The sequence below is a fragment of the Pseudopipra pipra genome, chromosome 15 (assembly GCF_036250125.1).
Source record: "Pseudopipra pipra isolate bDixPip1 chromosome 15, bDixPip1.hap1, whole genome shotgun sequence".
Taxonomy (NCBI): Eukaryota; Metazoa; Chordata; class Aves; order Passeriformes; family Pipridae; genus Pseudopipra; species Pseudopipra pipra.
In genome coordinates this window covers 11145044-11721759 of record NC_087563.1, presented here as the reverse complement: position 1 = coordinate 11721759, position 576716 = coordinate 11145044, and the positions used below count along the sequence as shown (strand labels likewise).

Genomic DNA, 576716 nt, shown 5'->3' with positions numbered 1-576716 from the left:
TTTCATGTATTATACCTAAAGTACAGTCTACATTTGTCTGAAAACCAAAGGCCAAAGCCCCAGTTCAAGTCTGAGGGGTTTTATTTACAGGTCAAAGGGAGCAACAGAGAAAAGAATATATATAGAGAAGGAACTGTGTGAGGGACTTGCCTGGCAATAGCAATTGTCTCAGGTAAAATGATGGAAAGTGCCTTCAGGCAGCTTTGGTTGTACATGATCAGGCCTATCTGCCACTTTCATGCTGCAAGAAGCAGTGTCAGCACCTGGTCTCAGGCACTGCAGTGACATATGGAGTTTAATATTCAGAAAGATATGAGTAGGCTCTAAAATTTTCCTAGGAGAAAAAGGAATAATAGCAGAAGCTCAGACTGGTGGGTGAGTTTAGTGTCTGCTCCTGACCAAACCAGAGTGGTTTGGCAGGTGTGAGGAAGTCACATTAGCTCCCAGCTACGTATCGAGTGGATTTTCAAAGAGCTTTTGATGACTTATAAAACAGAACATGGTTTGGGGGTTGAGTATTTATCTGAACAGCTGTCTCCCTCTGTATGGGCCTAAGCACTATTTGACATCATCTAAAACTGTTTTATTGGCCATTCCAAAACAAACACAGCACAAATAGGCTTAACACCTTTGGAAGGCAACTGCTTAGTTACCGTGTGGAATTCATTTTGGGCTGGGGATCTGTAAAGCTGAGTCAATAGGCTGATTTGGATCTAAGCCACGAGCTTACCTCTTAACCTGCACTTTTCCCTTCTTCTTGCCTTTATTGTCAACTGCCCTGCATACATTTGTGTAGGAAATACTATGGGCTCTTGCTTTGAGTTGACATAGCCTGAGAAAGAGCTGGGAATAAACCCTGTACTTCTTTACCCACCCTTCTTGCTGTGCAGAGGGATACTCTTGAGCTGCTGACTTCAAGATCTGGAGCTCTTCCAGTGCCTTTGGTGAAAGAACTGACCATTGGGCAGCTACATCATATTCCCTTGAGGAATCCACAGGGTTTGTACTGAGCAGTTGCTTCTCTCCAAGTCCTCCCTGTCCCTTGTGCAGCTGCTGCTGAAGAGCTGTTGGGTGCTTTGCTGACGATACCAGGGGCTCTGATGTCTTCAGCCTATCAATAACCCACATTAAGCTGCCACCTCTTTTAGAACAGCCTGTGCAATGACAGATTGACTCAAGGATGAAGGTTGTCTGGCTGAAGGTCTGCTCAGGTCAGACAGATACTTACAGGAAGGAGGAAATGTTTGGTGAACTGGAAGCAAAAGGCATCAAGTGTAGCTGAATCCTTCCTTCCTGTTTGCTACTTTCATGATTTTAAATCTGATGTCATGGAGTATCCCAATTTCCTTTCCTAGGGTCTTCCTAGGTAACATTTTCTATCTGGGCTTACAGGCAATGTCAAGACATTATTTTCTTATGAAGTATGGTCACTTCTTGTGTTCCAGAGTTGCTGGTGCACCTTGAAGGATTAAAATTCAGCCTAAAAAATTTCAGACTTTCCAGACTTAAATTTTCATCTAGGAAGGCAAGTTCATCTTTAGAAGGTGCTTGTTTGTTTTGCTATTTGAATTTACTAGAGTTTCCTTGTGGCATGCCCTGAGAGACTTCATGTTATCAAGCTTTGAGCTGGCAGCTGGGCAGGAGAGCATTGTGAGAGTACCTCAGTGTGTTCATTCTCCCCTGTTTCCCTGATAAGAGTCATAAATGCCCTTATATTTCTTTATCACTCTAGGAAAATATGAGCAATATTCTGGTGTTATTTCCTCAGAAAAGAAGAGAGCCTGGGCTCCTTGGGACAAAATTCAAGGAAGTAAACAAAGATTTTGGGTACTTACCTTGAAACACCTTTAATAGCTGAAATACTGGAAAATAAACTTGGGCCAGAGCTGTGTGACTCTCCACAAAAACCAACCATCTGAAAATAACAGGCTCTGGAAACTGAATACTCCATAAAAGAGAAATATCCCCAAACTTTCTGAAAGTCTCTGACAGTGTAACCTTATAGAAAGAGGGACCTGTCAGTTTGTCTGTTGGCTAGGTATTGTCCTCAAGTGACCTCCATTCCTGGATCATCTCAATCTCAGTATCTCTTACACTTTTTGTGTTCATGGGGCCTGATTTACAAAACAGAATATGACTGATAAAATCAAGAGAATATAACCAGTTCCCTGACTAAAATGGTCTCCACTAAGTGTTCACTTGCATTTCTTTTTGTCACTTTTGCTTGGATTTTGCAAAACGCAACCAGAATTGCCCATAATGGAGCACAAAAACATGCACCAGAATAGATATGTGACCTTTTCACCTTGTGTTCTCCCACATAGCAGCACTTACAGTTGCCACAATGCCACTGCATTGGCTCTTATAAATGATTCTGCCACCCCACACGGTGATTAAGTATTGCTGTTATAAACCAGGTACCTCTCATGTTAATAACAACATCTGTTAACTAACAAATTGCTCATTAACCAAGAGTAACAGTGGATTTCACCAGATTACAGCTCTGCAGGTCTTTTACGAAAGATCTATCAACAGACTCCTGTGCCCTTTTTCTCTAAATATTCAAAGTATTTTCCTTTCTAGTATTGAGATCCTTAAACAGTGGTTATCCCATACACTTCATATTATGTAAAAGCGTTGTAAGATAATATTTAAAGAGAACAGGTACTTTCCCTTACTATTTTACAGAATAAAATATCTTTTCTGTATGCTGTCTTTGAACAGACTCCTGAACAATGCACCAAAACTCAGCTATAAACACACTACTGTCATATAATAGACCCAATACTTTACAATACCTATAGGGAATCACTTTTTAAAGTCTATAACATACAGTAGTCTTTTTATATGATTGAATCATATAAAAATAAAAATTGATAAAAAATAGTAATAAATCTGGATTTTATATCGTGCACTGAGCAAAGTCTAAATTAAACTACTGTACTAAACCTTCTATGAAGTAGACCTAATTAATTAAAAACACCAGGGTTAAGCAATTTAGCCATCAATCTCTTAGCTTAAGTGGGGGATGAGGTACATATGGTAGCTTACCGAGGAAGAAAAATGAAAGACCTGTTCTCTCCAGACTCACATTGACATGATCTAGGGGAGGTTAAATATGAGCTGCTATTCCCAGGGAGACTTCTCCTACAGTTCCTCCAGCAAGATGACTTTCCCAAAGCCCTCGGCAAGTTGGAGGGTGTCACTTATCTCCTGTTTCCAGAACAGCGAGTGGAACAAAGCCGGCTCACAGTGCCTTGGAAGGAGTCAGAGGTAGATTGAAATGGCAGTGGTGCCATGGCAGAGGGAATTCTCTGCAAGTTCAGACTAGCCAGTCATATCACTGGTGCAGAGGAGTTTGCCAACACCCTCAGGAAGGAAAAGGAGAGGGCAATGTTTACTTTCTCTCCAGAGATGGATCCTGGCTGTAGGAGCATTGCTCTTACATGCTGGGCACTGGGTCTGAGGGTGATACTCAAAATCAGAGAGGAGCAAGACTGGTGGGTGGACAGCAGAGACCTTTTTTTTGAAGGCAACCTCAGCAGAAAGGCAGCCCAGTGCCCATGTTACATCGATCAGGGAGGGAGACACAGGAGCATGTGGCTGTAGGCAGAGGCTGTGGTGGGATCTTCCTTTTGGCAGGGGCTTTCTGTTAGACCAACGTGGCTGCAATGCGAAGATGCACCCTCAGAGGTAGCAAAGATTCCCCCATCAAGCCCAGAAGTTAAGCTTTTTTGCAGGGTCTTGATACAGCAGGTGTATTTGTGGTTGGAGATGCACTTCAGAGTTCAAATGGCATTGGGAACACTTGGCATAATGTGCAGCACATTTGAGCTGAGCTAGTGGCTATAGGCAGTCACTGGGAATTGTGTGATGGCTCTTCATAGAGGAAAGCTCAAACATTGAAGATCTTGCTCATTATTTTTTATTCATCCTGTATCCAATTTTTTATTCATCCATTGTGTAGAGGAGAGCAAAACTAAGAAAGGACCTTGAGGCTTGGCCTCCTATAAAAAACAAGTTTAGAGGCATTTGTCTCACAGAGATCCTTTAAAAGAAAATATTCCATAATAGGTGCTCTCACAGACTTGGGCTTTTACCTCAGGATTGTTATGGATCTAGCATCCTAAAATCAATACTTTGTAAAAAGCGTTCCAGGTACATCAGCTAGGTCTGTAGGAGAAGGTGGGAAAAATTTCTCATCTCAATAAACAGAAATAGGCCTTCTTGAGCATCATTCAATCCACATAAAATCTTAATTGTCTCCTGGCACTGTGTTTCTCTCTTCTTTGCCTGCACAGGAAGCCAAGAGTGACTGTTCCCAGCTTCAGGGAATATTGCACACAACGAAAGCTGGTAGACCTATGTGGTAAGGACTTGAGTTGCCATTTTTGCAAATATCACAAACTTCTGAAGTAAATTCAGCACACAGAAAATGCATTTATCTGGAAATAGCACATGTAAGTCTCCTTTTAGTGTTACATAACTTCACTGCTAGCAAATTCTGGTGAATAAAAAATAAAAGTGTTACCAGTGCAGCACTGGTCTTTTGCATTTATAAACAATGAAGCCAGAACAGAGCGATCAACAGAACAGGCTAAAAATGTATCTTAATGCGCCTGTAGGGACCTCTACAAAAAGTCACTAAGATAAGGGAGTTTTGACATGACACAAAGAGCCATGAAGGAGCTACTTTAAAAAGCAACAATGCATTTGAATATTCAGACCAAGCACTGAGCAGTAAGTCAAAAAGAAACTACTACCCTCAAATCTTCTGCAGCTTAGAGCTAATTAGACCTATGCCTCAGAATGCCCAAGCCTCGTGCAATGTGGCAATGGTTATGATAATTATATTTTCACTCTGTGTTGGGCTGTGAGTTATATGCGTATATCCTATAAATGCTAATGGAAGTTATGCATGTAAATCCCCTCCTCAATGAGGTGAGATTATGCCCTGATGTATCTTAAGTAGCATGTAAATGCAGCAATTGGGGTGGCAACTACTCGAGACTGGAAAACAGGGCTTTGCAAATCTTTAAAGGGAAGTAATAGGTGTGTGGACAGGCTGCTTACTGGGGAAGGTGGGAAGGGGCGACCTGGAAACCTGGAATTCTCAGGAATCAGGTTCATTTTCTTAGCATGCTTTTCCCATCAAACATAACCAGTGGTGATGATCCAAACTCAGTATCAATTTCCTATATGTGAGGACTTTATCTGCATAGGTACCTACCACTATACATTTCTAAGCTATCTGAAGTGTGTCAGGACTCCAGAAGGTTTGGCCCATTGTATGTGATTTGTTGAGGCTGGTCATGTCACCTGGTCTGCAAAAAGCTAGCATTTCTGATTGCCTCACCATTCCTCCCTCTCAGCAACTTATTTGCTACCTGCAGACTAATTAAAGTGGTCTTTTAGTGCCTAACCAGCCAACTGTGCCCATAATGATACAAATAATACACAGAAATGAGATAATGACACATAAAGTGACATTCCCTCCTCCGTCCTGCAGTCTGCTGGCTGTAGGACCAGTCACTCCTTACACTAGTTCTGTTGTACCCTGACTTGTTCAGCGCCTCCAGGTTCTTGCTACTGGAGACTTTGGGCATGGCTCTGTAGCAGTCACTTTTCTTCCCTGTGCATTGCCAGCTTTCCCCAGTGTGTGCAGAACACACACAGATCTGACCTGCAGCAGGGCAGGTCCAAACCCAGGTGATCCAGAGCATCTCGCTGCTTTTCAGTAAAGCCTGTCCCAAAGTGAGACAAAGAGCAGCTCTCAGGGAAGGCAGGGGAGAAATTCCCCTTGTTGGAGGAAGTTCCCAGAGCAAGGAGCTAAATCAGAGCCATGTCAGTTTGTCACATCACCCTCTGCAACGTCTGAGGATTTGTAAAATTTCCAAGCTTTTCCTGGGATCTGGCCTTGAATGGCAGAGCCAAAGCAGGGTGGGAAGGCCAGGGTCACTATGTCTTCGTGATCATCTCTGAGCTGATGGTAGGGGTCTTGGTCTCCTCTCCTGCTAAATGCTGCCTATTAGGATGAGTCCACTGACCTCAGCAAAGCAATTTTTATGTCTTTGGTATGTGTTTGAGGTGTGTTAGGCTCAGAGCATGATTAACAATAAATAACAGCAAAACACATACAGGAGGCTTCATGACCTGGATAAGGCCTTTGCTGCAGTGTGCTCTGAAACCACCAGCTCAGTGAAGTTTGGGCTGAAGCAAAACAGGAGGGGAGAGCCTAGATTTTCTTTTGGAAAGTGTTCCTTCATACAAAGAAATGAGTATCAGCTGAATGGCACAAATGAATGTCAAGGAGAACAGTCCTAAGCAGCACTTGAATAGTACCGTCTTCCATTCTGCCCCTTTCTTTGTGTTACTCTACTCTTATTCTAAGTATTTATTTACTGATTATGAGAAAAAACACACGACCTCACAGGACCCCCAGCAGGTGCTCACAGCCTCCATGGGCTCCTCGAACAAACATGGTATTCTCTCCTTGCCTTATTATGGTCCTTTCTCGAATGTGGGAATGTAGAGTTCAGACCTGCTGGAGTATTTGGGGGGATTGCAAGATATAAATAAGCCAGCTGGGGCTTCAACCCACCAGCTCAGCAACATTATATCGTGCTAGTCTTTGTTTTCACTGTATCACCTATTTTTCGGACCAGCGGTATAACCAAGTTGTAAACTGCACACCTTACAAATCAGTCTATCCTGACATTGCTGGAGCGTTCATTACAAGCTGTAAAAAAACACTAGCAAGGAAGGTTTCAGTTCTGCAGCCCAATTTTCCATTGCAATAACCCAATTAACTGGTGTGTGTTTGTTTTACAAAGCTCTAAGCTACAATAAACCATGCCGATACACAGGCTGCAGAAAGCTTCGTAATTAGGACAAGGTGTACAAATTAAACCACTCTTTTTAAACTTCAAACCAGCTAACTTCTGACATACTGTACTGCTGGGGCTTCTGGGACTAAACCCAATTAACATCTTAGTATTTTATAAGCATCGTTTTAATTGCATTTGTATGCAATCTTCTCTCCAAGAGCCTTTCAAGGTGCTAGCCCTCGTTCAGATTTTATTACTTTAGTGATTTAAATCTCCTCTATCTGTGCTTCCCGTTAATAATGACTAGTGCTACTTCAAATGCTGGCCCAACATAAAAACTGAGCTCTCCAAAGAATTATACTTTAAAACAGTTACATTTAACTTTATTATTAGATTTTTAATTTTTTTCTCCCTCTGTTTGAACATTATGCCTTGAACCATTTTATCAAGCTGTCAGTGCAGTAAGTGCTGGAAGAGTGAATGTTTTACTCCTTGGTGCTTTGCTCTGGCACAGCCTCTTGGCCTACACATGACTCAGTCTCTGCTGCACAATATTGTGTTAGAAAAAGAGCTTTTCTAGGAGCAGCTTAATGACAAAGAGCTTTTCTAGGAGCAGCTTAATGACTTGCGCGTCCCTGGGTTTTCAAAATGTGGGAAGTGGTGGGGAGGTTTAAGTCTGTGAGCGACAGCCAAGCCAATCCCTCAGGCTGAGCTGCTTTTGGGTTTTTAAGGACAAGATCTACCCTACTTCCTTGCCTATCAGAGGCAAGTCCTGTGAAGCTTTACTCATGTGAATAGTTTTACTGACCGTAATGGGATTACTTAAGTTTGGATGAACTGGGCCTCAATGGGAGCAGTGGAACGTTCCATGGAAAATCTGATGCACTCTAAGGAATGTCAATTCCCATCACTATAATTTCTCTCTGTATAAAATTCCCACAAGTGTTCTGTTTTGTTTTATGCATCTACTTCTTTGGAAAATGACCTGCATTTCAAGGATCAGGTAGGATTTGAAGAGAGCTGTAGAGGCAGTATGTAGTATAATGGAACTCCCTCAGCCCAATTAATAAAATAATAATAAAAGGTGTTCTGAGATTCTTTTTCCAGCACATTATTATACTGTTTTACATTTTTCAAAGGAGGGAAAAAAGAAACAAGAATGTGTTGGATCTTATTGAAATTGTGACATGAATAAAATGTTTATTTTAAAATGCTGGCAGTCCAGCTCCAAATATTTTCCTCTGAAAAATGCAACTTAGGGTGAATACAGGCTAATGTTGCTCTCATTTAGGATTTCTGTTATGTGGATACAAATATTGGGTCTTAAAAATGCAGACGGTACCTCCTGAAATATTTTGAACCTTTTCACTTGATTGAGTGTCTTGTCAAACAAAACTGGCAGCAGATCTCTTGGAACTGCCTGAATCTATGCAGATACGATTTCTATCATGCCCTTATTATGTGTAGTCCATAATAAGGATGAGCATGTATAAATCATTTCTGGCTGGCACTTAGGATGCAATGCTCAAAGGAGAAAGACATTTCTGTCTTCAAATGTCTAGCAATTTCTGATATTATACAGTAAGTCTCCCCAGAACCATACAATCCTCAATTCCATGCAGCCCTCTTATGAAAGAATGAGACTTTCATATCTTCCTTGCGAGAGCCACCAGTGAGATAAGAATTGTGCGGCTCCGACGAGTGCTGTGCTCCAGCCAGGGTGGCTCTATTGAACTTCCATTTGCAAAGCCTCCACTAACAAAATTGCACAGAGATGAAGGGTTTTGCCTCTATCATTCCTATATACAATTATCTATGAGTAAGCATTGCTTTATATATAGTAGATTATGGAGTTATATGTTATAGGAACACATTTCCCATGGAAGGTTCTTCCATGTGCATACCTATAATGTGCACTAAAATAAACACATATATTGTATAAATGGGTTTGTGTTTTCTCAGCAGCGATAATCCAGCCAAGCTTTGGTGTTGTAAAATATAATAGTGTATTAAATGACAGATGATCCGAAAAGTTCTAACAAATCATGCCGTCCCCAGAAACAGAAATGCAGAGAGCTGGTCAAAACTAAAGAAGCCATTTTAAGAAAACACTACAGAAAGATGTATGTTGTCTCTTTTCCAGTACTGAATTTATAGTTATTTTACACTCCAACTCTTTAAAAAATATTTTTCTGCAACATGTTCCGAAAACCCCCCCAGACCTTTTCCAGAGTAGTTTTTAAAGCTCCTCTTTTTCTTTTTTCTTTTTTTTTTTTTTAATAGGATTTTCCATGAGGAAAAGATGGGATTTGGAAAACAAATTTTAAAATAATTTGAAACATCATTCTGATCAAATCTTTATTAACAGTATCAGCAGAAACAGACACAGCAAATGCCAAGGCAAATGGATTATGTTAATTAAGTTAACAATTTTTAATGAAAATTTTTTTTCAGGGAGAAAAGGTGATTTTTTATTAATAAGAGCATTTTGTGCAAAATATTTCAACCCCTCTATAAAAACATGAAAGACTAGATATTTTCTATAAAACAGTCCTTCACTGTAAGATGATGAATAATATCTTTAGTATTATAGTTATACAAAATGTTTATTTGTCAGGCTTTGCACATTTTATATCTGATTCATTTATACACAAATACATGTGTTATAGTGGAAAGAAATCTATATCGATATTTTCTTTGACATATACTGATTGTTTTCTAATATGCATCAACTAGAATTCCTCAATGAAGAGTTTAGTTGTTGGGAATCTGAAAAGCAGAGGGTATTTTAGGCCAGGAGTTCAGTGTGTGGAGCTGTCAGACTGGATATCCCTGAATTTTAGGTGAATTGGGGCGCCTTGTTCCTACAGAGGTTGTTCCAAAGGGGACTAATATCTTTTGGGAGCTGAGCTCTAGGGAATAAGGGGCAGAGAGCAGGAGAATATTTTATGCAAAAGAACCGTCTGTTGAGAATGGAATAGAAAATTACACTTCTTTAGTGACAAGCTTTTTGTAAAATGCAGGGAGCCATGGGGAAGGATATTATTCTGTTTTCTTTCTTTCTGTAGAGTGGAAAATAAGAGGTGTCACAGTGAGTTATCATGTGCAGTGACCACTAATGCTCCTGTTTAGTGTACAATTGCCTGCCACATTACACACAATCACATGTGTCGTTATTATATTAACTGGGTTTATATACTGTTCACCTGACTTCACCTGGCTAAGGGAGGCTGCTTGTAACTGTTTTCTCTCCATTCCAAATGATGGGACAACAGCAAAAGAAAAATAATCTTTATTAAAATGAACACTTTCTTCAAAACCCGTCAGAGGCCAGATCCAACAGTCGTTCACACCAGTCTGGTGGATGCTGGATTAGGCCCTGACCTGCTTTGCTTCCCTTGCAGGATCAGCAGATAGAGTCCTAGCTTGAGCAAACCAAAGGAAAGCTGCAAGGTTCCCACAGCAAATCTGTCTTTATCGGTGTATGGCATAGCTCTGAGTGCAGTTTTGATAGAACAGCGATAAATAAATATGAGCAAATTAATTTGCGGTAATTGACAAAACAATTAGCAAAGCTGCAGTTGCAGAGTCTTTATTCCTGGTGGCAATGGAACCCAAAGTCAGTTTTAGATCTCAGGTTTAATTTGCAACTAAAGAGACAATCCTTTGTGTGCAAGCTAAGGCAATTTTCTGGGAAGTCACTAGAAAGCAGCAAATGTGGAATTTGATAATACCGTTTCTAGAGCTCCTTTTCAGAACAAAACTACACTTTCGCTGCAGTAAGAAATGCCAATAAGAGCATTCTGGGATTTGAGCTTCAGTTCAGGCTTCCTGGGACAACGGGAAAAGTAAAAATGAGCTTGGTGATGCAATACTTGCTGCGAATCAACATTCAGCTCCTGCTGTGCACACGGTGAGTGTGTGCTGATGGCAGCTCCCTGACCTGGCCACCACCCCCCTGCGCTGCTGTGTGATCCACCAAGCACCACACCAACCTGGGGGAGACAGAGGATCCCCAGCTGCCCCTCACGAACAAGCACTCACTGTATGAAGTGCAAAGGAATCTCTTCCCACTGAGCATATGACTTTATCACGCTTATAAACACCAGGAACACAGCATGTGAAATACTTTGGAAAATGCCAGGAAGCACAAATCCAGAGCAAGTGATGTTTTCACTCCTGTTTCCCCCAGAATTAAGTGTGATTGGCAATTTACGCTCTGCAAAGGAATCTGTCATGGCATGTTCAGTTTTCTATGGCAACGGTGCTTTGGCCACAACTCAGATAAACCAGAGCTCGGTGTCACTTCTGCGAGCAAGTACTGTGTGTGAGTACACTATACTCAGTTTCCAAGATCTTCTCCAGTTATACTCTCTCTGCTCAGCAACTGTCAGGTGCAGCTCTGCCACTGTTCTTACTGGAGCATTTTGGGTTGCTCTAGAAGCATCTGCTGGATGATGGCAATCAAGAAAAATGTTGTACAAAGGCTGAGGAAAAGAACAGCAAAATATCGTACAGGAATGAGAGATGCAGAGGAGGTGAAAAGCCTGACTACAGTGACCTGGAAGGTGTCTGGGAGAAGCAGCAATGGCCAGTGCCACTCTTCCATGGATTGTAGGGCCTATCAAGAAGCCCTTACCTGCGTTTTTCCCAGGTCTCTACTGTCTGGTCATCTGGCTCCTGTTGTGTAGCTCTGGCTTAGCAGCAGCAGTGCAGTGCCTCAGCCAAGTGCCCTGGCTCCCCGAGGTGTTGACTGGTTTGTGTTTCCAAGTGTTACTTTAAGAAACCCAGAGAAGTTGAAGTGTGAAAGTTTTATGTTACATGAGAGAAGAGGTCAGCAGGCATCTCAGGAAAGAAACAGTGAGTGTGTTTTATTTCCAAAGCTGATGGTGAGAGTTTTGGAGCCACTCTTTCAACAGGGGACTTTGACCTGGGGCTCTTCAAGAAGGGAAAGGGGGAGATGCAAATGTGAATTTTCAGTCTGCTAAAAAAGCTTGAGTTTCTAAGGGTCAAGATGGACTTTGGAAAGGTCTTTTCATCCAGTGCTTCTGACTAGGTGCACACAAGGCTTAGTGTGAGCTTCAGCTGTCTTCAGTGAGGTGTAAAAGTTGGGGTGTCTCTCTTGTGTGACAAGCAATGATGAAATGTCCTGTTTGGCTCTTCAGGCTGTGAAATGCACTGGTTTGGTTACCTGGTTTGTAGTGGAGTCAGACAGAGGTACTCAGTCACAAGGTGGGTAGGTGCTGGCCACATCAACTTTACTCCAACTCCTTCATTTAGGGTGAGAAATGGTGCAAGAAAGCACATTAGATTCAACTGTCTTGGGGGAGTCAGGCCAGTTAACTCACTCTGCTATTGTGTTAAGAACTTACAGTCATGGGACAAGAAAGGCAGTGGGTAAATATACACGTCTGTCAAAGGTACTTCCCTGCACTACGTAGGTACCATCTCTGAGGTACTACCTCCTATCTTGGCCGGAGTGGCAGAGGAAGAGCCAGAGTGTGCAAGGGATGGCACTACCTGCATCATTGTTTCATGTTTGGTTTTTCTTTTCAATGTAGCTCTAATTTCTGAGGCAAGTTTTTATGAAACAGAAATTCAGTATTTGGAATACCTGACAGAGCTTTCGTGGCTCTGCTCTAGACTTAGTAGGCTCTGCAGCCTGCACAGACCTGAGCTTGCTTTCTGTGAAATTATCCCTCCCTCTCTCACACATTATTCTCTTCAATATTTGTCTGAATTACAAAATACTCAGTTGAATTCACACTGGGCCAAATTTGACATCCACCAACTCAATGAAGAAATGACCACCTCTCCATCTTCACTGGGGATTGCTCGGCTCTCATTTGAAATGATTGGCAAGTCACTTCATTACCTTGTTCTCTTGGAGGACACAGTCCGTCCCCTGGATGATGGCAATCAAGAAAAATGTTGTGCAAAGGCAAGGTTTTATTTTTTTTTCTTTTCTAACAAATGTCTACTCTGACATTTCTTGCCCTCCCTCTTCTGCATCACGCGCTGGGCGTTGGTCACAACAGGCTCCTGAACCAGATGGCCCCACAGCTCCGATCCGTCCGGTGGCTCCTGCGCGCCTTTAGCCGCTCTGGGAAACAACAACAGCCAGAAAAGAAAAACAAACATGAGAAAGCTCTGTCTCGCAATGAAGCATCTCTGTCAGGGCCAGGGGTGCTGGAGCCGGGCTGGCACACGGTCTGGGACACGGACTGGGGCTCGGGCTGCGGGTGATGCGCGGGGCAGCGCTGCAGGGCTGAGCCGGGCGATGCTCACGGCAGCTCCAGCCTCTCGGAGACCCCCGGCGCGGGGGTTTTGCTGGCCGTGAGCGCAGGCAGGACAGTCAAAAAGCGTCCTGCTGGGAGGTTTCGGGGCGGAGGAGCCCGGCTATAGATGGCGCTGGCAGCCCAGGAACGGCCCCGCCGGCCCGGCCGCCGCCGGAGCGGCCCCGGCCCCCGCTCCCCACAGCCACCCCCGCCCCAGAGCGTGCCCCTGAATTATGTATGGGTTTTAATAGATTGTGTCACACATCTGAAGTTATAGGGATTTGATATAAACCCACCATGCAGTAATTATGAGTGTAAAATACATTTGGGGGAAAACATTTTGCAGAGTTGCCAAGACTAACAGCTTACAAATAAAGCCCCATTCCTGCTCCGGCCCCCGAGCTGCGCCCTGGAGAATTTGCACATGTATTTGAAATGAAACAATCCTCGTATCTCTGTGTTTACTAGGGGTAAAAAAAACCCAGGCCCCCTTCCTTCCATAGGTCCTTCTATAAATATGTTCCTGGCACTGGGCAGTTTGCAGGCAGACAGAGGGTGCCGGTCTTTAATGTGAAATAATGTAAGGTTTTTAAGCAAAGAGTTGGCTGTTGGAATTAATTGGTGTCTTATTTTTTCCGGCTGGAGCTGCTGTTTACGAGTGAGGGCCACATGAGCAGTCCTGCATTGAAAATCGGGACTGTGAACAGCAGCTCCCACAGCATTAAACTGGCAAAGAGGAGAAGAGGCAGGAAAGAGAGAGACAGGAGAGTTGGAAGGTAGAGAGGGCTGTCGGGAGCTGCTCTGCCCTGTGTGCTGCTGAGGACCGGGCTGGTGTCTTCCAGGGAAGTTCTTCTGGCTGGGAGCTGTGGTTAGGCATCGCAGTTAAGGCTCCAGCAATCCCCACAGAGAGTATGTGAGTGTTTCCATCAAAGCACAGTGTTTGTTGAAATATTTGGAGCTTCTCAGGAGATGCTCTGGGATGCTCCATACAGGGAGCATCTGTGACCAGGGTCCACCACTTTGAAAGTAAAGATGTGCAGTTTGATTTCCGTACTTTGTAGCCTATAAATGAATAGTAGCCATGTCTGATGCAGAGGATGGATGATCTATGATGTTCAAACCACAGTCTGTTGAATCCCATGGTATTCATAGGGATTTGCAAAAGGAAATCAACAAAAACAAGTTTGGAGTCAGTCAGCTCATGTGCAGTCATATTTTTAGAGATGTGCAATGAGAAAAAGAGTGAAAACCACAGGTAGAGAATATCCCACAGTGAGGAAGAATTGGGCTTTGGGATGGGATCATATTTTTGTTTTCTTTCCTCAGAGCTTCCTTCTCCAAACTTGCCAGTCTGGTTTCTCAGTTACTCGGAGCTCAGGATCTGTTTTAGGGATGCTCATTCAGTGGACAGAAGTAACATGAGGACATGGAGCAGTCTGAAACCTGCCCGTGCCTTACTTTTGAGGTTCAAGCAGGACTTCAGCAGTGCCCAGGCATGAATTCCCATGGGATTCCCCTTGTTCCCAGTGCTGCATATACTGCTGCTGGAGTGTGGCCATTTTAGGTAGAAATGAGAACACGTGCATCAACACACTTCTTAAAAAATGAACATATCTTTAAATAGAAAATGACCTGTTTGTTGCAGCATGTTCAATAGTCAGTTTCTGGAATATTAATACCTTGTTTCCCAATATATTAAGCTGCCTTCCTTCCCAATAGGAAATGAAGGATTTCTACAAGGATGCCAAATCCTCCCCTCCACAGTTCCATTTCTTCCCACAGTCCTTGCTGTTGGAGGAGGGGAGAAAAAAAAAAGAAAAAATGAAAGAAAAAGAAGGAGAAGGGAATCAGATGGACTAAGCATAAAGCAGAGGCTGGGATTGTTTTTTCTGGCCGACACACTTAGTGTTGCTGGTGCATTTGCTGCTTCCTTGAAAGGCCAGTGGGGGGAAGAAAAAGAGATTAAGGTCATCAAGATAATACAAAGAATATTCAAACTGGAAGCAGAGGGGAAATATAGAAGGTCTGTTTTTCCAATAGTAAGTAATCAGAGTACAGGAGGATGTAATTTGCAGATTAGGAAAATGAACAAAGACTATAAAATTAACTTTATGACAGAGAAGAGAACAGTCCATTTGAAAGGGGGAATAAACCAACCTCCATAAAGCTTTATGGCTGATACAATCAGTATGCTGGTTTAAACAAAATAGGAAATATCAGCAAATAATCAACCATGGGGCAGTCTTCAAGCCCTGGTTGTGTTGTAATCTGGATTTGATGTGACACACAAGCCAAGCCTGGGATTTTGGGGCAGTGAAACCTCCACAGATTCCCAGTCCTGGCTCTGTGGGTGTGCTTGGAGGTGGGGAGCAGGAGGGGAATGCTAATGTGCACCAAACCCATCGCTGACAGCTGTCAATCACCTGTCCTCTCTTCCTCTGGTGACTCTTTTCCAAGCAAACAAAGCTCAACCCTGCAAATGTTCTTCTTCCACAATGAAATCAAATTGTCTCTTGCACTCCCACCAGCCTGGGAGCAGCTCAGGGGGTGGATTGAAAACAAAAGGTTTTAATTAGCAAGGGGACTGCAGGTTAGTTACAGAGCAGGTTGCTATAACAGAGACCCACCATGTCAGAGTGATAGAAACTGCTCAACTCCTTGCAGAAGAAACCACAGACATCTCCAAGGAAAATGTCTCATTTTCCTCACAAGAGGAGCTGTCTTCTTCCCTTGAATCAGTAGGTGCTGAGCTCCTGGTCTGGTCTGAAGGAATGACATTGACAAATTGGAGCAGAAAGAGATTTTTCTGACATAATTTTATATTTCATCTTAATTTTTATTCCCTTCACTGTCATTCTTCTTTCTCATTCAACTGGATTTTTTAGGCGAAAAGAGGGGAAAGTTGGAGTAACTCAGACTTGGTGTATTCTGTTGTTAGTGTTATTCATGCCTGTAAATAAATTTTCCAGTAGCCTATGAGCCTGCCTCAGGTTTTATAGGACTCCAATGCAGGCCCTCGGAGGAGCTGTAACTCCAGAGCCACATTCTCCAATGGACAATTCTCTTATGTCTCTTTGCTATTCCATTTTCTAGCACAGAGGAACAAAATACAAGGCAAACCCCAAAATATAACCAAAAAAAGCAAGTGAGGGGCTGATTGTCCTCTTGTGAAATTGGAGGTAAATAATTAAGGAATAGATCCAAAGGTTTTAATGAAGTTGCCTGGATGTAAAACTGCTGTGAGCTCAGGAGTAAGTCTTCCAGGCTGCTTAAAAAGGAGGAAAAGCAAGTTTGCTCAGGAAGCAAGTTTGCTCAAGAATGGAATTTTCCTTGTATGTGTGACACAGATCCCACAACAAGATGCTCAAATTTAAAGCGATTTTTTCTTTTTATTTAAATTAAAGTACCTCACTGTGAGTGTGATACTGCCATTCCTGGGGTCTATATACTCTCTTCAGAAACAGAGGGCAAAGCTCTATAGCTTGGGAAAGGTCAAGTGGCCTCAATAAAATACAAACAGACTCAAACAGTTGCTCAAACAATACCAGACAAAAGTCTAAAATTCCTGAAGAATTAAAGAGGTCTTTTGGTAAGAATGGGAAAGTTCTGCTACCAAAAACATTTTTTTTCTATTTACTTTATATTTTATTATCCACGGAGTGTTTCCTCAGATGTTAAAAGCACAAGGTGTTAGAAGCTTTGTGTGAACTTCTTGATATTTTGGGTTTGGTCTTAGCAAAGGATTTGTCTTCAGTTTTCTGAGGTGGATCAATTGAAATTCAGGAAAAACCTTTCCCTAACAAATTTTGAATTTCCTCATTAAAAAAGAAAACTTCAAACAAACATTCAGCAAGCTCTGTGAAATCCTATTCAGTTATCAGAAAAAAAAAAAAAAGGCACAAAAAGTAATGTGCCTTTGAAAACGTGCAGCCTGCTTTCTTTGTGCACAACTTTCAGCATTTGTGGGACTATATTTAGCATTAAGAAGGTGATTTTGTTTCATTGAAGTCTCAGTGAAAATTTCAGAGCCACTTTTACGGCAGAGATTGTGAAGCTTTGCTAGTTGTGTTTCATTAAACAGCCGTGCTTGTCACATGGATGTACCTCTTACTCCTTTAATGGGTCGTCCTGCCCCTTGTGATTAGCAGATGGAAGCAGTTTGATATATTTGTCAAAAAGGCTATCCTTTGTGAGCCAAAATAAAACAAGTTCTCTGATATGCAAAAAGTTAAATACTTTTAGACTGGCTTGGCTTGGGATCTGACATCTTTTACTAATACTTATTTTGAGGTGGAATCAGTAGTCAGAGACCTTAAAGGCAAGGGCAAGATTTCAAACCAGATTTATGCTCTTGAACACTTTTAGAAGTGTGTGTGTGTGTATACACACATATATCACTGCAGTTATAGCCCCATGCTGGAACTATCTGTGATACTCCAGCTGCAACTCTTCTGAATGCCACACAATCTTCAGTGCTTTTCACCTCCATAGCTCCCCTGGGAATAAGAAAGTGTTATTTTCCCCATTTTACTGATGGGAACTGAGAGGTTCGTGGGCAAGTAGGAGATAGTGATAGTGTGAGACATTAAGCACAACTTGATGAGAAAATCTGTGCAGGTTTGAGTCCAGTGATCCCAACTATTGGGCTTCCTTGCTTTGAGGCAGGAAGGGGCAACTTAAGGGGCTAAAGAAGTCCCAGGAAATCTCAAAGTTTACCTGCAAGGGACAGACCTTGTCAAAATGAATAGCAGGGTCAGATGCCCTGGGTGGGTTATCACCAACCCTCCCCACTAATGTTGCTGTTCTGCTCCCCAGTGGCTTGGTGTTCCACACATAATGGAGCAGTGCCTGTCAGAGCTGAGTCAGCGCCACCAATTGTTCCAGTCAATCCACATTCTCTGTAACTGGAGTGGCATTCCCACCCTTTGTGGCTGGTGGAGGTGACACTAAGAGTTTGGTCCTTCTGAGGATGAAGGTGGGACTCTGCCCATCTTGGGCTCCATGCTGGCCCTGGGTGCTGCTGTGGCCCAGAGAGGGGAGTGCAGCCCTGTTTTCTGTTTGGTGGCCCATGCCCCCATGGGTGAGGGTGCCACGAGCCCTGTGCTGCCCATGTTAGGTGTCCTGGCAAGCTGAACTGTGATGGTCTAATCCCTCTGCTTGCGTAATAATCACATTATATCTGAATCTTAATGGTGATGAGTTTGCAGAGAAGCAGATGCTGCTGGTTCTGCTCTTATTTGCTACTTTTGGAGGATGCAGGCTGAGTTGCTGCTGCCTGCCCAAAGCCCAGGCAGGCAGAGCTCACTGCAGTGTGCAACATGGCAATTCATAAAACATGACATTGGTGGGGCACTGCTGTGAGCCAGTTTTAGTCCATGATAAAGACTGTGTCTGTCAGGGCTCATCTCCTCATGTGCAGGTCCACTGGACAGTCACGCAGGGCCAACTTGTTACATGCAGGGGTGGAATTGGCTCCAAGCACATGGGTACCCCCAGCCTGTGTTAGAGGGTTATCTCCTGGTGCAGGGACTCTGCACAGCCCAGGTTACACAGAGCCTTATTCTGCAGGGTGCTGGGTGGGATAGCATCACCTAAACTTCTTTGGGAACCAGTCAGCACCGCAGTTCCTCCAGGCTTGAAAGAAAAACTCACTGAGCATTTCAAAGCCAAGATTTTAGGAACAAAACTGAACCTCTTAATTGCATTTTTCACTTAGGAATGTGAAGGAATCACTGTGAACCTTGAAAGTCTGATACATACCAGACCAGTAAATAGATTTGGCTTTGTTTTTTTAATGTTTTGCATACTTTGTTTTTCAAACTTTCACCAGCTCTGCTTTGTTTCAGTTAATGAAATTCTTCTATTGCAGCACTGGGACTTTTAAAGCATTTTCGTAACCTCCTGTCTTGGTCTCCAAGGTATAAACATTATTTTATAATTAGCCTTCACAACTATGTTATACATTTGAAAAGGAGGAAAAAAAAATGTTTTCCCCCCATTTTTATATAGGGGAATTACAGTTTCTACCTGGGGACTGAAAGAATGGGTATGTATGCATGTGCAGAGGAGAGAGAGAAATATTCAATCTGTTGAAATTTCATCTCCTGCCAGTTACACATGAAATCATCGTTTAGGAGAGAGAGTGAGAAATTACTGAATGCATTAGAAAAATCCTCACTCTATCCTTAATGAAACTGCATTAAAACATGATGGGAGAGGGAAGACTTAGGGACATTTGTGTTTTACCAAAAAAACCACAGGGAAAGTTAAGTAACTTGGCATCAGGCTCTTGGTAGCTGATACTGATGGGTACTAATTTGTCTCTTACCCTTATTCCTGCCAATTCCCCATGGTGTTTTCTTATGGCCACTTCATATCAGGATAAAGCTGTCACCAAGGTAACCACATGTGCATGTGCACAATCATGTACACTCACTGGGTAATTAAGTCCAAGTGTAAATAATAATATTCACCACAGTGGGCAGTACTGAAGCAATGTGCTTCAGGAGCCCTCATGCTGTGCCTTTTGTGGAGGGTTGGCCTCACAGCTTTACCTGAGGGGGAAACTGAGTCACGGAGGAGGCAGGGAGCCTCCCAGGAACAGGGAGAGGCAGCGCATCCATCGGTTTCCTGCAAGTGTGGGGAGAGCACCCAACTTTTTCCATAGGCACCGCTTATTAATGCAGTCAATGATCTTTAAACTCGGGTCCTTCGAAGTGTTTCTGCCAGGTTTATTCTTATCCAGGCAAAAATATTTGTGCAATTACTTGTAGACAGAAAAGCTTTTCCTCCACCCAGCCTGGGATGGATGCACATGGACTCATACAAAGATGTTTGCCTTGACTTTGGTAAAATTTGGATCTGGTCCCAGCAATCGTTCCAACCTTTGTAGGAGGGAACAGCCCAACACGAAGGGAATGCCTTGAACCATTTTTGAAGTGGTAACTTTCCTTACTGTAATAAATTTTCAGGATGTTTTCAACAGAGAGAATAAATCCATACGAGAGATGGCTTAATGGATTTTGAATTTTCTAACAAGGAATGTGCCAAATCTTTCCCAATAGAAATGTCCCCTTGAATCTTTCATTCAGGTATGTGACAGATTCTTGAGTCAGAGTGCATTCCTAAAGATTTGGTAGGTTTTGGTTTGTTTGGTTTTTTTTTCCTATGGAGAAAGACACATAGCCAAAGCCTAACCTAGAGGGAAGCTTTTACAGATAAAAAAATAAACCAAGGAAGGGGAATAAGTGGGAATCAAGTGGTTAATTTCTGTTTTCAGCAATCTCATAGGAAAAAAATACATGTGAGCATGGAAAAATATTAGTCTATCTCCTTTGAAAGCCTTCAAAAAGATTTGTCTGAAGCGTGCATTTAAATGGGAAGGATACAGGTGTTTTCAGAGCTCTCCGAGCCTACGAGCAGGCCTGGGGCAAACCTGAGCACACAGAATAATGTAACGAGAAACATTCCTCGGTGCTTCAGCGGGAAAATGCAAATAGGCTCATTTCCTCTTTTGAGGAGGACTTTAGATAAGGTGCTCCTGCAGCCAAGTAACCTGTCTGGTGTCTTCCCTGCCTGGAATATTACCATGAGAGGGGAGTGAGTCACACACGGAGCTGACAGCACAAGGATAGTGATGCTGCAGCCAATTCCCCTGCTCTCTGCACCACTTAACTGCAAGATTTGTTGGTGCCAGTTTTGCGCTGCCCCCTCTGCCCCTCTCTCTGCCAACACCCCTGTGAGAATGTGTTGATCTACTGTCGTTTGGGAACTACTGAAACTTGAAAACAAGTTGCCCAAGTGAGAAGTGCAGCAGAGACCTGCAGTCCCAGAGAGTCCTGCCTGTCACGGAATAAAGCATCTGTGCTTTGCTGGAGCCTGGCTGCCTCCTGCTCCCCCTCCTCCTCCCACCCCATCCCTTTCAAGGGAAGGCTCTGAAATATGTTTTGATTTCATTTTGCAAGTAGTCTGCTAAAAACATTTCTTTGCAGCCTTTTCTCTAAGTTTGTTTTCTTTGCTAGTTCAGCCTTCAGAAAAAACAACTTTTTTTTTTTCTGCACCCATTAAGAATAATATTTTTTCAAAATTTTAGGGAGAATCCAGTAGCATGAACTTCATTGCAAGAGCTGAAATGGGAAGGGAGCTCTCCTGAAAAATCTAGCCCCAGTTGTGACTGCTGAGCTATGCAGGTAACCAGCAAATAATTAAGGCTAACACAGAAATTCAGCACCAGTTGGGTGACAGAACTCCCCTTCCACCAAAGAAAATCCCAGAAGAAAGGAAGATTATTTTAATTATGATGGTTTTTTTCCAGAAGGTTTACAAAGTATTCCCCCTTCACCTCTCACTGAATGATTTTAATAACTCTTGGAAAATGCCAGTTGCCATCAACTCTTGTCTTCAATTTTTAAATTTTTTTTATTAATTTTGTATAATCCATGACTGTGGATGTCAAAATAGTTAATGTGTTTCTTAAAACTCCAGCTCCAGGCATCATGTAAATATTTGTTTTTATAGTAAAGCAGAAAAAATATGCTGTCAGGGGGAAGAACTCTGGTTAATCCTTATACAGCCTTAAATAAAAGCAGAAAAGGATTCTAGATATTTTTAATTCTATTTTTTAGGTAAAGCTGATCAGATATGAGATGATCTGATTCATGGTGCCTGAAGACTTGAGCTTGACAATGCTACATTGATTGTGGTATAATTTTTGTCTAATAGAACAGAAAAAGGAGTAGACTTGAATTCAGCCTGCCCAACTAGATGTTGATGTCTTTCATCAAAGAAAAATACTGGCTTGCTATTTAGGGTTCCGTAGTTCAGTTTACAGAGCAGCCCTTCTATTTTTAAAAGTTAAAATATTTTTCATGTTTCTTTAAAAATAAACTGTCCAGTAACCAGCCAATGATCCAGTTATATAACTAATTTACATAGATATATTAAAGAACTAGAAGAAAACAGTAAGATATGTGTCCCCTTATATAAAGTAAATCTTTACAGTGGAAGTTTTCATTCACGTCTGAAACATAGGAAAATCAAAATTATAACTGGCATTCACACAAGCCAATTATTGAACTCAACAGCCCAATTCTGAATTTTCACTGATTTAATTAAGAGCAACATTTGGCCCTAGCTAGAAGCAATAATAAGTGCTTCTTCATTAGGTGTTTTCAGGGTAATTTCTTAAGGGAAAAGATAGATGCTTCTAAATCTGTCATTTGGTGAACTGTTCTGTGTAATATATTAGAGCCATTGATTAGTGTAATATGGCAAAAAGCAAAGCCTGATTAATCATCCATACAGTCAATGGGTACCTTTGATTAAGTCCAAAAAGAGCAATATAAAATCGTGGTAATTCCAGGCATTACAGAGACACACTTTTGCTTTGCATCTTTAATTCCACTTCAGTTCCTAATCTGGACTTCCTGGGGAGCGGCAATTGCATCTCACGGTGGCTTTCAAGGTTGCAACATTTCCCTTTCCTTCTACCGAGGAATGAAAAACAGACCAGTTAGAACAGACCAGTTTAAAGTCACATGCACATGTCAGAGTTGGGTTGAGGCATTGGTTGGCAGCTGCTAAAGGTCCGGGGAGTTTGTTTCATGGGAACATGGAAAAGAAGAGCCCTCCCAGAGCAGCAACTCAGATCTCCACCTGTTGTGGGCAACCAAGCCTTGAAGTCTTGGTCTTCCCCTCTCAGGAACCCCCAGTAATGTATCTTCAGGAAACATTTTGGCTTCTGTGCCAGTGCTGACCCCCCCACACCTCATTTGGCACTGACAATGCCATGACCCCTCCCGGGCTGCAGGAGGCTGTGTGTGGTCACAGCAGGGGACAGGGGATGTGACTGCTCCGAGCTGTTGCCCATCCACTCCGATGGTGATGAGGCTCATTATTGTCACATAATTAGTTTATTCAACAAAACTTCAAAAATATTTAACCTGGCTGTTTGCTACTCTGTTTCCTGGGTTCCTACTGCTTTGTTTTACATGAGCACTTGTATTAACATAGTTATCCCTTCCACCAGTCGTGCTTTTTCTTACATGCCAATGGACCTATTTTCTCGTAGAGACCTTAGACACTTACCAGTAAGCATTTACAGGTATTTTCAAAAGAGTTAAGTGAATTAGGTGCCTGATTTCCTTTGCTGTTCATTTAGGATTAAAAACTTACTTGCCAAGTTGTTTTTGTATATACTGCTACATCCTTGACTACCTAAGACCTTTATAAAGTGGCTCCTTAAGCTCTTGATCTGGCCTCTGTGTTTTTCTCTTAAGTACAAAGTGTTCCTTTCTAGTGAAGCATCGGTATGTGCTATCTATCTGTCTGGAGATGGTGTGATGAGGAGGGGAGGGAAATGGTCAGTGACAATGATTTCTCTTGCTGATTAATTTTTTTCCCCCCACATAATTTAAATCAAAATATCTAAACCTCAGACCTGAAACCAACTTCACAGTCTTACTTTGTATGTAAAAATATTCCATTTAAATCAGCAGTAAAGCTAACATGAAAGTGCCAATAAATAATATATGCAAAGAGTTTTTTTTATCAATATATAAAGAAATGTGCAGTTGTGAAGCTGCTGAAAACAAGCATTAGGAAATGTAATGAAGCAAGAATTAGAACAGCATAGTTCCTCTGGCCATTATAAATGAGAACGCCAGGTACCTGGAGAACAGGAAAACTGATGAGTACAGTCTGTTCAGGAGAGAAGGAGGAAAATTTCCCCCAGGAACACATTTCAAATTACTTATTTATGAACTGATGAACTGGGAGACCACCTATAGAGAGACAGGAGCAAGCAGTCTGCTGCAGACAGCTACAGAACTCCAGCTAATTGTGCTGCTGTTTTCTGTTATAACTCCTGCTCTCCAGCTGGGCTTCGGAGGCAGGAAATTTAGGCATTGACTAGAAGTTGCACTTTCCCTCCTTCTTGTCGGCATAAATATATACATGTATATTTTAATCTGCTGGAATAATTCAGAAAAGGCCTGGGAAAACAGCTGCTGCCTTTGTCATGACAGTGTTAGGGAGTTTGTGGGGTAGAGCTCTCAAGGGAAAAGTTTTTAAGCTTGGGCCCATCCCTTGGCAAAGGTAACTCCAAAATTTGGAGATATATGGCCTGAAATTGATATGTGGAATTTACCTTTTGTTTTTGTCTCTGAACATCGCTGTCAGGATATTTAACTACACAGGAACAGAAACATGCAGACATATATAAGAACTAAATACAACATGTATTAACCATGTCAATCCATGGGGGTGTGCACAGATATACTTCATACAAATGTCCTATATAAATCTCTGTTGGCAGATATTTTTTTCTTTGTCCATATTCATATACACGCAAGAATCAAAATGCTATTTCATTTATCCAGTTTTAAGTATAGAATGGCTCCAGTTTGCTCCATAATACAGAAATCAGAATGTAGCCCAAGTTATAATAACTGTTTAAGAAAAGAAAAAAGAATAGCTTTAGGTACTTGTTAACAAGATCTAATAAGATAGAGATAGTTAAAATGCTGTAAATATTAAGTGGTTGAAAATTAATTTGAGTAGACCTCATCATTTGAAGCACAGGAGTTCTTAACAGAGAATTCATTTTATTAGCTCAGAAAACAGAATTTAGCTGTCTGGCTTGTAGGAGTAAAAAGAGACAGAGGAAGCTTTATCAGAGGACTGTGAGGCTCCAAGATAATTTGCATGGATGGACAGTCTCAGCCTGTGCTGTGATTTAGCACATGGGCTCTGCATGGCGGTATCCAGTGATTTGACTCATGGCCCATAAACCCCCCTCAAATGATGGCTCACAAGACATGAAATGTCTGACCAGCCTTGAGGTTAAATATAGAAGTGAAAAGACCAATGGACTGGGGAGCAATGAGCACACACTGTATTTGCTTTCCAGGAGAAAAGCAAGCGTGGTTGTCCTTGATGAAAATCAGACCAAACATTGTGCTCCTTTGTCACTGAGGGACTGTGCTTCCTTCCAGGAGTCAGGGACCAGGTGACTGAAGGGTTGGCTGTTGTGTACTGGGGTCTCAGACTGTTCCTGGCATTCATGTGATGGCCAGCACAGGTCCCAGAGTACTGGTACAATATCCTGCCTACATGAACAGCCTCCTAACATGTTGTCTGATGAATTTAGCGCTGGTTGCAGATTTCAAATGCACCTAAATGAGGGTGCACTGCACTTAGCCCTCTGCAAAGTGGGGAAGGCAAAGAGTGAAGGGGTGAGAGACAAGTCTGAAAGAGGAGGATACAATCATTTGCCATGTACTGGGTAGTCAGGTGTGCTTGGTGAATACTGAAACCTGGTACCTTAAAGAAGTTTAGAAGAAATGTCAAAAATTCAAATCTGCCAAGTACCGAGCGAGGTTTCACTGGGAGCTGGGAGTGCTCTGATACAGCTCAGAGACTATATTCCTTTCTTCTTCTTTCCTGTAGGTACATTGGCAAGTCAATATAGAGAAAATGTGCAATGCTGTTGCTGTTGCTGCGTGTGTTCTATGAATAGAGAATATAGTTTCCCATGGTGTCATTTATTATGAAATGTTAAGGATGGGACTGGAGTGACACAGTGGATCTATCCCTGCTCTTCATTAGGTTAGACACCATGAGCACTTAACAGTAGGACCTAAAAAAACTATTAACCCCAATAAACCCCCTGTAAAGATGTGTAGAGATAAAAGGGAACTTCAACAAAGTGGAAATTTTTATAGCAATGAGACAGAGAGAGAGAATGGCATCAAGATTTATTGAGAATCACTCTAGTAGCAAGAGGTTCAAGCATTAGCTAATTTTTATTTGCTTCTTTTATCATAAAAGTTTCTGAATTTTAAATAATCAAAGAATCGGTGATGATATTAACACTGCTTCAATGAGGAAACTTAAATACTTTCATTTTTGCTTCTGTTCTTAAAAAAAAAAATCCTTCTGCTAAAATGAATATGCAGCAGCGTCACACCTCAGTGAAACTTTTTTCTTTAAGTATTCAGAACATTTTGTGAGGCTGATCAATTGGGATTTTTTTTTTTAATACTTGACTGGGTTGCACTGGCAGGTATTCACAAGTGACAATTATTTCAACATTAATTTGATAGCTCCCGACAGCCTTGGAGATGGGATAGAATCACCTGGAAGCTGGCATTTTGCATTGTACCATTCTGTCTATATGGGAACTGTCATCTTCCATTCAATATGGAAAATGCTATCTGCATACAGGCTTCTAAAAAGTTATAATTTCTTCTAAGTGATTGAAACTCACAGATCTCTCTCTTTCTCTCTCCCTTTTCAAGCTACACCTGAGAGGTAGCAATGATGACAGGCTGGTTTAACACAGCTCTTGCCGAGATTAAGTAGTTGTCAGACAGATATCATTGGAGACTAAGGGATTGCTTTTGGAAGTCATTCTGAATTGCTAACTAACAGGAGCTTGTTCCTAGATGGGTGCTGATTCTTTTGTTTCCAGGGATTGACACATCTGCAGTAACAAAGGAGCACACACTCCTTGCCTGATACCTGATTTGTGCTGGTCACCTTTCTATCTGGAAAAGAGGACCTAATGAATGCCCCTTTCACCACTTATTTGCAAAAGCAGAAAACACCCAGAGCTGCTATTTTTGGCCTGCTGGCTTAAGAAATTAGATTATTTATAGCTAGGTGAAAATGTTTGCAGCAATACCCTTCATCTGTTAGAACAGACTTATATATTGGATGAATCCGTGCGAGGGTTCAACAATAATCTCTGCACTGTCAGCTTTGCCAGTTTTTAAGCAGGCTGTTTGGGAGGAACGTGTGTATAACTGCCTGGTGTATTCTGCTCACCTTCCGTTTCATATACATCCAGTGACAGACAGCCCCCAATGAACAGGGAGTAGCAGAGGCTGACAGGTCAGCTGTAACACAACAAGTTGTCACTGTCATGGGAACATGCAAGTGGAAAGTAGATGAAGTTGCCTAGAGGATGTTTTCATCAATTTAGTGTTATATACAAGCTAATAAATCTGCAGACACTCTCGTTTCCCTATACACAATGTGTGTGAGAGAAAATGACTGAGCTTTGGCTGGGTTGGCATTTACTGGACCAGCTGCAGTAGCCACTTGAGCTAATAGTGTGAATGATTTAACTCCTTTCACTCCCCCCCCTTTCCTAACGAAGTATTTCCCATGAGACTTCAGACTGAAAAGTTTATTTTTAAGCATGGCAGAGTGACCGACTCTCTAGAGAGCTTTGGAAGTTGCAGGGGGCTGCTTCCTCAGAAAAGGATAAGTTTGGTGGGAGGTAAGAGGATGAATCCACCACTGGAAGAGGTAATTTGCAGGACAGGGAAGAGCTCACCAGGGTCAGAAACCCTGGAAAACACCCTGGATCCCCCAAGCTGGCCATGTTGGCTGGTTGGATATTCTTAAATTGATCAAAATTTCCAGATCCTTGGCATGAGGTATTAGTAGGGGTAAGGTTTCATCCTCCTGTGCCCCAAATATTAAAAAGATGAACCTCAGCATATTAGAAAGTAGCACATTGAGGATGCAGACATTACAATAATTACCTAAGGAACCCTCCTGGATGTTCTGTGATCATTCTGGATTATCTGCAACATGCATACTAGTTTACTGAAGTATATTTCTTATGGAGCAGTGGAGATTGCAAGAGGAGACTGAGGGGAGGCCTCACTGCAATCTACAACTTCTCACTAGAGGCAGCAGTGATCTCTGCTCTCTTTGACCAGACAGGACCCGAGGGAATGGTTCAGCTGTGTCAGGGGAGGTTTAGGTGGATATTAGGAAAAGGTTCTTCCCCCAGAGAGTGGTCAGGCACTGAACAGGCTCCCCGGAGCAGAGGTCACGGCCCCAAAGCTGACAGAGCTCAAGCAGTGTTTGGACAACACTCTCAGACACATGGTGGGAGTGTTGTGGGGGTCCTGTGCAGGGCCAGGAGTTGGGCTTGATGATCCTTATGGATCCCTTGCAACTCAGGATATTCTATGATTCTATGAAATTATATGATAAAGGGGTTTACCTTTATGAGTAGTGCCACTTTTTATCTATTAGCACATTTTATCTCCTGGAATCCCCTGATTTTTTCACTGATACTAAAACATGCTTTCAGCTACATAAGCATCCTGGCTGAACCTTGCAGTGGTGTCATGCAAATGGTTCCATTGATTTCAAATAGAAATGGCTAATTTATTCACTGTGGTGTTATAACTTTGTTCAAAAGAAGTCCAAAATAATTTAAAACTCTTATATCTGTAACTCTCACCTGGGTGTCTTCTTGGTACAGAACTTACTCAAGTCATTAACTCTGAGTTCAGTTATACACATTGAAGAACTTTGTGAACAAGGTTGAGATTGCAGTTAAATATGTAAATTCAACCTCAGTATTCTCAAAATGTTCTAGTATGTCAATGTTAATGATAGTACTTTCCCAAATAACATATTTAATTCTTCTTCTTCAAAGCATTTTACAAAGAAACTCTGTTTTACAGTAAATACACAGGAGTACAGAGCACAGGAAACACAGAGAGAGAAGGAGATTGGTAGTCTGAAAAAAAAAGGAAAGAGGTGTAGAAATATAATTTTTTTCAAAAATTAAAAATTGTAATTTTGATATTTTAAGAAATAAGATTAATTCTTGTTAAAAAACTGAAGACTGTAAAATAATTTGGAAAGTTTTCTCATTTTTTGCCTTGATCTTGAAGCATATTAAAAATGTAAGAGTATAGGTATTTCAGGCAGAACTATTGCTTCAAGTGGCAACAGCAGGGGTAACTGGTCATTCCCATTGCCTGTAAATGAGTATTTGCTTTCTATAACGTCAGAATTAAAAAAAAAAAAGAAGAAAGGAAATAACCACCCCATACCTCAAAAACATCTGAAAATAAAACAGCTCACTCTGCCACTATCACATTTTTAGACTTACTCACCCAGTGTTTCCTGTACCCACCTTGTGACAATGAAGCCTCTGCAATTTCACAAAATTATGTGTAAATATGAAACTGAGCCACCACTCAGAGACTGGTAAATGCTGTAGCCTGACACAGAGAGGGTATGCTAAAATATTACTGCTCTGTATAATATTGCACACTCTTTACTAATCTGCTTCTGTCAGTTGACATGACAATAAATATAGTTATTAAAACAAATATGCAAATGATATATAGTTAAATAGTCTTAAATAAACCTACACTACCAGTGAATTTTGTGACACCAGAAATTGTTCAATACATCTACTTCCATTGGAAATTGTTCCCTTAGATCTCCATTCTGAGGTAAGAAGTGGCATTTCGGGGTAATTAAATCAATGATGTGATTATATTCTCCTAACCCTGCCTTTAACACACCAGACTGAATTGTCTTTGTAAGTCCAGTGCCACAAAACAGTTATGCCAGCAGAGACTTTATCCCCCAAAATATACCCAATCAAGGGCATGCAAAATCCAGCAGGTTTCCATTACAGCATACACAAGGAAATGCATTTAAAGCCAGCTAGGCTTATGTGTTTTAGGATTCCCTATCAGACAGTGCATGTCAGAAAAGATTTAAGGCCATGCTAACTTTTGCTTGGGTCACTTTTTCTCCCCACTGGCCTGCAGGCTGAATAGAAATGGTTATAGCACCGACATAAAGTCATTTATTCTTCTTGCCCCTGTTCCTGCATCAAGTAAAAAGCAGCTCGTGAACCCTATATTTAAACTTTCTCTTCTGATTTTTTTTTTCACTGATCCTTCCAGAAAAATCATGTTATGGCAAATGAAGTTTCCTAGGGAATTTTTTCTTTGGCAAGGAGAGGGTCTAAAATAGGTCAGTGACAGCTGAAAAATTGCATTCACTTCATATTCATTCACTGAAGGAGACTGAAATTTCTCCCGAGCACTGCTTCAATTTCACTTTCTTATCCTTGCCCCAAGTTTTCTTACATTAGGACTTTTTATGGCAAGAAATGACCCAAAACACAATCAGTGTGGGAGTTGTATAGTTAAAAACTATAGTTTGCAACAACAACAGAAAATGGTTGTTGTTTTGTACCTCACTGATAAATGAACGCCTATTGTTTTTCTACTCTGGAAATTAATAATAACTGGACCAGTTGCCTTAGAGACAGCCAGGCAGCCATTAGCAATCAGTAAAAATTAATGTACTGCAGGGAATTTAGCAAGGAAATGCATTTAAGTGTGTGGGGGCACCTTAACCACCCATCCAACACGGGTGTGTGCCGGGAGTCTCCCAGCCATTGCCGCTGCCTCGCTGTGAGGATGCCCTTAGATATAGCCAAGGTGTTCTTAACAAGCAAAGATAGTCTCTATCAAAGGCCATAACTCGGTGAGGAGTACTGTGCTTTTGGGTTTCCCTTGCCTGGAAATCTGGAAATGCAGAGGAAAAGCCCAACATGGCAGCAGCTCCTTGTTTTCCTGCAGCACTCGGGCTCTTCCCGCCTGCACGGCTGTGGCTCCTGCCCCATGAAAGGTTCTCTCAGATGGGTGAGCGGTGCTTTAAAAAGTCCCTGAGCGCTTTTAAAACTGTCAGCACCACTGTCATTCATGATGCAACTGGTTTCCAAGCCTGGCTTCTGTTTTTCCAGTGGGCAGCTTGAATTCCCCTCGATGTGCAGTAGCAGGGCTGGCCAGACCGAGCCATTACTTTGGGATTCTTTGTGCCATGGATGCAGGGTGGCTGTGAGTGCTGCTGATGTGCCCAGCCTCAGGATGCTTCTGGGGGTTATTCTGTATCCTCCCAGGCCTGCTCTCCAGAACAGGGTTGGATTTGCACTGCAAAGGGCAGCAGCTAAGCCTCCCAAAGGCTTTTCATTTTACTACTGCCTCCTCCTGTTTCTCCATCCCCGAGCATGATTCTGTGTGGGTGCTCACTGTCTGGGATGGGACAGCTAAGCCTCTGTGTTTGGTTGCCTCATGGTGGCTGCCCTGTCCTCTGGTAGGACAAGCTGTCATTAGATGATTAAAAATTGTACTTAAAAGATCTGACTTCTAGGGATGGAGATGGACCCAGCAAGGGCATAAACTACTGCATGTGCACAAGGCTTCCACTGGCTGCCTTCCTCCTCCGTTCTTGTGTCTTTGCGAGGGGGTTGGCCTCCTCCTGCCTCTTCACTTGCAGGCAAACTTCACCTTGATTTTGACCACATGTGGTTCAGGAGGACAACAGATCTGCTGGCAAGTGTCCCCCCCCCCGAGGAACTCACAGCAGCATGTGAGTGGCCACTTCTGTACAGACCCCTGGGTCAGAGCCGGACTGATCCATTGGTAACGCTCACATAAATTCTGTTAAAATCAGTGGGAATGGTGAATCAGTAAATGAGAACTGAATTTGGCATCTTGCTATCCAGGGGTATGGTTGCTTTATGGAAATGGATGGGGTAGGTGAGTGAATAAAGGAAGCGGAGCTCTGAGAAATAAGGAAGTTAAAAAAAGAAAGTTTTCAAATGCAAAACTGATGAGTTGCTGGCAGTCAGTGCTTCCTGTGACATCTGGCAAGTGGACAGGATGGCTGACTCCAATTAGCTTCTGATTTTGGAGGGGAGTTAAAATATTAACACTCGAGTGTTACCCACAGTTCCCCAGCAGCACAGACAGAGAGAGCAGCATCCAGAAATCCCTGGCCTTGGAAGTTAGGGTGTCCCAAAAGGGTATATCCAAAAAATGTGTGGTTTTCTGTCAGATACCATCAATATACAAGTCACTCAGGAACACCAATAGGAGACACAAAAGGGAACTACCACATCCTACTGGCAAATGTACTGGTCTGAGCAGAGATATTCTCCCAACAACCACATATTTTTTTTAGAGTTTCTTGGAAAACTTCTTGTGTTGTTGGTGTCAGACAAACCAGATGGGAATTCTGAATTGATGATCACATTTTGAGGCTGGAATGCAACATCTGGAGTTGATCAGCATTCCTCACAAACTGATCAATCATTAGGTGGAACTGATTACTACCATCTCCTCCTTTTACTCTTGGTTCACTTAGAACTGCTTTTTTTTTTTCTTTCTATGAAGAAAAAAAAAAAGAAGACAGAAAGCATGAAACACAGCTTCTTTACAGGGACTGAGGTTATGTGAGTCACAGTGACTAACTCTTTGCACATATCTCTTGTTGCAGTATCAAATGGAGCATGGATGAGATAGATCTGCTCTAGTAAATATAAAATATCATGGGTCATATTACTCAGCAACAGCAATTTTGCAGCAGCAGCAGTTTTGAAGTAAGACCTTTTCAATAAGTCACTATATATAGAAAGATTAGGACTAATGCTGCTAACGTCAGTGTCTGAGATCAGGGTTATTTAGGAGTGTGCTACGTTTGGTACAAACACACTCGATGGGCCCTGCTGTGCCAGCCTCGCCACAAGCTAAAACAGAATTACAAAACACCAAAATAATTTCCAGCCTCTGGAAAGTCTATCATCTTCCTTGCATTTGTCTTTCAGGAAAGAGAAAATGACAAGGCAATGTGCAAACCAGGCCACATGTGTACTCCACTGTCCTCACATGTGTTTCATATATCAGTACTATTGTCAGATGCTGCAACCACTTCCCAAGTGGTGATAAAACCAGCTCCACCACTGCTCCTCAGGAGAACCACTGGCTTCCCTCTCCCCACGTATCCCAGAGATGTCCTGGAGGACCATAGAGCACAACAAGTACCATTTCAGATCCATGGTATGTGTGTTTCCTGTGCCAACACGTGGCTCGAGGAAGCAAAACACTGAAAGAACACACACGAGCCAAGCCCAGTATTTGGGTCCCATCTCTGCTGAGTTTGGACCTGTATTTCCCAGTGGATATTCCTGCACTTGGTATGGTTTGTGACTGAAATTATGCAAAATGTCCATTGTGAAACCTGAAAGTGACCCCAATTTGCTACCATCTTGTTCTAACTCATTTACTTTCAAATCTTTTTTTTATCAACAAGAAACCCAGGCCAGGTTCACTGCGTAGTTCTTGGGCTCTGTTCCTCTGAATCTTCTTTGTTTACTCTGGCATAAATCAGGAATTCCTCACTGAAATCAGGGGAAGGTTTGATTAGGATCTTTTCTTAAACCAGATGATGGTTTTTCATAGAAAGTGCGAGTATTTTGTGGATTTTCCTGGCTTTAAAACAAAGACCAAAGAAATGTCGTGGTTTCCAATGAGTTTCTCTTTGAGGTTCTGGGTCTGTTCATCATTTCATGCCCAAAATGAAACATGAGAAGTGAAAAAACAGAACTTGTGTCATGAAACTGAACAAAATGTTCCCATGAACTTTATGTGAAAGAAACCACAGAGTAACCTGCAAGCTTTAGAGAGACGTGACCATGCAACTCACTTCCCACTGCTGAGTCAGGGTTCCCACGCAGAGCTGCAGCCCTGGAAATGGACTGCACCACTGAATCACTGTGACAAAATCTCTCCCATCTTTTCTCTGTGCTTTTGCCATTGAAAATGTGCATTTTGGGAGTTCTGCAAACTCTGAAATCAGATTTGAGTTCCCATGTGCTAGTGACTGTATGTAGAGAGAAAAGTGCTCCACAAACATTAAAGAACATATAATTTTCCCATCAGTAAGCACTTATCTGAATAATTTTCCTGTTAAAAACACAGACATTTGTTTTGAAAATAGCTGAATACTGATGGGGACATGAGGTTATTTACCTGATTCTAAAGAAACAAACCAGAAGGAGAGAATAATTAGCAGAGACATATTCAATGACTCACCTAATGTAAGTCAGGGAACTTTTGGAAAAATCAAAAGCCAAACTCCATTCCTTGGAATCCATGTCTTGTCAGAGGAGCATCTATTCAGACACTTTAATTCTTAATCTAATGCTGTGCATTTTCAGTTCTAACATTTTTAACAGCTCAATTTTTCAAACTGTGCAGTATTATAGGAAAACAGTAACCCTGCAGCAGGGAAGGCAGCTGTAAGCAAGAAAATGCAGTGCTGTTCCTGTGAATTCCTGCAGCCTGCTCTGTCAGGATCTCCATGTGCTAGCTCTCCAAGAGAGATGAAATAAAACATTTAAGTTGAAGTTATGATTTTCCCAGGGAAAGGAAAAGGGTTATGCACAGTTTTCTCCCTTTTAAAGTGACTTTGTTTGTTTACTAATCTAAAATTATTGCAAATGCTTTTTCAAAAGGGATAATGAAGTAGCAAGGAAGATGACAAACAGCTGATTATAGATAAAAGCTCCTTAACAGCAGTGTCAGCTAGAGCAAAGCAGAGAGAATTGTGTTCAGAGACATTAGTTGGCATTGGCAGCCTGCTCCTCTCCAGAGCTTTGATCCTGTTCCTGCCTAAGCTGGTGAGTTCCCCAAGAGGAGAGTCTGTCCCCACGGTGTCTGACACAAGCATCTGCCTTCACTTCTAGCACCACTGTACACCCACGAATTTCCTGGCTGGGAGTGCACTTGGACAACTCACCCAGGACATCCCTAAGGGCTTTGTGTTTCTGGTAGCCTGGGAATTAAGTGATTTAAGATTGACATGCAGAGCAGGGTCTCCTGTAAGGACAGTAAGTTCTCCACTGCCCTATTGTGGGGTGTTATAAAGAACCTTTTAGATATGGAATGAGAAAACTTGGGTGCATTTACTAAAGAAGCAAAAATACACATGAAATGCAAGCAGTAATGTGCACAAACAAGATACAGCCTCAAGAGCACAACACATGGGATTCGAATGTTCCTAGCTGAATGCTTTTACACCCCAAAGCTCCTTCAGTGCTTGTTGAATTCAGAGTCATACTGTATGTGAAATTCATCTGAATCTTGTTTCTTTGGCCTATGGGGTATTTTCATGTACAAATTAGGCTGGCCAATGTTCCCTTTCTGCAAAAATTCCCAGGAGTGCAACTTAAATGTTATTAAAAAGCCTAATAAAAGAAGAGTGCACATTTAATAATGTTAGAATAACACAGCCATTGCAGCATGGTGTGCCTGCGGTTCCAACCAAGTGAGAATATGAGGCACTAATGCACTTATTCAGAAAAAATCCACCATAATTATCAACAACTATGAAGGACCATTGATACCATGCAGGATGGGCAGAAACATTTTCAGGACCTCCAGTTTGGACCCTGCCTTTGACCTGCTGGTTTGACCAGGATCTGGGCACAGTCCCAGCCAAACAGGGACTGTCATGTTCTTGTATGCAGCCCATTGAAGGCCACTGCCACTGGGGCCGGTGCAGTAACACCTTTTTCACAAGCTTTAGCCCAGTTTCCATTATCTAAAAGAGCTGGATACTCTCAGTAGATGGTGCAAACTTTCCACATTCATCAGCTACAGTGCTGTGATATGTATCTCTGCAGTTTTCCTTCACCTTTGCCCTGTCACACTGACATCTCTTCCTCTCATATATCCTTTCTCTACATCACGGCATGCTTTCCTCCCACTTATGTATCCTAAAATGACTTTTCTCCAGGACACAAGGTCTAACACAAGACTTAGATATCAATGCAGGCCCACTCATTGGAGGGATTAAATACAAGGTTTTCTTTATATTAATTAGGAATCACTACTTTAGTGGGAGAACTGAAACCATGCACGAGTCTAGGAGGGTGGGTGGTTTTGTTGAAAAGATGGGAAGAGAGGCTACAGGGCATGACCTGCTCCAAACCACAGTTCAGGTCTCCATAGTCTCCACCCAATGGCTCTATCCACCAGCCCACACTATCTCCCTAGAGCAGGAAGCAATATTCTTGGAAAACTAAAACCTCGTGACCCATAAATGAATCCACCGCAAATAAATTCCCAATATAAGAAACAAACCTTTAAAAAACAAAACAAAACCTGGAACAGCAGGGCAGTATCTGATTTCTGAATAGAAATGGATTTAGTTTGGCTGGGGCACAAGGACAGCAGGAGCGTTCAAAGCTCTGTGAGCTGCGCGCGGGGGCTCTGGTGAGGACACTTCCTCCAAGGCAGGAATTCTCCCGCACACGATGGCATTGTTATGCATTAAGCAATTTTTTTTCCCTCTCTTGGGGTGCGGGGGCGTAACGGGAGAGGGGAAGTCTTGATCACTCGGCGATTGTGGTCGCATCAGCCACGCTATGTTTGCTTAGAAATGACTGCTCCTCAGTTTAGCACCACACTGCTGGTTTGTTTGGTTCATTTCCCCCCCACACACACACCCCCCTCCCAGTTTAAGTAAAGAACAGAGAAAGAAAACCCAACCGGTTTGCTTCGCACGAGGCAGGTCCCACACCCTGGTCTTTCGGACCCTCGGAAAAATTGCCAATTTTGAGAAAGCAAAATGAAGCCCTGGCACTTCAGTCCTGCAAAGGAGAGAGAGCAGAGGGGCTGGGATGGAGAGAAGGAGCTCGCATTTTCCTGCTGCTTTTCTAGCTCAAAGTGAACAAAATACAGAGCAGTGCAGCAGGGCAAGGCCCTCTTTCAGCACATGCTTCTCTCTAACAATCCCACATGCTTTTTTTGTCCTGATGTGAATCGTGTGGCTCCATAGTTCATACTACAGTAAGCCCCTACAGCCTGTTTTTTGTGTGTAGATTCATATGCCTTTTTTCTGTCTTGAACAGTTTTGCCCTATCCTCCTTCTGACCTGCTGGTTATCTTTTGCAGAAAGTTAAAGAGAATTTTTGAAAAAATTATAGGAAGTTGATCAAGCTGTGTTTGAGTTACAGGTCATTAAAGTTCACTGTAAGATGAAATTTTTACTATATAAACACTGTTAAAACCTAGACTGCCAGCCAAGTGTATCCATGAACCATGGGAAACTTAGGAGCAGGGGATGCAGGTAAACCTCAGCAGATCTCTGCTAGATGCCTGTGTAGTGCTTTCCTTGCTTGTTAAAGGAATAAGCAGTCAAAGACACTTTAATGTTAAAATTTAATAGTATTGGGTTTGGTTGCTTTAGGTAGACAAGATGACACTTCTTCCTGTAGGCTTTTTGTGCCTTGTAAAATCCAGCCACTGAGGGATTTTTTGCTGCTTTTACATTTCAGCTCTAACATTAACAAATGCAAAGGTAATGAGATTTTCTGTCTTTTTTTAAAACTAATTTTGCAGGTAAACTCCCCTGAATTCTTTGAACGTGTCGCTCAAAGTTTTATGGTCATATCCCTCGGGGTTATTTAAAACACTTTAGGTTTGAAGAATATGTTTTCTTTTCAAGTGTTATTTGTAGCAAGTATGAGAGGGAAAGGGTTAATTTTTTTTTTTTTTCCTAGGTCTTATATGTAAGTGAAATGACATTTTAACAATCTCTTTAGTATAGCCTTGCTGTGCTGGGACCTCTGTTGCCTGCTGTCTTACTTCTTGGCCTCTAAATAGAGAGTTATTTTCAATTTCTCCAGTTCCTAATGTTTTAAATGGAACTACTGTTCCCCTTAGAGCACCCAGTGGCTGGCTGGAGACCTTTATTGATATATATAAATTACTCCAGTCCACAGGGCTGGCTACAGATCCAATCATATTGAGCTAATGCGCATATAAATAAAAACCTGGAAGTATGGTTTATGGCAATAAGTAGTGCAGTAGAAGTTTATACCACCCTGCAAAGACACCTTGATACATTGCTGATAATCTCTATAATGTATTTAAAGCGTCAGTCTGTAGATTCAAGGCTGAAAATTTCACTCATCAAAGCCATAAATCATGGTGAGCTTCTGTTGATTGGCCTGGAAAAGAAGGAATTTCCCCAATCTAAGGAAAAGACAAAATTTAAGGATGTTAGCCTTTCGGTGGAAGGCACCAAGCAGGGTGATGCTGAGGTCTAAGTTAACTGCATCAGGCTCAGAAGTTCCCTGACATCTTGATGTTTGTCTGATTGCCAGCTTTTGCAATTCACAGATGATTCCCACTTTTTCATGGAATGATTTGCTGCCCTCTAAACAAAACAGTAATAACCTGATGTCCAGCTGATAAAGCTGACAGCAACTGAATTATTTAGGCAAGAAATCATTTCACTAGACAGGTGAAAACAAATTTCTAGGGTTAGGTTGAACCTTCAGGCTAAATCCTACATGGAGAGAGCAGGAGGGAACTGTTTTTCTCTTGCAGCATCTCTGGAACAAGTATGTGACCCAGCCAGTGCCTCGACTGGTCTCTTGCTGCATTGGGAATGTGATTCACTGCAGCCTCGGGCACGTGCAGCTGCACAACAACATCTCCCACACCTTTGCTGCAATCTGGACCTTTCTGGGTTTAAACACCTCAGCTGTTAAAGTTAAAACTCCAACACACCAGCGGTGGGCCAACGCCATCCTGGGCAGGTCTAGTCCTCATGGACTCACCTGTGCCTCTTCTCTTCAGTGCTGGGCTCTAGGGAAGGGGCTGTCTGGTTTTTCCCTGCAGCATCCAGCACAATGACCGCAGTGCCTCGTCACTGTGGCTCTGCACAGAGAGCAAGGAACAAACCTCAAACTGCTAATCCAATAACCCCTCTAAGTAACCAGGAGGGTCTGGAGCAGGAAAGGTAACAAACAGTCTCATTATTAGTTCTTGGGAAGGTCCTAAGAAGGCCTGGGGGTGACACAAAGGGAGCAGGACAGGTACCAGTGTGGCAGCCCAGGCCATCATGCCACACTTCTTCCCTGTCTGCTGCCTTGGAGTTCCAGAAGCAGAGCAGTAGCTTTATTAATAAGCTGCTGTACCATGGCACAGCAATAGAGTCTTGAGGCAACTTTGGCAGGTGCAAGACAGGGCATCATAGATATAACTGATGCTCCATGAGCACTGTAAGATGCTGCCAACTCTACACAAGTTTATTTCTTCATTTTCAGATCCTTCAGGCTCCAATTTTACCACTTCAGAAGAATGATTGTAACTTAAAGGAAAACTCCAGTATGAGTTGTCAAAGCAGCCTTTAGAAATACTTGTCACTCTTTCAGTATCATAGTCTGTGGAGCTGTCATTGTTGTCTCTGGGTTCTGCCATTTTATTGTTACCTCTTTGCTTTCCGTCTCAGAAAGCCATGGAGGAACCAAAAAAAAAATAAATTTAAAAGTTCTTGTGAAGTCTCCTGGAGTGCTGAACACAGTAGACTCCAATGAATGTGAGAGCTGCAGAGACTTTGGAAAACCATTTATCAGTAGTCAACTGAGTACTTAAAAACTGTACAGAACAATTAAAAAAAGCAAATATATCAGGTTTTGGAAGTGATTCTAACACTGAGTCTCGGTGGACAAGGTTCAGTGTGTTCAGGGTGTTTAGCCAGGTGCTGTGTCACCATCCTATATTTAACAACCTTCCTGTATTTAAAGCTTTTTCCACATTTACATGTAAGGTGGTTTGACTGAAATTGCATTGAAAATTTGGTTCAGTTTATCTTGTGCACAGAGCTGCTTGGCCACTTGCAGAACAATTTCGAGTTAGCACAGTCTAATTTAGTAAGGAATCATGAAGCCAATTCAATTTAAAACCATTAAAACAATTTTAGAGTGTCTGCCCAAGGGTTTTGCATGTTTTCACTAAATGAGTTTTAAAAATACATTTAGTTAAACTGATGGAACTTTAAGTATCAATAAAGGCTTTATCTTACAAACACTAATGCTTGTCTTCGATGAGTCCTTTGCATCTGCTTAGATGTCTGTCTCCAGGATCAGGGCATTCTCAGTTATTGCATTTAAGAAAAAGGTTTATTTTTTATCTCTTCCAAATGAACTTCTTTAAAGGAAAATCTTTCCATTTCTGTCCTGGTTTTGGAGTGAGACAATCTGATCATTGCTTCCCTGGGCTGCAAGTTACGTGCTGAAACCTCAGTCTTGCTTCTGAATCACATGAGCCCGCCTGGCACGAGTGGGCGTGAGACCCATCACCTTTTGATCTCACAGTCCCACAGACCACAGTGAAGGTAAATAGCTCAGGCTGTACCCCAGCACTATCTACTTGTCCAAAAGGTGGTAAAATCCATATAACTGTTTCTCCTCAAGAAAACTTTCATTTTCAGAGTTCTATTAAGCCCATTTAACACCATGGTTGGTTGGAAAAAGGTTTGCTACAGATTCTGCATCTAATTTTTCCTTTGTCTCATCTGTTCCAGGCAATTCACCTTGTGGAACTTGTTTTCTAGGAGATATTTTTTAAGCTTGGTCTAGATTAGGTGTGGGGAGAGTGGCTCTTGCTAGTCTGGATCTCTGACATTTTGCCTCCTGTCTGCTGCACTGCTCTGAGCAATGATGATCAGACTGCATGTGCTTGAGAAGGACAATACCAAGAAGGCAAAGAAAGATGTATTTGTGAAAAATAATGTTTCAACTCACTCTTTTAGGATCCCATTTTTTTTTTCTCCACTTCTGAAAAAATTAGGAAAACTCAGACAAGTAAACATGACTTAGAAATTCTAAAAGAGTTTTTGTGTCCCAGGATTCTCGGGCTCCCATAGAAACCTGCAACATCTTCAAGGGATTTGTGTATGATAAATGTTGAGGACAGGGAATCAAACAGCTTTTCTTTCAATTAGCAACACAGCAGCAAAATACTGGAAGGCACCTCCCGAGTCACTGAGTCCGGTGCTTTGTGGTTGCAGACAAATAATGACCCATAATCCCTTTAATAAAATGATCACGTTCCACTTTGAAAGCCACTAGGTTTTGGGGGCAGGACTGATCCCTACTGCTAACCCTGTGAAGCCCAGAACAAATATCTGAGCTCAAGATAATGCTACTTACAACAGGATTAAATCCCTGCTGGGTGCCCTACAGATGCAATCACAGGGGAACTCCGCCAGTAGCAGCACAGCTTTGGCACTTCGTGTCCATGTAAGGGTAAAATTTGCTCTATTCTTCCTCATAATTAGGTGCAGCAACTAGATCAGGCTTTATATTGCATCATACTTGCTTCTATGCAAGGGCAGATGCAGCATTAAATGGAGGGTTGAGCAGCCATGTGACATGAGGACATGTGGTACAGGCAGCACCAGAGGGATGCTCCATTTCCTTTAGTGCCCTCTGATTCCCTGTGTTCACTGTACCATCACTTGGGGATTTGTGCATCACTCTCCTATGAGAGATTAGTTTGGGGTCCTGGGAGAGGCCTGCATGGTGAATGGACCATGATCCAAAAGGCACTGAAATCCTCCTAACTCAGCTCACTCGAGGCAAATTTGGATCAGGGCCTGGAGCTCTTCCGCTGCAGGAATTCCTGCCATGCCTTCCCAGACAAAGAGGGCGACCACATCCTCACATCACGAGAGTTGTTTAGTTTTGACTGAGGGAACCCATCTGTCAAACAGGCACACAAATGGGTGGGAGCCAAAGGACTGGCAGGAGAGGTGGGATGACCCAGTGGTTGGGCTATAATGGCCAATATAAGACTATAAGGAAAATCCATGTTCTCCAATGTTGTGGGATCACTTGCGGTCATAAACCTCATCCAGCTCAATGTGGGGAGGGGTGGAGAAGGCCTGCCCAACCATGCCTCCACCACAGACCCAGAGCAGGAGCATCTCATCTGTGGGATGTTAATGGGATGCTGCAGCCCTTACAGCTCTGTGCTAAATACCCTCCTGCCCTGTGCCCTGGGCGGTGTAGGCATGTATGAGGGGATGCCACCTCACAACAGGGTTGCATAAGGAGGAGAGAGCAGTCTGGGTGGCTCCTGGATATGGCCCTGCATCAGGCCTGGCTCGTGTGGCTGCAGTTAAGCCCACTCAATAAGAGTTTAAAGGTGCAGAGTGCAGCAAAGGCAGCCTCAAGGCCATTATGTCACCTCACATGGGAGCCCGCACGGTTTCCTTGGCTGCCGGCTCTCTTCTGCTGTTTTTGATGCCCTAACCTGCTGACCTGAGCCGTGACCCGGTCTCCTCATATGCCTTTCTGAGCTGCCACCTGCTTAGTTGCCCTGTTTTCAAAAGAAAAGGTTTCTGGACAAACACAAGTGCCGTTACATCCCTTCCTTCCTGAAAGCCTCAGTCCCGTGGTGTTGGTGGGAAGTGTGCATGGACCTGCACACCCGGTCCTGCCTGCTGACAGGGCAGTTTGGGGGCTTTGGGGCAGCCCTTTGCAGTGTGGGGGGAAGACACCAGAGCAGGGAAAGGTGTAGACACTGGTGAGTTTGCTGAGTTTAAAAAAAGACTAAAAGTGGGAGAGAGCAAAAGGTAGGAGATGTTGCCATACCCATACTTGTGTTGAAGATGAGCAATTATGTGCAAACTTGATCCAAATAGAAAGAACAAAACCTCACTGACTTCAGGACAGTCTCCCCCCACCTAGGTTTTCATACAACCCCATCCTGCTCGCAGTGGAAGGCCTCCTTCAGTTGTTTACATTGTCCACAAGCATTAATTGATGCAAAAGGGGGTAAGAGGGAAAGGAAATTAATATTATGTACTGTCTGGATTTCAGAGATTCACACTGTCTATCTGTATCCTTCAAGCCATCACAAGCAATCTAAGAGCAGTCTCCACAAGCACACACAGACCCAACCATTAACATAATTCTCTCTTTTATTCCTCATCATTGTGGTACCGTATGCTACAGTCTTAAACATTATTTGTTTTATCCACTTTTCAGCAGTTTAAGCTCATTCTATGCTGGCTAAAAAAAGTCCCATTTTTATCTCATCTGATTTGATATTCATCTGTCCCTCACTGATTTTTTTCTCCCCCCTTACCATAATTTTGGTTGGTATTTTTTACCTCAGAGAACATTGAGAACTCTGTCTCAAGGCTTCCAGATTAGACAGAAGACTGATAGGATAATGATGATAGTATGTTAAATGCTATCTATGTAAATCAGTTCTCTCCATCAATGGATACAAGATGCAGCAGCTACATTAGATCCCTTTTTGACATACATTTTCATTTTTTAAGGAAGAGAATATTGGATTGTTATTAAGCTACTTTAGAAAAATCTTTGCATTACCAGGCACATTACTATTGTGCATAAAGTCATATTAAATTTTGGGATGATGTACAACATCATTTTCTTTTAAAGGCTGCTTTTAACCTCAAAATATCTTCTTTTTAGCTTCTGCTGAGGGATTTGTTTATGATAACCAGTGACTGGGGGAGGGGGAAAAGGGTGTTTTTTATTAAGCTTCTTGTAGTAGATAAATCTGAATTTGCACCTCTGATAGGAAACTGGCCCTGGCTAAGGGAAAAAACTGCTGTTACATCTCATCTGTTTCAAATGCCTGGGAAAATAGTTCAGCAGATAGTCTTAAAGTCAAATTCGGATTGCCTTGGACTCGGTTGGAAGCCAGTTACAAAATCAAGACTCATTCACTGGAAAAATCTTGCCAACTAACCTCTCCCACATTGACTTTTTTAATGAAGAAGGCTATTTTTGTTTTCCTCTTTGAACTCAGAGATGCAGGAATGAATATATTCTCAACAATAATAAGTAAAGTGGTGGAAATCAGCTCTGCTTTATTCACGTCTGTGGACTCATGCTGATTTTCAGTGGCAGAGGAACTGGCCAGCTAAAAATATATCACTAAAATTCATCTTCAGCCTGTCCTTAATGTGGAGAACCTCACCTCAAATATAGGGTGGGCTTTGTTTACTAATAAGAGAATGTATGGGCAACTCTTATTTTTTTATAGTAGTGTTTGGCTGCAGTGGCCAAGAGCAAACTAAATCCAGATTAGACAATTTTTTCCATGAAAACAGAACTGATGAGCTGGGATTCCAGCATTTCTTTTCTACATTGACTCTCTAATGTCTAATAGTGAGTTTATTAACATTTTCCCTGTGGTAAGGCTTAAGTAAGAGCAGTTTCCCCTACGAGGAATTTATTTTCATAAAGCCTGGGTGAACTCTCTCTCTCTCTGAGACCTGGTTGCTCTGTCAAATTTTCTTTGGAATTAGCTACTACATCTTAAAGTCATTAAGTGGGGACCTAAGATGTATACACACATGGTTACACAAGTGTGATAAACTTCATTCCTCCATTAGAAGAGCGATGAGAATACAGCAGTAAAGAGAGAAGCTGGTTGCACTGGTGGTCAGAGGCACCACTGCCAGGCTGGTGGTGATCTAAACAGAGACACAACCTTCTGCAAATACAGTGTAGAGCTGTGCCATTTCCAATTCTGGCTCCCATAAACCAGCTCAAGTCTTCAGGGAATGACTTATATACTCATATTTTTAAATCCACCTCCTCTCCTGGAGGACTTGTCTGCTGAATGGCCCCATAAGTCCCCCCCTCAGGGAGGCATGCTAAGGGTTTGAGTGTATGTGTTTTAGGTTGGGGATTTTTTGGTTAGTGGGTTGGTTGGTTGGTTTGGTTTGGGTTTTTTTTGGGGGGGGGGAGGTGAAGCTGTGGCTCAACATAATGTGGACAACCCATCAAAGAACAATGAAGATTTAACTAAAAATACAAGGCAGCTTAGCAGTCATGTGCAGCATGTGTGTGTACACATATTTGTGTGTATCCTTTGACATGTGTTTGCACTGTGATTATACAGTTTCAAGACTAAGTTTGAAGTTAAGTCTTTATGCACGTAAAATCTTCAGTATATCTCAGGAACACTGCACTGAATGCTGAGATTAGCAGAGGAGAAGATATTAATTTGTGGACTTGTGGGGGATGGTAGAGATGTGGGAGGTTTGGGCTAAAAACTCACTTCTGAGATCCAGTCCTGCAGTCCTGTCCATTGCAGCTGTGCACCCAGCTGTGTGCCCAGGTTGCTACTGCAGGCAGGCATGGCTGCACTTAAACCATGGCCCACTGGTGCCATTATGTCAGAAGGGATCAGAGCTGGAGTCACTCTGAAGGCATAAGTATTTTTCTTAACACGTCCTAAATGGCAAAATTCACATTGAATAATTTTGGTAATAAATGGCAACCTAAATATGTCAGGAATGATTTAGTACCTGTGAACCATGTAGCTGAAATGTAGATGAGGCTAATTAGCTGATTCCTTATCCCAGTTCCCCCTTTCCTCTCCCTCTCTCCCCACCAAAAAAGTGTTCTTTTTTTCCCTGCAGTTTTCAGAACACACAGGGTTGGGTTACAGCTTTGGCATCGCTCTGGTTATTTTGTCCATATGTCCTGTACTTTACACAAATAAGTTGAGACAAGAGGCTTGAGAGCAAGGTAGACAGCCAAATTCAGAGTGAGTAATGCAGGCATTGAGGCAAAACGAGGTCAAAAAGAGCATTTGCAGGCAATGCTATGCAGAAAAGATGCTTCCCTTCTGCCTCTGTGCAAAGCACCCACCATTAGCCACATGATGCTCTCATACCTTGTCCAGTTATTATATGCAGGATCAAAAATCAGTTGCTGACTAGGAGGGATTTCTAAGGTACTTCTGCCTGGGCCCAGGCTGCACTGTGCAGTTTGTGCTTTAGAGATGTGTGCATAATTAATTTTTCAGCTTTTTTGTCATTTTAAGAGAACACAAAGCAAGTTTTTTTCTGAAATAGCTCTCACCACTGTCATCTTTTCTGAAAACTATCACTTTGAGTTATGCAAAAGATTTTGTTTTGTTCTGTTTTAAAAGAGGGTATACATCTATATATAAAAAGCCTGAGTTTGAGCAAATTTGGTCTCAAAACCTTCCCATTGAAATATGGAGCTGTAACATTTCATTTTCAAAATGTCAAACAACATGATTCAACTTCTTCTTAAAAAATACTTTTTTTTTTTTTTTTTTTTTTTTTATCTGGAGTTGTCTGGGTAACCTTTAACTGCATTTTCTGGATGAGTAAACTAATTACCTGAGAACTTGTCACTACCCACAGAGCCCCAGAGCTCTCACCTGGCTTAGATGGACATGTGGAAAGCCTCAGAAAGGTACACAGGTGGGGTTGCAGACTCACGGCCTCTGCATGTTCAATATGCCAAAAAAGAGCATTTTGTATGAATTGAAGCCTCCTCCTTCTGAACTGAGGGTGCACCTTGAGCCAGGGTAGCATGCCCTGTTGCTCTTCTCCAGTTTTTAGCTGCTCTCAGGCCTGTTCTTCAGCTCTCTGGAGGAAGGGAGGGGGATAAAACAGCCACCACACGGTGCAAATGCTGCTCTCTCCCAGGCACAAAACTTGCCTGGCTAAGGCATTGTGATGAATAAGAGCAGGAAATAAGTCCTGCCAAACAGCTGGCTGGCATAAGGAGGAGCTCTTGCTGGTAGGAGAATTTGGGAACAAATATTTTTCTTGTGCCAGCTCTGCTGAGCTACACAGCTGATCCCATGACAGCCCCAGTGCTGCCAGTGCAATTGGCTGCAGCAGTGCTGCAGGCTCAGAACTGAATCCTGCACTGGTCATGTCAAACCATGGAGGTGGGATACACCAATTTTCCCTGCGATCTAGATCAGGGAGTGATGATAACCCTGCTGGTACCAGCTTGCTGTGACTTTGTGTAATGGGTGTGTAGAGCAGGCTGTGGTTTGCCCTGAATTCTGTCCTAGTCCCTGTCACCAGGCACTGCAGGCAGGGCCCACTGCTGGGATGCTGCAGCTGGTACTCCCTGAGGCTCAGCAGGATACAGTTTCCTCTGAGCTGGAAGGATTGGGGCACCTTGTGATGCTTCCAGGTTTTCCCACTGCCTGTGCAAAGCTGCTCTATCTGGAGTGTCAGAAGTACCCTTCATCCATGTTGGGTTAGAGACACCCACCAGGATGCATGCTGACCCAGAAGAGTATCTCTGATGGCTTTAGCTCCCAAATCCCGTGCTTTGGAGCGAGTGTCTATTCCAAGCTGTCTATTCCAAACCGAGCAAGCCCAGGGAGAGTGAGGGGTCTGACTATGAGATTTTAACAACGTGCTGCTGCTTCCATCTCCTGTGATCTGTGCTTCTAGGAACTGAGAGCCTTGAATGTAAACACACAACTGTATCATCTGATCCTTCTCAGGGCATCGTTTGTTTGGGGTCAACTTATCTCCTTTTCAAGAACAGGATGTTTAAGAAAAAAATATATAAAGCCTATCTGTAATAGTCTTAATTGTAAACCAACCTCTATACTTTCAGACTGGAACCTAATTAATCACTGGCTGTACAGGGAATTGATTTATTGCTTTGCTGCTCTTTACTCATATAAATCTTTGATTTAGTGATTACTGCATTTTGATTTATCACTTACTACGCAAGTAATCAATATTTATGATGAATGGATAAATTCAACTACCACCCATTTTGCAATGTTATATATATAATGTGATATATAAAACACACATTGTTTTCAATGTCTATTTCTAATTATCCAAACTAGAAATATGTATCTTTTCTCTCACAGTGATATCTGTTTTCTGACAGTGTCTTACGATGGTGTAAAGTAGGAGAAACCCTACTATGACCAACACTGAAGTAGTGATGAAGAACAATCTGGATTTGAGACAGAGAAAACGTATAAAGGGGAAAAGAACTTGTGCAAATGAAAAACTAACTGAAAAAAGCCTCATATTTTTGCTAAAACCCCTTACAGGGACAGAGTTTTTACTAGTGTAAACTGGTATAGATTCCAGCCTATTTTTTGTTGTCTATCTTTCTTCAAAGTCCTTCAATTCAATGTGAATCTGATCTCAGGGATTATTACACAGGAGTCTGACTGTCTGCAGTCCTTCAGAATTACAAACTAATTGTGGGATAAGAGCTATATATAATTTACTAGCTATGGATTTGTTTTCCTGCTTTCAGAGGACCCTTCACCTTCCCCCCTCCCCACACCCAGTAGCCAAACATGGTTTGAGTGAGAATGGGACCACAGCAGTGGCAGCTCATCCAAAGCCCAGTGAACATGGCCACCTCAGGGAAGGGAGAGGGGGTTAGCAGGGAAGGGCCCATTCTGGAGCATGACAGGTTTAAAAAACCCTCTGGCAGTGAAACACAGTTGATAATGCTTTTGCTCTAATTCCTTAAGTGTTGAGTAGATACTAGAATAAACAGATTCTGTCTGGCCCATGGGTTCCTGAAAGTAATATAGAGAGGTCTGATCAGCATGGACCCCAACCTGCTCCGAGAGCAGCACCTTCTTTCTTCTTTGCTGTGGAATAAAAATCCTCACCAGTGAGTCATTCAGCTGTCAGCCCTGGGCTGGATCCAAGGTTGGTTGAAGTTGATGGAAGGACCTTTGCTGTCTTCAAAGGATTTGCAATAGGGTTTTTGTGCTTGTAAATGCTCTCAAGAAGGGATGTTCCTCTCTACTCCTTTCACTGCGACATGGAGGCTCATGCAATGGAAAGCCCAACTGAATGCTAAAGCAAGGGTATGGTCTGTGCCCTGTTTTAGGGCTGCTGTTAAGGCTTTGATCCTTTTGTGGACTCTCACTTATGTAGTCAAAGGTCAGATTGACTCATCCTGAAGGTTCTGGTAGAGGTAGGTAACCAGTAGACATCTCCCTCTCGCTGCTGCACACCAGTTTTATTCCTGTCACATCATCCATTGTCTCATCTTGAATCAGGGAACCACCCCAGCTCTTGTGGCTGCCAGTATTTTCCAGGAAGTCTCAGGCTGCAGGGAGTGTTTTGAGGTGTGATGTATGGAGAAGGGGTGCTCTCCTCCAGGGTTTCTGTGGTAAGATCAGAAGGTTTACTGCAGTCCTCACGCACAAGTGGTGGCAGAGTATTTCAGAGAGGTGCAAACTGTGACAAGGCTGAAGTGGGTGCTGAGAAACCTGAGTGCAACTTGCAGACCATCGTCAGGGCACTGTCCTGTCTGTCACAGGGTAGAATCCTCCATCCTGTTTCTGGCTTGCCTGTCTAGATGAGAAGGTCTTCATGGAACCCTCTTAGTAGCTCTGGTGAGTTCCTGGGAATTAAGAGTGGTAGTATAACCCACACTGAGAAATACAAATTTCTCCTACAGTGCTCCCTATTAGTCTTAAACTGTTTTATCAAAAATAGTAGAAGAATGGCCTTTGGCATTTAATACAGGTCTATTCATCACCTGGAATACCTCAATATAGTTCCTATGATGTTCAAATCCTATGGAAAATTAACCTGACACTCATTAGGAAAGAGATATTGTTCTTCTAGGGAGTTGTGTTAAAAAAGTGAGGCAGTTGTTTTTATATTTTTTTTCTCCATTTCCCATTGCTGTTCATGTAAAACCAGATGCCTACTGTGAGCAGAAGGGAGAGAGGAGCTCCCTGTCTGCAGTGTGATCAGGCTCAGCTCTCCTGCTCCAAGCAGCCCGTGAGGTGAGCCCAGCACTCCTCATTATTTATTTTGTTCTGGGGCACTGTCCAAGAGTTATGACCAATGTTCTTCAGACACTGATATATATTACATGTGCTTAGAGGAAACCCATTCATCTGTCCCTTGCCTCTCTCCCCCAGAGCCCGGATTTCCTTGATTGTAAAGCAAGATAAAGCTGCTATCTTGACTTTAAAGAGTATGGGAAGAAATGTGTTCATGATCTCCCTCTCTCTCCAGCATACTATGCATCCCTGCTGTGATGGACACTATTTTTTTCTCCCTTCAGCTTCCTCTATTCTTGTCTAAACAGCTGAGAGATTTCTAGCTGAAGAATTAAGAGCCTCTTTACTCCACAGAGGAATATATTCCCACCCTGTTGCTTTTGGATGAGGAAGGGAGAAGAAGGTCAGTGTCCTGCTGGGTTTGTCTCATCTCTCCTGAAGCAAAGCTGATGCCTCTCTCAGGGGTATTAGTCCAGCATGTGCAATGGTCACGTTATGGCTCTGGCAAAACTGTTGGGATATCCAGTTTTCAGTTGTATTTATGGTATCCCAAAAGCTAGAAGAAGACAAAAGGGCCCTGTTTTCCATCGTGTTACTGCACAAAGTGTAACAGCCACTGCTGTTGTAGCCAGGATGGAGAGCCACAGAAATCCACATCGCTGGAATTAACAGAGGGAAGGGGGAAAAAAAAAGAAACAGACCTAGAGAAGCTTTTGCAACTGGAAAAAAACATAATAAATCCATGAGCTATGCATAGCCCTGGGGCTTTATGACCATGAGCAGGCATGAGGGAATGACTTGAACTTAACCAAAGCCGTTAATTACCTGTCTAAGATCAAAAGCCTAAGTAAGGGAGTATATTTACGATGCACCTTACAGGATATGTTTCAACTTTCTAGATTTTTTTTTTATTAATTGGTTTGATTAAATAGATTTAAAGAGCCTGGGCAGAGGCTCCTAAATCATACTCCATATTGATCTAATGAAATACTCAATAAATTTACTAATATGGCTCCTTTGCTTTGTGCAGTCTGAAAGGAAATGCCACTCTAAATGGTGATAACTCAATGTGGAGCCTCAGGAGTGACTCATGGCGTGCCAGGAGGATGCTGGGAAGAGGCTCCTGCGATTTGCAGGACAGCTCAGAGTTTAACAGCAGTTCCAGGCTCCTGCCCACTCTGCCCCACACCCGGCTTTCCTACCAGTTTTCCATCCTATTGACCAAATTCTTCTGCAACTTCTAGATTTTACTGACATTCACCAGCTTGCTAAAGTGTGTGATTGTTCAATATATGGCTCAGCTGAGACCTCCCGGAGCAGAACTGTAATGCAGAGGACTCTGCTTTATAAATACACCACACAATGTGTGGTCTAAATAAAATAAATCCCGTGCAGCTCGGGGTAGATCTAATGTAGAAAATGTATGATGTTTATTCCCTCCTGATGCAATAAATTGAGAATGACTGGATGGAAAGTTTACGGTTTTTCAGCATTCACTTATATTGATGAAAATCAAGAGTTTGGGCAAGGACAAGCCCTTCCTGCCCCAGGGCAGAAGGCCCTGTGTGATCACAGAGTCTCTTTTGGCTGCAGTTTTGCTGGCTGAGCATGTTGCCATCTCCTGCTGCCCCCTCCCAGCTTCCAGATCTTGGTGCTTCCCTAAGCAGTGTTCAGGTATTTGTAGGGGGCATTTTGAGACCTGGTTTTGCCTAAATGAGCTAATTTAGTAAAGACTACTTTACTAGGTTAATAATAAATAAAATCACTAAATAATAAATAAAGAAATACACCAAAGTGCATTTACTTAGTAAATGGCTTCACCAGAATGCAGTCATGCAGGTGATCCAGCTGCCATACCTGGCAAAGAAGGAACTTGGAGGTGATGGAGAGGCTCCAACACAGCTGTGTGTCTCTGTCCATCCCCTGTCACTTCCAGCACCTCAGCTGGTTTACCTGGATTGTTTAACTATTTAAACTTCCTTGAACTATATAAGCTAATGTTCATTTCATGTGTGCCTCGGAAATGCTAATGCAAACTAATCTGCTAGAAGCCAAGTTTAAAAACGTGCCAGTCTGTCCTCACAGAGCTCTGGTAATTTGAATTTCACCAGGCAATTACAGGATGTCCCAGCAGTTTGTGTGAGCAACCATTGCTTCTGGCAAATATCAACAATTTCATTCGTATGTAATTTTTGTGTCGTGCTGGAATATAGTTTTAATAGTCAATCTAATATGGGTCTTAATTTTTAAATCTTCTTTATATTTCAATTAATATATTTAGAACAATATGTTTTTGAACACTGTGACTCAAAGCCAGAGTTTGGCATCAGGGCTCTCCCAATAAAATGAGGAGACTGTTCATTCTCATCCAAACATCTCTGTGATTTCTCTCTTTCTTACTTATTTTTTTTATATTTTTCTCATTTTCTTGCACTTTTTCCCTTCATCCTCTTTTCTGGGATGAAATTAATTTTTAACTCTAAACATAAATCCTAGAGAAGAGATCCCACTGGTGATGCATTTACTAATGGCTGTGAAAATAAGAACCAGAGAGGCAGGGAAAGAGGAAGATGGCTAAGACAAATATATTTGGAAACAGCCAACTGAGGAACAAATTAAAAATGCCCTTTGAGTAAAAACAAACCAACCAAACAAAAGAGGCTCCCCTCTGAAGAACATAACCTCAAATCTTTTGTCTGCCTTTATTGAATCTGCATCCCCGGATCTTGGGAACAGCTTATAACTTTTGCCTGCTAGAGAATAACCCCTGACATTAAACAAAAAAGTTGAAGCTTTCTTGGGCTCACAAACCCCTCGGTTCTCTCTGCTTAAGGGGTGCAGATTTGTGATGTGCTGTGATGCATCTTAGATTTTGAGAGTGAAAATAAGGAAGGAAAAGGATGAAACAGATCTTATTGGCAAGACAAGGTCACTGCTTGTGGGGAGCCAATGTTGGGCTAAAAGCCCATCTAAGCCTCCCTCTGCTTGCGCTGCTCTAGCAGTCAGTTACCTTTTGCCCAAGTGATAACCCTTCTCCTAACGTCCATGTGTTCCAGAGAGTTATTCCGTGGTTCTCAAGGTAAGTCCAGTATGTGGACTCTGGTGTCCTTTAGTGTGGGAATCTTCTACTCTTTGCATCCATCTACAGATGGATTTCTTTTTTTTCGCTCCAGAGCTGACAGCGTCTGCAGTGAAAGGTTATAGCAGTGGCCCAAGTCCTCTTTGACAATCCCAAGGGAGTTGCTCAGTCCTGGAACAAGAGCTGCAGATCTCCTGGTTGGGGTCTTGCCAATATTTGCCTAGACAGCACTAGGATGTCAAGAGGTATGAATGTTCCCAGGCACTCAGTGTTGGTCACTAATCTTAAGCAAGCAGGCGCAGGAGAGAGCCAGAGGCTCTTGCATGACTTGGTCTGACCCCCAATTTTTCCTGTTTATTGCACACCTCTGGTGTGCAGCACCAGGGGCTGATGCACCTCCCACATTAATACAGAGCTATTTCTCCAGTGACTCTTTACAGCAGATGTTTCCCTGTGTTTAGGTTTCTTTCTTCTACTTGCCATTTTTTCACCTCCATGAACAGCAAACTACCACGCTGTCATTCCTTTTCAGACAGTTTTAAGATACACAGGCTATGGATGCTCCTTGTTTCCCATCTTTGTTTCTGGCTTACAGAAATATTTATTGTCCTTCTACGTTTTCCCTCTGTAAGGGAGCTGTGGCTCTTTGGCAAATATACTAAAGGCAAAAGGAAAATACAGTCTTGCTAACCCTGATGCATTCAGCAACATCTGCAGGCAGTGGGAGCAGGATCAGTGATGTCCTCTTCTTCCTCTGGTAAACGTGCTCTCATCTGTCTGACATGCTGTGGTACAGCCATTCAATTGCTTTTGACACCACTGGTTCACCCCCACCAACGTGAGCAAGAGCAGAAGGGATTTTTGTGTGGAGGACTCTATAAAGACCTATATCTAGGTATTGCTACAGGGGCCTCTTAAGTTTCTGAGAGAAAAAAAATGCCCACAGAATACATCTGAAAATAATTTCTGAGTTTACAAGGTAACATGCAGCTTCTCAACACATGATCAAATGTTGCTGTTTCTGAAGGTAAACACAAAAAAGGCATCCAGGAAAGAGTTGGTGAAGTTATCAAGTTTCTGCATGAAAAAAAGAAGGAAAACAAAATAACAAATCACACCCCCAAGCTGAAACCAGTAAGATGCTCTAAGCATGATCTCAGGGGTGTGTGACTGCTGTGTGGGACACCAGGGGATATAACACCTAGGTGGAATGTGGTCCTGAGGAATTCATCACTTGCCCATGAAAGGAGCCAAGAGCTGTAATCAGCTTACCCACTGTATTTGCTCCTGCTGTTCACTAATGAGTGAAGGCAAAGCAAAAAGCACACTTTCAACTCGATCAGACCGAGATATTTACCCATAGCCAGTGAGACCCTAATCAAAATTAAAGCAAAACAGGCAAAATTAGCTTGTTAGCATTTTTCTCTGTTAGCATTGGAGAAATGTCACTTTTTGCCTGGGGCAGTTTTGGTAGCTTTACCACAGAGGAAAAAGCTATTGTACCAGCTATGTCCCTAAACATTTAGTCCTGGGCATTTAAATGTAGCAAGACTGATGATATGACACTTCTGTATTAATTCATGCAGAAAAGGAAGGAGGCTGGGGACGGGGCAGACCAGCCCTCAGCTGAAAGCATCATGTAACTGGCAACTAATGAGCACTTCTCAGTCTTCTTTGATATATGGATTTCTAACTTCTTTTTCTAACAGAGACATGACCCTTTGTAGAATAATTTTAAGCCAACTGGAAATAGGCTTCCTTCACTTAGTTATAATTTCTATGCCCTTTGGGAATAGGCCCCACAGGCTAAACATCTGATTCTCTTTCTTGTTGTGACAAGCATCATGCAAGCCAAGGCTATTTTGTGTGCTCCTTTCTTCAAAAGGAGCTCCTTTCTCCACAGCCAAAACCAGAAGGAATTAGTCCTCAGGAAGAGGCCATATCTCAGGGAAGGATGGCCAATTGTTCAGAGCCCAATCTTGTGTGGGCTCTGTGCCCTCTGTCACAGATTCCCCTTATCACCTCAGGCAAGTCCCGCATCCATGTGATACTTACCTCGCTGCCTGCAACACGAGGAGAACACCAGGGCCTGTCTTAAAGGTGGATCCTCAGTAGATGAGCAAGTGAGATGTGATCCAGGGGTGGAGGCTGGTTAAGCGGATATGCTGATTTTGGGGCTCACATTTTTAATGAGTAGGATGAAATTGCTCCTAAAGCTGCAAGAGCTTTGGAGTTTGCAGGCCAGTGCACGGAGAAACAGAGAGATTATAAATCAACCTGAGTGAAGTGAAGCTACAGAGAGGAACACAGACTTGGGAAACCCAGAAATCTGGGTTAAAAAACCAGGAAATCATCTGTGTGCACAACAGCACTGGAATTCAGAGTTAAGGTAGAATCCCTGCCAGTCTTTAACTCACCAGAAAGGGCTTCAACACAACCCTCAGTCGTCTACTACCAGAATAGCGAAGACAACAATTTCTATGGACAATTTCTATAGACTGGTGTTACCAGTGCACTTCCAATACCAGCAAAAATATCCTGGAAATTGGAGAATGCATATTTAAGACAACTCTTTAAAGTGTTATTTCCTGTCTGCCTAGATAAGTCTGTACAGCCAATTCTTCACTACGCAGGGTAATGAGGGTAGGGGACAGTGGAAAACCCAGATGAGGGCTTTGCTTTTGTGAGGCAGAGTTCTTTGGGCAGAATAACACCAAGAAACTGTTTCTCCTGGTAGGAGAAAGTGTGCTTCTGAGTTCATAAACCATAACTTCTGAGGTAATATCAGCTCTGGTGTGACACAAAACCAGCCTGGACAGGGCAGCTGGAGTGCTTGTTCCCCCTTCCTGGCAGATCCAGCCCTGTGGACAGCAGAGAACTGATTCTTCCTATCTCTCAGTGGTGAGCTGCTTGTAGAGGTACAAGGTCTATCCCAAATTGCTTTCTTATAAGATGAACCCTGTCTTTATATTTGTCTAAAATACAATCCTGGAATTGGCATATCCCTAAACGTTCCCTGTTTAATATATTTTAAATAACACCACTGATATAAGGCACTTTTGAAATAACATTAACATCTGGGCTGACCCGGCCTCCCTACCAAGTTTGAGCCTGATGTTAATTAGAACAGGCAAGTTATAAACCCCAGGAAATGGCAGCTGACCCTTGACTATGAATGTAATGCTGTAATAATATGAAGTAAAAGAGAGGTATAGTCAAGCTGCTGCCCAGGTCGTTCCTAGAACGATGCTCTTTCTTTCTCACCACTGTGCTCCCTCACTCTGAGAAGAGAGGCCATTACCTCACCAGCACCCACAATGGGCTGCCCTCTTTTTGGGGTGGTGGGTGATGGGGAGACAACCTGCACATGCTGAGTCATCCACACGAAAATTATCCTGGCCTGACAGGAGAATTTGCCTCTCAGAAATGTGAAAACCGCTTCCTGACCACATGTGGTCACTGAGGATCCCGTGATGCTCTTTGTCAGGAGAGAGTTAACCTGAGCATCCCCGATGTCTGAAAAATATGGAAAAATATGGAGGAGTATTTTTTCCTTTGCAGTCTGTATTCCCAGCTGGACATGAATGGGGAGGGTGGAGGAGGATGGTCCCAGGGAAGAGGGATGTAAACCCCAGAGCTGAGGGCAGAGTGGAGTTTTGCTGTGAAGCACCTCTAGAAATGGTAACAAGAGGCTGCAGTTTTCACTGTCTGTGTCCATCCCTGTAACTGGCCTTTCTTTGGTGGTCCATAAGTGAAGGGATGTAGGTGGCTCTGATAGTGCTGAGAGCAGGGGGGTGAGATGGGGTCAGGGGAGAACTGGAGAAACCCCTCAGACTCATCGCGACATCTCTCACTGACTAAATATTAGATACGATTTGGAAGTAATTAGAGGAACATTTCTGTTGTTGTTGGAAAATGCAGTATTGTTGAAATTGGAGTGTTTCCTCTCAAGATGTTGCTTTTTGTTAAACTATGAATGAAAAAAGAAAACAAAACAAAACAGAAAAAGCCTTTCAAAACAAACCAAAACAAGCAAACCCCCAAATCCAAAGGGTTCCTTGTCCCACAAACTCCTCTGAATAGACCCTACAGGTTTCAGTTCCTGTGGCCCAGCAGCATTCACAGGGTCCCAGAGAATATGTCCCATTGTTTGTAAACAAATTAAACAAGCTTTTGAGCAGATACATTTTATCTTCTGTGTGAGCCGAAGGAACCAGGATATGAGCCTATGAAAGACTGGGTTGTAATGGATACACCCTGCCCCTTCTCTCTTTGAGGCATGGGAAAGGTCAACTTTTGTCCTCTAAAATGTGTCACTGCTATAAATATGACTGCATAATTTATTGCAAATTGTTTAGCAAATTTATTGCAAACTATTAATAAACCTCCTTGAAACAGCACAATGAGCGTGTGCAATAAACAAGGAAAATATTTGCTTGATTCAAACCACATTGGATGATGTTAAATTAATGTTGAATAGATACATTTGAAGGCCTAGAGGGATGAGTGCAGCCAGCGACCGGATGCTGCATCGCTCCCCCAGAGCACACATGTCAGAAGATGTCGGGGAAGTGACCAAACCTTTTTGTCAATGGCTTAAAGCTGAGATAAGCCCCGAGTGTTTAAATTGGCAATTCTAATAGCTACCTGAATCCAATCCAATTCACAGCAGCTTGGCTTGTAAGGCAATCGGTGATACAGTGTTAATGCCAACTAATCTGATAAAAATTGACACAATGACAACGTTGGGCCATTAGTTACCAGCAGTTTTTATGTCTGTGTAAATCCATCGTGTTTTACAAGGTACAGGGGGATTCTGGGAGTCGGGGAATCTTTTTTTTTTTTTTTCAGAACCGTGGAAATAAAGCGGTTTTGCTGCTGAAGCAAACTCATCCTCTTGCTGCGTGTGCTGCTGCTGAGAGTGTTAAATGGCAAAATTCATCACAACTAATTTCTATTTGCCATCTATTAGGCTACATTGTTTTGTCCTCAACGTCAGGTTAAATAATGAACCTCTCGGAATAGAGTAAATTAACCTCCACTTTATGTTCATGTCATTGTCAAATGGAAACATCACTTGTACAAATGAAAAAGATTCATTAGTAAAGCTAATGCATAGGCTCCACTCCAGTAAAAGATAAGAGCGATTGAGGCCTTGTCATAATGCGGTGTCGAACCGCTGGCTTGTTATTTATGATGCCTGCCATAATCTTTGGAGATTATTTTCAGCAATGGTAATTAGCACACAATGCATCAGGAACAATTATGGAACAATGTCTTAGCTTGACAGGTATGCCACCCTGCTGCAGGCGAGCTATGATCCATGAGAAATTCAATCAAATCTGCATGCTGCAGGGAGTTTATTAATATTTCTCCTTCCGAGGCAGTTTGAAAGGCAGCTATGCTTCAATGGCCACCCAAAAAATACTTAGCAGTGTGATATGAGTGTGCTCCTTGTTAATACACACCTATCTGCACAGAGCCTTCCTGTGCACTTATAGCTGATTAAAATAATTTCTGTGAGTTTGCTATTTACCACGGTGAAGAGAAAATTACTACCTCTGCTGGCTGGCCACGGGGCCTCGTGCGGGGTAGGTTGTTGCTAAAGGAGCTTTGTAACGAAGTGGCAAATTCCTGTACTGACACAAATCCTGTAAGTCTGCTAGAGGCAGTGGGACTATGCTGATTTACAGCTCCTCATATCCCAGCTTAGGAATCAAAGTGTCCCCGATGAAGGCAGTTTTCCATTGAATAGCACAAATGCAACAGCGCGGCAGTTTCTTGTTTCAAGCATCCCAACAATCCTGTGTGAAGCCTCTCCTGAGAGTTCTGGGGCATCGACAGAGCAGAGAGAAGAAACATGGTTTAGGAGCACTGCACGTGGATGGCAGGCCTGGGGCAATTTAAAGTAAATGACCTTCTTTGGAGCAATGGTGGTTGTTGGGCTCCTCAGGCAGGATCAGGGAGGAGCAAGGGGAATCTCTCATTTTTGCTGGCCTGTTTGAGCTGGAAAGTGGTCTCCTGTCAAAAAACAAAATAATAATTAAAAAAAAAAATCCAATGGCCAGGTCACTGAATGCAGATCCTATCACAGGATGGAGGGACCCCAGGGTGGGGGAATTTACCAGCTCCCCTAGAGCTCCCTCTAAGTCCCATCAAAAACATAAAGATATCTGGGTGGCAGATGAACAGTGATGGGCACAGTCAATACCTGCATAACTTTGTAAGGATAACTTGCTGGAAAGTCTTGCTTAACCAGGACAGGACTCAGCTCTGTATCTGCAGCTTTTCACTGCAGCTTTTCACTGCAGCTTGCAAACTCCCAAGAGCCAGAACCAGCTTCCTGCAGCACCTGTTGGTCTCTGTAGCCCCAGGTAACTCTAGCTGATCTGCCAAGGACAACTTTTTTCCAGAGGGTTGCAGAGAATTGCTGCCATGTGGCTGCTCATCCTGGCACTTGCCTGAGCCAGCACAGAGTTAATATGAATATCTGGCACACATGGTGGTTGCAGCCACCCCTTGTAGTGTAGATGTAGTCTCTGTGTCTACAGCTGATTTTAGTACCTGTTGAATAATCCTTCTAGTACTTTAAAGACAACCTCACAGACACTATTTTTTCCCAGTAGTGACAAGAGGACCTTCCAGCCAACTTCTAACCTTGCCCAGGAGTGCATGGCAGAACTGCACAAGATGGGGCCAGGTTGAGGTTAGGAGATACACAAGCCATGTACCAGTCTTTGAAAAGACAGTGTTTTCAACCTTTATTAAAAAATAACACTACAGAACCATAGAAAACTTTGACCAGGCCTTACAGGACTTTTGGCTTCAAGATTTCTAGGTATACAGATTGAGATAACTTCCTGATAAATACTGTTTAACATCACGTTTAGTTACTAATAGACTGGGGGACACTTCATCATCCTCATTTAATAAAGATACATCAGTCTGCTTCTTTCTACATGAAGAACTAGAAGTGCTAACTGCACATTTCTGCCCATTCTGCATCACTATTAATGATTTATCATTGTCATCCTTTAATAGGCTTGTATCATGATTAAGATTTCTTTTGTTCTTAATAATGCTTAAAGATCATTAAGAAAGAGAATCCATGTGCGTATGTCAGTGGGTGAAGAGACACCCTTAAAACAGGAGGACAGTTCTGAGTGGATAGCAGGAGTGTGGGAGGGACGGCTGGTTGCATTTAGCGACACCAACCATATTATAAAATCATCAGTCAGAAAGGAATTGTTGCTTTTTGTTTATTTTAACATTATTTTCCATGGGGACTGCTGCTAGGGGCTGAAAGGCATGTCTAAGTTGTTTTTTTCCTAATGCAAACATTGTTTGGTATTTCTGTTGCACACAAGCTCTTTGCTTCCTCTTGTTTGGTATTTAAATGTATGGATGGCTTGTGATTAGGAGCAGGTGGAGGGGGAGAACAGGACAAAGTGATTTTAAGTCACTCCTCTTTTGTGCCACCATCTGTTCCTGGGCTGGAGTGAAACTGAATGCACAAAAAACTGATCGGCACCATAACTTTTCCAAAGAAAATGAGGATGATCAGGAGAATCCCAAGGGACATAGGCCTGATGGGAGAGGTCACACCCTCCTCCTCTATACCCTGACAGATTGCTGTGCTGCTTTTCTGCTTAGAACAGACAAGCCGCCATTTATTAATTATGGGTTGTTCTGCTGCTGAACCTAAAAATCAGGCCCCCCATGTGCTCAGTGCTGTATTAACACAGGGCTCAGTGGCAGCCATTGGCCCCAAAGACCTTACAGTTTGCATGGAAGAATAAAGAAAACAGATGGATACAACAAACCGACTGCGGGAGCATGAAGTAACCATGAGACAATTATGATCCGTTAAACTATTCAGGTCAGGAAATGCACTGCAATACCATCCTCAATTGAAACACTAGAAGGATGCTAAATGGGCAGAGGGCAGAGTGTAATGATTAGATTTGGGACAATGGATCGAACGTTCTGTTGCAGAGATTGCCACAGGATTTTTAATGACTGGTTCTGATCATGGCTTGTGTTTTACGAAGTACCCAAGGAAATCGTATCTCCAGTTGCTTTACACCTTCTTGGTGCGCACCTTGTGAAGGCCTGAAGGGCTGATGTTTAACACTCACATTGATTTTGATGAGATAGTCTGCAATAACAAAGCAGCAATCAGCACTAAGGGATTGCTGCAGCCAGAAGTGAAGTATCTCCCCTCAGCAGTTTGTGGTTGCTCTAGTCATCCACATGCTCCACACACCTAAGAGCATGGAAAGTTGTTTGGGACAGACTCAGGATGTTCCAAGGGCATTTTCTCAGTGTATCTTGTGAGTCAGCTCAAGGACAGGGGCCTTTAGAGGGCACTGAATACCTCACAGAGCTTGCAGCTTCTGCAGCAAAGGTGGTGTGGATGTGGCACCTGGCAGAAGGAAGCCTAGTGCTCATTCCCACCCCAAATTTAGCACAGTGATTATGACTGGGACAGGGCCTAAAAGTCTTCAGTATACAACTAGCTAGCCCAGAAGCTGGAGTTAAGTGGGCATTGAGAGGCTGAAGACAGTGCCAGCCTATCAAGCTCAGAAGTGCTTCCCGCCTCTGTCCACCTCGAGGGAGGCTGAGGTACTTCAACCGTTAGTGACCGAAGTGACCGTTAGTTCCTAAGTGAACTTCTCTGAAGGTGATGCTGGCCTGAGGTCCTCAGTGATGCCTGGTGACACTTGGTGAATAGGGACAGAACAATGATGTCCCTTGGAGACTTTGAATAGTTCATTGCTGAGAGCAAAGTCCGTGCTGGGGTTCACTGTACTTGTACTCACCTTCTGTGGCTGTTTGGGTTGGCCCCAACTTATAATAGCTCTTCAGAGTTTTACATCTTTAAACTGAGTATTCAGTGCTCTTTAGACTCCAAGTTGGTCCATACTGCCAAACCCTGACAAAAACTGTTTAATGCTTTATACAAGTATTTTCTTTTTAATGATTCCGGCCAGAGATGCTGAGCTAAAGAACCAAACTAATTTCATGTGCTTCTCCAACACCCCATTATGACATTTATGACATATTTTTCTGTTTAGAGGAATGATTTTTTCCATATGCCAGTACATCTAGAACTACCTAATGAGATTTCCACAGATGTAGAGCTTAAAACCATCTATGGTATTTTTATTTTTCTCTCTAAGTAATGATGTTTTCCAACTGAAACATTTCTTGTATAAAGAACTAGAAGCAATTGAATGTGTATTAGATTCATAGACAGAAAAGCTTGTTTATTGGAAGGCAGGTATTGTGTTTGAGTCTTGGCTTTTCTGCCACTTGAATTGAAATGGGTTTTATTATTTCTGGAGTTGTTCTAGATTTAAAGACCAAATTTCAGATCTAGAGTTTGAGGTGGACAGGGACTACTGCAAAGCCCCTGAAGCTCTTCTCTGCAGTAACATCACCTCCCTACCTACAGTGTCTTGCTCTGCACATTGCAAAGGAAGTATTAGACTGTCTTTTACACTAGGAAAACACAAGAACAGAAAGATGAAGTGACCACTGGTTGAATCTCCCTCTTTCCTCCATGGGTGGGTGAAGTCTCTGTTTCCTTCAGGACTGTTGATGCTTCCCCTGTCTTGTATTTTCATCCTTTGGGGGATGGTGATGATGAGAGGTTTGTACCCCTCTACTCTCTGCTCTTCTTGCCTTTTTTAATCTGTCTATTTAGGAGGGAGGAAACCAGGACAATAAGTGTTACCCCACCAGATGAGGTACTGTGCAGAGTCACATAGGGTCCCCAGAAGAAAACTGGGAAGGTGCATGTGGTGGTTATTTGATCAGAGCCTCAGAAAGGCAGGGTGTTTATACTGCTGCTGGATGGTCATTTTCATCCCTTTTGTTCTTCACACTTTTGTTTCATAATGCAGTTGATCAGACCCACAGTTTGTTCAGGATCAGAAAAATCATCTTACTTCTGGAGAGTCCTTCCCTGAAGGAAAGGATCCTGTGCTATTTGGTGGCTGTGATTACTGTCTTGGGTGTGATACCCAGGATGTGGAGACACGAGAAAGCTGTTTAACAGGGATTTGGGCGGGTGTAAGTCTTGCTATCTACTGCTTCCCCACATTTCTCCTGCTTTCACACAGAAAAATTATTATATTCTTTCAGTGAAGAATGACCCCTATTACACTTAAAATAAATTGCAGCATTGTCTGGAAATATTTAAGCTGAATCTCTCTCACTCTTGTCAGAGCAGAACACCCACAACCAAGGAAGGGAGGTTGGGCTGTTCCAGCGCTGAACTCAGCCTTGCAGATGTCTGTCACCTGTTTCTAAGGAAATGTGCAAGTGTTTGGGAAAGAGCTGGGCTTCGTTGTTATTGTGGGAATCTGAAACCACTCTGAACTTTGCCCTTCTATACCCTTTCCAAATTTCTTCTTTTTTCTTTTTTCTTTTTTTTTTTTTACAGAAGAGAAACTGCAAGGCTCATACTTCACTAACTGGTTTGCATTAAGGGCTCTATTCTGCAAAATGCCAAGTGCTCTTAACTCTTGTCCAAGCCAAAGCTGCTCATCCCCTTGCCAGAACCGAACCATAAGATTCAGATCTGGGCCATGAGTTAGAAAGTCAATCTCCAGTTTGTGTTAACTGATCTCTTCAGCCAACGCCCCCACTCCTGGCTGGGGAACAGCGTCATTTGGCATCACACATGGTATTAATACATAAAAATCCAGACTGTACCTGCAGCAGCTTTTCTATTCGTGGGGCCCACACCTCTTGCAGAGTGCTGGACAGGAAAGCAACAAGTAGTTTGCCTTCTACCTGCTGATGGGGATTGCTAAACAATAAGTTGAGCCCTCAGAGAAAGGCAGAAGCTGGATATCTGCAGAACAGGAGAGGAAACCTCAAGAATCTGTCCCTAATTTTCTTTCTGAACAGCACACAGCCAGGTTATTCCCTTTCCACCTTCCATCTACTGCATGAGACTCTTCACTGTATTCCATCACTGAACTCCATCACTGAAATCCTTCACCCCCACTGGCTTGCCAGGTCACTGTGCTTCTCAGGAATGTGAATAAGAGAAAGCCTTAGCAAGTGGAAAGCATGGAATGATGCTTGTCACGAGGATCTTCCCAAATTTGTGCCATTGCTCTGCAGGAGTCTGTTGTCTGCCCCAGCACAATCATGTCTTGGATGAGCTTCTTTCCAGGCTCCAGACTGTGTGGGCAGAGCTCAACTGACTCCACTTCTCCATGGCAAACAAATATACTCCAGAGCTGGATGTTGTTTTACAGGAGAGGTGTACCACATCTGGTACAACCTCATGGACACCAAATTTAATAAATTAAGATCAAGACAATCATCCAACTGCTGTATTGGGTGGGACTGCCAGCTGAGATCATTTTGGATCCAGAAGCAGGTTCTTGTCCCAGCCAACAAAAGAGGTATGAGTTTACTTGGAGTTAAAGCCAGCTTGAATTTCTGTCTACCACTCACTCAGTGAAATGTTTTAATGTTAGAAATCATCTTGGAGAGGGTGTAAACAGTGTACACCTTTGTATTTCATGTAATAAAATGGTTCCTGGTCAGCTACCCTGTCAGCTAAGAATTATGCACTCACAGCTTTGCATGATTAATCAGATGTCAGGATGTATGTGCTCTCCCAGCATATCATCCCATGGCAGGCAGCAGCACTTTTAGAAATGCAGAAAGAAAAAAAAAAACAATAATAGGAAAAAGAATTATTTTTATGTGTACTTGTCTTAAGACATATTTTTCCATTCAGTAATTTGAAAAAAATAACCATCTGGAAAAAATCATATTATGGACAAGGCGTGTCATGACATTTACAGCAAATATTTTTGCTGTTAGTATCAAACCCAGCTCTTTTTGCTCTATCAAGGGCTGAATATTCGTATACACATAAATGTTCAGTAAATAAAAGGGCCTCTGCAGAAACTCAGCACTGGGCAATCCTGCGCTCCCCACATTCACATTTTCCTTTGTTTATACTTTTTTCAAACCCGTGTTTGTTACATCTCAGATGTAAGTGCCTGTAGTTCCTTTCTCTTTGCCCTTGGGGTCTCAGGAGAATGACAATAAACGGCACAACTGGAAGAAGTCCCGATGTAAGTAAAGGTATCAGGAGGTTACGAGGTCATGAGCATAAATGAGGCAAAGATCCCAAAGAAATCTCCAAGATGATTTATAATCATGGGCAAACTCATTCAGCCAGAAGAAGAAATTAAATGTGTGCATCGTGCACCAGGTTTTGAGAGGAAACAGAGCAAGAAACCAAACAACTCCTGTCATCTTCCAAATGGGTTGGAGCCTCCTAATGATTCTGCTGGCCCTCTAGCACCAGTGCTTGGGGTTGGATAACACCTCCCTTCTCTTTGGGACACTCCTGCTGAGTCTTCATTGAGGCTCAGCACTCTGTTTAAGTCAGAAGGTTAATGCACAGTGCACATGAGGTGTAAGCCCTGCACAGGGTCTCCTCACTTCGTTAGGTTGCATGTCCTGCACCCACTTTGGGTTCTCTGTGGCCTGTGCATCCCACGGGCTGTTTTCTCTGTTGAGGCACCTGGAGCACATTTCCAGGATGCTGCAATGTCCAGTATCCCCACAAGAGTTATCTGCAGCCCTCTCCAAAGTGGCAACTCTGAGGGTGATGTTTCCATAAGAACCATGCCTTGAAAAGCTGAGTGGAAGTGAGATGTCAGCATCTGTGTGGGGGTGGCAGAGAGCAGGAAATGAAGGTGTTGGTTTGCAGAATGGGGAGAGGGGTAAGGTGACACTGACAGGCAGGTGTTTCCAGGCTGTGGGTGTTTGGATGCACAGGTTTCCCCGTGGCTAACCTCTGCCTGTTGAGAGGTTGTGGGCTGTAATGTCCACTACCACTTGGAATGTCCAATTACCATATCTACTGCAAACCCAGATACATCGTAGGATTCAAATGTCAATCAAAAAATATAGTCTAAAATATTAAGTAAAACTATAGAAACTGTCAGGTAGTACTGATATTTATATATTATGCAATAATTACAATCTAAGAGAAAACAAATAAATTCTCATTTTGTTTTGCACAGATTTTGAACATAGCCTAATATTTACCACGAAACAGGCACTTAGCAAATAATATGATTAATTTTAAACATGTTTGCCTTTTAGCATCCTAGGAGCACTGTCTCCTAAGGTGCTTCCACAAAGCAAAGAAGCAGCAGACAAGTTGTTCTGTTTAGCCCAGGCTTAGAAACCCTGAGTGTACCAAAATCTCCTTGAAATGATAACGTGGTAATTCTTAATCGCATAGTGATACTACTTTGACGTAAAGGAACAGTGATTCTTTCTCTGGGAGGAGGGTCAGTGGAAATGAATCTTCTTAACAAAAATCAATATCCCAAAATTTGAAATCAGTTGATGCAACTATCTGCAATTCAACTTGCTTATTAACAGACCCAACCAATCAGTTCCATGTGCTCCCTGTTGCTAAGTTGCCTCCATAAACAAATTGATTAATTGATTTTTTTCCCCCCAAGGCCTTTTAGTGTATAAGCAGGTCAGGCAGCTATGATTTCATTTTGTTCATCTACTCGGCGCTGGCTTTGTAAATCAGTTTGGAATCCCAGTTCTTCATCTCAAAGATCAGCAGTGTCACCTGCAAGCTCAGATGGAGAAGTGGATCTATGAAGAAACTACAGCTCTCTGGGAAGATGGGGAGAGAGTGGGACTTGTTCTCAATGAAGGAGTGGAAACCAACCACCCTGCCCCTGAATTTGGAGCACAGAACCTGTACTTGCAGCTTCAGGCTGAGGTTGAAATGGAAAAAAAACCCCTAAGAAACAAAAGTATGTTTTTAATTTGTCTTTTTCTTCCAGCTGTTTCTATGTGAGATCCTGACTGAAAATCTGTTTGAACAGGCTAATATTAACCTATTTCCATGATCTGAGGCTAGATTGTAGTGAGAACAATATCTGAGATTTCAGAGATGTCACATATGACCCTAAGCCTCCATTTGCTATTAAATTTATGTTTCATCTCACCCCTACAGAAAGGCTGCCTTTGCAGCTGGTCCTAGAAGCCCTATTGGTGGGCCAGCTTTGAAGCTGGGGCTGTTTTCCTTGAAAATTCACTGCTGTATTTTTGAAACTCACACTAAACAAAATAAAAAAATCCAAAAAGTGAAATATAAGACCATGAGCAGAAGAGGAAACCTAGAGTCTTCATTGGGTCAGCAGTAAGAAAGGAGACACAAAGGGCCAGGTCTAGAGCTGGTTTAGCTATGAAGGAAGGAAGAGCCACAGCTGCCTGTTATTGCTGTTGATGCAGAGTGCTGCCAGCTGATTGCAGGCAACTCTTTTTATAACTTCCTTAAACCACATTTCCCCTCCTGACATTCCACCCTACATGATGGGCTGTTTTGAGAGGTAAGAAAAACACCTTGCTCTGAATGGCTTTGGAGGCTTGTTACCAGTAGCTGAATGTTAAACTCCTTAGCAAAGGTTTGCTGGACTGCTATTTATTTATTTACCTAATTAGTTGTAGTTGTATTGAATGAATCCCTAGTTTTAAAGCTGTGTGGGAAGCAGCCGTGTTCAAGGACTAGGAACTACAGGACCAGTGCAAATGGGAAGTGCTACCCTGGAAGTACGTGAAGGTTAATAGGGGAGCAGGTTATAGAAATGGGTGGTATTTTAGGAGGTTGGCAAGATGGATTTGTGTCTACTGGACGTCCTAGGAAAGAGATCAAACCCAAAACGTTCCAGCCAGAATTCAGAATGCTTTTCATTGTAAAAAGGTGTCTTTCCTGAATCTGGTGACACACAGCAAACTGTGTATCCAGAGGGTATTTGAGTGTAAAATCAGTAATTTTCAAATGTTAATAGTTTATATATAGACTCTTCAGATATTTTTTTTTCTATTCTGTACCTTTACACCCCATGCCAGCAGAGAATGTAACAACATACCTAACTTTCTGGAATGGGTCCCTCTCTGTACCTCACTCGTTTTTACTTGTTCTTAAAAGTTAAAGTTGTGGAGTTGGTGTTTTGTTTTTCTTTTTCAATTTTTTTTTCCTTTTCACAATTCTTCAACTGGACACAAACTGCAGGAAGAAAACTATAAAAAATAGACAGTAAAAATGAAGGGGAAAAAAAAACAGGGGAATTATCTGTGATTCCATCACACTCAGTGACAAAACCTAGAGAAAAAAAATGACCTCAAATATTTTAAAGTGAAAAGCTTTGAAATTAAAAAATGTGGTATTTTTTTAACAGTTTTTCTTTTTCTATTTGTTTAAATCAGTTCCAGTGCTATCAAGTTAACTTAGGGACAGAAGTGTTAGAGTCAACAGCTTCAAGATTGTAGCCTTTTAAACGGAAGCTTTTCCAGAAGGAATTTATGGTCTTTGGTAGAGAAAAATTGATGCTTTTTAGGGAGCCAAGTTTTGAACTGGGCTTGCGGTTTAAGGCTGAAATTTTGCAAACTTTGTTTCTGTAGATTTTATTTGCAAAAGCAGCACAAAAGTAGTTGTTCTAACGAGTTGTTGGTCTTTTTCCCATTTTTGGTTAGATGGAAAACCAGAACACTGGTGGCTAATTCAGACCTTGGGAGTTGTGCCTGAATTTATCCCAAAATTTAGAAGCATTAATCTTCAAGATTTTGGCTTTTACCTATCTCCAGTCAAAATATGCTTTGCATGACTTCATCAGTTTGCTAAGTGAATTGAAGGCAGTTAATTGCTTCTTTGTTTCTTTATTCTCAAAGTAATTAAATGTTAATTCTCTCCATGGCTGAAACAATACTTTGAAGCAGAAAAGAGTTTTTTATTACCACCAAGGGTTTTGGTATAGATCCTTCAATACAATTCTGTGATGTCTTCAAGGTGAATCAAGGTAATAATGCCTCTCCTCCATAGATTTCAGGTCTCACTAAACATTAATTGAATACCTGTGCTGGTTTTGGTTGGGGTAGAGTTAATTTTCTTCATAGTATCCGGTATGGGGCTTTGATTTGGATTTGTGCTGGAAACAGTGTTGATAATTCAGGGCTGCTTTCATGACTGGTTTAAACAGAGGAAGGAACTGGGGGGGACTCAGCTGGGACAGCTCACTCCAGCTATAACCCTGGGGTACCTCAGACCATTTGGTGTCATGCTCAGCATAGAAAGCTGAGGGAAGAAGAAGGAAAGGGGAGATGTTTGGAGTGATGTTGTTTGTCTTTCCAAGTTCCTGTTACATGTGATGGAGCCCAGTTTACCTGGAGTTGGCTGAACAGCTGCCTGCCCATGGGAAGAGGGGAATGGATTCCTTGTTTTCCTTTGCTTGTGTGCTTGGCTTTTGCTCTGCCTATGAAACAATTTTTATCTCAACCCATGAGTTTTCTCACCTTCACTCTTCTGACTTTCTCTCCCATCCCATTGGGGCACAGTTAGTGAGTAACTGCACAGTGCTTTGTTGCCATCTGTTTTAAACCATGACAATACCTCACCTAAGAAACAAAATAGGCCAAAGCTCTTGTGTTATAGTGGATAATATTACTATTAGTATTACATCAGCTTTAAATGTAGGGAAACTAAGGCATAACATTGCCAAGGCATACCCATAAGCATTGGTCTCTGCACCCTGACAGCCAGCAGGGTAGAGAAAGCTGTGCAACAGTCCCAGGACTGGTGCTGGTGCTTCTCATGCCCTCAGTCAGGACCATGCTGGGACATCAGAGCTGGTCTGGATCCCACCAGCTGGGACAGCCCTGAGTGTGCCCCATTTCAAAGGACAAATAGGACCCCAGAGCAGAATGCAATGAAGAATGACAGGCCCATGTATATTTAGGAGTAGGAAAAGATCTTCATATTTCCATCCATGGCCTTCTTGGTACTTGCTAATTTTTTGTTTTGTTTCTCTCCTCTTGCCACTTTGACCCTTATATACATTTCTTCACTGTGCTAAAAATTTTTTTTATATATCAAAGAAAAGAGCCTTAAAAGATCTCTTCAAATGCCACAACCTCAGCAACAGTGGAGAAATGTACCATGACATTCAAGTTTAGGCATGTTTTTCCTTTGACTGCCTCTTTTAATCTCTAGAGAACAGAGGGACCTTTTAATATGGGTCTTGTTGAGTGTTCATTTTCTTTTCAGAGGTAGGGCACTAACTCTCCCATCCCCAGGAGTGTATGACCTCTATCCTTCAAAAAATATGACAGACAAAAACACCCATCATCATTAATCTTAAATTTTATCTCTGATTAGCGCATCAAAAGAACAACCTTTTCTTATGCCACCGTTTGATATGCTGGACATATGTCAGGAAGACATGGGCCATCCATATCTTATCTTGCATTAAGAAGAGTTATCCAGAAATGTACCTTCATTACTGCGACAACCACGTCAAAAAGAATCGATTTATTGTCAACGCATCTAACCTAACAATGTTAATGGACTCTTTAGGCATCTTCTCCTTCTCATTTGTTTCCTACATGCCTATCAAAGAGACAAAGCAAGATAGTTACCAAGCTCTGGGGAGTGGTGTGTGTATGTATTAACAGAGTCTATGACCACTCCTTGTGCTGCCTATAATGAAGTGAGATGGAGGTGGAGGAAGAGGAATTGTGAAGAAATTTCTCCAGCACCAGGAGAGATCTAGAGATCTTCAGCTTCCTCTGCTGCAGTATTTTCTCAAACTTTAACAGTTCTTTTGGGGATTAGTTAACAATAAGGTTGGTTACTCCATTAGTTAGCAATATCTGGAAATGATTTACCTGCATTTCACCTCTGCATATTTACTTGTGGCTCTGATGCAGCCAAAGGCTTGAGCTGGTGATGCTCAGCACTGCTGTGAAGGATGGATGTCCTCTGGAGCTGTCAGAAGGTGAATGGTTGATATTGGGCAGCAGTGTTTTCTCTGTTGTGTCTTTGCCAAGTCAGTCACTGGGAAACCTATTCTGAGAAAGACTCTGCATTCCTGTTATGAATGAACTTGCCTTTTGCCAAAGTATGACTGGCTGTCTGGTGCTAATCAGTGGTAACAGGATGACCTTTGAGAGTGAAAAGAGCAAAAGGCAATTTGTCTTATAGAACTAGTACAACTGTTTTGTTTAATGAAACAACATGATTATAATCTTCCCACAAAGGCACATAAACAATTAGAGTAAATCTCCCTCACATGTTGCTAGGTGTTTACATAACTCACCCTTCTCTCTTATCAAATGATGTGTGCAATGCACTCCTGACTCTGGCAGAACTTGGATCGTGTAAGCTTAATCAAACCTGATAAACAAATGTGTTTCCTATAATGCTGGAACAGCATGAACACAAGTCAGAGCACATTTATTTATGCACCCAGGTTCTGTTTTAAAAAAGATTCCCAGTCACCAGTGTGTAGTATTTAAACAATCAGAGGGAATGCAGAAATGGATGCTATTGCCAAGGGCATTGGTACTACTCTGTTGGTGCTGCTGCTTACTCCAAATTGCCAATTTTGGGTTTGAGTTTGTAATTTGAAAGATGATTAAGAGGGCCAGGTTGCTGGTACTTCTATTTTTTATTTCAAACTAAAGCTATCACAGAGTTATTTGTTGGCAAGCACTTACTAAGCACAGACCAAAGAAGAGATGTGAAGATTTCTGCTGCCTATTTTGTCACTGTCCTGCTTGTCTGGTCTTGATTCATTCAAATGTCATTTCACAGGGACTGAACGAAATTATCAAATTGCTCATAGAATCCTAAGGTCTGAATCTTAAAAGTTTTCTTTTTCTCTTTCTTTTCTTTCTTTCCTTTTTTTTTTCTTCCCACTTCATGTGGGAAAACTACAGAACTTACTTTCAGTGCACAGGAAAAAGTGTGTTAATGTGCCAACATCAAGTGAATTCCACGAGTCTTCTATTCATTAAACTCCCAGTTCCTCTGCATGTAATTTATGTCAGTTCAGTTATGCTCCTCCAGGGTGTGCTACTAAAAGAAAAAAGAAACAGGTATTTAGCCAAAAAGAGGTGTTTTGGGTTCCAGAAATCAACTTGCACCTACTGACAAAGGAAAAAAAGACATGTTTTGCCAAAAAACAAATAACCAGACCTACTTTTTTAGTAAGATGTATAACATTTACAGTTGGAAGGTATAACATTTACATTGTTCTTTAGTGATTTCCTTTTCCTAACACATATGCAAAACAAACAAAATCCCCCTATTTCTCTCTGTGATCGACCTTGTACGTACATGACCCTGCTCCTAATACCTAATGGCGACTTCGTGCCTGTAGAGGACTGTTTGGTGATGAATCTGACCCAGACCTTGGGCCTGAATACAGCACTGCAGCTGGGAGTGATTAACTCTGCGCCCAGGCTTTGACTTGGGCTCCTGGATAGTGAGGCTGACTATTGGATACTGTGAGACAGACTGAGTCCAGAACTCTTAGCCAAATACAGTAATGTTACAAACAAAGGACTAAATTACTTCTGTTCATGGAAAAGTACTTTCACTGTGAGCAAAACTCAGATTTCTGCTCCCCCCCTCCCCTGGTTCTGGCCCCCTCCCCAAAACCAGCCTTGAAGCCTCAGATTTGGAGGCTGGGGGGAGCCTGTGAGGCTGGTTTGCTGGAAGGGATTCGGTTGCACAGTGCCCTTTGTTAGACTCTCTAAGTTAATTATGCTAATTGGAGCCCTGAGATTCCTCAAACCTGCCATGTTAAATATGTTTGCTTCCTCTTTGGCAGAGCTGGGACCCTACACTGTACAAGACCCTCTGTGGCCTGGGGTACAGAAGCAGATGAAGGGTTAGGGAGAGGGACCAGCTGCTGGTCCATCTTGTGATAAGGGGTGAGAAGATGTGCCATGAGAGTATCTGAACCTGATTTCTGAGGCCCTGGCTGAATCCATGTTACTTCCCTCCATAAATTCTGGCAGGCTCTAAAGCCTCCTCTATACAGGAAAGTGAAAGGCAGAGAAAATCTGAAGACAGGCTCTGAGTGGGTGGGAGCCTTGATTAATTGCAATGTCAGAGAAAAAGAGAAGGACATATTTTAAAGTAGCAGCAAGACCTTTCCACTGAAATAAAGTAATTCTTAAATCTGCTCTGCTACATGTGCATTAATCTCGAGTCCCTCCTAGAAAGCCAATGGAGGTGATAAGGGCTGGCAGGGGGAAAGTGAAAACAGGGTCTGCCCTCTAAGTATTGAGAGAAACAGGGTGAAGGAAAGGAATTATCTTCCTTTCTCAGGGACATTTAATTGACTGGCATCTGGATAAGCCCCTCCTGCTGGAGCAACATGTCCCTACTCCATCCTCTACAGACTCTGCTATTTATGTCTTGGGTGCATATTCCTCTCATACTGCTGGTACAAATAACACCTTAAAACTAAATCTGTAAGTTAGGGAACTCCTGATCTTTGTATTTATTCTCTTAGTATTTGGAAAAATCATGTAAAAATAATAACAGGGAGTGCTAATTGTTTAAAATTGTCTTCTCAATGACTTTCTTCTAGAGGAACTCTTAGAGTGTAAGGGAAAGTATATGGAAAAGAATTCAACTCAGGTCAGAGTGCCTCTCCCTTCCCATATATTTGTTCAATAAACAGCTGTTCAAAGGATGAGGGAGAAGAAATCCTTTCTTACTTTTACCAGTTGTGTCCAAAAAAGTCCCATCTCAAATCTCTCATGGGAGGAACTAAGGAGTAGCTCTTTGTAATATTTAGCAATTTATAGAGCTGGAGACAGTGAAAGCATTTACTGTTAATGGGTAGCATTATTTGCAACAATTGTCTGTACTTTGGGAAGTTATATGGGTAAAGCTCACTTACCACCAAATCCCTTTCCAGTGGAAACAGTGGTATTATGGGGGGAGAAATGTGTTTAATTTCTAAAAACCTTACCCAAACATATACAGCTTTAAGGGGTTAGAGTCCATATGAAATGCCATTTATCTTTCTAAGTTGCCCTGGTTTTGATTTAATATTCTTCTGATGCTTTCAAGTTTAAACTGGAGATAAACAAGCACGGTTTGGAAATTATTGGTGTCAATGGGAATTGCTTAATTCACTTCAGTAGACTTTGGTGTTAAACCAAGAGATCTCCTGAACTGGGATGAAATCTATAGCCCACTGAGGCCAGTGGAAACACAGACACTAATTTTAATGATTTTTGAACCAGACCCTGAACATGAGATGAAGCCAGACTACATGGGTTGGTGGAGTTAAATGTATATGCTCAGTCTTGGGGATCAAACCTCAAAAACATAGTAAAATGAAAACATGTATTTAATGAGAGTCCAATCATCATTAGACAAATAACCCCTTAGATCTCAGTCGAACTAATCCCAATTTGATGGAGACTCAGTTTGGCCAGATATCTGAACAGCAATTGCTTCTTCAATAACTATTTATTAAAATACAATCCCTGGACTAACTTTCCAGTTATTAAGATATAGTTTCAGGATGGGCTTCCCCCTATTCATGCGGATGATATGGTATGTACTGTACATTCTGAAGGAAGTGCACAAAAGTACTCTCCTTTAGCTGTTAATCAGCTTACCAGTTCTTGCACAGAAAATGCTATATTCTGGACTATGATCCTGGCAAATAACCAAAGGGGAAGTGGATTTTCAAATGCTTATTTTATTAATCTTTAAATATCGCCTCGCCAGGGCTCCAGGTGCTGAGTGGTTTATAACACTCTAAATTGTAATCATGGATAATTTTTAATCCTGTGCATACATTCCCCTACTGCAGCTGAATGGGGATCTCACAGACTGTAAAATGAAGAGCTGCCTACAAGATCTGCTCCTCATCTCTGGCACAACAGCACAAAGGAAATTTCCTGCTAACCCATCAAGTCCTTGAATGATTTGTAAAATACCATGAGTCTGAGAGCATTTAAAAGGAGGTGAGAGAGAGAGAATTGCACGTTCCTGCCCCTGGCACATCAGCCAAGTGGGATCTAATCCAACTACCCCCTGTAGTTAAATGAAGAACTTGACTAATTTTTGGATCAAACCCAGGTAGTGCACTGCCTCACATTAACAGCAGTTCCACTTATCTTTGAGTTGGATTTTCCTGACTTTGTTTCTGTACAGACAGTTATTTGCTTGAGGGCTGAAGGATTTGCAGACCAACAATATTTGAGTTTTTCACTGCTATCTTCATGTTTCAGGCACATTTTTACAAGGAATTTAGGGGTGCTGCATTATGACATTTTTATTCAGTTGGCACAAGAGATATTTATGAAAGGTTTCTGCTCACCCTCTTTTCAACATTTATTAACTCAGGGGTACAAGGTGCAGACCTGATTCACCTATTGACTGTGGCTTCCTTCCAGCAGAGGGAAGTGGTATAAGTGATGATTTTTTTAAATTATGGAAAGGACTGGATATAGGTCTGTCTCACTGAGGAATAAGTGTTGGTGGTAGAGGAATGGGACTGGCAGCAGGCAGGGTTTGGGGAAATGGGGGAGAATTTCATTGCAAATTGAATTATAAGAGGATCTATGTGATAAAGGGAAGCCTCCTAATGGAGGTTAGTGCTTGTTCCCTGTGAAAAGCCATCAAGGTTTGGATGGCTGGCATTTCTAATTCTGTTAAGTGTCAAAATCGATGCTTGATGGGTCTGTGGGAGCCAGGCAATGGATATGCCTGTGCTGACATACCAATCTGGTACAAGAAAGGGACGAGGAAGGGTCTTCCCAGAATAAGAATGAGATTCCTCTTGCAATTTAATTTGCTTAAGGTTTTAAAAGCATTTAAAAAATAATTAAATAACAGGGCCATTTCTACCCTCCTTCTAAAATAAACCTTGAGCTTCGTTTGCAGTTTTCCACTTGTAAGTGACACATGTAAGCAAAGGGCCTGTTGTTGCAACCCTGGAATGCTCCCAAGCAAATGATGCTTCTTTATTGAAAGCAAATGAAGAAAAAAGGGAATCTGTCAAGGGGAGAGAACAGTTTAATTGGATTAAAACCTATGAGCATATACAGCAGGGGAGGAGAGAGCTCCTGTATTCCCGACTCCTGTGGAGAAGGCAAGGAGATTACTGGGGGGTGAAGTGAGATCTGTGCAACACAGCACAAGCAGCCATCCAAAGGCTGGAGTTAGCCAGTGTCAGAGTCCCAGAGGAATTGCTGGTTTCTTTGGGGTGGCTGGGGAGTTCTGAAGAGGGTGGCTGGCAGTGCTCATTAGAGGGAGTGCAGGTTCCTCTGGCACTGAATGCAAATTAAGGAGCAATGTTTGTGTCTGTGGTTCATAAGCAGTCAAATGGTTTGTCCAAAATACATTTCGCTTTTTCTCTAAAGGGGCAGCCTGTAGATTCAAGTCTCAGATTTTTTATGCATTTTAAATTACTCACTCCAGCCTTGGTCTTTCATCCCCACACTGTTGTTGAAAAGAACCCTGAGTTTAGGATTCTTTTTCATTGGCTCTTGAGGAAGCAGGGACTTTGCAGGGGAAGGCACTGTTATGCTGTACAGCCAAGCTAGGACGATGATGTATAAAGACACTTGGTGCAATGTGCTAGGGAGAAAACTTGGACAGAGAGGATCTTTGGAAACTCAGTCTCATTGCAAAGCCACAGCTAATGATGGTCCAGGATCAACTCAAAATATTCCTGAGCTCTCAGGCTGATATCTGAATTCCAGACACAAAATTTCTGGAAAGCTCAGCATTTTACAATTTCTTCTCAGCATCAAGCCCAGAGCTGTGGAAATGTGGGTCCATAGCCATTTCTGGAGTAACTCTTGGGACACAAGGCAGAGCACACCAGTGTTACACTTCTGAAGCCTGAATCTTAACATAAGCTGAAATTTTGATTCCTTGGGTTATGGTGCTGAGTTGGTCCTGAAGTGCTGCTGCCCTTCACCTCCCCACTGCCACCAGAAGGGATGGAAAGTAAAACTGGGACGGGTAATTGCACAGCGAGGCAGGGACAGGGAATCGAGGAAGTTTTGCAGGTTGGGTTGGGGGAAGGGGCTTTGATTTGAATACGAAGAAGCATTTGGAGCCAAACCAGCAGCAGATTGTGGTACCTTCTTAATTCTGTGAGCCACACATGAATGACCTTTTTGTCTGCCTCCGCCTGCCTGCAGTGGGGGGCTCCCCCTCGCCCTTCCCCACCACACACACTCATTGATAATATACATGTGCTAAATAGGATTAACTCTCCCTCATCTGCATGAGTTGTTTCTCTCCCTTGGCCACTCCGCCCGGCTTCTCCCTCTCCCCTTCCGCACCCTCCAGCCCTCCAGCTCCTTCTGGAGCTCCATGTGGGCCTTGTGTGGAGTTTAGCTCCCTCATTGTAGGGCAGCTGGTAATGGGAGCGGGGCTGAAAAGCCGGCTGTCAGGCTCAGTGCTCGGGAAGAATAGGCGGGCGTCTGCTCCGCAGCTTTCCCTTTGATAGAGGAGGATAATCCCTGCTATGAGAAGGCTGAGTCAAATGGAAAGGGAGAGTGAGCCCAACGCCCTCCCACAGCCCCGAAGCAGCACGAATTGCAAATCCCGGGATTTGAGTGGAGACGGCTCATCCCGCTAAGCACCTCGTGATGAATCCATTTCATCCTGGAGATGGAGGGAGTCAGCGAAGCCGCTCTCTAGTGGAGAGGTGCCCCTTTTGTAGCCTGAGCAGAGAGCTGGGAATAGCTCGTTTCCTCCCAGGAGCTGGGACAAGGTGTAGGGGGAGGTCAGGACTGTGCCCCCTCCATCCGTGCTTTCATCTGGGAGCGTTCCAGGCTGCCACGTGCAATGAGACAATGAGAGGAGATTGGGAAATGAACTCACTCAGCACAGCCAGAATCAGACCTCCCAGGTTTCCTCTCCTGCAGCAGCCATCCCATACTTTGAACTGGGAAACCAGTGAGGGGACATGTCTCAGGGTGGGGATCTGGGATGTGTGGCAGCAGCCCAGGGAGTGAGTCCTAAAGAAGAGGCACTGGTGTGTCTGAGGGACTCATGCAGCTGGTTTAGGAAGAGGGTGAGGGACAACTCCAGTGGGAGAAATATTGCTTCAAGGGTAGGAGGTGACTGTTTGAATGCGTCTCAGTGTGCAAGATGTAATGGTTTATTGGTATCCCATTAGTTAGGGACTCACCTTAGGAGGCAAAACCCCTGGTTCAAAATCTCCTCTCCAGTTCAAGCAGTCTGGAAACTTGGACTCCCATAGTTCAAGTGGATGCCTTACCCTCAGTCAGGAATTGTTTGAGTGTCTCTAACTATATCTCACTTTCTGCAAAATAGTTTTGGAAAGTCTTAATTTTGAGATGTTTATCTGTCAAGAAATGGTGACTTAAAATTCACTCAGAAGACTTTTTCTTTTTTCCATGTAAGTTTTATGGGACTGGCATTCCCTTGCTTGTATGCAGAGGTTTAAAACAATGTTCAGGCAGGATGTTAAATAATTTTATTCACTGATGTTTACAAAAATCCATGTTTTAGGACTAGGGCCAAGTATTACCATGCTGCTCGGTAACACCCATGGCCCACTGAGAGAAGATGAGGCAGAGCCAGGACAAGAAACTAGAAATATAAACCAGTGAGAAGGGAGCAGGGTTTTTTAGCTGAACTTTGCAATTTTTTTGTATATTATGTTGAATCTATTTTTGATCAATCCAAGAGTGGCTTGTCCACTCTTGGTGCATCCAGTCCTTCAGATTGTTGAGTTTAGTTCCAGATTTATCACATTGTTCCCTTACATTCTCCAATGCTGAATATTTACTTGTGCTCACTAAACTTTTCTGAAGCAAAATCTTTGCTTTAATGTTTCCACAAAACAGGTTTCCTGCAAGCTCCCTCTCCTTCCAACCAGTCTCGGAGGCACTGGGAGAAAAGCTGCTCTCCCAGTGTTCCAGGGCCTGCTCTCTCATATGAGATCCAAAAATGGAGCAGCATAATAAGCAAATGGGTGGCACTAACCAAACATTTGAGAACCTGGAAGGAACTTTTGTTTCCAATTCAGCTTTCAAAAGAGGCAAAAGGCCAAGGGCTTTCACATTATTTATTCCAACCCATTTTCCCATCCTTGAGGCTCAAACAAAAGTGGCCCACGCCGAGTCTTGCAGATGGATTAGCAATCAAGCATACAGCTGCACATACCTGGCACTCAGGCGTCCGTGCTAGCCAGCCTCCGAAGAGCAGATCTCATTTTTACTTTTTGGGTGCTGGAATGTGGGAGTGGGTGGAAGGGCCAGGATGTGAGCAGCCTCCACAGATGTTTCACAAGAAGGAAGTGAATCTATAGTTTAGGCAATCTGATTTACTTGAATCTCCAGATTGTTTTCTTGGAGGGTTTTTGAGTTTTGCTGGAATTTCTGATGGAGGTTTGGGATGCAGCTTATTTTTTCAGAGTTGGTTTTCCTATGTCCCTTTATGTAGTCTTCCACTCCTCTTCTTAGGACTATCCTGATCATCTGGAAGCGAGGAGCTGACCTTTCTGCATAAGCAATGAGAAATATGGCAGCTTGCCTCCAATGTAAAAGCCTTCATCGTGTCACTAACAGCTCTATCTTTACCATCTTATACCTTGGAAGCCTTTCTTAATTAATTTCAAAATGTTGGTCATTATTCATAAGGATTGACTCATTGGATACCAGCAAACTGTGACAACCCAGTGTGTCATCTTGCTCTATTAATCCAAGGGAATGATTTGCTGGGCAACAAACTCCCCACCAAAGCAACAGGGAGCTCAAAATACTGACGTCAGGTCAGATAAAATTCATAGTCTTGTTACAATTGCAAGCTTAACCCACTTGAAAGTCTTGCACTTGAATCGTGGCCGATGGTGGCCTTGGAACCACACACACCCCATGTAGACAAGGAGCACGGCAGAGGCTGCCAGAGTGGAGTAAGATTTCAGCTGAGATTTGGGCTTTTTTCAAATCCAGAAATTCAGGGAACGAGTTGGAAACAAAAGGCAAGGGGTTGGGTTTGCTCAGAGGAACACAATGTTGAGAGGGGCAGTGGGGTTTAATGGCAAGGGACTTTCTGCTGGCTTTAGAAATGCCCAGCCCAGCAGAAACGCTTTGCTTCCATCTGTGCTGAGCAAAGGCCCTCCTCCACAGGAAATACAAGGATTGTATCAAGGTGTACAAGGTGCCCTCTGTGCAGCCAAATCCCTTTGTCCACGTGCTTTGAGCAGAGGTCAGCAAAATGTTGTGGGGAAGATGCTGCACGCCTGCGTGCACACACCGGGCTGTAAAAATCTGTGAAGCTCTATTCACAGAAAACTAACGGGCAGGCCTCCCTGTAATGCAAAGCAGCCTGTGGTCTGTTTGCACTTGGAAAGCTTGGAAATAGGAGTGAGGTCTGCGTTGGCGCAGGGAAAATCTTGAATCCTCACAGCCAGCAGTGCTGGCAGCCGGAGATGATCATTGTCAATAATACACAGGAAGATTGTGCTCCATTGTTGCGGTTCATTATTAAATTACATAATTTTCATTTTTTCCATCTTTAAGCTTTACCACTTAAAATGGTTTGTCCTATGCAATCAAATGTGATCCTTGAGCCTCAGCTTAAAAACCCAATAACAATGAGCATTCTCTGGAATGGAAAAATAGATAGGAAATAAAGGGACTATATAGTAATTCACTTAAATATGTGTGTAGAATCTAACCAAGAGCCTGATACAACAATACTGAGTGATCTGCATCCAGACCACCACTTTGAAGGCATAGATATAAAATCCTGGTGTTAGGTCAGCCTGATCTCCTGACCCCATGGAGAAATACTTCTGGCATGTAGGCAGGCATAAGTTTTTCAGGGAAAAAAACTCTCAAGCTGTCTGATGAAAAATTTCATCATAATTTAAGCTCCTCAGTGTAGCGTTTGCAATGGCCTTCAGGTTTTGAGAGAGGTAACTTTTAAAGTTAAATTAATGCAATTGCTTGTGATGATGTCAATGGAATGGAAGAAGCTTAGATGAGGTCCCGTTCAAAGATTAAATACACATCCCCAACAGTCTGTGTAGGAAGAGCATAGATCAGACATCCTACCACAGCAATTGGCTGCTTGTGTCCACCTGGAAGAATTGCCTTTGGGTTTCTTGGGTTCTTATCCCTGTGCTGAGGCCTGAGCTGCCTTTTCCTGGTTCTTTCACTTATCAGAGCCTGGTCTGTGCCATCAGGAATCGCAAGGATTGCCTCCTTCCAGTCCAAATCAGAAGTGGTGAATACCAGCAATGTTGCATTAAAAACCAAACTGAAACAAAGAGATGTTTTTTTTAGGTGCCCTGGATCAATCTCTTTTCGTCAGGTAGAGACAACAGGAAATTTGTGAGTTCTCCCAAAATCCACATCAGGGATTTTGTGACTTCAGAGGGGTTGTTGTTTTTCCTTTTCTTAGCAGGGAGACTGTACTGAACCCAAATACCCAAAGTGGAGAGAGGAAGCAACGGCGTGAGCCCACACACACTGAGGGGAGGAAGCAGGGACAGGATTTCGGCAGACGAGCTGCCGTGTCAGAAGGATCTACTTAAGAACTAGTGATTCACACTGGAAAAGTTGTTCCACTTTTTCTGTCTTTCTTCCCCCTCCTGCCTCTTTGTTTGGTTGTGTTGCATTGCTCCTGGGACATTCAGAGTGACAATAAGGCAATTGTTCCTTCAGGAACTGGCCTCAATGAAACAGTGCAGAAAAAGTGACACGGCAAGAAAATATGACAAATATTCTGTACTTCTGTGAGGAATACTGCCACTTCCTAGTATGTATTCCTGAGAAGAAAATATCCATCAATATATTTATTTTAAACAGGGAGTTTCCAACTATGTTTCTCCTCCTTCTGAAAATCTAAAGCTCAGATCTCTCCTTTACCTGCCCTGTAAGTAGCAAACGCACCCAATATCAATTATGTTTTTAATCTCTTAAGACCCAGTCTCCAAATGCATTTGTGTCTGTATACACATGAACTGTTTTCCCTTTGTCTTCCTATCCAAAATGCAAAAGCATCTCAGATGTTGTGATTCCTCCAGGTTTTTCCCCTGTGGGAGGATGGAAACATGTAACATTATCTTCTAGCTGCCTACTGCCTGTCTCTGAAATTAGCATTTCAGTGACTGAAAGGTAGTTAGTTTCCACACAAAAAAAAAGAAAAAAAAAAAAGAAAAAAAAAAAAGAAATGGAGGGTTAGTACAAGGCTGACACTAATAGTAATAGGAAATGAGGGAGAGGGTAGGGGACATGTTGGCTTACTAAATGAAAACTGTGATTTTACCAGACGTGCTAACGGAACAATGAAAGGGGCTTTTACAGAACAAATTAATTCTTTGAGTTTCTGTAATTAGCTACCTAAAGAAGGAAAAGCCTCACAGGACATGTTAACACAGAGTGAAAGGAAAGCTCTGTTGCTATCCTAAATCTGGGGGGTTTAAAGTATTTTAGTTTTTATTTCTGGGATATCCTCCAGATGAGCAAGGGCAGAGTAGGTGCTGTTGGATGCAAAACTGAGGAACAACACAGACACTCCGATCTCATATTAATTGATGGAGGCTGTTGTTTATTGCTGTCATGCCAACAAATCACTCCTCTTCCAAAAATTAATCACATCTCCTGTGAGGGGCTGCAGCCCAGGTGGCTTGGCTTCACTCTTCTGAGAGGGATAGCAAGGGCTGAAACTGTATTTTGGCAGCTGGCTTTGCTAGGCTCGGCTCAGAGAGGCAGGATTTGGAGGGGCACTAAGGAAAAAATTCTAAAGAAAACTTTTGTTCTTTCTCTTTCCATCCCAAAAGACTTTATATTTTTCCCATGGCTGAAGATGTTCCTGTCCCAGATTAGTAGCATGAGGCTTCCAGACTTCTTTAGCTGGGTTGGGAAATGGGTAGCAATCCTGGACAATGGTGGCTCCCACCACACTCTGCAGGTGTCAGGTTTAGTCAGGCTGAGCTTGTTCTGCAGGGTACAGAGTACAAGCTTGTATGTATTATAGGAAATAAATTAGAACAATAATAAATTGTCCTGAACTTTGAAATATTCAGAAACTCGGTCTGTGTGAAAATTTGTTAGTTAGACTTACTGCTCTACTCAGCAAACTCCTGCCCAATTGAGGCTGATCTGTGGTTTTTTGGAGTTTCCCTGGCCCAGGAGGTGGGCTGGGGATGGAGGACACAGGCAATGTAGTGTGTGTCTGAAAAAAGTAGCCCTGTCTGAGAACTGAAGAGAGGCATGGGAGATGGAGCAGGGGGAAATCTCTCCAACATTTTTAGGATTATAATAGTTTTTATCAGGTAATGGAGAAACAGTGAGTGTGGCAAAGCCCCCTTTGGAGTGGGGTCCTTTCAGTTGGTTCAGCATCATGTGATCACGGCTTACTGTGAAGTCTGAAATAGACGTTGGCCCCTATTCTGGCATCTAACATGAGGCTGGATAACAGCCTGAGGGACTGCACAACACAGCATGTTTTATCCCTGCTGGGACAGTGGCTTCCCAGATGGCCAACAGGGACATTGCTTCAGACTGTCTGAGCTCCAGTTGTGGAGGGAGCTGATGTCTGGTAGTGCTAGAGGCTGGGTAATCCAAATTCCTCAGTATTCGCTTGGCCTTGGATGCTGCACGGTAGCTGTCAACCTCTGTAGGTACCCTGGTCTGTGCTCTGAATCAGGAGTGCTAAACTCATGGTTATTATTTTTCTTTTTTACTATTATTTCAAGGAGGTCCTGCAACCTCCCTACCTTTGCTGGGGGATTCCCATCCTCAGTCATACCGGTGGCTTTTTTGAGGAATAGCTTCCCAGGAGGGAAGAGTAGAAACAATATTTATGTGTTTGAGGTTTTTTCCTAGCTGATATTTAAACTTGATTTCTGGAGCATTCACAAGGCAAAGTTAACAGTCTCTGCTGAGGAGTTTGCCTGTTTTAAATCAGGGGGCTCTGCTGGCCGTGGACATTTGGCCTCCGCTGGCAGCTGGAGGCTCAGGTGGGTGCCAGAGAAGTTCATTGTATCCTGCACAAGGCAAACCTTGGCACCAGAGGCAGGATGACCCAAGGGAGAGGGCAGAGCCCCTGCAGGTGGTTCCAGGTATTTCCTGCACAGTGTCCCCTGAGTTAGGAAATGTTGGCTGTTGGGCACTTAGCATAGGTTGTAGTATCCACTGTGCTGGGCTCCTGCAGATAGTTTAAAGCCATGGGAGCATGGTGTGGGTGTTGAGCTCTGGTCAGAGTAGATAAACAGTTCTTTCCTTGCAGAGATTCCTTCATCTCAGCAGGACCACGAATCAGGTGCCCAGTTTTAGGCACCCATTTTGAAAATGGGTGGATCAGCTGCAAAATTTGCAGCTTCCACCAGAGTCCCAGACCCAATATGAAACTGAAACGCTGGAGGATGGCTTTTAACCTTTCTTGCCACAATTAAAAATGTTGTGTTCAATATTAAAAGCACATTTATTTTAAATCCAGAAGCCTGGCTTTCTGTTCTAAAATAACTCATTTGTAATGGGTTCTTCATCCAAGCAGGGGAAAGAAATACTTGGTCCTGGAAGCCAGCTCCATAAAGAAACACAAAGAGCATCTTTCTGAATAGCACACAAGTGTGAAAGGAAACATGCAACTGCTGGAGAAATAGAATCATTTGTACTCAGTGAAGGGAAAAGGAAGAAAAAAAAAAAAAAGAAAGAATAAGCTTTTCAAAGGAGATCTGTGACTGAAGCTCTCCAGAACTGTTTAACCTGTTGGGGATATTTAGCAGATGAATTCTGACCCACGTTCTCCACTTTGCTGTACCCTGTGACAGAGCGACACAGCATCTGCTGCTTGTGTTCCTCTCCAGACACGCTCACAATGCCGGAGGAAACGGGGGAGAAAATTATGCAAATTGCTCTGAGCAGATTACTTTGACCAGCTGCTCTTCTTCCTCCTCAATCAAAGGTCTGCCTGGGAGAGCCAATCTAGATTATATATGTCACTCTGAGGCTGAGCCGCTGCCTCTTGGTTCCTTTCTCCCCAGATAGGGACGTTTCTTACTGTAGGTAAAATGCAAAGCACTGGGGATATCAATTGCTCAAAAGAGGACACAAGGGGCTGGGAATTCCTTTCAGTTTCTGTGCAGTAGCTCCTTGGCAGGTTGCTTGCTGGTTTTTCAGGGCTATTCCCAGAGAAAGTGGTTCATCTCCATGCTAACAATTATTGAATTTTTTTATTAAGCGTGATGAAATGTGGCAGAGAGGAAAAAAAATGAGCAAAAAAGCTCCCTAGGCGGCATGTTCACGGCATGGCCTTAGGTGATGTTATTAAGCACATGGGCTGAAAGCTGAGTAGCTTTACCCTGTGCAGCCAGGGGTGTTGCGGGCTTTTTATTTTATTTGTTGTTGTTGTTGTTGCTTTTGCAAAGTGAAATTTATTCACAAACACAAACAGGAGGCCAACCTGCTGACGTGTGTTTCCAAACCCGCCAGACGTGGCCCTGACGTTGCTCTCAGACAGACCAAGAGCTCCAGCCACGTCCGGAGCTCCTCTCCCTCCCCACCCTCTCCTGCCACACGCTGCCTACCCTGCGCCTTTAACAGTGCTCAGAGTCCAGAAAAGACTCCACAGCTTCATAAATGATTAATATATTCTTCGTTTTTTTTAAAAAAATAAAGAATGCTACTGTACCAGAGAGCACCTAACCCTGGCAGAAAAAGATACAGTGCTGTCACAGTCTGGTGGCAAGCCAGATTTCACTGCCTTAAATCACCATTAAGCTTTTCCCTAAGTTTGATGGAAACTTCGGTTTTTTTAATCCCATATACAAATCAAAGAAAGTCCCATGTTAGCATGTGATAAAACACACACACATAAATATGTGAGCTGAATGTGGCTGCAGATCAGTGGGGATACATCCTCTGGAGGGTGCAGTGCCAATAAGGGAGCCCTCACTGCGCTTTAGAGAGATTAATAATTCTCCTGCCCTAGTTTATTTTTTATAGATCCTATCCCATAGATTTTTCCCAGTGGATGCTAGAATTGTTGAAGAATTTAGCATTTCAATATACATCCCCTGCACTGAATTTCTAATCTGCTTCAGCAGGTACAGAGGACCCCACCAAGCAGGCACACACCCTGGTTTGGGGTTTTTTTTCTTTGCTGACCTGGAGTCTTGGAGTGTGTAGTGTAGCAGCCTGGCTCACTGTTTGCTGGTTTAACCTGTTTTGTGTTCACCCTGTTAATATGGGAGTGGGTATTAGTGTAAATAAAAAGTTAGTCAAGCCAGGAAATTTTAATGAGCGGTCCAAAGATTTCTAACAAAAGCTGGGTGTGTTGAGATGCTCAAAGCAGTCAGCACAAAGGTGCAGACCCCTCCCTGCTTCCCACCATCATGTGCCAGTGGTGAAGATGACAGTTCTAAAATTTGAATCAGCACAAATCACTTCAACTTTTTAATTATATGGTGTGAAATCTAGGCAAAATAAATTAAGGCAATTGAATACAGCATTCTTTTTTCTTCTTGCGGTCTTAAGGTGCTTTTTAAAAGGTGTTTCCTCTTATTTTTCCAGTTTTTAAAACCATGATTTGATTTTAGTAGAAGTGCACTGGCATCATCTAGTAATATTATCACTTACTATGTTGTTTTGTGTCCCATGCTATTAACTTTCTTTACAGAAAATATTTGTAAAGAGGAGACAGTGACAAATAAAACCCACTGTTGTTTTGCCCTGTTATTTCTGGATTGTCTGTAGAGCTTGACTTGGTGTGTGCTGACGACTGAGGAGTCCGTGGGACTTGCCACTTCACCTAATTTCTGTTTGCTGCCAGGTGAGTCTGAGCAGCCCCTGTTCAGGGAAAAGCTGCAATTATAGCTGTGATCTCGACACCAGAGTTCACCCACATTTCTGGGGAAGTTTGTGGAGGTTTGGAAGCTAATGAGCTGCAGCTAAAGGGGGAGCTCTGCAGCTACTTCTTTCGGGGGGGGTTATGTGCCTCGGCACTGTGTGTTATTCAGCTTTTCTGTCTTGCTCTGGGCTCACAGAGTGCACGTTCTCACTTTATTTCTCCAAACCTTGTCTCTATTCTGCTTTATCAGGGCTGTCTTGTACGAAGAATTGCTGCAGTGTATTGATGGAATGAAAGTTACCAGTGAAAAAAAAAAACAACCAGCCCCTGAGATATGATGAATTAGCTGCAATTTCAGTGGTAAAAATGGTCTCTCATGGTTGGCTATTAACTACACTCTGGTGAGTACATTTTCATGCAAGAGATGGTTTGCTATTTCAAAGAAGTCTCATTGAGACTTGATCAAGTTATTTTCAAAAGTTTAAAGTATTATTAGCTGGTAAATCCTACTGCTCAATTTTACAGTCACATTTTTTATTTGCTGTTGCTTCTCTGTGTACATTTGGTGCAACTGTCTGGGTGGGCACTGAAGGAAAAGTGAAGCTAACTATCCTGGAGAAACTGGAGAAAATAGGAATACTCCCCTTTTACTCTGGCTTTAAGGAAGTGTGACCTTGTACTTCATGGTACTGTGGAGTACTGGAAATCATTCTCTCAGCAGCATGCTTGCATTTCGAAGCTGCAGCCAGGATTCTCCTTATCTTTTACAGAGCACCGTCACTGATGTGCCATTACGGGTCATCTGCTAAAAAACTCTGCTTGCTATTTTTGACACGCAGTCAAGAGGAGAGGTTTTTTTTGTTGCTTTATTTTGGTTTTACGTTAATAAAGAAAGGAAAAAATCTAGCCAGCAGGGTAGCTCAAAAAGTTAAGTAAAATGAATGCTCTCAGATCAACAAGAGCAGCAGAGGTTGCTGCCTGAGAGCCCATTAGTGGCAACTGGGAAGGAATGACTAGTCCCAAGCAAGCCCAGGAGATGGACGTTACTCAAGAGCCACCGATCAAAACAATTAGTAATTGGCAATTCAGCAGAGTGGCTAATGAGTTCTGTATGAAACAGCTACCCCCTCACCTGAAGAAAGAAGTCTCTTTCCAGATCTGGACTAGACTGGACTGTTTCTGCAAATGATCTGAGGGCATCTTGGATGCACTAATGCCATCGGAAATTTGAAATCTGTAAGGTATTGGATCATTCTGCATTTACTGTGGCTCTGCAGGGAACCTTAATTACAGAGAGGAAATGACTTGCCGACATTTGCACTTTCCTGCTTTGCCATTGAATTTGTCATGGTCAGTGTTTTCCTTGTCTACTTTCAGTTTACTCAGGCTGTAACCTCAGTGGATCCTTCACTCGATCCCAGTTAGCCCAGGCCAGTGCATGGTTACAAGATGTCCAAAGGAAAACTCATGTGGTGAATAATTTCTATTGTATCCAAACTTTTAGGGACGGGTTCTTACTCAAAATGCAGCAGATCCACAGTGAAATTCTTGTCCACATTCAGTGAGTAAAAGAAGGACATTAACTTCTGTGCCTCATGTAAGTTCTAACTCCTGCTCTGCCTGAAACCTGTAATTTCAGGCAGATAAACTGTATTGCAGTGATCTATGGCTATTTTCTCCTGATGACAGTTCTTCTTTGTCTTCCATCCCAGAATTTACTGCATTTCACCATGGAATAATTGCTGAACAAATCCATACATGTATAGACAACAAGCATAAGCTTGTTCATTCCCAGTTCACACAAGTATTAAAAAGTTGGATCTTGTTTCCATGTCTGGTCTTGGGGAAGGCATTGACTTAATATAAACCTGCCCAGTTGAAAAGCAGTTTTGAATGTGCCCAGCACTGCTGTCAGGGACCATGGGGCAGCAGCTGGGCAGGAAATGGAAATGGTGACTTGTTCTGCTGCAGCAAGGTTGACCTGCTGCACCTTCTCCCTTTTTTCTTTCCTCTGAGACATCCTTTGGATCTAAAAGTAATTCTATCACAGTGGCACATGGTTCTTCCTCTCAGGATAACTTGTGAGTTGGACCTACACAGGATCTGAGGGTTTTTGAAAATTCACATTGCTGTCCATGGCACTGCCAGGGGCACAGAGCAAACAGCAAGGGAAGAACAGGCTACCTCTGCTCAGCCTGTCACACTGAGGTGCACCATGGTTTTCTTGTTAAATTCCTCAAGACTTTAGTACTGGAGAGTAATGTGGACTTATCCCCTTTCATTTTCAGATGCACAAGCTGAAGTTCAAGCTGGAATTGGTGGACACAGATTTTTCTGCCCTGCAGAGCGAGCTGGTTTTACAGGAGCATCGGCACGGGAGAATAGGTACAGAGAGAACCTGTGTGATCATAATCACTCCTAAAGTCCACCTTGATGCTTCTAAGTGAGTTCTCAACTGAAGGAAGTAAGCAAGGGCTTCTCTCTCAACTTTGCCCTGTAATGCCTTCCTTCTTCTCTCCCTGCCCCTTCCCCAAAATCCCCAGGAAGGCAGTGAAATCCGACAGGCAGTGAGATCAAAGCTCTGTCCTGTTACCAGGTTACCCACCGCTAAATCTGCGAGGGACTTGGGGACATTCTCTATGACTGAACAAGTGACTGCTCTGTCCTGGGGGTATAAATCTAATGCAAGCTTGTCACCATAAGCCTTGTATATTTATGGGAAGCTTTCAGAGGAACTGCATGGGATCAGAGTTTCTGTTCAGCTCCAAGACACAGCATTCCCCGGCATGCCTGTGAATGGAGAGGCACATCCCAGGCACACACTGCTGCCTCACTGCCAAGCCCTGCAGAGCAGTGATGCATTTGTACTGATTTGTCACTTCTGGAACCGGTGTAAGAGACCTGGAGTGGGAACATGAAGGATGGAAGTGACACCAGGGTAAGGGCAAGGAACATTCACACTATATTTAGGGCAGAAGCAGATAGTGGTAACAATTGCAAGGATCATATATAATGCAGTAAAACTGTCTGCCTGAAATATAAACAAAAGCCCTTTCCTGAGGCAGTGAGGGGTGATCAGTCATGCTGACAGCCTCCTCAGCTAAGCAGCCAGGACATCTCATTCAGAAAGCATGGCCAAAGTGTAGGGCACTGCTTATTCCTTTAACAGCATACTGGAAACAGCATCTTTGCTCTGGTGCAGAAGAATGACTCCTCTCCAGACATTTTACATGGGCTTTATGAGTGTGTGCTGGCACCATTGGTGTTTCCTATAGCCTGAGCAGCACGAGAGTGGTATAGACATACCAGGATGCAACAGCAAATTGGAGGATTTTACTTAATTTAGAGTACACTCTGAATCTGAGTAACTTGTTCAAAGATATAAGTTGATCAGCTGTATTGGATCCCAGAACAAAACATGTTAATTTAACTTCTGGATACATTCATTCTGCCACTAGGACATTTCCTTTAGCGAGCAAACCAGCACAAAACTTGGCAGAATTCAATCCTTCACAAATATTCCTCAGAACTGAGGAGTGGGCTCTGCTTTAATCTGCCCTTTCACGTATTTTTTTTAAGCTGACATAGAGCAAACAGAAAAAATTCCATATCCTTCATATACTGTTTTTTACGCTTTCCCAAGATATTCCTTGTTTGCCACTCTGACTGAGAAGATGCCAGCCGAGCCTCAGCTAGTGCATCTATACCTATGTTGTGTTAAGAAGGAAGACTGCCCTTGTTCTTTGAGGAGCAAAATGTAGGCAGATGCCTTTCATTGCTTCCCAGGGTGATTCTCACGTTTTGGAGAGCATCATCTTTTCTGGGCAGCACCCACAGTGCCGACAATAATGACAGAAAGCTGTGTGAGCTGGAGGCTGCTCAGTGTGCTCCCTGTCTCATGCTAATTCTTTACTCAGTCTACTTTTAAAAGTCTCAGAAGAATGAAATTCCACTCTGAGATATCCAGATACAATTCAAAAACAAACCCTTCAAAGTGGTAGATGGAAGGTAAGAGATACAGGCGGAACCTGATCCCCAGCCTCCACACACAGGAGGAAGGCATTTGATTGCAGTTTTATTGTTCCTCATGTCAAAGCTGACGGACTGTCAGGAACAAGAGGTTGTCCCTCAGGAAAAGTGGCCTGTGGCAGGGCTAGCAGTGGCTTTTCAGGGTCCAAGAGCAAGTGGTGGGGAGAGGCTGGGTTGGGACTGGTGGCAGCTGTGATGTTGAGCTGCCATGCATTACTGTGGCCCTAACTAGCAAAATGCCCCCTTGCTGTCTGTTCCCAGTCTTGGCTACCAGCCCTTCATTTATACTCATAATAAATTCACTTGTTAATTGGAAGAAGTACGTATGATGAGCTTTTGATACAGTTCAAAGGAGCAATAGCCAGTTTCTTGATTCCTGTGTTGGCAGCCATCCTTCCTGTGTGCCCCAGAATCAAAGTGCAGCTCTTGTTCCAGCAACTGTCAGGCTTTTTACATCTTTTGATCAAGAGCCTGGCTGCAGAAAGAGGAAAAACCAACACCCAACTGTTTGGATCTTTTCCCCTACAATTATTATCACATCCATTACTCAGCAGAAGCCTGGAATGCCCTTTCATTCTTACACAAATACTTTCTTTTGGGATTCATTTAAAGTTTCCTTGTGCATGAAGTGGTCACTTGTCAGCTAACCACCTGAAGGGGTGAGGCAGAGAAAGCACAGTCAGCAAAAAAGGAACCCTGACTTCAAGTATTTATAATGAATATTGACAAAAAGAGGGGGTGGGGAGGAGTGGGAATCAAAAGCTCTAAAATTGCTGATTAGGCAAAACCCGACTGCCTCCTGCCTATGGAGAAAATGGCATCATTAGGAGGGATGCAGCAGGGCTGGCATTATGCAACGCCTGGTCAGGAGCAGTGAACAGCACAGCAGAAACTCCCACTCGGACCAGAAAATAGAGATTGCCCTTTTTGTCTGGTTTCTGAAATTTCAGCTTTGGAAAATCCCAGGCTATGGTGGTCCTCAAACTGAATGACACCTGTGGTCTGTGCAGCCCAGGTGCTCCCTACTGGAGGTGCTGCACAGACCAACACCAGAAGCCCGGCAGCAGGCGTGGGTTGGGTATTTTGTCTCCCTATCAGAGATTACAGCAAACCCTGTGTTAGTCAAGTCATGGGGTCTAGTGTTTCTATTCCTTCTCATATTTTATCTCATCTAAGGGTACAAGAGCTGGCAACACCAACAGACCAGGCGACTCAAGCGTGTAACAGGATGGAGCAGCCTTCAAGCTCCTGGAGACCTGCAAAGAGACAGGGACTGGGGACACAAGAGCTGAGCACCCTGCATAGAGCCTTCCCTCTGCACAGATTTAATGGTAAGTGGGGCTGGGTGTACCAATGATTACCAGCTATTATTGGCTGTTAGGTGGTTCCCAGCTCATGAATGGTGCTCTCAGGCTGGTTATGTGCACAGTATATAGGAAAAACATGAGGCTTGGGTTTTTCTGGTATTGCTGTGCCAAGAGAGATGGAACTAACTAGTTACTTTTTTTTTTTTTAAAATAATTTCCAAGCATTTACTGCAAGTCAGGACTGAGAGACTGGAAGGGAAAGCTGCAGCACTGCTTCCCATGTACTCTCCTCTGCGCTGAGCAGACCCAGGCCCCTGGGATATGGATTTCAAGAGCAATAAATTCACTCTAAAAATTTAAAGAGGATGACGCAGAAAACTTCAAAACAGCAAACAAACCAGCTCCCCACAATAAAAGCCATTTCTCTCCTGACGTCTCTTTCTAGTTACAGCATGACACATCAAGGTCAGATACCCTGTCCCACAGGAGCTTGGCTTTGTACAGGGTGAAAATCCTCCCCTAATGGTGTGTGATGTCTGATGTTTCGTAACGATAAACTACTTATATAAAACCCAGGATTCTCATAGTGGGACATCATTTACAGCAAGCATTCCCTCTCACAGGGCAGGAAGCACTGAGCTGAAGTGCCTTCAGGAGGTAGGAACAATCAAAGAGATATTTAACCTTGGATTGCTGATCCCAGGCCCTGCTGACTCCTGTATCTCACTGCATTCCCTGTGCAAAGGAGAGCTCACATCTGTAGCTCAATAAATTAGCCATTCATACCAGGAGGTTTCTCTATGGCAGAAGCTGAACTCAACAGCAAGAATAATAATCCATATGTTTGTTATTGTGATTAGCTCCTCTGGAAGATAAAACTCGGAAAGCCCTGCTGGAGCATCACAAATGCTGCAGCACTCGTGCCCCCCAATGCTTTCAGTCAGGAAAGGGGATGGAACAAGAAGCCCCTCCCTGCCTGGAACATTTCCTCCCCACCAGTCTCCTCCATGGCTTGTTTGGCTTCCCTGCCATACTGACTTTTAGAAAAAAAATCTCCTTTTTTTTCTTTTTTTTGCTTTTAATGCAGTGGGTTTTCTCGTGCGTAGTCTCCTAAATGAATGCGCGGGCTGTTTCTGGCGTGCTTTAAACCTTCATGCATTTTTAATGATTTACAAGGAAAAGAATTTTTCTCTCTTTCTCTCTTTCCCTCTATTCCCCTCCCTGCCTTTTCCTCCTCCTTGATTCCCTTTTTCTTTCCTTAAAGAAAAAAAAAAAAAAAAGTAGTGACTTAATACATATCAAGTGGAATTGCTGGTTTGTGGTGATGGTTTTATAATTCCAGGTTCAAGTTTTTTTCTATTTAATTATGCACTATAATTCTCAGGAACTATAATGCAATAACAAAAGCATGCACCAGGGTTGGCACAAGTCTGTTCTTTATTAGCATGGGTATGGGTACTGTGCTTTATGTGTGAAATAAAATATTTGGAACTAATGCTGAGTCTGTTTCTTTAGAATTACACAGAACACTTCTTCCTTTAAAACACTGAAGCTGGGGCTCTCTGTTCCCTGTCTGGCCTGCTTCTCCCCTGATAAATTCAGCTGTACTTCACTTCATGATCCCTTACTTGTTTGTAACTGCCTTTATAATACCTTAATTGAATAGAGAGTTCATATATTAACCTGAAGTCCTCTGTAGTATCTTAGTTTATGAAGGTTAAAAGTGATTAACTGATGAAAGGCTGCTTGCTGTAAATATTGACATTTCTCCAGCCTGCCAGGGTTTTGATTAGCTCTTGAAGTTGCCTTAACATTTTTGTTTATCAGGTTATCAGCAGTTCCAAAAGCTTATAAAGTCAGGACTTTTCTTGTGCCAATTAATATTTCAGACCCTGAAGGCAGTGCAAAACAATAAATGGTGAGTACATTCATCACCCTTGAGTCGGAGTGTGCGTGTACTATTAAGCTTGATTGTAAATATTTGCACAAATGGGACTAATTGTGCAAAAATTATTCTTGCAGGCTGTATTTCCTTTTCATTCAGTTCTGATGATAATGTTTGTAAGTCATTTTGGTTTTTGGAAAGAATACTCTCTGGAGCAAGCAGGATTGCTTTTTACAGCTGTAAATGGTTTATGTGCAAGATTCTGCCTTGCCCAAAAGTGGCTTGGATTTGACAGCAAGTGCTGGTGAACTTTGTAACATTTGTAGCTGGTGTTTTGGAGAATTCCTCTGAAATCTGCCTTTGGTCCTGGCTCTGACTTCCTCAGCATTTCCATAAGTGTTGCTGGCAAGGAATACTTGACCCTTCTGTTTACCAGAATGCTCATAGAGATTAAAAGCTCCTGAACCTGTAAGAAGTCAGATTTTGTGAGATGGCTACATTTGAAATGTCTTGGGAGTAACAAAGGTAACTTGAGTAACCTGTCATGCAGCTTGTAGATTCAATAATATATATGCATATATATACATTATTGACTTTATATTATTATTATCATCATCATCATCATCTTTACTGTATAAAATGTACTTTTGGCACTCTTTACTGCAAATTGATCACAGGCAGCCCAGGTTCACAAACAGGAGGTGAAACCCTCCCGCACTCAGGAATAATATCAGGGCAATTAACCAGGGCAGTGTGGCTGGGTGGCTCCCTGGGATGTGCAGAGCTCCTGGCAGCCACCCTGGGCTGAGAACCTGCCTCTCCCCAGCCTTGTGGCAGAAATGCAGCAGCAAAGGCCCTCCCTGCCCCTTGCCAAGCAGCCCCCAACACCTCTCAGCTTCTTTATTTTAAACCAAGCATCGTTATTGATGGTTCAGGATCCATCCTTTGTATGCTTGTTCACACCTACAGATACTGGTGAGGGGGCTGCCTTGCTTTTTATTAGCTTGTGATCTTCATCGTTTGCTGCTGGTGTGACCCAGCCTGTCTTCCCTCAGGTATTCAGGCCCTTTCTAGTTCTCTTGCATAACTTCTGTCCTTGTCATGTGTGCCAGGCTGTTTCTCAGCAAGCAGCAGCCTTAGCAAAGAGCAGATGCTATGCAATGGTAAAATTTGGCTTGCTAGTTTTAATTTGCATTAAAAAAAATAACAATTCATAGACACCTGTGATGTTATTTTTAAATTTCTTTTCCCATGCAGAAGGGACATTTCATAGTATAGTTGGTAGGATGTTTTTTATAATGTTAAATATCTGGTTTCATGGTTGTGTTTTCTTTTAAAAGCTGTGTCTTGGCTGTAGTATGACCTGCCTAAAGGTGTTTAGTATTTGAGGATTCTGAAAATATTTCTAATGCAGCTGTGATTTCATTTCTGGTCATGGCAAAGACAGACAGATGCACATGAATAGTATTTTTTAAGTACTTGCAAGAAAAACAATTTGTAATATTTAAAGCAATTATGTTATTCTGGGTGAGAGGAATTTCAAGGTTTGGGCTTCTATTTTTTTTGCCTACCCAAGCAATTTACTATGTGTGTACCAATTTCTGTCATCCTGGTCTGAACTTCTCAAGGGCTTACATTGGACTAAAGGAATGAATGCTGAAAATATTAGTTATGGACTCATAAACTTCACCCTTAAGAGCTGCGACGTATTGCAGACTCACTTGTAAGTGGACAGAGGATTTTACAGCAAGTCCCAGAGATGTGACACCATCAAGGAGCAGTTGTAGAGGAAGTTGTGTGCTGCAACTTGTGGCAAAGCATAAAATCAAAGAATTATTCCTTTTTTTTTTTTTTTGTTAGGTGACAAATCTAAGAATTGTTTAGGTTATCAATATTTCAGTGATTCAGAACAATTTTCAGTAAAATGTGAGTTGTGATGGTTTTAGCTGAGTTCTACTGTTTTCCTCCATCCTTGGCTGAATTTACTTTCCCACATCTCCTTAGCTTAACCAAACCTGTTTTGTTCCCTATATGTCATTTCCATTCAACCACAGGGAATAAACATCTGGACACAGACACAATTCCGCTTCATCAGCCAGATATGCAAGCAAGCACCAGGCAAAGTTCTCCAACCAACGCATTGTCCTGGGTCCCTGGAGAGAAAGAGGGTAAATAAATAATCTTCTTTTATGTATAAATGCCATTTATACTGAAGCAGTGCTGCATTTTAATAAAAACACTATAAGATGTGTTAATTTAATCTTAAGAGGACAATATATTTACTTTTTTTTTGCCACTTGATGTGTTCCTGAGGGTGTGCTGCACATTCAGCTGCTGGTTTACTGCTGATGGAGGACTTTTCACTTTAAGCTGTCTTTGATACCTTTTTCTGCTCTTGCGCTCAGGCTTTAAAGCGAACCCATGGGCTGAGTGTTACAAAGGTGGAATGGCTTCCTAAATGCTCTTTTTGAGCCTCATATATGTGGAAAAGATGTTTTGCTGCCTGTTTTAAGGGGTGGGCACTGTAACCGGGTGAAGGCATTGCCAACATCTGCCTGGCATCAAGGCAGGCAGATTTCAAAGGCATCAAAGCAGCCAAGTTCCTCTGGAAGTGAATGGTGTGTGTCATCTCTTTGAACTCCTCGCAAAATCCAGGCTCTGTTTGCTAGGAAAAGGAAGTACAACCTTTTTGTGTCAGCTCCACCTCCCTCATCTCTTTATGATGCCTGAAAAGTAATCCCGTGCCTCCCTGGAAAAACAGATCTCCCTGAATGCCCATCCTGCCAGGGTGAGCCCCTTCCGTGAGTCATGGCTGTAGAGGCTTCTCATCCTTTTGATTGAAAGGTGTTTAATGAATATCATCTTAAATGCATCCTGAATTAGTAACAGGCAGGCAGATGTAGCTATTCTGGTGTTGAGTGTCAAAAAAAAAGAAGTTAAAAAAAAAAGGCAATTTATGCATCTGAGCCTCTGGAATGATGAAGCCAGGATGCTTCCCTGGGAGCAGAGCTTCTGCTCTGCCACGCTGGAGCCCATCACAGCAGCAACAGCCCCATCTAGTCCTGTTACCTGGCACTGGTTTGCAGCACCGTGACACGCGGTGCAGCTCAATTCACCGCGGCGCGGCACAGCCTGCCCCGCTGGGATGTATTATTGATGCTGAGGAAATGTGAGTGTTACAAGGGCTTTGTTCAGAGCCGCTGAGCCAACTAACAGTACAGAAGTAGCTAAAAGCAGGGAGTGCCCATAAATTCACAAATGCACTTGTTTAGCCATTGATTTAGATGTCTGGCCATTTATTCTGGTGGCCCAAACCTCCAGTTGTGTTTTTCTTGTATCTGCAGTGAGGACTATAAGTGTTACAGGGAATCCTACAGAGAAAGCAGGACCTCAAAGGCAGCTGCAGAGGAGCACTGCTGCCCTCAGAAGCTAAAAGGGGTCGGGAAGGAAAAAGGGACATATGCATGTGTGTGCCCCCATGAACCTGTCTCCAGCCACCAGGGAAAGTAGCAAGCAAAACCTATAGCTAGAGAAATCTGTGAGGTTTTCATGTCCCTTATAAGTTGGTGAGCATTCATTGTGTAAGCTGGCATCACAGTTTGGAGAGAGAGAGTCCCCAAAGGATAGGCAGAAGTGCCTGAGCGTGAGGCTGCTGCCCAAACACGCCGTCCCTGTCTCTCCTCATACCTGTCACGGGCGCAGACCCGGCCTCTGCCGCGCGGTAACGCTGCTTACTGGAGAGATTATGAAAGTCATAAAAATGTCAGCTTCTGTATTTCAGTTCTGTAAACTACATGTGCACAACACTCTCCTTGCATCCTGTGCAACCAGCAAGTGCTGCCTTCTGCTTTCTGCTTGAATTACAACGGGGACATCTCCCACTATCCTGACAAGGGTCTGTGGTGTAGGGACCTCCCTGGCATTGCTGCCTTCACACGGCTCTGCATGGAGCTGAACTCAGAGGGGTTTTGGGGCAGGAAGGTGTGGCCAGCTGCACTGCTGCCACCAATTTAAAATAGGTTGTGAGGGGAAAAAAGTTGGCAGGAGTTTTTAATGCTGGTGCAGCTGCATGAAATGCATGGTGTAACTGCTACTCATGCACAGTGGGTATTTCAGGAGGTTTCTGCAGCTGCTGACTTGCTTTGAATAATATTAGAGTTGTTGTTTCAAAAGATATCCATCTAAAATTCATCGTTAAAGTAACATGCAGCTACTGGCAGTAAACCCTTCAGTTTAGGGGGTTCATCTTGGTAACCACCAGTCAAAAGGGAATCCTTACACTTTGGATCTTGAAGGGCTTAAAAAAAAAAAAGGGCAGATGAATACTGTGTGAATATTGTGGAGCATGGACCTGTCTGTGACTGTTGGCATCGAGTTCTTCAAACCTCTAAATGCACACTTAGGTTTAACATCCATCCTTAGCAAAACCGAGTGTTTAGGCAGAGACCTCCTGGCTTTCTGCAGCTGCCATGGGGGTCACAGGGAGATGATGCAGATGCTCTACTTGTCACCTATACCTGCATCAGGTAGGGCTTATAGCAAACCACAGTCCCTGTGTCCCCCAAGCAATGGTTCAAGGGGAGCTGAAGGAGTTTGGAGCATGTATTAATGGCTGTGGGAGAGGTCAGCTCTTTGGAGCCTGAGTCACGTTCCGATAGACTCCATATGAGCCTCTCCATTGATTTCAGGGCTTTGTATTGGTCCCTTATCTGTGATTAAAACTTTTTTTAAATGGAACTTGGCATGAAAACCAGGTGTGAGTGTTATGTTCCTGGCATGGAGCCAGTGCAGCCCCTGGTCTCCAAAGGTTGGTGGCCTTGGGTTTTGCACTACTTATGCCTATTGTTAAAGCAACGTCCTTCTGTTAGAGACTGAGGTTTTTTTGCTATTTGAAAAAGTGACTGGCTTTGCTGCACACATGGAAGTTTTAATAATTATTCCCAAGCAGCTCTGAGAGTTTTTTAACATGGAAACAAGTTCTACATTACTCGTTAAATTGGTCAAATTTCAATAAAGTCAGGAAAACATCTTGAAAACAGCATGAATATAATTTACAAAGAAAACAATCCAAGCGTTACTGCCAAAGAGTTTTCCAACAGGAAGGAAGAAAGAATTTCTCTTTCCCCCCACATAGAATGACTGTACTGTACGTTAAATTAGTGGTTTTGGGAGTGAAGGAAACCACCACAGGATCCACAATGTTAAAAAGAGTGAAGCTGGTACCCATTGTGAAGATAGGTCTTGATTCTTTGTTATCTTCCCAGGTAGGTTGTATGAATCCTGGCTGCCAAAACTCACATTTCTGTAAGCAGCTCTGCATCAGTCTCTTTATCCTAGAGGAGCTCTTGCTTGCTGTGTTTTAAAATGTAGCAGTCAAACTCCACACAGAGCTGAAGCTGGCAGAGAGGGTCTGGATTCTCAGCAAGCATGGAAGTGAATGTGATACCCTCTTTCCCCTAATACCACATTGTCCTTTAATTAATCTGCTGAATTGGAGCCTGCATGAACCAAGTGCAAAACCATGGGCTAATCTGTCCTGCTGCAAACCTCTCTGGAGTCCTCAGACCAGCACCATGCAAAGAGGCAGGGCCTGAACTGTGATGCCCTAACCTTAGTTAAAGGGTCTCATTGCAGGTGAAACCTTATTGATTTTCCTACTCAGATTGAAAAGATGGGCAGTGTAGCAGAGCATTAACAGCAAATATAATGCTTATTTCTTAATGAAGTAGATTTAAAGGTCTATATGCCATGCTACGTGTACAGCCACGTGAAGGGGTTGTTACAAGTAGGTACTGACTGGAGGCATTCTTGTTGTAATTACTTGTACTATCAAATCCACTACCTGAAAGGGAAATATAAAACAGACCCAAACTTGCCTGATGATAGAACTAGATGTAAAATTACAACTGTGTCTGGTGACCACATTTTGCAATTTTGAGATGCTTTTGCGCTGACATGAAAAGTAATCTTTCCAAGTTTTTTGCAATATGAAACTCAGATCTCAAGATCAGGGTCTGGACTGATTGCCCGTTCTCCCCTTTTGCTGAGAGGGACAAGTTAGACCATGCTGAACTTCACAAACTTTTCTGTTGAAATCTCGTGTGAAATTAAGATAATTTTTGCAAAACATTTCAGCTTTGGTAACAGGGCAGTTTTTTGCTTAAAAATAACCTCAACAAACCTTTTAGTAAAAACAGCTCCAATGCATTTTCTCTGCCAATTTGTATATAACCTTCCCCATGAGGTTCTTTTGCAACTGATATGAACTCAGAGTGGGAGAGTGGCTGCGCAAAACCCACAAACACGTTTTTGGAAGACCTGTGTTTTGCACTGAGGCTGCTGCACAGCTCAGTTTGACTCTTTCAGAAGTGTTGTGAGATTTAATTAACTAAAGCACTTTATCATCATTAGAGAAATCGAGTTCTACAAATTTATTAGTAGACTTTCCAAGGGCAACATCTGTATAGAAAACACCCTAAAATCTCAAACTATGTTTGTCACCAATAACACTGAGGGGAGAAACACAGAGTGGGCACAGGTACTGGTTAAATTATTGTGCACTTTTTTTTGTCTTCCCTGTTAATTTGACAGCTGTGCTCCATCTCTGAGGCATATTTGCCTTTATCTTTGGCCACTTTGTCAGAGTTGGCAGAAGGAGTTTTAGGTGGGGTTGTTCTCTTGGTGAATTAAACAATGACCAAAACTTTGCTCATTTCTTCCATCATTATTTCAGATTTCCATGTCTTCATTTTGACTTAGCAATATAGAGGCAGTGTGAATCCTGAATATGGAGCAAGGAGTGGGGAGAAAACTCAAGGACTGTTGGGCCTACAAGGGTCTTCCTTTTTCATGAGAGTGTTCAGGGATTGCTCTATGCACTGTACCATCCACCTACGCACAAAGACAATATAGTAAAATGCTTTTACAGGATTTTAAAGTGCATAAAATGCTCAGGTCTATAGTTTGTGCTCAGGCAGAGTAATGCACTGATGGGATGGATTTTATCTGAGCTAGGTGACTATTAGTGGTAGTAAATACTATTTAATATAAGCTATTTGAGATCCAAACAATTCCAGTACTTTCTGTTTCTTCATTTTAGTGCCTAACGACCACTGGAGGAATTGATTTGCCAATAGCTGGTACAAATACCCAAGCCACCTCCATTTGCTGCTGTGACAGAATATGATTAATAGGAAAAACCCAGGTACTTGCCTTTGCTAATCTTTCAAGTCTCCTTCTGTCCAGTTTGGCAAACTCATATAAGAAATCTGACTTTGAAGTTTAATCTCATATCCAGGCTTTATTGTTTCGTTGTGTCGATCTCAGTGGAGAATGCAGGCAAGGAGGGAAGGATCAGGATAGGTAAAAACAGCACTGAGAAGTGTCAAGAGATGAATCTAAGTGGAATTCAAGGAAGCAAAATGCTAAGGTAGTGGGAGCAGTGGGAAAAGAGGGTCCCAAAAAGTGAGAGCAGTGATCCCAGAAAGTAGGACCCTGGATGCTCTGTGTCTTTTGTACAGAAAGTTTCAAATCTGTTGTATCCCTGGGATCTAGTGGTGATGGCATGGTTTTGCTGGTCAGTGTAAGAGATTTCAGGGATGTTCTAGGAAGACCATTCCATCCGAGGTTCAGTTGAGCAAAAAAAAGAAGGTCAGGTTCAAATGTTTAAATAAATGCAGGTTCCAGTCCCCTGGTGTCAGTTGGCACTGGGTCAGTTTGGCTGAAGCCTGTGCTTTACACTCCTGACACTGGTTTGTGGCTGCTGAGGTCTTGGGCTGAGGGACCTTGATCACAGGGTGTCAGCCACAGCCTGGGTTTCCCTTCCTTTCCCTTTCCCTTGCAAAACTTCAAAAACAAATAATCAAAAGCCTCCTGGGCCACACAGGCTAAACCACCTGCAAACTGCTCCAGAATTTTTTTTTTTTTAATTGCACAAAATCTGAAAATATCCGCGGATGTGCTGGGCAAGGTTTTTTGGGCCTAATGATCCTGAGCAGCAGGTATGTTTTGGTGTACCACTGGAGATACCTCAAAGGACTGGAGCAGGACACACACTCTTCCTCTGACTGAACTCGATGTAAATCTGCAGGGAAAAGTCCCTATCTCCCCTAGCTCCTGACAACCACATCCCTGTGAGTTATTTCCAGCTGTATACTGAGAGCTGAATGCTAGCATGTCTGTGAGGATGGCAGCTGGTCCACTGCCATGAGACCTGCCCATCTCTAGGAGGAAATACAGCCAGTCAGTGCCCAAATGTGACCAAACCATCCTGAAGTAACCTGCTCACCCTGTATCATTCACTGGTGTCCCTACCATGCTTCCCAGTTTTGCGTTGAAAATTCTGGGTGAACATTATGATGATCTTTTGGCAACCTCTGATAGAAGAAATAGAACACCAATTTAAAACACAAAGAAAAGGCTCAAAGAATCTATCATTATTAATCCTGCTGTCAGTTTTAATTTTGGGGACATTACCTCACTCAACACTCATTGGTGAGAGCTGCCAAAAATGGTGATGTCATCATCACCAGGCACATCTGACCCTGGCTGCTGATTGCCAGTGTTGAGTGCAAGTTAATAAATCCCTTGGTACCTGGATACACATTGGAGTTTTATTACAATGCAGGCATTCCGCGATACCCCGGTAATTAAACAGTCTGGGGCGGAAAGAAACCAAACCACTATTTTCTCGAGTTTAGAAAAATTGTAAAATATAATTGTCTTTCAGATCAGCTTCCTACAACTGTCATGTAAATGTGTGTTTTGATTGTGCTGAAAGGCTAGGAGGAGAACTGGGATGTAGGCAGAAATTCAAGATGAAATATAAGTGAGAAATCTGGTCTGCTTCACCAGACTGGTATTTGCAGAGCAAAGTGGCTCCTAAGTTTGAAGGCCTGAGCTACCAAAGCAGTGAGGAGGTGGCTGCAGGACCTGGTCAGGGCAGGAGGGATCTCTGACAGCTCCACGTGTGTCTGTTAGTGCTGGTGGCCACCAAGCTCTTGTCCTGAAACCCCATGCCAGGAAGAGGGCTTGAATTATTTTGTGATCTGGCTGGTGGATGCTCATAGGAACACAGTCAAACCTCACCAGCCTGAAGCCCTTCTCACACCCTCATACCGATGGATGTTGGTACATGGTGTGGAGCAGAGTTATGCCAGTCTCTTGACCTCTACAGCCACACACCCACCCAGCCTGCCTTCCCTTAGTAAGGCTGAGCTTCAAACTAAGCCTGACAGTCAGAGCCTCCACCTCCAAGATCCAGAACACATTTTCATTTCTAAGGAAAGCCACAATTCTGACATCTACCTGTGGATTTGGGAGTGAGGATCCCACCACAGCCATGCCTCTGTCTCCCTGTCACCCTGTGAGCTCCCTGCCCTGGGGATTTTGGGTGCTGCTCTCTAGAAAAACAGCAGAGCATTTGGGTCTGAACCCAGTCTCAAGTCCTGAATAGGAGCAACATATATTGCTTCTGAGTAAGGGATCTTATCCCATATCGAGATGTAGCCACAAGATAAGACAGACACAGCATTCATAGTGTTGCCACATTCCTATGGCAGTAGCAGCATAACTTCTCCCAAATTTATAGAGCCCACTGAATAAAAGAGCAGTTGAAGAAGTCATGTTGATGAAGCAAAGCCTTTGAAAATGGGAGCAGAGCCGGGGACTTTCACACTAGAGAAAGCTTTCAAGTCACGCTTGTTTGGAGCTGACATCTGTTTACCTTTAAAGGTCTATAAATAATATTACCTTTCCTCTTTACTGACTACTGGAGATGATGCTTTGCTTCTGTTTATAGACCCCCTTCTCCTCTGTCTTGGTGTTATCTGGCTGAGCGATTTGACATCATCATCATCACAGACGTTTCTCTATCTCTATAGCAACATATGATGATGCCACAAACAGAGGATTATGCAATCTGTGTAGGCTCAGATGGAAGGAGAGGCAGGGCTGGGAGCTCTGATTTAAGCACAAATGTCTCTAATAACAGTAAGGGGAATACGGAAACTTGTTGGCAAAGGAAATGTTTTTTTGTATAAACATTCTCTTTTCCAAGTTTTGCTCTGGTGGGAAAGTCCCTCCTTAAAGTCCTCTTATACATACGTAGGTATTACATATACACATTCACACATAGATATGCATATTTCTGTGTAAATGAATATAAGCAAATGCAATATTGTTCCTAGCATTTGCAGAGGTATTGCCAGCTCCCTACACATAAACCCTAGTGCATCCAGGATCTGCTGCGCTTCACTCAGCCTGACACTCCCCCTTCAGCAAAGGACTGCCCTGGCAGACCCTGCTGAATGTCCTCTGTCATGTCTGACAACATTTGTGTCCTTGGCTTGGTGGGACCAGCAGCCTCCTTGTTCAGACCCACCCTAGTCTTTACCAGGTTCGTCCTGTGTTAAAGCACAGGAGGAGCATGAGAGTAGTTTAAAATCTCTGCCTTCCCAAAAGCTTTTTAGCAAAGCCTGAGAAAATGCCTTTGAAACCTTCTCTGTGCCTCAGTTTCTCCAACAATAGGAGGAATAAATCTCATTCTTAGGGAGGTGGGGAGGATATTTTTACTCTTGTTTCTTAGAGTTCTGACATTTTGGTGAGGGGATCCATGGAGACTCTGGAAAACATGCTTGTGGGCGTTTCTTCTATGTTTATCTTATTTTTACTGAACATATGAATACATCCTATCTAGCACATGTTGTCAGAATCAATAACTGTGTCTTGTTACCAGTTTTTCCATTTATGGCATATTGTCCTGACATAGCTGTAAAACCTCAATGAATATGGTTTTAATAACCCAATGGTATTTAATGTACAATCGCTGTCTTATTAAGTCTAAATTAAATCCTTACTTGAGACACTTAATTTAAAGTGTGACTGATCTTTTCCTGGCCTGGAAGGAGATACTTAAGTGACACTTCTTCCAATTTGGCCACATGGTTGAGGGGGTGGGATTTAAATAATGTATTTTGATGATACTACTCATCTGGTTAAAGCTGAATTGCATCATTTTATGAACACTCAGAGACAGGATCAAATTAAACCTAACTTCCCACCAAGCTAACTCAGCTGAGTTTCAGAGCTTAATACTGTATTCAAAACACACACTTATTGTGACTATCCACTCATCAGCATCTGCTTGGCTTTTCCAAAGGAAAAAATGAAGTGCACCATATTTTTCTACTCAGAGCCTCTTGTGGGGCGCCTTTTGAGTTGACAAAGACAAGGCTTACATTCTGCTGTGGGCACACTAATAAAATAAACCTAATAAAATAAACATTACATGCAATAACGATGCTACTAAATCTAAGTTCAATGTGTAGCTAAAGTGTTACCCACAGATCTATTTAGAGTGATGTGCCTGGACTTTTTTCCATCCTTTTCCAACCAAGAGTCACATAAACATTTGCTAAATTGAAAGCATCGTCAGGACCAATGGGAGCTCCACAAGCAATTTTGGCACGTGCAGAGCTGGGGAAGGCACAGAGCTCTCAGATAAATGTTGAGCTGTCATTTCTTTGTGCCAAGGCCACCACTGAAGAACGGCCAGACCTGAAGGACTGGAAGAAAATTTCTGAACAAAAGTGTCTGGTAAGACACTGGACACTATCATGTGCATTGTGTCTGTGCTTTGAGCTTGGGCCAAATAATGGTTGGATTAATTCAAGTTGTGTAGTTGAAGGTGCACAGGAAAGGAAAACAGCCTTTAGTAAAGAAGATGGGAAGTCTTCAGGTTTATGTCTGGGAATACAGTGCAGCCAAATGACTGCACTGGGAGCCAGGAGAATTAGGGGCACTGGGTGGTGTGGTGACTTCTGGCAGGACTTTCCCTTCTGGTCTTTCATAGCACTGATGGAAAGTTAGGCAGTGCCATCAGTGTTGTAGCTCAAAGCTCAAACTGTAGTTGCATCTGAAACTAGTCTCTCTGTATTATTTATTGAAAGTAAACTCTGGAATATTTCAGTATAATGTGGAAGCTTGTAACAAAACAAACAAAAACAAACAAAGCCCACAAACAAACAAACAAAACAACAACAACAACAAAAAAAGAGATTCTAGAATTGCAGAAATCTTTTTATCTGTGGCAACAATCTGCTAAAAAGCCTCTGTACTTTGCTGGCTGCCACACCATGGCTCTTTGGGCAGCCCCTGGAAGGATGTGGTAGAGTTGTTGGAGAAATATACCCTCAGGAGTTGCTCTGGACAGGCTCTGCTCCATGTCTGTCTCCACACTCAACAGATTTAGTGATTTGTGCTTGCTTTCTACTGAGCTGGGTGGTGTTGCCCACTTTTAGAACGAACTTGCACTTTGCACTACTTCAGGATCTTTATCAAAGCCCCAGCTGATGGATTTATGGGATTGCACAAGAATTTCTGCTGTCATTCAGAAAACCAAAGGATAACCCAGGCCCAAGAGGTTTCAGGGGAAGGGTTCAAGGTGTGACCAAAACCAGAGGTCAAGTGTGAGGACAATGTAAATGTATTCCTCCTTTAAAGACCTCAAAGTTATGTGGGAAGCATTGTCCTGACCACTTTAGGGGCTTGGCTCCATGATGTGCTTAAAATTGGCAATACTGCTGCTGTATGCAAGTAAAGGGGAAGGACAAGGGCAGTTCATGGCAAGGATCTCTCTAAGGTGAGGGATTCCATAGCAGAGTTGGAGGTCTGCTTGCAGGCAGCTGCTGAGGAGTGTTCAGGGCTGTCTCTGAATTTAAGCTTTGGGGTTTTGCAATGCCTATTAATGGGTGCAACATTGCAAGGGACTCAGGATAAAGCAAATGTTATTACTATACAATCTTCTGAAAAGAGTTTGAAAGCACAGTCTGTCCTGAAAGCAAGGAGAATGTGCTCAGTTTAACGTCACCACCAGCAGAGTCTAACTGAGGGCAGTATAACACTTCAAGTAAAAACATTTGTGTTTCTATTATGTCTTCCATCCAAGAACTTAATGGCTATTTGGTTCAGTTCAGTCTTGATGATTGATTTCTCCTGGATGCTGGGGTGAGAATTGTTTTAACAGTTTACAGATGGACAAATGAAACAGGGAGGTGTCCCATGCATTGCCCAGTACTGTGAACTAAGCCAGTGGCAGAACAGTTGTATCCCTGTTTGATCCCAGCCAGGTTTGATCCCTCCTTTTTCATTTTGTAACAATATGATTTCTTCCCTATCATGTGTACATTTTAATAGCTGAATCACAGCAGTAGAAAATTATGAGGCTGAAGGCATTGATAAAGACCTTTCTTAATGATATTTATTCTTCATCCTATAAGTCTGCAATAATGCTTATTGCAATAATTCCAGTTCTGTGAGAAATAGTAGCTTTGTACAGTTGTTGTTGCTGCTGCTCTGCCTATGTATTTAACTGTTTTACAAACAATTTACTGAAGCTCACAAGTTTTAAGAGCTTCACCAGGATGAAAGAGAAGGGAAAGGAAAACACTCACCCAGTGTTTTCTCTGTACCTCTTTTGTCTATCATTAATTAGGAAGGGCTTCAAGTGATAAAACCAGCTTGTTGTTATAAGTCATCCACATGCTAAATTAAAGTGGGCAAACTGACATGGCAGTTAAACCCCCAAAGCCTGAAATCAATCAATAAAATCTATGGAAAATTACTCTGAGCAAATTAACATCCTTTAATACATAAATGCAAATTTTTTTTCCCCATGTCTCTGCATAATAACTAGTCACAAATTTACTGTCCATCCTAATCTCATCCCAAGATAGGCACCATGCACTCTCCTCTTTCCACCAGTACATCTTCACAGGAAGCGTCTGGAGAGGACATGCTGGGATAAAGAAGCTGAATCAGTTCTGTGCTGTGTCCTACCTTTCTGGTAGATTTTCTCCAAAACATCTCTTTGACTCTTTCCTTAAATTTGACAATTCCAATCCCACTGAATGTGCCTGTGGAGGAGACAGCTGGATGCAAACAGCTTCAAGGATCAGAGCTGGCATATCAGATAGGTTTGCAGAGCAATGGAACTTAATGGTTTCTAAGGGCTAAGGACACACACAATCCATCTTTCTATGTATCCTTGTAAGCACTCAGCATTAATATCTGAGGGCCTTTTAGTGCCACGGAAGAATTTATTCTCACAACACCACTGGGAGAAAGGTTTCATAGCTCTAATTTCAGTATCAGTAGGAATTTGAGAAACTGAGCCATAGAGCTATTGCTTTCCACTTAGCTCCTGTCTATGGATATTGTCAAAAGATTATAAGATGAGATAGATGAACTAGAGGGTGTCCCATGAATTTTATTCCCTTCCTATGCATCAGTGTTTCTAGAGCTTGAAGGACTTTGACTGTATGTAATTGTTTCAGATGATTTGGGCTAAGTCACCCCAGACAGAAAGTGCAGCAGGCCAACAAACTAAAAGATTGGAGGTATTTTTAATTGCATGGTCAAAAGCTGACAGTTTGCTGAAGAGAAAAGAGTCTGAGGTTGTGAAATGCAGAAGTTCATTTCTCTGCCAATAAAGCTTTGGAATGAGGTTTCTAGTTGTTTTCTATCAATAAATTGTTCTAATAAAATGTTGTCTTTGCGCAAATTGAAATTTTCTGCAGGAAAATTCTGACTTTGCTGAGTTACCCCCTCCCCTTGGGAAAATTTAAACAGGGCTTCCTGGCTTCCTGCTGGGAAGATTTTTGCCAATTTTATTTTCTGCCTGAAGGGAGAAAAACAAATTGATGCATGTTTTCCAACAGCCAGCAGAGCTGGGAGGAGGAAGGAAAGGCCAAGTGCCCTGGCTGTCTGCCTGCCACACAGCATGGTCACCTCTGCCCATTGGGTTGGGCGGGAGAAAGGGAGGCAGGGGTCCTGGAGGACTGATCTCCAAAACCTACCCAAAATGCTACTGCCAGTTTGAATTTTAAAAAAAAGGCATTTTCAAACCTCCTCTAACCCATCCCCCTTTTTTTTTTTTTTTTTTTTTTTTTTTTTTTTTTTTTTTTTACAGAGAGAAGGATGCAAATTTGTTCAAAATTTTTTTCTCTCTTCGGAATTGATTTGCATTTTCTGGGCTGGCCACTCACATGGCAGCTACAAGAAAGCTGAAAGGACAATCACTTTTGAGCAGAAGTCTTCCAACTTTGCAACTGGAATTCCATCAAATAAGCAATATTTGATTAATATTGGACAGTAGGAGGAGACAAAAAGGGATATTATGGATATATTGGAAAAGCACTCTCGAGAGCTACTCATGGATTTGCAATATTCCAACACAGATTGCCAATGCAGCATTAAAATATTGCCTCTGAAGCAATTCCCTAGGCCCAGTGCCTGATAAGCTGATGAGCAACCCCCTCCTCCTCCGTTCCACATATCTCCTTCAATGATATTTCGACCCATCTCCTCTGTCTATTGCCAGTGGCTTGAGCAAGGTTGGTTCAAATGAATTTAAAGCAGGGATAAATATTGTCAGTTCAAATCACGGCTTTCCAGTCTGTCCCTGGGATTGTCCCCAGGGCAGGGATCCCTTGCTGAAACAGGTCATATTCCCTCTCTAGATGAGAAGAATGAGGCGAGTGTTGGCAAGGAAAACTCAGGATAGGGACAAAACCAAATCACAGAGCAAGGAGGACATTCAAGCTTTTGCCTTTCTTTTTTCATTGTAGTTTATTCCAAATCCTGCTACAACCTTCCTGGAGGAGGGGGAAGGGCATTGGCTGATTTGCATCTTATGTTACTGCTGACAGTAGGAGGTCTTAATTGGGGCACCAAAGAGCAGGTGTATGCTAACGTTAATCTTCCCTTTCACCTGTCACTCATGCAATGAATATGATCTCTTCCTCTCATTAGCAGCCCTCTGTCACATGCTGGGGAGCTTTGGAAGGGTCCCTCTGAAACTTGTTGGGATTGATTTTGCTGCCCATGCTGGGTTATTACCGCCAAACCCTGGACAACCGCTCCCAGGGAACACATCTGCCCAGTGGAGGTATGGATGAGCCCTGCCTAATAGCCTCAAATTATATGTGCCTTGTGGAAAAATGAACAGTAATTCATGTATTGGCCTGATGATAAACAGACAGAGACTGGCTCATTTTGAAAATAACACATTGTGTGCTTGAGTGTTACAGAGATGACCTTAGGAGGAAAGTTAATTTAGCAAAAATATTCAATTTGGTGTTATCTCCAAATGTTGATTCCTGGAATCATTACTCACTCCATAGTCAGGCAAAACTTCCCTGGATTTCAAGGAGTCTGTTTGGAGCCAAGAGGAAATTGGCCTGGGAGAGGATGAAATAGTAACTCTAGAATGTGAACCTCCATCTCTTGCAGTTCACCTATCACAGCAACAACAGCCTAATCCTTTACTTGAATCATGCAGAGTATTAAGAAACAACTATGAGCAGCCAAGAGCAACTAAACCTGCTTTGTTTTGCACTTCGTGCACTGTGAACTCTGCATCTTGTGAGGAACCTGCTGACAGGACAGCAATCGGTCTCATGGCCACGCATTTCTCACAAAGAGAAGGGACAAAAGGTAAGTCATCTTGCAAAGAATTTATCTAAGCTTTTTGCATTCTTCTAGTGCTGCTCTGGAACACGTTCCACATTGGTTCATTCAGAGGTGAAATAAATAATTATCTTTGGGGGAAAAAATTCACATGGTTTAAAGTATTACATTCAGAGAGCAACAGTTTGTTGGCTGTGAGTGGGATCCGGGGGATGAGCATCAGCTGCAGTCCATGTTCTGAGTCAGAGCAGAGTCCCGTGGGAATCACAGCTGCTCCAGGGCTCCAGGGCTGGTGTATTTCCTTCAGGATGATGATGGTTGGCCTCTTCTTTTATCACTCTCTTCAGTTGCTGGGAGGTGGCTTTCTTTATCATCAGATTCCTTCCAAAAGCAGTAATACCGTGATTCAATAGAATGGAAACCAAGAAACAAATGGGACTGACACATTAGTAATGTAACTCTAACTCACAATCTGGTTTTTCCTTGCTGAGATTGGGTCATGGTATGAGATTTTTCTCTTTACTGAGGTTAGGGGGGGAAAAAAAAAGCCCTTTAGTGGCTAATTGCTTAGCTCTTTTTGGGATAGAATACCTCACATTCAGCTCTCCTGCAGAGGGAAACAAGGATTTTTCAAGAAGAAGCAATATTCCACTAAGCGTGACAAAAATTGTGAAGTCAACTCTACTCTGATTGTAATTTCTCTGTTGGGCAATGGAAAGCACTTTATCTTAAATTCCCAACCTCTTTATTGTATGTCTTTTAGTGAATTTTAATAAGCAGGTTCTTCAATTCCTGTTTTTATCTGGTGTCCTATAATCAAGCAATTACCAAAATTATAAGGGACAATCACAGAATCATAATGTCTAATTGTGGGAGGAATAACATGATTGATTTTAAGCAGATGAATATCACAAATTTCATACACTCAGTGAAGTGGGACAAGGAAGTGTCAGACTCAATGTGATACCTCATGTGCTTAACAGTAAGCATGTGCTTAAGCATATTGCTGGATGGGGAGTCTAAAATCTCTGTTATTCCAGTCTGTGAATGTGTTGTCTTGAAATGTACAGCCTGCAATTAAGAGCTATTGGATAATAACTATGCCATGAAAATGTCCTAAACTATTAAAGAGCTGAAGATGATAGTGTGCTTTTAATGTTTCACATAAACCATTTGGGATTTGAAGAACTTTCAGTGCTCATGGGGAAGTGGGAATATATCCTTGCTTGGGTTAAAGGGAAGGAAGAGAGAAAGCCCTGAATTAAATTTTTGAGCTCGACACCCTCCATTTTTCTACATGTTGCTCAATTCTAAACAGGGAAAATAAAATCAGCTTTGTTCGTGAGCATATGCTTTTGACTTTTTTTCTTCTTGGAGCCTGTGAATTATTAATAAACTAATTTCTCTTTATAGTTCAATCTTTGGAGACTTAAAGTGCTCACTCAAATGCACTGAACAAGAGGAATGCTTCAGCTCCAATCAGCTCCCGTCTTCTTCGGAAATGCTGGCCTTGAGGTATCTTTGAGTCTTTGAAATCAATCTTTTATTCAGCTGGGAATTTCTGATGGCTTGGAGGCCTAGTCTGTTAATTCTGCCTAATGCCCTGTTTAAGTTTGGGGCATTTGAATAGGATGATTTTCACCTTTTACTTTTGCTGAGGGACTAAGAGCATCCCTCTCCCCCTTCACCACACCCTTGTTCCTTTGTCACCACATGGAAACAAAACTGTTTGTTGGGCTTAACAAGTAAGTAGGGGGTGGGATGATCTAGAAAATACCCAATGTGGCACCTAAATGAGATCTTGTTGAGTTTTTCAAACACAATTTAACATAGCTTGATCTTTAGGATCAGAAGTGCAGGTGTCAGAGGGATCCCTCTGCCCTGTCTTGAAGCCTTTTATCACTACTGCCTCATCTAAGGGTTTATCAGTAGCACTACCACAGTTAAGCCAGAGGAGAGGGGGGAATCAGGGAAAGAAGGGCATCAGGGCAAAACCCCGAAGTCCTGTGCATGCCAGGAGGTGAGCAGCCTGCGGGAACTGGGCTATATTATTTTGTCTGCTGACCTCTGGATAGTTTGGACCAAGATTAAAATCATAGAATGAGCATGGAACATCTTCCATAGAGGTCTAACATGAACCAGAAATTACAAGATTAGGAGCCTTCACTGATAAATTGTGATTTCCTCTTCCCCAAAGCCTGAGCTGAGAGCCGAACAAACACATTTCAATTTCGATCCTGTGAAACAAAAGCTCTCTATGATAAAGCAACATTGTTTGGTCTTTCCATTCTCATGCTTCTAAAAAAAGCTACCAAATGACTGAAAAAGGTCCACATGAAATTTAAAAATAGGCTGAGGGACTGGGTTACAAGTCACTGAGCTTCATGTGGTCAAATAAAAACAACTACAACAAAAAAAAATTACAGTGCTAATTTAAGCTGTACAAGAGAATTTCATTTACCAGAAATATTTAACTGAAGGAAACCACGTTAAGGCAGTGGCTTCATTAACAAAAACGTCCTGTGCAGAGCTGACTTCCCAGTTAAAATTTTTGGGGAAAAAAAGTCCGATTCTTGAAAGAAAATTAAAAAAAAATTGTTAATGAAAAAAAATGGTTAAAGAAAAAACATCTGGGTTTCTATCACGTCTGATGTGTTTCTCTTCCTCAGTTCTCATTTCTGGGGCTATTCGCATGAAAACTCTGAGCCAGACTCTTGCTCTCCCTTATGTTGGGGTAAATCCGGAGCGGCTCCGGAGGATGCAGAGCTCAGTGTCGGCTCCCAGCTCTGGTTGTGCACACCCATGGTGTGAGCAGGGATTGCAGTGGCTCAGAGGGACACAGCAGGGTTTTTGCACGATTATTTTCCAGCTCCCTCGGAGGGCTCGGCAGCTCTGCAAGGCTGGGAGAACACACCCAAACCTGGGAAAAGGATACATTCCACTCTGCTGGTGTGCTGAGGGTTCCTCAGTGAGGGACTAAAGCAATTTGGTTCCAGCCTCCCACTGAGGTCGATGGGATTTGTGTACCTCAGCCCATGAAGGTCTTTGGGAAATTCCAGCCATGAAGGTTAATTATAAGCCTTTAATTAACCAGACATTCACTGTGGGCTGAAGTGGTCTGACTGTCTAAGCTCCAGCCCAGGAGCCGCAGGTCCTTAATTAACCCCACCGGGGGCTGTGACTTTGAGGCAGGTCTCTTGGGAAGGTTGGGGTGCACGGGATGGGGAAGGCTGGGATGCGTGGAATGGGGCCTGGAGATGCTGAGGGGCCAGATCTGAGCACTGGGCTGGGGACAGTCATTTGTGCCATTGGTGTCTGGTGCAGTCAGTGAATGAGCCCCACCAGGCCCCCCAACATGAAAAGGAGGTAACATTCAGTGGGAGAGCAGTTTGAAAAACAGGGGTAAAAAATCGAGGGGCTTATTATACCTTATGCATGAAAAATTAGAATAAACTGGCAATTGAAATTAAAAATCCAAATTGCCTGGCTTACTTGGTGAAGCTTTTTAAGAGGCTTCTTAATTTGAAATTGCCTAAAAATTGAAGTATCAATGATGACATCTCTCAACTTCTTTTTTTCATGAGTGCAAAGAATAATTGCTAAACTACACAAGAATATATCATCTCTTGGGTTTCCTTGGACAGTTAAACTCACTAACATGTGGCTGGTGCTCTGGAGGAACCTGCAGGAGGGAGGGCCTTGAGTGTCTGTCTGCAAAATATGGCCTGAGAGAAAACTTGTGGCCTCTCTCAAACCAATGGCAAAGTAGCATTAACTTCAGGGGATCTGGGATTTCTCTCAAATAATATTATTAGCAATGCTTCGGTGCTCTTTAACTTAATAAAAGCAAAATGGTAGCATTAGAAAGAGATGCTGATGAGGGAGGAAAAAAGCCATTTTGTTTCTCCCAAAATTACAGGAACTCTATTTTTTTTTTCTTCAAACATATGCTGCATTTCTAGTAAGAGACAAAAATATGACGTGGGAGAAAATAACTTTCAGTTGATGCACTGAAACATTTTTAACTACCCAAATGATGGAAGCTGCATCCATGAGAAAAACAGCAAAACCTCCTAAAACACTATGAAGCCAACAGGAAAAAAAAAAGAAAATAAATATCCCCATTCCTGGAGGATGCCTGTTTCTTTAAGCAGCTGTTTCTTGTCTCTGAGGTAACAAAGTTGTCATGTGATGCATCTGTTACCATGGCAATAATCTGTAATTGTGCAGAAAATCCACCAAAGTAGCGTGCAAGTCCTTAGTGAATTGGACAGAGAGAAAAATCACCCCTGTGCAAGCCTTGAATTGATGATGTTGTGCAACTGCATTGGTCAAGTCAGCCCAGCTTCACCCCCAGTGAATTTCCCATATTTATTTGGTCTGGTTCTGGTGTCCAGTGTTTGCTTGGTGTTTAAATATCCTCCTGGCTCCTGCCCTCACAGCTGGTAGATGGTGGGAATCTTCGTGTACAAATGCACCCTCCCCTGTCACATTCAGGGCATTTATACAAAGGATCTGGGCATAGTTTTGCCCACAAGTGCAAGGACTCTAACTATTGAACCATTCTTTTCAAGCACAGGTAAAATGGCATTAAATATTGTGCCCTGCTACAATTGCAACGGGAGGGGCGTTCCTATGTTTATTTTATCTTACTCTCCCAAAGGGGCAGCCCCCAATGTCTACATTGTCTCTGTCTCCATCAGGATGTGTCATTTCACCAGTTCCTTGGGAACAGCTCCCACACACACTCATGTGCCCACAATATTTGTATTTATATATAATATATAAATTTAAATAAATCTTCTGCTAGCAGACATGGTTCAGAATCCTTTAAAACTAACTGAAAATAGAAACACAGAAGGATGGGAAGATGAAATCTGCAAAAGTTTCTTCGGTGCTTTAGTCATAAAATAAACTGATGGAATTTACAAAGAAAATCCTTTAGCATTTTGAGTCATCTGCTCATGATATCATTGGGCTAAAAGTGCTTGCTACTATCCAAATCAAAACGCCAGGGAAATCTCATGAGAATATGCCTCGTGGGCAAATCCCAAAAGGAGAACATCTGGATTTAAGATGCCATTGCCCTGTACTTAACCCTAAGCCACTGAGAAAAATGACTATTCTCCTGCTCTCACTCTCTCTATGTTATTAGTAAATATTTATACTGTACAAGCACCCAAAGGTCTGAAGTGAGAATAGACTTCCATCTTGAGGCTCGTGCAGGCCTAACAGAGAGAGGATCCCCCCTCTGCTTTGTAGAGCTTGCTCGTTGTTTATTTTCCCTCTCAACTATGGTGTGATAAGCTGCCCCATGCCCAGCAACTGAGTGGGATTTGAAGTTATTGGCCATTAGATGAGACCCTCAATTCTTCCACAGGGAACAAAAAAAGTGCTTTGTTCAGTGGGGTTGATTCAGCTGAGGAAGCTTAGAATCAGTGAAAAGTCTTTTAAATTGTGCCCACACCAGCAGTGCCCCCTTTAGCTTTGCCTGCCCAGGCTCTAATGTAGCCCACTTAGCCTGAGTTAATGAAATAAAACTGCTTTGTCTCTCTTGTAGTGTAGAAGGTGTTAATTAGACTGATGTGGATGATTTAATACTGCATCACACTGATATTTAAGCCTAAATCCAGACCTTCTCCCAGCCCAGCATTTGCAGTGAGTAGATTGAAATTTCTCTCACCCTTGCAAGTCCCTGCTTAGTTTTTAAGGCCAACACTGGTGTCTCACTTGCAGAAATGGGGCTGGACTTGAGGTTGAAAGGACCTTACAGAAAGTCAATTGTTCTCTGGCACGTGTCCTGCCAGCTGAACGCAAGCCCACTGGGTGGGTGACCTTAGATCTGCCTTTTTCCATCTGATTTTGAAAGAGGGATTCTGACATTTTAGTTGTGGGAGCTTCATCTGATCATAACCTAAGCCTCCTGAAACCATTTCTAAATGGGAGAGTTATGACCCCAGAGCAAAACAGGAGCTTCCAAACAGCCATGGGCCCTTTGCTTCATATAAACTTTTCTCCAGACTCTTTTGCTTGGTTTCTGATGAGATGAAAACAACCCAGTAATACCCTGGATGAACCTCCCCATTGCTGGAGATGTTCTACAGCTGTGCACTCCTCAACACATCTGACATAGGGAAAACACAATTAATGTAATTAATTGAAGTAGGGCCTGGTCTGGGCTGGGCTTCCTTACTTCTTTTAACAAGGACTCTGCCAGGCTGAGAGAAGTGCACCTGTGGGATCTGAGCTTATAAAAGGTTTTGGGAAGAGGAGAGAGGAGGTGGTATTTGAGATGTTCTGCTTGGAGGTCCTTGGTGGTGAAGCTTTGCTTCTGCTAAGATATACCATGAGTGCTGAGAAGTGCCTGAGAGTTATCCATACCCGTTGTCCCTAAATTCCTCTTTTCCTGGGGAAGCTGCAGAAGAGGTAAGGGTGTGGTAAATTTGGGAGGTCTCCAAGGGAAGGTGTCGACTTGGAACGACATAGGGCTGTGTCTTCCTGGGCTCCTGATCTTGGCTCTACCCTGAGGGTCTGCTGCTCCTGTCCCATCTCTTTGCAACTTTTCTGCTGGATGTGCTGAGACTTTTCACCTCTGGAAAGAGCCCCCTTAAGATGACTCACCACGCTCCCCCTGCCCTGTGAGATAGGAAAGCTGGTGTGGCCACTGTGGGAAGCCAGGAAGCAGCAGCCGAAGCAGAGCTGTTCTGAAATAAGTGCTTAGGAATGCTCTGACCTCTTGCTTCACTGAAGCACCAATTTTTTCTTTCCTTCTTTCTTCTTTTTTTTTTTTTTTTTTTTTTTTTTCCAGAGAGAACATTAAAAGAGCTGTTTGTACATAACTTTAATCTGTGTGCACAAATACGCAGATTCAGCCTGGGCCTGGGGAGAGGAAAAGGGATCAGAGCTCTGCCAGTTGTAGGCGTTTGGGGCTCTAGACAGCTGTGACAAACTGCAGCCTTTTTACTACCTTAGAAAACATAATGGACCACTTTTGTAATTTTAGCTGTAAATGCACTTTTGCTGTATCACAGGACAGTGCTCGAGTATGAGAAAAGAGAGAAATACAAGAAGTGCAGAAATTATGTGGTGACAGGCCAAAGAACAGAGCTTATAACACACCCACAGACTGTTTCCTGTGAAAACAATATTCTCCTGGTTCTGTTCGTGATGCTCTTGCTTGCCTGCTTTAAGGAGTAATTTCTCAGAGCCATATTTTAGATGTTCAGCTCTTGTAAACTCTTCACAGTTTAATACATTGCAGCTTTTCTGTTTGCCAAGCTTGAGTCACTGAATTAAAATTGCACCCACCACCACAGTCATCAATGTTACTGTTAACTTCCCGTCTCCTCTCATCCCAGGCTCTACCTAATAATGGCAACCTGTGACTCCAGATCATGCTGCAGAGATGACTAAAGAACATATAGATCTCAGTCTTTCCGTGATTTGGACGAGGCAGATAAATAAGGTGAGTGGTATGTGGTATGTCAAACTCAAGTGAAGTTGCATCAAGTACCAGGAGTCATTGTGGCCTGAAAAGGAGGAAAAAAGAGAAAAACTGTGATGGTGTCCTGAGGATGCACCTGAGGGAGGGATGGCCCTCAGGAATGGTGTCTTCTGATCTGTTACTGCTACTGTACAGCAGGAGCAGAAACTCTGAGATTCCACACAGAGTGCAGTGATTTCTGGATCTAATTGAGAAGGAATTACCTCCTGCAGGAAGTTAGCTTTTGTCCTTAGGGATGTAGCATGCAGTATGGTTCACAGGGTAGGATCCCCTAAGGAGAGAGATCTCAGCCACTGAAACTCTGCCCTGATTGGGGCTTAAGGTGTTGCTGGCACTCAAGTCTCCTGTTGCAGTCACAACCCACCTGTGGTGGATGCTGTGCTGCCGCTGACGTTCCAGGGGGTGCAGTAGAGGCTCTGTGTGGTGGCAAAAGCTGGAGTGAGGGATGTGATAGGTCCTTCTGGTCTCAAAGCCTGTGAAATGGAAATCTAAGGAAAATTTGAACTAAACAAGAACCTGAGTTGTGGCTGTGTTGGGTTTTATGTTGTTGGTTGATGGTCAGCAGAGACTGGCTGGCAGCGAGGCAGTGGTGGAAAAAGGCTCAGGAAGGGCTTCATTAGCACCAGCTCAGTATGAGTCCCTGCTGGTAGATAAATGCTTTGGAAACTTGTGCAGCAAGGAAGGTGGTGGTATTAGGGGGAGCCTGAAAGGGCAAAACTGAGCTTTAGGAGGCCTTGATGTTTGAATAAAGCCAACTGGGGATGCACCAAATGGAGCTGGGGATGTGGGAGCAGAGGAGGAACCTTTAAGGTTGTTTAAATCTTTTAGCAGAAATCTCAAGCTATAAACGGAAACATTTCACTCTAAGTCAATAAAACTGATCCAGTTTTTGTTCAAAAAAACCCACCCCATTCAAGTCATTAAAACTAACAGCTCAAATCCCATAAGGGAGCCAGCTACACAGGCTTGTGTTTCCATAGGGCTTACTGGCAGATTGCACCAGTTACCTTCCATGCCTTGTTGAAAGGAATACTGGCTCTCCAGGCGCATATTTCTGGTACAAGTCTCACTAGAAGTGTCTGGATTTGTGTGCAACCTGGATGGTGGTGGTTAAAGTAGTCCATATGGCTCCACATCAGGAGAACGTGGGGCTGGATGTCCTGGGAGGTCATCTTGTCCCCCACACAGGGACATTTATTCTCCAAAGTCTGAGCAACTTGCTCGGTTATAGATGTAACTGAGCATTACATCTGTCCCTGCTGAGCTTGTCATGCGCTGCTGGTTGGGTCAGCAGGGAAGGACAGAGCTGCAAAGAATGCAGGAGAGGGAATATATATCTTCTTTCTCAATCTATAGATGGGGATATCTACAGGCATCTCTGTGTTCCCCCCTTCCCTTTCTTCCCAAGCTCTGAGGTCTGGACATAATATTTTTATACTCAGAAATCAATCTGTTTGATAATCTGACTGAGAATAAGTAATGCAGCTACATACTTCTGAATAGTTATATGTGCACGATCTGTTTGTTTGATATGCTCCAGTCTTCCTAACATCTGGTTCTAGCCAGTTGCTATCAGCCCCTTGGTTTTATAAGCACTAAATTCACTCAGTTTTTAATGCAGGGGGGAAAAAATACAGCCCAAAGAGCATAACATTTACAAGCATTTTTTGTGGGAGTGGAGACATGAGGCCAAGTTCTGCTCTCAGACAGAGTCCAGCCTTTGCATTTTTGGGTGGGCCTCCAAACCCATATTTTTTCCTTAAGATGCTGCCTTTTCAGCCAAACTAAACTGATTCCTGTCAGCTATTATCATTTCAGTATGAATGGGTTTGGCATGGAGACTTGAGGGAGGGTCGGCAAGATGGTTTTTTGGGACGCTCTTCAAGTATTAACTGAACTGTTCTACGTGCAGGGTGCCTGTGCACCTTGGCCTCTGAAAAGGAGAGAGGGGTAGGGTGGTTTCACGTTTCTGGTGGCCAAGCTGCCTGTTTTCTCCCCTGGTGTCCATTGAGTCCTGTTCAGGGGAGCTGAAGGGAGATAACTTTTCACTAACCCAGCAATGTCCATCACCCCAGGGCTCCTCCCCATGTAGTTTTTTCAGTGCAGTTCTGAACATGCAAGAGAAGATCTGTACTCTCACTTGCTCAGAATCAGCAGAGACAACCAAGGGTGGATTTTTATTGAGTAGGTATGACAGTGGATGACTCAAAAGCACAAGGCTACCTCAGAGGCTTATTGAAATATATCCATAAGAAAACCAAGCATCTCCCAAATCACTGCTGCTAAGCCAGTTGCTCACACAAGCAGCAAATCCATCAATAATGAGATGTGCAAAAACACTCAAACACTTGGAAAACCCAAATTCATCTTATTGGTTTGAAAAAGAGTTGCTGTCTTGCTGTTGGAGCCAAATTACTTTTTAACTATCACATTATCTTTTGCCATTTCATCCCAGTTTGGTGTTCACCCTCTTAGGTGAGATTCTGAGAGTTGGGAACTGTCCTTAAATAATATGACTAAAAACTGTCTTTAATAAATTGAATTACATTGTTAAGGCTACCAAAAACATTTGCAATGCTAATTCTAACACAAATCCCACATACCAGTGGTCTTGTTTGCTCTGCAAGGGGAGCAGAAGTGCATTTGGGGGAAAAAGGGAGAGGGCAAACCAGAAATTGCTCATACTTTAAGTCTCTGAAGGGTTGCAATCCACATATGGATGAAATTTGGCTGTAGAATAATATAATGCAGCTATAAGTGGAATAAATCTGGTCCACTAATACTTTTTTCTGCCTGTTTTGTTTTAAAGACAAACAAGCTTTACTTTATATATGCATATAGTGGATAGTTGAAACAGGTAACTGTGTAAGCTGCTGAGTAGGGCCTTCTGTATTTTTTTTTGGCCAAGAGTTACTTTCTGGAAAGGACAAGAGTGAATAGATACACCCCCCTGTAGAAGTCCTGCCCATCTGCTCCTGAACTGACTGGTAATGGTGTGGCAATAATTCAGGTCCTGCAGAATTGCATATAGGTTTCCACGGTTATTTTTTCTGTTGTTACCAAACACTCGAAGCAAGGCTGTGCTGTGGTCATATAGACAGGAAAATGACATCATGCTTAAAACCACTAATCCAAAAGCTTTGGAATCTGAAAGACAAACCATATTCTAATTAGAAACAAAAAACCAATGACATTTGAAATGGAGAAATTTCTTAGATTATTATTATTTTTAAATCCTCCTCTGGCTTCCCTTCTAGCCAAAGCTGTGACAAGTGCATTGGAGCTGATAATAATGAACATACACCTCTAAGGTCACAGCTAGGATTTTTAATTTAAATAAATAAATAAGGATGAATTTTCCAGTCTCCAGGGATCCAGTACTCAGGAACAAGCAGCACGAAGTGTGTTCTGCAGGGTCAGTATGGAAGATGCTTTTTTTTTTTTCCTGTTTAGCATAGTTGTTTTTTTCCATTATTGAAAACACAAAACATCCTTACTCTGTACGTCTCCTCCCTCCAAGGTTGGTAGGTGCTAACAACAGGCTTTGGGATGGTGACACTTGGTAGGAATTATTCACTGCATGGGAAAACCCAGAATTACTCACAGCAGCCACACTGTTTCAGGAGGTCAGCAGATGTGACCAGTTCATCCTGCTGTGGATGACAAGAGCTGGCTAGAGAAAAGTTGAAGAAACCATATTCCACCAGCTGTTGATGTGTCTTTCAGTGCTGCTGAACCTTCTGGAAATGAGTCAACTTTGTTTTCAGGGTAAAACAGAGTGGAGGAATTTAAAAAAATGTTAGAATTGACTTATTGACACACACACAACGTTTTCCTAATTTGAAAGAAAATTTCTTAGTATTCTGTGGGAGATAACTGGTAACTGATTGAAACAGAAATGAAATATTTTAATCCATAAAACCTGTTTTTATTTTTTTCCTTAGGAACTTTTGCAGAAAACTGAATTTTGGGGGAAGAGGAGGGTGTAGTTATTTAGAGGACAACAACACTTTGAACTCCTAATTATAAATTCTTTGAGAAATGCCCCCCTCCATCCTTAAGCCAGGTCACCTCATTTCTTACTTTAGTCAGTCATTGTTCAAATGGAGCAAAGCCTGCCATCATCTCCCTCATCCCCAAAATGAGGTACCTGTAATTCCCAAAGAAGCATTGCAGATGCTGGTGTCTACAGGCACTCAAAGCAATGCTGTGTGTCATCCCCACTCAAGAAATTCTGTTTGAGTGGCCCTTTGTTTTTGCATGATAAGTTACATTGCAAGCAAGGCAAATGGTCTCCTCAGCTCTATCCTCTGACTCTGCTCCCTTTACTGCTATCCCCATCTGGAGAATAATATAATGAGAATAGTTATAGGGGTTGTTGCAAGGAATCACCTACTATCATGCACCTGCCAACAGGGTGGATTAACTGTCTGGTTCTTTTAGGAACAGAATAAATCCTGACATATTTTGAAAATGCATCCTCACTTGCCTCTGCATTTCTGTTCTGCTCTGTTTCATCTCGGTCATAGCTGGTTTTCTAAAAGTGCCACTATTCATATTGGATTTGCACCTTGCAAGCACCTGCAGGCTTATTGTTTGGCATGACCTGTTCTTTATTGATTTTATTTTTTTTCCCCTTTTTCTTTTGTGTTCTGTTTTGTTTTATAACATTTCATGGTGTAGACAGCAACTTTACGGGTACTGGGCCAGCCTAATTGGTTTCACATCTCCCTTTGAGGGTGGATTTAGCAGGGTCTTTGCTGGTTCTTGCTTATTTCTTTTTCCCACAGAAATGAAAGTGAGAAGCAGCTCGATAACATTTTAGTACCCTTCATTTCTTCCTACAACTGCCTCTGTGCAGACCACCAAAATTATTTAGTCGCTGAGAGGGGGCAGAGATTGCGTGAGAGCCTCTGGACTAAAAGGGGAAGACTTTTCCAGTGCCAGTGGGAAGAGAGCTGGAGCAAGGCTGGGCTCTGTGCTGGATATTAAATGTACAAGTAGCATTGAAGGCCAGTGCAGGAGTGTGACTTATGCCACTATGAGTGACTTATGCTCCTTAGTGTCAGGTGAAGATTCTCACAATCTTTCAGTGGGTGTGAATCTGCTTTGAATCTAAATGCTAAGTTTCTTGTTTCTTTGGTGGTTCCTCAAGATGAGCTGTGAATTTTTGGAGGCCCAACTCCTTTGCTGTGAGGTGGGAAGGGGCTGTAACAGTATCACCCAAAGCCAGGGGAGTCTCATGTCTGGCACAAGCAGCGTCTCTTCAGTGAGCTGAGTTCAGTGTCTTTACTTCCAGATAAAGAGGCTGTCACTCCCTGGTGATCACTGTTTCAGTTCTGACATCAGTCTTAACTTCTTTTTCTAACCTTGTCTAATGGAGACTTTTTAAAAAGTGAAAAGCAGGTTCTTACATTTATAAATTACAATTTGGTGAAGAAATAATTTATAACTCTGTATTCATTTACTAGAGTTACTGTTTTGGTAACTAAACATGTCCTGACAATATTACATCTCCAGCTTTGACTTATGTGGCAAGTAGGCTTTTCTAGAGACTATTTTGGAAAATGAACACCAGGTTTTTATCACTGGTTTACTTTTGCCATCTGATAATGACAATGGTTCTTGGTTATGGGGAACAAAAGTCAAATGAAATAGGACATCCCTGTAATAGCATATGCTGTTCTTCATGGTACTTAAGACACACACGAACAACAATAAAACAACTTTAGGTGAAGGGCCAATGAATGAGAACACTGGGCCTCATTCTTTCCCCTTCAGAATAAATTCCCTTCTGTCTGCAAGCATCTCATTTGCTGTTTGTACAGAAAGTCCTTTGTTAGCAATTTCTCATTACAGCTATTGATAAGGCTTGTCCAAAAACATGCCAAAGTGCTTTTGTAAGTCAGATATTTTACATCAAGTACCAACAGCCAGTAATCATACAGTGGGGCTCTCTTAAAAACTTTTTCACTGTTGCCTTTTTATTTAGATAACATTGCCATGATACTTACAGCAAGGGAATAGCATGAATACTTCAGTATGTTTTTTTGTTGGAAAAGCAACTGAGAATGCTCTAAGTGTTAGGAAGGAAACTCCACTTTAGCTTTAATTGGCATGATTTCCAATATTGCTACTTGTACAATATGAACGTCTTGTAGTGTAAGGACATTTGTTTCAATGGAAATTGTATTGAAGATGGGAGTAACTTTTTTTTTTTTGGTGTTCCTAAGGTAATGTCACAGCAAAAAAAAAAAAAGTAATTAGTGTTTTCTCACATTTATACAACTTTAAAAAATATGCATGAAAATATTAATAGTTTGTTTATATATTTATCACATATGTGTAAATTAACTTTCCCCACTCTAAATTTAATCTTTTCTGAAAACCTTTGCACATTTGTTTACAATTTGCAACTTCAGTGTTTTCCAATATTGTCTATCTATTGCCCATCTAAAATAAGCAGCGATATGGAAAAATGATTGTTGGGAATGGTTATAACTCTAAGCAGTACCAAATGAAACAATTGTGCAACAGGCTGTAAACAAACAGAATCTACTTTTTCACACAATGCATAATTAAATTGTGGAGCTCGTTGCCACGGGATGTCATAGAGATCTACAGTTCAAGAAGCAGCTAAGCAAGCGAGTGGAAGCAAAGGTCTCCAAAGGGCTATTAAATGAGATGACGCAGATGCAGGCTATGGCTCAGGAAGTCCTTAAACCACAAATTGCTTGAAATGGAGAAGATATTGAGAATTTCATACTTGCATCCCTTCTTATAAGCTTTCTCTCAAATGCCTATTACTGTCCATTTCCAAAGACAGGATGTTGGATGGGCCTTTGGCATGACCTGGTCCAACCTTTCTAATATGTGCTTGTGTCCCCTGGGGGGCACAGGAAGGCACATCCTTGAGCACAGTGAGAGGAACATGGGTTTTAATTCTTGTTAGACACAAAGACTTTGTTTTTCAGGTGTGGATAGTATAAAAAAAAATAAATCTTATTTTAGGCATATAAGAAACCTGTGAGTCTCCAATTGCCACATTCCTTGGGCACCGCTAGTTCCTTTAAGCTCAACTCTTTGGGAAGAAAAAACTGGATGGTGTTATATATCAAACTGTACAATGTTTACTTCCTTGGGAAAAGCCTCCAACAGTAGTGTGTGAGAACCACAAGTGGAAAAATGTGGTGAGCTGTGCTAAGAACAGGACAGGATGGTGACAGCCTGGCTAAGTTACTCATTAACTCTGCTCTGGTGGCTGTGCTGTGGTATGATGTCCTTCAGGTTCTGACTAAATTCAGGTCCCACTAACTTCAGTAGCACATCTGCCTCCCAAGCGTTTCCTTACTTAGAAAAGGAAGTCATGGGCTGAAGAAAGAGATGGGGAAATATGGAATGTTTTCCCTTGCCTTAGAAATTTCAGTCTGAGGTCCAGAAAAATTAAGTGACTCTAAGAAGTATTGGATTTTTTGAATTTTTCTGATTTTTTTTTTTTTTTTTAGGGAACATGAGACATTTTCTTTGGCAGTACTTGTGGTGCAGAGTTATGAAGATGGTATTTGCTTTTATTTTAAAGTAACACCGTGTATCTCACTTGAAGAACCAAGATAGGTATATCTGCCTCTATCCAGCCTATTTTATACTGACTTAAAGAAGACCAATTGTGGGAAGCAAAAGACTTTCTCTCCTGAAAATGTTAAAATCCACTCATTAAGTATAAAGCACAACAGTTAGATTTTCAGCCTCTAGCTGCCAAGGACACCTATGAGCATTTTCCTACCACAGGCATTTTGTAGGCAATGTGGAAAACATGTCAAATGCCAAAGGCATTAAAAGAAGGAGCCAATCATGAATAATTCATTTGGAATCCACTATAATGACATTAGTCATAATGAAACCTAAGCTGGTATTAACATGTGCGTAGTAGGTACAGCACTTCCCAAGGAATCACTCTTTATTAGGAAGGGGTATTAAGGAGTCCTTGGAAAAGGGGTATTGTTTCTGCCGTCATGATGCCCTGGACTAGGGATAGTGGTGTCTGATTGTCTCCAGGAAAATGTACAAGCTATGTTGGCTGTGATCAATTATGAGGTCTTCAACCTCCTGGTTTAAAACTAAATTGCTTACAAAATTACTATATGACAGCTGCTCAGAGCAGCAGTAGATGTGCCAATAGAAGTTTTCTTTCAAAAGAATAAGTGATCTGATCATGTTTCTGTTCCTTTCTTGTTCTTCTAATAGGCTTCTGTGCAAATGAGGTGTCTTTGTGAGAGAGCCTGTTGTTGCGTGAGGAGAGAAGAGGGTTGGTGTTTTGGGCTGGCCTTTGCCCTGGCCAGGCTGCAGGAGGGTGGAGCTTGGGGTCCCCAAAGGGATGTGAGATGTGGCTCTGGCACACTGGGTGCTCGTGTGCTGTCATTCAGTGTGAGTAATTCACTAGGGAAGGAAAAACCTGTACTGTATAACTTCAGTAATGAGGTGATCCAGAATCAGACAAGCCTTTAAGGATGTGCTTATCCTCTGCTGAAAGCGTGTGATGATCAGGTTTGGGTTTCTCCCTAGTTATTGAAATAACTGAGCTGTAGGTGTGTGTTTGGAGTTGAGTGCTCTTAACTGGGACTGTGTAAGGACTAATCAAAGGCAGAGCTGACAAAGGCAGAGTCAAAGTAAGTGGTTCACAGGTCACTGTAGTTGAAATATGTTTGCATTAAGTTATTATCAGGGTCAATCTGCAGAACAAGATGTGAGTGATTCAGAAACAGGCACGAGGGCTAAACTGTTCATGCCCAACAATTTACTTTGCTTAGCCAAGACTGTTTAAATCTCAGCCTTGTCCATTCATGTTAGACCAGTGTGAGCTCTTAGTTCACTGAGAGGGCAGGCTTACAGTCTAGTTTCCATCATCCTTTCCATTGCCATAATCCTTATACAGTGACCACAGAGCCCTTGCTAGAGATGCCCTGACCTGAGAAAGAAATCTGTTCAGGTAATGAACATCCTGCAAAGTGCCATTATGAGACCTTTTGCCTCATGAGGTGGAACTAATTAACCAAATTACTAAAATCATAGCAAAAGTTAACAATAGTTACCTAATATCATTAACCCCTGCAAGGTGTGTGGTTACAGTGTCACACGTGTCGCTGTCAGGTGCACCAATGCAGCCAGCTCAGTGGGCAAAGTCAGGAGGTTGCCACAAAGACATGTTGGAGCCTTCCCCGCTGCACATTATTGTTTGTGCTTACTGTACACCAATAAATACAGCTCTATTTCTCCAGTGCAAGAATTTGCAAAATAAAGGATGGAGGAAAGTGGAGTATTGTTCGTTTTCCCTTTATTTTTCTGACACCAGAACTACAGCCCTGAAAAAAACAAAGAGCTTGACATTTACCATTCATAAATTCTGTAGAAACAGAGATCCAGGCTCTGAAGTGGCAGGAGTGAAAGAATACAAAGTTCATCACCTGCTGACACTTGTCTCAAAAGGAGAGTGTCAGAGACAAATCCTGCCGGTTAGGACTGAGTGCCCAAGAGAAGTGTCAGGTTCCAGATCTTTTGCAGCATGAATAAGACAGGTCTTCTACTGTGAGCCTGCAGAGATGCCAGGACCTGCACATGTCTGGGAACAAAAGGGAAAAAACCCTTTTTTCCCCTCCTTGAAGATTATGACAACTGAGCTTGGTAAGGACCCTGCAGTCATCACAAGGCTGCCCCTCAACCCACCTGTTCCACACATACCCAAGGGTCATGAGCGTGAAAATTAAGCAAGTTTGGGGTTTTTTTATTATTGTTGTTATCTTTCTAAGGAGGATCCTATATTATGGTACCTGTCAGGAGGCTGATCTCTGTAGACAAGAGCTCACCAAGACAATTCAGAGCACCTCAGCACAATCCTTGCTCTAAATTGCCCACAGATAGAAGAGTTTATCCTTGTTTGTTAATTATAGTGGCAACCCAGAGAGACAAGCGTCTTTGGGGTAAGTTACATGTTTTAGGACTCTAATGACTTCTCCTGACTGACATTCCATTCACATCAGGATCCTTCCAGGTAACAGACAGACTCTGGGTACATTTCCCATTGCTGATGGGATTGAGTGGGTGTGCAGTGGACACCCTGACTTCATGCTTGAGGGCTCCCTGCATCAGCACTAGTGATGTTCAGGGGTGACCAGTGACTGCTTCCTTCCATATGTCTGCAGGAATGCACAATTTTCCAAGGAGAGCAGAAGAAAATATGTGTGTATCTTCTATCTCAAGCACTGTCCTATGAGTTATGTCAGGCAAACACAAGTGCTTCAGGGAATTCTAGTTCAGATTATTATGAAGTACTGAGTAATTGCCTCTGTTTTATCTTCCTCACCTTCTCTGCTAATGATACAACCTGTCCCCTGGGGATTTAAACCTATCAGTGTCAGTAAATCCAGGTAATTCAAATAATAATTTTAAACTTTTGTCTGTCTTTGCATTGTCAGAGTTGTGGTGTAATCTTTTACTGGATGGTTGTATGATATGAGCAGGGTGTGTTTTGGCAGATGTGGAACTTGGGTGGGGTTTGTTATGGAGTAAGGGCAAATGAGGATTTGGATTTCCTTTCTTCTGAATGCAAGATCTTTCCATTCCCTTGGGAATCTGCTAGAAGTTTCTCTCTGATACACTCACTTTACTTAGCTCAGATTGGACTCAACTGCTTGAGATCATTACTCATGTGTGTAGTTTTGAGCTACTACTGATTATAAAAAGCATGTGTAGCTGTAAACATCTTTAATTCCAATAACTTTAAACAAAACAATTAGTGGTTAAACTGAACTTTACAACAACTTTTTTTAATAGGGATGACTTTCCCAATTTTTCAAATGTTAATTTGTGGTGTACATGTTATGTGATTTACTGACACAGTGAATATGCAGTAAAGCCAGAAAATGCTTCCAAGACTCCAATGAGGACATGAGTGAGCTGTCTCAACAGAGAAATATTTGCACCAAAAATAGAGCTCAGCCAAACAGTATTTTGGTGTGGGTAGGAGATTGTGTTTTATTATATTTGTCATTCTATGGGGAAAACTGTAACAAAAAGCAACCAGAACATTATTTTATAGTTGAATTTTTATTTTAAATTTTGAGAACATTTATTTTGATATTTTCCCACTTATCCTAGTCATTTTTACTAGTGATTGTGATAGAAGGAACTGTACTTTGAAAGTTGGAATCTTGTTTTCTTTCTTTCATGCCCATAATTTCTGGAGACTGCATTATTTGTATTTGTTTCTTGTTCTAAATTGCTTCATGCTTTCTTTTTTGTGCTTCTGTACATCTCCCTATAATGGATATTAAGAAAAGGTGTTTTGTTAATGTTCTATTAAGGTTCTTTGAATGGAATATGATGCCTAAAGAAAGCGTGGTATACTTTTAAGACTAAAGAACGTTGAATGTGTTAGGATTCGTGAAAATGGCAGTACAGGCTAGTGGTCTGTGTAGAATATTTCCTGTATATTGGTAGTACTCAGGCTGTCTCCTGCTCCTTGCCTATGCTGTACTAAGGTTCTGGGCTTCTTTTGTCCTGTTGATTTCATTTTTGTGGTGTGTTGGCTGTTTGATGGATTTACTAAGCACTTCAAAGATGAGATTCCTTGCTGCCCTATGGAACCGTGTTAGATGAGCTAACATTTTGTTTTCATTCCCAACTTTCAAGACACTGTCCCTTTGTGTTGCTAAATATATTAGACAGGGAGAAATTCTGAACTTTGATTCAAATGCATGCAAAGTATCCCTCTTTCAGAGAAGTTTCTTTGTTAACGAGGAATGGCAAGTCCAGGAGTCAAGGGCTAGGTCAGCTTGGGAAGAAAAATTCAGGAAACTCACTCCACTAAAATAGAGATATTTCTACTTTTAGAGTGTTAGTTATTTTTTTATCTTATGTCTTAGAAGGTGTTTTTATGTTAAGTTGTATATGTTGCAGTTGATGCCCTGCAGAATATTTTCTTGGTACAATGACATATGCTAAGGAGCTGTGCTTTGTAAGGCAGCACAGAGTACAGGAACATATATATTGCTCCATACATCTACTTTGGAAAGCCTCATTTTTTATACATATCCTTAGAAAAATTACACTTTTGGTGCTGCCAGCTAAGTGTTGGATTCCCATACTGAGATATCAAGAAAGGATTTAATTATGTAGACACTGTGCTGAGTTCTAGTAGAACTAATAGTGCAAATTCACACAATTTGTGTGAGCATAAATAATTTTTCAGTTAATGATCCCGTTTGTTATGCTTACGGATTCCACATGTGCTTTGTATACAGCACACAAGAAAACAATATACATATGGGAGTGCTGCAAAAGCATGCATATATGCAATATGTTAAAGGCATTTGAATGGATTTCCTGGGAAACTTGCTTTAATGGTAATATCATGGGTAAATACAAAATATCTGTGGGGACTGGCTCCAAGGTAATGTAGTCCCAGGTAACTTGTCAGCTGCGAGGCAGAACAGTAAAACTACAAACTTCAGAAACCATCTTAAGAACTGATAACCATGTTGCAAAGCTGCATTCATTTAGAATATTACCAGAAACAGAGAAAAGGGTGTAAGCGTAATCAAGTATTTCCTCTGCTATATATTGTATGTTTAATGGACACCACGAGATTTTACCAGAAAATCCTATTTCACAAGTGTTTTAAATCCCCAAATGCCTGGTGATGACATAGCCATAAAATACAGCTTTTAAAAATCCTCCATCAAGGGGATAGGTTCTCTGATGCATTGTATCAGCAGCATTGATTTAAACAATGAAGAATTGATTAGAAAATTGGATTCCAAACTGAACTCTGTGAGTAAATCCAGGTCTGTGCTCAAACCTCAGTTTGAGCTGGAAGATTCTGGAGTGTGTTTGGTTTGGGAAACAGAACCTCTGGTTCTTTGGTGAGGTCCTGCTGCCACTGTTAGAGTTGTCATTTACATAAAATTAAATGAAAATGGTTCCAGGCAGAGCTTGAGAGAAATTGAGTTTGACTGCATGTCATGTACAGGATGTAGGTATCCTGCCAACACTTAGCTATCTTCTGTAACACAAGTAAGTGTTTGTAACACCTTGATGTGGATTTAACTGGTAGATTTAGGAAAACACATTTCCATATCAGTGGTGAATGAGAGCTATGAAAGCTTTACATCTCTGCTGTTGCAGATACTTTCCTTCTCAACATGAGCTCTGATGGGCCACAGAAAGGGAAGACATGGAAAGGTCAGAGATGAAAAGAGAAAACCACAATGTGCACTTTGCCTCCTGGACCTATGGGCTGTCTTGAAGGTGGTGAAATTCCACCAAAACCGTTGGAGCTTCTCAGCTTCCACTCCTGAAGACTATGACATGTGTGTTTATAGCACAGGTAGCAGCCTGGCTTTAGCTCTAGTTCTTGCCCTGTTTCTGAAGAAGCTCCTCTGCATGGTAAAGTCACCAATGTGACTCTCTGGTTCCCCCTGAGCTCCTTCTGAAACCCATCATCTTTAGATGCAGTGGTTTACCTGTGACAGCTGGCTGCATCAAAGCTGCTTAGTGTGACATTTTGTAGCATGAATCAAGTCTCTTAACACTTGGCAGGTGGTGTTTGGTTGCAGTTATGTTTGTTGCACAACTTTTAGTTCACTACATTTAAAATGTCTTCACTCTCTTCTTTGGGCCAGCGTATTCCCTGCTCCTCTGTGCGTGTTCCTTTTCAAAGAGAAAGTGTAGAAAGATCTTCAGTGCAGGCATGACAATGATCCCACAGGGTGGGAAACTATTGTTTTGTAATACTCGTAAGGCACAAGACATTTTTATTGCTATGTCAGGGAGGAACAGAGGTTGCAGAAATCAACTTGCCCCACTAGAAAGGGTGACTCTGCTCCTGTGGAGAGCTGTGTGGGAGGGAGTGTGATCCTGCCAGCCCCTCACTTCAGTGCATCTCCAGCAGGTATGATTAACCTTGGCAACTCAGAAAGAAATCCAATAATCAAAAAGTTATTTTGCCTCTGCTGGGCTCAAAGCACCCCAGAGACTTCCTGTGGTGTGGTACAACCAGCCCTGTGGCAGCTTGGGGAAATCTGCCCTTCTCCCTGGAAATCCGACAAAGCAGGTGGAACCTGTGGACTTCTGTGCATCTCCAGGTGTGTGTTGTCACTGCTTCCCCATGCTTTGGTAGCAATAGAAGCCTTTGCCAGTGATGAAAGGCAGGAATTCATTCCTGACCCCATGAGTCACCCTCCTATGTCATGGAACATGTGGTTTCATCACCCTTGTCGTTATTTTACCTTTCAGCTGAGCAGTTGCAGGTATCATTAATCTGTAAAATAAATGTAGGCAGACAGGAGGACGTCATGTAAAGTCTGCAGAGACACGGAACCAACAGACACACAAAAAAAAAAAAATAGGAAAAAAAAAAGCCAGCTTGAAAACATGACCCCAACTTCTTACTGTTGTGTGTTCCAGGAAAATGATTTATTGTTGGTGTGTACCCATGTCACACTGATACTCAGGACGAAGTAAAAGTCACAGTAGTCACTCAGGCCCTCACTTCTGTCATTGTATTTTCAGATATTTCAAGGAATGAGGTAATGACTTTAAGATCAAGGTCATTTTCAGCTGCATCAATTATTTCACTTTCTCCTGGCAAAAGCATCTGCATACCTCTGCACAATGTGAGCTACCAAGCAAACATTTCACTGGAAAACCTGACTGTTCTCAGCCATACAGAATGCCTGGTTCTTGCATTAAATTGGTTTAATAGTTTAAACTTTTACTATGTAACTTAGAAACTGGTATGCAGCAACCCTGCATGTTACCAATTTAGTGCATTTAAAACAAATTTAAGTGGGTTCCAATCTACTTAGTCACTGCTACACAAAGGAGAGACCCCATATTTCAAATAACAAGGCTTCAGCAGAGAGATGACGTTAGTAGTGGGTAATAAGCTGAACTATCTATCAAGGCATCAAGTATGAAACAGATGGTGAGAAAAAAAAGGTCCAGATACATTTACAAGCCTTTTAACATGCTCACCCATTTAATTCACTGCAAGGTCACAACTTGATGTCTTAGACATGCAATCTTCTCTTCAGCTAGAAATGAAAGCAGGTTTTAAAAAAAAAAGACTGTTACAAAAGACTTAGAGGGGTTTAGCCAGTGTTTCTGGGAAGGGAAAATGCCCCACCATCAAACCTTACAGATCTTTGCTTGCCAGCACCAAGAATACATGATTTATAGCTTGCATCCATTGATTCCTCCAGTGGTTCAGTGCATTAGAAGTGATTTGCTGTAATGGTTCACCTCTGAAAAATTCATTCCCTTCCTTTAGGACAATAATTTTGGAGGTTGGGACAGTTCTTGGTTGTACCTCTTGTATTTTAGTGTCTATAAAAAATTGGGGCTAATCAGTAAAATACTCCAATGCATACCCTAATCTATTAAACTACTGAAACTCAGTCATGTGTCAGAGTGGTTATCAGCTGACCATGAAGGTCAGCCCTCCTTGCTTTGTGGGGCCCTCTCTCTTGCACCCCATTCCTGGATTCGGACAGAATATAACCTGTCTATGTACATACTTTCTCATGGCATAGATTAAAATGTTAAAGAACCTCAAGTAAAAGTTATACTTTTAGTTAAATCCTTCATTCTAGTAGCTGGGGAATTGATGTCAGATGGAAAATGATTTCCCAGTGGTTTGGTTTTTGTAGCAAAAGTCTTCAACTTTTATGTAGATAGTCTTTGAAGTTAGAAATTGTTGTTAGACTATCAAATACTGTTTGAGGTGTCACTCAATTTTTTTCTCCCTCTTTCTATTATGGGAATGGGATCTTAGCAAAGAATTATTGTGGTAGAAGATGAATGTATGACTGACACTGGAAAGAAAGATGTTTATGGGCCACATACAAAGGGAATTGTTGTGGAACCAAGACCTGTCAATATAATCTCGGTTAATTCTCCAAGTGTCTGGTTTCTCACTCAAAGAAGGCAGGGTTAAATCTCCAAAGGCATAATACTTGAATATGTCATCCATGGTGTGGAATATTTTCTAAAATGTCTTTCTGCTGGTGTAATTTCATGTTGCTGGTTTATCTGAGTCACACCCGTAGTTTGAAGCAGAGGGTGTAACTGCCCTTTGGGCTGCAGTTGGCTTGACCTGCCTAGAAAAATACACTTCCTTTCCCTGTTTTTGGACAGTTGTGCTATATGCAGTCTCTGGCCTCCCATGTCCTGTTTTCTGGCCCTGCACAATTCTTCCACCACTGTTTTTATCTGAAGAAGGACTGAGTGTGGGTTGGACCAATAGGTGGCACACAGGGAGCTCTTAAATAGGTTGAAAAAAATATATGAAGAGCAAATAAAAATAACAATACTCCAAATACCACAGGAAAAATTCCAGTTCTGGGTTAGTTGGGTTTTTTCCAATCCTCTGGCTTTGTATTTGTTCCCTTGCTTTAGAAATTCCAACCAGGTCTGGCTAACATTATACTGCCTGTCCAAAAGTGAATGTGATCCTTCTGTATGAGTTTCTATATGACATAGCTAGTGCCTTAATTACTTCTGTCACCTGCATTGCTGTAGCCTCTCAGGCTGGAAACCAAAATCCTGCTCTACTAGCAAAATCCTCCTGTCCTAAAGAGCTCACCAGCAAAATATGAAATGGGAAATCAGATGGTACAGGTAAGCAGAAGAGCACAAAGAAAAACTGGTACACTGATAATCAGCATGATGGGACTTAACAGTATTTGGTTTAACAGCAAACCCTCAAAACTGAATTTTAGGGAGTTATTTTACCCTATTGCACCAACCAGTAGAAGATTTACAAGCTCTAGGGAACGTCCAGTTGCCAAAAAGTCCTACAGAGAATGGTGGTTTGGATTTTTACCAGTGTTTTATAATATCTTCAACATCTTCAGCCCTCCTAAATAGAGATGGAGCTTAAATCATCACCTCCAGGAACAGAGGGTTCAACGATTTTTCCTCTGACTCCTCTTGGACTCAGGTGGCAGGTAAAAACCACACAGAGCAGACATGAGAGCCTATTGCAGAAAAGCCAAGTTGCAACTGGTGAGATGTAGAGAGGCTGGATTAATTATGAAATAAAATCTGGGTCTGGGTAATACCATTCCCACAGAACCCAAATCACAAATGTTCAAGAGCCCTGCTGGAGTTTTCGTGCCACTCTCCTTAGGAAGGAGTGCAGTCGGGCTCTGTGTATTTTCACATCTCTGAAAGCACAGGAGACAGTCAATAAAAAAGGGATGGCTGTCTTGAGATTACTCCCCCTCCTCTATGTTCTGAAGGCGACAGAACGGAGTGGATAGCGAGCAACCTGCTTGCCTTGGGTGCAGATGGCTTTAATTGTCATTCCCAGATGTTCTGCCTCTTGAAGGTCAAATTCACCTTGTATAAATCGGGCTGGAACCATCCAGGGAAAGCACAGACATTTTATTTGAAAAAATGTAATAAAAGAGTGTCCTTCTTTCTTGTTATTTCCTTCCTTGTAAATTTAAAGGGAACAGATTGAGAGGGAGGCCCGGTTGGCACAGGTCATGGTAATGGGATATAGAAGCTTTTGTCTGGATGATACGTGTTCAAATCCAGCTTAATATCACTGTGGATAAAACATTGGTATATTTTGGCTGCTGTAGCTCAGCTGTAGGTATTAGTCCTGGATTCTCACTGCCATATTTGACAGTGTCACTGTAAAAACATGTGCTCAAAAAGAATAGCTGGGGGAGGCATCCATCAGGAAAGGACATGGATCCTAAGGCCAGGCGTGCAGGGAAACCAGTGATGCTTTTGCCTATTCTCTCTTGTTTTGTGGTGGGATAGGTCACTTCAGTCTCCAAATTGGCATGTTGTGCATCTCTCTCACAAATGTAGCAATCTCCATCCTAAAGCTATTTTGGCTGTTTATTTCTCCTTCCTCTTCCACTCCTATAGGATACCTGGTTCATCAGCTCACCCCACTGGCTTTGGAAACATTTTTCTTCTGTCCAGCAAAATGTATTAACAGACAGACATATATCCCTGTGTTTTTGTGTCAATAGTGCACAGTGTAGTTTTTAAGTGTACTGTAATTAGATGAAAACATACTGTTATGTCAGGCATCACCAGGTGGGGCTTTTACACATAGTCTGCAAAGCTTTTTTTTCAAAAATGCATATGCAAGCTGTGGCTCTGGGGAGGATGCACTGCAGAGTTGTGTTCAGTTGTTTAGGCATCTGTAGAGGCAGCTTTGGAAGAAAGACTGTTGAGTGAGCATTAAGATGTTGTTTTTCTTGAGCTTGGATTAGACTCAGTTATTGAGACAGGAACCAAACTTCAGATTTAGATGTCCTCAGATGTCTCAAACAGCACCGTGAAGGGAGAGGCAGCCAGAAACTACATATCTTTTCAAATCTCGGACAAACCCTGTATTTTTCCAAGATGATTGTGGTTTCCCCTGTTATCTTACTGCAGATACAAAAGAAATGAATTTATAGGATTGCAGCCTTATCCTTGGATGGTTTCTTTGGGCAATTTTGGAAGAAAGGAATGAAGATTATACATATGATAAATGTGGATTTTAATGGAGAAACAGCTAGAAATTCTAAAGGTGATTAATTAAAGGAAAATTAGGATCCCATTAAGCAACTGTTCAGGGCAATTTCATGCTGGAAAATTTACAGATTCAAACGCAGCACTTTGTAAATATAAGCCATGAGATGAATAGGGAATTTTTCTGTGTGACATATATTCCCTTACTTTTCTTGTGGACTGAGATATTTTGCCTCCATGATCTCAGAAGTTCTGAAACCCCTTTGATTCATATTCCTATACTTTATGTTGCAAGCAGAGAGCATTGGAATGAGGCATTTAGTGGATAATTCAAGATACTGAGAAAATATATCAAAGATGTGTTGTGCACACCAGATCCTGGACTTTAAGTTGTGTTCAGTGCTGGAAGGCTGTGTGCTGCATACACAGATCCTAAAGTGCTGCCTGAGCCCAGGGCTGGGACAGTAGCAGGAAAAGCACTGCAACCAAATGATGAAAACCTGCTGGAGACACTAATCCATAGAAAAAGGGGTTTATGCAATTTAATGAGTTGGCAGTATCTGCATGTGAGTATAACTGAAACTGGGACCAGGGTGAGAGTTTAGAGGGACACCTTTAGCTGTCTAGCAGCTTGAAAATTGGGGTTTGTTGTGCAAGTACTTCCTGGTTATTCGTGGTTATGCACCTTTGGTCTACTGATTGTATTGGTGAATGAATATTTGTGCAGGTTATTTGCTGGGAGGGGATGATTTAGCTACTAGTGAAGGTCTAAGTGGTAGAATCACAGAATCATAGAATGGCCTTGACTGGAAGGGACTTTAAAGATGATCTTGTTCCAAACCCCTGCCATGGGCAGGGACTCCTTCCACTAGACCAGGTTGCTCAGAGCCCCATCCAACCTGGCTTTGAATACTTCCATGGATGGGGCAGCCACAGCTTCTCTGACTAACCTGTGCCAGTGTCTCACCACACTCACAGTAAAGCTTTTTTTCCTAATAACACATCCAAACCTACTCTCAGTCTGAAACCATTCCCCCTTGTCATGTCACTGCATGCTCATGGGTTGGTGCAATGGACATCTGTGGATATCTGGGGTCAGTGTAGATGAGATTTGGATTAGAGGTTTGGGAGGGAAAAAAGGAAATCCCAACTGCTGTCTTGCTGCTTTTTTATGCATTCATAAGGTGAACTCTAATGCTTGGATTGGAAGTTCTTGTTCATACCAGTTTGCCCTCAGAGCAGAGCATCCTTTTCTTCCTGATCCTTAAATCATATCAGGTGGCCTTTGTGTGGAGAGGTGTCCTGAGCAGAAATGTCAGCACATGTGGTAATACAGGAGTGCTGGGGGGTTTCCAATCAGACTCCAGTGGTCAGTGAACAGCCACTGCACTCACACTGCACTGGGACTCTTATTTTCACAAATACTTTGTGGAGTTTTGCAGGGGACAGGTTTATTCTTAATGCTGCTAGAGGATGTATTTGCTAAGCACTTGTTACTTTTCTGACCGTCTTAAAACTGCCCTGGACATGACCTTGCTACTTTGAAAATTTTTAAACCATAACTGCACTAGCACAGTGGTCATGAACAGACCTGAGCCTTTTTTGGATGGTTCCCATACTGGGTTAACACTAGTCCCTAAAGTTATCCAGTTTGACTTTGCCATCTTGGCACATTAATGGCGAAACCACCACACTTTATACAAGTAAGGAGGAAAACCCAGGATAGAAGGAACTAATAAGTACACAGCAAAACTGTTCTGCTCAGCAGTGTGTTTGAGGGGGAGAAAAAAAAAAGATATAAAAAATAAAAAACCCAGAAGAAACAGATGTATCTGCCAGAAGTTAAATACACATCTGTTAAGGATGCTCTTCTCATATTTGGGGTCAGAAAAATATGTACAAATGTAGCACCTTGCTGATTGACAGAAAATCCTCAGTTCTGGCACTGAGAATCTTGTTTTCTTGACAGCACTTTGTTTTAAGGCTAGAGGCAGAAAAATGTCTTATGCTTGTCCTTAAACTGGAAGGCCCTTTGTTCAGGATACTTATACCATTTGCAGATAATGATGTGCATTGCAGTTTCAGCTGTCTGCATATGCATTTTTATGTTTTTTTATGACAGCTCTGCGTACTGAACTAAAAGGCCATTTAGAGCTGTCAGGCAGTGACAAGCATTACCCTTTACATTTACAATTCTGTTAGCATGCGTTGTCAGGTGGGCTCACCATTCCACCGACATACGATTTTCTTTGAAACCTATGTATGACTTTAATTTAATACAGCAGTCTCCAAAAAAATAGGAAAAGAAAAAAAAAAAGAACCTTATTAAGATTTCCTTTTCCATTTATCTACTTTTTTCTTTCATGTAGTTATTTTTTCCACTCTTCCTTTCTTTTTACTGTTTTCTTAAGCAGGAAACAGGGAAAGAGACAAAAGTAGCTGTCTAGCCTGAAATACTGCAGCAAGTTCCTCCATTCCAACCTATGATGTTACATAGAAAACAGTTGATTTAGTCCATTGACTTTGGAGAAAATGCTACCAGAATATGCTAAATATTGAACCAACTTGTGAAAGTAGGAAGATCAGAACACTGTAACTTACAGTCTTGACATGAACTGAAATAAATGTACATAATTTTTTTTCTTAGCTAGCGATTTAGCAATCCAGCTGAGACCAGTTTCCATCCCCATGGATGAATTTTGAATGCACTTGGAGTGAGTTGTCCACCAGCCTATTTTCTGGTGGTTCACATTGCTTTTTAGTAACCGCACTGTAGCAAACCTTCCAAGGTCCTCTTTAGCTTCCAAAAAGTCACTGCCCCCCAACTGACTTTGAGCAGCAACTGATTTATTAATGATTTAACAAGATTCTACCTGAGAAAGGCCCCCTCTTGGAAGCACAAAGCATCAGAGCCAGTCCCTCCTCTGCTGAGCGAGCAGTCCAAGTAGGTGCACACTCAAAGTAAGGGAGGGAAACGGAGCTGAGAGGAAGATTCAGCTTTATTCTCAGCTGGAGAGGAAGTGGTTAGGAGCATCCAAGTGACAATTAAAGCAACAATCTTTGTGTGAACAGATTTTTGGCTATATTTTTTATATGGTGATGATACGGATGTATTATTTAACTACTGACAGTATGCTCAGTCTCTCACAAGCCCCAACAGAAGATGCACCCACAAAGAGCTTGTAGTCCGGGCAGCAGAAATGTCTAAACTGGATTCCCTGGATTGCACATGTTGGTGTGATGGTTACTGAGGGTTATGTTTGACTGACTCCTACCATTTCAGATCAAGACATTAGTATTGTGTGGCTGGAAGGACTGGATAATATTATAATAACACAAGTACTTTTCACACTAGAGTTTAAGCTCGCCTGTTGGATTTGTCCTGAGGGCTTTTATATGCAGGTCAGCCCAAATGGCAGGGTCATTAGCTCAGCAAATCCATTTGTTATTGGTAGGTAGTGTGGAGAGATGTGTATGGATGGTTTTACAGTTCAAGAAGGCATTGTAAGAATTAAGGATCAGAGCACAGTGTGCTTTGGAGTAAAGTAACACATGTGGCTACTTTGACATTGAATTCCTTTCCTGAAATTGAATAAAGGCAAACACTAAACATTATTTTTAAGCAGCTGCTTTTACACATACTAGCTGACACATGTGAATCCATGTTTCTATACTTTCTAAGCTCTTCATCTGTCTTGAATATATGCTACTGACATGTTGCATACCCAGGGAGACACAGACTCACTGAGGTCATCTCTGAGTGCAAGCCATTCTCCTTTCCTCCTGAGGACCTTCACGTACAAGATATTTTTTCCTCTTGTAGTTTGTGAGCATGCACAGTGATTTGGGTACTTTAGGTAGGCAACTTGATTCTGATTCACCTAAAGTCAATGACAATATCTAAACTTCAGTGAGAGCAAGCCAGATTCAGACTTGAAGAAGGAAAATGGCAATAAATATCCATCAGCGTAATTGAGATAAAGCTTGGCAATGTAAAATACTGAAAGAAATGCCCTGAAGGGGCTGGCATAGTGAGGGTGAAATGTTATTTTGCAGTACATCCTCAAAGATACAGGGCCACAATCTGAGATTCTGCAACACCCATTGACCTGCAATGAGATCCCCACATGCTCTCCTTTGAATGCAGGAGGAAAGTAAGTACTCTAAAATTTCTGACTCTTAGTTTGCTCCCTGCTTGCAAGAAGAGGCAAGAACTCTTTGCACCAACATCCCCTGCTTCTACCTGGACAGAGACTTGCTGTACTTAAGAAAAAGGGAATATTCCCACGTATTCACTCCTTCTCCTCCTTTGTCACTATCTAAAACTTTGCCCTAACCTGTAATACTCTGCAGGGACCAATTAGATTATTCCAACATAGACATTTTCCATTAATTGCCTTTACAAGTTTTTCTTATTCTCTTCATCGACATTCTGACTTTATATCAAATTTCAGTTGCTTGCAAGTAAAGAAATAGAGTCTGTATGTGCACATAATCCTGTGTCTGCATATAAATATGTATATTGTAGGCAAATATTTGTCCTTACAAGGTATCCTTGTACATAGACCAGATTCCTTCTTTGCAGGTGTCCATTCCTCAGGGCCATGAAGCACTTAATGTTTTTCTTCCTATGTTTTCCTGTGTGTTTTCTTACAGCTAGTTTTTATACTTATTTATTGCTTCTCAAGAGGTACTTGGCCTGGTCCTTACCAAAGTAATATCATTAAATCATGACTATATTCACCCCTTTTTACTTTGAAGACTGGAAATTCCATACTGGACACAGTTTTCCAAAACTAGCTCAGAAGTGTGACCTGGAGACATGTTTTCAGAAGTGCCCCAGTGCCATTGTCCCCTTCTAGTAGAAGCTCCAAACTTCAGAATTATTTTTTTAATTGTTTCAAACTTTTATTTCTCAGAAGTTGTTTGGGGTTAAGACATTCCCCCAATACTTTGGTGCATATTTTAATAAAATCTTGAAATTGTGAGCAACTACCATGCAACAGGTCACAGAGGATCACAAGAGGCACCAAAGCAGCTCCCTCTCTCCTTGAATATGTATGTGGGGAAAGAAGGGGAAGAGGGGACTGTGAGAATAGCTCTGACATGAGAAGACTCATAAAACCATTATCAGTAAGCCAGGAGGTGCCCTGGAATACCTAGCACGTGGGGCTCCAGCAGCAAGGGGGTCTCCAGTGCCCAGTGTGGACAGGCCACCAGTCACCTGAGAGCTGGTCCTTCCTTAGATAAGGCTCAGAGGCTTTGTTCAGACCAACTGAAGTCCCAGAGGGAAAGTTCCTGATGGAAGAGGATCCCCCCCCAGTGCTTCCCTTCTTGGTTCTTCCTGCTGACACTGCAGCCTGGTATAGTTCTAAGTGTGTTTTGCAAGGATGAGGGCGTCTTCTAAGTAAGAATGAGACAGAAATAATTAACATTTCATGCAAGTTCACTAAAAGTCAGGATTCTTTTTTATTGCTGACCCACCAAAGATTCTAGTTAAGGCTTTCTGTGACTGGGCCCTCTGTGACATCTAAACCTATTAAAGATAGGTTGTAATTTTAATTACATCTCATTTTAACAGCCTGCGCAGGGAGGCAACCATAAACTGTCAAATACACACATAAATAGTGATGATGACTCAGTTATAAAGAGGTTATATGATCTTTTCTCTTGGAGACACCAGTTAACTTGCATGAAGTGTGGGGGATTCTTTGCAGAAAATCTGAATTATTCATAGCCTCTCTATGGGATCATAGGAATTGCCATGGTGGATCAGATTGCTTGTCCGTCTAGTTCAGTATCCTGTCTCTCACAGTGAGGAGTACAAGACAAGACATTTTAGAGAAGGATCCAAGAAACCTCAGGGACAGCAGCCATGGGATGACCTGCCTATGGGGAAAATTTCTTCCTCCCTACCTTCCCCTCAGGCAGCTGGTGGGTTGTATGTGCCCTGCGGCATGACGGCTTATATCACATATTCAGATTTAATCCCATTATTTTTATTTGTTATTTGGATTGCAGTAGTTTCTAGAGGAAGTCAGCTGGGTCAGGTCCCCTGGTTGTAGGCACTGTACAAACACAGGGAAAATGACAGTCCTTGCATAATGCCATTGTAGCTGCTCTCATTACCCATATTGTCATCCCTACATATTCATCACTTAAGCTTCCTCTGGAGTTGCTTCAGCAGCTCACAGAAATTCATCTTGCTATTTCTATAGGATTCCTTAAGCCCTGATGTGGTTTGTTAGTTAACCACTATGATAACAAATTTCCTTATAAAAGTTTGAGCAGAAGCAGCAGAGCATCAGTTGTGGAAGTGTGTTGGCACTTCTGAAAGCTTATTTGTCTGAGTTAAAGAAGAAGGAAAACACCCGACCCCAAAAGCTGTGTTGACATTCACTCTCTCCAGAAGCCTCTTTTCTTCTCTGTAATGTGTGCTGAATTCTAAAGCTGAAGTGATATTTCCTACAATACTAGTCAGTCCAGCTCTCCTCCCTCTACACAGAGGGGTGAATTAAGATATTGAGCTTTGCACTGTCTTGTTTTCTTTCTGCAACTCTTTTTGCCCAAAACCTGTAACTTTGTTCTAAAACTACTGTTTGATATTTTCATGCCACCATCTAGGAAAAGATACTTTAGCTTCTTTTATGTACAGGTATTATCCAACTATTCTGCAAAAGAATCCTAATAGGGGGTCTGAAAATCCATAAGGAAATTGTACACAGGAAATGCTTTCTGAGAAGGCAACATCTCTACTGCCCTGCCAGTTTCTTCAAAGAAAATCACAATGCCACATCTTTCCTAAGGGTATGTGCACGTACTTCCAGAACAGGGGTTGGAGTGGACTTTAGTTGGGATTTGGGTAATTTCATTTTTATTTTATTTTTACAGTTTACCCAAATATTTCATTTTAATTTAAGACCAAACCACAGAAACTAAAATCAAACTGGCTGAACAAAACCTGAAGTATTTTCCCCATCTAGGTTTTTAACTTTTCAGTTAGCTGAAATGCTTTTTTTTTTTTTTTTGAAAAGGAGGACACAATTGAGAAATATTTTTCAAAATCACTAAAAGGTTTTTAGCAGCTCTCAACTGCTTTTACTATGTACAGGTACTTTGCTGGGATATCTTTTGCAGGGGACATTTCTCCAGGTGTTTCATCCTGCAGCTTTTGGTATTACAGATTTCTGTTGGCCTCCTGTTGTCTCTATTCATGGTTATGCAATTCTAAGAGGATGGGATTTTTAAGTTCTGTTTCTTAAATAATATTAGTGCAGAGATCTGGCAAAGCAGTCTCCTGCCTTCTCACTGTCATTACCTGCCTTGTAAATGGTGACCATTTAAAAACCTTTATTTCCTATCTGAATATCAATTCAATTATCAAAAGGAAGAAATTAAACTCCCAATCTCAAATCATAACAAGTACAAACAAGATCGAAAATATATTAGATACAATTTGTACAGGGAGGGAGGGGGATAGAAAATAGCAATGGGCGCTTGAAATCTGAGAGACATGAACTCCTACAGTAACTGTAAAGCTCCCTTTCAGAGAAAAAGGGGGAAATGAAAAAGTCATTCCTTCAAGCCCAGTGGAGCTTTTTCCCACATGAAATTTCAGCAGATTCTGAGCACCAAGTGCACAGACAGCAAATGATTATTTTATAGGTTTACTCATTAAATGACGTGTATCTCCACAGCTTGTCAGAGCAATTAGAGTAACAGATAAGATGGCTGAAGACCCCTTGATGTTAAAACAAAAGGTTGGCATGATGCTCAGAGAGCAAGTTTCTCCCAAGGGACTCTCTTCAGGAGCGTGCACGGATGCTCAGGATGCAGCAGTAGGGCACGGCTTCCCAGGGATAATGCGGTCATGGGAACGTGCACTTCTGCTCAATTATTACTCTTTAGGTCAACCTGAACTTAGGCAGAATAATGGCTCAGCCTTTCTGCACAACGTGGCTGTGTCCAGCCTCACTTATACATCACAAGAGCTGGGGCAGCAGAGTAGGGACAGAATTGGCTTTGCTGATGGGTCTGGTACACTCTGTGTGGGGACAAATAGAGTAAAACCTTTATTTACTTTAGAATACTTGATCTCTGTTTGCATTTGTGTTTCATTTCTGCCTGCTCATTTTCAGGCACAGTCCTATTTATATCCACATCTTTTGGGAAGCAGAAAAGCGCTTTACTTGGACCTTTCAATCATGATCTTTTCCATATGGGTTGGTCTTTGCAATTTTCCAAGTGCAGGTAACTCCTCCTGCAACAGCCAGAACTACTTCCTGATGGCATTTTGTTGTAAGGAGAGATACGAAGGTCTGCTACAAACAGTGGCCAAGCACAGCCTTCAGTAGTCTCTAGTCTTGTCCTCTGGAAAAACTGATTGGCACACTAAATTTACTATGTAGGGTGTTTCTAATGAGTCCCATGCTCACAAATTGCCTGGCTGATGTAGAACAGAAATTTCTATGCTGTAATCTAAGAATTAGCACTATTTATTTGTACGCTGCAACAGCCTCAGCCCTGGGCTAAATTCAAGGTCCCACTGTGATAAGGGCCAGGCAAACACACTGTCAGCATGAGTTGCCCCAAGGATCTGCAGCTGAAGGGGAGAAGGTGGAGCCAGGGCTGGAGGAAGGCTTGCTGGTGGTCCCGAGAGCACTTGCTGGAGTTCCTCAAAGCTGATTGATCACTCGGTGCTGGCAGGCCTCCTCCTTTCCAGCTGGTAAATGTCATTAGAAGACAGCTATAAATACATTAAATACTTTCCTAATATTACTTTTCCATGTGATCTGCTGCTGCTGTTGCTGCAGGGAAGCTGATCAAGAATGTGAGAGGAGGTGATCTCTGCAGCTCTGGGAGGGAGGGGGGGCTGCACAGCCCAGCCTCCCCATTCAGCCGAGATCCACACGGCGCAATAACCTGCGAAGGCAGAGGAGAATTAGTGAAGGAACATTTGTCTGTTGGTTACTACTCATTGATTACTCAGGACAAAAAAGCTTGGCTCTGGGTCTTTGCTCAGCAAATTATGTCATTCTTGCTCACAAAAGGGAGAGCTTGCAGTACAGTTTCTAAATTAAAGCTGGTGTTTCAAAATTAAAAGCAGACAGGGCAGATGTGCCTAGGAGAAATTTATATCCATATCTTTGAGGAATCAGCTAATCGCTCTGCCAGGGCTTCAAATCAGCCTTTCCTGTGCAGGACTCGATTGCACCACACCTATACAAGCCACATTGAATAACGTGGAATTAAAATGTTACCAGATATTTCCTTAACTTTGCCATGTGAAAAATGAGGGCAAATGCTGATGAAACCCAGAAATTCCAGAGCTCCGACAACATGATTTAATATTACTCAAGATGATTTTACAAAGAAAGAGAGAGTTCAGAGTCCAAGCGATCATCTCTAGCTTAATAGGCAGACATGTAAGATACTAAAAGATTGATTAGAAACATCTGAAACTGGAACATATAGTATTACTGATAATTCCTGCAGAGATATTGCAAGGCAGACACACTTGTTTTGGATCCCAGGTACAGTATAGTGATGCTATATTGTCTTACAGTAAAACTTTGTCAGAGTAGGTCAAAGAAAAGTCATTCTTCTCCTCTTTTTCCCCCAAACAGCCATTTTATTGAAGATGTTAAAAATGAGAATCTGCTCTCAATTTGCAGAGTTCAGAATGGACTCATTTGCTGTTTCAGTTATATTTTCCCATGTTTTCCCCTTTAAGAATAGCCTAATCCAATTTAAGGTTCATTAGAGAATTGGGATATAAGCATGATAAAAATATTAATAAAATCTGAAACATTCACTAAAATAGGATTTTTTAATAAGGTCAAATATATTTGGAAAATGTTTCACTTTCTATAAATGTCATATTCTAAGAAAGAAATTACTTTTTCAAACCTTTACCAAGACCCTTGCCTGGTGATATGTTATATATCAATCTATAAGTATATAAATAAAAATATAGTAAATAACATAGTTATGCATTTGTTGGTTTCTGATGTTAAGCTTCAGCTCCTCATTGTTGTAGGTGACTGCTGGATGGAAATGCTGGGAGTCTGGAGTGAGTTGTTAGTAACGTTAAGTACAGACCCCAACATGTCTGATCTGCAACCCCTTGCAAAGGATGAGGCTTTACCCCTCCTTTTGAGCTTATACTGCTTATGGATCCTATGTTTAAATACAAAAAAAATATTTTTAATTTTTTTAAAATATATTTTAAAAATTATTCAGACTGATTTTAAAATCTCTCCTTAAAAGTTGTGGAGCCTTAGCTCTTTGTCGGGGTGCAAAGGGTGAAGAAAAGCATTACTGTATTCTAAACTCATCTGAAAGACAGCATGAAGTAGCTTCTTTATACAGTAAAGATATCACAGTTTTAAAGGCAGTTAGCTTGGACCCTTTCTGGGAATCTCTTCTTTCCAATAATATAAAGTTTGGTGAAGTTTCTAACCCTTGCATTTCATGAGAATTTGAATTGCAAATCTGTTTCTGCTTCAGGAGTCAGACTAAATAATCCAGCTGTGGGCCTCCAGCCAGTGTGAGTGCTGGGAGGGGAAATGTTACTGTTAGAAGATGAAAAAAAAAAAGGAATTATTTCTCCTGTGGGTTTTTTTATTATTTTTATTTTATTTTTAAATAGCAGCTGTGTGAATCTGCTGATGGGTTTGGAAAGTTGGGAGTGGCCCTTGGGGAATGGGTTTTGCGGGCAGCATGCAGGTGGAGAGAGAGGGTCGGTAGAGACCTGTGTGCTTCCAGCCCCCAAAATCACATCCTGCCATGCAGATGCTATGTTGCTACATGTGCCTCTCTGTCACTTCTATCCCTAGATCTGCACCAAGATCTTTGGCACATGCCAAAAGATCCTCCAACCCCTGCTCTGGCACATAGCAAGTAGCTGTAATTGAGTTGCCTGTGCCTGGTTACAGCTTCTGGCAGTGCCTGGTCCCCCAGATGGGGCTTTCCTTGGCAAGCTGGAGGCTGGCCCTGCTCCTATTTTTTTCCTGTAAACAACTCAGGCTGTACGGGAGCCCCTGCCATCTTCTCCAGGGCTTTGGAAGCACAGGACCCAGGACTGTGCTTGTGCTGGGGTGTGTTCAGAGCAGGGACACCAGCCCAGCACGGTTTGTGCTCTCTGGGGTGTAAGAAGTGTCTGAGCTCCCTTGCAATAGGTGTCAGGGTGCTGCGGTGTCACTGTGCTGGTGGAAGGCCAGGGGAAAAGCAGGCTCCCTGCCCCCTGTGGCTCCCGTGGAGAAAGCACAGGGATGTGCATATGGCAGGGATCACTGACAGCCTGATCCTGTTAGTGGGCAGACCTGGCAGCGCAGGGATATCCATAGTGGTGAAGATTCCCAAAAGTCCATGAGTGAAAGGCACCTTTAATTCCAGGCAGCAGCCACTCTAGGATCAGGCTGCTCATGTTGCTGAAGTACATCCACAGGGCTGCAGCTGGTTTTTGTTTGGTTTTGGTTTGCTTTTTAAGTGCTTTTCATCACCAGGAGAACTGTCAGTAGGGCTGCTGTGAGCGCAGGAGAAGTGCAGTCACCCAGCTCTACAGTGTGAGCACTGACTGCTCATGCTGGCAGCAAGACAGGCTTCAGAAGCCACAGCATGCAAACCCCGGGGCACTGTGCCTCCTGTTTCATCCTTCAGTCTAGGGGAGTAGAAGTGTCTGACTGAAGTCTGATGGGAAGAATGCACTTGCCCTTTGAGCAGGCAACGAAACCCTGCCAAGCCTTGCAGACTCGAGAGGGTGTGGGTACAACACAGACAGTGGAGGGGGGAAAAGACACCCTTCCCAAGCCCCAGAGTGTCTGGAGCATGCAAAGCTGAGGATAAAATGAAACTATCATGCCAAACTCTATGGGCAGTTTATGTGCTGGTGACTGTGATGTTGTAAGTCACCTCATGGCCCCTCTGCTCCTCCAGCAGTGGTTCAGGCAAGGCTGGTTGGGCAGAGCAAACACCTCTGTGCCAGCCTGCTCTCTCAACCTCCATGGAGATCGGGTGTGACAAAGTGGTTGGTCAGAGCTTGCTCATTCATTACCTGAGAGACCTGAGGCACAACATAAATCAAAGCAGCCCTGAGGGAGCCCTAACTTACACCGGGATTATGACTGTCCTTTGCATGGGCCAAGATGTAGGGAGGTTATAGGCAGTTCAAAGTTTTGGGATCAGAGGGGAAAGTAGGGTTTGGAAAGCAGAAAGGTGATTTTAGACAAGAAGGACTTCTCCAAACTCATAGGACCCTCTTGGTCTCCTACTCGTGTTACTTGTTTTCAGATAACAATATTATTTGCCACTGGTCTTCTGGGAGTGCCACCAACATCATTAATCAAAGCCCCACGCTGCTTACTGGTACCGAAGTATCTGTACTGCATCATCAATCATAAATGCAGCAAAGGGTGCGCTCGGGATACCTAAAGAGAGAGAGTGATAACATGGTGGGTGAGGGGAAGGAAAGGGAAAGAGGCTTAATTATCCAGTGGTCTTTGGTCCATCGCTCACATTGCAAACATCTCTACAGCTCTACTTTGGTTGTATCTCCCTTTTAAATCTTTGTAAACAGCAGTTAAGATAGAAAGCTTCAATCTGCTGCGCAGGGTACCCCACTGCTTCTCGAGCTATTATTTTAATAAGGCCTATTTTACAATTAAGGCACCATGGGCTTTAAATTACATATAAAATAAAATGTGGAAATTGAAGCATTAAGCGCGTGGCTGCCGTCGGAGGCTCGGCAGCCTCGCATTAAGCAGCTGCATGTTCTTGAACAGAGAGACAGAAGGTTGAGGGGTTTTGCTACGGAAGGAGAGGAACAACAATCCCTTGACTCTGGGGAGGGCACTGCCATGGGTTTTGCTTGGGGCTGTGCTTCCCTTCAGAGTGGGCTGGGTGGGGTGATGGCAGTGATGGTGCTGGCTGGGGACCCCATAGAGGTGGTTTTTCCTTTCCCTCTCCTCCTCCAGCTCCCGGCGAGGTGCCTGGCACAGCCTCGTAAAGGCCGGTGGTTTCGGTTACGCTCGTTGCTGTTGCCGCAGTCCGCTGTGATATGAGGAGCGACTCTCGCTCCAGATGGTTGTAAAGGTTAACGAGGAATTTATGCAGAGCTATATACAAATCAGACTGAATCTTCTGGCTGGGAACAACAAGCCGCCGACATAAATTCAGTTTTCTGAACATATGTAGCTTGGTCACTAAGGGAAACTGGAGAATGGCAAGCTGCTCTGCAGAACGTCACTTCTCGCTGCTGCCACAGCAGGGAGGGAACAGCACTGCCCGTGGTACAGGAGGGGTCCTGGGGCTCCGGGGCTGCTGCAAAAGAGTGGCCTCACCTGGAGCCCTGGGACTCAGCCTCAGGTGTGAGTTGCACAGGGGCCTGGCTTGTGCTGCCAGGACCAACGCTTAGGTCAGTGTTTCATGTATACCCCTCCATGTGGCACTGCTCTGGAGCCAAAGTCACCCAAAGGAAGCTCTTTCCTCAGGGCAGGATGTGGCCCTTGCACGAGGGGGAAGGGGCTCGGTCTTTGGTTCAGAGTAGGAGCTCCAGGCTTTCGCCCCCTTGCTGGTGAAAGGCTCCAGCACCTTGTGTGAGGGACTGGGAATGCAGAAGCCACTTTCTCTTCCTGTGTATGCACAGATCCATTGGGAAGGTAACAGCTGGTTCATCAAAGAGAAAATTTTAAAACTTGAAGAATTTAAGTTTCCAGTAAGCACCTGGGAAATGCTTTGTTAATGGCAAACAGGCACAGCCTTTCACAGTGGTATCCCCTGCCAGCCCTTACAGACTGTGTCTGCCTCTTTCTGTGTGCAGTGCACAGATGTCCCTGTGTCAGAGGCTCAGGGAACTTCCCTCTGCCTCCTCTGGAAGGTGGCTCAGGTCTCATACATCTCTTCTGGCAGTTCTATTTACCTTCTCTTCATCAAGTAAATTGGTTCAGGGCATTTGCCTGCTACCCCACATACCAAAACCTCTCTTTCTCTTCCTAGAAACAGTGATTATGATGGCACAGGACTTATGTTTCCATTTATTTGTCTATTTTTAAAGTTATAAACAGATCAAGACTGGATGCAGCAGAGGCAGCTAAAGAGTTTCCCTGTTGTCTTCTTGTGTTCAGGATAAGATCTTTTCATGGGCTGGTTGCTTTGTGGACAGGACAACTGGCTGGAATTTAACTTCAGGATTGTGTCATCTCTGCAAGAGCAGGGAAAGGAGAGAGAAGCCTCCTGCTTTGCCTCCTTCAGATTCACCCAAGTCATGGAGGTGTTGACAAACAATCTTCCCACTGGAAAAGGAATGTATTTGTGTGCCTTCGGATATACAATAGGAGATAAATAGTGATACCTTTTTTATGAGTGTTTTGCAAATTTAGTAGAGTATAATTCTTAATTTTTCTGGACATTTTAACTCAATGTATCAAGTGCTTTGTAGAATTAATCTGTTTGCTTACTTAAACCTTAAGGATCTTCTATTTACAGTAGAAGCAGCAGAATGGGACTGTCGATACTTTCCTGTGGGGGTCTTTCAGGGGGCACAGGGTATTGACTTGCTGCTGGCTGGGCCTGCAGGAGGGACTGAGCTGTGAATTGTTGCTGCCCAGTGTCAGTGGGATGATGGCTGCTGGTTTTAGTACAACTCACAAGCAACAGAAATGTTTAGTGCAAGGTTGTCCTCCTGATCTGTTTTACCTCATGGGTACAAATAGGAATCCTCTGAGCCTGTTTTGAAGCCCATGTTCCCAACACACTGACCTTCTTTCCTCATCTCTGGACTTTTTCAGCCCCTCTGCAGCTCCCTGCAGCTCTCCCCATGCAGCACTCCTTCCTGCCCTGCAGTTCTATCCATTGTCACCTTGGCATCAAGCATCACTGAGGTCTGTGTCCGTACGTGGGACTGACATGATTACAGATCCAGCACTGACCATCAGCACAGGAAATAATTTCAATCTCTGTGTCTGAGACTCAGAAAAGCCTCCCACGACCACACAAGCTGCTTATTATTGTACAGTGCTCTGGGCTACAAACCAGATTCATAAAGAGCCCAGCTCCTCCCTGTCTGGGCTCACAAGGCATTTTTGGCAGCATCTCTGTCATTTGGAGATGGGCTAGGGGCAGCCTGGAGAAGACTCCCCACTCTCAGAGAAGCACTTCCAGTGGGAATCTCTTCTTGAGGAATCAGGGGCTGACCACAGGTAGCTCTGCTTCTGCTTTTTCTGCCACTTTTCTTCTTTTGCTTCTAAAGGAAACAACAGGCTCTGTTAAATACCTGACAGCCCTGGCTCCCTCCCTTGGAGCGGTAAGCCCAGGCAGATTTCCAGTGGCCAGCATTTCCAAGCATACTCCAGTTTACCAGGCTTGAGGCTTGTCAACCCAAACAAGACTGAGGCTTTCCTTCTGCAATATTAAAAAATGAAAAAAAAATCATAAATCCTCCTGGCACTGCTGGCTCACACCACTAAGCTATTCCATGTCAGCTCTATTGTTAAACTGTAAGCATCAGTTTCAATACTGTAATAAAATACTGCATTTGAAATTTTACAGTTCCCCATTAACCTCCTTTCTCTCTCTCTCCCCCACCTATTACATCATCCCTCTCTCTTTTCCACCCTGACATTGCTCTGACATAAAACTTGAAGCTTCCCCACCTTTCACTTTTCCATTCTTCCCCTCTCTTTCAGAGCCTTTAGCTGTCACTTGTGCAATAGAACAGCTGAGCCAAAGCAATAAAGTGCTGCAAACCGTCCCCAAACAGCCTGAGCAAGTTTTTAAGACATCCATGCCAAATACCCCTGCTTCCCACACTCGTGCACATACATACCCCATCTCATCTCCAGCCTTGATTCTACCCAGCACATTTACTTAAAAACCAGATTTTTCTGTGTGTGTGTGTGTGTGCACTGTCAGCCAGTCTGAAAACAACCCTCTTTCACAACTTCTCCTGCCAAGGGAGTGCTGTTCTTCTTTCTATTTAGTTGTTCTTTCTGCATGAACTGCCAGGTTTTTGCTTAGGAAGAGGGACCAGCTTTTTATTCTCAGGGACACCCGTTTGAGGAAGCCTTGTGGTCCCCCAGGACCTGGGCAAAAGGCAGCTTCATTGAGCACCATCCGAATTCATGAACGTTGTGCATCAGTTCTCTCCATCCTGCAGACTTCTTCCTCCACACAAAGGTAACCTCCTTGAAATCAGTGAATCTTCCATAGCAGAGGACCTGGGCCAGTATCTGTTGGTTGGGATCTCCATGAATTATCTTGTTTGACATGTTCTCTCCTCCCCACTCCTCTTATTGCCTAATATGAACCAGGTGTAGGGGTAGTCAGGGGGTAGTACTGCAGCACCAAGCCAAAAGAAGACTTTTCCAGTCCCAGCCTAGTGATCCAGTTGGCCAAAAGGGGAGTGGAAACATTGCCATTGACTTTGCTGGTCTTTGTGCGATGAGAGTCTCCTGTGCAGTTTCAGCAACTGAAAAACCTGGGGAAAATAACAGAAATGGTCTATGAGGAACACAAAGTCACTTTGATTAAATGATGGTCAAGTGGTGTTTTTATGTTCAAAGAATCCCATGGATGTTCACTGTGGGGTCATAACAATCCCATGAGATTGTCTACCCATATGGATCAGTTCCTACCCATATGGATCAGTTCCATTCTTTTCTTACAGACACAAGAACTGGGACAGGGTGAGGAGCAGTTTGCCTTGGGTGTTTGAGTGTGTAAGAGGGTGAGGGTGCCCATGCTGAGGATGTTGCTGCCCCATGGGCTGTTGCCAGCTCTCCTTGGTCAGCCTGGCTGCCATGTCCATGTTATAAAAAAAAGCTCACATCCTAATCCCAACCTTAGAGTATGCTCTGACACCACCAACAATGAAGAGCTTGTAAAACTGCTGAAGTGAGAATTTTTCTATTTTGGGGAGGAACTGTGGTTTTTTATATTTTATTTTTTCAACTTTACCCCCTCTGCTTGGTTTTCTTCTACTTTTGGCGTCAAATAAGAAGAAATTTTTAAACTGCTGTTATTTGAATTTTGTTTCTCCTGCACAATAATGTGAATTTTAAATTTTTTTTTTTCTTGTGCAAGAATTGGGAATATTCAAGACTGGCTGTATTGTGAGCTCTCCCCACTCCTGCTTGTTATACATATACACACAGAGACAGAGTCTCACTGATCCGCCAGTGATCTCGAGTCTACCTAGACGGGCTGCTCTCTCTAGGGATGCGTCTGCTGCATCCGCCTCGGGCTTTTCCTGAAGAGAGACAACTAATTGGGAAAAATTATGTCGCATTACGTGTGGTGGCTCTGTGATGTGGACCGTTGTCTGAGGCCTCCCAATCTTGCTGTAAGCTTATGACTCGGTGACACTATGAGAGTGGAGCAACGGGCAGATATTTGTGCTTTCCATCCTGAGGTGGAGGATTTTAAAGATCTGGGTTGATGCTTCCAGTTCTGCTTCACAGTTAATTAATGAATGAGCCCAATATGTGAGCTGAACTTTTAACATTGTGGTTGACAAGGGACATCCAGGCTTTTCAAATGCCCTAATTGATAAGTTTACTTTTAGAGGCTCAAGGGTCTTATTTTTACCTTTCAGAGTTTCAGCCCACACACTGTTTTTATTTTGGGTGGAAAAAAAGTGCTTTGACATCCAGGGTGAACTTAGCTACCTGCATGCATGTGTTTAGCTTGCTTTGCTTCGTTTCCAAACCTTCCCAAGGGTGCAGAAAGGAGAGGGGTAGAAGATGAAGGAGGCGGTGACTATCAGATTAATTACAGATGCTGGGTTAACTGCAAAACACAGCAGAGAAGAAGGAAGCAGGGGAATAAAGTCTGACCTCATCCACTCTTTTCTCTAAAAGAAATTAGCAGGTAGACTGTCACAGAGAGGCTGGGAGCAAGACCCCAGCACCGCTCTGCTGGTTTCAGCAGAGAATGCCAATTCACATGAGCTGAGGTTTAGCCCACAGAGGTTTCATAGCCTGTAAATATAATTTAAGACAATGGGGGAAGAACCATATGTTTGAGAAAGGGGACAGCTTCCCCCAAACAAACATATATTGTGACTAATCTAAAAATAGCAAAAATGGGTTAAGTGGCTCCTCAGTTGCTTTGAGTGATGTAGCTGGATGATATTTGTCCTCACGTGAAGCTTGTCCCATGTCTCTGATCAGTTATGGTTGAACAAGGGGACATTTCAGTATTTATTTTCTTTCTGTTGATTCCAACCAGATTGCCCATGCTCTGCTTAATGTAGTGCCTGCTGGAGAAGTGGGACAAACATTCAGTCACATTAAAAATAAACCCAGAAATAGCAGCTTATAAATTTGGATTTTTCTCCTATTATTATTTATGTGTGAATCCTGTCAGAGGCATAAGTGCAATATCTTTGTAGGCCGATGCTGGGATTTATATCAAAGGGGTTCTAACATATACTTCATGTACTCAGCTGCAACTATTATAAGCTATTTCATGTACAGCTAGAGACAAATGATCTCTCCCATGTTTGTCTTAACTTATAAAATGCAGTTGGGTTGCATGAATTCACTTCCAAACCTCCTGCATGGGGGAGGAGGACAGAAGATTTATACCCCTTTAATATAATCAATTCTAGGCATATCTTTAGACAAATAATTTAGAAATCTGTGCAACAAGAAGCATCTCTATTAATTTCAGGATACACCATTTTATGCATTTTTATGTGCATTGGAAAAAAGGGATTAAATTTTAAAAAATAAAAGCCCTTACTCTGTGAAGAAAGCAAATTCTAACAAGAACATTTTGAAATAAAATCCCAGAAGGCAACAATCCCTCCGACAATTAAACTGGGAGAAGGTCCCCTGAGGGCAGACCAACAAAATTTAGTAAAAATAATTGCCATGCTGGGTCCTTGCTCTATTTTAGCTGAGTATAAGCAGACACACAAAAAATAACCTACTGAGAACAAGAACATTCCTACATGAAGCAGGCGAACAACAGAGCCGTGTAACTACCTGGCCACACCACTCGGCTTTTGCTGGCACGCAACACAGATTTTTATACTTCAGCCAATATAAAATAACAATCAGGCTATTTACAAGGCTCTGCCAAATATTAACCTTATATCCAATTCTCTTCAAACCTTTCAAAGTCTCTAATGTGAACCATGCAAGTTCCTCATTACCTGATCATATTCTGTAACTACGATGTTATAGGCTAGTTATATTTTTTAAAAGATGGTGTGTTTATGCAAAGATAATGATGCGGTGCATTTTATGCTGAAAAACTCAGTAATTAATTAATTTATAATCCCCCTTACTCTTCAACCCCTCCCTCTACAAAGAATAAAATAAAAGATTAATTTGCTGGAGAAAACAGGTTCATGTTTGCCCTTAAGACAGAGCACAAAATTACTTTAGCATGTGTGCCATGGTTAAAACAAGTTAGATCCATGCATGTCCCCAGCCAGGTGAGAGCTATTGTAAAAGGGAGTTGAGAATGAAGAAAGCACAGAGATAGCTCTTAAAAACTGAAGGTTGCCTCCATAAAGCGACATTGGGCATGCAAGGAGCTATTCAGGGTGACTAATTGTGAGACAAAGGCTTTGTCTCTGGCTGTGGGTAGCATGGTGTAGGAAAGAGGCACCAGCAGAAGGGTGGTAGGAGGGAGGAGGAGGCAGGGAGAGATCCTTTAACCTCTCTTCTCCATCAGACACTCATCCCTGGATTTAAAAAAAATAATTTCTACCTTGCTGAATTTTCTGTCATTGTCTCTTGTAGCTCTTTAATTATTTGAAGCGACTGTTTGTGCGTAGAGAAGTGACAGCAGGGCCATGGGAGGCTCTTGCCCATCCATTGCAGGGCTGGGCACTCAGAGCTGACAGGGACAATGCCTGGCCTCAGCTGGCCCCACGCTGCCCTGGCAGCCACATCACCAGTGCTGGAGCCATCCAGGTGCCCAGTGACTACCCTGACCCACCATGGTCAGTTGTGCCCTGACTCTGTGCCCTCCTGGCACTGTCATAAACCAGGATCCATCATCCTGCAGAGGAAGTGTTTCTTCCCACAGTTCAGTGAGATCTTTCTAATTGGGGTCCTCTTTTCTCTCTAAACATCTGCAAAGATCATTTTGGAAATAGGCTGTATTGAATACTGGGCTTCTTATTTTAAAGGGAGCCTTTAAGTGTATTTTTTTAGACACATTTTTACCAGCAGTACTTTTAACAATAGGTTACCAGATCCATCACACAATCTGACTAAAAGCCCGTATTTATTTCCCTAATTTTATAAACATTTAATAGGTCCTTATTAAACACATCAGCCAGCATGATTTAATAACACAATCAGTCTAGAAGTTTAAGAAAATTGAAAACAGGATTTGAATGTAATACAGCCACAATTACCGGAGATTATAGGCAATCATTTCCATATGTCTGCAATGGGGAGCTGCTAATCTCTGTTTGCGTGGAGGTGATTTCCTCTGGAACACTTCCCAGCCTTCAACAGCGCTAGTGCTGAACAAATTAGATTTGAAAGTCCCCAATTTTATGACTAAGGTAATATACTCTGTGTATTTAGAGAAACACTGATTTCCTATTTTAACTGGCTTCCAAATGCTGGACAGAGACCTCAGCTTCATTTAGTTTGGCTCTGCTAGGTGTATGGTAAAAGATTTTTTTTTCTTTAAAGGTCAGCACTTGTATTTTGGGGTGTCTCAGAGACACACCACGAGTTCCCTCCATCCGTAGGAGCAAAAGATTTAGCATCCAGTGACATCATGGCTGAGGAATGTGCAGCAATTAGCTCTGCAGTACTGCAGGCAGCCTATGGCCGGGGAACAAGCAGCTCCCTCCTGCTAAACTTTAGGAGTCCTAACACCTTATTCCCTGACCTACCGCTTATGAGATCCTGAATAGCGTCACTTGTGTTTTGTGGGAATTCATCTGGTAAACTAGGCTTTTTGTGCATGGCCTTGGCTCGGCTTTGGCAGTTGCTGTTGAAAATGGGACTGCTGTTGGGAAAGATTTCCTGTGCAGAGCAGCCAGGAGCTGGGCTGGTTTCAATAGGAGCCTGTGACTAGTGGAGATGGGAGAGCTGCAGGGAACTTCACACTGCGGACCTGCCAGCCACTTTGGGGGATGTCAGGGACCTGCCTGGCCTGATGGTGTCCAAGGCATTTTTAGAATTTATTTTGTCACGTGATTCATGTTTATGAAATGTTTGTGACAGATTCATAACAGAAAACTCTAAGAAGGGAGTAAGACTGAAAGGAAATCTGTGGTACATGGTAATGAGAGAAGAGCAAAGGAATGAGTGGATCCACTGTGTGCAGCACATTTGTCAATGGCATCACCCCTTTCACCTCCCTGTTGCTGGACCATGGTGTTGGTGACTGCCTTGAATGAGCGTCGAGAGGGAGACACAGATGAAGGAAGGGTTTGCAGACAGCTGAGTGCTCTTATCTTTTGAGTGCTTATATTTGTGAAACTCACAGCATTTTTGTGCTATTACAAGAGGTTTTCTTTAAGGGATCTGGCCTTGCTGACTGAGAATGTTCCTCTGCTATTTCACTAAATCAAAGAGCTGATAATTGTGCACTGGTATAGGAAATGATAAAGTAGATGCCCTGATTGGAAAGGCTTGTTTGTGGCTAGATGATCTCCTTTCTCAGCTGAAGGAGGGAAAAGAGGCCCTTAACAGCCCTAAGCCAGGACTTCAACACTGTTCAGGAAAGCCCTCAAGATGATATAAAACCTGATATAGGACACATGTTTAATTCACCTTGCCTTCATTCAAGGTGCAGAACAACACATGATGTCTGGACACTGACTTTGCTAAAAATGGCACATTACCTTTCAGTCAAACACGTGAGTAAGGATATTCCTGCATTGGAGCCCTAACGTGAAATTTAGGATTTTATTTTACTTTACTGGTTTTGGTCTCAGCAAGAGTTAGTAAAGTTGGGCTGAAAATCTGAAAAAGTAAAAGAAAGAAGGTAGTTCTCACACCATTCTTGCTAAACCCCCTCCTCCCCTCCCCCCAAAATGAAAAGATTCCCCTAAAAAATGACCCAGAATAACACAGAGTATGAAAATGTACTTAGATTAGGAGTTGGGCTGTGGCAATCGTGAGCAAACTTTTAAGATGACCAGAGCTAACAGCTTTCGACTGCAGTGACATTAGAGAAGTCACCAAAGTGAATTTTGCTACCTGTTGTCCTAAGATAACTGTAATAGAAGTGATGAATTCCAAGGTATCAGGGTCACATATGGCATAAAACCTGCCATAGACCAACCTTGGACATAACAGCTGGCCCTGACTTTGGACATAACAGCTGACCTAGACTGAAATTCTGTATAACAAATGAAACAATGACAGGATTAAGTAGATAAAGATATTAGGTGTGTCCTTTTCATTTCCAGATAGCACAGAACAAATCTGAACACATACTGTCGTATCCATTTGCAAGGTTTGATCTGTCTTCAGCTGGGTTAGACCAAAAGGAAAAGAACACATTGGCTCTCGCAATAAAATAAATGTACAATCCCTGCACATTACTGCCTTTGTAGTTGCTTTTACCCTAAAAAAGCCCAGCTCTAGTGCACAGTATATTTTTCATCATAAACTTGCTCATGTATGCATTCCAGATGGCGTGAAGAAGGGGCTCAGGAATTCTGGTGGCAACCGCTAGTATTACGAAAATAAAGGTAGGGCCCAGTTTTATGATGAACCTTGATCTTAAGGAGTTTATAACTAGACTGGCTCCAAGTTATGCTTGGAATACATGGATACATTTATTACATCAGTGGATTCCTTCATCCACTTAAAAAAAATAAAATCTGCCGTGGTTTTTCGGCTTTTTTTTGAGTGAAGAGGTTGCTTGCAGTTTTAAGATGTTTCATGCCCTTCATTCCATATAGAAAAAGGGTTGATTAAAAGGCAGTTGGCAAGACAACAACCCCCAGTATATTGTAATCATTTTCCACTTGGAAACAAAGCATTTTCCCACATTCCAACTATCTAGGTTGATTAACTTTGCAAAGCATTGTGGTGTGCAACAGTGCTAACTCATTTTGTGGTGTATTTTTGATATGAAATATAACCTTTTCCTTAAAATGGTCCACTAATAATTATTTGCATCAATACACAAAAATATGGCAATTAAGTATGCTGGAGTGGTCTATTAAGTTCAACTTTTATGGGAAAAGTTTTTTCCTTCATTTTGTTTTTAAGTTCTTGCCAACAAGAAATATGAGCTCAACCGAAATAGGTTTTAGGAAAAGGGAGGCGATAGGCCCCCGTTCAGGAAAGGCTTTCAGCACATGCTTGTGTTCCAGTGCTTTCACTGGGATTTAAGCACATTCTTAATTTATTTGTGAACAGAGTTGGGAGGGTTTTTTATGTGGAAATCTTTACAGTGGACAGTTTTTTATGATAACGTGTTCAAGGCTGTAGCCTTGTAAACTGGAATAAGAGTGGCACAGTGTGAGGCAGGAACCAAACCAGGAAACAGAAACAGGGACATGAGGCTGGGCATGCTGGAAAGGAGCACAGGGGTGGACTGTCCATCTGGGGTGAAATCAGGGATATGGCAAGGAACAAGAATCACTGTGGGTGCAAGTTGGCTATGTTACAGAAAAACTGAAGGTAATTTCTTGTAGTTTTTGCCAAAGAAAGTCTACTGAGGTTGTTTGTAGACTATATATAATCCAGAGGGAACCCACATCTCCTGGAGGTGATTATGTCACCTTTCTGAGGTGCACTTTGCTTGCAACGGGTTGGTTCAGGAAGTGCTGTTCTCTTTTTCATGATGAAAGAGGGTTCAGGAAGTGCTGTTCTCTTTTTCATGATGTAGGAGGAGCCCAGGGGATAGCTCCAACTCCATGAATCCCCTCCCAGCTCTCTGACTTAATAGCTCTTCTTTTCTGTTTTCGTGAAAAAAGGAATCCATCAAAAATATTTGTTTACCCCTCCAGGGTAAGGAATGGCCTTATTTAGAAAACTATTTTTTGTTAAATAGTTAAGTGCAGTACCTTGAAAGAAGTTCCTAACATACCCATGCTACTGAGCACGAAGGAACTGGAAGCTGGTTTGTCTGTGTACGATACTTCCTTGTTTTCTGATTTGTCTTCTGGGCTGTGGCTTAAACATTCAAGTACATCCTGGAGTAAGACACAAGCGAGTGAGCTAAACATGAGGCAGTAAATATCCTGGCTTGTGTTATTTTTCTACTCTTTGAACTCTAAAAGCAGTTATTTGTCATTTATTTGATATCCCTTGACAACAAACATGATGTCTGTGAAGAACTAGCTCCTGATAAGCTCTCCAATAAGGTCAAGACATGCAAACAAATGAGAGAAACAATAATATAGATGTTAACCACTGCATCTTCTTTTTTTCATAACTTTTTAGCTTGTGCACTACTGTATTTTTGTTGGAAGTATGTGGTACTATTGCTTCTGCAATAATTTGTCTTCAAGCACAGCAAACAGAAAGGATTTCAGGCATTTTATTTCCTTGTCAGCTTCGATAAATGCAAAACCATTTACCTAAAAGAGCAAAATATCAGGACCAAATTTTTCAAAGCTTGTTTGGGTTTTTTTTTCGTCATTCAGAAAGCAAACTGTAACTCTATAAGCAGACAAACAAACACATTTTTTTTTTCTGCATAACTTATAAGCTCGTTTTCTTTGGTTCCTGCAAGTGATGTCATGGAGCCCAGCTGCCGTGTTTCTGCGATGATTTGCCTTACTCATGTTTCACCCAGTCATTTCAGGCTCTAACAGAATTACTTTGAGCAAAACCTGTTTTTTCATGGTTCACCTCCCACATCAGCTGATAGCAGGGACTCTTCTCTGGGATGCATGGAGAGGAGGTACAGGCAATTAAGTAGATTTTAAAGAATGTTTTCTTGCTTTGTTTGTAATCAACTCTGCTGCAGATCAGCACACTGTGGGCACAAGTGTTGATGAGGGATGCAGGCATAAAATATGATATTGTCTAGTTTTCATATGGTTGGCTTCTCAGTGGAGTCCAGCAGCCTGTACATGACCTTTGGCTCCCCAGCTGATGCTTGGAGAGAGTTAAGCCCCTCCCATTTGGTGCAGCAGAGAGAATTTTGATAACTAGTTTTGACCAGTTTTATTGGCTATTCTTTACTAATGAAAAGTGCTATGCCAGGGCTGATTCTGGATTTCTACCACCCAGGCACCTCTCTGGACCTCAGTAACAGCACCCTTGCCTGTTCACACAGAGACTTTTCATCTGCTATGTTTTGTTTGAAAAAAAAATGGATGAGGTAGCTGTTTTCCTTCCATATCACCACCTAAAGGGGACAGCACTCCCTGGGTTAGGGGGGGAAACAATTCAGTGCCCTCTTTGAGTGGTTCAATTCCACATCTCCTCTCCTAGGACATTGACCAAAGCACTCAGCTGCAGAGTTGTCTTACCCAGAGCATAGCAGAGAGGTAACAAATAACAGGAGTATCTGCCAGGTAGCAGATAACAAGGTTAGGGACCTCCAGAGCTGTTTTAGACATAGTATTTTGGAGCTTTAGACATCATTCATGGAAAAATTAGGCTCTTCTGAAATATATAAGCTATGTGTGTTTTCTCATTAAGTAATCATATGAGCAATACCTATATAAAATACTTCCTTTATGCCCCTCATGTCCAACTTTAGCTGATCTGGAGTGTGAATTCTCTGGACTTCTAAGAGCTCACATTTGTAAGCCCTGTAGTGTCTTCATGGAGCCATTTTAGATGGAATATTTAATCTTGTAGGAGTGCATGGTTCGATATAAATATATATGGGAAAGTACCTTGTTTTCTTTGCAGTTGAATTTTTTTAGGCTTTTAAATATTGCTATTATTCTTTACCTGCTCTTAGAAATTTTTATTTTGTCATTATTTGGTTTTCCATACTGATTGGAGGTGTCAGTGAAGACTGAACTAACATGCCAAAGTGGAGAGACAAAGTACAGGAAGGGGAGCACTTACATGGGGAGGTGCAATGAGAAGCCAGCAAGTACAAAAAATAATGTTCCACCTTTAGTGCTTTACCTGAGGTACCTCTGTTAAGGACACGGGTATGTTGTGGTTCCTGCAAAGCCAGGGGAAGATGATCAGCTGCAGAGTGACTCCATAAAAGACCTGAATTGGAGATGCATCTCTTTCACCCAATTAGCAGCTATGGTGACTGCCTCTGACCTGTGGAGCTCAACCTGCTCTAACATGCTCTTCCACCAACCCTTACTTAGTGTGGACCCTTTCAGCCTGGCTCCTTTCCCATTTATTGTGGGGCCTCTGCTGTTCTTTGCAAAAAAAAAAAAGGGGGGGGGAATCCAAAAAATTACTATTAGAAAAAGATGGAGCATGAAGAATTCCAGCCTGAGAGGGGAATGTAAGTGAATTAATCTCTCCTGGTGAGGAGGAAATTATTTTTGTTACTAGAATAGGTTGTTTTTCCTTTGGTATTTTTCTCTCAAAGCTTTCAGGCATCCATCAAAACCCAACAGCTTAATTTCTGTAGATACAATGTTTCACTTTTTAGTTGCCAAATAACCTCACATATTTAATTTTCCAGATTTTTTAGATGCTTTCAGGAAGTTGTCACAAGAGACCCTCCCTGGATAAATTTCTTTTTCCAAGAAAGCCACTTAAAAAAAAAAAAAAAAAAAAAAAGAAAAGAAAAATCAGAACAAAGATGATTCAAGCAGTTTTGTCCTACCCAGAGACAATGCTGCAGCAAAGCCTTGACTGCCTTTTATTAAGCCCAGCCAGAATCTTTGTGGCCCTTTTCATGTGCCGAGGGTGGGGGCCATTGATCTGCTGCAGCCTGGCAGCCTGGCCTGGCCCGAGCAGGGACCCAAACTCGCTGCTTTTCAGCTGTGCCTTGTCCTCTGCTCCCCCTTTCTTTTTTTGTTAAATGGAAGTTGACGTAACAGAAGAGAGGAGCCTGCCAGGAGGGTGTCAGAGTCAGCAATGATCACAATCAGACGTTGCAATCAGATTGCTCTACCAACTCCTAGGAAGAAATAACCATCTGTTTCAATGGTTACAGAGGGGAGAAAAAGGGGAAAAAAAAAAAAAGGCAGAGCCACGTTCAGAGTTTTGCATTGCAAACAGTGCCTCTGTGCCTGCCAGGAAGCACTGCAATGAGGTCTGATACTAGTGTGAGGTCAGAACCTTTTGCACCAGAGACAAATATCTAACAGTAAGCTAAGGTGCAGTATAATCAGGTATGGTGCATATGATACTTTAACTGTTTCTGTTTTCCTTCTGGGACCTGAGTTGGACAGTAGCCTCGGACAGGATGGAGTAGCCTTAGTTCATCTGTCCAATAGATTTCCACCCCTTTTTCTTTGCTGCAAAATACACTGAGAGAAGCCTGTTGCTGTAATTGGAAGCCACTTGGTCTGTTGGGGTAGGTGGGGGTCTGCTGTCCCCCCCCATCTGTACCCTGTCCTGCACAGGTGGCTGCCTGGGGTGGCTGCACACTGGTCTTGTTGTATGATGTCCTCCAAACCCAGTAAATATTCCAGACCCAAGTGCTACTGTGCATGCAATAAAGGCAAAATTCATTTATTCACTCAGGCAGGTGATGGATAGTCTGTCAATGTTTATACAGTAGACACAAGCCTAATTTTCAGGTATTAGTTGATTAACACTTGAGTCATATTGTGCGTCCTGTGTCCAGTAATGTGGAACATCAAATGTGTGAAAAAGATTAATAGTGTGCACAGATGTTACTCAGAGGATCAATTTGTCTGGGGTTTGAAGAGGTGGTACCCTGCAGATCAATAGGAAAGGAGAAAATTAGAGTAATATGTTGATAGAAATCCTAGCCGAGTCTATGCATGGCTGGGTTATCTGCTCCAAATACTCAGCTTCTCGTAAAGGCTTTCAAAGGCTGCAACAAAATGTTAAGCACTCTCTCCTGTAAATTTTTGTTGTTTCTTACAGACTTACAGCTTCTCCAAATGGGAAGCCCTTAGCAAGGGACACAAAGCAGCCCTTGTGTGAGGGCTGAGCAGCCCAGGAAAACTTTTCCCTGGCATTTTGTATGAAGAACACTTCCCTATATTATAAATAGCATCAGGGGGGAGGGCAATAGAAGTAAATGTTGCTCTGTAAATAAGGGAACTAAAGTTGGACAGTGGAAGGGCTCTCTCTAGATGAGCTCAACTTCTGTTTTAAAGGAGAAATGTTGTGGTACGTCTTTTCCCCGCCGACTCCAAGCACTGCCCAGCGGGAGCTGCATTACAGCAGAGGATGGGAAAGGCTGGAGCAGGTTTGAGCACTCACACACCCACAGTGGTTACTGTGCTACAACCCTTCATGGGCTCCCCACCTCCTGACCTGCCTGAGCAGAGAGGATAACAGGCACTGACTGTCCTCAGACCACCCTATAGAGAACATTTTTCTGCACTGGAAGAACAATATGTCTTGAATTTAATGCCCATTTTTCACAGCAAAGTGCTCCCATCCTTTCACTCTGTGCAGCAGAGAGTTACAGACCTGCTCAGTGTGTCCAGCCCCAAATCCCATGAGTGTCACGTGGCCTCTGGGAGGAGAATGCTTTGAGCTCCAGGAGTCTGTCAAAGGTTCCTCCATGGGAGAGGGACAGATCCACGATATCTTAAAGATCTAAACCATGTCTGGGCAAAGCTCTGGAGAGGACACTCCACCAGACAGCCCCACATCTGCAGGCAGAAGGACACGGTGGCATCCCTTGTTCGCTCCTCTGCCTTCCTCACTGGAGTTGCAAGGGATGCACAGCTGTAAAGTCTGAAAGGCGGGAGAAATGGCTGGGAGTGGGTGATCCTGTGGGCAGTGGCTGCCCCATCCCCTGCCTGGACAATGTGAGGTGTGGAGGCTGGACCTCCCTCCCGCGGGACAGCTGTGGAGCAGGAGCAGCCTGCGCGCAGCCGCCTCGCACACGCTGCCAAGTGACGGCCCAGAGGTTCTGCATATCTGTTTATCTGTGCTATTCAGAAATGGTTCCTTGCCACTGAGATAGAAAGCAGCTTTGGACAGAAATTTCAGCCTATGATGGGAATGTCAGCAGTGTTATGCTCTTTCATATTTTTTTTAAAGCCTGGCTTTCTGCAAACTGACATATTTACATGCTTGCTTTATAACACTGGCATGGGATTTATGAAATCGCCTTAAAATTAATGTCTATTTCTAACAAATTTAAATTAAAAATGACCATACCCACATGAGGAATAGGATAGGAAATTTAATTTAAGGGAAAGCTGGGAATGTATATATTTCTGTTGCATATATTTCAAACTCTTTCTGTTGCAACCTAATAACATGTGTGAATGAGTGCCTGGTCCTTCCAACACAACCTAGAGAGGATTGTACTTATACAAGAAGTTGTTTTGTGAAATTAACAGGAAATCTCGGAAATTAAGAATTCCATTTAGCAGCAGATTTTTGCAGGGATCTGAATTCATCTGTCCAGGGCCCTTCTGCCCCAAAAAAGAGGGGTAAGGAGGACAAAGAGGGGGCTGAGAGAGGAGGCAGGTGCTGGGCTGCAAACTCCAGGAGGAAGAGGCAGGGTTAACAATGAGCTGGACATCCATGCCTTTTTCCTTCCCTGCACCAGGTCAAGGCCAGCCACTCTGTGTAATTAAGAGTCCTTCGTATGCTTTAAGAAACAATCGTAGCTTCCTTGCTGAGGATTGGCATAAACTGCTCTGGACCATCATAAAATTAGTATATTCTCATTTTGTCAGCAGAGGCAGTAGCAACTGAGCTTACATGCCCCAAACCAAAGTCCAGAAGCCAGACTTGGCGATATGTTTCCTGCACAATATATTTATATAGACAGCTAACCCATTGCTAGTCTGCTGGCAGTTTTGCATTTTCCTTGTAAACTGTTCTTATGTGCTACAACACATCTGGGCATTCTTAATTCTGCCTCTCACTTCATTACCTTTCATAGGAGACTCTGGATTTACAGCAAAAGAATCAATAGTTTGAAAGTTTTAAAAAGTGCAATATTAAAAATTTAAAAGAAAGCAGGAAATCATAGTCTCCATTCAGCAGAGGGGAAAAAAAAAAACAACAACCCGACACAAAAACTTTTTCTCTGGGTAAGGATTGCGGCTCACAATTAGTTATCTTCATGCACAGCAGTTTGGGATTTTTTCAGATATTTTACTAAATCTGTGTGTGAGCACACTTGGGCTTCTGGAATCCACATTAAATATATTAAAAGAGTTCAGACACGGCATGGTTTGTTGGCAGCATTTATGCAAAGTGGACTCCAGCAAACAATCTGTTGCTGTTTACAAGACTGGAACAAGGGGTTTGGCAATGGGGGGAGCTGAGGTCTGCGGGGCACATCCTGCTGCCCACTGCTGCCTGCGCGGGCAGGAGCCCCGGCCCGAAGGGACTGACTCCAGCAGAGGATCCATTCCCTGCTGCAGTATTTCTTTCCCTCAAGCAGATCTAATTGAAATCAGATCTCTGTGCTGCGTTAGGATTCGTCTGGCAGAGCCAGTCTTGGCATTGTTTTCTTTACCATTTTCCCTATTACTGTTAGTACCAATCACCAGAACAAGGCAGCAAGGAACGGGAGAGAAAAGCAACATGCTGTGAAATTGTTGAAATAATTCAAAGGTTTCCACAGGAAACATCATCTCCAAGTGCTTGAACGCAGCCTCCCAGATATAAATATAGTGCAGGGAAATAGAGGGAGGGGGTGAAAAGGGAAGGGAGAAAGAGATTTAGTGATATTAAGAGGCTAAAGCAGTCGGAGTGATTTGTAAATTATACAGGCAGCGTGTTCCCCGTGTTAGGCTCTCCGTGGAGCACCAGAAAGGGAAGCAGATGTCTCGACGGTGCTTAACAGCCGGCTCTGACCTGGGGGTTTGCTCTGCAGCACCTTCCTTGCTTTGTTTTAAGAGGTATCCTTAGACTCTTTCTGTTTTTTTTTTTTCTTACAAAGATGAAAGTTTGAAAAATAAAAGTTGATTACAGAATAAACCCATGCTCAGTTCAAAGAGGATCCTTCAGCACGTGCTGAGAACAGCATCAATAACATCCACGTATTTATTGATCGATATCTTTCAATCATTCAAGGAAACACTTTGGTTTTAGCAGATGGCATTGTTTTAGTACAGTCCATTCAAACTGATAGTAGCTGTACCATTTTACTATCTATAGCATTGAAATATGCTATATTTTAATATTTAAAAATTAAAAAGACAATAAAATTATTTTAAGAAACAAAGCCAGCTTATTTTCTAAGCCTGATTAGGTAGGTTTGCTTTCCAAATGATTGTTTGGGTTCCTAGATGTAATATATTTGATTTATAAAAGTGTACATTTTAGGAATGGTTAAATAATTCTACATTAAAACTGTTCGTAAAGAAAAAAAGAACTATTCAGTTAATCAGAATTTCCCAGAAGCAATGGTTATGCTTTTGGGAGGAAATTTTGGATTGTTAGAAGAAATGGAACAGTTTTCTGTTTTTGAAACCATCATTTTGGAGTTTTTGTACATTAGTTGAGCAAGAAAGAGAAATTCTACACAGAAACATTTTAATGAAATATAATTTTTATTTCCTTTTGGCTGCAATTCTGTAATGAGAGGGAGGGGCCCTTTCTGCAGCCAGGGTTTCTGAGTAGCCAAAAACCCCCATGCCATCCACGGGAGTAGCTTACACTTTGGAAATTACCGTCTTTGACGGTAAACAGGCACGTTTGAAGCATTTGCCTTAGGAAGTTGCCTTACAAGAGCAGAAAATTCATCTCTCCTACTGTCTTCAGGAGCCCAGCAATTTCTGGAAGCTCCCTGCACCCCTCCACTGGCTCTTTGTTTATAAACGAACTTCAGCTCAGCTGCCCCCCTCCAGCTCTCTAATCCTTTGCATGAAATCATTACCAGCTACTTCCAATGAACTTGCCATTCTTCAGCTCACAATTCTTGTTGTCAGCTTCACATAACAGTTCATCCCTTTTCTGCTTAATCAGAGGCTTTGGATTTCAGGTATTCATTGAAATGGAGAAGAGTTTTGAGGTTTCCAAATACTTCTTTTAATGAATCTTGTGATATTTTTAACAAAGAGGTCAGAAATACATATTTTCTTCTTTTATAAATGTTAATAAAATACAGAAAAAGAAAGAAAGAAAGAAAGGGTGGGGGAAGCAAGTTTCCAATCATTTTAGTCTGGTGACTGGTCCTTTGTGCATCTGTTCAAGTATTTTGTGGTTTGCATTTACGTCTGTATTTGCCCAATTTACAGCTTAAAAAAAAATCAATAGTAATGTTATATTTTCATGAAACCAGCATTTTTTAACTGAGATCTCATGAGTAAATTAAATTACATCCAAGCTGGATTATATCCAAGTTGGATTACAGTTGCAGGCCCTGATCCTGCAAATGCTTATACACATGAATATTCCCACTCTAGCTTATGCCTTGGGCTAGGACTTGAGAGACCTGGAACCTAGTTCTAGGTTTGCTATAGCCTCCCTCTCCCCAAGTCCCTTACTTGCTCTGAATCTCAGTTTCTACTATTTATTGAAAAAAGAAACTAAGAGAAAAGATGTGTTAATACTGATAATTGACTTATGTTGCATATATTTTTCATATATATTTATGAGATGTCACTTTCTGTAGTCATATATGAGCTATTGAATCATAAAATATAGCAAATATATGGTAAAACAGGCTTTATTTTCTAAGCTTGTCCCAGACTGTCCTGAAAAAGAGTTAGTCTGTGACAGAAAAGCTCCTATTTGCTGCTTTTCCTCTTGTTCTTTGATATCCTGTTGTTTCTACATCCTCCTGCTTCTGGCATAGGCAGACAAATTGAATTAAGCAAGAGCATGACTGAATTCTTCCATACAGGGATGCTCTTTTTAGTCTGTACTTCTTTAGGGGTGACAGAACAGAGTTGCCATATTACAAACAAATACTAATAATAGGAATAAATCCCAATGCAAAGCTTCAGAGAAGCAAATGCTGTGTCAAAAATGAGAACCACTGGAGCAGGTGGACAGAAATGCTACGGTGCAATGTAGGGAACAAAATTGCCCAAGTGGTTGAAAGATGATCTTTGCTGTAGGCAGTTCTCTAGGCTACAACATAAGGTAGTACATGAATTAAAAGAGGAACCTAAGCCTTGGAGACATTAAATGTGACTTAATGTATTACTGCATGTCAGCTGAGCTACTGTAACTGCCTGTGTGTCAACTCTGCTCAACACCTTTCCTGCCAGGCTTGGGGAAGCCGTAACACCTTGAGCTGCTGGAAGGGCTAAGAGCTCGTGTACTGATGGTTACCACAGCTCAGCTGAGGTATCACAATTTGTTCTGACACAGTAATTTGGGTTTGTTCCTGAAACCTTTGTGATCTGTGAAGGTCTCCAAAGTAGCTTGAGGGAAAAAGGGGAAAAGGAGGTTTGCCCATGTTCGTTTGCAGCAAAATAAAATAGCAGCCTGTCAAGCCATCCTTAAAAAAAAGTTGATGAAGAGATTGGCTAATGAAAGATGGCAATGTCTTGAGAAGGTTGTTGTATACCCACCATAGAGTAGGGGATAGAACTTATAGAGTATGTGAGAAGTGGTCCCACTGCAATAGACCCTGTGCAGGCAGGGTGGTAAAAATCCAAATCCCTCAAGCATTCACAGTGAGCAATGATTAACCAGCCCAAGGGCCTGGAAAGTAGGAGTGAAACACACTGATTAACCTTTGACTGGTGTGGAAACCAGCATAGTGCGTGGCATGCACCACAAATTTCTTTTGAATGCTCATTAAAGTTAACACATCCCTTTGCAGTTCGCAGTTTTTATTGTGGGTGTTCTGTGATGAAGCAAACCCTGATCCCTTTGCCCCAAAGTGGAATTGAACTTCATCTGATTAAGTCCTAGGAACAGTATATACAAAATTAATTTCTCTATTCTCCCCAAATGTCTTATATTATTGCTGTCTATGAGACTCAGCTGTGGGAGGTAATATGGCTTATCAGATGTTGAACATTAGGTATACCAAATTATATGCTTATAGTCCTTATCATAACACTAGACTTATATGTATATAAAATAGCTTCTCTTCTATATAAAGCCTATGTATCTGATGGATCTTTTTCAGTGCATTACATTACTCTTCCTCCTCACCAAACATTAATGACTGCAGGACACAGACCTCCTTTCCAATCAATGTATGTGCATCCCCTCCTTGAAAGAAGACCATTATCCTATAGTATTTAGGTGAAAAAGCACACGATAGGATCTTAGAGTGGCTGTGGCAAAAAAGATCCACTGTGATTTATGCGAGGTGCATTGGGAGCTGTCTGATGTGAAGTCAGCAGATGAAGGGCAATGAATAATTCAGCACTAGGATCCGTCACATCATCTCTCTTCCCATGTTATTGCTGTTTTTACGTAATTGCAAAGTGAAAAATAAATTGATGTCATAAAGAAAGCTGCATCATTTGTCTGGAAATACACATAAGAATTAGAGGTACGTTTCTTGCTGCTTTGTGAGCCCTGCATGATCTTACCGTGTGCAAAATTAAAAATGTGTCTTTGTTAACACCTTCTCTAGGGTTAGGTGGGTGATCCATGCAGCATGACATCTTTTACATTGGTATTAGTGGCCTGCATTGATAGAGAATGATGTCTCTGAATTGCTTCCTTCAAGCCATTGCCCTTGCTCTGTGCTTCCCCAGCAAGGCTGCAGCACAGCTGGAACTCAGGCATCTGCCTGTATTCTAGGGGGAATTTTGAATGCCAAACTGCAGGCAAAAATAAAGCCAGGGAAGGGTTCACCTGCCTCAGGGGAGATTAGGAATGGGAAGTTGTGTACAATGCTATGCTATTTTACTCTCTGCATCCTAAATAAAAAACCAAACAAAAAACCCAGGATTTGGTCAGTGGGATCAGTGATTCTGTACAACATAGAAGGCTCAGCTGGCTGGATATATACACATCCATCCATCCATCTTTCATAGTGTTCTTAGTGTTCACAGGAATTGGTGAGCTGAAGAGCCAGTTCAAATTTGTTGCCTGTAAAGGGGGATGACATTTTGCACTGACTTGCAAGGTTTAGGTTGTATGAGAACATGGAACACCCCAAAATTCTTGCATTTGGGGCTGGGAGTTTGGAGGTTGCCCCTTTCAAAGGTAGGTCAAAAAGCCAAGTTCAGACCAGGACCAAAGAGATTGGGACATTAGCTGGGAAAAGTTCTGACTCATTTGTTCCTTTTTTATGGTGAAGTGCATTATCGATCACTGTGTTTAAGTGTGACTTGTGATCTATGCCTTTCTTGCTGTTACTATTTCATGACTGGAAAGAAAAAACAACTTTGGTGTATTTCTGCTTTTTAATCTGAATTGTTCCAAAAAATGCCATAACCAGCTCCAGCCCTGATTCTCCAGTTCCCTTACAAAGCACAGTCCCTCCTCTGTTCTTGACTTTGTCCTTGCCTCGCCTCAGTGAGGCTGATGTGAGCAAATGCTATTTCTTAGGAAAGTTCTGACTCAACAGTGTAAGCTTTTCAAAGGAGAATGAATGCAATCTGTGAACTGAATTGGCAATGCAGGCAGATTAGAAGAAATGCTATGCAATACCCAGATCATGCCATTTTAATATCTAAAGATGATTGCTTTTAGGAGGGAGACAATAGGTTTAGCATAGAGATGACAAAACATATTCTTTTTGCTTTTCCTCTTGGTAAACAAACTTCTTTCAGAAATGAAATGAAGGTGTATTATGCAATAGTGATGGAAAGGGAAAGACATGGCATAGGGGCTGTCTTCCAGCTGGTAAGATAATAGGTATTTATCAACGGGAACCAGTGGCTGCAGAGACCTTCTGGTACCTTTTGTCTTGCAGGGCTTCACATTCTTTGAGTTAGGTTGTCAAAACTGAAGGGCTGTGGGGTTATTTTTTCCATTTGTATTAGCTGGAGAAGTCCATGTCAGCTGGAAAAGTCTTCTGTTTTAGGGTCAAGCAACCCTCCGAAGCAGGTTTTAGAGGGTGGTTGGTGAGTGGGAAGAGAAGGAGAGGGATGCTGAAACAAGGGAAAAAACCCAGAGTAGAGTAGTGTGAGGGATAATATAGCTTGGAACAAAATAATTCAGTTAACAGACAAGACCTGCAATTTTTAGCAGTTAGGCAAAGAACATCTGCAAAAGACTCATTTTGCATTCTCAGCACTTCCAGCGGATCCTGCGAGATCAGACTTTCCCCAAAACCTTCCTTAATTTGTCTCTGTTGTTGTCTTCCAGCCCTGCCTTGAAGGGTGGAGGTTGGTATATGAGTCTCAACTTTCTTGCCATTCCTACTAATGTTATTCCATCAGCAGAGAAGAAATTACTGCATTGTATATTCTGCTTTCCATTCTCAGAAGTAATGTAGGGCTGGGGCAGACTGATAAAGGGAAAATTGGGATAATATAGTTATTATTACTTCTCAGTGCTGGGAGTAAATTCTTGACAGAAGGAGAGTGTAAAGATAACCAGCTTGACAGTGTACTAGAGTTTTCTTTTTTATCAAATTCTCAATATCATATGGAGTACCTTGTGATGATGTATAGCATCCCCAACCTACATACACTGATTGTTAATCCAGTCTAGAAACCTGTGAGACTTGATTAATGCTCACAGGTTTATTATTTCTAAAAAAATAACAATTTTTTTGTTTTTCTTATGGGTTCCAGACCTACAGCACATGCGGTTTTAAACATTTCTCAAGCACAGTGACATTGTGAAACCTCCTCCACTTCCTTTAAAAACTAAAAAAGAAAGGAAAAATAAAAAGAATGAAACCTTTACATTACAAAATCATTACAAAGTTACTTAAGTCAAACTTTCTTTTAGAAAAGGAAAGTTTGCCATGTTCTCAGTAACATGGTGGAGTTTGGCAGAACTACAGGAAGTTTGAACTTAGCAATTTCTTACTAGAGTTAAAACAGAATAGAATACAATAAGTAGAACTTATTGCTACTACACCTATTTTGGGAGGTTGGTTTTTTTTAACTGTTTTTCTTTTTTTTTTTTCCTGTTGAGCCTATTATTTAATGCTGCAGGTGTGGCCCTTCCCACTTCCCCACCAGGTGATTCTCCTTCCTGTTGTCCTCTAGCACAGGTTCTTCTGCTTCATTAATTCACTGCTCTTAACTGTCTCTTGTGTTTTCATTCTCTCTTTAGTCCTTCTGAAAGTGTTAACAGGTCCTCTAGGTCTTGCACCAACATCCTTCTCTGCAGATTGCAAAGGCAACTCTCTCCCATCTCCTACTTCCAGCCGCTCTATCTTCCACTGAAGGATGAAAGGTAAGTGACTATCTTTATTTTCACTGGTTTAAATGACCCTGCACCAGTTTTGTTCCTCATCTCCACTATGACATAACAAATTCCAGGTCTAAGGCAGAGGTCACTACAGTGGTAAGCAACAGGAATTACTTCCCTAGCTTAAGCAAAAGATTCTTTTTGTCTCTGGAATTGCTGGAAATTTACTGATAATTGAAGCAAAAACTTGCCCATGTGAGCAACTGTGCAATACTTTTCCATGGAATACAGAAGTGACAGAAATATGAAGTAAGAAAAGTTTGCAGCTATCGTCCAAAGGTACTTGTTAAAAAAAGTAATGCTAAAAAAAACACCCAGTAGTAAAAAACCCACCTACTGGAAAGTGTCCTTTATAATCTCTTTTTAGAAAGAGTGTTTTACCTACTTGAAAATAAAATCTCAAGCAAATAACAACCTCCTCCTGCTCGCCCCCATACCAGCAATCTTGAATATTTCAGGGATTGTAAATAATGAGTACTGGGTTATCTTCATGGAGACAATGATGTTGTTCTTGAAAACACTTAACTGGGGTCTTGGTTTTAAGGAGAAATATTCCTCAGTGCATTATTTCTGTGAGTTGTAAGTGCTGAGTTTCCAAGTGTTTCCAAGTGCATGTTTCACGTTAAAGTGTAGGGCTTTCTTCTAATTTCTCATCCATTAATGGATAAACTCTACTGGGGTTTTGAATGCAAAGACATCAGAAAAACACATAGATAATTTACTTTAGTTTATAAGCAAAGTTTTCCTGAAGTCACTTGCATGTATTGTCTTGTAACTGGTCAGACAAAAACTAAACCAGAACTTCACCTGAATTCTATTTTGTTGCATGTACATTTAACACTAAGGAACTGTATAATCCAAATAGGAGGCAGGTGAGAAGAGTGTAATCCAAACCAGTATTTGATGTTGTATTCCTTCTTCTGATGCTTAATTTCTAGCAGTTCTATGAAAAGTTTTGTAGACACTTTCCTGATGTGGATAATAAGATCACGTTGAGTGTGTGTTGCCTGGACTGTGCTCTTGAATCTGTTTGGGATAATGAAAAAAAATTACTTCTATTGTTTTGCTTAAAATATCAGGGGGAACGATACCCACAACAATTCAGCAGTTGTGTTCTTGGAAGTTTAGTTTGGAAAGCAATCATATGTTTCCTATAAAGGCTGTTATAGGTGTTTGGGGAGGGGACTGTGGAAGGGTCTTGTTTGTTTTTATGCCGGGATAAGTTTCCGAGAAACATTTTCCTTTCCATTCAGACAAATAAGCACAGCAAAGAATTGCTGAAATTAGAACACCAGTGAGCTTCCCTGGCCTGCTGGGTCCAGTTTGGCAGGAGTCCCAGAAGTGCAATTGCTGAAGTTCAGGAAAATCTAAGAGGACCAACCATCACTGGGTCAGATCTGTAGGAGCATATTCTTTATGCTTTGATGACATCTGACTGAAGCAGGAGCAACAGGAGATTGGAGCAGAGGCTTTAAACTGTGACTTTATGGCTTCTGTTGCTGTTAAAATACAGTATCACCACAAATCATGCAGCCCAGGTTGTGGCTTCGAGGCTCCAGCTTCAGCCTTCATGTACAGCATTTTCATTGATCCTTATCTAGACAAGCAGCTTGTTTTGCTGCTGGGATTATAATCTTCTTTAAGAGAGTCATCAGCACAACCCATGTTCTTTCCTCCAGCACAAAAATATACATTAATTAAAAATGTTTCTAGGCAGCTGGCACTGGTGTGCAAGACTAAAGGGAGTTCAGCACTTCTGTGAGGAGGAAAGGGAACCCCAGTAACAGAAGAGTTTATAGTCAGTCATTCAAGATCAACATGAGTACTGCAAGGTTTTTGGGTTTTTTTTCATGCTGCTAATAAGTACTATTTAGAATATGACTATTTCAAGCAAATTCTCTTCCAAGAAAACACAAACCAGTTGAAACTGGAGCATTTTGTTCAAATCTGCAATGTGGCATACTAATTAGTCTGTAAAAATTAATTAGTCTAAGGAAGAGTAACATACTGTGGACCAAATTCTTTGGTGACTTCAATGGGAGAAGTGTCTGTATAGGTGAGGGTAGTGTTTAGATTGCCCTTTGATCTTCACTTCTGGAGCTCAAGTACCAAATTGTATTAAAAATTAATTTTTAGAGCCCATTTTTAAAATATGGAGGGCCATTCCCAGAGGCAGATGCATCCAGCCTGTTTTTAGGGGAAAAATGATGCTACAGACCTTGCAGAAAGCAGCTTCATAAGGCTGGGGACCTTGGCAGTGCTAAAACGTGGCTTCAGACCCTGTAACCCTACTTCCTCCAGCAAATAGGCACCTGATTTCTGTTCTCATGAGATGAATAAGTGGTCCTGCCCCTTGGTACAACGAGAATAAAAGGCAAGTCCTGTAAAGAATTGTCTTATATCAGTCTTCTGTGGACATTTATAGTTAAAGAAAATAGAAGAACATCCCACTGCATGCAGACATCTCAGACTTGGCTCTTTTATGAGGATTTGTTAATTATTTTTTTTTTTTTTAATTCGGTGTAATTTTTTTACCTTTTTTCTATTGTTCTAAGATACTATTTTTTCCTCTCCTCCAGCCCCTAAATTTTGCACCCATCCCTACCCCAGGGGCTGCTGAAACCCAAATGTGACAAATGTAGAATCAGCAGTTTGCGTGGCAGTGCCCTCATGGGGCAGGAGTCTGTGCTATGGCAGAGTAACTATGATAATGTTTTAACCCAGTTTCCTTCCAGATTAATTCTCTGTTGGGTTTGCAGGTTTTAAATCTCTGATATCAGGCAACTGCCTTCCCTCCCATAAATGCTGCAATAGCCTATTATTATATTTTGCAGAATATCTCAGGAAGAATTACAAATTTGGATGCTTATATAGCGATAAAGATATTTCACTGGTGTAGTATTAAATACGGTGTGTCAATATTTGATGTAAATGCTTCTCTGAGTAATGCTGTCATTTCTGGTTTTGTGATGACAGGTCAGGAAAACCCACAAAACTCCAACAGAAATGGAGGGTCAGGTGCTTAACTGTTTTTCTGTCTCTCTGTCAGTGCCACTTGTCCACAGTGACGAGGGGAAAAGAGGACTGGCTGCAGGCTGAGCAGGTTTCTCAGTAGTGTCCTGCTTTCCTGCACTGGGAGCTCTGTCCCAAGGAAAGCTCTGTCTCATGATCTCAGAGACTTGTGGTCAAGCAGCTCTGTACAGGTTGAGGGCAGAGTTTCTCCTACAGCAGGTAGGAGAATTTTGTGTGTCTGTCATGGAGAGGTCAGATGGCTGAGGCACATGTGAAAATAAATATCTTTGGGAATCAAAATACTGTTTCTCAAGGACTGTATCTGACTTAGTAATGACATTAGTGTTGTCTGTGAACAAACATTTCGCTAATGTGAAAGAATTCCCTTTTTATCCATACAGTTTTCTGCTGTATACGTATTTTATTTATTTGATAAAAGGAGCTTTATTTGTTCACTTTTGGGATAATGTAATTTGAGCTCATGATTCTTCCCTCTCCAAACAATGTAAGGTCAGAGTGGTTTGGGTGATGGTCCCAGAGTCCCAGCAGAATCGTGGTTCAAGGGCTTCCCTCTTCTCTTTTGGCAGATAGAGTATTGGATGCTGATCCAGCATCTTAGGAGAATGATCCTTTTCTTCCTTCACATATCTCCTCAGCTGCTGAGCAGCTGAAGAGCTGACAGAATTAAATTACATTGCTGCTGCTGCTATTAACAAAGAGTAAAGAGAAACTGTTACATCTGGCTCCACTTCTTTGCCAGAGTCTTCATTTAATTGTTTTCTAATTTGAAGAAAACCACAAATGACAAGATGAAACTGCTAGAAATGTAAATACAAGAGTCAAATTGCTCTTGTCAGATTTCTAGTTCACAAACCATGGTAATGCAATTCTGCATATCTGACCAACAAATAAGGGTCACGGCCAGTGGATGTTGTTGATTTCTCCCTCCAAATTTGCAGTCCCCGCACTCACAGTCACAAAAATGCTTTTGCTTGAAAGAACATCGAACATGCTGGATTTGAGGAGCCAGCCTGACAGCTGCAGATTTCTTCAGTGCATGCTCCAGGACAACATTCCTCCTTGGCAGTAAATGGGGAATCTAGATTGAGCTGGCTCAAAAAGGTTTCATTATTTATTCTCTGCCACTTTAACAATGATTTTTTTTTCCCCCCTCCTCATTTTAGTCAGGTGTAATGGTGAAATATATTTGAAGAATAAATAAAGTTTCACAGATTTTGGCATGAAGGGTCATCCAATTTCTAAATATGGGATCACGACTCAGTAGCTGTGCTCTTTCCTGAATTTTTTTTAAATAGTACCATTTTTAATAGTACTATTTTTAAATAGTATTTTTTAAAATAGTCAAAGACTTTTGCCTAATAAATTTACCAACTGTTTGATTCTCCCATAAGAAATTTAGAGCAAAGTATTCCAGAACAGATTGTTGGTAAATAATAAGGTTTATCCTTTGCAAAGTCCTTATGAAGAGTGAAATCTATGTTGGTTTACCAATAGTTTGTTATTCAAAAATAAGAAATTGTCAGTTAAAATAGAGAAATGCAAACAAAATCTGCAAGTTAACGTTTCTTTCCCAGTTGATGTCTGACACTTAAAAACAGTCACGGTCCTGAGCTCCACTGGGCAGGTTTACACAGTCAAATGGTGAAATCAATCACCACTAAAGGATTCCCTGGCTGAAAGAAATCCCCAGGTAACGTGAGGACCCTTTATTCCTTTACAAACACCCTGCAGCCTATCAGCACTGGCAGTGGCTGGCAGATAGCTGACCCTTTGTGCAACGTCCTCACTGCAGCTTTGAATGACACAGTTGGCCAAGTTGCTGAAACTCATATATTTCCTTTGAAGCTGCCCCATTGTGGAGGAGAACAGCCTCCCTGTGCTGATCCCTATCTGCTGCACGGGTCAGCTGGCAGGGCAGTTTGAAGGACAGCTCGTTGGGGCTGCAATGTCATGTGCAGAGGGTTATCAAAATGCTGCTTTTCCAATCTGCTGGAGTTTGGTTTGTTTGCCGTGGAGTTCTTGCAGCAAAGCTAAACATTGCTCGTGACGTGACTTAAACACAGAGCTGAGAGAGAGAAGCAGAGCCCTGGGGGGGGCAGGGGGAGCACAGCCAGTGAGCAACAGTGGAAAGTGCAGCTGTCACAGAAGAGAGAGAAGTTAGAAAGGGAAGGGGGGAAAAAAAAGCCTTGACTGTCCCTCAGGGGCAGGTGCTGCTGTCGTTCCAAATGCCGACAGCTTTCCAAACCTAAACCAGAGCTATAAAATATGAAATATAATGAACAAAAGTTGGCACCCACCCATGTGTAGCTGTCAACCTAATAAAAACAAAATTATCTGGCAGCTGGCACTTAGGTGCTGGGAGATGCCAGCTCTGGACTCCTGCAGAATAGGTCTTGCCTTTGCCTTTTACTTCTGAGTTTTTGCTAGATTTTAAAATGTGCATCAGAGGATGAGGAAAGCAGCATCTCCACACCAGACGTTGGTCACCAAAATGAGCATCTCCGAACTGTGCATGGCTTTGTATTTTTCTGCTTAGAGGTGACAAACAGTAAGGGGGGGTTGGAGACAGGATGTTACTGTGTTTGGGTTCCACTTTGCCGGTCATTTGTTTGTTAAGCACTAGTCTAAGGTGTTGAACTGGCCACAGTGAGTAGAACTGATTTGCTTTTGATGTAGACAATTAGCAGATTTGGTGGTGCAAAGCTGACAATAGGCATAACCCCAAATCAGCTCTTGTCAATTTTCTAAAGCAGATCTCAAAAATAAAAATAAAATTATTTTATAGGCCATTTAAGAATCAATCAGATGTGGGATTCATGGGGAAAGGGAGTGACTAGTCTTTCTCTACACCAGTGTTAGGGCATGTGTAGATTCTTTCTATATTGATAATTAATTGCGTACAATTAGAGGGATGTGAAGGTCAAAACAGCTGATGATGACACCCCTATATCTCCAGTCTGTGAGATTTGAGGGTTTTACTCTGGGTTAGATATGACTGGATTAGGTGTCATCACATCACATGTGGTGTGAGGAGGTTTGAAGGACCAGGCACTGGTCTGGATTTGATGTTCCACAGGAAGTTGGCACGTTTGGCATTCCCCTGAACTGGGGCATCTCATGCAGTTTCCTCCAAAACAGATCCCACTCATGTGGAGGAGCCCCTCAGTGACTGAAAGCAATGCACGGTAGGTAGGGATGAGCAAAGGATTCACCTTAGAGCTGCACTGCTGCACCAGGCTGAAACATGAGCATAGACACAAGTGAGGTGCTGCACGATGCTTTAAGCAAAGAACATTTTTAAAAGCAGAATATGCCATTTGGGAAGCAATCAGGTTGTGATGCTCTGGATTTTTAACCTGTGCTCACTGGGGAGTCTGGCTCCCCAGCTCTGGCTGAGAGGCAGACTGCTTTCCAAGTCGACATGAGCAGAGTAAGGTACCATGTGTGGGAGGAATCGTGGCAAAACCAGGCCTTTAATTCCAATGCAATCCTAAGATATTATACCTGCTTTGCGCCCCCACACTCCAGGAATAAATAGCTACCTGCAATTGCATTGCAGGCATATGTTTTTACATTTTCTCTGAAAACTGTTCCTCGTTACAAAGAATCTACCTTGAGTGTGTCTCACTCTTCACAAATTGCTCAGTGGAATCTCCTGTGAACCTCTCTCTCTGTAGGATAGAAAGTATTTGTTCAGTTTTATGAAGGGCAGCCTCTTGGTATTTAGTGCAAACAGACCATCCCTCAGGCACCTGACACTCATGGCAAACAGAGAATTCTTTTGGTAAATGACAGTGCCCCTGCAGAGTGGAGTGAGAAGTTGGTTACAGATGTGTAAGGGCAGAGACTGGAGCTTTTCCATTGCAGGGACAACACCTTTCTGACTGAGTGCAGCCTCCTTTGCCTGCCAGCAGACTTGGCCATGCTTTAAGGATCTGGACTTGTTCCTGATTTTAAAAAAATAGGTTCCTTCTTAGCTTCTATGAATTTGTCACCCATCCCAGTGTTCACTGGCACTGAACTGGTCTATACCACTCATCCCACTGGCTGATAGATTCTGATGGTGATAGAGGTAACATGTCTCCCAAGAGAAAGGTTGGCTTAACAGTGTGCACGTCAGGTGTGTAGATCATCACAGCAAAAATAAAATCAATTCTCTATTGAGAGAAATTGGGAGAACCTCCTCTTGTCCTTGTGTACTACAATATTTGCATTAAGGCTTCCCAGTTAAGGAAATTTTGTGAAGAGACACTTAAAAATGTAGTGCTCCTCTCTTAAACCAGAAGTAAATATGGCACTCAAGAATTACTGGTCCTCTCTCCTCTGAAACACATCCACCACGTGCACATCCACACAAGCACATGTAACCCTATCCAGCTATTTAGGAAGAGTTGCATGACCTCAGAGGTTTTCATGGCTGAAAGGAAATTTTCATTACAAATGATCTATGTGAAGACATGATCTGTCACAGCCAACCTCCTAATGGTTAGTTGCAATATACATAAATAGGTGTGCTATGTATTGTTTATCTGACTCTTATGTGTAATTAAGGTTGTTGTAGAAAGATTTGCTTCCAATTCCCTCTGTCTGTGGGTCTGTGTAATGTCTGCTGAGATCCTGCTTTATGTCACTCATTGCAGTGGGGAGGCTGTTGGAGTTTGCTCTTATATATCAATTATATATCTTGTGTCAAGATAATAAAGGAGGAAAAATGGAAGTGTTTGTATAGCAAACATAAAGATCCAAGTGAAGCTACAAGGCCAGATAATCTGGGCTTAAACCATGGATGCTTTTCACTTTCTGGAGTTTTAAATGGTAGCCATATAACTCCCTTTTTTTCCTGACACTAGAAAGTACCTTAATTTTTCACACGGGATATGCTGCAAACTGCAGTGAAGTGAATTTCTTCACAGATATCATTTATGAAATATTGTCAGTGAGGGTGACCAACTGCTGGAACCTGCTCCCATGACATCTGGGAGGCTGCAGGGGTCTTAATGAATAATTTAGACTAGATAGTTAACTTCTAGAGAGCTGAATTTATATTATGTTGGGTTAGTCCTGCCCATAGAGGCTTTCCAAGACAAGCTTTCACTACAGCCCTGGTTTCCTGGTTGAGGTGCCTGGATCACTGACTGCAAACTGTGGGATGTGCAATGTAGGACAACAGGCTGGATAACACCTTGGATAATCTCAATGGTCCCTTCCTCCCTTAAAAATCTCAGATTTTAAGACAGGGCCTGGACTGCAGTATGCAGCTTGGATATTCCATCTAACAAATCAGAAGTGAGAGAGTAGACATATGATGCACAGAGGTGTTGTCTGAAGCTGCAGATGCGTTTTCAGGCAGGAGATCTGCATATGGGGAGAGCTCAAACAATGGACCATTCAGGAGGGTCTCTCTGGGGCAGCACGTGGGTTGTTTTGGCTGCAGAATCTCCTTTAGAGAAAGATATTCTTTCCTCACTCTTGAGAGAGTGAGACAGAGTAATGTCACTAAAACAATGCCTCAGAAGGACCTTCTAGGGAGGTTCCTCTTTAGCCTTATTTGAAATGTTAGAGGACCAAATTTTTTTCTGTGTGTTTTTTGTTTAAATGATACATTCTTGCAAGGATTCAATCTGTCATCAGAGGGTGTATGAAATTCCCTCTGACAATGATGGGGGTTCCACCCATAGATCAAAAAAAAAAAAAAAAAAAAGAACAAAAGTAAGCAATAAAAAGGAGAAAGAAAGAACAGCTCCCTGCTATCAGCAGCACATTTGCACTGTGCCAAGGGCTGCACAGCATGCAAGTTGTTGTGATCATTTCCATCAGAAATCAGAATTGTTAGCTAGGAACAACGCTAAAGATTTCGCACGGGCAGGGCCTGCACGCACCCAAATTAGTAGCAGGTGTCCCAGCCCATTGTGTGTTTGCTTTGTGGTGGAAAGAAAGTGCTGCCAGGTCAGCGATAGAAGAGGCTCATACCTCCTTCTCACCCCCCTCCATTCTCCAGCCTCCAATCCACAGTTGGCCATCCGGCGTGTTTTCTTGTCATCAGCGCCATCAGTAATGGTTTCCTCACTTCGGGTATGAGTCGGGTTGTGCTCCGTGCCAGAATGCTTTGGAAGGAAATCATTCCGAGTCAGCCTAATGCCATAACAAGCTCTGCAACAGCTGCAGCAGTGATATGCTGGCAAGCTGTGTTGACCTTTTAAAATGAATAAAGAATGACTATTTCCACAGTACATATAACTCTTGTCCCAAACCCTATCTGTGTGCCCAGACAGCACAGGCATGCTGCTGAATTTGCAAGGAAACATTTTTTATTTTTTGGCTTTTTTTTTTCTTTTTTTTAGTGTCAACTTTTATCAAAGCCTGTAAAAATTATTTTACAAAGGTTAATCCTCTGAAGTTTAAAGTCAAAATATCCCATTCTGGAGGGTGGCAAACAGGATCTGAGAGGTTAAGGAATTTTGTAGTGATCATACAGTGCACTTGTAAAAGGCACGAGAATAAAACCTGGAATTTTCAGGTCTCAGTTCCCTGTTAATCCCAGCTCCATCCTTTAAAGAAATGTGTAATTGAAGAAACAGGGTGTGTATACAGTGATCTTTTCCAGCAGTCTGCAGTCTAGAGATTTCCCAAACCAGAGAATCTGAAACCCAAATCTTGTTTACTGGCCACTTAACAATCTCCTCCACATGTTTGCTTTTTCTCCAACACCTATTGCTGTCTTACAAGTCAGGATAGAGGTTAAATGTTTGGAGATCTTCACTCCACAGCTGGTAATCTGGCACCATCCCTTGGAGAAGAGAAACTGTACTGAAAAAAATCCAATTTAAAAGGGATATATCATAATTTAGTGGAGACTAACTGGTTTTGCTAAGCTTTTGGTTACCTGTCAGCTCATCTAGAGAGATTTTGAGTGTCCTCAGCCCTTCAGCACCTCACAAGGGAGGCTGCCCCAGTGTTCAGGTCCATGGGGTACACAGGATGGTGGGGCACTCAAATTCTAGAGCCATACAAGTGGCCTTAGGTATGTATTGAATTTTAGCTGTTTCAATAATGCTGTAGGAAAAATTTGTCTATTGATCCAAAGCTTGAGGAGACATCAAGTTTATGGGACATAAATATGTTTCCATTAGTGTTCGTTCATATTACACCCACATTCAAAATATGTTGATGAAATTGTTACAGCTGCATTGTCAGGAATGTGGATTTACTGAAGTGCTATTTTTTTGCTGGAAAGAGTGTTAGTTTAGCAAAATTTTCATCACTAGATAGTTTTTAAAATGTTCCAGATTATCCAAATACTTCCTTTCAATATTTTCCAAATTAAATTTTTTTTTTGACTTTTTGGAAAAAAAAAGCTCACTGAATGCCTACAAAAATAGTAATAATGAAATTAAACATTTTAAAACTGCTTGAGACAAAATGTTTCACTTGGCCTGCACTGTGTCTCCTACTCACAGCGATTGTCATATTGGACTTTCATCTCAATTCAGGATACAACATTTTTTCTAAACCAGTGACTATCTTCATGGATGAAAAAAATTTTCCCACCCAATGTTAATGTGTACACCAAAGGGCACAAAAGCTGTTTTTTTTAAATGAAGATGCATTAAAATCAAGGCTGTTGTCAATGAATAATGGAAGTGGGCTTGCTTGTTGAAGTTTCCATAATTTTCTAGGAAAGCTCTGATTTTCTACCTCGCTCCATACAGGCAAACAATGTCCGCTGGAGACATTGTGGTCCATGTGGAGAGGAATGTTGAACCCAAGCCAGATGTTTGTAAACGTTAACTTTGAAATGTGGCACAATACCACAAGCTGTCAAGTTGTGTAAAAGCTTAAGCAAAGACAAAAACAGAACGTAATATTTACCAGATGAGATTTCTCTGTAATCTTGTTGGAATTTTGGGAGTATCCAGCTTTTCATGGATTTTGAAATGAGCTCTATCATTTTTTTTTCTCTGTTCTCCCTCTCTCTTTTATGAAGAGGGATAAGGGAAAACCCACACTAATAAAAAGGAAACATTTTACATGGGCAAACAATGGACTTAGAATGTCCTTGGGCAATTTCAGATGGGTATATATTTCCTTGAAGACTATGTCCCATGAAAGATGCACATTTTTGGCATCATATTTAAAGACTTTTCCTGAAAAAAAAAATCTATTTCTGGAACAATTTACTAAATTGGTAGTAAGTAGGACAATGGCATCATATTAATAACTTTTTTCATAATGCCTGAATTATTGCAGTAACATATGTTAAAACAGTGCAAAGCTATCCAACATATTTTACATCTTTCGCCAAAAATAATTTAATTCATCCATATAAAAAAAAGACGAGTAAAATATTTCACTACTTGAATTAAAGACATACAACTCAATCCAGAAATAAAGTACTAACTCAAGCAGACCAAGGTGACATATTTTGCTCTCTGCTGAGAAAATTCTTACCTTTGTTGTTTTCCTGCTTTTAATTTTTGTGAACCCCCCCATATTTCCAACGTTCTGTTCTCTACAGCATCAGGTTGGCATCCTATTAGACCTGTTCCCCCACTAATTAAAAAGTAAAGGCTTGTCTGTAGATGTGATCCCAGAGTTTTTACAGTGCTCGGCCAGCCCAAGAGGAGCTGGACTCTGCCTGATGAAGGGTTGCTGAGACCTCACCTGGGAGCAGGAAATGGGTTTTGAGGACATAATCCCCACCCAAGTGGGACATTACTCCCTCTGAGCCTCAAATTAATAGTGTCTGTAGGGGGAGCGACCAGTTTCTGCCATGTCTCAGCTGGCAGAAGACCAAGAAGGGATTCTGTCCAGCTGGCAGAATTTGTTGCAGCCACTGGGCTGCTCAGTATTACCCTGAATGGGATTGGCAGGGATCGTGCTGCAGAATCTGGGATTTCTCCCGTGTTTTGACACACCTCCCCGGTACTTAGGTTTAGTGTGAGAGAGATGGACAGCATATATATTGTGGTGGTGAAGAAAACATTTGTTGGAAGAGTGACTGAATTGGCACCAGGAGTTCTGTCTTTTCCAAAATATCCTCAAGGTCCAAAAATAGCAAATACACAAATCTGCAAAGAATGATGGGCTGTTTTGAGGGTTATGTTGGATCCGGCTCCCAGCATCATGGAAGGAAGAGCAGGGCATCCTAGTGAATCTCTGCTAAAACATAACTGGGAACAGTGATTTGTATCACTTCATAGTCACCAAAGATCGTTGTTTGTGTTGCTTTGTTTTGGTGTTTGTGCCAATAGCAATTGAATTTAAGGAGTTCATTTTTCGGGAAGTCTCCATCCAGCTACTGAATCGGTGTGCACATGGTTTGCATGCTCAAACAATAGAATGTGACTGTACAAATAGAATTTGTGTACACAAATCAAGTCATTAGCATGTTAGTTAATTTCCATTGCAAATTGAGCACCAAACTTTTAATATTTGGTTTTTGTTAAGGCTATAAGATAGAGGAAAAGAAAGAAATACAGAAATCTTGAGACCTTCTTTTTTGAATGTTTTAAAACACAATTATTCACATCTCTCCAAGTGCATTTAGTAGCAGGGAAAGTGCAATTCTATGGGTATATATTCATACTGATCTACTTCAGGCAGGCAGAGACCAAAGTTAGATGGTAAAGTTGTGTATGAGGTAAATATAGGAACAAATATGTATCCAGGTTGTTTATTCAAAGTATATAAATTAGATATTTGAAAGAGCCAGAAATATATGATATGATGACTTTTTTACTTACCTCTGTGTTGAACCAATACTGAACTACAAAAAAGCTTGTCAGCTCCTTTCCCCTGCCCCCATTTTCTTGAGCATCAGGATGCTGTGAGATCAACTAACAGCTCAGGAGTTTTTTCAGTACGTGACTGCGGACACAAAGATCTCCCTCATTCTGAGTAAACAGTAGCTTCCATTTTCCCCGGTAGTTGCTGGTTTGAGATTGCAATGAGAGTTCCCACACAGCTACCCCCTCAAGTTCCTGGGTAAGATTTCAGGTGGAATAGTTTCTTCCTGATGGAGCACAGTCCTTTATTTGAATGTTTTTTGATTCCTTTCCTAAAGGCCCAGTGGGACTTCCATAAGCAAAACTCTTGCAGGACTGCAGCTCAAATGCCTGGAAAAATAAGTATTTGCTAAATGATTAGTAAGTCATATGTGATGAACAGACAGCTCACTGCCCTTATTTTCAGTAAAAACAACTCTTGGAAATTCTCTAATCCTAGGAAAGGATTAGGATCATCTTTTCTGATTGTGCTCAAGGAACAGATAGCACTTAACAGATTGGATCAAGGTCACATATCCCCCACTTCAATGTCCGGAATCGCAGATATTTTTACAGGGAAGTGAGGGATCCCTGCTGTCTGTAGATGCTGTCCATTTTCCACCAAGAATACCTGGGGACATCTGAGTCCCAAGTGGGTAGAAAAGGGCATAAAACCCAAACCAAGAAGCTCAGCAACCCTTCTGGAAGCTGTTTATTTTTCAAGTATTTCATTAGCACTCATTATCCATTCTTGCTGATGGATGGAAGTGTCTGTCTTATTAATTAGAAGCCAGAGTAAAAGTCCAAAATTTCTATGTTTTAAAAGTGGGCATGCTGGTTTGTATCACTGCTACAGATATGAAGTTGGGAGAGAAATGTTTGAGATCAGGGAAGATTTGGGTGTGATTTCCCTTTGAATAAAGGGTTTCATTCATCTCAAGGTGAGCTAATACAGCTTGTGCTAAAAGGATGTATAGAAGGACACTGCAGATGGGGAGTGAGGTGGAAGAAGTGCTTTACTAATGCCTTTAAAATCACTTTCTACAAAGTAGATTGTTAATTTAGACTTGTTTTCTTAGCTGCTGTTTCTTAACAGAAGACTAGGACAGAAGATGCATGAGATGTAATAATTACCCATCAAGACTTGACTTTTAGAAAAAAAAAAGGAAAAACAGCAATCTGAAAACAGAAATAGAAGTTGTGAGGAAAGGGAGGAAAATAGGAAATGTAATTCATTTATTCAGTGCTGGTATTAAGGGAAAGCCAAGGTTAAAAAGAGAGGAAAAAAAAAAGTATGTCTTTGCAAAGCTCTAATAGATATGCCAGATCCTCTCTTTTGCTTTCAGCAATTGTGGTGCATATTGTTGGCAGTGGTTCAAAGAAATGAAGTGCTCGTTCCCTGGGAATTGTCTTTCACACAAAAAAAGTAATTAGGGGAATAAAAGAATATGATGTATTAGAAAATGGGAGCCATAACAAACTACCAAGTAAGCTGCCATGGCTAATTCTTCTTAACATTCTTTTAACCGCTCTCAAACTCGTAACCGCATCCCAAACATCTCACATTTTCTATCTCGTCGAAAAATTCTGTATGGCCCATCTGATGAGGGCAGAGATGTCAAACATCTAAGTGCATATTGTGTGTCCTAGTGACAAATATGTTCCCTTGGTGTAGGAAAAGGGCCAGAAGTTACAAAGGGACAGAGAGTAATCTATTTATAACTTTTACAATGCCTTGTAAGAGGAGATCTTGGGAACTCTTTTCCTGGGGTGGCTGATTGTGCTCTCTCTGATGTGGACTCTGCTGAGTATGGGTAGGAATCCTATTACTGACCACTACAAAGGACTGTGTGGTTTAGTTCAGAATATAAAATTCATATTATGAATGCTGTATGGGGGCGGAGGAGGGGAGGGAAGTAATATTAGCCTTCTGAAGAAGAGGAGACTGTCATGAATAATGCAGCAGTGGCTCTCCAGGAGTCACACAAATAGATCGGATTTAAGATTCCTTTCCCAGTGATAAGGTCATCCATAGGGATGCTTTACATTTCTGCAGCACGTCCCAGGTATGGGTCTCAAAGCACTACGAAGCCTGGAAAGGACTGTGATTTCACAGAACGTGAGAGGCTGGCAAGTGTTAATATACCAGATGTGAAGAAAGGAAAGGACAGAGGAACAAAAAGGCAGAACTGAACATTGAGTTGGCACAGACAGAGCCAGCCCAGCCCAGCTCTTCCCCTGGTTTCTGCTGTGTTTGCTCAGAGGGTTGTTTGCCCAGACCTTGTCTCAGTGCGAACCCAATATTCCATAAGGGTCAGACTGAAGTCCATGTCAGAGACTGTTCCAAAACAAGGGTTTTGAAAAACTCCAGGGCAACTTGATATCTAAAATCAACTACTGGACCCTTGGGTTGTCAGTATCATCACCAATGATTTTGGATGGCACTGTACAGAGGAGAGCAAAGCCAGATGCTGAAGGCAGCATCCCAGATGTTTTTACCCATAGCACCCCCTCCCACAGCCTGCTCTGTACCCACACAACCAAGGGGCTCCTGGGAGAGCTGAGCTGTGTCAGCTGAGGCAGGTGGGCACATTGGCCCAGGACAGTGGCTGAGGAGGGCAGGCAGAGCTGTTTGCCCACTGTGTCCATTCACCCTGTCCATTCACAGGGGTAAAGGAGAAATATCAGGCAGAGCCTGTGCTCTGCTTAACTGCTGTGTGACTTCCCCTGCTGCCAGCACCTTAATAGTCAATACTGGACACGGAAATGACAACTCCCTGGAAGAAACACGTAACCCCGTGGCTCAGTCCCACCAGCTGTGTGCCAGGACTGTGGTGTCAGTCACATGCTGACACCATTTTTCCTGTGTTTTGGGTAGACAATCAATTTTCTTGTTGCCTTTTTTTTTAATAAATTTGAATTAACAGCAGCAATAATGAAGTGGGAGCACATCTTTAGGTCAAAACATATCCTTGACAGTCTGTGCTAACACCATCTGCAACACTTCATAACTTAATGTGAACAGATAAAAAGATAACATCTTCAGACAAGGTTATAACTTGCTTTCTCCTGTGGAGCTGAGTCTATAAGAGGCAAGACCATTTTACTAAGAATAAGCATTTGACCCAGGAGAAAATTGGAAGTAAACACCAGTAATACAATGTGCTTTAGAAAAAACCAGTATTTTTCTGCCCCTTGATCTCACTCATTCTTAAGCCAATTTTGGCAGGTAGTGCTGTACTAAGTGGTCAGTACCCCGTAGTGGTCACACACTGTTTTACTGGAGGTCTGACAGGAGCTATAGGAGAGATAAAATTAACCCTTTGGCTCCAATGGCTACAACAGATCTTATTGCCCACAACTGGGAACACATCAAGAATTTCTAGCTCTTGGCCTCCTGGGGTTAATGGCAATCTGTTGCTTATTTCCCTGGACAATCAGAGTAGCAAACACGGGGCTTTTTAATGAGCCCCAGAGGACAATGCTGGCACACAAGGCTGTGAAGATCTGGTCAAACCAGGGAAAAGTAAAATGAAAACAAACATGGACGTTTATTTTCCTAACTCACCACTTGCAAACAAAATTTCATTTAATAAACCATGAAATGTTTCACAGAGTTTCTGTATATTATTGTAAGAGCAGCTGGGTAATGTAAAAGTTACTTTCCCTCCTCTTTGTTATGCAGTTCCGTACCCAGCTCTCATCCAAACAAAGTTGTATTTATTTATGTGTTAATGTATTTATCATCCTGCTCCTTACCATGCTTTTCTGAAATGAGTTTAGTTGTGACTAAAGGCATCATCATATGTAAGGTCTCCAATACAGAGCAAAATCAGGGAACTGGTGAGGTTGGAAGGGATATCTGGAAGACTCTGGTCCAGCCCCCATCTTAGCCTGCTCCAAGCAGAGCCAAGTTGGAAATTACATTAGGTAGCATGAAGGAAAAGCATTTTCTGGCTGTGGAGTGGGGCAGGTTTTCTGGTGAACTAGTGAGAGAAAAGTTAGCTGAGTTTCAGTTTGCTTTTTCTCCCATATCTGAAACAAACTGGAATTTACATGAATGCTTTTCAATTATCCTAAGGGAAAAAAATCAGCATGTAGTTCCTATATCAGGAAATTATCCCTACTCAGAGGAACACATAAAAAAGTGCTGAATTTGAGTGTGTACTTGAGTCCCACTGTGGTAAACGAGCACATGCTTTGAGTTAATCTCCTACTGAAGCACTTTCCTGATTCAGGATGACATACTGCTTGTGAACAATTTTTCTTGTACACATCCTTGATGCATACATAATGCTTGGTACCTGCTTTTTTACTGATGCCCCCGTTTTGTTTTTGTTCCTTGATTAGATGAATGTAAACTAGTGGAAAGGGCAATAAATCAAGAGAGATTTCAAGACGGCAGAGAAAATTCTGTCACTGTAAATCTATGAACTAGCACGAGATATCTGCAAGACTTTTCTGTCTCTCAGTGAACCAAAAATTCTGTCACATCAATTGTGGGATTTCACTTGTTCATATGTTCATAGAAGCCATAGTATTTGGGTTAAAGCTAGTTTGTAGCAAGCTGCTGTCCAGAACGGGTGAATGTCAGCTTTGTCTCACAAGTTTTATAAGGTTGCATTGAATTATGGTTGAACAATTAGTTGCATTCCAACACGATGAGGTTCTTATTTCTCTCAAAACTTCCCTTACTGCCAAATATCCAAGCACATCCACTTAAAATGATACAATTACTATTGCACTTACTATTAGATTTTTAAAAATCCATTATTTCTAGACACTTTTAGCCAGCATCTCCAAAACTTTCCTGCAGGAGAAGATCAATGGGTGTATGTGTAGCAGCTCTGTGTGCTTGAGAATATGATACTGATCTAATTGTATGGTGTTTCTGAAACCCATTTCCACACATGTGGGCATATGAGATAGAACATGAGATAGTCCTGTCCTCTGCTTTTAAGCACACACTGATCCCACTGGACTGAGAAATGAAAGAGAAGGGAATTGGTGCTACGTGGCAAATTCAGATAAGCATCAAGAAGGCAATAACACCTGCAATTTCATGTGCAATGGCAAATGAATGACCAATTAGGAAGAGGGACAGCATAATGTGGCACTGTAATTATGCTCATTAATGGCACTGCAGGATTATATCTCCACTCAGTGGTTTCTGTCTCTTGGAAGGGAGTAGAGCACAGCTGAAATGCAGAAATTGAGGAGGATTCTAGTAGGGATAAAGATAAAAGCAGACTCAGTAGTGATTTTCAACTTGTGGCCAGTAAACTGATGGAGCTTCATGGACTAAAGAGTGGTTAAAGGAACTATGGTCAGCAAGCATGAGCAGCTAGTGGTCTGCAACTCAGAAAAGGGTAGAAGAGTCCTGGCTACTTCATGGATATGGGCAAGAGCAGCAGAAAAGGACTTGGCTCCTGTTCGCCAAGTGCTGGGTGTGGCCATGGCAGAGCTGGCTCAGCGAGGGTCAGCCCCAGCTCTGACAGCAGAAATAGGTTCCTTCTTGACTGCATGGTAAACAGTGGCTTTTGCTACCTCCCCCTGAAGCACCTGGGCAAACACAATGGGCAGGTGAGACAGGATGGGCAGGTAGTTTAATCCAGCTTTTGACACCTGCAGGAGCAGACTCACAACAAGCTTGTACCTGATCTTTGTGTTTGGTATCGTAGCTTACATTGCTGTTTCAGTGGGAAACTGTGCTGCTGGGCAACGAGAGACCTAATCTGGCTGATGGACAGGGATCAAATGATGGGCTGGTGACTCCAGAGACTTTCAGACTGTGTGAAGGAGCAGCGTCAACCTTCACAATTCACGCTCAGCCCAAATGACAGCAAGAAAACTTTTCTGGCTCTCCACGTTCACCTTTAATTTAATTTTTAAACATTTAGTAAACACAATTGTAGGGCTTCCCATTAACTTTGGAATCTTATAGTCATAATTTTTGATACACAACATTACTTACCAATTAGCTTGTCTTGTTCGTTTAAATTTCTTCGCTCATATTTTAATGGGAGCTAATGATGCCTTTGTTGACTTATTTAATGTTATGTAAATGTGGCTATAAACTGTGAAGGGTTTAAAGAGCAGCTCTTTTTTTGCTTACTCTTCAGTTTTTGGAGAATGTTTGGCATTCTCACAATCTGCCCACATCACCCTGATGAATAGAAGTAACTAAGAAGGCGAATAATAATAATTTTGTAAGAAAAGCAGAGAAAAGTATTCTATGTAAAATTTTATTTCTTCCCGTTGCTGATGATTACTCTTCCTTTTTTCTAGTTTTCCTTCCTTTTTTTTTTTTTTTAAATTGAGCCTAAGGGGACTTTGTGGCAGCTAATCTAATTTGTCATGATATTAAGAAACTGTTAGATTAGGGAGATGTTTAGATTCTGCCACGCTCAGGTTGCCACATTGTGAGGACACCTTGTTTAATTTTGTTTCACAGAACAGAGCCTCTCATTTGTGGTTGTACAGGGCCTTTTAATTCAATGTACACTTCCCATTAATCTGAGATGCCAACTCATACGTATGGGCGGATATGGAAAATACACACAAACAGGTATGAGGCACACATATGTTTGTCAATAGATACATTTATTACCTCTACAAAATATATATCCTTAATAAAGAAAGCGCTGACTCTTACACGTCTGTGACATCGAACCCTCTGGAGAAAGCAGTGCAGCTTATTCAATATCCCCTTTCTTCTCTACAACTCAGGATTGCTTCTCTTTGCCTCCTCTGCACCGTGCTTTCCTGGCTGCCAAAGGTCAGCCAAAGGGGATGCTTAGAAACTCAGAGAGAAGGGCAGGCACAGTGTGGATTTGGTTACAATTACACCGTGGCACGTAAAAGCCACTCCAATTGCTAATGAGTAGAAGGTGGGGAGCAGGGAGGCTTGTGAAACTCTTCAGCGTGGAGTTTGTAACCAATTGAGCCCTGGTTTCTCAAATCTGATGGTAATGCTTTGAAAATGCACTTCAAACATATCATAGGAAATTTAAATATTTAAATATTCATTTATTCTAATTTTCCTTTTGATAGGTACCAACCACTAGGCATACATTTCAGCAACTATGAGGGTCTACAGCAAACTGTCTATCAATGTGAATTTTAGCACAATTCACTGCAAATTAGGGAATGATTTTCATCTTCTTATCAATGTTTCAGGAACTCCTTCAGTTCGATATTTAACAATAGGGGGCTCAGAATGAACACTTAAAGCAACAAATGGACAAGTTTTACCTCCTGTTCCTATACAGATCTGTTCTAAAAGTTTGTGAGCATGTAGTTGTCTTTCTTTAAAACAGATGCTATTTTTACCAGTGTGGATTTACGCAGACAACAGGTATAAAAGTACATTCATCATAAACCCTTATAAATTCTTCAGGGATTTGACTTAAAAAATAAAAGTCAACAGATTTGACATTCAAATTATCTACACATTTTATATGATATATAAAATACCAAAATGAAATATTTTGCTGTTGAGGTGTGTCCCACACTATGTTGTCATGACTTGAACGTTTCTTACCCTAGTAGTCATCTAATAATGAAAGTAATATTAGCATATTAAGTTTGGCATGTCATAACTGCTAGAGAAACAAGTTTAGTGCAGGAGATGTCAGTGATACTATAATAATGCTATCTTTGATTACCAGAAAATTGTTTCTTGGATTTTTGCTTTCCTATGACAGTTGCCAACTCTTTCATATGCATTTTAAAACTTCTGTACCACTCTTTTTAATGATGTTGTTCTGCTGAGCATTGAAAACATACTTCACTTTTTGACTTAGTATGAAAAGCAACAAATATTCCTGCATATTTTATTAGCAGAAATATGGAAATATGTATGTATTCTTCTTGATTAATTGTTTGGTGTTAGATGAGTTTGAAAGCTCCCATCAAAGGCCCAGTGGTGCTATTGCTCATTGTTTCACTGGTATGAAGTTTGCTTGAGCAGCATCCGTTGGCAGAAGGCACAGTGCTCATCCCTGATGGGCTTTGAAGCTCATTTCCATGAGTGATGCTGAATCCTTTATATTATACCCCAGTACTATCCATGCCAAACACGCTGCAAATTCTTAAATACTCTCTGGCATAACAAAAACTTTCTAAGATGTGTTGTTCAATTTAGGTTCCCCATGAAGGCAAGAGGAGCTATGCAGGTATGAAGTTCAGTTAGGTAGTTACTGGGAACTATTATCTTGTACCATTCATTGTCTTTTATTTGTGTAACACAGACACAGTGCCAATTGCTGCATGGCCCATATCTTTAGCATAATTCCACTTTCATTCCTTACAAGCCCATTGCTTTCCGGGGTGCTTCACTGTTGAAAGGTGGCTTTTTGTGACTACATCGTCAGTATGAAGTTCTTCAAGGAGTGCAAAAATATCTGAGCAGACCAATGCAGACTGCAAAACATGAGTGTCTTCTAAAAGGAATGCCACTACATTGAACCATCTACAACTGACATTTCAAACATATTTATCTTACTTCTATTTTGTTTTATAACCCAGAAGTTGTTGAGTGCAGGAAGAGTTTTTTTCCTAAAACACCTTTCTCTCATAATAAGCAGATAACAAATTCTAGGGAGGCTACTATTATGAGTTCTGGGTCTGAAATCTTAATAAAGGTGAAAGAAGGATGCTTAGATATTAGTTCTTGAGGGATATTTATTAATCTCTCTGTTTACTAGCAGACATTAGAATTACTGTTTCTTGTGCTTAGATTAAATTCATTCTGCCAGTCTCAGCTGCCCAGCAGTCCCTGGCAGAATATCAATGTAGTTTTGGAAAAAAATGGAGTCCCAGTACATAGTGATTGGAAGGCAAGTTTATTTAACCCACAGTTAAATGGAAAATTATTGGTGCTGTGACTGGACAAGCAGATTTCACAAGGTCCCAGAAGTTCAAATAAATTCAGATCAGTCCCCAGGCTTTTTCTTCTTCTTCAAGTTTATCTAAAGTGTCTTAATCACAGGGGTTTTCAAAGCAGAGCAGAAAAACCTTCCAAAAACAGGGTTCTGTTACCAGACTACTTCAGGCTGCTTCTTCTGGGGTTGAAAGTTAGGAAATAACAAACTCATCTGAAGGCCTCATTGGAAGACTAGTATAGCTGTATCACTCCTCTCTTCAAAGAGAGGGGTGAGAGAGTGTGCAGACAAGGAGGGTGATGGCCAGGGAGGTGCACCACAGATCATAGCAAATACAGACATTGCAGCCTGTTTGGGTTCCTTGCTGGGACTAACCAGGCCTTTTGTGCTGAGATCACCTTGTGTGTGCTGTGTGGGTATGTTAGCAGTCAGAGAGAGAGGGTTGTATTTTCTTGCAGACAGGTAGAGGTGAGGGTATTTTGTAATCACACACTCAAAGGACAGAGAGAGATAAAAAGGATTACAAAAAAAAAATCACAACTTCTGCTGTCAGTATGGAATAAAACCTCTTACCATAGCCTTCTTCTTTACTTCTTTTTCCTTCCTTTGTTTATTATTCTTTTATTATACTTTGCATATTCACCACAAAATTCACTTGTGTAACAATTTACAATAATTGTGCCTGGATTAGACACTTGTGCCTTACCAGAGCTAGAAACACTCTGTGATTTTAAAACAAGTTGTGTTCAGAATATCCTAAAAATTCACTATTCGATCTTACTTCTAAAACAGCAAAATGCAGCTGAGATCTGCAGTAGACCAGCACGCTGCAGCCCCAGCCCTACTTAGCCCACTCCATCTGCAGCTGCTGGCAACTGAAACCAGAGTCCATTAAGAAAGCTAATGCTTAGCCATTTTTGTTGATGGATTCAGCACTAGAACAATATTTTGCAGGGAAGCTGGACAAAAATGCTGTTAGTTCTCATTAGAGATGGAAGAACTTTGTGAAGCTAGAGGTTTTTGCAAATCAATCATATTGCTTTTTAGGTACGCAAACTGAGTCTGACTTCACAAACCATTTTTTTTTTCCTGTCATTGAATTCTCAGGGGGTTTCCCCCCTCCCCACACCACTGATGATTAATAAAAAGGAAAAAAAAAATCCAAATGTTTTTCTAGCTGAGAGGAAACCTATTCCTTGTGTTAGCAATAGTAATGCCACCCTTTAAAAGAGTAGACCTTGCAGAAAATAGGCTCTCTCAATGTGTTTTTTTTTTAACTTCTGTTTTTCTCAATTATGTTTTTAATTCTCTCTTTCCTTTCCTTTGTAATCACTCTCTGTTCCCAGTTGTATGCTAGCCCAGCTCCTCTCCTTTGCACCCATGCTTTCCACACTCATAAATAAATTTCCCATAGAGGTTTCCATTTGAGTCCAATTTTCAGTTCCATTTTTTCATACCAAATGAGTTTGTGTGTTTACTAAATCTTATGGGTTGTTAAGTGCCACTGTAATAAGGCGGGAAATGTGCGTATTTTCTAGAAACCCATCATGCTGTTATTGTAGCTGAGTACCCAAGCCTCCACGAAGAGGAAATTCAAGATGCAGGAGAAGGAAGGGGCAAACCCCAGACAGATTTAGTGGGGGGCTAACGGGCCTTGGGAGCCCATAACACTCCTCATCTTTGCAGTGCTGGCAGCCCCACGCTCCCAGCAGCTTCTCTCTGGCTGCTCGGTCCCATCAGCTCAATGCAGCTGACTGGCCCGTGACCAATACATCTGGCACAGGAGTTGCTGGAGCATAGAAAGTGCAGCAAATGCCTCTTTTTCTCCTCCTCTGATTCCTCCCCTCCAACTTGGCTGAACATTTTTCCTCAGAGGGAAACATGCCTGCCCGTGGCATACCATAGGCTGGCTTCGTGCCATTCTTTTGGCATGAGCTTTGCATGCCTGACCCAAAAGGCAAGCATGTGAGCAGGCTGGAGAGGTGGAGAGGGGTGGACATGCTCTTTCATGAAGTGGTAGGATTGTGGCCATGCAGAACAGCCTCTTGTCTGCTTCCGTCAGGGAATAATTCTGTCCATCTTACTGCACAAATTTCATAAATTCTGCAAAGACCCTCACGCATGGTCGCTCCTGGCATACTGATGCAATACACATCCTGTGCTGTGATGGCACTGAGCACAAGCCATTGGATGGGGGGCTTAGAACATGCTTCAGCTTTGCAAAACATGCCGTTAAATATTTATTCTAAGTGTGTCTGTACCATTGTGTGACTAAACCTTCTCCATTATTCACAGCAATAGATCCGCTTATCATAATGATGTGCTGTCTTTTGAGTATTAAATGCAATCTCCAAGTTGCTGTTTGTCTTTTTCTCCCTCTTCTAAAAAATACTGAGCTATAACAGTCTAGTTCTTGCTGAATGAGTTGCCGCTCATAAGTGAGCAATCAGCATTATCTAAATAAATGAAATATTCTTTGGGGCTCAACAAAACGCCTGTTAGGTTGAAACTAATCTGTAGGAAATGAATGGTATTTGTTAGTCTTTGAGAACACAGAAGAGATTCAGTTCGCATTAGTATTTCCAATAGTGCCAACATAAATGTGCGAGTCTCTAAGATACAGAGCTTGTTATTGTTATCAGATGAGGGCTGGAAAGGAGTGTGGTGTTATGTAATTCAGAATTACTATTTAACATGGGAATGGGCTGCAGAGCACACTCAGAGTCTAGTTTAAATGTACGGTGGCTGCTCTTTAGTGGCAGAGGAGACAGCCCTGTATGCTGGGGATGCTGCAAACCCAAATTGCTCCACCAAAGTTCATGGAAGCCACCTGGACTCAACACCCTTGAGAAATCATTCCTAAATGTGTGGCTGTTGTGTTTCATGTTGTGTGTTTTCCATTATTGTTTTTGCAAGTGGAGGCAGGCAGGCAGGAGCTGCTCTCTTGAGGAACATGGAAAGAGAATGTTCTTGGATAGCTCAGCTGGCCTGCACTGCCACAGCTCCAAAACCTGGAGAAAGCTTCACCACTTTCAAACCTCATAATTTCCAGGAGACCACCGTGCAGCTTTATCATAAAATTTTTGATTGAAAACATATAACATCTTTCGCATCACTCCACAAGCCATCTTTGGCCCTTTGAACAGAGCTTGGAGCACCACTGCCCCACAAAATGCTGGTCAGAAACAGGCAGTGAACCTGCTGGCTTCACTCTCATCTCCCACCAGCCTGGTGGTTTCTACATTGCTTCATATTTCATGTTCTGTGTTTCTTTTTATGTTTCTCTGTTTCTTTTTATCTTCTTCATAGTAACAGAAAACTTTTTATTTTTGGCCATTCAGAGACCAGATTCTCTGCTAGACTTTTCAAGAAGTAGTGAGAGGAGACATGGTCCAGTGCTATGAATCAGAGGTTAAGTCTTGTGTGACAAGATCCTCCTGTGGGATCTTGGCAAGTCAGTCAAAAAGGCTGAAATAAAGGTTTTGGGGAACGTTAGCCAGGTGAGCTGCCCATTGGAGCTGCTCTTGCAAAGAGCAAGGAAGCTGCTTAAATCAGATGTTTAAAGTTAGACATCTGGAGAAGAAGCTCACCTTCACTAAATAAGAGATGGCAGTTGGAGACCTGGACTCTTTTCTGACCATCTGTTGCATCAAAAGGATCCATTTTTTTGTCATGTGGCTCTGAGCTAAGATATTTTCTGTAAGAAACTTTTAGGTACAAAAGCAATTTGGAACTTAGAGGGGAAAAGACCTGACATTTTAAAGGCAAACTATCAACTAAAATAAAGTGAAAGGATTATTATGTGCATATGAAGGATGGGGGATAAATGAGATATTTGTAAGTGACATATACAGATTGTTCGTGGAAAAATGATTGCTATGAGTAACATGAAAATTAGAGCCGTACTGCACTTTGGCATGCTCATGCTTTTGCTTCTATCTTTAGAGCTTGCTTTTACAGTATGGCCATCTCAGTAGTGCCTGAAGTTTCTCTTACTCTCTGTTCTTGAGGATACCTCTTTTGGACTTGTGAAGTCATTAGGTTATGCTACGTGGCACAATTTCTGATGCTGGAGTCTCAGAATTGATCTGAAACCTTATAAAGGTTTCCGTCATTGTGAAAAGCCTGAAAATTCAGTTGGCAGAATTTCCTGATGACCGAGCAGCTCGTACACCAATGCTCCCTTCTTCGGCCCCAGATCTATAACACTTTAAAATGAACAATTATGTCCTTCAAATGCAACTGCAATTGAAGGCACCAATGTGCCTTCAAAGCTCTGCAGTCTGTGCTCAACATTTAGCAAGGTCTTATCTGCCATCAAAGCCAAACTGAAGCATGTCCCTGCACGCTTTGTTGGGCAAAGAGCCTTCAGAGATGTCATTACAGCCGCAGACTAACAGCTCTGTCTTTCCCAGATGTGCTAATTTCCACCATCGGTCTGTCCCTCAAAATAAACACATAGTGTGTTTCTTAAACAGGAAGACCACGCTGGAAAGGGGATGAAAAACCTCAGAGGAGGAAAGTGTGAAAAAGTACGGTTATTAGGAGGTCGAAGTCAAAGAAAAATAGAACTGCATCGTCTCTGAACAGCATGTTTGTGCTAAGAACTTGTAGCACTGTTTAGTTTTGTTTTGCTATCTGCCATTGACTGTCACATTTCACAAGTTAAGAAACATGTTATTTCTTTGTTTATTTTGTCAGTCTTAGTCTCTGGAGGGAAATTATATCACTGTTTCAGTGGAATAGATTTAATTTGTTTGTGTCTTGTTGTCTATAGCATCTATCTAACTACTTATCTCTGAAGTTACCTCTCAGTCAAAGGTTTTCTGTTTTGTTCACATTTTAACAGGAGGGAATTTGCACTTGATTGCTTTGAACACTTCCTAAGTTTGGCCAGCTATCTATGTATTTATTTTTCTGTTCTAGTGAGAGAAAATGGGAATTTAAAATGTATGGAGCCAGCAGAGGTTTAGCTGTGATTTGTTTCTAATGTAGAGGAAAATTGCCCAAGTAATCTTATCCCATTCATACAACTAATATGGCCATGAGGCTCTGATGTGTTGAACAGTAAACACCACACAACATACCCTTAAGAACTGTGGCTTAAAAGATTTCTTATTTTCCATCACACGGTTCTAGCTTTCGATGAATAAATATCAGGTCCTGCTTGCACTAACGTCCATGGGAGTTTTCATGGGTTTAAATGAGAGTAATATAAGTTCCTAGTTTATAAGCATATTTTATAAAAATGATAGTTATAATGCATTATGGAGTTAAATGGTAACACTGGGTAGCTATGTGAGGGAAAAAAAATTCTGATTTTTTTGCTACAACAGCCAATTCAGATAGGGAATGTATAAACCCACCATCAACATTTGGGCAAGGGAGGTCATGCATTCTCCAACAGATGAGGGCTTAAAATACAGAATGAATTTTTACTATATTCTCTAAAACTAAAAATTGAGATACCCATGCAGGGAAATGATCTGACCTGTGTGATACAGGAGACATTTTAGATGAATATGACAATTCGTTTGGACTTAATATCTATCTATTGGGTCAGCTCACTCACACCTTCACCAAGCAACATGATCTTTGAGCAAATGTATATATACATGCATATATAGAGAGATGCACACATCAAAATTCCAGGGCTAAGTTTGGAGAAGGTGCAGAAAATGAGGAAGATTTGAGTAGATGAGGGAGAAAAAGCATTAAGAGTATCACCTTCAATACCAAACTGTAGGAAGTCAAATCTTGTCCCATTATCATCATTGGTGCAGTTTCCATCTGCCACACGCTTAAATATTTTAATCTCTTTAATCAAAGTCAGTGTGAAGCACATAGGTTAAGATTGAATCCAGTCTTCATAGAATTTTAGTGACTCTCCTAATCTTTTTTAATCAAAATATCTTGTGACATTTGGCTACGGTATTTCACACCTTACACCAAGCACATTGTTAAGTGGTAATTTAACTCATGGTCTCGTAGGACTTTTAATGGATCAAAACTCATACACTGCCTCATCCTTTTGCAATGGTGCAAGAAATAAGCAGTTGACTAACCTGGGGCCCTTGAGAAGGGGTGGTTTTAGGCACTATCCCCACCACATTTTATATTTGTATTCTCTAAATTTCTTCCCTAAATATACAAATATTAAATGTTGCTCATTCATCTGATGAAATCTGCACATTGTTTGACTACAATCCTATTTCTCATATGCCATCTACCTCCTTTGCCACATCCCCACCATTCCTTTGAATCTTCTCCAGATCCAGTGGTTGTTGAATTTACATTCTTCTCTGCGCAGTTAATGAGTATATTGATTAATACTGGCTCTGGTATCAATCCCTGTGGGAGACCAATTGATACTTCTCTCTCTTTTGACACAAAGCCATTGATGATAACTCATTGGCTCCTAGCTGTTGGATAGATTTTTGTCTACCTTATTGTATTATTATGCAGGCTATGCAACTCCAGCTTTCCTATTGAGTTCAGGTGTAGAACTAAACTAACAATTTACTAAAAATCCAGCTATGTTACATCTGCCTTAATTAATTAAATTCTGAGTATAATTGGGCCTGAGCTTCCTTTCACAGACCTGTACCAGCTATCACGTAGTTGCACGTAATCTTCACCATTTCTGTCAGGATTTTTTTCCATAGAACCATGGGATAATTTAGATTGGAAGTTCATCTGGTCTGAGCCCTGGCTCAGAACAGGTTCTATTAGATCGGAGTGGTCAAGTCTTGATCACCTGTAGTGGTGTGGATTAGGGTGTTACCACATAACCAGTTCCAGCTCCCAAACTGATGGGCAACAGATACAGCAGTGCCTGTTTCCCTTTGTCAAAGGCAGCGTGGACACACCAGGCCTGTCTGTGCTAGGGAAAAAGTTCCTATGTCAGGTTTTATGTGGACCCACACACATTGTGACAGTGGAATGGACCCACCAGATAAAAGGACTACCCAAGACATCCCTGCTTTGCACTGTGTCTGCCAGATTGCCTCCTGGACCTGTTGCTGTATCAAGCACACTCAGCACAGCCTGTGTAAATATTTGCTCACTTTGGAGCAAATACTCCTTATCCAAGCATCTTTCTGAGAGATGAGGATGTGGGAAAAAAGCCCCTTCTTAATGCCTCTGACATGATAAACATTCAGCTCCAGTAACTGAGGCCCTGATTCTGTTGGAACCCTTACTGGGGAGGAGTGCTTAAGCAAATTATATCTCAATGGAATCAATGGGACTTTGGCACTTGCTGAATGTTTAAGCACGTGCTGAAGTGTTTACTATTCAGCCCCTCATTTAGTTCCCATTTAATTAAACAGAATCAAATTCTCACAGAAGTAAATCACTGGAGTTTCTCCCAAAGGAGTTTTCCCAGTTTGCAATAATTGAAGAGTTGATCTAATGTCCCAACTCTACTTTTTTCAAACATTCAGGTATCTGTCTATCTACCTACCTAACCTATGTTATTTTTACCTCCTAAATGATAAACTATTCAAAGGAGAAATGCTGTCAGAAGCAGCCCAGAGGGACACAGCTTTCATTAGTTGCAAACGAAGTTCTGAGCCTTTGGTAAATGAAACGAAACTTTTCTGATACTATTGTTGTTCAAGTCTAAGCTGATGTAAGCATCCCTGCTTCTCCTAATACAGGCAAAGATTTCTTTGGAAGTTTAGTGCTTCCACTCCAGATAAAAGCAAGTCATTTGCTGCTTTCATCATGTCACTACTAATTTCCAAACAGTCAAACCTGCTGCTAATTTATTTACTGAACACTGAAGCCCTGTTAGCAGGGGCTGCTACTGAAACTGCTTTCTGGCCTTCGGCTTTTGTTTGTTGACAGCCTGATTTCCCAGTAGGCCATTTCCACCTGTGTTTCTGTTGTTTTTAGTGCATGTCTTTCTTTCTTCTTCCCAGTGAGTGTCTCCCAAATGGCTCCTGAAGGCTTTTCTCATCTTCCCTCGCTCTCTCATCCCCTTCTCCCTCCCAGCTGCAAGGACTCTCAGCTCTGCTTTCAGTCATTCTGCAGTTAGTGGTTGTCTACACTGCTGAGCTCCCATGGGGCACTAATTTTTGTTTCAAGGACAAGATTCAAAAGAGTTTGCTACACACAGGTTGCAGGGTGCACCTTCAGATGTGCCTTCAAATAGACTTTGGAGATTTGAATATATGAGCTTCTGAAAATCAGTTTTTAAATTGCAAGGGAGGCCTATTAAGTGCTGTAAAAAAATTTTTTTTGCTTTTCTATTTTAAAAGCTGCATTAAAAAAGTGATTTTTTTTCCCCTTCCTTTCTCCCATGACATTGGGTGGAAATAGAAATTAGGAGACTGCCATTTCCCTTTAACTTCATGCATATCAAAGGCAGAGAGATGACAGGATAAAATGATTCGGAGAGTGGCCGGCATACTCTGTGTCTGGAGGAGCTAGTGAAGAAAGATATTGAGATGTTGCAATAGTTTCTTTGCAACAAGTCAGGGTGCCAGGAGCTTTAAGTGTGCAAGAAAGATCCTAAGATGATTTCCATGAATTGAAAAATTCAGAGGCTGTACATCTGTAAGGATTTATTTATGAAGATATTATTTTAATTTTGCTATTTATCTCACCCCCCTGTGTGTGAGTGTGTGTTCATTTCCTGATACACACTTCATTTCATACGTAACTTCTGGTTTACACTTACTTTAGCTCAACCTCAGCAACATCTGTAAATCTTGCTGAGATCCATTTTCAGAGGACTCACAACTACTGTCTGGTACACTGGGCTTCAAAAATTTTCATTTGCTTCTGTGTTAAATTCAAGTGGGATTCTACAACTTCAGTTTTGCTTGAAGACTTGGTTACTAAAGACTCCGTAAAACTCAAGACAACTACTTATCTTTTGGCTTAAACTCAGACTGCAGATTAGGAATCTCCCGGTTAAAACTGCTGGGCCCTTAATCTCTCAAACTGAATGTTCATGTCTAGTCAGTAATTTGGATTTTTTTCTTTCTACTTTGCCTCATTTTTCCCGCTTGTAAAACAGAGGTGGTTGGACTGTCCAACCCCAAACAGGCACTGTGAAATTGTTCAGAAATAAGTATTGATGGGAAAATTTTCAAAACAGTACTCAGAGCAAAGTTCAAGGAGTGCACAGTGAAGCTCCAGTGCCCAAAGACATTTCCTGAGCCAGGGGGCCATTCCCGCACACACAGCCAGAACCTCGGGATTAGAGCTATAATCTACTGACCTTGAGTAAGTCTCTTAGCTGCTGTGTCTCTTCATTTCCCAATAATATTGCAATAAGACTAATATTTACTTACCTCACAGTCACATAGTCAGAATGAATTAATGTTTATAAAGTACTCGGGAGTCCTTGGATGAATGGTCTCATAGAAGTGCTAAGCAGAGTGTGCATTGTCATTTTCTTGTAGATAAATACATATCATTTACATGGGTGTACAGAGCTGTTCACACAAGCATATGCAATGTCTCATCTCAGTGCACTCAGGGTAGCACAGGATATAAGAACAAACCCAGTAGTCCTTGACAATCCATGTCATTTTGCTTTGAAATGAGTATATTTTCTGTGAGAACAGAGCTTATCATGTAATCTCCAATGAAAGTTATGTTCTGCCTTTTTACAGTTGCCATGATGCAAATGTCATTTGTACTCTCCTTCTTTATGAAAGTTAACAGTTATTTAAGAGATCAAAGTTAATTATCACTAAGGAGATCATTTTTACCTATCAACCCACTTTTGTAACCCCACTATCACAAGTAGAAGCTTTATGCTAATCAGCTTTCTAATTTCCATAAATTACTGATAGAATGACTTTTTTTTTTCCCCAGCATGAAAGTAGATCTGTTGGTGAAAGCTCTTGAGAGGTAAAGAGACAGAGAGAAAATGAGGTAGGGTGTATTTTCAAGAGTTCACCAGCTGAATGTGGTACCAAGAAAATAAAATCCAAATCATTAGTTTCATCACATCACAAAACTTGTAGGTGCTGCAGCTTCCCTGCACTGCAGAAATCTGATGCACACACATTGTTTCAATTTAACATGGTGATAGAATGGAATTGAACGTGAGGATCACTGTGTGACCCTATTACGTGTGAAGTGTCTCTATTAGAGCTGCAGAGACAGCATGCCAGAGGAGCTGAAATGTGTTGATAGAAACAAACAGATATACCTTTTTAAAAGCAGCAGTCAGAAACTCTGCAGTGTGATCCAAGCATGTTCTGCTGGAGAGGGCAAGATAGTCTATCCTAGGGGAAGATAATATTAAGAAAGAAACCCTTTCCACTCCATCACAGCACTTTCTGTACAGTGAGCTTGCCAAATGGAAGCTGCTGCTGTGGAAGTTGTTACTGCTATGACTGACAGGTGCTGTAAAATAACCTCAGCTACAGCATGGAAGGAACAATAAGAGCTCAAAATGAAACAGATGCGGATATTTTGGGTATCCCCTTGGTCTAAAAGTTGAGTAAAATAATTGCTTAGTAATTAACAAGCTTGTTGCTATGCTGCTCCAGCCTCTTAGACTGATGCTGATGAATTCCAGCATAAATTAAACTGTCTCCAATGCAGAGGCTACAACCTTGAGCTAAAGTTGTATCACCTGAACCACACCAGACTTGCAGAGGTTCACTGGGAGTTGATAACAGAGCACTTCACCTTTCAGTGGGTATCAATAGATTTCTGCTTGACTGCTGGTCCCCGTAGTAAGGAGGGACCTGGGCTGTCAGTTTGATCATATTGAAATCACAGTGTCTTCTATCCTTGCTCTGTATCTGTGGCAGTTGCTGTGGAAGTGCTGTTAACCCACCTGAGGAGCTCAGGTGTCTGAAGCGCTTTCCTTTTCCCCAGATCTGGGAAGGAGCCAGCAAAAAGGCAAAGACCAGAGAGACCATGATCAGTGCCACATCCCCTCTCTCTGCCACAGACATCCCACATCCCTCAGAGCACTGTCTGAGCAGCCCTGCAACCCCAACAGGCCTACAGAGCTAAATGCAAGGGACACCTGAAAGCACCCCAGGAACAGGCAGCCACAAAGGAATGTAAAAGGACCTTAGCTTCCCCCTGGCTGTGAGGTTTTGTGTCACTGCTTAGAGAAAAGCAACACAAAACTATATTCTCTCTTGGTTTTTTTATTCCTCGACCTTCACCTCTCCTGCACACATGCACCTATTTCTCTTCAAACACCCGAGCCATCCCATTGAAGTCAGCAGGACTCTTCCGATGCTTCCAGCCAAGCATGCATATGCCTGGATCTAGGTGATATTTACAGAAGGCTCCTTTTGAATTGGCTTTTGATTATGCACCTGTGTCAGAGGGTTGTTCCTTATTGCATTTGTGGACAGCGGGATCAGTGGGACTTGTTTCCATGTGAGAAAGATGGCAAAAGATTGCAAATATAACCTTTAACATTACAGACCTTTTTTTTTACCGTCATGTACTGCAGTGAACGGTGTATTTGTGGTTGAAAGGGAACATAAACTATGATGCAGAACACTAAAGGATTGAGAAAATGTAACCTTTGAGTGGATGGTTTGGGTTTTATTATCCCATTTATTTATTCTGCTGGATATCTGTAGGATAATATGATCAATGAGTTGGAATCCTTCTTGTTTCTACCAACAACAAATCAAACCATTAATAGGCCAATAAAACCCCAGGATTTGGAGAGAGGGGAGGAGGGGAAGTAATTGCATTGTTCTGATGCTAACGAGGCACATCTATCTTGAAATAACTGATTAAAGCTGGTGTCGACACAAGGCCTTTGCACAAAAATACACATAACAAGGTGTGTAGTGCTGGGTTATGGGAACGTGGAGCCACAGTGGCAGCTCTGTGATTCCTTCATGCACTGTGCAAGTGGAATTGGGAAGCACCTCTGTCTGGGGGGAATTCATGCTGCTTAACCCTTTCTGTACACCACAGGGACAGTCTGGCAGCACGGTAGGACAGGAGCTCACAGAGTTCATGGGGCATGTTGTGTGGCTGATAAATAGTTCCATAGCTGTGTGATTGCATAATGATAGCCACATTCATTCACCTGCCTATCAAAAGCGATGCATTAAAGTTTGAGCTCTCTTCCCCTGGGTCCGCAAAGAGACATTTGAGTGTTAGCTTATAGTCTTTAACATTCCTCCTAGCAGTGGGCTAAGTGCAGTGGGGTTAAACAGAGTCCCTTTTGCTTAGTAATCCATTAGCTAATGGGTGTGTAAGCCCATCAATTTGCTGTTTATTCCCTAACCCCATTAGGGTACACCTGCTGTGCATAAAAAATACACCTGACAAATCAGAGTGATAGTTGAAATAAAATAAATATCAAGTGTTGTTATAGCTGATCCACAGTGTTTAAGGCAGAAAGGGCATAACAGTGATTTGTGATGGCAGAACAAAATAGCTCGTGCTGGCTCATGGTAGCTCGAGCAGGTTGATATAAATCCTCCTGCGATTTTGCCGGTTCACCTGTAGACTCCAGCACTCGGCTGCCTCTTTCCCCAGCCCCACGGGCCCCTCCAGAGGGCTGGAGTTCACCTTCAAATGCCATCTCCAAGCGCCTTCTGGAGAGCCACAGTGCTGCTAAGTGATAAATTAATTATTTGGGGGAGGGAGGGTGAGAGCTCACAGGCTGCTCTCCTACGAAGGCAGCCAGAAGCTTCAAATCTGTCTCCGATACCAGGCCATTTGTTTTGTCACTTCATAGGCTTTATTTATTTATTTATCTTACAGCTTGCCTTGTGATTAAAACTGTTGAAACAGCTGTTAGCTGGTAGCAACTTTCCTTGAGCTATTTCCTGACGTCAATCAGGGGCTGTGGCAGTGATGGGAGCTGCCCTGCACTGCCCCACTGGGGCTGGCCAGGGGCAGCAGCATTCCCAGCCATCCCTGTCCCCATTCCCTCGGGTCTGCAGCAGCCACTCACCCCATTGCACAAGAAGTAAATACAACACTGTGCCTGCGGAACCCATTGCCAAAAAGCATTACTGAAATTAAGATACTATCATAAAATTAATTAAAATGGGGGTTTTATTAAAAAAAAATTAATAAAAAGAGCACCATCACCATCAACTGGGGAGTTTGGTGACAATAAGATGAGCTGTGTGCTTGGTTCAAGGTGGTTGGTTCAGTGTGAAAAATTCCTTATGGCAAATGAATGGGCTTTGAACAAGCCAGTAGTGGGCTTTATGGAGGTGAACTGGATGGCCTCTGCCGTCAGGGTGCTGAGCAGCCAGGCCAGGGAGGGCAGATGGAGCACACACAGGCAGAGGGTCACTAACATCTGGGATAGCAGAGGATGGAGAAGCCTTGCAATCTCCGTGGTTGGGGAAATATGCATAGAAATCTTCTCATACTGAGGAAAGCTGAGGACCAGGTCTCTTGTGTCAGGGCACACAGTCCCACCATAGGTGTGTAGGAGGCCATGACCGCAAATATTGCTACTCCTTTTGCTGTTGGAGAAAACAAATGTTCAGGCTTTCTGAAATTCCTTCAGGCACCTCAGAGCTGGGCATGCTGGCTGAGACAGGCCTGCTCATGGCTGCTAAATCCACAGCTGAGCAAGCTGAAAAGCTCAACTTGTGCTTAAAAAAAGAGAATGAGAGGGAAAGAGAGACCGGGTCAACCCAGTCCTGATATGGAGCCAGTGAATTGCCAAAACTCTCAGATTGTGTTAAGGAGATGGAGGGAGGGTTTGGGAATCTGGCCGGGGTTGCCTGAACTCCATAGATTGCAATCACTGCAGATGGGCTAAAGAGCAGTGATAAAATGAACAAAGCAAGTCATTGCTCCTGAGTTGCATTATCCACAGGCTTTGGCATTTTCCAGCCCAGTGCTTGCCTCTTCTTCCTTCCCAACCCACTGCTGCTATTGCTTTTACATCATGACTGTCAAGGAGTGTATCATTCATAACATAGCTATCACAGAGAGATTCCTTTTTAAATGCTTAGGGAGATGGAGGGCTACAAACCCTGGGAAATCAGCTATACCTAATATATTATGTAGAAGTTCTGTAATCATTATTGAACTAAAGTGCATTGAGTAAGTGGATAAAATCAGTCCCACTGTAGCATAAGTCTCCAGAGATCACAGATAAAAATGCCTCGCACTTAAGCAGAAAAAGGTAACAAAATATTTCCAGTCCCAGCAACAGCATTTTCCCCTCTATATAAATAGGGAACCCTCAGGAGAAGGCAATGATGCAGCAGAGGTTGAAGGCAAAGTTAATGGTGGTGAGGTGGGGGAGAGAGGCTGTGTCTGGGGCAGGCTGTGGTGAACAATGTGAGCAATGCTCCGTGGAAATGAGGCTGAAGGCAGAGCCCTTCCTGGCAGGGATGATGGGCAGGGAGGCAGTGGGGCAGTGGGCAGGACCCCTGTGAAGCTGGGGGCGGGTGTGGGTCTGGCAGGGAGCGGAGGTGAAAGCTGAAGCACAGCAACGAAGCAGATGAGCCTCTGTGCGATGTTTGTGCTCCCTTTTCCTCTCGACCCTGAAGAAAAGTTAACTTTTATGGCCAGGTTCACCTTGGGGCTTGCTTCCCAGAGCTTGTCACAGCTCTCTCCCTTCAACACACACACAGGTGCACGAACATGGCTGCGTTTTTGTGCCTCCTGAACTAAGGTCAGGTCTGAGCTGCTGCCTTCTTACAGAGAGTCAGAGAGGCCTCCTCACTGGAGAATTAATCTTGAAGTTATTCTCAACCAGATAACCTGTGCCCCTTCAGAGCACACTCATACAGAGCTACAGACATCTTCAGTCCATGTCTTTCTGATACATTTGGTCAAGAGCTGCCGGGCTGCAGCGAATCACCAAGACATGGTCAGACACTCTTGCAAACCCGCTAAAACTCTTGCAAGGACCTACAGAACAAGATACATTTTGACATAAATAAATGTGGGAAAATTAGGGATTCATATACTTCAAAAAAAATGAAGAGAATAATTTCATTCCTCTATAAAAAACAGAGTTTGGCTGGACTGGACATATAGGACAGAGTTTGTTATATGTTTCAGGAAAGGGTTAAGTGATTATCTAAGTAATTTTTTTGACTGAGATCTTCAAATATGCATCCAAGTTAGTGGTGAAGTATTTTCATTGGCAATTCTGGGGGAAATGTGTGTTAGAGCACTGTATTTACTACTCCTGTTGTAGGCCTACACAAAAAAGCCAGCTAGAATTGTCATTCCTGCTGTTAGGCTGTGACCTGGGTAGTCATTGGCATTTGTGTCCTGGAATTACTTTATTAAAGTTTTCTAAGATGTGTGCTCTTTCACATGACCTGCCAATCATGTTGGAGCAGTGCCATAAGCTCTGGTCTAGTTGTATCCTCAAGGGCACCAGGGAGAGGAAGAGTGAAGAGGGTTGTGGAGTTGGAACTATTACTTATTTATCTAAAGTATTGACCTGACCTCCCCTACTGAAATATCAGCATTAGATGCTGGGGAAAAGGGATGCCAGAGCCAGCTCCTTCTGGGAGTAGAGGAAACAGAGATGTCAAATGGGGCCCAAATCAGGCAGTGTGCCATTGAGACAATGGTGGTGGGGACAGGCAGGAGGTGGCAATGACACGACGCAGTGAGTACAACTGGTGGGTGAGCAGAGAGGCAGCAACCAGCTGACCAAGTGTCTCAGTGAAGCTCAATGTCAGGCTGCTGCACAGCATCTCTGAGAGGTGGCCTTGTTGTATTGAGTGGACTTGGAACGCTCACTGTTAGGTTTTGCACTTTTTTATTAGTACAATCATAATTAAGAGTATCTATGAAGCCACGAGGCAAGAGGGCATCAATAAGTCATGCCATTATACACCTTATATCTAGATTTCCCTGTTTGATGACAGAAGACACTCCTTTTGGGCATATGACCCATCAATGGCCATGTGTCTCTCTGCAGCCTGAATGTGAACCCTGCACCTGGTCCTCATATGATTTGGGTTTTGGAGGGTTTTGTCTTGGCATCAAGAAAGCAATTCATCATCTATTACAGTGCTGTCACCCAGGTGAGGTCCGTTTTGATTGTCAGGATATCACTGAGGCTGACCAGCAGACTCCTCTTCATCTGAATGAGAAGGCTCATGCCATCTTAATCCCCTGCCCACCCCCCCCCCCCTTTCTTTTTAAATCTGGCTAAATTTAAATTTCAAACAAAGTCATTGTCATTGGATCCGAAAGACTGAAAAAGAGCTCTTGTTCTGCTTCACCTATTACAGGTTATACTACATCCTGAATTTAATCTTTCAGCCTGCTTTTCAGATTCATGTGACCCAACATCTTTGTAGTGAGTTGAGCACTCACAGAGCCCTCAGCTGCAGTGAGAGCTGCCAATATTCACACCAAGTGAAAGAGAAGCAGGAGAATTATCTCAGACAGAAGAAACAGATCTCTTGTGCTGACAGAATAAACACATTTGGGGGCTGACTTTGCCAACAGCTTTCCTTCCTCTAACAACTACTGGAGTGGATCTGCTAACATTTAAGAGATATCCAACACTTTACATTGCAAGAAGACACTTCCAGCTGCTCACGCTTTTAGCAAATTTAATTTTTATAAGTAAATTTTAACTGCAACCCCAAACATCCTCATTGCTCCCTAGGGAATGCTTGGAGCCTTGAATTAGGTGGGGTGTTTAAAGGGTTTTGATTGTCCCTATTCCTTCCATGGGAATGCTTGGAACCTTGCATTAGGTGTGGTGTTCAAAAGGTCTTCTGTATTACGGAGAAGTTAAGTTCCAGTATGTCAGCCCTCAACACGCCAGAAGTAAAGTTCCTCATGGTCCTCTCCTGCCAGAGGAGTACAGAGCAAAACAGAATGTCCAGAATGAATTTAGCAGCTGATGCATTTGTCATTAAGGAAGGGCAGCAGAATGGAAACACTTTATAGGAGCCTCCTTCACAGTCAAGTCAAGAAGCCAGATACAGCTCAGCAGAGGTTGGGGCAGTTCTTGGATCTAGGCTTGAGCAGGTCACTCAAGACCTGGTCCCTGAAGTGTTGCCATTGACTTAAATAATACCAAGATGAAAACTTAAATCTCCCTGGGTCTCTGGCACTGGATATAACGTGCCTTGTGTGATCACTGTGTTTAGAGAGAGACAGCTGTTGCAGCTGAGTACCTAAAGCCAGAAATGCTCCTGAAATCCACTAGAAAAATATGTTGGCCCTTCGGGCAAACAAGGCTAAAACAATGGAAATAATAAGATTAATGATAACAGGATGAAATTTAGCATTCTGGGTGAAGATCCTTTGAAATCCATTAGAGATAGACGAAAAGGAGTTTCAATGCACCAGCATTCACTACGGTTCATTGTGTAATTCCATGAATTTCTGTTTCTCCTTAATTCACTAGCCTCTGGCTTCTTCATTTTATTTTTTTCCCATTTATAGCTAGCAGAGGCAGAAAAATAAACACACAACTAGGAGCTGTATTCACAGACAGGAAGTAACTTTAATTAAATATTGTGAAAGTTGAAAAGTTTTTACAGCTTGAATTTCTGCAAAAAAATTATAACAATCTCTACAGTAGTTAGTTTCTCTAACAATAGAACTGTACAGTGTGTGTGTCTATTCAAAAAGATTTAGATAAGAAGGTGAAAGGTTAGTAGTTTCAGAGATGACTTCATTTTAGCTGCATCCTAGTACAACTGTGAGGAAATAGGCATTACTTTATGCAATCCAGTCATTGTGAAGCTTCACCTTGTTAAAACTGAAATCTGAATGTTTCCACTTAAAGCCATATTCTGTAAACAGCTGCATCTTTTACTTTGTAAAAGACAAGGGTGGTGCAGGGGAGATTTTTGATAAATTCCCATTCATCAGATCACGATAAGTAGCTGCAACAAAACAAAATTATGCACATTGTCAAAGGATCTTTGGACACTGGCTTAGAGACTACAAACATCGTGGCTAAGAGTGGTGTCAAAATCACTAGGACTGAGTGGAGCTCTACAAGAGTAATCGACGGTGTCACTGGACAAAATATGGCTTTAAATTTGATTACATTGTCGTGCTGTTGCTTTACTATGTGAATTAGAATAATCACTTGGAATACAGAGAAGCAATAAACTGATGTCTCTCACATTTTCCAGTTTTCTCTTCTTTTATTTTCTCACCATGAAAAAAAAAAAAAAATCCTGTTTTCTTCCCTTCCCCCCAAAGATCACACTGTGACATTCTAGTGAAAACCATTGCAAAATTCATACAGGAAGCATGCACAGTTGCAGCATCGTTGTAAATGATTTCTTGCTTGACTAGAAAAAAGTTATATTGTTTTAAGGTAACAAAACAGTTCTTTTGTGCTTTTCAATTCCTTTTTTTTTTCTTAGAATGTTAGTGATGATTGACAGTTCTGGTGCACAGTACAATGTACAAGTGAAATGAATATGATTTGCATTGTTAAGGCATCCAATCTGCTGGTTTATATTTATGTGAAAGACAGAGAAATATACAAGCAGACTTAAGAAAGAAAGTATTTTCATCGAGTTCTATGAAGTTTCTCCCCATATTTAATGCACAAAAATGCGTCACTCCAAAGAGGAGAAATCCCATGCATATTAATAGAGTAAAACAGCATTAGTTTTTGTTAAGCCTCAAAAGCAAAGGATACATTTTTTTTTTGTAAATCTACATAACTAAATGCTACAAGAATAATATGCTACCTTTTGCCATATATTGGAAAAAACTTCTTAACTTACAAATAATACAAAAATAGACAATGGCTTTTGGGTGGAAATTAAAAAAAAATGGAAGCATGGTTTTAAACAATACTAAAAAAATCAACCCTATAAATGAAATGTATTAAAATCACATTTAAACAGCTAATACAACGGTGAATGACCAAACAAATCAGCACTTTTCACATAGCAAACATACACAATAAAATAAACTTGTAGGGGACAAAAAGCAATGTACAAATTCCAAAGATAAATACATTATTTATATGGATATTTTACAAAATCCCCCAACAAACAAACAAACAAAAAACAGAAACAAAAAGCTTTTTTTTCTTTAATTAATTTGCAAGTATGTGCAAGCTAAAGGTAGTGAGCTCTTTTTGCAAAATATGCAGTAAAATTCTTTTTTTTTTTTTGTGATATTGAAAAACTGTCTTAAGACATTAAAATGTATAAATAGAACAACAACTTTGGCAAAAAATCACAAAAAATCTACAGTATTTATAACTACATACAAAACACAACAGCAAAGAAAAAATATCAGGTAATGCATCTTCAGAGCTTTGCTGCCTCTTTGACTAATAGTTTTTAAGAACACTTCCCAGATAATGATAGCAAAATTTTTGTAAAACAGAAGCTATGGTTTTGATTTGAAACCTTCCTAACAGCCCCTCCCCCTCCCCCCCCAACCTCATGTTTCCATTCACTATTCAAAAGCAGTTACCTGTTGCTTTATATAGTATGATACAGACTGAGAGGGTCGACTGATACAGGAATGATCCCAGTGGGAGGCTGACGCAACCTGTGCTTTTAGGTGGGGAGGATGGGGAACGGCACCCGGGGCTGTTCTCATCCTGCCCCATAAAAACAGGCCGAGGGGAGAAGTGCTACACTGAAAAACCCCACAGGGACGGCCACAGTCTGTGTCCTCAGGCCAAATCCAAACGGCGTTCCCAGCGCGGCTCAGGCGACGCTACGCTTCGGGAAGGCCACTCGTTTGGAAGGAGTCTGATACATCAGCTAAAGAGAGAGCTGTGCTCACCTAATTCTGCAGTTTTAGCATCATATCTAGAGGCACTGGATTTTCGGTTCAAGAGCAACGTGTTTGCTATTTGCATCCTTACCTTCCCTTTCACCAACGTTTTGCTGAAAAAGGTTAGACCTTAGGGCCCCCTTCTAACCTGGTGTCCCATGATGAACTTTTCCTGTTGCATTATTTACACAATTATTCAGCCTGATATTAAAGACAGAGGTTCCTCATCCCACCCCTCATGCCACCCTCATCATCCAAAAATATCAGCTTTCTAGGGAGTGAAACCTATTTAATTAGAACATTAAAAATGCATCATATTAGCAAGTCACCACTGGATAAGCAACATATATGAGCCGACCCTTAATTAAATGGCCATAATTCTTCTACGAAAAACTAACTGGCACTTCTATTCTGTCCCATACAGACTTGTATGTAAATGACATCACTCCATTTTTCTTTACACAGCTTTAAAAAAAAAATTCATAAATTAAAAATGTGGAGTTCCATCTCTAGTGTCCCTTGTGTAATTGTATGATTTATAAAAGACAAATGGTGTTGAGTTAAATCAAGCCTTAAAAAAACCCACAAAAAACCAGAAGGAAATAAAAGCAAGCCCCCACCCTGCAAAGAAAAAAAAAAAAAGTGGACTTCTTTTTTTATCAACATACAATAAATATATCTCCCAGGTATTTGGGATGGACAACATGAATCAACACCTTGCAATTGTAGATTGTTAATTTCAGTATTTGCAAGGATGGTGATTTTTGTTTTGTTTAAAAATCTGCAGTTATTGTAAGATCCTTCTTTATTTCTTTTTTATTTTTAAAAAGGCCTGAGTAAAAAGTTCCACTCTGGGACTTGTATCAGATTCTCTCTGAAGCAGAATTCAACCTCTTCATTAATAAAATTCTTCAAGGCAATTCTTTCACATGGGGGGAACAATCATGCCAGATATAGCTGTCAGAAGGAAAGGGGTGGGGGGGAAGAGAGAGAGAGAGAGAAAAAGAGGGGGAAAAGGTTAATTTTCTGCATTATCAAGCAACTTTTAAAATCCTCAGAGCTTTAAACATTTACTAGAAATGTACTCAGCTGTATTTGAGTTAAATTTATACGTAAGTATCATTCATTAGAGACAACTAGGTACACAGTAATCATGGGAAGCCTCCTGACTGGAAAGTGGTTTAAATTGCAAGTGACTTGGCTGAAATTACTGGTTTTCTTGTAGAAATTACTGGTTTTCCCCAATATCAGTATCAGACACCAACTTATTTTTCTGATTTTAGTTTCGAAATCTTGAAATGGACAGGAGGCCTAAATTTGACCCAGCCATTGCCATGCATTCTATTACTCATTTAAAAGCAAAGCAGATATTTGCACCACACATAAGAAAACAGCTGGAGTCCCACAGGCCACCACTGTTAGGGACCTGGAAAGGTGTCCCTTGCATTGTCACACTGACATGGGTCATTCTCCTATGCTAGTTCTCTTACAACTTCAGTGTTCATCCCTGGGACTTATGTATGTATTTCCAGATGCTCAGAAAGGGACTTAAACTCTCAAATCTAATTTTCAATTTGAAATATGTCCTTATATGGTGGGTTAGCAGACGAGCATCTGATGATTTTATTACACTTGTAGCAGACACCACCAACTACATCGAGTGAGTCATATGTTAATGTTTATTTAGAATATTTTCTCTTTTGTTGGCTAAGTTGAATCACCACTATTTCTTTATTATGCTTCCTAGCCTCACTTCACCACCACCTCTCTGAACAGGGAGACATTTATTAAAAGTCAACAGGTATAGTCTTCCAAGTAGTTTGACTTCCAGCTTGATCTCTCTGTATCTGCTGGGGACTCAATGTAGATCAAACATACCAAGAGTCCAAGTGACATACTGTGAGCAAGCAGGTCATTACAAGGGGTAGTCATGCAAGTTTATGATGAAAACTGTAACAACAATGTGTCCTTAAAATGCCAGTTGTACAGTTATTTGCCAAGAGGTAGAAAACAGATTTGCCTTCAGGTTGGTGGCACTTCATGGGCACATGATTTAAATGCTGGAACTGCCTGCCATTGCAGACATCTGGACATGTAATTTCTTAAGGAAGAACTCAACCCTGTGACTGATGCTGATTCATTGTGCTTTAATTACAGCTGCAATTATTTGATAAGAACAGAGCCAAAGTAAAAGACTCACAGATTTGGGGTTGGAGGGGGAGAGGAGGGAAATGTTTTCTCCACAAACACCACCATATGTGCAAGAATTACAAGTCTAATCAGCAAGGGGAGAACAGCTCGAGTAAACTGCACTGATTAAATGAAATAAAATTAGAGGAGAAGGCGAGAATGCAAAACACATCCAACGTGTTTGCAACAGGCCATCCTCAGAGGTGACATGTTGCAACGGCATTTCAATTATTGGAATTCATCATTCAGCAATGGTTTTACATGGAATTACTGTACTGATTGTTTCCACCCCACATAAGGGCTCTCCAAGGAGCGGAGAATGAGGATGAAAGGGATAGAGAGGTGAGTTAAGTTGCTTTAAATCCTACAGGAAGACACTGATGTGCGAAGCATAGAGGACATTGGTGCAGAGAAAGGCATAGCTGACCACAGAGCTCCCTCTTTTTCTACTCAGGTAAGCAAGTTGAGGACATGGGAATGGGTAGAGCCTTCCTATATGTGATGAGTGCAATAGAGTTAATCCTCTGTACATACTACTTCAGCATTTTTTGGTGCTTTTCAGCCCCTTATAAATTCTAAATGTATTGAAATTTTGCGTTAGAAAAAGTATCTGTTCTTCAGAACATGTCAAGATATTATCCCAAAAAAAATTCTCAAGCTAAAAAATTCATCAGAATCAAATCAATCTCACCAATAAGTGGTCAAGAATTGTGTCTCTTGGGACAGCACAGCTGTGTACCCTAAGAGCCAAAAAAAGGTGAGATAACTGCAATTCCTTCCTTCATGGTTTAGGCATTTCCCTGTGGTTACTGATCAGACATGCACCTTTTGCCATTGGAAACAAATGCCACAGACACTCATTTTTTCAAAGCATTATTATTTTTGAAGAGCTCTGAAATTCTGGATTAAATTACAAGGCAAATGGCAAATGATATCTTTTCTGCCTAAAAGCTTTGATATTTCCATTCTTTGCAAGTCTTCATTTACATCACTCCACTTTTGTTCCGTAAGTGCTACATCTAGTCATGCAAATTCTCTCAGCTGTAGCATGTTATTGATCCTGAAAACAGAGATATCAGTGGGAAACAATGTAGGTATGAGATCACACCACCTCCAAAAAGGGAGGGCAGAGAGTAGAGAAACTCCAACCAATGGCCTTTATTTCTTCTATCATACACTAATTTGTATTTGCTGCTAGCAAATTACAGAAATAATGCATTTTGGGTTTTACAAAATTGCATGGCAAAGAGAACAACAGATAAGCCTAGCTGCTGTTTTAGTGAGTTACTGCTGATATCTAAGCTACATAAGGAAAGCTTGATTGCTTTCTGATGTATCCAGAAGCCCAAGAGAGATAAGACAGCCTCCTTATACATGGTTGTTTATTTAAGCATTAAGGCACAACAGGCAGTGCATCTCTGAGTGATTATTACAAGCCTCAGGTGGTGTCAGAAGGCATGGGACTAAAGGCTGTGTGTCTTTAACTCACCAAGAAGTTCAGTGATGACCGAAAAATGAACCATCTCTTGGTGTCTCATTCCTATTATGAAAACTGAATTGCTAAATAAAAATTAAGGAAAACACTCAGATCCATGTGGTTTCTGGGCATTACGGGTGTGGATGTGACATAATGAGGAGACAATCAGAAAGCCCCAGTTGTGTCCAGTGCTCTCAGCTCATTCCATAATTGCTTTTCATAACACAGTACATGGAATCTGAGAATTCTGTGTCTTGTGAAAGGAAAAATAGTGCCTGAAAAAGCTTTCTCCTGTTACTCATTTTTTCTCTCCATCCACAACAGCAAGCTGGGACAAGGTAAAGAGAGGAAAAAACATTAACATGTTCAAAAGCTTATTTTTTTTTAATTCAGATGGAAAATATTTTTAGCTGTCGCTTTTAAAATTTGTAGCCTGTCAGCAGTGCCCAATCTTTTAAATGTCCAAAAACGAATCTCCTAAATGCTACAGCTCATCTGAAAATTTTGTTGTGTTTAATTCCTGACACAGTTTGTATTTACAACAAAGTCTTGATTGAAGGTGTCCAAGTTCTGCATATACCTTCCTGAGTATTTATGCAATTTCTGAGCGTGTGTTTGTGCACCTTCAAGGATTCCTCTTCCCAATTCACCAGAATAACATGCACTGAGGGACAATGTTTTCCTTCAGGCACAATAGATCCCAGCCTTTACGAATTAATTCCTTCTACTCTGCTTGCATATAGATTTTTTTTTTTTGGCTGTTAATGGTGTTATCAGCATTATGCCTTCAAGCCCAGCGTTTCTCTTTCCAGAGGCCATACAGTGACATGGGGAGTCTGTGGAACAATATTCCCTTCTGAATATTCTGAACCTGGCTTTGACAATCATAGATTTTATTTCCCGCTCACACTCTTTGGGTAGTTTGCACAGGCACGTGGAAAGGAAACAGATCTCAGATCTGGTGGAAGCACAACACATACCACAAAATCTTTCCCACCTCTGGCACTGTTGGAGGCAGCTGGATGCACCTGCTTATGGAAACTCCTGGATCTAAGCAAGCATGAAAATGTCTCTCTCAGCACACTAATGCACAGTGAGGGAATTACACAAGAGGGTTTAGGCACCATGTTGTAAAACAGGTTGAGCCAAACAATGAGGAGGGTGGTGCTGGGCTTTGCAGCACCCTCAGTTTGACAAGCTTTTGTCCATCACTCCCTCACCTGCATCATCGCTTCAAACGGATTTAGGTGCTAATGCTGGAATGAGAGGGGAAGGTAGGCAGAAAAGGAGCAGCCCCTTGATGCCAGCAGTTCAAAAGGCTTTCCAAAAGGGCCTGCACCATTTATGGAATTAATTGGCACACAAATAGATTAATCAGTGGAAACTAATGTTTGCCCTGGTACGAGTTAAACTGGAAAATGTTGCTGTTAGTTTGTAATGCATCTCCTATTTATGAAAGGAAAGGTTTGTGCCAAGCTCTGTAAAGGTCTATTTGCTCTCAGTAGGATTTCTGCACAAGTGTACTATGACAAAGGACAAAAAGGAAGGGAAGATTGAGTGACGTACTTCAGGAGAAGGCCAGCCCCTGGAGAGACCCTGCAGTGGAGTACTTGCTAGAGTCCACAAAAGACTGGTCTGATAAAGGACGACAACAGGGAATAAGAGAGGAAAGAAAGAAAAAGGACGGTATTAGTAAGCTGAAATATTACTTGTTTTTATCATAACAGTAGGTCTGTGCTTTAAAGGACACAGCCTCTCAATTCAGCAGTATTAGTTGAGTTAGAGGTAAGGGTGGTTGCCAAACACCTGCACGGTACAAGGCGGGCTGGTGGTGGAGTCCAGTTACTCTTTACAGTAGGAGACTTTGAGACAGAGACCACCAGGGATCCCCCACTGTGTTCTATCCCCTTTGACAACTCAGTGTTGCTTAGAGCCTTGCAAGGCACTGGGAATTCACAGTATGAGAGCAGCCACCTACTCTCCAGACCGGGCTTCACGTACCTTGCAGGCTGTTGCCGTTGGTGCTGGTGCAGGTGGGAGGAGGAGAAGTTTGCGGTCTCACAACAGGTGCAAAAGCACTCTTCTGTTTCACTGCTGAGACCATGTTGGCTGGTGAGAAGGAGAAAATCCCAGAGGAACTGCTACAGTTCGAGGGCAGACTAGTGGAGGAGGCCATTGTCGGACTTGATGGCACAACTAGAGGAAAAAAAAGACCCCCCCAGGAGGCATTTCTTAGTGTTCAATAATAACAGGCTGCAGAAACAAGAGAATTCTGATTCTCGGATGCTGTCCTTTTTTTTTTTTTTTTAGAGATTGAACTGAGCATTCAAAATGCAAACCTGCTATATAGGAAATTCAGTTTTTAAACACAGATATCCTTAAACCGTAATTTCACCATATAGTGGGATAAATATCTTTGGTTCATGTATTTGTCATTGAGGTTTTAAGTGAATTTGTTTTCATGAAATGAAACCCACTACTTTAATATTCAGAAACCACTGCCAGTTTCCCCTCTTATCCAACAACAACAACAACAATAATAAACAAACAAACAAAAAACCAAACAAAAAAAAAAAACAAACCTGAAAACAAAAGGAAAGGACTAAATGTAAGATCCCATACTTTCATTCATCTTCCTGTTTAGAAACTGCTTAGATACACAAGTGGGCTGTGAATAATTACATATTATAGAGTAAAATTCTGATCATCTGGGCTTTGAATTATTATTTTATTTGCATTTACGTAGATAAAAATCACCCTATTTAAGTTCTTATTTGAGAATCTGATATCATATTTGTTAACACTGAGGAAATCAATTAATGGAAATTAAATGTTCAAAGTTTCACAGTCTGACAGATACAATCTTAGTCTGAAGTCACTCTGTGTCTGGAAGTACTTGCTAAGGGAGAGCAATCAAAGCACCTAAATTGAATTGCTACTATACAGCAATTAGTTTATTGATTTAATTAAGAATGCCACCTTTTAATTTTCAGGTCATGATTGAAGCATTTTCTGATTCAATGGATTAGGCATTAGCAGAATGACAGATTTACCAAGAAAACCTCCCAAAATATAAATAGAAAAGAGAACCAGGGCTAGAAAGTGAAATGCTATTCTAAAGAGGACTTCGTTCATAAATATGAAATAATACACTGCTGGAGTATTTTAAATGCATTACTGGCATCTGCTTCCAAAAGGAGATGTCTCATCAATCATGTTATATTATGAATTCAGAGTGTGCAGTTTCTATGACAGTAAATCCAACTTAATAAGTAACGTACTTTGTAACATTACATGTTACATTATTATTAAAGCACAAAAATAATCACTGGTTAGCAATTCACAGGTTATAAGTACTCGTTATGTGGGTAAATAATTTCTTCTAAATTTGCAGCAGATAAGAAACCTCTAAGTTATTTTTTTTTGTCAGGTTTCCTATCCCCTTTTTATTTCTGAACTCTAGCAATGCAATTCAAAATAATTCATTACTGCTGTTACACCATTAACTTAAATTTGATGTGTAAACCTTGGTATGTTCATCAGTCTGTTTGTCGTGTTCATGCTATGGTCTCAGCCTATAAACCTATTTATGTGACAAGACCTTCCATCCTGATTCTGCTGTCAGCTTTCTACAGATGTCAGTGGAATCCTTTGTGCCACATGAGTAATGTCAGAGGAACTGGGCAGGTCCCGTTCATTTAATGTTCTCATGTGACCAGGGACTACTGAGCTGAGTGAGCAGCTGCAGAAGAGGTTCATAGGCCTCTACCAATAGAAATGTATTTATATTTAAACAGGTTACTAAACCTTTAATATCAAAATGCAGAAACTTAGTCCTACACATAAATATTTCCGTAACTGGGACTGTGGACCATAAGCTCTTCACGCCATGGAATATATGATTTGTAAGACTTACATTTTTGTGGCATTCACTGTACAGACACTAAAACACAAACTCTGAGAGCCATTGTCACATTGCACTAATACTAAGCTCTCAGTGAAATCAAAGTAATACTACTTAAAAATCAAATGGAGTATAAGCAATCAAGCTTAGGCCAAATAATATTTCATAATTTTTATAAAGGCTATAAAGATATTTGCTCAGAAGTCAATGGTGAGGACAGTGTTTCTTATTTACAGAGTATAAGGTAAGTTATGAAAGTATCAGACCAAATCATGAGAGATATTATTATTTTTAAGCTGTTATGAGACTCCCAATTAATAATTATGATGATGATGATGATGATAAACAGAGAAGAGCATTTTTGGCAATGCTAGTGTCTTCAAAGTGCCTCAAAGGTCAGTGCTTTGGAGAATAGAGAAAGCACCAAGATCTGTTTCAAATGCTCAAAATAGAAACTAAATATTGAGTATCACAGGAAAGTCACCATCTCCTTCTAATGAAAATGCACAAAATACAGAAAATCCATGTAATACTCACTGGCATAGGGAGAATTGGCAGCAGATCCATTCAGGAAGGTTGGAGAACCGCCTAAATTTGACATTCCAGCATTCCCATAGCCATTCATGCTTGTTGTGACAGAGTTATAATTTGTCTGCTGAGGGGTGGTGCTTGGCACGTAGCCATGAGGTGACACGCTGCTCGAGTTGCGAGTAAAACCTTTTGTGGGGAGGGAATACATTTAGAAGTTGGTATCAGCCCCAGAACAGTTTCTTACACAAACAGCTACAAGCAAGTGACTGTGGTACCAAGGCAGCAGCTTAGTCCAGCCATGGTGTGCACAGGGAGGGCCAGGACTGACCCCCACAACCACCAGGCAACCCCAAATTGTGAACCCTCCCTGCTCCAGGTCACTGCTGGGTGGAGGAGGAGGAGAAAGAGGAGGAGGGAGGTTGGAACCTTCAGAGCTCCTCAGGCAACCCATGCCCTCGAGCAAAGATCACCACTGGGTGTTAGAGGAACACTCACTCTGAAAGAGCTGTTTGTAGGAAATGGAGTAAACATGACCTACATTTTCAAAGTGAGGAGCAAACAGCAACTCAAGGTATGTTAAAAGCACGTGGTTGTTGTTAACTCTTTTCTGATGTCACTCTCAGTTAACACATCTCATGCTAGATGCTCACTGCACACTTCAGAAAATGTAGAGTGTATTTCTCCAAGTATGGGATATCCTTTGTCTTTTTGCCCTAGTCTGATTATTATGTGGTAGAAAATGAGTTTCGAATTTAGCAGCAAGTTAAAATTTGAATCTCTACTTAATTCTGGAGATTACATTTGCAGAAACTCATATCCAAATATCCATAAAGGAAGATTTGTTTCTGGAAGCACAGAAATACAAAATGCATCTTCACTCCTGGAAGAAAAAAATGCCAATTTTTCTTCCTACCACACAGCACATCCACAGAATATTTTAATCTAGAAATAATTTCCATTTTTTTAGTGTAATGCAAAATAATTTTGTCAACTCCCCTAGAAAACAGCCTCATTCTAATATTTTCTCATTAAAGTGAATTTTTAAGTTGGATAATATATAGAGCTGAGAAAAGGACTGTGGAAAATGCAAACGGCTTTTACAAAAATGTGTTTCACCTATTTTTTATTTTTAACTGTAGGAATTAAAACAATATTGATTTTGTACAAAGTGAAACCCACTTTATTTTAAAAATTAGAGACGCTCTGAAAGTGTCTTTGTAAATATTTCTATTCTTTGCTCATTGTAAAATTTATAAAAGTCTCAAACTCTGAGAAAAACACAGTGCCAATATTATATCCCCAACTAAATCAGACAAATATTCAAGGGATAATTTTATATTATAAAGAAGTGCTACACAAGGCCCAAATTGAGAGATCATCCATGCTCAGGAAAATATATAAGCAAGTACTTAAGATTAAGTACATGCTCAAGTAATTTAAAATTAGTAGGATTTAAACACAAATATAAGTATTATACTGAGCAAAATGAAAAGCTTTGAGGAGATAGGCAGAAGTGCCTTTCCCAAGTTGGGGCAGCCCCATTCCGTGGCAGCCCTGTGTCATTCCAAGGGTGTGGACAGTCTGGGATGGGGCTGCCTGAACCACCCCCCTGCCTATGCTCTGAACGTTCCCCTGACTTTTATCAGAAAAGGTTCATAGAGAGAGGAAGACAAGTCTTCTCCTGACCCTGGTTGGTGGCTTGTGAGGCTTCGGAAACATTGACAGCTAGTTGACCACTAAAGGAGTTCACTCCCATCATTCCTGCATGGACTGATGTGTTAGCAAGGGCGGGGAGCTGGTTGTGATTGCGGGGGACACTGTAGAGCGCTTCTGCGATGTCTGCGGCTCTTTTCAGGATGATTTCCTACAGGAAAAGAAGGGGGGGGGGAAGAATAAAAGAGTTACCAATGCGACTGACAAACCTTTTCTTACAGACTCAAGTGAAACAGTTCCCTGTCCAAAGGCAAAAACTAGATGCTTTTCTTTCTACAGCAGTGAGCTGACTGAGAGCTAATGCTTATAAGATCTGCTGCCTTGTGACAAATCCTGACATCTGTGGTAAGGGAGTTGGAAGTCTCAGTCCCAACGGCCACACTTCTGTATAAAAAGACCAACTGGCAGAATGGGGCTGGAGCCGAGCCTTTCTCCACCTTAAAGCTGTTGTTAGGGTAAGATTGAAAAATCACTGGTAGCAAGACATAATGCATATCATCACCCATATTTTATAGTATCTGGTAAAAGTGGGCAAAAGCCTCCAGGGTTAATAACACATTGCTTTCACAAGCACTAAATTCACACCCTTTAAAAAAGAAAACAAGCAAACTAAACCCCACTCCAGATATGACATTGCCCTCTACATTTATTCTTCTCTCCCACTGTAGTATTATACACCTTTAGCCCCCTATCTATACATCTAAGACATAGCCATGTTAAAGAATTGCTGAAGTAGAATGCATTTACCTGGTTATTATGTGGCATACCATAGAGTGCTTCTACTAAATCAGCAGCCCTCTTAAGTATTACTTCCTGTCAATATAAAAACAGATGCATTCTGCTGAGTTCAATAAACTCTTTGTGAGGAAAACAAATATTAGAATCTTTTATTCTCTTCTATTAGTTCTATTAGCGTTTTGTGGTAGGTTTTATTTTTTTTCCTCCCACCAGGTAAACCTTAATTGTAACAACTCTCAGCGAACACTGAATGGTGTTAAATCACTAGTTCATCCTATTCACACACACGCTTAATCAAGTCGAAAGGTGAGAATCATTGGTGCTGCAAAATAAAATACATCACTCAATTGTCTCTACCATCTGCACTATAAACCACTCATCGGTTTATTGCAGAATACAATCCTGAGGTCATTTACTAGATTACTGCAATCAATGTCATTCAGAGCATGTTATGAATCCCTTCAATGTGTTTATTTTATTCCTAATTGCATGCTGCAGGAATTGTGACCTTACCCAGCAGGCCACATTCAGCAGATATCCAATCAGTCCTATGCTACTGGTAATGTAACCTTTCAACTTCTTCAGTTTGTATCCTGATACCATGGGTCAGGGTAGGATCCACGTACATAAAATGATGCCCAAGAGTAAAACACATGCAGTGTGAGAGAACAGCCCAGTACCATGAAGTGTTTTCTGGAAAAATTCCCTGCATGGACAGCAGAATTTAAAACAGTCTGGGATTTAGTTCTCCATTTTGGGCAATTTTTTTCCCTTCAATTTTCTCATTTGTTCCTTTTCATTTAATATGTCTTAGGTCATTTCATACTGGCATTTAAGGAATAATAGCATTTCCTGTGTTCTTATATTTTACAGTGTCCTGATAATAACCCTGATAGAAAACATAAAACTGCATTGCAGAATTAACTCAGAGGAAATTTTTTTCTTATTCTTTCAAAGCATCTTTCAAAGCAGATTCCCAATTGCCTGATCAAAACCGGTCAAGAACATCCTTTGAGTAAAACAATGTACTTTTGTAGTTCCCAGCCCCTAAGTACTGCTCTAATATTCTAACAAGATGCTATTCACCATTGCATATTTCTACAGGTAGCTTACAAAAATAGTACCAGTTCTAACGATTTTACAGCTTTCTACAAAGTTAAACTTTTAAACTTAAAATATTTTACACAATAGCCATATTTTATACCAAAAAGAAACAGTAATGCTCAATTTTCATATACTGTAGACTCTGATCAGAAAATAGAGATATAATTGCGTTCATTTTGCTGTCACCATAACCTCTTCAAAAATCCTTGAACAACTCTTCAAATGACAAGCTTTTAGATGCATATTAGCATTTTTTTCAATTTTAAATTCTCTATAATATAAGATAAAATAGTTGTCATACTGAAGTAACTACTTATGACATATATAATGTCCTAAATTCAAAAATGAGATGGAGGATTTTTGTTCTTCCAGTAAACATTTAGGCTTGCCTTCTGCTGCACACACCCCTGTCTCAGAACACACATTTGAATTATTTTCCACATATGAAGTGAGATGTGATACATAATTGATGGATTTTTAAATCACTACATTTGAAACAGATTCTGAGTTAAGTTGCTACAGCCTCTTTCTGTTGGTTTTTGCTTGGTTTGTTTGTTTGTTTGATTTTTAAGGTTGGTGTTTGTTTTCTACTGTGACTGTTATTTTACAGTGGGGTTTTTTTGTGTAGCTTGACCACAGCAGTTAGCAGTATAATCATGGACAGACAGACTACAAACAACATTCAGGTACAAACAATCCTTGTTCATCAGCACACTGACTTGCCCTTTTTTTCCTCACACTGAAGATGCAAACCAGAGAAGAGCAGAGAAGTTATTGAAAAAATTCTATCTTTCTCAATCGATGATTTTAGATGGAAAATTACTGCACAGGTGTTTGACTTTGCAAACTAGGATTTATTTCGCTTCAGTCGAAATTGTTTGCACTATATATTTCACTGATGGAAAATTAGAATGTGATACAGAGCCCACAAACCGCTTTGGAATATTGTTAACCTAAGCTGTCATTATGCCAAATTACTAAAAAAAAAAGAAAGTTTAAATAGTCATTTCTGCTCTACCTGACTAATCATAGTTATTTATGTAATGCTGAGCTAAAAACCCTAGAATGCATCTAAAAAGAGACTGAAGACCATGTTAGAAAATGAGGTAATTACATAGAATCTTACAGCTGCTCTACCTAGTGTAAAATATATTCCAGTTCTTAAGCACTAGAAGTTCTTTAATGCCATATCATATTGCATGTAAATAAAACTAATTGTCATGATGGTTTATTGAAACCTGCTTGACAAGTAGCATTCAATTTTCTTAGCTAGTCAATGGTTATATTTTTTCAACATTTTCAGAGTCTGTAAATTTGAGTTTCATACTTTCTCTAACAATATTTTCACACAATAAAAGCATTTCTTGTTTATGACATTTTCAGATCACACAAAGTAGATGTTGCACAAAAAACCTCCTGTGTCAAATAATGGTCCCTCCTGTTCCAGAGCTGACGGTAGTTCTTATAGACACAAATTAGCTTTAAAAACACACAATAAGATGCTACCACAGACATGCTCAAGATATTAACTTCTTGTTTTCTGAATGCATTTTAAATCCTTTGCAGCTCTGCCTAAATTACAATAGAAGCCACTGTTACGACTCCACATACAAAGGAGCCCCAAAAGTCCTCTATAAGTTAGAGCAACAGACCTTGCAAGGTGCTTGGATTGCGGTGACCAGAAAATTGTTCTCACCTCCATGTCATTACGCTCACAGTGAAGCAGCCCCCGAGCATGTTTGTGTTCGGGATCTAATATATTGCCTTTCAATCAGAGCTGAGAGCCACTGAACACATAGACAGAACATGACGAGCAGGTCAGGAAAGCAATAAAGATTTTACAGAGCTGTCCAAGGTGCTAAATTTACTCAATAATGGGTTTGGCACCATAGTGTTAACCTCTCATTTACTACCAGTTTGAGGGACTAAATTGAAGTAGCTGACTTCATTTACCTTGAAATGTATATTTTATGACATTATGTAAGTAGATTGAAAGGGCACTGCAGTTTTAACAATTTAAAGGCTAGAGCATGTTTAAGATGAAGCTTGAATATTTATCGTATATTGCACTTAAACTATATTGTATATTAAAATGCATTGATTAAATTTGTAAAAGGTATTATAAAAAAGGACAGCTAGTATAAAAGATATATGTCTTTTAAAATCCAATTGATACTGCAAGTTACCACTGCAGTGGTGACAGATAAACAGATAGAGAGGTGGACAGAGCAGCAGACAGACATACTGAGAAGTGAGTGAAACTAACATTCTATAAAAAGAAATCTCTGCATAAGCTCAAGGTCTGCTATTCCAGATATTCTTTTGTTCACAGCAATTTTTCTTTGCCTTCCTCTCAGAAGCCTAGATTTTCATAGCAGTAAGTGGGCATCATGTAAGGTCCTTCCAAATGAATATGCAAGTGGAAATATTTTCTGAGAGAGACAGAGTTTGACTAAAGCTAATATCTAATTTATGGGGCCATTTGTCAAGGAAGATCCACTCTTCTATTAATGCTAAAAGTCTGACAGTTTTTGGTTTAGAATAAAGGACTTTGCAGCATTTAGTTAGAGCTAAAGTGAGGGTCTCCTTCTCTCACATTGTGTTTCAAATGAGCATTATTTTATTTCTGTAAAAACAACAACTGAGCAAATATTATTAAAAGGAAAAATTACTTTGGCAATTAAATGTGATGCATTAGAACACTGCAGTCCATGCAGCTACACACCAAAAATCCACAGATCATTTTTATTCCAAACTGAAGCTGATTTTCTATGGAGGGATTTTGACTTTTTTAATTTTTGAAACATGAATGCAATTAAATATTTTGATCAATTTTTTCTTCTGAACTTACTAAGGGGTGCTTACATAAGCTAAAAAGGGCCTGGATAGTGAAGTTTACTGCAACTTTGCCTATTTCAAAATCACTGTAGAAAAGTGATGATTTATAAAATCATATCAGAATGAGGCTTTTGAAGCACAATGACTGAAATTCAGACTGAATCCACTTCTGACTGAATGTACCTACAGCACCTTTGCATGTTTTGTTGGAGCCACGCATTCCCTTCAGGAGGAATTCATTAAGATCATGAAACTTGCATTGCGAGTTTTATCATGACAAACACACTTTGTGTTAGATTTAAAAGAGGGGGATATTTCTTCTGGTGACATCTGCTTACTTTGTTTTCAGAAACTAGTGAAAAAACCACACTCTGTGTCCCAAAAGGGCCATGAGTCTAGTGAGATAAGGGGTATCTAGAGCTACTGAGTTGTTTGGCTTAAGTAACTAAATTAGACAATGTTCAAGGTACTTGTTAAATCTAAATGAATTTTGTCAAGAAGAAGCTGACCACAACATATAATACTCATCAGCCACATATTGTATTATTGAGACCACCAAAGGATTTATGAACTTGTGGAGGGCGTGGAGGGGAAGCTGTTCTAGCATACTCTGAGGCATTTATCTTATGTGTTGTCTAGATATCATATCACCTTCTAATGCTCTTTAGCATTGTAATACAAGAGAGAGCTCATTCATCTTCTGAGAGGGTACTTAGGGATGATGATGTCATTCATACTTCCTTGACTCTTATGTCTGACCTCCTGGCTCTGCCTTCTAACTTCCTACTCTCATGGCTACTTGCAAGAAAAAAACACTTCTGCAGAGTCAAAATGCTCAACATCAGACTCCAGTTCACTTCTTCACCTTGGAAAGGTCACGTTCTGAAATTTCTAGTCAAAATTACAATAATTTCCACTCAGACTTTCCCTTTGGTTTTCAATGGGTGAAACTAAAAATGTGATAGTGAAGAATATGGGTTAGAACTAAGTTTTAAACTTATACTTAAAATTTGTGTATGTGTTATGTTTTAAAAGATAAAAATCATGAACACCTCTTTCAAGTGTAAAGGCAAATCCAACATTTTGGTAGAAAGACATTTAACAGGATTCCAAAGATCTAAAATGCCAGTCATCGAGCCAGCTATGCAAGAGTTTCAGCCTGTCCAGAACCTCCCATGTCTCCACATCAACACTGAGCACTGCATTATTGTATCATTTTCAGCAATTATAGTTTTATAAAGACTCGTAAAAGCCATTCAAAATGTAAAGATCCTCCATTTACTGTAAAACTGAAGGAACTATGCCAGCCTAATGGGAAGTATAAAACAACAGGGCCATTTCTCTAAAAAGGTATTTGTATTCACATAAAGATGAAAACTTCTCCAGCAAACAAACAACTGAATTGTTTCCATATATTATAATTGAATCATACCAAAGAAGTAAACACCATATAGGTATTACAAAGACAGGAAGGCAAAATGAGAGTGAAAGACAACCTACTTCATTTGAGGGGCAAAAAAACCCACCTTCAGCTTACCACTGCCTATAGGATGGCAGTACACTTAGTTCCTGCCACTGAATTTCACTGGCATTTTCCAGAAAACAAGTCTACAGTGGGAGCTAGAACCTTAGCCTTTCCAAGCCATTGTAGTCTCATCAGCCTCACCCAAAATGAAAATCACAGCCTAAATCTACAGCACTAAAAACAGTCATGCATAACCTTACCACCTGCTCCACAATGAGCCAACCTTATGAATAAAATATAGAAAGCCTCCATGAGGCAGCAGAAAGAACAAACACCGAAGTGCAAATGCAAGCACGAATCTTGCCATAAACATTGAGAATCAATGATTAAAACACCTCTTAACCACAAAGGTGATAAATGCATGGCAACAGGGGAAACACACCCCATCCAAAGTGTCTTCTTTGCAAATACTGCTGACAAAAGAAGGAACAAAATTATGATGATCACCTGTAAGTCTGCCCTTGCAAGTGTCCCATCTTACCACTATTGTCTTCCCATTAATATGGTGTACTTAAAAACTAAAAAAGGTATCAGCCTCCTTTCTTAACCCACACTACTCATGCTGATGGTCTTCATTTCCATAAGTGATGGGCACATAACAATGGCAACACAATTAGTAGCTAGCACAGATGTGTACTTCATCTAGATACAGAGTAGCATGGAATAAACCAGCATTAATATCATTGGTTTGGAACAACTCTTTGAATAAACCATCAGTTGAGAGTCTGGATGTTCCTACCATATTATCATCAACTGAAGCATCTGGCAAGTAATTTGGATAGTTTTGTTGCCAGAAGCTCTAGAGTTCTCTGCTAATGTCAGATCCCTAAGTTAAAGTGAGAAGAGCAGGTATGTGAGAGCAGATATGCAGAATTAAATCACTCTGCCAGGACATAAATCATCTCCTTTAGGGACAACAGTGACATCATGACTCACATCTGTGTCCTCTGACAGCTGCAGAACTTTGGTTCTCCTAAGTATGTTTACAGCATGTCTTGCCCCAATCCCTCAGTTTACCAAGAAAAGGCACTTACAGCTACTGGCAGGAACCCTTCAGAGCTGTCAAATTTTAACTCATGAGGCCAATCTACATTTCATGTACACAATGCAGGGCTGGTACATATTACTACATTGTACTCTTGTATCTACTCACAACCTACAACACCTCAGCTGAGAGTTGGTGGATGTCAGTCATATTTGGGACTCACTAACATTGCCATGAAGAAATGAACAACATGGTAATTCCCTGGCATCTCCTACAGCACTTCCCAGAGATTATCCTGCAAGCTCACACTGTGAGGATCTAAGGACAGATACCCTCAGTCTGAAACTTGAGAGATCACGAGAGGAAACACATTTTCCACACTCTACAAAAGGCTGCAGTATTTATCCCAGCATTTAAAGACCAGTTCTTCTGCATACTTTTCTTCAGTTATGCAATCCCATCATTCATACTATGATCAGTTTGTCATATCCAGTGAATCATTAGAAGCCAATATAAATGAAATATGAACCAGAGCACAAATAGGCAAGTCTACAAAAACTAAATTTGATATCTAACAGAAAATCCTTCACCCACTTCCTTTATAGAAATTCCTCCTTCCCACCAGGTTACAGTGACTCATACTATTCCTATCTATCTAGACTACCAAAAGATTATTCCCAATTTATCCATGAACATATAAGCAAGCAAATGACAATATTAGACTATGTTCTTCTATTTGATCTCAAAGTTTTGTCACAATGATCTGAAAGCACATTTTGCACTCTAAATTTTCCTTATGTGTCTCTTCTACCTTCAGCCCCTGGGCCATCTTGGACAGGAACCTCAGGCATTTATTTTTTAAAATTTACCCCAAACTATTTACCCCAGCACCTACAGTACTTTGAAGTAGATGTTCTTTACTGAGATTACGTTTTTAGGTTTGGGGATTTTTTTTTTTTTTGGTTTTACATATGTAAGATTTTCTGATAGTTCTTCCTCTTGCTAGTATTAACATTCCTATTTCTTGGAAAACAGCTGCAGATAAGAATTGTAAGGGAAAAAAAAGAGTTATTACTCAAAGTCTTCTCCTGACCATTTTATACCCATATATTTTTGGGAAATTGTCAACATCCCCTTATGGAAGAAGAATGTTTTGAATTATTTGAAGGGTCTGGTAAGTTTCAGGTAAACTTTGAAAGAATTTGGAAAAATGAACAGAGGCACTAAATTCTGCGACTGTCATTCAAAGATACTGCACAGGCTGTTTTGGAAGCTTTATTCTACAGACCATATTATTGTGCCCATTAGAAAAATTTCCTGAATATGACTGATTAAAAAAAGACTAAATGTGGCTTGTGTGTGGTACAATGTAGATATCAAAATATGGATCTGTATGAGTGAAAAACATTTAACTTGGCAAATAGAGAGGTTGAGATCTATTTTCTATGATTTGTATACGCAGAGACTTTCCAAACACAGGTGAACTTGTATCACTTTTAAATTTGTCTCACATTAGGTCAATTCTAGACTCTATCGTGTTGCATCATGATGATGATAATTCATTTGACTGCATTTAAATCTACAGAGAGATATAATTATGTTTGGTAGTGCAAAGCAAGAATTCCTTAAGAGTTAAATCAGAGGAACTATCTAGCAATTAAAGTGTAAATTGTAGATATGTATTTGGTCAATTTATTTTCAGAGTTGGCCTTTATTAATGCATTTACCCACATAAATATCTAAGTATGCCAAGTTATCTCTTTTCCGTAAAAGAAAAAAACCCAAGTGTCCAATCACATTCAGTTCAAGACCCACCCATGTTTTCTTCTAATGAAGGATAAAAAAACACCAACAAAGTAAACCAAACTAAACAAAACTTCCAGCTTATCATTAAGATCTGTGAAACTGTCACTTTTCTGGCTTCAGGTAGGAAGTGTGAGTAGTTAGAAATGGAGAGTTCAGATTACTTTTAATAGCAGGAGGAAAACTGAAAAAATAAGACATTGAAATTCTGACCTACAATGATATTCCACTACATTCTGTGGAGAGTGGACGCATAAAAATGTTGAAATAGAGATTGGAATAACGTTGGTAGGTTTTAGTATTACAGTTAAAACACTGCTCAGTCATAACCCCTACAAATGACTTTCACTTACATTTTATCATCGGTATAATTAAAAGAATTCTCTTGAAAGGGGCATTCTCGTTACAGCCAAGGACCACTTCAGACTCAATTGAAATGAAAAGACAGGCCAGAGATTAGGTGTAGATACCAAGTGGCAATTTCTAGGGAAGCATAAAATGCCAAGAGTGTAACAACCATATTTTATAACTGTGTGTTCAAAAGACTTACAGTATTTTATTGTACAAAGAAAACTTGGCTCAGAAAGATGACTTCAATGAAGTTACTCCGATCAGATATTCTAAAAAAATCTCAACTTTCTCATAAGAAACAAAAGATTTTTTGTTCCTGATACTGTTATTTTTAATTTACAGTCTTAATATTCCATGAAAATTATCCCAAGCAATTATAAATGTTGAATAACCATGTATTTAAGAAATTAAATTTATCCAACATTTCACAGGGTTAACACTATATTTCTGTGTACACCTCCACAATGTAAAAGCTGGCACAGCATTTTACGTGATCTAGGGTTTCTTTTTCCAGTGGTGAAGGAAAAGTATTACCCTTGTCACTACACCAACATATTTTAAAGAATCACTTCAAAATACTGATTTTTCAAAATAAATCAATATTTCAGTAACTTTTTTGATCATAGCAACCTCTTGGCTCTCATGCTGGTTTAAAGCCAAAAAAATGAAAGAAAATTCAGATTATAAAAATATTAGTATTAAATATTTCCTACTTATTAAAAATACTTTTACACACATTTTATTTCTCAGATGCTCACATTTGGAAAAAGTAAGCTTCTTTATTCTGCCAAATATTTGGACTTCAAGATGCTATGTCCAGGTGAAATTGTGAATCTAGCATTAAAGACACTTAGGTCATCCTAAAGAACAACATTAACAAACTCTAAAATTTCTGTATCTTGGATCACCCATAACATATGAACAAAAAATGGGTTACATATATGTGACACCACTTTAAAAAATGCTTCTATCTTTTTTTCATTCTCCTCTCAGCAGATGCATCATTTGTCATCTATAGTCACAAATATATTCCAAAATATTCTTTAAAATAAATCCCAAGTGCATATCTGTGTTTGTACAAGTAGGTTGAGATTGTGCTATTGTACTTCGAGGACATTTCAGTCCGGTTGAGTTATATCACCATAAGTTACATGATTGACTTTTACAACAGAAAGAAAAGGTTGTACTCAAACAACTGTTATTGCCTCAATGGGAAAAAAAAATCAATGAAAGTAAAATGAACAAGAGATTTTGTCCGAGTTGCAGTTAATGCTACTGAAGAGCTATGGATATTAAAAGGTCAACAAATAAATTAGTCCAAGTGTTATGAAATGAATGATTTGGCTTATAATTGTATTGAGTGCAAATTGTTCACTGCCTATTAGACCAGGTAATTTTTAACCATGGTGCCTCAATTACTGTTCCATAAGCAATAATATAGTTGTAAGAGCCACCAGTTCGATCGAGTGACCTACGAGACACACCAGGACAGCTGCCTTTGCTATGATGGATCGCTGAGCCTGATCTCCAAATGGTGCCAAACCTTCCCTTCCTCTGAGATCTCATAAAAGAAACATTACTGCTTGATTCATTTTACCAAAATGTTTGAGTTTTCTAGTGTCAGCAGCTGGGTATAGATTGTGAAGCTCTGTATTTCTTAGAAGAATTACGACAACAGGCATCCTATTGCTTCCAGCACTCTCTGCTAAATGGCATCATGATGGTTTGGAGGATGTTTTTTTCTGCCACTCAATTGGACTGTGTTGTGAGAAATACACGGCAATCATATTTTACATCACCACGTAAACCACCGCATAACACCTAAAACTAGGCTAGAAATGGAAACTGTAGGTGAGATTACAGACATTACTTCACACTTCTGCAATGCCCTCCGTTCAAAGATCTCAAAGCACCACTTTAATGGGAACAAATTAAACTTCACAACACACTTTCTAGGAAAATATTCTCTCTTCCCCATCTTCATCAGAGACAGCCTTAAAGTGTAGCTGTTTGGCTGAAGTTACAATGGTCTATGGTTACAACCAAGGCAAGTTTTGTAGGCTAAGGTAATATCTTTTATTAGAGAGACTGATACAGGCAAGAAAAGCTACAGTCAGCATGCAGGAAACAAGGATGGGCACCGAAAACCCTGTTTTATTCCAGTTATATCAGTTAGTCTAAGATATTAAAATTCCCTACAAATCCTGATAGTCTTAAAAAGGAAAAAGAAATCAATCTGATATTGCTTTCATGCTATGAGGTAACACCCATGGCAGCAGCTGTGTTTCCCCATTGCTCCTCAGGGCACGGTGTTCCCTGTGAGCCAGGGCTCAAAATATGGCAATAAAGGGCTCTCCAGGCTTCCCAGGACTGGGCCTTAAAGGATTGTAACTATGCAGTAACTACACAGATCTGCTCTCTGCCCATATATAAAATAAACTGAAGATGCAAATGTAATTCCTGAATTATCAAATAATCTGTGCAGGAGAAACCACAATAATAAAAGCCTAATTAGAATAGATTGTACCCCATACAACCAAATGCTGTTTATATTGTCACTCTGCTATATTTTTGATAAATCACTACATTCAAACAGTCTGTTGGGAGGGTGATTTTCCATTTCATCTCTCCATTGAGCAAAAATGTGCCATGTGACTGGAGTCTGAATTTCCATTTCACCAGCATACAGTTGAACTGAATATTATTTGGCACAATACAGTGTACAACTGAGCCACTAAATGGCTGATTTACTAAATTATTATTAGATGAGCTCTTGCTGTTCCAAGTGAAAGTGCAGTCACTGTCTCTCTTCATGGTGTGTTCAAATTGTTCTGTGTTTAAATATTCAGCATGAGGCTAATGTGAACTGATGAAGTGAGACTACAAACGCTCACTTTCGGTGCAGATAGGGAGACGGAGATGCAACATATCATGTGGCCTGCAGAGGTGAAAATGATTTATATTTAAGGGTGCTGCTGCCTATTTCCATTACTATACAATATTCTTAATTAGTTTTGTGCTTGATTCAGGAGTTTGGAAATGTAGCTAGAAAACAGCTCCAAAACTGAATTAGCTGTGTGGCTATGGAGGCATCAGAATCCTGGTGAGGTGGTACTTGAGCCTGGATCTCTGTCAATAAAGTGCATGAGCTGCCTCTGCAGTCTCATACTTTGTTACCTTTAATATTTGAGCTGTAACTTAAAAGTACTACCTATGATTCTGACCTGAGCATCAGAAATCCTAGAAATTGTAAAGGACTGACCACACTGTGTAATTCTATGACTTTCTGAGGTGAAGGGAGCTGGGGAAAAAGGAAAAATATATATATTTTTTTAAAATGTTTAAAAAAAAAGAAACAATTTCTTTACTGCCACCTGCTGGAGTTGACAATAACCCTTTGTCCCACTAAAAGAACAAGCAGCCTCACTCAGAGGACAGTTACCATGAGCATTTAAAATACTGTGATCCCAGACACTTACAGTAGATTAGAATTTTTTATTGGTGCTATGTTGCCATAACAACATAAAGACAGCAGATGACTTAAGCTAAGCTTGCAAAGCAAAAGGCTGCTCATCTGGCAGTTAAAATGAATACAGTTCACTTCACAAGTTCCCCATATGGACCCTTAGTGTATGGTAATGAGGATACCATATGGTGGGAGAAAATGCACAGAGAACAATTGTGCTCCACTGGATGAGTGAAGTGAGCGGGAAGTTATGAGGAAACACAGGAGAGAGATTTGTGTGTGTGCTCTCTAACTCAAGGGTTTCTTTCAGAGGGGGGTTCTCTCTCTTCTTAATCTTCTTCTTAATATATACATGCACAGAAATGACAGAGAAACATATTGTACATTTTTCAACATCATTCATCATAAACTGTCAGCTGTGTTTGTAAATCAGCTTGGTAAGATCTTAGAAATTTGTAATTCTTAAAAGGTAAAAGTGCTAAGTTTTTAGACAAAGTGCAGGAAAATTTAAGCACTTCTGACAAGTAGAAACATTAGTGGTAATCATTTTAAAAATGCTTACATCCTCTTGCCTGCATGTTTAGCTGTAAATAATGCCGCAATAAAAAAAAAAAGCTTTAGAAAGGGGAGGGGAGGATGAAATGGAATAAATATTTTTTATTTTATTTCCAAAAGGATAAAAAAGTAATAGATGATCAGAGCCATATGCGTGCAAAATTCTGCTGTAAATGTACATATGCTATACAGTACGCTGTACTAACCCAATCCTAAACCTGGTAAGACAGCTTGCTAAAGGCTGCAAAGTCAATTTTGTACTACACATGCTTCATAAAAGATGAATATAAATGCATTAGTTAGACACGGTGAGCTAAATTAGAAGGTCAGGCAGGGCTGGAAGGGCTGAAATATCACACAACCAATGACTGTAATTACTCTTTTTTAAGTCTATTAAGTGGTGTTGTTCTATCAAGGCTCAGGGGTATAGGACATGAAGTACAAGATAAAGTAATGTGTATTTATTACTCCCACGGGATCAATTTACCAGATATTTTCAGCTCCATGGAGCAAAATACACAAATGCAGCCTTTGTTACTTTCTTCAAACTGTGGCTTTTTCCTTCAAAAACTCTGGTCCTCAAAGGGACTGTGTTTACCTGTTTGGTGTCTTCCTGTTAATTGTTGTATTTAAAACCAACAAGTATAAGGATACAGGAACAGAGAAATGTGGGGATCCCTCTTACAGGATGTTCAAACAAGTGGTTTGAGTTGCTCGGATGGAATGTGCAGACCAGAAAACCCAGTCCCAGGCATGATTTTTACCCCAAGGCAAAGCAGAAATCGGGAATGGAGAACAGTGCAGAGCTCCTTGTCATCATGTTAGCCCTGATCTATTAAAAGTTTTGTCATAGATTCTAAATTACACCATCTGCTCATTTGCTGAGTAAATGCTGACCCACTTATAAAGAAAGCTCACTGAAATGCGTATGCACACTGTTGACCTTCAGAAAGGAAAGGGCTCCTTGCCAGCCATGTGTGTGTGGCTCTGCCCTTCAGCGAGATGTGGCTGTGGCTCTGTCCCTTATCTCCCTCATTTCAGACTCTTTGCAGATTCCCAGACACGCCTCTGACATCCACCATGCCATAAGAGTGATACTTTCAGTTACCTCAGCATTTCAGTCATCTTCTCAAGAGCTTTGAAACTCTCTCCTTAAACCTTTTCAATAGGATAAATAAAATACCAAACCCCAAAAAACCTACACAAGACCCTCAATCAACTAAATGCTCAAATTGTTAGGAAATTCAAAAAAAACCACAACTGTTAAGGATTCAACACCAACATTAACTCTGGTCTCACATTGTTATAAATTTTAGAGTGGAATGTAGAAACCTCCAAGCACATCCCATGCCCTCCATGCTGTACAGATGAACTTCAATAGCTCCTCTTCACATGCTCCCCTTCCCTGCCCATACTTAGTATAAAACTTTTCTAACAATTCTCCTGTTACACTGGGTGGGGATTAAAAAAAAAAAAAAGTGTTTTCTTAGCTGAAAATTACTAACTTGGGTTAAAATGCCCAGTATGTTGAGTTAGCAGATGGAGATCCTCTTTGGAATTTCCATTGGGTCTGTGTGAAGCAGCAAACCTGAGCTGCCTTGTCTTCATTGCTATTTTAACCTCCAGTAGCAAGCCTGGGCCAACCACCCACGTTTAGAGACAACCTTTATTTGCAATATAAACAATACCATGTCATGATGGATAAAGGGCAGATCTGTGGGATTTCATATGGAAAAAGACAACTGCTTTTGCCAGTCACTGATTCCTAATAACCACATGTCTTCTATTAGTGTCCTAAACGAGGAGGTGGAATATGTTTGGGGGGGGTTAATGACTGACCAAAGAAAAGGAGCAGAAGGGAAGAAGGATCCTGGTTACCTGCTCTCTCTGCTCAGCAGGGAGGCCCCTGTGCATTAGAGAGAGAGAGGCTCCACTTTCATCTACATGAAGAGAAACCAGAAGTAAAGGTCCCTTTCAGGAGGGATAAGGGGTGTCCTAGAAAGCACTGAAGCAACAGACTGGGAAGGGAGAGGATGTCAGATCACAGAGGGGGTCAATGCATGACTTGCTTCTGAAACACAAAGTGAACAATCTTGGTGCTTAATCTAAACACAAGTGATGAGTTGTAAGAGCGGTGAAAATGGCAAATAAAGTCTAGAAAATTGCATATAAAGAGGAATCGTTGCTATTAAATCATTTAGGATGGATGTGTTTCAAATCTAGCTCACAGTTGAAGCTGTTTTACAGCTATAGCTGCAGAGTTTTAACAAAAGTGCAGAATCGCAACATATTTGCCAGGGATTTATTTTAAGGATTGTAGGGTGGTTATATGAATGAACCTTAATAGACTCAACATGTTGTTGGGATCTGAACTCTTCAGTGATCTCCACTGCAGTTTTGTACACAAGAACCAACAACACATGTTCATTTGTGTGCACAAATGGGAACACATGAGATGGAAATGGTGCACACACATGTGCAGGGTTATTCCTCAGCTCCACAGGCAGGCTCTCTACAGACTGCTCCTACAGGATGATACACTTTCACAACATTAACATCATGGTATTCCTTTTCACTTCTCCCCAGAGATCTCTTGTTTCCTCTGATCTGCCTCCTGTCTGTATTAGAAAGGAAAGACTACACTGCCCAGCACACTCCTGGTACTTGATCTCACTCCAAGCTTTGGGTGCTAATCCCACTGCCTCTTGTCTCTCCTCTTGGTGTATATGCTTGTGCATGTGGGTGTGTATGTACAGACATGCACATCTGCTAGTGACATCCCTCCACTGGCTGCTTTCCCTGACCTTCTCTGTACAAGGGAACAGGATTCTGGCTCAGAGCTGGCTCCATAGCCCAGCTGCCAACATCAGCTCCCACTCTTCTCCAGAAACTATATATTTCAATTCCACTTTAAATACATTTCTACAACAACAGTCAGTCCAGCAGTTCAAAGACCCTGGTTCCCAGGTGCTCCCATTCTCCTCACTATGGGAGGACATTCTCCCCTGGAATTTGGCTACTGAAGTACTGAAAAGGAGAAAAAAAAATAAACCTGGCTTTTTTTCTTTGCCTGCTATCAGCAGATAGCCGGAACATTTAAAAAAAATTCATCCCAGGCATAAATAATGAGCACTTCTGAAAATATTGGTTCTAAACTAATAGAGATCAAACTTCTGAAATAGCCTCAATGGTTTTAGAAATGCTGTTAACTCATCAGCTCCGGAGGGCAGAGCATGTGCTAACACTCAGTTGATGGCCTCAACAGTTCTCCTTGACTGCAGGGATAAGTCACACTGCAAAACGCTCTGGATGGTCCATGGGAAGGACAACATGACCTTATGAACACAACAATTGTAACCATTTCTACTTCTTGAAAGATCTCTAATTCATCAGCAGTGTTTCAATGGACTAATGGCCACAAACCCTAGCAGCAATTAGAGAAATGTGTTTTGTTTTATTTATTTAATGCATAAGCACAAGCTTTTTAATGAACAGAAAGTGATGATGCACTGGCAGGACAGGAAAATGGAGGAAAGGGTATTGAAAGCTTTGAACACTGATCTCCTCTCTGCTGCTTCTCTCAAACATTTGCCCTCTCTGCCCGTGGTTCCACTGTGGAAGCCATATGGCTTCCAACACTCTTCTAAGTAGCCACTGAGAATTGTCTATAGTGGAATACTGCCAAAGCCCTTCCTGGTTTAATGACATGGGGAAGAGCACTGTGCTGTGCTCACCCAGCACAGACTCACTGCGTCCTTGATTGTGATCCTGGAGCCAGTGAGCAATGCTGGGAATTGAACCATCAGTACCTCAAATACAGAAGTCGACATGTGCCAAGCCCTGCTGCATTCAGCCTCTGTGCATGGCATATTAATGAGTCTTGAACTTGAGGTCCAACCTTCAAGCTTGCATAGAAGGAATTACCCAAAGACAAAAAAAAAAAGGTCCTCTCTTCATCCTGTTTCCCTCTAAGCTTGCACAGTGTTTCTTCACTGAGTTTGTTCAACCCTTAAGCAGTAACCTATTTTTGGCCATAATATCATACCTCTGCATACATAACCACAATTTCCCTTGATTTAAAGATTTGAAAAAATAGCTTAAAAGACAGTCCAAAGAAACACATTAAACCAAGAGGGTGTATAGGGGACAGATGACTCAGGACTAACCTTCATTCTCAAATATCCTAAAATACCTGCTAAATGTTGAAGCTGGGATACAGAGCTAGATGAAGCTCTCTTCTGCCTGCTTTTATGTCCCATGACACTGGGTAGTAGAAACATGTGGTAACAGTCTCATTCTAAATGGGAAAGAGGAGGGTGCTCAACCTGGTGGCTGCATTCCCATACCAGCACAGAGGAGCATTCCTAGGGACCCCATTGGTGCCAGGGGTGTCAGAAAGGGGGTCCAATACCTACAGAGGTTGGTGATGCACTACAACCCCCAGCTTCATAGCCCAACTTGGAACTGCTCAGTCTTATTTTATTTAAATTTCCTAATTTAAGTGAAAGCCATGGCCATCCACAAGTCAGCTGGAACGTCAGGTTCAGGAGTTTTGCAGCATTAATTTTGGGCCTTGCAAATACCTGGTGCATATTGAAGGCTGGCTTCTTCTTTTCTCAGAAACAATTTTTCTCCACAAGCACATTTGGCAGCAGATGCCCAATACAGATGAAAAAAAGCCCCTACAGAAGGATGCTCTCTTTCTTTGGAAAGGGTTGCACTTCTGGATGGAAATTTGACAAGCCATGAAAGCTGTGTCCTGCTGCAAATCTGTCCAAAAGTCAGGGAAAGGGACAGCTTGCAGAGGGTGAACAGAGCCAATGGAAAATGTAACTCTCCAGGACAGCATGTTTCTGTGGTGGTAAGAGGGAAGGACAACACACCAGTGACCCCAAAACCAGAGTCTGCAGCCTTCCTAGGCGAAGATAAAAGACCGAGCAAGCCTGGCCTGTAAAAAAGTCACTCACTGAATTTTACTTCTGTCAAGAAATTAAATAAATTAATTTACAGTGTTCATGAAATCTCACCTTTGAAACACTTCAGAAATTTAACTATTTTAAGCCTACAACAATCCCTGATGAAAACCTACGAACATGTCAGGAAGTTACAGAAGAAAGGTCACAAGTACTACCCAGTCACAAAGGCTATCCTGGACATGCATTAATTCAACAATTAATTTATGTGTCTCGGGTCTGCAAATTCACATCTTCCTTTCCATAGGGAGTGTTCTGCCTCCCCAGCTCGCTCAGTAACAGCCCTGATGTTAGAGCAGATCAAATACGTGGTGGCAGCCCCTCACAGACAGTGACTCCAGCTCAGAGTTCCTGTGGCAGCAAGCAACACTTTTTCAAATATCCCATCTCTTTCTCCAGTATTTCACAAAACTCACGGCAAATTCTTGCAAGGTAGCAAGAAGAGACCTGAGTGCAGTCCCAGACAGTGTTTTCACATATGTGAACTATGTTTTTTCTCTCACAGCTTTTACTTGACAGAAATCAACAAAAACCTCTCACTAATTTTCATGGGAACAAACATCACTTCACTACACAATGCTCTAATTATACTAGCAATCCTTAAATAAAACAGTATATATAACCATTATTATCCTAAACCAATACATGGTGCAGCAGCAATGGACACACATTCCCTCAAGATCCAAATAACTCGATTTTATCAATGGTGAAGTTCTCAGAATTATGCTGGCAAGTACTGCTGTGATACCAAAACCAAAAAGCATCATCCTCCTATGAATAAGCTGCTCAAGTCCCAAAAGAGTAACCAGAAATTTGTTCATTTTAAGTACTTTAGAACACAAGAAAGATTTGCTTTTAACGAAGGCAAGAGCTGTTGGAGTTAGCTGTGACTGAGAAGGTCACAGAAGTCTCCTAAGCCTGCAGTGGAAGTTGCTGATTGGGCTTTCTTGGTCATGCCTCTGTTTCAGCTTATCTGGGTTGGGTACCAAACCAGGACCATCACGTTTATAGAGTCTTGCACTTTCAGACAAAAACATGCAGTAACCATCTTTACCATATTTAATAAAACAATAAACTTTGTGCTGACCTTTGGCAAGCGTTCGGGGTCACCAGGGTGCCGGGGGATAACCTTCTGTAACCTTTGGAAACCATAGTCAATGGTGGGTTCGTTCAGAGCTGAAACAACAACAAACAACATCGTGATGTGACAAAGGCATCGCTGGGCTGTGACAATGGGCAAAGGCATCGAGAGACCAAGGAAGGACAACAGCACAATCCCCTTTTACTGAAATCAGCACACACTGTGACATTTTGGTTCAAGCACTATTTGAGGTTGTTTCTGGGGCTTTCATTCAAACAGCAAACCAAACCTTACCACTTCAGTTCCTACAACAAGGTTGCTGGAAAAATTTGGGAATGTTGCACACATCTTCCAAATAGGAAGCAATTATTTTGTCTGAAAGGTACAACAAAATTAATTTGATAAATACTTTACATCCCATGTTTCGTGTTGGGTTTTTCCTCCTTATATATTATGAGGAAGGTCCTTTGTGACTGGAAGACCAAAGTAGTAACTATTCAGGAGCCTTTCTTGTTCCAGACTTGATTATCCATATAATATGCTCCATGTGCAATGTTCACAGATGATTTTGTTGTAAAATACATGCATTTATCTTGGCAGAAGTTTTATTTTTTACTCATCAACACTGACTTCAGCAGCCCAGGCTCCAATCTGCACTAAACTGATCCAAAAGATTTAATGAATTAAAAAAAAAATAAAAATCTATATTTTTACTTCATCTTTCTCTAGTCTTTGCCCGATAAAATGGAGGATAGGAATAGTGGAAGTGGAACACTGCATTAATGGAAGCTCTGATTGTGTCAAACCTTTAAGCACATGCTTATCTGTAAGCACATACTTAAACCCATTTGCTTTCAACAAAGCAAATTTGAGCATATTATGTTTTTTATATGATTGCCTATAATTACAGGGGACTGCATTGAATGACCTTCTAGCTATATTTCCAGTCATATGATCACTTTAAAACTCAGATGTTAGTGAGACTTCAACATGTGCTTAAAATTTCCTAAGTGCTTTGGTGAACTGGAACAACAGTCAAGCATTCTTGAGCATCTCTAAACAACAGTGCATCTTGACTCTCCCATGCCAATAGAGATGGTGAAATTTTCCACAGCAATTTATTTGCAATTTTTTGAGTTAAATGGAAAAAAACCCCAACAATTCCAATCTGGATTTTTAAATTTTCAGCCTTTTTTTGGCAGAAAAAAAAAATTGTTTTTGCATTTTTTGAGTCACTTTAAAGTTTTTCTTATTGTCTTAGCTTATCAACTGCAAGCGCGATTATTTCTTGCACAAGATCCACTTACTAATTTATGAATATATCTTACACCTTTATGAAGGTCTTATTATGAACTTTATTATGTGGCTAGAATGATGCTATTAGAGTATTGCAAAGAGATTTAGCATCAAACTATATATCCCAGCCTCACTTCTGCAAGCACCCTCATGTGGCTCAGTGTTGCTTATCCCACAGCAAGTTACACAGCTCCATCACACTGATCAACATGGCACAACCTGTCCATACTTCCACATTTTAAGTGAATAGATCATTTTTTTGTACTCCTAAAATTAAAGATCTCCATGTGATCATGAAACTAATATATAATCCCTGGCTTGTTTTTAATTAATTGGTGTGCCATAACAAGCCCACAAAACAATCCCTTTAAATTATTACTTTTTTCAAACCACATTTCTACAGCAAATGGTCCTACTGGTAACCAAAGGGCCAGATTTTTATCTCCTTCTGGACCTTCAGTACATCCCACCCCCATAAGCAAATCCAGCAATGCTACTGCAAATTGAGGCAGAGCAATGTGGTGTAGGGGGATGTGGACCTGCCCGACAGTGCTGAACCACAACTGTGTGGCTGATGGGGACTGGCTGGAGAGGAACGTGGTCCAGCAGAACCTCAGCATTCCTCAAATATCAGAAAGGAATCTTCTGATCATATCCCAAAATTACTCTTGCAATATTATGGTAACACCAGATGAGAAGTCCTTCAGGATTCTACTTTCTGAGCTTTTCATTACCCCAGAGGTCATGGCATCCCTCTAGTCTCCTTGTTTGGCTGGAGTTTTTCAATGCATTTCCTTTCATTGGAAATATCTGAATCTGATATTTTATTTATATTCAGGTTATCATATGGAAGGGGTAAGAATAAGGCTTTTCCCCTGCTCTTTCCAGTTTTGGGATGGTTGGGCCTTTTTTCCACGATTCCTTTCACACCTTGACCTCTCTGTTGCATAGTTTTGCAGAAAATATCAGTTTACAGTACCTTGGTTTGCAAGCCCCTGGTTTCATTACCTTCAAGTTACTTACAAGGCTTCTTGTGGATATGCTTAGTTTAAACCATCTTCAAGTTTTACAATAAATTAACACTATTTATATTTATTATCAAAATAACTGTTCACTGATAAGATAAAAAAAACCCCTACAGTTCAAATTTACATTTCTTCTGCAAATATGTTCAAAGATTTTTAGTGTGGTTCTGCCAAATGTGTTTCTTCTCTAATTCAGTCTAGTTTATGGCCATTTTCCCTTTAGATCCTTTGGGAAAGTAGTTACTAAATTCTGCAGTATTATAAATGGAGGCCAGTTCTGAAATCCCCCCCGAGTTAGCAGTCATTTTCTCATATCTTCCCACACATTCAACACATTTGAAATCCACAGAGTATTTCCTCTGAGTATTTTCTGAACTAAATGACCAAAAAAAATGTTAACTTTATGGTCCAATCTCACAAGGCATCACACATCCTATGAGAGATAGTGAAAACTTTTTGCTTCAAATAGCTTCAGCTTTAGCTGAACATTGGAGAGAGGCTGCACACAGCAATCTGCAGGATTGGGTCCTAAACTGTGGTTGTTAAATATCAGTTATTACTCTATAACCGTTCAACCCTTTCAATATTAGATAAATAGGGAAAAAAAAAAAAAAAGAAAATCTTTAGTTGCCTGAGCATGTAACCACAGACTGGACAATATCAGTCCTCCATTCCTTGTTCATTTACAACCCAAGTCAAAAGTAACTAGTCATCCCTCAAAGAAACAGATCTGTTTACATACTTAACCCCACCTTCTGCTCTAAAGCCACACCAGTTTTGTGTCAGGAGCTGGCAAAACTCCAAAGCAAAGGGGATATTCTGATCTCCAAGCATTGCAGAAGAGCCAGAGCTCAGGCCACGGTCAGTGGCAGCTGATGGCCAAGGTCAGACAGCAGCTTCCTCCAGGGCTTTCCTCTGCCCCAGTACCTGTGACTGTTGAAGCCCATTCATAACAACACATTTCCCAGTGCTCTAATTCAAATAATGGGTTTTTTCCCCATGATTAGAAAAAAAGAATCGATAAGGAATACAAACTCTCTATTTGTGTTCTTGACATCCGTACATTAAAAACAAGCTAACACATATGGTACTTAAAATGCATTCCCTTTACCCTATATTTTAAAAGTACTATTGAAAGTACTACTAACTTTAAAAAACTATGCTAAATTCAAATAGGTCCCAAGGCTAATGGAAGCAATTTGTATACCAACCCAAACTGACTGGCCCACTTTTCAAAATACAGGTATGATAATCTTGTGGTTTTAAAAGGACATTTAAATTGAAAGACTGTGAATTTAGTACATAATTATACCAATAGAACCCTTTAACTTGTCAACTTGTAAATCTAAAAGGCTATCAATCATTTCTAAAGAGGAAATAAACCTTAAAATTCTTTGATTGACAGTGCTTACTTTTTATGTGGAAAAAAAAAAAGGAGTAAAGTGGCCAGAAATCCATTTACAAAAGTACATTGTTTTACATAGGTGAGTAAAAAGCCAATAATTACACCTCCAAAAGACATATAAATCAAGGTAAGTACTTTTCCCTCACTTACATATTTTAAGTTGCAGTAAACTTCAGGTAACTTTTTATTAAAATACTTTTCGAAATGCAAAGCTTATTGAAGCCATTAATAGAGTAGCATTTTCATTTAAGCTAATATAATCATTTTTGCAAATACAAGATTTAAGCCATTTTTCTCCTTCCAAACAATAAACTTTCAGCCTGTCTCTTGTGTGAATTAACTAAAATTACACCCAGGTGTACAAAATCTGTCTATCTATCCTAGTGTATGAGTTAAGGCACAATATTTATTATTCTTACCATTTTATGAATTACTTCTTAAACCCTTGAGGAAGAACTTTCTTTCAAATTAGACTCTAACAGAATAAGCCATGAAGCTCTTTATTCAGCAAGTCTAAAGCCATAACTCATAAAATCTAAGGCTTTTAATCAAGAAAATGCACAATGTCAAAGGAAATAAGGATGTGTACATTATATTCATCTTTTCAAAGTCCAAATTATTTTTCAACAAAAATGCTGCTTATGCCTGTGAGAAAAAATGTTCCCATCATAACCACAATTTCAAATTCTTCACAAATAATTTTAATAACCACACGTAGATAATACACTATCTTTTAAAAGTCTCTTTTTTTTTAACTAGTCAGTGGAGAGCTTTTTTTAATATTTCACGTAATGAATTCCTACTGTGTCAATAAAGCTTTGGTCGTTAATTGAATGACTGTCTGATGTATCTGAGAGAGGAATTTGTTTCTCTGGCCATGCTGCCAACTTACAGCAGAATGATCGACACTTAATATCAGCAATTAAAAGGACCTGTTCAAATATCATATGGAATTCGTAGCTTGGGGTAGTGTAGGAGAACTCTTCACCAAGGAAAACTCATTCAGCCAATACAGAGAGTAATTGAATTAGACACATTTTAACATTATTATTCAAAGAAAAATAAACACACGCTACATAGAAGCATTATGGAAATATTCAGAATGTAAAACATATCCAGTTAATTTGTTTCCCATGCATTCATGGTTTCATTTATTCCTTTTATTTTTCAGTCCTTGTTTCTTTTTCATTCTATTTGACCCAGAACCAATGAGAAAGCAGCACTTAGACCTATGAACTTCCCTTATGCTTTTCTAGTGGAAAAGGCTGCAAGGAGCAGGAAAGGACTCTAAGGGCTCAAGTAACCAAAACCAAAAAAAGGTTGAAGACTACAAACAAATTTGCCTCTGGTCCACAGGTCTGACCGTCCCTATCTCTGAGGAGAAATCTGGTCTTGATTGTTTAAAGTGAAACACTCAGGGGAAGGCTGTACACACTGCTGAGAAATAGTAGAATGGGGTTCGAGCAACTACTCCAACTGAGAGTAGTCACAAAAAAGTTGTGGCTTTCAGCTCCTCACTGTTACCGAGCACGGATTCTCTGAAGGATGGAAGCAGGAGCTCCTGCCTCTTGCTGAGGCAAGATGTTGCCACAGAGCTGATCCGGGGTGTTTGCCTTCACTAACATATAGAGCTTCTGTTTCCAAGCTCTGGGTGATTTCTTCTACAAGCCCCTGACTCTTACAAAATAAAACATTGCCTCTAGAAGATGGGAATAGGACAGGAGAGACCATAGTAATGTCAAACTTCAGGTGCTAAAATGCCTTGCTAACGCCCTGCATTACAGCAATGATAACGAAAGATGTTACAAAGCAATATCTTGACACATCAGGCTGTAAGCAAACCCTACCCACCAACTCTTATGCATAGTGGCCTCTTTATTGCTGGTCTACAAATACACCAAAAAAAACCCCACTTCAAAACCCCATCATCAAATGAAAAAAAGTCTGTTTTGCAAATCTCTCAAAAGAAAAAGACTTTTCCTTTGCTAATTAAAGCTCCTTAAATGAAAACATGCAAGCATTTGAGCTAGTTGTTGTTGTTGTTGTTGTGAATTTGGCTTGCTTTTTTTAAAGTTTTCTTTCCACTGACTTTCCCTGGAGTGTTTATTCCCACAAGTGATGGAAAACGGAAGCGGGTGGGACAGCGAGAGCCTGCACAGAAAGGTCTGAGCTAGAAAGGCCCTTCCAAGGCTGACCCAGAATTTCCTTGCTTTTCTGATCTCACTTTAATCCCTCACTTAAAAATGCTCTTGTGCATTGAATTTCCATTTTTAAAATAAAACTGTGACATTGTGTCATTTTTTTTAAATTAGAAATAGGGATATCTGAAAAAATGTAATTCCTACATTTTATTGCCATTCAATGGCCCAACAGACACCACATGCATGTGTCAAGGAATAAGAAAAATGAAGAGCTGAGTCAAATGACAAATCTAACACATAGATCTCCTGAGTTTCCCTAGTGACTGCTCTTTACTTGAACTAAAAATGCAATAGGCCAGTGTTTGAGGCAGCTCCACTGTGTTCATCAGTGTTATTACAAACATGATAGACAGCATGATATTTTCTTCCTGAAAACAATTTTTCTTCAGCAACTAAGAACCAGAGGATTTATTCCCTTCCCACCCAGCCCACTCTCTGCCACCAGTGGAGGTGCTGAAGATTCAAGGAATGCATGTCTTGAGCCCTAATTTTTTATGAAAGCTTCAGTATGAAATTACTAGATTTGCCTAGCAAGAATCATATATTGGTTTCTCAAAACACATTAACTCAGAATGGTCACTCTTAGCAACCTGCAATCTAGCTTGGAAAAAAAAAAGTCAAACTATTTGTGAGCTTCACAGTTTCTTCTTCCTCTGACTGCACTGACCTCTTGTCTAATGGGGAAGATTTGGCCTTAAGGGAGTCTGAAACAGAGTCCAGTTTCAGGCACTGGAATTTAAACATACCAATTTCACAACAGGCTGGTAGAATTCACTGGGGATATGTATACAGAGGGACAGAAGGAAATTAATGCATGTTGGTTACTTCATCATTTAACCTACTTGTCTAGGTTAATTGATGCACCTTTGGCTGTTATTATAAATGGCAAAGAAGAGCATTTACACGTGAATATTTTCCAATTTTTCAGACACATTCTGGTACTGCATAAGAACATGCAGCAAAATATTTACTGAAAATGGCTGGCTCTCAATGGCTTGCCCCTTCATTTAAATAAATAAAAATATGTGTACACATACACACAAGCACAAAAATGTATCCAAGCCAAGATTTAAAATAATGGGTGCATAAGGTTAGCTATAAGACCTATATTTAGACCTACTTTAAAACATTTTGAAAAGAAAGACACTGCATTTATTTTTAAACTTTGGCTCAGAAACAGATGCAGAGATGTACCATAGAGAGTGTGGGAGATGCTAAACTGTCACCTCATGTAACCTTTCCTTTCATTCTCTACAATACATATTTTCAAGATTTTTCCTTTGCATGGACTCCTCAAATTCTACAATGTAGGGGCAGACACCTTTAAAATTGTCATAGGGATAATTTTGTATTATATACAGGAAGTTTTTTCTTTTTGTCACCCTTCACAAACTCCTTTGGGGTAGACAGCATTGAAAACCACTGTTGAAACATGTTTTCATGCAGAAATATTTCCTTTTGAGTAATGCCTCTCTTGCTTTTAACCTTGTTATTTCTCATCTTCGCTTCAGATTATTAAAAAAATAATTATTACCAAGGGATGCATAAAGAAAAACTCAGTGTCCTGCCTGAATGCCAAAGGCATTCCTATCAGAAAGCATCTTAGTCTAAATTTGGCTGTTTCTCAGAATTGTAGACTTCTGACGTGCAAGTGCACTATGGTCAAAGTAAAAAGAATCTTCAAGAGAGAAAACTGGAAAAACACCAGCTATCACATGCAAAATCTTTGAAAATGAGATTCACAGAGAAACACAAGTAGAGATGAATCATAAAAATGAGATGAACTATGCCTAGCTGTAATGAACATTATAGGTGTGGTGCTCCTGGAAGGGACTGACCTGCTGTGAGGTTTAATTTAGGTCTTTAACCCCTCTCCGTAACTAAGGTTAAATCCCTTGAGAAAACAATAGTTTCCAAACATATTTATTTCTAAATATTAACTTAGATTTGTCTACATGAAATTGTGATAAGGCTACTCACTCGAAAGCAAACGGACCATTTTGAACATACTCTTGATGGTGCAGCAAATAGTTTAAAATTAAAACAGTTGGGTTTGTTCTTTGCTAGTTTGTAACATTTAAATAGAAATGTATAATTTGAGAGCTCTCACAAGTCTCTGATTTTAGCAGCAGATATATCACCTGCTTCTATAATTGTTCAGGGTTGGGGTTTTTTTGCAAAAATTTTGACAATAACTGTTATCAAGGGTAAAAAAAAAAATAGTACCAGCCTGTCTGATAAACATGTTTCCCTGCCCTCACACCCCAGTGAGCACTGTGACACTATACTTTTATCATCTAGTGTGTGCTCAGAATGAGCTTAGAACAGCAATTGCCAGGAATAGGCAGGCGATAAACTGCATTGATTTAACACATCTTGTTTTCAATCATGCTCGGATTTTCTGAGCACGCATTTTTCCTGTACTTCAGCTTGTAGCTTTTATCTGACGAGCTGATCCCTTTTCACTGGAAAATGAAAAGGTCGCACAATAAGACACGGTTTACTGGAACTTGAGCACGCACCAGGGAAAGTATTTTAGATAAATACTGTCAGACATAGTGGAGCTGAATTTCAACAACACAATTGCTAAACAACAATACTTATTACTCTCTAGAACAAGCCTACAAGCAACTTACAGCTCACAGCAGGGGAGATCTCAGAGTTAGGCTCAATAGTTAAAGAAATCTTATTCAAGCCTGTTTAAAGATGCAGCATTGCTTTTGCCTTACATGCACCAACTAGCTATACCTCAGGACCAAGCTAAATGCCCCCTCAGATGCTTTAATAGGCAACTTATAAATAAAGGAAAACCACATCAATGACTTTTCTTATTCTTTTGTCTTTTTTTTGGCAGAAAGGTGATTGACTACATGCTTGATTTAATTTAATCAAATGGAGTACAGGGTGGTGGTAAAAATAAAATTATCCAAATGTGAAAGTAATTTAACTGAAACTAATTCATTAACCAAGGTGAGCTTCTGAGGAGGTCAGTAAACAAACAAGGAGTAATATGGCATGAACCATCTACCAATGGCCAAGGTACAGTAGGCTCATAAGAATAATTCATTTCCCTCCTCCCTCTGAGGTGACTGCAATGATCTTGACCAATATAGCACTGAAAGCAAAATATCCTCAATTATTCCTACAAGAAGGGGTAAAGAAAATTTACAAGATACCCTTTACTGCACTGATTACACCCAAGAAAAGATCTCACCAAGTCAACATGCAATCTGACTTCATTTTCTTCCTCAGCCTAAGTTGACTAACACCCTTCTCCCCATGAGGGCTCTCTCAGAACTCATTTACAGGTACTTCTGCACCACTGTCAAAAAGCATGTAAGCACTCTTACACAGCAAAAGTACTGCAAACAGGTGAAAAGTCCTTCCTGCCTTTTCTCTTCTCCGTGGTATATCTGGTGACCAGTGACAGGACCCAAGAGAATGGCCTGAAGTTGTGTCAGGGGAGGTTCAGGTTGGATATTAGAAAAAGGTTCTTCACCCAGAATGTGGTTGGGCACTGGAACAGGGAAGTGGTCACAGCACCAAGACTGACAGAGCTCAAGAAGTGTTTGGACAATACTCTCGGGCACATGGCTGGTCCTATGCAGGGCCAGGAGTTGGACTCAATGATCCTTGTGGGTCCCTTCCTACTCAGCATATTCTGTGATTCTGTGATCATTCATCACTTTTGCTTACAATTATATACTTTTGCTTACAATCTCTGGAAGATGGGGGTAGGAAACTCCAGCCTGTGATCCAATCTGCACTTCTGGAGAAAGCAGCCATGCCCTCCAGGCAGCCAATCACCAAGACACAGCTGCTGGCTCAGCTTAGCTATACAAGTAATGAGACACAGGGATACCACCTGTTCTTTAGGAAAGTTGCAATACAGAGGGAAGTCCCAAAATCAGAGCATCATCCCCACAAACCTCCTTCCCATTTATCTATCAGCAACATCAGTGCAAAAGAGGTGCAAAATATTTCTGTTTTCTTCACTCCTCCTGAATGTGCTTATTAGTCATTTGGGTCCACCATAAACTCATCTGAAATTCACTTCGTCCAAGATCCTGAACCAGTTTAAAGCAGAATCATTGTGGCAATTTTAGTGAAACTATACTGCTACTGACTGGAGCTTAGTTAGCCTATTGCATATACACATCAGATAGCCAAGTCTCCAGCTCTAGTCAGATTCATCCATCTTTTTCAGATATTATGCTCACATTGTAAGTCTTACAGAAAGAATATGGTAAATATTATTTAAATCACATTTTGAATTATAATTTTAAATAGGCAAGTCACAAGCAAAGGAATAGACCTCAAGAAAAATATAAAGTAAAATCCAACTTTGCATGCAATGCCATTTTACAATCAGCCTCATGAGCCTGACTGCGAGAGAACTCACACAAGCATTGATTTCTTCCTCTCACCTGGCAAGTTTTTTTTTTGCTAGACGAGTTAAGTTGAAAATCCGTGCTGCATTTTAGGGTTATCTCATGCAACACGGGCAGAATTCTGATATGTCTTCTCCATTAAGTGCTCATAATCCCAGAAATGAAAGTAACTCATTTCTTCCCAGGGTGCCTGTTAACTGAGAAACTCATCTTAATTGAATGCACAGATCAGTTAACCATCTTCAGATTCGCAAGCCATTAGTGCCCCATTTGCACAGCAGCTCTGCTGGCAGGTCTCCTCCCAGCCCCGCGCTCAGGGGGGATCGGAGGTTCAGCGAAGGAGGGGAGGTGCTGGAGGGGACGAGCAAAGCACCGTCAAGGGCTTATGCTCATTACAAAATGAGTGCTCTGGGGCTGAACAGGCTTTTGCTAAATTATCGGCGGTAGATCACCTTGCCAGTCAATTACAGGGGAATCAACAAATACTGCAGCTCTGCCCCCAAATACGAGTTAAATAGCCTTGGAACACGCCTACAGAGAGATCACTAACATGGAATCTGGAGCCTCACAGGCGTAAGAGAAGAGGAATTAAAAATAATTGCTTATATCACTCCCTTTGCATCTTGCCTCTCTTCCACCCTCACAATTTACCATCTAGAAAATACTTGGTAAACCAGTGAAGATGAGTATGGAAATTAAAATATCTGAAGTGCAACTGTTTGCCTATAAAGCTGACGCTTCAAAAATAAGCCGCAAAAGGCAAGGAAAAGACAATCCAGACTGAAACTCACAGTCCTGTCATGACACACTTGCAATGTTTCATTCACAGTGGGAGTGAACTGACCTTTGGTTCTTCACTGCTGAGTCCGGGATATGCAGCAAAACATCTCAGCTGCTTGGTGGCACCCCAAAGCAGTAACCACACCCCTGTGCTCATCAGCACTTGTTCATCAACTAACTGACACTGTTCTGAGGCAGCTGAAACTTTCCTGCACTCCAGTAGGGCTCACCAAAATTAACCATTTTACTTTTAATAGGATTTTAAAAAATATTGTGGTTTGGATTAATTTTTCCTGAATTGAAAATATTACAGTTTCCCTAATTCAACAGAGAGGTAGATTAAACAGATTAAAGACTGCAACCAGAAAATTATTAGAGAATAGAGTGAAAAATATAAAGTTACCCTAACCCTAACCCTGATACCATCACACAGGTTTATAATCATGAATTTGCATCTGTTTATATACAATTTTTTTAGGTATCATTGGCAGCCTATAGGAAAATTCAGATCCCAGCTCTGAAGTTATCAATAAAATACCTTCCAAGTAGCATAGTATTACCATTTTCTCATGTATAAAACAAATACCTGTCTTCCATCCAATTCAAAACAAAAGCAAATCCCAGTGTAATAGATTACATTATTCTGCATAATTTTTTTTCCAGTAGATTTCATAAGAATTGTTGTCATAAAAAATTGCCACCAAAATATATGTGTATGGTACTAATATGCCTCAAAGTTCAATACCGACACAAACAGTATCATCAGGTGATAAAAACAAAGATGCTGCAAGTGTGACATGAAAAAAAGAGTATTCAAATGTTAAAATCTAATTTAGCAATTTGCAAATTGCCACTCTAAAAGGAGGAATTTAGCATTAATCTTGCTGGAAGTGGCATATTTATCAGTAACTGATTTGTAGCTTTCCAGGCAGTAAGCAATGGATATAAATACACTTCTGGGTCCATCAGCACTATGCAAGAATGCGCTTAAACAGACAAACTCACTAAGGCCCTGAGTGAGCAAAGTATTAAGCACCTGCCTGCCAGAGTTAATTAGTCTGCAGAGCAAAGCACTCGATGCTTCTGCTCCTGCTCCAATCCAGCTCCATCACAACTGCCCTGGGGCATCCCTGCTTCCTGCTCTCCTAGGTGGTGTGTCAAAAACTTCAGTGAAGCTCTTCCTTCCTCCATGATCCCACTCCATGCCAAGCCCATGGTCTTGCTATCCAACCACTTGTGGTAAGGAAACCTCCGCTCACCAAGGAGGACACAGGGACGGGGTGGGGAGGAGCAGCCTCCCGCTCCATCCCTTGGTGCTGCACACTTAGAGAGGAGCTACTCGTCTTGCATTTGGCTCCTCTGCAAAGCAGCCACAAAGGCTTTTGGACACTGGCTCTGTGCAAGGGAGAATTTGCAAAAATGTCCAATGTCTTGGGCTTCTGAGAAAATCACTTTGGTTTTGCACTGAAAAGCCTGTGCTGGTGCCTGGCAGCCTGTGTGTGTCACTGGGCAGAGTCAGGGAGGCACGGCCCACACCTTAGATGGACTCTAAAGTAAGAAGATTCCCACTAGTGGAGTTCACTCACTGTATTGTCATTGATTTTTACATTCTCTTCCCTGTCTGAGTGGATGATCCACATTCAGTGGCAAAGGCAGTTATTAAAAATAAATCTAAGTTGTAGCTGATTGAGTACAAAAATGGACAAGGCATTGTGCATCCTGCTGGAACAGATGGATCCTCACTCATCAAAGCCAAAGCTGGGAGAGACACAGCAATGATATTTAAGTCTAGGACATGCAAGCTGGTAGATGCTTTCCCCAAGTAGCAAAGGAAAATCTAATGTCACTTTTTTCTTCCAAACTTTGCTTGTTTCACAAAACAAAAGTGAATGAGCAAAAGAGGCAAAAAAATCCCATGAGATTCCCCTGCTCTACCTGTCAGTCTCCTTTGTTCCCTTTCATTCTGTAATTCTGCCCCCCCCAAACAGCATAACAGACAAAGTCCCCTTCAAAAACTACTATTTCAGTAGTTTATAACAAGTATAAAGTAAAACATGTACTGAAACACTCATAAAAGGAAACTAAATACATCATCTCCTGGGCACCCAGAACAAAACTAGAAAGAAATACTTTTTTTTAACATTCAAATATTCTCATATTAAATAATTGGAAAGGGAGAGGTCCAACTCTGCTTTACAGCTTGTTATGCTGTGAAATACCATATTATTCTATAGGCAGCATTCATCTTCCTTCAGCTAAACTGACCCACTGAACTCTGGTGTGTCAGATGGCAGAATTTAGTTTCAAATACTCTTAAAAAAGCAGTCAGGGTTGATTTTTATTACATTTAACTACTAAGCATGCAAATCATTATTTATTATTGGTTAGGCTTTCAAATCCCACTGGATGAAAGAACACATTACATGATTTGTTCAGAATTTTTTTTTTTTAGCATTAAAAGCTCTGTATTTCAATCAGATTATGGCTGTGGGGACCTTAAGTTTCAAGGTATTTCCCCTGCAAAAAAGATGTATTTCCAATAGCAAGAGTGAAGTGACCCTCTTTGTTGGGTACCTATGCAGTGATTTTTTGCCCTAGTAGAAGAACTCTTTCCACATTATTTGACACCATACATTCCTTGTAATTTATAGTTGTCCTGAATTATTTCTCAGTTTTAGAGCTGGGGAACAAATAACCACAAAGCCATAAAATTTAGGTACCTATGGCTATTTAAAAATCCCAGCAGGCACCTAAATGAACTTTCAGAACTGTAAATGCAATTAAAATTCTGACTGTAAGTAACAGAGTCAAAATTACAAAAGAAGCCTGAGATTAAAAACAGGGTTTTCTGCCATTGGATGATGAGCTGCTGCTCACCAGTGCTGTGGACCTGCAGTTTGCACTGTCTGGTAGTGTCAGGCAACACCGAGATCCTGCTATTGTTCAAGTTTTAGTGGAATAAATCCGTGAATAATCACAAGGTTCCAAATTCAAAATTCATTATTTTGTGCTGTGCTGGGCAAGGGTAAAGAGTTGCCTGTTGGGCACAATTTCTCAGTAGCAAACTGCATAGGAAAGGAGCTGTGAGTCAATGATAACCTCCCCTTCCAAAGCACATAAAGTTTTCTAACTTCAAAAGGCATTGATGAGTAAAAATTAGTATCTGCCCAACACTGCACTATTGCCTTCAAGTAGAATTTATGCTATTTGAAGTTTTTTAAATGTATTCGTATTCTTAATTTATTCCCAATCATGATGAAATCGTTTGGAAACATGGAAGATCGCCCCCCAAAACCAACATTTAGCGACTGTCATTGACTTCCCATTTAAACAACAGGATATACAGAGGAAAGAGCAGCATTTTCCAACCTGCGGTCACCAAAGCCCAGGACTCCAGAAATCCTGCAAATGTGTCTTGGTGGCCCATGTAAGGGAACTTAAAGAGATGCAAGTCAGTTGCCAGCAGGCTCAAAGTCACTGCACGATTCATTGTTCAAAGGTCTGCATTTGTCCTGGAAAATATTTTGGTGTCCACAACCCTGAAAACTGTTGAACAGAGACTGCAATAGAAGGTTTGTTGGCACAAGCTCTCCTCCCTCTGGAAGATTTGCTACATACATTGAGGCACCCACTTGGAAGATTGTGGATATTTTCTGCTGAATGGGGCCCTTGGAGAGGAAATATTTGATTTACTGCAGAGTTCTCATTTCCCTGAATTGCAAATAAAGTGTAATTTGATTAAATGTAAATGAATCCTACAATACTTTTGGTGGCTTGTCTGAAACAATTGATTGTAATGGGCATCCATCATTTGGCTTGATTTTAATTCAGAGACAAAAAAGGCAAAATGAGAAAACTAAAGCAAGTGCCACTAACATTCTAGAGCTGGAGCAGTCGAGATTCTTGGCGTTGGACTGTCATTCCCATTGTTCTCAGAGAGCAAGCAATGCAGTAGAGGGGAAACACAGCAGCAAAAGAAAAAGAAGAACGTGAAACAAATACATAGAAATAGTTCTAGAGGAAAATTAAGCTTTTTCACAATGCATTCTGTTAAATCAGCTTAAGGAGCACAATTTGTTAAATTTATTTTAACATCAATATTCTAAAATGAATGAGTAAGGAAGATGAATATTGTTCTGTGTTTTTCAGTCAGAAGAAAAGCTTTGTTTTTATAGATCACCCAAGTCCTTTTTCACCATGATAATTTCCAAGTGCATAATACTAGTTTCAGCAGTTCTTGTGGTCTGAAATAATAAGAGAAGTGAGATTTCTGATAAACACAAGCTTGATAAACTTTTGGTGTCACTTTCTTCAAATGTGGAACTACTCCAACCACAAAGATAATAATAGATGACCAGATTGTAACTGCTTTATTGCTTCTTTTTCCTCATAAATTTTAATTTTGGAAAGTTAAGTGAAAAATGTGGTTTCAATTTCCTACAAATTGCACACAATTTGGTTTTAACAAGAAAATAGAAAGAGATGGTACGTTCTTTGGAGTGAATTAGGGAGAAGAGTTTGTTTCTTTGTCTTTCAGCATCATCAGAATAACAAAGTACAAAATGAAAAAAAGATGACTGTAGAAAAAAAAAGCAACTGTACAGTGTACTAAGAAAAGTACCAATAATTCATTATCTAAAGAAGCTCTGAGCAATTTAACAAGATAATACCATTTCTCTAGCCTTTTTCCCCTCTGTTTTACCAGACTAGAGCTTAAAAGAACTCAAGCTGCATACACGTGTTACAGGAAATCTTCTAATAAGAAAACACTGTGTACATAACATCTTGCTCTCTCAGCAATTGTCAAAGTGCCTGTTCAGACCATATTAAAAAGGCTTGGATAACTACTTACATGGAACTAACAAAACAAGAGTGGAAATGAAAGCCAAAAGAAGACAGATAATATTTCTTTTGTCCAAGAGGTGTGTGGGACTCAAATCAGTGTGTGGTACCCATACCTACAATTACAATACACATGTTAGGACCTTAAATCATGTGAAGGGTGACCCAGCTTTCCTTCGGCAGCAATGGTCCAAGAGAGGCTTTCGAGGAGATGGAAGATGCCCTGGAGGAGGTAAGAGCAGCATCAAGCAAATGGGAAGAGGGGATCCTGCCAGTGCTGCCAGCAGAGAAGTGAGTGGGTTTAACTCGGGATGTACAGGGAGATGACCCAAGTCCAACCAAACCTACTGGTCAGCACAGCTATGAAATGGAACCGTGGAGATCAAAATACGGGATGGAAAATCTGCTAAATGTTTGTAGTCAAGCAGTCTAGACTTACTGTAAGGACTGTAGGTGTTGTGAAGCTTAGAATATTCCCATGAAAATGTGCAATGGTTGACAATTAGATTTCTAATTTAATATAGCATTAAAATAACGTAAAGAGGTTCCTTGAATTCCACCAAGTTGTTTGGCTACTTCTAAGTAAGGATGTTCTTAAAAATTAAAGGATACCAATTGCTTTACACAATTTTTAGTGAAAAATATAGTGAAAATTGGGTAGTAAGGTCTGTAAAAATTGGGCCTTTACCAATTTTCTTTAAAATGTTTTAAAATGTGCAGAGCTTTTGGAAAAAAAAGTATTAAATAATGTAATAAATTTTAGTGCAAAAGAAATTTTCATTATGAAACTGTATGCTAAAAATCAATTTCCCTGGAAAGAAAAAAGTGCTGGCACTGTAAGAAGTACTTTGGGGGGGGAAACAACTTCCATAAAAATTCAAATTACCAAATTTGTAAAATCTAAAGGGACAAAAGCTATTAGGAAATCACTGCACAAATTTGAGAAAAATCTGTGATGAATTTCATGCAGCTTTAGACTTTATTACACAAATCCCTAGGAAATTTTTTTCCATAGGAAAACTTTCATTGGCCAATAACTGTAAGTCTCAAACTGTTTTCTAAAAAAACATGTGTGTGAACAGATGAAACTGCTTAACCACTCTGTTGACACCTCATGCCATAGTTGTTTCCTGTGTCAGCCATAACCCACATTTTTTTGTCTGTCCTATGACTGTAATCACCAAAGGCAGAAAAACCCCACAGGCATTGCCACTGCCCTAAAAAGATGCCACACCCCAAACACCTCAACGAGAAAACAATTAGTGAATGGAAAAGCATGGTCCTACTTCTTTCCAGAGGCAACAGTATGCAACTGTCCCTTCCTGACTGTAGATGCAGAGTGCAGGAGAAGAGGGTTTTCTTCACCCCACGTGTCCCAGCAGAGTCAGAACACACACCTCAGTCATTTATCATCATGCCAGCTCAGCCTGCCGGCTTGACAAGGATTTTTCCCCCGGGGTTTCTAAACAAGAAATGTTATTTAGGTTACGAAAACAATTGCACGTTTTCTGCTTCCTGAGCCAGCGTAGATCTGTGAGCATGCAAATGAAAGGTGTCTTAAACCTGCCAGGGCTGCAGCCACAGCACAACCCTCAGCCTTCCTTGCCCAGGGAAAGCAGGCCTGGATGGAGGGAGAACTTGTGCCTGGGAGAGCAGCACACAGTGAGACACAATGGCCATCACAACCTCTGCTCCTTTCGGTATCGACGGTTCAAGTCTTACTGCGGGGCCTTGCAGTTTACAGAAAGCAATTTTCTTTGGCCTCTGCGTCAGCCATAGATTATTTTCTTCCTTTCATTTTTCCTCCCTTCCCCCCATTCCTTGAGCAGAAGTGTCTGCTTCACTCTCCCTCCCTCGCTGTATGGATTAAAGGGGGGAAAAAGGACAAGCCTTGCAAGTCCAACAACGCTGAGGATCCAGTGCAAATCCTGCAGATCAATGTTAGCTGAAATTTGCAGGAGGTCTGATCTGTTCAGAACTTGCTCATCTGGTCTGGCTCATATTTCTAGATAATGATCATGGGGGATGCAGTAAGTTTACAGCACATACAGAGCAGCTTCCTCACAGAACAGGATGCATGTCTGCCTTCACAAGTCCTAAAACGTTGCCCTCTTACAGAAGTTCACTATTTTTTTTACCTCACACAATTTCTTACTTCTTAATTATTTTTTTTTTACATAGGTAAATCTTATCTGTGCTCATTATAAAAGTCTTGCTGCTAAATTATTTATGCCAAACAATCAAGTGTGGTACCTTTGCAGATGTCAGCAGATAAACAGAAATGCAATGTTGCATGATGGAGTTTAATGCTGTGGAAATGTCGGGGCGCTTATTTTAAAATTCCACTGACCTTTGCTGTCCTTTTTTTCAATGTTTGCTTATTGCCACCATAAGGAAACACTGCAATGAGATTGGGAATTTTTATACGTGGATCTTGAAAGTCAATATTTAAGGGAAGCATGTTTCCCCAATTACACCATTTCTGATTATGTGCTATCAAAAGAGACAGCACAGAGGTACCATTTATACAGAACATGGGCAATATGTGTGATACAGCAAAGAGAGCAAGAGCAAAACAAGATAAGCCAAACTACAGGGATGTTGTAAGAGGAGCACTGGAGCACAGTGTCTGCATGTTGTTACAGGAGGATACTGTGGCATTAAGATATTACAGGTTTGTGGTTATTTTGGGGGTTCCTCTCTTCCCTTGCTGGCAGTCCAGGCTCTGTGGGACCTGTGTAACAAGGCAATAGTGTCTGGGAAATAATGAGCAGGGGAATGCAGTGCTGTTCTTTCATTGCAATGTTAGGTGCGATGTTGCACACTAAAGCACTGGATCAATACTTCCAGCAGCAAGCCGTTCAATACACCTGAATTATTGCTTCATTTTTCTTCTTATTATAGATGAGTTGTGTTATTATTTTCCCCAAATCGATATTTTACAACCTTTTTTATCCGTTTCTCCATAAATTTTGTGATTACTTTAAACTGGGAATTCCGGTACACTAAATAAGATGCAGTATCTGAGAGGTACTGAATGTACCAACACGATTTTTTACTCCAGACACTGCTTAAAGGCAGATCCTAATCAATAGCTAAGTAGGAAAACTTTTACGTAAGGAAGTGGGAAGCAGCGCCAAGCTTACAAAATCCAAATTCAGGTTCCTAGAAAATACTTGCTAGAAAAGACTATTTTAGAAACACAGGGAAAGAGAGGTCTGATGGGCACTTTGCGTGGGAAATTTAATTCCAAACAAATATGCTTTTTACTTCCCCTCAGCTAAAGGGCGACCATAATTCACTGAAATTGTTTCTTACAAAGCAGATAATCCCGTGCACCTTAGAGTGATTTAATTAGCTTCCGTAGCTGTCTCCTGCTAAGTGTTTAAAGCATCTGCAAATCAAATCATGTTAACTCATCTGCTGCACCACTTTCTTTGTTCTATGCATAGGACCTTCCTAATAGCATTAATAGAAGCATGAGTTTCCCTGGAGAGGGGAGTAGCAAAGTGAGTTAATTACATAGTTATTGTAAAATTGTGTACATTATTCCACAGAACACGCTGGATAAGTTGCTACACGGAAAATAATGACAATTTTTGGTGATCCCAAAGACCAAAATGTTACAATTTGAAAGGAAAATGCAGATTCCCACTGAAGTTGGAGGAATTCTGCCATAGTCCTGCATGCAGTCTGCCTGGCCTGGCTGCTCATGGACTGCAGCGCAGGATCCTGGCTATACCCCACACTTCAGCTAAAATTTCCATCCTCACATTTACTGCAGGATTACAAGATCAAGCAGTAGGAGCTACAGTAATCTCCATTCAATGTTTTATAACACTTTAAAAATTTTAAAAGGAAAAATAAAAAATCCCTGGGATTTTCTGCTATAAATGGTACAGATTTCTGCTCATATTCATTTGGTCTAATTAGGAATGGCATCACAGACCCCTCAAGGAGAAAGTCCAGCAGTTTCTTCAAATCTAGGCATCAGTACTACGGTGGAGTAAATAATTAATAATAAACCATTCCTGCTCAGTAACTGTCCAAAGAGATATTTTTCTTCAATTATCCTGTTAGATGAAAGTATTTGTCAAATAGTTTTTCTGATTAACCTTATCCTTAGAGACAGAATGGATTGTTACATATTTTTGATTTAAATTCTCCATTTATAGGATATGTTCCAAGAGGGCATCGCCTCACCTCTGTGTTTGCTGGTTTTGAGTCATGTTTCTTAACAACAAACAGTAAGTTTTGTATCTTTATGTAGCTTTGCCTTTGTCTAGGCAAAGACATATACACCATGGAAAATTCACTTTCCATAGCACACTCTGATTTTTTCTTAAAATGGACTGTTTCAGCAAACTCACTTGTTCAGACACTCACAGGGAGCGAAACACTACAGGGAAACTGAAGGAAATTCATTGCCAAAAAACAAATGAATATTCATGGTCCACAGAAATACCCTTATTTCCCAACTCTAATCAGCATGAACATCTGTGAAAAAAAGTCTAATGGGGGAAATTGGAGAGGGGAGGGGGTCATTTCCATCCTTTCCCTTAGGCCCCAATTTAAAGAAGGTTCATTTGTCTTTTTAACAGAACTTGCAAGTGATGCAAGGATGAACAGTTGTGGTGAAGAAACAATGTGCAGACTGGCCTTGTCTTTGGGAACTTTGAACTAAATTCTTCATTCCAGAACAAAACATAACTAGTGCAGATTCTTGTTCCTATCCCTGGCATGCCAGACCTGTGCCTTGCCCAGAGATCCCCCTCTACCAACACCAGATCCTGAGCTGACGGAAATACCCAGGGAAAATACAATCTAAGGCAAACAGGCAGGGCATGGCTCACTCTCATCCTTTTCAATAAATGACATGCACAGTTCAATAAAAGATTTAAGGGAACAAAAAGTACCTCAAAATTAAAAACCTGGAGAGAAAATATTATTGTTTTTCAGTATGGCAGACAGTTGAAGACCTATTTTTAGGCACAACAATGTAGTGACTATTTCTAGTAGCTGTGCACGACATGCATGTGAACTTTAGGGAAAATTCTTTTTGGAGTGGTGAAACTAGTCAGAGATCTACATTTGGGAAAAATATTTCCCTTGCAGAGGTGACCTTTCAGCATGAATTCGTAGTTACTTCTGGCAGCAAAATCTTGCCTTTCAATTTTACAAATATAAGCTTGCTACTAGAACTATGCCTGAGCATACAAATTGTATTTTTACTTGAAGAGTTGTAGTCTTCTACGGAAAGTATCCCACTGAAAGCTGGGAATTGGATATAAGTTAGGGGGGGAAAAGCAAAACAAAAGAAAAAGGGGGCCATAAGTACATGTATTGCAGAAACTATCAGGGATTGCAGTATTTGGGGTAATGGTTACTTTCCTACACAGCACCTGGCAGGCGAGGCACTGAGGGTGTAATGCTTCTCGTCCTGCTTGTTCAAACATTTGTTTAGAGCCCATCTGCAGACAGAGACAGAGAGAAGTTTCCTGATCATGATTCACTCACATCTAAGATGATATCTATGACAGTCAAGCAGGCATCATGCTCCAAAGGGTTCATTAGGATTTTATCCTTTAAGCAGACAAGGTACAGCAAGTTCCACAATTATTCATAGGTATTCCAGGTTTTGCTCTGTAAATTTCACGAATTTAAAACAAAGAGTTTGGCACCAATTTCTGTTTTAACGAATATGTATTTTTGCTAGATGACTCTTACAACATCTTGATTTCCATGTGTATTTTCTGTCCCATGGGGTCATAAAAAAAAAAAAATTCTTAGTTTATTGTGTGAGGGTTCTCTTTGTGTTTTTTGGGTTGGGTTCTTTTAGGTTTGGGGAGGGGAGTGGAATTTTTTTTTAATTAACACTCTGTCAGCTGGGCATGGGGTTTCCTTTTTTTAACCACCAATGCTGACACCTGTTGCTATCCAACAGCAGTTCAAGTCCACAACTCCTCAAGCAAAGAGGTTAACCACAATTTATAGCAATCAGAAAAAGAAGAAAAATTACGCTTAGGAGGGGAGAGGATAGATATTAAAGAAGACACTGAGAGATGAAATAACAACAGGTATGGCCATCCGAATACCTTAGGGCAAACTATGCAAGACTGTAGGTCTTCAAGGACCAAATCAAGGATATTTTCTATGATACTGAAGGGATGGCTCACACTTGTCTCCCCAAGGTGGAAACTGCCATGAACTATCCAGTCACTGGCAGTCTAAGTTTGGTGCTGTATGAAAGAAGTTAATGCAGACTAGCTGACATGCTGCAAAACCTGAGTCTAATTTACATCATGCTAACATGTTTGTGTCGTAATATATTAAATAACTTCTGTCCTACCTTGTGGAATAAAATAAAATCTGCATATGCTTGGCTTGTCAGACTTAATGTAATATCTGTATTTAACTGCAGAGCTCACAACAGACAAGTGGCAAGATCCAGTGGCAAAACACCTTTCAGTGAAGGTTATACAGTTATATACAGACCTTAAACAATTGGTCTTGAGATTTTTTGAAAATTGAAAAAAAATACAGTAATATTAGCACCACAGTGTTCTCCCTTAGCAACAACTGGGCGATGACAGTGACCTTCCAGAAGGTCCTAGGGAAGTTTGTTGGGGATGTTGAAACTTTTGTGCAGATTGAATCTTCAAGGAAATTCTAACTTCTATAAGACATTAGTCTGCCATTATCAGAAAATAAATGTGGACCATTGCCACATGTCTCACATCATTTAAAAGTCTGTGGTTACAATTCCTTTCCCTTCTGAGTTGCTCATCTTTCTTGGCTTCTGTGGCCCCAACAATATATTGTACTGGGGGAGTCTCCCCAGCCTCCCAGGGCACGTCTGCACTCCAGACTGCAGTGTTGCATACAAAAATACTCAAACTGACTTTAAATACATTAATGATGGTCACTGCAACGATGGAGAAGAGGCAACTCTGCAAAGTTTTGGCCAGTGTGAGGATTGAGCCTAGTCATACTGGTACTTAACTGTTTCCAGCATCTCTATCCAGACACCACGGCAGACCACATCATTTATGCACTTGATATCTTCATAACTAAGCAGTAGAGTCTGTGTGAGTTCTTGCAAGATAGCAGAAAAGTACAAAGAACTTCACACTGCATGCAATAAATTGCTCTTGCATCCACTGAGATGAAAGGCTACAAGTACAAGATTTTCCTTTTATCTATATATTAACAAAAAAGCCTGAATCTGTAGACATGGGCTATACTGAGGCACATCTACTCTGTAGTCACTGCTCTCAGCAAGCTGTAACCAGGCTAGATAAGCATTACTGGCTGTGTAGGGATGCTGGTACAAGCACGAAGCAGGAGAGGCTGCCCAAGTCCTGCCTCCAGGGAACGATGCTGCACATCACAGCGCTGGTCTGAGCCAGCCAGCCTGCCTGCACTTCTGGAACAAAATGCCTAAGCAAAATGAGCCCTCACTAACAAGCACCTCAAAGGATTAAGCACATCTTAAGGAGGCTATTTGGCAGGTAGTGCTGTGCAAGAGCGTGCCTCAGGCAGCTGCACACTAAACTCACCTCCTGGCTTCCTCACCAGAGCCCGCGCACGGGCACCTCTGACAGCCTGGCCACAGCTTGGCCATGTTTCAACAACACACAGTAAATCCTGCTCCTGCTTCCAGCAGAAATCAAAACCTGCTGCACCCCATGAGAAGCGCAGGAAGGATGAGTTAGGTACACACATATCCACGAGGCAGCCAGAATTCCCAGCTAACAGTCTATAAAATATGCAACAAGTAGTCAAGGACTTGTCTGGGTCAGCAAAAAGATAGTGCCTTGTCCTCAGAGCACAGGACCAAAATGCATTAAGGTGATCAGTACAGCCACTGCTGCTACTCTAGACTGTCCATTTCTGTGGCATTTGGCTAACCTGAATACCCACACATTAAGAAATAAGGCAGTGAAGCCCCTGGTAGAAACAAAGTACAATTCAGGCTTTTTAGAAATTTATCTCAGCTCTCTGTTTTATTGGCCTTTTTTTTTTTTTAAAAAAAAAAAAAAGGAATAATATCATATCAACTGACATGAGCTAAAAGGAGAATTAAAAAAAATATTGATAATTTCAGTCTGGAATAACAGTTTTGAAACAAAGGTATGAAAATTTAAAGGTTTTGGGGTGGGGATAAAGAAAAGAATTTATAAGGCTTATTTTGTGAATTCAGAGGTTAATTTATCATGGAGTAAGTCTGGAACTTGAAAAGAAAAAATGGTTTATTATCTATGAAGGTCAGATAACTATGTTATATCATATTCAATGGGTTAAGGTTCCAAGGGTCTACAGGGTTGCATGACAATTGCAGGAATCCTTATAAAGTCTAGTTTATACCTTTATCATTAATAGCTTTCTAATCCTTCACCACAAATTTATAGTTTAGAAATGGCAACACATCTTAAAGATTAAAGGTATGTGACAAACAGTTCATGTCCTTTAATAATCAAATCACATAGCTTAGATTGGGGGCTTATCAGGCTTTTTCCTATTCCATGGTTTCATAGGTAGAGAATACTTTATATCCCTATTACATGAATGATGAATGGGACCATTGGTTATGGGCTGTTATTTGCTTGGCTGTAGTCAATATGTTTTCTTTGGACAGGGACTTCAGTGATTTATTTCTCTTTTGGCCTTATCACTTATTAACTCAGGGCAGACAGAAACAGCCAAGGTTGTGAATAAGGACTAGTGCCCATTTAGACTTCTAATATCAGAGAAAATATTCTTTTTAATGATCCAGCTACCCTTTGCTGTGTAGACTCTGATTGCACTTCCCTCTAACTAGGAAATAAAGGTCATATTTCTTGGAAAGTGTATACATAAAATATGCAAAATAATATGTTTCCTTCACAGCCAGCTCTATTCTGACGGTTGCTGTAATTGCTTTCATTTTGAAGCTGTCCTACAGGTACACTGCACACTTTTAGTGATTGTTTTTTTGCAGTGTGTTATGGTGCTGCCAGTGTTTGAGAAATACCAAAGATAGGAGGGTTCTGTGTTCCTATGAGCATACAATAGGGATTTTCCAGTTTACCTCCATCATCTTCTCACTGTCTGGTAACACCATTTTTCCTGAAATCAATTAGGATTCCTCCCAGCTTCCTTTCCTGAATTTCTGCAAACCAAACCAACCACCATAATATTGCTAATATTCCACCCTGTGACTGTCCATACTTCACTCCACTGGGCATGTCCTAACACACTTCAAACAAACACTTTTGGAACAACATTAAACCCCCAAACGCACCACCAAATAACAAAGACTGAAACTATTTTCTCTAGAAAGTCTTGTTCCAAAACACTTGCAACCATTTTTTCCCCTTAAAAAAAATGGTGGTTAGACTGGTGTTTAGACTGACTCAGCAGAGCAACTGAGTTAATGGACTGGAACACAGAAAGGGCCAGGTTCAAGCTTAAACTCAAATAGAGATTTCCTTAGGGTAACTTCTCTTTTCAAGGTCTGGTAGCACCCAGATCACATCTCTGATGTAGGGGGCTTGGAGGGAGAGACTGCACCAATCCCTTCCTTGTTTTCCCATCTGTATTTTACCTGCAAGTGTCCTGGACCCAGGAGTGCTGCACCCAGCTCTCCAGTGACTTGGCATTATTAAATTTACCAGTAAAAGTTTCCATTTACAAACGATTTAATTTCATTCTTCCTTACTTGATTGTGCTGCACTAAGGATTTACCATCTCTCCTCTATAGAGTCTCTCTGAGCTGAGGAACAGATTTTATATGGAGCATGCAAAGTACAGGATAACCTGCAGCACAAGACTCTTCTGCTTTTAAGAACAGACATCAGCTCTTATTTTAAACTTTATACATTTCTTTATATTGAAGGATTTTGTTCTGTTCTTCTGTAGCACTCTGTGACTATTTAACTTCAAGACATCCAATGCTTTTTATTCTGCCACTCTTATTGGTATTTACTAGTGAAAGGCAGAAAAAAGTGCTGTTAAAAACAAATGGCATTCATTTGCTAGCTACCAGATCTCATAGCTGGTCAGTCTTCTGGAGGAGTGATGTGCTCTCTATTTCATTTCAGATTAATGATTGTATCTTTGAGGGTGAAGAATTTTATAAACATGTCAGGATAAAACCTGAGACAGCATCAGAGATGCTGGATTTTTTCCTTTATTTTTATTGTTCTGTTGATGGTGCCCTTCTCTCCTCATTTATACTGATCAGTTATTTAAGTGCTCATGATTTAATAATAAACACACATGAATGAGGCATTGTAAAACTAATGAGGTTGTGTGTTACTGATTTTGAGAAAAACTGCCACTAGGTTTTAACATTTCTCAGGAACTAAGAGACACACGGCTATGACCAAGGTTAGCTGGTGCAAGGGTCAAACTCCAGTCTACAGGGATCAAGAAAGGCTCCAGTGGGGCTACAGGAACCTCCTGACAGCCAGATCTGTCTCTTTTCACCACTTCTTTTTTCTTCCCCTTTTTTTTTTTTAATTTTCTTTTTTTTAAGTCCAAAAACTCCAGAACTCTCCGTTCTGAAAACTGATTGTTTCATTGATCATGCATCTTTTGAACTTGGCATAGTTATTGGTGCTTTCTTGAAAGAAGAAAATTTTACCAGCAAAGGAAATCATTGAAGTTTACCAGGCTGGAAACTTTAGGGACTCAAGATCAGTTTTTAAGTGGTTCTAGTTCTTACTAGATCTCTGTATGTGACTTCAACCTCTGCTTCTAAGGCCATGGACTGAAGTTTTAAATGGTGACAAGTAGGTTTTGGTCTCTCACTCTTGAAGGTATTTGACTTAAAAAAAATGAAAAGAGAATGATTCTCAGAAGACAACTACTGCTTTTGTAATGCTTCTGTAAATTAAACCATTTAAAATTAAAAACCTAAAAATGAAGCCACCTAAAACTGAGACTTGTGGAAATGTTAACCAAATCATCTGTAATCTGTAAGGCTCTTCCTGTTTGTACACAGACTCAGAAGTTTTCAGAAGTAAATAGAGGGTGAAATGAGGATGGAGCAGGATTTTTCCACATGAGGCTATTTCTTCTTTGTAGGGACTAGGGGAGTGTAAAGTTCCCTGAGAAGCCCTATGACATTTCAGAGAAAGAGGCAGTTTCCCAGAAATTCTGTGAATATCCTGACCTTGACAGCACTAGGATTTCTACATCCCTCCACACACAATGGCCAACAGGGTAACGCAAGCGCTGGTCGGCCCCGGCAGTGTCCACTCTGACCTACTCGGCCCTCACCACAGTTATCCTGGAGGATCAGCACTTGGCATCTGGGTTATTCCCACTGCACAGCAAGTCCTGTGTGTCCACACTGACCCTCCATGCACCCATTCTTGTTAGCAGCACTTCTAGAGATGCAGCACATCCCACAGCTTGTACCAAACCCCAAATGAACCACAGGGAACTTGCCCATTTCTGTAGGTGCCCTGTCAGCACACAAAGGGTTTAGCCCACAGCCTCCCTGCAAGGCAAATTAAAATGGCCCCTAAATTCCAACTGTATCCAACTATGTAACCTATTTTCAAAAAGAAGAAGCACTATTTGGGGTACTACTCAGCCAACAATTGTAATTAACCCCATGCTGCACACATAACTCTGGTGACAAAGCTCTGTACTTCTGTCCCCTGTGTAGTCCTTTGCTCTGGTTTGGGAACAAAAAGCACAAAATCTTAAACTGAGCAGGTGGTAGAAGACACAGCATAATGCATTTTTATGGACCTTCCATATGTCCTTTCCAATATGCAGTGAAATAAATTCTACCTTCACTTACATTCATGCAGTCCCACTCAAAGTCTCACACTTTAGTACCACAGCAAAATTAGCCTGTGAAAATCATGCTGTCCAGGATGCATCTATTTTTTTAAAATTAGAGCAAAACAAAACAAAATCTCAAAGGCCTGTCTAGGTATCACAAATTTGTGCTAATTCAACCATACATGCCCTGAGTCACCTTGCCAACCTACCTACAGATTTGTATCCCTAATAGCTTTTTTCTTTATCCCAGTTTCTCCAGTCCTAGTGACACATACCTTCATGTCCCAAGTTGTGACATGAAGCTTAATTCACTCAGTGCTCTCCAATGCCAGAAGAGACTTAGAGATTAAGGGAACCACAGGGAAACACTGACCAGCATTTTTGGGTATTCCTTTGTGCAAAATGGACTTTTAATATTATTCCAAAATTAACACACATGAAAGATTTGTTCAGACTTCTGTATTTCTAATAACGTTCTCTCAGGAATGTCAGAGCTTAAAATCTAAGAAGTAATTGCTCTCTAAGTGCATGCTAGTGGCTTGCTCCACAGATGGAAAATAAAAAACTTATGTGTTCTTGTAAGCACAGGGTTGACACTGGTTTATTTCTTTCAAAAATACTCACAAAAGCCAGGATTTCTCTGTATATATGTGACCTTGATTCCTAGATGGCACATGGACTACTTAGAGATCATGTTACTAACTTATTTGCAGTTAAAGGGGAAAGAAAGGCTAAAATTAATGGGTCACTGGGTATTTTCTTCTGAGAACTTAACTACTTAACAGTAAGAAAAAAACAGTTTACAGCCAGGTGGCTTGAGGGGATATTTTGTTGAACACTGATTAAAAATAATTTCTTCTAAATGAGACCTGACCACAAAATGGGACCATTAACGAGCAGGGACATTCTCACCAGAAAGGAAACTACGCTTGATCAACTCCTGCACCGCCCACAAACCCCAGGTCTTTTTCTCTCTCACATACACTTTCTTTTGCTTCCCCACACCTCCCCCCCCAGCCTTTTTCTCCTCTGCCGTTTTCTTGTTCTTAATAGCAGGGTAAATAAGCAGCAAGTGATGCTGAAATGTTTTCGGCCAAAAACAGAGGCCAAACTCCTCTGAGAAAACATTTGGCCTCTGTGGTTTTGTAATATGTTCCAGAACACTGAGTTCACTGAAGAACATTGTGAATAACTCCCATCGGCTGGAGTGATGCTGGGGAATGTTACTGTATCCCAACTTCCAATTGGTCCATTTCCTGCAGGCCTTGTTAAAAAAAAAAAAAAAAGAAGAAAAAAAAAAAGAAAAAAATAGTGCTATGTGGGAGTTAAAACAAGTTCTCATGGGAAAAATGAATGGCAAGAAATTCTAGCTTTAAAAGAAACAGCTAATCTGCTAGTTTGATTGTTCTTCAAAACTTACAATGAACCAATAATCCTAATTAAAACCACTTGGCCTAGTTCTCTAAAGCATCATAGCTTTCTCTATGCTTCGTTTGTACACACCATAGACTATTAGTTTTTTTCTAGTGCTCACTAACAAAGTGCTGACTTTGTTGGGATGGCTGAGCTAATTTCGTGAACTCAGTGTGAAACCTTAGCTAAACAAAATTGTGGTAATTTTCCTTAATTTGTAAAAGTGATTGGAGTGCAAACAAAATTTTCCTCTTGGGTCAATCCTATAATTTTCAATTAACTAAAACTAATCGGCAGGCATGTACTGAACCTGCATTTTGTTTAAAGGGCTGGAAGGCACTTCTGAAGGTCAGGATGCATTAATTGTTTTTATTTTAGTTTCATTTAGTCCTTTTTAAAAAGCCACTTTTAAGTTCAGGCTGCCTCTAAAAGGAAAATGCAAATTGTGTGAGGTAGGATTTAAGTTAAAGTAGCTTTTCTGTATCTATTGTAACTCCATAAGTAACTGCATAAGTAAGAGAATTGTCCATGAACTGCATCGCCTTTGATTTTATCATTATTTTTTAGTATTTCATAACTTTCATTTCTTGTATTAAAAATAATGTGTTTTAAACACCAACCCGAAAATGCATATATGGAAACACTTTCCCTACTGGGACACCTTATTTCCACATTCAGCCATCTGCTTCTGGGTAGATAAGCTAAACTGCTGCCCTGCTTTTTACCGGAAAAGCTAATTAACAATGATCTGAAAGCAACACCAAAATGGGTCCAAGCCATTTTTACATTTAAATCTCCCCAAAAAATCAAAAAAAATTTCTTTGCAAAGTCGAGGGGTGTGGGTTTCCCCCCTTTCTTCTCCTTCCACATGCATACCTGCCATTTCACCAGGCCCAGGTGCAGTCACCCCAGTGAGGTGACAGAAAGCAGAGCATAACTTGCTGCAAGTAAGAAAGTGAGGAGGGAAAGGCTTCATGGTCAGACAGTCCAGAGCTCTGGCCGACACTCTCATGTGTTACATGTCACACACCATCAATTTGCACCAGTTGCAATTTGACCCTTTGCTTTTTCATTTGTTCCAACACGTTCAAACTCTGAATAACTTTTTTTGATATGGTATGTATTGTCCAATATACAGATTTCCCACACTGTTGAAATCAATGCTCACAAATAAATACACACAGCCTTCACAAGTGCCTGCTTCTTGGTCAGCAAGGCAATACATGAACACTTTAAGAGCCGGTTTAAAGAAACCCAGCACATAATCCCAACTGGGAGAGAGGGTATTTGAAAAAGACAGCAGAGCTTTATAAGGCACCTTTCTTCATCTTGCTTAGTGTTAAGAAAATTCAAATGAGAGCTTTGCTGCCCAGCTGGAGCACAGAATTTTCTCCTCTGCCTTGAGTCCCTGCGTATAAATTGACAGCTGGAGCAATATATGTGCCCAGTGGAATTCAGGATGCCTCACAGTCATAAGTATTTATGATATATCTTGTTCTTAAAGTTTCAGGGAAAATCAAGGATGAGGAATTGCATTGGATTGTGTTGAACCACAGTGCAGGCAAACAATTACAGCAGTAGCCCTGTCTGCAAATGTGAACAACAAGAACATCAAAACCTGGACAAAATCATTAATTCTTGTAGCATGCACACCTTCTGAGGAATCACTGATACACATTCTTTTAAAAAAGTTAGGCTGCTACTTGATTTGTTTTCTAGGCCATTCTTACAACTACTGAGAGTGGTTTAACATTGACAGCATCTGCAATATCCTAGTGGGGGGGTTTTGTTAATAATTCTTCAGGCCAAGTCATTCAGACTTAGTGACCTCAAGTGAGGGAGACCATCCCAAAACACACTGCAAGTCACTGTGTCTGCAGCATTGGCTGGGATGAGAGCTACTTAAGCTCCCTGGAAGTCAGAGTCAAGTATGTTCTGGTAAGATGGGCAGGCAAACAGGTGCCTGCTTTGAACACTTCCAACACTTGCTGGACAACATGAGATGAAGATATTTAGCAGGATCCTTCTTGGAAGGCAGGTTTGTGATTGCACTAGTGTGTCTGGCTCTTTGTGCTTGCACTCTTCCTCTTTTTAAGTACAAAAGTATCTGTTTCCCTCGTTCCTCCCCCCTCCTGGGTAAAGAGCTGTCCCATTGCGAGGACAAAGAAGCAAACAAAAATCCCACACTGGCATGTTTTCAGACTCATCCCCACAGTCACCCACTTTTGAATCCAACCTCAAATTGGAGCCTTCAATGACATCCTCAGCCAAAATAATAAAATGATGAAAGCAGAAGTGTGATACATACCCTTGCAAGTGTGATACATTGCCTGCCCTTTTTCTCCACCTTGTATCTAGTACTACTAAAACATCCTTACCTGTGTAAATGAATCTTCCAGGCGTTCCCTTACAAAACTGCTTAGACTTGTAGGACAATGTGACTTCTACAACCCCTGGGATATGTCGGGGAGGCGTCTGTACGCGGATGGCATGTGGAGTAATCAGCTAGAGAAAACATTGAGAAGGGAGAAGAAAGAAAAAAAGCGCTGTTAGACGCTGAACACTTCTTTAATAACAGTTTCCTCTCAGATCATAGTAAACAAGCTTTGAAACATGTAATTAACCTGTCAATGTTTGAATACAATCTTGATGTAACCCACACAAAAGCCAGTGACTACAATATTTACAAGCATTCTCTTCCTCAGCCATAACAACATTATTTCTGTTCTCATACATGGCAGGCACTTGCTTCCTAGTACAAGCATTAGTCCTGGTTTAATGCAATAACTTCCTTTACAGCAGCAGGATGCCTGCATTTGCTCAGGTGGACACTGAGGTCATGACGATGTCCAGCAAACCTGATTGATAAACGACTCATGGTTACATGTGTGAACATGGCACAAACCCAGGCTGAGATTCACTGCTCAGCCCAAGCCCAGGGTTTTAAATTCTGGACTGGATTTAAGACAGTGTCTGAAAATAATAGTAGAGACATCTAGGAGTTCACCAATTCATGGCAGGTTAAGTCAAATCTCTCTGACAAGAACAGTAAGAAGAGGTACATAGAAAAGGTGACACGGCTGTGTCCAGCAACAAAGATACAACTCTGGCACATGGATAATCCTTCTCTGACTGTGACACATTAACACACCTCTAAAGAGGCAAACAACACCAAGACCATAACCCACCTTGACAGTGAGTAAAGCCATGAACACCCCATACAGTCAGTCAAATGCTATATGATCTTAATTGAATCATATGCTGGATTAAGGAATAAATTTCAATAGATTTTTTAAATAAAAAGCTAATTTTAACCTTATTTTACTAAGAACCAAATGTTTCAGCATTGTTGTAAGGTCCTACCAAAACCCAGACTTTTAATCACTTCTTTGTTTAGGGTACAGGACTAAAAAAAAGCACAGAAGGAGAGTAATATCTGCCTGAGAGCCATCTGTCCTATGGAGGGAAATGGCATACACAGTAGGAAGCTCTCCATATTTAAATTAAGAAAATTAATATTAAATCAAGCTGAACATTAAAACCAAAACTACCAGCATCAAATGCTCCAAAAGTTATTCAGATCTACAGAAGTCAGAAGCCATATGTCATATTAGAAATTATGAAAGGATTAATGTCTTATTGTTTGTGAGCTCCAAAGAACATGTTTTAAGGCTCTGCTTCAAAATTATGTGATTTAGAAACTTATTTGTTTTTAAAAGAAACTTGCGGGTTTTTTTCTAAATTACTCACTCTATCAACTGGGTTAAAAAAAAAAATAACAAAACTAAAACAGAAACAAAACCAAAACCCAAACTTCCAAGGAATGCTTTTACTTAAACTGAGTTGTCATACAGTTGGGCTGACCTAAGCCTAAAAGTCCAAGCCAATTCTCTCCATGCCCTCAACAGTCAGCAGCGGCAGAAAGCTCTGTCAAATAGCAATTGATTTCCAGTGCTTTAGACACCTCTCACTCATGTTGGGATGAGCCACTCTATGGAAGCATCTACCTTTCTCCAGTGAACCAAGATGACAAGTTTGGACTAGATGCTTAACTGTAGGCAGCCAAAAATAACTGAGATAAATCCCATCCTCAAGTGGTTCTAGTTAACTGGGTGAACTGGCAAGACGAGAAAAGTTTTTGGGCATTTTTAGGGAAAAAATATTTGTGAAAACAGCCAACGATTTTAATAGTAAAGGTTAAAATGCTCATCTTACTACATCAGCATGAGCCTTCTATCCCTCACCCCCATTCTGGCATGAGCTATATAGGCAGCTTCTGGTTGTATCTTTGAATTTCCCAGCATTTACTGGTCTGTCACCACTTTAATGTTCCTTAAACATAATTTGTGGCATTTTCCAATACTCATCTTCCCTGGTTCCCAAGAAATGTCTGACCTATTTATGGTCCATTGTTACAGAGAGCTGGGGAGAGTTAGGCAAGTTTCCTGGTTTGTTCTCCACAAACAGTTTGGTTTTCCTTTGTGCTCTGAAGTAAATAAGTTTAACTATGTTTAAAACCACAAATATACAATAATGTCGCCCACACATTCCCAAAGGGTGAACATTATGTCTGAAGTCCTATGGTTTAGGATGCTCAGGATGTATTTTATTCCTCTCTTCTCTAGAACTAAAGCCTGGGAGGTATACCAGGGGAACACATGTGCCTCTTCCTTTTGCTTTTTCTCCTTAGCATCTGTCACTGCCCACTGTCAGGGACACGGTGCTGAGCTAGGAGGACCTTTGTTCTGGATCAGCCTTCAGTTCTCATGTACACAGAGGGGAACTGGACAGCTTGGTTACATACCAGGAGTTCCCTATATTGCTGTCATATCAAGAAATTGTCTTTAAGGGACAAACAATGTCCCCGTATGCATGGAAACCTGCCCTGTGAAACCCACCTTTGGTCTCAAACTCTGATTCCACAGAGCTGCCAGAATCTGTGCTACAGACTGGGACCAGCTTTCCAAATTGCCCTGGCCCCATTTTGCAATCCCCATGACCCAACTGGTACTGCACAGCTCTGGGCACTCCAGGCCCACCCATGGCAAAAGCAAATCTGCCCTTGACTTCAATAACTCCAGGATTATGGGATGCTTTCCTGTCTACATTGTCAACCTGTGGTCTGCAACTGGGAACTCCCTCCACCTTTCCCTACCATCCTTTCACACTTCAAGACATAATCTGCCTCATATTTTCACGTAAAGCATCTGGAAGAGGCAAGCTATTACCATCCAGGGATATTAAAAGTAAAACCACTTCTGGAAGCCTCTGAGCCCCAAACAGTTGGAGACTGCTAGAGAGTTTTGGTGAAGCATCATGACATGCTCACCTCATTTTTTTTACAGACATCTGTCCTTGCCCAATGCCAAACCCAAGAAACTGAGCGAGATGAACCTGCTTGTGAGGCCCAGCATGGCCAGTTCTATGTTCTCACCTCAGCTGGGAACTCTTGGTGGATTAACAGACATCAAAACAACTATAGCAAATAACATGCCAAGAACCAAGAATTCTTAAACATTAGTTATGTACATTTATGAATACATTTTTTAAATGTAAATCTTGAGCAAGGTATTAACCTGTGATTTGGACATGAACCCATCGGCCAAAATGCCAGATCCATCTTCCTCCTCCATTCCAGCATTTAGCAAAGTGAGAAATGGGGCTGGACATAAAGCTACCTGGCAACTGCATTGTAGCTGTTTGGTGTAAATTCCTACATCTCATCTGGGACATGCAGTAGGTTGCACTAAAACCTGAGTTGGAGATCTTCAGAATGGTGGGAGGTGCATGTCCTTCAAAATCCAAAACACATTTGGGTTGAATGTGTACAACAAGCCTCTTTCTGTGGTTTGTTACTATATTCTAGACATTCTTGTGTGATACAGCATCATTTCACACTCTCCAGAGTGCCAGGTTACTTTCTTTTTTTAAAAGTGACATTTTTTAAGGAGATGTCATTAATCTGAGTCACTAGTTTATTTTTGCATGCTTGAGCTCTGGTTTGTGGTTAGGAAAATGGTGACAATCAGTCATAAATTTGACTTTGACTCTGTCTGAAGAGGACCATTAGGACAGGAATGAAGAAAAATCCCACCAACTGAAGGTAATGACAGCTTTCAGCGAGAACAGAACCTTAAGGTGCCTATATTTTAAAAAACGACCAATGACTTTGCATGCCTCAATTCTGGGCATCCAGATGCTGCTTAATAAGCCTTGGTTTGCAAAAAGAGGGTGCCTACTCATTTTTAAAAAATGAGTCAGAGCTCCAAAATAAGCACTCAAAAACAGAGACTTCCAAAATCAATAACAAACATAAAAAGCAAAATAAAAAACTATGTCACAGAATTTGATTCAGCAGCAGTAAAAAAAAACCAAAAAAAAACAACAAACCACCAAACCAAAAAGTCATCCTCTGTTTCTGTGCTGTACAAAGGTAAAAAAAAAAAATATGTTTCAGTGCTTCATCTTTTCTTAATATAAAAGAAAAAGAAGTTGTTTCCAGCTGACTCTGTACAGCTGGAGGAATGTTCTTGGCAGGAAAATGTTTGAAGAAATAGTTCATTTTAAGCAAATATTGTGGAATATTTATAAGAAACTAATTTTGTCTTCACAATCTTGTATTTGCCCTGAAACTTGACTCTTGGATTTTCAGCACCCCATAAGAGAGAGAAACAACAGAGGATTCTTATCAGCAGCTCCTATTTGGAATATTTGCAATAACGCACAGCCCCAGAACCTGGGTAAAAACCTACAAATAACAGCTCTGTCTGTCTGTGCACTGCACAAACAGACAGGCAGAGTCTGTCTGGCAAACAGACTATTTGCTGGGAGTTGTCTGTCCAGATTCAGCATGTGCACACGATATACCAACCCTGTTTGTTTGTCGGTTACGAAAGTCCCTTGGAAAAAAAAGGCATTAGGTGGCCCATTTTGCTGAATTCTAAAAATATCACAGGCTCTTAAAGTCATTTTCATAAAGTAATATGGGAGGTGTGGATTAATTGAACCTACTGGCTTAGGGTATCTGCATTTCTGCACAAAATTAATGTGACAAATTAAGTTTTTATTTAGTTCTCACTGGCTGAGAAAGGTTGCAATTATGTTAGACTGTTTACAGCTAAAATATATGTTTAAATAATAAATATGTGTTTCAGAAACCATTTTAAACCTCCTTTTTTTTAACACAGTCAACTCCATTTCAAGCATATAAATATTTCAATTACAAAACTTGAATACATGTAAAAGAAATTAAAAATATATTATTTACATTTCAAATTATTTATAACATATACTGCTTGACAGCAACAAACTCACTCTTCAAATGAACAATTTTTTTTTTTTTTTGCCTTTAACTCTGCTTCTGAGCTGTGGTAGGATTTATATTTTAAATATCCATGCAGCTCAGGTATTTACATGGACTTTGCTATAATAAAATCTGAGTAATATAGGACCTTTACAATAATTATCTTCACAGCACCTCTCCAAAGAAGGTGACTAATCTTATTACTGTGTTAGAGAAAGGGAATTGAACTTTAAGGAGATTATGTGATTTGCCCAAGGTCCCATGAAAAGTCTGTAGCAAAATGATGCTTAATTTAAATATTAGACTTCATTCCCCAAACCACCTGCAATTATAACTGAAAGTGAAGCTAGAAAAATCCATGTGAAAATGCTCTGCAAGACTCACTCTTTTTCTTTAGTTTCTACCTATCTGGTTTTGTTTGGGATTTTCTGCAGTTCAGTTAAATTATGTTTTCTTTGGACTCATAAAACCACAGGATGAACTTTAAAATTCATCCAGAATACAATGACAAAATAACCTGGCCAGGTTTGCTTAAAACTGGGCCTGACTGGCAACTCAGGATGAACCTGCTCCAAGTTTAAAATGGACTGAAATTCAGAGGATTGACAGTTCAATTTTATACTCTATTAAAATAAAACAAAAATATTCTTCATGGGTACTGAAAATGTTCTAGACATTTTTAGAAATGGGAAGGCAAATGAAAGAACTTATTTTGTACTTCATAGGTGGTTTGTATGTGTAATTTGAATTATTTATAGATCACTATTATTTAGGGATCACTCAGACAGCTCATGCATTTCTTCACTTGTTTATCATGTTTGTCTGCTTCTTTTAGAAAGAATTTCTCTTCCCCTATAGGATTTTCTACTCCTCTCATAGGTTATGAAATAAGGAGCAATTCTGTAAGGGAAAGACAGTGACACATTTTTCACTCAACACCAGCTTGCAGCCCCTTACAGCATTCACAGCCAACAGACTGGCTTTGCTCTGGACCCTCTCTAATATTATTAATTTTATGACAAGGCCTTGCAACCATCAGCAACAACGTTTTGACCAGCACTCACTCTCCTGAGATTAGAAATTGCCAATTAATGGCTTTTTCTAATAAATAGAATCAAGATTTATAATGAAAGATCCAATTCTGCAGTACCAAAATCAGAACACTTTCCTCCCAGCCTCTTCACCTTTCCCTGTTAAATGTCTGTAGACATAATGGCTTCAATACTAACACACAAGATGCTTACACTGGACCCAAGGGGCACTTTCATGATCACATAAGGGCTTCAGAATAGGGCTCATTTACTACATCTCCTTTTCTGGAATGCCCTTTCATCCACACTTGTCCTCAAGTGGAAGGATGAGAGAGGGAGAGAGAACAGTGAAGGCCATGAAGGGCATTAGAGAATACTCTTCACATGGAAAAAATGCTGCCATATGTGCAATGGAATCAGTAAGGGGAATGTGCTGGATATGAATTAAGCCATACTGTTGATATAATAGTTACAGGATATGAGTTAAAGCAGCAGAAGATCCTTTCGCTACTGGGAAGCACTGTACAGATACTTTAGAGAAGCTGGGTTGTCTGTTAGCATGTTTATTTCAGTATTAAAATAATGAAAACAACAATTTCTTGTTAAACCTCCAAAATGGTTTTGAAGAGCCATAAATGCAAAAGGTAAACCTTTCCTTGGAGCTGCCTCCCTGTGCCCGTGGGGAGCTCTGCCACGGCTTCTATGGCCCTGCACACTGGATGTGGCCTCCCGGGTGAAACTGCCTGGGTCTTAACTTTTCACAGGCTTTTGGAGAATACCAGAACCCATGATTAATTATGTGCAGGGAGAAGAGAGGATTTAAGGAACTGGAAGAAATAGCAACAGCAAAAAGTGGGTAAGAAACAAAAAAAAGGTTATTATGAAAACCACAGGGGCCCCTGCTAAATATGATGAGTCCACTGTGGATACAATACAGTGTATTTGGTTGCAATTATGATCAAGCATCCACACTTTAAGGATGTGCTATTCAGAGGTGCTGTATTTCTGCAATCTCCACCTCATTGAGCTGTAACTGCAAGCAGCCAATTTCCCTGGAAAGCAGGATCACCTAAATGTTTGTTTCCTGTGGGCCCTTAGCTATTGTAGTGCTAAATGCAGAATTATTCACGTAGGCATTTATCATTCCCTTTTCTTGTAATAAAATCCACTGAGCTAAATTCTGGGCCAGTGAGAGGAGCTGCAAATCCCCTGGCTATAATGGATTTCTGCCACAGGTAAATTTGACTAATTATTTTCATAAACCTGAATGAGGAAAGGATTCATGTCTCAACATTTGTTGCTGATTTAGCATGTGGCATAGAGAAAGGACAGGCTGGCTATAAGCGAGACAAAGCTATTAGACATTACCGTTCAGACAACACCTACCTCACTCCAAACCAGCATGGTGCCGAATATGACCTGTAACCCATCAAAGAAATTGTCTCCTATGATGATGACAGTGGCACCTCCTGTAGTCCATCCTTCACTTGGACTGATGGCTTTGATACATGGTGTAGCTGCTTTTCAACACACATGAAAAAGAGAAGTATTCTGCTGTTAGAACCGGATTTTAATGATAGAAGACGTGAGAAAAATAAAATAAAAGGAGCTTTCATTTCCCCCCTTACTAACAAAAAGATTTCAGCAATCATGTTCTTTCTAGTACATGTGCATGACCTCAAACTATATCTTTGGAAGCATTTTTTTTCTCAATTAATTTCTGTTTGGTTTTATTATCTGCATTGAAAAAAAATTTTTTTAATCCTACATTAACAAAAAAAATCACAGCATGATGGGCAGAGACCAATTGGAAATCAGGACAAATCCCTTTTTTTATTCTATATGAAATGTGCATGACCTGAGTTAATAAAACAATCATTGGTAATTCTTCTTTGTTATCTATCAGAACCCAAATTCATCGAGGAAACTCCCATAAATATTATGGAAAATATTGGCTAAATAATAAAGGGTGTAACCCTCAGCATTTCTTTAACTATTCTGCAATCAGACCCAGGTTGTTCAAGCATTAAAGCATCCTGCCATGATTAATGCTTTGGCTACTACAAAAAAACCCCAAACCAAACCCCACAGGCCTGCCATCCAGTCATTCCAGTTGCATTGCATCCACAGGATAAATGAGAGGCACTGCTCAAAGTAGTCACCTTAAATCTTGGAGTAAGAACTTCTGGTTTAAGATGATGTAAGCAGAAACAGGCTCAGCTCAAATATTGGTGGGCTAGGGCAATATAAACACTGACACACTGATTCTCCTCTGCAGTAATGGGGTAACTCAGAATTTAATTGTCTTGAAGCAACAGGAATAACATAACTTGAGTTAGGCAAAAAGCCCTGGGTAACTTTTTGCTGCAGAGTCTCATGGTGGTCACATAGGTTGAGGAAAAGAAGCCACTCCACCCAAAATGCCACCAACTTCTCCTTGCTCATCCAGCATGAGATGAGAATATCACACCACACCATTAGGTAACATTTAAGTAAAGCAGGTACTGCAGTAATTTTATTAGTTATGAAAAACAGGTTCAAGGAGCAGCCTAACTCCACCATCAGCATTGGAAAGAAAGACTCTTTTCTTTAGGTATGAACCCAGGCCTCAGCAGAGAGAAGAGGCTGCTGTACTGCAAACTCATGAAGGGCTGCCATTGCCTATTCTGACTCTGCAATGTCAACCAGCAGAACTTTGTTAGCTGAAAATATAGGTATGTGTATATATATGTATGCAAATATACCTCTCCTTTTAGGGTTGCTGGCATTTGGCTGTGAATTGCTACTTGGTGGGAAGGCTGGCTGAGCTGCTAATTTGGTTTGTGACTTGGAGTATTTGACGATGTTCTGAAGGAAGAGCACTCAGGTACTTCATCCTAGTAGGGATTTACTAGGAAGATAAGAGTCTGAAAGCCACCCACATGTTAGCACCATGCAGGATAACACCCTTGCACCCATGAGTTACTTAATGTGGCTGTGTGGTGAATTACTTAATGAGGCACAGCCCCTGTCCTAAATTCTTCTAATTGTAAAGACAGAAAATTAACTCATTCACAGAAGCCTAATTTAAAATGCTCCAGACATAAAGTGCTAAAGAGACCCTGTGCATCTTTATGATTATTTAGTGAAGTTCTGGTTGGTTGGAGCTAATTGCAAGAGTCAGTGTGGCTGCTGCGAAGCTCCTTCCTCCCAGCCCCTGGGCAGGGCGGGTGGGCACGGAGCTGGGAAGCAGGAGGGAGCTGGGAAGGGAGCTGTTGAGTCACTCTGAGCAGTGAGTGTTTCTGTGGACGCTGCTGCTCTCACAGCACCGGGGATGCCAGGCATGTATGGGGAGCAAACAGACCCTGTTCCTACCTACAAAAGGTTGTAAGTGTCAGGCACAAACTTTTCCACTACTTAAGCTGATGGGGATGCCAGCTCCAGTGAAAAACACAAACAGGCAGAATAAAACCCCATTATCCTACCCCAAACTCGGCAGAGCACAGCCATTAACTTTTACATGAGCTAACAAAAGAAACATCCCAACATTATCGTCATGAAAACGTAGCGCGCGCACAGAAGTAACTTCAATATGTTTAATTTGGATTCAAGTTACTTGCATAAAACTGTGTATAAAAACCATTGCAATGTCCAAAAGCAAATGCTTTCCCTTCAGCCAAGTTCACAGCAACGGATTTACAGTGAAAGCAGCTTTTCAAAATGCCATCTAGCCCTTTCATAGGATCAAACTTTTTCATAAATAAAAATTAAAATCACTTCCAAATTACACCCTTTCCAATATTCCCAGTTGATTGTGGACACAACCCCCCACAATAAAACCCAGAGATAATCAGTTTCCCATGTGTCAGAGAATGAGCTACTTTTCTTAAAGACTACAAGCAACATTTTTTTCCTAAATACCAGTGAATAAAAACTATTTGAGACCATAAGCCATTAACAGAAAACATATGCAGGCTTTGCTGAAAGGGTTGTCAAACACTGGAAGAGGCTGCCCAGAGAAGAGGTTTAGTCACCATCCCTGGGGGTATTTAAAAGCAGTGTATATGTGGCACTTGGGGACATGGTTTAGTGATGGGCTTGGCAGTGCTGGGTTTACAGTTGGACTCATTGATCTTAGAGGTCTTTTCCAAAGTAAATGATTCTACGATCCAAAATTATAACTCAATTCATCTTTAAAATAAAAGCAAGATACCACTCTGCAGTTACAGGTCCCCACTAAAGTTCCTGTATTTACCTTGTGATGTTCTTTGCAGTCCCTGCACTGCACTCAGGGGTACAAGGTGCTGCACTGTCTGTTCTCCTCATGTATTTGATTCTGATACTTTATACATGTATTTGCTTCCTATCAAATACATGCCAAGTCTCATCCATGGCAGCTGGGGGGACTTTGGCAGACACAGGTTTCTGAGTTGAACTGGGGCTGTGAGTTGTTCACTGGGACACTCTCGCCCGCAAAGTCAATGTGACCAATCACACGTGTAATCTCATTTAAATATGTAGAAATTGTGCTGAATCAGTGCCTCATGAACACTGCTGGCAATAGCCCAGGGCATCTCCTCTGAGGATGAAAAGGCAGGACTTGGGGGTTTAATAAGCAGGGCAGGATGGTACCCTTTGCAGGCACAGAATGAGATGGAGCGAGAGCACTGTGCATTCCCAAAAGATTTCAGGGCATTATTTTCCCATATCACAAAAACCAGTGGGACCTCCCAGCTTTCCCCACGCAGCTTCTCTTATTTTACACTGCAAGTGTCTATACAGATTGGAAGGGCTGCAGGAAGGTGCTGCCCTGCCAGGGATACTCAAGGGCTGCATCCCAAGGAAGCCTGAGGAGACGTGCTGAGGGAGGCATCCAGACTGCTACCTGTTTTTGAAGGCACAAAATATGTTTATACAATGACATGTTTGCAACAACCAGTGTCATTCAGAACATTAATCTTACTAAAACTTTGCCCTTCCCAGGCCCTTTGGTTGGAGAACCAAGGAGGATGGAAGAACTGGGTCCCATTTGCAGCATCACCACAGGTAACACTGGGAGGGGGGCAAGGCAATGATCTCAGCTCTATTTATGCCCCTGGTACAAATGTCTGGCCAGTTCAGGCCCTCAGCTCTTCATACTTCTTCTGTTAATCATTTGGCAACTTCCAAAGTGCTGTCTGGAAGGTGTTTACTTCTGTGCAACCCTAGAAAAACAGAACTAGGCAGAATAATCTTTTCACTTGGAGACCTTTTTCTACATTTTGTTTTGGTCAGAGGAGAAACCAAAATACAGAACTTTTTTTTTTTTTCCAGAATGCAAAGTTCCAGAATCTCTATCTGAAATTAACTAAAACACTCTTCAATATTTCCAAGAAAAACAAAATGTTTTGTTTCAAAATATTATCACTTCTCATGCCCTTCTGTAACACCAAAGCATCATTTCTAAAATGGTGTTTTTAAAACAAATAGAAATAAGTTACATAAAATTTAGGGTTTTTTCTGTAGAAAAAGAGATTTTAGTCAAAGCCTGAAGCTTCACTGATAGAAAAACACAGTGAAGGACCTTAGACCAGTTCCAATAAAGGCAGTGACATGTACAGAATTGATAACATGAACAGTCTAGAGAACAATTATAACCAAAAAAAGAATAATTACACATTTCTACACATATAAACTTTTTTTTATTTTTTAAATGAAAAACTGGAAGCCCACTACAATCAGAACAAAAAGAGTTTGGTAGCCCAACTCTCAGACAAGATTTTCAGACTTTCTAGCGTTGAGAGCATTATGTTCACTGCACCTCTTCAGAACAGTTGTGGGGCTGAGGAAAAACTAAATATCACCCTCCAACTGCAGGCACAGACCTTGCAGCTCCTTGCTGAAGGTGATGTGGTCACATCCTCCACCTGCTGAAATGGCCCAGCAGTTGAGTCTTAATGAGCTGCCCTCCTTCTTTGCATAATATCAAGGCAAATCAGTGTTCACATCTGACATGTTTCATTGTGCTGCTCCTGCAGGTCGAGCTCACAGATAGAGGTGTCAGAGGGAGGCACTGCAATCCCAAACTTATTGAAGCCAACGGGAATTTTGCCACTGACTTCAAAGCTAAGGTCTCTATCGATAAATGTTAAGGATTTATGAGCAAAGTCCTTAATGACCTCAAGGGAAATGAGGTTCTTATGAAATCTTCATCTTTTCTCAGAATACACGTTGTTGAAATCTTGTCACCTCCCATGCAAAGGATGGCAGGTACCAGCTGCAGCACACGGGGAGCAAAACCGAAAGTTTTTTGTTGTGTGCTGTGTGTGTCAATGTGTTCCCATGTTCCTGCAACTCCCAGCTACTGATATACAGGGGATTTTTCTTCCTTCAAACTGTGACAATAAAATGATTACCCCACCACAGTTTAGCATAATGGTTCAGAAATGCTCATGGCATATTGCAGAGTTAAAGTGGAAATTATTAGGTAGCTCTTCTTTGTTATAATAATGATCACTCCACAAATAAAAGCTCTTCTCCCAAAGGTACTGCAAGGCACAAAATGCTAATTCTGAAGATTATGTGTGTGCTTTTATTAAATATTACTATGCCCTGTCTGTTTGAGGGCTTCACTGCTCTGATTGTTTTATGAGTGCCATGTTAATGTCAGCCCCATCTTGCTAGCAGCAGGCACACATTTTAGCTTTTGTATGAGAGTTGATCAAAGGCCACGTGCTGAGGGAATTGCTGAGAAAACACGGACAAGCGATAAAAATCTAACAGATTAATTGGTTTAAATTTCATTTCAGGGCGTTGAACTTTGGCTCAGGACACGAGTACTACACTACCAGTCAGGGCCTAATTACCACATTTCCAATTTGCCTCTGAACAATGCTTGGCAGGGAGAATAATAACAGTACTAATAATACTAATAACAATAATAATAACAACTAAACAACAGCAATGATGTCTCCTCTTAGCTTCTTGTACATGTTTAACAACCAACTTTGTGTGCAGGCAATTGCACCAGGAAATTGCTCTCCCCTACACCCCCACCCACCTGCCTCCTGAGCATTTCTACCTGCCTCAAATAACACCTGATGACAGGAGAAATAGCAGACACCCTCAGGAGCATCTGAATTTACAGAATCAATAATCTACCAATTCCACTCCCTCATAAACACACAGTGGACATTTCATACTCTTAATTAGGGACCTGCATTTCTAAACAGAGATAGCTTCTTATCCTCCAACAGAAATGATCTGTTCCACTGATAGAAAACAGAGGCCAGAGGGGAAAAAAAAGCATATTTACCACAAAGTTTATGGGTGGCCTTGGAATAAGGGTTAATTGAGCTTAGAGGTAAATGTTCACTGAGGTGAATTAGTGGGATGCACAGCTATCAGCAGGGCTCTGGGACTGCTCTTATTTAGCTTCTGAAATGTATTTGCTCTATGATTAATATCCAGTTTGTGCTGGTGACTGTAAGAATGACCTCGCCTGCAGTTTTTATCATGAAGTGTGGTTTCATCCTCTATTATTCCATAGATGAGGCTCTGACAACAGTTGCTGCATCACAACAGGAGTTTAAATGATGGGGCACATGCTTTTATTTTTCTTCTCTTTAAGAGTATTGTGACACGCAAGGAGAGTTGCATAAAGGCAGTTAAAACTGGAAATTAAGAGGAACAGGGAATTTATGTCTCATCTTAGAGGAAGTACTGAAAATATCTGGAGTTTAATTTAATTTTCCTTTTTTTTCCTTGGGTAAAACCTAATTCCTAGCTAAATAAATGAGCCACAGATTAACCCACAGTTTATGGGTCTGATCCTGCAACCTGTTAAATGCTTTCACCAAACTACTGCCTTTCAGAATATCAACACAAATCAGTTTTAAGCACTCAAAACCGTCACTTACTGAAGTTGTGATTCAACAAACCACTCAAGTCAGTGCTTAACAACCCAGTTGAAGAAGCTGCAGAGTAAGGAGCTCAATTTTTTAAGATAGTTGGGCAGTGCCCTATGCAAAGCTGCCAAGAGCTGTGCAGTGTATATGGAGCTGGGGCTTCCCATTTCAAAACAAACTGAGGTTACATGTGGACCACCCTGTGCAATGCAGGGCTCACACAAGACACACCTGACACAGGAACCAGCAGCAGCAGAACCAACACACCAAGGACAACACACCGATCTCAGGAACTGAGTGCTGTGGCTACTCAGTGCTGGAGACAGTCAAACATAGCAACAGCTCAGTGCTAACTCTGGGATACCTACAGCATTTTTATATCATCTGGTGTAGATCTTCCCTCAGGTACCTCACAGCTACTGAAAACATGTAGGGTTTGTCACTGAGCAAGGCAGTGCCCAGGAATGGTCTGAACCTAAATTCTTTTCCCACAGCACTCTGGAGGTGAAGGTGTGCAGTGCTTGTTGGAATGCTCGAGGCCTCTTTTGATCAGCTATTTTAGTTTGGCAAGGTATGTTTCTCTTTAGAAGGGAACAAAAACATTATTTCTTCCTTTTTTGAATTATAACTTTACATAGGTGTTACACAGGAGAGAACGATTATTTCATTCATCACTGGTTTTGTGGATCTTCAACATTAAGCACTTTAATAGATCAATTTTAACATGGGAAAAATGTGGGGTTTTTTTCAGAACTGAAAATTATCATTTTTCCAAAATTCGCTAGTTTGAGACAATAAACCAAATATTTTGGGGGGGTTGAGCTGGGCTGTTTTGTTGAAGGGAAGGATTGTTCGTGGTTTGTGGGGCTTTATTTTGTTTTTCCCAAAATAACGTTCTCATTCCTGAGAAGCAGAATTGCCACAGTCTGCTCACCTAATCTGAGCATGCTGAAAAGGTGAACCCCAAAAAGTTTGGTGCCCAGGCAAAGGTGCCACTCCAGCCTGGTATGTGGAGGCATTCTTGGAGCTGTATCCAGCACAAGCAGAAAGCAGCCACAGTTTGTGAGACCAGCTTGCATGGGCACAGCCTGCAGGACCAGCCCAAAGGGTCAGTCATGGACACTTCAGGGAAAGGGAACGGGCAGAGTTTTTACATATTGTACCAGAGCATTAAATCTTCACTCTTAAGCTAAACAATGTGTTTGCTGTTTATCTTACTAAAGTGATGATCTTCCTGCTTTCCTTTCGCGTATCGCAGCCGGCTCTCTCTCCTATTCTCTCCTGACAATAAGCAGCTGCTGTGCAGGAAACAGGGCAACAGAGGTTTCCCTCTCGAGCAGATAACTCACACAGCTTTATGCGACACAGGCACGAGGATGTGATGCCCTGCTGCCCCTTCCCAGCTCTCTCCTTTACGGCATCTTGATATTTGGGACTTAGCATGTGCAGGCTCTAAAGATTACAACACCCTGCCAAAAATGGCAACCTCCTCCTGGTTCTTCATGACATCTGCACTGGGTGAAATCACTGAACCAAAAATATACGCGCTGTGCAAGCCCTCCAGGTTGGGGGAAGGGAGGGAAGGTTGCCTTTGTTTCTGTTTTCCAATAGTGAAATTAAGGGTCTTGGCTGTGAATTTTCTGCCTAACATTTTGGATGCTCAGTTCCCATTAATGGGAATTGAAAATGTAAATTACCTGGGATAATATTCCACCTACAATCAATACTTAAGCCAGTGTTTCTCTTTTATCCTTGCTGATGCCTCAGCCAGCAAAGTTACATTTTATGGAGTCCTCTGTTTCTCTTTCCTTAATGATTTCCAAAGCTCTTAGTTGTTGATCAGTGCCTAAAAAATGACTGCATGGAAAAAGGAGGCAATCCAGAATAATGGGAGACCTGTTACAAAAAATCTCTGCTGTGTATTTTACTTAAAATGTTTCCATAAAATATTGATTTAGTTATCTCTATATGATTGCAAGAAATGCATTATCATTCATTCTCTTAAACTCTTTCACATCACAGAGGAAGTGCTGGGAGATTTTTTTTGTATTTGGTTTGTTTTGTTTTGTTCTACTTTTAGAGCTACCTCCAGCTTTCCAAAAATTTATAAAACAGCCAGAATCCTTAATATCTTCCTGCAAGTCAGTAAAACTTGACCTTCAAAGAGAGGTCTATCATGTTTGTTTGGCAAATAATAAATTCCCCAAGAAAAATGAAATGTTGCAAAAACAGTTAAAATTACGTTAAATTAAATATATAGGCTCAGCCAAAACATTAATATATAAAAACAACACAGGTATTATTATTCTTGAAAAAAACATATATGCACTCTCTCTCTAAATATATATATGTTTCAAGAAGCCTAACAATTTTATTGTGATTTTTTTTTGACACGCTGCTCTGATTTTTTGTTCCCAGAAAATTTTGTGCAGGTTTTGAGCTATGATTTTTGCATTCATTATTTTCGCCCCAGAATTGGAGGACTTCCATTTTGAGTCAGCCATGAAGAAACTGTTGTGGGTGGCCTTGGCCAAACATTGCTCCCTGCCTAAACCAATGCAGCCTCTCAGCTCCAGCACTGCCACAGTCTCTGTTCTCTTGAGCAGCTTGGGTTCACAGGGGCATGCACTGGACTGGGAGATAAAACAACACATCCAAGAATATTGGATAGGGCCTAAAAAGTGTTGGCAGCACTTCCAGCTCCGCAAATGGGGCCATGTTTGCTGAGACCCCAACACCAAACCAGCGACTGCTCTCCTCCCTCAGGGATGCACAGACTTATTTTGACCCTAAGCAAGACAAATGCTTTCCTATGAGCCCCCAAATTATTGCACTTCTATTTCTTCACTCCTTCCTCCAGCCCATGGTGTTACTTTCAAAGGCACAGGAATGATAAGGCAAAGCCAAAGGCAATACCATGCAGGGGATGAAGGTGTGATACATGCATGGGATTGCACCGTTGTATCTGAATACGGACTTTAAAAGTTTTGTTAGTAAAACAGTGAAAAAAATCCTTTATGCTTCCCCCACTTCAATTTCAATGGCTTCCCGCTGATTTAACTTCCGCTGATGAAGTTACAGAGCCCAACTAAGCAAATATGACTATGCAAAAACAATAGGTATGTCCAGAAAGGAGACTGCATCTGGTTAAGTGCACTAAAGTTTAAAAATAGTTGCACTGATGCAATTTCTGGGTGAGGATAAAGGCAACCTTGCGAATGGAAGCCCAAAATGTGCAATATGAATCAACCCTAAAAGTTTGTCAAAACAAACATCTCTGCATAGCTCGCATACTCCAAATAATACTTAATTTTCCTGACTGGTCCTTAAGGATCCAACAAAGCATTTTATAGGATAGAACTAGCCATTTGCTGAATGTTAACCCTGTGGTTTACTGTTTTGCTGAATCCCAACCTAACAGAAGGGCAGGTGGGTGCAATTTCTGAATTCCAGGTTTGTTTTACCCTCACTCTAGTCTTGTTTACTCTCTTTTATTTTCCATCAGTATCTTAACAAAGCAATAAATCTCTCATGGCAAATCTCTCTAGAGTTAGAACATGGGACTAGACAAAAGCACCTTGGCCACAGCACCTCCTCTCTGTAAGGTATACAAAGCTCAACATCCAGAGTACAAAAGGGGTGAGCCCTGATGCTCTGATGTACACTGGTACGTTATGGCCACATTGGCAAGGTTTAGTTGATGATATACAGAAACTATTTTAGATGAAACATAGACTTCTATCAAAATCTAAATTCTCACTGCCAAACTAAATATTAGTATCCATTAAAATTTAATGGAATCTTTCACAATCACAAAATAAAACCCAGAACTCTGCTCCCTCAAAATAAGTTAAAAATTCCTGCTATGTCATACAGCACAACAATCAGAAATTCACCTGAGACGAATTCTAGAGCAAACAAAAACTGTATTTTCCTGATAAAAACAAGATCCAACTAAAATTAATTTTTAGCTGAGATCTCTTTGTTCAGCAGAATTGAGAAAGTCTGCCCACAACAGAGAGCTCACAGTAATCGTCTTTCAGAAACAGAACAACCCGCACAGAAACACAAAGCAGTCCTGCCAGGGACAGGGAGTGCCTGTAATCCACTTTCTTCAAGGGAAATTCAAGTACCCTAAGAGTTCTTATTCCTCATCTGATTTCTCTCACAAATCACAGGCTCTCTAATGCAATTTTCTGGAGTCTGAGAATCATAAAGTCAAATATGAACAAGTCTAGTGGAAAATCTGTGACGCTAATCTTGGCCTATGCTGTACTTTTAACAGGCACTGAATTTGTGCACCGGATTATCCAGATGGCCATACAGGAATCATCCTGATAGGATTAAACCTTTGTGCTGAACTCTGCTCCATCTGTTCTCGGAGGTTTGCCTATCGCTATCAGAATACGAATGTTCAGCCTATGTCTAACACCACGACTGAAAGCCCCTATTTACCACACACACACACACATATGTATATGTGCACACACATATCCTTGAGTACTTGATTAGTAATGTGAGATGAAGTTACCCTGAAGTTTACCACTAAAGAAACATATTGGTTTTATTATTCTTTTGAAGAACAAAGTATGCTATATCTAAATTCAAACAAAAGAGCATTTTTGTTGTTGTTCTGGGACTTGTTCAATTCATTAAACTATAATACTCCCATAAATTTGTAGATGAAGGCATGACTAAACATAAAGCAGCAAGGCTCTTCATCTTTGAAATCTATTAGTGTATGAGGATGTATGACACAATTGCACTTTGAAGATGTCATGGTTAAATATTTCAGATTAAAAACCAGCCAACAACAAAACACATGCATGCACACAGCACTGGTAGCTGTTATTTGCAGCTCGATCTAGTCACAGCCCAAGAACAAAAAAGTAATAATCAGTCCCAGTAAAAGAAAAGCTTATTCCCATTAATGTTGCTTTCTGCTTTTATTATCTATTAATGACACACTTCTGCATTCATTGTTGCAGCCTGCCAGATGCAGCAAAGATCCATATTCATCATGTGCAAAAAATTGTGCTTAGGCTGTCTCTGTGACAGGTTACACAGAGCTGCCAACAGAGAGACTGAGGTCCGATGCACGGCCTCGGGTTTCCAGGCCCTGGGCCAAGGGAAAAGGTAGAAAATCTGGCTCTTCTGTAGGAAAAGCATCCCAGTGATCAGAAGGTTTAAATGAATTTCTATCCTGGCCAGAAATACACTGCAAACTAATGACTACCTGGGATGGAAAAGGTGGATAAGAAAAAGAAAAAAAAAATAAAATAATAATTAATAATAACAATAACAATAATAATAATAATAGATTCAGCAATGCACTATAACACTTAGCCCATGCTTCTGATGGCGGCAGTACAGCAATGGAGGCGACATAACCTGAATTGCATTTCAGGCAGCAGCTCTGATTGTGTGGCAGAGACTGAGACCCCCTTGTCTCTGCTGTGCAGGATCTTTCAGACTGTTTTTTTCCTCTGTTATTTGTGCTGCTCTGAGTGCAAGGTCAGGCACCCCCTCCCAGCCATTTAGGCTTTACTTGCAAAAACATAAGCATAAAATTATATTTATAGTTCATAGTATCTGTCCAGCAATGACACCACATAAAACCAGCACGCTGAAAATGTGAGTGAATACTTTGGACTCGAGCCTACAAACGCTTAGAGAAGTTGTTCTTTCAATGTGTCTGATAAAGTCATGCAAGGTTTTTATTTATTTATTTAGGGCCGTATTCAGACCACCTACCTAAGGCATTGCAGCATGTCAAACATCAGACTCCGGCTCCGGCTGGGAGAGTCAGTCTGTCTAAATTAGGATCCTCTTTCTGCTATACAACGAGCAAAAATGGGAAGACACCTCTGGAAGCCTGGAGACCCAGGGAGTTCCGTGCTGGCTCATGGAAGTACCAAGGGACCTCGGTAAGACGGTATCATAGGGAGGAAGTAGCCAGAAGCAACCTCATAAAAAATATTTGGCAGCTGATACAGAGCAGACACCTGACTCTGGGCTTTCCAGCAGGCATCTCTGCTCAGGCTCAGGGCTGAAGGAGGAGGCAGCACTCAGCATCGCCTTCAAGGTCGCAATCCCAGGAAAAGAATAATTTTCCCCAAAGGGCCCCTAATCAGAGTAGCTTTACCTTTTGGTGCCTCAGGAGCCAAACCTGGTCAGAAATATTTCTTTCCTCTCCCTTCATCTCCTCAAAGAGTCCATGAAGTTGAGCAATGCTCTCACCTGCAGGAAAGTGCTGTGACCTCAAACCAAACCCACAAGCTGCAGCTGGAAGATGAGCAGCGCTGCGGTCAGCCCTGCAATTTGCCTCCGAGTGCTGCCCTTCCCTCTCGGCATGGGTCACGTAACACCAAACCTATGGATTCCATATGCAAGCCCGGGTTTTCAGGGAACAGCAACATGAGCTGTCTATTCAGTCTCCAGCAGTGGGGGAGAGATCCAGCACATCTGCTGCCATTTCACAACCCAAAAGGGACCTCTGTGGAAACACTCTTTGCTTTTTCACAGGATAGATACAGAACCTCTGAGAAAGCTGCTACAAAACCATAATGATATGGTATTGACCAAACATAATTTGGATCTTTATACTCCCATTGCTAACAGACACTTCAATGGTGGTACAGTAAACAGCACACAGGTTCCTGCAGCACTTGGGACTAGATTTTTGGAGGTATCCACCCATCCAGGGGTTCCTGTAAGCACCTAATGGAATTTTCAAAGTATGGGGCTGACAGGCATAGAAATTCTGCAGCCAGAGTTTAAAAATCCCACTAAACACCTACCTGGAGCTTTAGGCACCTTGGTGCTTTAAGAGTTTGGCTTTAGGTCCAAGAATTTCCAAAAAAGTTGATTTAGCATACCTACACAATAGTGACCGCTTGCCTCACAGGAATGGATCAGAAGTTCAAAAAGTCCTAAACATCCACTTCATGAAGGGCAGTATCTTGTTAAGCATTTCACTGTGGCCATTGTACCTTAACTTGTAGATCTAAATGTTTGAGTTACTTTTGAGAAATAAATTTAAACCACTAAAATTTAGGCAAGTTTTTCACAAAACTTTATTCTTGATCTTTTTAATAAACTTCCTAAGCCTATTCACTTTGCTCAATGAGGTCATAAACCAGCACTGCTTATATTACAGTCACTTTCACGCTAAAGATTTGTTTTGTCACAAAGAGAACTATAAATTCATGGAATGAAGGTGGAAAGTAGAAAGGACTAATTGTGACAAAGCTTTCTGGTTATGCTCAGCAAACAGTTTGAGCTAAGATTTTAAAAAACACTTTATGAAGTTGCACTACTGGCTTTAATGAAAGCACACTTTCTGCAATGCCATACACTCCTGAAAATCTTGTATTCTGGATTTGGGCCAAACACAAAGCCTGTCTCCATTCCAATATTAATTATTAGTAGCTTATTTTTATTCTTTACTACTAAACATTAATAATTTTCAGATGGTAAATCAGATTAGAAAAACCACTCCATACATACCACCCTGGTGGGTTCCATTTTCTGCATCAGTGTCCTGATTTATGCTATTAACTAATTTCCTTGCATACAGAGGTGCTTTGTCAAATACTCATTTTGCTGGGGAAACACTTGGCAGGCACCCTGCAATGGACAGTAAGAGGGATACTCGAATGCTCACACCAATCTTCTCTCAGCTCACTGAGAAGATGTACAGCCTGAGATGCAAAAAATATTGAGTTCTATATTTTTGAAATTTTCCAAACAGAACATTGTAAATGACAGTTTGGTGGAAAATTTTCGTCTGAACAAAACTTTAATCTTGAGATTGTTATCACTCAGTTGATTCACAGCTTTGGACCTAATTTTCATGGGAGCAAAGACCTTTCATAACCACTGATTGCTTTGGGGTATTTAAATAATGGGGTGCTCAACATGAAACATTTGGAAGTGTCCAGATACCTGCAAATGGCTGTGAACACCATTCTTTGATATTCATGACATTTTACAACATCCAGATGAGTTCTCAGAAAATCACAAGTTCTTGGCCTTCATTCCAAACCACAATTCACAAAATTCTTTTCCTTCGCACTCTGCCCAAATCAGCAGGGGAATGAAGTGGAAAAAAACATCTTTTCCCAACATAACACCAATAAAGATATCCTATAATGAAAAAGCTAAATTAGAGGAATTTGTTCAGAAATAATATTAATCATACCACAATAACAGAATGTTTTGTCATTACCTGGTGTGCCCATTTTTGAAGGTTGTAAAAACAACGTCTGGCAAAACTTCACTGCCAAATGGTGCAATACCTCTCAAACATTTCTGTAAGCCTAATGTCAGTCTTCTCCTCTGTGATGCCATTGTATTAGTGACATAGTGGCCAGAAAAGCAAATTGAAATGTAATGAATGCTCAGTAACTATGAATATTCATTGACTATTTGAATGCTACTGAATGTTCTCCTGTACTTGCACCTGTGAAGTTTCTGCCAAACAGAGTAGCTAAGGTTTTTCTACTTGCATAACTGTATTCCAAATCCTCTGAAGTCTGGAGAGAAACCTCAAACCTCCAGCAAGTGGTTGGTCTAACTCTCCAAATGAGAGTCAACTCTTATGGTGGTTGGAGATTTACCATCTGAACTTTTCTCTCTTATCTGTCTGCTGTAACAAAACAGGGTTTTTTCTATACAAATCTGTATCAAAATTTAACGGCAGTTTTCCTCATATTTTCTTATTTTTGCAATTTTGGGAGCAGAGTTCTGAAAGCTCCTCTGGGAAATTCACAAAATGTTCTTTATCTTCATCCAGGTACTATTTTTCCATGAATTCATGACACTCTCGTAACAATAGAAGGTAACAACATATCACAGCTTGACATCACTTAGATATTCGGGGGGAAGGGTTGAGTTTTTTGTGGGGTTTTTTTTGGTTTTGTTTTGGTTTGGTTTTTTATGGGGTTTTTTTGGTTTTGTTTTGCTTGTTTGTTTGTTTTTATAATTTATTTGAAAACCAAAAAGGACAGTTGCTCATGGGTAGAAACTCCCACACCTTATCTTTTTAAAATCGAGGAGTTTCCCACTTCCATTTTAGCATTTTTTCCTTTCTCAATTAAACTTGACACTAGATCCCTGATAAGTGACTGTCAAGCAGGAATCCTTTCTAACTATGGTAATTGGAGTAGCCAAATTTGAATTTGGCTTTTCAAGAGGTACTTCCATGGACATTATGTAAAAGCAATCCTTTTATTAATGACTAGAATACTTGAAATAGTATCTCCCTGAGTTTCCCGCAACATAGCAGCAGCAATGTTAGTACATAAATGTTATGCAATAATCTTTAAATAATGAAAAAAATCATTAACTCAAACTTCCAACTTCATAAATAGCAGAACTAATGGTAAAACTGAAATTCTGGAATCTTCTCGCCTAAATCAGCCATTTAAAATCCACCTTCATTGTTTAAATCTTGTTTTAATTTAGCCTCAGACTAAAAATAAATTTTGAAATATCAGAATTGCTGCAGCCAGATATTCTAAGTTTTTGAGTACCTCTCTTTAATGGATGATTTATGACCCAGACAAATAGAAACAGAAGATTTTCTGCTTTTTGTTTGACTGGCTATGAGAAGGGTGGCTCCACCTACCCACCCACCCAGTTCTTATGCAATTCTTGGTAATATCCAAAAAGGAAGCAGCATCTGGGCCTGTAGACAGAGACTCTGCTCTGGTGAAGATTAAAAAAGACATAAGTATAATTCAGTGGGGCTCAATTTAATCAGCTCGGTTTTGGTTACCTAAATTGGAGTTGTGCAAATCTTAGCTCTGCCATGTTTTGCTGACCTAATGAATCCTATGATTTTATTCCTGAAGAGATCATTTTGATCACAGAGCCTGACATCCTGCACAGCACCCATCAGATAACTCAGCAATTCCCAGGTGAGGAATTGCTCAAACCCTTAACCTCTTCCTGACCTGCCATATACTTTTTAGAAAAATACCACACCCTGACTTAATATTTGCAATCCGTGGATAACCTGAGAGAGTTTTCACAACTTACTTCAAGTGGCCCCAGAGTTAAAATTTTGATGAGATCATACTGGAATCTTTATCTACAAATTTTCTCAAGTAAAGCACCTTTACTTTCTGGCCATGTATTGTCTCTTCAGAGGGCCAAATGCTCTAACTCCATCCGAGTAGACATACTGAACTAATCCAGTCCTAGTGTGCTCATTTCTGTTCGAAGTTCCATCTGGATATGAGACAAAAACTTTGCTTTGAGTGAGACAGCATGGGATCAGGCTGCCCGGAGAGGTTGAGGAGTCTCCTTCTCCGGAGATATTCAAAACCTGCCTGGATGTGATCCTGTGCAACCCGCTCCAGGCGAACCTGCTTTAGCAGGGGGTTGGACTGGATGATCTCCAGAGGTCCCTTCCCACCCCAACTATTCCATGATTCTGTGACACATACAGTAAGTCCACAGGGTAGCAAAGAGGTTAATATTACACACTCGGTGAGGTCAAGCTCCAAGAACATATAACAAGCCATTATGTAAAAAATTGCCTGAATTTATGAGTCACTGCATTTATGAAGGAACTGATATGAAAAAGACAACTTGGCAAAAATAAAGAAAATTATTTCCAGCTTGAAGTTTTGCAATCTTTCAGTATATCAAGGCTCACTTACTGTTATTACTATCCATGTTGTGCAATGTTCTAAAAGTCACATTTTTTCCCTTGTGTATGCATAGAGATGTCCAACAACCCAAGGTATTCTTCCCTCATAGAAAATAAATTAGAAAGTGAACATAGCTCAGAATAACATGCAAGATCCCCTCAAGTAGAGTGGTAGAATCCTAATATTTTTTTTCAATATTTTCCTTCTAAATAATAAATCAAGCCCCCTGCATTTTTCTATATGGAATGATACGGTGCAGAAAAAGCTTGTGTGTTTATATTTCTCATATAATCACAAAAATGTTCTTCTTAGCACAGCACTAAGCTATGACAGGTGCTTCCACCCACAGATGAAACAAGTCAAACTTTAAAGTTTCTTTATTTAAAGCTGGTCAGTTTGTGAATGCAGTAGTCCCTAACTTTGATTGTGAACCTGAACCTGTACCATCTAAGGGTAAAATGTATCAAGTTTTGAAGATTAAGTTTTCTCAACTTGCTGACATTTTTCCCTTCAGTCAGCATTCCATCTTGTAGTAATAATTTCATCAATTAGCACGGAGACAGGCAACATGAAGGGATTCAGGGTTGAAATGGTTAAAATGGAGCTCATAGGGGCATTCTCCTAATGACTTCCCACACTGTCAATTTTTAGTGCTTAATGTTGTGGCAAAGGCACTTACAGCACAAGAAACAGGTCACTAAGTGAGATTTCTGAGCATCTTTCAGGAATTGCCCAGCGCATACAGCTAAATTCAATTCATTCTCAACAGTTCTATTGCAGTAAGACTAAATAACAACAATATTTAAAGGCAGTCAATCTCAAAGGTTTATTTTAAAGATTATCTTCTCAAAATAGTTTATTTGGTGGGGGAAACTTTCCTTTTTTTAGTAACCTAAACAGAAAATATCTAATTAACTAAGACACAGCCTAGCAATCATTTTTGCTTTCAAATCTGAGGACTTAGTGGAAAATCTGTGGTTGTGCAGTGACTGTGGGCTCTCAGATTGCCCAGGATGGACAGGATTGTCCAGAAATGCTCTTTAAGTGTCCTACTGCTGACAAGAGGATCTACCTGTCGTATCCAGCACAGCAACTACTTTTTTTTTACTGTAGGAGGTTTTGCACCTGCAGACAAATGGTCTGAGTCACTCATTACTGTCATGAGCTAAAACAACATTGTAAAACCTTGACTGTCTCAGGTACCACAATAAAGTGATCAAATAATCCAGCCATGCACTATCCTTTCCAGCATAAGGCAGCCACTAATAATGGTTTTGCTACATAATGCCCTATTTTAGGTATACACACACACAGAGATTTATGTATATTTCATATTAAAATAACGGCAGGACATTGCTTTAGAAATCATGGTTGTCTCTGCTTCCACCTGCAAATTTTGACATCATGTCTTATAATTTGTCCCTATTTCTATTCTGCATCTTTCATGTTTTGCTGCTGCTGAGCTCACTCATAACCAAATCATCAGCAAACCTCACTATCACCTAATCCTTCAGTGTTTTCCTATGGAGGAGGAAGGAAAAGGAAAAGAAAAAGAAATAAAACTATCCCTTTAAAAACCAAAGCATTTAAGCTGCTTGTCAGTCGTCTTCCTGACAAGGCCACTTGAATGTATTCAGGAATATTTGCATAAACGCTCACAGTGAGTTCACCGTGGCAGCTAGTGCTAATGGTACATAAAGTAATTTAGTCACTTCTCTTAGGCATCTTGTCAGGGTGATAAGCACCTCCTCTTTGCCTTGTTGCGTATTAGATCATTAGATAATAAAGTGTTAGAGCATGCAAACTGACAGGGTCTCAGGGACTATCATTTTTCGAGGGCATTGCGTTCTGCCAGAGAAGAAAAAGAATAGAGAAATTGATGCTGCAATTGGCTTTACATTCTTGTAAAGACATTCAAAGATTTGGGGAGAAAAAAGAATTTTTACTTTGCAACGATACGAGAGTTTTAACTGGAAACTTTGCAGACATCTGCAGTCATGGATTTATGCTGGTAAACTTGAAAAGAATTGTTGCAAACCCTGCCCGAATTCTCCCCTTTCATAATTTCATCACTTAAATTGCATTGGAAAGATTTTGCTTTTAAATTTGACACCCTGGGATGAACTACGAGCGGAAATATATTCTACTGTTGGGGCCTATTGGTTCTTCACTATACATCTTACTATAGATATATATACTTTAGAAAGGCCAACCACATCGGCTTTCTGGTTTACCATAAATATAAAACAAGTGAGGATCCAACTATTTGTAAATGAAAAAGTGATAATTATTGAAAACCACAGATTAGTGTGGCTTACCCCATTTATACCACACAGAGATGGATGAAATAATAGGCCTCTGCCAGCTATTATTTTTAAAGATAGATATATTTATTTGAAAGACAAGTTTTTTAACCTGCTGGTTTCAAGCACAGTGTGTGGATACAAAACCATGATCTAAGGTCCTGGTTATACTCAGAGGAAAGAGCTACGAAAAGGAACTTTCATTTTACTGTCTGACGAGTAAGATATAAATAGAGATATGTTGGGTGTCCCAAAAATAATCCAGGCTACCTGCTAATGAGATGGTAAAACCCAAGTGTGGAGACACCAGGCTCCTGAGTGGCTCAGGAGGTGCAGTTTTCTTTCCAGCTTTTTGGCACCCAAACTCTCTTTTTGGTGTTGTATAAACTGCAACTCAATGTTTAAGAGCAGTGTGTCCCAGCACAACTTTGTAAGGAAAAATAAGCTGGATATTGTCTAACTAAACTAGGCAATCAACACACCTTCTTGCTACATCCTGTCTCCCCTTTTCCCAGTCCTCACAAAGTCAGGCATTCATCTCTACTGCCATCAGATATTTGTGTTAAAAAGTTAAACACCTAGGAGAGTCCACAGGAGTACATTTGTCAAGGGCATATTATAGTTAGATCCCAGAATTTACAAACCTACGATCAGAAGTTGCTCACCAGAGCAATGAACCAGAGACAAACTAACCATGAGTACGTTCGCTTCCCATCTCCCCGTTTACGGACACTGCTCAGGTCAATCTGTCCTTCCCCTGAGGGAGGCAGAAAAGCTGGGAAGAGGAAAGGCAAACAAACTGTCTCTTTGATATTATCTGAGATAAAAATTCCAAAAGCTGAAGAAAAATAATATATACTTCGTGACTCGAACTGAAAATAAAAATTAATTTCCATGGAGGAAACTGTCATCTATTCCAATGGGTCTAAGGTTTGTGGAGGCTGCCCAAAATTCAAGAGCATTAAGCCTTTTCCTTTTATTTTTGTTTCTTTCGTTAAATGTTTTAGATATCCAACAGCATCATTTAAAACAGTTACTGGATATTTTTTTCTCCTTTTTTCTTGGGCTCACATGTGCATAGAATTCCTGGAGAGCTGGATTGAAGGGTTTAGGTTAAAAAGAAAGACTCCACCAAGCCTTTGGAAAGAGAGCAATTTTGTAGTGTGAAGGTTGCTATTCAAAAGTAAGAATTTACTAGCAGTTGCTTTATGAGGTTGCTTGAGAGGTGCCTGAGAAAGTAGATTAGAAAAATCACTTTTTCCCCAAAAGGTACACATGGAGATATTTTGCAGATGTTGACTTCTAATATCAGCACAGTAACTAAGGTGCGTGTAGATGTCTAAGCAGAACGTCACCTTTTTTTTGTTTCTTTTTGCTAACAGAATTCCTCAGGTTGTAAGAGTGGCAATGATATCTGTGGTAAAATGAGATACTACCTTGCATGAGAGTAAGAGCATTTATGTAGGAGAAATTAAGTACTTCCTTGACCAAAAGCACACACTGAGAAGACTGAAATGGGGAAAAAAAAAGAAAGAAAAAAAAAACATGCAAAAATATGGCAACTACTTTAGTAGGAATATGAGTGAAAGAATAGGAGGAATTTTTTTGAAAGACTAGACTTAATGGAAAGATTACAAAGTTGAGCCGAGAGGAGTTTCCTTTTGTAATGTTCTGCCTTCTGCTAATTAATAAAGACAGAGTTCGTACATTCCTTATAAATTTTCAGTAAAAATTATGACAGTGGTTTGTTTATTAAATTAGGTTGTTGGCAGGATGAAAAAAAATTCTGTAACATGAATTATGACTGAAAATGGCTCATAGCCTACATAAAAAGTTAGAGCTAAATAAATACAGATGTAAGTTATGTTTATATAATGAGAAACGCTGCTGAGCTAAGAATTTTAGGTTAGTAAGTGTGAACTACAGACCCGATTCTGCAAACACTTATCAATACCCTCAGCTTCTCTGACACAAGAAGCCTCATTGATCCCAACAAGACCATATGTGAGCATAATCTTAAATATATGCATAAGTGCTTGCAGGACTGATGCCTGAAAGCATAAACAGAATAAAAACTATTTACAGAGGAATCCTGAGTAGCAGAAACCCACACATTTTCCCATCTCTCAGCATTAATAATTTCTTTTAACATATCTAGTTAACATTTTTCTGAGTGGCATTTGCTTTCCCAGAGAAAATTTTATCTGGTTTCTTCAAACTCTTTGGAAAAATCTATTTAATTATTCATCAGATCCTTGGCAAATATTTGTGAAACAAACCAGCATAAAGGACTGGTGCCTTCTGCACTCTACTACTTCAATGGGAGCTGAGGGTACACATCTCTTAGAGGGAGCAAGCACCTATTGAATTTAGGATTATAAACAGCTTTGAAGACAAAGAGCTATTCTACCAAGCTGGAACAGAGAGAGGGGAGTGAAATGCCCTCTGTTTTTGTTTTGTTTTTCAGCAGTAGTCATCAACTTTGAGGACAAAGAGCAAAACAAAACATTAATCAAATCCAGATTTTTCAAAGCACATTTGCACTCAACAACTCCCATTTTAAGCACCTACAGTCACCAGCAGATGTTCCCTTCCAGGACCAGCTGACCCTACAGAAGAGATTACTGTCCCCCAGGCTACTTCCAGCCACGTGCCCTCATCCCACCCTTGCTGGGGTTTACTGTCCTTTCAGAAAAGCCAGACAAATTGCCTTGCACCATTTCTCCTTCAATCATTTCAGCAAAATAAGCTGGATTGGCAAAGAGTGATTATTTAAATGGTTTAATGCAAATGAACTTCATTGGACTGAAGGAGACCAGGGAGCAAGCAGACAACCATCTTAGCTGGCATGTCCATGGTGAAGAATAGCCTGGAGCAGGGAGGAGAGACAAACAGCTGTGACATGCAGGGAAGAGCAATGTCCTCAGCTGGCACAGCTGGAGCCAGAAGAGAACATTCATCCATGGCTTGAGTAAGCAGATGGATTTCCAAAAGGGCTCTGCTTTCATTTAGGGCAGTTCAATCTCCTAGAGAGTTCAGCACCCTATAGATAGAAGAAATCCAGTCCAAAACTTGGATGCTGAGTATTTCAGAAAATATGCAGGATGCTTTAGATGTACAGTCAAAAATCAAGGCAATGGAAAAAAAAAGATCAGACTCCAATTTTGGGTGCTGAATAGATGGAACCAGCAAAAAAAAAAAAAAAAAAAAGAAATCACCACACTCCACTGACACACAGGACAGACTTTGCACCCATGTTTGCTTAATGGTTTGTAATTTCAGTGCATTTAGAGCTGACCTACTTGAAAAATTCCCCCTTTGGTCTGGAGGCCAGTATCTTTAAAATATCCAGCCCCAAGGGTATAAACTGTTACAGGACAATTTGAAACCAGTAGCCAGAGACGCAAACCAAACAAATCCACATTTAAAGTAGCAATGCCAACCAATGAAAATGATATGCCTACCATGTTCCAGATAAGAAGGCGTACCTTCCGAGGGATCGAGTCTTCGAGCTCTCCGCCCGTGCTTGGAATTGTTGTGTACAAACATATTGTCCGACACTGCCAACACATGGCCATCAACGTTGACTGTTGTAGACACCACGACCTGCAAGCACAAGAGCAAAACGTAGGAAAAAATTGGATATATCTGTATGTTTTTTAAAAAGCACACAGTGTAATAAACTCAGTTAAATAAATAACAGCTGGGAGCTGTAGAAAATTGCATAGCTATTTCGCATAATAACTGGTGCTTATGCTGTACAAATCTAACAAGAGACGCTATTGATGAGTGGGTCTTTGGCATCGAAAGCTTTTGATGCAGTTTTAAGTCAAATTGCAGAGTTTGTAGCTGCATGGCAGACAGCACACTGTTAACCATCATTTTAACAAGAGGATCTTTATTAAGTATTTTTTCCCCTATACACAAGGGCAGCTGTGTTTCACCCTAAATTATCCCTCGGTTTCCATGCTGAAGTAGATAGAGCTGTTGACGTTGCAAATGAGAATAAAAGAAAACAAAAGTGTATTTTGTAAAGTTGTAATGAGAGTTGTTGCGTGCCTTACCCCCACCCTTCTCTGCTGCCATCCCCTCAGTACGGTCACTGCAGGTTGTTGGACTTGCCCAAATTTCTCCCAAGCTCTATCTTAGGGAGTAAGTATAGGTATGTTTGTGTACACATGCACGCTTGACAGTGGGGTCTTGATCTGGAGAACACAACCCTATTCATCCAGTGTTAGAATTATTTGTATTTCTCAACTTATCTCAATGTCAACACCTGGGATTTGGTTTGAGGTGAGGGAGACAGAGCAGGACTGCACTGGAGGCAGGATCCGACACTTCTGGTCCCCAGAGCAGCCTGAGATGGGAGAGGAGCCAACCCAGCAGGGGCAAACAGGCAAATGTTGGGTCCAGAGTAGAAGACCCAGCTGCTCAGAGGTGTCCAGAGGGACCCTTCAAACCTGAGGCTCAGTAGGCACCATCATAAAGGAAATTCCTGTTCAGGCTGAGGGCACCTGAGCCATGAGACATCATAGAGGAAACAAGGGGATGCATGGGACAAGTCCCTTGCAGAGCTGCGAGCCCATCACACCAGGTCTCCTCCTACCCCATTCAGACCAAGAAGTGTCAGACTCCCTAGCTTTCATTCAGCCACCCCTCCCACAATATTTTCCCAACAATGTCATTCCCAGTGTTTTACCCCAGCCAAAGATTTGGCCTTCAGCTGGCTGCTGGTTTGCCAGAAGCACGCATTGCCTTCGAGAACTTTGACTAAAACAATAAGAAGAAATGACCTACACTTCTCCTTACATTAAACAGGGAAAGGGATTAAAGACTGAAACCCACAGAGATATGTTTATTCATGCGACCTCTTACAACCAAATATAATAATTGTCTGTTAATTGCAGTTTCAGCTCCCACCTCATGCTTCGACATGTGAAACAGCAATCAGCAGCTCCTGTTTAATCCACCTATTATGTTGACTAATTAACTTTGCTCGACAGTTTATTTCTTCCTCCATTATCAGCCCCTGTCAGCCGCAAGCACACTGCCGCAAAGGGGGACCTCAGCCCTTTTGATTGATCACCGATAGATTGACATGCAGATTAATTTAATTAGAATCACCTCACTTGAGAAATGAAAGACAATGGCAAGGGGGCTAATAGATCTGCTCTTATAATGAGGCAAGCCTCCAGAGCCACGGCAGAGGATTTCTGATTTATTTTGCTGAATTCCCCAGTCGCTCTGAAAGGCTCTCGCTTTAATTGTTCTTGGTTTTGAGAGGCTTTAGCCTCTGAAGAGGTGAAATGCTTTACAAGGATTGGCAAACATTGGTTCAACTCTCTCAGGAAGCTGCTGCCTCTCAAAGTTGGTCAAATGGGGACACTTAAAGGATCGCTTACAACTATTCAATTCCATCACTTGAATTGGATGGGGGGGGAAGAAAAAGTGGAAGAAAAAATTTTCTACCTATTTCTGGCCCCTGATTAAAACACTCAAAAAGTAAGCAAAGCTGTTAAACTGCCCATAGCCCATTCCAAACTCTTTGTCTTTGAAAAGAGGAATACAAAAGAGAATAGTTTATATTGGAAGGGTCCTAAACCCATCCCTCAGAATGGCATTCCAGGCAATAGATTTTTGTATGTGTTTTAAGTGGAAGATATTAAAATACAGAATAAATTATTCAAGAGCTCTTATAGATGGAAATTTCAGGAAAAGGAAGCACCAAACACTACAGGAAAATTTTTCTGAAATCAAACTAAGGGGAAGAAACCCTAAGCCCTATATATAAAATTCCAAAAGGGATTTCAAAAGTAATTTATCTATTGCATTCCTGAGGGATAGAATAAAGTTTATAATATTTTCAATAAAATATGATTTTATAGTAAGTGGCTCAGGGTTTGCAATTCTATTTGTGCACTTGCAACCATTGTAAATTCTTTGCAACTGGGATTTTGAGCCAAATCCTTGGCATCACCTGTCACAACTCCATGACTTATGTTAGCTCTTATCTTCTTCTATGGGTCTGATTAGATGCATATGAAAATTAACACAATTACAATTAATAACAATGGCTTCAAGATAAAATATTTTCCTCAGTTCTAAAATGCTGTAAGTACACACAGATTTCCCACTGAAGCTGATCGATCCTGTGCTGAAACCAAAACTTTTGAACATTTCTAGAAATAGGATTCCAGAAAAATAATGAGTCAAGAGTACTAACAGTAAGGTAGTTCTCAAATCTGTGAAAATTCTCTATTTAAGTAGCTGTTGGTACACATGCACCTTTCTAGGGAAGAACTTGGGAAGAAAATCCTGGCAAGGTTTTATGTGAGTAAATCTACATTTAATTCCCCCCCTCAGGTTTCCAAAACTGTTGATGCAACATATTTTGAATTACTTAACAGTGTCTTCCTACCTCCCTCCTGAACAGAGAGTTTGATTTACTACAAAGAGACCACATTGGTGTGGTTCTTCGGTGTCGTTAGCAGAAGAAACTATAAATGGAATCCCCAAGAGAAACTGTTTCCAGTTGCAGGAAATGCAGAAAAAAACCCTCTTATGTGTCTGTTTGAAAAAAAGATTATTCATAGTGCACCTGTAAGAAGCAGCACACCCTTACTGCTCAATTCTTTAAATGAAAATTCTCATTAATAGAGGAATACTGAGCATACGTGGCACTAACAAAATATTAATGCCTCCAATTATTAACAGAGTTTAAAAAGCACCTTGAATATTGTGTGCCACAGTTACCTACTTGGATTGCTACAGAGCACTTAACATACTTACAAGTTCAACTCATATTTTTTAATCTAAAAAAATACTACAGTCTCCTCATTTTGATTTTGAAATGACTGGGATATGTTCAAGTTAAAGCACATGCTAAAACTAATTTGTGGAGAAATCATAAAATTAGGGGGAGGGGAGAGCCAAAGTATATGTGGAATAGGCACTGAGGCATCCTAAAACACAGACTGTAGCAAGAGGGAAAGGCACACTACAGTTTAATAAATGATTAATGAGGTGCTGACACATTAATGTAAGCACGGGGACAACCAGGCCTGCCAAATCTCAAACCTTTCCAAATTTTGTCAACAAAACACAGTTTTAATTTGGGACAGGCAAACATGGAAAATGATTTCGAGCTTTAGCTTTAGCCCTTCATAGATTTTGAATTTAAATCCTGTATCAACAGCAGGGGAGACAGAGGTATGAAAGAAACACATCAGTTTACAACTTTCTTCAATGAACTTGGCACTATCAACCGCAGTAACGTATCCCAGCTATGTGAATTATTCCTCCTGCCATTAAATAGTGCAGTTTGTGAATACTTTGGGGCTTAGTTGGGTTTTTTTTTAATATTCAGAGACCAGGAGCCTGGAGATCAAGCTATTTATCCACGTTTAGCACTCGGCCTGTTTATTTGGTATAGTACCTCACCTAATATGTCAAAATTAAGCATTGCACGACTCCTCATTTTTAACCACAGTCCATTAAGCTTTGCTAACTGATTAAGACATAGCATGTTCCTTGTGCTTTCAATTTTTTCCAGTGTATGGTGAAGGATCTGATGTTTTTGCAATGTCTGCAGCAGCCGGTGGCAAAGGCAGAGAAAATCTGGTTAAGATGATTTCCAGGTTTGAAGTATGTCATTAGTGTTAAACCTGTAACTCCAGTGGTAGCAACTCTTCTGAAAGATGTAAATGACTTGAGCATATCTCTATTTTCATCACCACTTGGTGACCTCTTCCTGTGATGTATTGACTTCTTTATTCTAGTAATCAAAAATCCCTCCCAGTTTAACAAGACATTCAATAAGGTGCCAAACTTAAAGCACATAAGTACAATACACTCAGTAATTTTGCTCACGTGCTCAAGGACAGGCCGAGCACTTAATTACCTTGTTGAATTGGGCCACAGCTCTCACTGCTATTTTCCAGTCTTCCTTTTTTTTTTTTTTTTTTTTTGCCTTTCCCTTCTCTGGGGATGAAGCCTTGCATGTCCAAATTCCATTATCTGGGATTCATGAAGCATCATCTCTGTCTCTTATGCAAATTTGCAATAAGACACAAGTGGCTTCAATTCAAACATGAGTGGCAGCATCCTATGGAGGCAAACGAGCAGCCTCAGCTGCAGAAGAGGCTGTGGTAACAGAATCAAACAGCATGGCAATTTCTAAGTGACTTTCAAGGTTTTCATAATAAGTGAATGTTTGGGGTTTTACACAGTGACACAGCCTGAAAAGTTTTCTCTAAATTAAAACTTGACATGTGTCAGTTTGCAAGCAGTTGTGCTAAAACAAGAACAACAAGATAACTAGGGCACCTGGGTTTCATTAATTACAATAACATACAAAACTGTTTAGATTGTATGAATGAGTTTTTAGTTCTGAAAAATAAAATCTGGGCAGAGTTCACCCATGACACCATCTACTTAGTAGTATTATTATTACAACTAATTGGGGCGCTATAGCCCATCCCACCAAGAACGATGACTTATTGTGATGAAGAATGTAAAACCAGACTGAGCATCTGCTCAGTGGGGTTTCTGGAATAAAAAGGTAAGGTTGGACAAAGGTGATAATACATGATAACACCAAATGTTTTGTGCAATTGGGTTGGTGAAACATAGAGAGTAAATTATTTTCTCAAGGACAAGCAGGGAGCTTGTAGCACAGCTGAAAGCTCAACTCAGCTGTGTGAGTCTCTGCATAGTACTTGACTTCTCCTCCCTGACTGTCTCCTTCTGCTAATAGAGACACAACTAACACAGCCAGGGCCAGCACTGCTCCAGCATGCAGTTTTGCTGGCACTCCACACTGCTCCAGTTGTCACATGCCTGGACATCTCAGACATACAGAGAAATTTATTTCCTTCCAGGCCCACAACAGCTTTTATGTTAGACTTATCACACTCCCACATTTGCACAGAAAGTTCAGGATAAAACTTCCTAATTCATTTCTGTTTGTGAGTCTGAATGAAGTTTCACACACAGGTCGCCTGAATCAACACACACTCTGCCTCCTCCCTGTACTTTCTTAACATCTATTATATCATACGATAATCAGACAAATCAGGGAAAAAATCCGGCCCTAAAATTGACTCAGAAAGGAAATTTTCTGCAGGGCTGGTCCTCAGATAGTGCAAGACTCGTGTCCTTGACCCTTCACTGCTTCTCCCACCAAAACCATAAACTATGTTCCAAGAACTACTAGCAGCTTTTGGGGACTGACGTGTGACAGACCATGGCCAAAAGTTGGACAAATCTCTGCGCAGCTTCGAAGTCCAGCACAGATAGGGGAATGAAGGAAAGAAAAGTCTCTGGGGTTTGTGTAAAATGAGTATGCTACTATTTAATAATTATCTGGAAATATCTTATCTTTATGTTTTTTAACCAGAATTTTGACATCATCATTAGAGACCTTGTAAGTCACTGGCAACATTTCAAAGGTAGCTGATAGCAAACCCTCCACTGACTTCACAGGGGCCCAGATTTCACTTGATTCCTACACAGCATTGCCTCGAACATCTAGGAGCATCATATCATTGAGATACTATATGCATGCTTGGTCCTTTTCACCCTAAGAAATTATAAATGAAGCCTGGGCTCTGTAGAGTCCAGCTGTTTTATTTTAAGAAGTCTATTGCTAAAAGAGCAACAAGTTCAAACTTTAAAAAAAAAAAAAAGGAAAGAAACAAAAGCATCTATTGTAAAACAGTAAGCCTGGGCACTGAACAGAATGCTGAGAGCTTCAATACCACCCTGTATTATAGTAGGAGTGGTTCACTCGGCTGAAAGTGATTAATTTCTTGAAAATGCTAAGGTCACACTAATTGACATGACCTGTGTAATTAAGCAGTCTCTGTTTACACATGGAAAGCTCAACTGCTGTGAAGCTGGGTTTGTATGACAGAATGTCTTTACAAGTCAAGAGATCAACAACCTTTCCTATGTCCTACCTACCCGCTGACACAGGCTCCTGATTGCTGTTCTGAGAGAACACGCAAAGGCATCACCATATGAAAATCAGCCTCGAGCCTGGACGAGCACAAACCCAGCAGAGTGTACATGTTGTGAAGCAAGCTCTGACAGGCCCCAGGGGTGACTGCTCGGACTAAACCCCTGTGCTGCTGAGAGCCCTTTTTCCACCTTCTCTCTCAGTGATAATGCCCTCTCGAATCACAGGAGAAACATGACGGAGGGAGGAGTGTGGGGTGAGAAGCCGAGGGCTCTGCCTTGTAACACTAGCTTTTATACTGATTAATTTAATCCCTGTGGCCACATCTCCTCATTTCTGCACTTCTATGCTCAGGGACAAATAACACCCTTCTGCCTTCCAGCGTTGCTGCAATTAAGCAGTTCGACAAAAGACATTCCACATATAAATAATATTGTCATTTACATAACATTTAGCACTTTTATTGAAGTGCGACAATGCTGGAAAAGAAGCAAACAGGGTCCTGAATCACTACAGAAAGCAAATGTATTTTGGAGTTGTCTTCCTCTAGAGACCCATGTGGTCTATGGAACAAATCTCGTTTCTTCCTCAGTACCCCGAGGCAAAGCCACACCAACAGGCTCTACCATGTTTTCTCCCTGTGCTATATACACTCCTCCTACCAAGAGAGGAGGTCCTTTGACTCTCTACCCCATATTTTTATTCAGCACATACTCAGATAAAGCATTATTGTCACAGTTAAGGGATCATGTCTTCAATAAAAGGGTTGGAGCATCTATTTCTCAGTATTGCCACCACTTCACACTGCTGCCAGCACTGGCAAAATGCATGTGCAGACTATCTTCCTAAGGGACAGCAATGTTCTTGATCCCAAAAGCAGTCGTGGACATAGATGTAGCATAAAAAAATGTTGGTACTGCAGCTCCCAAGTGCCATATGCTGCAGCATTGGGGAATACCAGACCAAAACATCCCAAGAAAGATACACCCAGTGGTAGTTTTTTCTAAGTTCTGACTAGAGGGATGGACCTTCATCCCACTGATGCACGTTTGAGTCTTTACCACTGCTAAAGAGTAACTGCTGATTTTATTAATCGCTCTTACACCCTCTTCTGCCCCTTCCAGTAAACATGGTGCTCACTTAGTGTTTCCATGAAGAGAAATAGTTCTCCAGGCAGAAAAGAATGTCTCAGAGTCCCATAACCAAAAACAACAGTGAGGTCATTTTGATTTTTTTTTCATGCTTTCCCTTCCGGTGGAGATGACATTATCTTCAAGAGTTCTCTTGTCCAAAGCAAGAAAACCCAACTACTTCCTGCCAATTCTGCTGTGACAAGAAGTCCTCGGGCAATATTTTGTGACCTTATGTTTTTAGCATCTTCCAATGAATTACTAGGTTAGTTTGGGTCAAAGTACTTCTGTCCCTAACAGCTGCTGATTTTTAAAGGAGGAAGCGTGTCTGACTGACCTGGAATCGACGCATGTCTCGAGGGTTTCCTGCATTTTTTAGGCAATTTTGGTTACATTTGAGGAAAAATTTCAAGAAGAACCTGCAGATAAAGAGAAACGGACATTAATGTCTTATAAACAGTCTTATAAACAGTATTACTATGTGACATCTGCACATTTGGTCCAACAAAGACTTATTTATGTTCATATTCCCAACTCAGACAAATCATCCCACTGACCATCCAAAGAGGAAGTGGAGCTTGCATGGGCCCCAATCTAGCAAAACATGTAAGCACACCCTAAATATTTACTAATTATTACTATTTATTATTTATTAAGCATTAATTTCATGTTTCTGTTGTGTCAGAGCCATTAAATTTTGCAGTCAGTCCCTCTACCACACTAAATGGCCAGGCTCCCTGTGCCATCCAGAGCAGCAAGGAACAGACACATAATTCAGCACAGCAAAAAGAGGACAGAAAAATGTCAGATACGAAAGTTCCCTTATGTATAAATGAGGTTTTGTTTTACAAGTTCACTGTCTTGTGCAAATTTTGATTTAATACAAAAATACTGAAAATGTTCCATACAGTTGAAATCTCCCTTCCATGATTAAACCCTGTTTGTGAATAAAATTAATGCTCAAATAGTGGCTAGCGGGAGCCCAAATCCCTGAGAGGAGAAGGGGGGAAGTCTTGGTTAAAAGACTGACTTCATGGAAAAATGAAATATTTTTAATGCAGTCTATTTCCTGACCATACACAGTTCACTGAAGTAGCTATATGACCCTGACATATATCTCTAAGAAAAGACATTGCATTTTACAAAGCCAAAGAAAAAAGCAAACATTTCACTGAAAATATTTCCTTCAGTGTTATGCATCAGTGGACTGTAAACTCATAAAGACAAGTCAATGAATAATAGTGGGTCTCAGATTCCAGGCTTCCTCCCTGAAAGCCAAAGTTTATCAGCCTTTTATCCAAAATAAACTACAGACTAAGGTCTACTAAAGCTCAGCCGTGCAAAGTTTAATCCTGCAGCAAGTTCAAACCTCAGTGTAACCAGACAGCAGCATTACACATGCAATAACCACCAGTGACTAAGCAGAAGTTAATCTGCCCTGTTCCCATATCCAGGAGTGGGGTGGGGTACAGTTTGATCCTGTTTTACATTCAGTCTGAAAGCATCCCTCCTTTAGCACCCAAACTGAACACTAGGTCAGCAGAATTTGCACAGACTGCCACCAAGAAAGGCAACACTGCAGGGTAAACAGCTTCAGAAAATCCGTTTTTGATGAGCAGCATTCTTTGCCCTGCTCTAGTTGTGATGCTGCCTCCCAACAAGGCAAGTTTTGGTGCTTGCTGCTCCATGTCAAAAAAATCATACTAGACAAATGGCTACAAGGACAAATTGAAACTCCAAGGGACCGTTTTCATTAAAGAAATGCAAGGTAATTTAGAAGGATTATAAAATGTGATGCTTGGGATTATCAAGGACTGGATCTCCTGACCCAGGGAGTCCCTTCTAGACCTGAGCTTCTAAATAAGAGCAAGCAATCAACACAAAATAAACAGCCACCACACTTGAACAGGGGTTTGGAGACAGTGTTTGTTTACACTAAAATAAAGAACAGTGTTAGTCATTGCATTTTCTCATCAAGCAGCTTTTGATATTCAACAACGCAAAGGTGGTGCTATTTGTTGTAGGTGTATGTGTCTTTTTAAGCCTCTAATGGCCAGCTGTGACAGCCTGACTCAGATTGTGTAGAAGGAGCTGTCAGCACAAATCTTGGCATCTCGAATCCAGACAACTGCTTGCCACCAGGCGAGGGTTTGTGCTCGTGCCAGAATGGATTTTGAGAGACAAGCAAATAGGGCATTAATTCCGCCAAAGAAAAACGAAAAGCGGGGAGAATTCAGGATCTTACACTTCAGATGATGGCTTTCCTGTCAACAGCTCGTCATTTAGCTCACAAGCTATGAAGGGCACGGACATCAGATCCCTCTTGCCCTAAGCTGGCCCTGTCTTGCGAAACGCTGGCAGGATCCAGAGACCACCCCTCTGCGCGACATTGCTCGCTGAAATAAAAAGCCTGGCCATCTGTTGGGAGGCAAAGACATCCCTGTCAGCTGGTGCCTACAGCCTCGAACAGGCCCTTATGTGGCAAAACCTCTCAGAGTCACTGACTCTTTGGGGAGAAGCTGGCGCTGCCCTGGGTTTACCGGGGGATTTTGGCGGCTTCGCTGAGTTCCAAGCCCAGCAGCCTTCCTCCTGTCTGCTGCAGCCCTGGAGCAACACCCTGGCTCCAGGGGGAGCGGGGACATGCAATAGTTAGAAATATCTGTGGTGACAGGCAGTGTCAGCCATGCAAACGTGGGAAGCACCTTCATGGTTTGCCTTTGCATAGCACACAAGTGATGGCTAATGAGGGTTGGTGGGTTGATTCAAGGCCCCCCCCCCCCCCCCCCCCCCCCCCGAAAAAATCGAAAGCTCTTTGTGAAGCTCTCTGGAGAAACACTGGGCCTTCCCTCCCTTTACAAAGTTTGAGCTCATGCCAATTCAAAGGCTTGGAAAATCACTAGAAAATACAAGAGTTGGCTTTTGGATTCTGCAAAACTCTAACCCAAACTTTCAAAGTCTAACTCCATTAGCACTCTGCTATATCCCCCAAAGGCTACAGAAGTGTCACCAAAATAAACTGCAGAAGAAATGAAGCTCATCTGTTTAAACCTACCAAAAAACCTCAGGCAAGCAAGCAAGCAAACAAAACTTCCTTTGAATTAAACCAACTCCAGAAAAAAATTAACTTGAAAAAATAACTGTTTTCAGAGGAACCCCAAGCTTACACAGCCAAGTTCACTCACTGCATTTTAAGCAAAAAGTCACCAGTTTACACAACACATTCTGCCAAGCGCTGTATTTTAATTCCACTGAAAGACAAAACAAACTATAGGCTGCACTTTGTTTAGGAACACACCAGAGCTGGAGTCCCCCCGGCTACACAAAAGCATCCCACACTCATCCAGGCGAGAGCCGAGCGGCTCCTGAGCTGGCACAGCACGCGCCGGCTGACGGTCTCCCCCCACTTTGGCAGGAAGGTGGATGAGAACAGATTAAGACAAGGGTAATGCAGAGCATTTTGATTCATGGGGTTCAGCCCAGTCTCTTGGTTTCTGCTTCAGCTGCTTGTTCAGGTGCCTTCATCACCTCGAGTCCGGTCCTGCCAGCCTTGCTCATTAGCAACACTTCACTCTGCAAATAGTTCAGATTTAGATTGACAGGACTGGTCCAGGAGAAGTGCCAATAGAACTGAGCTCTTTGGAAGTATAAACCTCCATCCCCGTTTGTTTGCATCTAACTTCTTCACAGAGGGTTATTTTTTTCAATTCTTTCTCCACATTTGGCAGGGCTGTATAGCATTATTAGTAACCACAGAGGATATATAGCACTAATACTAACTACTGGAGTCTGAAATTCATTTCCAAGATGAAAAAAATGTGCAAAACACAGGAGTCTCAATAAAATCTTCAACTTTAACTCTCTTTCCAAACTTATGTGATTGCTGAATACCCGTTCTTCTGCCACACAAGACTCAGTCATCAATTATATTTATTGCTACCATTGAAGGTTTATTTTTTTTGCATGAATCAACCAAAACATATTTTCTGACTCCCTTCCTGACTACTAACATCCCTGGTGTGAAGAGCATTTGTGCATATGGAGCAGAGAAATACAAGCCAGCTCCCTGTGATTCAGCTCAATTCAGAAACACACAAACTTTTACAAAGCTCTTGGCTTTACTGTCTTACACAGGTATTAAACCAAAGGGCTCCATGCTCCACCCCTTATCCTACAGACACATGGTTGGAGGGTATGGGAGTGAAGTTTTGGGGAAAACCAGTTAATTTTAGATTGCATTTAGGGGTGCTAAGATGCAGCTCAGTGTGGGCTGCAAAAACTACTCAAGGAGTGAAGTTGCTGAGCACTTAATCCACGCCATGGCACTGCACTACTACAAATCTCTGAGTAACTGCAAGGTCCAGTGTAGAAATACAACCTTCAGCTAAATACAAACTCCCAGTCTGAATCAGGCCCCAAATTAATGTGAACTTCTCTCTGCCAGGCTCTAACAAATGGGTTATTGGCTGTTCCGGGAGTGTTCTCCCCTTTTCTCTCAATTTGACAGAAAATTCCTTTTTGGGGATGAAGTTTTGGGGTTTTTTTAATAAAACTGCTGCATTCCCTCAAAGATTTTGGTGCCTCTACTCTCTGCTAAGGAGGAACTCTACCCCATCCCTGATTGCCACAACTGCCTTCCCATGCTGTTGCTTCCAATTCCTGACACCAGCTCCCTTCTTGTTCCTGCTCCTTCCATCCTTGGATTCTCCTCATTCCACTGACAGATCTAGTGAGCACACTACCAGCTGGAGGTCACTCCACTTGTATAAAATCCTCCCTGCCACTCACTGCTGCCCATACTGCCCATCACACTGCAAGACTTTTGGGTTTCTGCAACACCCTCCCAAGCAGCATTCCACTCTTTGCCACTGCTAACTACCACAGGGATTTAAATTAAATACACAAGAGAAATGGAAATTCTAGCAATGAAGATGTAAAAGGATTTTCCCCTCATACTTTTCTTGCCACTACAAATTAGTACCCATGTTAATTAAAAATAACTGAAGAGTTAAATTAAAGAAAGCAGGCTCTGACATGATCAACGTTTGCTCTTCTGTCACTCCCCTGAATTTAAAGGAACTCAAACATGAAGGTTTAGCAGGAGGATTTTCTTGCCATTGCCACAATAAATAGGTCTGTGGAACGAGAAAAAAATAGTTGGAAAGAAGACGTGCTGCATTCCTGATGCTGAAGAAAAGCTTGTTTGTTCCTGATACATTGGAGAAGTTGTTCAAGAACAGTTCCTCCATGTGAAAATACGACAGCTGTCATGCTGCCAAGGTCAGCCAGACCAGTGGCTATCCAGAGAGTGAGTGCTGGTTATACAACTTAAACCTGGCTAGGGCAAACAAAATTGACAAAACACACCTTTTCTGAGGTATAAACACATTTGAGAGAAAAAGGGCAACTTTAGACTCCTGGATGAAACACAGCAATAAGTAAATGTGGGTTTGTAAAATTAGTAAAACCAAAATACATGGGCCACGGGGACAATTAGCAACTTTCCATCAGATAAAAGGATTGCATGCCCATTCTGTACGGCACACCAATTCAGCAGAGTACTAAATATGTGCATAAATTTAAATACACAAGCAGTACTGATGGAGACAAAGCTACTACTCACATACTTCAGCACCTCGCAGACCCAGCTCTGCTGTCAGCCTATGTGATACTACAAATACAGCTGTCTCAAACAACATCTGATGGGTATTTTAGCTGTGGTGAAAACATAGCATATCAAGAAGTATCAAAGCCCATCCAAGAGTAAGCCCTGTGTGTACTGCCTCTGTTATGTTTGCTTCTTCAGGGTTTTCTCTGCGCTTTTCACACACTCCTTCCTTTCTCAATCAATAACTTCTCCTGCGCCTACTGATAACTTGATCTAGTTAGTAATTTACCACTAAAATAAAAATATAGAGAAAATGTATTGCTTAATGCAATTTAACTTGGAAAAGTAAATAATCAAAAGGTAGAGAGAGAAGGTTTTGATTAGATATTGGGAAAAAATTCTTCCCTGTGAGGGTGGTGAGGCCCTGGCACAGGTTGCCCAGAGGAGCTGTGGCTGCTCCATCCCTGGAAGTGTTCAAGGACACGTTGGACAAGGCTTGGAGCACCCTGGTCTAATGGAAGGTGTCCCTGCCCATGGCAGGGGGTTGGAATGAGATGATTTTTAAGATGCCTTCCAACCCAAACCTTTCTATGATTCTACAATTCTATGAAATGCCTCTTTAGAAATTTCAGAAGGATAAAGTTGGGTTTTTTCCTTTTCAAGTTGACTCTTCTAATCAAAACTCCTATCTTACAATGGAAAATTCCAAACTTATTAAAAAAATAAGCTAAAATATTCTTTTCTTGAACAATAATTTCTTTAATTTTTCCGCATTTTAAAACTTTACTTTAAGAAGCACTTTTTTATTCCCCTTTGCCAGTGAAAAATTGACAAAATAATGGAATTTCCTACACTATAGAATGCCTGAGTTTAACCCAGCTCTACTAATAAGTGCAGAGAAAGGGGGGGGCGAATTCCTTAGAATTTAAGGTATGAAAATTCATATTATTAACAAGTCTACTGTTGCAGTTTTCTATTTTGGAGTGGGGTTTTGTTGGGTTTTAGGGTTTTTTTCCCCTTAGACCTTTTCACATACAGCTCACTGATTATGTCAGGTACCCTATTCACAAAAGAATAATTGAGACTGATATTTACCAACATGAGGCTGCACATGGAAATCAAACACAGGCATGGGGAAAACCTCCTATTACCCACATGTTCACAGCTGGATTTTACTTGGCTCTTTAGTCAATAAACAGCAGTAGCTACCTTTTGTGGCATTTTTACAACAGGAAATTTATTCAGCAGAAGAGAAATTAAATGCCAGATACAGCCATCTAACTCTCTTCTAAACATAACCTCTTGAGTTGTCAAATATCCTAATTAAGAAAAAAAAATCCTAAATCTGCCCTCTGTGGATTCAGAGTTCTCACTGATTTAAAATGGAAGCAAATTCAGACATGCTTTTATGGGATGTTAAACAATTCAATGGTTTGCAAAATAAACAAACAAACAAACAAACAGAAAGCCTAAACTCAAAGCCTGGAAAATTATTTATTTTACTAGAGAATATATATCTTCTTCCTGAACTGCAGAAAAGGTCCAAAAAAAGGTAACATGACAAGGAGAATAAGCCTCAAGCAGCTGAAATCTGTTGACAGAGATTCTTCAGGCAGTGCCATAATAACAGAAACAGAATAGTCTCCTCCGTTATTTTTGTGAACTTGCTCTGGCTCCTGGAGCTCCAGCACTGCCAGGGTTTGCTGTTATCAATACAGTGAATATTCAGCTCAGCACAGCAAATAGCTGAGGAGGCACCCACATAATCACCAAATCAGGAGGCAGGACTGCCCAAACCAGCCTTAAATTACTCATTGCTCGCTTCAGCAAGTGTTCCCAGTCACTTTTCCTCAGGTCTGTGTGTTCTGCACAGCGAAGCACAGCATATCAATTTTTCATCTTGCATCTTCTGGACTTCTCCAGCTCTCTGATACTGAGTTATAATGCATCAGAGAAATTTAGAGTAGTTTGGGAAAGTGTGTTTGGCATTTTCTCCCATGAGTGAGTTAAAATCCCAGAGAGACTGTTTTGGTTTATTTTCCCAGACTTTTAATAAGAAAAGAAAGAGATAACACCATCAAAAGACAACATCATGAAACAGAATTAAGAATAGTCCAGAGGCAGGTTTGAGTGCTCAGTTTTCTGTAATTTAATTTTGCCCCCAGGTCTGACTTTTTAATATTTTTTTTTTCCTTAAAGTAGTAAAAAATCTGAATTTTCCTATATCTCCTTACTTGTGCCCAGCTCCATTATCTAAAAATTTATTAAATTTGAACTGCAGCTACCTTCATATCACATAAAAACAAAAAAGTTGGGAGGACTTTACACCATCTGTGTGCAGAATATATACCATGTATTTGGTTTACGACAGCTTGATCCAAGATATCTGAACGTACACACACCCTTTACACTGCCTTGACACAAACAGCACAGGGAGATCAGCAGAGGAGCACTTGAGCCCTGTGCACAGCTCAGTTGTCAGCTTACATAGCACAGAAACCTCCCAGCACTGCCTTTCTTTGCATACTTTAAATCACAGATTGCTCTTTACGAGCTGATGGGCCAGTGCTTTAGCTGAAATTGTGACAGACTTTCTAGCATTGAAGTATTTTATTATCAAGTGAGTACAGTTCCACGACCAAGAGAATTTATCCTGATTTATTTAGCAAAAACCCCAATATTTTATTGATTTGTTTCAGTTTAACCACTTTTCCTTCACTCTTTCCCTATTTCACTGCTGTTTCACTCCTCAAATACCAGGGCATAAAAGTGGGTTAACTATTTTTAATTTTTACTAAAGACATTAGACTTCAGTCGTTGGAAAAAAACTATAAACCAGCTCTGTGGTCCGTCATAGTTCACACAATGCCACCGAATTAGCAGCCCTGCCAGAGTCATACTTTTCCTAAAAGAACCTCTGTTCAGCGTAAGTGATGACAGATAACAGCATTGCTGTTATTGCAACATGATATGAGTATTTGGTTGCCTGCTACCTCAAGGTAAACTCCTGTAACTTTAGCATGGTCACCAAAAAGCAGCAGCAGTATCAAAGTCAGGGTGTGTTGGAGAGCAGTGATAATCCAGCCATCTGAAGCTGCTTTTCTCACAGCAAGCATGGGACCCTAAAACGTGTCACCTTGAGCCGAGGGTGCTGATGACATGTTTCTTTCATCAGCTTCCTGAGAAAGTTATAAAGATTCACATGGTGAATATTTCATGTGTGGGAAACACATTTCCCACCTTTCCCTGGATCAGGGACATGCAAATCACCTGCACGTAAAATTGTGTGCAATCTGCTCACAAATACAATAATCAGTGATTCCTCAAACAACCTGACACCAACAATATCCTTAAATAACATCAACACACCAGTGCTATTGCCCAAATCTGCAAAACCCAGAGGGTGAGGCTGTTTAAAGGACATGTGCATTATACCCTCTGCCAGAGTCTGAGCCTCTGAAGCACTGAGAAAATTTTCTGCACAAACAGACATGAAGTGCTACTCAAACCCCACCTGAACAGATGCATCCTGGAACGCTTACACCTGGTGTAGACATGGTGTAACAACAGCGTTCTCTCCTGAGACCTGCAGGCTTAGAACCTGCACCGGTTTGTTCTCAAGATTTTTTTTTCTTTTTTTTTTTTTTAAGTGGAAAGTGCTTTATGTTAAAATAAAAATTAAGAAAAAAAGCCAAGAGGTCTGTTTAGACTGACATGGAAATTATTTTTCACCAGATTTATGTGCAGGACTGATGGCCTGAAGAGTGAGAAACAACAAAGAAAGATGCCATTAGACCTCTTATTTACAATAATGTGTAGTGTACACCAGTAATGAATCAGAACATAAGAAATGAAGAAAGGGATTATTGAGTTAATTCATGTCTCAAAAACACTAAAAATACACAACCCTAGGAGTTTCCAGCCCCAGAGAAATGCAACAGAAACTTTACACATGTGCAGAAGTGTGACCACGAGATGCTGACTCTGGACAAGCTCAGGGGCTCTCGGCTGCAGCTGCTCCACTGCCTCACCACCAGCAAGATATACCTTGCAAGACTGTGGGATTTACTGCTGGACTGACACTCCAGTCTCAGTTTTTGCATCACTAAATCCTCAGGAGAACTGCAACAGTGATGGACAATTTAGAAATGTGACTGTAAATCTCCTGTTCACACAATCCTGCTGTGAAGCTGGGTGGAACTTACCTCACCTGACCCATCTCAGTGATTAAAGAAAAGTATTTGGGAAGTGTCAGTATGGTGAGAGGTTGGTTGCATCCCCTCCTAAGACAACTTGGGCTTCAAAGAACAAATTAAATGTTTGCTTCAAGTAAAGTAGCAGCAGTGAAGGACCTTATGTGAGGGAGAAAAAAATTCACAATAACTTAAAGTTATTGATAGCTAACTCTTAATAAATAAAAAACTAAACTAAACTGGGAACCTAGTCAGAGTAAGTGACAAAGAACAGTCTAACAAGAGATGCTGCTGGGAGATGTGATTTTACTTTTTGTAATGACCTTTCTTGGCTCTCTTGAAAAAAAAAAAGGAAAAAACAATTAAAAGGAATCTTTTAAATAAACTAGTAGGGTAAGTCTATATTTAGCTGTCCAGAAAAAAAAAATGCAAATGTATATTTGTATTTATACAAGAAGAGATCAAGTGCAAAATTGTGGAAGAAAGTCAAGTGCTGCCTTCAGCTCCTGCCCACAAGCTGGACATTCCATCCAGGGGTTCCCATTGTTTCATGATATTTAAGAGAATAAAGCCTTCCTTTCCTTTGCAGCAGGGAGCTCTGGCAGTGAGCACTGGATCCGGAGTATAGTGGCTATTTTGAGTGCTGGAAGGAAGCAAAAGGCTGTTTTGTGGAAAGGCGGAGGCACTTTGTTTGAGTTGTGCACGCGGTGGTTCAACAAGAGAAGATATTCCAGGGGTACTTGCAGGGAATCCTGAAATGGCTTCAGGTATAAAATGCTGCAGATCTTTTCGTGTCTGTAGGGGCAAGCAACCCAGACACTGTAAAATCCATTGGGATTCACCACTGGAGGAGAAGGACTGAAAGAGGAAGGGTAAAAGAGAGTTTCTGATGTGCTAGGCAAGAGGATCGCACTATATGTAACGCTGGAGATGTCATCAATAAATATTGCATATGTCTCCTACCCTTAACATGATATTGAAAGAGCTTAATTAACCTTAGAAATAATGACCTCGGCAGCAGACATGTAGAATCCAATCATATCTGCTTATATCACAAGTTTTGGATTAAGTACTTTAGAGCTTTTCTTAAAGCAATGAGCCTTGAATATGTAGGAAAAAGACTTTTGCTGATGCACTCTTCTGTGCCAGAGAGATGTGGAAAAGGCATTGTAGCCTGTAGCTACGAAGTTATCTCTTGCACCAGTCGGGAAAGGTGATCCAGCTAATAAGAATATTTTCTCTGCCCTTCAAGCTATCATCCAGTGAGGGTACCCAAGCTGAAGGACAAAACCCCAAAACTGGAGTAGAATTCAGATCAGGATGCTAGTGACAAGTTAGAACTGGAGCAAGGTAAGAACATGAGTTGGCTGTAATAACAAAAATTATGCTCATGCCACTGTGTACTTCGTTGGTTGGAATGATGAGAAACAGCATATTTAGCACAGAGTTCAACAGACCAAGACATTGTAAGGACAGAGGCACAGCATTAGATACACAGGGGAACAGGGAACAGCTACAGGCATCTTCCATGTGTGTTAAAACACAGACAGGACTTGGGATCTCTCCTGTTTTCCTGGGTGTCTGGTTGTGTCACTGAGATGCCTTTCTGTGTGAAAGCAGGATGATACCTGTGATCAGTAGGATTTACAGCCACAAAACACAGAACATGAGGGTCTACAAAGTACTATATCAGCACTGCAGAATTATTACTTTTCTGTATCATTGCAGAGGACAGCATCAGCAATGGAAAAAAGGTTTACAATGAGCAGTTAAGGAACCTTGCCAAGCAGTCAGGGCAGAAAGATAAAAGTTGTTGTTCATCTACATCTTACCAATGAAAGTTACAATTCAATGGAGTAGGAAGTACTTGCAACTTAACAACCTTTTACTCTTTAGTTCTATTTTATGTTCTATTGTTCTTCTTTTGAGAGCAATTGTGCTGGCAACTGGCAAAGAGTAAAAAGCATCAGAAAAAAACCTTACAGCTGCTCCCCCTCTATCACCTCCCTGGAAAAAAAATAATTCCTCAGTAACGGAAACACCAGCAAATTTCACCCAAAATCTTTTTAACTAGACAGTAGCTTAAATTCATCAAGAACTCAATGTGAATACTGAATATTGATTGTTCTCCTTTCACTCAAGTCTGTAGCTCTGATAAAGTTCCACTAAAGACATAATTGCATAATAGGTAACTTAAAACATGTTATCATTTCTTTAATGCATACATTTCACTAATTAAAAGGCTGAAAGCCTTTCAGATGACTGGCTAAACAATGTGATGACAAGATCAGGGTCTGATCTCAGAGATATTAATATAAAGCTAGAGAAAACAAAAATTTTCATCTTTTCTAGTGAGTTGAGACTCCAGGCCCAGAGTTAACTAGTTCAGGAAATAAACCCACAGTCATGTGCCTAAAGGCTTAATGAACCTCATTAGCTGAACATACAGTATCAAGTTAGGGTACTGAAGGAACTGGTGGAAGAGCTCCCCGAGCCACTCTCCCCATCATTTATTATCCTTCCTGGGTAACCAGGGAGGTCCCTCACAACTGGAGGTTGACCAATGTGACTCCCATATACAAGAAGGGTCAGAAGGAGGATCTGAGGAACTACAGGCCTGTCAGCCTGACTACAGAGCCAAGGAAGGTTATGGAACAAACTATCATGAATGTGATCACATGTCATGTACAGGACAAACAGGCCCAGCCAGCACAGGTTTAGGAAAACTTCATCACTCTATACTAGCACCTGAAAGGAGGTTGTAGCAAGGTAGGGATCAGCATTGGAAGTGGCTGTCCAAGGAGGCAGTGGAGTCACCATCCCTGGAAGTGTTCAAGAAAGGACTGGACGTGGCATTCAGTGCTGTGGTTTATTTGACAGGATTGTGTTCAGTCAAAGGTTGGACTCAATGACCTTGGAGATCTTTTCCAACTCTAATGATTCTATGATCCTAAGTTTTAAACCCCTGTTTAATCTCCAAATAAAAATCAAGAGGGAGTTTGAAGAAATACTGTGAAGTACCAATGACAAACTTACGAGCAGATACTTATGTGTTAGACAACATGCTAAAATACCCTCACATTGACTTGTCAAAAATAACCACCAACTAACAGACAACCCTGACAATATAGTGCTCAGTGCTTGATTCAAAATCAGGAGGAAATGTACATTATCACATACAAGTTCCATGTGACTTTGGTGTCTATTAAATGAAATAACATTACTCCAAGTTGGGAAGTATGGCTCATTCTGATTACAACTGAATGACCATGTTTCTACCCTCAAAGATTTCTTCCCCTGTGCAGAATAACTGCAACAAGTACAAAATTATTGCACTGTTCCAACTCCTGCAGTGAAGCTTTTCTGCCATCCTGGAGCTGCAGTGTTGCCTATCTACAGCCAGCTTTAGCCTTGGCACCTTCTGAGCACTCCAGAAACTTTTTACACAGAGTAAGTTCATGAATATAAAGAGCTTTGGCTCACTGTATTTAGGAGAGCATGAAGATCCCTTCATCTTAAAGATTCCCAATGCTCAGTACAAGCAGCTACCTGGAACTAGCAAGGACACTGAGGAGAAAACTTTCATCCTTTCAGTAAGTGTCTTGGGACTTATTACAACTACAGGTGGTCAGACACTTGACTTTGTGTCTCTCCTGAAAGACAGCACCTCCAGGAACGCAGCATTCCCTAGTGTGACACCTCTTCAGCAGCATCTGAAAGGGAAGTAAACCTCCTACTGAGTCACCAAACACTGCTTCCCACACTAGTGAGGTTTTTCCTTAGAGGACTCTTCTTTTAAAATAAAAAATTGTCAGTCTAGTGATGCAGTGCCAATAACTCCATGTGCTGTTGCTTTTTTATATCCTGAAGGTTGCTTTTAAAAAATGGGTTTCATTACATAACACGTTACAGCAAACTGATGTCTCACAAGTTTGGAACTGATATTTTTTTTTTTTTTTTTTTGCAACTGGACATGGTCTTCTTGATCTCCATCCAGTCATTTTGAATTTTCACTTACATGTCATTTTTAAAGCAAGAGTGAATTCCTGTCTGAATTCCTTGGTAACACTTTTAGGTTATTTTTTAAATTCCAATTCCAAAGATCACAAAATAATGAGGAAAAAAATATATTTCTTTTCCTTTATCACAGGAATCTTTGTATTGAATTATAGGCAATAATGCATTAGAGATACAGAAACCAAGAATGGAAGCGGAGCTGGCAGAACACCCACAGAAATGCCCTGCCTTCATCCCATAGAGCAACATGCTTTTAAGATGTCCAGGCAGAAAAATTTCTGGAATTTTAAATATGTTAATAGCTCAAAGTAATGATGACTCCAAGCCAAAACCCCAAATTGGAAAGTTCCTGAGCTCTGGGCAACATTCAGTCTGCAGTAGGGAAGGAATGAAACAGAAATTCAGAAGGCAACATGTACACCTTTTGTGAAGTTCTAATCTGAGGTTGGCGTGGGGCCAGAAATAACCAGTTGAGCCCTTGCCTTGGAGACCTGAGCTCAGAACCAAAAAGTCTTCAGAATAAAATGGAAATGTCTTCCTGAAATGCAATAAAGGCTGGTTTCTCTCTTGTTGCACTGTCTTTTTCCAAACTATATCCACCCGTTACCTCTCCCAGGACGTTGGCAAATGGCACCCCTTAGGCTGTATAAATCTCTGCAGAAGGAATGGCGTAATTTTTCTCCCATCACAAACCTTCCAGTCTAATATTTGACAGCCTAGATCAGGTGCTGTCCAAACATTTATTAAAACATTTTAAATGATGAATATATCCAATTATTACTATTAATGCAGCTAATACTGACTAATGAGGGGGAAACATACTAGCTTGTGTCCCGCAATTCATTACCCCTGCCTTGTCAACAATTCAAAGCCCAAAACCTAATCATCCATACCGGGCCCTGTTATATTTCACACGTCACATTTAATAAGTCACTCAGTGCCTATAAATTAATGTAACATGTCGGCGTTTATGAGCGCAGCTTTGTCGCTGTTAACAAATGATGTGCTGGCCTGGTCTGCTGCAGCTCAGCAGTGACGAATGATGGAGGATGATTTCTCTCCAAACTATAAACTGCACACTGGGGACCACGAGAAGACAGAGCTCCACGTGCACACGTGGGCACGTGTGTGCACACAAGCACACACACACTGCGTGTGGAAATGGTGTAGGGTATAGGTAATGTGCACCTGAAAGTGCTGTTACAGGTATATTTCATGCATTTTAATGCAGAATACTTTTCAGCCCGGTCATTATATTTTATCAACCTATATCTATTCAGACATGCATATATATGAACACTAGATACCTCACAGTATTACAGGAATGCATAAAAAATCTTCAGCAATTTTATCGAAAACACATCTACTGTATATATCATGTTACAGTTTCACTTGCACTAGTTTAAGCCAAGCAGGTTTATAGATACTATCATTTATAGCAATACTACATACAAGTGGGGCCAAATCTTTGGTTTGACTTACAATTAGCCTGAACACCTGTAATATTTCCATTCTTAGTGCTTCCATAGCCAACCACAACTTGAAACAGAAATGAAACACCATAGAGTTGTATTGCAAAATGTGATGCTAAACTGCAGATGACTGGCAGAGCACCAATAGTTTCTTTACTACTTCTTGAGCAAAACCGATTTTTTTTAAACGGTATGTATAATGTGTAACTTAAAAACTTAAAGGAACAGAGTACATGAAATGTGCATGTGATATATGCATGTAATATCCTTCTTCCTGTTTTCCTGCAAAAAGTGTAAGCATTGGAAGGTAACAGGGAAAATGTTGGTGTCTTTTTGGTTACTTTGGTTACAGCTGGGGCAGGTTCAGGAATGATGAAAGACATCTGGATCTACATACAGGTGCATTAAAGTACTATATGCAGTATAAAACTGCATGTTGCAAATGCACGCTGTGGCCTGGAGGGAAGTTGTCACTAGAAGCACCTTTTATAGAGCTCAACTGGTTTGTCATCAGCAGAGGAAGAAGACAGATAAGGAAAGGACCTCTGAGAGCTGAGTTCCTCAACCCTTGGAAGCTGACTCTTACCAAAGCACAGACCAGAACCCCAGAACCCCAGTTTACAAACCCAGTTTTGGGTTTGTAACAAAGCTTTCCTGACAGTAATGCCAGTTTTACCCTTATGGTCTCTTTTACATCAGCATATCCTGTTACAGCAACACATTCCTTAGGAAACAAAACATACTGGAACACACACAAAAATTTGAAAAGTTCAACTGAGATGTGAATGCACTGGTGATGAGCCCACAGCCGGTCTGGGAGTGATAGATCTGAATGAATCATAGAATATTCTGTTTGGAACAGATCAATAAGAATCATCGAAGGCCAACTCCTGGCCCTGCACAGGACAGTCCCAAGAATCCTACCATGACTGAATTTTCTTTCTGAATTTTAGGTACAAATTTTTGCCCCTGTTTGCCCTGTGAAAAATGAAGATTTGTGGGAAAGAAACATGTCTGAGAGTCTGCCAGTATGAAAAAACTCTTAGAGAAAAACCTCCGGTGTGTCAAAACATCATCTGGAGAAAGTCCATAAACGAAAGCTCTTCACTTATTTCCAGCAACCATAACTCAATGCTTCCACGTCCATTGAAGCAGCAATACTGAACAACAGTGAAGGATAAAGTAATACTTTTTTTTTCAAAATCAATCCACCCTGGAAGGGCCACCCAATGGTTGAAGGACTACACCAGGACTCAGAAGACCTATTCCTGTCTCTGCTTCATATACTTTGTAAGCCACCCAGTTGCTTTTAAGCTGCTAAAGATGCAATTAAGCCCTCTTGAAAGTCCTACTGCACATTTTACCGCACCTTTAGAAGTCAAAACACCTTTATAAATCTACTTTTAAATCTCTCTGTGTCTTCTGTTCCCATCTTTAAAATAGGGATCATGACACTTCCCTAGCACACAGGTACTGTAAGGATGGATAAAGACAAAGACACTTTCTAAAAGGTGTCACACACATCCAGGATTCTCTCATGTATTGTTGGCATAAAAAAAAAATCTTAGATTCTTTTAAAGACTTCTGATATATAAAGGGGGATTTCATAGGCTTTAAATGTCTCTAAGAAAATTATTCTGTCTATACAGGTAGCACCAGTGAAAGAACCACACTGACCAATTTGTTTTTCTAGGTCATGTGCCAGTTTTTTTGGCACTTCGTACCTTTAGACTAAAAGAGATTGTAAAATTCTATTGAAAGGCCTGAGCATTGCTGCTCCTGCACTCCATGTAACTGGGCACTACCTGATGCTGAAGGAAACTGATGTTTCAGGGTCCGAGGTCAGCTCCCCAAGATATTAAATATTTTAAAAATTTTACTAAAGAAAATTTATTTGGTAATTGTCTAATAAGGTGTTATTTTCTCAAAGAGCAATACTGTGTTTCTAGCACCTAACTCAGAACTTATATGGTGCTAATCCTCCCTCCAAGTAACTCTATGAAGTTGAGACCACTGCACCTGAACAAAATCAAATTATTTGAGTAGTTCAGCACCCACATCACTTGTTTTTTTTAATCCCATTCTCCTCACTATCCTGTCATTCATTCACCATCTTTAGGCCTTTCAGTTATAAATTTTGTGGGGCAACATTTGTATAGAAATCTGACCTACCAGAGGCCACCAGATACTACCACAAAACACAAAACAGATAAGAACAAACTTCATCATCTCTCTTTTTTTTTTTTCCTTTCATACATATTAAGCTCTAAATGAGCAGGAAAAAAAAAACAAAAAAAGTAAGCTGAGTGCTAACATGAAAGCTTAGTACTGTCTGCATGCCACAGCAGCCACACTTAGCTCTGAAAACTTATAAAATTCCATAAGAAAGGTAAAGATTGCAATAAAGCCACCACACAGGCACTGCTGGAGAAAGCCTTAAAAAAGGGGAAAAGTAGAGTTACCCTGTTGCAAGGGATTCATGGAATCTCTGAAATTTTGAAGAAAAGAAGAGAAATCTACATGACAATAACGTTGTTTCTTTCTCTGAGGGACCCTCAGGGCTCTCCAAATCATACAGAAAAGAACACAGCTCTTTTCAATTCAGCCCATTGTAGAGAACGGTGAATGTCACAAGGTTTATTTTATAATGATTTATTATAAAGAAAAATAAGGGCTCAGGCAGAGACATATTTTCTCAAGAATTTATTATTCACCAAAATGGTTTGTTTTGCAGAAACATTTCTTTTTGCTCTATTTTTTTTTCTGGCAGTTCCTTTTGGCTTCATCCTAGATGTGCCTTCATCCCCACTTTGCTTTGAGAGGGGTAAACTTTCAATCTTCACCTCTTCTGTTACCTGTGGTGCTCACACTTCCCCTGAACAGGGATGTCCATAATCATCCATAATCACTGCTAAGCCTCCAAACACCTTTTCCTTCTTGCAACATACCTGTCTGGCTCCTCCCTTTCGAAACATCAGAGATCCCTCAGACCTCTGGAGAGACAACGGAGCAAAGCACTACCAATACAAGACTCAGTCCACTGCCACCAGAGGCAGAGGCACACGCCTGAATCCCACAGTGAGGATCTCCTTGGATCACTGCTGGGGAACACAGTGGAGAGCCAGGAGGGCAGGAGCAGCCCCAGCCTGTCAGCTGGAGCAGAGCTGGTGCTGGTGTTTGGGAACCGGCTCCCTGAGGGAAACAGCCAAACAGAAACTCAGCTGGAAGAACATCCTTCCTAATCCCTGTGCAGCAAGAAATCAGCTGCACTGAAATGAAGGGCTTTAACCAGCTCTCCTTCCCACCTGCCTGTATGAACCAGCAGCTCTACAAAGGCCCTGGCTGGGTGTGTTCTGCAGGATCCTGTGCTATTCCAGAGCCACCAGCAGCCTTCCCTTCTTAGGTGTCCCTATTGCACTTCTCTATTATAGCAGGGACACAATTTATACTCTTTTATTTATATTCTTTATTTATACTCTTTAAAAATTATGCTCTTAACCATCCAGCCAGTTAAGGAAAAGCCAATACTAAGGGACTTCACAAAAACTTGCAAGAGGTTTTGGGAAAAGAAAGGAAGGTATTACAGTGCATGGCTCTGCTAGTGACTGAATTTCTACTCCAAGAATTATTTCCTTCAATTAGAAAAGCAGAAGGATTTTAAAAATTAAAATAAAATCTACCTCAGCTGCATTTTCCACACAGAATTAGCACTTGTTTCAGAAAGTAAATAAACCAAAATCTGAGCAGGCAAAGAAAACTCCAAGTGCATTATATGTCCAAGCTAAACTGATGCAATTCCACATGTTCTGTGAAAAAATAAAGTCAAAAGTAGGTCAGAAAAGCTGACAGAATTAATCACTGAAGAGATGAATAGGAAATTTGATGGAAATAAGATCACTTTTCATGATGAATTCATAGTCAGCGCTTAATTGAGTACAATGAACTTGAAAATACACTTGGTGAATGTCTGCATTAGCTGGACTTCTGAATGTTTGTAGCAGTTAAGATACACAAACTGATCAATAGTGTAAAACAAAGGAGCTCAGGTATGCATGTGTACTCATACATCACTTCAATAAATTACCCTGGGTGTTACAACCAGAGGAAGGGAGGGGGGTGGATTTAGAACAATCATTTTGGGATCAAGAGCTAAATCATTTCAACCACATCTTGATTTCTGCAAAACTCGGCAGGAATTATGAGGCTTAACAGCATCTCAACAATTAGCATATTATAAATACAAAAATGATATATTAAAGCGAGAGGAGAAAAAGGCCAGCATTTTACACCTACAGTAATATAATTCCACTACTTAATGCAAAGTAACAGGCATTAGAGTGTTTGGGATCCTCTTGTATAGTGTTATCTGTTCTATCAGTAAATGAGACTATGTGAACAGTACAACCTATAAATAATTCAAGGCCTGAGATGGCAATTATAGAACCATGCACAACCAGCATGAATATTTTATGAAGGCTAAAACAGCCCTCAGAATGAATCATGGATAGATGAACACACACACATACACACACACACTCAGCTGTTGGCCAAGTATTGCTTCCAGACATGGCTTATATCTGATCCTTAGTACATCTAAAAAGAAAATTCCTGAACCCAAAAGTCAGAAGTTACATCTCTATTGTTATATATTAAAAGATATTTAAAAAATAAATAAAGTGACTGAAGACAAAAAAATGTTATATGGGTGAAAGAAAACGTTTGCTTCTTTTCAAAGATTCTGGTAGGAATTCTAAACAACTTTTTCCTATGCACAAAACGTGGCTGCCAAAAGCCAACCACGATGTACAAAACGAGGGCCTGGAAGGGCTGTGCAGTGCATTGGTCTGCAAAATCTGCCCCTAAAGGAGGACTTGCCTACATGGAGATATTTTCCAGTAGAGATATACTGGTATAACTCCCCATATGGGCACTATTATTGCAGCAAAAGAGCATTCACATGGGAGTTACAGCAGTATAACTACTCCAGCATAATTATACGGGTGTAATTATGCCAGTAAATTTCCCTGTATTAGCAAGCCCAGAGAAAACCTCCCTGTAAGGAGCATGGCACTGCTGCATCCTGCCCCAGCACACAGCCAGTGGGCCTGCAGCAAAACACATCTGGGAGCAAAGCTCCCCAAATCCTGCTCCCGAGTTAGGGCATTCAGTGGCACACGAGTAAATTAATAATACACTAGCAAAAAAATAATAAAAATATAATCTTTTACATGCATATCGTGCACATTGACTCAGAGACACGTATGTGCACACTTACATTCCCTACATATATTTATATTATATATAAATATACATAGTTTTATTTATATGAAATTACATTTTAGAACGTATGTGTTATAAACACCATCTGATTAGTGCACAGATCGCCTCTTTGAAATGAGGATGTATAATTTCTCCAATTTTCCAACTGGTGGAACTAGAATACATAGTTAAAACACCACCAGCTATTAAAAGAAGCTAAGCTGGAACCTGAGTGACCATCAGATATCTCTTCTATGCCAAATACCAACACATCTTTGATAGCTTGAAAATTTCTCACGCACAAATATAAATTACGAGACTGGATTTGGGTGCATGGCAGTCTACACACATGCTTGAGAAATAAAGATTGAAAACAGAAAAATTATAGGACTAAGGAGGCAGCATCAGATGGTTCTTACTAATCTTAATACATTTCTGACTTTTTTTTTAATTATTTTTCAAACTTTTCTTGGGTCTTTCATTCGCATCTAAAAAAGGATCTTTTAAGGCTACAATTTAAAGCGATGCATTGCAGACAGGCTGCCGAGCCCTGCTGCAAGGATGTGCCCATGAATAGGGTCACAGTGTCACAGACAGCACAGAGAGCACGAACTCACCCACCTCACGGCCTTTTCCTGCACGACCCCTATAATTTTGTGGGTTTGGCAAACACAAGGGGCAATTGTGTCAGCCAGGGTCAAGCTGCCATTGTGGGGGGTTTGTGGGCAGGATCGGTATCTGAGGGAGAGGGGTTGTGTCATGCTGGGTCAAGACACTGCAATTGTGGGTGCCAATTTGGCAGCTACTGGGTGGGTTGCAGTTGTTTTCCAGGGAGGGAAGAGCCCAGCATGAAGGTGGCTCTGGAAGATTTAGGTTGAACTGAAGCTGTTTCTAGAAGGTTTGGCACTGAGAAGAAAGTGAAGTCAGTTGAAGGAAGTGGGGAGATTGCAGAGAGACAGAGAATCTGGGAGCTGGATATCTGTAGGGGAAAATCCATCTTTAAAGGGACCAGTGCCTTCAGCAATGTTTATTGCCATGAGTACAATATTTTACTCAGCAAGTAGATGCATTTTCTCCAGCAAAAGAACATGGAAAACAACACATTCCTCAGTGTGTGTGCCCATGACAAACTTGTGTATCAGGGGAAAGATTTCACCAGCAGGTTTTACAGCCTAATTCAGCTTTGTTTGCAACCACCTCCTAATTCAGCCTTTTTTCTCTCACCTGCCTATGCACTTAGAGATGCTGAATTGTGAGTCAAACTGTAAATTGGACATGATCAAACTCCTGGTACATGTGGATCCAGCAAAGCAGAACTGTGGAGTTTGGTTTTTCTCATTTAAAGGCAGCAAATAAAAAAAAAAAATCATGAACAGAAATGCATACCTTGAGACCACAGTCCAAAGGAAATACTCTGCTAATTGCAAGGGTGTATTAAAGTCATGAACTAAGTAAACTAATTTGCTCTTGGCATACTTTCTATACCTCCCAGGTTTCTGTTTAGAACCTCTGTTTAGACATTTCACAATCTAAATCTGGTGAAGTCTGAAAAAGGCCTTCAGAAGAAGGGATAAAAAAACAGCCAGGCAATGGTGCAATAAGCAGCTTTTGAAACTTGATCTGGCTTTCTATTAATTTGCAATATAGATTTGATTTCAAACTCACAAAAATCAGAATGGTTAATCTTTTATTTTCATTATTTTGACATTTCTGTTTACCTTTTAGAAATGCTATCAGAGGCACAATGTGGCATTGGAAAGCTAAATGCTAACACATGGAGCACTCTACAACTGCAAAAATTTCTCTCATACTTTTGCAAATACCACAGCCAAAATCAACAGCACAAGTTTGATTTTCTTCATCATGAATTGACAGCTTATTTATCTCTAAGGAAGAACTTTCTAAACCCCTTAAGCTTCCAAACAACTGAGGAAGGATTCTGCTGACTATTCAAAAATATTTGTGCCTCATAAAATTATAAGTTAAATTATTAAATTTTTTGTGTTTTCCTTCCAAAATGAAAGAACTGCATTATGAACTGCAATAGACTTCATGAAAACAAAAGTCAAACGACTGATCTGCCAAAAAACTTTCTTATTAGGACTTCTTTCATCTAATATTAAACCTGTGTTTATTCATACTGTGCATAAAGTCCAGCTAAACAGTCTTCATGATATCAGCAGATCTTAAGTACATATAGACCTTCAAACACTTGGTCAAGTCTCATTAAAGTCAAAGTTTAACATATGCTTCAGTATGTGCAGAACAATGATGGATTTACATTAAATGCTCAATTGCTTTCTTGAATTACAGCCTTAACCACTTCATACTCCAGTGAAGGTAAACATGATCCTCCTCATCCTGCTGGATAATGCCAATGCTTTATTACAGCATCAAGAGCACAGGCACTGCCAAATTGCCATGGCCTGCAGCAGAAATAATGTCTTCTGGTGACTGTTGGGCAGAGTGAGATGGCACATAAATACCGTCCTGGAGCCATGGAGAACAAAACCCTGCTGCTGCAGTCCTGACTAGAGCAAACCCAGGCTCTGTCAGCCACTAGTTGGGCATCAGCATCTCCCCCAAACGCTGCCTTCCAGTGAGCTGACTGCTTGTTTGCAGTAGAGACTTTAAATCAATACACAGGAACGAAAGAATCCAGCAATGCTAACAGATCAAGTATTCAAACGTGGAATCCAAGTAACGTTTCGCTTGCCAGTAAAACGCCCAGTGTAACTCATTCACCCATGAAAAGAGCTGTGTCTGAAGTCATCTTTATTTACAATGTGTTTGTGCCGTGTTTGTTTGGAAAGCGGAGGATGAGTTGGAGTAGGTGGCATCTCTCACAGCTTCCTTTCCACACACTCTGAATTCAGACTCCTAAGGCCTGAGCCTCACAAGGCAATTACTGAGGAGCAGAGCAAGGCACACATTTATTTGCACCAAAACTACATAACGTATTTGCTGTGAAAGTGCTCTGTTAGCCTAAGCTTGTAAATCAGGAATTCCCTATGCAGAATATGGAGTTACTCTGCTCTGAAACTAGTGTAACACAGAAATCAGACCACGTGCCACTTCACTTTCATTGCCCAAATGGCAAAGTGGCTATAAAAATTGCCAATCGGCCAGGAATAGGTTAACAGCTATGTTATCAGTTTTTGTGAATGTCAAAATGGTCAAAATTCAGGATTTTTGTCTGACTTAGAAGCCTAAAATTTGAAATTTGTTTTCATCTGAAATTAAAAGAACAAAACTACGAAAAACTAGAAACTGTACCTGGATCCACCTAATGTAAAGCATGACAGAAGCACAAAATATGGTGGGAAATCTGTAATTTCCTCAGGCATTCTGCTGGCTGCCATGACATATACCATGTTCAAGTGAAACTTGATAACAGGAAAAAAAAACCAGACACCAGGTTTTCCTGTTTCAAACTTTCAGCCCACCCTATCCTTGGAACTAATGGAGAAATCTCAGATAGCAGGAAAGAGCGCACAAGGAAAACATAAAACCACCAGGAGCAGGAGGTGTCTCCAGCTATGTCATGCAAAGTATCATTTATCATTTTAATCCACTTATTTTTCTAAAGTAAGAGATCCGTTTCCACCACAAACTACAAATAAAATATCACACCATAAAATTGAATATATGTTAAAACCACGTATGAACGTATTTGATAGAAAAGCAGTTATCCAAAGCACTGTTCCATCCTGAAACTGGTATTTTTGTAAGCGATTTCATCCAAAAGGGGGGGGCTTGTTTCTAGGTTACTCTGCAGAGTGGCTGTCTCAAGAGAGATGAAAGAGCAAAGGTAGGTCTTTCCTGTATATCCCTATCAAGATATTAATGGATGTGACGGGAGAAAGCCTGAAGTGATGTCACTGGAGGCAGCATTATATGGATTCCATAATGGAACAGGAGAGACAAGCCACAAACACGAGAGAGGGGAAAATGCTGATGAAAATCAGGTAAACAATAGCAAGATGGAAATTCAGTTGGAATAGAAGCTTTTGTGAAATGGGATCAATGGACACAATTAAGTCCTCGATTAGGGAAAATGAACCTTATGAAAGAGGAGAAAAAAAGAACAACAGCATCTGATACTAGAAAACAAATCCGTACAAGAGACTCCACCATTCAGAGGGTCCTAAATCCACATATCCCACTCTGGAAGCCCATTAAAAATCCCATCCTGCAGGGCCTTTCTAACCTACCACAATGTAACACACATGGCATTTTTATATGCCATTTTTGGAGGAACTCGTTTTTGAGAATTGTCAGAAAAAACAGGAAATGCATCTTGCAGCATAAACGGTCATCCAGCATAGAAAGGAGATTTTGTGTTAAATTTATACATGCATACACATAAACCCAGTTCCCTGGGGTAAAGAGACATTACATAACACCCCCACTATTTACTAAATGTAATTTCTGTTTTACTGAAATAAATGAAGACAGGTAACTACTGTAACCACAGAATCATAATAATGAACCGGCCAACAGATGGCAGCTGAACCAAATCACCTGATTTAAATAAGATCTGCATTCACTTCAATCCGGCAAGTTTTACAAACAGATTTAAGTCAACTGCCAGATAAAAATCAAGCAATTTCAGAGTCGTGCCTGCTTGTAATGGATTATAACTTTATTATGAATTATGTCTCTGAACCTGCATGTTTACAAAAACAAACATTACTACTGTGGTAACTGAAGGGAGGGGTGGGTAATATCACTCTATTTAATTTTGCTCACCAATCGTTAATACAATGAAAATAATGTGCTGTGCATGAATCCAGTTTCTGATGGCAGCACTTTGGTGAGAGACTGAGAAAACACAAAGCAGAAACAGACTCCTCAGGCAGTCAGTGAATATGAATAAAAAAAAAAAAAAAGAAACACAAGAGAGCTTTCTGGCCTGAGGTTAGAGGCAGAGGTTGGCATTATTTTACATTAGAAACAATTCACATTCAAAACTGTAATTGATAGCAGTGAAGTGTTAGGGAAAAGAGACTGTGGTGTTCAGGCAGGCTGACCTGCCAATCAAACTCAACCTTTCTTTGAATGAATAAAAGCTTCATTGCCCTATTATGTGGATCTGGGCAGGCAGCACTAAAGTACCCTGTTTGTCAAGTTTATGTGCACTGCCCCAAGCTACTCAGACACCCATGCTCAATAATAACTCGAAATCATCAGTGATTTTTGATAGGGTTTCTTTTAAAACATTTAGTGTTAATTTTACTAAGTCCCTGGGACTTAAAGAAACAGGAGGGCAATATTTCCACTCTGCTTTGTACAAAGACTGACAGACAATTGTGCTGCTGCTATAGTTAAGGTAGAGAGAGAATGTTGGCTGGGGTTTTTTTAAACATCTGTGAAACCATGTAGTCTGAATGCTGCAGGCAACAGCTCCTTATCATTACAGGGAGGAAATGCTTGTCTTGATACTTTTTTTTTTTTTGCCTCTCCTCCAGGCAGGAGAGCTCTTGTAAATAGAACAATTGGCTCTTTGCTAACCATTTGATTGGAGACTTTGGTTTTCAGGATTCCTTTCCTCTCCCAATTGCTACCAGTCCATTACGCCCCTTACAGCACCAAATCCACTGCTGCTCGCATCCTGATGCACTTACAAGCACTGGAGACAACAGAATTATTTGCTGCAATAAAGTTGGTCTTTCTGTTTGTCAACAGTATCCCTTTAGAGGTCTGTGGTCTGCTGCGAGGGGCAGTGAGTGTGTGGTGAGTGTTCTGTCCTGAATTTGGCCAAAGCAGTTCATCACCTAAAATGCAGGGTGCAGTTTCTACTGCTTGTATGGTGAATACCACCTTCACTCATGCAAGTCCTTAAGAAGGTGATCTTTCAGGAGATAGCAGAGAGGATAGGAGAAAGGTCTGTAAGCAGGAGATGCACAGGCCCAGGATGTTTAAGAAAGAATGACACAGCCTTGCTGCACAAATCACCGTCCTTTCCTACGATCTCCTCTCTGCTAAAGGACTTTCTCTCTTATATGGACGGTGAGTGTCTGGCCACTGTGGAACACAGGTCTGTGTTTTTGTGCAGTGAGGAGTGCAAGGTCAGGTGAGAGGGGTTTTGAGGACTGATGTGACACCTCTGTTTGCTGAGGGAAGTGCCAAGAGCTCCTCATCTGAATATCAACAGTGACAAGCACTCTCCAGGCAGAGGATCTGCTGCTGCCTGCACAGCTCACTCCTCATTTTACTTAACTTGTGTGAGAACTGCTTCTTCTCACAGCCTCTGCAGTTCATTTTACCTCCTAAATCTTCCTATTAGCAAGTATACAAAGCCAGTATATTCAGATGTGACCACATTTGAAATGTCTTGTAAAGCTGCAACTAAAACTCCTGCTGGGAAATTAGTTTGCTGTGTCCAGATATTCTTGTTGATATATAAATATGATAAACTCCATATAAATATAAATAAGAGCTTCTCCCACAGCACAAGAACAAAATAAGTGTCACCATGAGAAAGTCGGCCTCTGAAGACATCTCAATTTCAAACCTGATTTAGCAAGTAAAGTTTCTGGTTACATTCTGCCCTTGCTTTTCCAGTTCTCTTCACAAGTGATTGAGGGGAAAAGCTACTTTTGTAAGTGAAAACTGAATGTTGCAATAAACACACAGGGCAATAGTCTGTGGCTAGAAAACGTAGCAAGGAAATATTTTTTAAAATGCTTACCAAACTATTTCAGGAGACATAGAGAAGAAAGTGAAGCACAAAAGAGGAGTATTCACCACATTTCTGCCTTTTAAACCACTGTCCCTCTTCCTTAGCCTATTATCTCCTGGGTTTTAAATATCTTCTAAGCTGTATTTTCAAAGGGGAGGCCCTGTGTACCAGCAATCAGACAAGTTGGTTGAAAATAGATTCATCAGGCTTCAAAGGATTATTGTTTGCAAAGAGACAGTACAAACATTACTATTTCACAGTACAGCTATGATATTATTAACATACTGTGCAAGGATTTCATTGCCAGATTGGTTCATTTATCAAAAATAGGGGAAATTCAAAGCACCATAAGGAAGGTAACATTTCAGCAGGCCTGGTTTTCACTTAACATCATTAATCTATCTATTTACACAAGAAGCAAAAGTGCTCGTTTAGTGGTGTCTTGCAGTTCCATGATTCTGTGTTTGAGCTTCAGTACATCAATACTGCACTTAGCAGCAGAGGAAATATTAGTATTTCTCCTATGAAATGATTTTTTTTATTTGCAGGGTCCCTTCCTCAGCTCAGTGCTGGGAGGAGGAAGACAGTTGCTCTATGGGGAAAGTGTGTATGTGCACAGATACAGATAAAACTGGAGAAAAGAGAAAAAATACTCAAACACTTAAATACTTGTGTAATTAAAGGAATGAAAACTTTTATATCTGAGAGTCTGTCTCTTCATATCATGGTATCACAACTAAAAGCAAAGAGTGTGCTGGGGGAGGAAACATGGAACAATGACTTTTTTTTTTAAAGAAACTGATGGCAAACATCTCAATAATTCATGAAGAAGCAATTGATTTTTTTGGCTGGAAGGACTGGCTCCTTTCGACTTGTCCTCTCCAGAGGAAAAGCTCATTAACACAGAGGTGTGGGGGGCAGGGTGTGCACGTGTGCACATGGATATTCTCTGTGTGTGTACATGTCTGTGCACACACTATTTCTGGGCATATTTTTATATATAATAAATTTTTATCTATACATAGACTAGAGATACAAACGCACACACACAGTGAAAATACCCTTGTGGATTTTTGTTACGGTATTCAGACTTCCCAATTCCCAAAGACCTTCATGAAGATCCGAAATTACAGCCTTTTAATTGACCCACCTCCAAAGCATGCAGAGTGCTGAGATCCCAAGATGCATATAGTATTTTTGCAATATATTATGGGTCAAATTCATTTCAGGTACAACCCCTTTGCTAGTGACTAGTTATATCTTTTGAGAATGTTAGCCCCCAGAGTATAGTGACAGCAATTACCCCTATTTTCCTGCAGGAAACATTACAATATATTTGAATACTACAGGAAGCCCAGGAAAATGTGCTTATATTCATGGTTCCATCAGATGCCTAATAATGGAAATTATAATGTCTCTAGGTCAGCCTACTGGGTTTTGACCCCAATGGTCAAGACATAAGAGAAAGGTTTTGATTTTTTTCCTCTTAACCCCCTGATTTTATCATTGTTTTAAAGATTTTTTTCAAGACTTTTTCTACAAACTACCTGGAAATGTAGCAGCACCCAGTACTTTATGATTTGCTTTACTTAATCCCACACAGCCAAGCATACAGAGGTTGAACTAAAGCTCTGACTTCATCCTCATGTCTCCATACTGCAAGTTCATGCCCTCACATATCACATATAGCAGATGTTGCAAGAGGTTGGTAGAAAAGTGGAGAGATAAAGAAAATTTACTAGCCTTAAACTTGAAGGACATACTCTCTGCATGGTGTGCAGGGTGTAGGTGATTATTCTCAATGAAGAACATGCAATCTACCTCCTATGTTCTGAGCTTCAGCTGCAGCTCATGTGGTTAGAAGATACTCCAGCACCCAGAGATCCTTTAACTCTGTGAAACTGATGAATTTACTCCTCTGCCACCCACCACTTCAGTCTCCTCCCCAGCATCAAAATCTCCTTCCCTTGCTCCCTTTCTTCTCCTCTTCTCATTTCACCCTCACACACAGAAAACCTTCTCTGATCAGATCACAGCACTAAGTTGGGTGGGCACAGAGTGACACTACACAGTCCAGATTTTCCATTTCCCTACAATTAGGACTGTGCTGCACCTACCCAGACTACAAGCAAAGGGTTGACAGCAGCCTCCAGTACAGGGGCACCAGGCTGATCAGTGCTCCTCTCCTCCAGGGCTCCACATTCCCAAGACACCTGAGTCCCCAGCTCACTCTCCACCCACAATGAATTCACTTATACTGGGATATATTCCCTATACTGGGATGGTGGTATACTGGGCCACAGCTATTGCTATAAAGAATACACCACAAACCCAGGGGGAAGGTGTGGATTATTCCTGCTCTTTCCCATTCATGACTGTACCACAGCAAAGCAAAGGAAGCTTCACTATATTTAATGCACACCTTTCTGGGTGTATACCATTGTCTAGAATTACTTACTTTTAAACAATATCAGGGAGCAAACAACAACACTGCCTTTAAAAGTTTCAAGTTTAGCAGTGTCTTTTAAAACTCAGAAGATGGGGAATTATTTTGGGTTTTGCAGACTATGAATTGCAAACCCAAATGATTAACCTCTCTGCTGGGCTCCCTGTTTCCAGGGGAAACAGCAGAAAGGACGATTTCTATGCTTAAATCTCTAAATCAGATTGCACAGAGTAGTGCTGGCAGGTGATAGCTGAGCAGAGGATACATCCTTTTGTCATCAAAACCTTACAAATTATTTATTTGATCAGGAAGGAAAGCTGCAAAAGGCATCATATATTGATAGTTACTATTTCAGGGCAGGCTGCCATCCTTTCCAGTTGCTGTAAGGATAAAAGAACAACTCTTAAAATACACTCAACTCTCCATACATTATATTTTTGGAGTGGATGAACATTGAACTTACAGCTCAGACCACAAAGCTACTACATTTCTCTGTAATGGATTTGTGCAGCACATGATCCTGTCAGCTGTGCCCCAGAAATCCTGGGCTTGTTTTTTGGCTTTGCCACTGATCCATTGTGTGAGTTTGGGCTAATCACTTTATCTGGTTGTGCCTCTCTGTTCTGCTCTTCCCTACTGGTGCCTGTCTTTGACTACTTACATACAGCAAGGATGTCTGAGAACAGGGATTGGTTTCTACTGTGTATGGAAAATGTTATTTAGCATCCTGACTTTTGTTATAGCCATTATATGCTACTTCACAATTAAGTAATAACAACATGCCTGTCCACATATGTGTTTATGAATCCCTGTTCAATCCCAGCTGGCACACTGTGCATTTTGGGACCCACCTCCTCGCAGGAACAGTTCACCAATACTGAACAGTTTTCATTAGCTTACTTAGGAAGAGTAATTTGAGCCTGCCCTGGCTCCCATTTGGTCTCCAACTCCCATCCAAAGTAGTGCTTCTAGTGCTGACCAGCATTACTGAAATTCTCACAATAATAGCTCTTTTACCTGTTTCCATATGATTTTTGTGAAGATTTATAATTTTTAAAGAAGGTCAATTTCTAGTTTTCATATGGGGTTAGGAAAAACAGAAAATACATAAACGACAAAGTGAAACCCTTCCTCACCATCATATAAGACTCCAAATACAGAGAAACTAGTACTTCTATATTTAAAAAACTTCTGATTTTTTCATTCAATCTCATTATTCTGGAGGGAACTAGCATTGGAGCACCTCAGGTTGTCACACTCCCAGCCTGACAGAAACACAGTCCCAAGGAGACAAAAAGGATTTCAGATCTGGAACAAACACCCTCCAAAGGCAGGGCTTTTCCTGGAGTCTTCCAAAGTATAATACCTATGAACATAATGTTTTCCATAAAGGCAGACACTGAGCCAAGTATCTGTCTCAGCAGTGGCCAGTACAAGTTAAGGAAAGGAGAAAATAGGAACATGGAAAGCGTATCTGACTTTACTCTCCCAGCTTCCAGCAATGAAAGTTTCAGGGCTCTCCAAGCCCAGAGATTGTATCTGAGCCCTCATATTTAATAGGCTTTGTCAGATCTATCCTCCTTGAACTTGTCTCTCTTTGAACTCATTTACAGTTTTGACCTCCACAACATCCTGTTGCAATGGGTTCCACAATTTAATTATGCATTGTGTGAAAAAGTACTTCCTCTGTTTGTGTTAAACCTGCTATCTGATCATTTAACAGGGAAATTTTTACTCCTTGTATTGGGAATTGTGAATATTCATTCCATATTCCCTTTGATAATTTCATAGTCTTGATCATATCTTCTTTCACTCATTTCTTTTTCATCCTAAAGGTTCCTAGTCTCTACAATCTCTTCTCATATATTATTCCACAATCCTGAGTATTCCTCTTCCTACCTCCAACCCCCCATCCCCTAAAGATACCTACTTCCTTCACTTGTTTGTGTTCTTCTGATTAAGATGCTGGGAAGCGAAAAAGCAGAAGATGGAGGAATCACATTGGTAAATGTTTTGTTCACACAGCTCTTTTTATGACTTATTTTTTGATTTGTTTCTGTAATATTCCATTTTCTAAGGATCAGGAGAATAAGGTGTTTTCTTAAAATATGGTGGAACTGATATCATCTCACCTGGAGCAAATGGGTAACAGTATCCAAGTACTGGCTCTGAGCTACATGTATTTGGCCTGCTCCAGAGCCTTGCAGTGAGATTCATAGTTGTCTCCTAATGTGTCCCTCTGCTTCTTTCTCCAGACTCCAACTTAGTTTTTATATTTTTTTTCCCATGAAGGCTATTGTGAGCATTTCCTTGCTGCAGATTTCAGAGCTTGCAGGGTGCAGTCACGAGAGATCCTTCTTCTGGATTGTGATAAATGAGCAACATCACAGCATTTTTCACCTTTCAGATCTCAGGGACACAATTTGACTTGTCCAAAGCTTCACGTGCTCTTTCTGTGACTTTTTAAAATCCTTCCTATTTCTGTTATTGTATGTATAATAGAAACTTATCAGTCAGTGGCATCTCTCCAGGATTTTCTCTTGTCAACTGCAAGGGGCAAAGAAATCTTTGAATACTTTACAGCAACCTCTTGGTCTTCTGCCAAGAAATTCCTTGTCATCTATCAGATGATCATGCTTGCCCCTTAGAGTTTCTTCTTTTGGATGTGAAATATTTCTGATTGTGGGGTCTTTGGGGGCTCTAGGGGTTTTTCTATATAGAAAGTTCCTTTACCAGTCATGCTTATACAATTTCAAAGCATCCCTCCAGTTCATTCTACAGCCTCAGCTACCTCTTTGCAGTTTTTTAATTCTCTTGCTTACTTCTATTGCCTTTTCTTATACTTAGTGTATCGATTACATGGGAGCACAGCTAATTCCTCTTTGGCTGACAGCAGACCCTGCACAGCTTGACTCAAAAGATTAAGACTTACAAATGCCGTATCTGGACAGCCACAAGATGGGGACAAAACCCACAGGACCCTCCCTGAATGGGCCATACATTTTTGCAGGCATTAAATTTGAGTGTAACACTCCTGTTACTCAAGTGTCTCCTATTATGCATCTTCGAAGATTATAATTTTTCCCTGAAATGTGTAAATGTTCAATGTAGCATTATGGCCACTCTATTCAGTCGTCAGACAACACAACTATCCAAATATCCTTCACTTCAAAATAAATCCTTTGCATAATGTCAACATTCATAAATTAATCTCTCTAATTTTGTCTCACAGCAGGCTTTAGCGTGATATAACAAAGTAGGAAGGTGGCAGGGAATCTGTGCACCAACAAAAAACCTACAAATGAACAAACAAAAAATACCCCCAAAAAATCTCAGATAAAACTAAAAGCATAGTCAGGATTTTAATACTCATAACACAAAAGGTTTTCTATTGTCTGCTTTGCCATTGAAGTTCCATGTATTTCATGCTGTCCACAAATTTCCCATTCCTCATAGGCCAGGGGTTTTGGCACAGGAAGAAAGCATCTGTACCAGGAGAAGATGCAGAAAAGCTGGAGACAAGCAGGAAAGGAGATGGCTTGAAGTTGTGTAAAATGAAATCTGAAGCTTCTTCTCAAATGACAAGCAGCGAAACATAAACAACATTGTCAGTCCTGATGCTCTCTTCAGGGTTTAACTGTTGAGCTACCTAGGACAAACTTCCACAAACTTTTGTTTCAAATGCCTGGCAAACTCCAGCAAAAAGCTCTGCATCTCCTTCTACCCACTTAGTGATAAAAGAGTTGTCCCTACCAATTTGAGAACCAAACCCCTATTACTCGAAGCAGTGACTGAGGAAAATGTGAAAGGAGAGCATTCTGCAACCTGGAAAATGCAATCACAAGGGACACAGCAAGCAGAAAATTTCAACACAGAGAAAGTAAAACTGAAGTAATGGATTTGTGTTCTCTTGGCAAAGGTGAAGCAGCTGAAAACAAGAACTCAACGAAGCAACCCCAAACTACAGTGAAGAATAAAAAGCAGGAAGGAAAGAGGATGACTCCAAAGACAAACAGTTCTTCCAGTTTCCAGCAGATCTTCGAAGAGATGTTACCAAATGAGAAGACAAAAGACTGATCAGAGACACAGAGCAGGAACCAACAGCTGAGAGAAAATGAATGGATGAGGAAAGAGTACGTGTGATTACTTTGCACATGGTTAATGGGGGAGAAGAGGTCCTTGAACTTGTGCGGGGTGAGGTCACTATTGGTGACGTTAGCTCTGCAAAGCAGCACCATTGTTCTCCCTGAAGTCTTCCCCTTTGGACAGTCAAAAGAAAATAACTGTTTTCACCATCTTCTCTTTTAATTTCAAGACACGGTGATTTGGCTCCAGCTGTTTCCACACCCTGCTTTACATCTATGGTCCATGTGACCTTTTCTCCCTCCCCCACCCCCAGCCATTTCCTCTCTGAGCTCTTCAGAACAGCTTATACCAAACAATATTTAGCTCTAATTCATTCTTGCTCCATTTTGTTACTTCTCTCAGCTACAAAAAACAAAATAGCTGCACTTCCCTAATGAGACAAACACAAAAACCTAATGAAAATTTTGGCACGGTTAAATTCTTCTAATGTGAAAGTCAAAGCTGCCCCAGCCCCCTCCCCCTCATTTTCAATCTCTAGCATATATATTATTAACCACCTTTTTTATTTTGCTGCTTATGAAAGAATACATGGTCGATGCGATCTTGTGTCCCTGGGATTAGGAGTTAAGACATCCCCTATAAATCAGTGTAATCTTTGTAACAGGACATTGTTGCATTGAGCATTCCTGTCTGTATGATGCATTTTCAATTACTCTACATGTTTTCTACTTAGTAAGCCAGCTTAATTCTTCGCTATGTCACAATATTAGAACATGTCCCAGGTTAGAAAAAAGGAGCAATCTTAGAGCCCTTGTAAGTTGTTTAGCCTCTGGCACTTATAAATCCAAAAACACAAGGGAAATCCCTTTTCCTTGCTTGTAATATGCCTTTAGATTTATTACTTAAAGAATCTGTTCACTTAATCCTCAGCTGAGGTCAGAGTTCATCTGCATTCTAATAAAGGTTTTAGTAAGAAGAGTAAGACAAAACAAAAAAATCAAGGAGCTGTATATGCCTGTATAAGCCAGCAATACTGCAGATAAAGTATACTCCCAAGTAAATTCTCCACCAGGAAAGAAAACGAAGCAGAAAAAAAAAAAAAGCAGGATGCTTTAAATTACTCTACACAAATCCAGACCATCTATCTTGGGCTGCTCTCTTCGACAGCTTGGCCAGGGTGGGCAGGCAAGGCAGAGGCTAAAGAGCTCTTTAGGGACCAAATTACTGTTTCAAAATGGGCCTGCTGCTCCAAGGATATGACAATATTATCTGAGAAATGTTACAGACATTGTGTGTCCTTCAGAGTTCTGCTAACACATCTCCTGTGATTGGAGGCATGTGTCACTTAAAAAAAAAAAAAAAAAAAAAAAAAAGAAAAGATGTTCATTATAAATAGACTCAAGGAAATCTGGTTGTAGAATTAGGAAAATGACCAAAGTATACCTATGAAACTTATTAACATTTTACATTGATGATCATGTTTGGATTTCCAGAAAACAAATGCACAGATGTTTTATATTACCTCTGTCTTTTCCAGGGGGCTTCTTTAATTTATTGGGTTTTGTGGTGGAACAAAACAATGCTACAAATTCCCTAAGAGGTACAATAAGAAAGAAAGAAGCAAGATGATGATGCAGAAAAGTTATCTTAGCCTGTATTCCTAAAACTGTATGTATGAATGAGCATGTCTGTACATCTGTATGTGCAATAAGAAAATATTTTTTCATTACCATAAATGAAAGAGCTCTTTTCTTTGAGGAAAGATCTCAGAAAAGTCTCTATATATCCTGGGTTCTAGCTGATTCCACTGAAATTCTGGCAAACCAAGTCCACTGAAATCAGGGTAATTTCTGCATTCACAGAACAAAGCTACTGTAGGCACAGCACACATTCTGCTCCACAACTTTCTCATTTAGGAGAACAGCTCTGCCCCATACACCTCCCCACAACCACCCCTCTGCAAAGATCTTGGGTAGTGGGTCCCTGGGGTAGTGGTACGGGACCTTTTCCAGCAGCAAGGGACAGAGATCGCTCACCCCACTGCACCCCATGAGATGCCATCCAGGTGTACTGATTTTCAGCAGCCAGCTCACCCAGCTGATGCTCTCTGAGCCAACATGAACCAAAGCCTGTGGATTTGGTTGTCGATGCACTGAGTAGGGTTTGTTTCCAGTAACAGAAGCAGATACTCTGCATCAGAGAACTATTTTAACCCAAACAAATACTCCACATCCAAAAAATATTTAACAGGTCACTTGTGCAAATACTACCTGTAGAAAATTCACTGGAATTTTGTTGTTAACCATGAGGCCCTAAAGCCTGCCCTGCAGATAAAAGCACCTGCAACTGCATCTGTGTAGCATTTACAGGATTTCTCCTACTTCTCAATCCAGAGCCAACACAGAACCCAGCACCCTTAGTGCTACAGACACTTCACCAATTATGAAAATCCAATTGCAGCTACCAGCACTGATCGATGTAATGTTGTTATACAGAACGCTGAAGGCACAAATCCAAACACATCCAGTTTGTCCTTTTTTCAGGAACATTACTGCATGAAACATCCCTCATCCACATGATTGTGGCACAAAGCAGGGCTACTGAAGTGGGAGAGAGAGAATAGCAGATGGCTCCTCTTTTCCTAGATCACCTCCTCCAGACTGCAGACCAAGTTTCTATGAAAAGGTGAGAGAATTCCTTTCTTTTCCCAGGATCCTCCACCCGGCCTTGCCTTGCAGGTCCTGTCCTGGATCTGTCAGTGTGATACTGCAATCAAACTGGAAGTCTTCTGCATCAGCATAAGGAACCCAATGTAGAAACGTGGAACTAAGTTTAAATCTTTCCAGGACTGCATTTAATCATGTTTTCCCCAGTGCCTGTTATCTACAAAAACAAACCAAACTTACATGCTTGAATTATACCAGGTGGAACAGTCATTTATTCATCAGGTTAGGAAAATTGCGAAGTTGTCAGAGGGCACCTACTGTGAATGTTTGCACAGAACCATGTTCATCCTTGTTTACAAACAGAAGATAAGAGGATTCAGAGGGAAATTTCCATACCAGAAGCATCTATTAAGACTGCTTATTCTGCTGGTATATCGTAAGTTCTTCTTTTCATTTACTGCAGTCTCCAGAAAAAAAAATAAAATAAATAAACCACTCTTAAGTGGAGAACTCAGCAATCAGATACCGAGCTGAGAACAGAACCATTCTCCTCACAGCAGCATTGAGCCTTCAGTTCAGCGCAGGCTGATATTGCAGATGGCCTTTCCTTCCTTCCAAAAGTCAGAAATAGTACCCATTGAAGAAAACCTATCCCCAAATTCAGGTTTGTTTGGTTTGGGTTTTTTTACACTTATGAGGGGTATTTTTGCACTTATGAGTACCGAAGGACTTGGTTTGGTTTGGTTTTTTTTCTTGATCTGTTACCTGACTAAGTCCATTTCTGTTCTTACACAGATTTATACCATCATAGCACCCCTGACCTCCCTATCACTTCTGTTCATTTACACCACAAGATATTAGGAGCAAGCACATGTTTTTCTTGCTCACTGACACACACACAGATTGAGGGCCATTATATTGTGACTAAATCACCCTTTGTGAACTGAGCTGTCTCTGTCAGTTGGCACCGGGCCTCTCCACAGTTGTGTGAGTGCATGAGAAGATGTTTTCATGTCATTGAGAAAAGAATTGATTAGTTGAGAAATATGGGTTATATTAACACTTTGGTATGATTATAAATTCAATTCCCCAACTCTTCGATCAGGCAAATTCTTTACCAATAAGAACATTTCCAATGCATATGAGCAAACAGTTTTCTGAGGTATCCCTGATTTTCTGGACATAGTTTAAATTACAACTCTTCCTGGGAAGCAAATTATTCCTATTCTGGTCAGAGCTCATGCTCCAATCCTAAAAAGAGTTGGCTGTCTTTCCCCAACCTCTAAAAGCTTAACTCAAGCCACTAAAGTTAGTCTGGAAACCAAAGGCAATCACCCTTCTCCCGATTAAATCCCAAATTGCCATCTAAAGTTCCCCACATTCAGCTTTCCAATCCCCTTATTAGACTATTTTAAAAGCAAACCACAGTGGGGTTCCAACAAAGACCATGTCTCATTGTTATAGGCTTGACTGTCAGTAACTAAAGATGTCACACATGCAGAGTGTGCCCTGTGATGAGCAACCGTGTCAAAGGAGGTTCTCTGTTAAAACACTGATACTTTAAGAGTGGGATTTTCAAAAGCACTCAGCATTCACACAACTGTTCAATGGCAATGCTCCCCAGTTAGGGCAATATTGAACACTTTTGAAAATCCCATCCTACATGTTTACACAGTCTTTTAATCATTTCTGGCCAGGCTGGCAGGCCCCGGGTGCCAGAGAAGGAAGAAAAGGATTTAACAAAGTAGAAATAAAAATAAGGGGGAAAAATATCTAAGGTAAAACACCTCCTTTAATAAAAGGTTGTTGCTTTTAAAGGGTGAAATAATTCACCTTTTTAACCCCCCAAAACAGCTAACAGTCAAAAAACATCTACAAATAAAGCAGTACTCCAGCAGTGTCAAATAGACCAGCCTGGATACATGCTTAAATTCAGAGGCTTAATAACCAAGTGAAAGAATACTGAGAATCATTAGAAATGAAGACAACGTGCTCTGTAACATTAGAGAGAACTGATTAAATGGGCAGTTTGTTCTACAATTTGGTCAGTGGCACTTTGGCATTACAGTATAAATGGGTGAGGATTAAGTCATTTCTCAGCTTTCCTTGGCAGAGTCTTTTATTATTTACACTATTTACTTCAGGGAAGTCTTGGCGTGTGTCATATTTATCTTCCTGAAAAATGGGCCCATAAATGCATATCACCCCTTGAACAAAGCAAAGCATTGTGATACTAATTTGGTTCATGAAGTACGTAATTCAGCCTCTCTGCACAGGGGCAACATTTGTCTCCTGCTTTATTAAACAACTATAAAACCATTTTTTTACTTGGTACTGAAATAGGCCAGGCCACTGCCACACACACATTGGCCTTCTGGAGGGCTGCCTGCACACAGGAATTGTCATCCTTCAACACACACCCACCACCAGAACACAGCCAGAACTGCAAGACCAGAAGGGTTGTATGGATCAAGCCCTTCCAGCAGTTGGGGTTCACAGTGAGGTAAGTCCTCAGAGAAGAGCAAAGAGAAACTCTCTGCTAATCTCTCTTCTTTATTCCTGCAACAATGAGCTCTTCCCACCCAAAATTCTTAGCTCAGGAAACAGTTCTTGGTGCAAAGAGTTCGTCTTGTCAGCCCAGCTAAGATCTGGCTCCCTCCAGAAAGGCAGGACATGGGGGGAGCACAGAGCCTGTTCATTTCAGAGAGATGATTTGGGGATAACAGATAACAGCAAACTGTGCCATGCCACAGACTCCCAGAACGCCAGTGCAGCAAAAGCCAGGAGCATTCCTGACTGCACCTCCGAGCAAAAAAATCCCTCCCACACCAGCAGAAAAGCAGTCTAACACCCATGGCATGACTTGCCCATATCACTGCAGACTCTGGTGTTTTACTTTCAGTAGTCACACCTCTAATGACCAATTCCACTCATTGAGAGGTATTTTGGGCTTCATTTCAGACCAAGTCCTAAGTTCTTCACTAGTCCACCTAGAACAAAAGTCTTAGGAGCTCTACACCTGCCCGGTGTTTGTGACCACCTGCACTATGAAACACATAGAAATGCTGTAAAGGAATGGGGTGAAAAAAGAGATGGAAAAGAGGAAACACAAAAAGGCAACCTCCAGTTATGTACTTCTTTTTCTAAAGCAGACATCTTATACACAAGTGGTTTAAGAGTAATTTGATATTACAGAGCAACCAAGTATGGGGGAGGGAGGAATGATGTGTGCAGCTTACAAATGCAGAGAATAAATACACATTTTTAGTGAATTGAGAGTGTTTAAAATAATTTCACAGACAAGATTCACTTATCACCACAGGTGGTCTGTGTAATAGATGTTTTAGTTGAAGATGCAAAAATTCGGAGTAGCAGGAATTGTTGATTACAAGCAAGAGTGTTTGCACTTAAAATCCTATCAAAATTGATCTTTGTAAGCAAATAATATTAGACTAATCTATTCTCCAGAGGTTATTAAGTGTGTATGCAGAAAACGGCATTGTCATAATGTTAATTAATTTGAACAAACGGGGTAAGGGGGAAAGATACTGTTTTTATGAAAGTTTCTCATTTTATCTTCAGAAATATGTTAGACCAAGAGCTGATCATAATAATAAATACCTAGGTTTTAAGGGTTGTTTCCATGAGAAGGATTATGCAAATACTTACTTCACATGCCAAACTACTGTGATTTATATTCTAAGTAAGAGATTAACCAGAAGGAGACCAAAAACCCAAAGCGAAGGCCAGAGCTCTGTGTCCCCTCATTATCCAAACTGCATTTATGTACCAACTTAGGACTCACCATCTGGTTTGTTGTGGAATGCTGCTGGGGCATACAGCATTCCACACAGGAGAAGATTACAGAGTCAAGACCCAAACTACAAACAACCAAGCTGAGGGTCTGCTCCTGATGGGGCAGTCATCTCCCATGAAAAAGAAGGAGAAGTGGCAAGAAATGATGGGAAGAGAGACATTAAAATAAAGCTAAGTGCTTTAGAATTTTAGAACAAAGATATGGTTTTGATTCCCTTTTATCCACAGCACCTACTTTATGTAGCTGCCTGAGTGATATTGCTTTTGGATCCCAGGCCTGCAGAGAAAGAATTACCAAGTGCTGTCTACCATTCTCCCCTTCTGTACTTCAGCTTGACAGCCCTTTTTTCCTGCTTGATTTGTTCTAAAATTAGGATGTCACATTTTCCTTAGCCACACTTGAAGATGATAGAATAGCACCTCTCCTTACCCACCAGCCAAAACACATTACAGTAACAATTAACTAAAGCTGTTAGCTATCAGTCTAACTATATTTCTCATCTTTGTGCTTCATCCTATTTCCTTATTTCCCTGTTCTAAAACAACCATTGTTCTTCAAGCCACTATATTCTTACCATCGTGCTGCCTCATGAGTCTCCTATGTTGCCCCCTGTCAATGAATTTTTCTTCAACACAGATTTTTCAAAGGTTCTGTCTATCTGTTTGTTGCACCCATCAGGAAAAGGCACAGGCTGGCTTATGGTCATCTAGACAAAAAACAATGGATACCACAGCATGTTTTCCCTGGAATATTGTCTGGGAAGATGTAGCGTTGCTGGGAAGAGTCTGAAAGGTTGACTCATGCCCCCAGTCACTTGCAGAAAATTACAGAGGACTAAAACACACACAAAGAAGGGGCATTAAATTCAATGATGTGTGTGCATATAGGAGCAGAACAGGCAGTTTCATCCTAGGAAGTTTTAATTGCCATTTGCCTGAAAAACTCCCATAACTCAGCCATTAGTTTTAAGTATTACAGCTTTCCTTAACAGAGGAGGACAAAAGCCAGATAACCTCCATGACACCCTCAAAATCCAACACAGTAGCTTCTGTTAAAGAACAGGGTTCTGTTTTTTCATCGTGTTCCATACATCTGGAATATGCCATGAAATAATGGCAATAATGCTCTGAAAATATGGTTATTTTTATTCTTATTACAACTACAAGAGGAACCAACATTTCCACTTAACTTGAAGAATATACAGTCATAAAACCACTTTCAGGAAAAAAAAATTAAAAATGCATTGATGGGTTTATGCCTTGCTTGGTCCCCACGGTCTTGTACAGATCCTATAAGTGAACACCTAATGCAGCAAAACCTGCCATGTGCTGCTCAGATGATATTAAGGACAGGTATATATTACATCCATCTTGCAAATATAAGAAACAGCACAAATACAAGTAGTGGGAAGTGGGAAACTACAGATCTAAAATCAATCCACGGTTCAAATCCCAAAACTGCTGCACATACAGAAGATCCAATCTGTGGCAGTTTTGCATCTTCAGACACTGTATGGAATTGGCTTCTACCATGCAATGGATGTAGATTCTCCCTTTAGATTTTTCCCTTTAGATTCTTCTATTCAAAACACAACATGCAGTTACTTCATGCATCTATTTCCAGCTGCCAGCAATCGATCGCTTGCTATCAGCTCACAGCAATTACATACAGTGGCCATTATATGTGCAGGAATATCCTATACCACGCTTGCAGTATCCTGAACACTCAAAGAAAAAATAACAAAGGGGCACAGTCAAACTGACTTAAATTTTCTAACAGACCAGAATTAAGACTAGAAATTTTTCAGCAGAAAAAGAAGCATTTCATCCTTCCCTTAGAAAAACTTCAGAACGGTGCCTATGCAATGCCAACCAAATCCACACGCTTTCTTCCATGCATCAATGCCACATCGTTCAGACTGGCTGGCTTTTTCTGCAGTGACCCCATCTTGCCTTCTGTATTATTTAAAAAGATTTATAGTCGGGTGTCTTGTGTGGTGAAACATGAGCTCTGACCCCCAGGCTTGGAAGTTGTCAGGCAGAAACATTAATATTATGCCACATTAGGAAAGAAAACTCATCAGTAGCAGCAAACCAAATGACAGAGTGAAACATGATGCTTCTTGTCATACATGACGCTGAACAGTTAAACGTACCCAAAAAGTTGTGCCCTCTAATGTGTCACCTGCTATGCTGCACCAAGGCAACAACCAGAGGTCCAAATCTCAGCTGTTGTGCCTCAGGTGGGGTTGCTACTGCTAAAGAGAACCTACAGTCGCTGCAAACAGCACTAAAATCTCACAGTGCCGTGCAAAAAATACAGACAATTTTTGCCAAAAAGAACTTAACATCTAGATAGTCAGTTGAGGATGGAGAGATAAATAACCTACATGTGGGGCATCAGGAGTCAGAAATCAAAGATGCAAAATGTTTCTCGAAAAGCGCATTAGAAATCTATGCCTGAGCAAGGGACTCTCCTGAGACCCCATCTAGTAACCTCTCACCACATGACTCTTTTTCACCAAAATTCTCTGACCTTACAGAGCAGGCAAAATCATTTCATCAACAAATGTCTGTGTGTCAAGCACTGCCCATGAAACAGTACAAAACCCTAACCCAAGTTTTTGGAAAGGGCTGGGTATTTTTAATGACTCGTAAAATCAGTTGTGACGCTTCCTGCTAAAAACAGGCACAAACAGCCTAAGCTTCAGGGAATAATCAGATTTCCACACAGGTAAACAAGGATTTTCCTACCCAAATCTCATGGACAGACCTTTGGATTGGCAGAGTATCTGAAGGAAGCACATACACATATACATGATTTCTATAATCTTTTCTCCACTCTCATACACACAGATGTCAGTGATATGTAAGACTATATACATTCAAGGTTTGAATTAGGAACACAGAATTTGCTATGTCATAAACGTAGTAATTGAATATTCAAAATATTATCCACACAGACATTTTGCTCAGATGTGTGTTCTGCAAACAACCTATTTGTCAATAATTAACAAAAAAAAACCACAAATAAAAATACAAATAAAAACAAATAAAACAGAAATAAAAATCAAAAAGGAAGGGAAGAAGAAGGGACAGGAGGAGCACCAGAAGAGAGGGAAAGGTAAAGACAAAAGGAGAAACTTGCTGTCTCTGCTTCCTAGCACCAGTCTCAAAAAGCCATGTGAGCTGGAATTACCTTGATGAAATTAGAGGAGTAAAGACATATATGTTTAATCACTGAGGCAGATATGACTTTTTTAAAACCATATATTTTATTTAAATATGATTTTCTTTTCATAATAAAAAATGTATTAATATGTACTTTCTGACTAATCTCAGCAATACCTGGTAATTTTCCCATATCTTTAAATATTTCTTAGAACAAATGGTCTTGGACCTTGGCATGTGACATGTGCATGGGTATATGAGTGTGAACAAAGTTCTTCATCTGAGAATCCAAATTTGCTTTCTCAGGACCTGCTCATTTTATGCCCCTTTTATAATGTATAGAAAGCCAAAAGCTGAGCATGCTGGAGGGTTTTTTTTAGACACTAGTAAGAGAGACTCTAATTTTTAAGGCAAAATGAGGCAGAAGCGGGTATTTTCACCAGCTTCATGTATTGTTTTTGCACCTTACTGAGCTCTTCTAAAATTTCAACATGCCAGAACAGTGGTGGAGCCCTATCATAATTTGTATCTCTCCTGACACACTGCTAATACCACAACTTATATGCACCACTAGGCATGGACACAGCCCCTCTTCTTCTGAAGGGTCTGCTCACGAGTTGCACACAGGGACATACATAATGCAGAAGTCTGTGAAATATCAAGACTATTTCTGGTCTTTAGAAGATGTACCAAATAAGATATTATCTTGGTTGCAAGGCCAAAAACCTAGCTTCTGGAAAAGGTATATATCAGCAAAGGTTTACATATTTCTTTCAATGAAAATCTGCTCTTGTAATGAAAAGTCTAAGCCAGTTTGTGGTATAGTATGTAAATCCTGGAAGTTCTGGGGTGAAAACTGTGGTTGCCTAAAGACAGCTAATTGGAAAAACCCTTTCCATTACAATAAAATTTTACATATTCTCCTGACTTTTCAAAAAATTACATAACCTAAAAAAATTTATGAAAAGTTTGACCCATAAACACAGAGGTGTGTGGCATACAAGATTTTCACTTTCTGAGAAAATGAAACAACACAAATACCAAATGTTCCAGGCTTATTCCATCTTTCTTGCTATACTTGTAGCAGGATACCTACCTCCTGCTACTTTCAGAAGTTTTATGCAAATAAAATAGAGCATATACACATAAAGAAGATGGGATGATGAGAAGAATGCATATGACTAACACAAGAAGTCCGTATTGCCTTGAGGTAACTGCATACTTAAGCTGTGACTTTTTATTTTTTTATGTTTCCTGAGTGAATACAGAAATCTACCTCTGGGCTGGAAAGTGTAAAGACCAGGAACAATTTACAAATGTCTCGTACGTGCAGAGAAAAAACTGGCAGCCAGAGGACAAATGCTAGGATCGTGTGCTTCTCAAGCCTGCAGACTGTCAATTAAATTAAGTTCTAATTATTGTGAATACATTAGCAAATATCAAAGAGTGAAATCAGAATACCAACAGAAAGGAAGGGAATATTTTCAACAGATCTGTTATTTGCAAAACTTAGTCAACTGTCAACAATGATGATGATTCAGTTGAAGTTTCACAAATGATAATCAAGGATAGGGTTTTTCAACGATTTTTAGATCAAATAAATCAAGAACTTTGGAGAAATATACTACATTTTTAAGGTTTTTTGGCTGATGGGAATTTGCCATGTCAGTCTAAAGATTTTTATTTTCTTCTGGGTATTTCTATGCACACAGTCAGGAAATTGGACTTAACCCCCAAGAAGGATCCAGCAAGCACAAAACTCGAGCAGAGATGAGAGTTGCACAACGCTGATGCCATCCCCTCTGGGCATTTAGGACAGGCAAAAAAGGCCTGACATGAACTGATCAGAAAAAGCATTTGGTCTAGGGAACTGTGGATAAGGCCAAGACTGTAAATGTTGCAATCAGAGACTCTGGGACAGACAAACATTGCATGGACAGGTCTAAGTTCACCGAGACCAACACGCTCAAATCGCTGATCCTGCAATGAAGTTGCCCTGTGTGCAAGTTGTGACCCTACTGTGCTCAACTTGCCACACACAGGTAGACTGAACGCAGGGAACATGTGGCCTTTTCCAAGGAGTGCTCAAGGAGTCAGGAAAAAAGAACAGGGCGTATGTATTTCGCATATGGTGAGGCACTTGCCCTTGTACACACCATAAACAATAACTTCTATACCCCTGAGTTCAAGAAGCTTTGTGTCAGAGCATCCCCTCTCCCAGAAATTCTCATCCCAAAGCTGAAATGCCTCCTCCCACTGCTACAGAAAATTCAGGGCACAGCAGAAATGGCAACAAAATCTGAGATTTGTTTAAAGAAACACAAGTCTGATGCAGGGAAACTGGTCAGCATTCAAGACACTTCACAGGATGGCCAAAATTCTCCAAAATCAAGGAGTTGAGTCCATACACTGTATTTGTAGCTTAAAAGCTACTCTGAAGTTTCTCAAACTGAAGGATTTTTTTCCGTGTTTCTTTTTATCCAGAACCACCCCCCTTATCCCTGAAAACACCTCTGTCAGACACCTCACCACTAATAAAGAACTCCTACAAAGACAATACACTCCCCTGTGAGTTTCAGAGTTCATGTAGAAAATCAGAGTTAATAGTTTTTCAGTACTATTTTCATTTCCTGCCCATGACCCCAGTGCAGCAAAGTATTTAAGCATGTGCTTTAAACTCTGTTCTAGAAATGCTCACGGAGCAATACTACCTGGTGATTTTCCTGATTTCAGTAAGAAGGGCAGAAGAAGGGTAACATGGAATAATTATCATTTGCAGTACGTTTCATTGATTTGAATTTCACTTTCTGCTCAAAAAACACACTTGTAATTTCCACACTGCTATTCTGAGTAACTTTCAATCAATATGACAGTTTCAAAAATTATCAAACATGATACATAAAAAGCCTGAAACAAATGAAACAAACAAAAATAAAATATCTGCAAATAGAAATACCAAAGGGTTTCATGTCATTCTAGAAAATTAAAGAAACCTGCTTAAAAACAAGGTAAATGAGTAATGTATTTTTCCAAGAAAAGTTTTTTTTGTTTGTTTTTTAGGTTTTTTAAGATGAATGAGTTGACAGATGTTTTACTAAAACCATTAAGACAAGATGGCAATAATTTCTGGGTATGTTAACTAACCCATTGCTGGCTGGCTCATGTGATGCATGACAACACAGGTTTCACATTAGGTGCAGAAGCAGTTTAACAGTTTGAAAGTCAATCATGTGTATCCTATGCCTTCATATTCCCAATTTAGAACACCATCAATAAAGGGACAAATACAAATATACCTGCACGTAACTTTAGCCGCAGGTTTAAGGTAGGTGCTTATTAATATCATGACGATATGATTCTTAATGATCTGGGAGCAGAGCCTTATATAGCTTTGAATAATGACATTGTCTCATTGCATGCATAGTTTGTGCTTTTGTCTCAGACAGGTTCATTTTTCACCGGAGGGGAAAGGTTCATACCGCACGAGGGGGGTAACCAGTTGATGTTACAAGGCTGACGATTAGCCCCCTCGCTGTTCCACATGACACTGGGAAGGACTCCAACAGGCATCCTTAATGCCTGCTTCAGCATCTTGAAGAAATTAATGAACACAGCTTCGATGGCAAAACATTTCAATCAACCCCAACCAGCTGTGCCTACCATTTAAAAAATATAAATTAAAAAATGACATATTTATCTAAAAGCAGGCTTATCAAAAGTTTCTTCGAAGCATACAAGTTATTTTGGGAGCGAGAGAGGGAGGAATAAAAAGGAAGAAGGACAATGGTGGTTAGTGCCAAAAGATGTGCGATGGCCCCTGTGTTTGTTGAACAAATTAAGCACGTTCTGGTTTTTCACCTGCTGAAGTAGCAGCAGTGCATATGGCCCAGAAGTTAAAAATAAGGAAATATGCATACATTACCATACTTAATGGACGACCCTCTCCATTTAATATGCAAATTTCCTGAAATATTACTGAATGCCGTCTGTTCTAAATGAATAAATTTGAATTGCAATTAGAATAATCCTTTATAATTAATGAAAACTGTCAATTTTGGTTCATAAGTAATTTGATTAACAGGATGATGGGACACTTATCAAGTTCACTGGACTGCTAGGGTATGAGAAAGCTGACAGGGAAAATAAGGTGGTCCAGGCACTTAGGCACCACTGGAATATTATCCTAAATTATTGATAACACAAGCTAATGAACTTCAGAAAGTGAACTCTGCATGCTTTATTTAAAGGGACAGTGCAATGGGGTGGTAAGGACTAGTTTGGTCATGATAGCCTTCTCCAAAATACAGTCATGCCATTACCCACTCTCACAGCAGAAAAGAAAAAGGATCCACAGGTAACAACACACACCTACTTAAACCTGAAATTTACACTTCCCAGCTGCTTCCAGAGAGGGAAAAAATGTTCACACCATAAATGTAAGAAAGGGACAATGCGAGCCAGGTGGAACACAGTTTATATAATGTACCACAGCCACTATTTTATGTTGTATTTCCATTGGTTAAAAACTGGCACTCATTACAGCTGGCCTTCCATATTTTTTTCTTCCTATCATCTACCATTCAGTTGGCCTGCAATATTTTTTAAAAATGAGCTTTTGCTAATTGAAAACAGGAGAATGTTAATGTATCAGTTTCAGTCTTACAAGAAAAGCAATTTTAAAAAACCAGTCACTACACACCCAAGAAAAACCTCAACTCTGAGGTCATCATTTCCCTCAATCCATGTGCTCCCTGACAATACCATTTTGCCACAAATGGGAAAGATGACTGTAGGCCAAACCTCTGGGCTAATACACCACTCCCTCTGTAATTCCATTAACTTTAGGGGTCAGGGAGGATGTAATCCAATGCAAAAGTTGCCCATAATGGCATTTTAAATCAGTACAGCCATCAGCACACACAGGCTGCAATTCAGATAATCTACCTAATGAGCCCAAATGTGAGGAATATAGGTGAACCTTAGCAAAAATATCAAATCCGTGGCAGTGTCCGAGGATATTAAGTTTCCCAAACCAGTTTAGTTTTTGAATGAAAAGCTGGATATCATATCCTGCCACAAAATGGAATATGGTGAAATTAGAAGGGTATTTTTTTCTTTTGCCCTGAGTTTGTCTTCTTATATTCTTCTAAAGCCATGCTTGACTCCATGTGCATCATTCACCTCTCTTATGAAACTATATCATATTTTACACACTGCATATGGCATTTAGTGTATGCAATTATTCCATATTGCCTCCACAAAGCCCACGGAACAACTCTGAATGCAACTTCAGAGTGAGACCTCTTTCCAAACATCCTGATAAAGCACATCCTGGATACACCCACACAGTATAAATGGAATCCAGTGCAATCCGGCCTTTTAAATTTTGCAAACAACAAGTTGAAAACGGTAAAATCGCACGCGGAATGAGCCTCCCCTTTGGCTGAGCGCAGGCACAGTGCCAGGGGATTCTGGGAGATCATTTGGAAAAGCCTTCTATTATATAACAAAAGCCAGGGTGCATGAGCAAGGTACGTTTTCAAACCATTACAGCACCGAGAATTCAAACCAGATTTTCAACAAATCACTGAAAGACACTTCTGCGACCCAGGGACTAGATCTCTGCTGAATTTCAGGTTCATCCACTCGAATCACCAAACCACCAGCACTACCTACAGGAAGGCCACAACTTTGAGTAGAATGTATGCATTCACAAACTCAAGAACAATACCTCAGTTTTAAATCAAAAATTCTGACAATGTTCAGATCTTGCCTAATGCAGAACATTTCAACACAGGAGGCAACATTTGTCAAAAATACAACCATCTGGAAAAGGCTTTCTGGAACCGAAATGCTCCAAACCACAGGTGTGTTGTTATAGGTAGACATTATTAGAATTTGCAAAGCCAGAAATGAGTTCACTTTACTAACCCTGACCTACATTCCTATGTAGCCATTTTAGCTTGTTTCCACAAGAAAATGTGGTTACTGCAACACTGAGCAGCATCAGACATACCCAAACACTTTTGAGCTCAGATCTTGGTACAGTGCTCATCAGTATGGCAAATAAACCACTTCACAAAGAAAACAATGCCATAATTGGCAAGTGGGCCAGTTTCCTGTCTTCTTCCCCTGAGGCAATCAGGGCTTTTTTTTTTAGACTCATTTCCTAAGGAAACCAGGATCTGTGAGATCACATTGTCTGCTCACGAGTCTCTCCTCCTAATAGTTTTAACCCTTTGTCCATTCTCTACAAAAGTCTCAAAAAAAGTAAAGTTTTGATATATTCATGAAAATGCCTTGACAGTAAAAGAAGCAAGTTCTGCCATGAAAGGAAAGACAGGTACAACTTAACCAGCCAAGCAGCAAGTGCATCCTTGTGCAGCCCAGCTGGAAGGGACCACAGGATACAAGGAGCACAGTTAAGGGACAGTTCTAAGGAAGGAAGGAGAGCACTGGATGTTTGCAGCGGAACTCAGGTTCATAGGAAAGTAGTGAGAATATTGGACTGAAGGCTAAAAAGGTTATGTCAGTGATCAAAGAACATTATGGTGACAAGCAGACATGATGAATGGAGTTATTGTGATAAAGGAGCACAGGAAACAATACAAATCTGTGGAAAAACAGGGTTTAGTTTCATTAGTTTCACTGCTCATGGAAAAAACTCATATTTCAACAAAGTTATACTTTTTTTGTACATCTGCTTCTCCCTTCCTTTCACTGCCCTTTTCAACTACTGGGTTTTTTCTTACTGGTTTCACTGGTGCTATGGAAAAGCATCATTTGCGAGTAACAACACACCAACAGACTTGCATGAGAAAAAGCTAAATTACCAGTCACATGTGATCATAAGAAAGGTTACATTTATGTCACCGACTATACCCCTTAATGGGATGTGGAAATTATGTGCAACTCTGTCGTGCCTCTTCTCACTCTCTTTCAACTTTCATAAACATTTACCCTTATCTTCTTAAGAAGAGATGTCCTTTAGAAATACAGCAACCATTTTAGGAACTCCAAGGGAGCATTATTACCCTAATCTAGGAACAGCACAAATGTGGCAGTAAGATGCTTCTAACTCACCATGTGACTACAGCAAGACTAATTCTACAATGCAAACAACAAAGTTAAGTCCTGTGACTAGACCATGAGACCATACTTCCCCTCTCCCTAGAAAACTATAATTCTAAAAGCAAGAAATCAACTAGCATTATCCTTTCGGATATGTGAAGGTTGAACCAGGACAACATGGATAAGTAAACACTAGCCTAAACAAAACAATTGGGAAAAACTTCCATTCTGAATTTGTGGTATCTATTACTGCAAATCACACCGAGTTCTTTAGGATTTCATAAGAGCAATAACAACCCATCAGTGAGGAAACACTTCAGCCAAGGCACAGCTGAAAGTTCCTCGTGAAATGTCTTATTTCATCCATTCACACAACACAGAAGAGTTTCACGTAATAGTTCTATACTGGGGCAAGGCTGAACCACCCACTAAACAATTAGCAACAACACTGGAGATGAAGCTGAAGGACACACCAACATGTTGGACAGAAAAATGCCTTTATTTAGTTCCCTGTCTTGTGAACAGGAAGCATAAATATTATATTCCCCTGGTAGAGCTTCAGAACTATGATGGCAAAGAGCAATCCCCAGCAGGTGAGAAAAAATATCTGTTGGGAAAATAACCGAAGTTTGGAAGTTCTTCCCTTGGGTGATATCAGTAACCATTCTATCAAATAGAACCTATCTATTCTTATCTTATTCCTATTATCATGGCATCCAAGAACCATTATCATTTGCTCTTCTTGGTGACTAATGCTGGAACGACCAAAGCAAGAGGAAATGGAAAATAAATAAAAAAAATAACTCCAAAGCAGATTTTAGTGGCATAAACCCCTCTGGGTATGGATGTAAATAACAAGCTTATTTATTCATGCTCTTTAAATATATTTTTTTTTTCCTTCATTGTTTGCTGATCTAAGAAAACGAATAATTTTCAAACTGCTGAGGTTGGGAAGGGAGGGTTGGAAGAGGGTGAGTGTTATATAAGGCTTTGCCCCAAACAAATGAAAATCTTTGAGTGAATTATGGTCTGACTAGCTTCTTTTTTAAGACACATCAAGGCATTTCAGTATGTGTCAATAAAAGCCCACCTGGAGGAAGAAATTACGGAGCACTGGAAAGAACGCCAAGATTACTCAAGTCTTTGTGTTTTCATTTGTTTTAAATCTGTGTGTTGTTAAAACAAATGTAGAAATTAGCCATATGGGAACTTAGTTTTGGTGCAATATCTTCATCTGTCACCGCATTTGGAAAAAAAGCGCACACACAACGAGATCAGTGGCCAGGGAGGGAGGGTGAGAACAGCACACAAGGAAACAATGCGGAACATATGCACGGGATTTCGACCTCGCAGCATGGTGACTAATGATTATTTCATAAATATTGAAGCTGTGATGGATTCTTAGTACTGAAGGGGTACATTTTAAAGATTATCTAACAGTTATTGTAAAGAAAGGTAGTTCATATCTCTCACTGGGACAACCTGCCCTTCTATGCAGTGTTTCTTACCCAAATGCAGACCACACACTATTTTCCATTCAAACCTTAGACCCAATCCATGTAAGACAGGGGCTTAATAGCTTTCCAAACTCTCATTTGGCCTCAGTTATACAACCAGCTGACACTGAAAATAATTAATGCCCTTTAGGACTCGCATCTGCTCCTATGGTTCCATGTCAAGGTTTTTAATTGGGCTATTTTGGCATTTGGAGACAATGGCAAGGTGAAATAACCTTTCTTTAATATTTCTGAGGTCAGAAGTTAGTCCTGCCAAAGGTCATCCTTCAGGTTCACAAATGAGTCATTTGTATCACCTAATGCAATCTGTGACTTGCAAATTGCACTGGGAGATGTTATAGTGCATTAATTAGTCCATGTGGTGAATACTGAATTCATCATTACCAGTGAAGCCTGTGCAGGCGTGCCAATACTCGTTTTGGTGGGTTGCAGTAGCTGATTATATTACATATTCTCCTTCAAACTGTGGCCTTTAATATCAGGCCTTGTTTGCTAAAAGCAAAGACAAGGACAAACCAATATTCTCACAACTCAACAGTGCAAGGAAGAAAACTTACATGCCAAGAATTCTCCAAGTGTGCAAGAAGCCACTTCAGCCCATTCATTTGGCTTCTCCATCCCAGATACTGTCATCCAGGACATCCACAACTGACACTGTTGCTGGATTGTACGCAAGTAAGAAGACATGGAAGCTTCAGAAACTGGGCTGTCTTAACCCTCTGCTCATTTGAGCCTAAAGAGGAGTTCTGATTTATTTAAATTTTTTTTTTTTTGGTTAACTGGTTGGTTGGTTTTCTCCATAGCTGTGGGGATTACAAGCTTCAAAAACAGACAGGCATAAGCAGTAATTAACTGCAATTCTCAAGTGACTGCATGCCTACAAAAGCAGGGCCTTTTAGAAAAGCAAAATAAAATTGCAAGAGCAGCACTAACATCTTTCAAAGAGGATCTGGTTATCAGATGAATGTCCCAAGTTTCCCGGTTTGTATTTCCAAAAAGTGAGCTGTTGCTATCATCTTGTACATCTGCACAGGGCAGAGCCACTCTCCTCAGGCCTGAGGATCCCTCCAGGGCCAAAAGCAGGGCTTCTCTGTCTCCCCACACATCTCCATGCCCCAAATCTCCCTCTGCACTGCTGCTCCATGGCTGGTGCTGTTCCCTACATTCCTCACAGCAGCCTGAACTGCAGCCTCTCTACATTTAGGGTCCCACTCTACCCAAAGGTAGGTCAATACCAAACCCAAGCCCACTTTTTAAAAATCAACATTCAGTCCAGCTTCCTTGTTTCAAAGAAACCTTGCAGAGAATTTCACCCCAAGTCACAGTCTGATCTTTCAGCTGGTTGGCAGCTATTGCCTATAATGAAGGGATTATTAATTTCTGTTTCAAAGGGATAGGAGATCAGGATATGGACACGGCATGACTGTACCATCTGTGCTGTTGACATATATTGATTCATACCATCTTCCCATCTGTCCTTGACACTACAGAGCATCAGAGGTCACAATCAACTCTTTGTTGGAATTCCCCCAAAAAACAAGTTTTCATCCAGTTCTCTGTCAAAAAACACTTCAACCACTTTTACAGAAAATGGATCATCTCTTCAGTTATTATGGAAACATATACAGAGCCCACATTTTGGCCTTCTAAATATATCCCACACAAGTGGTATAATAATGACCAATATCGTTGAACAATAACAAATAGGAGCTTCAATGTCCCCAGCAAAAGGCTAGGGCTAAAATATTCCTCTTGAAACAATAAGGTATTGAAGAAGCTATGAAAACTACTAATATTCTAAAAAGATTTGCATACATACATTACACATAGGCACAATGACCATTCAGAGCAAAAGGCTGAGAAATATGAAGTTGGGTGGCATCTGCCTATGGAAAGGGGAGGAGAAAAAGTGAAAACCTGCAGCTGAGTAAATCTTGAAATATATCAAAGTCTCTGGAGACAATCTAGTTTTGTTTTCATGATAGGTATCATTTTTTTTCCTGTCATCCTATGCAAATTGCTAATAGTTAGGAAATGAAAACTTTGGAAATGGCCATTTCTGGCTTTTGTCATATTAAATATTTCATCTGGCAGAGCCCACAATGTAACTGGAAGCACCGTGTGCAATCTAGGCTTAAACAGTGCTCAGGCAAAACTGGCTTTTCAGTGACTTACAGCTGTCCCAAAACAGCCTTGGGTTAAAAAATGTCACGCTTTTTTCTCACTCTGAAGAACGGGTTGAAGGAAATCCAACCAGATTTGATCAAACCTGGAATTTTAACAACTCTGTGGTAGAAAGAATGGCAAACAATCATTTTTTGTTGTTGCTGTTGCCACAGAAATGACTGCACAAGTTAATCCTCAAATTTACACTCAATAATAGTTTAGTCCTCACGCACTGCTTTCCTCTGTGGGCTAAACCAAGCTAAACTAAGTGAAATCCCAAGAATCTTCACACCAACTTTTTTTACACTTAAAAAATAGAGGATTTTTTAAGGCAAGAGGACAACATGGTCTGCCAGGGTTTTACATCTGAAGTCGTGCACTCTGTTTTGATTTATGGCCATGGCTCACACTACCAAACTCTACTAGGATCAATTTCTTTACTCAAAGCGTTAGCACAGACTGAAATCTTTCTACTGTTGCAGGAGTGCAATAGCGAGGAAAAGGCCCAGCGAAAGAGCTCATGTTGGATCCAGCTTACAGCACCAACATGGCAACTTCACGTGCTCAGCCAACAAAAACATGTCCAAGAATCCAAGCATCTGGCCTGCTGGGAATTCTCAGGTGACAACAGCACCTAGGCAGGTACGTTTCTACCTGGTTACCCATCCCCACTTGCCAGGACAGCCCGCAGCAGCCAAGGACAACCTGACATATTTTACAGCAGCTGTGTAAGCTCGCAGGACTTATTTTTTTCTAAACAACCCAGCCAGCTTCTGAAACTCAGCACTATCAACACACCACTGTTGTGGTTTATACCTGATACCTCCCATCTGCATCATCTGTGCTCGCCCAACTGATGAATTTTATGAATTAACTTTTGAGCTCATCCATCCAAAGCAGGTGACGGCGCGCTGGGGGTGCGCTGGCTGCCTGCCCTCCCTCTCTGCTCTGTGCCAGACACCTTCCCTCGCCCCTGCCTCGCGTGTGCGGGGGCTGTGGGCTGCGCTGCGTGTTTCTGTTTCCTTTCAGGGGATTATAAACTGGACGAACCGGGGGGGAGAAAGGGACACAAGCCCAAGGCAGAGCCGAGGTGTTGGCACAGACATGGCGGCCAAGGGGGCACGGGCGGCGCGGGCCCGCCCTGCGCTGCCACCTGGCGGCCGCTGCCGCGCACTGCGCCCGCCCGGCCGAGCCGCGTCCCACCCGCGCCCCCCTCCCCAAAAAAAACACCCTTAATTTTTATCGCTGCCCCGCGAAAACACCACAAACGTGGTGCTGTGTGGAACACACACCGGCTCCCTCACACCCTGCCTCCCGCATGCCCGGCCCGTGAAGCCTCGGGGCTCCCGGCGGCGCGAGGCCAAGGGGTGGTAGCGCGAGGTATTGGCATTAGCGAGATAAAATATTGCCGCGTTGTTGTTAATCTCTTACTAAATGCATTGGAAACTGGGCACCGTCCATTAATAGCTGCCCAAGGGTCGGGATATGAGCACACAGGATTTCTCCATGTTAATTCACTGTGAGCAATTCGGAAAGTAAAAGGATCTGGTCGAGTTGCGATCCAGTCAGCTTAAAAGTGCATGTATGAAACGAGGCTTTGGGATTTACAGTTTGACTCCTTGCCAACTGTTGAGGTTTCACAATCATGATCCTCTTATGTGCTTTTTTTCTTTTCTCCAAAATATTTTTTTCCTCCCCCCAAAAAATCTGGTTTTTGTCCCTCTGCTTCCACTATGGCATGTAAAAACAGCACACCAAGAAAGAGGGAAAAGCAAAGCCTTGGTCCACCTCCCATGAAAGCACTGTGTACTCTCAGACACACTGTAAGTCTCTACTTGTATTAAACAGAGAACCCATCTAAAATGAAACCCTCTGAAAGTACTAGGTGGTTAAGCACCTTGAAAATCGTGTTTCAAGGGTATATCAGGGGATTTGTCCTTGCTGAGGTGGATGAGAAGCCAACCCTTTCAAGATATTTGCTGTAGACATCACAAGAAATCAAAGTCCTGGCGCCTATAGGAGCTGAGGCACCAGAGTGGCTGATCAGAGCCCGGGGATTTACAGTCACAACAGTTACTGACAACAAATTGTAGGTGCTCTGCAAATCCCCACGCGCTGACGTGCAAACGGTGGCTGATAAAGTGCCTGGACTGCCCTGAAGTACAACGCTAATGACACTGTCTGAAATTACAGCAAATAAACCAAATGGCAGAGAAACTACTGAAAAGGGGTAAATACCCAACAGGTCAGCTTCCATTATTTTTCATACCTGTCTGAGTCCATGTTATTTCACTTTGTAATAAAAGTGATAAAGGGGATATTTGTAGTTATTTTACTGAGGTCAGTGAGGGTGACATGCACCTCGAAGAGCCTTCATAATCAAGCAGCAGGAGCATTGTTGATCAGCTCAGAACTCACCTGAAAGCTGAAGTCTGAATTTTATTATAATTTACTTTTGTAAATCTGTTATAATGCCTGCCATTCACTTTAGGTACAGCTTTTACCTTTTTTTATGTTTATTCTATGCATGCTCTGTTCTCTCTCCTTAATGCAAATGAATGTGTTTATGTGTTGGTTTGTTCAGGTTTTATAATAAGTAAATGTTTTTGTTAACGAGTAAATATTTTTAAAAAATAAAAAAAACCACCAGATTTCTCTGATTACAAATTCACTTTACCTTTTCTCTACCTCCAGAGCAATAGGGTGATCCAGGAATCAACTATCACTTATCCCTGTAACTTCCTGTAACCTTCCTGTCTGGGCACAGAAAAGATAACCTCTGCCCCAGAAGGCTCACAGTCTAAAAAGCTTTGTCCCATATAACATCATTGTAGTAACCCTTTCTGCCTCTTCCTTCTCCATCTCTTTGCCATGCATGCTTTAAAAAATGATGTGCTTCCCTGTCTTCCTTTATAGTGATTCAAAGGGAAACAAAGACTTTTCATGATCAACAAGTGAATCCTGCATCCTGCAGAATATCCTGGTAAGTAATCCTTGCACATAGGACAAAACCACCCTCAACATGTACCTGCCTATTCTAAGAAAAGGAGACATTCCTACAGCATCTCATGAGCACAAAATCTAAGACAACAAAATTAGTTGACATACTTGCCACAAGCAGGCCAGGCAACCACAACAATGTTTTGCCTCCCATGAAGACCTTTGAGCATTTGCAACTGGCAGCAACTAAACCACTTAATTCTCTGTTAAATAACTTACTGGAAAATAAAAATAGATAGAAACCCCATTACTTAACATATTCATCCCCACATCTGGATGATAAAATATAATTCTTATGGCAAAATATAATTTTTTAGGCGCTATGTTCCCTATCTGCAATTACATCAAAATCACATTAATTGAGCTATAACACTGTCAGGCCCAGCAGCTGGGAGGCATATCCATACATTCTAAAGAGGTGGCCATTAATTCAGCGCTCCACAGCGTGGCAATGAAGCTGGGATGTCCGTTCCCCAACGTGATTTACTGTCTTTCAAGCTGCTTAAGTGGGAACCTCTACAAAAAGATTTAAGTTAAGTGACTCTTATGCCGAGCTGGAGCTCATTTATTATTGAATTAAGTTTTCATTTCTTTTAAAGGGAAAGAGAAATATAGTTTTATTTGAAACAAGGTAAAACAGTTCAAAGAAATCAACTATTACAATTTAGGAAGCAAGAACATGTATCAGTGAGTGACAGTGGCATTTTGCTTTTATATTGGTGTAAGGCAAATTAAAAAATTATATATTTATTTATAACATAAATGCAAATATATACGGTTTATGCCCATGTCTGCTTTTAGGTATATATATGCATGCACATCTGGGAAAATGTATATATAGAAAATTAAACATGTAGGTACAGATTAAATGTATCTAAGACATTTATGAGCCTAGATCCCAAAACTAAACATTGGCTTAGTTTTAAGGCTATATATACCTGTTATCATAGCACTTTTTTCATATACTAGCAGTTCTGTCTCTTTAGATAATGCATTTAATTAAGTTCTAGTTCAGAAAATATATTGAGTTTTATTCTTAAAAAAAAAAAGGCTTATACCTGACCCTCAAGCACCTTAGTTAAAACGGGGATAGAAAGGGTGGGTGTTGTTTTTGTCACGTACTAAAAACTGAGTACGTGAGATAGAAACAGAAATTTATCCTACTCGAGCAGCAGGTACCCGATTTCTGCCCTGAAATTAGAACATCAGAACACAGCAATCAATGCAATATTTGGCCTCTGTCCTCTAACCACATGAAAGAAATATATTGAGCTAAATTTTCTGCCAGCTTAATTTTATTGAAATTAGTGGAGTTTGTCCAACAAAATATTTGGCACCTTGCATTTGATGGGCAAAATGTGCCAGTGCAGGGAGGGGGATTTGGAGGGAAAGCAGTTACTCTGCATGCTTAAATTGGCTAAGTATTTCTGAATAAAATATACTTTAAAAATAAATAATTAAAATTTGCCAGGACCCCCATAATGGTGTCATTTACACTCCAGTCACATGAGTCTACAGCGCAAGACCCTTTCATAATTAGGAACGTACACTATATAAGCTCCCTCCCTAATTAGCAAATTATGTTGAAAATAGCATCCTGCTAATTAACGGTTATTATGGCATTTCTGAAGCTGAAGCTTTAATTATCACCAACCTAATGATTGTGTACAGAAAAAAAACAACTTTTTTACCTTAAATTATCAATAAGGGAAGGAGATTATTATCAGGCGAATCTGCTGACGGCTGATTAATTTGTTTGATGCAAAGTTGCTGCGTGTTTCATATTATTTTATCGGAGTTGCAGGAAAAAGGTACATAATTTGGTTTCATTAGCAACTACTGCTATTTATCACTAGAAGATACCCCTCCCTTTTTTGTTGTTTGTTCAATTCCCTCTGTGTTTTTGCCTGCACCAGCATCAAAGTCAAGAGCAGGAAGTTTTAATTAAGTGACACTAATGAGGTCGTTGAAAATGATACTTCAGCAATTCAGCATGCTGTTAAATGTGTTTATTCTATAATGTCATCAAAGGTGATTGTTTTCCCTTGTAATAGATAAAATTCATTACCATAAGCATTGTACTTTTGAGTGTTAGAGATACAAAATGCGAGTTAGTCAGGTGTGTCTGTTGCACATTTCATCTCATCTACCTCTGTAAATGAATTTGCATCTAAAACTATCCCTTAAGAAGGAAATGTAGCATGAGCTGTAGTTGTAAGGGGATTTTTGTTTAGAAATAGCCAGCTTTGAGTAACCTGCTTGGATATGATGATTGCAGCCCTGCTTTTAGAGCTGCCAACTCATTCACAAGTGCATCTCGAAATTCTCTTGATTGTATCCTATTTTGCAAGTCCTAATCAAAAAATTTGAATTAATCACTTCCAGCTTGCAAAATACCTGTAGACTAGTGATACAAAGAACATTATGATTTTGCAAATCTAAGTGTAGTTACAGGGCTGGGATCATGAGAGGCTGAGGATGCAGTAAGACAAGACGTATTTTGTAAGGAGAGGTTGACATCTATCAGACCAACAGAACTAGATGGAAGAAACAGAGTCTTCAAGTCTGAACCAGGAGTAGTTACGAGTCTCTGCTGCTCTCTTCCTCACTGGGGATTTGTCATATAGAAACATCCTTCATTTGGCCCCACATTTGCACAGGAAAAATCCTTAGAGATGTTTTGTGAGTAAGATATTGCTCCTACAAATGCAATCCTGCAAGCAGAGATATACTCATGTCCATAGAATCTGGCAAGAGCAGGGGCTAAAATTCACAAAGGATTCTACATCTTCCTCAGGTGGACATAGGCCTTGTTGAATAGACAGTGTTTATATCAGTGTTGCATCTGTTCTGATCAATCCCCAAATTTTTTGATTCCTTGACAAATACATTTCAGAATTAAAAAAAATAATACTAATCTTAAATTCAATTTGCAGAACTATGTTCGAAACAGCAGCTGACTCTGAAGTACTAATCTCAACATAGAAATGGAGCAATAGGCAGACTTAAATGGGCTTCAGCTCTCCTGATGCCCTGCAGTAGGTTAAAGACACAGACATTCAACTTAACTTAGAACATAATAGAGCCCACGGCACTTCCTGGCAACCTACTTCAACCCCAAAATTTCACTCATATGATTAAGAATGTAAAAATGGTACTTTTCTGCTCTTGTATACTAAAAAATAAGGAACTAGGTACACGTTAATATAAGGTGAGTAAAAATACAGCTCACATTTTCATTGAATATGTTCTTTATAAACTACTACAGTTCTAAAATTAAGAAGTTTTCCTTATTTAGAATAACATGAAACTAAAAAACTAGAGAAATAAACTCTATGGGGAATGTCTCCCTTTTCTTGCCTGAAGAATGGAGGCAATAATTTGTATCAGTTTACATCAAATTAATTTTTTAAAATTCAGTTTGTTTCCAATAGTTTTTTTTTAAAAGTCAAATGAGGCAAAACCAAAAAAACTTCAAGTTATTCAGAATGGCAAAGCACCACAAATATTTTTCAGTGGCAAAAGTCCAGTGTTTCCAATAAATAGCACTTGGACACTGCTCAACTGCTAAGTGAAATACAACATGGCATATGCAGGCTTAATACTGGAAATCTTTACTTGCAGTTCAGATTTAGAGCTTTCATTCAAAGCGCTGGTCTTAGATCCCATTTTAAACACCTGGCCCATACTGCATGGCTTTCCATGTGACTGGAAAGAGAATGCTCTCGAACACAACCAGTGTAAAGCCACCAAATCCACCTTGTCCTTTGGCCCTTCCCTGCAGGATGACAAAGATGGCCAGGGCCATTTGGATCTGCAGGTCCCGCCTCTGGAGAACCCAGAGCACAGCACTCCCTGACATTATATTGCAAAGAGATGCTTCATCCTGGGAATACAAATTGTCTCTTACAGTGCAAACCACTCACTTCCCACAGTTATCACTCCTTGCAGTTGCTAATGCTGCAATGTGACACATCAGAATATACTGGAGATAAAAGAGTCTCATCCTTTCTCCTTGAAGTCAATGGCAAAACTCCTATTGATTCAAATGGGGCAGGACTGGACCTTTAATGAGGAATAAACAGTTCCTGAAGTGATTTCTACAAATAATAGTTACAGTGGCACCACAAAAAAAGCTGTGATGGCTGGATAAGACATGAAAAGAAGTTTTGCTTTACAGTCAGGAGCAGAGAATTAGAAATTGCCTGCAAACTCACCCACCCACCCACCCACCCCCACGGCGGGAGCCATAAATCATCATTTTGTCCACACAGAGCAAAAAGCAGGAATCGCAGCAAGATTCAGGGAGAGCTGCCCTTCATGTGGACAGCAGGGGACACGTCTGGGTCACATGACCCCTAACCTTATCTTTATTTTTCCATCAGGCTCTGTGACATTTGTCCTTTTTCATTCAATAAGATGCAGGACTATTTGCCATTTTCAAGTAACCCCATTATACAGTACTTCCCATTGACAGACGGGTCCCCTCAGCACAAGGTGCTTTAACTCTTTCTAATAGGTTTCTGCCTGGCTCCTGTATCACGAGTGGGATTTTGTGTTTTGTTTGCTTTGACAGAAAGAAGAAAGGGAAAAAAGAAAGAAAGAAACATACCCCCTGGGAAAGTTAACCTCAAAACATAACATTTCCAAAGCAGGATAAACCACTATAGTAACTGCAGAGGACAACATAATTACAGGCAAAATCATAGAAAAACAGATGTACTGAGCAAGCAGTCTTGGCAGTCCAAAGTTAGAAGGTCAATAGGTTGGGTTGCCTAAATTGTAGGCCTTTTTAAAGCAGGCATTAGTTTCTTTCTGCAGATCAGCCACTTCAGGATCTGTATTTTGTCTGAAATCACAGGTACCTCCTCATCCAAAAGCTCAATTTCTCTAAAAATATAACAGTTGACACAAAACTTTATCCCACCTAGTACAAAGAGCTGGGAAGGAACTACGTGTAGAAGCAAACAGTTTGCATCTCCAGAAGGTTTCTACCAGCTTCACAAAATGCTACCTCCTGGTCTGTCACCGAAGCTTGGAGCTTCGTTGTCCCACAGGCTCATCCTGGTGTCAGTCTTCCAAGTGGGAGAGGACATCATGGGACCAAGTGCCTTTATATTTGAGCTCTGACAAATTTTTCGGGAAAGCTGAAGGATGTACCCACCTGCCCTTCCCATGATGCTTAAAATTTTCACACTAGCTCTTCTTAGCAGCAGTGCCACTACCAAATTTGATAGACTGAAAGGAGGAACAAAGAGCTACTCTTTCCATTTTACTTCTAACAAACTGAGGCCCGAAGAAACTTTGTAAAAGAAGGTGTCCTGGCAAAGCAGGACTTTGAGGAGGAATCTCTCAAGTCATTGATCAGCAGCCTCATGGCTCCTAGCAACTTTCTTCCACTTCCACATCAAATACCTGTGGCCTCTCTGCACATAAACATTGTTGATGAGCCCAGGCTTCAAGGTAAAGAACCTTTGCAAAGAGGAAAGCCCCAGACTCTTGAAAAGAAACAAAATTAAATAGTTTAACAAATCCTTTGGTGCCTGCTGAGCCCAAACCATGCCCTTCCTCATAACTGGTGCTCAGCTGCTCCACTTCAGGATGCTGCTGATAAAAGCAAGGAAAATGGTATTGTTCCCAGACACATTTCAAGGACAGCTCCAAGTCACTAAAGTGTTTTTAAAACCCTGTGAGGTAAAAGTTTACTCACTGTAAACCCTTGCTTAGTGCATTAAAGTCATATGCTCAACCTCTCTGGTAAACTCCCGGTAATCCTCCTCTCACATGTCACAAAACCTGGTGGAGCAAAGCTACAGTTGACACCCACAAACACTCAAGAGAGTTTCATTGCCTCTGAAGGGCTAAGTTCCTTCTAGCCATCTCCTGGGTCCCCTCCAGCCCCACCTCTGCCCCACTGAGAAAGGAGGGAAGCATTGCTGGGCAGCCCACGCAGCACAGAGGTGCCTTCACTGCACTCAGCTCTTCACCCACACAGACAGTAACCAAGGGTTGTGAAGGAGGCAGGATTTCAGCCTCAATGCAAACATGAGATGTCAACCAAGAAAATGCCCTATGGGTTTTTTTCCCCCCCCATGTGATTATAGGCACATTCAGATTCTCTGAGAAAAATGACGCTCTGTTTAGTCACCGCTGGGAGGAAAGCACCACTAGAAACAGAGTCACCGGGGTGTCCAAACCACATCTTCAAAGAGGCAGAAGTTCAGTCATTTGTAGCTGACTGCCAGCATATCACTGTGCTCATGTAACTGGATCCACCTCTGTGGCAAAAATCAAAGATGACCAATTCTCATTCTGTTCTTTCCTTAGCTTATATTTGACCCATAGCAGTCTCAAACACAAGTACATCATATGCTGTAATACAAGAGATGATGACAACCATGCTACAAATTCTCAATGCTCATTCCATGCCAATCCATCTCTGTACCATCCTGAAAAGTCCCTGATTTGCATTAGCAGCGACTCCAAATGACAACATTGAGGAGGACATGGAAAAGTAATTACCACAAAGAGAATCACAACTTCAGATCACAATACCAGTAACTAGAGGCTTTCTATGGCAACCAGTAAATACATGCAAATTGTGAAGTATCATGACATTTTCTGAAGGGCAGTTGATGCATGTGTGTACCCAGAATGACTGTCAATGTGATGACTTCCAGAGGAACTTCTGAGATGCCATACGATCACTGTACTGATGGTGGACAGCAAATCAAACGTGATATCGCTACAAAACGATCAGTGAGTTGAAGCCAGATGTACAAAGGTTGCATGTGATGATCAAATGGCACTGGTGGGTATACATCTACAGCATCATGCTTTTTGGACAGCAAGATTAGACAGGAAATATTGGAAAATTAGAGGGAGATAAAAGTGACAAAAAATTTCAATGATATTCGAGGGAAAAATAGATAAAGTACCAGATAAGCTGCAGACTCATAGCATTTATTTATTTTCTGGTGATACCAACTAAATTTGTAGGCTTCTTTTACAGTTAAAAAATAAAACACAACCATAAAAGCAGTAGTTTCATCAAGCATATTGACAGTGGAATCAATATATGAACTCTTAGGCAATGGTGGAGCTGCTAAGACAAGTTCTCAGAGAAAGACTGCAGTATGCTTATCCTTATCATCTCTGACTGCAGTTCAGTGGTTATGCAGCACTGCAGAGGCAACACATCCTGCAGACTGCTCAGGATGGACACTGGCTACATCCCAGCTGTGGGAAGATGTCATTTACCCACTTTGTCCCCCAGTCCTCAAGATTAAAGACCTGTAGAAACATTTTGCCGCTGCTCCTCCCCTTGCCCATAGGAAATCAATGAGTGTTGAGGTTTTATTCTGACATGCACAGAGAATATATCTCTAGTATGGACTCAGAGACCCAGGTCGGGCACAGAATTGCCTCATAGAAGAGACACAGTCCTACTAAAGTCAGGTGACCGCCAACATGCTCCAGATATTCAAAATGCAGGTTAGGGACAGTCTCCAGTGACAGGTTTTCAGCAGCACATTTTACACTGACAAATGAAAGCTTCTCTTACAAGTATTTCTACAAAATTTTCATGCACCTTGGACACAAAGCAGAACTTTAAAGCAAAAAGAGGACTCTGCCTAAAATAGCTACTGGATCAAGGACTCTAGTCCAAAATATTTAAAATCTGGACTCAAATCCTTGAGCTTATATACTGCAAAGACTAGAAATTTAAATGGGAAAGCTTCACACATTTTGCAGACTGAAATTCTTGTTTTTCAGTCAGCCCTACTGAACTCACATGGCTGGGTTCAGGTTTCCAAGGGCCTCTGGAATCAACAGTTCCTCAATTCCTGTTGAAACTCTTATGACCCCACTCCCAGAAGCCTACAGTATCAGACACATGCTCAAAAATACACAGTTTTTAAAAGACTACAATACCAGACATGGATGGAGAGTCTTTTTGGCTGTTGAGACCCACCCATCAAGAGAATGTTACAATCTGCTCCCAGGCCAGACAAATGCATGGCTGGTTCCCATCTAAGGGGTTCGTGTCTTGATTTCCTGTTCTATATTTTCACGTTTTATTTTCTCTCAACATCCTGTCATCTGTTCTCAGCTTGCAAAAGACAGGATGCCATTTGCATTCACAAACTACAAGGAGCTTTTTACTGAACTGTAAAAGTTACATCGTTGGACATTATTTTGGTTGTACCAGCACCAGGTTGACATGCAAAGTTGAAGTTTATTTTACAAGATGCTGTTTGGTTTCCATGTAGGAAAAGCTAGTCCATAGGCCAGGAATATAGAATTTAATCTGACTATTAAAGGATGGCAAAATGAAGAAATTCAAAGTACTCTAGATCGGAAAAGTTTTCAAATATGAAACATACATTATTATATATTCAGTATACACATTTTATTCTTCTTTATTAATTTTTTCAAACTTTAAGATCTGCAGTCCATTTACACTGTAACTGTGGTCCCCTTCCATGATTTTCACTCACATTAACCTTACTATACGTAAGACAAAGTAAAAAAATATATAAATATGTTCTACTGATTATCTACTTATTGCAGCTGTGTTACTAATCCCCACACCTCAGACTCCAGATGCGTTGTGGAAACAGCACTTGTACCTAATGAGGAAGTTTTAAGAACCAGGGAAAGCTTGCAGAAGACTCTTCTAATATTAAATAACATAATTTCTCATTTTTTCCCCCCCTGAACTCTAAGGATTAGAAACTCTCTTTTATAAATAAGGATTGGCAACACTGGAACCAAACACCTTCTTTGTGGTTTAAGAAAAAGTAGATTTTACTTTAAACTGAACATTCAGAACTGACAAAACGTGCTCTCTCTGACTGAAAGCACCAAAAGTAAGAACCTAACATTGTAAAATATCTCTTACAAATACGAGTTGTGCTTCAGTAGCTTGAAATGCCTTATTTGTATAATTTCTCCCACTGGGTGAATACAATTTTAAAAGGAAATGAAGCATTGTAATATAAACTACACACCACTCACATATACCTTGTGCTTGCATGTGGGCATTATAAATATTATCAGCAGCAAAAAAAAAAGAAAAAAAAAAAAAGCAGCCAGTGCTTTTCCGAAGGGAGAAGACTTTTTTTGTTCCGTTCTTTCTTGATCTTTTGTTGTGACTCTCCCTTTGATTGACAGGTGGCATTCTTGTCTTTATGGATGGAGAAGCAAAGCCCTTGATGGTTATCGACATAAGGAAATGTCATGTCTGACTATGTTTCAACAGGACCTTTTTCCCCCTCATTTCCTGATCCTTCCCCTCACTTTATTTAGTATATTTAATGCCAAGACGTCTCTCAAATATGAATTTATAATCCAAACACTAATTGCAGTCAGAAACCCAAACCTGGCATTTAATTGCCATTTGGTATTAAAAGTCACATTTGCAACAAGTGACCAAGTTCCCTTTCCCCTTGCCCCTGTGCAACCAAAACACCCCTTGGCCTTAAACCTTCGAGACAATGGTGGAAATGTGCTATTGAGTGACCGGAGTAGCTCTGTAACCAGCACGTCACTGTAAATTACGCATCGGGTGTAATTCATTCTAAACCAGAAGCAAGTGGGTGGAAGCACTGGAACAGCTCACTTTGCACTGGGCTGACACAGAGTGTGAGTGCAACATGAGGGCAATTCACCCAGAGAGGTGCTCGGGCATTGCACACAGGCCTTGCAGCAAGAGGTACCACCTCCATTTAAGTCCAGAATAACTCTGACGCTCCATCAGCACAAGGCCTGACTCAGCGGCAGGGCTGAGTGCAGGGACTGAGGGAATTGTGCCCTCCCACAAAGCCTGGGTTTGGCTGTGGTAATCTCTGTGGTGCATTACACCAGTAACACTAACCAGGACATGCCATTAGTCCACCTCTCTGTTCCTTCTGCCACAGAATATCTGTAACATGGACCACCCTTCTTGTCTGGCCCTAAAAAACAGTTCTCCCCTCCACACCACCCTCAACTCACTTCTACCCTGCACAACACTCCTTGTTTAAAAAAACCCCACTGTTCCTCCATGCTATGCACAGGCATCAGACCACCTCTAACACTTGATTCCTCTTCCCCTCTTGCACCCTTCTCCTTGCTTTGCCATGTCTGAGATTAATTTGTTCTCCTCCATCTCAAGCAGGGATCATATCTTTTTATCTGCATTATGAAGTGCCCAAACAGCATAAAAATTGTATCTGGTGATGTCAAATAATAAATAATAACAATAGGGCAGACTGGGAATACTTTGCTTGGGATAATGCATCATTGCTCTCTCTACCATGACCCTAATTCATCTGCATAAATTTCCACATGTTTTGTATGCATTAGGCTAACATTTTGACCACGAATCACAGGGTGAAGAAATGTAACACAGGAGCTGGTTTTCTGCAGCCAAAATTAGGTATGTGTAATTGAAAAATAAAGAACAGGAAACCACTCCCCAGAATGCACGTGTAGTTTCAAGTGTATCTATGTCCCATCCCAGGTAGAAAACCCATAGTCCTGATTGTACTTGTTAGTCTATGAATGGCTCATGTCTTGTAATGAACAGGTCTTAGCCAGGTGAAATGGGCCTTCCTCTGACACTTTTGCACAAGGGACTTCACAGAGAGGTAAATTTTCAATTATTTTTGAAAAAAAACTTTGTATCTTGCTTCTATTTATGAGCAGTGTTTTGGTGTCTCATGCCTCTCTATTATACTCTGAAATAAGGGAGTCAGTCCTTCACACCAGGCATCAGTAGCTGTGGAATCACTAAGACATCTCTCAAGTTTTAGCACTCAGGTTAATGTTTCATTGAATCATCCCAACTGGAGAGCAGATGCTGCAGGTGGTACTGATGGCACCTGATGGTTCCTGAGCACAACCAAACTTTCCTCCCTATCCCATTGCCATGTATTTCCTAACTTTTAATCCTTATGCTTTCAGACATGCACAGGGCAAATGCTTCACTCAGAAGACTGAATAAAGAATACCCAAGTAATTATATTACTTTGGCATTCTCTGCCACTGGATTCAATCTCATAAATGCAAAAAAAAAAAAAAATCTAAGAAGAGAAGAGAAGAGTTTGCCTGGCCTCTTCTCCATAGCAGAAGTACAAAAAGCAAGTTCAGAGTCAGATCCACATAGTCTAAGCCCAGTTCATCTGCAGTTACAAGTTTTGCTACAGATGCCAGAAGAATTCTCCAAGCAGCAGAACAAAGAAAGAGACACCTGAGCTAGTTCTGAAACAATTACATTACTTCAATTGAAGGAGTATTTGGGAAGACAATCACATGTGGGATGCATGAGCATTCCTATTTCTTCTAGTTAAGTACCTCTGCTTTTCCCTCATCTTGTCACTGAATGCATTTCTACTCCTTTATAGCCAGCCAAGCTATAAAATTCAGCATGAGCTTGAAGTATACTATATGCTAATTTTGTATCGCCCTAATAATGCTCAGATTTACTGGGAACCATTCTCTCACTGATGCATATTTGTAAGTACTATTAACGTTAATGGGAGTTACCAACTAATTAGAAAGGAGAACAAAATCTAGGCTATAGGATGCAAATTAGAGTAGTAGCTGTGTCACTTATCTCCCCGCTGAGGAATCACGGGAGTAGAGCAAAATCAAGGACAATGACTCTAAATTCTGTTGACTATTTACCTTACATTTTGCACCCAAGAACCCACGACAAAACAAAACAGTCAAAGGGAAAAGCTAGCCAGGCTACTAAAGTCTATTGCATAATCACAGAAATGTTCAAGGTTTGAGAAGTTCTAATCTGGCTCACTTAAACCACACTCGGTAGAGAACTGTTGCAAGGTGTAGTTAACAATTAATATTTTTAACAAGCTGGTCAAGAGAGTATAGCTCAGTGAGTCTGTGTATTAAAAGGGCATTGTTAGCACACTGCTTGGCTTTTATGAGGTGAAACAATCCAAACCTACTTCAGTGCGTGGAGAGGTTTGGAGAGGTTTTATTTTCATCCTTAAAGTCCAGGGTGGCTTTGGCATAATAAAGGTCATATCTCCTAATCATGGTAATGTTCACACACAGCAATATGAGCTCATTGCAGAGAGCTCCAGCACTCAGAAATCCCCGGTTAGAAGGTGTCACCGATTAAACTATCGCATTTCAAAGGCTTCCATACAGTAAATAGGAAAGAAAAGAAGAAAAGGAACCGTGGCCTTTTGTTATTCAAAAAGCCACGGAGAGCGATAATTAACCCATTTTTGTTGAGAAATCATTTGGACAAAAGTCAAGGGATTGCCACCCTGTCAATTGTTAAGTCTAGATAAGGACATTATATTCCACTGTACAAAGAGTGACTGAAGATAGTGAATAGAAAGTAGGCCACTACTATGACTTTCCCTAGTCCATCGAAAAAGAGGTCTATTTTTTTCCACAAAAGAGGTAATATAGTAAAAAAATCCCTTCCTACATTAAAAACATAACTACAGTGCTTGTTTTTGCATTTTGTTAAATATTCAAAGTACCATGTGATTAGCATGTCATTAATGAATAATTAATTACTGCTAAAACAGGCTTCAGATTTTTTTGCAACTAAATTATTTAAAGAGCAAATATAACAATGGAATGCAGCTTCCCCCCCTTAAGTCTGTATTTTCATCAGTGCATTAGTTAGTAGATGAATAGGGGATTATTAAATAAGAGAAAAATTATATTTTGGAACATGAAAAGATTCCAGTGTCCCTTCCTGTTCCTCTGCCCTCATCCCCTCAAAGGAATCCAATGACAAAAAGTGATGTGGTCCTTGTTAGCTTCTGCTGAGTATCTGAGATGTGTTTCAGAACACAAGATTTGTACATTTCCTGGGGGAGGGGGAAAAAAAAAAAAAAAGAAAACCAAACGAACGAAAAGCCCAAAAATGTTGAAAACTTGTCCTACAAGAACTTTGCAGCACTGTACCCTAAGACTGGGCAAGTGCAGCGTATTTCTGTTGGTCGTTGGTCACCAGCTCTAGTGTCAGTTACTGTATTATTAAAATCTACCCGACTATACAGCCAAGAGTTAAAGAGAAAGTAATTTGTTGCCACTTGCAGATATACATCACTAGTAAGACGTTAGTTTATATTTATAAGCTGCACATCTGTGAATCAGTTGGCCTCCCCATCTGTTAACTGCACCAGTAAACAGTAAGTCTGTGTGCTGCGTATTCCTGCATCCATCACAAATTCTTTCTTTAATTGTATGTTTATGCAACAAACCTCCACTTAAGTGTATTTGAGAATGTTTTGAACAGTGATAATTAGTTTTTATGACTCAATACTACTCTTCCTAACACTGATTCAACACTGTTATTTTAAATAGAGACAGCACTTTTCTCTGACAGTGTCAAAGCAGGTTTTCTCCATGAAGCAGAACTGTCCCTACAAAGATACTCCAGGAAAACAAATTTTCTCCCAGTGTTCCCAAGTTATCATTACAGCATGCAAATGGGATTCTTCAGCTTTTCATAAACTTTTCTTTTAGAAGTTGGTCCCTGAAATACAATACATTGAGAGCTATCAGCCCACCACAAAAAAGTTGTGAAAGAGCTTGGATTGCACTGGTCTGGATAACGGGGCTAGGACTGTAATTTTGGACACACATTCAGCAAGGTACAGTACAATTATTATGACACACCTCATGAGTCAAGGACACTACTCACCTGTTTAAACTTAAGATACCCGCTTACATATATTGATTCCAAGTGCTGTTTCATTTCCTAGCATTTATGCTTGGGTACTTCACCTAATTTCTGTAAACAAAAAGCTAATGGAGAAAAAAAAAGAGCCACAAAGTTATACCTCTTACTGTATCTCAGGAAATATTGCATGCAGCTTTTTGCATAATAGGGGATTTTCACAGTGTTTTTCTTGTAATGGCTTTACAGTGAAGTTGTGTACAATATGATGTTCAACTTCATAAAGCATTTAGTTACAGCATTGAGTTTGTTTGAGGAACTGAAAGCACACTTATCTATGTATCATTGTGCTGATGCAAATGGCAAAATTTTCCACATGATTAAACATCATTTTCTCAGGGTATTCTGTGTCCAACTGCCTGCTACTCAGTAAATGTTTAGATCAATGCATGGTTGATCCCAAGTCTTGCAAGCCTAAAATCCTTCCATATCTAAATAAACACATAGGTTTACTCAAGGCCAAATAAAAGGACTCTGGCAGGATCTGGAAAGAATCAGCTGGGTTAAAAAAAATGACTAATTTTTAAAAAACACACGTACGCTTGTAATAATATTATGAACAAGGGGTTATGTTTCTGTGTATCTCTTTATTTGCTCCTTACCAGGAAAGGGTCTCACTTAGGGACTCTTGGAGCAAAAAATGCCCACCAGTGAATGGTGGAGCTCTGCAGAAAGCAGAGCCATTGACTGACAGTAGTGACACCCACTGGCACCGCCGGCCCCAGTAGCTGCCAGAAGCTCCCCTGTAGTTGGTCTTCTGCCACCAAGCTGCTCACAAGTCCAGCATCTGTTCTTTGCTTAACATGACTGGGAGCCGTATGGACACAGTCCTCCTCTCTCATTCCTAAGGGCAGATGCCAGCGTGGTCTTATGTCACCTCCAAGAGAAAAAGCCCTGACCTACACAGTGGCCGTCAGACAAACCAGGATCTTCAAGAACAGCAGGCTTGGCAAACCACGACAATAATTTTTAGAGCATGTGGCAGCCCAAAGAGAGATTTTCCTCAGTAAGTGTTGTTGTGATTTTTGTATGACTACAGAGATGGAGAAAAGTCGGATGGAAATAAGATTACTGGGGATATGCAAAAATAAAGGGTGCAAAAAGAAGGAATCACCCTGAATCCATCTCCTAAATTCTTTGCTCTGAAATCCACCAGCCCCATACACCAACAGTTAAGCTTGGCAGGTAACTGGAGCTCAGTGCTAAAAGTCACGCAGTCCCCAGCTTCTCTATGAAACTGATGACAAGGGCATCAAATTGATGCTTCTGCCAGAACTGGCCAGAGTACAAAATCTCATTCCTGAGCAGATGTCAGGTAGGGCGAACATTCAATCTCCACAAGGCTTGGACAAAAATGTAGGACAGCGGCACAGAGGTGAAAGAGGTTTGGTGAAAAGAACAGATCCCAAGTCTCCAGCCAAAATATTTCAAAGCAACTTCTGGTGAGGAGACACAATCAGCAATTCCAGTGAGAAAGAATGTCGGCTCCAGCACACACAAAAAACCTTCCACTACCATCTCCCAAATGGAAAAGATATTATAAACAACGTTCACCTCACTCTCCTCCCTCCCTGTCACAGAAATGACCATGATTCTTTACTACATACCTTCAAAAACAGTCCTTTGCAGATGAAAAGAAATAAAATCTAACCTTAAGAAGTACATTCAGAGATCCCCTTTATGCCACCGCTCTGTGTTATGGAAAAATGAAGGTAGAAATCTGTTGAAAAACATTTCCCTGCTGTATTGTGATTGACATCTGACAGTGCTCAGTGGTGTCCTAACTTGGATGAATTTAAATGACAAGCTTTCCTTTATAAGTAACAGAGCTCCTTCTACAATAGAACAGCACGATTACTTCATGGAAAGGAAAAAAAGGAAGAATCAAAGTTTTTCTTCAAATCCCTGGGGGCACCCCTGACCTGTCACCAGGCTACGACCTTCCCTCGTTAATCTATGCAAATCAGATGACTCTAATTTGTGGCACCGATTGCTTTGCCACACCTTTAAATTCAGAGATCAGCTATGGGATGATGGCTACATCACACGGAGTTCAGATCACCTTCATGTTGCCAACATTTTTAATGCCCTGACAGATGACTTCCCCACCATTCTGGGACAAGGCAGTCCACGCAGCCCTCCAGACTACTTTTTGATTAACATCGAGACAAAAGCCAGTGGTGTTTTGCCTCCTCGTTTGTGATTAGCAGCATTGCTGCTGTAAGCATTCCTAAGCTAGAACCCCTGGGAAGAGTATCAGATCCCAGGTCAAGGCACAGACTGCCAATATCACGGCTTCACTAACAGTCACCCAATCGCTTTTATGGACATGAAAAAAAAAAAAAAAGGAAAAAAAAAAGGTATTCACTGTAATAAGCACCGGTTCCAACTGAGAGATATTATGTCAAACTCTAAGGCCTGTTTCAAAACTTTCTCCATTCACGTAACTTAATACACTTTGTAAGCCAAAAAGGGCAATATCACAGAAGATGCTCTATGTTCACCTTCCACGTCACACAAAGGCCATGGAAGCTATTTTGTCTGGGTTCAGTGCAGTATGGGGGTTAAACTTTTTGCTTTAAATTGGGTCCTCGTCAAGAATACACTATTTTTTATTTAACCCTAACCTAACTTATGTTATCCCTAGTTTTAGCCCTTTTCTCAAGTGAGATTTTTTTCTTCAGAGTGCTGAAAAAGTGGAGATTTTAATTTATATTGAAAAATGTGTTATTTCTGTTATCCATATATACATCTATCCATTTAGAATCTTACTGGAGAGGAAACCTGAAACCCATTTTCCTGAAAACCAAAAAGCACATGGGAGTATAATTAACAATAAAACATTCCAAGAATTTAATACATGACCTATGTGATCCCTTCATTTAATGCATCTAACAATACACTCTGGGCAATGATCTTATTTGCTCACGCATTGCAATTCTGACGACACTCAAACCTGTTAACCATCTTTTCAAACAAACACTGAAGGTTGCCAGTTGTGACAGATTTGGACCAGTGTTGATGGTAACATGGGAGTTAGTTAAAGTGATTTGATAAGCTTGTAGCAGCTTGAGGGGCGGTGCCATTCCAAATATGTAAACAACATTGTCAGCAACGCAGCCCATCAATAAATGCAGCCTGTATCTCACACAGTCATTATTAAAATTAAATAATAATAATAATATTGAAAATCAGAAAAGAAGGCAGGCAGACAAGGAAAAAAAAAGAAAAAAGTTTCTTTGTCTGTAGCCACAAATCAATGACATACAGCATCAGGGTTCACTGAAACACTGACAAATGTGTCAGGAACACTTGTTTTTAGCATTACTGTATTCTTTACAACTATTAGGAAGCAAGTACAAGGTTATTAAAGGCACAAAGGCTAAACATACAGTGACACTTCACAGGCTCACTCATGCTTTGTATCAGAGCTTTCACTTTCTATAGAAGTGGATTATCCCATTTTCTCATGCTGATCCAAGTGATCTCATTACTTACAGAAGAATCCTGGCATACAAGGATCACTTTGCCAGCCGTCACTTACAACATCCCAGCAGACTATTTTTAAAGAAAAACTCTCATATTTTTCTTCTAATGGCTCCTCTACCAAAAAAAAAAAAAAAAACCAAACCAACTGAAAATAGTTCCCACTGGGGAGGCCAAATGCAATTATGGAGCCAATACTTTTTAACTGCTCCCACTCTGATGGCCAATAAGCAGTTTGGTATTCCCCCATCTCCATCTCCTAAGTAAATTGCTATATATATCCACTGGCGGGCTGCCAGAGTCTTTGGAGGCTCTGCACCACAAGCATGCTCAGTGACTCCTGGCCATCTGGTTAGCTGGCTGCATCCCTCCACAATCTGTATGTTGAGGCAGAACCAGCCCCTGGAGTATCTGGGTATGGACAAGGACCATTTTAGGGGACAGTCTGCCTGTGCTGATTGACAAGTGACCCATTCCTTTGCTCTGTCCTCGAGAGCTTTTATCAGAAAGTGGATCCCAAAGGTCTTTCAGCATCTCATGATATACAGAAGCCCTTTCCATAAGGTAGGACTTGCCATAGCAGTCCTCAAGAACAGACCTGTAAATTAGTGGGAGAAAGTGTTTTAAATCAACAACAGCTTTCAAAACAAATCCTAAAAGCATCTAGGCCTCTATCCAACAAAACACTTAAATGCTCATGTATCTCTAGAGAGGGAAGGCAGCTCACCAGATACACACAGATGCTTGATAGCCAGATTCACTTTCCACAGCTCTGCCACAGGCTCATCTGTAACCTCGTACAAGTGATTTGAGCCCTGCCCTGCCTCATTTCCTCCAGCTGTAAAGCTGGGAAAGTCATCCTGAGTTTCATCATTGTGAATATTGTCTTATATACTGGATGCTTCTCCAGTGGCCAGATACTGGAGTGATGAATTACACAGAGATGCTTATGCATTTAACTACATCGAGATTCTTCCTCAAACCCCACATAAAATTTCATTGAAATTTCCCCTCTAAGTAAAGGTTTTCTGGATCTTTAACTCTAACAGGACATTGAGTAAGGTGGGTAAAATTTGCAAGGGAAAAGAAAAATCTATTGTGCTTTTCGTAATGGGCAATCCTAAAATTCTGTCAATGTTTAGGATGTTATGATGTGGTTCAAAGTTAACTGCAGGGGAATTAGTTCTTTAACTTCAATTTCAGGGCCTTTTCACTAAGGAAACAGACCACACTGTTTTGCCTCCCTGTTTCAGGTGCATAAGAAGTCCTTATTATATATTCACATATTAGAGGGAGAACGATCCTGTGAGATTTACGAAATAGTGACTTGGAAAAAATTTCCAAAGGGCTGGCTGCAGTGTTGATTAATATCCAGAGAGGAAGATCTACTGGACAGGGAACTGCCCAGGAATTTAGGAGATATGGGATCGCAGCTTAAATGTAGGCTTTGGAGAATTGGTTTAATCTCTCCAGCAAAATATCAATAAAATAGCACATCACTAATTCAGAGGGGACATAATCCATTAAGGTGTCTCAGGTAGACTTGAAATAACAGGCGTTTCATCCATGATACTCTCACTTCTTCTTTTCCTGACTTGCAGTCTATCTAAATTCCATTGATTGCTGAATTTCTGCCCCAACTGGTATTAAAATCACCTTGATAGTGCAACTATAGGATAAAGACATCTGCTAATTCAGAAAGAGTATATTGACTGCCACTACCATGAGAGATTGGTGACCCTGAAGAGGATGATACATTGGCCTAAGATGGTTTGGGAAAAGCAGAGCTCCACAGCTGCCTTTGCCAGTCCATAGCTAAAGTAACCTCCCAACGACAACCATGGGGAGACAGAAACACGCAGGAAAAGCCATCCACACAACTGAGCAATACTGCCTAACAGTTGCCAAGTACTACTTGAAAAGAAGCAAAATTTACCATCACAGACTGGAGCAGCAATGCCTGTTTCTTGTAATTAAAGGGTTAGTTCCACTTCCAAGCTAAGACTGGAGCCAAAGCACCCACATGGCTTATGCAATTCCAAATCCAAGGGGCTTCATGCACAGGCTGCTGTGCTTCACTGCCCCCAGCACCAAGCCCTCTGACAGAGCAGATGAAGGGCTGCATTTCACAGGAAGCACAGTTAGAAACCATTGCTGGCTCTCAAGGTGCTGCTGCAATCCACATGTTTAAAAAGGTTTCAATTCAAGCAGTAGTGATTAATCGAAGGGAAGCTGTGTTCCTGCCCCTCCCATGGCATCTGAGCCCATCTTACCTCTGAAATAACAAGGGGTTAAGATTCACCACCAACGTACCACCTACGTTTTTAAGGTAATAAAAATGGGATGCTTACACTTTTCCTAACCCCTCACCAATGACCAGACCCATATGTAAATTTCACACAGTAGTATTTAGTAGCATAATTAATCCCTACTTTATGTTATGAGTAATATTTCCTATTCCCGACCCTGCAACGTCCTTTAAGAAGATCCATGTTCCAATTAGACTAGCCCATCGGCACTCTTTTAATGAGCAGATTAATCATTCAGATGGGTACAATGGTGTCATCACAGGTTTTAAATATGATAATCTACATCCTAATGGTGCTGCAAAAGCCTTGGCTCACAGCAAAAAAAGGTAGGCAAAAATTGGTGATACTTTCTTTTTTGTTCTCTTTCTTTTTCCATATGACTCAAGACATGAGAATACTTGGGCAATGCAGAAAGTGCAGCAAGAGGCAGCTCAAAGAGAGGGGCTGCTGAGCAGCATGGTAATTCGGGTGCAATAATTGTTTTGCAAGGGCAGAGAGATCTTCTGGTCACTAAAAGCCTTCTGTCATGATGAGCAAAAGTTTCAGTTCTGTCTTGTCAGCCTAACGCATCAGGTCTGCCCTTACAGCCTTTTCTCAACACTTATTTAAAACACATCCAAAATGTAAGACTGTCATTCAGAAATTCATTTAATTTTAATAATAATGGAGGTCTTTTCAGATCATGCCAACTTCATCATTTCCAAAGGTGGACTGGATATTTTTAAAGTCAAATAAAACCTATTGTATTTATTTAAAGGGGGAAAAAAAAAAGGGGGGGGGAGAAAGACAAAAATTTCTTCTGAACCACATTATATGGGCTCAATTCCATGCAAACAAACAAAAAAAAAAGCTGGTATAGATTGTCCTGCTCAAATGCAATCCATGAAAAGGCTTCTATTAGAACTAGAAGTGCCAGAATTATAAAGCCAGGACCATCCTCCATCTCTGCTCTCAGTGCAACAGTAAAAAATCTTATGTACTGCACCACTCCTTAATTGTGGCTTTGTACTCATGGGGCTTGTTTTAGCAACTGGTAGAAGTTACATCTGCTTTTCCATCTCTTAAGCTTGTGTTAGTAAGACAAACACTGCAGAACATCAGCTCCTCTGCAGAAACAAAACATTGATTTACACTGTGATTGATTTTGATATAGCCAGAAAAGAACCAGCAGCTCTCAACTCATGCAGAGGTTGTGTTTTAAACCCAGCAAGTAAAGGATAGTGGTGGATACTTGTCTATGGAAAAGCTAACTGCCAACCAAGATCCATTTCTGAGGACTGTCCTCTTGTAAACAGTCCCCATGAAGTCATGACCAAAGTCTGAGTAATTCTTTCATCACTGTCTGAGGATGAACTGAGTAAGGGATATAGAATTTGGACTTATCTCTAATATGCCCACACACAGTCTACAGCAGAAGGCAACCAAATTCTGCCTCAAGATGTCTCAACTTCATTAAAACATGTTTCTGGTGCAAAGGAGTCTTTATTTCTTATCATTAAAGCAAAATCTCTTCTTCAGCAGCCAAAACCCACTCTCCAGAGTCACTGTCAACAGAATGATTGTATTTTTCAAATCACTTTTTCAGGTAATTGCTGTCCAAAGCCTCCTTGTTTTGCTCAGATATGTAACTGTAAGAATCAGTCATCGTACTCAATTAAATTGTATCCTTCTTGGCCCTTCATCCTTTAGGATCTGATCCAGCTCTCCTTGACTACAAAGTCACCTGGATTAGAGCCATTTTGCTTAACACCAGCAGAGGATTAGGTATTTCAGTCAGGTCTTCAGGTGTACTGCCTGAACTCACTCTGAAACTGCCTGCTTCAGATAGGCTGATGCAGAGAACCGTTTGCATACAGAAGGAAGCACTGAAATTATAAAAAGCAGTCTTGTGACCATGTACTTGCTGGGCTAGGAGACATTATTCTTACTAATGCACCTTTGCTAATGTCCACATCACAAGGATATTTTTTTTTTAGCATAACACTAATGTTAGTTGTCCATTATGGCATCTGGAGTCATAATGGCCAAAGAATCCCTACAGTGAAGGAGCAAAAGGAACAACATCGAGAAAGAAACTCCTACACTGGTTACGGGATTGTTGCCGTGGCAAAATTTTTTTGTAATTACTTTAAAAAAAAAAAAATCTTTTTGCAGTGCAATAATTTCTGCTCATTTTGCAAATTCAGGAAATTATTCACAAGGCAGCACTTGAGAAGCACTTTGGAAAATCAGTCTCAATCCTCAGATGGTCCCTGCAACATTCCTCTTACAGATATCCCACTATGCTCACCCTGGCTGGCTTTTCTGTAGCAATGGATTCCTCTGCATCTGACAGGAGGATCTGATTGTAGCTGTCACTCTTTGCTGAGGCTTTAACTAACACTATCTGTGCAACTCTGGAAACCACATCAAATTGCAGTTTTTCCTGATTTTATAGTAATTTGCATAATAGGTCACCGTTAGCACACTGTGCTGAGGGAGAAACAGCTCAACTGAAATCTACCTTGAATGTTTGCATTAAAATATGCTCCATTTTTTCCCCTCTGCCCTCAGTTCTGTCAGCTCAGGAGTGAATTAAGGAAATACATATGTAAACAACTATAAAAATGCAAAAAATAATTATAAAATTAGTTCTAGATGCATAATCCTGTGTGATTCATGTTATGTTCCCACCGTGATCCCAGTTCCAGAAGAGTTAATCAACCATAGCAACCTTCTAATCAGAGCAGTGAACTAATGATCCTATTTCTGAGTAATACCAGTCAGATAAGGCTCTCAAAAGGTAGTTAACATCACTTTGGTGGAAAGGCATGACAAGTGCAAGTTCTAGCAGTGAGTAATGCATCATTCATGCCCCCTCTCGTTCTGACATTTTAACGTTATCTTGTTTTACTGTGTCGGCCTAACACTGCCACTGCTGGCAAATTAAACTGTGAACTTACAAAGTGGGTGGCAATAAATACAAATTATGAGAGTTCAAAAGATGTCCCTGGAGGTGTACTGCCAGACATGGAATGTCGCTGGCTTTTCTGTCACATAGCAATAGACAAGACAAAGTGTAGCATGAGCTGAAAAAAAGAATTAACTACATCATGGTGAAAAATGAGAGGAAAATGAAAAGAAAAAGAGAAAAAAAAAAGAAAACCAAATAAAAGGGAGATGTAAAGGCAGGGAAGGAATGAACAAAACAGCATACCTTTGGAATATAAAATATAACTCTATTTCACCTTGCAGAACAAAAAGCTATGTAAATTAGGAACCAACATATGCCTCTTAGAAACATCAACCAACTATTAAATGTCATCAATGTTATTACAAAAGTAAGCCTCTCCTCCTAAAGAAATTGCCTCACAAAACCAGCAGCAGCATGATGTTGCAGCATTTGCATCTTTAGCAGAAATTTAGAACATCCCACTGCACTTACCCACACTAACAAAGATTTCACATTTTGTGTTGACTCAAATACATGAGGCAAAATCCTGCTCTTGTTGTCAGGAGGAAAAAAAAATAAAATTGAGAGAACTGCCTGAGGTGACAACAAGGAAATCAGAAAAAGGCTCCTTGCACAGGCTTATCCCCAGCCTTTTCTATTTGGTATAGGGAGTAAGGAGATAACAGGAGCAATGAGTTTCCCACTTGTACCCCCAAATCCCAGGAGGCTGGTGACCTACTGAGCCCCACTGAGCCAGGACCCAACACACAGTGTATCACTCATACCGCAGATTTACCAGAACAGAAGAAGTTAGCATTTCTTCCTCCCCACAGGAAGATAAAACTTTCCATGCTATTAATGGGGTCAGAAAAAAAACCTTGATTTTTAATATACCCAAGCCATGAAGCTTATTCAACTTGGTCTAACACCACTAATGAATCTTATAAAACATTTTATCTCCCCCGCCCATGTTCACAAACCACTCACATGAGGCTTGAAAATCACAATAACATCTTCCCAAAGTGCAGATATCACTCACACCATATGCAGCACAACTCTTTATTTTTCCCTATAAACTATTGGTTTCATTGAAACTCATTAGCATCACCTGTGTTAATTACACTAGCAAACCAATCAACAGCTCCTTCTTAATTAGGTTTTCTTTATTAAAGCCGGAAATTACCAAGGAGACAAAAGTCAACTGGGGAAATTATGTGAAAAAGAGTGTTTATGCCAAATTACCATACAAAATATAATAAGGAAAGGAAACTCAGTTTGTTTACAGGAATAACAAACAATATTAATTTTCAAGGTCACTGGCACAATTATTAATTACCTGTCTTACATTTTATTGTGATAGTTTAGTCAGCAGAGGCAGGGGTAGCTCATAAAAAAAAAACAACAACCCTTTGGAGTGTGGCTGCTCTACATTTCAGCTGCCGATGACGTGCACGGCGTTTTAGGAAGTTACTTTCACGAGCATTTCCCAGATGGTTTGGTGCGATGGAAACTCTGCAAGGTACATAAAAAGCTTCATGGTTTGACTGCTACCTCCCTCAGAGAGGTCCCGTGGGAAGGGAGAATTCAGCCAGTGAAATCTCGGTTGCTCATCCCTGGTGGGGCATTTTGGAGTCCAGGAACGTACCAAGAGAAGCGCTGCTACTGTCCTTAGACCTCACAGAGGTGCCACCCCCCACTCTTTGCGTCCCCTGATACCAGTTAAAATGACTCCCACAGCTCCAGGGAACAGAGTTGGCATGGACTGAAAAAAACTCAACTCTACATAACTGGTTTTACGAGGTTCAGTGGAGAACACCATCAAACTAACCCTTCTGCAGAGAAAATCTGCTGGTGCACCCAGCTTCTGCCCCCCCACTGCAAGTAACAGGCTACCAGGCTTCATGTGTGGGTCAAACGCCAGACTCAGCCGCATCCTGCTCAGTCTGGTTGGCATTGGGTTGATGCCAAGATGAGGTCAGGGTGCTGGGCCACAGAGCAAATGCTGTGGCTGTTACTGTAGGAATTTTGCCAGATGCTTTCTCTGCACATGCCCACCTACCAGGAGAGTCCCCTTTGAGTGTTCTTTACCACGCCATATCTTCTTTTCAATTTTCTATGTGCCCACACAAACACGTGCTCACAAGTTACTGCAACCTCTCTGTGGCTTCACAGCTCTACCAGGATCCCCAAATAATCATTAAATGTCACCACCAAAGCACTTGTCTGTTGACAAGCCCCCAAACTAGTAACTGTGATGAAACCTTCCAAGACACACTGCATCAAGAAAGCATCATATGCTGATGTTTTGGATCCCCTGAAGCATTATCATCTCTCCAGATTAACCACCTTGTCACATATACCAAATTTTCATCTGACCAATATGAAAGTCAGTCCTTGAACTCTGCATTCCTGACCAAACACATCAAAGGGACCTACTGAAATAAGCCATTCACGAACTGTAGATTATCTGCTGTCAATCTACCTGGAAAACCACCTCAGCAACTAATTATTTCTAAGTAACTCCCTGTGCTGCACAACAGTTCAGTTTAGCTTTCCAAAAATGAGATGACTGTTCCCAGCCTTGCACTGGTTGACATGTCTATGGCTTTACAGAACTTTATTTTGGAAACTCCCTTCTGATTCCATAGAAAGCTCAGAGCTCATGAGGCCGTTTCCTAAATGACTGTGTACAGGTCCTTTTGAAGTTGACTCAGTTAGTTCAGGGTAACATTCATACATGCTGCTCAACATTATGTCAGACTTTTTTCTGTTGTTTTGTTGTTACTTCTACACTGATTCGAAAATATATCTAATTTTTAATTAAACCTTTGTATTCTGTTCTGATATTTTGTTGCCTGCATCCCTAGTTATTCACCCATCAGTTCTTTTCAGTCCTGCTAACGCTTGCATTTAGGAAGAATAATATTCTGCAGTTTTACAAATATCCAACATCCTTGAAAAAAAACTAGTCATCTTCACAGAACAACTCTCCTCTAACCCAGTTATCTATTATACCATCAACATCTCAGTCTGCAATAGGTCCATTTATTAACTGTTCAAATGCACATATCTGAGCTTTATTGCACAGATCTATTACATAATGGGCAATTATCTCATTTCACAGACAGTTGCTTGTAAACTAAGATAATGTGGTTTTCCCATGAGTTATTCTTGTATGGATTATGTGTTTTTTCTTTTATTTTTTTCGAGTATGTTGATCTTACACTTTGCAGTTTTCGTTATGGCACCAGGGGAAGATGCAGCAGTCACCAGTACCAAGACACCTGCTGCATCTGCTCTCTGCATGGAAAGCATCTGGCACACTGGGGCCTCAATGCTCATCTGGACTCCCAGGTGTGACCATAGTACAAATATTTCACTTTCTTCAAATTCTTTGCAGTGCCACTTCATTCCAGCAAAATTTGGAAGCGTTACAGCCCCTTCTCTGCAGTTCTGCAAGGACTTTTTCCAAACTGACACTTCCTTTGATCCTTTCCCTTCATTTTCTCACTGAAGTAGATAATAAAGACACAGATTCAAGAGGGCTGGTGAGAGACTGGGTTTCCTCTGAATCTCAGTCAGGTGATGGAGAAAAAGAAAAGCTTATACAAAGCTTCAAGTCTGGCTCTCCAGAAAACCCTGTGTAAACCATAGTGCTCACATGGAGGAATGGGGAGTACTGGGAGGGAAGGGGCTGCCCTGAAGGTGTCTATAATTGAGGACATCTCACACAGTCCTTGGCAGGAGTTTCCTCCTCTCCCTGATACCTGTAAGCACTTCCTCTCAGCTCATCCCAGTCCCTCCACTGATGCACTGACTGTTGAAAGGAACACCTAGAATCTGCATTCAGGTCACATTTTCTGGTTCAGTCAGAAGACATATCCATCCCTGCTTTGATCTTCACCACAGGCTTCTGGAGAAGAGGCACCCTCCAGTCATTCCCTGAATCTTCCTGGATTTCAGAGTGCAAGAATAACATGGTCTGCATATGCCAAGAAACTGGCTGGAAGAGCCCCCCAGGTGAACATCCAAAATCTGGAAAAAGTTAGGGGGGCTCCTTATGAGGGAATAATTTGTCATTGCAGACAAGTCCCTACTCAGCCTCCTCCACTCAATGCCAAAAATAATCCAAAATAATGAGATGTTGCCTATTACACCACCTGCTGCTGTACCAAGCCCTTGCAAGGCAGGTAATGTCATGGAATGTGACAAGGCTGTCTCAAAAGAAGAGTTAGACATCATCTGCCCCTTAAAGTGGATGGCTTTAGAAAAGCATATTGCACCCTAAAGGTGGAGCTTCCAATCTGTGTATCTTTTAAGCTATATTATCACATTCTGTTTTAAAAAGAGATAGGCATGTGAAAATTTTCATTTCTTCTATGTTAGTTGGAGTGGAAAATAGACCAGGAAAAAAATCTTCTGTGCTAGAAATGCATCACAGTTGCAATAATTCCAGAATGAGTATTTAAAAGACAATTTTTTAAAAAAAGTATATGATTTCCCTGATAAACCATAATGGCTCTTTAGAACCCATCATGGTCTACTATATATAAGATTTTTTTTAAATGAAAATTATTTACCCAGAAGACCATAATGGCTCTGAAACGTATTTTGTAAATACGTATTCAGGGACTTTTTTTTGTTAAAAAGGATTTTTTTTTTTGGCCCAAGAGATCTTGAACAGCTTCTATGGAACCATCAGAATTTATTGTTTTAATAGGGCTGAAATGAAGTTTGGAACACGCACATACAGCAGCAATGTATTTCAGACAAAAAATGAGAAAGAAGAAAAAAAAAGGCCGCAGAAGTGGAAGAAGGAAAAGAAATGGAAGTTGAAGACAAGGAGAAAGGAGACTCTCCATACATATAAGATGTTCAGGCACAGAAGAGCCACAGTCCTGGTATCAGATGCAATACAGGGGAGGTCTAGAATTTCCAGGAAATGGGGGGAGAAAGTATTTCTCAGCTAAAGGAAAAGCAGTGCTCCTGCAGACTGCAGCACTACAATGTGCCAGCTCTGAAGGAAATAAAGTAGAAGAAAGGAAACATTGATCTGGCTGAGCAGGAGCTGCAGAGCTGACAGCTACCCTGGGTAAATGCTGTAAAGACTTGCACAACAGCAACCCGGGGTTAAACAGCTCAGGCTATTTACAGAGTCTTCTCCTGAGTGCCCATTAGGCAAAGCCAGCCTACACACTGGTCCCAGCTATGGACTAACGATGTGACAGGAGAAACAGGAACAGCCAGAATGAAGTAACGTGGCCATCAGAAGCCCCCTCTGAGCCACATCAGGTGGATGGAGAGCCAAGGCAGCCTGTCCCTGTCAGTGGGAAGGATCTGGTTCACACTCCTTAGAAACATCCTCCAGCTGACAAAGAACAATTATAACACTTCCACGGTGCTCCAGAGTGCAGTGCCAGAGACATTAACTAATCCATCTTCAAAGGCAAATTAGGAAGGGGATAAAGACCCTCAACAAACAACCAGCTGTGGCTGCACAAAACAACCTGCAGCAAATAGCAAGTTCTACAGGTGTGCACAGAAACACGTCCATACATACACACACATTACCATTTTCAGGAGCCATAGTCAGTGCTACTAAGTGACTTTGTAGGACTACTTTTGACTTTTGTTATCTCAGTAGTTTAATTTTCACTTGGGAAGAAAATACTGTACTTGGAATGACACCCTGGGACCAGGAGCCAACTATTCCAGTACCGGTGAATCAGACTCTGGTTGAAAAAGCTCTCACTCAATGCAGCCTTTCAGTGGCAAAACCAGCTTCGCTCTACTTAGAAAAGTCAGAAATCAAAACTCCCAGGAGCTGCTGGTTTGCATCATGCAAAGCTCCACTGCTCAGCCACACAGGAGTAATTCTTACACTGCAGACAGTGAGTGCCCACAATTGTAACAACACTCTGAGCACAGCATCTGCAACTACAGCAGAGGTTCAGCCTCTGAACCAAATCTGGAGCTATTCTAAAATGTGAGGTGCCATCCTTGCTTATTTTTTCTTAATAGCTGGAATGATTACCAGTTTAAAGCTAGCAAACATAGTTTGTCCTGTATCATGTAAGTACATCATCAAATCCGACCTCACAATAAGTCTGCTGATGCTGCAAAGGGCAGTGGACAGGGGAGTTTCACTGGCAGGTGCCAAGCAGAAACTCAGACTGCATCTCTGTGATCTCTTCTGGACTGCAATTCTCTGTATCTACAAGTCAGGATAACTGGTGTTAGTGGATGAAGTTTGAAGAGCTCTGCACCTGGAGACCCTCATTCCTGAGGGAATGGGGGATACACGCCTGCAGAGGAGAGACTTCTTTGGCCAGATGCAGCCGATCTGCCTTAAACTCACAAAGGATAACTTTTGTCCCCAGTCTTCCCCATAGCACTTCAAGAGCTTAAAATGCACTTTGAGGAAGGTTTCAAACACTTTTTCCCCTCAAATCTGTCTACGCTTATTCACTGCAGATTCCAGAGGGATGACCTGGATTTCCTTGCACACTCTCAAACCAAATTATATCGGTCCCAATTAGGTCATCTGCTACCTGCAGCTCAGGACTGCAAAATTCCTTCCCCTATGTATCTCCATACAGTTAAGACAGGACAGGGAAGCATTCTCTGTTAGAATAACTACTAAAAAACCATATAACACAGCCTAAAAATACAATTATAATTGCAACACCAAAAGCAAGCCAGTCAATATCTTAGAGATTCTAATAGTTTCAAGCACTATTACCTTAACGGTCTCACATCACAGTACTGATTAAAGAAACATTTTGTCTTTTTATCTGTATTCAATGGAGAGCATAATCACTGGAGTGTAGAGAGCTAAAATATTTATTAGGAAGTATACAGCTTGGGTCAGGCAGCAAAAGTCAATGCTGAAGTGGTGAACTAAAGCCCAGCTTTTAGTCTAAATCACAAACCCCATCCTATCATCTCCTTGGGATCATCTACTGCACACAGGACAAGCTCAGGAGTGAGTTGTGCTGGTGCTCTACTCTGAAAAATGCTCACAGGAAGATCCCCCTCAGGAGCTTAAATGGGCAGAATCACTCATGGAAGAGATATTTCTATTCAGCTAAGTCAACAAGACCTGCACATGAAGATGGGATACAAATTGGCCTCAAATATGGAAAATACATGTTTGGTTTTTTTCAAAAGTAAATGGGCAAATCTGCCTTTACTGACAGTAGCACTGCTCTTCATCTAGAATTAAGGAAAAAAAATAAAAGAGGCTCCCGTTCTTGTCCTGATAAATTTGTTTTCTCTTTTTGCCTAATTGCTTAACAATAAATCCACGCACACTCTATTATCTATAGCCTACTGCAATATTCCTCAGGGCACATGATCAGCAATCAGAAAGCTTGAAAGATGGCCAACATAATCTTAAATATCCCAGTGTATTACCAAATCAGTATTTCAAATTTAGTGGACATACTCAGATACGTTTTCCTCTCTGCAAGAGGCATCATGTAAGTGGCAAACAAGATACAGAAGATCGATTATTTAGCATAATTGCACAATCTAATTGTATGGATTTTAAATGGAACAGGAGGAGAAAGATTAAAATCATACAGCACAGCAGTATACTTTCACAGAGTGCATGAAATAGATTTTCCCCAATTAGCAGAACAATGGAAATATTTACTGTCAATTCAGTGAAGATATTCTGAAACAAGAGTGAAGCAACATCCAGATCTGCACAGGGCAGGAGCAAATTATTTAATCATTACTGTGGGGGGGGAAAACCCCAAACCATTGAAAACTTACACATTCTGCTCAAAAAGCCACGCTCCTGTGGTGCTGCTTCACTTCAGAACCACATTTGGGGACCGTATGAGCAGACTGTGATGACTTCCCAGAAGAAAGTACAACTTCCATGGGAATGGGTGAGTTGCAGACCCGCACGCGCCCACGTGTGTGCACACACAGCACATCTCACCATTGGTTGCCAAAAACTGAACCAGCACAGTACATTCTGCAGATTAACTGTGGGAGTGGAGGGAGCTCTCTTGTCTCAAAAATTAAGTGAAAACGCTAACCTTGTCATATTCCCTGGGCAAACAAAGGCAGCGGCAGCGCGGCTCCGCTCAGCCGTACCACGGGTTAACTGGCATTTCTAATACTTTTCACCTAGCCTGGCTTGACAGATGCCTAACCTTCGCTGGGAGTGGAGACAGCCTGATGGGCCCTGGCCATACAGGGGGAAAATTTTTGATGCTTCCCACTTATGACATGATTGATTTTCTTTCAGCGGCCCTTCACTTTTGGATGTGGCGAGGGCTGCCTGCCCGAGCCCCCGCGCGCCCTGACCTCGACATATGGCCGCTGTGAGGCTGAAAACTGATGACGGCAGAAACCTAAAAAATCAATAGGCCCTGTCAGTCAGTGGGGAGGCGAACGTCTTTTAAAAACCCAATCACGACATGTACTTGCTGCATGGTGCGGATCCACTGCACACTTGAGAACACACTGAATTTCCTGGGGTTTCTATTTATTTATTTATTTATTTAAAAAAACTTCTGGGTTAACACGCTGTTTACCTATGTATTCCTTAACATTTTTTGCAGGAAGAAAGAGACTGAATCATCTTGTTAGGATGGAATTGCCACAATATTAACAACAGAAAAAAAAAAATAATCCCTGGAAACTCTCTGGGAATAGTATGAAATAAATAAAGAGCACCTTTCAGTTGCCAATATAAACACTGACATCATTATTTTTGACACTATCTGGAAAGAATTTAGATATAAGGAGTTCTAGAGTCTAAAAACATATGAGTATGAAACTGTTTTAATTTTCTTTGCAGGGGGTGAGGTATTGTTTTGGTTTGTTTTGATTTTTTAACTTTGTTTCTAAAATATGTAAGAAAAAAACTGAATTCATGATTGGTTCTATACTTCACAGTTCTTGTCATCTTCTGTGCACAGTGAAGAAAGGAAATTATTAGGTCCACTGAAATCAGCTGGAGATGCTGGTGCTCTGTAAACTGCACTGAGCTGTTTGTACCCTGCAGGATTGGGCCAACAGGATCCAACTGATCCCTTTGCTCTTGCCAGCTCAGGAAACAAAGGCATTTTATAAGAGAGATAAGCAATATAACATACAGTGATTCAATTTCTATATTTCTGCCCCAAAACAGTCTTCTAGAAGTCTGATGAAAAACAAAAAAAAAAACAAAAAATCCAACTATGATTAGAAAAATAAATGTTAACAATGGGTATAACTTGTTATACTTTATCACCTCCACCAAGAGTGTAAATCCCAAGGAACACCTTCGAGTGATTTACCTAACCTGTCTGAAATTTTGGAGGGAGAGGCTTTATTTGAAAACCATGTCTTCGTGCATTAAAAAAAAAACAAACCTGAAAGGAGATGTTGGCTGAGAAATTGATGCATTACCAGGATGCATTTTAGAAATCAGCCAAAAGTAAGCAAGACTTTTTAAAAAAATAGTCATCGCACAAATAAACAAAATCTAATGCTGAATTCCCAAATTAAGACCAATTAAAGCTTTCTTTATGACTACAAACCTGACAAGCTTACAATTTCGCCCTGTTGCAGAGGGGGGTGTGTGTGTTTTAATGTAATATTAATGAGCCAGGATGGAGGGTCATAAAAAGTGATAGGTTTTTGCAATGGTAAATTATAAATCGGTATTGATTTTTCCCGGCACTAATGCAGCCAGCTTATTGTAAGACACCACAGGCAAAGTGCACTTTATCAGATTAGACTGGAGCCTGGTATCAAATATACATGAGAAAAAGGATGCATTTGTGACTTAGACTAGACTTTTTTTTAATGATACATGAAATTTTTAAGGAAAAAAGTCTCAGAATATTAAGAAATTAAATACCATTTTAAAAGATCCCAGATGGTAGCAAATAGATATTAATGTCACATTAGTGTAATTTGTTTTTACACTGATGGAATATAGGCGAATATAGGAATAAGTACGTGAACTAAATCCTGCTCAGATTTAACCATGTGCTTAATCAGTCCAATTTATGATCATCTCAACTGCTCATGAGAAAAGTTTCTCATTTGCATAACATGCCTGAAGAATCAGGCCCTACATCTGCTTATGCCTATATGTAATATAAAATCACACGTATAGACATCTATGTAGTGAATATAAATTCTGTGTGAGTTACTTTTTTACATCCTACGCTGCTTTGAAGAAGTTGGTTGTTTTTCCCCCATACCTTGTACCACCCTGCCATGCCAGCCAAAGACTATGAAAGAGCTTTTCCTTGTAGTACTTTTATTGCTTAAATACTGTGAAGCTTTTCTTTCCCTTTCATCTCAGAACGCATTGGGAGTTGGCCGCGCAGTAAAACTGGGCGTTATTTTTAAAATCAGCTCTGCTTTTCATCTCCTGACCTTCCCGCAGTCAGGATTTCCTCATTAAAACATTTCACTGACGTGGATAATTGACCAAAAAAATTGAGAGGGAGAAAGAGAAAACAACAACAACAATAAAAAGCAACCTTACTTTCTGCAAAGTTGCTCTGGATGGGCGGCAAACCAGCACCCCTGTTGCTGCACCCAAGAGGGGAAGGGAAAGCTTTGTACAAAGGCTCATGCCCATGTCCCCACACAGGGTCCAGGCACTCTGCCACTCCTCAGTGGCCTTTGCTATCCCTTCCTCATGGCTCTCCTGCTGTCAGCAGCCCTCCTCTTCTCGCCTCAAACATCCTGCCAGCCTCCCAGTGCAGAGCCATCCCCCATCTCCTGCTGCCTCACGGTCCCAAGCAGCCTGTGCATGAAACTCACTATTTTTCTCAGAACACGTATGTTTATTGACAGGTTGTGAACAAACAGCCCCTGCACAGGCTGTCTGTGAAGGCACTAAAGTAAAGTGTGAACCCAAATAAGTAACAGCAGGGAGGAGGGGGAGAGGATGGAGGGGAAAGGGGCCGGGCTGCATTTCAGGGATATTTTCCGAGGGGAAGAAGGTGTGGGACTGGGGGAGATGGGGATATCCAGGGGTATCTAAACCCCTTAAGAGGTTAAATGAAGGACCATTGAAGACAATCCTTCATGTTTCTTCTAAATGGGCAGGGGACCAAGGAGCCTCCACACTAAACACTCAGGAGGGATCTCAATGGTGAGGGAACAGGGAGATGGAGCATGTTCCTGTTCCCCATAACCCTGTGTCATCCACCACCAGACTGCCCCACTGAAGCACCAGGTTCCAGCTTTTTTTATATTTTAGCTTCAGAAACTAATGCTTGGCACTGTGGTCTCAAAATGTTTCTGAAACTATTTATCTTCCTGTATTCATTTTTATCATTCTTATAAGCAGATTAAGAAAGAGGTGAGAAACTGGAAGTGGAGTGGGAGGAGATGCTGCTTTTTCTTTCAAATAAATGCATACGAATACTCCCAAACAAGCCCAAAACAACAAGAACTCATCACTGCCAGTGCAGCCAGCCCCTCTGTCTGTGCCCAGCCACACTGATGGCTACAGATTTTGGCTCACAAGAGCTGACTCCACGGACCACAACCCCTCAACAGCACGGATCGAGCCCACGGCAAGTTACAGGGTCTTACTTATGTAAGTAAGTACTCATGAGTAAAACAACAAAGAAACTCAAACACAAACAGTCCCATTAGCAGATTGCCAGCAACCCTGCTCGTCTTGCAATGGTGCATTATATCACGGGATAAAAATCTGAGGCCTGATCTTAACAACCATTTCTCAGACAAAATTCCTATAAACTTCAATGGAAATTTTGTCCGTCTCAGGACTGACTGAGCTTTTGCCTTGCAACTCCTCATACGCTGAAAGTAATAAGAGGAAACTTTCCTTTTTGACAAGACCTCATCAGGTAAAACCTAATAAAGCTGAAAAGGAAATTAGAAAAATGAAAGGTTATTCCCAGAGCAGTCTGATCCTGCCTCAGCCAAAGCCAACTCTGGAGACGCCTTCATGCTGAAGGAGCTAAATTCCCACCGGCACATCCCCCCAGCCACCGACCCTGTAAACCAGGATCACACCACGGGCACGAGCCAAGGACGTGACAAAGCAAGGGGTACATCACATGTGTCCCACTCAATGGGACAGTGAAACATGGCCTCAAATCTGGTCCGAGGAAAGAGAAGTCCCCTCCGCCGCCTCAGTGCAAACTCTCTGTGCTCCCAAGAAAAGCTGCACTTTTAAAGTGATTGCTATAAATTTTATTAAAGTGAAACAAGCCACTTTTAAAATGTATGCTAATTCCACTTTATTAGTGATGCCAAAGTCCTCATTTACATTTTTCATAAAAATTACGCAGAGTTTTTAGGAATGCTTTAGGGATAAAACTAATAAACAAATACATAAATTAGTATATTTTAATTAAATGTTATCCCACAAAGTAATATTGTATCCCTTTGTCTAAAACAAACAAAAAAAGAAAATCTATAAAGCACCTCTAACTTGAAAATTTGTGTTGTATTAAAATATTAGAACTCATTAAAAACTAATTTAAAAATCACTTTACCTAACAATCAGAAAAATTTTGAATTCCATATTCTAATATGTGTTATTTGTTTTGGTACAGGAGATTATCACTGCAGCATGCATTACTATTAGAATATCCATGTGTTAGAGGTATCATAATGCCCCCAGATCCCCCTAGAAAATAACAAAGTCAAGTACTACCTGCAAATTTATCACTATTTCCATATTAAATACTGTATTATTTCTATTCTGTAACCTCAAGGTCTGCACACAGCATACACAGACCCACAGTGGCACAGGTGTTACCTTGCTTTTAGGTCCCTATATCCCATCTAAGCATGTAAAAAATATGTACGTATTTTGGGATGGGATATGGCATGCCTTTGGAATATATAATATGTTGCTCAGAGTATAATAAATGGGGCAGGTTAAGCAAAGAGGTGTGGCTGGAGCTGCAAGGGAAAGTCCAACAGGCAGAAAAAAATCACATCTTAATTCAACATTTTAAAGTACTCGGCAGAAACAGCTTGAGTATTAAAAAAATCAAATGTGCATTAGAACATATTCACCTCATTAGAAGGTTTTCTGTAACCCTGCTTTCCCTCAGATGGGACAAATAGACCTCAGCTCTGCATTTTCATTACTCTCCATCCTCCACTGCAATTTTTTCTGAATGTAAGGTTATTGCTTTTCAAGGCAGGAATTTAAATGAAACAAGCACTCTATTTGGCATTTTCACTGAAAAAGCTTTGTCTCCTGCTTGGTTATGTTTCCTAGAAATTGAAAGATTCAAAAAAAAAAAAAAAAAAGAAAAAAAAAGGAAGCAAAAGGAAACATGAGGAGTTTTTGTGTATATAAATGCACTTTCTGAAAAGGTTCAAGCATTTCTTGGCCTTTCTGAAAGTGTAATTGACTGCATATTCCTATTAAAACTGTCTTACACCATAACCTCAGCTGCTCCAAGGCCATCCTGTCAGGTATCTGTTTCCAATATCAGTGAGTGATTCCGATTGCATGGGGATGGGCAGCAACAGGATGAAATTAAAGTAATTAAGCAGCAAGCTTGAAGACTACCCATCTTCAGTGCTCTTTGAAGGCACGTGTAGTTACCACGTGGATGCAACATGGAGCAGCACATGCCTTTCAGAAAAATGGATCACAGTGCATGGGTGGGAGGACTGAGACTCCCACAAAGGTGAACCTCTTTGAATGATCCAAAGGAATTGTATACAGAGAAGTATTTAATATATGGGGAGAAATCTCAGATCATGTAAATATGGGGGGGTTCTCCATTAAACTTAGGGGGTTTTTATCTATCGCAAAAGAGGAACTTCCTGCAGCTTGAACTCCATGAATCCTCTTGTTCTACAGGATTTCAAATATTCTCAGGGGGGAATTTGGGTTTCTGGAGATACAACCAACAAATGAAAACTTCCAGTGTTCAGTTCCCTGCCAAACAGTAATCAAAATAAGAGACGCAAAAAAGCTTTCTCCTGAACTAGCCCAGGCACTTTAAAAGGCTTTAAAGATATTTTCAAAGTGTTCTTTTTAACCTGATAAGGCTCATAATCCTCTGTAAGATTAGTCTTAATGTGGAGAAATGACTCATCTGCAGTGACATCAGAGAGAGTCCCATGTCCTCTCTCACTTTACAACCAGCCAGATCACCCCCTCGCCTTGCCCCAAGTCTTCCCCATAAATATTTAAACAAGGAGCAAAGTGATATATTAAGGATATCATATTCCAACCTTGCTTCAATCCAAGATCCATGAAGGTATTTCAATACCTACACTTCAGTTTAGATGCTTAACTTTCCTTTCAAAGCAATGGAAAAGCAGGTTCCTACAGAGCAGCCAAGATCCTCACATTTTTGTGACTTTGGCATTAGGTTACTCACTAATAGGACGTTCAGCATCCTATCCATCATCTCTGGAGCTGGGAACAGATGGACTGGCAACCTCAGTTCAGCAGAGGAGGTGTAGCTGCCTGGTAAAGCACTGCTGGAAGATGCGTGGAGAAGCTCAGCCCCAGTCATCTGATGCTACTAAAAGCCTGCCCCTGTGGTACTGGCTCCTGAATTTCCTCCCCCCAAATGCAGTGCAGCTGGATCAGCAGCCACACAGCTGTCTGGCATCAAAACCACCCCCCACAGCTCTTCAGGGTGGAAATTCTGGATACAGCTCAACACCGCTCCACACGTTTTTATGTGGAGGAGCTCCGAAGAGATGCACTGCTTTTCACAGCAGCTGCTCCAAGGTGGCCAGGTCCCTCCAAAGCCCTGTGAAGCTTATAATAAGAGTGAGGATTACTGGATTCTTGAGTTTTCCCCCATTTTGTGCACAGATTTCACACTGGCTCTGTCCACATGGCAGGGCTCTGGTGCCATTTTCACAGACAAGGCAAGAAGAAGGAAAAGGCACTGGCTCTGCCATTGCCACCAACATGTCCACTTTGTCACAAACTTCCTGAACAAATGCTCAAGGCTAGATATCCAAACCAACAGCCCATTTTCCCAGGCACAGTCACACCTACAGCTCTGCTTAGTTACAGGTAGAAGATTCCCAAATATTGCTACATGGCTGATGTCACTATAGTGCTACAGCAGCATTGGCCCCTTTGTTAATGGGGGGAACCCTGTTGTATCATCTCCAGGACCCCCAACAGACACCAATATCATCTTGACTTTTGCTGACACTCCACAAGCAAACGAAAACACAAACTTTATGGCCACCAAAACCTCTCCACTGCATGATAAAATAAAGTCAGAAAATCTCATGAGCAACTAACAGTCAATGATAAGAGCACCAAGCAGGCCACCTGCATGGGAGTTTCAGCAAAAACTCCCCTTCCTTCTTCTCATCCTCCATTGGCTTCAATGGAATCATTTGTGCACTGGCTGCTTGCTGGACCACTGTGTTCAGATGTGATGGTCATCAGTCCCAGACACCAAATCTCAGTGACAAAGGTTTACACTAAGCCTAGTTCCCTCATCCCAGAATCATTATGTTAAACTGAGCCTTTTTAAGGAAAAAAAAAAAAAGGAGCTTTAGGCTTTATGGCCTAGCCATCAAAACTGCAGGCTGCCTCAGCAGAGTCCAATGTCCTTACATGCTTCTGACTCAAAAACCAAGACACCAGACTCACAGTAAAATGTAAACAGGCAGCTACTCCAGCAAAGGAAGCATTGCTCTTGCCATCAGTACAGTGCTGATTTTGTAATCAGTCTGGAAGGTTTATTTTTAACCGCTGTACCAAGGTTTTACAGAGACACAATTGTTCTTTTGAAACCTTGCTAATAGGGCTGATCAGTAATACCAGCACTATATACAGAGCAGAAGAGCACAGCATAATGAAACTGTGCTATGAGAAACTATGAACGAGATATTCTTTCTATAAAAAGCATTTTTAATAAAACATGCAATGGCTCCAGAAACTGCTCATCATATTCTGATGAAGGGACTGGTACTGCAAGCGGTGAGTGCTCGAATCCTCCCCATCTCCCCTGGGCCCCCCCAGAGCTGTTCTTCCCCTTTGAGAAAGAGCATCTGGCAAAGTGAGGATGGGGATTTTTCCAAGCTATTTTCATGTTGACCACACACCTCATAGCACTCAGAGCCTGCTCCAAGGAACAAAGTGAGTAGAGGGACTCCTTCAATGCCTCTTAGGTCGATGTGATATAATACAGATGCATTTAGGTATTCTGTGCAGATTGCAATGATTTAAAAATTCAGTATCATTATCAGAAATTCAACTGTGGATCTCAAAAATTCCCATACATTCCCTGCAAACTGTTATTTTACAAACACACTACCTAAAAGGTTATTTACAAAAGCAGTTATTGATACATGTATACAAAAGTGACAGCCCAAAAGTGAACATGGATTTTTATGGTGTGTGATCATTTGAGGAAAGTCCACAGTTTCTCTTTCTGAGAAGTTTGTTGTCGAGGGCCCACTTAATAAAAATTAAGATTGTGGCTCCTTTTATTCCCTAAAACACATAAAAAAAGCTAATTCTGCAAGATAAGGTTCTCTACTGTGAGCAAATTCATGGACTGGTTGGTCAAAAGGCATCTGAAAAGCCCTTTTGTTCAGTCTGTAGGCTTTTTGGAGTGAGAATGATCAAAATAAATCACACTTCCAAATTATCTCTAGAGAGCAAGAAATAAGCTAAAGGAGCCCATTGACATTCTGACCAAGATCCAAAGGTGTTTGCAAGTGACAGGGTGCTCTTCTTCTTGAGCCAGAAGATTTGTATTTGGTTCCCTACAAGTAATTTTACCCCATGAAGTTTATAAATGTCCTACAACTTAATCTCAATCTTTCTAAGCCTTTCAGAAACTTGTATATATTCCTGTACCATTTTAACAACTTAGACCATATATTTTTTTTTTCTTGTTACCATTGTCTAGGCTTACCTGAACAGAATAGTCTTTGCTGCTAATTCAACATATCTCCGGAGTTTAAAATGCATTTCAAAGTATTTTTTAAAAGTTTAAGAAGTATTAAACTGCTTTGCAGTCATTCTGCACAATTCAAATCCTTTGCTAGATTTGGCATATATTTCTAGGTACTTGTCTGATCCTCCCTGCTGAGCCATGCAAGCACTTCACAGTGATTAGTGGATTTTAACCTCACAACAATGAGGTGGAGGCACAAAACGGTTTAAATGACTTGCCCATGTCCATGCCAGGAGCCTGTGGCAGAGCAGTGAGTCACAGCAGGACAGTTACATTCACTGTGCTGTGACCCAGCCATAAAAGTAATGTTTCTTGTCACAGAATTAAGATTTTTCTTTCAATTTATATTGGGAGGGGTCAAGAAAGAAATGTTATTATTTAACACAATTGTAAAAGGGCACAGTCAGTGACCCCAAAAGTTGGATTTTTTTTCTAAAGTCAGTAGATTTTAAATCTGTATTTATATATAGAAGAAGTCATCACAGATATAATCCATTTTAAAAACACCCTGTATTTGCCACTGCTGCCTTTCAAGAGGGGGAAGAGGAGAAACAGACAGAATTGTTTTGTTGTCAAGAAAAATACATCTAGCATAAAATGTTAAGGTTGCCAAGAGATGACAGTATTTGGCAGCATCCTAAAATGTTTGTCATTTTAAAAGTATTTATGCTAAGGCAGAAAATAAACTATCCAACATTTTAGTCACTTTAAGTGATTAAAACAAGTCATTAGAATTTTAGTTTAAAATCATCTTAGATAAAATTTTCCCTTACCTAACTAGCCAGTTTTCCCTTTTCACATAAAAAAGTAAAAAAGAACTGTGTGCACGTTTTTTGCTCTTAAAGCTCGTGCCTTAGCTCTAAGTACTCTAGCATGATGTAGGTAAAACAAAATGTGGGAGACTTTGAATATCGTTTTCATTTTCATTGGAAACATTTTCAATTACTACACTGCTGAATAGAAACAACTGGGAAAAAAAGTTAGGAACATTTTAAACGCCCGCCAGAAGTGCAAGAACTTCTCTATACATAAAGAAGTAGGTGCATTTAGTTGTCTAAGGTTATATTTTAGCATGAATTTGGCAAATTTTCCCAATAGTGACTTGACTTATTTCCATTTATTGTAATGTGTTCAAGAGTATTTACAAATGCACATTTCTCATGAAGTTGGAAGTAAATTGGGATCTATTTTTTCATGTTGTAAAGACATTGATGTGTTTTTTCTGACATGCCTCATGAACTCAGTCAATCACAAGTCTTTCTTAATGGAAACCACATGTCTGCCCAGAACTGTGTAATTACAATGCTAGGATTCTTGGCACTGCCAGGAAAAGGGGCATTGTCAAACCAATTAGAGTTTATTTATTTACATACCATTTCTGGACGAGAATGTTCCTTCTTTTATGCTGATGCTGAGAAAATATATATTTCATCGAGTGGCTGTAATTTTTGTTAGATACTGTTACATTTTGCAGCAATTACATCCCTAGTTTTCAGTTACTTTCCACGTAAGGAAACTTTCCTTTAAACAAAACAGCTGGGAATAGCATCATGAATTTTATCAGCCCGGTTTTCATTTGTTTCAGATGAAGAAGGAGATGTGAGGGCGGCTGTTTCCCTAAGCTCCACAGAGTCAGTATTTCCACCCACTTCCACCCCATTATGAGCTTTTCATTGTACAAGATGTCTTGTTTGTACATCCATCCTTCTGCAATATTACCTCTTCCACACCCCTGTAAATCGGTACCTGCAGCTGGTCCTGCAAAAGCAGCACAGTTTGTCTCGGAAGAAAGAAGGAGCAAGGCTCCCGAAGGCAATCTGCAGTGCTGCTCCAAGGCAGATCCCTCTGGACAACATTAAAAAGAAAGTTATGTGTCTCAGGAAAGCCAAATACCACACAGATTTGCACTGGGCTGAATCATGTGTGCTGCTGCTGGAAGGTTACAAGCAAGCAGAAGAGGCTGTGTGGTGGGAAATGCATTCCAGGGACACCAAGAAAAGGCCAGAGCTGGTGTTCCGTGTCTCCCACGGAGCACCCTGCACACTGTAACCTCCTGAGTTCCCTCTGCTCTTTTACAAACGCAATTCACTGCTTCAGACTCTCTCCCATGGGCCATTGAAAGCTACAAAGTCGAAATGAGAGCCTTTTTGATGGGGTTTGTCCCCAACAGGAGTACAACTGCAGGGAAGGGGGGTAGGCTGCATAAGTATTCCTATTTATAGCCAAAAAATCAGGAGTAAAGAGACAAGTTTAAGCTCAAAGTTTAATGGACATCTTTCTCTTTGCATTGGTCCCATCTGTCTGAGATGGATCATGGGGTTTTCAGGCTAATGCCTTTCCAGGTTCCTGCACTGCCTGAGCATCCAATCATCCCTAATGTTCCCAGTTTTTAACCCCACCCTAGAGAGCTGTGACAGCATCACATGACTGGGGAGTGGAGGGAGCATGCAGGGATGTGCCCCAGAGCCGGCAGGACACTGTAGCAGAGGAGGGGGGGTTAACCCAGCTCCCTCAAGAGCCAGACAGGGTTGTGTCAGGGTTTTCACGGCTGACCCACAGGAACCTGTGTTGGGAGGCTCTTCCTAACACAGAACCAGTCCTTTCTGTTTAAGCAGAAATCTGCTGTGTTCCGTAGTTCTAAACAGCAACCTGATGTCAGCCAGATCCCCTCCCGTGGCAGAGGAGATCTGAGTCTGCACCTGAGACCATACAGTATTTAGTTACAGAGAGATGTCAGGCTAAAACCCTCCCATCTGGACCATGCCAGTCCCTGCTGAGATGCTCTCTGGTCACAGTAGGCACCTCCTACCCTGAGGTTGTGTTATGCCCTTCCACTGAAAAAGCAGAGGAAGGGAAACAGCTGTAAAAATCTCCTATTTAAAGCTCCTGAAGCTTCAGAGCCTTCTGAATCCCTTTCTATGGGATTCTTTCTCTTTTTTTTTTTTTTTTAATTTGTTTTTAATTGCTGCTCCAACCTTTCATGACTTCCTTGTCTTTGGAAAGTTCCAAAGCATTAAAAGGAAACATTAAGTTCTGACGCCCTCCAACATTATTTTTTAGTTTAATCATTTTTCCCCATTTTCCTCCTCTTTCTCTGTGCTGAGTGAGGGTGGGAAAGAGACAATTAAGGGAAACTCAAAACCCTCAGATGTTTCAAATATGAAAAAGTTTAATAAAAGTTTTCCCACACATCGGCAGAGAAGTAGGAAAAACTGTTTTCTTATTAAATTCTCAAAGCAGAAATGACCAAAACATTCCTGGGCTTTGTGTTCACCACTCCCTCTCCCACTTTTTGAGCCAGAATTCTCTGCTTTATCTTGCCTTTATGCTGGTGTGCATGTCTGTGAGAGACAGAGCCCTTCCCTGATGATTCCACGGTTTATAGCAACCAGCCAAATGCAGGGTGAGGGCTGAAATGGTGGCACAGAGTGGGGAAATGACTTGCCCAAGGTCGTGCAGTGGGGCAATGACTCAAGTGATTTCCAATAACACAGTCATTACTGTAAAGGCTTTAAAGAAGCAGTGCTTGATTCACTGCCCTGCACTGCTGCTCCCCACAGCTCCGGAGGAGTTACACGGCACAGCGTCAGGCCAAGTGTTTGAGCAAAAGCTGGCCTTGGTTCAGCTGGGAGGGGAGGAGAGGGAGAATGGATACGTGTGGTTTAGACTACAGCTCCTGAATAAGAAAGGGAGACTCCTCAGGTAGGCATTTAGGTGGCTATTTTAAGAGGTGACAGATGTAACCCACGTCTTCCAGAAAGAGCAAGGGAGGATGAAGATGAGTTGACAGGTTGGGCAGTGGACAAAATACTCTTTTTCTGCTATGTCAGAGCTTTTATTTCTGCTGCGGTCCAGGTCCTGTGCCATCTGGCAACTCAGCTGTGAGTGTTCACATCCCTCCATCCTCCCTCAATCAGGTGGCCCATCACCCATCTCACACAGCCAAGCAGGACAGAAAACTATTTGGTACCAACAACATTGTTGCAGGCACATGACCAGTCAGCAGGAGAGGGAACCTGGCAGCTTCTTCTTGCTGTAAGCAAATGGCCCAGAACAAAAAGAAAGGCAAGGAAAAGGTGCCCACAGGGAGGATTTTCTGCCTTCACAGAGCAGGGGACTCCAGAGAGAGACTGGATTATACTCCATGTATATTTTTATCTCTGCTCTATTCACAAGGTGCTTCAGCCATTGGTTGAGCTGTCTCTTGATTACTGCAAGCAAGATTCATCATCTCTTCGCCAGGAGATAGGAAAAACCCTGCCACCTTGTAAAGCAAACACATGAAAATGACGTGGTAGTGACTGGGTTTCAATGCTAATTTCAAATTACAAAGCACGGGAGCAACTTTCTACACACGATTTCTGATTCTGCTTTCTATTCCTGTCGAGCTGCAGCCAGAGTTTTGCCAGTGAAAAGTGCTATAAACAGCCCTGGCCTCGCTGAAAAAAGCAATATGCCGTCAGTCTGACATCTACCTCGCTTTTCCGCTCATTGTCAGCACTTTGATTGATAGTGTTGTTCATTAATGTGGGACGATTGTCAGCTTTTCCTGAATAAATATAAAAAGAAACAAAGAAATCCCCACCCTTTTCAAGCCAGAGTGAATTATTTCCTATTTTCCTTTGCTGAATTCAGGCATGTAACAGTACACTGCCCTCAAAACATGCTGGAGCTTTAACCACAAAGTAGGAAATTGGACTTTGGATTCAGGAACCAAAACTTTACTTAAGTAGTAGGTACAGTAATTAAATTTTACTATTATTTATTTTCCAAAAGGAAAAAACCAACGGTATGCCCTGAAGGCTTCTGTTTTAATACAGTACTTCAATTTTGCACAAAAAAACTAAAAGAAATCTATTTGGTGAAGACTAAAATGACATGTGAAAAGCAGAGGCAATCACAAGCACCACAAAAGATAGGCAGAGATTCAATTTAATACAAGGCTGCATCTTAATTCACACTGGGGAGAAGAGGAAAAAGAGATGTGAAAATTCACATATATTAAAGTATTTAAAAGATGGGTAAGTTTTGTTGGGCCTTTCATACCCCCAAAACACTCGCCATGATGTCTGCTCAGGAATCTTTGAGGTTTGGACAACCTCGTTGTCTTTAATGTATTCCCATACGCCAACAATTAAAAGAGTGGGAGATGCCATAAAACCCACCCTAAACTCTGTCTTAACATTTACCATTTTCATTAGACATTTTATCCCCATGAGTTTTCCTTGCACTGGCACCCTTAGCTTTCTGCTTGATGGAGTCTCTCTAATCAGGTCATTGCTTTTCCCGTTAGCAATAGGGTCATTGCTCAACATCTTTTTCAAATTGTACATTGCATCAGTGTGTATGAAACACAACCACAACAACAACAACTACGATTACAAAACTGTAACTGGGTGTGGGGGGAAAAAATGGGGAGAGGAACATCAATGGCTGACCAATGATTAATTCAGCAAATCATGCTTCAGCACAGATTTGCTTTTGAAGCAACATGCTAACAATAATAATATTCTCCACAAGTGCTACATTTGTAGAGTTGAATGGCAAATTATTTTGAATACCTCTGTAAAGAACAGGAAACTGAGAACTGTGGAAAAACTGGCATTACGCCACCGATTGAAGATTCAATCTGACTGTAATAGAAGGTGATTATTGGGGACTAGCAGGCAGATGATGGATGATTTCCTCCTAAAATGACAGCTCTGCTGTGTATCAGCAATCCTCATACAGCACAAACGTACAGGTCGGCTTTTGTGGCTTTTTAATTCTTACCATTGTGGGAAATGGATTTCAAACCTGTGGCGAGCTATTTCAGTCTGCCAGGGCACATTTGGATTGTTCCTCTCTTTCTCTCCCCCTTTCCTTTTTTTTTTTTTCCCCTTTTTGCGAACCTAAGGAAAGATGCTCACTGAAGTTCCCCAGCCATTTACCTCAGGGAGCCAGGGAACAAAAGAGCAGAACCACGCAGTCCTCCCACAAGCTCCCTGCTCCAACCCAGTGGGAGCACACCTGGAGGGCAGAGCAGGGTGAGCAGAGTCTCCCAGCAGCCTCCCTCCCTCACACCCCTGCCCCCATGCTGGGGTAGCCTTGTTTATCTTCTGCCCTTATCTGCTTTGGTGAAAAATGCACACCCAAATTTACGTGCCAGAATTTGATACCCTACGCAGTGTTTTGTTTCAAAAATACTCATTTAGAGTTTCCTAAGAGAGCGTGGGCAGCCCACTGGCACAACCAGGGACTCATACAGCTGCAACACCAACGCGACTTCTGTGTTTCACTGCAGAAAAGAGGCAGCCCAGACACTCTTACAAGGTTAGAACAAAAAATATTGTAAGTTCCTTGCATGAAGCTGTAAGCTCTGTACAACCATTTGTTTTAAAAGACAAGCTAATCAATAACCCCATCTTTTATTGCTGTGCCCCTCCACATACTCCGTTAGTGATCACGCAGCACTTCTAGTACATCGTGAGATCACAGAGAGCGGTTATAGGAAAGGCTGCCTTCGAGGAGGAAAAAGTGCCATCCAACAAAATCCAGACCTTCTACTGCATGTCACGGTGGCCTGGTGTCTAACGACGTCCTGGCTCCCTGGTCCTCACCGTAAATTAGTATGGACATATGTTCTGGTGTCTGTCAAGACCCAATCCTGACACTCTGCCAGTCCTGCACAAAAGGACAAGGTAATCCACAAGAGCAGTAAATTTATCAATCAAATCCTGTAAGTGTCCCTTGCTGATAACACGAGCCTTTTTCTGAATTTAACAAGAAAGAGCGATCCAGCTCGGTGGGACGTCACAGGCACATTCCACCCACGGAAACACCGGTGTCAATATTTCAGAATGCACTTGCCTTTCTCCTGTCTGCAGTCAGTTGGATGCTGGACTGTGTCTATTCACTGGCTTCTAAAGATGGGGGTTTTCTACACAGAAGACCAAAAAAGAAAAGCAGCTACATACAACTGGTTAATACTGAGCCTTTTTTCCAACTAATTAAAAAATAATCACATTTGGGCCTTTATTTAGGTCTCAGCAATGGGCAGGTAATTAATTGTTAATTTTATATTTCTGTGCAATCTGCATCATTTTTTTCATTATAAATGCAATTAGGGATGATGGAATAAAATAAGTTGGCCAAAGATGCTGTATAACAACTGTGAATTAAAAACTATGCATTTTTGATTCTCTTGTATCACAGGTTGCAGACATCAACTTCTGCATCAAAACAAAGAATATGATCTGCTGCTGCTTGGAATCACTGTCTGGTTGCACAAAATGATATCCCAGTAGAGTAGTAGCTGGTGTTTATAGTAAAGTAGAGCAAACCATTATCAGTGTGCGATGTCAATTTAAATTTTACTGGAACAGAAACCTTTTGACCCCTTCCAAACTTGATCCATTACTAGGTTTATACATGAAAGCTTAGGAGAGAATTAAATTAGAAGGAACACTGCAAGAGAACTGTATTTGCATCTATTGCACTTAAGACTGCAGATTAGTTGACCTTTGGAAAAGGGGATTAAAGCAGTTTCACCATCAAGAGAAGACAATCTGTGTTCTTAAGGCAATCAGATTGGGAAGGGTAACAACCTCTGAAAGATGAATTGAACTGAGGAAGAATCCATGCTAATTTGCATGGTTTACACTTACAAATGAATTTTGCAATGATTTCTGCGAAAGGAATTGTGCAGTATTTGAATTAGTCCACAAGTCCTTCAATGCTGGCATGTAAATGTGGAAACTCTGTCCGTTTTTACAATCTAATTTTACAATAGATTAACCTCAGAAAGGGTATCAGTAGATAGTAAAGATGCTGTGCAGTGCATACACCTGGAACAGCAAAATGCAGTCACAGGAAAGTTTCTTCCTTTTACACAGAGAAAAATGTCAAGAACAATAATCACCAAATCACAGTCACAGAAGGGCCTGCTCCAAGATAATCTAGAGCCAGGGAACAAATAACCCCCAGACTGGAAAAGGGACTAAGATGGGGCATAAAATGAGGCTTATCACACAGGTAGCAAGCATATCTTAAAAAGTATGTGAAGCTGTACACATTTGCTGACAATATGGTCCTAAGTGAGTGAGGGAGCAGACTTAAAAAATTAAAAGAAAAGGGTGAAATTATGTTCTCTATTAAGCATCATTAGTGCTGTGGTTATACAGAGGCAAAGTCTGTTCTTTCCCCAGGTCAGGAAAATACCTGTTAGCTTTATTATCTATGCCATAAGATTTCACAGGAGAGCTCATCAATTAAAGCATAATCACATTCTCATTGAAAATTAATGATGAAAAAAATTATCCAAGTTGGGCTCTTCCTTACTTTCTAATAACCAGGAAAAAGGAGCAGTGAATGCAGATTTCTTACAGCCTTTGCGTATCTCTGCAAAGTTACAGCTCTTCAGACTCCAGTGCCATGGAAAAGCCTCCACAAATGCCATAGGATTGATACTGTTTTCTATCAACTGTATTTTAGGTTTTGGAGTGTAATAGGCTCTGAAATGACCGGTGTCGATACAGTTTCCAGGCAATCATAAGAACCAAGCAATGAGGCCGCTAAATATGATCCCATCAGTGCAATAAAGTGACGTTGCACTCATCATCACACAAATCAACAACGAACAGGGGTTCATTCTGCAAGAGACACGCAGATCTCTTGGGAATCTTTCTAAAATAAAATATCCCCATTTTCAGATATAAAGACACACACAACCAAACATGCTTAGGAAGCCATTTCCCAGCATAAAGCTATTCGTCAGCAGGCTTTTAAGAAATGTGACAGAACTTTTCATGCTGAGTATTTATAATTTAAAGGGGCATTTTGCATTCTCTTATACACAGATTGACTGTTCCATGCCCATAGTTACAACCCCTCAAAAATAACATCAATAATCTGGATGAAAATACAATTTGCAGCTTCACATCACGGAAAACATACATTCTGTCTATGAAATTTGGGTAGCTTTGTCTGAGGAAGAGAGTAGAATGTATTAGGGCTATCCATCTTCTACACAAGGCAAGATATGGGTCAGAAAAGCATTTGTTAAATGTATTTTTCCCCCTGAATGACCAAATGGCCATTGCATTGGTACCCAAGGGAGTACCTAGACCAAAAAAAGCAGAAGGAACATAAAAGGAAACATTCATACCTTAAAAAGAAAAATGCACTTCAACTAGAGAAAAAAAATATATTTCAGTTTTAACACCAAACAGAAGTTTACTTCATTAAGTGAGGATGCTGGGGACATGCTAACTTAGAAGGTAATATTTCTGCAAGCTGAACACACCTGGGAATCAAGTATTTCAGATTTGTTTAAACTTTTAACTGTAGCAGTCCTGGTTTGTAAGGAGAAAACTGGCTGAGATACAAGTCACTTGCTGTGCCCCCGTGCAAAGGGCTGAAGGACAGAGATGCAGACCTGGCCATGAGAACCAACTTCTTTGGAAAGCAGCTGGAGTTGTCTCGCTCCAGGACATCACCCTGAACGGAGGAACAAATGCATGGACAGGTTTCCAAGTGCTCAGGCATGACAGCTACCTCAAGCCCTCAGCAATTCTCAGTACTTTCTGTTCTTCACCTTTTCAGAAAAACTTGGCATCCAAAATACCAGGCTCTTCTCAGGAAACTGGGGGGGCAACCACCTTCAGCATAGCAGAAAAACCAGATCAGGAATTAGCTGACATCTCCAGAGTGACGAGTCCATCTCGTGTCTCATCTCTTGTCCCCTTCCAGCAAAAATTCCCTCATTTGAAACAGTCTGCAGTGAGGGCATAAGCATCAGATTTAAGGGAAAAGTAAATTCTATAATGCACAAACCACTCCAGAACCACCACTTCATCTATTAAAATGGCTCCCATCTTTTAAAAGTGAAATTATTCAGTGCCCCTAACTTCACTCCTAAAAAATTTTAATAGAAAACAGTTAAGAGAAAAATGATAGGGAAATATATTATTCTAGAAACCTAAGAAGTGATGGCTTTCTCAGTCTATTTATTAAATTGTTCTCTGAATGCTCAGAGAATTCACAAAAAGGCTCTCAGTCCTACTTTGCAGTACTGGCCCCTACATAAGTTTTACAGCAGCTGCAATCATACGACCAGTCCAGCTCCAGGCCAAATGAACAAATAAATAAAATAAAGATGCACCCCTAGGCTGTGTCTGACTTTTCCCATATAACTATCTCCAGGATGCCACCTCTAAAGAGCCTCAACATTTCTTTTATATTCACCTGCAGAAAGCCCCTTCCTCTCCCATGCATTAAAGATTCAGCCTGCTCACAGGGACACACATAAGGGGTCACACACACACAGACACTATTTTATCAGTTACTGATTTACAGCTTGGTAGCACAATGGGCTTAGGCTGACACTTCAAAGGACCTGGGCACCTCACCCCTTCAGCCTCCTTGGAAAATCACAGCAATGTCCCTAACAATAACAACACACACTTGCTCAGGACCCAAACCCAGTTATTACACTTGGAAAATAGGCTGGGGAAACCAATTAAAACCCAGTTCAGCATCCAGGTAAAGCAGCAGCAGCAAGCCCAGGCTCTGTAGGTAGGTTTGCATGTCAGCTGCTTCCCATGGGAAAAAATTATAAATTTTAAGCACTGCCAACTGCCCCTTGTTTGTGGCTGATGGGTCTCAGCTGAGGGACTGGGAGCAGGTACAGTGACTATTTGCAGTCCTTGCACAGCAGTGCTCAAGGAGGGATCTGCAGGGGCTGCTGCCGATGGGGAGCTGTGAATGGGCTGGGCTGGGAAACTCCACTGGGGTTGTACCATCCACACACCACATTTGAGCCTGTCCCAACCCCTCCTGCTTCAGCACGTGCCAGACTCACATAAGCCAAAGCTGATAAAAGAAGACACTGAGAAGGTCCATGTCTCTGAGGATGGACAGACAGATAGATGCTGGAAATGAAGCCTTTGTGGACTCCTCACACCAAGAGGAGCGGGCAACAATTAGAGTGGCTAAACATGAGCTAAAGGGGGGCACTAATCCAGCCTGTATTGCAAGAAAGCAATGCCATCTTTCAAGTCTGTTTTCCCTCTCTGGCAGCTTATTAATTAAATGCCCTAAATACCAACAAAATCCCTTTTTCTAATATTAATTTGAGACCACCTGGAAGCGCGGAGCCATTGCTCCCACAAAGAAAATCCTCTATTCCTCTCCCTTTGCCTCTCGCCTCTTCTTCACCTCAAGATGTGACCCCAGGGCTGGCACCCACGAACCATTTCCAGCATCAGCAGCACCCGAAGCTGAGCCTCGGCAGCTGGAGGCACAGCCCTGGCCCCCCCTCACACGCCCTGCAAATCTCTGCCAGAGATCCCTGAGGCTGTGGTTTGAGGCTAAGCACCTTGGAGATCACTTTCACTCCCAATCTGTCAGCCCATCATTCGGGATCAGCTGTGGCCCTCTTGTTAATTGTTCCCAGCTCTGAGCAAGCGGGGATGGGAAACAGGCCATGGCTGATACATGACTCCAGGCTCTGGAATGCTCTTTTACCATCAGCCCTGCAGAGACCGAGTTTGTTGAGTTTAAGTCTCAGCTATTTGCCTAAGTCCAGTTTTTGGGAGAGACAGAGGTTTGACTGTAGTAGTTTATCCACAGATGGGAGCACATGGGTAAAGAGCTGTCAAAATTGTGCTTGTTGTTTTAAATATTGGTGTATATTGGGCACATTTACATTAATTTCTGATTAAAAAGGGGAAAAAAGGATTTAGTGTTTCCAAAAAGACAACATGTCTGGATCCACAAGGTAAACCTTCCATGAAAGAACATTCAGCGTCTGAATTGAAACCTCTGCATATTATTTCACTGAACATCTGTTGACCATGAAACTTCAGATAACATTAACATATACAGGCTGTTTATTAAAAAAATAGATTATTCACACAGAATCAGTAAAGCCCTTAAAGAACTCTTTTGCTGTTTGTTTTTTATCCCAGCAACATTTAAAGGGGGGAAAAAAAGGAACTTTCATAAGCGAGAAACATTTTTTAATGTATGAAAAATGAGACTTTTGGATTAGAAGTGGAATTCCACACAGCATTCAAGATTGCATTATCAGTTTTGTGGCACCCTATTAATCTGTTACAATAAAATATGGGGGGGTTTAAAGGGAAATTGTCTTTCAAGAAAGGAAAAGCAAAAGGTCCAACCTTGATAGTAAAGCTTGTGCTTACTGAAAGTAACAGGAAGATCTGTGTCATCTGGCCATCTAATTGAAGAAAGATGCTGAACACAGCTCAGAACTGAGTATAATAAATATGATTTCTTTTCTAACTGAGTGTGGAAATGTTTTATAGATTTTTTTTTTCCTCCTTTCTGTAGGTGTGTGTATGCCTGTGTAGACACATATATCCATTTTTTATAAATATTATTTAGTACTTATATAAAGCTGTCAAAAAGCACTAACAAACCAGCAGGATTCAATTAGCCCGAGCTTTTTAGAAAACGGCCTGAAATCACTGAACGCTCCAGCTCCATCCCAGCAAATTTTCCCAGTGCATAATTTCACCCTGTGCTCGAGACAGAACACAGCTTTATAAAAGAAAACCTTAAATATTAATGCGTGTTTTGCTAAGGAAGTGGAAGTCGAATCAACTTCCTGATACCCCAAGTATCTGATTTCTAAAACGGTCTGAGGCTGATGGTCGCAGCCCCTCCAGATGTGGGGTGAAGCGGAGCAGCGGAAGCCCAGGTTTGCAGCCCACTGCTGTGTCGGACGCAGAGCTCAGTGGACTGCATCCTCTGAGAGTATATTTTTGTTAGCTGGCTGCCCGGAAACCCTCCGCTGCTCGATTTGTTTTGTGATCCTGCAAGGGCCTTCCCAGCGCTGATGACAGCCCTGAATTCAAGGGCTTGTTTGCTTTGGTGGGGTTGGGGACCAGCAAATGCCTCGCCATTTCATTTATCCTCTGCAGGAGAGGTATGGGGGCCTCGTCCTGAAGGATGGAGTCTATTTTGAGAGGTTTGTGCTGCTGTTGTTCACCACATACCGAAAAACAATGCCTTTTTGTTACCGATCCCGCCTTCTTTTATTGCTTTGTTTATTGACATTTTCGGCACAGGACTTTTTAGGAGCATTTCCTCATATGAGGAGCAAATGTCACAAATACCAAAATTTGAGTGAGGGAGAGAGAGAGAAATCCCAGGAGGATTACTGATTTCATTACCTCCATTTTGGCAAAGAAATTGGAAAGGAAAACTTCTGCATTTTACTTCATTTTGTCTCCTGCCCTCTTTCTACAAATAAGTATTGGGGGAGAAACAGCAAAAAAAAATGCAACAATGTTTGCTTAATCCATCCCAAAAAAACCAAAAGCATTTTTAGGACTTGGAGAGCAGAAGAGGTGATGTCCATAAAAAGAAAACAACAAAATAAGAACTGTCCATTTGCCCCTTCTCCCAGTTTGGAGCCGAAATGCCGGCCAGTGCTACAGGGAACAGCTTGTCTGCTCCAGAGATAATTACCACTGCAGCAACGTCCTGGCAAAGCGGCCCCTGTGTCGGACTGAGAACTGGTGCACACTGTCCTCCTTGACTTTTCACTGAACTGTGCCTTAAATTTCATGTTTTAATTCCTTTTGTGTTTGCATTCACCATTACTACTTTTCACGCACATCACTCAGAGAGGGCCGAGTCCCATTTCTGCAAATATTTTCTCCTACCTCAGTTATGCAGGAATCACTGAACTTTTATTCATACAAATAAATAAATTTATTTATATTTTGGTTGTTATTGAGGAGTTAAAATGTGTCATTGTCTACCTAGGCATTTCTGATGTGTTATTTCTACACAGTGACACTTAATTGGGAGCTTATTACAAGGATCAAATTATTCTCCCTATTTTAGTCCACTCGTCAAGCCACATAAAGCCAAGACAGCTGCCTCTGCAGATGCTCAGCCACCCACCACAGTGAGCAGCACTACACTTTGGGCTGCACAGGATCTATCCAGGTACTCTCCTGTCTATCAGACAAATGCAGGGTGTGAATGGGTGGTAGCCAACACTGCTGCAAGAAGAGCACGAGGACAAAATTTTCACCAGCTCACATCCAGTTTTACTGAGACCTGTGGAACATACAGCAGAAAATCGCTCTCTGTTCCTCCATATTGTTTAACTTTGCAAGATCTAGACCTCCATGTGTGTAGCTGTCTGTCCACCTCACTTCCACAGGCACTGTTCTTTGGCTTGGCAGGAAAGTTAGTAATCAGCATAAAAAATGTGCTCCACATTCATATGCTTTACTCCGTAAATGCTTAGGAGTGAATTCCTCCTCTGGTTTCCAGAACCCCAGAAGAGAAATAGCACCTGCTCGTTCAATAACACAGGTTGGATTTTGTCAGGTTGCAATCTCCAAGAACGACACGGTTCCAGCCGGTTAAAAGTCGATACATGAAATGACACAGCAGTACATGGCATGACAACAGAATCCAATTTAACACAATGTAACATATCAGAAATGTAATTTTTTCCCTTTTCAGATTGGCTGTCTGCTGGCATTTCAAGTATCAAATAGCCAACAAAAATGTTTTCAGATCTGGGAGCTGTTCCATTAGCATTGTCTGCGGCGCTCCGATAGCCGCTGGCCGCAGCATTCCCGCTATGGAATACGCCAGGCGCATGTGCAAGTGTTCCCTGCCCACCTCGCTTTCAATTTCCAAAAGAGAAAAGAAGCCTTTTCCAAACTTTTGTTCTTTTCACTGCAACATATAAAGTAAGTCTGTTTAGTATTTTGCTTACACGGTTTAAATAGAGCGGATTCGAACAAGCTGTTCCTACTCTCAGCTAATAAACTGATTTAAACCACAGTGAGTGCTGTCCAGAACACATGCACCTACGGAAGTCACTGATTAATGAGATAACATATGAACAAGCCACATTTTTCAGATTTTTATTCAAGTGCCTTCCTAAAACTATTTAGCATCCAGCATGTGGAAAAATGAGTATTTCACGGAACTACAGATGCAGGAAAAGAGGCTATTTTTGCTTATCACCAAAACAGTACAGTAAAATTAGTGAAGTACAATAGAAAATCCACTGGACCACCAAGGCAAAAAGGCTTTTGTTTGGTTATTAAATCCACAGATCAAATAAGGATAAGAAGAACTGAATTTTCAGAGTCTCCAAACACATATCCATAGTGAACGGGTAGATCTGTTCACACTTATACACAGACACGGCCTGCTCTTTGCAGCCTGTTCCTCAGCTCAGCCCTCACTAACTCACTCAAACAGGGTGTTTACTGAACGAAAAGCTGAGAGAAGGGTACTGTGTGTATTCTGGAAGAATTTGGAGTATTTCCTGGACTACTGCATACAACATTGGAAAGGTGCATTGATTGGCACAACACCTCAAACAAGGCTTCAGAAAGTAAAACAGACAGGACTAAACACGCGGCTTTTCAGCATCATTTCACACGCTGCCTCATCTGTGGGACCTCCCTGGACTCACATCCGTGTCAGGGGTGAGAGCTTCCAGTGGGGTGAAAAAGAGAAAAATCTGAGCAATTTTCTTAGCCCTGCATAACCACTTAATGACAGGCTTGCATTCCTTAGACCAAAATAATTACAGTTCTACTGCTCCAAAAATACACTTTATTAAAAACTCGTTAGGCCCCATTCATTTATATTTACCTAATTCTCCTACAAAAGCATTAATCTTTGCACAATTCCTCCAAGCATTTACCAGACGAATATTTAAAACAAGAGGTGTCCTGTGACCATAAATGTCACGTTTATTTGTGTTCTATAACTAATTAATATCTCAGACTTCCTGCATGTATCTGGATAACAGTACTGTAAATATATATGAAAAATAAGTAATAATTTATGAAATCCAATTTGCATTTTCAAATATAAAATGTGCAAAATCCAACTAATTAGCAAGAGTGAAGGCCAAGGTGTTTCTATAGCAACTATAAAAATGCTTTAAAAATGTTTTGTATCAGGCTCATTAATGTGTATGTTCCTCCCTTCTTTTGTGGGTATTCCCTTCGACACAGATTCTGCTTTGCTGTTCAGTTCTGATCACTGAGTATCATTTAACACGTTTAGCAGAACTCTGGTACTACTTTATGCTGACACTTCTGTCACAGGCTTAAAAAATATTTGGTCTGCTGTACAAAAAATTATAATAATAATTAGAATGGGATCCAATGGCACAGGAAAAATAACCCAACCAACTGCCAAAGAACAGAAAACAATGAGAAACAAACCCTGAACTTGTCCTCTTTCTCCCTTCTTCCAATTCACTCTTTTAATTCTGACTTGCTACATGTTGTAGATGGACAGACAGCAAAGTTTCTGGCACCCTCCATCCCAGGCCAGTGCCAGTGCTATTCCTGGCTCAGCACACAACATCACCCGGCTCAAAGGCCAGGCTAAGGAATTCTGGTTTTCCCTTCCTAACCAACCCCCTCCCATGCAACTTTCTTGCTTAGTAAATTGAAATCGAGACTCTCATTTCCATCTGCAGTGCACACAGCTCCTGGCAGATTGATTTCTGCAAGAGAGCCAACAACAAAGCCTAAATGGCAGCAAGATCTACTGTACCCCCACAGCCTTACTCAGCTGGTACCTGACGGCCCTGGCGGCCCAAGAGAGGTAGAAAGGTGACAAATGTCCTCATACAGCTGGGAGAGGGTAGAACGAAGCAAGACATTCTCCTTTGCTTTAATTACTGAAAATCATTTGAAACCTAGGAGCCCATCACTTCTATGCGGGTTATTTGAATGTAAAACAAACTTATACTGAATGGCAAAGAGAGTGGCCACCAAATAACATTTTCTTCCAAGATGTCTTTAATCAAATGCTAATTCCCAGCCCCTCTGCTGAGTATTACTAGTATTTTATCAAAAAGCACACAACATTAGGGCTAAATTACTACAAACAACTGATAAATTCTTAAAGTACTGCAATGTTGAAAAAAAAAAAAAAAAACATGCACAGCGCCTGCTCATAGTTGAGGGATTAATTTCTACAACCACGTGTGTGATCCCTATAATGGTTTCATACCATTAGACTGCATCAAAACTTTAAATTACCTTAACGGACCCTACAGTGCTTTTCAAATACGGATACTGGGAAAGGTCTAGTCCACTCCTGTTACTGCTGCTAGTTGTAAAATACTTATTTTCTATACACTGAGGGCATTAAAATTAGTGTATTTAGTTAATTTCCAAATGAGCCCATCCTGGGAGTGCTCACCAGAGTAACACTGACTTTGACAAAGGGCCTTTTTCTACAGCTCTCTGAGTTGGGTACAGCACGAGGCAGAATATTGTGATGTGAAAGGTTCTTATCTGCATATTACACTTGCAACAAAGCCCCCATTCCTTCGAAAACTTGTTAACACAAATCTCCTCAAAGGCTCTATTTTGATAGCTCTGGCTGGTGGTGTCACACAGCTCAATTAAAGGCTGTAGAACCAGCAGCAAAAGGCACCTCAGCGGCTGGTGGTGCCTCTGCTCCCCTGCTCCCACCACTTCCCGCAGGATGAGCTCTGAGTGACCAGCTGCTTTCCCAAATTTGACACCAGGCATATGGAGGAAAGTCAGGCCTGGGGGTAACGAGCTGGGGAGAGCTCCAGTGAGCAATCAATTAGGAGCAGCAGCTCGCCCTCCACACCGAGACCGCAGCCGTTCCCACCGCCCAGCCACCACTGTGAGTATTCTGCGTGCAATAAAACTCGTGGGGAACCAACTCAAGTGAAACTCCTTAAGATATATGATGAGGATTAGCTGTAAAACACTAATTAAGGATGAGGAATTAATGGGAACCTACGAGGCTCTGCATTTTATTTCCCCATCTAAAAGCATTGCTGCTCTCCATTTAATGAAAAGAGAAGTTGACCAAATGGATTTGGGTTTTTTCCCTTTGTTTCTTTTTTTTTATTATTATTATTTTTCCTTAGCTTATTTTGTAAGCACAGGTCATTAAAGAAGGAACACAGCCAGAAAAATCTCTTAGTGAAGGCTCATTACATTTTTCAAGCACAAATAAAGTGTCACTTTAAAAGGAAATCCAGTTACTCTGAAACATTTGTCGCTTTACTTCAGTGCATGTGAAATGAACACAGGGCCCAATGCTGCCCTCAGCTTCTGTAATTTCCTAGCAGCTAGATGCTCAGAGACACTGCGATGTAAAAATATGTATATTGTTTAATTTATTGCAGTACGTTTCCATTTTTCTCATGAAAACAAACAAACAAAAAAATTCTAGCAGCTGGTTCCAATACCGCCCACTTTGTTCAAATTTATAGCGAAAACTAGCAGCATCATTAAAAACAAACATATTGCTCTGCTCCAAGCATCCTATAGCGTGGCTCCCAGAGAGATGTGTAACTTCTGTCAGAGATCCAGGAGACACTGGCCAGCTTGGAGCTCAGAGCTGAACCTCCAGCTATGTTTTCCAGGACAGAAATAACTAGAATTTTATTCATCAAAATAGTTTTCTGGAAAAGAATGTTTTGGATAGAAAAGAACATCTTAACAAAAAAATTTTCCATTTGCTGAAATGTTCCAATTTTCTGCTGAAAATTAACAATGAGTCCTGTAATTGGGTTCGGGAAGCCAGGGAGCTGAGGGCTGCTCTCCACCACAGCTCTCTGCTCTGCTGTCCCTCCCTTCCCACGGTGAGGAGGGGAAGAACAGAGGGCAAGAGGACAGATGGAAGAGGAAAAGAAGGAAAGAAGACGAAAACAAACATATTTTTTGTTTTCAGTTCCCTCCTCCAAACTGATAAATGATGTAAACGTTTTCCAATGCTCTTTCAGTTGAGCAATTAATCAGATGTCTTGGAATGAGACAGATCCTCAGGCTTCTCCGTGAAGGAAATAAATACAATCTTTTCCTTATTCTTTTCTTATTCAAACTTCCTCCCACCAAATCAATGTCCCTGGGCAAAAGGGAAAGAGGTGGCTGCACAAAGTGTTTTGGGATGGGGACAGCATTTTCCTGTAGCTGCAGAAACACCCATCGTTCTGCAAGGCTCCTACCCCTGGCAGGGAGTTGGCCATCAGTGGGAACAATCTGGGGGCTCTCTGCAGCCTCATGGTCCCAGCAAAGAGCAGATGAGATCCAGCACTGCCTGCTGCTGGCAAACCCAGCAGCCTAAAAGCCACGTCAAGACCCATTACATCTTTTCTTAGTGTTTCTCAACCTGATGTCTGTCTGCTGGTGGTCTGTAAGTGACGGCGAGAGAACTGACAGAAGGTTTTCAGAAATTATTTGTGTACTTTTGCAGGCACACTGATGAGCAACCAGAATGTGGAAAGGCAAAAGCAAAGACAAATGTTCAAAGTTTAGCTTTGGCTAACTTTGGCTACTTGGCTATAAATAAAAAACAATTCATAGAACAGTCCTTTGGACTAATATTTTTGCCAGGTAAGACAGGTGGAGCTACAACTAAAAAGGTTGAGGACCAGTACTTACAGAAGCAAAATAATCTGCTCTCAAGCTCCTTATTCATTATAAACAAAAAAAACCAAATCCATGAACCTTTACCAGAACCTTTACCAAAAGAAGGCATAACTTGCTCACTGCGTTTGTGATAGAAATCTGGTCACCCCAAGAGGAGCTTGTGAGACCTGCCAGCAATTTTAATAAAGTCAAAATGCCCAACAAGGTCACAGCTAAGCACTTTTTGCAGTCCAGTAGCTCTCACCTGCAAATGCTGCTTGAGTCTTAACTTTAGATAAGGCAATACTGATCTCCTCGGAATAACCGAGCTCACAGAAATGGTGCCTGAACATGAAGGACAGTGTGCATGTATAAGTCAGGCCTGACTTATAAAGTAGGTAGAATATTCCTAAGGAGGAAAGCAAGTTTTAAAACTCCTTCCTTAATAATGTTCTAGCAGGTCAAAATTAAGACAAATGCTAGAAAATCCTAGAAATTATACCATTTCAAGCTTCTAGTTCTACCTTTCCTATTTTTAAAAAATCACAGATGTGAATTACTTTAGAATTCAGATTAAAAAAAAGCACCAAAGCTCAAATCATCTCAGAGGACAATGTCAAAACATGGCTCACATGTAACTTCAGGTGCTTTGCTCCTGTTCTTGGGATTCTCTTATTTAATTACTTAGTCCATGTATGCATTTATTCACTCATTTGCATCCCTCCATTTATATTTCGAACATTTAGGGGATTCAACTACATTTTTTTTTTCCAAATATCTGTGGGAAATAGGGGATTCAGCTTTGCCCTGCAGCATCCCAAACTGCCTAGAGTTAGCCATAGCACCAGCACAAAAGAAAACACATGGTATTATCCTGCTACGAATTTCTCCAACTGCTTTGCTCCCAAGTTATGACTTTAGTTTCCCCCTTGATATGCCATCCTTTATTTATTATGGCATATTTATCCATGGGGTTTTTTTTCTTTTTATTGTTGGTCTGCTTTTACTTCTTCTTTAACCTTATTAACCCTTGCTAGTATTTGACAGCTTAACACCCTCCATTACTCTGTAACATTCGCTATAAGAACTGACATGGAACTAATAGCAGCCTTTTTATATCCAATCTACGAGGTCACATGAAACTGCCCTTGTCTGAACCCTGCAAGATTTCCTATAGGTGGTTCTCCTTTTCTCTGGATTTTCTACTTAATATGTCTCTACAGGTCTGTCTGAATGTAAAAAATGGAATCAGATTCCTGCTAACTTTAGTTACTGACAATGCACACCTTAGAATAGGAGTAAGTTTTCCCTTTAATGAAAGCTCCCAGTAATGTGATTTGAAACAACTTTATGATATTCTTTTCAAGCATTATGTATCACTTTTTAATGGCATACCCACAGACCTTCCATTTGAAGGGATCTTTGATTTTCCCAGCAAAGGGCCAGAATGGCATGGTCACATCCATGCCCTGAGCCTCAGCTCTGAGTGTAAGTAGGACATTAAAGCAATAGCGTGATAAGGTTGAGGTGTCTAGCTCAGTTGTTCAGCATGGCTTGATTAAATGTAATTAATTTAGGTCTCTGACTTCAGGGGACACCCATCACGCTGCACTGTACAGTTCCAAGCTGTTGTTTATCCTCATGACCGGGTCTGCTGGAGCCTTCCCCCAGCCAGCATAGTTTGACTCTGCACTAAAATCCATTACAAAATCCTTCAAATGCAAAAGGCTGTAGTAAATATAGCACTGCAAAACACCTGAAGTGCTGAGCAGCTCAACAGCAGCCGAGGGAGGGAAAAGTAATCACCAGGGCAGGACTGCTCAAAAGAGATACAGTGAGAACACCAGTTACTTCTCTGAGTTTTTTTCCTAATGGGACCAGAGCAGCAGGAAAGAAGGTGGTTTTTTCATGCATTTATCCTTTGCAAGCATTAGAAATTAAGTTTGGTACATTGAAATGAAAAGTAAAGCACAATGAGATCTATATAGCTGAGCAAAGGGATACACGGAGGACAAAATGAAATTTAGGAAAATAGGTTTTAACAGCCTTTCTTGTAGATGCAATACCTGCTTAGATTAGTCTATGATTATCTATTTTAAAATTAAAAAATCTTCCTTATGTGCAAGTCTATCATCCTTATTATTGCTCTTCTAAATGCAGCAAAAACTCTGGGAACCAAATTCTTCACTTGAAACTTCTTTGGGGAACGTTTTTTAGTTCAGAAGTCCACTGTTTCCCCCACCCAATTTCAATTTAATAGCACATAGAGTGATAAAGAGGGAAGAGACAGACATCTGGTAGAGCTAACTAGTCATTTGCTGGTTCTGTGAAAGTTTGTGCTTCCCAGTCAGTGTCACATATGAGAAATACAGATGGTCCCAAGTTAGAAAAAAAGAAGTGTTGAAACATATACAAATGTTATGAGGACTTCAAGTGTAAAATGTTAACCAGCTGTGAATGTGACATCTCTAGTTTTACTAACTCTGCTGAGATACATCATTACTGCACATGAAATCCATATATTTTCTGTACTGATGGCAATTCCCTGTTCTCCATTTGTTTCTAGCTTTGGGCCAAAGCTATCCAGATGAGAATATTAAAAAGATAAGAGTCCAAAAAGAGATAGAAAAGTGGACTCTTTCCTAAGAGTTGTTTGTAAAAGCCCCAATAATTTCCTGTGTTATTTACTGGGGGGGAGGGTAGAAGTTATAGAAATCTAGAGTTAAAAATAATATAAAAATGTTAAAACAAAATCAAAAGGTTACTAATTCACACAAAGTCCTAGAGATTTAGAGTCATCCATTCTATATACAGTTCAGCAATGCCTGGAATGCAATAAGACATTTAAACCACAACACAGCAGTGATCTTGCCCTGTTGCTGGCAGTATCAGTTGTTTCCCACACAGGGGCCTAAATCTGACCCTTTTATGAAACTTTTACATTTGCAAAAATAGAACAGTTGGGAAATCTTGGGCACTTCTAGTTAAATTGCAAACAAAATAACCCTCTCTTTGCTGCTGCTTAAGCTCTAGATAATCACCACATATCAAGACAATTACTTTTTCCCCCCATATGAGTTGTTTTGACAGAGCTTTTCAAATGTTATGTACAGTGCAACCTAAAAGGAAAAGTAAATGTATGATTCAGGATGCGTTAAAGTCTACGGTGGGAGGAGGAGAGACAGGGAAAGAGATGGATTCCCCTCTCTTTTCCTTGGACAAAAGCTGTGAACTGCCATATCTACCTTTGGCATCTCACGTGGGTGCACAGCACAGTGGGAAGCACAAGGGCCAAGGGAATCACCCGTGAAACAACAGAGAGATGCACCACTACATGTGGGGAAGAGCAGCTTCAGGGAGGCACCGGCTGTACACCCTGCGTGTGTGGTACATTCCCTCTCTCGCCTCATCCCATCAAGGGCCTCCTGGGAGAAGGGAAATGGAAAGGATCTTTTATCTCAGGGCGGCGTTGGCAGAGTAGGAGCACTCTGTGGGAAGGCAGGAGTGCTCCACTCAGCCCTGCCACCCCCTGCTCCACTCAGCTCCGCTGGAAGGAGACGCTCCCTCCCCAGGAATGGGTCACAGGGAGGCGGGGAGTCAGCTGGGGATTTTAGTGTGTGTGGGTTTGGTTTTGCGCAGAGTTGAGCAGCACTGGTAGACAGTCAGTTCCTCTGTGCCCCTTCCTAAAATGTAACTGGGAGCAGGGACCAGCCTCACTCACCCTGGGCTTTTCTTTTCTACGGTTTCTTTTCTCTTTTTATTTTCTTTTCTCCTACAGAGAAAGAAGGCAAAACCAGAAAGAAGGACCAGTTTTAATATAAACTGGCAAAATATTGTACCTGATAGAGTTTTACACCAACTTTAGATGAGCACAGACCCCTGAGCCAGTACCAGGACCATTGGAGACAGTGATGAGCACAAGGGTCAGAAAGTTCCTGTAGTGAACAAAACTGGGGGCTTAAACTGAGACCTCTTTTCTTCAGAGGACAGAGCTGCTGGTTTAGGGTCCTCTTACTAATAGAATGTTTGCCTGTTATTATGGACTTTATTATGACATTAGCTTGCTTTAAAATGTTATTTGTATAATTAGCTTTCCAAATGAGACTGTTCAGCTAACATATTTCTTTCAGCATCCACAGCAGAATTATCCTAAGATGCCATCATAAGCTTTTTCAAATTGTTTTCCTACTGATTTGTGCATCCCAGCTAGGAAGTTTTTACCTGAACAAAGGAACGGTAACACAGGAAGAAGTCAATTTGTCTTTTCCTATCAGACACGGAGAGATGCATTTCTTAACCCTTCTCTCACTGAAATGTGAGGGCATCATCAGAATGATATCGCTTCACAATGGCAAAACACATTAAGACATCCCTTCGAGGAATACAAAGGAATCCCTTTAATACAAACTGAGTGTAAAGCAGTCACATAAACACATCAGGCAGAATTTGTGCCCCTCAAGTTTAGCCAAAGGCCAAATCTGTGCGGGTATTTAGGCACCTGGACAGGGATGAATGCCTGTCAGGACACTCCCACCTACAGCAGTCACTTCAAAAGCCCCATCACTGCTACCAGCTGCTCCATCTCTCTCCAAGCTTCACCAGTGGGCTGAGCTCCTGCCAAGAGTTATGGGCTGGGCTTAGCACAGGGACTAACCCTCTTTGAATTAAACAGCCCAGCAGGACTTTGTGGTTGATGATGAGCCCTCATGGACACCTCTGACCATGAAAAGCCCCATTCTCCACTCCCTTGGACCAAGGTGCCCCTCACAGCCACTCCTGCCTGCGAGGCAGATAAATTGACTTCCCGGCAGTTCATTGCGTGCAGCACTTTAGCAGGCAAATTATAAATTGAAGGTCTGTATGGATGCAAAATTATCTCTTTCCAGCGGCTGTGCCTCACTCCAGATGGGAATCTGTGCCTGGGTCCCCCAACATCCCATGGCACTGCCCCTTCCCGGCGCTGGTGACCCAAGGCACCAGTCAGGTCTCTGAACTGAAGAGGCTGAAACACTGTTAAATACTATTTGCTATCACACCATGCTCAGGACTCAGGAAGTTGGCCACCTGGGTAAATGTTAGAGGATCTTGTACATATTATATCCCCATTATTTTCTGACAGACTTTTCCTTCCATTATGCGATACAGGAAAAGAGGTTCAGTATTATAACACCAAGAACATGGGTTTTGAGCTCCTGCTAACTATAAGCCCAGATCCTGGATACAGACACACACAGCTATCAACAAACACAAGGTAGCACTGAGACCACATTAGGTTTTTCCTTTACATTTCATTAAAAAAAAAAAAAAAAAAAACTTCACATAGTTCATAGTTTCCTCCACTTGACCTAACACAAATTCCATCAAACTTCAAAAACAATACTTTGGGATGCTGGAGGATGCAGGCCGGAAACTGAGGAAAGACTTTACACAAAGTTAGGAAATCTTTTTTGGAGGGAATACTTCAAGCTACTGAACAATTTTATCTAGATGACTAGATCTTATGGTAAATGAGTATATAATTAAATTTAAGAGCTACACTATTGTGTTTGAGGTATATCAGCTCATCAACAAAAGAAGGATTGTTTAGCTATGCTAAAAGCAATATGTAAATACCCTCCTCAATAAATAATTGATTATTGCCTTAATGTTTGACAAAGCCATAAAATGCCCTGCAGATTATGTCCAAAACATTTTAAGGTGATGTGAAATCATTTTTATTGTAGTGACAGTGAGCTGTCCATGGTTGACTGCTTTAAATTTTATCTTTTCATGTTAGGAAAGGTTTCTGTTTTCTTTGAGAATTTAATTATCAGAGGGTGTTTAATATGATAGGAAGATTTATGGCCTTCAGGAGCTACCCAAAAATAGTGCTATAAAAATGGACTTAGATCCCATCACAAGCAATAAAGCTGTTATGCAGACTTGATGCTTGCAGTGAAAACTTTGCGTATGAATATATTTCACCATCACACATAAAAGTTCATTTTGGAGGATTTTGAATTCTGACCCTGAAATGTGACCCTAACAATGGGATGAGGGGGGAAAAAACCCTTCACAAGAGAAAAGCAAGCTCTGCTAGTACGGATGTGTCAGTGTTTATTTTGGAAAACGCTCTTCGCTATCCATAAATATTTCTTTTAACTTGTTGCCATTAAGATGCAGCAGGGACTAAGTTTTCCAGGAGATAAAACGAACAACAAAGATACACTCCTATTGTGTAATAATCAGTCCACATTTCAATGAATAAGTAATATTTCTCACAAGCCAAAGTTAGATAGTGGATTTATTTAACCTCTGAGGGTCAGGTAATAAATACTAAGTGAATTATTCAGACCAATGGCTAATCAATACAATTCAGTGATATATTTTTTGTGTTTCATAAAAGGTTGTACACTAAAGGCAGTGAGCAATTATGGAAATTGGGCCCGAGCGGCACTCAATTCTTCTCTTACTTGAAACCCCAGCACCACTACCTTGACAGCAAATCGATTAGTGTGCTAGTGAAGCAGCTCTGCAACCTCTGACCCCTTCCAGCTCTGTCCAACCGCCGGGAGAGTATTTTATATTTATTTTATTGAATTAACCCCCTCTTGCCTGCGCACTGTTTTACACATACAGTAATGCAGCGGGAGAAAAATGACAGGCTTCTTTCATTTAAATGCTCCTCTGTAGGTCTGAGGAAGGCAAACCTAACAGACTCCTTTGTTCTAGCTTCAAAACACCATTTTTTGCCACAGCATAGGGTTTTCAAGTCCATCCCAAAACTAACATAATTAACAGGATGCAAAGAATGTCTTAAGCGTACCCCAGACACTGAATCACTCCTATTCATGCCTGCCCTTGCACATGGCTACCAACTTTATACAATGCTCAAGTCACTGTTTGCACCAAAAATAAAAGCTCCTCAATAAAAGTAAGTTAATATTGCTATAGGTATAATATCCTGTTTTACACAGTGTAAGGGAGAACACTAGAGATTAACAGCATTTTCCACCAGGAAATTAAAACTAACATAAGGCCACATAAAGCATCTTTTCTGGACATTTAACTCTACAGGCACTATTCCTGTTTCCTGTGCCCTGTCTGATCCCAGTGAGAGTTTGCAAATATTTAAGGTAATGCAGGAGAAGACAATTTTAGGTCTAGGACCTGCAGGTTTTTCCTTTGCACCACGCAAAGGGTTCAGCACAGATACTTTTGGTGGTGCCGTGGATCAGGAGCCCTTACCCGGCTGTGGCCACCAAGGTGTCACCTCTCTGTTACCACCTGCCCAGACTTTCCTGTGGAAATGTAAGCCCTGCAAAGAAAAGCATCTTCCTTGCCCAACAAGCATTTGCTTAATACCCCTACTGCCTCACGTCCCCTTTATACACATCATCAACAGGCTTTGAAAATGATGCACCACCTCCTTTTCCAAAAAAAACAAGCAGCAGCACAGACAAAAGATGCTAAAACAGTTGCTCTACTGCCCAACCACAAGCACAGGATTTTCTGTGCCTTTAACTGGAGAGGTGACTACTGCAATTCCATGGAGGGCCCTGCCTGAGGTATCCTACCCAAAGTATGAGTCTCTTTACTTTTTCGCCACCATCCACAGGAATGAGCAGGAGTTGCAGCTATTCAGATACTCTCTATATCACATATGATCAATTCCCCTAGTTCTAAGAAATTTATTCCAAATTTACAGTGGCATAGGTGAGAGAAGATTCAGACCCCAAAATTCCTAAGTCAGTTTCCATTACTGTTCCAATACTAAAAAGTATTAAATGACAGGTAAACACTCAAAAACTTGCAAGTGTCACATCCCATTTGGTTATGAATGTGTGCTAAAAATATAATAGGAAGTTGTATGCAAAGAACAGAAGGAGAGATTTCTCAGGAAGAAATCAATCCCCGCCCCAAAAAAGGGAAGACACGATGCCGTTTCCATTCAGACTAACGGGAACCAGATTAGATTTCCACTATAGCTGGTCTGTTCCACACCAAACAATGATAATCAAAGCAAAAATGGCATTTAGTAGGAGTCTAGAAGCTCGCGTGCTCTGTCTACAGGTCATGTTCTGTCACTTCAAGGCTGAATAAAGCCTGCATGCATAGCAGGATACATCACTTTTAATAAGACTATTCTCAGAAAAAGGGACCACTCAAAGTTCACCACATCTGACCGTAAGCAGACACACAGCCCAGGCTTGAGCAGTGTGTTTTAAAAAACCCTTTTATGCTTTCGTATAACACTGCATTGAGTTCTGAATTATTCTCTTCGTCTCTTTTGCTCTCAGAATCCATACAAAAGTGATTACTTCAGTCATTTTTCAATATTACTTTCATTCCTGGAAAATGCATTTTCAAAAGTTATTTATTTTTCACAGCATGTCATGTTGTTATATTATACTAGTTAAAATAAAACCACTGTAGGCTTCAGCATGCATTTATGTTACTCTTCCAATAGTATGATGTAGGATTTGCAGTTTTTATGCTGAATGTATTCTACATATTACATTATCAATCCTTTATCTTAGGTTTGGTGTAGATTTAAAAAACAAGCTGTTAAATCAAGTTACTAAAGTAATTGAGCTATAAAACTGCCTTCTTATTTATAATCACCATTTCCCTCCGAAAAAGAGTTTTTAAAGATCAGCTGTGGCTTCTGTTATGCAATTTTTTTAAACAACTTTATGCCACTGATTCCACTTAAAACCTAATTAAAATAGTGGAGAAAATGTATGTTTCCTACATGGAGGCAGTGAACTGGCTTTATTGGCATATTGCAGGCTCCAGGCAGGAAGTACCTCTCACTCCTGGGACATGGATGAGCATCTTCTTGGCCCAAGGGGCAAACTGGGGCACAGCTTGAGGCTGGGCAGCTCTGGGTTTCTGCCCACCTCATATCCCTGCCCCAAAATTCACCCTAGGAACCCTTTACCACAACATTTACTTCTGTTTGTGTTTCTTAATACCTAATCCTGGATAATGCTGGAATGCAGAACATTATTTCTGAGTGGGAAAGGGGCTGAAATAGAATTTATTTAAAGACCAATCCTTTGCTTGCCCAGCTAATAGGCAGCTGTGACCACCTTGCCACTCCTCAGTGGCCACCCCTTTGCAACCAATTCACTTAAACATCAAGAAAGTGACTGTTTATCCATCTATTTGCAAAAAAAGACACTAAAATCCTCTGGCTCCGTGGGGTGTTACCTCAAACACAATGGCTTGGATGCCAAGGCACAGATTTTTCAGGGGAGGGGACAGAGTAGGAGCTTGGGGATGCCTTGTTCCCCTACAGGGTCACTGCCCACTGCACTGCTGGGATGCTCTGCCATGGTGAGAAGAGCTTGGATACTGCTGCCCATAAACACAAAACCAGTTGAAAATCCAATTGAAAGTCCCCAGTGCTGTGATTTCTTCAGAGTGGGCAAAAAGGGAGAGAAACAGCTGTTTGTGTAGGGAAATGCCAGAATAGGGTCATCCAGCCCAAAGGTGGCCAACAGAGGGATGAGACGCTGCATTAATAGACCAGTGGGACTGGTGGGATGGGCTTGTGGTGGTCGAGGGTCCCACACTGATGTGTTTTGACACATCTCACAGGCTGTGATTCTGCTCCAAGCCTGTGTGTCCCCTCCAGCCAAAATGTCTGCGTGACCCTGCCCACCCCCATGTCACCCCACACACACAAGAGATTCCTTAAACCATCGATGAAACGCGGCTGTGCTACAAAGGCTCATCCTCCCAAAAAGCACGTTATGAGGCACTAGAGCAGCTGGATACCTCTAGGAAAACTGCTCTCCTTGCGGTGTGGCTGAATCAGGGGCAGGGGAAAAAAAGGGAAAAGGTTAAATATTTAATAAAGAGTCCCACAAAAACTCCGAGTGCAGCTCTGAAATGTCTCTCCACTCCACACCCACGGAGGTGGCCGGGAAATGGCCGAGGGCCAGATGACAGGGGACTTCTTTTCTGAAATAGCGCTGGCAGAGGACTATCAGGAAATCTTTCAGAATTGCTTTAATCTTTCATTTTAGTTTGGTCTCCGGCCACACAAGTGCGTCCAGCCCTCAGAGACCCTGGAGGTCACTATCTGTGAGTTTTTAAAAACAGGAAAACCATTACAGAAAAATCAGAAGAGCAGGGGGAAAAAGTACTCGCTGTAAATATGTACATTTTTAATACAACAGAATGGTAGTTACATTTTTTGTTCTGCTATTGCTTTTAAATAAAAAGGAAGGGAACCTGGAATGTTATAAACACCTCATAGTTTTCAGCTCTCTGCCAAAGAATTTATCCATTAAACGCAACATGAACTATAAATCTGAATTTCAGCTCCTGCTCACAGCACATGAATCTATTCTCTCCTTTGATATGCATGTGAAGTTCTCATTGACACTAATGGGAGTTACACATGCTTATTATGGGATAACTAGACCTCTCGGTGTGAATATATACTTTAGACAGAGAGCTCTGCTTAAGTTTAAAAAAAAAAAAAAAGAAAGAAGATACCAGTGGGGGGAAAAGAATCCGTTAAGGGCGTTGTGCAAACAAAAGTACCATTCTGTGCATTTTTGATCAGCTGGCAGCTTTGAAAAAAAAGTCACACATAGATATGCAATTGCACTCACGTACACCATCCTTCCTACACATGGGGACACGTGCAAAGACGTGCACAAAAATGTGTGTAGTTGTGAGGGAGAGTCTTTGCTCAGTCCCTCCAAAGTTTGGTGCCAGTCCCAGCCTCTGAGCTCACGGAAACCAGCTCAGCTCTGCTGAACTGCCCAATTTACACCATCTGAACAGGTGACACAGGGTCTATGGGAGTGCTGAAAACCCTGGGTCTCTCCTACAGGGTCTGTGTAAAGTAGCTGCTGCTCCGAATGCTAATGGACACAGGAGTGCAGAGCACTGGTATCGGGGAGTTATTTCTTTCATGGGAACAGTTCCTTAGATGTGTATTTCATTTTTTAGCTTTCTGGCTAGAGGTTTTCCCAGGGACAGCAAATAGAGAGGGAGAGTCATGTTAAATTCATAAACGTACTCTGTAGGAAGTAAGAGAACACACAAAGATGAGGTGGGTTGACCCTGGTTGGGTGCCGGGTGCCCACCAAAGCCATTCTGTCACTTCCCTCCTCAGCTGGACAGGGAGAAAAATATAACAAAAGACTCGTGAGTCAAGATAAAGACAGGGAGAGATCCACAGACAAAACAGGCTCAACTTGGAGAAATTAGCTCAGCTTATTACCAATCAAACCAGAGTAGGGTAATTAGAAATAAAAAACAAATCTTAAAACACCTTCCTCACTTCTTCCTGGGCTCAGCTTCACTCCCAATTTTCTCTACCTCCTCCACGTCCCAGCAACACAGAGGGACTGGGAATGGGGGCTGTAGTCAGTTCATCACATGTCTCTGCCACTCCTTCCTCCTTCGGGGGAGGACTCCCCACACTCCTCCCCTGTTCCATGGGAGACAGTCCTCCACAAACTCCTTTAGTGTTGGGTCACTCCCATGGAGTTCTCCATGAACTGCTCCAGCATGGATCCCTTTCCATGGGGTGCAGTTCTTCAGGAACAGGCTGCTCCAGCATGTGTCCCCTGAGGGGTCACAGGTCCTGCCAGCAAACCTTCTCCAGCATGGGCTCCTCTCCATAAGTTCACACATCCTGTCAGGAGCCTGCTCCAGCATGGGCTTCCCATGGTGTCACAGCCTCCTTTGGGCATCCCCGTGCTCCAGTGTGGGGTCCTTCAGAGGCTGAAGGTGGATCTCTGTACCCCTGTGGACCTCTATGGACTGCAGGGGAATCTCAGCTCTGGAACACCCCTCATTCCCCACTGCCCTGGGAGTCTGCAGGGCTGTTCCTCTCACATATTCTCACTCCTCTCTCCCAGTTGTGATCACACAGCTTTTTTTTCACCTTCTTAAATGTATTATCCCAGAGGTGTCACTACCATCACCGATGGGCCCAGCCTCGGCCAGCAGCAGGTCCATCTTGGACCTGGTTGGCATTGGCTCCATCAGACACAGGGGAAGCTTCTGACAGCTTCTCACAGAAGCCACCCCTGTAGCCCCCCTGCTACCAAAACCTTGCCACACAAACCCAATACAAAGAAAAATATACGAGTGAGTATATAATACATCTGCATTTTTATAACCCAAATAGATCCACGTGTATCTCTGTACATCTCTGTCTATATACATGGGTGTCAAAATATTGGCACAATTTATAAATTGTCCAACCAGGCCAGATATCCTCAGCATTTTATTTTTTTTAATCAAGAGCTTTTACTGGAAATATTAGTAAAGGGTCAATCCCTTTCCATGCACCAAGTGACACTTTGAATAACTGTGTTATGCACAGCGCCTTAAGAAGACTTATAGGACTGTCACAATATTTAACTACTCATTTTTGCTTGCATGATTGTGGTTGATATGACCACAGAATACTGATCTATCCAAAAGAGAAAAATTATAGAGTGGAACAGTGGGATTTATGAATGAGATATCTTTGGCTGCAAAGCAGTCCCATTTATAGCACTCAGCCACCACAAAACTGCTGTGTAATTGGAAGAGAAATTTTTCCCATGTACTGAAGCTATAGTCGAACTGCCAAACAATGAGAGACAGTCTTGTCTGAATTAGAGGAGTCACATACCTGATTTTTCTCCCACTCATTTAGAAACAGACCTTATTTCCCATCTCTGCTCCTCCTGTGCTGAGACTGGGGGTAGGAAAGCTGTGTTTTGCGAGTGCCAGAGCTGAAACCTGATTCCGTTTAAGCATCATATCAGAATAAATGTGTGGACAAATCAGCAGGACTAGTCAGAGCTGCCAATTTTAACTTCCTGAGTATCTGCATGTGAAAACTGTTATTTTCCCAAGGAGGCACATGGGCTTTTGTTATGATTATTTGTTTGTATTATAATAGGCCAAGGAAGACACAGAGAAGGCCCTGTAATGTGAGAGGACACACAGACTCAATGCTGCCCCAGGACACCTGGGAGGTGGACAGACACTCCCAGGATGGACTGACACTCCTGGGACAGATGGATGCTTGCCCAACCACCATCTCCATGTGAAGGCACCGGGCAAGTCCCCACCGTGCTCACACAGAGTTTGCTGCAAGCCAGGGGCTCTGAGGCTTTATGAGGCTTGTGTCTGCAAAGCCTAACAGATTAAACCACACCACTGCACAGCCCCACAGCACTGCATGGATGGACAGGCAGACACACCAAGATCCCTGCCACTGTGCAGTCCCTGGAGTGCCAGGCAGAAAGATGCCCTTCCAGGACCAGATGTCTGAGGAGCCACAGCTAAAAGCAGCACCTTGAGATTATGGAAGAAGTAAACATAAGCTGCATTCTTTAGAAAACAACCACCTCAAATCCTCACCTCCACAGGCAATGCCACAGGCCAGAGGCCACCCAGGGGCACGGTCCTCCTGAGAGCAGGTCCCATGGGGATAGCACAGCATCACCCCCTTTGGAGTGAGCAGGACAAGCTGCTTTACCATCATTCCATGGTGTCACTCCTTTTCTACTTCCTACCCTCTCCATCATCCCTCAAATGGCCTCTACCCTGGAGGCTGCTGGCCAGGAAGAGAGAACTGTTTGGCCAAGATTTCTCCTCTCTGCCCAGGGCCACTGCAATTTCCATGACAGCCACGTAACAGCACAAGACATAATTTCTACATTTAGTTTTGTGGAAAGAAAGGTCTCAGACAATCTTTTCCATGAAGACTCCAAGCTGGAGTACAACTGTAACACAACTTTATGCTTTAAGAGGTTTCCTAGTTTTGTCAAGAGTTCTCTAATCCACTTCAAACTCTCTTTAACTACAGGATTTCTTCTATGTTTGCATTTGAACTGTGGGTGATTAAACAAGAGAAAATTAATATGTTAAATTCAAAGCCACAGAAAAATAGATAATCTCATTGCCCAGTGAGAATTCCAGGAATCCTTGAGTTTCCAGCAACAAAAGCTACAACTCATTCAGGCTTAGGTCTTAGCGGATTTAACATTTCTCAATAGCAAATACTGATTGCAGGTTTTTTTACTAACCTACAATACAAAACTTGGCTAATACTTAAACAAATAAATCAACTTTATTTATATTTAAAGAAATAAAAAAAAATGAAAGAGGTCAGATATGCTGCAGGAAGCAATGAATGCTATGGATTCAGAACTACATCTGAAAACCTCTTCCAAGTCCCCAGAGATAACCACAGGACACTGCTCTGAGTCCCTGCCCCCAGCCAGGCAAATTAGAAATGTGAACAATGACTCTGATTTCTCTGTTAAAATTCATTGAGTTTATTGCTTGGTTGTGTTTTTCCAAAGCACATTTTGCACGTAGAAACCTCAGAGCAGGCTCGAGGTGCCAAAATCTTTCCCTCTCCTGTTTAGCAGCACATATTGATATTGTAACAGACTCCCAAGGACCTGGCCAAGATCCTCTTGTCATAATGAAAGGATTTTCCTCGGGGCAACAACACCATGACCAGACCTTACTGATGGCAACACAGTTCATGGGCAGTGTGGAGAGATGAGGACCTGAGGGATCTCAGATGCTGGCAGAAGTGATGCCAACTGTTTATTTGAAAAAAAAAAAAAAAAAAAAAAAAAAAAAACATGACTCATACAGAGCTCCTGGAATCTCTGTCTCTAGAGACTCCCCCTGCCTTGGAGCCTGAGCAGTTTTCCCTTCCACAGTGTGCCACTGATCCAGAAGGATGTGGAGGGAAAAAGCAGACAGGAGGCCACCAATCCCCCTGCTCAAAGCAATGGGATCAAGATGCACTCCTGTTGATGGGTTAAGAGGAGCTGGAGACAGGGAGTCCCATATTCCCTGGGCAGGAGGAGACAGTGGCACCTAATAGACATCAGGGGCAGAGGCATCTCTCACATGTGCACTGCCCAAACAGAAGTACACAAAGACTGTGGACAATTAATATTATCATTGGAGCAGCCTTGTTTCTCCTGCTTTGAGCTGAGCCTCACCATCCTTGGCAGTGAGGCACAGAACCGACAGCAATAACATTCATACATTTACATACATATCCCTTGAATGCCCTATTGATGTCCCTGTGAGAAAGGACTCAGTAAAACACTGCAAATTAATGATATAAGAAGCAAAATACATTCTGCACTGCATGGTTTAAACAAAAAAAGTCTCAGATGGGGAGACACGAAGTAACAATATAAAGGCAGAATGAAACATTTTGATCTGCTGAATGCCTTTATAAATATTTGAGTATCATTTATTTATGTTTTCCTTCTTTTCATTGTAAAGCAAGGTTTTCTGACAAAAGCCCTCGTTTGGAGAACACTGTGCTTTATTATTTAACTTCCTAAAAGCAACATCAAAGGCTTGAGTTTAAAGCTTTAAAACAAATGAACTATTTGCAATATTTTAAAGATTTAGAGATGAGAAGAGCAGGAGTTCTCCACAGCTCAGATCTAAAGGCCTCTGTGGTCTGTGCTGGGCAAGGAGAGCTCTGCCAAACTCTGGGGAACAAAATCCCTGACATCCTTTTGCAAGCAGCAGCTGTAGCATGTGCCCAGGGTTGCCAAGATGCTTCAAGTTCAGTCATTCTCCTTCCTACCATTGCATTCCACCTGCAGTCACCCTACTCCCATCTTCCAGCCATCCTACCATCATTGTCAGGACCCCCAGTATGGATGCTGGCTGTCACAGGTAGTGGTCCCCAGCAAGGACAGTCTGCATCACTCACACAACTCAGACATGGATCCACTCCTGTCCCAGCACTGCCACAATACAGAACAAGTGATCCTGACAGAAGAAAATTAGCCTGTGCCAGGTCTGGCACCTGTACATGTCATGGGAACATGTGGTTGTTATTGGAATTCATGCAGTGGATAATATGACAAATTTCTCCAGCTTTGTAAGACACTGAGAGAAAGTCTGGAAGCTCAGCTGAAAGGAACTTCCAATGCTGCCCTGGTGAATCTGGTCCTTAAGAGAAGGTGCAAAAAAGGAAAGAGAATATGTTGTGCCTCCAGCCTGCAAACACCTCAGCAAACCTTTCTCCATGGGAGATCAATGGGACTGAACCCAGGAGACAGAGCCATGCACCCATCCCACCTCAGTCTGTTGGGGACCATTTCTCCAGCAAAAAGGCTTTGCTCTGCAATACAGATTGCCACACAGACAAACCCCTCAAGGTCTCTTCATGTGGAGGCAAACATAACACAGCCCCAAAGGTCCCCAATTCCACTGAAGCCAGAAGCTGAGGGACTGAGCCAACAGCAGATCTTCATTTCATAACCCATCCCCTGTTTGACTCTCTCTGTTGCTTAAATCCATGATGTGCTCATATGCCATATCTTTCTTCTATCCTTTATCTGGTCCCAGGCTCTTCACGGCCAGGGCAGCCTGACTTGTGCTGCAAATATCCTGTTCAGACCTCAGCATCACTCAGCAACCCTCAGAGCACTCGCCAGCTCCCACAGCCAATAAAAGGACAAGAATCAGAATTTGCCCTTTGGTAACACTATGCACCACAGCCACAGTGAGTGTAAATCTGCAGAGCTCCACTAGCTTCAGTTTTATATACAATAAAAAAAAAATAAAATCTTCATTAGGTGTTATGCAGTTTGTAAGAAAATCCCCAAATTAATTTATTCAGGGAAAAAAAATTTTAAGAGAATATTAACTTTCAACTCTATGCCAAGACCATTTCCTCACTAGTTTGCTTTGAGAAAACCTAGTTTAGGTCATACAAACTTAAAACCCCTCAAACACAGTTATGAAAATCTTAAATGCCACCTAAACTGGCTGAAATTATGCAGGCACCTTTAAAAAAAAAACTGTTTGCGTTTTAAAGCAGAATGGACTCAGCCATCCATTAAATATGACAAGGTCTGCATTTTATTTAGACATTGCCATTAATAATGAAATGATGTATTATTTCCATTCCTGCAGTTCTTCCTTCCCTACACAATCAATTATGCATTTAAGAAAATATTTACTTGTTATAAAACTATTCTAATTAAGCATTACTGGTATGAGTTTGAACAAATCAGGAGATGATCTCTAAGATTCATGACACAATAAGATACTCCGCTTCAAAGAGGCATTTGTTCCTGTCTGGCAGGGGAAAAAAAAAAATCCTTAAAAGTTGAAGTGAAGCAAAGTTCAGTGCAATACTGCAGATCCCACCATCCTTCTGACCTCAAGAGGCAAATCCTCCTTGTTAGAAGGTCCTTGGGGTTACTCATGTTGCTAAAGCAAATAGAATTTGACCCAAGAAAAATCACCTGGGAAACTACATGGATACGAATGTTAACAAGGAGAGGAAAGATTCTCCCAAAGATTCAGACAATTCCAGGTTATTCCTGGGTGAAGAACAGGATCCTAAAAGTAAGTTTAAAGAGTGGTGGCAGTGACCAAACGCTCCTGAGACTGCAAAGATCATTGCTGTCCTGGAAAGCATGAGCTGGAGTTCAGGGCTGCCTTTGAGCCACAAGGTGACAATCAGAAACACTTCTTGAATTCCCACACTGAAAACGTAATTCCCTGATTCCTGGTCAGCTGGTGCAAAGGGCTCTTACTGTCCGTAGGGAAAATACGCAAGGACAGCTGAGCTGTGCAGGTCACCCAGCTGTGCCCCAAACTCCTAGCACAAGGAGCAAACACATGGCATTTACAGCTCCTTTCTGCTTCCCAGGGTTTACTGGAGGCCCTGAAAAGCAGAGCATAAGTCACAGTAGGCGTAGGAAAACTGCTCCAGCCATGCCAGGAGAGCAGCACCCTTCCTAACTATACAGGGAGCTGAATCCTCGCTTACAAAGGTGGCATTGGAGGTAAGAAGGGAAATGGAGAGAAAGTGGCTGGAGGCCAGAAAGCAGCAGCCAAGGAGATGGCAATTAGGATGCAGAAGCCGCCAGAGATATGGCATCACCGGAGATTTACTGTGCGTGCACACCTCCCTCTCTGCTCCCAATGTACTCGCTCTTTCTTTCTGTCCATATACATACAGTAAATCTTCAGTGACTCCTTATCTCCCAGCCTGCTTCTAGATCCTAATTGCTATCTATCTCTGTCTGCCTGCCACTTCCAGGTCTCCCAGCCTCTTCTCTTACAGCTCCCAGCCCCCCAGCGGCCTCCCTGGTTTTCCCACCCCCCCCTCCTCTTCCTCTGCCTGCAGAGAGCAGGTTTTTATATGGCCTTGGGATGGACAGCCAAAATTTTCCCTTCTCAACTAAATACTACACCCCAAAACACGCAAGACAATGCTCAGCTCAACAGCACAAAGCAGGTCAAAGCCACAGGACTGCAGCGTGTGAGGATGAGCTTGTCAAAGAGGAGTCCAGCCCCACTCCTGCCCATCCCTTGGCTTCCCTGCACCACCCAACCACCCTCACTCCTTCCCTGGGCATCAGCTGGCACCACCTTCCCAGCCCGGCACCACCAGGGAACACAGAGGGCGCCTTCCGCAAGGCTCAGCATGGCGCTCGCTTGGTTTCATTTTTATTTACTACTATTCTTTACTACTATTTATTTATTCACTCCTATTTTTATTTCACTTTGAACATGCCCAGCTGTGTCATCTTGGTTTTGCTGAAAATGTAAACAAAAAAGCTGCATTCAAATACAGCCTTTCATTGCATGAATACATTTCCCATCCAACACGGCTCCTGTGCTCCCACCCTGAAATTAGAACTTAAAAAGGCAACATCGTCACTGTACATCACATCTATTCCCTGTTCCAATGTTTTCTTTACTCATTCTATTAATTCTTTTTGAAAAACAAACTTATCAAGACTTTTAATAACTCAGTTTGCTCCGTGCAAAGCAGGAAGAAACAAATAAATATAACTAATTTTATATTCCATAAAGCAACAAACTGGAGTGCCTCTGTTTTTTCCTAACAAAATAACGTGCCTGCTTTTACAGTCTTTGACACGGAACCGGCCACCAATTTTTTTGTTTTGAGCACCAAGTTCAATTTTTGTCTTGCGAAATGTAACTTTACTCTAGTGATCTCTACGCCTGAGGCTTTTTGGTTTGGCTTAACAGTAATTATATGGATGTTGAGAAAGGGAAGAACGTTCTTTACACTTCATAATTCTACCGTGCTTCTCTGCTCTCAGAAGAGAAGGAATATTTTCTCTTTCACAGAGAGGACGATCCAAAAGGAAGATACAGAACATACTGTGCAGAAGAAAACATCCCCGAAGAATGCTGCAAACCGCAATGCCAAGGCAGCATTTGTAATTCTGTCTTTGGCTTTTAGCAAGGGAGCAATTAGAGAGGGAGAGAGGAGAGAGAAAAGTGAAAGAGAGAAGAAAGTGAAACAAAAAAAAGAAAAAAGTGAAAGAAAAAAGTGGAAAAGAAGGAACAGGAAAGGAGAAGGAGATGAAGAAGAAGAATGAGAGAAGGGAAGAAGGAGAAAGAAAAAGGTAATAGGAAAAACGAAATGGAGAAGGAAAAGGAAAAAAGGAAAGGGCAAAATAGAGAGGGAAAGGGAAAGGGAAAGGGAAAGGGAAAGGGAAAGGGAAAGGGAAAGGGAAAGGGAAAGGGAAAGGGAAAGGGAAAGGGAAAGGGAAAGGGAAAGGGAAAGGGAAAGGGAAAGGGAAAGGGAAAGGGAAAGGGAAAGGGAAAGGGAAAGGGAAAGGGAAAGGGAAAGGGAAAGGGAAAGGGAAGAGAGAAGAAAAGAGAAAAAAGGATAAGAGAAAGAAAAGAGGAGAGATAAAATAGAAGAGACAAGAGAGAAGACAGAAGAGTGAAAGAAAAGTGAAACAGGAAAGAAAAAGAAAAAATAACAGAGCGGGGGAACAGAAAGGGACAATAAGGAGGGGGAGAGGAGAAAGGAGAAAGAAAAAGAAGAGATAGAGAAAGGAGAGGGGACAGGGAGAGGGAGACCCCGCACCGCCCCCCGGGCAAGGGCCACGCGCCCGCAGCGCCCCCGGCCCGTCCCGCTCCGCTCCCGCCGCTCTCCCGGGCGACATCCCGGAGCCGCCGCTCTTCCTCCCGCGGGGAGCCCCGCGACGTACCGGGCCCCGCGGGCGGGATTTACAGCGCGGAGCCCCCGATGTGAGCCCCGATTCACGGCTCCGACAATGGCACCTCTGAGAGCGGGCGGGGGGAAGCCCGCGGGGCGCTCCCGGTGCTGCTCCCTCCTCCCCAAACCCTCCCCGCTCCCGCTGCCCGCGCACCGCCGCTCTCGCACACAGCCGGGATGCAGAGCCGAGCGCGCTCCTAAATTAGCTTTACCATAAATCTTTTAGGCTCTTAAATAAATAAGTAAATAACACTGCTCCCTTTTGCCCTCTTTTCTTTTTTCTTTTTTTTTTTTTTTATTCAGGATGTAACTCTTCATCAGCCTCAAGCCCTTGGACTTGCCTGACAGCGATAACAGGAGACCCGTTGAGTCTGAATTTTAGGGGGTTTGGTTGTTTTTCTTTTTCTCCCAGCAGCGTCTTGCTGCTTTCAAACTTTGCACGAGGCTTTGCGTTGGTTTGTTTCCCTGCTTTCAAATGACATTATGATTTTAATCAAAACGGACTGGTTTTTGGAGAAGGCCAGAGCAAACTGGGACGGGAGGCAGTTCAGTTGGGCGGTTTACAGTAGTTCAGAAGAAGGTTTTGTAAACAAACATGGCTCAGAGGTAGAAAAGCAAATACAGTGGGTGAAATTTGGCCTCCTCTGAAGGCGATGGCACGGCTCAATGAGGCCAGTATTTTCACATCCACACACAACTTTTCCTCCAGAGAACACAAAACCAACAGAGACGCAGGTAATGGAGAAAACAGCTCCAAAACTGCATTATTATTATTGTTGAAACTAGTTGATGCTGTCAGACAAGAGCAACAGAAACACAAGTGACGACTGAGTACAGGGAGCAAACATCCTAACGGGTTTTCTGGCTAACAGAGTCCTCCTCCACTGCAATCTACCCCAAGCATGGGGCAGCATCACAGCCCCTTAGCCAGCACAGGAGAGCTCCCCCAAGCAAGGTCACAGCCTCCTTCGGTGCTGACCGGGGATCCTGCACACCCAAACCTCAGAGGAACCACGGACACAAAGGTTTAGTTTTCTGTTCTCCAGACATTTCACTCGTAAAGCCTGGAGAAAAAAAAAAAAAAGTGGAAAATTGGGGAGAACCAGCCAAGGTTGCAGGATTGGGCCATTTGGGGTAAATAAGACAGTAAATTCCCCTAGTCAGTGTCAGTGCTCCTCTGGCCATTTCCATAGGCCATGATTCCAGGGAGGAGCCCAGCACAGAGCCATCCAGGCTGGGCTCTGAGTGGCACCTTTCCCAGCACACACAGGCAGCGCACTGAGCCTCTACACCTGCAGCTCTGTTATACCATGCAGAGGGACACCTGAGTGACAGGAAGAGAAGCTTCTCCCATGAGGAAGAGATGCACACTCTCATTAAAAAGTACAAATTAAAGTCCCTCTGATTGGCTTGAGCCTGTTCCATTTATTTCCCACACCACTAAACTGCACTGAAACACATCACCTGCACGATGCTGATGGGGAAAGGGCCAAGCCATGAATCCCAAGAGAGCTCACCCCGTGAACAACTCACCAAGGGCATAAAGGGCTCCTGAAGCAAACCCCAGGCCTGACTTTGGACCAGGATAAAGAGAAAAGTGAGGCAAGAACAGCCAAAACTGTGGGTCAGATCCTACCAGTGCTCGTACACTGTGGGGGCAGCACAGGGAGCTCCAGCAGAGGTGGCCATTCCACTGCTCCTCAAGGCTTTCTGCCAAGGGCTAAGCAAGATGAGCTCAGAGCTGAGGTCTGGGCTCAGCTGACACATGCCTTTGGGACCTTTCAAAATCAGGGAGACCCCTCCAGACAGGGAGAGCTGCCATGTGACGGTTTTTGACGTCGGAGCCATACCCTGTCTACCTTTGTCCCCTCCTTCCTACAGAATGAGAGCATCAGATTTAAAAAAAAAAAAATCAAAGGGAAAACATTAATAAATAATAATCAAGATCATCTGCAGTTTTAATGATAAGCTATTTAATGAATTATAAAGTACCTATAACTCAAAGTATGAGACTGTACATTGTCAAAACTGGCATTAAAGTGTATGGAGATAATTAGGCAATAATGACCTCCACAGAGGGCTTTTCCTGGGAATTAATGACCAGTCGGGAGGAGCTGATGGCTCAAGGCACAAGCAAGGGCCATTAACCCCAGCTGGTCATTAATACTCAGGAAATGCCCAGCTCTGAGGCCATCATTGTGAGTATATGATAAAATAAAGGGTGAACAATTATGAATTTCTGAATTTTGGAGCTGATGGGAGAGGTGATGCTTGCAGGCACTCAGGTCCATGCCCAACCATCACCCATCCCTGGTACTCCTGCAACCAGCTGCACTCAGGTGGGCACCCCTGACACAAACCCACTCTGGACCCCCAACACTGGTGTTTGGGGGCTCTGCCAGCACAAACAGAGCCCATGAAACATCCTTGTCACCACAACAAGTAAAAACAAAACATCCTAACAGCAACACAAAACCAGAGGGTTTGTTTCAATCCAAATTTCCAATATCAAACCCTTGTGCTATTAGCAGCCCCAGATCCCACATCTCAGGCCCGTCTGTCTAAACAGCATGTCAGGTAACATAAGACACTTTTGGGATTATCACAGCCAGACTTAGCCCCTGGAGCAGCCCTGGGCACTACTGCCACTGGGACCCCAGAGGCAAAACAGCCCCCTTTCAGCCCAACCCCACAGGCATCTCTCCCCAAACTCATCATGACTTCAGGGGGACCTGGAGGAAGAGTAGTGTCACCTTCTGCTGGGGCAAAACAAAAGCTGATGCAAAGCTGACCCTGTATGCAGGACTTGCATCCTTCCTGCCACACGTGGCACTGCAGCAGTGGGCTGGCACCAGCCTGGAGCCTCGGCTGGGCATTGGAGACCCTCCCTAGAGCATCAAAACAGAGCCAGACCTCTCCCATCCCCAGGAGGGCACGGAAGGATTTGGGGAGACAGTCCCCTGGGATTGATGCCCTGATTCCCCCCTCCCCAGTGTAAACAGAGGGAGGAATTAGCACGGGCTGTTTTGCTGGGTAATGAAGCCCAGCTCCCCGCTGCTCCCAGCCCCGTGTTTCTACTGGTCTCCCTGTCACGCCTCCAACACCCACCAAGGAATGGGGGGGTTCTTGTCCCTGAAACCTCTGAGTCGACATCTCCATTTTCCCCTGGCTGGGGAAGGAGGGGAGGGGAAAGGAGGGGAGGGAAGGGGATGTCCATCCCTCGGCACAGCGCCCACCCCCAGCTGCAATTATCCAGCCTCGTTCTAAATAAACCCGTGGGGGAGTGAAGGGACTTGATTTTCCACTATAGCCCCTCTGGTCATTTATTTACCCCGGTGCCATATTCCTGCACTGAACATGCATAAATGTGCTCGGAGGTGACAACCCCAGAGCATTTTGCCCTGTAGGATCACAGCATATGTAAATTTTCACCTACACAAACAAATCCATGATGGTTGTAAATATTTCCAAATTATTCTCTGCAGCCATCGGCGCTAATCAGGCTGTTTGTGAGAACACAGCAGCGCTGCTTGTTGGCAAAATAAAAGATCCCTAAGTTTCTTACATTCTGGACAGAAACCCAGAGCAGCTCCTCAGCCACAGCGTTTCCTCTTAACTGTTTACAATCGATCAGAAGGAAAAAAATTAAGTATCCCACTGGCAATACGGAGTTTTCAACAATTATACATTAAAACCAGCTATCATTTAGCAAAGGAAAATCACTACATGAGGAAAATTAGGGCTTGTTAATACGTGTAATATTCAGAATCACGAGTAGAATAAAAGCAGCAATGCAGAAACTGTTATCAGCAGAGAGAAAATTATTCAAGTATGCATTTGAGTAATTCTGCATTTTAATTTAACCCTTTGAAACATTAATCAAACCATGGCTAATTATAGGAATTAAGGAATTAAACGATGGAATCTTCTAAAAGATATTATTTAAAAGGCAGTTTATACAATTACTTGTATAGATGTTTGCTTTAAAGAGGGAAACATTTCTACTGTAATGAAAAGGGTCTTAGAAAATTAAATTAACAAGAGGGGACCAGGCTGATATGAAACTAAATTAGCATCAAATGCAAATTACAGGGTACTTAATGGTAGAAACAGGTGCAGAGCAGGTCCCTAAATGAGATAAATGAATAAAACATCCCTCTGCACAAATGTGGAAGCTGACACAAAGTCAATGATATGAATAATTCAGCAGCCTCAACACTGCTGTTGAGGTCAGCTTTCCTTGACCTTTGAAACAGGAAGTAAAATTCTGTCCAAATTTGAGTGACTGGAAATGCAGCAGTTATTTGTTGGGGGAAAAAAATAAAATTAAATTAAAAAGAAAACAAACAGAAAATCCAGATTAAAAAAAAAAAAAAAAAGAAACAAAAACAAAACCACTAAAAATACAAATCCACTGTGAGAATGTATATAATGTATATAAGAGATTTTGGGTCATGGTATGATCTAAGCATGTTCAGAGCTAAATGATTTCATCTTTCAAAAAATAATTTAGTTGTGCTAAAGGGGACATTAATAGAGTCAAAGTCATACTACAGGCATTAAAGAAATCAAATCATTTATAAGTAGTGGTTCAAAGCTCAGTGATCAGTCATTTTCCTTGCAATAAACTTTTTTAAATAAAGAAACAGGAAGACTTCTTTTCTTGACTTTTTGCCTAAGCTACTCATTTAGTCACTATTGCATTTTAAACATTAAGAAGTCACAATTTAAACTACAGACCATCCTAAAAAACAGTGTGCAGAGAAATACAAGTATGCATGAGCATGAGAGAACCCTTAAAGGAGAAATTATATATATATATGTATATGTATTTTATATTGATATGTTAAAATGTAAATAAATCCTAGAAACAAATCCTTGTATTCCAAAGAATGAACACCTCTCTCTTTTAGAAAGACAGAAATCTGTAACCACTTTCTTAAGTCCAGTGAAATATCTCCAAATTTACATCTGTACAACTAAATGAAGAAGATTTCTGTGCCTTTCCCTATGACAAAATACTCAGCTAGAAGCATAGCTCATATTATTTCTGAATAGATGTATGGTACTAATTTTAAACTGAATTTGGCACTGAAAAAGACTAATAAGGTATGACAAATAACTAATTTCTCCAAGCTGGAAGAAAGGAAAAACGTCACCCCTGCAGCTCATCTTCTAGGGCAACAATAGATGTAAGATAACAGAAGTTATCTCTGCTCTCTTTTGTTGCATTAATCTCTCTTCACCTGCTTACTTGTCATCTGCAAAATAGGTCTGATATACAGTTATTTGGTAGCAGGGGGTTAATTTTCTTTTCTCTGCTTTAGTCAGGTGAAGCCGGGGGGGGGGGGGGGGGGGGGGGGGGGGGGGAAGGGACTGCAGGGTGCACCTCTGCCTCCAGAAAGTTTGGTGAGGAGTTAAGGCAAGCTCAGGCAGCAGCCACCCTGCAGATGCATATTAATGAGGTAAACAAAAAACCAGCCCCGATATTGCATAATCCCGTGTGACAAACCTGGCACCGGCAGTTTGGGGGTTAGTTCACGACTCTGCTCAGAGCCGAGTTTCTGTGCGAAGTGGCTCCTCCAAACGCCGGCTCTGAGAATCCAGCTGGTTCTCATTTCCAAACAACCAGTTTCTCTATCCCCAAGTGCTAAAGAAAATAATCCCAGCAATCCATGACTACACGCTTTCACAGGGACAGCAGTGAGAATTTGATTGTAGAGATAATTAAAGTCATTCCTGAAACTTCCAAGGAAAAAAAGCAGGGGGGGAGAGGAGAGGGCCAGCAGGGACAATGATGCTCATGTTTAAATTGAACTAAGCAACCAGTATGCTCTGGAGAAGTGGGGACACACACACTATTTTTGGGAAATTTGTTTTCCTGAAAATTCTCTCTCCTTCACTCTAACAGTTACAATATTTGCAAAGAAAATGTAGTAGACTGTGGCAAGTAGGAAGATTAGAGTGAGGTTTGGAGCCTGGATGTTCCTAATCTGGCAAGAGTATCCAGAGGGAAATGCTTTCGCATTCTGGTAAACTTGAATAAAATTATGTACAGCCACTTCGATTAGAAGGGCTTAAAGGGAAATGATACCATAAAAGCAATAAAACCCACTGCTATCTGCTTCAAACACTGAAAACATCTTTTTAAATTTAATGTTTCCTGCAGCCCTGCCATGAGTGAGGTCTGAAATAATTTTAATATTAACAACACTCAGGAGCAGGTCAATCTAGAGCCAATCATGTGACTGCATTAGTGCTCTATATCTTTCCAAAACAGTGGAGTAATTTACACCACTCCAGCTGGTGTAAATCAGCAGGGTGTCCCTGGCATCAGGAGAGCTGGGAAGCACTGGCCTCACTAAAAAATAATCACAATGATGATGATGAAGAGAAAAGAGAAAAAAAGAAAAAAAAAAAACAGAACAAAAAAAACAACAACAAAACCAAAAAAAGCCTTGCTCCCAGCAAAGCTAAATGGTACCACCCCGTGTCACACGTCTGGTCTGACCCTCGTCATCCCGAAATCGGTGTGAAATTCAGAGATGGAGAGAAAGAGTTTAAAGCACTTGTAATCTCTCCGTCTGCACTATCTGCCTTGAGCAGGAAGGAGGGATCCGCTCAATGAGAGCTATTCAGGGCCTCTCAATTAACCTGATTAGTTCAGCACGCTGCTCTCATGAATGACACCTTATCTTGGAAATGAAGGAAAAAAACTTCCTTCCTTCTGGAGATACAGGCGGCCCCTAAAGCCAGCGCAGCGGCGCCCATCGGCCGCCTCCCCATCTCCCCAGGGAGCTGCTTTTGGGGTGGCAGGGCCAGGCAGCCCAGGTGGCCCAAGCAGGGAGGGGGTCCCCCTCTTTCAGACCCAACCAGGCACATGATGGGATTTGCTGCCGTGGTTAACCCTTCCAGCGCTGTGCAGAGCCCGGCCGGGGGCTGCCGGTAGGTGAACCCCCCGGGAACGCTGCCTTGGGTAAGAGTGCTGTAGTCTGGAACTTGTTTCATATGTGACAGATTAATGAGCGATAACTGGGTTACCATGGCAAAAAGCATTCCCAAAATTCTCTTTTGTTTCCCCGAGAACAGTCTCCCTATTTTTTTTTTTCCTCCAAATCATGCCACTTTACAACAACAGAAATATTAACCGACAGCGTGTTATTCTTTAAAGTGCGTACGGCTGCGGATGTCAACGAAGCTGACTGTTAAATACCAGCTCCAAGAATTAATCAGGGAACATAGGTGTCTCAGTTACAATTATAGTACTGAAAACTCAAATTTATGAATGCCCAGCCAACTTTGAAGACATTTATTAGAGAAATTCTGAAGACTTCGAAAGTATTAATGTACTAATGACAAATTAAGGCATGATACATTAATGTTCTTATAATTTGTGACAAATTAAGTTACCATTGTCACAGCAGGGCAATCCTTCAGAAAAAAAAAGTTCCTCTCTCCTGCCACACGGTACACTACAGACAATTTATGTACACATAATGGGGTTCAGCGAGAAGTTTTCCTCCCACACCACAGTACAGTTTATTCCGTTGTTCAGAATGCCACAGCTATTATGGAACTCACAGGATTTTTTTAAAAAAAGAAGGTGGATGTAGCCTGTCTTGCCTAAACAGCTATGTAGGGTAAAGATTCCTTCGCTGTGCATCCCTCGCTCAGCAGCATCGGAGCCCAGCAGGGCCCAGTAACACCAGACCATGGTGCCAATGGGAAATCAAGACCCAGAGATAAGGAAAAAAACAAGTTTTACAGAACTGCTTTTAGCACATAAACCCCAGTTTGTGAAAAAAATTCTGCCCTAGACTCCAGAAAAGTCCAAAGCACTCCTTTGTAATGCAGCCTGACTTCCTCATTTTAATTTAAAAAGGGGCAAATCCTGATCTGAGCTGCAAGGCAGCTGTCACAGAACATCTGCAAGTCCTTTCCTTCTCCTGCCTGCATAACCCCCAGTAAGATGTGGCATGAAGTGTGCTCCTGTCTGCAGCCAAATTCCAGCTCATGAAGGACTGTGCCAGCAACATGGAGGTACGTGGAGCAGCCAGGAGGAGATGCTACCATCAGATCTTAATAGCTCTGAGTGTGGCTAATTTTATTCTTCTTTTAGAGCAAAGAACGTTCTAATGAATACTGAATACGTTTCTCCTCTCCTTGTGTCATCCTTCTACAAAATTTGAACTAGGTAAAGTGGTTTTTAACATCCACTTATCAAAGTGACTTAACATCTGGGAAGTCAGCCAATGGTTATGTAGTGATGCAGATGCCAAAAAATCCAACTGAAAGATTATATTGAGGGAGTTTACAGAAAAGACCTGACTCAGTTGGGTGGAAGCGGATGGTTATCCTGGTCAGGAAAACCTCACAGTCTCACATGCAAAATCGTGGGAAAAAATTAAGGAAAATTATTATATTTTAAATACCTAATTTTTAACCCATTATAGACACCGGCTGTATCCTGCACCAATAACTTTTTCCAAAGAGAAATTTTGGAATCAACAGGTGAATAGTTTGTCAAAGTCCAAAAGAAGATGAACAGGAAATGATTTTCTGTCTCTGACAGTCATTGAGACAATACTAAGAAGGAGATCATTTTTTGACAGCTAGGCTCTCACAGTGGGATTTCAAGTCTTTCTAACACTTAGTTATATAAAATTAATCCTTTCCAGGGTCACAATCATAACACTTAAAAGTGTCTTTTTTAATTTTTGTATTAAATCTTTGAAAAAAAAATGACCTAAACATTCAGCTCATTGAATGATGCAATCAGCTGAAACAGTTTGCAACTCTGATAGGAAAGTCAAGGTGAGAGGAGCACCAAGAAAACTCAAGTGTCAAGCAAGCCTGTAGGATCCTGGCACTATGTTGTTGTTACATAGCTTTTTTTTTTTTGTAACCCCATTTTCCATCTCTTTCTAGCCCAGCGTGGCACTGGAAGAGTTAAAGAAAACAAAAAAAGAACAACTGAGTGTACAGGGTAGGATTTACTGGCATTTACTTTTAATTCTATGGTCCTTTGCTCTGTGGCTTATCAGCCCTATGTCAGCCCTTTTTCCTCCTTTATATTTCATGAGGGGACCCACATGCTGGTACTGAGAGACAGAGCCCAAGTGTCTGTAAGCTTTTTGTCAGGTAAAAAGAGAAAAAAAAAAGGAAAGGAACAAGAGGAAAAGCAAAGCTAAGAGGCATCTATTAGATGTCACTAGGCTTTTGTATTCATGTCAATGATTCAGGATTAGAGTATTTGAAATAATCTTATTGAGAGAACTCAAAAGCCCCACAGAGGGAAAGCCTGCTCGGTAGCATATGGCAGAGCAGCAGACAATATCTTATTAAGGATGTGTTAGCTAACACCATTACTTTTTATATTACATTACTGAACTATTGTGCCTCAGCCGGTTAGCGAGATGCCATAGTTGCGGAATTCCAGATTGGACGTTACCGTGTTGTTACAAAACCAAAAAGATTTGGCCCGGTGTCCTGGCACAGAGGGGGGTGGCAGTGGGATGCTGCTCCCTCACCCCTCCCCAGGCCCCTGGAGGGGGAACCCAGCAAAGGGGAAACGATGTCCCCAGGCGAACTGGTGGCCACTCTCCCAGTGTGTGACACCACCACCCAGTGCCCATCCACCCTGCCCACCTCACTCCCCCCATGCTCAGGTCACCCCCTTTCAGGGCTGGCTGGGGAAAACAGGGTTTACAGAGGGCACTTTCTGCTCTATCTCCAAGAAAAAATTCCAAACTATTGCCAAACTCAGCTTCTTGTCAGATGAAGGGAATTTAATTTTGTTATACTGAATGCTGTTAGTCTAAAAATCTTTCTTTGCTCTTGGACAAAAGCTTGTAATTGGAGAAACAGCTCTTTTTAAAGTTATCTTCATCTGCCTACACCTTTAGAGGCAGCAAGAACCCAAAGACAAAACAGTACTGTTCATAGCATCTCAACGATTGCACTGAAAGGCTCTATATCTGGGTCACCTTACTACTGTCCAGTATATAATTTCAGTGACTTGATATAAAGCCTTTTAGTAAGTGATTTCATATAATTCACATATTAACAGCACCAGAAAATTTGTATTCACATTTCCTGTATCCACACGCTCTTTTTGAAAAGTAGGTAGAGAATAATTCGTTCCATTAAAAAAAAAACACAAAACCTCTAAAATACTGTCCTTAGCAAAAAAGTAAACATCCAGTTGATACAGTAATATATTCTGATCACAAACTACCTATGCAAAACTGCTAATGTGACACACTGGGAACTTTGTATGGCTTTTCTGTACTTTTCCAGAAGAGTTACAGAAAAAAAACCCCATGATGCTACAGGGAAAAAGAAAAATTCATACCAGCATTTCCCACTACTACTAGAGAGACTTGCTGCTCTCTGAGGACAGCGTTAAAGCCATTTCTAGAAAGTTATCTCAGTCATGATTTGCACAGTAACCTACAAGTGTTTCTTACTCTCTTTTAACCTTATTAGTTAGATGTTGTATTAAAATTAAATACTTCCAGCAGTGCCTTTGAGTTTAACACAGTTGTTTTTGTAGATGTGGCCAATTACTTACAAGAATACATTTTGGTGGCTGGGACACGCAAACATTTATGACTACTCTCAAGAAGAAAACTACACACACACCTCAGTGTCTGCAGGATAAGTATGGATTTTGTTTTTACCCAATAAACGCTGGGATAGAGCTGAGATACATTTTTCATGTTCAGAAGAATTTTAGCTAATCTGCATTAAAACTGAGGATGATCTTTGCAAGTACATTTTGCTATCGCTCTTATTCATGTATGCATTCCCACTGCGACAGCAAATATGGAAATAAATCAGGTGCTAGGATGGAACGGGAAATGTATCCACTCCAGAAACTACGTGCATATATATATGCATATGAGAAAGAGCCAGTGTTTTTTTCCCCCCAAAAAAAAATTCCCTCTCTTGAGAGAGGACTGGCACTGAGCTGCATAGAGCCAGGGAGCCCACTGAGTTGAGCACATCCTCCCTGCTGCAGGACATGCTTTGAAGTAAGAGTTCGTATTAAGAAATTGATAGGTATGAGCAGCACATTTGAAGTTTTGTGATGAGAAACAAAGGGATGGATCACCCTGCCAGACCCTGGGCACCTCCTGGGACCAGACCGGTTCACTTGGAGCTTTCTTGGTACTGCAGTAGGTCACTGCAGAGAGCCAAACAAACTTTTTAAAGCACCCCTAACCTTGGATGCCCAAATCCTGCATCCAGAGCAGGCAGAGTCATCCACAAGGTCTCAGTTAGACCTCCGGGTACTCCTCTGCACAAGCAAACCCACAGGATCTTCAGGACGGACTTTGAGGACTAAGACAAACCAGTGCAGTCTCCTAAAATTGTTAATCCTTGCTGACCAAGGCTGAGATTTTCCAAAAGAGCCCGAGGGACTTACTGACCTGCTGGCAGCCAGCTCTGGACACAGTAGGTGAAGAATGGCTCAGCCCTGGCTCACCATCCACCCACAACATGGAAGATTCCTATGGACATGGACATGCTGACCTTGGGGGCTCGGGGCAGCAGGTCCAGCACATCCCAGGCGCACACTCAGGCCACAACTGGCCAAGCCCAAACAGGCTGTGGATGAGCATTAATAGTCAAATGCCAAAAGCAATAGACTAGTCTTGTCTTCAAATTCCCCTCATCCCAGGACATTCAACACAAGCTTTTTATTCTCCACAGAAAAAACTCAATTTTTAGGCTGCATCAGGAGAACCATTTCTCTTCAGGAATGGGATCATCTACCTACTTAAAGACTAGAGAGTGTCTAGCACAGTGAGCCTTCTTTTGTGATAAAAGCCTCTGTTATATCACCGTGATATTAAATAGTAATAATCAGGCATAAGATCGCAACTAAAGCCCAGAACACTAGCTGCAGATTCAAAAGGCATCACTGAGAGAAGCGAGTAACTGTTAGTGTGAAATGTTTGCAGTGAAACCCACATCCACATAAGACTTGCCTGGTTTGGGGGTTAATAACAAACTGAAAACTTAGAAGAGGTTTGCTGAGAAAATCACAAACTTTCTGAGTGAAGCTCAGTCCAAATTAAGGTTTTGCATAATACTTTTAAGGTCATACAAAAACTCTTATACTTGGAGGTGGAGGGAAGAGAAATCACACAAACAATAAGCAGAAGCTGTTTTGACCCTGACCAAGTTCATTCGGCCCCAAGAGCAAAATAAAGGAATTTAGAAGCAACAGTGATGTGTGCCAAACCCAATAGGCTGAAACCAAGAGATTTTTGCAATAATCCTTGCAAAGTTACCCCCAGCTCTAATGATTTCATCACCAGAAAGAGGACTAACACCACAGGAGGAACACTGGTAGAGGGACAAGCATACACAGCAGAATCTCTGTGTGAGAAGTATCTACTGATCAGAGTCTCCCATTTATCTCACAGCAGCTCAAAATGCCTTTGGTTGCCTAAGTCATGTGGGAAATGTTTTGGGTAATGCTTCTCAGCTGCATCAATCACAACCAAATCCTTGAGTATGCGTGTTTCGGTCCCTCCCCTCTCAGAAATGTAAGAGTTCACAGGCTCCAGGAGCTCGCATGAAGCGCTCGAGGCCAACTTCTGCCTCTCTGAACACCCTGCTCAGAGGCCCAGAGGGTTTAGGCAGCGCAGTCTTAAAAGACAGCCTGGGAGACATTTCTGTGCAGTGCTGGGGGTATTCCTCTGTCATCCAGCTTCTGCTCCTCCAACTCCCTCCCTGCTGTATCAGTAACTCCCATCTGGTTCTGGAAGGGGCATAGCAATGCAGGGGGCACTTTCCAGTACAAGATTACAGAAAACAGCCAAATATTTAGGCCCAGGAACGTTTTTCACCTAAGTCCTGAGATCTATCAAAGCACACCATGCCTGCCCTCCTGCTCCTCCTGTGTGCAAAGCCCACCCAATGAAGCAGGACAGATGGGACCCCCAGGCTCCTGCAGCCCCATACCTCGTATAAGCAAGGGGAGAGCAGCACACATGCCTTCCCCTGACCCCATACAGCCAGGCTGTGGTACTGATATGACCAGGACAGGGCAGGAACTGGGACCCCTGCAAAGGAACCCCTGCCAAAACACCTGGCATCTCTTGTCACTTTGCTCTGTCACCAGTGATATGACGAGCCCACATCCCTGTAGTCTGGTGAGGATCAGCTACAGCACTGATGCCATTCCCTGCAGCAAAGAAATCCTCAGCAGCTACGTCCCAAGCAAAACCCACCTCATTCCCTTGCCAGCACCTCTCCTGAAGCTGGCAGGATCTGCCTGCGTCTCCATCACTCTCCCTCCAGGCATGGAAAGCTACTGCAAAATTCATTAAATCACCACATCTGCCTAACCAGTGTATCTGGGGGAAGGATATAGGGAGTGTGATACAGTCCACTGTATCACTGTATCACTTTTTCACCTTCCTGGTATTTAGGATGAAAAGATGATCAGGCCTGTAAAATACAATCCACTACGTGATGACTTGTAAAGCGGTAAAACAGAGACATTGACTTTTCATGTCATTGCACAGTGAAATCCTACCCACAAACATAAAGTTTTTCAGGTTAAAGGCTGAAAGATTTCAAAACCATCTGTAGGTAAGTTGGCTCCCTCCACAGCCACAGAAGCTGGATGTGCTGGGGAGAGCCCAGCCAAGCATCCTGTACAGCAGGTGTTGGAAGCACACAGGCCTTTCAGACACTGGTAGCAGATCATGCATTAAAACACACTTTGGTGTCATCTGATAATAAGGCAGACAAAATATTACAGCCTCCGATCCACCCTCCCGCTTCATAGATAAGAACTCTGATGGAACTGGAAAGGTATAAACATTTTCAAAGACAGAGGAACCTCATTGCTCCAAAACTGCACTTGAAGCAGCACATGAAGAACTTCAGTGTATTGCCAGAGCAGGGCCAGAAGAGACCTTGGCCATCCCCATGGTGTCCTGCCCCTGGAGGGCACACAGAGTCACCCAGGGGGGCTCCAGCACAGAGCCCCTTGGCTAAAGATTGTCTATCCAAAAGATAGTGGCCAGATTTTTTAAGTAGGTCTTGTCTGTATTGGTAAATCTCAGCAAAGACAATTCCAGGTCACTGTCATCAGCCTGCTCAAGTACTCTGGGAAGAAGGAAAACTGGGGATGAATCAGCAATTGCCAATCAGGCTGTTTTCAGCCCTTTTTCCATGCAATGTCACAAGCTGGAGGTATAGGATATATATGGTGTATATATATTTTCTGCCACTATATTTGGGGTTGCAGTGGTTATTCCTATTTTATCAGTCAGTGGGATTCCTATTTACTGGATGCAGCCATAAAAGGTAAAGAAGCCCCAGCAGGCACTGGTAACACCATTAAATATCAGTCCTGACAATGGTAAAATGGGTTTAAAAGTTTGGAACAGTGTGTCGAGAGAGGAGTCTCTTTCCTGAACCAAGGAATAACATAAAGCCCCACTTTCTCCCCTATGTGACTTTTGTCATTATCATCTTTTCTGATTCTTACAAAGCAAACCTAATTAGGAAGCTCTCTCATTAGTCTTCCAGAAAAATTAGCACAGCTTATGCTAATTACTCCTGTAAAATTTAATAAACTCGTTGAAATGGGAATAGTCTAATGAGGTTTTATTTATTGAACTAAGATAACTGTAAGGAAAAAGGTTAGGACACCAGGATATCCAGAGTGGTAATAAAACTACAATTTATTCAATTTCTTCACAGGAATTTTATTGCGAACCTTTTAAATTCAAATATGAGTTACAATTTGAAAGTTAAATCAATCTAGAATTTAATTTAATAACAGGAAGTGCTCTGTGTTTTCTTTAAGTGTGATTACAATACAGCCCTGCCACTGTACTCGTAGGAGGAATTGTGCATTTGTATTGTGACAATAATACCCCTTTTAAAATGAGTTCCTGTTCATCAGATCTTCATCTCAATACATGTAACTCGATTAGCAATAAAATATACAGGCTATGCTAAGAAGATGATACAGACACACACAGATTTCCAAGAAACTTCCTTGGAATTACTGCTCTATAAGTATTTAGATCACTATATGAGTATAAATTTCTTTAGGTCCCTTTCACCGCTGTATCTGCTGATACTATAATAGGGCAAAATATAGAACAATTTTATAAAGGATAAAGTCATATCCTGCTTCAAACACAGCTACATACTTTTTTTTAAAATCCCACATTTTGATTAAATAGAAATACATGATTCACTTTTCATGTATATCCAGTGTTTGAAAAAGAATACAACACATGTAACTTTGAAGTTGTCAAACAGCCTCTTCTCCAAGTTCACCAAACCACCACAAAGCCAGAGCCCTCCCTATCCCAAGTCTCTCTAACCTCATCAAAGAGAATTAATCAATCCAAAATAGTATTCCAACTTGTCAGAAGAGGATAGCATTTCCATGTAAGTACATAAGTCAAAAATCCCACGGATAGATTCTATGTCAAATTCTATGTTAGGTCAGAGTCTGTGGATTCGCAGGATTTGAGGCAAGAGTTAGATTAAATCCATAGGCAAAGACTTTATCGGAGCGTAAGGCATGTGGGAGTGCTTTAGCCCAAATGGTAAATGAATTCTCTAAGCTCAATGCAAATAAAAATATCTAAATATGGGTTTGCATATCAATTGACATAATAGTTAAAAATTGTGTTCGTGGAGAAGTGACAATGGAGTACAACCAAACACATGGTCTGGCTCGTGCAGGCATTTTAATCATAGAACAATTTTAAAGGACTCGTTTTAAGGTAAAAAGGCTCCACATAGATCACTTCATCCTTTCCAAACCAAAGGGGAGAAAAAAAATGAATAGGATAAATGTCACAAGAAACATCACTAAAGCCACTAACTGTATAAAGCACATACTTACTTGGCCTAAATTGTTTGAACTAGCCCTGGCCAAGAAAAGGTTTTAAGTACCCTACTGGGACAGATGCGAAGCGGCAACAATAGAAGCCACACTAATGCAATCCAGGTAACACAATCCTGTTTCAAAAACACGGGGAGGGCTAATTACAGCACTGCTGAGTCAAATTTCTTATACCATTGCAACCCACAGGAACAGGTCAAAATCAAGTGTTATTCAAACCACAGTCATATCAACCTTCTGTATCAAAGTCACAATTTAAAAACCAAGTGAAGAACTTAAAAGCTTAACCCGTTCACAAGCCGAGCACGGTTCAGTGCGGGTGGTGAGGTAGGGTTTGTATTATCAGCTTTAAATTATGTTTAGCTTGCATTTTAAAAAGAAACTTCAAAATTGGTACCTATTGCATCAATTTATGTAAAGACCGAGAAATGGATCACTGCTAGAAAGCTAAAGCTGTTTTTTTCCTGTACCTGTTTTCTTCATTTTGCAGGAAACATATAACAGAAAGCATCCCTGGCTTTCAAAATTTAAAATGATTTGCAACTAGCAGTTTTGCATACTAGATAGTTAAACAAAATATTTCTGTAAACCTGCCATTAGCATCTTAACATCTCACTTTCCAGTACAATGAAAAATTCATGTGAATTTTGTAGCTTTCATGTCACTCAAAATGCCACTCTAACACCATGTTTATAGTGTTCAACTCTGCAGCACGCTTATAAAACACAGTTCTATATAGATTTCACTGGGGGGTTTTCCCCCCACACACTTTCCCTGGTATTACCAGGTATTACCATCTCAGAGGAGATGAAAATATGCCCAGTTAAAATAAATAGAGATATCTTCTGAGATTTAAACATTCTCAGGATTACTTTTTACAGCTAATCAAAACATCTGCTATAAGCTTCCAATATATGCACTTTCTTACCACATTCAACCAAGAACTGTAAGACTGGGAGCTGGGATGAGCACAAGGCTCTGCGATGCCCCTGGACCGCTCTCCATGGGGGGCACCCAACACATCAAACCCCCCTCACTTTCTTTCATAAAATGGATGCATGGGCATGGAAGATACTTTAAATTTAATATAGCAAACATAACTGAGACAAGAATGCCAGGAGAAGCCCCCTGCTCTGTGCTCTCACCCCTGTATGTTTAGGTAGTTCCCTTCAGGGTCCCTCTATTCACAGATCAGCTCAAGGGTGTTCCTCTCCCCAGCTGATGACAGACACTTTCAGTGCCTCATGGTCATTTAACTCCTCTAGAGTAATGCTGCATAATAACCTGGTCATCACACACGGCTTTGTACAACGCATTTGGACAATTAAAAGGTAAAAATGGCTCTTTGGCTACCATTTTGCATAATTTGCAAGCACAGAAACTACACGTGGCTGGGAACAACTGAAATAGACGTTATTGTACTACAATGATTTACTCAGTGATGTCAGATTAGCAATATGGATCTGTTTAAAAACACAATAATTAAGACAGGCAAAAATGAATTAATCAACTGACAATACAGTCAAAATAGTATTCCAACCAAAGAAAATAAGAGGAGGGAAAAAACCCTTACATTGCAGATCTATTTTCTTAACTGTTTTTATGCATAAATAAAAGCCTTAAAATGTAGATGGATTGCATCCAACAGAACTACAGTAGCTAAGTGATAATGATTCAAACATTTTTCAAATAAAAGTTAAATATTTATAAGCATCCAACCACATTTCATAAATCACAAACTATTATTATTTTATTCCTGAAGCTTCCCTGGCATAGCATGTGAATTGAGTCACAGAAAGTCAGAAAGAAAAATCTCCTCTTTATGCACATGAATCAGCTACAAGAGCTGGAGCCCTCCACAGAGCAGGGTGCTCTGTTATCCCTACGTTATCCTGCATATGGTCCTTCCAAGGCAATCCCAATTGCAAAGCACAACTAATTCGGTATCAAAAACAAAATTTCATCCGTATATACTCCTAATTCTTCCCCATTAGCAACACAGGGCAGGTGTTTCATTATAATGAGGAGAGGGAGAAAAAAAAAATGGAAGGAAACAATAGCAGTCCTTACCTGTCAATTATCACTGGATCTGATGGAGTCTCATTTCTGTTGCCACAGCTTTTCTTGTCACAACAGCGGCTACAGAGCAAAAGCGAAAGGATTTAGTGCGACCATTACACTGTAAAATCATCATTACGAACATGGTAGGTTCAAATTGCCGGGTAGAGTTACCGCGCCGGCCCTGCCTGGAAATCAGTCAAATGTAGTGGGTCACATATGGGTTAATTACTATGTTTAACTTCTTGCACAGCTGGTTAGCAATGGAAAATAAAAAAAGAGAGGGGTTTTGCCCCCTTCACAAATAATAATTCAAGGATCGCCCAAAACAGGGAGACCTGCCTATTTGCAGCCTCTTTTCCATAGGGTTTAACAGTTGTCCCGCATATGCTGGCACACAAAATAAAGCAGATTTTTCCCTGCTGAGCCTGGTTTTTACATTTGCTTAATGCTTATGTTACACATCCACAAGATATTCCTGCTTCTACACAGCTCTCAGCTACTGGGAAACCCCCCCGCCCCAAACTGCAAAAGCACAATTATTCTCCCTCTAAGAAACACTGGTGTTAATGGGGGAGCTGAAATGCAAGAGCCGTCAGCAGCAGCTTTTTATGCTCGAGCGTGCCTGTTTCCCCAAGTTTTCCGAGCATGTTAATGATCACTAATGCCATGGAGAGCACTGCTCCGGCGGCTGGTGCCCTGCGTCAGGTCAGAGACAAAGCAGGCATGTGAAATATAAGCTCTGTCTCCCAAAGCGCTGCTCCATGGCTGACCTCAAGGCTGGGATTCTTTTGAACTAAGGTGGCTCATTGTTTCCTAAGAGAAGTTAAATTGTTGTTTGTGATGATTCCTTGTCAGGGGTTATTGTCTGTAAGGAGCCATAAATATATTGCAGGTAAGTTCATAGGCAATATACACATTTATGCTCAGGGTGGGAATCCCTCCTGGTGCATGTAGGGCTCTGGCTGAGGGTTGTCCTGCTCTCCCCACCAGAGGAAGTCCCATCTTTACCCACAAGACCAAGTCCCAGCTAAAAAGTTGAACAAAGCCTTCAGTTTTCACCCACCCACCCGCTCCAGGGAGGAAACACTCATCTTGCAAGGAAAGCTCCTGTTTGTGCTGTCCCTTAACAGAAAATCCCTCACTGAAGTCAAGGCTTCAAAGAACTAAAAAAACCAAAAAAATAAAAAATCAAGAAGCTCCTGACCTTCCCAAGCACTTCTTGGTCCCCCAGAACCTGCTGGATGAAGCCTGGGCAGCTTCTGTAGGGTGAGGGCTGCAGGGACCCCATCCCACGGTGGCACCAAGTGACAGGCAGCGAGGACCACCCCGGCTTCTCTCCCTGGCCAGACCTGAGCACATCTCTCTGTTCAATAAACTTTCTGGTAAACCTCAACCACGCACAACCAAGTCTTTGGAAACCACCAAGCTTGTTCCCAAAGGCAGCCCAGGGACCCGCACATCGCCCATATTTCAGCAGCTGTCAGGAGTGACCACTGCTCACTCTCCCTCTTAGATGAACTATTTTCCTTTCCCCAGAAGGTGGAAGAACATCAGGGCAGGAAGAAGCCCTCAGAAATGCCACACTATATAAATAGCCCTATTGGGAGTATGACAAAGGTTCTCTTGTGTTGCTGAACAATAGAGTGAATAATATACAGTTACCCACCAAGATTAGCAATAAAGCAACTAACCACACTAAAGATAACAAAAAAGGGGCCTTTTACAAAAACAGCCTGTTTAAACATGGTTTAAAAAAAAATAATAATTTTGTTTTCAAAGAGAGGAAAATACATAATTCTTTTCACCGCAAAAAGCTTCAAGGCAACTATTCAGGGCTGAAACTTTTCACAGTTAACACATGTGCGGTATCTTCATTTCGGTGGAAGTTACATTGTTTGGCATTGCCAAAAAAAACTGCTTAATTTTACAGCACAATACCACAATTGATCCACCAGAAAATGCAAGAGCCTTGGCACTCTGAAAGTATTAAAATTTAGGAAGGAATAAAATATGCTGTAGGTAAATAGTCATGTGGACGTTTGGGGGCTTTTTTGCCTATAAAAGGACTTGCCATTGGAGCGCAGCTAGAATGTGTGGGGTGAGAAAATTTACCCACAAACAAGGCAATAAAAACTGCTAATCATTTTTAAATGATTAAAATGTAATTAGAAACAGAGTTGGCACAAGTTAAGACAATGCAGTTCTTGTGACTGAAGCGAATCAGGGCTAGTCCTGACATTCTCCCAGCAGACTGGAGGGATAGAAATTGCCACATTTACTCAGGCAAGCAAAGGTTCCCAGGCTCCCAGCACGAGATGGGCAGATACCACCATCTAAGCACCACCAGGCTCAGAGGTTGGCACCTTCCCGGGGCATTAACCCAGCAGGAGAGGTGGCCACGGGGCCCGGGGAGGGGAATGCCTTGATGTCAGGTCCTGCCACAAGCAGGATGGAGTCAGGCACTGACCACTGATGACAACCCCAGCTTTGAGAGTGGGGGAAACACTTCATTGCTCATCAAGTGGCCCCCTGATTTGGGTAGGGCTTCCCAAATGTGCACCCCAATAGCCCCAGTGGTATCAGGAGACTGCTTGATCACCATTTGAGGGTGATGTGGGAGGGCTGCACAGCTGGCACGCCCCACCATCTGGTGGCTCTCTGGCACGAAAGGAGGCCCCAAATATTCTTTCATGTTCTAGATAATTGCAGGTTAAACCTGGGTTTGTCTGTTGCGTTTTTGCTCCGCCAAAAGCAGAACTCGAGGCCTCTTCACTCTAGCGTTTCTATGCAGAGAATTAAAACATCATGCAAACCCTGAGTTTCAGACCTGTTTAAAAGTGCTTTTAATTCAATTTGCCTCAAAAGCTTTGGCTTTTAGTGCCTACTTAACACTTGGAAACAAGTTCCTAAATATTCAGCACCCTTTCTCCTTTTCCTGAAAGAATTTTAAAATTACCAGGAGCTTCTCCAAACCACCTAGAAATCGTCCAGCTCCCAGTAAGGCTCTATGAAAGAGCAGAGAATGCCACCTCTTTGCAGCCAGGAGGACAAGGACTTGTCTTTGCTATTCTTCCATGACACCTCTCCCCAGGTGGGTCAAGGAGCCACAGCTCACACAAAATGCCACATTGGCCCACAAAAAAAGTCTACGAAAATTGATTTGTTTTGGGGTCTGCTTGTTTTTAAAACAAGTAGTCCTTGATAGTGATGCAGCCTCTCATCACAACTTCCTCCAGCTCCTGCAACCCAGATCTACCCCCCTGCTATTGCCATCCTCACGGCTCATGCCCAAGCCCCACACCATCCCCATCCTGCTCCTTCTGAGGCCTCTCTTTCCCCTGGTCACCACTGTCCCCAGCTTCTACTGCTGCCTTTGTCCTCACCCCAACCCTCTTGGGACCTGCTGCCCTCCTGCCTTCCCTCTGCATAGCTTCCTCTTCCTTGTGCTGGAAGATCTCTACCTGCACTGCCTGGCCCCACTGCGGGCACACAGGAGATGGTCTCTTCACCCCCACATCTGTCCCCCCGCAGTGCTCCCGTCCCCACCCTGGGGTGGTGGCCGGAGCATCCCCGCGCGAGGAGCCCTGCTTTGTGTGTCTGCGCTCGGCCTTTCCGCGGGGACAATGAACAATGAGAAATTACGGGGCCGTGGCACGTGGCCAGCAAAGCAAAGGCGACTTTCCGATCCTCAGCTGCCAGGCTCTAACAAGTCCTCAGCGAGTCCATGTGGGAGATTTTGCAGAAGGTCCCCAGCAAGGTGTGTTTCCTCCCGCAGATGATGCGCTCAGGACAACCCCTGCCCCAAACAGGCTCCTCACCCTGAAGCGTGGAGGTACAGGACCCTCTTGCCAAAATAGCTGTAAGATCTTATTTTAAACAGACAAAACCCATATTTTACTCTAACCTCATTCTCAGAAATCACTGAACCATTTTAGCTAAAACTTTCCAAAGAAAGTCAGCCTGAGGCTGACACCCTGCAAAGGATATTTCAGCCAGAACAGTTTAAGTTTGGCAAAGCTGTAAGCCACTGAAGGTTTCATAATGGAAATTGTTGAGGCAATATTAACTATAGATGTCCCTCCCCATGCTGCCTACAATACTAATAAATTCCACTGAGGCTGTGAATTCTCCCCAGCTATTAACATTTCGCCAACAGTGTAGATTTTTATATTTGACAAAACACAGTGAAATCCTTTGAAATAAACAGCTACCTGAAGCAAACCTCAGCTCCACTTTCATACCACAGCCAGGACTCTCCTATACATTTGAATTCTTTGTCTCCTCTGTGCCGTAGCTGTAGTACACTATAAATACCCAGCTTTGTCACATAAATGCAAAGTTTTATTGTGCAGTTAGCCTTGATAGAAAGCACTGCTGAAAGTTGTTTAGAAATTAAATATCTAAAACAAGCTATTTTAAAATACAGAGCCCTCACTATTTCATGTCTGAAATGAAGAAATTTCATCTTAGGGAGAGCAAGCTGTCTTTCACACCATATGGCTAATGGTAGTGCATAGCAATTAGCTGGGCTGATTAATGGGGAACAGACTCTAATTTTATGCTTATAATTGAGGCTGCATTTGCACCCCTGGTGCAAATTCAGCACATCCCAACTTCCACTTACAACAGGCAAGAAATCAAGAGAAACAGAATGGTGTGGAGAGAGAGGGTTTTTTTCCCTTCTAGACCCCTAAAGAGCATCAGATTTGCAATTTAAAAGCGTGTTAGCAGCACAATAGATGACAGATTTGTGCAATAGGGTCAAGCGGCCTGGTAAACAAACAGCACCCTCTTACACACATATAGGCAGCAAAGGAAATGGGTAATATCTAATATGAGCTATAAGAAATTTGAATATATCTCCCCCACCCCATCAGGCACACAACATTTGCCTACTATGGTCAGTTGTTTTTTTTTTCTACTCCTTCACCTTACAGTTATGAAACACAAAGCAAAGACTAGCACTAAATAAATAGAAGGAGAAGAATAAAGCTTCTGATCCAGTGAATTTTAAGAACAAAGAAAGAGCAAAGTGCTTTAATAAAGGGAATGACTGCACGTCTTTCCATGTTCCCAGAACAGAAATAATTTTGTCTCAGTCAAAATATATTGAACGGCTGTAAATCTGTAATGCAGGTATTTGGTCTTCTACTTAAAACTCAGCCCACTATATAAAGTTTTGATTTACTTCATCCACTTTATGTTTCTAAAGTATTTGTGAGAAAATTAACGCATGAAAGTAGGTTGTTCTGGCTCAGTGAGTAATTCCTACCTCCAAACTTTGCTGGTTAAGGATCAGGAGGGTACATCACCCAGGACTAACAACATTCAGACCCTGATGCTGCAGGCACTTGGGCATGTGCTTAATTTTACTCACATGCCCAGTGTCCATGTCTTACTGGTCTGGTACAGGAGAAAAGCAAAAGGCACTTCAGTCTTATCAGGTCAGGGGCCTCCTTTAATATTTCCATGAATTGTTCCTGGCTAGGTATCCAGAGTCAAAGTGGTGCTAATTGGGCCAATGAATTTTAGGGCAATTACAAATTGTCAACATGACTGGGTTTCCATTTGGAAAAGGAGAACTGGCCAGGACTCTTCAGCAAAGCAACACTGCAGCTCTGAACAGCAGCAGAAGCTGAGGCACCTCTTGGAGACACCCATCTGCTGGGATTGTTCTGGGGCTCTAATGGGTTGTCTTTGGCTTCCTGAAAGAAGCCGAACCTACTGAATGAAGCAGCCTAGAAAAACACAACATGAAAGATAAAATCCCCCAAAATCCTGCAAGGAAGAATTTTGGGGAGGTTGTGCAGGGTTTTGCCCAGGCTGGCAGAGCAAGGAGAGAAGCTCCTTCCCTGTTGGCATCACAGGGTGCCACCTCCAGCAAGTTTTTTTCAGGAGGAGATGTCATGGAGGATGAAAACATGCAGATCCCAAGAATGAAAAAATACCCAAAAAATAATAATTAAAAAAAAAAAATAAATCAGCCAACAGAGAAATTTCCATCTGAATATTTTGTCAAAGACTCTCCCCTGCAAGGAAACCCTCATCCAAGTTTATTCTCTTAGAAGTGGGTACTAGTTTTTACCCTCAAGTTACTCCTTTTCAGTAAATGTGTTTTGCAAAAGTTACAACGCATGCAATGGCATTTTTACAGTCTTAAAACAACTGATTGTAACAATGAGCTTATGCAAGAATGCCTCGTCTTCCACCAGGGAATTATTTTCTGCCATCGAACAACATGTAACAAATTATTTTTTTAGACATGCAAAAAACACCCACTAACTTTACTGAGACTGAGAGGTCAAGCTCTCCAAGGTGTCAGAGGGGTCTGGGGGAAGATGCTGCTTTCTCTGTGGTAAAAAGGAAGTAGAAGAGGCTTCACCTATTTCAATCAGCCAGAACAGAGAAGGAAGCAGCTGCAGAAGTTTGGGGGAGAAGATATTTGACTGTCCTGAATTTAAGTCACCAACCCTAGGCAGGGTAAGAGAGTACAGGGCAGAGCCAATCTGCACGGGGAAGTTTAAAGAAAATCAAGATGAAGAAATCTTTTACATGGAGGAGTATCATCTGCTCCACTTCATCCGAGCAAGGACCTCAAGTGAGCAGCAACCAGGACAAAAAAGCCTCCTGACCTCACGCCTTAATGTGCATTCAGAAAAAAAAAAAAAAAACAAAAAAAAAAAACACCCAAACTATTTTGTCATTTTACTGAGGAGTTTTTGTTGGGAATTGGGGGCAGAGACATTTATTGCTAGAAGACTGTAATAGACTGTTAATTTTGGTGAGGAGACCTTTTGCAAGCTACAGTGTCTAAATGAAAACCAGCAGCATTCTGTTAAGAATAACTCTTTATAAATAATTGAAAACTAGTGTGACGACTGAGACCTTGCTGCTAATTACACACACCGAACTGTGTTATTTTGGGATTGTTTAATGCAAGAAAGACAAATTTAAGTCCGAAAATAGCTGCAGGTTCAACCTAGATTTTGAGAGACAGATTCATCTTCTCATCACTAATTAAGTGGAAGCGGGGTATTTCTTACCTGCACATTATTTCATGCGTGAGCAGAACTCGGCACATTTCTGGGTTCTTGTCTTGGCCTTCATATACTATCGCCTAGAAACAAAACACAATTTTCAGTTGTGCATCAGGTTGAGTTTGGAGAAAATAAAAATGCATCACGGTAAGCAAAGGCATAGCTGGAGCTTCAAACCACAGCACGGGCTAAAGAGACCACGGTGTCTCCACAGAACCTGCTCCAAGACTTGCAGCTGGAAAAAACACAAGCTGAGTACAGCTAAATTCCCTCCTCTCTGTTGCACATCTCTTGAGCAGTGTGTAGGATGGGTTTTTTTAGTAGTCAAGACAACCACAATTTTCTTTTCAATTCAGAATAAAATATAAACCTAATAGCATTAAAAGGAAAAAAAAAAAAAAAGGGAAAAAAACTCAGCAAGGCTTGGTATACTTTGGGTCCTATTCATTAAAAAAAAAAAAAAAAAAAGGGACAAAAAAGAGAGAGCTCATGCATTTTTAATTACAAAAGCTGCACAGCCCAGGCATTTTCCTGGTAGCTCCTGAGAAAATGCCTGGGCCTGATTCTTCCCTTGAACCTCGTGATCCACCACTTTCCAAAGAGCACCTCTGGAGTTACAGGGATATAAATAAGTGAGGAGCAGGCCCTACCAGAGCAGAGGAGACCAAAACAAACAGAGGATCAACCAACTTCAGAAATTTGACTCTGAGACAGCACAGGGAAAATCCTTTAAGCTAAAACTGTGGAAAGACAGTGTATTCACATTTCAAGAAGAGTCTACTTTTGCTCCCACCAGCAGAACCAGCGACAAGGGATCGGCATTACACACTAACTAGGTTAGTGCTCACAGCCCCTGCAGGACAGGGCTGCCATCTCATCCCAACAGAGTTATGTTTTCCAATCACCCCTGGTCCCAGGCACGAGACCCCCAGCAGTAAAACAAGAGTGAAAAGAAGCTTCCTTTGCAACAGCATCTTTAGACGGCACCGAGGTTCCCAAATCTTTTAGGGTGCCACTCCAGAGCTGGGATCAGAGTCCCAGCCTTGGAGGGACAACCACCACTCCTGCATGTGAGCATCGGCGCTACCCTTGAGCTTGGTGTGACCTTTTCAGCCTTGAAAACACAGACTTTAAAAGATGAAACTCGGGGAAAAAAAACTCTGCAGGTAAAATGACCTCTGTTATGGGTATCCCTAAAGCTAATGATAAAATAGATATTGAAATTTAATGAGTATGCTATATGGATGAAATAAATTCTAAGAAATGAGACCACTCTGAAATTGAAGTGTGGAAAATACTGACAGAAAAATAAGTTACCTTAATATTGGATGAATTAGGATCATATGAACTGTTTCCCAGTCCTTACAAATATAACCTACTAAAGGAAAGAGGTGTTGTACCTCCAGAGGGGGCAAAAATCTCAAGACACACAAATCTGAAGAAGCATGAGCTGACTTTCAATACCATTTAAATAGTAACATACAATATTAATATTATGCATTATAAAATGATTTAATAATTCCATAAACAGTATCAGGAATGGGTCTGTGTTACCTTACCTTTGCTAGTTTAAATTTTTTAGTTTCAGTTTTGCATTCCTCTAAAACCTGAGAGCCAGTGGGGTTGGGGTTTCACTGCTGATAAAACAGAAGCCTCCACTGTCATTGCCACTAATTGGCAATGAGTTTCACCTGATTTCTGCCCCCTCATTTCCAGCAGTGAGGCACAACACCTGTGAACCCAGCATTCCTGTAAAGAGGACACATGAAAAGTCCCCCCAGCACAGATACCAGCAACCCCCTGACCCCAGCTGGGACTCCACCTTGAGGCACTTCCCCCTCAGTGCCCAAAAGAGCTACAAACAGTTTGCAAGAAGCCTTGTAAAGTGGCATTACAGTCATCCCTGTGTTATAGCAGGAGATGGAACAAATTCAGATGATCTTCATTTCCAGCATTAAAGGGGAAGATGGGAGAAGCATCTTCCAGCCAAAACCAGAGAATCGAAGTAACTGGCTGACACCTGGTGGGGTTGATCAGTGGGGACATGGCAAAGACTCCAGAAAACCCCAAATCAGTTTTCACCTGGTAGTGGGACAGGCCAAGGCAAGGAGGAAGCTGACAGCACTTTTTGGACTTCATCAACAGTTAAAGAATAATTGGCCTCTGAGAATGCAGAGCAAGGGGGAAAGAGCAGATCTGCCCCCGAGGCCTTTAGTGGGGACAAGCACCTTCAGTTCCTCATCACCTCCAGGCAATCCCAGTGTGACACGGGGTAGCAGGGCCTGAGAGAGGGCTGCTGGACATGCCTTGTTCTTCTCACACTCTTAAATCTTAAAATAAATTTACCCAGTATGGGTTATCTTGTTGCCAGTGGGCCAAGGAAGCACTAGAAATTACAAACCAGAACACAAAATTTACTTTCCTTTTTTCCTCTCCCTTCTCTCCTCCTCTCCCCTTCCTGCTGCTGTGCTTACTTAACCTCCAGGTACCCACTTAAATAACTCAACTAAATAGCAATAATGAACGGGCAGAGTCAACACCGTGGTACATAATCACCTTGTCTGTTGTGTTTAGCATCAGTGATCCCTTCTTTGCGTGCATGACACTCTTCTGCCTTCCCCTACATTAAGGATTTGCTTTTCACTTTATTTGCATTCAATTATCGAAGTTGTACCCGTGCACATTTTGTTTTCTCCGCGTTCAGCGCAGCTACTCCCGCATACCCTATTCCTGCAGGAATTTCTAGGAAATTCTAGGAAGCGGGAGGACTTGCTGAGTTAATTTCTGAGCAGCTCATCCCCATCTCCCATTCCTGTGTCCCAATTCACTTGTGCGAGCGGCTGTGTAAAGCACCAACTGTTTACTCCCATGAATGGCTGCCCCAGAGCACGGCAGATACTCGACCGCCTCGCAAACCACGCTGCTCTAAAACATTAATTCTACAATTAGTTTCAAAAGGGAAACAGGAACTGCTAAAGTTTCAGATCGTTAGAGCTGCCAGAAGTATTTTTACAGGAAGGGTCTACTACGTTACTGTTGCGAAAATGTTTAACTCTCGGATTTGAAAAGCTACTCCTCTTAACAAAAATATCTTAATTTTTTTTTTTAATTATTTTTTTTTAAAGTTCAGGCTTTAAAACAGGGTGATTGTGTCGGGATTCCCTGTCACACCAGCATCGTCGTGATTTTGTCAAATGGGGATCACATTAATGAGAGATAAAGTGAAAGTTACAGTGCATAAACTTAGACCACAGCAGAGCTAAAAATAAGCCTGCAAATACACATTAGGGTTGCACAACAGAACACCAGCAGAGGAAATGCAAAATTATAGACTTTGTTTTTTTCTTTTTGTTTACTTTGTGTAGTTTTAAATTGGTGTTGTGTCATAAGCATTTGAAAATAGCTTTTCTACTCCTGAGCAACTTAAACATTTCCCCACAAAATTCATCTTCCATTTTGCAAGTAGTTATTCACCCAAGTAACCTTTCCACAAGAAGTCCCAGCGTGTAACAATCACTCGTGCACAAGCAGATTTCAAAATCAGGTCCCGAAAAATTAGTGTCAAAAATATAGGATTTCCTCACTTCCACGTAAACAAAAGCTGCATAAAAAGTTAAATTAAATGCAATTCGCTGCTTGCCAGCAAATAAAAATTCCTAAATTGGGCACATCGCAGTCAAGTGCGTCCAACGATTTGCCTAAACTTTTCAGCGACAGAGCACACTATTAAAAAAAAAATTAAAAAATTAAAGATAAAAGGAAGGAGAGTAATAGAAAAGTCAAGACTACAGTTCTCATATAATCCACTTTTTCCCCAATAAAGACAGCAGGATAAAGCAATAAAAGAGTTGATAAATAATTTGGAAAAATATAGAGCCAGATTTTGTCCTTAACCATTCCTGACTAAATCCAGATTTGTGCTGGTACAAGTGAGGGCAGAATCATCTTGTGGTGTCGGTTTGCCAGTCAAGCAATCCTGCTTTCGGAACTGGACGAAAAACAATCTTGAAGGAATGAGATCATGGTCATTATATTACTCAGTTATGTCATGGCCTTGATTTTAAAAGAGTAAGAGAAGGAGAGAAATCACCAACATGCATCTAAACCCACTTGCTTTCAAATTCCTCGGCTGCTTCACAAAACAAAGTATCTCCTTCACAGAAATAAAGGAGAAGGAAAAACTCATTAAAATTAGGGTCTTTTCCAAAACAGAACTAAAATGATTTGGAATGACATATATATGGCCGTACACACAGGGAGAAAATAAAACCCTGGCCCCACCGAATTCAATAGGCGCTTTGCAATTGACTTCAGATGGGCCAGAGTCTCACCCAGGGAGGATTAGGCTTGTATCCACTATATATCTACACAGAAAATACTGTGAATTACATTTATTTGGCTTCAAATCTTTAACCCTTAGCTACCTGAGGTTTTACCCCTTCCCCCAGCAAAATTTCAATTCATCCCAGTGAGGTTTATCCCAGACAAGCAGCGGAGTTCTGGTCCCGGGGAGAGGACAGGGAGTTTTTGCTCTGTCTCTCAATGCACAGTTCAGAAGCATCTAATTATTTTATCCAGTCTCTCTCTGCCTTTGATTCACAGCCTGCTTATCGACGTATTCACACGAATTAAATAAATTTATCTCTCCTAATATGTTCATTTTTAATGGTTTTCAAAGATTCACATGGAAACAGCTCTAGCGTAAATATCCCAGAACAAATGGCTGTATATTATACAGGAGGGAGCAGTTGGGCTGCCAGACTGGGAATGCACCAGGCCATCTGGCTCAGGCAGTCTCTCCAAAATCCTCAGCTTTGTTTTCACCCTCAGACTCCAAACAACACATTTTCCACTGTGATGAGTTTACATTTTCCCAAACACAGGTCCTGATCATGCATGCAAATTCCAAACTTCTCCATTCCTCTCTGTACAAGAAAATTAAAATCACCTGCGTTTCTGACATCTCACCAAAGGCACAAGAAAGCTGCTAAAATCTGGTGCAATGTAAACTTTCCCTGTCACAGGGGTTAGGTTTTGTTTTATGTTTGTGTGAAATTTCTCTGAGTCTGCTGAGGCTTCTCTGAACTTATTGATAACATTTTTTTTTCCCATGCATGTAGCTGCTAGAGAAGGGCCATGCCATGCACAGAATAGGAGCTGATCAAATATCTGCAGACATCAGAGAATGACAGAGAAGTCAACAGAAAAACTATTTGCATCCGGAGTTATAGTACTGAAAAAAAAGCAAAATATAAACAGAGTTTAAGATTTTTGACTCATGAGGACTCTCAGAAATAGACAATAGCAATCGAGCAAAACTTATGATTCTTAAGATGCCTGAGCCATATTAGCATCCGTTATATCTTATGGATGAGAACGGCTGAAGGAAAAATGGGTGGGGAAGAAGTATTTCAGATTTATTTCCTCCATCTTTCCTAATAGTGAAATATCTCAACTTTATGAAAATACAGCCAAAGAAATAGAAGGCACCTCTTCTCCATAAATATATTAAAATCCTTAGACTTGCCTAAAAAGTCCGGGTTTATTAGAGCAAACATATTTCACATTTTGCAGGCAATTTCAAAATGCATCATTGTTAGAGCCAGACCTACTGCGGGAGGAGCTGCTGCTTTACGGAAAGCAACAGCCATAAAGTTTGGGATCCTACAGGGTTTTGAACGCATTAGGAATGTGATCCTGACATAAAATGAGGTGCCAATATAACGGAAAAGAAAATTTAATTAAGCCAGTTTTGACAATGAATGTTGTTACCCAAACTGAAAAAAAGAACTTCCCCACCACATGAATGATTTGTGTGTAGTATTTACAATTTTTAAATGATGGGGACATGTTTTAAGACCACTGAAAGCCAAGTAATTCCTGTCTCACCCAGCGCTTCTCCGGGGCCACCACCAAAGGCCAAGCGCGTCATCCCAAATGCAACTCAAAATGATGCACTTTGAACCAATCCTGCCTGGGTTTCCCGTTTGGAAGTCCCACAGCCCACATTCCCAAGGAGCGCACGAGCAGCTGAAGCTCATGTTTTGGGGTAGAGCCTGCACAGTTCATCCTACAGCCCAGATCTGCCCTGGGATGCAGCTCACAACAAAACTCTTGGTTACTTCAGTAGCGCCACTCTCCAGCCCCGCTTCCCGTCCTGCTCCACAGCTGACAGAGAACACACACACGCGCACCAGGACGTGTGGATCCCTCTGTTCCACCCATGACAGGACTCCTGCTCCGAGTTTCTTAGCTGGGCACAGCCACACGAACAAATCCCTGACTTATACAGATCAAGAACACTTAGGAGAAGGAACATCTACTCTTTGTTACATACACAGCCCTCAGCACAGCCAAGCCCTGCCTACCTGCTGGTAGAATACATGCTGCTGATGGGACATTCACATTAAATCTCTGAGCAGCAATCCTATGTACAGAAATCTAGGTCTGATTTGCTTTTATCTTACTTAACTTACTAATCTGCAACCATACAAAACCTTGCAATTTGTAACTGTGAGACAAAGAGAATACATATAAATCTGATGTGTCCATATTTTTAAAAAAACATAATATAAAAAAAGCCACAGATACTTTCCTGTATGATCTGGGGAACCTAGCTCATTCAAGCTTTGCTTCTGTGGGATTTTTAATTTGCCACCAGAAACCTCAGAGTAGCTGTAATTTTAGTCTGGGAATTCACAATTATCGAGTGTGTGAATGTGTGTGTGTGAGGACTGAGAAGATACTTGCCAGCTGAAACGTGTACGCTTCTGCAACAGTTTCATTTAAAAGTAATCATTTCATTATCCAATTTGTTCTGAGCGTTGTGCATTAAAATACTACACCTTCAAGTAGACTGACAATATATATTTAACTTTCATTAAAAATTAAAGAATTTTCAGACAGTCTTTGCAATATTTAATTACAGTTTGATGATTTGAAAGTTACTTGAGAATCTTCTATATAATTCACTGTCATAAAATATAAATGATATATTCAACATTTGGGTGAGCTTCTGTCATGTGTTGTACTTCACTTCCTAATAAGCATTCAGTAACCGACGCGATCCCAACTCTGCAATAATTTCACTTTTAAAAAGAAAGAATTAAAACAGAAGAAGGAGAATTTAGCGTCCGGCCCCCAAAAAAATTCAGAGCGACACATGCCACAGTTTTGACATGACAATGCCCTATTTTTCATAAGCAATTATAGTCATGCCTAAAGAAATTGTATGCATGAAATTAATACGTAAGCAAACATGTTTGTGTCTAAAATAGCCTTTCGCTCCCTGTTTTCTAATCTAAGTTCAGAGAGCTTTTGTTCTCAAATGCCCACTTCTCAAACCCGCAGCACTTTCCCCAAAATCTGTAATTTGCACTAACTTTGTTTTTCTAAGACTTCCTGAAATCAGAGATTTTTTTTTTCCTTCTTCTTCATTGTGAGCGTGCTTTAAAGCTACACGGTAGGTTTTACAAATAAACTGTATCTCGGGGATTTTTTCCCCTTTCTCTCCAAAGACCCTCTGATGACTTGATAATAATGAGAGACCAAGAGGTCAAACAGTGCCTTAGGATGAACTCTTCATATGCAAGATGCCTTTGTTAGGAAAATTATTTTGTATCCATTGCTCTCCATGAGTCCAGGGCTCTGTTTTCAGCAGGATTACTGAGCAGAGACTTCTGCATTTCCGTAACGATAGGAAAGCTTTTTAAAGATAATATTTATTGATAGTCTCTCTCACACTGTCTACACTGAAATACACAAGCTCCAAAAGGACTAAAAAGAGTTCATCTATCAGGAAGATTTTGTTGCTTTTAACAAAAACTGACCAATTTATGCCTGAAAAACAAGGAATGACAGCAAACACTTTCCAGGGTTTTTTTATGAAGAAGGGTATGTTGCTGCTGTTTCAATTCCTGCAGGGAATGGGCTCTGTTTGGAAGTGTACAGTGTAACAGAGTTCAGATGCACAGTGGATTGTCTAGCAAAATTCATCCAAGTTCCTTTTTTCTTTTTTTTCTTTTTTTTTTTTTTTTGTTGAAAGACAGTCTTCAATAGCAGGAAGAGATGTTTTGGGACCATCAAAGAGAGTTTTGTAAAACAAACTCAGCCCTTAGAGCTTTATGTTTTTATGTTTTACTATAGAAAAGAAACCCAAATACAAGCCAAGAGTTTTGTGTCTACAGACAACATACAGGGATTGACTTTTCCTATCGGTACAAAAAAAAAACCTTAATGTTTTTCTTAAATAAAATTTAAGAATTTTCTTTAACAAGTAAAACAGATTACGAGGGGAAGAAACATATTTTAAGGATGAAAAGGTTTAAAAGCGATCCCAACTATTTGAAAGAAACGTATTCTGTGAGGAAAATATTCTGACAGGAGCAGAAGAAAAAGCCAGAGTAGCAATTAAAAAAAAATAAAAAAATAAAAAAAGAGAGAGAAAGAACCGATTTGTTCAGATAGTGCCTTTGTAACAATACTGGTTTTAAACAGAAAAGCGTTTTTTACAGGTATGCACGCACGTTATTACTCTGTTTGGGAGAATAAAGTGCAAGCGTAAAATGAGGATTAATTCCACTGACAATCCCTGCTGTCCTCCCGAGTCCGACAGCGAGCTCGCTGCTCCCCGCGCCGCGATTCGGGAACTATTCCGACATGCAAACGTGTCACGATACAATCGCTCCTCCTTTAACCCACGGACCCGGCGGCAGCGCAAAGAACGGACGGACCGACAGAGCCCCGCGCCGGGGCAGCGGCTTGTGGCGGCGGCGCTCGGGGGCTGGCGGAGGCCGGAGGTTAATTCTTATTAATTAAGCGGCAAATCCAGCCCCAGCCCTGGCTGGGATGGCTGGAGGGTCGCCTGTATTTTTCTCCCCCAGCCCGGCGGCAGGCAGGGGTCCCGCGGGGACCCTCCGCGCCGCCCCGCAGCCCCGACGCCGCAGAGAGGGGAGCGCGGCCGTGCCCGCGGGAGGCGGCGGCCCCTTCCCTTCCCTTCCCCGCCGGGGCAGAGCCGCTCCGCCGCGGGGGCGGGTTTCGGCTCCGCGGGCCGCCCCGCCGCGCTCCCGGGGGCCTCCCCGACGGCTGCCATCCCCCCCGGCACCCCCCTCCTCCGCGGGCGTTCCGCAGCACCCACCTGCTTGGTCATGGAGTCGATGAGTCGCACGTAGAAATCCTGCTCCGTCCTGATCCCTGAAACAAGGCAGAGGCGTGAGAAGCGGAGCAGCGCGCCTGGGCTCGCCCGAGGGCTCGGGCCCGCCGGGGTCGCCCGTGTCCCCGCAGCGCCCCGGCACCGAGTGTGGGGGTGCGCGGAGCGGAGGGGAGCCGGGGCAGCGGCTCCCCGGCCTCTGGTGGGTTCTGAAGCCGCAGAGGCGGCGGGGGGCGACTGGGCTGACACCGGGGGCTCCCAGCCCTTACCATTGCTGTAGAGCAGCTGCAGGCGGTAGTGGATCCCGTTGTTGGTCTTTTCACTGTTGGCTTCCTGATGTCAAAGAGAGCGCGGGAGGCCGGAGGGAAAAGGAAAAGAGTATCAATGAAGTTTCTCCATCATTCGCGCGCCGGGTGCCCCCGGGGCTGGACGGGGCAGCTTTCAGACCTCTCTTCTGCCCCGGGCATAGCGAGGGATCAGGGGACACCCCCTCCTCGTCCGCCCTCTGGGACAGGGGAAGAGTGAGGCGCCCGGGAGGCGGCGGTGGCTCCCGGGACGAGCCGACGCCGCGGCCCCGGGGGAGCGGAGCAGAGAGGAGGGCCCGGGAGAGGCCGCCGAGCCCCCGCGGGGCACAAGGCTACTCACCTTCTCCTTCTCCACGAAGCCCACGAAGGCAGTGCGTTCGATCTCCACGGGCTGCCCCTGCCGGTCGTACAGAGCCAGGACGAAGTGGAAAAAGTTGGACTTCCTCAGGTTGGAAGGCGGCTGTTTCTCGAAGTGAGCCCGGGCCAGACCCACTCCGCTGGGACCAGAAACATGCGAGTTAGCAGCAGCCCCAACGATGCGGCCTCACGCCCCCCGAGCCGACTCCCAGGCCCGTTCCTTCCCCCTCCGGGACCCGGCTGGGCCCCCCCCCGGGGCTTAGCATCTTCCCCTCCCTCGAGTAGCCCCAGAGCTTTTCCCTCCGGGCGCGGGGAAAGGCTCAAGCTCCGAACCCCGCGGAGCCCCGACCCCATCCCGCCCTGAAGCGATCCCGAGGCCCCAAGCAGCCCCCCCGGCCCCGGTACCCACCAGCCCTCCCCAGGGGCCGTGCCCGCCCGCAGCCGGCCCTGCATGGCGGCGGAGCCGCGCTCAGCGCCGCCGGCGCGTTGCCCCGCGGAGCAGCATCGGTCCTGCCACTTCTCAAACTCGGCTCGGAGCTGTCACCCCAGCGCCCATGTGCCTTATCTTGCAGCCTCAGTCCTGTGAGCCTTTCCTCCCGCGCCGGAGCGGTGGGTAAACACCGAGCCCAGGAGACAACTTGAAATATTTCAGGGTTGTCCCTGCAGAAACTTTCCCTTCCTTAGAGGGCTCCAAAGGGAGGGGTGCGGGGCGAGGTGGGAGACACAGGGAGATGTCAACATTAAACTGATGCCGGCTGATGCCGGCTCCAGGGCTCAGGCTGCGAATCCGGCATCAGGGTTTGGTTCGTGCCTTTTTTTTTTTTTTTCGCGAGGAAGAGGATGGGAAGAAAGAGAAATAAGAGAGAAAGCGAGGCTGGGTGCAGCTTCGCCAAAACCACCTCCTATTTGGAGTGACTTCTTTTTAAAAAATCTAAGATAAGTGACAGTGGTTTTATTAAGGGGATTCAAATTAAATTTCTCCTGGAGAAAGCTTTGCAAACTCCCTGCTTATCGGAGGAAAAGAAAAGGAGCTGCTGATTGTGACGAGGATAGGAAAGCAAGGTAGAGAAATATATTTTGGATACATCTGTGCACAACTCGCTGCTTATCGGAGGAGGAAAGTGTCATTTGGAGATCTCAAGACTAAATCAGCAGCAAACATAGTTTTGAAAACTCCTTCCTCCGAGCGAACACAAGGGGCCAGAGAGATTAAACCCACCTATCCGTACCTAGCGAAACTCGCTGCTTCCTTTATTATTGTTATCATTATTTAATAAAAAGTCATTCCTACGGGACAATAGGGATAAATATTTAACTGGCGACATCTATGCGAAACTCACTGCTGGTAGCAGAGCTGCAGGGCAGGGTTTTTGTTGGCGCGGGGGGGGGAAGGCGCTGCCCGCGGGGAGCAGTGCTGCGGGCGGGGAGCGCCCCGGGGCGCGGAGCGGGGCGCGGAGCGGAGCGGGCGCGGAGCCTGCCTACCTCTGAGCGGCCGTGCTGGCGTCCAGGACGCCGGCTCCCTGCATCCACGTCCGCACCGCGTTCATCCCCGCGCCGAGGGGCTCTTCCTTCATGCTGCTCCCACTCCGCTGGATGCTTTCCTGAATCCCAAACATGAATCAGAAACAACAGCGCAAATCTTCCTTCTTTACTCGAAATTTTAAAAAGTGATAAAATCGCCAGGCGGACTGTTATATGTGGGTTTTTTTGATTTCTCTCCTTTTTCTCTCTCTGCAGCTGATCTCTGGAATCAAAGCAAGTCGGAGAAAGCAATCACAGGCACGGACATTAAAAAAAAAAAAAAAATCCAGAGGCAATCAGAGCCCGGTTTTGTTACTGCTGTTTGCTGCGTGTGCAGTTTGTTTGGGTGCTTGGAGGGGCTGGCGGGGTGCTGGGGGCTGATTGCAGCGCTCACAAGCCGGAGGAGTACTTGAAGTCCCTTTTGTATGAAGACACCCCTCGGATGGCAGCAGGAAAAAAAAAAATCTCAGATGGCAGTTTAAGAAACAATAGGACGAACGGGAGCTGCGGCAGGCTCTGCTACATCAAGTGTCATTTTCCAGTGACAAGAGAGGCAAGTCCCCCCCCCTTCTCCCCTCTCTCTTTTCTTTCTTTCTTTTCTCCCTCTTTCTTCTCTCCTCTCCCAGCCGAAGCGCTCTCCGCTCCTCTCCTCTCTCCTCCCTCCTCCAGCCGCGCAGGAAGCGAGTTGCCGGAGCCGGGCGCACGCCGGGAAAGGGAGCGAGAGGGGCGCACCCGCGGCGGCGGCGGCGCGGACGGACGGCCGGAGGGAGACCCTGGGGCTCCCCGTGCCCCCTCCCTCTCCCGCAGCGCCGGGCGGACTCGCCGTCTCTCCCTATGGGAGCCACTTTGACTGTCCCCGCCGCCGAACACGAGCCCCGCAGCCCCGGCGGGCGGGGGGCGGTGCCGCTGCGGACACGCCCCCTCATTTGCATCGCGTCACCGCCCCGCCCCCGCCGCGCCGCCGCCAATGGGCGCCCGCGAGTAGCCGCGGCGGGGGCGGGGGCCGCGCCCCCTCATTAGCATAGCCCCGCCCGCCCGGCCCGGCCGACCCGCGGGGAAGTTGCCCCGGACCCCCCCGGGGCGGGGGGACCGACACGGGCAGGGCCGCGCCTTTGTTCGGCGGCGGTGGGGCTCGGGGATCACCGCGGGGGACACGGAGGGGCTCGTTCCCCGAGCGCCCGGGGCCGGCCCTCGCCGTGCGGGCTCCGCACTCCTCGCCCCCGCACAGCCCGCACCGCCGGCAGAGCCCGAACGCGGCACCGCGAAGTGCGAAGGTGGTCGAGCTATCCCCGCTCCCCTGGGGATCCCCTGCCAGCGCCAGGCTGCCGACCCCGACTGCCCGAAGCTGGGGATGCCCTGTGCCCGCCGGCCCCTGCCCCGCCGGCCGTGCCCGCTCTACCCGAGCCCGGGGAGGAGAGGCCGCCCCTCGCAGCGGGGTTATCCCTACTGGAAACACGCGTGGGGGGAAACTTCCCCGCCGCAAATCCCCGCTGGACCCTCGCCGCTCGCCCTAGCTCCTGCTCCTCTCCCGGGAACGCTGCGCTGCTCTGCGGCACAAGCACTCGATTTCCGAACAGGACTGTTGGCAGAGAAAGTTCCTTCTTTTTGGTTGGTTTTTTTTTTTTTTTTCCTAGGAAGTCCGATTTTTGTTTTCCTAGGGAAAATAATAATAGTAGTAAAACCAATTCCTACCCTCGCTAGGGAAGAGCCGGGCTGGCTGCGCGGCGGCGGAGCGGGCGCGGTCCCGCACTTCTCCGCAGGCTCCCCGACCTGCCGCCCGCCTCTCTACCCGCATCACCCTCCAACCTTTCCCCGCGCAACTCGTTCCCGTGAGCCCGGGATCTGGCCTCTGTCACGGGCTCTTGCCGCCGATGGGAGCTCTCTGTGCCGGCTGAATGGGTTATGCCTCCCCAAACACTGCCGTGCCCATCTTTGCACGTATAATGAAACAAAACTCCGTGCATCCCGGCAAGCCGGGCGACTCGCTCTCTCCAGGGCGATGTCACACCGCAGAGGCTTGAGGGGGATCCCCCGACCCGTTGTGTGGAGGGTAATCTCTGAAGTGTCTGCGTTATCTCTGAATTGCTCCCGTGTCCATCTATCCCCCCACTCCGTGCTCCGAGGTGCGGGAGATGCTGCCCCGGGAGCGGCGGGCGGCTCCCGCCCGCCCCTTCAAGGGGCTGCAGAGCTCCGTGAAGGGAGCGGGCTGCCCGAAGCCCAACTAAGGGCCCGGAGAACAGCCAGCCTCAGTGCGACACGCTCTGAGCACCGCTATACAGCTCCAGAGGCAACCTAAGGCAGCCCGATAACTGTATAGGACCCTGTCCCAGCCACCTGTACATCACCTGGTGTGACACAGCCGCCTGAGCCCACAGCTAAGCCTCGGGCAGAGAGCTCTCCCTCCAAATCAGGCACAGAGCCCGTTGCCAGCACCTCGCTGTCACTGAGAAACTGCGCCCGATCTTTGGCTTTAGGAGAGTCCACACACGAAACATCCCCATCCCATCACAGTTTCTGTGATCCCACACAGAAACTGTCACAGATAGCAAGTTTTCACATTCCCCGAAGATGATATTTGAATCTTCTCATAATGCTACTGTGTCATATCGCAGGGATATGTGGAAGAACACGGACATACTGCCACACATGAATATTTACACCATAGGTATTGCATAGGAGCAGTTTGGCTCCTGCAGTGCTCCGGCTTATTGGTCTTCCTCCGGCTGCTGCTGTATCAGTTGTATCATATCCAGCCTAAATGCCTCCATGGTGAGATACATTTTGCAATTAAAAGCTATTTGCACCTGCACTGATTACTCCTTTCCCAGGGCAGGGATCTGCCCAGGGAGGAATAATGCATTTGAATCAATATACCGAGCAGTTGGCAGATTTTGCCCTTCAAATCTGTTCAGGGGATCAGGGGACCGTTTCCATGCGTTTTCCTGGATGCTAAAAGGAACAGCATCCCAGCAGCAGTGTGAGGGCACCTCCACCGGGCAGGGACAGCCAGCCACGACATCAAGAGTGACAAGTTCTCCACTGCTTTCCTCCTTATAGAAGATTTGTGCCTCTGTGTCCAACAAACAGAAAGGTCTGGGAGTCTCCTGCTGAAGGCTGGGGGAGATATCCCACCTGAGGCTTACGGATGTTCTCAAAGCCAGCAACTAATTGCTACCGGGACGAAAGAGTTAAACACTGGCTCGACCCCCGCTGGAGGAGTGTGAAAGAAAAGCAGAGGGAAACAGGGAGGGGGTGAGAAAGTCAGGACTTTGGGGGTAAAAAAAAAAGGGGGGGAGAGAGAAAATGAACAAACTAAAATAAAGTAAAATTTAAAAAAAGAGCTGTCACCAGGAAAGGAGACTTCTGTGCTCTATCCACCCTGCAGATGCCAACCCTGCGTATTGAGGCTTTGATTTTTAAAGAATTCCCAGTTGCTTTTAGCACTCACTTTCTCCCCCCTGCCTGAGTCTGCTCTCTGGACCACCACGGTCTGACTGTAGCAGCACTCAGACCACTGTCAGGCTGGTTGTGAGGCCAGAGCATATTCATGTGGAAAGCTGGGTCTGTCCTTTCCTCAGCACGGCAAATGGAGCTGGAGGACACTCCTCAGCCCGCCACGGGGGAGTCCTCAGTGGACTGGCTGAGACTCGGCATTTAACTGTTTTGCTGCAAAAGGAAACTTGGGCACGTTGCAGCGAGGTTTCCCTGCAAGCCTGAGTTAAATGCTCTCAACGTTCAAGGCAGAATAAAACACACACACAGACTTGCAGGCTGTGATTTTCTCCCAGGGGTGAGCAAACGCTCCGCTCCCAAAGTGAGCGAGAACCGCGCGGTTGAGCCGTGGATTTTGCCCAGCAACACAAAGCCATGAGCTGTGATTTTGCAGTACAGGCAAGAGCTGTTTACAGACAGGACCTGGACATAGTCACAGTTTCCCTGGTCATCACAGATAGCAGGGATGGGGCAACGCTGAGATCCAAATGCCAGTGAAAGGGAACAGAGGAGGTAAAGGCTTGTCCTATGCAGAAGAAAACAGGGCTCCTGGGGAACAACTGGCTTTGAGGCCTTTGAAGAAGGGGGCCATGGAAGGAGGCCTCACTCCAGAGGACAAACGCAAACTCTACGAAGCTGGAGACAGAAAGCCCAGAGCACAGGAGTCTCTCTTGCATAGGGAAAGGCCTCTTCCCTGCCCTGAAGCCGTTTCCAAGTGAGCCCAAGGCCCCTCTCGCCTCTGACCTGGAGTTTATCCAGGACAACTCCCTTCTCCTGCCTCCAGTCCCTGAGCTCCCAGCACCAAGGGGACAGTCAGGCCTCACTTCCCTCTGCCCAGACTCCAAAGGAGGGAAGAAGTAGTTGGAAGTGGGAATTTCTGAGAGAAAAGCCTTCTGCTCCCTCCTCCCTGACCTTTGCAGCTGGATGAGGTTCTCCCAAAGGGATCACGCTCCTTCCTGCCCTTCCTGGGAGAAGGCAGATGAACAACAGACTCATGCCGATGGGGGGAAAGGGAAAAGCAGCCTCTCTTCTCAAGGTGGGACCAAAAGCAGAGCACTGGGGTCCTGAGCACATACCTGCACTTTTCTGAGGGTTTGGAAACAGTTCACTTTTAGCCTCCCCAGCAAAAATGCTTTCCATATCTATTTTCCTTATGGTCAACAGGCTCCTGTTTTGATACAAAGACTTCCCATGCACAGATAAACCCAATATCTGTCCTGGGAGGTGATGATGGCACTGTTTAGGTACTTGGGGTGTTTTATTCCTCCTACCTGGCTTGCTCCTGGGGAGAAGGACAAGACTAGAAAAAGGCTCAGAGGACTGGGATATGATGCTCTGCCTGTCCTGTTCAGGAGGAAGGAGACTGGATGCCTTTGTCATGTGGTGGTGACAGCACCCCACTTTTACCCCAACTGCCATGAAGAAGCAGTAGAGGGCAACCTGGATGGAAAGTTTCATCAAGGAGCTTTCCTCCTCTTGCCTTCTTTGAGGGACTAGGGATTCCCAGGTTGCCCCCAGGCTAAGATGGGGCGTTGGGGCTCTTCCTCCAGGTCGGGGTTAACTCCTGCGGGTCGGAAACAGCGGGGTGCTGAGGGGACCATTTGCCCACCGACCTTCAAGAGCCGGCGGAGAAGGGGGGACCCACCTCTGGGAGGCTGGGGGTGGAGGGGTGCAGGACCCTGGGGCAGGGCGGGCAGGGGGGTTGTCAGACAGCAGCAAGAGCCCGACAGAGTGAATCCCCTCCCAGGAACTCGTCAGAAGGAAGGCGGGAGGATTACGATGCCCCCAAGCTCAACCCCCCCCATTACTACCCGGGGCAGCAGCCCCCATGGCAACTCCCCGGGAGCGGGGGGAGGATTCGAGCAGAGCTGCGAAGTCACGTCGGGGCGAGCCCTGCGCGGGGCTGCAGGAGCGGGGCAGGGGAGGGAAGCCCAGCTCGGGTCCCGCTCCGCGGAGGGTCGGGGGGTCCCCGCGGTGCCCCCGAGCCCGGACCCCCGGGGGCGGTGCCGGCGCCGCGCCGCGTGCCCACGGCTCCTCCTGGCGGCCAAGCGGGGAATTGCGCCCGGCGGCGCCGCGGGCACGGGGCATCCCGGGGGGACCGTCCTGGGGCCCAGCTGATGGGAAAAGGGAACACTGCCCCTACCAGGGGGGAGCGCCCTCCGCTTTCACCAGTTAAGTGCAGATGAAATCTGTTTCCTTAGTACTGTGGGCCTGTCGGAGTGGATGCTCCGAGGGCTGGAGCACCTCTCCTGTGAGGACAGGCTGGGAAAGTTGGGGTTGTTCAGGTTCAGTACTTAAAGGGGGCTTGAAAAAAAAAAAAAAAGAAAGAAAGAATGACTTTTTACACAGGTAGATAGTGATAGGACAAGGGGGAACGGTTTTAAACTAAAAGAGGGGGGATTAGATTAGATGACAGGAGGAAATTCTTTACTCAGAGGTGGGTGAGACACTGGAACAGGTTACCTAGAGAAGCTGTGGATGCCCAATCCCTGGAAGTGTTCTAGGCCAGGCTGGATGGGGGCCCTGGGCAACCTGATCTAGTGGATGGCATCCTGCCCATGGCAGGGGGATTGAAACGAGATGATCTTCAAGGTTGCTTCCAACCCAAACCATTCTGTGATTCTATGATATGCTGGTGGAAATGGTGCTATGTTATAGACAACTGCAGATTTTTGATCCCTGCAGTACTCACACAAGCTTGCAATACCAGTTTATGCTGGCAGGCACTGGACAAATCATGTTTCTTTTATCACACAGAACCTTGCTACAATTTTTACATTGTCAGTTCAGCAAAGCATGTAAACATATAATCAACTGCTATTGGCTTCAGGGAGATGTAAGAGATGTCTGCAATTGAAGAGCGAAGGGAGAAACCCAGAGGTGTGCACTCCCTCCCTCTGAGAGGGTGAGTTTAAGCATATTACATGGAATGGATTTAAATATCCACTAAAGTTGTCACACACTTTGCTGAATGAAGACTGAATATTATCAGTTCTTTTTGTGCTGACCATTTTGAAACCTATTTTCTCTGTCATTCATGTCAACATCAGAAGGTCTTACAATTTCAGCAGAAGCAGAACTAAGTTCATCTGGCTCAGAAATTTGTCTGGAGCCACAGGCATACCTTTGACCAGTGAGATTTTACCAGAACACAGCATAGAAATGCTTTGGTGGCAATGAAGTTTAAGATACCAAGACAGACTCACGTTTATATGTACTTTCCAGAGCTTTGGACAACTTGAACTTCAAGTCCCAGCTTTCTGTGATCCAGATCAGGGGATTTTTCTTTGTTTTCATCTTTGTGTAGGATCTGTGTGACTCGAGGCAGACCAAAGACATCCACCTGCTCTTCTCATGTCCCTTCTCAGGACTTTTTGTCAAAAATATTCAACCTGTGTGAAAAAGTAAGAAAAGTTCTGGTAAAAAGATACCTGGACAGTGCTGGTTACATGGGAAGGAAGGGAATTCATTAGGAATTCTGTGTTATTTTGTGTTAGTTATAAAGTTTGTACCTGTTTCAAAGTCTGTATTTTAGCAGAGCTAAAGTGTGCTTAAACACTCTTACACGTGAAAATTTCTTGGAAGTTGCCGTTCACTAACTAGCACTTGTGGGGGAAGTGAGACATCATAGTCCTTAGTGAAGCTCAGCTCATGCTGAAGCGCACAGGAAAGGGGCAGCCTGTCTGAGCAGGCATCTGTGTGCACGTGTGTTTGTTCCATATGCACACACATTCATTATGGATGACATACAAATGCTGCTCATGCTTCCTGAGCAGACTGTTATGGTAAGGCTCACATCCCACTGATCTCACTGCAGGGCTTAGGAAGCGTTCAGAAGCCTCCAAAAATGCGTTACAAACGATGTATGGAGAAATAACTTCCTCCAGCACTGAAACAGAGTCATTGTCATGGTGTGATGAAGGAACTGTTAAACAGACACGGCAGCAGCACTGGAGCTGGAGTCTAGCCAGGATATTTCAAGCAACTTGTAAAAAGTTCACTGATTCTTTAATGGCTCCACCTGGTCAGAGCAGGATCTCTGGCTTATGTGCCTTCCAGAAGATATGCTGCAAGAAAAGTGTGTCTTAGATGATATGAATCAAAGCGGTTCCTCTAACATCATGTTGGTCTGGAATAGCTGTTGACCTGATGCAGTGTTAATGGGAACATTTATTTGTTTCTTTATCACTACAAAGATGTCATATATACTCACCCTGCTGCTGCCACTGTTCCCAAAGGGCTGTCAGCACCAGACTCATTATAACATGACTGCCAGAGGTAATTTTTTTCCCCCCTCACAAATTTCTTCAAATGATTCTGTAAAGAGAGAAAGAACTCAGGTACAAAAATTGTTGGTAAAAGAACAATACAGTGTGATGTGGGCCAGAGAAGGTCCCCTAAATGTCTGCCAGTTTCTGCTTCTATTGCGTATGGACAGAAACAGAAACACAGCCCAGACCCATTTTGGCATGGGGTGTGTGTGCTGTGGCTGGCATGCTGAGGATGGGATTTGCCACTGGAACTCTCCAACCCTCTCTCTATTCAAGGACCAAATGGGTGACATTTGTGTGGCATCATGAGACCATGCAAGGCAGCTGCATGGAGGGGCTGCATTCATCTCATGAACCCCACTGTTGTATTTCTTCGTATTTCTTGTGTGAGAGCACAAAGATTTTAACACAGTGTTTTGGTAACACAGTCATTAGTAAATAAAAATTAGGCAGAAACCCACTGCCTTTACCTGTGGAAAAAAAATAATCCCATCACATTTCATTTGTGTCATGCAATGACTTGACAGTTTAAGGAAATTGCTAATGGGACCTTTTACTGCGGGGTCACGAGTTCAAACCTGGCTCTGTCGGTAATGACCAAGAGTATCTGATGAATGTTTGATGACGTGAGATTAAAATATGGGTCTCAATCCATTTATCAGTAGAAAAACCCTTCAACAACTCGAGCCCCTTAAAGCTAATCCCGATAGAAAAGCCAGCAAGGCTGGAGCGTGAACAAGCCCTCCAGAGCCCCCCGGTAGATCAAGGTCAGGATGGGGGCATGCAGATGGAAAAGCTTACAGCAGTGAGGGCTGGGCAGCACCTTTCGGTGCATAAACAAATCTACTGGTTAATGCACTAAAATACTCCCACAACAGCACGGAACGACAGAGCCAGATCCGGTATTGTTCTCACAGGGACAATGATCCTGGAGTAGGGGGGAAGACGCAAGCATTAGGAAACCCAGGATCAAGGACTGATTGATACTAGTGCCAAAACTCGGGAATTCACAATTTTCCAAGCTGAAAAGTTATGTTTGAATTTCTCGATACTATAAAACTACCATAAAGTTGGAAGTCAAGTATCAAAGTGAGGGGCAAGGAGTTGGTAAATGTCCCTTTAAAATGCCCTAATTTTTTTTTTGTTCTGTTTTTCTGAGATCAACAGAAAAAGAAGTTATTGCCAGATTCAGTACTTCCCAAGTTGTCCCTTGCTCACAAAAAGTGTAAAGCATCACTGGCAGAATTTGGCAGCCACTGACAGGCAAAGACCGAGGGCTGATGGCTGAGCAAGAAACAGCCCAACCTGCCTCGAACAGGGCCCGGGTGCACAGGCTGGATGTGTCTCTACACACGTGTGTGAGGTCCAGCCCGGCAGCACTTCCAGAACCTGCTCTGCATCCTCCTGAAGTCCCTCCATGCCTTCCTTCAGAATTCAGCCCAGAGACCCAGGAAAAGCAGGGGACCAAGAAAGCTGGAGGGTGTCTGCCACGGCACCACCCAGGACCCCATGCTGCCTGCTTCCAAAATAAAGTGACGGGAAAGATTTCCATCCCTTTTAAACTCACCAAGTGCTTGCAGAGCATTTCTCAGCCGTTTAGAGGGAAATTAAAAAAGCGTGAGGGCCATCTGGTGGGAGCAGGGAGGGGGTTCCACTCTACCTCATTGTTCTCCACAGTTTTGCTACGGGCTAAATCCAGCTGCAGAGACCACTGGCCGGATGCTGAGAAATGGGGGAATGTTGGAGGGGTTGTGCTGGCATCATTTACCTCAGTAACACGCCTGGCACCTCAAAAGTTCCTTTTTTTAAGGTAATTACATCCATGCTGACTATGTCACCGCCAAAACATAACAAACTTCTGGCAAGTGTAACCAATGGAGGCATCATTGGGGCCAGGGAGGGGTGTGCAGGTACCTGCAAAAACAAGAGAGCACTGAGTGCAGCACAAACACCTCCCAGGGATGGGGAGTCTGGGGCCGCAGGCAGGGAAAGGCTCCTCCACACCATTTACGGGGTCAGAGCAGGAGTTTCTGCCCAGTAAAACTCAGTACTGACTCACCAAAATCAGCAGCATTTACCTGACCACTGGAAATGCTGAGGGGCTGGGACTCAGCCCACCTCTACCCCCATTCCAGCAGGTGTGGTGTGGACTCAGTGGGAGTGCTGGAGCTACAGAATCCTGTGGGGTCTGTTTCCCTTTGTCAGAGAACATGCTGACTGGGGGTTGTTGAGTTCTGCAAGGTGCACTCACACAAATCCCATCCAACCAGCCACAGCTTCAGAACAAATAAGAACCCAGATTTAAAAAGGTTCTCGTGACTCTCCAACTACATCACTTTAATTCATCAATCTCCAAGGCTTTGTAGTTGTAACTATAGAAAATAATAGTCTAACTTTAGTATTTTCACCCAGCTATATAACATTTTCTGCATAAGACACTTCTTGTGCATCTTTACACATTCTGGGATTTGATCCATATTGATCTGCATGTGCTTGTTCCAGGATCTTTTAAGGCTGCAGAAATTACAATTTCCACACTAGTTACAAAATAATTACCCATAATAATTTAATAATGAGCTTTCTCTTTAAATTATTAACATAGGTACCCAAGAAAATTGTCAATTTTAACAAGTTTAAATTCAAATGATAAATGCCAAATCTGTGTTAAATGAGACCAGCAAATTAGCAATTAAAATATTTATGTAAGAAGGCAAAAGATATTGTATTCAAGGAGCTGCAGAGCAGCCTCCCATCAGAGCATGTGACAGTGGCCTGTGTTTGCACATCTGAGCTAAAAAACCCTCTGCAAAGGAGAGAGAGAAAAATATCTGACCCCATAATTGAAGCTGGACAGTGTTGAGTGGCATCCAGTGGGATTTCTCCAGAATCCAAGCAATTCTCAAAATACCCTTGGGTTATATTGAGCAGAAATCCTGATCCAAATGAAATTATTTCTATGATACAAATTGTTATCTGTGGGAAGCTCCAAATGAAGGAATTGCCTTCATGGCCCCTCAGAGCTTTGTCGCTGAGAGCAGAGTCAACTATGCTGTGCTTTTTAAAACAGGGGAAAAAAACGTCTTTCAAGCTGAAAGAAAAATACCAGTGTCAGAGCAGAGTTCTGATTCCCTGCAAACGTAAATCCCATTTTTCCAGCAAACTCAGCGGCGCATCAGCACCACAGAACGCAGCTCCACTCGTGACTTCGGCGGTGAATTCAAACCTGGATTTTTTTTTAATTATTATTGGTACTTTTTTCCCCTGTAAAACTCCCGGGCACTATTTAAACTGCCGAACGCGCTGGCAGGAGCTGCCGGTGCCGCCGCCGGTCCCGCACTGCCCCGCCGTGGCGGCCGCCGGCACCGGCCCCGCCGCTCCCCGCCCTCCACCCACCTCTTCCTCTCCGCTCCAGCCTCTGCATCCCGGTCACCTCTGTCACCGAAGAGAAGAACAAACCCTCTGGAAAGCGAACCCGGGCTCCTGGGAAGCCGAGAGTCCCACTGCACAGAGGATAACTTCATCCCGATGTTCACACAAACATCTTCAGGACCGGTGTAAGGGTTGGATCCCCGGGAGCACTCTGGGTTTCTGCCCGGAGGAAAGTTTAATCCCACAGTCTGATAGAGAACAACATCAGAGGAGCGTGAAACCACCACAGCCATTGGTGCTTGGTCCCCTCCAAAGCACAGCACAGATGGATACAGAGCACACTTGTGTCCAAAACCAGAGGGAACAATTCCAGACCCATCAGTGTACAGGCAGAGCCAGCTAAAAAATCTGTAAGACTTATATTTTCTGTTGAGAACAAGACTGAGGAGATTGTGGGGGTTTGAGCAATTTTAGTCTAGTGGAGGGTGTGCCTGCCCATGGCAGGGGGTTGGACTACCTGGTCTTTAAGGTCTCTCCCAACACAAATCATTCCATGATTCTGCACTTACAGCAGCTGACCAGCAGCAGCACATCATCCCAGACCAAACACCTGTCTCCAGGGTCCTGCCTAAAAAAAAAAAAAAAAAAAAAAAGGGGACCTGGAAAACACCAGAGTTGTCTTAAATGCAACTGTAACTGGTGAGAAATAGCCGAAGGGGCCCAATTTTAGTGGAAATGCCTCCAACAGCTTCAGTGAACCCTCACTGCTGTGTGTTACAGCTGGACATAGGGACAGGCACAGACCAGAGCCCCCCAGCTGCACCCATGGAGCTCAAAAAGGAGCTGCCATACTCACATCTTCTGCAGTGCTTAAAAATCAGTATTTAAGAACATCAAAGCATAAAGAATTCTAGTAATATCTAACAGTTGAGTTTGAGGTTCTCCCATGGACTGTTTCCTACCACCTATGCCAATGGAGATCATTACCAGCCTTTTTTCCAGCAAGATGACCAGATCAGCTGTACCCCAAACTCAGCTACATGCACGCAAAGATTTTTATCTTGAAAACAAGATGTATTTTAGCAGGTTACAATTTTTTATTTTTCTTTACTTATCAACACACACTTTCTAACACGGAGGGCCTTTGAGAAATTAATTTCCATCTGAAAACAAACAAGGGCTGAAACAGTTTACAAAGGAACCCATCTTTCAAGGACATTTCCTTTTAAATTGCACAATGTGGCTCTTAGCAAGGAAAATAAATAAAACTTAATCCCTCTGCATTCCAGCTGGCATTTTTTCCCCAAGCTAAAAGCGAACAATCAATTTAAAGAAAACTCAGACTATGGTCAATTAAGGAACTCTATATCATTTCATTTATAAATACCAGATATCTATTCAATTGATTATTTTGATCCAATTAAGCTGGTTTTACATTTTAAATTCTTAAGAATTAAATCATTTATCCATGTCACAGTCCTAGGCCTTTCACATCTGTTGCTGCAAAATTCTGCAGACCGTCTGCTCTTTGGCCGTGGTATAAGTCGAGAGTGTTTCAGCTACCAGATTTATTTAAGGATGTGGATTGTAAGCCTCCAGGAAATGGCAACCACTGGGAAAATTTGTGTCTAATTACTTGTAACACAAAGAAATCTTTTCTTTTTCTTTCCTTTTTTTTTTTTAATTTGGGTGTTGTTAGGCATATAAATTGTTTTTCTCTTTAATTGTATTTTCTCTTTAACCAGGATGGTCACCTTTAGGTTTGTGTGTGTGCCAGGTCTCTGAGCATTGTTTAATAAGCTGCTGGCATCCAGCCCCTGCTTCTTCCCTTCCAAACCCCCCCTTTTCCTCCTGACTCCATCATCTTCATCCTGGTCATCTCTGTCACTGAAAAGGAGAAGACAGAACTCTCTGGAGAGCAACCTATGGACTTTTTGGGAAGTTGTAGAGAGTTCACCAAGTTTAGCAAGCAACATTTTTCTCTGAAAGCGTTGGTTTTCAAGAGAATAAGCAATGCCTTTGAGCCACAGAATACATTTGCTGAGTGGTTTATCAACTGAATCATAACTTCTTTTATGAAAAGAGATGGAATTTCCCTGGCCAGAGTCTCCAGCTGGCACTCAGCATTCCCAGGCACAGCTGAACTGCACCAAGGAGAGAAGTCACCACACGTCTAGCCTGGGACTCCAGCAGGATACCAGGAAGTAAAATAGCCACAGTTAAAAGAAATAGGCACTGTCAAAAAGAAAATTGGTATCTTCAGGGTGTGGGGCTGTGAATTGTGATCCTTTATGTGATTGCACATTCATATCACAAAAATGGGGACCAGTCAATTATTAAATTCAGTATTGTAACACTAAGAAAAATGGAGTTTAAAGTTGCATTTACTGACAATTTTAGGCAAGAAAAGCCAAGGAGATTAGTAGGAAAACGTTTTTGTCAATTCTTTCCCACAAATGTTTTTGTGGGGCAACATCACAGGCAAGACTTAGAATGAGCAATCCTGACTTGGCTAATACACAACAGCTCCAGGCACTGCAGAGACTGAAAAGCTGAAAAATTAAAGAACTCTTCGTGCAAACTCAACATGTGGGAGGGAAAATAGAGCACCAATCTCCCTGGTTGTCTCCACTGCCCTCCTCGGAGCAGCATAAACCTGCAGTGGTCCATGGATTGTTCCTACCCAGTGATCACCATGACATCCTGCCAGCTCCAAACCATGCAGGCTTCCTGCCCTTTGCTATCCCGACCCAAACAAAATCCACTAACACCAGATTCACTTTCATTTGGCTACTTTCATTCTGAACCCTACCCAGCAACATAACAGGCTTCAAACAGGCAGTTGTCCCCAGGAGTGGGGTGTTTTTCTAGACACCATATCAACATTCTTGTATTTGTATCTTATTTGCCAAGGATAATTTGAATTTTGAACCCATTGAACTCAAAATCCTTGTAGAGTTTGTTCTGAAACATTCAGATAGCTTAAGCCCAAATTTTTGCCTATATTAGAAAACTATTGAGGTAGCTTACAAATTGAATTTAATCAGGAAAACGGGGACTCTGAATGAAGAGATTTTCCCATGCTGGAAAACCTTGTGCATTTCAAGAACTCTCAGCCTTGGCACAAAATTAGGTGTTTCACTAGGAACAAGCAAGGAAATAGATTCCTCTCTTGCAAAACTTCCAAAACCCAAAGGAGCTGAGAGCAATGCAGTTCAAAACGAGGCTTTCGATTCAAACTCCTCACCACAGACTTGTTTGCTCATGGAGTCATCTCACCTTGTGTAAATGCATTTCCCTGAGCCCAGAGCAATGGGCTCTATGAATCAGCAGCACTGGGATACCATATAGGACCGACTAGACACACACCACCACATCATGTGATCAGTGCCTTATTTCCAACCAACCAGCCATAAAATTCCCAACTGTTCCCATTATATCACCTACCTGGAGGCATCTTTTTGAGTCCAAATGTTCATCAATCACACCACCATCATGAGTCCACATGAAAATGATTTCAAGCCTCAGCCTACAGTTACACCCTGATCGTAAACACTCAAAAAGCATTTTTTTCCTATTTACTCATGCACAGCTGCAGAGAAAATCAACTCAAAGCAGCATCTAAGAGGGAGTTCTGCACCAGACAGAGCTCAGAGGTCAGGAGTGTTCACCCATATGCTCTACAGGGCACCAAAACAGACTGTTCATTTCATTTCTTACCTCCCTGCTCCCCCAGAGCAGCCTTCCCCCCTTTTTCTCCTGTCCCTCTTCAAGTTTATTTCTTCTGCAAGTTCTTTGCTGGCCTCAGTTCTGGCAGTTCTCACTTCATCCCTGAACTTCCTGACCCACCAGATATGGCCTGCTTGGCTTATCAGTATTTATTTCCCACCCACTCCCATCCCTCACAGACGTATTTTTAAGTTCCTTCCAGAGCTAGCTGTCCCCAGCTAGCTACCTAGTTTTCAGAATATGGTATTCTGCCAGCATTTTTGAGTTGTTGAAAACCAAAAATGAAGCAAACCCAAAAACATACACATCACCTCCCTTGAACTTTCTAGTCCAGCAGATTTTACTGACAAGTTTGCTCTGCCTCATGCATCCTGCAGCAGTGGACACACTACACCTCATTCTGCTCTTACAACTCTGTAAACATGTTGGCATCTAATGAAGGGAACTTCCATCTTTGAAGGAAAGGCCTGATCCTATGAACTCTGCAAGCCTCTCTCCCCTTTGTCTTTAAAATATCATTTTTTTTTCAGTAAAATCAGTGCATCAGAGCTGTTTTCATCCCATCATGCCCCTCTTGCCAGGATGTAGGACTCTGAGATTGTCTGAGCTACCACATCGTCGAGCACCTTCTCCAGCAGAGAACAGTTGCTTCTGGTTCACTCCACTGGGAATACTGCAGCATCATTTCTAAAAGACAGCATGTACCTTCCTGGTCTGTCAGGCTCCTTTCCAGTGCCACATCCATGTTTCCTACCTGTAGTCTTGGTAGACAGTGTGGTTGTTGAACCCACCGTGGGCCTGTTGATTCCTAACGAGCAGCCTCCAGACTGTTGCTGTAAATCCATAGTCCCTTCCTATAGCTTTTGCATTACCAGTTAGCTATGAATAATTCAGCTTATAAATTAAAAGGTTAATTGCCAAAAGATCAGCCAGGCTGAGAAACAGCTTCTTGGCATAAGCACTGAAGGCAAACCTTGGGGTTTTGTTACTTTTTCAGCACCACTTCCTGTATTTATGAAAAAAAAAATGATGTGACAGTGTGGGATAGGAATGAGCTGGTGTTGATGACCCCTGTGACTCCTTTCTGCACTACAGACCTCATGTGATACCACAGGTGAGCACAAGTTCCTCTCCCTTCCCTGCGTTCACCCCAATATCTGTGCAGCAGACATGGCCCTCCAACCTCCCTTCCACGAGGCTGACCAAGCCTGGCTGTTCTCACCTCTTCCCAGTAACCTGCTCCTTACCATGGAAGTGAGGAGATCTTACACAAAGGAAAAGTTTCCCATCACTCGTGTCACAAGCTTCTGGGATTATTTTTTCACATCCAGGGATGGCAAGCAGAGTTTAGCAGAGTCTCCCTCTTAAACATATTCTGTGAATTGAGGGAAAGTCTCTGTTCCACCATACTAAGGAGCATTCCATAACAGCGCTGCCCAGAAAATCCCCATTTCCTGCCTCAGCAGACTTTTAAGTGTGGTTAGAATGGAAACAGCCTAAATTATGTAGATTGAAAGCTTGGACACATACAAAACACCTCTTTGAGAAAGATTCAATTCCACAGAAATGCAGGCATGGAAGAGCAGGACCCAGACCAGAGACTGAAAGGAGTGAAAAGATGAGTTCATGAAAAATATTCTCAACAGTTTTCTTTTTCCCCTCCCCAAACACACCAAGCTGTTAATAAAGGCTTTTGAATGATCAATGAACCACACAGTAAATCCAAATTTCTGATTAATATGTAAAAAAACCCAAAGTGGAACTGATATTTCCATCCTGTCAGGTGAGAAGGAAACAGCTTTGGGGTTTGTTTGGGGCTAAGTAGCAGCAGGCACAGCCTCCAGGAGCAAACATGCCTTCGTTGGCCAAGATCTGCTGGCAAGAACTAGTGGAGTCCAGGAGCTACCACCAGGACACACAGCACTGAAACAGAAATGGGGGAGAACACAGGCATAGGGAGTTTCACTGATCTCCAAGGGGGACAAAGGGCTACTACTGCAAAACAACCTCTCAACTCATGGAATTCCAGTGCAAGAATCACATAACCAGGTGTAAAAATCTTCAAATGTAATTTATTAAGACATTCAGCTATGTCTGTCAGTCTACATCCAAATTTACTACTAAAAATAAAATAGTATCACATTTCACATTAGGAATACCGACTTTGAAAAACACTTGAGTCAAGCCTATCGTATAAATAAGTGACTAATTTCTCTTCATATCAAAATTCACATAAAAAAATTGCCTGCCCCCTACTCCCGCCTATTTCCCCACCCCAGTCCCTTGTTCTACTTGAAGCCATGATGAATGTAAAAATTTAAGTATGGACATGTCCTTGTCAAAGAAAAAAAGGTGCAAACCTATTAACAGCTTTAAAAGTGGCATTTGCGGAGTCTGATCATACACAATAATGTACTCATTCCCAAAGTGCAAATATCGCCAGAGTTTAATACTGTTTTAATTCAGCTGCAAGGATTAAACATTACACAGCACAGTATAGCAAGGCTTCTCTCCGTGCCCTAAAACTCATCCCACTTTCCTCCTTGCACATGGCAGCAGAGGTCAAAGTGTTCATTAGAGCTTTAGTTTACTTCATGCAGCCCAGACTGTGCCCATTATTAGCAAAAGTTTCATATACATCAAAATACTGACGACTCCGTCATAAAAGTCAAGAGTCACTATAGATTACATGAATTCAAATGCAACTGCCCCAAGAACACCCAAAGCATACACACGACGTATTAGGAGTGCTTCCATCTTCTCGTACAATCACTGCTGGTACATCTTTGATTTTTGCTTACGTGCCACAAAAAAACGTCAGCAACCAAAGCTGCACATCAGTCAGAGACTGGCAACTCACGGCCTTTAACACCCCTCAGGACCCTGGGACACGGCTGTATGCAACCCCTCTTCCTGACCAAAACCAAGCCAGCGTTCTGGCTGGCTGGCTACAACCTCTCACAGACCTTTCGCTTCTCTTACCCCTCACCTACATCTTGAAAACACTCTTTTTCACTGCTATTTATTTCCAGACATCCTTCCTATGCCCACAGTTCAGAGAGCTTCTGGAGTCATTTCTACTACATCTCACTGGAGTTACCGCTACCAAGCAGCCCATAAAATTCAGCATGGGAGATTACATTTTGACCAGCAATAATAGCTACACTTCTTTCACAGCTGTGGAAGGACTGGTTTTCTTCTGAGTCAAACGTGGATCTCTGAAATGTGTTTGTTCCCATGTCAACCTGTGTAGCCTCAGAGCTGGACACAAACCCTTAGATCTCGAGCAGAGCATCCCTCCTGGGCTGCAATTAGTTCTGCAGCACAAGCTGCTCCCTGGGTGGCCTCACAGGGGCTTTTGTCACTGTCCATGCTGTGAGACCCCCCTGGATGGGCAGAGGCCTCCAGGCTGTCGTGTCCATCGGCAGCCTGGCCCTTGCCCCTGCTCGGGCTGTCTTTCACACTTGGCCTATTGTCACATTCAGCACCAGGTGGCTCAGCTGCGTCTCCAGGCCTGGTGTTTCGCTCTGCAGGAGGATTTGGCTGTTGCACTGGCTCTGGTCCCAGTCCTGGTAGCTGTGAAGGGCTCTTCAGCTGGCAGTGGCACAGAGGGCAGGTTTCTTGCACGTACAGCCATTTCTTAAGACAACCCGCATGAAAAAAATGGCTACATGGTGTGATTACAGCAGTTTTCATATCCTGAAAGACACAAAGAAAGATCTTATTATTTATGACCCATTCGTCTCCTCTTGCCCCACACATCTAACGGGTCCACCAGGCATGGAGGAGACAGAAGCAGTCCACAGCCAAGCAAGAGAAGGTTCCTTCCTTCATACCAACAAGCCTCCATATGAGGAGCAGCTGAGGGGGCTCAGCCTGGAGAAAAGGAGGCTCAGGGAGGACCTTCTCGCTCTCTACAACTCCCTGACAGGAGGTTGTAGCCAGGTGGGGGTCAGGCTCTTCTCCCAGGTAACAAGCAACAGGAGAAGAAGACATGGGCTCAAGTTGTGCCAGGGGAGGTTCAGGTTGGACATCAGGAAGAATTTCTTCACTCAAAGGGTTGTCAGGCATTGGAAGGGGCTGCCCAGGGAGGTGATGGAGTCATCATCCCTGGAAGTGTTCAAGGCATGACTGGATGTGGCACTCAGTGCCATGGTCTAGTTGATAAGGTGGGGATCTGTCAAAGGTTGGACTCTATGGTCTTGGAGGTCTTTTCCAACCTTAATGATTCTTTGACACACACACAATTCAAACATGGGACGGGTCTGGCTTTTTATACTATAGGCATTAGAAATTAGGCAAAAAAATCTTTGTTTATAAGGTATAATTAAACACATGCTTTTGCAGGATAAGAGTCACAGGATTGGCTGGCTCAAGAAACAATTGTGCAAGACAAAACAGCACAATTACAGATACAACATATAACAATATCACGCCAGGAATTAAGTGACACCCTAAACTCTGTCAGCTGAGACCTACATAGTCTGGTGTTTCAAACACGGTTGTTCAATCTGGCAGATTCAAAGAATTTGTATCAAGCTTAGTGTCACTCCAATCATACTCTAATTGCACACTACTAATCTTAGGGTGATTCCTTCACTGTCACATATAACTACTATTTGTATTCAAGAGTAAGAGACTTTGGAGCCAGAAGTGTGATAAAGATATTACTTTCAGCATTAATGTCTGAGGTCCTTACATCTGCTGGCTTACACTAGCAAGACCCTTAACCTTTTGATAATTAGGTTTCTGCTACAAAACTGACACTGCACATAAAGTAGCAATGACTGCAGAGACTGAGCTGCTTCTACAGAATAATAACAAATCAGCTACTGAGAACACATTGTCTTTCACTAACAAAATCTTCCACTAATGAAGAAAGGGCACATTTGCTGCTACTGAGACCAGCTCAACCCAAACACAAGAGGTGTCAAAGCAGCTCAAGGACACAGTTTGTTGTGTAACTGGAGAAATAAGAATGACAGTTTAAACAAATCTGTTCAAAGCAATCTCCTCATTCATAAAGCCTATTCAGTGACAGTGCTCCAAATCAATTTTCACAAGGCAGAAAACTGGGTAATTCCAGTAACTTACTGAGGACAGTATTATTCATTAAACATAATTCAAGTAACTTATTTTACTAGTTGCAGACTGAATTTGATAGTCTGGAGGTAATTCAATTCTAGCCAATATTTTGACACTTCCATTCCTACCTGGTAGCAGATGGCACAGATATCATTGTGCTGCTCCAGCTGCTCTTTCGTGGCCACGGGCAGTGATTTTATCTTATTCACAGCGTCTCTTCGAAGAAGGAAACTTTTCCAGCCCAGCTGGGCCCGCAGCCACACATTGTAGTAGGAGTGAATGAAGATGATCACAGAACCCATCACGGTCCATTCACCAAAGATGGTTTCTGAGACCCCGTAGGCCACCACGCAGAGCGCGACCAGGAACTCCAGTAGCCGGTATGTGCCGTTCACGTAATAAATCACATCGTCCATGTTTTCTACAGGCTCTTTTCTGAACTCCTCCACCATAAACAAAACATAAATGAAGAGTGTCCCAAGCACCTGTAACACAGTTGAAGGCCACGAGGTCAGCATTCAGTCCTGAACTGGAATCATTCAGCATTGTCCACTGAGCTCTGTACACACAATACCCCAAACTGGACAGAGGGCAGCCAAGCCCCAAAGTAGTGAAATTGTTGCTGAACTTTGAGACAAATAAAAGTCACTCTTTCTTGCAAAGCATTTAATCTTGTTCCCAAGTACTTCCCGTTCTGTACCTTCCTTAGTCCAGAGCACAGCTTAGTTGATTTAACAAAAGTTCTGAGCATCATGAGGGACACTTTTATAAATTTAATAATTAAAAAAATCAAGTTACAACAAATACAATACAAAAAATTTCCTGTATTTACACTGATGTGTTTTGAACATCAAATTGCTTTTGAAGATATGTAGCTAAGTAATGACACAAATGAGTACTTGGAGAAGAACCTTTTTCCTATAATCGTTACACCCTCAAAAGCCTTCTGGAGTTACATTTTGAAATAGACTTCCATTCACCTATGTTCTCAGCTCACACCAGGAGCTCCTTAGTCTCAGATACAGTATAAAGGAAGAGATTTTATATCATCTTTTGTAATTCTGCCCTTCCATCATCCCTACTCTTTTCTCATCAAGTATTTCCCCCCTCAGAGTAACAGGATCGCAGTTAATGCTTCACAGGGCTAACGTTCTTACCTGAAGAGAGGTTAAAATACTGCTGGAGATAATGATCAACAGCCAGAAATCCATGTGGAAAAACTGACAAATCATGTAGGCCATGTATGCAGGGAACACGAGTAGGAACAGACAGAGGCTGACTGCTCGGAAGTGCTTCCACAGACTCCTGCAAACAACACAATAGGGTTTTATTTTTCAAGTCAGATTTGACTGTCAGAATAAGAACAGACTGCCTGCTGGATGTAGGCCTGTCAGATGTTTGCTCCAGGCTTTAACTTGTTGAAAAGAGTTTCTATTTTACTTGGGCACAATGTCATTCCCATCTTTCATGCAAGCCTACAACTATGGAAAGTTCCCTCTCATCTGACCTTTGCTGTTTTCAATAGAGACACAAAAATTATGGGCAAAAATTCACTTACAGTAACTGTCATACTGGATCAAGTCAGTGGTTAGACAAAAAAAGTATCTGATATACTGAATGTTTCAGATGAAAGTCCTGTAACTGTTTGGACACTTCTCTAAATAAATAAGAGGTATCTAGATTATATAATTCTTGCAACTCTTTTGTATCTTTTTGCTAATACATGTGGGGCAATGCTATTTCCTTCCATCACCAGATTTAATCCTACTGCCTTTAGAAATATATTCCCCAATTCAGAGATCACAAAAGAAGAAAGGTAGCAGGACTTGAACATTCATCTCTGCCAGTACTTTCTCTGCTTCTGTCATTTACTTCTTCCTAATCTCCTCCCCAGCCTAAACACACCATCAATCTTTTTACAGTCACCCACTTGTGAAGGCTTTCAGAATATCTTGAGTAATTTACTATACTACCTCTACTTGTTTCTCAGGTTTTATTTTAATCTCATTTAGCTCTGGAAATGAGGTGCAGAAAAAGTGAAACTATTGGGGGACAGGACAGCAGCACAAATTGGTTAATGATATAGTCTGAAGAAACATCACAATGCTACTCTGAGGTCTGAAATTCTGTGTTTGTGGGTGAGGGAGAACGTAAGAGCTGAAACGGAATTTATCCCGATCCTAGATAATTTAGAACTGCCTGGGAGATTTGGCAGAAGAATTAAACTCACTGTCACCACAGAATGCTTGTTTAAGCTGGGCAGATGCTTATATCCTGCCTCTACTCCCTTTCTCTCTGTTACTATATTGGAAGTTAAGGTTGCTGCAGACAGAACACGTTGGCTACAAGTAGCCTCCAAGCTAAACAAACTACACATAAACAAACCTCTTTTCATTTCTTCACTTATAGGTTACGGAAAGGGAAAAAGCAAAAGCAATTAACAAACATACAAACAGATTAACATGAAAACACCAGATACCACCAATACAGCTCTTCAAAACACAAATTAAACTAACCCACATGATCAGAACATGTGGGACACTAATGCAAACCTTCTGCCTCTTACTTTGTGCCAGTAAACCCTATCGTTTTGAGATCATAGCCTCACCAAAGGAATAGATTTTACAATATCTAACACAGGGTCACTCCTAGAAACTTCTCACCCTCAATTGCTGTGTGAGATCACTGCATTAGAGGGAAACCCACCCAGCTGCAGCTGAGGTTAAGAAAAACCATTTGCAAATTCGCACAATGGAGTGTGGGTGGGGAGAGCACAGTCCTGGATTGCTTAACTGAGACCACAGTGCACTGACACTCCTGCTAGGGAGAGTAACCAATGAGCAGTTTTACACAGGGAGTGGGCAGCCAGCAGCTGCAGAGCAGTGTGGTCTTGCACAGGCTGGATGGACACAGTCCTGAGCAGGAGTAGCTGACCAAAGTCAGTCCTGTTTGTCAGCACAGAGTATGGTGAAAAGTATTAGTGTGTGCCCTTGAGGGGGGTAAGATAGAGAGGGAAAAACTAGAGAATTTGGACTAGAGAAGAAATCTGCATACAGAAAAAAACAGGGTAACTTTACAAGTTACTAAAAATCCAAATTAGACCATCAATTACTAGTTTATCACCTCCTAAAAGAGCATTGAGCAACTTTCAGTTTAGGAAACCAGTGTCTTACTTGTCCCTTGAGGCTCCCAATGCCAAGACAATGGGATCAGCAATTTCCAGCATGGACTGAAGTATGGATGCCACCACAATGAAAAGAATAATACTGAGCAGGAACGCCCGATGCACAACTTGGAGCTCAATCAAACCTGTCTGCACAGCCAGGATCAGGAGTGTGACTCCTTCAGTCATTCCCCTGCAGATCAACACAGTCAAAAGAACAATTAATCACATCTGTGTGTCAATGCTGGTTCAAAAGTACATCTAGAAACATCAGGAAATAAGCTGTTTCTGTCCCAACCTTTCACATGTCCCTGGTTTTAGGTTTCACTGACGTCCCTGCTAAGGCTCTAACCAGAGGGGAATGTTTCCAGAAATGCTAAGAGTTTGGGTTAGAAACCAGTAGATTTCTTGACAAGCAGCATCTGGGCTACATCCAGCTCAGACATCATCCAGCACAAAGCATTTTAAGGACCCAGGTTGCATCTTAAGAAGAGGAACCCCCCAGCCCCAGTGTTGCCTACACAGCCCTGTCCTGTCTATATCTGGGCACCAGTCAGCCTCATTCCTAGACCACCAGGAAGACCCTCTCTACTTGTTATATTTCCCCATCATCACTCTCTTCTCTGTCCTTTGGCCCTTGATTTAACACCCCACCAGGTGCCCAGTTTAGGCAAATTAGCAATTTTGCCATTTTTCAGTTTATTCCCCTTGTACCTAAACCAAATACAACTGTCCACTTCTTTCTGGCTTGGAACCTCAGACTGACTTTAATACCACTGTCTGACACAGTAAAACACATCACCCAGAAGTATATGCTTCACCAAATGTAGACTACTCCTAGGTAGCCCAAATTTATACCTAGGAATCCCATCTTGGAATCCAAAACGTAAAACATTCTTTTGCATATGATCTGGAACCTTCTATAGAGTTAAGGGCTGGAGTAACTGAGAAAGGCACTGTCAGATCTAGGATCCCAATTTCATACCAGACAAGTTTGGACAAGCATGAGAAAAGGCAATTTCTATATTTTGGCTATTTCCCATAGTAATTTACAAGCAATACATACAAAGCTTTGTTTTAAACCTCATAGAGTAGTAATGTTTCATACGTGGCTAGAGGGGAGATGAGGAAATGAAAATATGAAGTGTTCATATTATTAATGCTTCTGATAATTTTTCAGTGACTCATGAAAATGAAAGCATTAAGACAATCAAACTGTGCAATTGTAAATCCCAACCAACAGCCCTGAACCTGTTAGAGAAATGAATCATCTCCCAAGAAGTCTGTATAAAGTATTTTCACCTCAAATCCTTCCAATACACACACATAGACTGGCAAACAAAAAGCCAGTCAAGGATACCTAAGAGTTCAAAAGTGAAAAAACTGCAATGCCACCCATATATTTCTATATAAATCCCTTTTCTGTCTGTTTTTTTCTCAACCCAAGGCACACTGTGGCACTTACCTGTTCATAGCAGGATCATTCATGAATGCTCGGTAACCCTGCAAGTAAAACTTGCAGAGAGTCAGAACTCCCAAAGCAACAAAAGAGACTGTGAAGACCAATCCCAGCAGTGAGTACGGAGTGCTACAGCATTCGGCAATACTGGGAGGGGAGAGGGGAAAAGAAACAGAAAGGAAAGGTTGATCAATTAAAAACAATGTGATGAGCTCTCCCCGTGTCCTGTTAACTGTTCAAGTTGGTTTTAAAGCAAAACTGGATTGGTTTAATGAAAACATTCAAAGCTCTACACCACTATTAAATCCTCCAACAGAAGAAAAAGATGAGATGTATTCTATTACTTCTTTCCAAGACAACTTCATCCCAGCTCCCCACTGGAGTCAGGCCTGTGCTGTGACATTCCTGCAGTCCCCTCAGCGCGGTGCCACGCGGTGGCACTGTCCTGCTGTCACCGGGCGATCAGAACCACAGGCAATCCCACAGCCCCAACCCACCCAGCTGACTCGCTGGAACATCAGCCAGCACCACAAACACAGAGTGAGAGCACATGGATTCACTTAGGCACGTTCCCCTCATACACACAGTAACACAAACAAACATCAAACTAGTAAGTCCTGTTGGGAGACTGGGGGCTGTTTGGCAGCATTCACACCAGGTTCAGGTAGGCAAGACCTGTCTGAATTTCTAACGGCTGAGCCAGAAGCAGCAGAATAAGAGAGTGGAGGACACTCCCACTCAGGAGGCTTTTTCCCCTCTGTTACTACAGCAGTGGAACCCCAAAGACTGACACCCCAGACTACATCTGACGATGCTGAGAAGAGCTGCATCACTTCAGCTCCCTCACCTTCGGGCTGCTCTTCTGCTGGTCCTGGCACTGCAATATTTGAATGTGCTTCGGCTTCTGAAACACAGCACTGCCACTGCCAGGTAAAGACCCAGCTGTCGTCAGGGGTTACACATCTGGAAATCCTCACATATATAATCCAAGGTAACACACTGACACCTCATTCATTTAAAAAAAAGAAAAAAAAATCTTCATTTGTTCCTCAGGACAGCAGTCTTGTGAGGAGAGAAAGTGCCGTGGCCAAAAACATGTCCTGCTAATTAACCAACTGATGAGTGAAGCAGCCCAGTGCTCTGACAAAAGAGTTTGAGGAAGCATATGTTTCAAAAATAAACAAAGCTCATCCAAGAGGCATTTACTTTGTCTCTTTTAGTGACTACTTAAACCGGAAATCTCCTTTGAAAGCAATTCACAGCAGAAAACGTTGATGTGTTTACATATACAATGTACAGTGCCTCCGGTAACCCTCCAAATCCTGCCTGTTTACCAAGCCAAGGGGGGCTGAAAAAGTTTTTAAATGTTCCTGCAGGTCAAGGTAGTAAGAAATACAGTACTTAAAGCAGTTATTTCTGTAGAATATTTGAGGAACTCTAAGTTTTGCTTCAAAATAAATGATTAGAAATCAAGAATCCTGGCTTTTCTGCTTGATGTCCAATATTTTTTTGTTTGAGTCATTTTAGGACTCTTCTTAAACTTGATCTACTATGTAAGGGTCCCAGAGGAGCTTAAGAGCTCAAAGAGAAGCTTGGGGAGCTTTATTATGTTTATGTGTCAAGCACAAGTTCATAAATTGTCCCAAAGAGCTGAACTCTTCATGGCTTCCCAAAAATCACAGCAGTTACAAACCCATGGAAAAGATTTTGAGATGAACAAGGAAAATGACAGACACAGAACAGTTTTAAACAGCAAATCCTGTTTGTTTTAACTTTGAGAGTTGGGTGCTTTGGCTGCTTAGATGAGCTCAAGAATGTGTCCCACACCAAAATGATAAAGCAAGACATACAAGGCTCAGAAAGCAACATGAGCATGAATAAACTTGGACTGAACTTCAGCTGAAACATCTCAGACTTAAAACCAATTTATATACTGAAAACAACTTCTGGACCAATGCTCTAATTATAGCTATTCCCTTCTCAAAGGAATATTTTGCTTTCTTTGAGAACTCTTCCACAGTTCTGCTAATGCTGTGTGTTCTGAATGGGATCCATGCCTTTGTAGGACAAGCTTAACAGATTTTGTATACATGGTCACTGCAGTAAGGAAAAATATTTCAAGGGTATCCAAGTGCAATAAAACCAATATACATATCTCATCTTTCAAAGAGCACCAACATTCACTTCAATAGACAGTCAACAGAGAAAACTAATTATTTGCAGATAAGTCAATTACCTGGTCAAGAAGAGGAAGAGGAGCCTCTCTCTCGAGGCAGGCTGGTCCCGTGTACTGAAATAGGAATAAATCTGAAGAGCAAATAAAACAAGCCAGAACACCATGAAAAGCACTGGGACGACCAGCTGGTTCCACAGAGACATTCCCAGCGCCAGGAGCCCGTACACCTCCACCACCTGGGCAAGACACAAAAAGGCAATTTGTTATTGGGTCATAGCATCTGGGATTTGATAACAAAAGGACAGTCAACAATATATTCACAACAGCAAAGTAAATCTACTTTGCAGACCGGTTTTTAAGAAAAAAACTTAATACCTCAGACATTTTATGTGTAAGTATCTCAAAAAGGAACGCGTACCTAATCCACCAAGTGTTTAGAAATTCATGCTTAAGACTTATTTCAGAAGACTCTAAAGCTCAAATTACTTCTTTTGTATTGCAAAGACTAAGTTACAATGCAGTCATTTCCAAGAAGCTGGAACTTCATATAGCTGGGCTTATTACAAAAGGTCTAAAGGAAAGCACTCATAACTACTGATTCCTCATCACCTGCTTCCCACAGTCACATACAAGCCATAATGGAAAGGAAATTTTAGCAAATGCTAAAAATGCTGCCTACTTAGTCTTTCATGGCAAGCATGAGGGATATCCCATTAATGGGACGTGCTGCAGTACGTACAGGGGCTGACAGACAAGCAATTGCTGCTGGCAGTGGTGCAGTGCCAAGCTCCCGTGCTCAGCTTTGCCCACAGACTTGTGAAGGAAGTGCACCTGCCCGGGGGAGACTCCTCTGGCCTGGGACCAATGCAAGCAATCCTGTGCAGCTCCTGGCAGAGGGCTCCACCACATCGGAAAAGGGTCATGCTATGCTTATAATGTAGATTCATAACCATGAGGCATTTCTGGCATCTGCTGCTGCAAACAGCCAGCCAAGGGTCTGGGCCTGCTTTTAAATTATACCCTCAGGCACAGTCTAACATAACACTAACAGTCCACTTGTTAGGGCTGTCTCAGTGTTTAACATCCCAATATTCACCAAGCTTTGACACTGACAATCACAATCAAATCCAGCCTAAAATAGCAGTAAACTTTCAAACACCACAATGAAGGACCCATTGAAAATTAACAACTGCTTAAAGTTGTAGCAATGGAAATACAACTAGGAAAATATTCCAGATAGAACACCAATATCCTCCTCTGGAATATGCACACTAAGCTTGATTTGTAGCGGAGTTGCACCCAGTTACATGAACACAGTGTTAGCCAATATATTTTCTGCTCTGTTTCAGGAACACAGGCAAAGAGCAGCAAGCTCTTGAAAAACAAAAATCCTGCTTTCCCATATTCTCAATACAAGTCAAAACCTACTCACACATATAGATATTAGAAAATATCCACATATGGATATTAGAAAAAATTTCTTCCCTGAAAGGGTGGTCAAGCACTGGAACAGGCTGCCAAGGGCAGTGGTGAAGTCACCACCCCTGGAGAGATTTAAAAGATGTGTAGATGCAGCTCTTAGGAACACGTTTTAGTGGTGGCCTTGGCAGTGCTGGCTTAGCAGTTGGACTTGATGATCTCAAGAGTTCTTTTCCAACCTAAACAAGTCTGTGATTCCATGGATGAGGTCAGACCATGCTAGGTGCTGTACAAACACGGAAGGATAATCCTGCTCTAAAGACCAACTACATACAAAATAAATAACCAGACATCAATGATCAACATGACAGGCTGAGACCTTGGCACACCAGGCACCGACTGCTGCCAAGTTTTTGTTTGCACATGACAGATATGACAGCAAACAAGAGCTTTAAAGAAGGCTTTGAAAGAGCTTAACAAGTTAGTTTTCAGATTACTCCTGGACCGAAGAGCAGAAGGAAAAAAAAAAGTGTCTTGGTTTGAAAAAAATCCAGCCGGTGGTGAGAGCTGAAACAGTGAGTCAGTCAAAAGTCAAGCAAGCATCAATCTTTTTATGTTGAAATATATATAAGGATGTATAAACCTATATACTTTATATAAAAAAACATGACGTGTGATGTTTCTGTAGTACTGAGAAAGTAAATTTTCAACTAAGCATGTATCAGATGTCAAAGCATTAACAAAATGGACACATGTCAGATCAGTCTTCTCTGTTTCTGCCACTTTTTGCTCAAGGTCTCAGCAATGCTGCTGTTCTAAAGAAAATACCTTTCAAATCACTGTGCAAGTTACAAATCACTAAGTCAGTGATTATTAAAGAGTCAAAATCACCTTCAGTGTTACTCCCTATTTAACACTTCTATAATTACAAACACTTTTCATACAGAAGGCATTTCTTGAAATGAACAGTGAATGCACAGGGATTTCCTTGCTCATTTAATGAGGCTTTAAATGTATTCCATTCTGGCACGATCTTATCTTTTAGCCTGGATTTGGGAAGGAATAATCAATGTCCAAGCAAAGTGGACATGCTCAGCTGGCCAGCAGCGTAAATCAGGCTAATACAAAGCTATCATAAAATTACAGAAAGAAGATGCCACAGATCAGAGCACATTCAGATTGCTAAGAAAGCATGAGTTAGCACATACACACACACAGGTGCACAGAAGACAGCCAAAGTACTACTTTATTTCTTCCTGCAAAAAAGGCTCAGGAAAAGGAAAATAAAATTGTTACATTCACCATCTTACCTGGACAAGCTCTCTGTATGCAGATTTCGCCAAGTTATAGGGCACCAGAAGATTTGATGCCAGAAAGTAGAGAACTTCCAAACCAGTGAAAATCATGGCGAACTTGTTGATGATGACGATGGTTTCCAGCGGGACGAGGCAGAGCCGTGCCAGGAGAGGGAGCATGTGGGCAGAGAACAGCCAGATCTGCTTGGTTTTCATGACGCAGGAGCAGAGTGTACACACCACCAGCTGCCCTGGAAACGCGACACAGCATTTCAGAATCAAGCTGATTATCCCCTTCAGGAAAAAGCGTATTTTAATACTTTATCTTTCCAGAACACAGTTATCAACATCCAGCATATTTCGACAGCTGTAACTAGGACATCTCTGTTATGAAACCAGGCTCTTCCGTGTCTTTTGCTGGGTCACTAAAGTTACCCTTTTCAAACTGTGCACAGGGCAAGCTTTCACTTCACAGATTAGTGAGCTGTAAACCCTAAACACATGCAGAATCAGATTAATACGAAGTCCCAGAAATAAGTCACATAGAGGACAAACCAAAAGTCATCTCACTTTTTCTTTACCATCCCCACCTCAGCTGAAATCTCATTGTTATCTGTATACACATCAGCTTTCCTGAAGCCCAGCTACACTATTTCATCCCAATCCACACAAAAAAAGCAATCAAAGGTCCCCAATGGCTTTTAGAACAACAATATTTATACTGTCAAGAGGAATTACTGGCCAAGAATAGCAACAGGAGAACAGCCAGGTCAGCAGCTGAGACTTCAATAACTTCATAACGCCCCGAGACAGTTGCTCAAAATTATCACTGAAGCTTGCAAGTGAGAGATAATTAACAACTAAATTCTCTTGAATAATTGGCGGGGACACAAGCACATCTCCCCCCTACGCCCAGAGATTTGGAGGGTGGTATTTCTAGGGTAGACCACTCCATTATAGCTGCTCCTATCAGAGTCACTGGAAGTTGTACCCTTGATCCCAGAGGAAACAGCATGGGGCAAAAGGCACATTGCCTGTATAAGAACAATTCTCACTCATCATTTTGCAGTAAGGAAAAATACTACCGCATATTATTTGAAAACAGACCCTTGTTCACCATCTATGTCAGCTTATATCCAAAAGCCACAATATGTGGTACTAAACCCAAGTGCTTATGCCCTGTTTTGGAACAATCTCCACTAATGTTTGCATTTCACAACTCTTCCTGAAACCAGGAGCTAGGCTTAGCAAAACAGAGGAACCAAATCAAGGCTAGTAACACCTCTAGGTCAGCGTGAACTCCATGTGCTCACAATAAGCTCACTGACCTTGTAAGCCCTTCTGGAGGGGCAGGGGAGGGAAGCTGCGAGAGGAGAAACAGCAGTACCAGGGTTTTGCTTTCATTCTGCCAAGCTTCCCTACCTGGGGAAAGTCTTCTGCTTTCAAAATAACTGCAACTGAGCTGAAAGACATCTCTAATCTCTACTGCTTAAGCATACAAAGTTCTCCCTCCTTCACACTGTCCTCTTTCAAGTTTAATTCCTACTGTCAATTTGCTAGATGTATTTTTGAATTAGCAGATGTCTTTTCAGAACAAGCACCGCTGCTCTCAGCAAGACACTATCAGCATACTGGGTCTTATAAGCCTCAGAGAAAGTTACTCTACTCATCTTTTTCAACATTCAGCAGACTCCAGCTCTGAAGCATTCTCCCTCTGCTTTGTTGTTCTCTGCCCACACACACGTTGCTACAACCCTATTTAAGACACCACCAGCACACTGCTGTGCTGTAATATTCAGGAGCCTGGCAGGCAGCTTGTGAGGATTTCTGCGACTCGCGGTAACTAAGGCAACCCAGCTTCACACACAAAGGGACACAAACACCAGCATCCAATATGTTCTTCAGGATTTACTCAGTGTCGTCATCTGAAATAAAGCACTGCGACAGCATCACATTAAACAATCCAGTGCTTTTTGGGATGACTCTGGAGCTCTCCAATCACAAATTAGAACCTCTCAGTCCAGTCTTATCTCAGTAAACAGCTAAACCTGCTTTCCTCCAGCAGCCACGTGCCAAGAAAGCTGTTGTCCCTGCTCAACTCTGACCCTCCCACCTTTTTAATTTAAACACCAATCAAAAGTTGTTTGTCATGGGAAGAGAGCTGTACACACTAGAAAAGGAAGTATATGGAGCACTTCCTCTAGAGGTCCCAACCTCCCTCCTGAAGTGTGCACCTTGTCAATTCTCAACCTCTTTAGGAAGGGAGTGAATGTCTCCAATAGAACTTTGAGTGATGGGACTTCCCATTTTAAACTGAGGCAGCAGCACCTTCATTCAGGACAGCCAATCTGTATCTGCAGTAAATCATACTTTATCTCCAGGTGGGGCTGCACAGCATCAGTCACCAACATCACACCATCACACAGCAGGATCAGCCAGAGAAATTTGTTTCTACCTCATATCAAATCATAGATTTTAACACTCTAGCTAAGACTATCAAATCCAGGTGACTTGAAATGCTGTGGACTGAAAACTGCCAGACACAGCTAATGAACCCAAGAACTGGAATCCCCCTGCAGGACACCAACCATGTTTCTCTGCTAGGGAATGAGGCAATAAGGAAGAAATCCATTGTGTGAACTTCCTGTCCACTCTCTTCCCTTCCCAAAACCTCCACAAATACATCAAACATTGCTGACACATAGCCAGAGCCTCCCAGCTTATAAGCTAATGGAAAATGTACAGCAAGAAAGCTGATGTGGCACAGCCACTGTACAAGCCACTTGGAGTAGAGAAATGTCTTTATTTCATTCACGATTTTTGAAAGCTGATGTTAAACTCCCCGGCTACACAACTGACTGTAACTCAAAAGCAGGGCATCCTAAAGTTAATATATAATCCCATTACTGTGCACTAAAAAAAGTAAGTCTTTATGGCAGCATCACTTCCAAAACCACACAGCAGCTTTGTAACATTCACAGCTGAAGTGTTTCCAAAGTGGTACGCACATCCAAGGGGCCATCTCCAAAGGCATTTATTTCTTCCACCCAGCACTTAGGAATGCATTATTAACCCTTCTCAACAGTCATCAGGCTGAATTAGATGCAGGGGAAGAAATGACTGTGAGATCCCATTCAAAATGTACTAATGAATTAAAGCATTAGTAAAGATGAAATTTGTGAACCAAGTGGCACACTGTACATCACCCCCTCAATTCTGACCAGAACTTTTAGGAACCAGTGCTGTACCAGTAGCACCACTATTCCCTCATACATCCAACTTCAGTGTCCTTGTCAACAGTGCTGCAGCACAACACTCCGGCAGAACATGGGAGGAAAAGATGGAGCAAAGCACTTGTATATTCATTTTGGTGTGACAATGACACCGCTGAGCGCCGTGCATTCCTGAGACTCCACTGAATACACACCTTGGAGAGAACTGATCTGAGAAAATATTTCCTATTTATATAAAACACTGCCAAGCCTCATAGCTCACTTTCACAGGTCTTCCCCAAAGATGACCTCTTGCCATCAAGACCAAAACTGCACTTTCAAGTTGGCTTTAAAAGAACAGGGGAAATTAAGAATGGGGATATTAAATATGTTAACATACACACACTTGCTAGTACAGTCAAGCACCTACTTCTGAAACATCATTACAATAAAGAGACACTTTAGTCTGACACCCACTACAACCCAAAACTATACTGGATAAAACCAGTATTATCTTTTCCTCCCTTATTTTGACTCTTGGTTTAGTTTCTGTCTAAGTGTTACTGATGACACAATGCCTCCTGAATCTCCTCCTGCCCAGGCCTGCCTGCAGCTTTGTGAAGCTCTCTGAGGGATTCTGCTTTACCATGGGACCCTGCATTACACCTGAGAGAGATTCAAAGGACTGATTACAAACATTTTCTCACAGAAACATGCTAAAAGCTTTAGTTGTACTTTGGTGTCATTTGAGGAGACAGCAAAATATACACAAGAGAGAAGAAACTATAACTAAATAACATTTCCTTGAAAATTACCAATGTTATTTCTATTAAAAGTACTAAAAGCAAAGACAAATGCCACATTTGGAAGTAAGGATGCAGGCAAACATGAGATGTGTACATTCTGGCAGACCTAACATACTGTTGGGTAGTAAACCCATTTCTAGCTGCCAGTAGCAGCTGCAAGTAAACAGAAAGCAGCTGAGTTTTGCCAACAGTACATGGTTGACTAAATCTGTCAATAATCTGATGAAAACCATAGATCTTACTGAAAGGAATTAAGGAAGATTTTTCTTCCAAGCTTGTCTCAGGCTTAATTTTATAATATACATGGGGTGTGTGTATTCCAGTATCCTCTCAGAAGAACATATGGTTTGGTGTAACAACCTTAACGCTGCATTTATTCTCTTCCAGTCAAAGTTCAAAGGCCAGGAAAACAGTCTAGGAAGTCCAGTTCTTCAGGATTTGAGATTTTTAGGTAGAGAAGTCATCTCGGCCATTAATCAAACACAATTTAAATGTACTTTTGACTTCTTATTCCTTAACTCTTTAATTAGAAATATCCTGGAGACTGTAAAAAAACCAGTAGCCTGTAGTCCCCTGCACACACCCACAGATATATTTCTCATGTTTTGTAAGAGACCCATAATGTTCATCTCTAAACCCAATAAAGAATTAATACATGTACAACGCTTGAATTGACAAAATCACCACAAATGCATGTTATTGTTGAAATTTCTATAGTACTTTCACATAAATATTACTATAGACAAGCCAGTTGTCCTGAATCCAAACTTATCTGACGGTAACAATCTCAATCCGACAATAACACAGCAGCAGAGCATGACAAACACACCTGGAAAATATTTCAGAGCTGCATAGAAAAGGCCAGGCAGGATACAGGTATCCTCCCATGCCTTTTGCATATTAATAAGAATCACAACTACTAAAAGTAATAAAAGAGAATTGAAACCAAGAGGTAAAACATGCACAGGTTTCAATGAAAAGAATTAGGCAGAGCTCTCTCCTGCATCTCAAATATTTAAAGCACTTACCTACTAAAGCAGTCATGAAACGGTTCATAGAGAGAGGCTCCAAGTACATTGGTCCCTCATATCCTGATTCCAATTCACTTCTCACATAATCCCTAAAAAGATAAAGGCACAAACTATTATGATCAAACTGATCAGACAAGAAGCAATTTATTCATTCCACACATATGTAACTTCAATGTATGTCACAGCCAATTAACTAAATTACAAAAAGCAATATTAACATTACTGTTACAGCAGCTTCACTGATGGAAGGATCTAACTGAAGCATGACTTCAGCGAGAGCAGAATTATCTGTAATTAGACTCACTGGCAGAGCTGTAAAAATCCTTTGGGACATCCAAGCTGTTCTTCAGACCGTGGCCTCAAACTGCTTATTGACAAAGCCTCTTAAGCACCATTCCATTTTTAAGTATCCTTATTAAGTGTTTTTCTTCCTAACAATAATTGCTTTTTCTACCAGCAACGTGTGGAAGAGAAAATTTGGGGGCTTGACAGAGAGGTCTTTCAATTTAATGCTCCTAATATTTTGCACCTAACAAGTTCTCTGCATTGAAGTAAAAAACAGGTATGAAGGAAAAGTGACAGTCATGGACTAGAGTCAGGAACAGAGTTGCTATGCAATCGTTTTATCCAACATGATTTAAAAGTGTAGTTCTATCCTGGGAAGCTTGGGGGACCTACTGGATACCCTCGAACTGACACCTAATAAGAGTCTGAAAATCTGAAAGGGCATTTGTAATTTCCCCCGAAGAGGGTGGGCTGGGAGAGTGGGCTCTGGCAACCAAAGTAAAAGGTAAGAATTGAGGAGATTGGGTATTTTCCTGCTGTTGGTGATTATCCATTGGCTCTGTCTTCAAGGTTAACACACGTAACAGCAACAGAACTCAGATACAAAACTCACACTCAGAGCAAGCATTTTGCACTTTCAGATGATCCTGGAACAGCACAGCAGGAACTCTCCAGTGGCTCCTTAATACCCTGCCATGGGACAGCAGACAGTATTCCCGACCTTTCGCATCCAACTCTCCAGCCCATTTTTATTCCTTGCCCTGTGACCCTTCCTGCTCCACTCCAGGACAACTGCCAATTCCACCCGTGTTAGGGCACCACCACCTCGGGCATCAGCAGCACAACTAAGCCTGTGCTTGTACCTGGCTCATCCTGTCCAGCCATTTGTGTCTACCTGCATCACATCCTGGGAATGCCAGACAGACACACTTGATCTGACCCCACATGGAGCTAAGGGAGTCTGCTTGCTCGAGGGGCAATTCTTTTATTACACGTTTATTTATATCAGTAAAGCAAGCCACACTTGCTGGGAACAGCTACAGACAAAACACAGCAAACAGGATCAGAAACCACAGCCAATACAAGCATTGCTCTTTTTATTTTAGTGCAGAAATAGATGCAACTCAGTGGTGGTGAAAGCATTTTTTTGCTCCCCAGAAATGTGGAAACATACCCCCCTCGTAGTATTAACTTGCTACCCTCCAAGATAAGGTATTCGCATTTTCACTTGCAAAAAAAAATCTCAGGAATTCAAGACATAAATCTCAAAGTACTAAAACAAACACTTCAAAGCCTGTTCTTCATAGCTGACAACGCTGCCTACTCACGGCAGCTTTTCAAGCGTCATAGTATCCGTGAGGTATGTTGAAATGGGTTCTTCAGACTGCAACCTACAATTAAACACACAAGGACTGAAAGGCACCTAAGACAACTATTCTAGACAGAAAATTCCCCCTTGTTATCAAGCTATAGCTGAACACAAATGCTTTTTTCCCACCTTCCAAAAGGTGGATTGCATTCCAATAAGGATATAATCTTTGGGACAAAGATTTTTCTATTTCTTTACATCAAATGAACCAGCAGAAAGCACTTTCTCAAAGCATCAACACAAACAAGATAATCCATCAGAGTTACAAAGAGAGAAAAAAGTAACAGCACTTGCAACATGCTGAAGATTGCTCTTTGTATTAGCAGTATCATGCTCCATCCTCAAATTTAGGGTGAAAACACTAGCTATTTCTAAGCTGCTAGAAGGAAAGCAGTGAAGACATCAAGTTTCTTCTATATCTGTTAGAAAGCAGGTTACAAAATCATCCAGGATACTAAGTGCAGCAAGATGACCTTACACAACTTGGCTAAGAAACACAAACAAAGCTACACTTATGGTTGCTTCTTGAACACCAGAACGTGTCTGGAGATGACCCACATTTCTTCGAGCTACATTTCTTGCTGTTGTCTGGTTCAGTCATCTGCACTGAGGTCTGCACTCGGCTGAATTCTCTAAGTAACTCTCAATTATAATTGAGTTTTAGGCCCACCAGCTTGGAGAAGCAATGTTTTAAGATCTCCTAAATTTTTTAAACAGTATTTGTAGATGATGTCTGAATGAGGGAAGTCAAAGCAATGATTCTCTTATTACCCGGACAAGCACAAGGATCTTTTGGCACAGATACCAATCAGAAGATGCCTCGAACAGCTGCAGTGCCATACAAGATGATGAAAAAAACAAGTGCCTGCACTCAATTTTGATCAATTAAAGCTGTATTAATCTGCAGCTTTTACATTTGAGGATTGTTCACTTTACTGCAGCAATGTAAGAAAACAAGAATGCTAAAATCATTATTTACCAGTTAATGAAATGACTGAAACTACATTATTATTTCAGAAAATTTGGATTTAAGAATAAAGCTTCGATCAGACTGCCTGTTGTTCATTTTATGAATGCATTCCCAGTCTCATTTAATCCAACTACTGGCCTGTTAACAGGTATTGAAGGCCAGCCATGACTAATCTTACTCTAAAAAGGTGAAGAGATACAGTACTTCACACATGATCATTTTTGTTACTGAAAGTGCAGAAAGGTCTTCTGTTACTAAAAATATGCTTTGTAATTGACTGACATAAGGCACAGTGGTTATCTGACCTAATTGACTCATATCGCTGACATTTACTTTGGCTGATTAATCTCCACTGTCAACAAACACACTCTCACAGTTTTCTAATGTCTACAGACAACCTTAAAATTGTGTATTTTAAGTTTATCCATAAGAAGCAATTCAGTCTCTTGCTCCCCACCTTCTTCCCATTTTAAGTTCTGCGAGGTTCAACACTTGGAATACAATCATAACAAAACCATAAAACATGAAATAAGACAACGATGTAGACTCCATTTTTTAGCATTAACAGTGTGTTTAACTGCATCACCTCCAATCTCCATAACTGCATAATTTATTTTCCCAAGCTTTTTAGCTGGAAATGGGTAAAAGAAATGTGATTTTTTTAAGCAAGACATTTGTGCAACTACATATAAAATAAAACCAGCATCCACCTTGTCAGGAGTGGCAGGACTGTGGTAAATTCATTTACTTGGCTGAATTCTTTCAACTGTATTCTTTTGGATGAGCAGTTTTGCTCAGCATGAGTTAGCTAAAGTTGTTGGAGTCTTAGGCCACAAGCTGCAAACTCCCACCTACAAAAGTCAAACTTATCTTGAATTTCTGCTCACTTACACGAAGGGACGCCCTGAGACCACTGGGAACTGGAAGATAAGGAAGCCACAACTACCAGCAGAACCTGCAACCCAGCCAGATAAAAGCAGCTAACACCCACCTGGAGACAGAGTCCTACAGGGAACAAAAAGACCCAAACCAAAACCCACCACTGGGTCAAGAGGTGTGTGCAAAGCACATGAAGAATGTGTGAAGAAGGGGTGGATAGATTGTAAGGGTACAAAGGCCCAGGGATTTGTGTGTTCTGGGTCCCTGGCTGGAGGCACCCAGCTCAAGCTGTTCCTATTGCTGTGTCACTGAATTATTAAACTAATTTTTCTGGAATTGGAGACTCTGCTGTGGGAAACCTGGGGCAAAGAAATTTGGTGACCTAGATGGGACTTTAGGCCACCACCTTCACATCCTCTCATCTCCAAATATCCAACTGCTGGCATCGGGTGAGTTCACCTGGGACCTCTGGAGCAGGAGGCATTGAAGGGTAAGTGTTAAAATTCCTTAAGCAGATTTGGAGAAAGTACTGCAGGGGGTTTGAGACCCCTGCTGTTGGAGCTCACTTATGGGTGTGCTGCCTGATCAGCAGAAGGCTGCACATAGAAAGGGGGTTTAAGTTCCACATTTGAAGGGGGCTCAAGTCCCTCTTAGCACTGGGAAATATAATCCTTTAGATAAAAACTGTTGGCCAAGTCTGAGACTAAGACAGGATTCAGCTGCACCTACACTCCTCTCTGAGAAGGAGTTCAGAAAGCAAGGAGATTCTTTCTGAACCTCGTGACTCAACAGGAAGGTCTCCCTAAAAGTATTTTTTATTGTTTTTTCTTTCTTCTTTCTCAGCACAGAAAAGGGGATGCCCTTGGCTGAAGTACAGCAAAACTGGGAAAAGATTTATGGTACAGCTCAATTATCTGAAAGGCACACACTGGCCTTGTGCCAGGAGGAATGGCCATATATTACTAGGACAGCTGGTGGGGGCCCCAGGAAATTTGGCCACTACATGGAACTTTCAATCAATTAAGATTCACTTATTTACGACAACGCTTAGAGGATAAAAGCCCTGGACAAATGCATTACTGATTTAGGGAAAGAAAATTAGATACACCACTCTCATGTCAAACGAGTGGTGAGTAACCATCCAGCTAATGAATGATGGCACTAGGAAGAACTGATACTCTGAAGAGATGAAGTGGGACAGCTCCCTACTCTTGGTGCTGTTAACCCAGATGACCACAGCTGCATGGCTAAGTATAAAATCAATGTATGACCCAGTGTGGTATAAAGTTAACAATATTAAATGGGAGGAAATTTGTGTAGATTTTTATGGGCTGGGTGACCAAACCTCTATAAAACCCCATGAAGGAGCTCTCGTTTTTTGTTGTGAATCAGACACAGCTCATGATCCAGCTTTAACAGAGAAACCCAGCAAGACCAAAGTTCATTGCCCCAGTGCTACTAACTGCTGCTTAATGTTCAATTCCAGCTGTTGTGTGTAGTTGGACACCAGATTTCAAGCAAACAGAATATATGTTAATGTGACCAGTGAAAAATAATTAACTTGATACCAAACACTGTCTCACTGCCCAACACAACATCCTTAGCTACATCTCCACCTGATCCCACAAATTTCTGAAATCAGCACTGGCTCTTAATTGCATCCAAGCACAACTGCAGACACAATCTACAGTAGCCAAAACTGTAAGAGAAGGGGAATGGGGTATCTCTCCTATTGAAATTTAAAAAAGAAAATCTGGGAAAATGCAACTGATTTGGAAAGAGAATTCCAATTGTGGTGGTATCCAGCCAATTTCCCATATAACTGCAGCAGTAATTAGGCCACAGCTTTTGTCTCAACAATATGCAACACATCCATATTATACCACACACCCAATCCCTGCACTAGGATTGAATCACAATAGAACTGCACTCTATCCACTAGAACAGAGAATATGGGCCCAACAAAACAGTATCAAATGGCAGACTGTCAGTGTTGATGCGTGTGTTGTAGGAGAACAACAGGGAGTTATTTGTGAAAGCGAAACCATCAAAGCCCAAGACATTTGTTTTGACACGGAACAAAATGTCTGTCACTTGAAATACAGTTTGAAGAAACCCCTGAAACTGTACTTGTATATGTTGGAAAAGGATTTGCTCGTGTAAGAACTCTGCAGTCTTATGTTTGTAAATAACAGCACTTCAGGGACAAATAATCACTCAATTATTTCCAACTCTAATAACACAGTAGGATGCAATTTTAATTATTCAGCTCCTATTATTTCCTATCAATGGTTACAGTGCAATTATACATAAGCTGAAGATTTATTACTTGCCCCCATTGGAATGAATCCTTCATTGGTGAGGAAGCTCCTAAGCACAATGACCTGTATCAACTATTAGAAAGTGTATGAAACAATGGACAAAAAACTCTAATCACCATTCACTGTGATGCAGAAGAGATGCATCATGTCATGAAAAGAGGGAAGAAGAAGGGAGAACACCAATGCTGGGAAACTCTCTTTGGGCAGTCACCAACAGCAACAGGAATCTATAATCAGATGTTCCATCTAGTAGTGACCTGGTTTGCTCTGATTATAATGTGCCTGTTGCTTGTAACAACATATGTGAGACTAAGGGTCATAGTTAAAGGTCCTGAAAGACTTCACAAGTTCCTTTTGACATTTTAGCAGGAATGCTTAATAAAAGCAATGGGAGGACTGTTGTAAATTAGGATTAGTCGGCTGAATTCTTTCAACTGTATTCTTTTGGATGAGCAGTTTTGCTCAGCATGAGTTAGCTAAAGTTGTTGGAGTCTTAGGCCACAAGCTGCAAACTCCCACCTACAAAAGTCAAACTTATCTTGAATTTCTGCTCACTTACACGAAGGGACGCCCTGAGACCACTGGGAACTGGAAGATAAGGAAGCCACAACTACCAGCAGAACCTGCAACCCAGCCAGATAAAAGCAGCTAACACCCACCTGGAGACAGAGTCCTACAGGGAACAAAAAGATCCAAACCAAAACCCACCACTGGGTCAAGAGGTGTGTGCAAAGCACATGAAGAATGTGTGAAGAAGGGGTGGATAGATTGTAAGGGTACAAAGGCCCAGGGATTTGTGTGTTCTGGGTCCCTGGCTGGAGGCACCCAGCTCAAGCTGTTCCTATTGCTGTGTCACTGAATTATTAAGCTAATTTTTCCTGGAATTGGAGACTCTGCTGTGGGAAACCTGGGGCAAAGAAATTTCTCTAACAAGGATTTTGGTTTTTTAAAGCTGACATCTCTTTCTTCCATAAACAGATGGTATGTTATTTCCACCCAAATTGCCAGGTTAACATGCTACATACAAACCTAGCATCATCTCTGATGCTCCAAGTATTCACAAACACTAGCTAATCCACCTTTACACATCAAGGTAATTCTCAGTTCTGCAGGCAAGGAAACAAACATTTAAGAAATGAAGTCACTTGTCAAGGTCACGTAGACCTGGAAGTCTGAAGTTAGAGTTTAACTATAAAATTCAGATGATCTTATTCCCAGATTTGCAGATGAACTGCAAGCTATTTCTGGGGTGGAAAAAAAGCACTGAGAATTCTTTCAACAGCTCAGAATTTCCAGGACACTGCAGAGTCACAAGTGCCAGCTGATTCTGGTCTTGTTCTATAATTTGCACTAACCAAACTGGCCTCAGTATGAGACCTCTTCATCGGTCTTAAATAGCATCCCAACTGGTAGTGCATGCAAGCAAGTCCCTGCAAGTTTTCAGCTCTAAGCAGAACTGCCAACAAAAAACATGAAGGAACAGTTTGCACATGTAACTACTGCATGTTTGTTATGATCAGGCTGCTAAATAGAAACACCAGTTGGAATTGGATAGTTTTGGCAATAAAAGGAAGGGCTCCACCAACAGATTTGTCTGTTACATTTTACTATTTTCAATACGAAAACTAACGGGATTCAAAAATTCTTTTGTCTTTTGTAAAGCTATTGCAAGCAAGTGCCATTCCCCACATATGATTCTCTGATTATACAAAGGCTGCTGCAGAGAATCCCTGGCACTGTGCTTCCTCCCAAACCAAATCAGTCTGATGTCTAGGGAACGGGTAAGCTCACTCAAAAGTGTTAGCAACTACCTTTGCTTTGCAAAATACCACGGGAATACTGCTGGACTATTAATTAAATATATTTTTTGTGCCAGTTGATGCAAGATTTAATTAAAGTCTTTATTAACTCACTCCGGAAGCATCAAATAGAGAAAGCTTACTATGAACACACCGAACAGTCCAAGCAATAGTTATCAAACATGTTACAATGATGCCTGTGAAGTCCTAAACCTCACAAAGCAACAGAGGTGAGAATTCCTATTACATAGAAACACAAACAAAAAGGATATTAAAAGCAAACACAGTGCTATCTATCCCTTCAAGTATCAGCCAAATGCATATCATTTCCCTTTCTTATAAAACATTTAAAGATCCAGAGTGGCATATAATATACCTCTCTAGCTGTAAATATTCTGGACCAAAGCCCTGTGTCTGACGGGCATTTGTTACTAGCTTCATTTTTATTTCAACACAAGTTCTCAAATAATGTTTAGTTTGCTTTTTCTAATAAGTAAGTCTTCAACCCTATAAGAAACAGCCACAAACTCCATCTATAATAACTCAGGACTCCCCTGAGGATGATAAAAATCCCTCTTTCCTTCCTACTGAGGCAATAAGAGGCCATAATTCCTCTCTTGGACACTCATCGTTTCAGGAAATCATTAACTGTAACTCTGACAGCCACAACGGTGACAAGTCAAGTTGCCACAAAACCTTCATTAACAGTCCCCTGAACTGCAACATACGAAGCAAGAGACATTCCAACAAATGCTTTGGAACAATAATTTTGATGTAGAAATAACAAAACTATCACTTCCCTTAAATCAATTGAAAGCACATTTTTAAATGTTTCCCGTTGGCAGGCACCAAACTAAGTCAGGCTCAAGACTATATTTTCAAAACTTCCCCGATAAAGCCTTTAATGTGATGGCACTTGCTTTGGTTCCAATTAGACATCGTGACAGTTTACATTGGCTTTCAAGAGATCTAGCTGTGGCCAAAGAAAGATGGTTCACTTTGTCTGGTTTGATGCAGAGTTCACCAGCCTCTCACTCTGCATTTTAGATCCCAAACACCTGTCTGTTAAAATATATTGCACAAAGACAAATTTAAGAATAAATCCCACTACTACTCCGCTTTTACCATCTTCCAGATCCCTATTTGCTCTCCAGGTGCCAGGGAACTACAAGTAACATCCTGTCTGCTTAGTAAAACTCCCCAGTGCTGAAAGCATGTTAGCTGAGCCATTGAGAAACTCAGATTATTGCATCAGAGGTCACATTTAGTCTTGTGGTAAGTGCTTTCTTTCCTCAGATTAGTGGACATTATACTCAAAATTCCTGGTGTATTTTCAATGACTTAAAAGAACTACTTGACTGCATATTTAGTTCCACGAACTTTTCCAACACAAAGAACAACAAGATATATTTAGGCATTGGACATAGAAAAACGGCCTCCACAAAACCATTTATAGAAGATACTAACAAAATAACAGTTAATTTTCTAATTCCCAAACCAAGCTAACAAAATGAATCCATTTATTCTTACCTGGAAATTTGGTGCCCAGCATAAAGCAGCAGTGCAGTCAAAAAGTACAGGTAAAGCTGAACCAGGTGTTGCCTTGGTAAAGTTAGCAGCACAACACTTAAGATGTAACCTGCAACAAAAAGCAGACATTGATATTTCAAAAAATACTATCTAACCCCAATTTTCCTAAAATATGAACTACTTTGAAGTCCACTTCCTAACTGGATGGTACATGTCCACACTCTTTCCCAGACAGGCTGCAGGTCAAAACCCCAGCACATGGTGCCTTTACTAATCTTTATTTCCGAGCTCTCCATCACAATGCAGTGCCCTCATGCTGCGTCTGAAGGTCAGCTCAAGTGCCTGGCACTGAAATCCATTTAGGAAAACAACCCAGCAACAGCCAAGAACTCCCCTGAAGCTAAGAACAGAATGCTACAGAAGAACTCACCCTGACCCTTACAGCTACACTAGTCATGTTACATTTACAGTTTCATCCATCTGTGCAGCAACATGAGGCACAGTCTTTTTTCCTGAATTAATTTATACCTTGAGCTTTTTAAATAATGCAACTCTGGATTAAGCACTCATGAGCAGTGACATAACCAGCTACTATAAAGCAGCTTGGGAACACAGCATGTTCGAATATTTGAAAAAGATACTATGTCAGAGTCAGTATTTATGCAGAAGTACTTGAAGGCTGCTTAGTACCTGCCATGTTCAATAAGCCACCTCTGTAAAATTCTACCAACAGTTTGGTCTTCAAAAAAGTATCTCGCAAGATGCTCCTAGAAAAGGCATCAGGCCCACAGGATGCCAAGAAGAGATCAATTCAGATAAGACAGATGACAGGAGTGACGATAAGACAGACAAAGCCTATTTACTTACCTTTTTTAAATACCAATATATAATTTATGTACTTAACATTAAAGATAATTTTTCGAGTACCTTCATGAAGTGGATATGACAAGTTGCACATTTGTCTGAGGATGTGCCTTTTCAAAAGCTGAAATAATTGAGTTTCTTTTATTACAATGAATTATCATACAAGTCACTAGTTTCTGTACAGTATCACTTTGACCAGAGGGCTGGAGCACCACTCCTCTGGAGACAGGCTGAGACAGCTGGGGCTGTTCAGCCTGGAGAACAGAAGGCTCTGGGAAGCCCTCACTGTAGCCTTTCAGCATTTAAAGGGGGATTATAAGAAAGATGGGGACAGACTTTATAACAGTACCAGTAGTGATAAGACCAGGAGTATTGGTTCTAAACTAAAAAAGGGTCGATTTAGATGAGATACAAGAAAGAACTTGAGTGTGGTGAAACACTGGAACAAGTTGACCAGAAAGGTTGTGGACGTCCCACGCCTAGAAATATTCAAGATCAAGCTAGAGGGGTTCTGAGCAAGCTGATCAGCTGCAGATGTCCCTGTACTCATTGCAAGGGTGTTGGACCTTTAAAGGTCCCTCCCAACCCAAACCATTCTATGGTTGTATAATTTTTATTTTAAGCTTTTTTAAGGGGGCTTGAAATACAGCACTACAGGTTTCCTTCTAGCAACTGTTTTATACAGAGCAGATGTTCTACATCATCCATTCTCTTAGCAAACACCTGTATTTTATGGAATTCCCGTTCTTTGTTCAGCACTTTTCATCTACCAAATACACAAATGACAAGAGCAGGAACTCCTCAGCAGTCTCCATGAAGACATTTAACAAGCCTGCACCACACCACAGCCTCATGAGCTGGATCCAGCACCTCTCACACCATCCCCTGACATTCTTCCACCTCATCTCTGCTGCATTCACCCCCTTCCCTTGATTCCTTACTGAGGGACAATTCTCCCTGCGAAACAACCCACAGCCATTTATCATTCCAGCACGTGAGTCAAATCTCTCTAAACCTTTCCTTCTCACTGTAGCCCATGACTCACCTTCAGGTGAAGAACTAAGTGGAGTTTATTATGCAGTCTTTTATTCTTCAATTATTCTATAAATAGTCTTAGAACACCTGTTTACTGTATCTGTATTTAAGCTCTGCCATTTTCTTTACCTTATTCTATCACATGAAAGTCTGCTTCTTGGCCACATGATGATGTATCTGAGTGATGGCAGGATCATTTCTGTAAGACATTTTAGAGGGCAGCAACTGCACTCTAACACAGACAAGTTAGATGAAAGGATTTTAGAGGTCACTGAAGTTCATTCTTCTCTACATGATCACAACTTTAACCAAAATAGTTAGGATCCTTCAGGATAGAGTGAAGGAGTAAAAAAAAAAAAAAAAAAAAAAAAAGATAAAGTCTAAATACAAATCAGAAGATGAGAAGACGACAGTCACTGTGCCTTCTAACCAGCTTCCAGACAGCACAGATGCTCATAACACTGTGCAGGGAAGCAGCACAAGACAACCAAGGTTACTGCAGAAGCCTGAGCAATGAACTCCACCATTCACAAGTTTGGGCCAGAATTTAAATGTTCCCTTTGAAGCAGCCATTTGGTCTAATTGTTAGATTTTGAAGAGGGGGAGAGCAATAGACATTTGCAGTAGTCCCCATTCACTCTTATTTACAATTCCCCCCTGTGACTTGATAAGAGGGAGATTTCAACACACTTCATACTGCAATATTTGCATTTTTACTGCAGAGGCCCTATTCCCAAAGTGGTACCAACCTCATTTTTATCGACAACGCCTCTGCCAAAAAAAAAGGCAAATAATTCATTACCAAACCATCTCATTGCAGAAGAAAAGGAAGACAAGCTCAAATTCAGTAATATTCTATTCCCTTTGTTCTCACCCAGACAAATGATGTAATTAGTGTATGGCGTAAACAAGATTCCACTTCAAAAAAAAAAAAGGACCAGGAAATGAAATTTCTCACAGCAGCTTTCTCATCCACCTCCTCTGTCAGAAGAAATCCTGATGCTGAGAACGCATATCCCTTTGGAGAGAGTCCCCCCACACAAGGATTTACAGATTGAGAAACAGTCATTTTGCTGGGCAGCCTTTAGACATGGGTTAAAAGTAACTAAAGCTCACTTCCATCCAAAGCTTTCTGAGCTCTGTGTCTGCAGTGAGCACTCTGCTCCCTCGATTTAGGCTGTGCTATTTTTGCCCTTGGGACTTGGTGTATTGTCTCTTTTAACTCACCGAGTACATCTCTGCTTCAGGGTAAGCAGCAAGCTCAGAGAAGCACAGTTCCTGCCTCAGTAAAGAAATGGGTTTAACACATGTTAAAAAAAGAAAAAAGACAAGACAGAATAATCTCTTTCCTGAATACAGTCATAGTGCCCTGGTGCCAGGGCACCAAGAAAGAGACTTACACCTTTAGGCTTCCAGCTCTAAGGAGCACTACAGAAGACATACTCAGCCAACCTTAAAAATACACAGATCTCCCACTCAGTTCCTATTCAGAAGCACGAGGAAACAGAGAACTTCTACTGCCTCTTGTGAAAGATGGTGCAGATTTAGGCCCTACCAGAGAAAATAAACTGTGAAAATAACACTAAGCAGAAAAGCAAAGTTAAACCTTGCTGGACAAGAATGCATGCATTAACTGGCTCACAACCTCATTTACGACTTGTTGATTCAGCTCAATGAAAACCTCTGGCTGTGCAATGTTCATTGTTACTGTGAGCAGCAGCTCACACATTGCCTTTCAGCAATCTCCCTCCATTTGTGCACTACCAAGGTGTCTCCCAGCTTCTCTCACCTAAATTACCTCTTTGCCGACTCAGGAGTCTGAGGTTTATTGACTGCACACAGCAGAGGCTTCTGGAGCATGATCAAAGTCGCAACTCATCCTCTTTATTAAACACTTTAGTGCTCATTTGCATGATTACAGATCCCTTGCGTCCACTTCACATGATTACTCAAAAGTTTCCTGCACATTTAGTCTAAAAATGAGAACTTTGCACATCAAAGAGTTTATAACATTTCTTAATAAAACCACACCAACTCTTGCAGTGCCAGAAAGTAAGAGCTCAATTAATTGGATTCTACTGGAAAAGAATTTGGGGGGCCCTAACTTCCCACTTGCTCATATCCTGTGAGGATAAAGGGTCCATCTTATCATGACTTGCACAGTCATGCTGCTGTGAAGCAGCAAATCCTGAGCCACGGACAGCACCACAACATCCATCTCTCCTGGCTCAACACAGGATCAGTGCACTGCTGAGTTAGTCACTCCATTTCAGCCAAATCCTTCACTGTCCCCGTTTCAGTTTATTCAGATTGGCCACAACATGAAAGTACCACGACACACTTCTGAAAGTGTGGAGCTGGCAGAAGTATTATAACAACAGCCGGCACCTTTATTTTCAGTGTGTCTAATTCTCAGGGTAATCAATCACCAAACTGGTTACACTACAATTTACACAGAGATTTAATAAACTGTCAATGTCCACATCATCTGTCTCAAGAGTGGACGATGTTTAAAAGATACATTTTAGACCTTGGGGTAGTTAAATACATGATGCACAAGTTACCAGGAAGATTCTGTGGCCCCTTCCCTGGAGACCCAAGCTCAGGCCTGAAGGAACCCCAACAGCCACTTATTTTTAAATCACATAAAATGGGAGACAAAAAGCTCTTGTACATCCTCAATTTGTATTAATCATCATTTGAAGGGTAACTCAGACTGGGGTCTTCTGAATTGACTGGGACAGCTGTGCTGTCCTTCTGAGAGGGAGAGTCGTTCATCTGCTCTGTTACAAAAGGCAACGTCCTACGGACCCTCTGCCACCACACAGAGACACCCCCCCTGCATCAGAGGTCACTCCAACACTTGGCTCATGCAAAATCTGCCCCTCAAGTCAACCCAGAAGCCAAGCCATTGAGAGAGCATGACACAAAACCTCCTTGGGCTTGAGCAGCCACCAAAGCACCAGAAGTGCCACCAGCAAGGGCAGCTTTCACCCAGCCTGTGTCACTACTGCTACCTGAGTGCCTGTTCCAGGCAGCCACACGTGTTGCAGGCTTTATGACGTGTTGCATTTTTGGGGAGCGATGTTTTCGCTTGACAGTGCCAAGGCACACCTCTTCCTCACCCTCCCACTCAGCCAAAGCTCCTGAACAAATGTTATTCACTGCAATAAGTGCTCTACTTGAAACTAATGTGGCAAATACTTTGCCCTTCAGGAAATGATGGAAAATTAGTTCTAAACTGAGAAAGCACACAAGGAAATTAGTATTTATTCAGTCATGGCACAGTACAACTGTAAACAGAGATCAGAAATCCTGTTATCAACATCTGCACATCTCAGTGAAAATAATGCCAACAAAACAATTTACTCATTACAGGGGTACTGCCAAAAACAGCTGTTTCTTGAATTTTTAAATGCATAACAGATTGGGCACTCTAAGTATAAATAATCCAAGAACTGAGTTCCTTACAGAGATTTGCAGTATTGTCTGACCAAGTAAAATAGACTTTTGGTTCTAGTTCTGCCATATGATTCAGAGGCTGTTTCTATAAGACAACATAGCTAATGATTAGAGCTCTGGGACTAACGGCAAGCATGGAGATCTTCCAGAGAAGTGGAAAAGAACACAGAAGTGGAACCATAAAAATATAAAAAGCCACAATGTATTCTAAATCACTAGGACAAACTGCCATGCTGTCATGAGGCTGGTACTCAGAGCCAAAAAATTTAAGCATCTCCTTTCGAGAAGACTGCTAGTGGCTTCCTTTTATTTTAAATAAGAAGTGATGTGGGTTGCCAAAAAGAAATACCAGCTTTATATAGAAAAGTTACCTGAAAGTATACACATGCTGAGAAAACTGCTTAGGAAAAGCCTACAGCACTAAGGGAACAGTACAGGAATTGGCAGCCTCGAGCTGGAAAACGAAAAAAGGATGTGTTGGATTTTGAGCACAGCACACTCTGCCTCCTTCTGTGTCCACCAACTGCAGCATGAACTGCATCTTATCCAAAAAGAAAATGAGAGGACATAAGTAATTATTTTAAGAAATGAAGACCAAGTCCACGTCATAAAATTGCATTTGGTTAAAAATAGCTACAGTTTAAAATAAAATAGTAACACTCAGAAAATAGTTCTACCACCCATTTATCTAAATGGTGTTGGCAGGAGAGAGACAGAAGACATGGGACAGCAAACCCAGAAATGCTGAACCTGAGCAGCACCTCATCTTTGTATGCATTAACTGCATTTACACATTTACTCATATCCTCCTCTCACGTTTTAGGAAATTTGTTTCTGTAATGAACCAGCTTCTTTCTTCTCACACTGAAGCTTCACTTGGCACCTCTTACTGTGTTTGTACCAAGGTACCATATCTTTCCTCTTAGAAGGGAACACAAGAAAGCAATGCAAACAAAAGATCTTCTACTTAAAGCACAAGAGTTTAAAGAACAGCGAGCAGACCAAAGTGTGCAGTCAGCAAACACCCAAGGCAGGAAGTTCAGGAGGTTTCTCCTCCCTCAAGCCCCTTGGTAAAGGCAGCATTCAGAACAAGGAGCTCACACCTAGCAAGTGATGTGACCAACAGATTAAGGTATTAACCACACAGTTCAAGAAACTGATTACAAACAGGGTTGTGACAGATGACACACCTTCCACCTATTCCAAATATTTAAATAGTTTCCTTACCTTTTTTTTCCCTGAGAGTTTTTTTTTTTGCCACGACAAATACAGTTTGGGATAGAAAACTGCTCTATTTTTACTCTTAAGTAAGAAAAACCCTGTATTTAGTGCAGTTCTGTGTCCCTAGCATGACAGTGACATAAATTCCAAGTCTGACTAATTACAGGTTAAGCTCATGACTCTTCTTTTTCCATCCAGCTCAGAGTATTTACCAGTTAGCACAAACAGTATCGCTTTGCCCTTCACAGGAGGAAATTATGTGGTTTCAACTGTTTCCACTTTCTTCATCAAAGGAATAAAAAAAGAAGTATCTGTTTTCTCAGAGCTACTCTACAGCACAGAAGAAAACACAGAAGCAATAAGTGTCAGTCTACCCTTCATAGAGGTTTGAGACAAAAGCCATTTTTGTTAGCACAGACATTTCATGAACAACAGGCTACTTTAAATTTATACAAAATTATTTCAACAAAATCTTAGTGAAACCACATTATACCTAAAACAGTTGTGGTCAAAAAAATTGGTTTGCTTTTTAAGCTTCTTTCGCCCCAATCCATGTATGAGGTAACAGACAGAATATTAACTGTCAGAATTATATCTGGTTATACCACCCAACTGCACACTTTATCACACTCTACTCCTCAGCCTGTCTGGATGGGTTACCAAAACAACTAAATAGGATGACTTGGAGTACTTGGGAGAGAGTCCTGGGACTGTAGTGTCATTGACCAGACACTCCTGAACACTCCAGGAAGAACTACAGAATGCTCACAGATAATATTTGAAAATAAGGCAAATAATTCAGGTTTTTTTCAATAGTCTTAGAAGAAAAGAGAAAAATATATGTGCATGTACATATTTTATTGTATTTAAACAGGCCAGGTTATAGAACCAAACCTTCCATGACACTCCTTTCAGAGGGCAAAAGAATTTTTCCTATTTTAAATATAATTTCTGATTGTATAGCACTCGTATGTGCACGTAAATTTTGGCTGCAATCCCATTTTAACCAATTCTTGCCTGTTTTTACAGATAGTCAGTAGAAATAGCAAACTAAAAGCAATTTCATTCAAAGCATCTCTAGTAATTTTAAATTAAGTTTTCAATATATCATCTGGCAAGTCTTCCGTAAGATGTACCAAAACTATTTCCAGAACTGGGTTTGATCAACCAGGTTTTAAGCTTGAGGCAACCCTGTGACCAACAAGTACAAATTTCCATGTACGTAGAACAAAAATTTTTCTGCCAGAGACATTCCAAAATTGTTTAAATAAGTTTGATATGTCTGTTTAAACAGACTTAAACCTAGGAAAGTTTTCACAAGTGAAAAACAATTTTAATGGTAATTCTATAAGGTAATTCATATGCAGGAAAACAGTATTATAAAATAAAACAACAGAACACAAACTTTATACACCAGTGCACACTGAAGACTAATGCAGGCCTTTCACACCTGCCTAAACAGTAACCACAGTGCCATCTGACAAAGTTCATAAACAAAATTACTTTGCAATTAATCTTACATTCACCAATTCTAACCAGAACTTTATCTCTTCTGTTTGCATTGCTTTGCTTTATGCATCTTTAGTTACATTTCATGCAGCTGAACTTGCTGTTGAGCAGTTATCAGGACTGAATATCTTCCTCCACTAAAGCAGATAAGGGCTGTTTCATGGAAAGATATGAAAGGGAAAAGTTGTTTCAAAGAACAAATTGCATCCTACAGGCTTTTATTATACTCCCAGTAGTGTTAACTGGAATGTGAATAACACTGTAAAATACATCACTTCATTTAATGCATTAAAACGGAAAAGATACTCCTGTAACCCCCAGTTCTGAGCAAGCTTCCAACTCTGCCTCCTTAGTTCCAGGAAAAGGTTCACTATATCAAGATTGGTAGAGTTTATTAATTTTTATAGCTCTCTAATCAAATTGTTCCTTGTGCATCTGCTTGAGATAGATGCACCCAATTTCCTCAGCTGCTGGAAGGACTTCTACGAGACAGTATCTTACACTGCCTATATGGGAAATTCAGTGATTGTCTGATATTGCAAAGCTGCCACAGCTTTTGCTGATACTGTGTTTCCTAACTGCAAATATGAACAGAGGATTTTTTTCCTAAATAAAACAGATTAGCATGTTGAAACACATCGACAGTAAATTGTTATTTAAATTATACACTGGCAGTTAATTTTCCCCAACGTATCTTCAAAGAAGCTTAATTCCCCAAACTAGTGGAAAAGTACTTTGTTTTCCTTACAAATCCAATTTATATATTTTGATATGTCATTTTAATTAATGTTATACTGTAAACTGAAGCAACTAAATTTATATAAAATGTCATGTGGGCATGCAAATTGATTTAGCCCTGACTTACCCTGACAAAGCTTATTAAAAAAAAACAAACAAAAAAACAGCAACCAAGGGATTGAAACAAATCAATTTTATTTGAAAAGTACCAGTAAAGTTTTGTCACTAAAAGCTGTCTGAAAATCTTTTAAAACAGGCAACTCTTTTGACAATTTAGAAGCTCTTCTTGCTCAGCAACTACCAGGTAGAAAAGTACAGATACTCAGTATCATAAAAGCAAAAGTGAAAGAACTGCTGAGTGATTGTGCACCAGCACAAAAGCATTCCTTGAACGAGAACCAAAATAAGAATCCACTGATTTAGTACTAAAATAGCATTTAGGTAAGAAATACTTTGGTAACAATACTCACCCTCTCTGTAGCACTTTCTGTTGGTGTATCTCAACATACTTCAGTGAGGGCAAGATTATCAAATGACTATAAAGATGGGCTACGTGACAGCTGGAAATTACCCACTGACATCTTGAAAACCTACTGCACAACTGCTGGTTCTGTATTAGAATCTGATCTGAGAAACTGATTCCTCAAAGGTACATGTGCTTATACAAGTGCATGGGAAAGCCAGCTGTAGTTACATGTCACCTGGTCCTGTGTCGCATTCCAGCACCAAAGATGTCCTCTCCCATAGACACAGGAAAAGGGCACAGGACTGTGACACCAACTTTTAGCACTGCAAGTACATTGTAATCCCAGCACAAGTATAGTGCATTCATAACAAAGAAAGCTGCACATATTTTTAATGTAATAAATAATTTGCAGACATTTAATAGATTAAAAAAAAGAGAAGTCACATGCACAACACTTGTGCAGTCAGGACTGAAATCAGGACACGCTACTTCAAAAACCCACAGTTCTCTAACTACTTAACTAGAGTGTGTTTCCTTTAGCTGATTGCAGTGCACCTTTATCCTCCAAACTCATCTACAAGGAAGAAACACTGCAGAGTGGGAAGATTATATGCTATCCATTTCTCTCCAAGCCAGGCAGTGTTCAAGCAGATGCTCACTGACTATCAACCTCAACAGCCTGAATCCAATCTCTAATTAACCCCATGTGCAGATGAATCACATTCTCACCTGGAGAGCAGGTCCCAGAACATCAATCCTTTCATCTCCTAAAAACACACATTTAGCATTCCAGAGCTAGACTTTCAGGCCAAGGTTCAAACCTCAGCTGCCTGAGCTGAGTTAATAATTTTATCCATTTATCTGCAACACAAGGACTTGTTACCTACTCGAATCCACTCACAGCACACAGATGGCTCATAAGGTTGAAAACTGAAATGACAGATCTGTGCAGCAGATGAAAGCTAAATGTCTGGTGCTGTGGTTAGTCCAAACCAGGCCACCTTTTCCCTAGTCCCTTGTTTAATGCCAGTAATGTTATAATACTTGTCTGCACAGCATGTCACAGCAGCTTCCTCATCAGTCAGACACAGGCCAAAGTCACCGTGCTATTCTTTCAGGGCCTCAGCTGTGTTTCCAAACACCAGATTTACTCTATTTATGTGCCAAGGCTAAATAGCAGAGTTCAGTAGAAAACCCTGGACAGGATTTCTTTATTGCTAACATAAACTGTTCCTTAGGCAGAACTGTAATGAATATATTAGCATGTTATTCATTGTTATCAATACATTAGCATGCTATTACCAAATTCTTAAAATTCTTTTATTAAGGAAAAGGGTATTTAGTACAGTGGTGTTTTCTCTTTAATAGATGTATACTTACCCACATAATGCATATTAAGGGCCAAGTACTTGTACTGGAAGAGAGGGTTGTTGTGCAGGCTACTTCTTTGGATCTGCTGGAAGAATGAGCTGACATCCCATCTGTACAAGACATCCAACAGCATGATGCTCGGGACCCTCAGGGCCACGTTTAATACTGCCTCCAACTTCTCCTTTGCAGCCATTCTCCTCCCTTTCTGTGAATTGGCAGCAGACTGTAAATAGCACAAGAGAGAGAAGAGTAATCAGATCAATCCCACTGTACAAACAGCCATTAGGCTTTGTGATAGTATGAATGGGGCTTCCTGTGTGGCCACAAATGACTGAATGAATCAACTGAGTTAAACTCAAATCCAAACAGGACAGCTTCTATTTTTGCTATATAAAGGTCAATTTGCTAGCAGTTTTTCCACAGTGATACTGTAAAATGGGGGAGAGGGCAGATTAATGACATGAAAGTGGTCCAAGGGTGTGCACTAAACAAACCTTCGTTCTTATTTGCACTAATGTAGCATCCAAGAGCTCAGCCAAAAGGCCTCAATGTACTCGATACTACATAAACATTAACATGATCAGCACTAAACTGCAAATACTCTGTAAGCTTTAGAAATCAAACACTAACAAAATTCAGACACTATGTCCATTTACTTTAGCACTATTTCTGTGCCTCTGAAATTAAAAAATCACTGATTAAAAGAGTCCTTAAAACATTTTAGATTCATTTCCTCAATGTAAATTGAAATAATTGTCCAATACCTCAGTTTTTAAAAAAATCATTTACAGCCTTCATTAACCTCTACGAATTTATCTGTGGAATCTGAGGGCTGTGTGTTTGGAGATTAGCACCAATAATGCAACTTTTCTACTCATTTTAATGTAATTCACCACAAAGAATCATACAAACAAAAGACCGTATTCCTCTCACTCCCAAATACTAGAAGGTAATTTAATTTTGGAGTTTGCCATCAGATAAGATGGATGCTGCAAAATAATGAAGGGCACTTTTCTTTTTAAAACAGAAACAAATGCTAGTCCACAACAGCACCTAAAAGTCAACAAAAGAAGAGCAAAAGGATCCATTTCCACATCCTGTCACCTAAGACTAACAGCAGTTCCTAAATGAAATATGCTGGTTTTCCCATACACCACCTGCCCATCCCAGGAACATGATTCACCCCAGGCTGAGTTTGTGAGCACCAGTAACAGACACAATATTAGAGAAGCACAGTTGAAGTGTTCAAGGCCAAGGTGGGGATGACCCAGCAGGGTTTTATCCACAAGAAGCCACTCAAAGGAAAATCACCTGCAGCACAATCAACACCCCGATGAGGTTCAGATTTAAAAAAAGGCTCCCAACCCCAATTATTAAGGGGCCAATTGGAAAAAAAGTGCATCCTGACCAAAGAAACAGAAAAATCTGCACTTGAACTGCACTTTAATTTAAATAAAGTTTTACAGGACTTTTTTCATATTGTCCCTGTGTAACCTATAAAAGTTTTTGCAGTTGTGCAAGTTTTACACCTCAACTCAACATGGAAGTACAGCATGAAGTGAAACCATGCAAATATACAGGAACAAAAAAACCAACCCCACTCACACACACACAATCCTCATGTGAGGTTTTATTTGTGTTATCATGTCCTAGGCACTACCACAAACTGCTTATGTGCACACGTTCAGCCACATTCACACCTGTCAAGGCACGAGGACATAAAATTAATTCAGCTCAAGAAGTCAGGACAGATCAAAACTGAGATATGGCTCAATAAACCTCAGCTTGCAGGGCTGCTGTTGCCACTGTCTAGCCCTCAGTCTGACTTTTCAAGTTATGTAAATGCTGACACTTTTTACAGAGCTCTTGCAACAGCTCTACAAACCCCAAGGGCAGCACATCCTTCCCCTCGCACAGGAAGCGTCTTCCCACTACATGGGGCACCCCACACACCACCAGCATTTCACAATGCTGCTCAAAACATGCTGAAAGCTTTGCCAGAAGACTACAAATATTTAGAATGAACAATCAAAACTATCACCCAAGCAGCTACCTCAGAATCCAAGCATTCAGCATTTCATGCCAATAAAAGATGGGAGTTTAAAGGGATGGTATTGTACAAACAAAATTGGGAGTTACACAGATTATATACAAAGAGTTACAAGAAATATCAGGGCACATAATTCATATGAGAATATTTTAAAATGCCTTGGAATTTTTCAGATTTTCTATTTTGCCAAGCCCATAAATTTAATTAAAACTTTGAAATTAAGTTGTCTCCTGTTTTTTTGCTGGATTCCTTTTCCAAGTAGATCAGGACAAGGGTGGGCAGGGACTGACTGACAGGTTTTCACTCTGTCACAAAAATACCCATGTAAAGTGACAATAAGTACCTGATTCCAAATGACATTCTCAAAACTGTCAAACCTTTTCCAGTCATCAACAACAACCAAACATGTAGGACAAGAAGGAAATTTTCACTTGTTTTCACTTTCCTAATTACTCTAAAACTAGAATCCCACAGACAACTTCTCTTAATAGTGAAAGTTAACCGAGGGTTAGCACGCTCAAATTAAGCTGAATAATTCTACCTCCAAAGCTCTTACACACAAACTCAGGGAACTAAAAAGTGCAGCATTTAGATTACCTAAGAAAACAATCTAAATTTCAAATGCTGTTAAAACAAAAGCAAAACAAACTTTGAAAACCACATCATGTCACAAGGGATGGACTGTGAGGGGCAGCCACTGCAGCTCCACAGCATCTTCTGTCACTGACTGACAAACCATCCAATACTAATAAGAAACCCTTTAAAATGAACTCCACTAGAAATGCGGATGTGTTAAATAAAGCCTCAGTTGTAATGGCTGCCAAGTTCTAACAGAATGTAATACAGGCAAGCAACAACGTCCATTGCTCTAAGCTCATTATATTGTAAAGAGCTCTCACAATACATTATTTTGATTGGTGTAAAAACAAACAAAAAAACCGACCAAACATTAAACCTCTAAAACCCTCAGATAAATGATGATGACATGAGTTGCTGGATGTTCAGAGGTTAAGAAAAAAAAATAGGTCACTTGTTGTACAAAGACAAAAAATGGACTTGGAAGCAACTTGTGTTTCAAAATTTTTTTCCCATGATTTCAAACATCTCCCTGTTCCAAATCAGAAGAAAAAGAATAGTCTTAGGAAAGCTTGTCATGGTTTAACCCCAGCCAGTAGCTAATACCACACAGCCACTCACTCACCATCACCTCCTCCCAGTGGGATGGAGAGGCTAATCAGGAAAAAGGGTAAAACCCTTGGATTGAGAACAGCATAATAATTAAAATAAAATAAAATAATGATGATGGTAACAACTGTAATGAAAGGGAGACAACAAACAAAAACAACCAACCAACCACCAAAACAAACATAAACTAAACTAGATAAACAAACAAAAATACAACTAAAAAAGAGTGGAATAAAGCCCAAGAGAAACAAGTGATGCACAATACCATTGCTCACCACCCACTGACTGATGCCCAGCCTGTCCCTGAGCAGCCATCGGTGGCTCCCAGCCCATTCCCCCCAGTTTATGTACTGGACATGATGTTCTATGGTATGGAATATCCCTTTGGCCAGTTCCTCCCAGCTTCCTGCACACCTGGTCACTGTCAGAGCACAGGAAGCTGAAGAGTCCTTGATTTATAGTAAGCACTGCTTGGCACCAAAGAACCATCAGTGTGTTATCAATGTAGTTCTCGTATTAAATCCAAAGCTCAGCACTGCACCAGCCACTAGGAAGAAACTCTATCACAGCTAAAACCAGGTCCAAGAACTTCAGACTTCACACCTTAAGTTGTGCTATTTGACCAAAACAAGCTTTTAAAAATTTCCCATCAAAACTGGTCATTTTTGTTTTCTAACAAGGATTTTTCAAAAGTCCCTCCCTCACCTGACACACCCATTTTGTCAAAAGCATATTCCTGGTTAGCTTTAAAAAAAACAGTAGAATTAGCAAAAACCAATTTTAAAAAAAAAAAAAGGACTATCCTAAGTCTGTCCCAGCTCATTCTATCAGCAGAAGAGATCACCTTGAGTGTGCTCACATGACATGTACCCCCTCAAAGATAACACATATTTTCCCTTTGACAGAATTTTCTTTCTGAAGTTTTGTCATGACATAAAATTTCAGCTGAAGCTGTGAATTCTGCCACTTAAACCAGTGTAACTGTTGTTTCTGCAGCAACATAAATATAAATCTATCACATCACAGGCAGAAAATACACCCTGGTAAAAAGCAGTACATGAGGCCACAGAAAACCTGCATCCATTTATCCAAGCAGGTATAAAATTACATTAACAGAGCAGAGTTTCTGCATTTAGGAAAGCATTAATCATGAAGTTAATAAAGAGTTACAGAAATACGCTGGAATATCTGCAAATTTAAGAGTTATTCTAATACTATTGCCATCAAAAATCACCATAGAAAGAGACAGTAATTCCAGACAAGATGAGAACTTCAAAACCAAACTTGTTCCTGCAACATTCAGCCTCACATCTGTGAACAAGATGCTCATTCTCCTACCATATTACAACCTAAAACACTTGGCAAGATTGGCTAAAAACCAAAAGAGACAATTTCAACTTCTGTTTCTCACATCTATGAAATTTTAGTTACTTTGGATATGTCTCTGTTGACAAGCTGACTTTGGTCTGTAGTCTAGTTTCCACTTTGGATTATTTTTCAGTAATACGTTCTGGAACCAAAAATATCACCAGGAAAAGCTTTTGTTTTCCTGTCAGGTAAACTTTGCTAGACAGACTTTGAAGAGGAAAAAAAAAATAAACCCAACACAAAATCTACAACTCCTACCTGTAGCTAAGGAAGAGTTCAGTGTAAAAGCACAAATACTAAAATTAGACCCACAGTTGAGTGGTACCCACTCACTCCCCAGAACCACTCCTTCTTTATGCTGTCCTGGTCTGGGGAGCAAAAAGAATTTGAAGTTCAGAAAAAAGCCATTCTTCAGAGACATAGATCTTTATGTCATCATTTTGGGAGGGAGAAAAAAAGAGGAGCAAATGGAAGGAACAGGACGAAAAGGTTTGTCAGATATGCACTCAGGAAAGAATTTCCCTGTGTGAGTCTGTAGAAGAAAAACCCCAAACCTAGAACTCAGAGTATGTGAGTCACCAATCCATCAAAAGAGCTGCTTCCCATGCAGACAGAGGCAAAGAAGGAAAAGACGTCTTGCTCCCAAACAATTCAAACTGGCTAACAAGGACAGCACTTGACAATTTCTGCTGAGAAGGCCAGATCCAGCGAGATACCAAGTGTGCTAATAAAGCAGTGAAACACCGCAGACGTGCACAGCAACACTGCCATTGGCAGCCAGTCACCGCTCCCAATAATATTCAGGTCTTGTAGATCACTACAACAGTTCAGTCATTTCAAATAATAACCAGAGAGTATTTAGCCTTCAATTTAAAGGTTTAGAGAGAGTTGGTCAGCAAACAGACAGCTTGATCTTGCTATGTAAGCAGTTAACAAGAACAAACAAATTTTTCTCTTTTTGTTTCCCATCTGGTCTGACAGCACAGATTGCTATAGAGCTGCTGCAGTGGTGTAACTGGAGAACTGGTATTTCTACCTAGAAAACACAGTAATTCCTACATTCCTACTCACTCAAGACTCATTCAGTTGTGAGCTGGGGCACAGCTAAGGTTAACCATTCCAAACAAATACAGAACATATTTTGCAAAAACCAAATATTACTGCAAAACAAATTAGGTCAACCTCTTATCTGTTCATAGGAACTTCAGTGAACATGCATTCATGTTAAAGGCATACTGAAAAAGGACAAAAACAACTAGAGAAGGTTAACTGCAGAGAATAATAAAATAATCTATATTTCCAACTTTCATTAAATCTAGCAAGTTTCATATGAGCGAGAAGAAAACCAATTCAGGAAAATGAAGATACATATCATAGAGCTGTGAAATTTTCCTCAAAGATTTATTTCTCAAGTACATTCATACACTATGAACAGTTTCAGCCCACTCTCAATTATACAGCAAATGCATTATATTATTTATGGGCAGCCTGTAAAACATCCTGTGTCTTTTATTTTTCATAATGAGCAGGTAAGACCAGGGAGCTGAACTCGGGGACTAACATGTGTTAACAAAGATTAACAGATCCACCAGTTATGCAGCAAAATCCTTCTGTGGATTTCTACAGGATCCACACTCTGCCTGCGTATGTTCAGTTCAAACTCAGTCACACTAAGAGGGGCTGCCTGATTTTAAGACTGTAGTTTAGTTAGGCACCTGAAAGACAGGAGTCTAATTCATTAAAATTAAACTATAATTAATAATATCTTTAATTAAAGTCTTCAGAAGAAAATCTAGATTGAATCAACAAACTAAACTGCTCTGAGGTCCTTCTTGGCTCTTGCCAGTCCAAGGTTTGGTTTATTAACTAGTTATTCAGCATTTTTTTTTGCCATCACAGCCGTGTTTGCAAGCCCACACCTACCAGCCTGCCTAACCACATTTGTATCAGCACATTCTGAGAAAATCTGGGCAGCAATCCCAAAGCGCCTCTGCAGAGGAGAGAATACCCAGAGGACCTGCACACTGAGCACTAATGACAGCCCGGGATGATGCAGTCTGTGACATCCCACCTCGGAGAGCTGGATCACAGGATAACCAGACACACAAGTAAAGCTGCCATACCCCATCAGCCTCACAAAAAACCCTGCAACCCAAATGTGTTACCAGGACGAAGTTACATGGCTGGATGAAATATATTTCATCTTCCACAGTTGCTCAGACAGTTTTTAGCCATTTCAGCTACATGTTTAGAATCTGCAATGCCAATAACTAGTTACCTGACTGGTAAGAAGTTAAAACATAAAATAAGACTTTCAAGATTTCTCTAGGTCCACACTGATAAAGTTTCCATTGCTGCTGCTGCCTTATCTGTTTAAGTCATGTAAATAAAGAGCATCAGCTTCCAGGCCTGTGAAATAGGCAGCTTAGCTTCCTGCAGCACCAGGCTCATGTAACAGAAATACCAAACAAATGGTGAAAATATCTAGAAAAGTTCCTTTCAAAACATGTTCAAACTCAAGACATGCAACCAAAGAATTCTTCCAGAGAAACTCCACGAGATTAAGTACCCACTTCTGAGTGTTCCTCCCAACCACACGACTAATTACAGAGCAGCAGGGCCTCTCTGCAATGAGAGGAGATGCTGTAAGGGCAGGGAAACAGGCTCAGGTGTCTGAATCACACTGAAGGAGCTGGACCTGGATATGCACTTAAAAAGCATAACTATGGTGAACTGTCCAGTCTAACCACATCAAACACTGCCAGGTGCATTTGGAGCTAAAAATGGATTCAGAAGAGTAAACCACCACCCAGGTTCGAGAGGACGGGAAGAGAAGCCATCTGCACGTCTGTGTGAAGAGGAGGAAACCGACCCAAGTTTAGCAAACAGCTCAAAGAATGTTTTTTCGAGTGCAACATGAAACACAAGGCAGGCTTATACAGTTTTCCAGGACACACCCATTCGTTCAGATCTCACTGGCATGATGTGCCTTTCTGCATCTGCACCATGGACTCCAGCTGCTGAACGGGAGTGAGATACTGATCTCTTTCCATCATCTCCAAAGGAAGGAATTCCCCAGTACTTCTTCCAACACGTTGCTCAGTTCATATCTCCACCAGAATCAAGCGGCTCTAACATCAGAAGCTCTTCATAAGACTGATACAAACAAGGTGAATCCTGTGCTTTGGACAAGCAGCAGTTTTATATCACTCTGTAAGATTTCTGATGATCCTTCCACATAATGGTGGTCACAAAGACAACCATTTCCTAACGATAATGAGTTTATGAATTAATTGAATCCTTTAGTGATATTACGACTCAAAAACTAGAGCTGATTACCACAGTTATTACAGCTAATTAGAAAAAAAAAGATACAGTTTCTCATGCACAGGCAGCTTGTATTTAAGATAACTGGCAAAACTAAGCCAAGGTTACAGATAAACCGAAGTTACCAGATGCAATATCTTAACAGCTCCCACCTTAACACAGTATTTTTTTAATATTTAAATCTATCTTCACTGACTTACAAACAAAAGTGATCAAGGAGTAATTATTTCCTTCTTCTCCTCCCACATTTGATCTCTACAGACACACTACACAGACAAAAACCCCTAACTGAAATACACGTAAAAGCATCCAAGTCTGAAACACAAGTTAACAGAAACTCTTTTATTAAAAACTGCATAAGAAATGAATACCGCAACACCTACAGACTTCAAAAAAAAGTATACTGAATGAGATCACAAATGGCTAATATTTATGAGTCAAACATGTTACACAAATCTCATTTTTCTTTGGTAAATAAGTGGCATTGTATGCCTCCAGTATCTAATATTCTCCCTCGTTTGCTGATACTTGCGTGCATTACACAAAAAAAAAATTCACGTTTTTTTCCACTTTATTCTCCGAACCACGTTATTTATGCACCAGGTCCCACACACACCCCCCCAAAAAGGCAGCACAACCAGAAGATAAGAATCCCTCTAAGAGCTCCATCTGTCACAAGTGTACTTGGTACACGGAACTACTCGAGCACAGAAGAAAAATGAGAATTCTCATCACAAACCTTATTTTAAAAGGCTACAGAAGGTCTCAAAAAACCGACTGACATGACACAAGTAGGGAAGATGGAAAAAGCCCTGTTCTCCACGCCACGGGCAGGCTGCTCCTTACATAAGCATGACCATATGCTCCAGGGCCCGTCTCCAGGAGGGGTGCCCGGCTCCGCTCCGTGTCTCAGCCGTGACAGCGCACGGACTGGGGGATGCACAGCCGGCCGAGGGGACCGGAGGGAAAACCCAGACCCCACGGAGGGCGGGGAGCACCGGAGCCCCCCGGCCAAGGCAGCACCTCGGTCAGGGCGGCAGGAGCCCGCAGCTCATCCCCGGGGCCCGCACAGGCAGGCAGCGAATCCCGAGAGCCTCCCGCCCCGCTCCCCAGCCGGAGAGTTCTCTCCCGCCCGGCGCAACTCCCGCGCTCACCGCCGGCGCCGCGGGCGGCCCCGCGCATCCTCCCGGCCCCGCTGAACTCCAGTAACCCCGGCGGCTCCCGGCGCCGGCGGAGGAGGGGAGCGGGGAGGGGAAGGGGGGGATGGAGGGCGGGGAGAGGAAAGGGGGGGGGCTGCGCACGGGGAAGGCCGGGGAGCCCCGACACGGGCACGGACAAGCAGGGGCGCGGAGGGGCCGCGGGAGCGCCGGGCGCGCGCGGGAATCACCTGAGCCCGCGGGGTCGCCGCCGCCTCCTCCTTCTCTTCCACCCCCTCCTCTTGCTCCCGCTCCCCGGTGTCTCCGCGCTTCTCACGCCGACGGCGGCGGCGGCGGCTCGTCGGTGCCCGGCGGCAGAGCGGCTCCTCGAGGCACCATGGCCGCGCCGCGCCGCCTCAGGGCGCCGCCGACACCGCGCGGCCCCGCGCACGGGCGGCCATGGCCCCGCTCGCCTGCGCGCGCGCGCCGCCCCGCTCCGCGCATGCGCGGGCCCCGCCCCACCCGCGGAGCGGCCCCTCCGCCCCCGCCCGGAGCCGGGGACGGGAAGGGGATTTTGGGTGGAAAGCACCGGGGATTCGGCTGGGGAGGTGACGCTCCCCGCCGGCTAGAGGGGTCTGGCACTAACGCTCTTCGCCCGCCCCCACAAAATAGGAGAAGTTGAGGTTTGGGTTCGGTTTGGGGTCCTCCCGGGACGCGTGGACTCGCCAGGGCAGCGGCGAGTCTGGGAGATGACTCAGAAAAGCCGGTCAGCAAAATTTGAGGTAGTGTCTGGGCAAATGTTTAAAAGGCAGCCCTGCTATTTTAATAATACTCTTTAGTGGCCTTGTGGAACATAAAGTGCTGTATTAATTTCAAATACTAAAGGCTGACTCTGTTTTTTTCCAGTGTTGCACTGCAGAATTTCCAGTCATCTTTGTTGTGAGATCAACCAGAAAAAACACCAGAATTTCTGTATTACTGCACTGTCATTTTTCAGCTGGAGACCTGAGCCAGAGGCAGCTCCCTCAGCCCAGTTCATGCTTCAGAGCCTTTGCATGAAAAGTCTCACCAGTATTTACTCATCCTATAAAGGTTGCGTGGCCAGGCCCTAGCACACATTCCTAAGTGGTATGGAAAAAATTATGATCCGAGAGAAGTAATGTTTTTTACCTTAATATTTGAAAAAAAAAATACAAAGCCACATTGTCTGGAACATGAAAAAAAACTTTGCTGCAGTGAGGAATGAGGGAATACACTGAACTGGAAAATCCTGTAGTTCACTAGGGTTGGGCTAGCCAATTTAATAATTGCTTTTTTCCTTCCATCTCTAATGAGAACTGGAGCATTCACAGACGTGGGTATTAACAGTGCATGGCTTTAACACAGTGTCTAACTCTGTGAACCAGAGATATTAAAATAAGAGGTTTGGGTGTCTTACTGGCATTCTGCTTTGCAACATTACCCTTGTCTGAGTACCCAAAGGTTTTTAAGCCGACAGAAGGGTAGTTTGAACGTGTCTGTGGTGGGGCTCTGCTCTGCTGCATCCTCAGCTGGTTGCACTCGGTGTTCACACTGGGCCAGTCTCCCAAACTCCAGTCAGTCCACAATGCAGAAGGAAGGAGACCAAATGGCACAACTGACAGGGGTGTCCTTTGCAGGTACCACAGAGGAGCTAAGCACAATTTTTCACAAGCTTCAGATTTTAATGCTATTTGAAAAAATAACAGGCTTTTTATTGAAAAATTTTTAGTTTGAAGCAAACAGTCCATGCAAGGATTCCTAAACTCAGTAATTCTTCTCTTTAGAAAGAACCAACCTGCATGTCCAGCCAAACTAAGGACATACACATGTGATTGTTACTCATAAGCACTCCATGCTCTGGTCAGGCTTAGGAGGTTCACAGAGCCCCTTGTGCACAGGGCTTCTCTGATCTGCTCAGTGTCTCCTCTCAGCAGTTGGGTTTCCTCCTTTGTCACTTAACAGGTCCCTGCATGACAAATGTTTGCAGCTCTTGTTTTATGTATCTTGTTAATAATCATGCCACTATCAGTCAATCCTGTTGTACCTGGGGTAAACACACTGCTCCAAACCCTGCACTCTGCTTCACCAGTCTCCAGCCACCCTGTTTTTCTGCCTGGCTCAGCCCACTCACCACTGTGCCCTTGTTCAACACTTGCCAGTACCTCACTCCTTATCACAAGGAGTATGAATCAGTGTCATATAAGGCATAAGAATTTCGGCCTCATTTCTAGGGGCTGCTTGTCTACTCATGCCATACATGGAAAAAATTCATGAGTCACTTCTTTTCTGTTCTTTGTGGGCTCAGTTCAACGCTGACTGAGGTTATGGGGATGGTGCAGGATCTCTAAGTCCTACCTCTCTGCAAAGCTGCACAGGAGACAAAAAGACAGCAAGCAGCAGAGAGACAAATATATATTCACAACTATAGACAGTAACAGGTATTTATAGGAGTTGAACTGGAAGTATCTGTTATTATTTTAGAAGTAATTATATCATGAAAGTATTGTAGCAAATCCCCAAAGTTCTCGCTTCAATTTGCAAGCAGACAATAGGAACTGAACCCCACCTTTATTTCATTCTATCATCTCTCAGCATATAATTCTGTAAATGTGTTACTTCACAAAAGCAAAGGCTTTGTAACGAGCAGATCAGGTATGTGCCATTACCACTGTTTTGTCAGACATGGCTTTTTTAAAGCACCTCAACTTTCTGCTTCATTTCTCTGGAATTTTAAAAGCCTTTCCTGCATTTTACACTGGGTGGCTGAGAATTCTGAACTCAATGACTGTTCATCTCTCATTATTAACAGAGGCCTTTGGATTCCAGAATTTCAGTGATCAGCAACTGAAGACAGAAGGGCACCACTATGGTGATATCTCATTAAAACTTTGAAAAGACCTTCTCAGAGTTCAGATAATGTGGAAGCTTGATTTGTCCATGCAGATGGACAAATGCCAGCACCCGAAACTGCTTACAAAGAAAATCCCTCATAAGAATTCTCAAAGAGCAGCAAAATATGCTGACACTGCATGCATAAGGTGGACAATAACATGGGCAGTTTCATTTGAAGCTTTTTACAAGCCATTGTTTCAGAAAATACTCATACATACATATGTAATAGCAAAGGAATGTCTTAACAAGTAGGTTATATTGCATAAAGTCAGACAAAAGTTAAATAATGCGAAAATTAAGATTGCCTGTGAAACCTAATTTGGTGCCTCGTGTGTAATACTGATGGCAGCCAGCCCCCAAAGCCTTTCTGTTCTCTTCTTGCAATTTTATCCCATTCACTAAACAAAGGAATGAATAAATTTTAATTAAACTTTAATTCAGGCAGAAACACATACCCAGGCACAGAAATTGGGAGCATTACTGGGTGCCACAATAGCAACAGAGCCAGTGCATCTCCCTCTGATTTACCTACTCTCACTCTGTACCCCCATCTCAAAAATTCCCCTGCTTTTCATTATCTGTGACCCTATTTCCTAAATTTCTGCCCATCACTTAGCTTCTCATCAACCCTTATTTTTCCTCTCACTGCTTTTCAGAGCTCTTTCTAGAATTCAGCCAGTCACAGTTTCTCAATTTCCTATTTGTTTTCACTCTCTTCAAGAAACCACTTCTGCAGTATCTTTGATAATTAAATCTCTCCTATGATTACATATATTTTTATCACTTTCATAATGCTGGAGAGTGCTGACTCCAAATAAACAGCTGCTGTGATTTTCAGTGTACCTAAAGGAAAGCCATAGCAATCTCTGTGTTGAAAAGCTGGAGAGCTGGGTGGTGATGTAAGGAAAGGGATGAATCAGGTTTTGTTCAGTGAACAAAAGCATCACAGTTCTTTCCCAAGATCCCTTGCCAGTGGGGCATCATCTAAAATACAAAGAATCGAAGTAAATAAAATAAAAATCATTGGGCTGAATAGTGGCAGAAGAATAACAGTTGCATTCAGAAAGTGGAAAATCATATGGTACACGGGTACAAGCCTCTAGTATTTATAGCATCTCACAGTGCCAACATTAACTAAATAATCCTGAAAAAACTCCTGTAAGGAAACTACGTAAATATTATTCTAACCTCCCCTTTATTGATAAAGAAGCAGAGACAGAGACTTACTGTATTAGTGATAACCTGGAAAAGTGTTTAATTTCAAACTTGAGACATTTCCATGTCTCTAGCTGAGCTGCCAGCTCCTAAAGCATTACTGAACACTGGGAATGCAGCACTCAGTGTTGTGCCTGGAGTCACAGTGACTCAGAATCACAGGGAGCATTCAAATGCTGCATTTCTGGGGCACAGTGATGGCAGTGTCCAGCACACCCCGCTGGCTGCTCTGCTGCAGTCAAGTGGTGATAAGCAGGGCAGGAGACTTGCACACACGGCTGAGTCAGGCTGGAACACTGGGATGGGATTAGACTTCCGGAGTGTGACACTCTCAGACATCAGTGCTTCTAGCACCTGCTTAGAACAAACTATGTAACGGAGAAAGGGGACAGAAAAAAGCAATAAAGTATTGTAGGAAATTGTAAAAAGAGGTGTGAGAGGAAACCAAAGAGCATAAAACATATTAAGAGTAAAATACACTGCTACCAAGGTATTTTAAGGATTCTTCTATTCTTAGTGCAGAATATGGGCTCTGTTCTAGATTTTTTCCTAATGTGGGTTCAATTTATAAGTGGGGTAGAGAGGCTGGTGCATATTCAAGTGAGTTTTCTGAACTAAAAGCAATTTGGAAAAAAAAAAACCAAACAAAACTTTTAAGACCTTGAAATCTGTCTGTTGGTCCCTTCTTAGTCTGCAGCACATTAACATCTGCACTGACTCTCCCCATTAAAGTCACTGAATAGAGAAATATTTAGCATCTCTCAGGCCTGCAACGTCATCACCTTTTGCTTTCTAACTCCTTAGATCACAGAGACGTGATCTAATCTCTTAATTCCCAAAGCAACCTTTGGAGCTTTCCACACAGTTTTCCGCTTTAAATTTTCAAGGATTCTTACCTAGCTTCCCCCTGAGTTACTTGTGGGAATTTTTTCTCTCTTACATGCAGCATGAACAGCAATTTAGGAGAAGAGCTCCTGGGCTTCAGTAGTTATGCACAGAAGTGCATTGCTCAAAACGCTCAGAAATGCGTGATGTGAACCTGAGGCACGGGAAGGGAGCCAGGAGGCATCAATCTGACATGCAGTCACTTCTTTTATTTCACCCTAGAGCATCCCAGGACGTAGCAGTGCACATCAAGGTGAAAGGGAACGTGCATGTGCTTTAGAATTTCCACACTGCTCTTCCTGCCTCTTGCCTCTACTAAATTACCACAGTGCAAACCCACCAAGAAACATATTCCTCAGTACAAAGAAAAGATTATGCTGTTTGGGTTCTGAATTGTAATTATATGGTCATAATCAAATCACCACTTTGCACTTATTAGCGTTAGGATTGAGCACCACCATGTGTTTTCACAGCTAAATAAATGGAATTATTTATCTGCACCATATGAATGTCGTCAGGATCAGAGCATCTTTCGAGGATGTCCTCAAAGCCAGGATACTAAAACACCAGCATCACACCAGAAACTAGATATGTATAAATACCTATAAATACCTTTTCATATTACTCCTCAAACAGAAAAAAAACCCCAAACCCCAAACCCTACTGCCTCTTTTTCAAGAGAGCTTTTTTGAAGCCAACAAGAAAACAATAAAAAATATTTTAAAAAAATCACAACTAGAGAGGCGATCGCACCACATGTCATTTTTGTAGCCTGAATTTTTAAGAAGGCCTAGAGGGTGCATATTTTCATGACAGGGTGTGACTTCAATTACTAGTTGCAGTTTTGGAAGCTTCCCAGCGCTACTGCAACGCGCTACCTGTGTGCAGAGGACAACTGTGTGTCATTACAGCAAAAAGTAAACCCTTGGTGACTGGGATACAAACACAGCAACTGGTTTTAAGTGGACTTACATGCAGTCAGAAACTAAACTTGACAAGAAGAGTTGTTACAGCAATCTCCCTTTTGCACCACTCTTCTGGAAACCAAAGCAGTGCTTTTATGTGAAAACCTGAACACAGAACAAACTCAAAATTCATATCCAGGCAGGAAATACATTAAATTAATATCCACTTAGGAAAGAAATCAGGCTTCTACACACTTTTTGCTTATACTGCCCTTCTCCACTGAGATTTATTTATACTAGGAATAGCTCTTAGAAGTTCCACCAGCTACTCCAAAGAAACTTGGACTCAGTACAGAGCTGTTTATCTCTGCTCTTTTGTTCTCTTCCCTACTTATCACCAAATTAAAAAGAAAGAGAAAAACTATCTAACCTCTCAACACAGCAAGACCTAAGGTAATGGAGGACTGAAATCTTCACTTCCTTCCCCATATTTACCACCATCTCTACCAAGTGGAACCGCAGTCTGTGTCACCTCCATGTGATTTCACATAAGAGACCACACTACTGCACAACTTTCTTCCCTTTAAACTATTTCTGTAAAGCAGAATATGTGAGTGCAAAAGGCCATTTTGGGGCAAAGTACATTTTTTCTTCTACATCCGTTATCCACCCACAAAACCACTGCAGCTGAAGCCAGTTCCCAAGAATCCCACCAGTAGCCAAGAAGTGACCCCTGATTCAACAGATACAACAATATACCTGTAGAGAGTCAGCTTAGGAGTGAAGGGAGTTTTGAGTCATAGAATCATGGAATGGTTTGGGTTGGAAGAGACCTTAAGGATCATGTAATTCCAACCCTCCAGCAGAGGGAAGGAACACTTTCCACTATCCCAGGTTGCTTCAAGCCCCATCCAACCTGGTATTGAACACTTTCAGGGATGGGGCAGCCACAGCTTCTCTGGGCAACCTGTGCCAGTGTCTCACCTCCCTCACAGGGAAGTATTTCTTCTTAACATCTAATCTAAACCTACTCCTTCAGTGTGAAGCCACTCCCGCTTGTCCTGTCACTCCAGGCCCTTGTAAATAAGTGTCTCTTCATCTTTCTTTAGGCTCCCTTCAGGCCCTGGAAGGCCACAATTAGGCCATCCCGAAGCTTCTCCTCTCCAGGCTGAACGATCCCAACTCTCTCAGCCTTTCCTCATGGCAGAGCAGCTCCATCCCTCCCATCATCTTGGTGCCTCCTCTGGACTCGCTCCGTGTCCTTCCTGCGCTGGGGACCTCAGAGCGGGGCAGCGCTGCAGGGGGGTGTCTCAGTCGGTATCCGTGGGTACGGAACAATCTTCTTTAAAGGTTAACGACAGAAAAGGCACACTGGCGGCACAGCTGCCCCTGCAAGCCGCCTCTGCGGCCTCCCCCGGCGCTGAGCTCCCACGGGCGCAGCTCCCTGCGCGACCCGGCTCCCAGGGAGCTCTCTGACGGAGCAGCCCCGCGGGCGCTGCCCGCCCGGCCCCGCGCACATCCGGGGCCTCCCGCTTCCGCCGGGCGCCAGTTCCGCTTCCTGCGGGCGGACGGGACGGGGCCGGTGCCGCGGCCGGTGAGCGGCCGCTCCGCGCTGCGAGGGCGGATCGGCGGCCCCGGGCAGCCCGGTGGGTGCGGCGGGGGAGGATCGGCGGCCCCGGGCAGCCCGGTGGGTGCGGCGGGGCCGGGGGGGAGGCCGGGCCGGTTTAGGGAGGCGGGGGCGGGCGGTGGTGGCGGCCGTGCCGCTGCCCCCGCGGGGCGGGAGCGGCGCCGGGGCCGCAGCAGCGCCGTGTGGGAGCTCCCCTCGCCAAGGCCGTGTCGGTGCCGGGACAGCCCGGCCGGGGGTGGGGGGCGATCCCGGGCTGGCACCGAGCTGGCCCCAGACCCCGCTCCCCACCTGTTACGGGGCCGCACTTTGTACGGCTCATCAGGCACTTTGTGTGCTTCGGGGGTTTTATCTTTATGTTGCTTAGTGGGACTTAAAGATGTGGATGTCTCTCTTCGCGATCTGCCAAGATAAATCGGTGCGATGCTACAATTTCACAGCACGACTTCAACGCTTTCTCTGTGACCTTCCAATCCATTGGCTCCTGGTGGTCCAAGGGCCTTGTGAAGGCTCAGGAGGTGTAATTAACCCAAGGAAGTTGTATTTCACAGCACCCAGCCCCCATGGTAGAGCCCTTCTCCCCGTGTCTTCCTCTGCTTCTGATCTGCTTTCCTGTGTTCAGTGATTCGGTCCCGTGGTGTTTGGTGTGGGATAAAGGTGCCTTGTCCCTGATGCTGCTCATCGTGACGGGGCTGTGGTTGTGTAAGGATCAAGGGTTGGTCAAGTGCTCAGCTTTGGAGGGATGAGCGTTTCGATTTAGCACTAGACAGAGACTTGAGAAGTTTTCTTGCAGTTCTTTCCCTGTACGTTTCCTTGCAGAATGATTTGAGGTGTATGGTACAGGTAAGGAAACAGGCAAATAAACCCTTCTTTCTGTAAACTTAGTCCAAGGATTGTGGACAGCAATAATTTATGGCAGTAACCCTATGTATCAACGTTGCTTGACATTGCAGCCTTAATCTCAGTCGAACCTCTTAGTGCTTCCAAGACCCCTTCTTCATGAGTCTTTTTCACAGTATAATACCAGGTCCCTATCTGATTTGAGAATATTCGGGGAAAAAAGGAAAAAAACCCATTCTTTTTTTGTGATACCACTTTTCCTCTTCCTTTGCTTTCAGGACTCACAGGGGCAGTAGTGTGGAGGTGAGGCTTGTAGTGTCCTCAGCAAGCAGGTTGTATCTAGCCTACTTCTCACCTGGTCTGAGCTTGGTGGGGATACGTGAGCAATTGCTTGTTTGTTCCCAGTAGCTTTTACTGCATAAAGGAGAAGTATTTTGTCTGAGAGCAGGTAACCACTGACAATACAATGCTAGAGAAGAAGAAGAATCAGATTTTTGGATTCTGAGATTTTTTTAGAGTTGTCAGACCTGCATTTATTGGTGTAATGCATTTCTTGAAGGTGGATAGCCTCAGGTTTTTCACAGGTCTGCCCTCTCTTTGAATAGCAGTCTTTTGAGGACAATTTAACCATCAGTGGTGCAGAGGCCTTCTCTGCATCTCCTGACACTCTGTATCAGCCTTTTCATACCTTTCTAGCTCCTTGATTCTCTGTTTCCAAACCCTAACAGACAAAACCACGTTCTTAATTTTGCATTAACCTAAAAATCTTGGATTTCTGCTGTGTTTAATGTAGGACTGAACTGTTAAATACAGTTTGTATAAACGATGCTGTGTAAACTAAGGAGAGTATAATTATGGTTGTTTTGTCAGCACTGCAATGCAAGTGCAGTTCTTACAGTGTAATTGCATTGTGCAGGTGTATGTTTTGGCTTTGTTTTCAAATTCCTACATTGATATTGCTACAGTGAGATGTGACCTGGGGTGTGTATTACTGCAGGTAATGTACAGTGAAAGGAATTAGAGAAATCCACTGCCAAAAATGGACTGTTGTGTTCAGAAAACTATTTTTGTGTGTTTATGTATTTTAGGTATTTAATATTTGCTGGTTTATTATTGCATGTGTAAAGGTACCCATGGGTGGTTTGGTTGCATAAGTGTTGCAGAGGACGTTTCTGAGCTTTGCAATGACTTTTACGGCGCTGCAGTGCTCTGCTCGAGTGCTGGGTGTGCAGTGCACAGGCTGTACCTGCACAGAACACACAGCCAACGGTGAATGTGACATTGCTAAATACATCAAAGTGGAACTCAGAGCCCCAGTTCCAGCACTGCTCTTTATCCCTTTGTTTCAACACTTTGTCAACATGTTTATCATCCGCTCATGCGAAACAAACAGCTCTTTGATGTGCAATATAATAAAAAATCAAGAATACTTTAAATAGATGTTATGGTTTGTCTTCTGAAAAGAGCAGTTCTCCTATTTCTTCCTTACGTGATCTTTGTTTTCCTCCTGCAGCAGATTTTTCAGAAAACAATACTGAACATATGCTTCAAGGATGTCTCTCTCTCTCATAATAAAATGGGGTGGACAGGAGTATACAATAACCTCGCTGTCAGAAGAAGACACAGTGTTGGACCTGAAACAGTCTCTTAAAGGCCTTACTGGAGTGTTACCAGAGCGTCAAAAACTACTTGGGCTTAAAATGAAGGGTAACTATTCTTGTTTGATGTTTGTTATGGATGTGCCTGAGATGTTTAAGGACAAACATCCTCTAAACCTAGGCAAGATGCCCACTAACAGGGCATCTACCTCCCAGTTCTAGCTCTCAAGTGAACATGAATACAGACATTTTATAAATCACTGGATATTGATTATTATTGATACATTTACCTGGTAATTAACTCAATCCCAGCTGAAACCAGGACACTGTATATGGAAGAGAATGATAATACAGCTTGGGATATCTGGTATTTTACAGGGAGCTTATTTCAGTTAAGCATGAAATGTATTGACATTTTTCTAAAATCTATCCCAGTAAAAAAATTCAAATATTACCTGTTTGTGTTACAGGCAAACCTGCAGATGATGATGTTAAGCTTGGAGCTCTCAAGTTGAAACCAAATACAAAAATAATGATGATGGGCACTCGTGAAGAGAGTTTGGTAAATATTTTACCTGTTTATTAGGTTAAATTTAATTTAATTAAATTTAATTTAAATTGCGATTTTAAATTTTGAATATTTCAGTCATCATTTGTTAAATTATATAGTACAGTAGATTTCTGTTTGCATTCATTTTTCTATGTAAAGTTAGCTTTCCTGAAGATTTCTGAGAGCAGTGTGTATTCATGAAACTCCTGTATTTCTCTGAACTTGAAGTACAAACCCATTATTATGATATTCTCTGACTTCTCAGATCTGATCGATCGTCAGTATACTTTAGTAATTTTTTCCACTACTTAAGTGAAATCATTTTGGTTAAATAGTATTTTTGTCCTGTAATGTGCAGTAACAGAAACTTGATATCCGTTGCTATTTTCCTTCTGTGATTCTAGTTATCCTTTATTATTATTATTCCTTTAGGAAGATGTCCTTGGGCCACCTCCCGATAACGATGACGTGGTAAATGACTTTGATATCGAAGAGGAAGTTGTGGAAGTAGAAAATAGGTTAGGAGTTTTAGCTATTAAAACAGTTTGTTTCTTATTGAATGTAGAATGTGCATTTTAATTAACTGTAACTTTTTGCACTGTTACATTAGGGAAGAAAATCTACTAAAAATTTCCCGTAGAGTTAAAGAATACAAAGTGGAAATTCTGAATCCTCCTAGAGAAGGGAAAAAGCTGCTGGTTCTAGATGTTGATTATACACTTTTTGGTGAGTTTTTATGCAACTTGTGGTATGTTTTTGTTTAAGAGCTCGGTTTATTTGCCAGATCACATTTCTTGAGTTTTGCTTTGCTGTCTTATACAACATACCTTCTGCTTTGTGTGATTTTGTGGTCTTCTGCTCACATTTTAAAAAGCATTTGGCTTTTAAAATGTTGCATGGTGTTGATTTTAGTGCAAGAAGATATAAAAAAGTGGCAATTTAGTATTCTGTCTAAATAGTCTTTCTCTTGACACCTTGTGTTTTGTGGCAGGGCAAGATATTGTAAGATAGTCATCCTGGTCTGTACCTGATTGACTCCATTTTTTGGGGGGATGGGACAATAGCTTCAAATTTTATTTACAAATTATTACTAAACATTCACAAAAGCATGTTTTACCTGAAAATTCTGTCAAGCTGGTTTTTTTGGAAGCCAGAATTTTCCTTCTGACTTAATTTTTTCTGGGATGTAGGTGTGTCATGGCAGCATAACTGTGAGTAGTAAATAGTAGCTTTCCTTTTTGATGAGATTTGTTTCCAATCTAAGATCAAAATTCAACCCATTACTGAGTTTAAAATTTTTATTTAAAGGTCTTCTGCTAGCAGGTTTTGGCAACAGTTTTTGAATTGGAACAGGCAATATTTGCATCTCTGAAATGAGCTTGATATATGCTTACAAAATAGCTGGACTAGGTTTTAAGGAGTCTGTTTCATATATGTCCTGTTACAAATTTGCTAAGTGCACAGATGAACTATTTGTCCTGACTTTTCAAAGATACTCATACTCAGAGAACTGATTTAATTATTAGCTAAGCCCTCAAGGTCTTCTAAGGATAAACAGATAAATATCCTCTCTGCTTCTTCTTTCTACCTTTAAAACAGAGATGGTAGTTTGCTATGAATTCATGCATGATCTTATAGTGCCTCAGTGTTTCCTTCATGAAACTCTTCAGGTCTTTGGATAGATAGGAAAGTCAGTCTGAACTTTAATAACTTATACTTTAATAATGAATTGCATATCTCTTATATTCTTTTTAGACCACAGATCGTGTGCTGAAACTGGGGTAGAACTGATGAGGCCATACCTTCATGAATTCCTGACTTCTGCATATGAGGATTATGATATTGTAATTTGGTGTAAGTTTTATACTCAGTACCTCAGAGTTTAGAGTAAATTGTCATTCAGAGCAGACACTCCAGGTAGGAGGTTTTTATATTGCTTTTTAGTGTGAATCACACTGAAACAATACAGAAATGTTTGGCTGTAAGTCACACAGCTATTAGGGATATTTTAGAAAAATAGTAATTCTTATGTGAAAAAGCTGACAGCAATGGGTCTCAGCATCACTTTACTGAGTGTTACTTTGTACAAACAAACAAGTGCTTGAAGTAACAGAACTATATAATCAACATTCAAACACTGTTTGATAGTGATCTTTACAAATAATCTCCATCCAGACAATACCTAGTGAACTTCCAAATGAACGAAATTCTCCTGTCTACAGGGATGGTTGATCCTTTGCCTTTGCATGCTGGGTTATTTCCTGTCCAACAGCTGCAGAACAGACTTTAGCCAGAGCAGGGTTCAAACCATATTAAAATTATATTGCAAAATGTCATTTTCGTAGTCTGGAACAATATTTCTACATATTCTTAGGTAAGTGGGCAATGTTGAGACTTTGTCCTTTCCAGACCTTATGTATTCCTATCATTGCTTCCAGGAGGAAATCTGCACAGGCAGTGTGATTCCTCAAACCAGATGTACCCCATTCCTTATGGTCCTGCAGACTGTAGAGTTTAGTAACAGCTGATCTAGAAAATGGTTTCAACACTTGCACTGCTTATCTAGTTCTTCATCTGAAAAGTAAGCTTTTCCAGATAAGAACAGACTTCCATGAAGGAAGACTGTCTAAAAGGCAGTAACCCTACAAGCTGCAATAAAGAGATCTTTCTGAAATTAAATTTTGTGTAAAAATTTGACTTATGAAGTGAGCAATTTCTTGGCTTATTCATTTTTTGCCTGTTAATGACTTATTTTGATGAAGTATTCTTTCTGTTTTCTCCCATTTGTTTCAGCTGCTACTAATATGAAGTGGATTGAAGCCAAAATGAAAGTAAGTTGTCCTGAAAATGTGTGATTGGTTCCTGGTTTGGGTAACTCTTCGTGTAGTTGGGCTCATCTTATCGTTACAGAACGGGTTAGAAACTGGGGAGGTTGTATGAATCATAACCTCAGTATTTTAAATTTTCGTAGTCACTTTAAATTGTCTCCATCAAAAAACTAGATTAAGTCTAACTTTAGAATTCCACACAAACTATCAGCATAGGTGCTAAATTTAGCAGAACTAAACTCAAGTCAGTACCTACTGAAACTTGAATTTGTCATGCAGCCTTCACAGTTGCTTTCATCTCACCTCTAATTATAGATCTCTAGTCTTTAAATGTAATTTTTTTTAAAGGAGCAGACAGATGTGAGATGCTGCAGTAGGTTATCAAGAGGAAACTCTTCATATTTATCTTTACCTATTGCAGCTGTGTGGTTCTGTGACTTCCTCTGCCTTATTAAACATCCTGTAAGAGCTCTTCTTTCAGTCCTGGTTTCTTCCGTACTGAAATCGGGCAGGAAGCCAGTTTTGCACAGCTAACCCCGTGGTAAACATATTTACTGTCAGGCTTAGCTGTAAATCTAATGAGCTTACTAAGAATTGCTGTGTGTTTGGTTGGTGGGTTGGGGCATTTTATAAATCAAAGCTTGTTTCCATCTCGGGAAAAGGTTTTCCAAGTTTAAGCTTTTATATCTCCACTTATTATTATACACTATTTTTTTCAGGTTTTAACAGAGCAAAGCACATTTTTTCTAGTGTTCTCTTCCTCAAAATAATTAATTTCTACAATTTTTTTCTAAACAAAAATGCCTCAGAGTGATCTCAGAAATGGGAACCTGTAGTCAGAACTGTAAAGTGAAGTTAGTGCAAGTACAATCAGTGTTGAGCCTTGCAAACACTGTACTTCACGTGGCAGTGTTACATGTTTATCTTGTGTCTGTCAGTGTAGTGCAAGGATTTGATCTTGTGGAAAACCAGTGTTCAAAACTGGGCTGTTTCCCCTGCACTTGTCACCTTTCTACATTTCTAGTTTGCTTTCCCAGCCCTTTCATGTTACTGAATCTCTCTCTGTACCTGTTCCTGAATCTTGATCCATTGAGATTCCTACCACTAGATCGCACCTGCTGTTTCTCCTTAAACTGGTGGCACCAGGGGTGCTTATCTACAGAAGTTTCAGTTTTTGTCAGGGAACAGTGATCCCAGCAATGCTTGGCACTGAAGTTTTTGTTTTAAACTACAAAGCAGGAACAGCACTAAAAAGAAGGGAGTATCAGATAACCAAATTTAATCTCTCATTTGCCATCTATTTATGCCTGGAATTCAAACAGTCTAGAACAGCTGGTTCTGTCAGTATAACAGGATACTGACCCAGGCAGGTAGTGCTTTTCATCTGCCAGATTCACTTTTTCATATGAAAGCAAATCAGTTACATGTGGCTGGATATTTGCAGGAGAGCTGCTTCAGTGGATATTTTCTCCTTGTTATGTAGCTTTGCATATTACTGCTGTTGGACACACCAGAAGTCATCAGCAATATCTGTGTTATACCATGTCAGCAGATTTTACTACTACTTTTCAGCATTTGAAAGGAATTGAAATGGAAATGATGCTCTCTCATCTAGTTAAAGTTTTTTAGCTTTAAAAAGGACGTTTTCCTTAGAGTCTTTATTTCAAAAGTTATCAAATCTTTAAAGTGCAAACTGACAGATTTCTGGCTTATGTCTTGGACATGTACAGGAGGGGATGCTAACAATGAACTGTTACAAATATTTCATCTTAAATTGGGCTGTGGTTTGTGCAACTCACTGTAAGGAACAAATAGCAGTCAGTACACAGTTGCTATAGGTAGTAAAGTTGAGGCATGTAGAACTTGTGAAAGATTGTGCATAAAGGTATGAGCAAGGCCTCTCTGTATTTTGCCTTTTCTGCAAAGTTGCTTTGATTTTATGCTGACATCAGTTTTTAAGTTACTGCTACTAAACACTGCAAAAATAAATTCCTATCAGCTTTTTTCTCATGGTAGAACAGTGGACATTTATGATTCTCATTGTGTAACAAATTTAAATTGCCCCAGATATCTATTTTTAGCATGTCTCTGGTAATCCTCCGCTGCTCACCCTGTGACAAACAATGTGTTGTAATTGTGGCTCCAGTTGTTCAGCAGTAAAACTGTCTTAATTAGAAGCTTTAATAGTAAATTTTTATGATGCAGGAGCTTGGAGTGAGTACCAACACAAATTACAAGATAACTTTCATGCTGGACAGTGCTGCCATGATAACAGTGCACACTCCTCGAAGAGGACTAATAGATGTAAGTACCTATTTTCTCCTGATCTTTTTCTACATTCAGCTGACTTGTTGCCATACCCTTTTGGAATATTCAACAATAAAGTTGTGCTGAAGTTTTCATGCAAGAAAACTGTAAGAATCTTGGAATCACAGTTTTTTTTTGCTACTGAAAGTCTCTATTAATGTTTTATTTTGAGTCATGCATTTGTATGTCACAGGTTTCAAATCAAATAGTAGGTAACGGTTGCAAGAAAATTTAGTACCAACAGAAAGCTTATCCTTAGTGTGGAGTATTTATTATGTTATATTATTTCACATATCTTCCTTTATTAAAGCCAAACTACCTGCTAATGCTAAAGGAAAAGAATACAAGTGTCTGTTTAAGTTTGGAATCAGGTTCCTATAGATGGTATTTTCAGCTCCTGTATATGATCTGATTTGCCTCAGGTACCTTGTATGTGTTGTATTTCCAGGTGAAGCCTCTTGGTGTTATCTGGGGAAAGTTTTCAGAATATTACAGCAAAAAGAATACTATTATGTTTGATGATATTGGCCGAAACTTCCTAATGAATCCACAAAATGGACTCAAGGTAATGTAAACTGGAATTGTCATTTATTGTTACTTTTTCTTCATCCTTCAAATAGTATTTTCTCATACTTCTTAGCCATATCATAAGGAAAGGCTATTCTTAACTAGAAAAGTTGCATATTTTATTTTTTATTTACAGTGCCATTTGTCTGGATTAATATTTCCCTAAGAGTAGTATTAAATAAACTTTGTTTCACTATTAACTGAGCTTTTAAGAGACTACCAAAATCAATAAAATTATGATTTATGTTTAAGTTATACCTGCAAGCTATAATTGAGCTGGGCATTGCTGACAGGCACCATTGAAATATATGACGTTCAATCTCAAGAGTGGTCATATTAAATAGACAGAAAATAAATCAAATAACAAGTGACTGTACTTCATGGTAGTATGCCAGTGTAATCACAAGTGTTCTCTTTGGATAAATAATTAGTACCTTGAGCTGTTTTGATACAGAACAGCAAATATTTCATTTTATACAACTGTCAAACAGTTTGTGCTCTGTTATTAGTGCTGGTTCTGAATAAGAATGAAACCTAAATTTCTTCGTATATACAATGGTAGAGCAGTGTGGTACTAAAAGAAATTTCATAAATTTCTTTTAAAATGAAAAAGATGTTTTCAAATGCAGGAATTCAAGATTTCTTTGAAAGTATCCATGATGTGAAAAGGGTAGCAGTTGATGAGATCTAACAAGATGATCTTAATTGGAAGGAGAATCAAGAATAGCAAAGATCTTGCTGGGAGAGAATTATCCAGAGAGGTCCCTCTAGCTCAGATTTGAAAGTTCATAATGCAGGGCTGAAAACCCCTCTTGCGAAAATCTCTGTGAAATCATATTAGAAAATGTGCCAGTCCATTCCAGATCATTTTATCAGTCTGTCTGGGAGGGGAAGGCTCAAAAAAGTGCAAGAGAAAACAAATTTGTTCCAGGGTGGTGCAAAGCAAAACCCCCACAGTCCAGTTTGCAGGAAGAACAGGGCAAATTGGATGTGACCACTAATGGAAAGGTTTTTCTTCCTCCTACCTGTAAGAAGTTATAACTTGAGATAGTACTGAAAATATACCTTAATTCATGGTAAATGATAAAGAATCTAAAACTTTTTTTTGTGAACCAATGGTTATACTCAGTTTATTTATTTTGTGTAGATAAGGCCCTTTATGAAAGCACATTTAAATCGGGATAAAGACAAGGAGCTTCTAAAGCTCACTCAATACCTCAAAGAAATAGCAAAACTAGATGACTTTTTGGAGCTGAATCACAAACATTGGGAAAGGTAAGAACAAAGTCAAAATTCTTGCTTCCTTCTGTCCCTGACCTCACATCTTTTGCTTGAGGTTGTCTCTACAAAGACCAGAAACAGTGGAGCTGATGAACTTTGGCATCACTTATGAAGTTATGAAGATCCTTCAGTTTGAGTAGAATTTTAATAAGGTTGTAGTGTTTGGGCAAGTTCCCTAAAATGATAAGATTTTGACAGAATGCATCTGTGTTTTCATACTTCTCCAGTATTCAGGACTGCCAATTATGCAATTATGCTTCCTAAAAGGAAAAGAATATTTGAAGGAACCTGATTCTTGGAAATCTCTCTCTTTTCCCTGCAAAGTTAGGCTGTCAGTTCAGATCCCAGCTCCTTTGTTAGGTGGCAACTTTTCTGGCAGTTACTTCAGAGGTCTGGGGTGTCACAGAGTGGTTCTCTGTCACTACCCTGGTTCTGTGGTTTCATAGTATTCATCAGCTCCAAGTTACTGTGTTATGAACAAGAGTTTTCCAAGTGCTCAGGGCACCAGTTATCAACCTAACTCTTGGTAGAAAATAACTAGCTGAAGTGTTTGGGCAAAATTCTTCTTAATGGTTTTGTGCAACAGCCTGAAGCTTCAATGCATGTGAAGAAAAGTGTGTGCAATTTGCTGTTTGAAAACCACCTGTTCAGTGCTTAAAAGAACAGCCTTGCAGGCTTGGTACAATTTTCTTTCTTGTTTCTGATTAGGCAGAAAGTCAAATGTTAAACCTTAAAAGCAGTGAAAGTCACTGGATAACTCACACTGTCAGTGAAATTGGTTGAATTCTTTTTCCTGGAATATTTGCAAAGCCTTCACTGTCACACCACGGATTGTTCCAGCTCTAGTGCTAGGAGAGCTGTGGGATCAGAATATAAGCCATTTAACATCACTCAGGTTCTCTAAAGAAGCTGGTGGAAGGCTGTTCTTTTCAGGTTATGCTGGATCACTGTTCACTGAAGTGCTGAATTTTTTTGAAGGAGTGCCATTACTAATGGGCCTTTTTATCTTAAGGGATGTAATAGCCACTTTTCCAGCTGATGTAATTTTCCATCCTCTTTAAATAAAACAGGTTTCCATTTCCTTCCTCCCTTTTGTTTAAAAAGCCTGATAGAGTCTAACTAAAAACATGACTTTGAATTACTGTAAGATAACCTATCAGGGAACTGAAAAATGTTGAAATCAAATAAAAATCATAAGTGGTGTTGATTGCATTTCTAGTTTGGGGTTATCAATAGGGGCATTGTTAGTGAGAAAAGAAAGCAGATTCATACTTTGATCTTAAGATCCTGGATATATTTGTGCCTACCTCTTATGTTGTGAAAAACTGTACTTTTATTTCTTTCAGGTATCTTTCAAAGAAGCAAGGACAATAACACTAATAAAACTGTGTGGCACTGAGTTGAAGGGAACATCACTAAGATCATTGGACTTTTCCTTGCTTTTATGCTAGAGTATAATAGTGCTGGACACTGGACCCAATGCCAGAATGACTGCTAAACTTGGTCTTCCAGTTGGTTGGTTGTGGGTTTTTTAAAAGATCACAGCAATAAGCTCAAAGTGGGAGAAACAAGTCAGTTGCTTTTTCTTGCATTCAGTTCTGGCGTTACTTCTCAAAATACGTTCCTCTCCTTTGCTGCCCAAGTACAACCATAACCATCAAAGACCAAAACCATTCTGAAACTAGAAAGAAATATTTAGACCAAAAAAAGTTGAGTAAAAAGCCAACCTTGGCAATGTATGAATTGTATAAGTCCTCTATTCCCTCCATCTTTAGAAACAGTCTCCCTCTCCCATTCCAGTATTTAAGTCTATAAATTACAAGTTGTCTAAGTTTGGTATGTATTAGTATGTCAGTGTTTCTCTGTGCAAGACAGTAAGATGGGAAAGTACCACCTCTGTGGCAAATTTACCCCAGTATGTGAACTTGTACTATAAAGCAGTGTTTACTGGAAAACAAAAGATTGAAGTTTGAGAGAGAGAAACCCACTGTTATTTGGTCAGTGAAAAGCAGTCTGCCTGAAAAATTCCCCTATGCCAGATAAAGGGTTTAAACCTCAGATGGGAAAGTCACATTCCTAAACAAAGCATGAACAAAACCCTTGTTCTCTTCTAGCTAAATCTTGTCAAAGTGCAAACACTGTGTTTAAATACAATATTCAGCCATACTGTTCTTAAAATATCATTTACTTGCGCTGCTTATGCCTGCACTAGAGAAGTGTGATGTGACTGCTGTTTGGCATTTCCAACACTTGTGCATTATGCAGTTCATGTATTTGAAAGAAGACTGACCCTTTCAAATAAAAATGGTATATATTGTTCTTAAGGAACTGTAGCAGTTGTGTAAATAATAAAGACCTTTTTCATAGTTTGTGTCCTGTGCTGCCTTAAACATTTAGCTTGCATAATAGAGAAACCATCGATAATACTAATTTTGGGGGTTTTGGAGGATTTATTTGGATTCCAGAGACACGGGTTTTGCGTCAGTAGTTAAGTAAGAGACTGGTATGTGCCACTGCAGATTAGGGCAGTGGTGCTGAATAGTGGAGCACCAGCCTGGCTGGGAAAGGAACCTTGACAGCACATGTCAGACTGTCAGGACAGCAGGCACAAATGAGCTGTTGGGCTGAGCACACGAGGCTCCAGCTCAGTGACCTGTCAGAAAATATAGTTTCATATCCACGGCTCTGTGTGGTTTAGTGCCAACCCAAGCTGTGTTTTAAACTGGTAAACCAGAAACCTGATGCATAAAAATCACGTTTTAGGTAAGTGTGGAAGGTGAATATCTGGAGTTCTGTCTCCTAGAGCTGATTTCTGATCTAGAAGCTGACTGACTCCTGTACACACAGTCCAGGGAGAACCCCTGAGGCTAGAACAGTGATCCTTTACTGGAAAGACTGCAGCCACATAGATAATGGAATGTAGGACTGGTACATGGTGCAGTGGAATTCCTTTGAATTTAAACAATTGAAAAAAGTCAAGGCGCTGCACTTGAATCACCTGTAGAGTTTGTTATGGTGGGCAGAGAGAGAAAGCCAAACGAAGGGAATGTATTCAAAGATATGCCCATATTTTTTTGCTTAAAGTTAGTCTACAAACAGAAGGTTAACAGTAAATGAGCAATACTCCTTCCTTTTGCTTTATACAAGGAACATTTTAAAAAAATCCATTTTGATTGTCTTTTATGACACTGTGATTTTGTCCCAGAATTTCAGAGTATTTGCTGATCTGAAATAGGCTAAGAAGGTCCAATATCTGTAATAATAGAATTGGAGGTGCTCAGGAAGATGACAGTGGGTCACTCACAACAGCTCCTCACTGTACTACATGGCTTCTCTGGGCTATACATACAATATGATTCTGTGCCAAACTACCAGAATAACTGCAAGGATAAATGGCTAGTTTTCTGCTTAGCTCTAGAACAACATATTTATTACTTATAAATTCAGAGGAAAACACCTCTGCTGATTTCTTTGTTTTGCCTTTTCAATAGAGAGGGCAGTTTTGACTTACTTGCATTTCCTAAGTGTAGTTGAGCCTTGGAATAACTATTAACAGCAAAGTTTATAAGTTGCCTGTTAACATTTTCCTTTTAGATTATATTGAGGTGCCTGAGAAGTATTTGATCAATGGCTTTCATAATCTCTATTAAAAGAAATAGGATTGAAGCATAATCAAAGGCAATGTATGGCTTAATTACAGAGCTTGTAATTAACCATTCTGCAAAACTCTGGGGAAGCATTAAATGGATTCTGAAATATTCCAAATATTTTCATGTGTCAGAGACTGTACCAGGCTCCCAATACATGTCAAACATTTTGTATGTTGTTCTGTCTGATTATTCAGACCAGAAGAGACAGTTCATTTTAAAATGAAGTTATTTCAGTAAGCCCTGGATATCTGACAACTCCAATTCCTCGCTGTGGCATGAATGCTCATCACTGGAAGTACATGGAGTGACAGCTGAAGCCAAGAACGGAACTGCAAATTCAGCTCCACAAATCCTGCTGCATGACTGTGAAATCTACAGCTAGTTGCCAATTTTTATTCCTGACTTGACATTCAACTGACAGCAAGTGGATGCCAAAGGGTTTAAGACAATTTTCCACTCTGTCTGTTCAGGATGTATTTAAGACTGATGTGAGAAGCGCTGAATGCTTGCCCCCAGTAAGACAAAGGCCAGGTAAAAACTGTATTTCAAAGGGTAAAGAAAAATACTCACTTCTCCTAATTCATTACAGCTGCTTAAAACAAGAAATGCTGGTGTCAGGGGGCAGAATCCTATTTACATTACACTATTTTACATTACACTATTGGCATTGCAGCAGTTGTGGCAGGTGCTACTGTGCAGTAGTTTGGGTGACTGCTGCATCCAGTGTAGGGCCCTGATGAAGTGCTTTGGCTGGGGGATTGACAGAGAAAAATTTCTGTGAAAAGGAAATGTTGAGAGAGAGAATAACAGGACTAGAAGAGAAAAACACTGTTCTATCCTAGAGAAGACAAGGCACATCTTCCAAGTGTTACGAGTTTCCTGTGTGAGTAATATTAGCAATATGCTGTTACCAGTGAGTGGTGCTGACATCTGTGCTTTGAATGGGCTCTTCACTAATGAGGGCATGTTTTAGGTATAAGCAACCCAGAAAATTCAGTAAGCACTGCCTCATGGAGAGATGAGCATCTCTGGTTAGGTTTTCCTAGAGAAAAGGTGAAAAATGGCTCCAGTGGCTCATGGTGCCAAGTTTGACTCTCCTGGCTTTACCTGCTGCACCTGGTCTACTTTGGATCTGTGTTTCTCAGCCCATCTGTATCACCCCCCATTATCCTTTAGATCACTGGTAATCACACAAGGCCTCAAGCTCCCCATTCATTCACCTACCCTTTTCTAAATGTGTTTTATAATAGGGAATTTCAAAATGAACTATTTATATACTGATGAGCTTTCTCATACAGCCCCGAGCTTCATTATTTATGTTTGTTTAGGAAGTTTGCTCATCTCTGGAGATCCTTTGATTCTGCTTTGAGCACTTGGATGCTCATTTAGTTCTCAGGAGTCTATGCAGACCTTGGCCTGTGTCCTTGCCACACACAGACACATACAATGCCATGCCATTAATTTCTATGTCTCTCCTAGCAAATAATTTTCCTACCAGTTCATTTCCTGTTAAGAATGGGTACAAGTCAAAGGGAATTTGTTCTCAAATTGCATAATGCTCTGAGCACTATGGGTGGGGTGCCAGGCACAGCAAAAAGTGCATCATTAACATTGCTTGGAAGTTTTTGTTGGTTTTGTTGGGTTTTTTTTTCCCATCCACTCTCTAGTTGGAATTGCCCACTAGCTCTGCTCACCCCCCACCATTTGTCAAGGTGTTTATATATCAGAAAAGAGCAGCTTTTATCATTTATCATGGTAGGAGCCAGGGTTGGTTGGAGCTCATGCATGCGAGGGGACTGGGTGACCTGGAGCAGAGCCTGTATGGGGCCCTGCTGCTGAGTGATGTCACCTCCTCCACTTGCAACACCCCAGAAGACTGACCTTGGTGTTTTGAAACACTAAAATTGTATCAGATTTTTAGTGCTAAATATCTGTGGTGTTAATGCATTTGGTATTCAACAGTGGGAGCCTTGTTCATCACTATTTATGCTGCTCTTGAGAGGAAAGCAAGTCAAGCTCAGGATTAGAGCATCAGAGAAGTCATAGTTCAGTATAAATGCTTGAGCCAAACATCTCAGCCTTCAGATTTGATTGGGCTTTTCATCTCCAGTCTGTTCTACTTGCTGCAAGATCAACCCCTGGATTGGACCTGTCATGCTCCTTCCTGAGCACAGACAGCTGGGCATGAGTGATGATTCCCAGGCTGTTCAGAGAAGTCATTTAAATTTTCATATTACAGGAAAATGTCCACAGATGATTAAAAAAAAAATGGGTGTCAAAGCTGATGTTCAAGAGTTCTTTATCTGAGCATTTTCTCATAGTAATATTGCTGGTAAAACCCTCCTTTCCTCTGTTTCCTTCAATACTCTATAATTTTTTCCTCATTTCTTGAAAGGTTCTTGATGTTGAGGTCTGTCATATCTCCCAATTTCTGTTTCATTGCCCCAGTGGGCTCCTGCTCTATGACAGGCAATGTGCTGTGGCATTGGAATGACTGAGTGGTTGGATGGCTTTTGTACATTATTGATGTGTTAAAAGCCAAGAGATGCATTGGTAGACATCAAACTTTGTCCCTTAAGTGTTTTCCCCTAGTTTGGGTCATACTGGAAGAACAAATGGTGGCACAGGAAGAATAATGTAAACTATTTAACAAATTCTAGTAAAACTGTCTAAGACACCCTGCTTCCTAGGGCAAGCTGAGGTGGCTCTAAAATTGTATTTTGCAAAACTTACGATTGTTTACCCAATTTTCTATATTCAGTTCACATTTCATGACATACACAGGCATGTGACATTTGTGAGCAGTGAAAGCTGCATCAGTTTAGTAGGGGAGTATGAGCAGAATTTCAAGCAGTCACTTAAACTGCAACTGATGCACTTTTGGGTCCCTCTGCTGTCCTAATGATGGATATTCCTTGAATCAGGACCAAAATAAGCACATTTTTGGAAAAGTTAAGTGTATTAAACTGCCTCAGAAATGAAAATGATAAAGTGATGTGGGATTTTTTAAAATCTGATTAATGCCTTACAGATGTGACATAACAGGTATGTTGTGAAGTCTTTTTCTATGACAAATGGTATTAAAAACTAAATAATTTGTGTCTAACACTTCAAGGAAATTCTGAGCTTCAGATACACTGAGTGGTACTCACATCTAGGCAAGATCCACACCCCCAGAAATAGTAAATTAGTTGAGATAAACAGAAGCTGTTAGGCTACTTTGTTTTGGATTTAATGAGTAGCTACAACTGGAAGAAAGCAGGCAAATACTTGAAACTTCTGACTTCTTTAAACAGAATCAAAATGTTGCATTTTGTTTGTGCATTTCCACTTTCAAGTGGTCCTAAATTTTAAGAATTTAAGTAACCTACACTGAATTCTTTTCCTTAATCTGATATGATTGGTTTGATTGTTTCACTAAAATTGTCAAACAACCCATTATAAAAATCATTACTTTAGACAGATGAAGATTAAGTAAAGTTAGGTAGATTTAGTTCTGCAACTAGTAAATAATATAAGATTCAGTTTTATGGAAATGAGATGACACTGTTTTCACTGATAAAACTGAGTGCATGGCTTGTCCTTCACTTATTCCAGCAATACCTGACCAAGTTATGTGACAGTTTCTCTGGTTTTAAACTTAGAGATGCTACAAAATTGTTGTCCAGCTGCACTTACCTTGCTGATGCAGAGCCAGTCATCACCCTCTGATGCTTGGAAAGGCGTGTTGAAGCCCATGTGCCAAGAGCCCCACAGCTCGGTGCTGGTCCAGGAGCCTCAGGTGGGTGCTGGGATCCCACCTGCACAGCTGGGATCAGGGATAAAGGCGAGTTAGGGAGAGGCAGACAAGGAGAAATGCTGCCTGCATATCTACTCACCCTGCGGTTAACCCAGCATGTTGCTTGCAGGGGTTATGGGCAGCCGGCAAGATGAAAACGTCAAAATGAGCAGTAGCTCTTGTGAGATTAACATATAAAATCCCTTAATGGATATGTAGGTAGCACAGATAATTACAGACCCACAGTGCATGACTCAGTCAAGTACAGGGCACAATTCCAGAAACTATGGAGGGAAAACAAGTCACGTTTTTACCTCCAAAGACACTTCAATCAAGCCAGAGAGCAGCAACATTACTAAGCTATCAGACAATTTCAGCAGTAACCAGTGCAAATGGAGAGCCACGGGAAGAGCTTCCAGCACTGATCGATCTTTTACAAGAATCAGTTGAGCTTTACACCCCCTTCCTGCCTTGCCATTCCACAGTTGAGCAGAAGCCTTGGGACAGGCATGGGACATGCAGTGTACTAAAGTCTGGGAAGGAAACCAGACAGGAGCTTTTGAGCTAAAGCTTCTGCCAGAGCCAATTAGCCAGCGACAGCTGGATTGCAGCAGCTTTACAGGGGCAAGAGACAGCACAGAGTGACCTGATCTTACCTGAAGAGATGGGGCAGGGTGTTCCTGCAGCCAGCGTCAGTCTCTCTAGCTCTATAAGGACCTAGCAGCAAATGTACTCACTCAAACCATTCCTGGACCCCTGGATAAGTGCATTTTCCCTATTCCTAAGTCTCACTGAAACATGGACACAACAGGACTTTCTCAAGACAGCACAGACATGCCCCAAAAGCAACAGAGCAAGGTTGAAGTGGTATCTGCAGGTCCTGCCATCCCTCCCCAGCCCTGATCGTGCTGTAGTTGGGCAGAGGTGTTCATACCCACACTCATGTCCTAGAGCAGAGTGCCCTGGACATTCATCTCCTCCACTCCTGTGGAGGCAGGAATAAGGGCTGTTATGAGAGCTCAGCAAGGAGGATCATATTTTTGTCTCAGCATCTGTGGCATCTACCAGACTCCTGGAGCTACCAGAGGAACACTTGCATGACATGACCCAGGGCTAATCAGAGTTACAAACAAAACAGGGCCTGGGTTTTAGTCCACCAAAATTGTTTCTCCCCTACAATACAACATTATGCTGATGTTTCAAACAAGTTTGGTTTTCTGTCTTTGAGTTTTATCAGCCTACTTCTTGAGTCATGGTTTGACCTCATATCAGATGGGCTTAAACTATATAAATGCATATAGAAATACATACATGTGTTTAGGGAGGTAGAAGTTTAGGTCTCACCTAATCACTACAGTCCAGGAGCTTGGGCTTTACATAAACTTCATTGCAAGGATCACAGCCTGGTGGCAGAAGGGCAAAGCTGAACTGCACTGAACAGACAAGATAAAACTGCCTGGTCTGTGGGAGCATCCAGTGTCCATGGCCAGTACTGCACTCTGCCCCCTCCAGTGCTCTGCAATGTGCTCACTAGAGGAGGAGCATCATCATCCTGCCAGGCCTTGGAGAGATACCACCACGGCCTGGAGCATTCCAAGGGATTAGCAGGACCTGGAAAGGCCACCAAGACAAAACAGCAAAGAGCAGAAGGTCCTCTGAGACCTTGTTGGGGTGGAGGGACTTGCACCAACTCTGTGGCTGTGCTGTCCCACAGCTGCTCAGGCAACGGTTTTCTCCTTTTTCACAGCTTTAACAGAGGGGAAGAGCTTCACAGAGGCAGAGTCCAAGTCTCAGCTGGGTTCAGTGAAAAAGGGAGCAAGTGTGTCATGCCTGGAGTCACACCACTGACACTAAATCTCAGTAATTGCATTAGGCAGAGTAACTAAAATCATTCCCCAAATCCTAGACATACAAAGCCCAGCTTATTTCAGCTGCATTTCTCTGTCCCCGAACTTCTTCCTCCAGTGTCTCCAGGAAATGTGAGCAACAGCCTGAGAAAGACAGGGGATTGAGTAGTCTCAGGCCAAGGAAGTCATTGCCTTTTATATGAAGGGTACATGCTGAGACTGCATCCTGTGCCTGAGCTCTTCAATGGGCCCTGCAGGAGCATCCTGGCCCAACAGCTGTCTCAGGAGCAGGGGAAGACCAGCTGCTGGCAGGGAGAGCCAAGGCACAAGTAACAAACAGAATGAATTTACTAGGTCAGCTCACAGCACCAGTGCCTCCCTGCCTGCATCTGTCAGCGTGATCCATTGCAAGAACAGCTGTTGAGCTCAGCAAAAACGGGCTAATAGAGACACCCATCCTGAAAGGAGGATGGCTGGGGCAATTTGAGGAACATTTGAGGGTGTGAGGCTCAACAGCTTTGTTCCCATTTGTGCACAGCTCTGCTGTGGGCCCCTCTACATTTAAACAGTATTTGATAGAATCATAGAACGGTCTGAGCCAGAAGGGACCTTAAATATTATCTTGTTATAACCCCCCTCCATGGGCAGGAACACCTTTCACTAGGCCAGGTTGCTCAAAGCTCCATCCAGCCTGGCCTCAAACACTCCCAGGGATGAGGCAGCCACAGCTTCCCTGGGCTACCTGTGCCAGTGTCTCACCACCCCCACATTTTCAAAGTCTTCCTAATTTCCCATCCAAAACTATTCTCTGTCTGTGTGAAGCCATTCCCCCTGTCCCATCACTCCAGGTCCTTGTAAATAATCTCTCTCCTTCTCTTCCGTGTGGGCTCCCTTCAGGTTCTGCAAGGCCACAATTTGGTCACCTCAGAGACTTCTCTTCTCCAGGCTGAACAGTCCCAATTCTCTCAGCCTTTTCTTGTAGGAGAAGTGCTTCATCCCTCTCATCATCTTGGTGGCCTCCTGTGGACTTGCTCCAGCAGGTCCATGTCCTTCCTGTGGCTGGGGACCTCAACATTTTAAACCAACTCTGGAGCCTGATCACGCCTCCGGCAGAGCATCAGGGCCACTAGAATTGCACTGTGCTCGATTTCGCAGGGCTGACCTCAAGTTGGCACAAGGAGGACACATTAGAGCTTCTCTCCAAAATGAGCCTGTCCTGCACGACCAAAATCTGTCCCCAGTTCCCGGGGCCGGAGCGGCGCCGCTCCCGGCGGTCACCAGAGGGAGCCCGATGCCCGGGAACGGCGCATCCTTCGGGCAGGGATGGACCTGCGGGTACAGGGGAGCGGCACGGGTGACTTTCTGCAGCCT

At 41.6% G+C, this 576716-nt stretch overlaps 3 protein-coding genes and 1 long non-coding RNA gene across 14 annotated transcripts; 1 reads left to right on the top strand and 3 right to left on the bottom strand.

Annotated features, from left to right (window-relative positions):
- Window positions 1-212000: 212000 nt before the first annotated feature.
- EBF1 (EBF transcription factor 1) lies at window positions 212001-486047 on the bottom strand. Of its 8 annotated transcripts, none has more exons than XM_064671914.1 (17): window positions 485127-486047; window positions 483628-483784; window positions 483252-483315; window positions 482971-483026; window positions 473841-473914; window positions 466807-466875; window positions 313235-313316; window positions 305298-305415; window positions 282367-282500; window positions 275025-275151; window positions 243519-243607; window positions 224841-224906; window positions 224067-224244; window positions 222387-222566; window positions 219947-220141; window positions 219512-219580; window positions 212001-215235 (listed from the first exon to the last, which is right to left on the bottom strand). In XM_064671914.1, the coding sequence occupies exons 1-16, from the start codon at window positions 485258-485260 to the stop codon at window positions 219513-219515; spliced, it is 1791 nt and encodes a 596-aa protein (XP_064527984.1). In that variant the 5' UTR covers window positions 485261-486047; the 3' UTR covers window positions 212001-215235; window position 219512. The 8 variants fall into 8 exon arrangements, with proteins under 8 accessions (XP_064527984.1, XP_064527986.1, XP_064527982.1 ...); XM_064671916.1 differs by having other exon boundaries at window positions 282367-282497; XM_064671912.1 differs by having other exon boundaries at window positions 305274-305415; window positions 485127-486046.
- Window positions 486048-502078: 16031 nt separating this feature from the next.
- RNF145 (ring finger protein 145) lies at window positions 502079-549018 on the bottom strand. Of its 2 annotated transcripts, none has more exons than XM_064671899.1 (11): window positions 548809-549018; window positions 539501-539714; window positions 528826-528934; window positions 519670-519761; window positions 514639-514874; window positions 511970-512145; window positions 509740-509880; window positions 508285-508467; window positions 506269-506416; window positions 505240-505596; window positions 502079-503725 (listed from the first exon to the last, which is right to left on the bottom strand). In XM_064671899.1, the coding sequence occupies exons 2-11, from the start codon at window positions 539682-539684 to the stop codon at window positions 503282-503284; spliced, it is 2070 nt and encodes a 689-aa protein (XP_064527969.1). In that variant the 5' UTR covers window positions 539685-539714; window positions 548809-549018; the 3' UTR covers window positions 502079-503281. The 2 variants fall into 2 exon arrangements, with proteins under 2 accessions (XP_064527969.1, XP_064527970.1); XM_064671900.1 differs by lacking the exon at window positions 548809-549018 and adding an exon at window positions 548576-548592.
- A 2594-nt stretch (window positions 549019-551612) lies between these two features.
- On the bottom strand, window positions 551613-555497 carry LOC135422606 (uncharacterized). Its single transcript, XR_010434528.1, has 2 exons — window positions 554543-555497; window positions 551613-553053 (listed from the first exon to the last, which is right to left on the bottom strand). It is a non-coding gene; the product is annotated as an uncharacterized LOC135422606 (long non-coding RNA).
- A 527-nt stretch (window positions 555498-556024) lies between these two features.
- Window positions 556025-568436, top strand: UBLCP1 (ubiquitin like domain containing CTD phosphatase 1). 3 transcript variants are annotated; one of them, XM_064671908.1, is made up of 11 exons: window positions 556025-556121; window positions 558453-558646; window positions 559008-559099; window positions 559520-559605; window positions 559698-559813; window positions 560843-560941; window positions 561881-561918; window positions 564121-564219; window positions 564671-564787; window positions 565937-566064; window positions 567417-568436. In XM_064671908.1, the coding sequence occupies exons 2-11, from the start codon at window positions 558493-558495 to the stop codon at window positions 567442-567444; spliced, it is 957 nt and encodes a 318-aa protein (XP_064527978.1). In that variant the 5' UTR covers window positions 556025-556121; window positions 558453-558492; the 3' UTR covers window positions 567445-568436. The 3 variants fall into 3 exon arrangements, with proteins under 3 accessions (XP_064527978.1, XP_064527976.1, XP_064527975.1); XM_064671906.1 differs by having other exon boundaries at window positions 556038-556162; window positions 558456-558646; XM_064671905.1 differs by having other exon boundaries at window positions 556038-556162.
- Window positions 568437-576716: the final 8280 nt, after the last annotated feature.

Excerpts from the sequence above, each read along its gene's own strand:
- EBF1 (XM_064671912.1), bottom strand. The coding sequence starts at position 485,260 with ATGTTTGGGATTCAGGAAAGCATCCAGCGGAGTGGGAGCAGCATGAAG. Across the intron at positions 305,416-313,234 it reads GAGACATGCGTCGATTCCAG|GTCGTGGTGTCTACAACAGT; the intron begins GTCAGTCAGACA and ends TTGTGCTTGCAG. Across the intron at positions 224,245-224,840 it reads GTATGCCACATAATAACCAG|GAAATCATCCTGAAAAGAGC; the intron begins GTAAATGCATTC and ends CTTTTCCTGTAG.
- RNF145 (XM_064671899.1), bottom strand. The coding sequence starts at position 539,684 with ATGGCTGCAAAGGAGAAGTTGGAGGCAGTATTAAACGTGGCCCTGAGG. Across the intron at positions 512,146-514,638 it reads CATACAGAGAGCTTGTCCAG|GTGGTGGAGGTGTACGGGCT; the intron begins GTAAGATGGTGA and ends TGTCTTGCCCAG. Across the intron at positions 503,726-505,239 it reads TCTGTGCCATCTGCTACCAG|GATATGAAAACTGCTGTAAT; the intron begins GTAGGAATGGAA and ends TGTGTCTTTCAG.
- UBLCP1 (XM_064671908.1), top strand. The coding sequence starts at position 558,493 with ATGTCTCTCTCTCTCATAATAAAATGGGGTGGACAGGAGTATACAATA. Across the intron at positions 559,606-559,697 it reads GTTGTGGAAGTAGAAAATAG|GGAAGAAAATCTACTAAAAA; the intron begins GTTAGGAGTTTT and ends CTGTTACATTAG. Across the intron at positions 566,065-567,416 it reads AATCACAAACATTGGGAAAG|GTATCTTTCAAAGAAGCAAG; the intron begins GTAAGAACAAAG and ends TATTTCTTTCAG.